General features: G+C 47.0%; 18 protein-coding genes, 2 long non-coding RNA genes and 2 pseudogenes across 59 annotated transcripts; 8 read left to right on the top strand and 14 right to left on the bottom strand.

The window, feature by feature from the left end:
- Positions 1-1382: 1382 nt before the first annotated feature.
- Ly6e-ps1 (lymphocyte antigen 6 family member E, pseudogene 1) lies at positions 1383-15921 on the bottom strand (annotated as a pseudogene).
- LOC103693362 (uncharacterized) lies at positions 1917-20188 on the top strand. Of its 2 annotated transcripts, none has more exons than XR_010055415.1 (4): positions 1917-2059; positions 2829-3006; positions 13174-13230; positions 19960-20188. It is a non-coding gene; the product is annotated as an uncharacterized LOC103693362 (long non-coding RNA). The 2 variants fall into 2 exon arrangements; XR_594775.4 differs by having other exon boundaries at positions 1917-2449.
- On the top strand, positions 3816-4760 carry Or1e18 (olfactory receptor family 1 subfamily E member 18). The gene has a single exon (NM_001000724.1). It carries the CDS (start codon positions 3816-3818, stop codon positions 4758-4760), a length of 945 nt encoding a protein of 314 aa, NP_001000724.1.
- Positions 20189-26639: 6451 nt separating the features above from the next.
- Positions 26640-27593, bottom strand: Or1e1c (olfactory receptor family 1 subfamily E member 1C). Its single transcript, NM_001000025.1, has one exon. The coding sequence runs from the start codon at positions 27591-27593 to the stop codon at positions 26640-26642; it is 954 nt and encodes a 317-aa protein (NP_001000025.1).
- An 8519-nt stretch (positions 27594-36112) lies between these two features.
- Or1e1 (olfactory receptor family 1 subfamily E member 1) lies at positions 36113-41584 on the bottom strand. Of its 2 annotated transcripts, XM_063268673.1 has the most exons (2): positions 41311-41584; positions 36113-38507 (listed from the first exon to the last, which is right to left on the bottom strand). In XM_063268673.1, the coding sequence occupies exon 2, from the start codon at positions 38489-38491 to the stop codon at positions 37547-37549; it is 945 nt and encodes a 314-aa protein (XP_063124743.1). In that variant the 5' UTR covers positions 38492-38507; positions 41311-41584; the 3' UTR covers positions 36113-37546. The 2 variants fall into 2 exon arrangements, with proteins under 2 accessions (XP_063124743.1, NP_001000024.1); NM_001000024.1 differs by lacking the exon at positions 41311-41584 and having other exon boundaries at positions 37547-38491.
- A 9338-nt stretch (positions 41585-50922) lies between these two features.
- Spata22 (spermatogenesis associated 22) lies at positions 50923-68765 on the bottom strand. Of its 3 annotated transcripts, none has more exons than XM_006246763.5 (9): positions 68587-68765; positions 67126-67232; positions 64096-64224; positions 60869-60929; positions 60652-60747; positions 57586-57928; positions 52744-52867; positions 51640-51737; positions 50923-51256 (listed from the first exon to the last, which is right to left on the bottom strand). In XM_006246763.5, the coding sequence occupies exons 2-9, from the start codon at positions 67166-67168 to the stop codon at positions 51065-51067; spliced, it is 1086 nt and encodes a 361-aa protein (XP_006246825.1). In that variant the 5' UTR covers positions 67169-67232; positions 68587-68765; the 3' UTR covers positions 50923-51064. The 3 variants fall into 3 exon arrangements, with proteins under 3 accessions (XP_006246825.1, XP_006246824.1, NP_001178753.1); XM_006246762.5 differs by having other exon boundaries at positions 68496-68674; NM_001191824.1 differs by lacking the exon at positions 68587-68765 and having other exon boundaries at positions 67126-67168.
- On the top strand, positions 68711-122297 carry Aspa (aspartoacylase). Of its 13 annotated transcripts, none has more exons than XM_039086915.2 (7): positions 68711-69059; positions 73600-73862; positions 77837-78032; positions 79129-79222; positions 85494-85601; positions 90218-90327; positions 93249-93906. In XM_039086915.2, exons 2-7 carry the CDS (start codon positions 73630-73632, stop codon positions 93444-93446), a joined length of 939 nt encoding a protein of 312 aa, XP_038942843.1. In that variant the 5' UTR covers positions 68711-69059; positions 73600-73629; the 3' UTR covers positions 93447-93906. The 13 variants fall into 13 exon arrangements, 12 of the variants coding, with proteins under 12 accessions (XP_038942843.1, XP_063125989.1, XP_063125987.1 ...); XM_063269919.1 differs by lacking the exon at positions 93249-93906 and adding an exon at positions 121747-122297 and having other exon boundaries at positions 68713-69059; XM_039086916.2 differs by lacking the exon at positions 68711-69059 and adding an exon at positions 71486-71548.
- Positions 98844-130447, bottom strand: Trpv3 (transient receptor potential cation channel, subfamily V, member 3). 8 transcript variants are annotated; one of them, NM_001025757.2, is made up of 18 exons: positions 130375-130447; positions 128297-128424; positions 120583-120687; positions 120389-120475; positions 119600-119754; positions 118740-118916; positions 116820-116960; positions 114895-115175; positions 112788-112964; positions 111759-111917; positions 111032-111133; positions 110006-110079; positions 107000-107165; positions 104350-104416; positions 102956-103230; positions 101902-102014; positions 101645-101724; positions 100701-101350 (listed from the first exon to the last, which is right to left on the bottom strand). In NM_001025757.2, the coding sequence occupies exons 2-18, from the start codon at positions 128413-128415 to the stop codon at positions 101253-101255; spliced, it is 2376 nt and encodes a 791-aa protein (NP_001020928.2). In that variant the 5' UTR covers positions 128416-128424; positions 130375-130447; the 3' UTR covers positions 100701-101252. The 8 variants fall into 8 exon arrangements, with proteins under 8 accessions (XP_038942530.1, XP_008766082.1, XP_017452952.1 ...); XM_039086602.2 differs by lacking the exon at positions 130375-130447 and having other exon boundaries at positions 98844-101350; positions 128297-129820; XM_008767860.4 differs by lacking the exon at positions 130375-130447 and having other exon boundaries at positions 98844-101347; positions 128297-129820.
- Positions 130448-137479: 7032 nt separating this feature from the next.
- On the bottom strand, positions 137480-162565 carry Trpv1 (transient receptor potential cation channel, subfamily V, member 1). Its single transcript, NM_031982.1, is given in 16 exon segments — positions 137480-137902; positions 142557-142672; positions 143123-143250; positions 144160-144479; positions 145938-146004; positions 146410-146575; positions 148837-148907; positions 151038-151133; positions 152662-152820; positions 155261-155440; positions 156139-156437; positions 156539-156679; positions 157301-157453; positions 157530-157693; positions 158334-158650; positions 162519-162565. Coding segments are annotated over 15 exon segments (2517 nt in total). The 5' UTR covers positions 158618-158650; positions 162519-162565; the 3' UTR covers positions 137480-137729.
- A 9446-nt stretch (positions 162566-172011) lies between these two features.
- On the bottom strand, positions 172012-196436 carry Shpk (sedoheptulokinase). Of its 2 annotated transcripts, NM_001033682.1 has the most exons (7): positions 196170-196360; positions 192012-192153; positions 182543-182726; positions 181866-182018; positions 180939-181114; positions 178515-178715; positions 172012-173744 (listed from the first exon to the last, which is right to left on the bottom strand). In NM_001033682.1, the coding sequence occupies exons 1-7, from the start codon at positions 196329-196331 to the stop codon at positions 173344-173346; spliced, it is 1419 nt and encodes a 472-aa protein (NP_001028854.1). In that variant the 5' UTR covers positions 196332-196360; the 3' UTR covers positions 172012-173343. The 2 variants fall into 2 exon arrangements, with proteins under 2 accessions (NP_001028854.1, XP_038941430.1); XM_039085502.2 differs by lacking the exons at positions 172012-173744; positions 178515-178715 and adding an exon at positions 181604-181692 and having other exon boundaries at positions 180979-181114; positions 196170-196436.
- A 339-nt stretch (positions 196437-196775) lies between these two features.
- On the top strand, positions 196776-212432 carry Ctns (cystinosin, lysosomal cystine transporter). 3 transcript variants are annotated; one of them, XM_017597112.3, is made up of 12 exons: positions 196776-196932; positions 199042-199121; positions 202979-203057; positions 204142-204226; positions 207298-207401; positions 207528-207659; positions 208276-208375; positions 208467-208586; positions 209656-209826; positions 210724-210841; positions 211011-211125; positions 211485-212432. In XM_017597112.3, the coding sequence occupies exons 2-12, from the start codon at positions 199061-199063 to the stop codon at positions 211531-211533; spliced, it is 1134 nt and encodes a 377-aa protein (XP_017452601.1). In that variant the 5' UTR covers positions 196776-196932; positions 199042-199060; the 3' UTR covers positions 211534-212432. The 3 variants fall into 3 exon arrangements, with proteins under 3 accessions (XP_017452601.1, NP_001178576.1, XP_063124742.1); NM_001191647.1 differs by having other exon boundaries at positions 196869-196932; positions 211011-211967; XM_063268672.1 differs by lacking the exons at positions 196776-196932; positions 199042-199121; positions 204142-204226 and having other exon boundaries at positions 211011-212432.
- A 1193-nt stretch (positions 212433-213625) lies between these two features.
- On the bottom strand, positions 213626-218144 carry Tax1bp3 (Tax1 binding protein 3). 2 transcript variants are annotated; one of them, NM_001399570.1, is made up of 4 exons: positions 218053-218144; positions 215169-215288; positions 214844-214921; positions 213626-214567 (listed from the first exon to the last, which is right to left on the bottom strand). In NM_001399570.1, exons 1-4 carry the CDS (start codon positions 218089-218091, stop codon positions 214430-214432), a joined length of 375 nt encoding a protein of 124 aa, NP_001386499.1. In that variant the 5' UTR covers positions 218092-218144; the 3' UTR covers positions 213626-214429. The 2 variants fall into 2 exon arrangements, with proteins under 2 accessions (NP_001386499.1, NP_001020590.1); NM_001025419.2 differs by lacking the exon at positions 214844-214921.
- Positions 218145-218650: 506 nt separating this feature from the next.
- Positions 218651-219917, top strand: Emc6 (ER membrane protein complex subunit 6). Its single transcript, NM_001105806.2, has one exon. It carries the CDS (start codon positions 218698-218700, stop codon positions 219028-219030), a length of 333 nt encoding a protein of 110 aa, NP_001099276.1. The 5' UTR covers positions 218651-218697; the 3' UTR covers positions 219031-219917.
- Positions 219918-221392: 1475 nt separating this feature from the next.
- Positions 221393-236172, bottom strand: P2rx5 (purinergic receptor P2X 5). 3 transcript variants are annotated; one of them, NM_080780.3, is made up of 13 exons: positions 235854-236172; positions 232026-232176; positions 231410-231481; positions 230870-230945; positions 230688-230784; positions 230453-230533; positions 230049-230187; positions 229546-229679; positions 229188-229281; positions 229006-229071; positions 226848-226930; positions 226027-226194; positions 224563-225491 (listed from the first exon to the last, which is right to left on the bottom strand). In NM_080780.3, exons 1-13 carry the CDS (start codon positions 235988-235990, stop codon positions 225422-225424), a joined length of 1368 nt encoding a protein of 455 aa, NP_542958.3. In that variant the 5' UTR covers positions 235991-236172; the 3' UTR covers positions 224563-225421. The 3 variants fall into 3 exon arrangements, with proteins under 3 accessions (XP_006246628.1, XP_063124335.1, NP_542958.3); XM_006246566.5 differs by lacking the exon at positions 231410-231481 and having other exon boundaries at positions 221393-225491; positions 235854-235990; XM_063268265.1 differs by lacking the exons at positions 231410-231481; positions 232026-232176 and having other exon boundaries at positions 221393-225491; positions 235854-235968.
- A 310-nt stretch (positions 236173-236482) lies between these two features.
- Positions 236483-242985, top strand: LOC108352105 (uncharacterized). Its single transcript, XR_001840222.3, has 3 exons — positions 236483-237150; positions 237607-237795; positions 237919-242985. It is a non-coding gene; the product is annotated as an uncharacterized LOC108352105 (long non-coding RNA).
- Positions 242986-247085: 4100 nt separating this feature from the next.
- LOC134480732 (coiled-coil-helix-coiled-coil-helix domain-containing protein 2-like) lies at positions 247086-247532 on the top strand (annotated as a pseudogene).
- A 2362-nt stretch (positions 247533-249894) lies between these two features.
- On the bottom strand, positions 249895-309170 carry Itgae (integrin subunit alpha E). 2 transcript variants are annotated; one of them, NM_031768.3, is made up of 31 exons: positions 309049-309133; positions 296944-297067; positions 292501-292598; positions 291692-291759; positions 291250-291367; positions 290899-291036; positions 290011-290126; positions 289339-289490; positions 288142-288295; positions 287531-287681; positions 287033-287100; positions 286101-286239; positions 285304-285446; positions 284833-284973; positions 284114-284338; positions 283183-283313; positions 281593-281723; positions 279420-279583; positions 277863-277991; positions 275009-275082; positions 271824-271956; positions 270262-270360; positions 269379-269458; positions 268604-268678; positions 267845-267908; positions 267658-267765; positions 263252-263308; positions 262907-263002; positions 261173-261268; positions 251282-251392; positions 249895-250202 (listed from the first exon to the last, which is right to left on the bottom strand). In NM_031768.3, exons 1-31 carry the CDS (start codon positions 309083-309085, stop codon positions 250113-250115), a joined length of 3510 nt encoding a protein of 1169 aa, NP_113956.2. In that variant the 5' UTR covers positions 309086-309133; the 3' UTR covers positions 249895-250112. The 2 variants fall into 2 exon arrangements, with proteins under 2 accessions (NP_113956.2, XP_038942873.1); XM_039086945.1 differs by lacking the exon at positions 261173-261268 and having other exon boundaries at positions 309049-309170.
- Positions 263470-266257, top strand: Haspin (histone H3 associated protein kinase). The gene has a single exon (NM_001398936.1). The coding sequence runs from the start codon at positions 263492-263494 to the stop codon at positions 265745-265747; it is 2256 nt and encodes a 751-aa protein (NP_001385865.1). The 5' UTR covers positions 263470-263491; the 3' UTR covers positions 265748-266257.
- A 9378-nt stretch (positions 309171-318548) lies between the features above and the next one.
- Ncbp3 (nuclear cap binding subunit 3) lies at positions 318549-348260 on the bottom strand. Of its 2 annotated transcripts, none has more exons than NM_001108281.1 (13): positions 348056-348260; positions 346250-346315; positions 343139-343244; positions 332414-332539; positions 331778-331906; positions 331483-331559; positions 330348-330456; positions 328309-328408; positions 327208-327311; positions 324434-324728; positions 323009-323163; positions 320796-320957; positions 318549-319794 (listed from the first exon to the last, which is right to left on the bottom strand). In NM_001108281.1, the coding sequence occupies exons 1-13, from the start codon at positions 348236-348238 to the stop codon at positions 319559-319561; spliced, it is 1848 nt and encodes a 615-aa protein (NP_001101751.1). In that variant the 5' UTR covers positions 348239-348260; the 3' UTR covers positions 318549-319558. The 2 variants fall into 2 exon arrangements, with proteins under 2 accessions (NP_001101751.1, XP_038942254.1); XM_039086326.2 differs by lacking the exon at positions 348056-348260 and adding an exon at positions 347671-347953 and having other exon boundaries at positions 318676-319794.
- Positions 348261-353477: 5217 nt separating this feature from the next.
- Camkk1 (calcium/calmodulin-dependent protein kinase kinase 1) lies at positions 353478-376629 on the bottom strand. 4 transcript variants are annotated; one of them, XM_008767866.4, is made up of 18 exons: positions 376493-376629; positions 376121-376262; positions 369831-369919; positions 369349-369740; positions 368662-368709; positions 368227-368280; positions 367818-367869; positions 367482-367615; positions 367054-367090; positions 366128-366149; positions 364492-364580; positions 361390-361589; positions 358933-358986; positions 358197-358270; positions 357845-357932; positions 357482-357610; positions 356955-357058; positions 353478-355350 (listed from the first exon to the last, which is right to left on the bottom strand). In XM_008767866.4, the coding sequence occupies exons 4-18, from the start codon at positions 369706-369708 to the stop codon at positions 355278-355280; spliced, it is 1518 nt and encodes a 505-aa protein (XP_008766088.1). In that variant the 5' UTR covers positions 369709-369740; positions 369831-369919; positions 376121-376262; positions 376493-376629; the 3' UTR covers positions 353478-355277.
- A 3704-nt stretch (positions 376630-380333) lies between these two features.
- P2rx1 (purinergic receptor P2X 1) lies at positions 380334-395394 on the bottom strand. Of its 4 annotated transcripts, none has more exons than NM_012997.3 (12): positions 395049-395394; positions 387192-387339; positions 386959-387030; positions 386496-386565; positions 386214-386310; positions 385830-385910; positions 385450-385591; positions 382922-383049; positions 382500-382590; positions 382064-382129; positions 381612-381713; positions 380334-381469 (listed from the first exon to the last, which is right to left on the bottom strand). In NM_012997.3, exons 1-12 carry the CDS (start codon positions 395183-395185, stop codon positions 381404-381406), a joined length of 1200 nt encoding a protein of 399 aa, NP_037129.1. In that variant the 5' UTR covers positions 395186-395394; the 3' UTR covers positions 380334-381403. The 4 variants fall into 4 exon arrangements, with proteins under 4 accessions (NP_037129.1, NP_001135839.1, XP_038941212.1 ...); NM_001142367.2 differs by having other exon boundaries at positions 385450-385572; positions 385892-385910; XM_039085284.2 differs by lacking the exon at positions 395049-395394 and adding an exon at positions 394775-394952.
- A 5827-nt stretch (positions 395395-401221) lies between these two features.
- On the bottom strand, positions 401222-432791 carry Atp2a3 (ATPase sarcoplasmic/endoplasmic reticulum Ca2+ transporting 3). 3 transcript variants are annotated; one of them, XM_063268465.1, is made up of 22 exons: positions 432596-432791; positions 431601-432248; positions 423552-423569; positions 423235-423317; positions 422004-422108; positions 421560-421698; positions 421203-421283; positions 421026-421111; positions 418862-419326; positions 417467-417555; positions 417215-417317; positions 416256-416387; positions 415791-415916; positions 414153-414371; positions 413721-414056; positions 412561-412781; positions 411589-411791; positions 410873-410958; positions 406150-406283; positions 405671-405788; positions 405159-405276; positions 401222-402592 (listed from the first exon to the last, which is right to left on the bottom strand). In XM_063268465.1, exons 1-22 carry the CDS (start codon positions 432633-432635, stop codon positions 402573-402575), a joined length of 3570 nt encoding a protein of 1189 aa, XP_063124535.1. In that variant the 5' UTR covers positions 432636-432791; the 3' UTR covers positions 401222-402572.
- Between the last annotated feature and the right edge of the window lie 30057 nt (positions 432792-462848).

Here is a 462848-nt window from a genome sequence, read left to right as displayed (position 1 = left end):
GTGTGTGTCTGTGTGTGTCTGTGAGTGTGTCTGTGTGTGTCTCTGTGTGTGTGTTTGTGTGTGTGTGTATGTGTGTCCGTGTGTGTGTGTGTCTGTGAGTGTGTCTTTCTTGGGCTGGGAAGTTGTTTTAAGACAACATGGTAGTTATAATCAATAGATGTCTGCAAGACAAGTCAGCAGATGAGTCCTTAGGCTGAGTAGAGATTGCACATTCAAGCACAAGGCTTCTGGGGGCAGAATTTTTATTCACGAGATTGCAGTCTTTTCTCTTCCCTTCAAGTGACTGCATGAGGCTCATCACATTACAGCAGGTATTTTTCTCTACTTCAAGTCTACTGTTCCAAATACTAGTGACACTGAATGCTACATTCTTTTTTTTTTTTTGGTTCTTTTTTCTTTTCAGAGCTGGGGACCGAACCCAGGGCCTTGCGCTTCCTAGGCAAGCGCTCTACCACTGAGCTAAATCCCCAACCCCCTGAATGCTACATTCTTAACAACATTAGAACTAGTATTTCACCAGAATCAGTGCCAGAGCCTAGTCCAATTCATACATAAGTTAGTCGTGACATGAATTATTGTAGAATAAAGCATAAAAAATTTTATTTTGAGTCATCAGCATTATTGGACAGAGCAGCATATCAGATATCCCATATATTTGTTTATAAATATAATAGCATTAGTCACATCAACAAGTGTCAAGATTAGATCATTAGCCAAATGACTGAGACTAGAGGTTAGGAATATGGGAAATTATGTTTTGAGGAAGGGCCATGCTGTGCTACCCTGGCTGGCCTGGGACTCTGTGTAGACCGGACTAGCCTCAACACCACACAGAACTGCCTGCCTCTGCTCCCAGAGCACTAGTATTAAAGATATGTACCATCGCACCCAGCCCTAGGGAAAGACTTGGTGTGGATATTAGTTCTCCTTCAGCAGTGGACTGTAACCTTTAAGAAACCTGTCTCAGAATGAAGCACAACCCACAAACATTTATGAACCCTGGTCATTCACAAGCACCATGCCATGTGCTGGCCCTGCTGCAAGGTGAAGAAGGACATGGCCTCTCCTGCACGTAGTGCAGTCTGACAGAAAGTGTACATGAAGCATGATAAGGGGCACTGGATCATGTGGACGGAACCTAGGATTTGGTGAGAGCATGGTAGCATGATCAGGGGCACTTGATCATGTGGATGGAACCTAGGATTTGGTGAGAGCATGGTAGCATGATCAGGGGCACTGGGTCATGTGGAAGGAACCTAGGATTTGGTGAGAGCATAGTAACAGAACTTAAGTGTAGAAATTTTGATTAGCAACTAACGTGTAATCTCCATAAAAGATAAGTAGAGATAGCATAGGTAAAGGGGCCAACAAGGGGAGGAAATTGTAGGCAAGAGAAACAGCAAGTGTAGAACACTGAAAGCAAGAAATTGTGACTTTTAAAGCTAGCATTGGTGTAGAGCTGCACACAGGTGCGGCACAACTCAGGTAATAAGTTGTCATTTGGGAACATAAGAAATTTGGATATTACTGAAAGTTGGGTTGAGTAAGAGAAATGTTAATAATATTAGGTCTCCCTGATTTCTGGAGACACCTCACATTAATTTACTCAAAATAAGACTTAAACATTTGGGGGGTTTTTTTGGTTTTTTTTGTTTGTTTGTTTGTTTTTTGTTTTTGGAATGGGTAGAAACAGTTTGTTTGAGACACTAGAAGAGCAACAGGAAGCCAGCAGTGGGCAGAGAGGGCAGGTAGGGACTCAACTGGATCTGGGGTTGGGAGCCTTCATCTGGAGGGGTGGCTGCCCTCCATGGGCAGCCTCCTGAATAATACCAAGGGAAGAGGTTTCGGTGGAGACACAGGCCTTCTGCTCTAGAATCTTTCAGGTTCTCTTTGCCCATTCCAGAATCCATGTGGCTTCATTCACACATGGATACACTGAACACACAGATGTACATTCATTTGAGTTAGACATCCTTGTCAATGTGGCCACTGGATTCAGTGCTGGCCCTGATACTCTTGAGATTCCAAGGAGATCTTCACCCCTTTCCTGGTTCCTCAAGTGAGGTTATAGGATTGGCTCTGGAAACAAGAGTTGCTAGTACCATTTCAACACAGCAGATATAGATGAATTTGGTACTTAGCCCTGATGCTGAGAGAGTGTGGAGGGGAACTAGACACACCCAGGAAGAGTTAAAGATACCTAGGTCCCCTAGGACCTGAAAGAAGCTGGACTTTTCTTCCTGAGCTGGAGGGATATGGAGAACACATGGGAGTGGTCAGGGTCTCAGCTGCAGCAGAGACAACAAGCTGAACAGGAGTCCAGGGCCCAGTAGTGGGACACTGGCACAAAGTCATGCCTGTGACGTAGCCAAGAGACAGTAACTACTGAAACACAAGATAGAGTTCTAAAGGTTACACAGACTTTCACGACTGGGTTTCAGAGGGCAATGTAAGTCATTGGTGTGTGTGTGTGTGTGTGTGTGTGTGTGTGTGTGTGTGTGTGTGTGATTATTAAAGTTTCAGAATCTTTAGGACCATTGATATCTAAGAGACACTAAGATATATGATCTACTTAGAGCTGCCTAAGATGGCCAGCTTTGCTGGAATTGCAGAAGGAGCTTTGGCAGCAGTAGCTATTCACGGATACTACACCAAAGTTGATATTGGTGTTTACATTGGGGCACATCTGGGAGCAGCCCTTATTCAGGGTGTAGCCAAGGCTGGCATTCCCAAAGTGGGTAGTAGCAGATAATATGATACAGTAATTGTCTGTGTCCTTGCATGCAACTGGCCACAGGCAGTTTATATTGCTCTCCTGGTTGGTGCAGGAGAATGGACTTGCACCATGTCCAGAAGGGCTGCCAGCAGCACAAGCAAGAAGATCCTCATGCTGGAAGTGGCAGACATCAGCTGAAGGTTCCCCAGACAAAGAAGCCTGCTCTGGGTGAAACGGCCCTGAAGATAATGCTGAAACCTTAGGTCCTGGAGATCACCAACAGGCTGGAGGTTTGTGATTCATGAACACATCCTTGGTAGCATCTAGCTGCCAGCCTAGTCCAGGAGTGTAGTGTGGAGGCAATGACTGTCTGATGTGGAAAGGTGAAGTGCAGGGAAAAAAATAAAACTGACAGATTTCTGAGTTGATCCAGGGCTTGCAGACATTGAATTCATCAGTTCCTAAATGACACCTTACAAAGCTGAGAGCAGAGTGGGGACACACTGGGGAAGAGCAGAGTGGGGACACACTGGGGAAGAGCAGAGTGGGATCATAGGTGTCACTTGGGTCTGCTGGACTTGACGTGCCTGTGATGTAGCCAAGAGACAGTAACTACTGAAACACAAGATAGAGTTCTAAAGGTTACATGGACTTTAACAACTGGGTTTCAGATGGAAATGTAAGCCACTGTGTGTGTGTGTGTGTGTGTGTGTGTGTGTGTGTGTGTGTGTGTGTGTGTGTGTGTGTGTGATTATTAAAGTAAAGTTTCAGAATCTTTAGAACCATTGATGTCTAAGAGACACTAAGATAAATGATCTACTTAGAGCTGCCTAGGATGGCCATGTAAAACAAGAAACTAAAGTATTTTGATCTCAGAAGCAAATGGCTAAATGTATTTAGGAAATGACATGATAAAGAACCATATAAAAAGGTTAAAAAGAGGTCATCAGTGATTGCCAAGATCATAAATTTATAATTATGGTTATGAGATCAAATAGTTTAAAATGAATAATAGACAAAGAGCCTAGAAATCTGCTTACTATTATTTATATTCCCAAGGATCTATGTCATTTTTCTCTAGAGGTGCAGGAAAAAGATTATGACAGAAGAGAACCAAACTGTGATCTCCCAGTTCCTTCTCCTGGGCCTGCCCATCCCCTCAGAGCACCAGCACGTGTTCTACGCCCTGTTCCTGTCCATGTACCTCACCACTGTCCTGGGGAACCTCATCATCATCATCCTCATTCACCTGGACTCCCATCTCCACACACCCATGTACTTGTTTCTCAGCAACTTGTCCTTCTCTGATCTCTGCTTTTCCTCTGTTACGATGCCCAAGTTGTTGCAGAACATGCAGAGCCAAGTTCCATCCATCCCCTTTGCAGGCTGCCTGACACAATTATACTTTTACCTGTATTTTGCAGACCTTGAGAGCTTCCTGCTTGTGGCCATGGCCTATGACCGCTATGTGGCCATCTGCTTCCCCCTTCATTACATGAGCATCATGAGCCCCAAGCTCTGTGTGAGTCTGGTGGTGCTGTCCTGGGTGCTGACCACCTTCCATGCCATGCTGCACACCCTGCTCATGGCCAGATTGTCATTCTGTGCGGACAATATGATCCCCCACTTTTTCTGTGATATATCTCCTTTATTGAAACTGTCCTGCTCTGACACGCATGTTAATGAGTTGGTGATATTTGTCATGGGAGGGCTTGTTATTGTCATTCCATTTGTGCTCATCATTGTATCTTATGCACGAGTTGTCGCCTCCATTCTTAAAGTCCCTTCTGTCCGAGGCATCCACAAGATCTTCTCCACCTGCGGCTCCCATCTGTCTGTGGTGTCACTGTTCTATGGGACAATCATTGGTCTCTACTTATGTCCGTCAGCTAATAACTCTACTGTGAAGGAGACTGTCATGGCCATGATGTACACAGTGGTGACCCCCATGCTGAACCCCTTCATCTACAGCCTGAGGAACAGAGACATGAAAGAGGCACTGATAAGAGTCCTTTGTAAAAAGAAAATTACCTTCTGTCTATGATAGTTGCACTTGATAATTTTCAAATTTTTCACTCAATAGACTGTACTAACTTGGTGATATTATATCAGATTTTCTCATTGCCATTTGAGATTCTTTTTTTTTTTTTTTTGGATGTAATAAGCAAAGGTGAGGTTTATTACGGAGATCTATTACGGGGATCTCCGGGTCGACATGTATCCTGTGCAGGAGACAGAGGTGTCAACCCGAAAGCTCAAAAGATAGGGGTTTATATAGGGAAGGCTAGGGGGGTTGGCGCGGTTACACACAATTGGCTAATTTCTGGCGCGGCTATAAGTGATTGGCTCATTTAAACATGGCAGTGAGATTACAGCACAGCAGGAGAGTATGTATTGACTGGACCGTACAGGATTTTAGAAGCTAGGGGCGTATCAGGGTTTGAAGGACTCTGACTAAGCTGGGGGAGGAGCCTTTCTGCCAGATGGTTTGGGTCAGTCCTGATAACTCGGGCTGGTTCCTACATTCCTTTTCTTTATCTTTATGGTCTGTTAGTCCTAGCGGCAGGGCGGGGCTGCCTGGACTTGCTTTTCACAGTGTTTAGCCCTGAGTTTGTGAATTTTGAAACTTACTCTTTTAACTTCATATTTTTAAACCTTAAATCTGTATAATTTTCCTTTCATTGCCCTCTTCTTCTACTAAGTAATGCTAATCTTAGAATTTTGATATCAAGTCTCATATTTGGTCTCACCAGTTGTCCTAACTGACTGGTACTGTTGTCTCAGAACCATCAATCACACAGCACCCACTCGATTTTTAACAAAAGCAATTAACCTGTTTGTCATGCAGGGTCCAAAAACTAAAACCAATAAAATTATTAGTAATGGCCCAGCCATATAGCAGAGAGTAGGGTAGTCATCCAGGGAGACCGAGTGAACCAAGACTCAAACCACCCTTGTTGAGCGTCTCTATCTTTTTGTAGGAGTCAAACCTATTAACTAGTTTCTTTAACACACATGGACCTATAATCAGAAGCAGAAGCAAAACTAAGAAGGGTCCCATAAGGGAAGATATCAGAGTAGTCATCCAAGGAGATCTACTAAACGAGCTCTCGAACCATCCCTGATGCACTTCTCTGTCTGTCTTTTGTCTAACCTTTCTCTTAAGTTTATTCATGGAGTCTTTAATTACTCCTGAGTGGTCTGCATAGAAGCAACATTCTTCTTTAAGAGTAGCACACAGACTCCTTTAAGGAATATCAGGTCTAATCTTCTCCTATTCTGAAGGACTACCTCTGAGAGGGAGGTTAGGTATTCTTGGAGGTCAGCTAAAAAGCCTTTCACTCTTTATATCTGAGTCAATGGCAGTTCTGAATTCTCTATAAGCCTTGCATTGCAGGGCAACGGCAGATGTCCTTGTGCTGCCCTTGCAGCACCTAGATAGCCTTAAGTAATTCTCAACTCTTTTTTTTTTTTGTCTTACTAAGTCTTTAGCATCAGGATTCCAATCTGGACACTATCTAAACCTACACACCAAGGTCATGACTAGCTTTTAGAACTTCTAAACTTATACAGATTGTGATCCCTGAGGCACAGTCCCAAGAAGTGTTAGGAGTACTAACATATGCAATGTTACATCATTTGTAATAGAAATCAAGCCTATCTCTATACCTATCTCGATGGAACCCAGGGCAAACATGCTGAGTGTCCCTCTAGGTCTCAGCTCTCAGCCCCAACAGCTAGTACATGGCTGGTGAGGGCTGAGAATTGATGGCTGTCAGGGTGGACAGCAGCACCAGGTATGGTCCTTTCCAGTGAGGTTCGAGTATCTGGGTTCGGTGCCATCGTATGTAGCCGAGTCTCCGACCTGGAACTGATGAGATGTCTTGGGGGTCCCCGGGGCATAGGCTGCTGCCAGCTGTGACCAGACTTCTTTCTGTATCACCTGTAGGTCTTGTAGCCTGGCATACAAATCATTATTACTATGACATGTTGGTTTAGTAACATCATCTAATACAGTCAGAGGAGCTGAGGCCCCATATAAGATCTCAAAGGGGGTAAGGCTGAATCTGGAAGAGGTATTTCTTGCTCTGAAGAGAGCAAGAAGGAAGGAGTGCCACCCAGTCTGCGCCAGTCTCCATGGTCAATTTGGTCAGGGTCTCTTTTAGAGTTTTATTTATTTACTCTATCTGTCCTGAACTTTGAGGTCTGTAAATACAATGTAATTTCCAATCGACCTCTAAATACTTGGCCACACCCTGGCTTACCTTGGCAACGAAAGTAGGGCCGTTGTCTGACCAGATTACCTTGGGCATTCCAGACCTGGGGAAGATTTCTTCCAGTATCTTCTTGATGATTGTAGAGGCCGTCTCTCATTTGGTGAGGAAAGCTTCTATCTATTCCTGAATAAGTATCTACAAGCACTAGGAGATACTTGTGATCATATTTTTCTGGTTTTATCTCAGTGAAGTTCACTTCGACTTTTCACTAAACTCTCTAGGTCTCTTTGCCCTGTTTGCTTGCTAAGCATTCACTTATTGACATACCTTATACTTTTTACTGCCTCTCTGGCTAAAATCTTAAAGTCTATTACATACACTTAACTACTTGGACAAACTTTTTATCTCCTAAATGAGTCCACTTCTGTATTTGGCAAAGTGAGTCTTTTCTTTGTTCTCTGAGGAATATAGTTTTCCCTCAAGTGTGCCATTGTCTTTTTTTCATTTAGGCAATTTGGGCCTTTTCTTCTGTTGTACATTCTAAGTGAGGCCATCCCTTAGTCCAATCCCAGTTCCCAGTGGCTGTCTCTTGCAGGCCTGTAACCAGGATAGGCTCCTGCATAGCCATTTCCCAAGCCACTTTATCTGCTTTGTTACTGCCCCATGCCACTGAATCTCTTCCGTCCTGATATCCTGAGCAATGAATAGTACTCACAGTTGTTGGCTTCACCAGGGCATCCAAGAGATGGCAAAGACATCTGTGGTGCTGATGTGCTGGGGGGTTGAGGTTCAGCCATCCCAGATGACATTGTGTTGTCCAGCATGGCAGCACCCACTTATCTCTGACCTTCATGAAGAGAACTGTTCCCGTCTGTAGACAAGGTAGCCTCGGCTTTCAGCAGGGGTCAATCAACCAGTCGCAGAGGTCTTTCCTCCACCCATGGGCTTCTGCCAGTGCTTGACATTCATGTTGCAGTGGCTCCAGGTCAGGATTGGGCAGCAAGGTGACCAGATTGTCCCCAACCAGTGGAAAATCTAGTCCATGGCAGCTGACCAGTGGTCCCATCTTTTGGGACATTCTATTCAAAGGCAAAACATCAGCCACTCTATCATAGTTTAAGTCCTGGATTGGGTGATAATTGTTAGTGCCCGGATGGCAAGAACAGTGTGTTCCAGGCAGAACAGCACTAAGCCACACATCTCTCAGCATCAGGTACTGATGCACTGAGACAGGTCTTAAGTTCCACATACACAGTTTGCAGATATGCATACACATGACCGCACTCAGCCATTTCAGCCCACGCAAGCCATTTTGGAAAGCAAATTTCTCATGAGCAAGGGCAGTCAGGGATGACCATGAAGTAGTGGGTTACCCGGCCCACGCCAAGGTCCACTGTTCTTCGGGTAGTCCATAAGTATTGTTTGTTGTCAGTAGCCCCCTGTACTCAAGGTCTTTGGATATTGGCCCACTGGGGGGGGGGCATAGGAGCACAGAGCATTGGGTTCCTGTATCCACAAAACAACTGGGCGGGCTTCCCTTCTATCTCTGTGCATAGCCAGCACTCTAGGACCAAGAGGCTCTCCAGTGGCCCCTCTTGTTCTTTCTTGGGCAGTCCCTGACACAGTGTCCTTTTTCTTTGCATTAGGCACACTGATCTTTAGCCAGGAATTCTCTTCTGTTGCCAGGTACTATCTTCCTAGGCTCCCTAACTACTGTGGCCTGTATATGTTCCTCTCTTGTCTTTTATCTCTCTTTAGCTCTCTAGCTTCCTCTTCTTTTTGTCTCTTTTAGCTTCCTGCTCTTTTTACCTTCTTTTCTCTTTCAACCTTACTTTCTCTACAACTTATACTAACTCTCAGCAACTTAGCTTAACCCTTCAAATTTCTGTAACTTTCTCTTCATATCCTTTCCTTATCTTAGCCAGATTGGTGGGGCATTTTCCAGCCCCTAGGAGACCCACCCTTGGAGCCTGGGGCAGACCCAGAGCACTCCCTACCTTCACGGGTATTGAAGTCAAAGGTCAGGAGTGAGGGCCTTCCATCCATGTCTGGAACATTCTTTCTGGCCTCTAGTAGGATTCTGTCTTTCCTCAGTGGTAAAGAAGACCTGTAACAGTTACTAACAAGCATCTCAAGTGGGATGGTGAGAAAACAAGAAGGGAATCTAGAGAATAGAGGTCCACTGAAGAGGACAAATAGCATTTAGTCACACAGCTAAACCAGGAGGCCTTTTTTGGACAAAAAGGCCATTGTAAAAATAAACACAAGCTTTGTCTATGAAACAGAAAGGCGAGCAGAGGGGCAGCCTATCTGTTACCGGATGTCTCTCTGGACTTAGATTTTCCCTTAAGGAGTACCTCTCTTCAGTGTCAGCTTGGTGGCTTTGCCTCTCAAGTGAACCAGCCTCCAAATGACACTAGGCTTCTAGTAACAACTAATAATAAAAGGATGGAGAGATGGTTAGAACCTGGGTGCTAGATACTAAGCAGCTGACAAAAGAATTGTAACCAGTTCACCTGGGGCTTTCAGGACTTTAGTAGCAGTCCTTTACCAAACTGTCTCAGTGGGCTAAAGGCCCATGGAAAAGAAAACATTAATCCTGACCTTGGCCACCGCCAAAGCCTGAATTCTAAATTTTGACTGGCAAAACAAAGTTCTTCACAGTTGGTTGTAGATTCTTTTTGAAACTATTGTAGGGGCTTCTCTGCCCCCCAACCTGGGGCATCTCTCCTTGGGGAGGAGGCTCAAGAGAGAAAGATAAAACTCCTGGCAGAAAACAATTTCTCTCAAGCAAATTATTTTCAACTTTTAACTTAAGCACCAAGAGGGCCAAGTAAAACTCTTTGACGAACAAAGCAAACAGTTTCATGATTTCAAATACAGTCATCAGTCCAAGATTTTAAACACAGTCGTCTGTCCAAAGTCCAAAAACGAAACAAAAGCCAAAAAAAAAAACCACAAACAAACACTCGACAATACCACAGAAAACAAACCAGACAAAGACCAAGACAAAGCATCTTATAACCAATTTCCACAGATGCCTGGTACCTTCAGTACCTGGCCCAAACTGCAGCTTAACCGTAGCTGCTTCTGGGTTGAGATGGACCATCTGATTCTACCTACCAACAGAATTCCAGAGTGTCCTCTTGCCCTAACATCCGCCCAATGGTCCACCATCAAACACAAAGGGGTTATCACAGTCTGCCCCATGGCAAAGAAAAAGAACACCAAACGCAGAAACAGAATACAGACAACAGACACTAACAAGTCCAAGCACACTTGTCCGCACCTATACTTAAATAGGCAGACGAATGCGACCTCCAACGGAGTGGGATTTTTCGTCCGCTCCTGCCTAGGTAAAAGGAGCACTCCGTCTCCTTTGTTCCAGAAAACCACAGTCAGGTCCTCCTGACTGCCCACAGCCGGGCTCTCCCGACTGTTCTCCACCCGTGGAACGTCTTCCAGGGGCTGCAGCTTGCTGACTCTGGGCATCCACCCTTCCGCAGCCAGAGGATCCTTACAAATTGCAAAGGCAGCTGCACAGAGTGGGATTCCACATCCACTCTCCTCTCCTACAGAGTGGGATTCCACATCCACTCTTAGGAGGCAACACTGAGTGGGATTCCACATCCACTCTTAGGAGGCAACACTGAGTGGGATTCCACATCCACTCTCTTAACACAGACTGGTACTGAGACACACACGAACACACGGCGGAACCAAAACAGAGACAGACACAGACTGACAAATGCGGCGCCGCTCACACAGAAACACTCAGGAAAACATCCAACTCACCTCCAAGGGGTCTTCGGAGTCTGGGGTAGTCTCGAAGATCCCGGACGAGCCCCCAAATGAAAGATCCTAGCTCGAGTCTCAGGATGGTGCGCCCCAGGAAACACTGATCCCGGATGAGCCCCCAAATGAAAGATCCTAGCTCGAGTCTCAGGATGGTGCGCCCCAGGAAACACTGATCCCGGATGAGCCCCCAAATGAAAGATCCCCGAAGAGAGACCCTTTCTAAAGTCGCGGGAAATCGCGGACCCCAGACACACAGAGACCATTTTGGATGTAATAAGCAAAGGCGAGGTTTATTACGAAGATCTATTACGGGGATCTCCGGGTCGACACGTATCCCATGCAGGAGACAGAGGTGTCGACCGCCATTTGAGAGTTTATCAAGGCATAGAACAACCATTGTTCAACATGTAAAGAGTAGTCTCTGTAGTTGAAGACAGAAATTATGTTTGAGAACATGGCTGTTTTTCTATTTTGCTTCTGCTGGGTGACCCTAAAAAAGCATATATTAGAGCTACTATTTTAGTGACCTCCATTTCTTACATCTTAAGTGGCCCCAGAATTTTATGTTTATCCTGAGTTCTGCTTTAAATTGTCCTCCAAAATCCTAAGTCAATGATAACATCCAAGTTTCTCATCCTTCCATCTTCTAATGTCTTCTATGTGCTATTTCTGAATAAATCTTGGATTTTATTCATTCTTAAATTTTTTAACCTTTATTATTATTTTGTGTATGTGGCTCTCTTGCCTGCATATATATGTGTGCACTGTCCATGCAGTGTTAATGAAGGACAGGAGAGCATATGATCTCCTGGGCCTGGAGTTGCAAATTTTTGTAAACCATCATGTGTGTGCTGGAAATGAAACGTGGGTCTTCTGGAAGAGCAGCTAGTACTCTTACCCTGAGCCATTTCTCCAGTCCCTTTTTCTTTGTATTAATTACCACATACCTGTTTTGTTTTCATGTATATTTTGTTTTTTCTCAACTCTTCTGATCATAAACAAAATTTATTTTTATTTTTATTTTATATAACATGTTTTAATTATATTTTAGCCATCTCCTAATTCCTCCCAGATCCAATACACCTCCTTACCCTCTCAACACAATTTTATGTCCCCCTTTTATACACACACACATATATAACAAAAAAAAACAAAATTCAAAACAACTAAAAGGGAAGAAAATCTATAAAATAAAAAATACCAAAACATAGCCAAAAGCACAGGCACACAACAACAACAACAAAAACAACAACAAAAACAACAACAAAAACAACAACAATGGAGTCTCCTTTGGGTTGGTCAACTACTACTGGGCATGGGGCTTACCTGGGAATATGGTTGATATACCCAGTGACACTCCACTGGAGAAAACTGATTTCCCTTTCCCGACAGGTATCAATTGCAAGTAGCTTCTTGGATAGGGGTGGGACTTTGTGTCCATTTTCCCTTCTCGGTACTGTGATTTTGTCTGGTTTGAATCTGGGGGAGGGGAATATTGTTCATGCTGCCACAGTCTCTGTGCATCAATCCTGTTGTGTCTGGAAGATGCTGTTTCCATGGAGACATGCACAACCTATAGCTTTTGCAATCTTTGCTGTTTGGGATACCTTGATATTGTGTTTCTAAATGAAATTTAATATTTTTCCAGTTTCTATGGAGAATTCCACTAGAATTTGATGGGTGTCGCATTGAGTCTACAGATTGCTTTTGATAAGATGGCCACGGTCATGAGATTAATCCTACGAGTCCATGAGCATTGGAGGGATCTCCATCTTTTGGTATCCTCGGTTCCTTTTTTCAGTGTCTTAACATTTTCATTGTACAAGTCTTTCTGAGGATATCTTACTCCATTGACCTATCTTGTCTACATCAAATGTTCTCATCATTCATTCCTCTTTTAAATGTATTAGCATATCAATGTTCTCTCCTTACTCTAAAAGAATCTCTTTCAAATACCCACAGAATATATAGTGTTGGTGCAGAGTATGAGATTCCAAAACAAGCATACGCTGTGTAATGATCGAGTCAGCATTGCTGCTGTACCCTTTATCTCGGGCGTTTAGCATCTTTGTATAGGTAACATTCAAATACCTCTCTTCCAGTCATTTTAAAATAAGCAATGAATTCTTGCCAACAGTATTACTCCAACCGTGCTATGCAGCATCTGAAAGGCTCCCACTTACCCAGCTGCACGCCTGTACCTACTCACCATCTCCTTACATCCCTCCTTCCCCACACTCTTCATGGCATCTGGTAACCACTGTATTAATCTACTCCTGTGAGGCCACTGTCCATCTCCTTTATTATAATATATATATTCTGCTATGTTCCTTAAATTCAACCTTGTTTCTAGTTATAAGAAGTCCTGTTTGTGTTTATTACTTATTCTTATTTGTTAGCATAACATTTTCTTTTTCACTTTTTATTTTCCTTTATTTTTAGCATAAATGATGTATTTTGAAGATAATTCTACTAGAGCAGCAATGGTGGAAAAATGAGGTAAGGAACAGACAAAAGGAGATGGGAGTGTTCTTGCTTACAATAGAATGCCAAGGATCAACTGTCATGAAGACTGGTGTTGCCAGCCCATCACGGAAGGCCAATATTGAAATAACAAGAGCGCTACGTCTGAGGATAATTGTTCCAAGAATGGGGAAACTTTCTCTGGTTTTCCACAAGGAAGAGTTACTCAGTGAAGAAACCATACCACCCTAGACAGAGTAGAGAAATGAACATTACCTGTGAAGGGGGAAAGGATTTCATGGGTCTCTCAGAGTTACCGGCTTAATTAAGACCAAGCATCACATCTAAGGACGTTCAGTAAGGTTTAACATTGAGGAATACTATGCAGGCACAAGGCACCAAACACTTCAAAGATGTCAAAGTCATACAAGATATCTGAGGACTTTGAGAACGTTCCAGATTAAAGGCAGGTAAAAGTTAAATCTACATGTAAATACTGATCTTAGCGTCAATTCTGTACTGAAAAGTGAAAATTTAATACTAAAGGTATTCGCTCTATTTATAAAATTACAAAATGGTAGCCAATTAGAAAGTATTGCATCAATGTTAACCCAGCAAAGCAATAGTCATACTACAGACTTATAAAAAAAAAATCCCTATTTCCAGGAAGTGTACACTAAGTCCTGTGAGAAAAGCAAATGAGGGAGAATGTGACCAATAGATGAAATTACTATAATTAGTATAAAATTGGATAAAATTGTTCTTTATACTAATATATCCTGAAACTTTCTGTAAACTGAACATTTTGCAAATTTTTCAATTTAATTTCCCACAAACAATTTTGAAGACATCGCCTTCTTTAATGCTTATAGCAAGTTTTTGTTCTTTTTGGTTTGGTTTGGTTTGGTTTGGTTTGGCTTTGGCTTTGGTTTAGTTTGGTTAATATTGGTTATTTCTCTTTTGATAAAGAAAAGTGGTATCTTAATAGGCACTTAACTTGTTACTTAATGAGGCTGAAATATGGCCATATATCATGTTTTTCTTGCCATAAATCTTTTTTTAGTTTCAATATATCATTTACTTAAGACGATAGCCTCAATTGAGCTATTTTGAATAGTAACTATAACGAACAAAATCTTCAACATTCTCATAAAAAATTCACAAAGAGATATCTATAGGCTGATTCCTTAAGTAAACTTAATAATGTTGAAGGTGCAACTTAATAAGTTAGATCGCTCTACAAGTGGTCAAACTATATAAGCCCAGGGGAGAACCCGACCCCTGTGTTCACTGCATTTTAATTACCACGCACTACTGGAGATTGCCACTAGGTGGCAGTAGTGCTAGGCACTGTAGTTTTATCGGCCCTACCAAGTACTAATTGCAGGAACCTAGCAGGCTTTTGCAAAGTACCATGCTAGATTTTACCTCCTCTTAGCTTTAAAACAGCTACTAGTATTTTAATCAGAACAAGATTCCTTTTTGAAAAGTACTTCAAAGTGTAACTGAATTATTACTGGGACAAACATCAAGTGCATATTAAAATTTTTAAAACATTGGAGTCCCATAACACGCAGTTTACGGCTTGCCTCACAAACTTCTATCTGCCCAGTCAGCATCTCACTCTACCTTTACAGATTCCCCCAATGAAATGCACTATATTTCATCCAACAGTTTAACCTCAAATCTGCATTTTCCTGTAGCTGGATCAGTCATCTCTGAGAAGTCTCCCAACTTAAAAATCAGGCCTGAAATTAAGAGGTGGTCGCCCATGCCTCTCTCTCACGTCCTCTAGCACTTTCATCCTCTAGCACTTTAAGTAGACAAAGACACTTAATACTTTTAAACAATTACAGCAAACGATTGGAAGACAGCTTAGTAAAATCTATCTCAGCAAACTAAAATCACCCGAAATTTCATACATTAAGCAGACTAAGAAGGATCAGGAGACTTTAGGCAAATATAGCTATTTTCGACTAATAGCGATTTTGACTTAAGCAAACATTTTTTTTTTTCTGACTGGGGATTTTCTTTTTGAGACTAAGCAGCTGTGCATCCCTGAGTCTTTGTGTGTCACACTTACCTGGGGCATATTTTCCAACATCTGTATGTAGAATGAGATTCAGACTTAGCATCTTCTGTTTTCTACAATAAAATATCACTTACCCAAAGATGTGTATGAGCTGATCGTGAGTTCTCGGGACACGTGACTACCCTCTCCTGCTGTAGTCTGTCGTTTTCTGTCTCTGCCTCTTGCTCCCAGATTCTTATTCCCTGGATGACCTAAGTCTCTCATTCGGACCTTGCGCCCTGCCTGAACCAAAGTACTTTCCACCCTACTGCTACTTCCTACTCGCCTACCTATCCTGACAGAAACCCGATTCCAACAGCCCCCAAACCCGCATGTGTTGTATCACTAGAAATGGGTCCTCAGAAGGGTGAGGGTGTTCGTTTTCTGAATCTTTACTTTCTGTCTTACAGCTCATTGGTTCCTACTGACGAGTTGCCCTAACTCAGCCCAGTTCTCTCGCCATTTCATTTGTCCATTCGCATCACGCTAAGCCATTTCAATAAATTCTTCTTTGTAGGGGATGCTGCTTTTGACCTTACACTCCCTGGACTTTCCCTCCAATGTTCTATTTCCAAAGCACAATTCAGGGTTCTCATTGACCTGGAAGTTTTTCTTTTTTTCTTTTTTCTTTTTTTCTTTTCTTTTCTTTTCTTTCTTTCTTTTTTCTTTTTTCTTTTTTTTTTTTTTTTTTTTGGATATTTTATGTATTTACATTTCAACTGTTATCCCCTTCCCCAGTTTCTGGCTTTCCCTCCCGAAGCCCCCTATTCCATCCCCACTCCCCTTGCTTCTGTGAGGGCCTTCCCTCTCCTACCTACCTTCCTGCCGGGCACTCCTCTACACTGAGGCATCGAGCCTTCACAGGACCAAGGGCCTCTCCTTCTACTGACACCAGAGAATGCCATCCTCTGCTACATATGCAGCTGGAGTCATGTGTACTCTTGGGTTGGTGATTTAGCCCCTGGGAGCTGGGGGGGGGGGGTCTCCTTGGTTGATATTGTTGTTCTTCCTATGAGGCTCCTTCAGTCCTTACTCTAACTCTTCCATTGGAGTCCCTGAGCTCAGTCCAATGACAGAGTGTGAGCATCCACCTCTGTATTTGTCAGGCTCTGGCAGAGCCTCTCCAAAGACATGATCCTGTCAGCAAGCACTTCATGACATTGCAATAGTATCTGGGTTTGGTGACTGTATATGGGATGCATCCGCAGGTGGGGCAGGCTCTGGATGGTCTTTCAATCTCTGCTCCACACTTTGTCCCCTTATCTCCTTTAAACAGGAGCCATTCTGGGTTAAAAATGTGGAGATGAGTGGGTGGCCCCATCCCCCAACTGGGAGACTTACCTAACCTCTGGATTTGGTCTCTACAAGTTCTCCCTCCCCTTTGTTAGGCATTTCATCTAATCTCATCCCTGTTGGGTCCTGGGAGCCTCTTGCTTTCCTGGCATCCAGGACTTGCTGGTGGCTACCCCCAGATCCCCCTCCCCATTGTTACTCACCTCTGTTCAAATTCCTGACCCTCTGTATATCATCCTCGTCTCCCCCATACCTGATCCTGCCCCACCTTTTCACCCTCCTCCTCTTTTCTTCCTCCCAAGTCCCTCCCACCCTCTACCTCCTGTGAGTATTTTGTTCCCCCTTCTAAGAACTAAAGCATCCACATTTTGGTCTTCCTTCTTCTTGAGCTTCATACGATCTGTGAATTTTATCCTGGGTATTCCGAGCTTTGAGGCTAATATCCACTTATCAGTGAGTGCATACCATGTGTGTTCTTTTGTAACTGAGTTACCTCACTCAGGATGATGTTTTCTAGTTCCAACAATTTGTCTAAGAATTTCATAAAGTCATTGTTTTTTATGGCTGAGTAGTACTCCACTGTGTAAATGTACCACATTTTCTGTATCTATTCCTCTGTTGAAGGACATCTGGGTTCTTTCCAGCTTCTGCTTACCATAAATAAGGCTGCTATGAACATAGTAGAGCATGTGTTCTTGTTATATGTAGAAGCATCTTTTGGGTATTTGCCCAAGAGAGGTATAGCTGGGTCCTCAGGTAGTACTATGTACAATTTTATGAGGAAATGCCAGACTGATTTCCAGAGTGGTTGTACCAGCTTGCAGTCCCACCAACAATGGAGGAGTGTTCCTTTCTCCACGTCCTCACCAGCATCTTCTGTCACCTGAGCTTTTGATCTTAGCCACTCTGACTGGGGTGAGGTGGAATCTCAGGATTGTTTTGATTTGCATTTCCCTAATGACTAAGGATGCGTAAGATTTACATATCAGTAATTTTTACATCAAATATAAGTTTTTCTACCATTCTGAGTTTTTAGTGATTGAGATCTCACTTTTAATTACCTCCTTAGTTGTATTGCATTGAGTTATTGTTTTAAAAATATTTTTAAAAAGTGTACAGCCACTCCTGAAATCAATCTGGCAGTTCCTCAGAAAATTGGAAATAGTTCCACCTGAAGACCCAGCTATACCACTCTTGGGCATATACCCAAAAGATGCCCCACCGTACCACAAGGACACATGCTCCACAATGTCCACAGCATCCTTATTTGTAATAGCCAGAAGCTGGACACAACCCAGATGTCCTCAATCAAAGAAAGGATACAGAAAATGTGATTCATTTACACAAAAGAATACTATTCAGCTATTAAGAATGAGGACATCATGAATTTTGCAGGCAAATGGAAGGAACTAGAAAATATCGTCCTGAATGAGGTAACTCAGACCCAAAAGGACATGCATGGTGTATACTCACTGATAAGTGGATATTAACCAAAAAGTACAGAACACCTAGGATACAACCGACAGACAGTACGAAGTGTAACAAGCAGGAAGGCCCAAGTGAAGATGCCTCAATTTCACTTAGAAGGGGGAAGGAAATAATCATGGGAGGCAGAGAGAGAGGGACTTGGATGGGAGAGGAGAAGAGGATCAGATAAGTGGGGAGGGGACAGGAGAGAAGCCCAGAGGGCCAAGAGAATGAATGGAAATAAGCAGCCTCTGGGAGTGGGAAGTGGGGGGATCCTCTAGACAGTGCCAGAAACCCTGGAGGTGAGACACTCTCAGGACTCACTGGGGGTGACCTTAGCCAAAATGCCCAGCACTGGGGAAAAAGAACTTGAAGAGTCCACCTCCAGTAGATAGGGCCTCAAGTGGAAGGACAGGGTTACTAACCCACAGAATTCCTGACCCAGAATTGTCCCTGTCTAAAAGAACTGCAGGAACAAAAATGGAGAAGAGACTGAAGGAAAGGCCAACCAATGACTGTCCCAACTTGGGATTCATCTCATGGGGGAGCCTGGCAAGGCCATCCTCAGAGAGAGGCCCTACCAGCAGCTGACTGAGACAGAAGCAGATACTTACATCCAATCATTGAAATGAAGTCGGGGACCCCTATGGAGGAATTAAGGGAAGGATTGAAGAAGCTGAAAGGGAGACCTACCCCATAGGAAGAGCAGCAATGTCATCTAATCCAGACCCTAGGGAACTCCCAGAGACTGAGCCACCAACCAGAAACATGCATGGGCTGGTCTGAGGCCTCTGGCACATATATAGAAGGCCTGGTCTGGCCTCAGTGGGAGAAGATGTGCTTAATCTTCAAGAGACTTGAGGCCCTCTGTAAGGGGGAGGCTTTGTCAGGGGTTGGGGGAGAGCACCCTCTTAGAGAAAAGGGGCAGGAGGAATGGGATGAGGCACTATGGGAGGGGAGACTGAGGAGGAACAACAACTGGAATGTAAAGTGTCCATTATTGCACAAATATCTTTTGTTAATTTAGTCTTTTTTCTGTTCCTTGTGAGGTTTTTTGTTGTATTGTGTTGTATCCTAATGCACAGTAACAATAACTATTAAAAAAGACAACAAACAAAATTGAATGAATCAAGATTCGAACATTAGGAAATTACATACATGCAGTTAGGATTTAAAATGGTCTTTATAAATCATTAAGTAATCAAAAGTAATGAAAATTTACTCCTTTAATGTATTCTAAGAATTCTATTGTCCTAGCTTTTTTGGCTGTATGTGTACTGTTGCAAAACCAGCATGAGATTGAAAATATATGTCATTAATCCATCGTATTCAAAGCGAATCTATTATCTTATTCTCAAATTCACTTCTTTTTATATAACATCAGTTCCTCAAATCAGACCACATTTCAGTCACTCATATGTGCTCAAATGTCAATCATGTTGTCTTTGACTCATTCAAGAAAAATGTTAGTTCATGTTGTAAAGTACCAGTCCAACTTTGCTCTTTTCATGTGGCTATGAATCTTAATCTATTTTTAATATATGTATACATTCAAATATCACACATATGCACACAGAAGTATACAGTTTCTATAGTGGACCACGCATAGTGGGCCATGAGAATTGAGAAGTAGAATGTAGAGCAAAGAGCAAAGGTAGGTGGATAAAGAAGAGCTCCATTCCTTAGAGCTTCAGTAAAGCCAGAGAGTTAAAGGGGGGACAGGAGGGGATCTGGACTGCAGCAATGTGAACTATTATAGAAGAATGAAATGATGGTTTGAATGCCATCACTTAAGAGGCAACAATAAGAAAGTAAATGGACCAAATTTGGAGACTTAAACAATGATATTCATGCAGCTAAGATTAAATAATGAATGGCAAAGGCTTTTTCAGCATCTAATGAGATGATTGTGTGGTTTTTCTTTTTTCTTTCAGTTGGTTTATATAGGGGATTACATTGATGAATTTCCGTATATTGAACGATCCCTGCATTCCTGGAATGAAGCCTACTTAAGTATGGTGAATGATTATTCTTATTTGTTCTTGGAATCAGTTTGCAAGAATTTTATTGAGCATTTTTGCATCAGAATTCATGAGAAAAATTGGTCTGAAGTTCTCTTTCTTTATTGGGTCTTCGTGTGGTTTATGTATTAGTGTAACTGACTTCATAGAATGTATTAGATAGTATTCCTTCTGTTTCTATTTTATGAAATACTTTGAGAAGTATTGGTATTAGGTCTTCTTTGTAGGTCTGATAGAATTCTGCACTAAAACTTCAGCTATTAAAAACAATGACTTCTCGAGGATGGGCAGAAGGAGGTATGGTTGCGGAGGGGGAACACAGAGAAGAAGGGGGGATGGGATAGGGGGTTTATGGCTAGGAAACTGAGAAAGGAAATAACATTTGAAATGTAAATAAAAAGTATACACACACACAAAAAAAGAATGATGTGGAAGAGCCCAGCTCTCTATGGGCAGTGCCAACACAGGCAGGTGATTCTGGATGACATAGAAAATCAGGCTGAGCAAACCATAAGAGAGCAAGCCAGTAAGCAGTACTGCCTCATGACCTTGTACCAGTTTCTGCCTTCAGGCTTCCTCCTTGAGTTCCTGCCCTGGCTTTCCTCACTGATGGAATGTGACTTGAGAGTTGAAAGCTAAAATAAACCCTTTTCTCCCTCCCAACCCACCCCCCAAAATGAATTCATGAAATTTGCAGGCAAATGGATGGAACTTGAAAATATCATCCTGAGTGAGGTAACCCAGTCACAAAAGTCACACATGGTATGTACTCACTGATAAGTGGACATTAGCCAAAAAGAAGCTCAGAATACCCACAAAACAACTCACAGACCATATGAAACCCAAAAAGAGAAAAGATCACACCAAAATGTGGATGCTACAGTCCTACTCAGAAGGGGGAAGAGAATAATCTCTGAGAAGTAGAGGGAGAGAGGGATCTGGGAGAAAGAGAGGAGAGGGAGGGGAAAGGGGGCAGTTCAGATGTGGGAGGAGATGTGGGAGAAGTACAAAGGGTCAGGAATTTGAAACTAGGTGTGTAGCAGTGAGGGAGGGGATTCTGGGAGTAGCCACTAGAAAGCCCCAGATGCCAGGGACCAAAAGATTCCCAGTACCCAACAGGGAGGATATTAGCCAAAATACACAACAAAGGGGAAGTAGAACCTATAGAGACCATATCCAGTGGATGGACATGGCCCCTGGTTGAGGGATGGGGTCACCCACCTACCTCAAAAAGTATTAATGCAGAATTCCTCCTGTCAAAAGGAAATGCAGGGACAAAGAGTGGAGCAGAAACTAAAGGAAAGGCCATCCAGAGACTGCCCCATCTAAGGATCCAACCAATCTACTGACACCAAACCCAGACACTATTGCTGATGCCAAGAAGTGCTTACTGACAAGAGCACAGTATAGCTGTCCCCTGAGAGGCTCTGCCAGAGCCAGACCAATACAGATGTGGATGTACACAGCCAAACATCAGCATGGAGATTCCAAATGGAGACATTGGGGCAAGAACTGTAGGAGCTGAAAGGGTTTGCAACCTAATAGGAAGAACTGCCAGGAGTGCTTTCACTCATAAGATACAAGGCTCACAGACCCACAGGAGAGAAAGCTCCTGTCAGAGCCAGCAAGACCAATTAACATCAGAGAGAACTAGATTGCAAGAAACAAGCACAAGAACCTAAGCAGCAGAAACCAAGAATATTCGGCACCATCAGAACCCAGTTCTCCCACCTCAGCAAGTTCTGGATACCCCAGCATATTGAAAGAGCAAGATTCAGATTTAAAATCACATTTCATTATGATAGAGGACTTTAAGAAGAACATAAATAACTCCCTTAAAGAAATGAAAATGTAGGCACAACATACTCAAACTTATAGGTTACAGTGAAAACGGTGCTAAGAAGAAAACTCATAGATCTGAGGGCCTCCAAAAAGAAACTAGAGAGAGCATACACTAACAACTTGACAGCACACCCAAAAGCTCTAGAACAAAAACAAAAAGCAAATACACCCAAGAGAAGTACACAGCAGGAAATAATCAAACTCAGAGCTAAAATCAACCATGTAGAAACAAAAAGAACTATACAAAGAATCAGCAAAACCACAAGCTGGTTCTTTGAGAAAATCAACAAGAGAGATAAACCCTTAAGCAAACTAATCAGAGGGCAAAGAAACAGTATCCAAGTTAACAAAATCAGAAATGAAAAGAGAAACATAACAACAGGAACTGAGGAAGTTCAAAAAACTCAGTTTCTACTTTAAAAGCCTATACTCAACAAAACTGGAAAATATGGAGGAAATGGACAATTTTCTAGAAAGATATCAGATGCTAAAGTTGAATCAGGATTAGATAATCCATCTAAACAGTCCCATAACTGTAGAGAAACAGAAACAGTCATTAAAAGTCTCCCAACCAAAAAAAAAAAAAAAAAAAAAAAAAAAAAAAAAAACCCAGGACCAGATAGGTTTAGTGCAGAATTCTATCAGACCTTCAAAGAAGACTGAATACTAATACTCTCCAAGTATTCTGCAAAATAGAAACAGAAGAAACACTACCAATTTGTTCTTTGAAGCTATAATTATGTGTATACCTAAACCAAACAAAGACCCTACAAAGAAAGAAAACTCAGAACAATTTTCCTTATGAATATCCATGCAAATATACTCAATAAAATTCTTACAAACCAAATCCAAGAACGTATCTAGACAATCATTCATCATGATCAAGTAGGCTTCATTCCAGGGATGCAGGGATGTTTCGATATATGAAATTCCACCAATGTAATCCACTATATAAACAAACTCAAAGAAAAAAATCCACATGATCATCTCATTAGATGCTGAGACAGCGTATACAAAATTCAACACCCCTTAATGATAAGTCTTAGAAAGATCAGGAATTTAAGACCCATACCTAAAAGCAATATACAGCAAACCAGTAGCCAACATCAAACTAAATGGAGAGAAACTTGAAGCAATCCCACTGAAATCAGGGACTACACAAGGCTGCCCACTCTCTCCCAACCTATTTAACATAGTACTTGAAGTCCTAGCCAGAGTAAAGAGACAACAAAAAAAGGTCAAAGGGATACAAATTGGAAAGGAAGAAGTCAAAATAACACTATTTGCACATGATATGATAGTATATGTAAGTGACTTCAAAAATTCCACCAGAGAACTTCTAAACCTGATAAACAACTTCAGCAAAGTAGCTGGATGTAAAATTAATTCAAACAAATCAATAGCCTTCCTCTACTCAAAGGATAAACAGGCTGAGAATGAAATTATGGACAAAACATAATGTATAATAGTCACAAATAACACAAAATACCAAGAATTGGGGTAACTCTAACCAAACAAATGAAAGATGTGTATGACAAGAACTTCAAGTCTCTGAAGAAAGAAATCAAAAAATATCTCAGAAGATGGAAAGATCTCTGATGCTCATGGATTGGCAGAATTAATATAGTAAAAAATGGCCATCATGCTGAAAGCCTATAGATTCAATGCAATTCCCATCAAAACCCCAACTTAATTCTTAATAAAGAAAGAAAAATTTGCAAATGTATTTGGAATACCAAGAAACAAAGTATAAGCAAAAACTATTCTCAACGATAAAAGAACTTCTGGGGGAATCACCATCCCTGACCTCAATCTGTATTACAGAGCAATCGTGATAAAAAAGAAAAAAACTGCAGGGAGGGGAATAAAAAAACTGCATGGTATTGATACAGAAACAGGCAGGTAGATCAATGGAATAGAATTGAACATCCAGAAATGAACTCACACACCTATGGTTACATGATCTTTGACAAAGAAGCTAAAATCATCCAGTGGAAAAAAGATAGAGCATTTTCAACAAATGGTGCTGGTTCAACTGGAAGTCAGCATGTAGAAGAATGCAAATTGTCCCATTCTTCTCTCCTTGTACAAAGCCCAAGTACAAGTGGATCAGAGACCTCCACATACAGATACACTGAAACTAATAGAGGAGAAAGTGAGGAAGAGCCTGGAACACATAGACATGGGGGAAATTTTCCTGAACAGAACACCAATGGCTTATGTCCTAAGATCAAGAGTCAACAAATGGGACCTCATAAAATTGCAAAACTTCTGTAAGGCAAAGGACACTATCAATAGGGAAAAAACAGCAACCAACAGATTGGGGAAAGATCTTTACCAATCCTACATCCAATAGAGAGCTAATAACCAATATATACAAAGAACTCAAGAAGTTAGACTCCAGAGAATCAAATAATTCTATTAAAAATGGGGTACAGAGCTAAACAAAGAATTCTTAACTGAGGATTTTCAAATGGCCGAGAAGCACCTAAAGAAATGTTCAATATCCTTAGTCATCAGGGAAATGCAAATCAAAACAATCCTGACATTTTACCTCACTCCAGTCAGAATGGCTAAGATAAAAAAAAAAAACTCAAAAGAAAGAGGAACACTTCTCCATTGTTGGTGGGATTGCAAGCTGGTACAAAACCACTCTGGAAATCAGTGTGGAGGTTCCTCAGAAAGTGGACATAGTACTACCTGAGGACCCAGATATACCACTCCTGGGCATACACCCAAAAGATGCTCCAAGATATAACAAGGACACATGCTCCACTATGTTCATAGCAACCTTATTTATAATAGCCAGAAGCTGGAAAGAACCCAGATGGCCTTCAACAGAGGAATCGATAATGAAAATGTGGTACATCTACACAATGGAGTACTGCTCAGCTATTAAAAACAATGACTTCATGAAATTCTTAGGCAAATGGATGGAACTAGAAAATATCATCCTGAGTGAAGTGACCCAATCACAAAATAACACACATGGTATATACTCACTGCTAAGTGGATATTAGACTGAAAGCTTGGAATACCTATGAAAAAATTCACAGACCATATGAAGCCCAAGAAGAAGGAATACCAAAATGTGGATGCTTCACTCCTTCTTAGAAGGGAGAATACAATACTCATGGGAGGGAATACAGGGACAAAGAGTGAAGCAGGGACTGAAAAAAAAGTCATCCAGAGACTTCCCCACCTGGGGATCCATCCCATATGCAGCCACCAAACACAATTACTATTGCTGATTACAAGAAATGCTTGCTGACAGGAAAATGATATGGATGTCTCCTGAGAGGCTCTGCCAGAACCTTATTAATACAGAGCCTTATTAATACAATGGTTGCAGCTAACCATTGGACTAAACATACGGACCCCAGTGGAGAAGTTAGAAAAGGGACTGAAGGAACTGAAGGGGCTTGCGATCCCATAGAAATAACAACACTCTCAACCAACCAGAGCCCCCAGAGCTCCCAGGGACTAAACCACCAACCAATGAGTATACATATAGGGAACCATGGCTCCAGCCGCCTATGTAGCAGAGGATGGTATTGTCCAGCATCAATAGGAGGAGAAGCCCTTGGTCCTGTGAAGGCTTATTTCACTAGTGTAGGGGAATATCAAGGTATTGAGGTGGAAGTCCATGAGTGGGAGTGGGAGCATATTCATAGAAGCAGGGGGAGGAGAAAAGGGTAATGGGAGGGGGAAGGAAATAACATTTGAAATGTAAATACATAGAATATCCAATAAAAAATATTTTTAAAAACGAGAAAATTAAAAAAGGAAGGATGTTTTCTGAGAACTGGTGAGTAAAGAACTTTTTCAACAATGAAAAGTTTTGTTTAGGAAAATGAGTATAAATGGTTTTATGTGCCTATACATATGAGTCAGTGCAATGCAGATGCGAGCTCTTGTGAGCTGCTTCTAAGAGTTATTGGTTCAAATATGATTTATGCTTCTTTATTTCATAAGTTAATTGTTTAATATTTTAAGAAGAATAAGCACAAGACTTGGGTATTTAAGTCAAGTCAGTTTTGACATGGGAAGATAGGATATCATTAATGCCTGAATTATGGTAATTTTAAAAAGAAATTTAATTAAAAAATTTTACATTATGCTGACCAAGGTCAAGAAAACTGCCCTAGAAAGTAATTGGAACTCACTTTTCCATCAACTACACAAGACTACTTAGTGTACAGCTGTTGAGGAGAGATGTAAGTTAACATCTAACCCTACCTGGAATTTGCACCAACTGTCAAAAGAATCATTCATGTCACATTGGAGTTGAACTTTCCTTAAGTTGTCAGAATCTGGCTTTCTATGATCCTATTATATTAGACTGAAAAGTGACCACAGACTTGATGCAAACCTTGATTCAGAGCATTATCTGTGACTACAGTCTCAGACAAAATCATACTCAAAGAAAGGCATATGTGTATATGATAATCAGTGGGTATACTCAAACCTAATTAGAGATTCTTCTGAGCCCTGCAAACACTGTCCAGTTGGGAAATGGATTGCTAGGTGTGCTGTATATGACACACTCAACCTCTAATTGGCAAATTGTGTGAGATGCAGTTATTCTATACACTAGTGCTATTTCTGGAGACACATTAAAATTGAAAAACCCTGGATAATTTCACTTGATAAGTGAGTTTTATGATGGGAAGAAAGGGTATACACTAATACTCATATGTCAATGTTAAAATATTACTGAATACATTATTTTTAAATCCCAATATTTACCATCATAGGCAGAAAAGAATTTTCTTCTTGCAAAGAACTCTAATTAGGGCCCCCTTTATGTCTCTGTTCCTCAGGCTGTAGATGAAGGGATTCAGCATGGGAGTCACCACCGTGTACATCATAGCCATGACAGTCTCCTTCACAGTAGAGTTATTAGCTGATGGACATAAGTACAGACCAATGACTGTCCCATAGAACAGTGACACCACAGACAGGTGGGAGCCACAGGTGGAGAAGGCTTTACGGATGCCTCGAGCAGATGGGACCTTGAGAATGGAGGAGACAATTCGGACATAGGACACAATGATGAGCACAAATGGAATGACAAGGATGATGCCTCCCATGACAAATATCACCAACTCATTAACATGGGTGTCAGAGCAGGACAGCTTCAGCAGAGCAGACATATCACAGAAAAAGTGGGGGATCACATTATCCTCACAGAATGACAATCTGGCCATGAGCAAGGTGTGCAGCATGGCATGGAAGGTGGTCAGCACCCAGGACAGCACCACCAGACTCACACAGAGCTTGGGGCTCATGATGCTCATGTAATGAAGGGGGAAGCAGATGGCCACATAGCGGTCATAGGCCATGGCCACAAGCAGGAAGCTTTCAAGGTCTGCAAAAAACAGGAAAAAGTACATTTGTGCCAGGCAGCCTGCATAGGGGATGGATGGAACTTGGCTCTGCATGCTCTGCAGCAACTTGGGCATCGTGACAGAGGAAAAGCAGAGATCAGAGAAGGACAAGTTGCTGAGAAAAGAATACATGGGTGTGTGGAGATGGGAGTCCAGGTGAATAATGCTGATGATAAGAAGGTTCCCTAGAACAGTGGTGAGGTACATGGCCAGGAACAGGGCATAGAACAGAAGATGGTGCTCCATGGGGATGGGCAGGCCCAGGAGGAGGAACTGGGAGACAGCAGTTTGATTCCTTTCTGTAGTACCCTGCATCTAAGATATTTAAGAGAAAATTAAAAAAGACCTTTAATATCCAAATAAAAGCAAGTATGTGTTCATGACAAAGTACCTATGAACGTGTTCAGTGTACCTATGAACATTTAATCTCATTTTCTCATTGAAAGATGAATCTGCAATCAGAAATACACCATGACTAATTCCAGCCACCCAGCACACTTTTTTCCATTAGTATTAGAAACAACATTGACTCTTCACTTCCATCTAAAACATACTTATGGGTTAGCTCTGTGGTCTCCAGGTCTCCTGATGACGCTATGGTCATTCACTCTCAGCAGCTACAATTGGCTGTTTTCCTAACTGTGTTCCATATCACTGTTTCCTGGAGCATTTTCCTGAACACCCTTGTAATAATATAGCTCCAGCCTTCAAACTGCTCTCATGGTATCAGGTGCCACCTAAGCTTCAAGGGCCCACCTACCTCCTTCACTAACCCACCATCAAGTGCTTAGTGATCGACTCCTCCTAGACTTATAAAGGCCATATTCAGAACAACAGACTTCATTTCCCCTGGCCTTTCCCCAAGCCACTCCTCCATCTTTTATATCTCAAAATGAAAGGAAGCTAGTCTTAAGTCAGAATCCCAATAGTTTTCTTTCTTATATTTGTTTCTCTAGCAATCTACAAAATCCTATAGGTTCTGTGCTGCTTTTTTTAACTGTATCTTTTCTATCCCTGATTCATTATTCCCTTCCCACTTCTTTTCTCTTCTTTATGCTCTTTTAGTTTTTTATTAATTTAGTTAATTCTTTAGCAATTTGATTCATATATATATACATGTATATATGAATATATATATATAATGAACTCTAGTTACTTTCTTCTGCACTCCCACTTTCTCTCTTGTGCCTCCCATCTCTTCTGTTCCTACCTGTCCCTCTCATGGATTCATAACTTTTTGTTTTGTTTTGTGACTTAATTTATCCAGGGCCATCTGTGTGACCACTGGAGTGACACTACACTTTAGAGTCTAGTGGGGTTTTCAGGGTGTGAGCAGCCAAAGACAAATGGTGGCCCTTTCCTTGACTCCATTAGTACAAAGTAATTCCGAGGTGAGGGGTAGAGCCCTAGCCATGCCTGCATGTTGATGCAGTCAGTCACTCATAATTGTTGAGAGTTCATGATTTCAATGACTATGTATTTCCCAAAAGATGGAATTTCACAGCCCTTTCCCCTATATTCTCTCTTTTCATCCTTTTCTCCCTTTCCTCCAAAATGTTCCTGGAGCCTTCAAGAGTGTAGTAAGAATGGCTTGTTCAGAGCTGAGTTTCATTGTGGACCCATACCAGCTTCAAACTGGCCAGTCTCCTGTCTTCACCTCCAGAATATTAGGATTACATGTGTGTGAGGCTATGCTCAGCTTTGTTTCTCCAACTGAACTATGCTTATCCTATTTCCCAAATTTGGACCAGTCCAATATTATATCTGGATGGTTTACACAGCCTTAATTCCATTTCCCTGCTTCCCCACTCGCCCCAATTCAATTTCTTCACTCTCTCGCTGTCTGGAATGGAAAGCTGATGTTCATTGCCATGCTGAAGGTTTCATAAATGCTCACTATTTTTAAGGTGAAAGTAGAATTTTAAGGGCACAAAAGACAAAATGTCCCTCAGGAGTTGCCCCTGGCCTACCTCCACATTATCATCTGTGCCCTGCTGCATTGACATGTTCTACACAGCAATGTGTGACTTATCAGCCACAGTCTCTTCGCTCCAGGTTCTCATAGTTTCTGTTCTTTCTGCCTAGGTTCATCTTCCCTGTGCTTCCACATCACCAGGCTTACCCTAGGTTTATCCTCCTTGCATGTTATATGTAATTCAATGAGCTTAATTTTTCATGCCTTTCGAGGTGAGATCTTTTGCCATGTTTCCACAGCATCCTATATTATCCCACAGCACTCCAGGCCCTGCTCACTAGTTTGACTGACTCCATGTAGCAAGAAAGGCTATGTTACCATCTTGTGTCATGGACAGCACCTGGCATAGTTCTTGGACATGACCGGTGTTTTGGAAATTTTTCTCTGCTGTGCCTCAGGTTGAGACACAGATTCCTTCAACTTCAAGGACTGCAAACACTCATCCAAGCTGATCACAATTATTATACTTTCCCTAGAAGAAGCTTTGGGCATCCTTATAAATAATTCCTGGGTAAAACTTCAGCTCCACTGAAGCTATTATACTGCCTAAGCATACTGCCCTTACATCCTAAATGACCTGGGAGTCTATTATACACACATATTTTGTCCGTTGTGTTGATATCAGGATTAAAATAATGTGATAGATTTAGTTATATGGTTAGAGGGTAAGGGTGTACTTTCTACTCTTGAGGTCATGCCCCAGCTAGTCTTCAGAAATAAGCATGTTTGGTATGTCAGAGCTGACTAAGAAAGCTGAAGAAGAAAAATGAACCACATGGAACTTTTTCCTCTAAAGATAAATAACTGAATCCAAATGCAAGAAATTTTGTCCTGCTGGTGCTGTTTAGTCTAGCATGTTGATAATGCTTGCTTTCTTCCTTATTTCTATATAGACAATAAGAACTTACTACAATATGGAAAGGCATCAATAAAATTTTGTTCATTTGGCTTCATTAGAGGCTGCATTTCTAAAGGAAGAGAAAGATTTCAATTTGGCATCCAGCCGTGATAATACATCCCAACCAAGGCACCTGAAAGGCAGTGCCACTCACTGGGAAAGTAAGTTTGAGCCATTCCCATGACAGTGCTTCTCATCTCCCTCACCTGGTTCATATGCAATTCTCAGTCAAAGTTACACATGAGAGTCATAAACTGCAGAGCTTCAAGCTGGAGATACAGCCCAGTGATAGAGTGCTTGTCTAGCATTCCCAAGACACTCAGCTCAATCCCCAGCACTGAAAAATAAGTGAAGCACAGAGGTTTCCAAAAACCCATTTTATATATAAAAAACCTGGTTGCATTACTAAATGTTGATCTTGATATGGTAGGCTTTAGGTAGAACCTCATTCTACATGTTAGAAATTCAAAATTTACAATTAATGATAGTTCTGCTGGTCTGTTGACCACACTCAGCGAAATAAAATGATATAATATTTTTTTCATCATAAACTTTTGAACAGTTCCCCAATAAATGTGATAACCATAACCTCTTGGAGGGAGACTGCCCAGTGTATTTTAAAGTATTCTGAACAAATGAATATTTTAATAATTTAGCTAAGGGCTAAAAAATATCTATGTATTTGTTGTCTTTCTCACAGAGATGCCATCATGCTGAAGTGACTCAATTTGCGAGAATGCATTTTATACTAATGTTAATAAATTAATAAATGCTTTCATTAATGAATTACATAAACAAATCCTATCTAATGTCATAAAGCCAGTAAAATCAAGACTTTCAGGTTATAAGGTCAGTAAGACATCAGCTCACTCACCACTACCACCACTACCTCCAACCCTGGCCTACTTACCCAGAAATGTCTCAGGGTGACTCCATGGCCCTGGTCTAAAATCCTGCTCCCATTTATGCATCACAAGCATAGGGAGGATGGTCTCAACAGCATCACCTGTGTGTGCACCACACCTGCTCGCTTTGCTCATCCTGCTTATCCCTGGGCCTAAGGGGCCCTGCATCCCAGAGGAGTCTATGTCCTAGAGGAACTAATTTAAAACAAAGTAATTATCCGGGTTCTATCTAGAGCCAGTTCTCTCAGAGGCCTGTATTTCTGATCATAGACCCTGATCATACATGACTATAGTTGGAAAATGGTAGGAATGGAGAAGTTGATAGTGGGTGCTTATTCATCCCTGTGGTCCTGTGTCAATGGAGTTTGCATTTGGGGAGGTGATGAAGAATGGTTGAAGGAGCCAAAGAAGGTACCAAAGACTGTGAATACTTTGTCTACAATTTTCCACAGGAGGCCACTACATGTTTTGAAGCAAAGTACCATCATTAAAGACATGCTTGAGAAAGGGTCCTTTGCAATGTACTCAGACTATAAGCCAACTCCCTGTAAGCAGACTCTAGAATATAAAAGCATGCTACTAATAAAAAATCAGACTTACATAACCAAACTTTGTAAATTCAGCAACGTCAGACGAACTCCCCTGGGCCATGTTCAATTTATCCTCAATCAACATTATAAAAAAGTTCAGACTCCCACTTCATTCATTATTTTTACCTCTTTGCCTCCATAGGGGAGCTTTAACATCATCCACCGCCAACATCCCAACATTCTTTGTATGTACCTGTATGATATGCTCTTCCAATCCCTCTAAGTAACGATTTAGCCATAGGTGACATATAATTCTTTCTCCCTCTGCTTCCCCTGGCTTCCCCCTCACACTTGGCAGTCATAAGCTGGAAGTGGTGCTTTTGCTACTTGGAAATATGCATCCTTGTCTGCTTATCTGGTTGTTATTGTTTGAATTAACAATTTATTTGGAGGCATGGAGATATTAGGGATTCCACAAGATTTCAGACACAGCATTCCATGATTATGTTAACACGAGAGCATCCAAGTTTTCTGTGATAATCAACATTATTCACCTCAGGTAGAAGGATATCACTGCTCTTAGTATGTTTGCTTATTTTAGAACCAAAAGCCTAAACTCCTAATGCAGTGAAACCACTGTTACCTTGCCCAGCAGAGTAATTTACCTTTTGAGAACTAATCCTTTGAGCATACCATGTTCAACCTGCCATTTCTTACTTAATCCATAGCTGTAAACGTCATCTCTTCAATGGTTTCAGCTCACTTTCATACATGCAGCTTGCCAGAAGCTCACTCCAATCCTCCTACACATGGTGCTTGACTTTTGCTCAGAAAGTTTCCTGATTACATAAAGAAAAGTAACTTGAAAGTTCCCTTAGCACTTGGAGAACTGATGAGATCTGGTTTGTGTTGATTACTTTAGAGAATGTGGGGGAGATGGACCTAAATGCATTTTTTGTTTTGTTTTGATGTATGGAAATCTTAATTTTCAACACCATTTGTTACAAACACTAAAGTCTAATGAACTGTCTTCATTTTCCTCAACCAGCAAAAGATGGCTGAAGAGTGGACCTATTCCAGGATGGTAATTCACATCCTTGATCCCAGCACTCACGGGGAGGGGGCAGGAGAAATGTGAGTTTGAGGCCAGTCTCTGATACGTTATAAGACCTCTCTCACTAAATCCAAGACCTGAGGATATAACTCAGTGGTAGAGCACATGTCTAGGGAGTGTAAGATTATTTGATCCACAGCACCCCAAACGTGATCTTACCTGTGATAGCAGGTCACATTCTGACCTGACACACACCTTTTTGTGTTTCCCTATTATCACTTTTCCTCAGTCACAAGACTGAAAACCAGAGGCTCCAAATTCGCCTGTTTTGGCCTTTTCCAAAACTGACTTTGATTTTCGCTTTCTTTGCTTTCACAAATTTTATTATCATGTCATCAATCTGCATACAATAATTTCTGTTAGGTTATCTAGTCCAGAAAAAAAGGTATCTCTATTCTTTATTCAACCCTTAACTTCTTAAATCATCATGTTATAGTTTTAAAGATATCAATCTTAGACATACAATAGTCCCCTTGTTGTGTTTCAATCTTTCATGGTTTCACCTATGGACAATAAACTATGATCCAAAATTATCTTGAAATTTTCAGAAATAACAAATGGCTGTGTTTTAAGTTGAATACTTTTTCAAATGCTTATTGGCCATCTATATTTCTAGTTTAAGAGCTGTCTATTCAATAGGGTTGTCTATTTGCTAAATGGTTGAGGTTTGGGTGATTTTGGAGTTCAAGATATTAATTTCCAGTCAGTTGTATAAATGGTAATTATTTTTTTCCCGCTGTAGACTTTCTCTTGATGCTGACACTATTTCCTTTGTACTGCAAAACCATCTTGCTTTCATGTAACCCCGCTTGCCAATTCTTTGGATTTTTTTTTTTTTTTTGCGGTATTAAGGGTCCTTTTCAGAAAGCCCTGGCCTATTCCTGTTTCCTGAATTACTTGGGTTATGCCTTCCTGTGGCAGTTTCAAAGTGTTGATTCTTACAATGAGGTCTTTGATTGTTTCCCAGTGGATTTTTGTACAGGGTGACAGATGGGGAGCTGGTTTCATTCTTGTATATGCATATTCAGCTACTCCATCAATATTTGATGAAAATGTGCCCCTTTCTCCAATATGTACTGTTGATGCCATAGTCAAATGAGGTGGCTGTAAAAGAATAGGTTAATTTCTGGATGATTTATTTTATTCCATTGCCTTATGTGTCTATTCTGTGCTATTACCGTAGAGGGCTTGAGAGTTTGATTTGGTTTTGTTCCTATGACTATGTAGTATAATTTGAGATTGGTTTTTTTCAAGCACTATTCTTTCTGCTTAGAATTGTTTGGTCTATTTGGGGCCTTTGTGTGCTTCCAGTGAATTTTAGGATCCTTTTGTTTTATAACAAAGGGTCACTGAAATTTTTATAAGAATTGCGTTGAGTCTGTGGAGAACTTTTGGTGAGATAAGCCTTGTTACAATATTGATGACATTACACAAGAATATGTGAGATCCTTCTATATTCTAATGGTCTTTTCGATTTCTATCTTTAGGGTCTTAAAACAGTTTCTTTGGCTTTGTTTATTCTTGGGCATTTTTAAGCTATTGTGAATAGTTTTGTATTGATTTCTTTCCCAGCAAGTTAGTTATTAGTATCTAGAAAAGCTACAGATTTTCATGCCCTGCTAGTTTGTTGAAAGTATTACTCAGGTCTAAGAATTTTCTACTGGAGTCTTGAGTGCCTTTTAACTATAAAACCATGACATCTATAAATTGGGACACTTTGACATCTTCCTTTGATATTTGTGTATCTTATTTTCTTGTTTATTACTCTACATAAGACTTAAGTGTGCTATTGAATAAGAGTGGAGAGGTTGATTACTCTTTTCTCATTGCAAATTTTGGAGGAAATCTACTTTTTTCCTAATTTAGCATAACGTATGGCTAGAGATTTGTTTTATAAAACTTTTATTGTGTTGAAAGATGTCCTAAATGTGGTGGTGGTGGTGGTGGTGGTGGTGGTGGTGGTGGTGGTGGTGGTGGTGGTGGTGGTGGTGGAGGTGGTGGTGGTGGTGGTGGTGGTGGTGGTGGTGGTGGTGGTGGTGGTTTGTTTTCATTATGACATTTTCATGCATATGTGTTGTTCTACTTCATACTTTGTTCTAAGCTACCTCCTTCATCCATGGCCTTCCCCACCCCATCTTCCCCATACACAGCCCTCACCCTGCCTCCATCTCCCTCTCACTGGTTTCCTCCAGACAGTTCCCACTCTACTTTTTATATCACATGTGATCCATTACCTTATCCCCTGTCTCAGAACTATTTGTCCTCTCCCATAATACTCTTCCTACTTTTGTAAACTATGCCCATGTGTTTTCAGGTACACACATATACATTCATTTTAATCAAAATTTCTGAGTATGAGAAGGAAATGCAGAGTATAACTTTTGTTGCACATGGCGATGCCCTGATCTACCTATCCTTATAAAAAGGTAATAATTTCAGTTTTATTGATAACTAGATAAAGTTCTATTACATATATTACCATATTTTCTTTATCCATCCATCTGTTGGTAACAAACAGGCTTATTCAATTCCTGAATATTATGACTAATGCGGTAGTAAACAGATGTACAAGTATTTTTAGGCACGATGACTTAGAAGCCTTTGAGCATATATCTAAGAGTAGTAAGTATAGTTAGTAAAAATATAGTTCTATTTTTAGTCTTTTGCGGAACCTCTATGATGATTTTCATAATTGCTGGACTTGTTTACATTCCCTCTGGCAACAGATAGGTGATCTCTTTCCTCTACATCCTCATCAGCATGGATTTTTAGTTTGTTTGTTTTTTCCTTTGTTTTCCCTTGTTTTGTTTTGGTTTTGGTAACCATTCTGAATGGGGTAAAATGGAATCTCAAAACAGTTTTAATATTTAATGTCTTTACCAGATTGCTGAAGATGCTGAGGAAATTTTCAAATTACTTATTAGCCACTTATATATTTTTTTATTTTTAGGACTATCCAATTCATTAATCCATGTTAAGTAGACTTTTTTTTTTATTTTGATGTTTTCTGGATGCCAGCCTAGCTTCATGTTCAGTGAGAGACTTGCCTCAAAGGAACAGGGTATAGAGTGATAGAACAGGACACCTGAAATCTGCTAATGGGTATGCACACACACATACACCTACACATGCACACGCACATATACCTACACATGCGCACACGAGCATGTGTGCGCGCACACACACACACACACACACACATACACACACACACACACACCAAAATGACAACTGTCTGTAGAGCCAGGCAGTTTAACCTGATTTAAGCATTACATAGGATATACATACACAAACATCACATGGTACCCAATATATGTGTATAATTTTGTTTCTATATATCAGTTATAATTCAAGTTTAATAGTAAAATTTCTATTTGGTTTTCAAGAATTATACTGAGACTATAGAAAACTATAAATATGTCTCTTCATTTGTCATCACTTGTTTATACATGCTTTATCACAGTATGCAATAAGAGCCATATGGGTACCATCAACCATGGTGAGTGCTTCTGCTTGCAAATCTATACATACGATATCACAAACCACACAAGGTGAAAATGAGTGTATATAAAAATTAGTGAACAATAGTGCAGATGCCAAGAAGTGCATGCTGACAGGAGCCTGATATAGCTGTCTCCTGAGAGGCTCTGCCAGAGTCTGACAAATACAGAGGCAGATGCTTAGAGCCAACCATTGGACTCAGAACAGGGTCCCCAATGGAGGAGTTAGAGAAAGGACTGAAGGAGTTGAAGGGGTTTGCAACCCCATAGGAATAATAACAAACATCAATCAACCAGACCCCCCCCCAAGCTCCCAGGGACTAAACCACCAACCAAAGAGTACATATGTAGGGACCCATATGTAGCATATGTAGCAGAGGATGGCCTGGTCAGATATCAGTGGGAGCCTTGGTCCTGTGAAGGCTCGATGTCCCAGTGTAGGGAAATGCCAGGGCAGGGAGGTGGGAAGAAATGGGTAGGTTCGTGGGGGAGCACCCTCATAGAAGCAGGGGGTGGGGAGATGGGATGGGGGGTTCCAGAAGGGAAACCAGGAAAGAGGATAACATTTGAAATGTAAATAAAGAAAATATCCAATAAAAGAAATATTGGTGAAATACAAATTAAAAATACCAACAAAAAAACAGAAACCAAATTTAAAATGTAAATGAATGAAAAAAGACCAACAATACGCACCTAAAACAAGGCATAATTAATACAGACTAAGAGAGGAGATAATGGGAAAATTTTCTTAGGAAGAATACAGAATTTTTATTTATCAATGAAAGCTACATTTTAGACTAAGAGACAGGAGACACACAATACTAAAGTATCACTATGAAAGAATAAAGTGTGATTTAAAACAGTTACAGTTTTTAAATTACTGAATAAATGTTAATATTGTAACAGCCAAAAACAGAACTAGTTTTTACACAATCTCTCTCTAACTACTTGCTGTTTGCCTGTGTATGTGTGTGTGCCACAGCACAGGCATGGATGTCAGAAGGCAACTAGTGTAAGTCGGTTCTCCCCTCTACCATATAGGTTCTTGGGGTTAAATTACTGTCATCAGGTTCAGCAGAAAATCACCTGAATCATCTCGATGGCTCATATTAAAAGATTTTATATATGCCTTCTCAGGGTCACCTTGAATTAACAAATTGGAAAACTCTACAAGCAAATCATACGGAGCCCTTCTTAACCAACTAGATGTTTCTACTTCTATTTTAATTTTGGGGCAATTATATAATATGTCCCCTTAACAAAATATTCCCTAGTGAAAAAAAGAAGTAATATTATAATGATATCCAGATATAATTTATCTATTAAATAAATTTCAATCATTACCATCATAGACAGAAGAAAACTTTCTTCTTACAAATAACTCTGTTCAGTGCTCCCTTCATGTCTCTGTTCCTCAGGCTGTAGATGAAGGGATTCAGCATGGGAGTCACCACCGTGTACATCATGGCCATGACAGTCTCCTTCACAGTAGAGTTATTAGCTGATGGACATAAGTACAGACCAATGACTGTCCCATAGAACAGTGACACCACAGACAGGTGGGAGCCACAGGTGGAGAAGGCTTTACGGATGCCTCGAGCAGATGGGACCTTGAGAATGGAGGAGACAATTCGGACATAGGACACAATGATGAGCACAAATGGAATGACAAGGATGATGCCTCCCATGACAAATATCACCAACTCATTAACATGGGTGTCAGAGCAGGACAGCTTCAGCAGAGCAGACATGTCACAGAAAAAGTGGGGGATCACATTATCCTCACAGAATGACAATCTGGCCATGAGCAGGGTGTGCAGCATGGCATGGAAGGTAGTCAGCACCCAGGACAGCACCACCAGACTCACACAGAGCTTGGGGCTCATGATGCTCACGTAATGAAGGGGGAAGCAGATGGCCACATAGCGGTCATAGGCCATGGCCACAAGCAGGAAGCTCTCGAGATCTCCAAAAAGCAAGAAAAAGTACATTTGTGTCAGGCAGCCTGCATAGAGGATGGATGTGTCCTGGCTCTGCATGTTCTGCAACAATTTGGGCATTGTGACAGAGGAAAAGCAGAGGTCAGAGAAGGACAAGTTGCTGAGAAACAAGTACATGGGTGTGTGGAGATGGGAATCCAGACAAATGAGGATGATGATAATGAGGTTCCCCAGGACAGTGGTGAGGTACATGGACAGGAACAGGGCGTAGAACAGTTGCTGGTGCTCTGAAGGGATGGGCAGACCCATGAGAAGGAACTGGGAGATCACAGTTTGGTTCTCTTCTATCATATTGTATCATCAGAATCTTTAAGAGAAAAATTTAAAATTCCCCTTAAGTCCAAATAAAGATGAACATATTCCTATGAGATACAATCTTCAAAGTGTTCAGATAGTGACTGTACCCTCATCAACTGAAAGACAGTAAGTTAAATTTCTTTGTTTTGACCTCTCTAGTTGGTCTTGGCTGTCTTGGAGCTCCCTGTGCAGACTAGGTGTGCCTGGGACTCTGGTTCCTGAGTGCTGGGATTTAAGGCATCCACTACCATGCCTGATTTAAATGTTCTTAATTTATTCCCATGACTAACTCTAAGCCACTTCTCAGTCATTGTCACTGGTTATTAAAAAGAATAATGAAATTGGCTCCTATTTCCTACCATAAACAGTCACAGGTCAGCTGCTCTCCTGGTAATGCAATGGCCGTTTATCCTCAATTATTGGAACTGGGTTTTCTTTCTTATAGTAGCTACTGTTTCCTGGCACTTCCTACTAAATATTCCTCATATAATTTTCTATGGCTATATCCCTATAAATGCTTGCCTATTTCCATGGCATTATCACCTAAAATTCTTAGCAAAACCACTGTTACCTTTAGTATTCTGCCACCAACTGCTTATTGCTTATTTCTCCATGGGTGTAACAGGGCCATCTTCAGCTCAGTAAACATCAAATACCTGTACAACTCACCCTGCCCTTTTCCCCATCTTCTCCAGTTTCTCATATCTCAGGGGGGAAAATCCAGGTTCATGTAAGAGATGTTGGAATTTTTATTCATCCATTCATTCCCGTGGCTATCAACATTCAATCTAGCAAATCCCATAGCATCTGTCATTTCATTTCTTTCTCAGTCATCCATGCTAATTCCTATTGCCATTTACCTTCTGGATGGTCTCAGCGCCTTAATAGAATATTTCATCTCCTTTCTTCCTCACCCTATTTCAGTCTTCTCACATTGTGACTATCTGAAATGAAACTGATCATTGTTCCTCTAGTTGGAGTGGGGAGGAGGGTCTCTTGTTTTTCAAGATCCAAAACTCCTTTTAAAAACACCACACACACACACACACATACACACACACACACACACACACACACACGCACACACAATCCTTTATACCTCCACAGTAACTCTCACATACCCCCCACACACACCCACACACACACACTCACACACGCACACACACTCACACACAATCCTTTTATACCTCCACAGTAACTCTCACATACCCCCACACACACACACCCACACACACACACTCACACACGCACACACACTCACACACAATCCTTTTATACCTCCACAGTAACTCTCACATACCCCCCCAACACACACACGCACACACTCACACACAATCCTTTTATACCTCCACAGTAACTCTCACATACCACTTTTATCAACACTAGACTTGGAGGCTCTTATGTCCTAACTCCAGCCCACCACAGTTGCTGTCCCGCTGCCTTAGTGCCATCTTCTCTTAGCTCCCGTTTCACCAGGCTTTTTCTATAGTAGATTTAATATATTGATTTTATAGTAGATTTAATAATATAAATTTAGTGGCTTTAGCCATCACATTAGGCTACCCAACACACTACAATTTATTCTGAATAGACAACCAGATGACTTGTGTCTATGAGCATTTTGTTTCTTGAGTAATAATGTCCATATGATTCATTGATATTGAGATGAATACTAAGTTAAGTAATTTGGAGAGAAAGAAATAAGTAAAGGTGATTTGGGGACTTCATTTCAGTTTGTTTCCATGTATACATATATTAGTTTCCTCAAAGCTAAAAGGGAAAAGAAGACTGTTCAGGCATTTGAGAAGTTCCTACCTTGAAGAGCCACAATTGAGCCCAGTTGCTGGAATTTTCATCTTACCAATACTATTTAATCTAACCATACTAATAGTTTTTACATTTAGACATGATCTTCCAATGTTGCAGTTGGAAAAGCACCAATAAAATCTTATATACCTACCTATCTTAGAATAGACCGTCCCTGAGAAATGAACAGGATATACCTCTGATATCAAGGCTGTTATATAGACTAACAAAGAACAAGGACACTACTTGCAGAAGGTGTCACTGATCAACACCTGAGTTCCAGAGCCTCCATAATGCTGTTCCTCATCTCTCTCATACTGTACTTGTTCATTTCTCAGTCAGACTGCACATAAAAATAACAAAAGGCGGGTTGGGGATTTAGCTCAGTGGTAGAGCACTTGCCTAGCAAGCGCAAGGCCCTGGGTTTGGTCCCCAGCTCTGGAAAAAAAAAATAATAACAAAAGGCTTAGATTTAGTCAAAGAAACACCTGGTTATCCTAATAAAATCTGATTCTGATCAGTAAGTCTTGTGTGGGCTCAAAATTCTATATTTTAAACATTCAAACTTTACACTTGGTGATGCTTATTTTGCCAGTCTGTGAACCACACTTTGATAACCATATGCTTTTTAAAATAACAGGTTTTTATACTGCTCCCCAATAATCGTTATTATAATCTCTTCAAGACGATTATCTAGGCCTTTTTAAGCTCCTTGAATAAGCCAATATATAACAAGAACATCTGTATAAAATGTTTTCCTCAGGGGGATGCCCTTTTGTTGGTGTGATACAATCTTGTGATAACACATTGCCTACTAATAATAATGAATGCTATACTAAAAATGTTACAGGTGACAACATCTAACCAGAACATTTCTATAATATGGGGAAAGCCTTGGGAGCATAGAGAGGAAAAGTATATCTAAAAAATGTCTGCAGAGTATCATGAGACTTTGAAATTAAAGTCTTCAATTAAAGTTAGGGAAACAAAAGCCTTAGCTCACTCACCTTCCTTCCAACTTACCCAGAATGCTTTGAGAATCCCAGGCCATGATCCAAGCTCCTGTTGCCATCTACTCAGTGGAGGTATAGGAAAAACAGCCTTGGTAGTCATCACCGGCGTCTCTTCCTTCCCTGCTCACACTTCTCATTCTGCTCATCCCTGGGCCTAAGGGGTTCTGCATCCCAGAGGATTCTAAATCCAGGAGGAGCTCATTAAATAAGACAAAATAATTATTCCAGATTTCTCTAGGACAAATTCTCCTGGAGTCCTGCAGCAGTGACTGACTACTCACTGATCACGTGGTATTGTATTTTGGGGGCCAGGGGATAGTGAGCAACTCACTGAGAGATGTTTACTCACTGTATGTCTAGGGAATCTACAGTACTCCTATATGTTAGATCCAGTATTTGGGGAGAAGGGTTGAGAGGCCTAAAAATAAACAGAGACCTTAATGTGAAGGCTCTAAAATATCTTAGGAGTATTAAAGCTCAGGCTTTCTCCTGTGGACAACAAGCTATCAGTGGTCTTTGGATACCACTAAAAATGACACATATTTCAAAACATTTCAAAGGTAGAAGAATCTTTCACTAAAACTGAACTACCCATGAACATATTTCAGGTAAGAGAAACCCTCCACTATAAAGATCCAAGCATATGAAGACACACCAGAAGGATGAGAATAAGAAAAAATAAACTGCACATCATATTCAATTCTTCCTCCAGGCAAAATGAAAAGGAAACTGGATTTGTACCTTATTCAGTTGTTTCTAGCTTCTATCTTCTCTAGAAAAATCTTAACAGTGCCCCCCACCATCATCCTAAGCAATCTCCTTAGATGTTAGAACACTTCCCAGTATCAGCTTTTCCATTTGATCATAAGACTATAGTTGATATTTGTAAGTCCTCTTCAACAGATATTCTGTGTTCCCCTTTCATCATTTGAGCTAGATTCGCCCTTCATTCCTCAGGAATATGAATCTTCAATGGTATTACCTTCACTGGATTGTAAGAATAGCTCCCTGTGATTTACTGACACAAAAAGATCCTGGGGTTGGCTTCATTCTTAGTAATATACATTTACATTTCTTACATCCTTTTAGCTATGAATGGCATTCCATTGTCTGTAGTACCACAGTTTACCCATTCATCTGCCAAAGAATATCTTAGTTGCTCACAGTTGGGGAAATTATGAATGAAATTAGTATAAATAAAATTTCTAGAAATTAAAGCTGGGCAATAGTGGTTTACACCTTTAATCCCAGCAAACAAGAGCCAGGGGCAGGCGGATCTTTGTTAGTTGAAAGCCAGCTTGATCTACAGAGTAAGTTCTAGGACAGCCAAAGCTATACGGAGAAACTCTGTCTCAAAGAAAAAACAAGAGAGAAAGAAAGAAAGAAAGAAAGAAAGAAAGAAAGAAAGAAAGAAAGAAAGAAAGGAAGGAAGGAAGGAAGGAAGGAAGGAAGGAAGGAAGGAAGGAAGAAAGAAAGAAAGAAAGAAAGAAAGAAAGAAAGAAAGAAAGAAAGAAAGGAAGGAAGGAAGAGGAGAAGGAGAGGGAGGAAAGAGACAGAGAGAGAGAGAGAAGGACAGACAGACACAGACAGACCTTCCAGTTTCTGTCTGCCTCCAGAGCTTGAACCTGGGCCATAGATCCTGCTGAAAGAGAACTGGTCTCTCAGAAGTGCTGTCATATCCAAGAGCACAGGTGACACCACCATTTCTGCTCATATTTCTGGCCAAAGAACCCATCTGGAGCCCTCAGGACACAGGAACCAAAAGGCAGAGTAGGACGGGATCCTTCCAGTTTCCACTTGTGCACTGAGCTGACCCAGTGCCACAACTCGCTGGACCCAGATCTCACTGGTAGAGATCTGGTTTCCCAGTAGTGCTGACACATAGGCTTAGAGGAGGGTCAAGCCACTGTCAGAAGCAGCAAGACAAGCTAAAACCAGAGACAACCTGATGGTGAGAGGCAAGCACAGGAACCTAAGCAACAGAAACCAAGACTACTTGGCATCATCAGAGACCAGCTCTCCCACCAAAGCAAATACTGGATATCCAAACACACTGAAAGAGCAAGATTTGTATTTAAAAATCAAATCTCATGGTGATGATAGAGGACTTTAAGAAGGGCATAAATAACTCATTTAAAGAAATATAGGACAACATAGGTAAACAAATAGAAGCCCTTAAAGAGGAAACACTAAAATCCCTTAAAGAATTACAGGAAAAAACAACAAAACAGGTGAAGGAATTGAACAAAATGATCCAGGATTTAAAAATGGAAATAGAAACAATAAAGAAAGCACAAGATAGACAACCCTGGAGATAGAAAACCTAGGAAAGAGATTAGGAGTCATAGATTTAAGCATTACCAGCAGAATACAAGAGATAGAAGAGAGAATCTCAGGGGCAGAAGATATCATAGAAAACATTGACACAACGGACAAAGAAAATGCAAAAGGCTCCTAACCAAAACACACATGAAATCCAGGACACAATAAAAAGATCAAACCTAAGGATAATAGGTATAGAAGAAAGCAAAGTCTCCCAACTTGAAAGGCCAGTAAATAACTTCAAAAAAAATTATAGAAGAAAGCTTCCCTAACCTAAAGAAAGAGATGGACATAAACATACAAGAAGCCTACAGAACTCCAAATAGAATGGACCAGAAAAGAAATTCCTCCTGTCAATAATAGTCAAAACACTAAATGCATAAAACAAAGAATGAATATTAAAAAGCAGTAAGGAGAAATGGTCAAGTAACATATGAAGGCAGACCTATCAGAATTACACCAGCCTTCTCACCAGAGACTATGAAAGATAGAAGATCCTGGGCAGATGTCATACAGACCCTAAGAGAACACAAATGCCAGCTCAGGCTACTACATCCAGCCAAACTCTCTATCACCATAGATGGAGAAACCAAGATATATACCATGACAGAACCAAATTTACACAATATATTTCCACAAATCCAGCCCTACAAAGGATAACAGATGGAAAACTCCAACACAGGAAGGGAAACTACACCCTAGAAGAAGCAAGAAAATAATCTTCTTGCAACTGACCCAAAAGAAGATAGCCACACAAACATAATGCCACCTTTAACAACAAAAAAATGGGAAACAACAATTACTATTCCTTAATATCTCTCAACATTAATGGACTCGATTCTCCAATAAAAAGACATAGATTAGCAGACTTGATACGTAAAGAGGGCCCAAAATTTTGCTACATACAACAAACACATTTTAGTAACAAGGACAGACACTACATTAGAGTAAAAGGCTGGAAAACAACTTTCCAAGCAAATGGTCCCAAAAAACAAGATGAAGTATCAAATAAAATCGACTTTCAACCAAAAGTTATCAAAAAAGTAAGGAAGGAAACTTTATATTCATCAAAGAAAAACATCACCAAGATGAACTCTCCATTCTGAATATTTATGCTCCAAATGCAAGGGCAACTACATTCACAAAAGAAACCTTACTAAAGCTCAAAGCACACATTCTACCTCACACAATAATAGTGGGAGACTTCAAAACCCCACTTTCATCAATGGAAAGATAATAAAAACAGAAACTAAGCAGACATACAGAGAAACTAACACAAATTATGAACCAAATGGATTCAGCAGATATCTATGGAACATTTCATCCTAAAACAAAAGAATATACCTTCTTCTCAGCACCTCATGGTACCTTTTCCATAATTGATTGCATGATCCATCACAAAACAGGCCTCAATAGGTACAAGAAGATTGAAATAATTCTATGCACCCTATCAGATCACCGTGGACCAAGGCTGGCCTTCAAAACAACAAAAATGACAGAAAGTCCACATACACATGGAGCTGAACAATGCTCTACTCAATGATAATTTGATCAAGAAAGAAATTAAGAAAGAAAATAAAGACTTTTTAGAATTCAATGACAATGAAGGCACAACATACCCAAACTTATGGGACACAATGAAAGCAGTGCTAAGAGGAAAACTCATAGCTCTGAGTGCCTCCAAAAAGAAACTGGAGAGAGCATACACTAGCAGCTTGACAGCACACCTAAAAGCTCTAGAACAAAAAGAAGCAAATACACCCATGAGGAGTAGAAGGCAGGAAATAATCAAACTCAGGGCTGAAATCAACCAAGTAGAAACAAAAAGGACTATCAAGGAATCAATGAAACCAGGAGTTGGTTCTTTGAGAAAATCAATAAGATAAATAAACCCTAAGACAGACTAAAGAGAGGACACCGAGAGAGTATCGAAATTAACAAAATCAGAAATGAAAAGGGAGACATAACAACAGAAAGTGAGAAAATTCAAAAAATCATCAGATCCTACTACAAAAGCCTATATTCAACAAAACTGGAATATCTGGAGGAAATGGACAATTTTCTAAACAGGTATCAGGTACCAAAGTTAATCAAGATCAGATAAACCATCTAAATAGTTCCACAACATCTAAAGAAACAGAAGCAGTCATTAAATGTCTCCCAATCAAAAAAAGCCCAGGACCAGATGGGTTTAGTGCAGAATTCTATCAGACTTTCAAAGAAGACCTAATACCAATACTCTCCAAACTATTCCACAAAACAAAAACAGAAGGAACACTACCCAATTCGTTCTATGAAGCCACAGTTATGCTTATACCTAAACCACACAAAGACCTAACAAAGAAAGAGAACTTCAGACCAAATTCCCTTATGAATATTGATGCAAAATTACTCAATAAAATTCTCAAAAACTGAATGCAAGAACACATCAAAATGATCATCCAGCATAATCAAGTAGGTTTCATCCCAGGGATGGAGTGATGGTTCAATAAACAGAAATCCATCAACATAATCCACTATATAAACAAACTCAAAGAGAAGAGCCACATGATCATCTCGTTAGATACTGAGAAAACATCTCAAAATGCAACACCTCTTCAGTGGGGGAGAGGGAGGAGATAGGAAACTGGGAAAGGGAATAATATTTGAAATGTAAATAAAGAAATATATACGGTCCCCAGCTCCAGAAAAAAAAGAAATATATACAATAAAAAAGGAAAAAACAAAAACAAACAAACATAAGTCTTGGAAAGATCAGGAATTCAAGGAATTTTTGCTAAACATAGCAAAAGCAATATACAGCAAACCAGTACCCAAAATCAAACTAAATGGAGAGAAACATGAAGCACTCCCACTAAAATCAGTGACTACACAAGACTGCTCACTCTCTCCCTGCGTATTCAATATAGTAGTCAAAGTCCTAGCCAGAGCAATCAGACAACAAAAGGATGTCAAAAGTCTACGGATTGAAAAAGAAGTTAAAATATCACTATTTGCAAATGATATGATAGTATACTTAAGTGACTCCAAAAATTCCACCAGAGGACTCCTTCAGCTGATAAACAACTTCAGCAAGTGACTAGATAGAAAATTAACTCAAACAAATCAGGGGCCTTCCTCTACTCAAAGAATAAACAGGCTGAGAAGGAAATGAAAGAAACAACACCATTCATAATAGTCACAAATAATATAAAATACATCGGTGTGACTCTAACCAAGCAAGTGAAAAATCTGTATGACAGGAACTTCAAGTCTCTGAAAAAAAGAAATTGAAGATGATCTCAAAAGATAGAAAGATCTCCCAGGCTCATGGACTGGCAGGATTAATATTGCAAAAATGGCCACCTTGCTGAAAGCAATCCAACAGTTTCAATGCAATCCCCATCAAAATTCCAAGTCAATTCTTCACAGAGTTAGAAAGAGCAATTTGCAAATTCATTTGGAATAAAAAAAAAAGGATAGGGAAAACTACTCTCAACAATAAAAGAACTTCTGGGGAAATCACCATCCTTAACCTCAAGCTGTATTACAGAGCAATAGTGATTAAAAAAAAAAAAAAAAAAAAAACCTGTATGGTATTAGTACAGAGACAGGCAAGTTAATCAGCAGAATAAAACTGAAGAACCAGAAATGAACCCACATACCTTTGGTCAATTGATCTTTGACAAAGGAGCTAAAGCCATCCAATGGAAAAAAGATAGCATTTTCAACAAATGGTGTTGGTTCAACTGGAGGTCAGCATGTAGAAGAATACAAATCCTTCCGTTTTTATTGCCTTGTACAAAGATCAAGTCCAAGTGGATCAAGGACCTCCACATAAAACCAGATAAAACTCAAACTAATAGAAGAAAAAGTGGGGAAGAGCCTCGAACACATGGGCACTGGGGAAATTTTTCTGAATGGAACAACAATGGCTTATGCCCTAAATTCAAGAATCAACTAATGGGACCTCATAAAATTACAAAACTTCTGTAATGCAAAGGACACTGTCATTAGGACAAACAACCAAAGATTGGGGAAAGATCTTTACCTATATCTTACATCCAATAGAGAGAGAGCTAATATCCAATCTATACAAAGAACTCAAGAAGTTAGACCCAGAGAAGCAAATAACCCTATTAAAAATGGGGTACAGAACTAAACAAAGAATTCTCAACTGAGGAATATCAAATGACTGAGAAGCACCTAAGAAATGTTCAACATCCTTAGTCATCAGGGAAATGCAAATCAAAACAACCCTGAGATTCTACCTCAAACCAGTCAGAATGGCTAAGATCAAAAACGCAGGTGACAGCAGATGCTGGTGAGGATGTGGAGAAAGAAGAACACTCCTCCATTGTTGGTGGGATTGCAAGCTGGTACAACCACTCTGGAAATCAGTCTGGAGGTTCCTCAGAAAATTGGACATAGTACTACCTGAGGACCCAGCTATACCACTCCTGGACATATACCCAAAAGATGTTCCAACATAAAACAAAGATACATGCTCCACTATGTTCATAGCAGCCTTATTTATAAAAGCCAGAAGCTGGAAAGAACCCAGATGTCCTTCAACAGAGGAATGGATAATGAAAATGTGGTACATCTACACAATGGAGTACTACTCAGCTATCAAAAACAATGACTTCATGAAATTCATAGGCAAATGGATAGAACTAGAAAAGATCATGCGGAGTAAGGTAACCCAATCATAAAAGAATACACATGGTATGTACTCACTGATAAGTGGATATTAACCCAAAAGCTCTGAATACCCAAGGTATAATTCACAAACAACATGAAGCTCAAGAAGGACAACCAAAGTGTGGATGCTTCAGTCCTTCTTAGAAGTAGGAACAAAAATACTCTCAAGAGGAAATATGGACACAGAATATAGAGCAGATACTGAAAGGCCATCCAGAGACTGCCCCACATGAAGCTGCCTCCCATAGACAGCCACTAAACCCAAACAATATTGTGGATGCCAAGAAGTGCATACTGACAGGAGCCTGATTCAGCTGTATGCTGAGAGGCTCTGCTAGAACCTTAAAATATAAAGGTGGATGCTCGCAACCAACCATTGAACTGAGAACAGGGTCCCCAATGGAGCAGTTAAAGAATGAACTGAAGGAGCTGAAGGGATTTGCATCCCCATAAGAACACAGTATCAACCAACCAGACCCCATCCCCCACCCCCAGAGCTCCCAGGGAAGAAACCACCATTCCAAGGGAACACAGTAATGGACCTATGGTTCCATCTGCATATGTAGCAGAGGATGGCCTTGTTGGGTATTAGTGGGAGGAGAGGCCCTTGGTCCTGTCAAGGATTGATGTCCCAGTGTAGGGAAATGTAAGGGCAGTGAGGTGGGAGGGAGTGGGTTGGTGGGTAAGGGAGCACCCTCATAGAAGCAGGAGGGGAGTGTGATAGTGGGTTTCTGGAGGAGAAACCAGGAAATGGGATAACATTTAAAATGTAAATAAAAATGCAATTAAAAATTAAAAAAATAAAAGAAACACCTACACCTACAGTCAATGTCTTCAGTGCTTTGGCTAAAATCAATTAGATTAGGTTATCTATTTCTGTCTGTTACAGTGAGCATTTTTACGTGGTTAGTGAATTTTAATAGATGCAGCATTTTAACAAAAACACTAAAATTGTTTTCAAACAGGTGTGCCCACATCTACAACACAAACCCTACACATACAATTCAGGGAACATCACAGGGAGGAAGAAGAGGATTGTAAGAGCAAGAGGACCAGGATGTTCAGGAGATAGTCTAATGACAGGATGTTGTGCCCACAAAAGCTCAACACGATGGTTACCTAAGCAAACCCTGAGTCATGACCACTCCAGCTGATATGCCAACAGGGATGGGGGAGGGGCCACAAAGCCCCACCCCTAAGATAAACCTCTGCTAGGTTGTCAGATTTCAAGTGGTCAGCCCTACACATGTACATATAACATTCAATGGACTCAGAGGGCTCTAAGTAAGAATAATAAATGTAGCAGAAGACTAGAAATCCAAAAGGGAGTGGGGGTGGTTAGAGGCCTTGAGGACAGAGAATGGTGAAAATGACATAAATACAGTTTATATATTTAGTAATTTAGAGTTCTCAAGTTATTTAAAAAATTAATTTTAAACACTTAATGTTTAATAGGAATTTCACTTAAATTTAAACCTTTAATTCAGAAAGTGATATACATTATATGTGGCATGACAAGGTTACCAGAGCCTTTCTTAAAGTGGGGAGAATTAAGAAAACTTCGAACTTAAGTTTAATTAGGCTACCAAATCTAATGCTAATCCGTAGGCCTTACCATAGCCTCCTGCTCTCCTTCCTTTTGAGTATCTTGGCTCCAAGTCAGTATGTACTGCCTGTAAATGTGGGGTGGGTCCCAGCCTGTCGTGCCAGGCTCTCACAAGTAGGAGACCAGGACACACTCAGCCTACCTCCAGTGGTCCTGTGAGGTCACGGCTCCACGTAAGGTCTGTGAATGCTTCTTTACCCCAACTTACTCGGCCAAGCATAGTAGTTCTAAAGTGGACTGATGAACAGCGAGTGAAGTGTGGAATGTGAATCAGGTTCAGATTTCCTTTTACACCCTGAGCTCCTTTAGCATGGAAAGACTTAATGTGGACTAACAGACACAGTCTCAAAGATGGAAATTTAGAGGGGAATTCCAGTAAGATGTGGAACCTATAAAGTAAACCCTGATGACAGCACAAAAGCTTGTTTCAAAGACTTCCCCTACATATTGTTATGAGAAAACTTTGTGGTCCATCAATTAACCACTGCTGGTAAACTTCACCACTAACCCTACTCAGTTTGGACTCCCTTGCAAGCCTCATTCAATATAATAATAAACTTATTTGAGGGAAAATGAAAATTTATATTTGTAAAACAAATCAGCTTTCTACAAAAAAGTGGATAGAAAAAATACAACATCAATACAAATTTCTCTGAACATCTTTTAGTATAAACTCAAATTTTTTATTTCAAGAAATTTCTCTTCTTAGAAAATAAAAAAAATGTTCAGCATTTATCAAGATTAGCTCTACTTTGAAATGCGCAGAACAACAACAAAAAAATTCATGGTTACACAAAAGAAAATTGTGGTTCTGAGAGGCAAAGGGGAATAGAAAGTAACTGTTGATGGATGTGCATTCTTCTGGCAATGATGACTTTGAATAACTTTGTAAATATACTAAAAACTTAAGTTACACAATTTAAATGGGTGATTTAACCAGTCTACAATAACATAACTCAATAACTTTTCAAAATTAAAAAAATCTAGTTATGCTGTTTTGATGAAAATCTATAAGAAAATTTTTATTTGTATAAAAAGAAGTGAAATACAGAAAACAAGAGTGATAAAATCATGCAAGTGGTAAATTAATAACAGTAAATGCTTCTGTTCATATTATGTAATTCCCTTTGTCACTATTTACATTTCATTCATTACTTTAGTATGATATTTCATCTCGGCATCTACAATTGTAACAAATGCTTGAAAAGTCTTTTGTTCAGAAGCAGATGCTGGTCTGACAGAAACACACTTGAAAATGTTCTTGTGTGGGTCATAGTGCCCAACACACCTGTGAACTCGGCCTCTAATCAGTCTTGGAAGTTCACGATCCTGTTTTTCAAAAATAAAAGTCAAAAGTTAGTTATTGCCTCATCTAAAGTTTAATGTTTAATTTATAGCATGATTAATTAAATTGAAAATCATATTGCTCAAATATGATCAATGAACTACCCCAAATGATGTGATTCTCTGTTGCATACAATATCATTAGGCACGCACAGGTCACCTGTCACAGAGGGATGGCCCTAACCTGGATAGGGCTTCTAATGAACTAGCAAGAAGTTGTTCCTGGAACATTTAATAATCCCCCCAATAGTGGCTCACGAACTATGTACTCTTTTTCCTAACAGAATTTCTACTGCAATGAGACTGTGGCCTGTAGTTTCATCTTTTGTTAGCATAGGCACTGAAAATAAACACTTTAAAATACTCACAATTTCATAAAATACACATGGAAGAATATTTTTCCCATCTCTCATAAGAAAAGTCTTTGAATAATGTGGGCCAGGCGTGACAGCCGAATCCAGGACAGCTAATCAGCATTAAAGTGGGAAAATGAATATTGACAAACATAAATAAGAGTTAACAAAGAAATTTGATATTTAAGTGTCATCCGATAACATTTCTCCCAGTTTACTTATACAGTGTTGTTTTACAGAGGAATTGTATCCTTTTCATGTGTTCTGTAGGCTGGATGAACTTCAGAGGCATAATAAAAATAAAATGGGGGTTGGGGATTTAGCTCAGTGATAGAGCGCTTGCCTAGCAAGCACAAGGCCTGGGTTCAGTCCCCAGCTCCAAAATAAAGAAAAAAAAATAAAATAAAATACACTATAACAACAAGTAAGTATCACAGTTTAATGAAAACAACATTGAATTAGAATTCTAGTGTCAGGTCTTCAGCTTAATACTATTTTATGACATTGTTCAAACTTGATTTTATTTTCTAAAATGAAATATATTCATGTACATGTACGAAGAGAAAGAAAAAGAGCAAATAGTACACAAATGATTTCAGTACTTCAGGTAATCAAACTGATGTCTATCCCTTTCCATAGTTACATTTTGAGGTAGAGTAAAGCACCTAAGATCTACCTTTTGGGCTAATCATTAATATATATATATATATATATATATATATATATATATATATATATATGAGAAACACATTCGATCTCTGGGCTGACTCATCCCACATAACTGCAGGTTTGTATTTTTTTATCTACATCTTCCCATCTCCATCTTCTTGAACAAACTGGTCAACATCTCTCAAAGCTGTTTCTTCATCTATAAAATTTGAGTCCTAATTCATGTTTATCTCCATGAATTTTTATCAAATGGTGTTATTCATCCATTTAACAACCATCTCCTGAGTACTCATAGAAGATACGTTATTTTGAAGGCAACCTACATTTCCCCTAATATACATAATGTCCTTTTTCCAAATCGTGATTTCTTCATGACATCCTAGGTATTCCTAATGGAATTAAAGATATCAAAATAGTGTTAGTGAAGTATTCTTAAAATACTATACCTACCCAATACTTCAAAAAGAAGTACAGTTTTCTTCACTTGTGCTTGCCAATACTTCATGCTCTCAATAACTGCAGAAATAATTCTTAAAGAATTATCTTTTTCCTTTAACTGATACAAGGTAGTTTCCTATCAGAAAAAAAAAAAAGCATTGCATTAGAAAAGTGTTTCACTTTATTCATTATACTCCGATCTATGTAAAGTCTAGATTCTTATAAGTGTGTAGACTGTGTAAAAACAACTGCTAAAAGTTTCAATGTAATTAAATCTCTCCAAATTAAAGCCATCATTATACTTCACTGCATTACAGAGTGAAAACCAGAATGTACTTAAAGTAAGAAGAGAATCACAGAGTCAGAGATGGCACAGTGGGTAAGGCACTTGCCATATAAGCCTAATGACCTGAATTTGATCCCCAGAATCCACAAAAAGGTGGAAAGAGAAAAGAATTCCACAAACTTTTCCTCTGACCTCCACACATACCCCCCTACACACATCATAAGTGCAATAATAAGTAAAGTTTTAAAAGATTTACTTATATTGTTATTCATTTACTGCATTAACTTTCTCCTCCACTGGCATTACGTGCCAGCCTCACTACAAACAGTTAAGTAAAAGAATCCCTACCCTCATGAGCTCACATTGCAGACACTGATTTTTTTTTAAACTGAAGAAAAATAAGCATAGAAGTAGAAGGGGAACAAAAGGTGGAGAGGGGAAATAAGGATAGATAATGGAGTGATATAAGTGTAATCTATGAGAATGTCATAGTGAAACCCATTACTTTGTAGTATTAGTACACACTAGTAAAAAATTTAAGTGTTTTTGGAGTATCCACTCTGTGTTAAAGCTACTCAAGAAACAGTAGTGAGCAAACAAGCAGGCTTGGTGGCATATATAGGAGGAGAAATGGGTGAGTCTCTGTGAGTTCAAAGACAACCTGGTCTACATAGCAGGTTCCAGACCACCCTAGTGAGTGCGGAATGGTGAGATTCATCTCAAAAACAAGAACAATGATGGTAATGATGATATATCTTCACATAATTTCTAATCTAAAATTGGATTTATCAAATAAATGAGTTAAAAAGCATAATAAAACATTAGCATTGTTATCATCTATGCATGAAAAATAATAGAATGAAAAGATGAAGAGAGACAGGGTTTATAATTTTAAGAGGGTAGTTAAGTGAGTGAGGACAGAGACTAGCACATGTAAAGGTCCTGAAATAGAAATGTACTTTGCATATTTTGCACTTTGTATTTTTTAATATTTATTTTCTTTTATATGTATTTGTGTGTATGTTTATATATGCATGAACCTTGTGCCCACAGAAGTCAGAAAAGGGTGTCAGATTCCCTGGAACCAGACTTTCAGAATGTTGTGAGCCATTGTGTGGTTGTTCGGAAGAGAGTCCAAGTCCTTTAGAAGTATGGCCAGTGCTCTTAAATACCAAGTTCTCTCTCTAGCCCCATACTTTATGAATTTTTTAAGATCTGAAAACACAGCCTTCAGAGTTAGAAAGAGCAATTTGCAAATTATTTGGAAGAACAAAAAACCCAGGATAGGAAAAACTATCCTCAACAATAAAAGAACTTCTAAGGGAATCACCATCCCTGACCTCAAGCTGTATACAGAGCAATAGTGATAAAAACTACATGGTATTGGTACAGAGACAGGCAGCTAGATCAGTGGAATAGAACTGAAGACCAGAAATGAACCTACACACCTATGGTCACTTGATCTTTTACAAAGAAGTTAAAACCATCCAATAGGAAAAAAGATAGCATTTTCAACAAGTGGTGCTGGTCCAACTGGAGGTCAGCACGTCGACCCATTCTTATCACCTTGTACAAAGATCAAATCCAAGTCAATCTTGGACCTCCACAAAAAACCAGATACACTCAAACTAATAGTAGAGAAAGTGGGGAAGAGCTTCAAACACATAGGGGAATGGAACAGAACACCAATGGCTTATGTTCTAAGATCAAGAATTGACAAATGGAACCTCATAAAATTGCAAAGCTTCTGTAAGGCAAAGGACCCTGTCAATAGAAAAAATGACAACCAACAGGTTAGGAAAAGATCTTTACCAATCCTACATCAGATAGAAGGCTATTATCTAATGTATACAAAGAACTCAAGAAGTTAGACTCCAGAGAATCAAATAACCCTATTAAAAATTGGGTACAAAACTAAACAAAGAATTCTCAACTGAGGAATATCAAATGACTGAGAAGCACCTAAGAAATGTTCAACATCCTCAGGGAAATGCAAATCAAAACAACCCTGAGATTCCACCTCACACCAGTCAGAATAGCTAAGATCAAAAACTCAGGTGACAGCAGATGCTGGTGAGGATGTGGAGAAAGAGGAACACTTCTCCATTGCTGGTGAGATTGCAGACTGGTACAACCACTCTGGAAATCAGTCTGGAGGTTCCTCAGAAAATTGGACATAGTACTACCTGAGGACCCAGCTATACCACTCCTAGACATATACCCAAAAGATGCTCCAACATACAACGAAGACACATGCTCCGCTGTGTTCATATCAGCCTTATTTATAAAAGCCAGAAGCTGTAAAGATCCCAGATGCCCTTTAACAGAGGAATGGATAATGAAAATGTGGTACATCTACACAATGGAGTACTACTCAGCTATCAAAAACAATGACTTCGTGAAATTCATAGGCAAATGGATAGAACTAGAAAATATCATCCTGAGTGAGGTAACCCAATCACAAAAGAACACACACAGTATGCACTCCTTGATAAGTGGATATTAGCCCAAGAGTTCCGATTACCCAATGTACAGTCCACAGACCACATGAAGCTCAAGAAGGATGACCAAAGTGTGGATGCTTCAGTCCTTCTTAGAAGGGGGAACAAAATACTCACAGGAGGAAATACAGGGACAAAGAGTGGAGCAGGGACTGAACTAAAGGTCATCCAGAGACTGTCCCACTTGAGGATCCATCCCATATGCAGCCACCAAACCCAGTCACTACTGTTGATGCTGAGAAGTGCCTGCTGACAGGAGCCTGATATGGATGTCTCCCAAGAGACTCTGCCAGAGCCTTACTGATACAAATGAGGATGCTTGCAGCTAAACATTGGACTGAGCACACAGACCCCAATGGAGGAGTTAGAGAAAGGACTGAAGGAGCTGAAGGGGTTTGCAACCCCATAGGAAGAACAACAATATCAACTAACCAGACCCCTCAGAGCTCCTGGGGACTAAACCACCAACCAAAGAGTACACATGGAGGGATCCATGGCTCCAGCCGCATATGTTTCAGCAGACTGTATCGTCTGGCATCAATAGGAGGAGAAGTCCTTGGTCCTGTGAAGGCTCATTTCCCCAGTGTAGGGGAACGCCAGGGTGTTGAAGTGGGAGTGGGTAGGTGGGAGTGGGAGCATCTTCATAGAAGCAAGATGAGTGGGGGAAGGGAGGATAGGAGGAGGAGGAAAGTGATAACATTTGAAATGAAAATACATAAAATATCCAATTAATAAAAATGAAGAGGCATGTGGAGCTCTAGAGTTTGAGGCCAGTCTGATCTATATAGTGATTTCAGGGCAACACAGTGAAACCCTGTCTCAAAACAAACAAAAATACTAACTCGTAAGCAAAATTTGAATATGCCTCCTTGATGATGACTGCCACAATGAGTCACTGTTACTTAGGTGACAATGTCATATCATTCTTTGTACAAGGTAACGTAGTATTGAGAATCTCTATAAAACATGCTCTATTTCCAGAAAAACAGAATTTACCCTAATTTCTTGCTAAAATCAATGATGTTCTGATTATGATCAGAACAAATGTGAGAGTTGTGAGAGTAGTTAAGCACCCAAACAGTAAGAAACTGAAAGTGCAGTGGGAGAAAAATAAAATCACCAAGACCATGAAAACTAGGCCCATAAAGGGACACAGACATTGAAAAGAGAAAATCTCCACCTCTTCTCACATTGACAACCTCTCAGTGACTCCTGTAGTCTGACCTCGAGTAGAAGGCAGAAAACAAGGGTCCCATGGTGACGCACCAGGCAGGACAATGCAGCCCACCAGAGCACACAGATTCACAGAACAACAATCCACTGGGCCTTGGGATGAGGTGTGAGAGAGAAGATAACCTGCACATGTGTAGAAAATACTTCAAAGAACATTTGGAAGTGCAGCTTAGGAAAGGGTACATGCTCTCTAGACTATAAATCAGAGAGATATTGTAGTATATACCATATTCATCCCAGTGTGAAGACTCTTAGATGGACAGCACTTTGCAATATGATGTGGAAGGCATGAAAGGCAGAACAGGACCAGATTATAAAGCAGAAGTCAGCAAACTATGGCCTACACTCCAAATCTATCCTAACCCACTCTTTCTGTCAAGTTCTGCTGGACCACAGCCATGCTTATTCATGAACATGCTATCTCTGGCTGCCTCCCAGTTACAATGGCAGAGTTCAGTCTTGTAAAGTAACTGCAGTGAAGACAGTATGGTCTATGAAACCAAAAATGTTGTTATGTGGCACTCTGCAGGAAAATGTTTCTGATATCTTTGGGGATGGGGTAAATGACATAATAAAAAGCATAGATGGTCTCTACAAGCAATGGATAAACAATTGCTACCTTAATAATTAAAAGAATAAAAACCAGAACCCAGTAGGAAACTCTAGAGCCACTATAAAAAAGTCTAAGACATTTCAGAAACCAACACTCCTCAGTTCCAGTGGGAAGCTGGATATTTATGCTAATCTATGTGTGCCATGTATGTATCTTTCTCAATATCTACTACATGAGCTTAAAGGTATAAATAAGCTATTTGTTAATATTTAAATGTTTACCTTCAGAGAATTTTCTCTTGGAACATCTCCCAACACTGTTTTATTAAATGGATTTTGTTGAAAACTTGGTTTAAATGCCTGCAGTGCGCTGGCTCTGTCTGGACCTTTCATTGTAGAGCCAGGCAGTTTTGATAAATATGTCTGTCGGGGAACTTCAGCTTCTTTGTGTCCAGGTAAGTTAGGAAATTCAGGTGTTTGGAACTGTTTTTGTCGTTGAGCTCCCAAATTCACTGGACCAGAACTGAACTCACTGTTTGCCGCAGGGCTTACAGTTTTATGCTGAGGTCGGAAATCATTTCTATCCCAAGTTCTAGAGCTAGTGTTTCTGTTGTTGCCTCTGTATCTGTGAAAGGAAAACATACTTCTCTATGTCTCCAGATTTAGAAACAACTGATGACATTTTTCATTATTTTGACTATCTGTGGTTTATAGCTACTAAGTAGTAAGACATTTGGAACATATCATTCATTACACAATGGTATAATATATTATTACTTCTCTTCCAAGATAAAGAGATAGAGTTTTGGGGAAGTACTAATGAATACAAAGTTAAACAGCAAGTCACTGGCAAGTTCAGAAATCAGAGAAAACCAGTCTCCCAACTCAGAATACATTGCTACAAATATGTGTTTATAATATTTGAGCCTCCACACAACAGTAGTTTTCAGGACTTTGAGGACTTTTACTTAATTCTTTACACATTAATCTTGAAATTTCTACAAAGTAAAAAAAAAAAAGCTACAGCTTGCCTGTAAGGTTATTTAATGTTTTATGTTTTAAAAGCCCTACTAAACAATGTGTTATATTTCTTTACCACACTAATCTCCATTACTTATAAAGCTTGTCAATACAGAATGACAAAACCCAGGGGGGAAAAAGTACATTTTCCAAGCAGGCCAGTTAAAAGTTATATGGGAAGAAAAATTAGTCCAACTCACAAGCTCTTAATCATGAATAATTTTCCCAGAAATACCTGCATTACAAGGCAATCAATACAACCCACCCATGTTTGGGAAAAAAGACATGGAGAATCTAGTAATCAGCAAAAGCACTAGGTTTTATGGGGCCTAGAGCTTGTACAGTTTGAGAAATACTGTTAACAAATTAACTATAAATTTAAGAATAAAAAGTTATAAAATTATAATTATGAATCTTTAAGCTATAAATACCACAAACATCATTAATATCCAGGAAAAATATTAGAATTATTGTTATTCATTAAGTGTTTGATACACCCCGTTGTGCAGTTATCTCCACTGAATTAAAACATTCCTTCCTTAATGGCAGAAAGAGGCTCAAAAGATTGAGGCAGCTAATGAAATTCAGAAGGCTCAGAAAACCACCAGGTGCTTCCCACAGTTATATAAGCAGAAAAACAAAGTTGCAGAGAGGAAACTCTTTGGTAGGGAACTCCAGAGAAGAGCTTTTGTGGAGTCATCAGCCATAGTGGGATAAGCTTTTCCATGAGAGTCCTTTGAGTCCTCCATGCTCCTGTATGTAGCATCTCACACATGCTTTCTATTACAAAGAAATCGTTGAGAATCACTACAAAGCATGCCATGCTAGTCATATTCCCAGAAAATAAAGAAAAATAGAATTTACTCTGATGTCTTCCTAAAAACGATAATTTTTATATTTCTGAGTAGAACAAACATAGAACTAGCAAATAGATATATTATTTGCTATTATAGTATATTATTAAGTATCATACTAAAATATACTAAGTGAAGAAATCTAGGCTCATAAACACTAATGCCATGTTCTGGGATATGTAGATCCTCGCCTCGATTTCTTAGAAGTACATATTCACTTTAGAGTGCCTGTAGAGGCTAAGAAGCTATAAGGGAATGTTGAAAAGTACCATAAGGGGAGCATAGCGGAGCATAGGTGATATGCAAAAGCAACTTTTATTCACCAGATGTAACTGACATCTTGGAGTCTTACAGCTGAACAAGCTCACCTGGCTGGTTCACCTCAGCTGCTCTGGCTCAAACTCCTCCCCAAGATGACTGACTCACACTGGCTTCTCTCAGCTTCTCAGTGAATTGGTCTGCTTGGAAAAACTGCTTCTCAATTCCATGAACTGAACTGCACTGACTACACAATCTGAACAAAACTGTATGAACTCAACTGAACTCAACTGCATTCAAATGAACTGCACTCAACTGCTCTGAACTGCACTGAACTGCTCTAAACAGAATTGCATTGAACTGCACTGCACTGCACTGCACTGACCTGACCTGACCTGACCTGACCTGACCTGACCTGACCTGACCTGACCTGACCTGACCAGGTCCACTGCATTGAACTGCCCTCTCCTCCTGACTCACTCTGCACTTCTCTTATGTCACCTCTGTTTCCTGTCTGTTCTTCTGAGAGTTGGGTATATCCTATCTCTGACTCATTCTGTCAAACCTTTCTCTGATTTGTCTTCCCCTCAACTAGACACCACTTTCAAACATGGCTGCTTTCTTCTACACACTGACCTTACCTATATTATTTGAAATTAAAGGTGTGTACTAAGGGTGCTTGTATTCCAGCCAGAGGGATTAAAGATGTATGGTGTGTCTGTAGCAGATCACACAGACCTAGGTCTTTGGATGTGATCCCTTGCCTGAGCAGCCATAAAGCTGGATTAAAATCCTACTACAGTGATATGAAAGTAGAGAGGGAAATGCTGCGGGAGGAAGGGTTTATGTAGGAATACAGGGATACAGAGAAGATAATGGGCATAGCCAAAACAAAAATATATATTAAAAATGCTATATGAAAATCCATTTTAAGTCGGTTTAAACCTTCCATATATTCTACTTCCACAGAGCAAAACAAACTACAGATCAAAAATATTTAGAAAAAATTATATCTGCATAAACATATACTTTGTCACTATTTCTTAAGTACACAATGACAATTATATAATATTTACATTTATTACATTGTGTAATTTAAAGCATAAAGGAGGGTATATATAGATTATATTCAAATATTAGTTTGTTATTAATGTAGAGATTTCCTAAACGTACTTCTTAAGGAAAGGAGAGAAAGAGGAAGCAGATGCAGACTCACCCCCCGCCACCTTGGCTTCTTTTAGCGTTTGACTCAATAGATTTACACACAGGATCTTCAATTCTCAGGGGATAAGAAGCAGAAGCTGGTATTTGCCTTTCAAGGAAAAGATCTTGTTAAACACAATTTGTTTTTAAATTGATAAATGTAAAATGTATACAGAAAGTAACATCAGTCAGTAACAGACCTATATGTTAGTTCATATTTTTCCACTTACCCTGTATTCACTGTTTTCTTTAAAGGAGCCACCACTGGATTCACAGCTTCCCACGCCCAATCTCAAAAGTATAAGAACACATAAAAATAAGATTTTATTTTCAAAATAATTTCTTATATTTATTTAATTTGATAGTTCTAACAAGTTGAGAAAAAAAAGACACAGGTTTTAGTAGCAATTGATTGCAGGATTTGTCACAGCCTGCCTAATTTTATAAATACTGTATTTAAGCAAAGAGAGTAGTTCAATCTGTCTTTTCCACAACTGATCCTAATAGAGTGCCTTGTAATAGGCAACATAAATTTAATTGAATTCAATGTTTCTTAAATTTTATTCCATTCCCTATCAAGAAATGCATAACTGGTAGCAAGATAACTATTTGTGAAAGGGAGAAACACAGAATCAGAGGAAGATAAAGTTTTAACATGAAATCTCACTCTTACTACGTATGGTAAACACTTCTACATACATTTTCTACTCTTTTCCAGTTACTCTCTTATATACTTAATTTCTATTTTTATGTTTTAATTATTTGCATGTGGGGGTGCATAGTGCACATGAGTGTAGATGTTCATAGAGGCCAAAGGATCCCCTGGACTTGGAGGTATAAAGAAGTTGTAAGACACCTGAAATGGATGTTGGGAACCAAACTCAGGTCCTCTGAAAGACTAGTAAGCCCTCTTGAGCACTGAGCCACCTCTTTTCTCCCATATTCTCTTCTTATAAATGTTGATTGTATTCCAGACTAATAGGTCAAAATAAAAATTCACATTTCTTCATGAGACAGCTCACACTTGTAATTTCTCAAGGTCAGTATTCATGCTATTTATAAAACATTTTAAATGATAAGAAAGACTTTAAGTGATAGTGAATGCTGATTTGTGCATGTCCATGGGAATTTCTACTTTGTATAGTGTGGGATGATGTCATACAGGTGAGGCAGGTACAAGATAGAATGAGACCTGTCGGGGCTGGGGATTTAGCTCAGTGGTAGAGTTCTTGCCTAGCAAGCGCAAGGCCCTGGGTTCGGTCCCCAGCTCCGAAAAAAAGAACCAAAAAAAAAAAAAAAGAATGAGACCTGTCATTGGGGGGGAAGGAAGGATGGGCAGGAGAAAAGTTTGAAGGAAGAGGAGACGGGAACGGAAGAGGGAGGAAGGAGAGAAGCCACGGCAGAGAGAACATGGAGGTTGATGTTAAGATTCCATGCTGTACCTTACAGGTTGTTATGAATGTTCTTAAGGGATGGATGTGTGCAGGGCTTTGTATGTCTAGGTGGGCAATTATATCTTATCAATTGGATCAAAGGTAATTGGGCTGTGTGTTCTTTCATGTGGCAATCTGACTTTGGGAGTGTATGTGGCGGCTAGAGAAACTGAAATGCCATGGAGTTGGGATGTGTTTCCACCAAGATATCTAGCAGATATCTTGGGGCACTTCGGTGCTGGATCTGGTGGGGGATAAAAGACAGTGATTTGGGTTTTTTTATATATTTTTACAACAACTGTATACATAAAATGGAAATGAAGACCACAAATGAGTTAGTACTCTGTGGGTAATAGCGCTTGCCTTGCAAGACTCAAATGCTAAGTTTGAAACCCGAATGGACAGTGTGTGGAGAGAACTGACTCCCAAATTTGTCTCTTCCCTCTCTCTCCCTCTCTCCCTCTCCCCCACCACCCCTCTCTCTCTCTCACACACACACACACACACACACACACACACACACACACACCATCATGATATGTATATATCTGCACTCATACACACTAATAATAAAATTCAAATTTTAAAATTGGAAACGTTATATGTTAACTTCATACTTTAAATTCCTAGTGTGGAAGAAAAACAATGACTACATCAAAGTCTATGAAAGCACACTGAAAAAAATTTAAAATATAGTATTGCTATATATGAAATTATTTTAATATTTTATTCATATGATTCCATTAATAATTTTAAAATTTGTTTCCAAAATTTAAATATACATAACCATAATGTGTCAAATATATTTCAGAATATCTTCCTATCAGTGCTTTCTTCCAGAGGAAGTAAAAAGACAGTGAACACTGAACCAGTGAACAGAAAGCCTTGCCATCAGACTGAATGGCCTGAGTCTCATCTCTAGCACACACATGCACGTATACATACATACATACATACATACATACATACATACATACATATGAAAAGTAAAGTCTCCCAACACTCACCACTATCACCACTGTGGATAACTAGTTCATAGATGACAAGATTTTAGTGGTCTCACTTAAAATGTAACACATATTAGAAGCTTCCTGGCTCAAAAACGTAAACAAGAGTCACAAAAGGCAGTCTCTGAGAAGTAGAGTTAGAGTATGTAAACTCCCAGCAATGACAAGTATCATAATGTGCTGGTTTAAGCTACAAGAAAGCATACTAGATGAGAGGATCTTAGACCATTTGGGAGATTACAAAATATCTTAAACTGGGTAATGTACAAATAAAAGTCTTTGACAGCCCTGGAGAGTAAAATATCTTAGATTGAGGTGAGGACAAACTAGCTATTGTAAAGCTTGTTCTCACTTCAGAGGGAGCCCCTCTTAGTGTCCTCACAGGACAGAAGCAGCAAACAACTTCTCCTTCATCCTTCCCAAGGCCACTTCCTTCTGTAGGGGAGTAGACTCCTCCCAACTCTAAGCACCTCCTAAAAGTCCATCTTCCTACTCAACCTTTAAGTTTCAACTTAAGAGTTTTCAGATCCCATAAAACACTGAGGGAGACAACAGAGAAAGACAGGCAAAAATGCTCTGAGAAAGCAATGACTAGAACCAAACATCAGAAATTCCTGAGCTTATTCCTTTTCTACTGTCTACTTTTTTTCCATGTTTTTAAAACTCTATATACTCTTTTCCATGTTTTTGAGGTAACTTAAACCCTTCCATCCTTTCCTACAAAATATGTAAGTCACAGTATTCTATGTTCTGAGAAAGAAAAATAGTCTTTGCAATGTGGGTTCCTACTTTAATAGAACAAAGGCTCCTGACATAAAGATAGACTTCATTTAAATGCTAAGCCATCCCCGTATACTAGGCAACTCAAAACTCCTGTGCTGGAATGCTCAGAAGGAGCCAAGTAATCTCTATATCTGGGCAGTGAAAAGCAGCAGGGACTTTCTGCAATGAGAGACCCAGTAATTTTCTACCTTCTAGTTCTTGTCTCTTGAAACTTTTACTTACTCATTTTCTTACCTGTTGGTAGAGATGGGAAACCATAAGTGTCAGAAACAGTACCAATTCCTGGATCACTCTGAAGTGGATTAGACGTTAATGGCTGTCTGTTCCTCTTTTTCTGATTGAACAACGGCACAGGCAAACAGCCTACGTAAGATGTACCAATAAATTAGTATGAAATAGGTAAATAAGATGTCTACATCTGGAATAATTTCCATTAATAATAGGTAATAATGTACAACTTATGGTCTACTTCTATATGCTAATACACTACAGATATATTTCATGCCCTTAAAATGATTTTTACAATCATTAGAAGTCCATGTATCTCTAAAGTCCTTTCTTCTCCTGTCTCTGTTTTTATCCCCAAACCTTTCCCAAATCTTTTCTTTCTTTTTTTCTAAGACTTATATGATTACACTGTAGCTATCTCAGACACACCAGAAGAGGGCATCAGATCTTATTACAGATGGTTGTGAGCCACCATGTGGTTGGTGGGATTTGAACTCAAGACCTTTGGAAGAACAGTCAGTGTTCTTAACCACTGAGTCATCTCTCCAGCCCTATCTTTTCTTTCCTGAATTTCCCTCTTCAGCTTGTCTTTCTTATTAGCTGCAGAGTACCTATAAAATATATCAAAGCTAAGAAAGAAAAAATTTTGAACCATGCTTTCCCAAAATCTAACCACTTTTTAGTGTGACTACCAGCCTCTCAGACCATAGTTACCAAACTTTAGTTTGACTAAGATTTATCCTGGAATTCTGATTAACATGCAGGTTCCAAGGTCACAATCTTCAATGTTGTTGTATATGCTAGGCCCGGGGAGTGGCACTAGTATCGGGTATAGCCTTGTTGAAATAGGTGTGTCACTGTGGGTGTGGGCTTTAAGACCCTTATCCTATCTGCCTGGAAGCCAGTATTCCACTAGCAACCTTCAGAAAAAGATGTAGAACTCTCCATTCCTTCTGCACTAATCCTGCCTGGATGCTGCCATGTTCCTGACTTGATAATGGACTAAACCTCTGAACCTGTAAGTAAGTCACAATTAAACGGGTCCTTAGAAGAGTTGCCTTAGTCACGGTATCTGTTCACAGCAGTAAAACCCTAACTAAGACACCCTAAAGGGGTCTTGACCCACAGGTGGAAAACCACTTTCTTAAGAGAATGACAATATTCAATACAAGTAAAAGTAAATACCACTACCACTTCCTCCACATGACAAAAACAGGTTCTTCAGTCAAAACAATAAATAAACTTTAAAAGCTACAAGAGAATTCAGGATCAAAAGAGATCTTCAAAGCAATAACTAGAAAAACTGAGATAGAACCCAAGATCCTAAACATCAGTTCAGAAACCCTTACCACTCCACCACTGTCTAGCTGCCCCATTCTCACTGGACAATACTAACTCAGGAAGATCTCTAATGAAAACCTATTATCATGTAGGTCCTTGAGTCAGGATGCCTGGTTTTTAACTGTGCCTTTTAGAAAGATTTGAAATAAAACTTCAAAGTTAAATCTGAGCAGTCTCCTTAAACTCTTTATACCAGAGATATATACAAAGAAGCATAACATAATGATTAAGAATATATACTCTAAAATCAGATTTCAAGGTTCAAGTCCTATTTCTAAAATGCAATAGATTACTTATTTAAAGCTTCATGTCTTGGTGTCTTATCTAGAAAACAGAGGTGATGACAAAGATTAAATCCTTGTGACTAAATGTCTAGAATATGGTGTCCCATTACAAATTATCATTGCAGTCTTCATTGTGCATCATAGTCATTTCCCTAGCTCTCCTCATTCTTGACTTCTATCCTTATGTTACCTCATAACTGGGAAAATAGAAATAATACAAAATATTAGGAAACAGCTTGGTTGGTGGTGGTGCACACGTTTAATCCCAGCACTCAGGAAGCAGAGGTAGGTGGATCTCTGTGTGTTCAAGGCCAGTCTGGTTTCTAGGGGGAGTTCCAAGACAGCCAAGGCTACACAGAGAAACAACAGTACACGTAAAATGGAAATGAGGACCACAAATGAGTTAGTACTCTGTGGGTAACAGCGCTTGCCATGCAAGACTCAAATGCTAAGTTTGAAACCCGAATGGACAGTGTGTGGAGAGAACTGACTCCCAAATTTGTCTCTTCCCTCTCTCTCCCTCCCCCCCCCTCTCTCTCTCACACACACACACACACACACACACACACCATCATGATATGTATATATCTGCACTCATACACACTAATAATAAAATTCAAATTTTAAAATTGGAAATGTTATATGTTAACTTCATACTTTAAATTCCTAGTGTGGAAGAAAAACAATGACTACATCAAAGTCTATGAAAGCACACTGAAAAAAATTTAAAATATGAGTATTGCTATATATGAAATTATTTTAATATTTTATTCATATGATTCCATTAATAATTTTAAAGTTTGTTTCCAAAATTTAAATATATATAACCATAGTGTGTCAAATATATTTCAGAATATCTTCCTATCAGTGCTTTCTTCCAGAGGGAAGTAAAAAGACAGTGAACACGGAGCCTTGAAAAGTGAAAATGCTGCTAGAGGGGTGGGTAGGTGAGTGAGTGGGTAGGTGGCGAGGTGGGGAGCACCCTTTTAGAGGCAAAGGGAGGGGGGATGATGGAATGGGGCATTCGCAGAAGGGAGACTGAGAAGGGGGACAACATTTGAAATGTAAATAAATAACCAATTTTTTAAGAAGGATATACTTTTAAAAAGTTAACAAGTCAATCAAACACACAAATGTATTTCATTGTTTTCTACTTAGAACCATAAATAAATCAATCCTTTAAGTTTTGCAGAAAAAGCACCAGAGCAAATCTCAGTCCATTTACCTTTACTGTCATCTCTGCTACTAAATACTTTGCCTTGACAAGCTTACTTTACCCATTTGATTGTAAAAAGAGGCTAGGTTAAATGTCTAATCTCATTAAACATTCCTTCCCAAACGTTCCTACAAACTATACATGTTGTATGTACTATGTGAAAAACGTCAAAAACAAACAAATGCTGTTCAATACCTGCTGTACTTCGAGTTGAACTTTCATTTAAGTTTCTCTTCATTTTCTTCAGTGTCAAAACCTTTTGTGTTTAGCACTTGACATTTACAAAATGAAGTTAACTAAACCTTAGAAGGAAGAAACATGTAACTCATATTCATCCGCAAGATCAACTTTTCAGTCAACTAATTATGGACATTACGGTTTAAAACTGTCAAATGTTATCACCTCAGGAACTGCTTTATGAATAATAATTTAAAATATACCCCATTTTCCCAGCTATGTTCAAATAACTTACGACAGGGGTGTATATAATCTTGTCTTCTAAATATATACAGAGTTTCCACACAGTCTAAGCAATTTATTTCAGAATTCAGGACCCATCATGGGAACCAAAACTATAAGGGAAAGGAATTACAGCACTGGCAAACTTACAGAAAAACATTTTTCCATTGTGGGTTTTTTTTTCTGATTTTAGCTCCCTAATATATTTATATCTTAATATAATTTGTTTAATTCAACAAATGTTTGCCCATGAACAGGCCAGACACAAACCCAAATAATTTCTACTGCAAATCCTCTGCCCAGTGAGACAGGCTGCTATGATCACAAGTAACAGTGAAAATCAAACAGCTAAACATGAATGTCCAAATATCATTTGCAAAAACAAGAGGCCGAGGACTGCCTCTTTGTGTGTCTTGAACTTGAATAGGAACTTTTACATAGTTTTCTACCACTCTAAGAGTCAGAAGAGAGATGGGGCCATTTTTTTTCTCAACACAGAAACACCAACTCATCCTCAGCCTAAGAGAACTTACACGGGCTGAATAACCTAAATATCCTAAAACAGAGTCTCTTAACACCCAGACTTGCTTCAAACTTGTGATCTTCCCATCTCTACCACCCAAGAGCTGGGACTGCAGGGGTAGGTTACTATGCTTGATTCAGAAATACATGGAAATACACCATCATTTTCTTGGACCACTAAATTCTGTTGCCCTGACACCAGCTCCCCAGAGAACTGGCTTCAGCTGGAGCAGAGGTGGGGTGACAGGGATGGGGGACTGGGGTAGCAGGGGTAGGGGTGGCAGGAGCAGGGTGACTGGGATGACAGGAGTCGTGGAAGCATGGGTGGGAGCGGCAGAGTGGCAGGGGCCGGTTGGTGAGAGAGGGGTGACTGGGGTGTCAGGGGCTATGGGAGTAGGGGTGGTGGGGTAGTTGTTGGGGATATGGGGGTAGGTACTACCCAACTCACTGACAAGTCTGCCTTGAGACCATGACCTCAACAAGAGGCCAGACAAGGCCTGTTTGAGGCCTCCTTAAAGGAAGGGAGAGATTTTTCCAGTCAGAATTCATCTTCCCTTCCAACATCCCTCTGCCGTCTGACACACCCAGTCATGGGGCCGTTTTAGGTCAACGAATGGTATTTCCTTCCAAGAATTCCCTGCCAACACCATGTACAAAGAAAGCCCTCAAATTAACCTCGCCTCCGTCAGCAGGGAGACACGCGGAACTTCCCGCCTCTGGAAACCCACGGGAAGCTTTGCGCAGGCGCGGTAATCTGAAGTGTGAAGCGCTTGAAGCGCGCAGGCGCTCTGGAGCCCCTGTGCTACTCGCAGGGGCCAAGGTCTCGCGAGAGTTAAAGGAACAGGACCGAGTTTCTCTGCCGGTAAAGGCAAAAGTGATGCTCTTTTCGTTGTCCCTTGTGAGGTACAAAGCTGGCTTAGGCATGGCTCTACCTCTTTAACTGTTTGGTCCACAGACAGAAACTTGTGCTTGTTATGGATGAGGCAGAAGGAGGTCCCCAGCCTTGCTCTGCCACAGTGACGTCAGAAAATCATGGTCTCTCTTTCCCTTCTGCCTTGCCCATTTCCTAGACACTAGAAGTTTTCTAAGATGCTGCTGACATCCTAGACTGTGCTTAAAGAGAATGATTCCCAAGGCAGCAAAACAAGGTATGTCTTGCCTAATGTGGCCACACGTCTGCCATGGGTCAGGCAGGAAATTTTAGTCTCCAGGAGACCTGTGGGGGAACTGAGGCCCATTTTGGACCCACATCCAGAGCAGAGCTGGCAGGTAGGCAGGACCAGTGCTACTGTTGTTTAGGACAGCAAAGGAGCTCATGGGTCACTGAGGTCTACAAAGGAAGCAGGGCGGTATGAGGATCGGAGAACCTTCCTATAGAAGGGGCAATTGGAGATGTGGCCAAACTCACTACGTTGGTAGCTTTTCTTGATTTTTTTCTTCAGCCTTTTACATATGGGTAGAAACCATTTTTGGAATAATTCCCAAAATTTCAATTGCAATTCCCAGTTGCTGAATTCTTACCAAGTGTTCATTTTAGCACTACTGTTAGAGTCACAGAGACAGCCTCCTGTCAAGAGAAGCTTGTGTCACAGAAAGAAGCCTGCCTGGAAAAAATGGGGAGTTCTTGGCTCTGTGACTTTGAGCATGTGATGTCTACATTTCCTTCCTTGATAAAATAGCAACAACAATTTTAATATTTAATTAACTTAAAATATTAAAAGAGACAGTGAATGGTCCCAGCACATGGTATGTGCTCAATAAAGGTTAATTCCTGTTTCCAACAGTACCTGCCATTTGTGAGGTATAGGCTAGCTACTTAGAATGAATATCTACTAGCTACAGTGTATCTACTTAGAATAGGTATCTTCCCTCAAAGACCATGTCCTCTTATTTCCCTGTCTTCTGGCTATCCAACATAACTGAAGGGATGTGAAAAAGGCTGCTATGGAAGGATGGTTATTAGAAAACACCTAAAAGAAAATAAAAACATGTTAGTTTCCCTGTCAGTAAACAAGAGTGGTAGTGGACTGGTTGACGGGATAAGGAATAAACTTTGAATAGAATCATTTTAATTTGGAAAAAGTCTTCAACAAAATGCCTGCGGAAAAAAACTTAGTCGTCATGATTCCAGATAGAATACTTACCCAAAACATGAGTATAATAATTTTCAAGGAAGTGGAATTTGGCTTGATATGTGCTCACATAAGCATGTGTACAATACATAATCCCCCAAACAATAACAATTTCTCATTCTTAAAAGGGCAAGGCATGGTGTGTGACTCAATGATAGAGTGATTGCATGGACTCTATGTATAACCTGTACTACCTCATGTAGACATGAGCAATGTGGAATCTTTGCTAGCAGCCCATGACCTCCTCCTCTACCCCAGCTCTGTTCTGGTTATCGTTCATCTCCATCTACACAGTCGATCAGGATGGATGTCAGCAATAGAGTCACAGAGAGAGGATAGAGTGAGAGCTGTAATAGTTTGATTGCCTGACTCCTGAGCAACCACATTATCCTTAAGACACTTTCTTTAAAATAAGGCACTTTCTACCAGCTGTCCTAGCTAGTTTCAACCTGACACGGCTGAGAATCATCTGAGAGTCCTCAGTTGAAGAACTGCCCAGATCCGATTGGCCTCTGGCCATGTCTGAGAAAGATTAATAGTTAATAATTAATAATTGCTCTGGGAGGTCCCAGTCCACTGTGAGTGGTACCAGCCCTCCCTAGGTGGGTGGATGTGGGCTACATAAGAAAGCTAGCTGAGGGGGCTGGGGATTTAGCTCAGTGGTAGAGCGCTTACCTAGGAAGCGCAAGGCCCTGGGTTCGGTCCCCAGCTCCGGGAAAAAAAAGAACCAAAAAAAAAAAAGAAAGAAAGCTAGCTGAGCAGAGGCAGTGAGTGAATTAGCAGCTCCTCCTCCATGGCTTATGCTTGTTCCTACATAATAAGTTCCTGTACTGACTTCCCGCAAGGATGGATGAAGTTGCTTTTGGCCAGAGTGCTAGTCAAAGCAAACTAGAATGCCTTCTAACACACTGCTTCAGAAACAGCCTCAGCCTGATCCCTCCAACAAAGTCTCTGGCATTGATCCATTGGCTAGCAATACTGTGAAGTCAAACTTCACTACCCCTTTGTTTTAAACTACGTGATTCTTTTTTTTTTTTTTTTTTTTTTTTTTTTTTATAATTAGTAATCTCAGAACTCAGAAGGCTGACAGGAGGTTTCATAAGTTCAAAGCCAGTCTCAGCCACATAAGGAGTTTGAAGCCAGCCAAAGCTGTGTGGCAAGACCCTGTCAAAACAATAACAACAGCCAAAAATACACACAAATCTGTAGTTCTGGAAGTAACACTTTTTTAAAGTATTTTTATCAACAGACGATAACTATGAAGGATTTTATTCAATATGCTATCAATTTCTGAACTCTCAAAAAAAAATACCTAATAGAAGTAGGTAGATTTTTGCCAGGTGCTTTGGGAAACAGAGTTGGTGCTTTGGGAAACCAGGGGTTAAAACTCTTGGAAGTTAACTTGGTATAAGAGAGTGAATGCCTCTGCTGCCCCAGTTCTAAGCAAAAGCTTTCGTTTTCTAGTAAAGCTTCCTGCAGGGGACAAACTGTACACAGTGAGCAAGGTACGTATGAGAGCTGCTGCTGGTCATTAACTGCCCAGGAAGTTACTCACTTGGACATATCACAAAAACTTTAGAAATGTGGAAGTGTACTTCAAAATGCTGACCTGTTAAAATTCCATAAAACAAGCCTCAAAGTCCGAGTCAGTGGTGCCTGCCATGAGTAAGTTACTGAAGCAGCGTTTCCAGAGAGACCAGGGCAAAAGACAGAGCAGACCATAGGTCAGCAGGAAAGGGACAAAAGACAGCAGGGTGGTAATAATTCACCACAGTTCAGTAAAACCACCGGAGCAGGAGAACTGTCCTCTTTTTACACTTGCCTGTTTAAGTTGTTTGAAGTGTTCAGTGTTTGCTGAGGTCAGAAGGAAACTAAAGGCTACAGGGACTTAGATGACAGCAGTAATTTTGATGTGTAAGCAGACTTGACTTTGTTTTATCTCCGCATTATAATCTCTTTAAAAACAAAAGGGATTGAGGCACTGACTTATTAAATACTATGAAACATTTTGTATTTCCACCATGCATTTGGTCTGTCTTGTGATTCTACACTGTGCTGACTGTTTATGTGAGCTCTGAATGAGCAAAACTAGAAGTTCAGAGGAATCCAAAAAGAACAGAGTCACCCTGTTGTCCCATGGCAAACACTGGCCTGAATGAGAAGTGTGGCTCCTGGGCCTAGCTTTTTTTTTTATGTAACTGTGGGAACTTAATCAAGCTGAGTGTTTCTTTCCTTCGTCCTTGCAATGAGGATGTCTCCATATTATAACTCATAAAGTGAATTTATGGATAAAGTAAGCAGATGTCTGGGGGTAGGGGGCGATTATTGATTAACCTACCCTGTATGGTTAATGATTGCTGTATTGTATCCTTATGAAACTTATGAAATGACTTAGTGTTGTTCCATATATATATGAAAATATATAATATTTTCTGTACATTCTTGGTTTTCTGGGTGATTAAGCATGAAATCAAGTATGATTTGGCTCCGAGTTATTTCTCCAAAACTATGTAATCATTTTATCCTAGATTAGTAAGACCTCCTTTAGAACAACACATAGCAGAAGATACCTTTGATACCAGTAAATGAGATCATGTCTTTATAACTCTATGATGTGGTTAAAATATATGTAGTACATGTATACTATATACTAATATGTTAATTTTTATATATTAAATTGCAAAATATTTTCAGGCATTTAAGAGACTTGACTATTACTGACAGCTACTTTTCATTTGGTATTTAAACACATTTTTTTTAAAAGATATCATAGACTCACCAAAAGCTTCATGAAACAAAAGTTAAAGATATTTCGAAGTCACTGTTTTTAAATAATTTTTATTTCATTATTTGTGTGTAAAAGACAGAGAAGAGAAAGAGAGAGAACAGACACACATATGTGGTGGTCAGAGGACAACTTTCAGAAGTTGGTTCTCTCCTCAGGATTGAACATTTCTGCCTGCTGCATTTCTGCCATATTCTGTGTCACTGACCGTCTGTGTCAGTCACTGAGCATATCATGACTAGGCTCTTGTGCCTCTGTGGACAGCTATGCTGAAAGAAAGGATGCTGTTCCAAGAGGAGGTCAGAGACAACAAGGCCTTCAGATCAGGAAAAGTGCCTTGCTTACTTTGGAAATGTTTTTAAATGTCAGTGGAAACAAAAACACTGAATAAGCCACATTGTTATATTTGGGAGGATTGAGCTTAATGTGGTATTATTTTATAAATAACCATTCTGAACAGAAAACAGAATTTTTATAGCAGGGGATGCTAACACAATTGTGCTTCAATCTGCTGACCATCCAAGGGGGGGGTAGAAGTTAACAGCTGCATCTTGATCCTCGATCCTTGCATATTTTAATCCATATATGGTCAAGGGAGGGGTTACAGAAGGAAGTGTCCATAAAGTAAGCAGGCTTGGACATTGTGACAGAAACAGTTGTGAAGTCAGTTCCCAAGAGAGCTCTGTATTTTTCACTTCTCACTTAGATCTAAACTTGGAAACTTTTCTCAGAAGTTAAGTGTCCTTTGACCTCCTCTCTTCTGAATTGCAGAAACCAGACCAGATTTTGGTATTTGGTAAAATGACTTCTTGTGTTGCTGAAGAACCTATTAAAAAGATTGCCATCTTCGGAGGGACTCATGGAAATGAACTGACTGGAGTGTTTCTAGTTACTCACTGGCTAAAGAATGGCGCTGAAGTTCACAGAGCAGGGCTGGAAGTGAAGCCATTCATTACCAACCCAAGAGCGGTGGAGAAGTGCACCAGATACATTGACTGTGACCTGAACCGTGTTTTTGACCTTGAAAATCTTAGGTAAGACTGTTCTCTATTCTCTGAGAGTATATATAGGTGAGAAACGTTAGTCATTGGGAAGGAGAACATACAAATGCTCCTAATAAGTAGTCAGATCCATATGTGGAACATCCGTGGTGAATAAAATCACTTTCACTTTTAATCATGCTGCATTGTGAATTATGCAGTTACCCAAACTGGGCATTCACGTGCTCTGTTGTAAACTTTCTAAAGCACCAAGCCCTTCTGAATCTTCTTTTTACTGTATACCAACAAATACAAAAAAAATCTATATTTTTGACTCATGTGACTTGAAAGACACAAATAGAATAATCCTCTGCATAAATTTGTGTTGAACAACAATAAAAATAAAAAATCTAAATTATTATCAAAAAGATAAAAATAAATGACGGTTTGGTTATTATACTGGTAAACATACTGTTGTGTGGGAAACTCACCACTATGCTTTCTTGCAGGTATGACATTTTGATTCATATTTTTTGAATGAAAGAGTGAGTTAGCACCCACTGCCAGGGAGCTACAGGCTCACCTGTGGCCTGGGGGGGAGACAAAATTCTCTCTAGTGGTGGCTTCTCATTGAGGAAAATGAGGCCTGAAGGAGCTTCCTCTGACCTTTCCAAATTTGGGTTGAGATTATAGGCCTGCCCCAGCAGGACTGGCCTTGAACTTGTTTGCTGGTAAATACTAGGCGGAGCTAGAGAATTCCTGGGTCCATTCCCACCACAGAACAAAAGAAATGTAAATGAAACAAAATTTGCCTTTACAAAGTATTTGTTTTGCAAGGAAGTTAAACTGCTGAGATACTCGATGGCCAAGTAATTTTATTAGCATAATTTAAATTCCAGAAATACTTTTCTCTTCATGATTGAGGTTATATCAGGACAATTAATGTTTGTTAAACTAAAATAGCTATTATCTACCTTATATATTACAAGTAAGATTTGTTGAAGAATGAATCTTTTAACCTGCATATTAACTTCCCAAAAAATTCTGAAGTGAGCTAGAGTGGGTTTTTTAACTAACAGCCATTAGCAGCTTCTCCACGACTGTGGTGCTTTAAATTGGATTCACATTCTGTTTCTTAGTCTTAACACTTCAGAGGCTAGACAGCTCTGTCTCATGGTGATTATGAAAATCATGAGATAAATAAACCAGTGAGCTTCTCCTGTGTGTCCTCTTCTAAGTCTCTTCCTCATTTCAGCAGTGACACTATTACCCACAAGTTCCTTACAGAAGCACCCTTAGAAGCTTCTCTGTTCTCCAGCCCCCTTGTCTGGTGTGGTAAGCCCCCACACACACACATACACACACTCTTTACAAGAACTTCACAGAGCAGCCAGGCTTTGCAGCACAGATCTATAATCTCAGCTACCCAGGAAACCAAGGCAGGTTAAGGCCAGCTCAGGCAGTTTATAAGATTCTGCCTTAAAATAAATAATTTATTTAAAAGTGGACTAAGGATGTGTCTCAGATGGGAGATTACTTGCCTAATGTGGAAAGGTCTGACAGGGTGTTCTCTCTAGTACTGTAAAGACATAAACCCCACAAAGCCAGCCTTCCTCTGTGGACATATAACAAGCCTCTCACAGAGTCTACATGCATCCACTTTAACCCAGGCTTGCTCCTGTGGGTTCTTCATGTGGGGGCCACAAGAATGACCCTGCATAGAAATCTCTTTAACTCTGCTGCCCAGAATGGGTCTCAGCAGCCTACTACAGTAGTCCAACTGCTGTAGCAGTGTGGCTGCTAGTGCCTCACAACATCTGTCCCTATCTGCTCTTGCAGTCTGCTCTTGTGGGACTCTTCCAGTGGTAACTGGACCCCAAGCTTGAGAATTGAGTGCCCACTGCCTTCTTCCAAAACTTAAAACATTAACTCTGAGCATCTGAGTGGACAATGATGCCTTTTACCCAAATGGAAATAAATAGGTTCTGGAGTAATGTCATGAGCTAATATGGACTAATCAGGAGTTCACTTTTTAAATTCGTGTGTGTGCGTGCGTGCGTGCGTGCGTGTGTGTGTGTGTGTGTGTGTGTGTGTGTGTGTGTGTGTGTGTGTGTCTGTGTGTGTGTGTTCTCTATCGCATTAAGAACTGTATTTGGTTGCAAATAGAAACTCAAGAATGGTAATCTAAACAAATGTCTCCTGTTCACATTCACAAATAGTATGTCCAGACATAGGTGGCCCAAAGCCAATATGGTAGCTCCCTGATGTCACCAGTGCCTTGGGCTTGTCTCTCTCCCCCATGTACTTCACTTCACATCCTCACATTTTTTTTTTCTTATGGTGTGGTTTTTTTTTTTTTTTTTTTTTTTTTGCTTCATAGTCACAAAATGACTGATATGCATTCTTGATTGCAGATATGATTTCCAGGCAGTAAAGACTCTGGTACAAACTATTAAAAATAGCTAGGTAATAGAAATATATGGACTTATGTTTTAAAATATGATTGAGAGACTCAGTAAAGAAGTATAAATTTAAACCATTATCATTTATAGAACAACCTAGAGGTTCTATTCCTAGCCACACTGAGAAGCTGGATGGGGTGCTGTACACAGACTACATGGGGGACAGGCAGTACTGTACACAGACCACACAGGGAGGACAGGCAGTACTATACACAGACCATGCAGGGGGGACAGGCAGTACTGGACACAGACCACACAGGGGGACAGGCAGTACTGTACACAGACTACACAGGGGGACAGGCAGTACTCTACACAGACCACGCAGGGGGACAGGCAGTACTGTACACAAACCACACAGGGGGACAGGCAGTACTCTACACAGACCATGCAGGGGCACAGGCAGTACTGTACACAGACCACACAGGGGGGACAGGCAGTACTCTACACAGACCATGCAGGGGGACAGGCAGTACTGTACACAAACCACACAGGGGGACAGGCAGTACTCTACACAGACCATGCAGGGGCACAGGCAGTACTGTACACAGACCACACAGGGGGGACAGGCAGTACTCTACACAGACCATGCCGGGGGACAGGCAGACGAAAGGAGAAGAAACAGGTGAAATAATAAAAAACATGACTAAATAATAAAAAAAACCTTTGTAAGTTCTTGTATCTATAAGATTTTCTTCAGACAGCCCCCAGCCTGTAATTCTAGCTACTTGTGAGGCTGAGGCAGGAGGCAGTCCTCCATCCTTGACTGCAGAATAAATTCAAAGCTAGCCCATTTGAGAGTATTGTATTGTGATCATTTATTAACACTTGTTCCAGAAAAATGTATATAAGTATGTTTGTGTAAGTTTGTGGTTTGTCATTTATAAACTGTGCCCCTGATCCACTAGTCATTCCCAGTCTTCAGTGTAAAATATCCAATAAACACATGAGCACCAGCGTGTGACACCCTCTTTTCACTAGAACCATAGGGCTGGGGTTGGTGATCTTGCCCCATAATAAGTAAGCAGTACACATGACTACAAGGAAGTGCTTATAAAATTAAAACATATATCTTACTCAAGGTTGAAGTCACAGGGTAAATTTTTTTGCGAAGCCCTACCTGAGACCAGGCACATAAGTAAACCTAACATTTTATAAGTATGCCAGTGCAGCACCAGATATATGGAATCAGCTGGAGAAAAAGTGCAGAGGTTTTTTTCATTTGTAGAGGTTTCAGATAAATTTTCATGTCCCTTGTTGATTTGTTTTGTTTTGTTTTGTTTTTTCAAGAGAGTGTTTCTCTGTGTGTAACTCTGGCTGTTCTAGAATTCTCCCTCTCTGTGTAGACTGGACTATGCTCAAAAATCTACCAGAAGAACTACTTCAGAGACTCACCTGCCTCTACCTCCCTGGTGCTGGGATTAAAGGCATGTGCTGCCACCACTGTCTGGCCTCCTTCTCTGATTTTTGATACATAAGGTTTACAGTTCTTTGTGTACTGTTTCTGTTGTGTGCTTTAGGTTATCATAACCATAGATATTGTTAATCTTTTTCTTTCTACTAAAACAGCAAAGAGATGTCTGAAGATTTGCCGTATGAAGTGAGAAGGGCTCAAGAAATAAATCACTTATTTGGTCCAAAAAATAGTGATGATGCCTACGATGTCGTTTTTGACCTTCATAACACTACTTCTAACATGGGTTGCACTCTTATTCTTGAGGATTCCAGGAATGACTTTTTAATCCAGATGTTTCACTATATTAAGGTAATCCCAATGTTATTGTATTAATATATTAGGATCCTTGCTTTTAAGTCACTGAAAGATGTCAGGAAGGCAGGAAAAAGGGAAATGGATTGTATTCCATATCATAGTGGGAGGCTGGATGAAGTACTGTACAAAGATACAGAGGTAGTGATGATAGAGAGAAGGTAAAATAGTAAACACAATGAGCAAAATAATAAAACATCTGTGAATACTTGAATTCTATTCAGATGGCCACCAAACATGCAGTATTTGTTAAAACTATGTAAAATTAATACCAAAATGTTAAACAGTACAGTTAAAGCATCTCAATCACAGAGCCTGAGGAAGAGCATGTAGCGACTACTCAGTGCTGACTAAAGTCCTAGGATAAAGAGACTTGGTTTCCTGCACTTGGCCTATTTGGTTTCTGTGCACAGGCATACCTCTTCATGTTGTATGAATGTATCAAGACTTCAACCCTGGCAGAGAAACAGTGTCAGGTCCAGGCACTTCAGCAGAGGTTCCAAAAGTGTGGTCCACTGTGTCCTCAGGGCCGAAAATAATAGAAAGAGACCAAGGTGGGGGATATAAGCTAATACCTCAGGAACAGAGATAATATAGTTAAGTTCAAGTCCAGCTAGAACTACAGAGTGATACTCTGTCTTAAATTTAAAATGAGATAAACCTAGAGACCTGGCTCAAATTCTCACAGAACTAAGCAGAAGTTGTGGGGGGGAATTAGCCAATATCTGTAGAGATGTAGACCAAATGTGGTAACAGAATTTTAGAATTAAGACCAATAGTCTACTAAACAGTTAAGTGTAAACAAAGGTGAAAGCAAAAGCAGCCAAATGTGTTCAGAAGAAATATGTGTTTCCTATTTTTGGTTTGCATCCTGGAGTATTGTTTTGTGGACATCTTTCCCAGAAAGCTAATACAATTTGATTTTATATGTAATTCATTCGTATATAACATTGGGCTTTGGAGAACATTTCATAAGGCTGTCTGGCCAATTTTGACTCTGAAGTAAAACGTATTGAAGGGATTATTGGCTGTATCAGCCAAGAAAACAAAACATCCTTTGCATACTAAGAAAGATGTTTTCAATTTTGTTCAGACCTGCATGGCTCCATTACCCTGCTCTGTTTACCTCATCGAGCATCCTTCCCTCAAATATGCAACCACTCGTTCCATTGCCAAGTATCCTGTTGGTAAGTCGTACTTCCTGCTGGCACAGTAGAGAAAATACAGTCTAATGAAACATAAAGAACATGTCTGCTACCTCACACACTACTAATCTTACTGCTCTCAGATAAGCAGATTCACTACTGTAGGCAAACCCTAGCTGTACTTAATTTCCTGAGTTTCTCTGAGCAGATCTCTATATTTATTAATCTCCTTTGCTAACACTCAGGCTGTGAAATAGTCTGATGTTCTCCTCAGTCCCAAAACTCATGTGGCGTAAAACCTATGGATGCCCCTCAGACACAACCCCATTGTTACTGCAAAAATCCCATAGGTATTTGTATGTCTGTTACAGAACAATACTGTGCTAGGTCCTGACACACAATCTCCACCAGCTCAGTGTCCAATAAGAAGATGGAACCAGAACTCCAGAGTGGCAAACTGCCAACGTAGGGGTGACGCCACTCTGTTTCCTGGGAGATCTATTAGTATAACTAGTTATCTACAAAGTGTGCTGTAATAAAACTGTGCTGCAACTTGAATCTATAATATAAGCAAAAAACAATTTAAGAAGCGCTCTGACTATTCAAATAGTGGTTTTTGTTACATGGTTAAAGTAATTAATTTTATTATAATTAGAGAACTATATCCAAAACGTACATAATACTGGCTAGATATTCAATATCCTTACATAGTTTAAACAAACCAAAGTGTTGGCCTGAGGATATAGCTCAGTGACAGAGTTCTTGCCTAGTATTCTAATACTTCAAAGTAAATAGACCAACTAACAGACAGACAGACAGACAGACAGACAGATAGACAGGCAAAAATAAAAGTTAACAGAGCCTAAATGGTACAGTCTAAGGCTTTGGGTGTAGCTCAGTAGAAAGGTACTTGCACACATGCATGAGGGCTGTCAGTCAGCCTTCAGCACTGCACAAATAATAATAACAGGACCAACAGCATGCTTTCCTCTTACACTGAGTAAAAGCATAAGGCTTCTGAAGTCCGACAGATCCATCTCAGTCTGTGGTATTATGGTCAGTGCTTTTTTCTGAGTTAGAATAAGTGTCTGCTGATATGTTGGTCCTTGAATAGAGCTAAACTTTAAAACATTTTTACTGGGGAACTATAACTAAGAAATGCTAGTGTGTTCTCCTGATTTTGATACTTTATTTAGAGTTTATTTTACTACATAATGAATAAAAAAATTGAAGACCAGGAAAAAAAAAACATTTTACAGTCACAAAGGCTATTCCCTCTTACAAATTTATTTTAACTGGTACTGACAGTATAGGGCCATGTTAATACCAAGTTGCCTCAAGCCTAACAGAATCATTCCAGGTAAACTTAATCCCAAAAAGTGGTTTGTGCATTACTGCCGCCAGCCTCATGATCGAATGCAAGCATATTCATTCAGACTATACCCCCCCCCCAACACTGCAAGTAACGAGATACAACCTCCTTAGATTCTAGGCATCGTCTCATTTCAGACTCAGCGAGTTTTCAGCCATTGTGTCTTCCTTCCCATCCTGAATGTGTCATGGTATTATCCCATGGATTTGACTGTTCAGCAGTGATAAGAGAGCTGATATCAAAGTAATTTTTAGTTTGAAAACCAGTCTCAAATTAGGAGAACAAACTTCAATAACTGATTCTTCTGCATGAAGTGTCTACCCTAGCACTCTGCAGCCCTTGATTTCCATGTAGCTCCACCATGGAAACTGGTTTTACACATGAGTTGCTTCTGCAGCATGGCACTTGTACCTCTGCAGTGGTTCTGGGGTTGGCACCACAAGATCTGTTTCTTCTCCCTCAAAGGCTATGTAGAATACTTTGGCCTGCAGGCAACATGAACTTTATAATTAAAAGTTTATTACAGCATCCTATTTTGTTAGCTCTCAGAGATTTAACCAAGTGGAATTTGGGGGAGAGGGACAGTTATCAAATAACATAACCAAATGAAAATTTAAAAAATAATTCTGATTCTTTAAGTAGTGAGTTAGAAATAATATAAATTAGAACAGTCAACATCATGAGGTACCATTATCTGTTGTTGTTGTTGTTGTTGTTGTTGTTGTTGTTGTTGTTGTTGTTCTACAGTCTTGAATGTGTCCTTACTGTGGTCACAAGATACTGTAGTTCTAAACATCATATAACAATAGTTCATTAAATAAAGAGAGTCTCAGGTTTCCCCTGCACCTCCTGTATTTTGTGCCCATCAGTCACTAAAGTGCTGGGATTACAAGTGACTTAAGCTATTCAACACTTAAACTCTTGGGCTAAAAACAAAGTACATTTACCTTGAACTGTGGATACCCAACCAAAATTCTGATTCTGTTAGAATTAAAAAAAGATGAATTCCAGGTGGATGGACAACTTCTACAATACACAGACATATACAGAAACATATTTTGCATAGTTGTACAAATTATTTATGCATAGGAAAATCCCTTACCAAGACCTATGATACCACACATGTAAAGAAAGGTCTGTTTGTGTATATAAGGAGCTGCAATCAGGATATAAAGTGAATAAATAAATTATTGGGGGGAAAAAACAGCAAGCCAAGCATGCTGACTCATACCTGTAAATCCATCTGTCAGAAGCCATAACAGGACAAGCTAATAACTAGCAGGTGATCTCCCTGAGATGTCCTGCTTCAGATTATTATATAATCTGCAACAGGCCCGCCCCTATAAGGCAAAGGCCATGGGGAATTTATTTTAGGAAAGAATCCTGCTATTAATATGCTTTTCCTGTTATTATTAACCATATATAACAATCATTAAGTAATAGCACACTCCTTTGGAGCAGATCTCTGCAGATCTATGAAGAAGTACTGTCTTGTAGTGATGCTATATAGACAAATGACTTCTTATGTCTTAATGATGATCTTATAAGAATAACTAAAATTATATCAGTGATTATTAAGCTCTTATAGTGGGACTGTTATTAGGTCCTTTTCAGATACTCAAAACTGCAATAAGAACTCTGCCAGTCTCCCATGTGTCACCAGTTAATTGATTCTAGAGAGTAAGCAGACTCTCTCCTACTCAGAGCACACTCCAAGAAGCTGTAAAACAGTTAACCAAAGGTCATAAAAAGGGAACTAACAATATTATAGGTGCTAGGACAAAAGATAAAATGTTGACTGGGTTTATCTATATAAAACTTCACTTATAACTTAGTTATGGTTTTAAACCTTCTGTGAACCTGTGGAGCTGAGACAGGTGATGGATGTTTAGTCAGATAATTACTCCTGATGGATATGCATGAAAACATTCTCCACTGTAAACTTCTATTTCAATTTATGACTTGATTTTTTTTGTGTGAACTTGGGATAAACTTTTAACATGTGATCATATATTCTGAAAGATGTATAAGTACTGAGGACAAAGAGAAGAGAGAAGAACTTTTTCCCTTAATAGAATTTTTTTCCTTTTCCCCTACTGGAAGAATTCTTTCCCTTTCCAGAATTTTTTGCCTTTTCCCACTTAGAGAAGAATTTTTCCCTTTCCCCACTTAGGATCTTTCCACTTTTCCCACTAAATAGTTTCATAGGAAACCTTTTACAACTTAGTAATAAATGCTATAATCACTTTTCTGTGTCCCTTTTTCTTCCGGCGACTTCTGACTAGCCGGCAGAAAGTTAGAGCCGAGCAGTTCCTGCTGAGATAGAGCAAAGGCTGTTTACTTAATCCTTTGCTGTTCCAGGAAGGGGTGCTAAATGCCAGAGACTGCAGTTTCTGTCCTCAGAGGAACACAGAAGGCAGGCCAGCTTCAGTAACTTAGACTTAGAGAAGTAAATTTTTTTATTATTATACAGCAACTCTAAATATCTCATAAGACAAAGTCTTACCCTCCAGCGACCCTCTTTCCCCTCTGTTGCCTCAAGAAGAACCAATAAGAAAGAAGACCCCCACCAGGGCTGCCACCACCACCCCACCCCCAACCCCTGCCGTGTCCCATCACTTTGAAAGGGGAGGCAGGTGGCTCAGTCCCTGGGAGCTCCCAGGGATCTAGGTTGACCTCAATGGGAAAAGATGCACCTAATCCTGTAGAGACACGCTGCCCCACGCGGGGGGGGGGGGGGGGGGGGGGGACAGACCGACCCTCTCAGAGGTGAAGGGGAGGGGAGATGGGGGAAAACTCTTCAAAGATGGGTGGGGGGCAACATTTGGGATGTAAATAAATCAAGTAATTCATGGAAGGAAGGAAGGAAGGAAGGAAGGAAGGAAGGAAGGAAGGAAGGAAGGAAGCAATCAGAGGCAGTAGGATCCCTGGAAGTACAAGGCTAGCCTGACCCACATAACAAGTTCCAGGCCAGCAGGGGCCACATAGTAAGATCTTGTCTCAATAAAACACAACAAGCAAAACTACTTAGGAAAGTTGCTGGACACCTATCTTAGTCAGGGCTATCATTGCTGTGATGAATCACAGTATCCAACAGCAACTTGGGAGGAAAGAGTTTATTACACCTCACATTTCTAGGTGACATCCATCACTGAAGGAGGTCAAGGCAGGAACTCAAACAGGACAACAACCTGTAAGCAGGAGCTGATGCAGAAGCCATGGAGGAGTGCTGCTTACAGACTTGCTCATCATGACTGTTCAGCCTGCTATAGAACTCAGGACCACAGTGGGCTGGGCCCTCCCTCATTAAAAAAGAAAAGAAAGAGGGTTGGGGATTTGGCTCAGTGGTAGAGCGCTTGCCTAGCAAGCACAAGGCCCTGGGTTCAGTCCCCAGCTCCGAAAAAAAAAAGAAAAGAAAAGAAAAGAAAAGAAAAGAAAGAAAACTAAGCATAATTTTTTACATGAAGATGATTTTAAAACATGTAGTCCAAGAGTCTAAACACATTCTGTTTACATTTCAAATGCTGTCCCCCCTTCCTGATCCCCTTTTCCAGTCTCCCTTTCACAAACTCCACACCTATACCCCTCCCCTTTGCCTCTAAGAGGGTGCTCACCCACCCACCCACTCCCACCTCACCCCTGTAGCATACCCCTTCTCTGGGGCATCAAGCCTCCCCAGGACCAAGCACCACCACTGATGTCAAATAAGGCAGTCCTACCACATTCGTAGTGGGAGCCATAGACTGGCCCATGTATGCTCTTTGGTTGGTAGTTTAGTGCCTGGGAGCTCTGAGGGCCTGGTTGGTTGATACTGTTGTTCTTCCTACGGCGTCACCATCCCCTTCAGCTCCTTAGTCACTAACAACAAGATGTATTTGGTTGAATAGGAAGACTGCCAAAGGGACACCATTGTCAGGTGATTCTAATCTTGGAAGGACACTTAATGATGCACAACAGCATTCCATAACAGCTTTTGTAACGCGCAGCCATGTGGTGTTCAGGGTCATCTGGCTATGTTAGGGTCGGCAGGGGGGCTAGCAGTGTGTGGTGTTCTCCAGGTCTTTTCTATATGTCATTTATCTTCCATAATATGAAATCATCTATTCTTCATTTCCACTCACACTTTTAAAGGGTCGATGTGGACACAATGAAGCTTGATAATTCATAAATTATATACAGTAAGTTTTACTAGATTGGGAAATAGTAGAAATGGGTAAAAATAAGATGAGAATAAAGGCATTTATGAGTTGGATGGAATGGAAGGAGGTTATGCAATGTTACAGTTTGCAAATAGTTTAAAGAATGGAGAAGGTAGTGGTTGAAGGGATGAGTTTGTGGGAAGTTGGACAGGAGAAAGGGGCTAGATAGGTGGTTTACACAAGGGGTATTTTATAGGGTGAGGATGGATGCCTAAGCAACCACTGGAAAAACTGATACATGGACTTAGTGGGATAGAATAAATGAATATAATGTCATAGAAAATGAAGAAATTGCACCATCTTATCAGTAAGATATAGTTATACTGTTTTAATAAAGGCAAGAATGTTGCCGAAATGCCATGTGAACTAAACCCAAAGCTTGGCTAACTAGACTTCTGACTACACAGACAGACTCCTCCTTCCTACTAAGGTGACTTAAGTCTATGACAGTTTCTCTTTGTGGCAATCTATTTCTTGTCAGCCTTACTTAGACTTCATCTTTTACTGGATAATCAATTTTTCATGTTATCACAATACTGAAGAAATATAAAAGAAAAAGGTAGTTCTTAGTTGAGCACAGCTCTATAGTTTTCAATGTTCTTCTTTATTTACACTGACATTGTCTCTGTTATTTTCCATGATATTAAACAGTCATACTACACTGGAATCTAGACCTTTATATTTTTAATGCTTAATTTTCTCAACATATTCTGCTTTTGATTGTGTCTCCTTCTGTACATAGGTATAGAAGTTGGTCCTCAGCCTCACGGTGTTCTGAGAGCTGATATTTTAGACCAAATGAGAAGAATGCTCAAGCACGCTCTTGATTTTATACAGCGTTTCAATGAAGGTGGGTGGTGGGCTGCAGCTGTCTCCTGTGCTTAAATACAGGGGTGGGGGGTTGTCTGTGCAAAACTCAACCAATGAAAATTGAAATAGTAATAGCATCTAGGTCATATTTGTCATGTTTATGATCTTAGCTAGCTCTTTCTATCTCTGTCTCGTCTGCCCTCCCTTCCATCCCCCACATCTCTCTCACTTTCTCCCTCCAGGCTCTCACTACATAGCCCAGGTGGACTTGAACTCTCAGCGCTCCTGCCTCAGTTTCCTGAAGGTTGGCATTACAAAGGCGCAGCACAGTCAGTTTCTAGATGCATTTTGAAGATTGCCTTTTCACTTCAGCAGCTCCTCAGGCAGTGACAAATAAACACATTCAAGAAGGGCGTCTGTCAAATAAATCTCCCAAATATGGGGCTGGAGAGATGGCTCAGCAGTTAAGAGCACCCGACTGCTCTTCCAGAGGTCCTGAGTTCAATTCCCAGCAACCACATGGTGGTTCATAACCATCTGTAATGGAATCTGATGCCCTCTTCTGGTGTTTCCGAAGACAGTGACTAATATAAATAAAATAAAATCTTTAAAAAAAAAAAAAAAAAAAAAAAAAAAAGAGGCGAGAGATGGACCTTGTCTCATTTCAAATAAAGTCGTTTCCTTTTCCATTAATTTCTATTTTACACAGCAAAGACAGATGAGGCCCACCCTGCTGTGAGGATCTAGAAGGCTAATGGATACTGGGAAGAGAGAGACATTTTTTCCAGTGGTGTAGCAACTTATAAATTGTCCTTGCTTCTGTAAATTATCCCTCACCATGCTCCTATAATCAACCCTAAGGAAATTTAGTGCATTAGAAGAAAGACTCAAACGTAGAAAGAGCTGCTTGAGACACAGAAAAGGATGAACAGGGAGTGGGAAGAGACAATAGAGAATAGTGGAGGATCAATATGATCAAGTTATATCACATACGCACTTGAAAATAAAAGCCGTCATTGTGTATGGCTAACATTTGCTAGCTAAGAATATAGAAAAGACTAGAAAAAAGTTCAAGTGTCCAATAAACAAGATATTCGGGATCATGGGGAATCCAGGGAGTGCAAATTCAAGTGACAAACTTTTCATTCATTAGATTAAGAAAATACTCTGATTATAGTTGTGATATCAAATTTTGGCTAAGTTATAGAAAAAGAAAATATGCCCATTACTTTCTGCTGAACATGTTATTTGGTAAGGGCCCTTTAGGGGATAATTTCATATTTTTTATTTTTATATTTCTTATATTCTGTTCTACATTCTTTTTAAATTTTACTTATCTATTTTATGGGAGAAATATGTCTATGATGTATGACCATGTGCTAGTGTGTGTGTACCAAGCCATGTGAGGACTTTAAATCCTGCTCTCATATTCTCTGCCTTATTCCTTTAGGACAGGCTCTCTCACTGAACTAGCTAGGCTGGCAGTCACAGACTGGGCAATCTTTCTGGTTCCTTCCTTTCAGTGGTTTCAGGCACACATGGCCACATCTGACTTTTTTCTTGGGTGCTAAGATTCAAGTGAGTCCTCATGCTTGCCTAGCAAGCACTCTTACCCACTGAGCTCTCCACATCCTCAGTAAATCCTTCTTAAAATATTCACACCGCATGACCCAGCAACTCCCTGCCATAAAGAAGCACAACCACATGCACATCCAACGTGTTACATAAGGGCTGGCTAGTACAGCTTTGTCTCCAACAAGAAAACAATGGAAGTGACCCAAATGTTCAACAGCTGTGAAGAATTAAACTAAAATTTAAAATTAAACTAAATTTCAAAAATGTTAATTTTTAAAAAGCAAGCTGTAATTTTTTAACAAGTAAAACGGCTCACTGGGCACCACCACTTACTTGATCTGCAGGCATAAGGACCTAAGCTTGAATCTTTAGCACCACATAAAACACCAAGCATGATTGAACATGCCTGTAACCCCAGCATTGTGGGACAGAAACCAGAGAATCCTGAGATATCATTGGCCACCGGCCAGCCTAGCCAAAACACCAAGCTTCCTGCTTTCTGAGAGAAGCTGCCTCAAAGCAGTAAGATAGGAAGTGACAAAAGGACAGCACTCGACATCCTGCTGTGACTTTCACATGTATGCATATGGGTGCACACAGTCACACACACATGCAACACACACAGGTGCACACACATGCAGACCAAACCATACAATAAACAGACTTTAAAAACAGTAACAGTAAACTGAGTGTGATAGCGCATGTCTGTAATTGAAAGCAAGGAAGTAGGAAGTAAATGAGTTCAAGACCAACCTGGGCTACACAGTGTAACCCCGCCTTACAATGAATTTATTATCACTTGCCAGAGAGAGACAGAGAGACAGAGAGAGACAGAGAGAGACAGAGAGAGACAGAGAGAGAGAGAGAGAGAGAGACAGACAGAGAGAGAGAGAGAGAGAGAGAGAGAGAGAGAGAGAGAGAGTGTTCATATATGTAGGAAAAGCTCTAGAACAAGCACACTAAGTTGTAACAGTAACTGCTGGGAAGAAGGCTAAGTCAGGCTAACTTTTAGTTATAGTCAGCAAGAAAGATATGTTTATATACTATGTATCTTCTGTACATCTGCTCACTCACTCGATAAGCTGTACTAAGAAGTATAACAATTACTTTAAAATTAAAAAAAACAACTTTTAAAATCTCAAAGATGTCCTGTGCAAATAATTCCATTAGGCTGCATTGAGGAGTGTGTAGTTCTGACGATGTAACTAATATGCAGCTAAAGGCCTAGGCAGGTACTGTCCCTCAGCCTCAGATGTGCACCTCCTGTAGTCAAAAGAGCTTCTGTACTTGGTAGACTTTGACCTTCAGAAAGTTATAAAAACTGAAAATCAGTTCTCAGCACCCTTGTCTAAGGACAGGTCTGAACTGTCTTGTGGAGCTGGTGTTAGGAAGATCAGGACATTTGCACAACAGGACCTCAGATACCAAGTGAGAAACCACAGTATATTAAGAAATTATACATCCAGGTAGAAAGCCACAAACCTGATAGAAGACATGGTACCTTAGTATTATATTGCTGTGAAGAGATGCCTAACCAAGGCAACTCTTATAAAAGAAAGCATTTAATTGGGGCTGACTTACATTCAGAGGTTTAGTCCATTATCATTGTGGTGGGAAGCATGGTAACATGCAACAGACATGATGCTACAGAGGTAGCCGAGAGTTCTACATCTGGACAGGCAGCAAGAAGAGAGAGGTGCTGGGCCTGGCTTGAGCTTTTGAAACCCCAAAGCACACCTCAAACTACATACTTCTTCCAACAAGGCCACACCTCTCAATCCTGTCAAGAAGTGCCACTCTCTAATTACCAGGCAATCATATATATGAACCTATTGGGACTATATTTATTGAAACCACCGCACATGGTTTACAAATCATAGTCTGTGTTTCCTTTAATGTGAATGTGGAGTAGTAGCTCTAGAACACCCCTCTTTACCCCTAAATTATCCACACAGCTTCCCTCTCCTTTAGTCTGACTTGGCCTCATAATTTGTTTTTATAGCCCAGAAGCTTGAAAAAGACTAGCACTCTGAGCGTGCATCCTTACTACTCTTGGAAACCCCTTGTGGCCATTATATGACTCAGTCTGTACTGACCTCCTAGATAAGGAAAGGTTACAGGATGGAAATCTCAAGGTCCCCAGATAAAAGTCACACAGTTCAAGCTGCAGCCTATGAAATTCCAGACATGAGTGTGGGGCTATCCCAGATCACCAAGCAGCCAGAGGACCTGCTAGCTCGCCTTGCATGTGTCAGCCAGACAGTCAGAAATCAGCCAGAATCAGTCTAAACCAGAAAAGCTGCCCACCAACCCACAGAATCACAAGCTCAGTGTAGAGGTAGATCCTTTAAGTTGCTAAGTTCTAGATCAGTTGTTACACAGGAAAAACCAGCTAGAAGTAACAACAGATCTCTCCATATCAATTCCTCTCAAGGAAAGACTACCCTCTAGGCTCCAACCACAGTATACTCTAGATGAACCCCCCGCCCCCGCTATCGGACACAATGTTTGCTTAGAGATTGCATCCTCTCTCTGTGAGTGAGTCTTGCTAATACTTCTCAGCACTGGGTTGTTCAATTTTACATCATCTTCTGAACTCCATTGTTGGGCAGATTCCCTGCATCCAAAGAGCTCCCTCCTCAGGAGTTGTCATATGTGCAGTGTCCTTGATTAAGACAAATAACCAACTATGCTGGAGGCAGCCAGCTCACTGACCATCTTTGAAGACACCCAGTCTCAGGATATCAGAAGGAAGAGCTATGTTCATTCGGGCTTTCATTTGACCGGTAATAAACTCCAGCCTGCAGAAGGCCAATCAGGAGAAGAGAGCCCAGTGGCCCTGACTCATGGTCCTAGCGAACAATGATAGGTGAATCTTCTGTTTCTGCCTCTGTCTATCACAGATTTGTGGAAAGTGTACTGATAGGACTAACCAGTGTTTGACCTCTTGGTGTTTATGAGCCTCCATAACTGGTTTGTAGCACTCTTCACTTTTTGTTGATCTTCCTTAAAGTGTCAGCTTCCTTTTTCTAGAACATTTCTTTTTTAGCTGTGATTAACACATATCACTTCTTTCCATAGGTAAAGAATTTCCCCCCTGTGCTATTGATGTCTATAAAATAATGGAGAAAGTTGATTATCCAAGGAACGAAAGTGGAGACGTGGCTGCTGTTATCCATCCTAATCTGCAGGTAACATTTGTTTCTTTGAAGTACTGTAAATAATAGTATTCTACTGTGGGGTACAACTTGACTGTTCATACAGCATTTTGTACATATTAGCTTGTTAGTATTTAAAGAATCATATCAGTCCACTTTCCATTACTATAATGAAATACCAAATACAAACAAGTATTAAAAGAAAAGCATTATTCTACTCACCATTCTGTAGGTTCCAGTCCAAGAGTGACTGCAGGACAGGACCACAGCTCCCTCCAAATTCCTCAGTGACCTAAAGGTTTCTCACAAGGAACCATTTCCTAAAGACCCACATCTTTTCTCAATAGCACCTCTCTAGGAGCCAAGCTTCTAACACCTATACTGTGAAGGATAATATTCATCCCAAACTGTGGCAGGGAGGGAGACATACCTTATCTCAGTACTCAACACATGTGGCGTGTGTTGGCTCTAGGGGTACATCTGTGAGTCTCATGTGACTGATAGTCTGGAAACACTGAAGTCCAGTGTACTATCTAGATAGTACTGGCCAGATATTGTAACCTCATAATGAGGAGAGAGAAGCATCCAAACAAGACTTCTAGGAGAGAAAATTCCTACCCATGTGCGGGGGTGAGGAAAATTACATACAGGGGCTTCTAATTTTGTTTTGTTTTGCTGTTTTTTGAGATAGGGTCACTGTAGCCCAGGCTGGCTCAAAATCCCAATCCTCCTATCTCAACCTCACAAAGGTGGATTATAGTAGTATGCAACCACACCTCAATCTAACTTTTGATTTTTAAGCACTTATATTCTTAAATTAGAATAGACACTGGGCATGGCATTAGGGTAGAGGCTGATAATCATAACACTTGGGAAGCTAATGCAGCAAGATTACAGATTTGAGGCCAACCTCCTAGGCTATAATGGGAAACCTTATCTCCAAAAGAGAGGAGATGGGAGAGGAGAAGGAAGGAGTGACATGAAAGGAACAGGAAAATCAGAAATGTCCCATAGATGCACAGCTATGTGTGACAGATCTCCTACTAATGATCTTTATAGCTGGCCACATAGTTGACACTTCCCTGAACTTGTTTTTCTGGAACATTCCTCCCACTGTCCCATGACTCTCCTTGGAATCCCAGTGCCACCCTTCACCTGGTTTAATCAGTAGATTAATCAATAGATTAATCAAAGTGAAGGAGCTCTCAGGGGAATTAGAAGTCAAAGGAAAGGCAGGGAAGAAGTAAGGTCCCAACACTAGAACACCCACTCCCAGTGTAGAACCTGAGCCTAGAGGTGAAAGAGACCGAGAAGGCTAGCCAAGCAAGGCTTCTCAACCACGAGGACACATGACTGAGCTTTCTTTTTTCATTGAAAATAGAGTTCTTGCTCATAAAATACCTCCAGACCACAGTTTCTACTCCTCTACTGCTCCCAGCTTCCCCCCTTCTCCCCAAGATTCACTCCCCCTCCATTTTCCTTCAGAAAAGAGTGCCCAAAAATCTCAGATAATCTTACATTATTGGCTTGAGTATTCGTGGTTGAAAACCACTGATCCAATTCAGATCCCTACTTAATGACTCTACTACTCATCAGGAAACCTCATAAAATATCCTGCCCACAAATTCAGACCAATAGAGCATATCCTGCCTATAGCTTCACGGAAGCTGAATAGAAACCAAAGGTAGCCAATGAGCAATGGTTTTAAAAGACAGAGTGTGGTAGAGAGGAAGAAATCCCTGTGATGTAAGCCCAGGAAACAAAGGCCAGCTGACAATGCCACACCAGCCTCAAACATAAGACTGTTCAGGTGTATTCTCATCAGTAACATCCTTCAAAATACAGAAGTGATCCTAGGGAGGCTGAGAAGACTGGCTGAGGACAGTAACCAACTAGAGCAGTGTCAGGTCCCAAAAGTCAGGAAAGATCACTGGAGTTGCTAGACCATAAGAAATGTCTCCAGCCAGGTCTGATGGCACAAGCCTGTAATCCCAGCTATGAGGGAAAACTGAGGCAAGAGAAGCACAATTTAAAAGGCCTTCCTTAGCCACAAGGTAAGATCAGGACCATCCTGAGCAAGTGAGACCTTGTCTCAAAGTAAAAGATAAAAAAATGAAGGCTTGGAGACTAGCTCAGTGATAGAGCTAGCATATATATTACTGTGAAGTCAGTTCTCAATCACCTACACACACACACACACACACACACACACACACACACACACACACACACAGAGTTTTCTACAAGAAAGATTGATAGGTTTATTATCTCAGTAAATACTTTTGAATAGCTACTAAGGCTGTTTTCCCTGAGATGGAAGATTCTAGCTTTGTTTCTGAGACAAGGCCAGCAACTCTCACTGGTTCAAGAGCATGTTACCCTCCCAGGTGATTCTGAAGTACGGATAGAGTGGGAAAAAGGTACTGCAGGCAGCTCTTCTCAATTCCAGGCAATTTATTCACATGAAGATTGGTATTCAATGGGTCTCAACAGGGAGTGAAATTCTACTTTTCTAACATACTCTCAGGTGATGCCGATGCTTCTGGGAAAGGTTAGGAATGCAGAGGCCCAGGCTCTGCCTAGGCCTAGAGAACCATCTTAGCCAACTCTCAGATGCTTGGCAAGCACAACAAAGCTAGAGATGTCCTAGGGCTTCTGTGATCAGAAGCATTGACATTAGGAGACTCACATACTTCTCAATGCATTCCTTCTATGTCTCTCTTTAATAAAGAATGTCTTTTTTTAATGGACAATGTTAGTTATCTACAGCCTGACAGAATAAATTAAAAATAGGAGAGGGGCTGGGGATTTAGCTCAGTGGTAGAGCGCTTACCTAGGAAGCGCAAGGCCCTGGGTTCGGTCCCCAGCTCTGAAAAAAAAAACCAAAAAAAAAAAAAAAAAAAAATAGGAGAAAAACCCAAACATAATTCATCTATTTTGATGTCTCCTGAGAGGATCAAGACTGGAAACCATTGCACCCTGGAGATCCTGTGTTTGTGTCTCTTGATGGAAAAGTTATTCCACTGGGTGGAGACTGTACCGTGTACCCAGTGTTTGTGAATGAAGCTGCATATTATGAAAAAAAAGAAGCATTTGCAAAGACAACAAAACTAACACTCAACGCAAAAAGCATCCGCTCCACTTTGCACTAAACATCTCTGCAAGCTCACAGTTATGGGATCTTACAGACCTCTAGAAGTCTGTAAACGCTCCAAGACCAGAGTGCCTCATTCTAGTTCTTTTCCTCAGCACCTGGCCCCATGCCTCAAGCAGTAAGCATCCAGGCCAGGTTCTGAAAGGAAAGAATAAATTCATGAATGTCTTTCATATATGTTTGGATGAGCTATGTACAGTAGACAGGCAAGTGTGCTTCTGGTTTCTGTATTATTCTTTATACATTACATTCTGGTAGTTTAACATTGTTAACTTTCACATTTAGAACATAACATTGAAATACATGCTACATGCAATTTAGCATACAGTGAGACAGACTGAATATGTGTTTTCAAGGAATGCATAAGTACTATTCAAAACTAATAGTACAGACTTGCTGTTTTTAAGTGCTGATATGTGAGTTAATAACAGTGTATTATTAAATGTCCATTCCTTAAACGCTAGTGGTGACTGTGATATCTATAGGCAGTTCATATCCTTCTGCATAAGCTGTGAAAGGAAATGGGTACTGGGTGTAAAGGTGCTACATGAATACATCAGGAAACACTCCCTTCAAGAAGCTAGTCATTGTTCTTTAGATGAAAAGTGTGAAAGAAATACACGGTTTGCACTCCCAACTGTCCTTCTAAAAGAACACCATCACCCTAAATCATAATCAACAAGGTGTGCTAGCCTGGTCTTTGGCAGTCAGCACTAGTGGAAATGTGGCCCAAAATGGTGACTCTGGATCACAAACAAATACATGTTTTTAAGGCGTTCTTCCATGACTAAAATGACAAAATTCTTACCCTCTCATGCACCTCCTTAAAATATCCTGTTTCTCTACCCTTCCTGTCCCCACAGGATGCTCATACCCCTTCCCTCCTCTCTAAAGCCACAGCAGTCATGTAAACAGCATTTTTATCCCATAATTTGGACCCCAAAGAACCCACATTTATGGATTCGGTGTATCTGTCAAAAATACTAACATTGATGCTGGACAGTGGCTTAGTTGGTGAAGTGCTCATCATACAAGTACAGGAACCTAACTCAGTCCCTGGCACCCAGGTAAGATACCAGGCACAATGAAGTGCAGCTACAATGCCAATGCAGGGGAGATGAAGACAAGCAGCTTGTGGGGGCCTGCTAGCTAGCCATATAGCCAAATCGGCTAGCTCAAGACTCAGAGACTCTATCAAAACTTAGTGGAGAGTAATTGATGATACTTAGCATGGGCCTCTTATCTCCACAAATGTCCACACAGATATGAGCTCGTACACACAAAAATAATCATAATAATGCATTAACTGGAATAGATACATAGATACAGATGTAGATAGAAGTACTAATAAATGTCAGTGATTCATTGAGTGTCCAGTGTACACACATATACATGCACACTCACATGTACGGGCACACACACACACATTATTCATCCAGACATAATCCCACTAAGCCAATCTCACCCCATATACATCTATTTTGTGCCTTGCCAAAATGAGTAATTGAAATATATTCTTCCTGCTGAATGTCATAGCTAACATGTGACATGTAAATCAGCTTCTACAAGTGTTGCCTACCTCTCACTTATTGTTCTGTTTTTTTCTTATTTTTGGTATCCACTTCCTCTGAGAACACATTTATTCTACCACTCTTTCTTGGCACATTCTGGAATGTAGATACCAACAAAGACAATGTCGTCAAGGTGGGATGAGGGGGTGGGAAGACAAAGGGGCGACTGGTGAGATGCAGATTAAAATGCTTTGTACACACAATGAAAGCTGAGTTGCATTTGGAAAGAGCCAAAGGATAGAGCAAGACCAGTCTGGGAGGGGAACTCTCAGGAGAGCGAAAATAAGCTTGAGTGAAAGCATATGGGAGTAAACATCGAAGGACATTGGGACAGAGAGAAAAGAAAAGATGAGTGTGGAGGTTGTGGGGGAGGAGGGGCAGACCATGAAGGGCCTTTTGTGTTAACCTTGATGGATGACATGAGTATTGGGCACCAGGCACTGAGCTAAGCTTGCATTCATTAGCAGCTTAATCCTAACAGTGGTGCCTCCAGTCAGCATTACTGTGTGTGATCACCCTCCTTTATAAAACGAGGGGCCTGGATGGGTATATAGATTGTTACAGGTTCAGTCAAAATAAAGGTAGCCAAAAGCGATAAAACCACACAGCGGTATGTATAGATTAAAATGATATTACATGGAGCTGGAGAGGTGGCTCTATAGTTAAGAGGATTGGTTATTCCATTAGAGAACCTGGGTTCAGTTTCCAGCACCCACACAGTGCACACAATGATCTGTAATTCCACCTCCAGGTTATCTGATACCCTTTTCTGACCTCTGAGGGCATCAGGCACACATGGTACACAGACATACACATAGCCAAAATACCTGTACCCTGCCCTGCACCCCAAAAAATGTACAGGCTGTTAAGAAGGTAAAGGTGCTTGTAGCCATGACTGACAATCAGAGTTTGATCCCTGGCATCCACAAGGTGGGAGGAAAGAACCCACTTCTGAACATTGTCCTCTGACCTCCACATAAGTGCTGTGGCTTACGCGCGCGCACACACACACACACACACACACACACACACACACACACTAAATAAATACATGTAATAATTTTAAAATTCACATTTAATTAAACAGCACCGACTCAGTATATCGTGACCATAGACGAATCACATATAAGTAGAAATTCTGAAGACTATAAAGATTGAATCAGTGTTGGGGATTTAGCTCAGTGGTAGAGCGCGTGCCTAGCAAGCGCAAGGCCCTGGGTTCGGTCCCCAGCTCCGAAAAAAAGAACCAAAAAAAAAAAAAAAAGATTGAATCAAGAAAAATTAGACTTGATAGAAACAATCAAATCTGTAAACTGAAACCATTGCAATTTAAAAATGTACATTTTAACTTTTGTAATTGAAATGTGATAGAAGAAGAAAAGTCTGTCTGGTGAGTGCCAGCCTATCTGGAAGGCTTCCCCGAGGAGGAATGGGCTGTTGAAATCCCTTGGACAGACATAGGGAGCCATGGACAGCCCCTGTGCCAGAAAGAGGAGCAAGTGCGCAGAGGCAGAGAGAGAAACTCTGGAGGCTACAATGATAAAGGCCATGGTGATGGGAGGCGCATGTCACAAGCAAGCCATGGTTGCAGGACCAGGGCATGTCTGAAAGGCCTTTGTATATCCCCTCAACAAATAGCCTGAGGGAAAGCGGCTTCTGAGGGGACTCCCAAAGCTTTTTGATATTGCTACATTCCCACCTAGCTTGTCTTCAGCAGGCTTGTCACGACCTGCAGAGAACACTACATCACTTTACATCTTCCGCCTTGAGATGGCACAGAAAGCTGATAGAGTTTTTAACCAGATGGTGATTCCTTAACATGTACCAAGTCAGTGAGAGGTGAACTCACATTCAGGGTGTCACAGTGCTCAGCACTCCTGTGGTGTTTCACAGTTCTTAGCACTTCTGGGGCTGGCGGTGGATTTTACAACCCTTAGCACAAAAAGGAACTCCTGTAGAAGATTCCAATCAGGGCTGCCACACAGGCTTAGTAGGTTTCCCCACGTATAACATGAACATGCTCCATTCCCATATTCACAAAGTAAAGGGCACTGACCAAAATGTTACATCTTATCAAACCAAAACAGAAGACTGACACTGCCTGAATTTGGCCCAGGAAGATAATAGAAATGGAGTCTATGGGAGATTGCTATGTTACAAACTGGAAAAAAATTACTAGAGCCACTGTATCTATTGATAGGCTAATTTAGTTCAATGCAAACATTCCTTTTTACTAAGTAAATCTATTAAGTAGAAAAATTAACTTTCACCATCATGAAATAGCCTAAGAATTCACAAGCAGGGCTGGAGAGATGGCTCAGCAGTTAAGAGCACTGACTCCCCTTCTAGAGGTCCTGAATTCAATTCCCAGCAACCACTTGGTGACTCAAAACCATCTGTAATGGGATCCAATGCCCTCTTCTGGTGTGTCTGAAGACAATGACAATATACTCATATACATAAAATAAATCTTTTTTTAAAAGGGCAATTTCCCAGGAATTTTTAAAAAAAATAATTCCCAAGGGAGTAGTAATACTACTGCGTGGGTGTGGATACAAGGAAAATCATACGTTTGATGATCAAAACTTGAAAGTGTCCCTATTTGATGGTTTCCATCTTCACTGCCAGCTTGGAGACTAAACCAGCCTCAGACATGGAGAGGGAAGTAACAAAGAGTCATAGTGATAGTTTTGAGATGGCTACTGGAAAATAGAACCAGACAACTGATGAATTTTAAAATTTTCTAATGATTTATTTTTATTTTATGTGCACTGATGTTTTGTCTGCATGTATATCTGTGACAGATCCTCTGGAACTGGAGTTACAGACAGGTGTGAGCCACCATGTGGTTGCTGGGAATTGAACCCAGGTTCCCTGGAAGAGCAGTCAGTGCTCTTAACCCCTGAGCCATCTCTCCAGCCCAAGATAAATCTTTTTAAAAATAAAACAAAGCTGCCAAATAGGCAACTAAAATAGGAATCAGGTGTGCATGCACATTGACACACACAGCATGCTCGCCCACCACCCCATCAGGATCCAGGAGAAATGCTTCAGATCCAACATCAATCTTCCTTTTACCCATTCCTGTTACGAAACACTCTAGGATTTCTAATTGGTTTTCATATTCATACAATGCAAAGACAGAAACATGGTCATAACATGACAAAATAAATATTTATTAGAAATCAAAACAGTATTTCTTCAATGAGACCAAAGTAGTCTTACTCTTTATGATTTCTTGAGCATGTAGTTTCACACAAACAACACTAAAAACAAGTCTATAAATTAAGTTATACAAGGATCAGGTACATCCCATGAGAATAAGACAATAACTCTGTGTTTGGAACCAAAATCACAGTAAATATAAAATAACACGTAAATCAATGCAGAAGTCAAATATGACTTACAGACTCTGGTGAGAGCCTGTCTCCCTGTGGCTCACCCAGAGCAAAAGGAAGGAAAGGAACCTCAATAATACTGCACTCTCTTGGCAGATGCCTAAGAGCTCAATGGCTTCACAGTACAACTTTCACTCCTTCCCCCCACACCAGGAAGGAAGTAAGCACCGGTGTTATCCCAGACAGACATGTGACATCATGTCTAGAATACAGAACTCTTCCTGGGGAAATGTTTATCTAAAACAGGGTTTGCAGCTACTGCCTGAGCATGCTCAGTCCCATCCCCAGAAAACCTCTTCCCCCTAAACTACTGGAATGTAAAGCATGGAGTTTTAAGATGTCCTGTTAGGCCCACAGAGTCAGTGGTGTGTGTGTGTGTGTGTGTGTGTGTGTGTGTGTGTGTGTGTGTGTGTGTGTGTGTGTGTGTGCTATTTTTGTTGTTATTGTGTGGCTTTAGGCACATTTGACCTTTAGACTTGTTATTGGGTTGTACGAACAATGCTAACTTCCAAGACACGAGAGAGAGACAGAGAGAGGGGGTCGGGGAGGAGAGAGAGAAGAGAGAGAACTAGCCCCTCAATGTGGCAACTACAAAAAGACTCAATGATAAAAGCTGCAAAAGGATCCCTGTGGCTCAGAAATCAGAACATCCTAGCATCTCCTACTCTGACATGACTTAGAACAAGTCATGTTCATTCCAGAGCCTGAGTCTCCACATATATAATGAGGGATTTGGTCCTTTTGAATAGGACACCATTTGTTGAGATGCCTTTTCCTTGCTTTGATGAACTTTCTTAGCTTGACATTCTGGGCTTGAAGCCTTCATTGGGGGAGAGGGTCCCACATTTAGATGAATAGCAAGTTTAGAAATTAGTTTGCCAACAAACTCCACCCAGATCCACCAAAAGCAGATCTCCACAACATGTGAGAAGCTGGTTATTTCTATCTGCCCAACGTGACACGCCTTCCATTCAAGTGGGAAATGCAAAGCTATGTGGCTTTATCTCCTGACTTCCAAGGCAGCACGAAGCTGGAACGCCAGCTCCCTAGAACCAGTGGTTGCCCTTTAAACAGGACCTTCTGTTCAGGTAACTCAAGGAGACTCCAGCTATGGAATACTGGCTTGTAGAATGTCTAGGAACCTTAAGATTCACCTAACTGCTTTCTTCAGCTTCTTCCCCAACAAGTGCTCACCCCATTTCTTGAATACTTAAAACTCCCGAAGCAGCTGTCTACTGAACTGAACCAAAATCTCAATCCAGTTTTCTGACTATTTCTGCCCATCCTTCCCATGATGTCCCCCTCAGGTTCTTGCTTTTCCAAAAACACATGCTTTGTCATCTTCCCCTACTTGAGTGTGATCTTTGAGCAATGTAGACTCTAGAAGGTTGAGCAGGTAGTGGCTGCTGCAGACTGGGCAGCCGTCCATGCTGTACCATCCACCATCTCCCCTGACCTGGCCATTCAGGATGAAATGACCAACTTTTCACCTGTCCAGCTAAGCTGGTACTTGGAACCTTCTAGAATGGAGAAACCTGCCAGAGTGAACTGCTTTGTCTGGTCTCTAGACTGATTAGCTCACCAATTGCCAAGTTTACTAAAGTCCCAACTTATGTCCACCCTCTTTAACATTAAAAAAAAATCTTCATAATCATCTATGATTCCATCTCAAACCTTTCCACATGAATCCTATCACTAAATAACAGAAGAGTGCAGGCTGGGGTTGGGAGGAACATTTCAGTTCTAGCCACTGGAGAAATTCTCCAATCTCTACCTCTACACCCCAAACTGACTCTGAAATTTCAAGGAGAAAAAAAAAAAACTTAGGCTGAGGATAAGAAGTCAGCCCTAAGTTTGACAGATATCCTTTCCTCAGAAGCCTTCTACTACAGTTTCAGTATTCACAGTTAACAAAAACATACGAAACACTGGCGCGTGCTAGTCATCTCTCAGTTTTAAAACCCTCTCAGCAGATCAGCTGCTATTTTCATCTCAGATAAAGTGAGGCCAGCACTGGATGGGACTGAAAGAAGATGGACACCAAACCTTTTCCCTAGATCACAGCCTGTCTCCCTCAGGCTTTGTGTGCATGAGGAAAATTTTATTGTCCTGACCCTGACCATCCTGAGGCCTAGTATATAATACTTACATTCAGTCCAAAAGCCCAAAATCTATTTCTTAGCTTTTAAAGTTGCCTACTTCATCTGAAGTAATTTTCATTCAAAAGTGAAATGGCTTTTCTGAACTAAAAATAAAAATTTTGTGTCAGTTACACTGTTAAAACATCTCTCTGTTGGAGATAGGTTTAGCCTTGGGTTTCAGTCCAAGGATGGAGTCCAGCTTCCTGCTCGATGGAGACTCAATAAGGGTATTCCCCATAGCTCATTCCCTTATTCCCCAGGTAGATCAACTTAGCTCAGATCTTCTAGACATGCTAGGACAGGATCCCCCACAAATCACAGTCGTGGAGGCAAAGGAAGAGCTGGCCCTAACAACAGAACATAGTAGAGAGAAGACTGCTCTCCCCACTCCTCCGACCCCAGCTCCGTCTTCCCCAGCACATGCGTCTTGGAGCCAAGCCAACCTGCAGGTACCTCACCTGGGGCATCAGGAGACTTCCAGACTCAGAACTGCTGGCCATGGATTTCTACTGACCTCTGGAGTCACAAAACCCAAGGAGCCTTCCTTTCAGATCGTGACTGCTGCCCTTCAGCAGCCACCAGCCACTGTGAGGAGTGTTTTGCTTCTAGTCTAGCACTCTGCATAGCACTTCAGCGCCGGGGCTTGGCCTGCAGCATCAGACCACAGTGTTCACATCAGCCTTCAGCCATGCGTCTACACTGATGTTTCTGGAAATTCATCTAATTCATCAAATGCATAGAGGGTGGTTTTGCTATTGCTCCTGGAAGAATCTTGAATTTTGTTTGAATCTGCTGTGGAAAACAGAGTTGAGATTTAGAAGTACATCCTTCTGTGTCCTGTCCCTGCATGTTGGCACATTCTTTTTTCTTTTCTGGTGGGGCTGAGGCTAGAACCCAGAACCTAAGCTGCACCTCATCCCCCTACCATTTAGTTTTTAAAAGCTGTTCTAAATAGTGCTACAGAGTATCAGAGCTGGGAAGGACCTTCCAATTCACAGGTAGGAAAACCAGGCCTCTTGGTCTTGATTCACATGAAGTCACATGGTCCACAAAAGAAGACCCCACAACATCTTAAAGCACCAGTACCTGTCCGTCTTATGGGCCCTGGATCTTCATTGAGGAAAGACACGTGTGTTTTCCATTCAGTCCACTTCACCTCGTTGATCCTGCAAGTGTGACCACTGTACTCACTACTATGCAATCACATCCCAGTAATAGAAACACATTTAGGATGTATTTCTATAGAGCTCCTCTAATGCCACAGATACAGGGATGCTCCAACCTGTTTGCTGATCCTGCCCACCTCAAAGACTACTGCCCCACACCCCTTCCCTCTTTGTTACCTCAGGCACAGCCGGAAGTCCTCATCAGCTACTTTGCACAGCTCTCCCATGCGGAATCTGCTTCTCAGCCATTCTGGTAACATTTTCTCAAACTCCAAGATGGTCCTGGCTCTCTGGGACGATAGAGAAGCCTAAACTGATTTCTCCTAGCCTGCTCTGAGAGCCCTGCTCCAGATGAGGGTACATTCACAGGTACCCCATCTGATAGCTCACTCCAGCCTCATTTGTGCTTAAGGTCTTGAGGTTGTGGAGTAATCATGAGTTCAAACATGAGAAATAAACTCTGGGACTGATAAATTGCTTTAAGCTTAGCATAAATAGTATGTCTGGATATCTGGAGCCTCCTGACTGAAATGTTGGGATTCTGGAACTACAGGTGGAGGAAAGTTCAGAAGTCAAACATTCCCACACTCTCTACCCAGCTTGGGTACCGTGGAAGCTTCCCTGGCAGTGTGTCTAGTCTCTCTGACTGAGCATTATGCACAACCTAGTTAAAAAAGGTTCTGGTAACCGGAAACCCAGAGCTTCTCTCCCTATAGTCATGTGATCTCAATTCTGCCAGCTGAGGGTGGCAAGAGGAGGCTGCAGTCCCCTCTGCTGCAGGCAGCTCTGCAAGCATCTGAAGGGCTGCTCCTCCCCTCTCCTCCCCGCTAAGTCCAACAAGCACTTTCTAAGCAGCACCGTGTCTAGTCAGCTCACAAATCAGATAGGTCATCACCACAGGATCCACACCGTGAGTTGTTCTCAGGACTGAGAAATAAGGCCAGGATGAAACAAAGCAGAAATGTCACTTCCATTGTTCCAGAACCTTACTTCTCTTCAACCCGAGTTACTTCTCAATGTCCACACATCACAGGTGACAATGAACAGAGTGTCCCCAAAAGCCTGCATTTCCCCATATGTGCTGCTATTCTAGACCCTGTTCTCAAAGAGCCTACGTTGAGGCTTAGGCAGAGTCTCGGGATACACCCCAGCCCCACTGCTGCTGCTGGCTATGCGAAACCTTGAGATGAAGTGCTGAGCAAAGTCCCTAGCAAGGCCTCGGCCAGCTCACCTGCAAGCGCCAGATCCGCTCACTCTCTTTGGAGACGTTCTCCACCGTCTCCCCCATCAGGGCGATGAGCATGTTGAGGAGCAGGACAAAGGTGAGGATGACATAGGTGATGAGTAGGAAGAGAAAGAGGATGGGGTAGGTGGAGTTCTGCTGGATGTTCAGGTCGCCCAGGCCTATGGTGAGCTTGAAGAGCTCCAGCACCGCATCGCTGAAGCTGCCGTAGGAGCTGCAGTCCTTTTTGTCCTTGGAGCATTTCTCAATCAGTGAGGCCAGCGCTAGGGGGAGAATGGGTGCTCTTGGGCTCTCTGTTGTCCGGCCACTCAGAGAACTCACATGTTTGCATGTATACACGGCTGCCTTCCTCTCTCTGGCCTCTCGATTCCCATCTCTGCTCCTCCTCATCTCCACTGTCATGTTCCCCAGAAGCCTAATGAGGCTGATTTTCCTGCCTGGCCTGCAGAAAGCCCTTCCAGCCCACTGAAGCCGCATCTTCTCCCCTCCTCTATCAGAAGCCTAGCCCTCACTCATCCACAGCCTTCCAAGGTTGTCGCTTAACCTGTGTTCAACTCTGGCTCCCTGTAGACTAAGGTTCTGGCTGCCTGTACCCCAGGTGGTCTCCCCAGCACTATAAGATCCTGTATCCCCTCTTAATGCTGTGTCTTGAGTTTCCTATGAACACGGCCTGGACTTGTTTTTCTCTTCTATGCAACAACGCTGCTTTGCTGGGTGAGTGAATGCATGGAGGAATGAGTCCACAGGTAGAAGGTCAAATGAATAAGCAAGATGTGTCCTTGAAAAGGATCAGACCGATGACAGCAGCTGTGTCAACAGTCATGAAAAAGGTGTGTGTTGGGGGGGGGGCTGTTCCACAAAATTGCCCTGGAGAAAAACATGCTAAACATGCCATCTCCCTATAGAGTGGTTAGAAATAAAATCAGATTATCTCATACCCTTTGAATTTTAAAAAGGGCCTCCACATATTTGGTCCCCAATAAACCATAAGTTCCCACAGAGATAAGTGAAGCAAACTGTCAAGAGTGAAAAGATGTATAGGGCCAGAGAAATACAGCTCAGTGTACTAGACTACTCCTAGTTTTTGAAGTCTGCCCATCAAGTTTCTGTGAGCTCTTATTTGCCCATCTGCAGGATGGGGTAAGAACCCTGCTGAGCCTATCAGAGAGATTGTGATGGATCTGACAGTCTGGGGAAAACACGGGTTGGATGGGTGGACTAGAGATGGCCATGAGTCTCTAATCCATGAGATCAGGGGTGATGACTCCAACTTGGTCAAGTTGCTCAAGGAATGTGGCAGGTACTATGTCACCCTGATGAAGCCAGTGTGCTAGATAAGTTGCCTTACAAGCATGGGCAACTGTTAGTTGTGAAGCAATTACCTACTCCAAATCCAAGTAAGAACAGGATGTAAACAAACAAGAACTTGAGAACATCGTGCAAAATGACCTGCAAAGAAAGGGACATGATTCAAGTGTGAGGTGTGCACGCGTGGTTGCTGTGCACCTGTCTCCTGTATCCCGCCATTCTCTCTCCCTCCTCTCCATCCCGTTTGATGGTCCCAGGCTCCTCTGAAGGCCCCATCTCTACAAGGAAGCCTTCTTCCCTGCTTTGTCCCCAAGACCTCTCTTCCCTCCACCTCACCTCCCAGCACACAGTCTCTCTGATTCACCCTGTGTCTTTCTCTATGGAGCCCCACCTCTGGGCCTCCCTGGGGCCAATGACATACCAGAACCAGCACATACCGACTTCTAAGAACTGATAGTTGAATTTGCATGAATGTTATGACCAGACCCACTATAAAGAAACTAAATCAAACATGCAATTATAAGATAAATAAGTTCTGGGGCTCTCATGAAAAATATCAAATTGTGCAGTCGAAGTGTGCCCAAAGTATAGGTCTCCAATTTTCTAACACACATGGTGGCTGTATTAACTACATTGAAATTGGTAATCACTACACAGGATATAGCTATACCCAATCCTACACTTTAGATGTATACAAATTTTCAATTGTAGCTCAATAAAAAAATAAAAATAATCTTTATTGCAAAAAACTCAATCACTAAGTCGAGCATAGTGGAGTAGACTTATAGCCCAAGCACGGTGAAGGCTAAGGCAGGAAGAGCATGGACTTCCAAACCAGCCTGGGCTCTATTTTAAGAACTTGTCTCAAAATAAAATTTTAGTCACATACATTTACAATTAAGTTATATTTAAGGTAATAAAGATTCAACGTTGAGTGTTACGTGGCTATTTTGCTACATTATACAATCATTTATGCTGGAGGAGGGTCATATATCTATTGTAACCAGATAGTGGAAGGACTATGTAAGAATATGCAACTGCACATCTCTTCCCAGATGTGTTAAGTGGCATAATGTCAGCAGCTGCAAATCCACCATGGCAGGAACATTTATGCCATGAAAACCAGCAATGCTACAAATATTTAAATCCTGCCAGCAAAATGTTCCTCGTTATATTGATATCTACATCAAGATTCAAGACAGTGACCCAGAAAATGTTAAGGCAGATTAAACTTTAAAATGTGGGCTGTCTGAAACTCACAACTGGTCAAAGTGCAGAGTAAAAGTATGTGGTGGGGGGGATTCAGCCACAAATGGAAGGTCTGCATTGTATCCCTTCCCTCACAAGGCTTAGTGACCACTGTGGGATCAAGGGCAGAAAGGTTGTAAAAGCCAAAGGTCAGGGAAGATTAGATGGAAACATCGTCTTCTAGAAATGCCAGGGTCAGGCTGGAGAGATGGCTCAGCGGTTAAGAGCACTGACTGTTCTTCCAGAGGTCCTGAGTTCAATTCCCAGCAACCACATGGTGGCTCACAACCATCTATAATGAGATCTGATGCCCTCTTCTGGTGTGTCTGAGGACAGCTACAGTGTACCTATATACATAAAATAAATAAATTTTAGAAATGCCAGGGTCACTGGACCAAGGAACTGCAACTGTTGTCTGTGGAAGACCTGCATGAGATCAAGCCAACCATGAGAGTTGATGGCTTCTTGGGGAAGAAAAGTCAGTTTTTCTTTAAGAATTGGACCTTGGTTAGTTGACCACATTCCAGTGGATGACCCTACACCCATGATCAACACAAATTGGAACCATTAAGTGCTTGCATGAGCATGCATGTATGCATGCATACTTGTGTGTAACTTTATATATTCGTATTATATATTGTGTATATATACATGTATGTATGTACGTGTGTGTGTGTGTGTGTGTGTGTGTGTGTGTGTGTGTGTGTGTGTGTGTTTTAAGAAAAGAGAATATGAAGTTAAGAGGGTTGAGTGAGGAAGGAGTGGATCTAGGAGAAGATAGGCTGAGGAGTCCAGTAAATATGATCAAAATACTTTGTATGCATGTGTGAATTTTTCAAAAATTTAATTAAAATATTGTCATTTTAAGGTATAGGCAGTCTTCTGTGAATAGCACAGGAAAGGTTAACAATCCTTCTGGTGTTTGATACCAGTTATCCAGTTCAGTAAAGCAGTTGCTCTCAGCTTGACTGACACCGTCCAGACTGTCTCTCCTTGCTGCTAACAAAGTGAATGGTCAACCGGGCAGAAAGGAGCAGCTCTCATTGGTCAGCTGCAACCACAGGCCAGTGACAGATACGATCCCATTTCAGAAAGCAACAAACTGCTACTCATCTCACCCTTCATATTGTAAGAATGTATGACAACTGTGTGTATGTGTGTACATATGTACATATGCAATGTATACATACACTTATCTGTTACATGCAGGCATGGGCACACACATACAAAGAACAATTGTTAGATATTTTCCAGCACACCACTGCTCACGGGTCAGAACATTTCCCTCACAAAGTGTGTCCCTTACCAATGCCCTACAAGCCCAGTTGTTTTAAAGTCTGACCAAAATGAAATGAAGACTGTTGCATTTCGGAGAGTGCTGGCCTACTGATTACTGCTTCAGATCTTAGTTTCCACATCTGAAGAGTGGACACCCCACCCTCAAATGGTGCTCTGCCTGCACAGTTCCCAGCATACCTTCTGGATCATGACACTGTACATGCCCATAGACTGGAAGCCTCTCGTGTAGTAGAGCATGTTCGCCCAGCCCAGGGCCATGGCCAGCACGAGGCAGGCAAGGTATTCTTTGTAGGCAAACAAGTACAAGAATACAGACAGTATCACAAGCACAGCTTGGACAAAACTGTTCAGGAGACATAGGAGACAAGGGCCTTACTTAGCAGCAGCAGAAACATTCAAACCCCAAACCTTAACCTCTAAAAAGGTTGCCATGGTAGCCGATGTTGACAAGACATGCAAGGTTTCCTGGCCTCATTCAGCTGGTCTAAATCCTGTGTAGACTGCATCACTAGATACAAGGCCGAGCCAGTGTGGGCTGCCAGCAGACTCTACTACCATCTAGCCCACAAGGACAGATGGCTTGCAAATCACCTATACGGTTACAGTTCCCACATAGATGTGGGAAACACTAGGGTAGATCAGCAGTTCGGTAAAAAGCATGTTTTCAATAAAAATCACAAAAGCTTCCAACATTCATACTCAGAAGCTAATTATAATTTCAAAGTTTTTCAAAGCCTACTCTTTTATCATTTTAAGGTGTGATATATGCTAATTGAAGTAAGGCACTTATAAAATGATAGCTAACATCTCTGTACTTAAAAGAAGTACCCAGAGAGGTCAAAGTCAGAGGACAAGAGCAGAAAAGAGGTTACCAGAGGGGAGACATTTGGGAGTTATGATTTACTCAGTAAAGGGCTTTAGTTTTGCAAGAAGAGTTCCCTGGAGACTGGTGCACAGCCATGTGGACATACTCCACAGCTCTGAGCTGTGCTTGAAAGTGATTAAGATGGTGGTTTGGGGCACTGTAAAGTGCTTCCTGCCAAGCTGACAGGCTGAGTTTGGTTCCTGGAACTCACATAGTAGAAAAAGAGAAGCAACTCCTACAGGGTGTTCTATGACATGTGCCTCCCACCCCTCCTACAAGCACACACACACTTTAAAAATTATTTTGAAGATGGTAGTTTTTGTGTGACATATCATTGTGGAAAAGAAAGCAGGACAATTGCAAGAGCCAAAAAGCAGGACAATTGTGCAGAGGTCACAGAGGCCCGCTGCAGAGCAGTGTTTTCTAAGTGTGATGGGGCCGTCATGTACAGGATCTGCACAAGATCAAGCCAACCAAAGCTCCAGGGAGTAAGGAAGGGACCCACCTACGGCTGGGGAACTACTGGCAGCTGATGACTGCTGGGGGAAGGAGAGTGGTTTCTTTGGTGATGTAGCCCCTGGTGGATTGCCAGCCTGGTCTACACAGTGAGCCCTGAGCCAGCTACATAGTGAAACCCTGTGTCCAAAAAACTAAAACTAGCACAGGGAATTGGGAGGGAGAAGCAGTCAGTAGAGGAGTTTGTGAAGTGTTAGAAAGGTGAGAGTAAAAGTTGGGTCTGATGAAATGTATTACACACATGTATAAAATTTTTTCCAAACAATAAATATAGCATGTAACAAACATACATGATGAAAGCGTCCTCCTAAACAGTGCCCACACTTCCAGTCTTGCAGACATCTAGTTGACAATACTCTTGTGTTTCTAATGTCAGTTTGCACAAGAGAGTCTAGGGCACAGCAAACTTGCTTTTCCCTCAGGTGAAGAACAGGGGCCTGACTAAGGAACCAACTGGGGACTCGGGTGAGAAAGTGCCACTCTACCTTCCTCTACCCTAACAAAGCAGAAGCAGAAGAGTGGGACATCATGCTAAGAGCAGAAGCTGTGTAAACGTATCTCCTCGGGAACCAGCATACTTTCTCAACAGTGGCCTGCATCCTGGCAGGGCAGTGTCTATCTGGCCTGTCCACTTGCTGTGCTGGGGGATGAAGAACTCAGTTTATACCACTAGAGGGCAGGTACATGCTTTATAAAACTCCCAGGTAGGCATTGGAGACGCTCAGCTGCCATACTGCCTCCTGTGAAGAAAGCATGAGGACCTGAGCTCAGTCCCCAGCACCCACATCAAAAATCCACGTGTGGCAATGAATGCCTTCATCCCAGCCCTGAGGAGGCAGGGGTAGGAGGAGCCCTGGGGCTTGCTGACTAACAGTCTAGCCAAGCAGGGAACTCTAGATTCAGTGAAAGACCAGGTCTCATAAAGTAAAGGGCCACAGAGAATGGGGTGGAAAATGAAGAAGATGCCCAACTTCAAATTCTGGCCTACATATATAATACATGCACTGCTGTACATGTGCAGGTACACAACACACACACACACACACACACACACAGAGAGAGAGAGAGAGAGAGAGAGAGAGAGAGAGAGAGAGAGAGAGAGATCAGCCTCCTACATATTCAAAAGAAAAATATTAACAGTGTGCCACCGTTGCAAAACCAGCATTCTTCATCCTCAGCCGTGGCCTCTGACATTACCACAGAGTCAAGCTGAGTCTGCCTCTGCTCATTAAGCCATTGGTGTCAGCTGTACATGACACTTCATGCACAGAGGCTGCTAAGCTAGGCTTTCTCACTAGGAAACAGGGCCACCACACAGCAACAGCTGGGACTCTGACGTCACTGAGCACTGCATCATGGTGTGTGACTTACTACCCTGTTCTGAGAATCCCAGGAATGACAGGATGACACTGATTTCTCAAATGCCTTCTGGTTCTAACCAAGGTCTCAGATGGTCTCAGATGGCAACCCTGGGGTATCACTGAAGCTAGAAGGGACTTCCCTGAGACACTGCTATGTGCAAACACCCACTGGATGACCAACCTCTGCTTCTCTGTGGTGCCTGCCATTTGGGACTCTGAGAGATGGAGTTAGCCTTCCCCTGCCATCAGGACAGGCTCTGTCCTAAGGGTTTCTGATCCCCTTCATAGGCATTTACATGCACCACCATCTAGAGGAGACAGAGGGGGCCTTTGGACCATAACGATTGAAGGGTGCTTCAACATGATGGCATGGTTGGGTGCTATTCCAGAGAATCTTCAGCCCTCCCCATCAGTTGTGACCAAAGGGACAGACCTACTTACAATACAAAATGAAACCAGGCATCTGACAGGATGGACTGAAGATCAGAGGGTCTCAGCAGGAAAATGGCAATACCCTGGGGTGGACAGAAAGGAAAAGCTTGACCTCTTCCTGCCCTTCACCCAGGGTCTGGGAAGTACTGATCCAGTGGGGAATTCAGGGAAGGCTATGTGTGTGGCAGCTCAGCTAGAGTCCAAGGGGGGAGTGTGGAAGCTGACCTGTGCCCAGAGGGCACCACTGACACCTCAGTGAGTAGAGCTCCCACAGGCTTCTCACTCCCATCCTCAGCCCAGAAACTGCAAAGCCACACAATCACTATAGCTACCCATGAAACGTGGCCTAATTTTCCAGCCTCTGAGCTTTTGTGCCTGCTGCTTATCATGGCCTCCCTACTGACGAAGCTTCCAGCCCTCCTCCCACTCCAGATAAGGCATCTACCTCCCTCTAAACACTGTTCTAATCTACCTTACAGTCCAGATGTTTGTGAGTGTTGGCTCTCTTATCAAACTCTCTTATCTTAAGAAAGGCAATCCCCACATCCCAGTCATACACCCACCGCCCCCCAATGTTCCATATACAAAAGGCTCAAAATCTCCAGGCTGATTCACTGACTGGTTGAATGGGTTAAGTGGGTAGACACATGAGTGGGTGAAATGGCTGAATAAAAAACAGAAGTATGATGCCTAGGTTAGGTAGGGTTTGGAATGGATGAATGAGTGACTGGGTAGATGGAAAGAGTTAGGGAACAAGATGGTAGAATCGAGAAGGAAGAGTCATAGGCCCAGAGTGGCATAAAGGATAGAGACATGGTGGACAAGTTGACAGATGAATGGGGGAGGGGATGGAGTAGGGATGGGCCTGGCTTACTCACTGTTTTCTGTACTGTACTTAGGAACCTGAGGCCTAAAAAGGAAATGTTTTCCTGATGCCCCTACAGGTGAGGCAGTGCAGGCTGGAGTGGAAGCCAGCCCTGCTCCTACCCTGCCGGCCTCAAGGGGTTTTCTAGAAGGACATAGAAACGTACTCACCTCTTTCACAGAGATGCACATGGCCCAGATAAGAACAAACATCCTCCCTAGGAGCTGAAGCCAACTCATCTTATGTGTCAGGGCCAAGGGGTGTGGGAGAGCCTGGAAAGGAAGGGAAGATGAAGAGGAAAGAGGGAGGACCCAGGCTGTATATGCATGCAAGCTGGACCCTCCAGATGGACCAGTGGCCATTGTGGAACCTCATCTTCTGCCCCTGCCTGCCTCACCCTCAGCAGGAACCCAGAACTTTGCAGTAAGGACAATCCACTATGTGCTAACAACCCCCACTGCCTAACTGCATGGTTCTTTTCAACCACATCCACATCCAGACACTCAAAGGGGCTTCCTCACAGTTCAGTGAAGCCGAGACTCTGCACCCCCACTAAAAGGTGAGAAACCGAAGCCCAAAGAAGTGGGGAGGCTTAGCTAACTAACCTCTCCTCCATCTACCTTCTGGAGGCCTCACAACGGACAGTGTAGTCTAGACCCACAAAGAAATCCTGGGAAGGTCCTGGGGTTCCTTAATCCCCAACTCTCTCCCAGTAAGACTCTCCCTAGATCTGTGCACCTACAGTTTGGCTAACCATTTTATTCACTGGAAACTTTGGATGACAGCATGAAAAGCCCTTATATCTGGGCCTCAGTTTCTCCATCTCTACATGGGGCAGTTCCACGATCCTTCACCACAGACCTTCCCACCACCACCCCATCCCCGGGACCACCATACCTCATCTTCCCGAGGACGGTAGTAAGAGACGAGGGTCAGGGTGATGTTGTAGAAGAAATAGAAGCAGAAGGACAAGAAGAACATGTACTTGGCAAATTTCTTCCACTTCATATGCAGCAGTGTATGCAGAGGCTCCAGGGTCAGCATCTCATGCCGGTTCTAGGGATAGAACACCCCACGGGGATGAGGAGGCAGAGAAGGACCATTTTCTAAAGGCCCATCCGGAGCCCAGAGGCAGCGGGGACAGTGACAGAAGGCTCCAGTCATGGAGAACAATGGACTGGCTTGATGGAAGTACTGGAAGGGTAACTCCCAGCTCCCAGGGATCCTTTGGGCAGCCAAATGCTACATAGGCCTGGGGTTTCCCAGCAGAAAGAGTGCTGATGCCCAGTAAGGCATGGGGAATAGGAAGAGGTTCCAGTATCTCTGTGACCTTGGTCCCAAAGGCTCTCCTGAGCCTTTCTTGGCTCACCTCTTTATCTCTACCACAACCTTTACCCACCATGCTAAACAGTCTACTGTGAGGGTCCAGGGAGCCCCTGAGGAGTAGAACTATTGACAGAAACAAAGGACAGGGACCTGGCCCATTGCCTCACTCCTCAAAAGAGCTGAAAACTGTCGGACCTGACCCTCAGTCTTCACCTCCAGCTTCATTAGCTCTCCCTCCCCCACCTCCTCCTGGAAGGGTCCTGATTGCTCTAGAGAGTGAGCACCATCTGACCTCATGTGCACTCACATTTAGAGGAAGAAAGGACTCTAAGCCCCGCCATGGTGAGTTAGAGAGGGCAAGATCAATATCACACACTTCTTCATGCCCCTTTTACCCTTAGCTCTGCTACTTACTGTTAGGAACAAAAGAGCTAGCTTCTATCTGGGCACTGCCCCCAATGCTAGACTCCATCACCAAGATAAATCACCAATATGGGACCTAGGAGACTCTGACAACTGTTCCCAGGGTCCTCAAGTCCTGGCCTGAGGTCCAGCCCTCACTCTTTGTTCCCTTCCTGCCAACCTGCCTGGGAGACCCACATCAATGTTGGTGTTGTAGACGATGATCTCCAGCACAGAGTTATCTGTCGTCGTGTCCACGTTGGTGAGGTCATAGAGTGAGGATGACACAGGCCCATATGCCCAGTCCGTGAACTTTCTGGACAGACTCCGGAGAGGCTTCTCCTTGATCTCACGGCCAAGGATATACTTCAGGATCTGGGGACAAGAAGAGGGGTAATGGGACTTGAGGACAACAGGCCTGGACCATCCAGAGGCAGGTCAGCCCAGAATACGTTACCACCCAAAAAGGTCTGAGTGCCACCTCTGCCTGGAGCCATGACCCTGGGTTCCAGCTATATCTGTAAAACGGGGGTGAGGTTCACAGTTCTTGCCTTCTCACAGAATATGAGAGCCCTTTTGCACACTACAGAAAAACCAAACCATCAACTAGTGGGCCCCAAAAGTAGCTGAGTTCCAATTCAGTAAAGAATCCAAGAATTGACCATTTTTAGAAGAGATTTCCATGAGACCTGAACTTGAAGCTCTCTATTTCTCACTCCTCCATCCCACCGTTAAGTCAGGCTCATTCACTCTGGCTGAACAAGCTGTGGCATCAGGCACCAGGCCTCACAATAGGACCACAAAGCTCACTGTAGGTCAGTGATCCTCAAACTCTTCCGTATGTTAGGATCCCTGGGGACTTTGTTGAAACACACAGTCAACTACTAAAACCCCAGATGCAGGGAGAAACCAGGGAAGCATTTTTGTGAAGCTCTCTGAGTCCCCTACACAGGAGGGCCACTGCTCTCATCTTTCCACTTCCTGAAAGCTAACCCATCAATCACCCAAGGTTGGGGATACAGCATCCAGGGACATGAACCCAAAACCCAACAGGAAAGCTCTGTTGGGAGGACAGCTCAGTGTGACTCTCACACAGCCACACTGCATCTCCCACCACAGCCCAGGCAGACAGCTCCTGCATCCCAGTGAGTCAAAACCCCAAGGGCAGGTCTGTAGCTGGGGCATGGCTGAGTCCCCCATTGCCAGTATGGCAGCCACCTTGGGTGACATTCAGAAAAATTTTCTACAAGACACTGAATAAGGGGAAGGACTCAGGAACTTCCCTGATGGGTACCTTCCTTAGACTGGCCTTGAGGAGAGTACTTTTCCCTAGAGCATAAGGGGTCCCAGGGCTGTGCCTCCTGCAAGATGCATCTTTCCTGGGCTTGGATGGCAGGAAGCACAAGTAAGAGAGTGGCATGCAGGAGAAGGCTCGTGGAAGAAACTAGACCCACAAATACCCTCTGACTCTCCTCAGAACCCCTGCAAGCTATGACCCTGGGTGGCAGGAGAGGGGGGTCAGACACACAATTCTCCCTTTGTTAAAGCTGTTCTTTATCTCCCCCACCCTCTACGTGGGAATAAAAAGGTCCCTTGTAGGCTCCAGCCCTGGCCTGACCTCAGGGCAGCTGACTAGGAGAGATACAAGGATAGACAGCTGGAATGGCTCAACTGGTGCCAGCTCTCCAGTGTCCTTCCACAGTCTCCCAGAAGCCACACTCCCTCCCAAGATCTATTCCCTGAGAAGGAATTTGATATCAGCCAGACCACAGCTCCATCTTGTCCCAGCCTAGGTCTTCCCAAGGTGCTCACATCAGCCTGGAGTTCTTGAACATCACGCAGGCAAAGGGTCCACACTACCATAACCACACTCTGCTGGAGAAGAGGCCTGACCAACAGACTAAGGTCATCGTACTGCCAGGGAGAAGAAGCCCATTGACCTCAGACCCAGAGTAGCCATTCTGGAACCACTGCCCCCAGAAGAAGAAAGCCTGAAGGACAGACACGCAGCCTATGGTTGAGCGTCACCACTCAGGAATGCTCAACCACAAAACACCTGAGATATTGCATCACCTTGGCCTTAGGGATTCTCCAATCTGGCCCCACCTAGGAAGTCCCAGGAAGAAAGAATGAACTCGAGTACAGGATTAACGTCTTAAGGGTGGACCACATGTTGGATTTCACTGAGACACCACTGCACTCCCAGACCTAAGCCGCAGCCTTCCCAGAGTGGAGGCTGGAGCCTATGGGATCCTCAGACGGGCACCATGCTTCCCCAGTCCCCGTACCCACTGCAGGGCCCCACCTCAGCCTTGCCCATCTTGGCAGCCAGCTGCAGTGGCGTGAGACCGTCATTGTTGCGCATGGTCTCCAGCTCCCAGTTGCCACTCCTCAGCAGAATCATGTCATACATGCGCTTAACAAAGTCATTCTGGGTCTTGAAGTCCTCAGCCACTGTCACCAGCGCATGCAGGATGTTGTTTCCCCGAGAGTCCTGAGAAGTGATGTCTGTCTGCTCATTCTCCATCAGCAGCTGCACGATCTCAGGCTGGTTGGTACATGCTGCCAAGGCCAGGGGCGTCTCACCTGGGGGAGGGGACTGAATGAGCTCAGTCCCAGAGGCCCGGATGCTGGCCATCACAGCAGCACTGAGCCCCAAGGCTCCCTGACCACCTCCCCCTTGCTCGGTGAAGACTGAAGTGGGTTCACACCCATAGGTACCTGTGCTCCCTGCTCCCCACTGACTTTTCAACATTCTGTTCGGGAAGGACAGAACATCCCCGCTAGGTACCCCCTCACCCAGAATGAGAAGTCTAATTCCAGCACACAGCACAAAGCCCGCTCTGTTTTGAGCTCCTTGAATCCTCTCACCCATGCTCACACTACTCCAGTGACAATGGCCTTCTTACTCCAACAAGGGGCATTCTCTAAGCCCAGGGCCTTTGCTTGCACTGTTCTTGCTTCCTGCAGCTGCTCTGTGCTTTTTCCCAGTCTTGGCTCAGATCCCGCCTTCTCGGTTACTCACTCTCGACACCCTATTTAGAATGTAGAAACCCTTCCACCCACCCAGACAAAACCCTGGGCTCTTCTTCCTCTTTTTACTCCCACCTGTGCCCTCCCTTTACTCCACCCAGCAAATGTTTCCCAACACTGGCTGTGATTAGGTCCTAGGCTGGGCACTGAGGACACAAGACTGACTGAGCAAGAAGCTGTCCTCAGAGATGCCCAGACTCATCTAGTCCTACTGACTAAAAAGCCAAAGGTGGGGAAGATGGCTCAGTGGTAAGACTGCTTGCTGCACAAGCATGAGGAGCTGAGTTCAAGTCCCCAGCACCCACGTAAAACGCTGGGCATGGTTGGCACAGGGGCAGAGACAAACAGTTTATGGGGCTTACTGGCCACCATCCTAGTTCCACCAGATTCTGTCTCAAGAAAAAGATGAAAAATAATAATGTTCTCTGAGCCCACATTCACACAGACCTCACATACAAACCATACATTCACAAAAAAGAAAGGAAAAAACAGAGCGGTGACAGGCCCAGTGGGGCTTCCTGCTGCCCTTCCTGACTGTGATGGTGGTAATAGAAAAATAACAGAACTGTACACTAAAATGGGTGGATCTCACTATACATAAAGTATACATTTTTTTTTAAACCCAAAGAACTTGTAAAGGCAATGTGAACATTGTCAGAAGAGGAGGAAAGACATTTGTGCGAAATCTAACCTCCCACCAAAACAACATACACACACACACATGCACACATACATGTACACATACATTCACACACATACACACACATGCACACATACATGTACACATACATTCACACACATACACACACATGCACACATACATGTACACATACATTCACACACACACACACACACACACACACACACACACACACACTTACAGATATTACAACCAAGAGCACCTACCACAAAGTTCTGGAGGTTCTGGAACCTCAAGCTTACGCAAAGTTACCCCTGTAAGGACCTCTTTCTAGCACACACAACTCAACTGCTTTTGGATTTCTGCCCCGTCACTGAAGGTGTAAGTCCTGCAGACTCTTCCACACCAGCAGACTCAGCATCAACCGGGTCTCAATGCACATGCGCGGAGGAGACTATCTTGTAGCACCCTCGTGTGGCCGAGCTGGTCACAACAGATTACAGAACCGGAAGCCCCTTCTCTCTCCCACAATCCTCCACTCCTGTGGCATCACCTACCAAAATAGAAGCCTTCGTGCTGGTATTTTGGGTTGAAGAAGACCCCCTTGGCGTGAGCGTTGACGTCAGCACCCGCTGCTATGAGCACTGCTGTGATGTCTCCCTGGCGCCGCTCGATGGCAATGTTCAGCGCTGTCTGCCCTGCAAACAGCCAGCATGGGTGCTCAAGGACCTGGGACAACCTAAAGCTGATCTTGGAGTCCCTTGACCCCAGGTGGCAGTAGCTGAATGAAAATACTAAGGGTGTAAATACCATGTGTGGGGACACCGCACTGACCCTAGGTTGAATTCTGGGAAAGCAGAAATGAGCTGCACCCCACAGTGGAGAGAACCAAGGCAGGGGTGCCCACGACCTGTTGCAAGAACAACAGCAAGGGCTTGGTAAAGGGGCTAGGGAAGGCTGATGTGTGGCCAGGACAGAAAAACCTTACTACAGAGACGAAGAAGGTTGTGTGTTAACTCTTACCAAAAACGTGTTAAACCTCTCCGTGGGTGAAATCGACCATGAGCAACAAACTCCATCCTTGCCCTCAAAACGACCTCACTAGGCAGGCCTATTGACCCAGGCTGGTAATGCCAGGTACTCAGCAGGGAGGCAGGAAGATCACAAGTTCAAAGCTATCTGGGTTGTGAAATGAGTTCTAGACCAACCTGAGCAACTTAGTGAGGCCTTAGCTCAAATGTTTTTAAGAGGTAGGGAGGTAGCTTCCTGGTAAGAGCTCTATCCAGCACCACAACCCCAAAATTAAAGGGATCTTGTGCTAGCAATGGTGAGACCATAGGGCCCTGAACTATAAACAAAAAGAAAGAAAAGTACAGAAGGTCGGAAGGGGAGAGGAGGCAGGACAAATAAGCCTCAGATACTGGTCTGAACCTGGCAGGCCTAATGCCAGCTCTCATGTGACAGTCTGAAGACAGGATATGGCTCTCTCTCCAGCAGTCACAGCAATTCTTCCCTGGGGTTCCCACCCCTCCTCCATAGTGCTATGACGTTCCCTTTCAAAAGTCTGTATAGTTCAAACAATAAATCAAGATTACTTTCCCCATAAGGATTAAAGACACCCCCCTAGCTCTCACCTGGAAAAGCTGAGGTGTTTACAGCCCCTGGCGTATCAGCAAGACTGCTGATCATGAGCTGACCACGTCTGCTGTCTGCTAACTGGGACAAGCTGTGTACTGACTCAAAAGACTCATGACATAGCCTGTTAACAGTTCACACAGTGTGTCTCCTGGTCAGGGAAACAAGGCAATAAATTATATTCCCTGGTTCCACAAAACCACTGAAATGGACAGCTTATTCATGACTGTAAGGCTGACTGCTGCCTTTGCTGTCCCCTACTGGGCTCTCCAGGCTTCTCCTTCGGTTGTCTGGTTTTTGGGGTTTTTTTGTTTTTGTTTTTGTTTTGTTGTTGTTGTTCTGTTTTTTGTTTGTTTTGTTTTGTTTGTGGTTCTTGGGAATCTAACAGTGTCTTGAACATGCTAAGGAAGCGCTTCTCAATCTAACAACATCCCCAGGCCCTGCGGTCTTCCTAGTGTCAAATCCGCCAAGCCCATGCCCATCTTGGGGTTCTTACCCTGACCCTGCTCTGGATCCTTCCCATCAGGTGAGCTTTGGCCAAGGCCACTGCTGTTCACACCCCAGTGTTGAACACCTGGTTGCTCACCCCAGTCACTTTCTGTCACACTGCATCATCTTTACTTCTGTTCCTGGCATATTCTGCCTAAAGTCGCCTTTTTAGAGCATCAGTGTTTCCTGACCTGTTCACCCACGCTCAGCGTTATTTACATGCAAAAGAAAGGGCCATATCTCTATAACCAAAGTGCCTCTGTGAGGCAAGGTAGGCTGTATCTGTAGCCACACCCACCTTGGGAAATCCCAACCTCTCCCCGTTGCCCTTGGTTGCCTCTGCCTCCAGGTACCTTCGTAGGCCTCTTCCGTGTACTCTGCATTGATGAACCTGTCCAGGATGTCATTCTCCTCAGCGAAGGCAAGCAGAATCCGCACGATCTCTTTGGTGTTGGGGTTGATGTTGAGCAAAGCTTTCATCAGGCAGGTCTTCCCAGTGTCTGAGGCTGTCAGCTTGTGCATGAGGAAGTCTGCAGACAGAGTCAAGGAAAAATGCAGGGGTAGGAAGAGCAGACAGAACAGTGGAAGCTGCAGCCTCGTACTTTGGAAGTACGCCCTCCAGCCACAAGAGAGGGCCCTCAGGCCTGTACACCAGATCCTCTTTCTTCCTCCAACTCCCTCCCTGGTTCGTTGTTCACAGCTCTCTACTGCCTGTGAAAACCTTATCCAAGTCCTCCTGCTCTCCAAGTTCTGCACCTTCTCTCGCAGGAGAGACAATGTCACCTGCAGCCTGGCTGCCCATGTGGGTGCCAAAATCTCCATCATATCCCTCCTCATGCTCTAAAAGTACATCTTACCACCTCCCCCACCAACCTGCTCCTCTCCTTAGTCCCCACACAGCTATGGACCCCCAAAGCCTTCAATTCCTGTCAATGCCCAAGGAACCCTTCCCCATCCCCTAGGCCTGCTGCAGGGTGCCAACACTCTGAATAGCAACCCTCTCCTGACTTACTCCACACAATAGCCAGACCACGCCCTCTTCCTACCTAAACCCATGACCCGGGACTCCCCATGGCCCTCTAAGTCAAGCACAAGATTGCTATCCCAATATCCATGCCTCATGCTTCAGCCCCACAGGAGATAGAGCAGGGGCCAAGCCAAACCAACCAGGGTCTCCAGGGGCCTGCACTCTAGGACAGGGCTGGGCACTGACCAGACGCATCCAGGCCGCGGCGCCGTCTGCAGAGCTCCTGCAGATCCTGCAGGAGTTCCCGCAGCTCCCTCACGCAGCCCTCTGATACAGCCGCGAAGATGCACTTCTTCAGCCGCTTCTTCTTCTGCCTCTGTTCTTCCTTGGCCAGGTTTGCGCTAAGACCGGAAGACATTGCGAATTCATCCCGTTTGCCTCTGTTCCTACCCTCTTCCCCTCCACCACCGGAGCTACTTAGTTTCCGGGCCACTGCTCCAACCCCTATGCCTCCTATGTCTTTGGCAATGCCCAGATTTGTGTTCCATGTTTGGTCAAGCTCCCCTTCCAATCCATATGCAATCACATCTATCAAAATACACCTGCATACACGTGAGAATGAGCAAGAAGGATGTATGTCTAGTGTAGCCATTACTCTGAAATATGGAACTAAGGGAAGAGAAAGCTCCCTTTCACTGGCATATCTGAACATTTCCATGTATCCCTTCCTGCCCCACACTCTAAATAGACTATTACTGTAATGCAGATGTGTCTCCTTTCACTTATGTAACTTGTGCTGACGTCCTTATTCTTTTGTACATTTTTGAATGTTTTATAATGAACAGAAATCATTTTATAATATACTGATATTTTGCTCTGCTCCACAAAATGTCACAGGCTACAACCATGGCCTGGAGCCTCCAGATGTTTGTCTCAACTCCCCAGAGATGCTGGTTCTTTCTCTATCCTGTACAACCCATCCCTGTGATGTACCCTCTTCTGAGATCAGTGAGGGGAGGGAAAGGGCACACTTACCTTGGACTGTTGGGATTGGATGGGGTCTCTGTCACATCATCCTGAGGAGACTGAGGAGAGTCCATGTCATCACAGTTGCCAGAGAGGCTGGAGATGGAGAAGAGGAAAGAGAGTAAGCCAACTTTAGAAGTGGACAGTGCTACTATGCCACCACCAGGCCTAACCATGTGTTCAGGCCAGCAGCCAGTACTCACCACTGCCGGATGTTGGAGTCCATCGGCTTGGAGAAGATTGGGGGAGAGGTCTTGGTAACAGTGGGGTTGGGCTCAAATCCTTCTATCTCCAGGAAGAAGTGTGCACTGAAGGGACCAATCAAGGCCATTAGAACTGGGGCTGGGCCTGTCTGCCTGTGTCCTGCAGCCTTGCCACAGAGGACCCACTCATGCTGAGCCCTAGCCTTTGTGCCGTGTGTCCTGGCCTAGCCCTCCAGGATGGAGTAGACTCTGGGTTCTTAGCTGAGTTTAAATGGCTCTTGCCTCTAGAAGTACTGTGTGGATGAGCCCAAGAGGATCACTGAGCATGGCCCAGCACCTGAGGGTTTGCGGCTGCCCTCAAGTATACAGTCTTTCAAAGATGGCAACGTGGAAACAGGCCTTCCCATCTCCAACCAGCTGTGCCTAGAACATAAGCCTGGAAGCAGAGAAGCCTTTGAGAGGGGGGCCTCTAGGCTCAAAGCCCCACAGGCCTTCCAGCAGCTTAAGAGGAAGGGCCAGAGTCACCCTGGCTGCTCTTGTTGCCCATTAGCCCCTTTACCACAGCAGGAAATGGACTAGGAAAGCTAGTCTAGGGCAGAGAGCTGGGGGCCTGGACTGGGGATCCTCCACTAAGAAGAAAAACTCAAACCAGTCATGGTGGCATCTGCCCCTAATCTTATAACTCAGAGAGTTGAGTCAAGAAGATCATAGGTTTGAGGCTAGCCTGTGCTACATAGCAGGACTATCTCTAAAATAAAATAAAATAAAATAAATATCATGTGAGAATGGCTATCATGAAGATAACAAGCAACACCAAACGGTGGTAATTGGGACAGACAAGGAGAGAGCACTCACATACTGCTACAGATAACATAAAATAGCACAGTCTCTGTGGGAGTCAATATGGAGGCACCTCAAAACTTTTAAATTAGAACTTCGATATGATCCAGCTCTGGGGTCTGTAGATCTATAGAAAAAAGAATCCAAGCTAGTTCCCTACAAGGACACCTGCACATACACATTTATTACACCACTATTCACAATAGCCAAGTTAAAGAGTCAGCCAAACTGCCCACCCACAGATGAACAAATGAAATACGGTATTTTATAAGATAGTGTTCTCAAAATGGACTTGAAATTTTTTCTTTCTTCTTCTCTTTGTAGGAGGAAGTCACAAGGGTTAGGGATGGACCTTCAAGGACTGAGAGGTGAATATGATCAGGGTGCATTGTGTAGAATTCCCAAATAATCAACAAAAATATGATGCTGGAAAAAATAAATAAATCAAATGACGTCCTATTTAGCCATGAAGAACTGGATCCTGTAACATTTTCAGGAAAATGTACGGAACTGGAGATGAGCCCGCTAAGTGAAATAAGCCAGACTTAGAAACACACAATATAGAGCAGGCCCACAAAGCTACAAGTGGAAGTGCTAGGGATGCGGAAGGATAATGATAACAGGAGAAGGAATAAGGAAGAATAAGAAGGATTCGGGAGGTGGCTCAGCACTTAGAGGACTGGCTGCTCTTCCAGAGGACCCAGGTTCAATCCCCGGCACCCACATGGCTCACAACCATCTGTAACTCTAGTCCTAGGGGGTTCTGTACCTTCCTTCTTCTGGCTTCTGTGGGCACTTTACTCACATAGCGTACAGGCATACATGTAGGTAAAGCCCCCATATACATAATAAATATAAATTCACATATAAATAAATAAGTGTTCAAATTTTATTTTTTAGAAAATAGCAAAAGAGGCTAATGTGATCAGAGAACATTGTGTACATTGTATGAATGCCTTAATGACACCACTACCTTTGTATCCTATATATACAAGCAAAAAAAAAAAAATGAAATAGAAAGGAGGGAGAGGGCCCAGAAAACATTGCCAGTCAGTGGAGGTGGGGGTTGGGGGAGGAGAGACAAGTCAGCTTCCTCTTCAGGCTTCAAGGGTTTGGGAGACACACCCTACCTCAAGAAAAGCCAGACACTCTGCCAGCCACGGCTAGCCACACCCACAGATGCAGACACACATGACCTTGGACACCACAGTCACCCTAGGAGGTGAGTGTTCCCGTGGTGACACTAAGGTGAGGATCAGCTGCGAGTGAACTCAGTTCTGGTACAGCAGCTGCCGTAGCAAAGCTGCAGCCGGCCGTGTAACCCACCCAGAATGCTGCCTGCCTAACGTCAGGCACATAGCCGTCCTAAACACTCTGCCACCTGAGCCTTTCCCAGACCCAGAACAGAGGACGTTCAAAGTGCGTTTCCACCCATCTCAAACTCAGAAAGAAGAGCAGCAGCCTGGGACCAGGGCCCCAGTCGACAGGCAAAGCATTTGAGGCTAAGCATAAGAAGTATCTTCCCCTAGAGCTGACTCCAGGTGGCCATAGAACTGCTTCCTCCTGCCACCCAGGCTAGTAACTGGCACAGCAATGCACATTGCTCTGCTCTGTCCTCAACTTGGTCCTCTGGGCCAGCTTGCAGCCAAATCCACTGCAAGGGTTAGCTACAAGAAGGCTATCCAATCAGGGCAATCAGGAAAATGCTGGTTGGCCTGGGAAGTCCCTCTCCTCACTTCAGGCATAGACAAGGCTAAACTTCATCATTAATCCAGGAAGAAGAGGTAAATGGAGCAGAGGGCACACTGTCCCTCCCCCTCCTGGCTTCTGACCATCAAGAGGAGCCAGGCATGGTGGCTCACACTATGAAGTACTCGGGAAACTGAGGCAGAAAGGTTGTTCAAGGTCAGTCTGGGATACAGGTTAAGAATCTGTTGAGGTGGGCTGGAGAGATGGCTCAGTGGTTAGGAGCACTGACTGCCCTACCAGAGGTCCTGAGTTCAAATCCCAGCAACCACATGGTGGCTCATAACCATCTGTAATGAGATCTGACGCCCTCTTCTGGTGTCTCTGAAGACAGCTACAGTGTACTTACAGATAGTAAATAAATAAGTAAATAAATAAATAGATAAATCTTAAAAAAAAAAAGAATCTGTTGAGGTTAGGGAGAGAGAAAGAGAGAAAGGACAGAGGAAGGGAGGGAAGAAGGAAGGGAGAGAGGGAGGGAGAGATTGAGATTCTGGCCTTAACTAAAAGCAAATACTTCAAAAGAGATGAAAATATCAAAAGAGAGAAAGCAAGTGGAGAAAATCTTTGACTAGGACTCAAAACTTGGGTTTTGATCTGTATTCTCCCTCAGCTGGGTACTCTCCATCTTTAGATCAGGAATCCTCAACTGATGGGAAACTGATTAGGCCAGGCAATTCCCAGCTACCCCAAGATCATGCACTTATGGGCTGTCGAGCTGAAAGGGACATTGGAGGTCAACCAGTCGGATGACCACACCCTGAACTCCCACTGCCCCACTCCACTCCCGCAGCCTGACTCAGGTCCCCAGCACATCTCCTAGTACTCAGCCTCAAGACATCCTGGTTGCTAGATTTTCTCCATGAAGAGCTCAAAACCCACACCCACGGTTTTCTCCAAGAAGGTTTGGTCTTGTCTTCCCGTGAGCCGACTCTGCCGTTGAGGCTGCTTTACTCGCAGATACTTATCAAGTACCCACAGTGTGACAGGCAATGATCCTGTAGCTATGACAAAGGCAACCTCCCTTCTATTCCAAATCTGCTATTCCAGTGGGCTGATCAAAAGTAACTTCAAGGCAAGACCGACAGCCTTGTACAGCACAGACAGGCCATTTCATTCTGCTCTAGACAATACATTGTCATTTAGCTGTAAGTTTCCCAATGGCAGACACTATGATAACACTATCCTTAAGTTTCCAGAATCAACTTTGATTTCCTAACAGTGGTCCTGAAACTCAGAAGACCCCACTGAATAAATGTATGTATTGATAGGTGCCCATAGGGGCCCACAGAGACTGAACCACCAACCAGACAGCCTACATGGGACTGGTGTAGGCCCTCTGCACATATGTAACAGTTATGTAGTATGGTCTTCATGTGGGACTCCTAACAGCAAGAGCAGGTGCTGTCTCTGACTCTGTTGCCTGCCTTTGGGATGTTTTCCCCTTACTGAGCTGCCCCATCTAGAATCAATAGGAGATGTGCCTAGACCTACTACAATTTGAAGCGCCAAGGCTGGTTGATATCCATGGGAGGCTTCCCCTTTTCTGAAGAGAAAGGGAGGAGTAGATATGGAGGAAGGAAGGAGGGGAGGACTGTGATGAGAGGAGGGAAGGGAAATTTCAGTCAGGATGTAAAGTAACTAAGCACATGTATTAATTAAAATTAAAAAATAAAAGAGAGGGGATAGGTGATGAGTGAGAAGTATTCGAGGGGAAGGAATAATGACTGTTCAGACAGAAGAGCAGATGAGCTAAGATGAACAGTAGGTAGATAAAAGGGTCCACAGACAGATGGATAGGTGGACGAACAGACGGACAGATGGATGTGTGGGTGGATGGATGGGTGGGTGGATGGATGGATGGATGGACAGATGGATGGATGGATACATAATAAGCAATCAAGTAGATAAGGTGGAGTGGTCTGTGGATAAGGCCAATACTCAGACAGATCAATGCAACCTAAAACTGTCAATGTTGGAGGTCGAATCCTCCCTGTGACTAGTTGTGCTACCAACTGCTGAAGCTCTCCCACCCCTCCTCAGTTTTACACACAAAGCTGAAGTGGGCTCCTCTGCCATTCCTCCACCAGGTCCCATCTTCTCTTGGATTCCTCCAAGAGATCAGGAGTGGCTCCAAAAGTCATATCATACAAGTATTCAGCACCCAGGTCCAAAGCTAAGGGCCCCAAGGAAGGGAGAAAGCATCATCTCGCCATGCAGTGGCCTGGCTGGTGCTGAGCGACTTCTTCATTGGTTCACACACTCCCTCATTCCCTTGCCTGACCCCTCACTGACTCATTCACTTACTCAAAACTAACAAGATGTCCAGTGTATGTCACTGAGGGGATAAGAAGGGGACAATCACCCCTTCCAGGGATCCCCATCCTCAGAGATGGCAACCAGGGTTGACACATTTGTCCCAGTGACCACATCAATCTCTTCAGGGAGTGTCTGGGTTATAGGCATACAAGAACAACAAAGGCCCCTATAACTGAGAACAGGAATGGGAGGCTTTGTGCTGGGCTAACTGGGATACCATATGCCATGGTTCTGGAAGAGCCCTGAAGCAGAAAGAAGAATAAGAAGTGCCTCTTACACTAGACAGGAAGTCTATGATGGAAAAGGAAAACCAAAGGACAAGATGGGGAGAGAGGAGTGATGACAGCCTGCCTGTAGAAGATCAAATGATTAGGCAAGGGCCTAACTCATGAGGCAGGGCCTGACCCACGCCTGCCCTACTTGACACTACACAACCACATCCTACCCACCATCAAAAGCACATGGTAAGGCCTAGACCGTATGATGTCCTGGCTCCTGCCTGCTGCAGATGTTCATTGTTTATTCCTTTGGTCTAGGCCAAAGGGTGCAACCTGGGCGTGGTTAACACAGGTGCATAGACAGCTGTATATCATTTCTCCACCATTTCTGTCACTGTGAAGAGACAAATACAAGACCAGGAAGCAACCTAGGGGTAGATAGGGGCTGTCTACCATCTGCTTTGACCCAAGAAATGTGCCTGAACTCCCCAAAGCCAGCTCTCTGACACTGTATGTCACCTTGATTAGGGCCCAATAAGGAGACCAATATGATAACTACTCAAAGAATGACATGATGGCTCAGGAAAACTCTCGGGTCCAAAGATCTCTACCCTCTGTAGACCTGTAGACCTTCAGGAGCCTTCAGTTCTCACATTAGTTCACAGCCCTCTGGTGACTGGCATTGCCCTTTGTCTTCACATATAATTTATTCCTTATTTTCTTTATTCTCTTTAGAACCAAGTCTTATACTCAGTTCTGAAGGAAATGCTCAAACCTTCGCATAAAGACCCTCAAAAAGTCATAGGGACCACCACTTCAGGAGATAAAGTCACACCTCATACCATTGTCTGGGCCAGGCAAACACAAAACAACAAACAACAAAAAACCCAGTTTAGCTGGGCCTGATGTAGAAGAAACTGGGTTGTTTGTTTGTTGTCTTGTCTGGGGTTTGAGGGGTTGTTTTGTTTTGGTTTGGTTTGGTTTGGTTTTTTTTTAGCCTGTCCACAATCCTTTCCCTATTATTAAATCTCTGCTGAGAGTAAAAAGGAAGGAGACCCAGCAAAATGTACCATATTGCCTTGGGTCAACTGTGTTTCTGTTGCTTCTTGGATGGGTCATGAAATTCTAGGCTGCTCCCACTCCTATACTGCCTGCCTCGCCTGTACTCATTCCTCATTTTCTCTCCTTAACTCCAAGGTGGGAGCTCTGCCTAAGTGTCCTCTGGGCATGTCTTACTTAGTACTTCATACCTGACCTTGGCTCACTGCTCCTGTCCTTGCTTCTCCTTTGATGGGCTCATGACTGAGGTGACCCACCTTCCTTCTGAGTTACCGCCCCAGGAGAGTGGGTCTCCTGGTTCCTCCATCTCTATTCTTGCCCCCAGGAGATCCTAAGACTAACTCCACTCTCATCTGTCTTTTCCCAAATTTCTGATCACCCAGGTTCAGACCTCACCACTTATCACCTGGAGCTCTAGAAGGCTGTTCTCTGTCCCAGCATCCTCCAGATCCTCAACTTGAAAGTTAGACAAAACCACTCCAGCCCTGCCCAGCTCCCAGAAGCCCCATACAATCAAAACCACACACTGAGCACTGGCCATCCTGACCGTGCTAACCGCTTGGTCAGCATAATGGCAATTAACTGTGTCTTTTAAGTCGATGTCATTAGTAGTGTCCTCATATACAGATCCAGCTCGACACCACTTTAGTCATCTCTTTCAGAACCTCCATTTTCCCTCCAGTTGACCATGTCATGCATCTTAAGCCCTACGAAACACACAGCCATTAAAATAGCCAAAGCTGAGTGCAGTGCTACACACCGGTAATCCCAGCGCTCAGAAGGAAAAGGATCCTAAGTTGAAGATTCTTTGGCTATATGTCAAGTACCAAACCAGCCTGAGAAAAATAGAAAGACCCTGTCTCAAGAGAAAAAAAATCAGCCAAAAGTATTATGTGCCCAGCTTGTTAGTTGACAGTGGCTGTGAGACAAATTAGGCATATTCTGGTTGGCTATGGTCATCTTTATCCAACTAAGCCCAAAACATCTACCTTCTTCTTGGGTGCCAGGATCATCCTGTTTTGCTGCCTCCCAAAACACACTTTATTCTGTAAGCTTGGTAAATATAAGTTCTACTTTGCACAATACTGGATCCACCTCACAGTACCTTCTGCCTTCCCAGGCTTTCCCAATACAGCCCATTATGCAGACTTGATTCCACAGTAGATTGGAAGCCACTTGTGTGTGAGAGAAAAACATGCCCATGTGAGGATCCTGACTACCTAGAATGACATCCACCTTTTTACTCCTGTTCTCAAGAATGGGTCCAGCAACTCTCATCCCTCCAAGAGTCTTCCTAAATGTTCTTGCTTCAGTGCCCCCTAACTCTTCCAAGGAGACTCTCTTCATAGACCAGTCATGAAGACCTCAGCAAAAGCACCTGAGTATGCAGTGCTGTCCCTCCAATTATACCCAGCTGTCACCAGGCCAACCCAGATAACAGAGTCTTGAGTCTGTGTGAAGCAAGAGATCCTTGGTGGGTGACTGCAGTACCCCACACTGTACAACACTCAGGTCCAAGCCTTCAGTCTTACCTCTTCTTGGTGGGGGTGAGATCTGCCGGCCTCTTCTCTGTCAGCACAGCAGGGTTCCCGCCAGGTGCAGTGGTTCTTTTGCCCATGAGGGGCACCATCTCCTTGGAGTGGGCATTCATTGCTGGAGCCTAAGGCATATGCTGAGGTTGAAGGGCAGAAGTAACTTCTGGTGGCTTCAGACTCTCGTGAGATACCATCCAACTCCTGCTTATACCTCTCCAAGAGGGAGCTCACTCCCTATATTTCCAGGCTGCCAGCCCTTCTTCGGAACAGGCAAACTGTTCCTGAAGTTTCCATAGCCCCAGGAGAACCCGGCATAGCACCCAGGAAAGGACCACCCTGCCTTTAACGGCCCATCACCATCTCCTGCCATATTACTCTCTGGGCAGACTTAATAAGGCCTAACTTTGCTTTCTCAATGTACCACCTAAGGCTTTGTATTCAGACCTATTTGTCAAGGTCACAAAACCTTTGACCTTAGCAGAACATCAAATGTCACCTCCTTTTCTCTAGATGCTGCTCTGAATAACACCGCTGGGGGTTTTGAATTCCTCAGCATCTGCTGGTAGTCTCTGCAACTCACTCACTTCCCTTCTCTTGCTCTTCCCCCACAAGCTTAGCACATCCACCCCAAGACTGGCACCCTGTCATATGCCCTCTTGCCTAGATACAGAAAGCCAACCCTTCAGTCCAAACATGCTTGACTAATGGTCAGTACGGGCCGAGTTAGAAAAATTCACTAATACACCTTCCAAAGAGACTAGGGAATGGATCTCAAAGGATGGTTTCTGGACTGGGATGTGGCAGACATGCTATCTGGGCTGAGGGCACAGCCTGCACAATGACCGGGGCTCAAGACAATTCAGTGAGTGTCAAGGAGCAGGTGGAACTGGAGACCCTGACTGAATTCATGGAGAGCCCTGGCAGTGAAGGGCTTGGGAGCAGGCTGAGCCACGCTGTGAAGCCCTCAAGCATAACTTGGAAGCTGAGATTGTAGCCAGGGAAGCAGGGAGCAGGGAAAAGTTCTGGGTTACATAGGCAACAGAGCCTGAAGGAGGACAGGCTGTGGGGAGAAGAGAAACCAATGACCTGGGGGTCACGGGGAAACTGTTATGAAAAGCACAGGGAGGGGAAAGAGACTGCCAGCCATGAAGGAAAAACACAGAAAGGCAGGGTGGACAAGAAGAGGTAATTCTGAAGTTAGGGGACCAACCTCAATGTAAGCCACCTCAGATTACTTAGTAACTCCCAGCCCCTGCCCACATCCATCACAGCCAAAGCCAGATGGGTACATACATTGCCTCTGCCCAAAGCAATCAGTGGACATATGGGACTAAAAAGGCTTTGCTGAGTCAAGAGCAAAAGTAGACAGAAGTGTGCCTCATCTTCCCTCATCCTCTGGTTTCTCTCCTGAGAACTGGCTGAATGGTCCCTGACACCAATTGCTCCATCCTTCTTGAACTTGGGCCATGAGTGTGGGCTACTCTGAACAGCTGGGGCAAGTGGGGGTCAACACAGTGTGGACTCAGGCTCCACGGCTATAATTAGCTCCTGAGTCACCCTCCATGCTTTGCATCCGCACCTGCTGGACTCTCTCCCTGCCCTGCCATCCAGCTCCCTCACCTGAGAAATACCATGTCACACCTGCCAAGGCCCTGACACTGATTGAAATGGCCTGTTCTGGGGACACAGACCAGGCAGGGGCCAGAAGAAGACCTCCATACCTGCTATCTCAATATCTGTGAGTGCCTGGGCATGGCCACTCTTCAGTGTTGGAATAGTTGCCACCATCTTAAGCACCCATCACACTCCAACCATGGAGATTCACATTCCTAAGCTAGCTGAGGGAGACATGAGCTCTGGAATTTCTCTCTTCCTGAGAATCCCAAGCATCAGGGGAAAGTTCCTGGGCCTATCAGAACCTACATTATCTCCTCTGCCCGTTGTCAAAAGGAACCCCAGCTCCCTACACCTTCCTGGGACCCATGAGCAAAGGGCAGACACAGCCCAGAGGATTCCAGGCCCATGCTCTAGTCTTTCTGGGGAAACACTAGCTTTCCTGGGTGACAAGGATTTACCTGGCAGGTTCCAGTTGGTGGTAGCAGCCCTTGCTTTGAGATCACCGCATGTCTGGGGCCCAAAACCCACTGTCGGGAAGGTGGCTGAGGTGGCCAGAGGCTCTCATCGTAGACACAGAGATAGCTGACAGCTGGAATGAAGCATCAGAGGCAAAACTGGCTGGGCCACCTGCCCTCGGCACCAGTCAGGCCACTCCCACCACCCACGTGCCCTGCATGAGTCACCCCCACACCCACAGAGCAACCTCACCCCATAGGAGAAAAGGCAGGAAAGGCGCTCGCTATGGCTCAAAGATCTGGTCCCAACCCTTCACTCGTACATTTGATCCTCAGAGGATCTGACCTCAGTCTCCTCACTTGGGAAACGGTACCCAGTACAAAGAACTTACTGATCAAAGCTCTCATGCAGAGACAAAGATAATGGGGGTAAAGAAACTTCATAAGGAATCAAGACTACAACCAAAGGCTTGACCTCCATCTTTCAAAAATAGTTCTTGGATCAAATCCCTCAGAGACAGGAAGTCCAATCTTTCCCAACAGCTATTATGCATCATGGACCTTCATGTGCGACAACCTCACCGCTTCCTGCCTCTGTGATCTTGGGCAAGTCATTTGTCCCAAGCTTGGGTTTCCTCACCTGCCAATCATACAAACCCATGTTGAAAGGTAGAGCGTAAATGAGGGAGTGAGTGGAGAGAGCTAGAACAGCGTCTGGAATGAATTCATAACCTGTGACAGCCCAGTGTTATTGTCCCAACCATTTGTTCACCCAGCAATTGTCTGTGTCACTGTTCTTCAAGGCCAGAGCACTACAGGAAAACTCTGTGCCCTCCCTACTTGCCCAAAGGGCTTCTGGGAAAGGGGTGGAGCATAACTTGACTCAGAACTGCACCCCTTCCTCGGGGAAGATGTGTAGGCAAGGCATGACAGGCTAAGAATGGAAGTCCCTGCTCCATGGCAGTGCTGATGCAGCAGGGACTTTCCTGACTGTTCCCAGGAGGCAAGATCCCAGATTCCTGATCGCTACAACCTGCTAGGCCTGGGGAGGAGGAATGAGGCAGAGTCAGCTTCTAGGCCATGAGAGAGAAAGACCTGTGGCCAGGCTAGGGCAGAACAGGCTTCAGGTGTGGCTTCGGTAGGGCACACACCTGCGGCTTAATCTAGGGAAACCTGCAGTTGGTGCTTATGATTCCTCATCCTGTTCCAGAACCACCACCATCAAAGCCCTACCTTCAATTAAATGTGGCCTCTCTCTTCCTCACCTGCCCAGGCCTGACTCAGCCTTGACCCATCTTTGCTTCCCTGGTGTCTCAGCATCCTGAGCACGAAGCTATTTCCTGGCTCTGTGTTGAAACTTCCTTGCTTTCACACTTTTCTTTGGAGACTAACTTAATAGCTCCTCTCATCCATAAGCATGTTCTGTAATGACAGGGATCAGGGAAAGCCCCTCTACTCTAAGGGTATAACATCATGGAAACCCAGTGTAGCACCAAAGGCTGGTCCACATTCAGTGTCATTGAATGCAGCCATTGTGAGAGCCACTATATGGGAGACCCCAGCAAGATAGCAGTTAACCTAAAAGTGTTATCCCTGCCCTCGAAGCTTATGGACCACCCAGAAGACCAGCTCCAGCAGGGTTATCCCATCACAGATGACAAGGGTCAACTGAAGGGGACTCCTCTAAAGGGAAAATGGAGGTTCAAATCAGAGGGAGCATTTGGGCTAGAATTGGAAGAAAGGAAGCTTCATCAGCAGAGTGTCAACCGAGACCCGAGCCCATTTCAAGGCCTAGGGCAATGTATGAACTCAGCAAAGTAATCAGACACTGGGCTCAGATGCAGTCCACTGAGTGACCCCAGGCTGCTGGCTCAATCCTGACCCCTTAGTGACCCAGAGCTGGGTTGAGCTGGGTTGGCCGATGGCCAGTCAGCGACTCTCACCACTATAATCTAACAGGGGACTGACCCGGCTGAACCAGTGGTATACGCTAAAGGCAGTTCTTCTGGCTACCTACACGGGATTAAGTTTGTCTTTGTAAGCTTTGTATCTTGTGTCTGGGATCCACACAGCACAATCACAGTCTGTGCCACCAGAAGTCCCATGTCCTTCCTTCTACCTCATTCTCCAGACCTTGCCAACCCTGTCCTGTCTAAGGGATGACCTGTAGGGTTCATTCAACTGTCCTCCACTACCAGGATCCCAGTTCCTGAAGCAGCCACGAGCTGTGTCATGCTCACTCTTCTTCAGCAATCTGAACTCTCCTTCCATGATGGAAAGAACATACAATAATCACAGGACGAGGCCTTTCACATATGGGTATGTATGTGTGGATGGGTATGTATGTGTGGATGGGTGTGTATGTGTGGAAGAGGAGATAGGCCAGAGCCTAGGGTGGGATGCAGGCAAGAGAGAGAAAAGCAAGATTCTTTATTTCTGTCCCAGCCTGCTTTCCAGATGCCTGAACGTCAGACGACCTCTAGGTGTCTGCCAAGATACCCACGTGTGCCTCATCCTGCTAGCTGAGGTCAGAGCAGAAGGCCTCATCAACAGTCTGCAGAAGCCATACTCTGTCTGATGCCCAACACCTACAGAGGGTTCACAGGAGGCGATGAGCAACCCTGCCCAACATTCTGCACCTTCTAAGACTCACAGACGACAGTCCAGGTAGCCAACCCAAGGATTCCATCTCTCTAGGGAGGATGAACAGGAGTCAGAAGGGAGTGGAGGCATGAAAGTAAGAGGATCAGACTCCTGCACAAATCCCAGGAAACACCCTACTTATGTGAGCTGGAGCAGGAAGTGAGGCAAAATTTCACCTCACCTCAGGCCAGGATAGGTTTCGTCAGCATTCAGGGCTGAGAGCTGAGAGACTGCCTCTTTGGGGATGCTGTGTGCACTGGGGCAGGGAATGCTGTTGGGGGAGTGGTTAGGGAATTCAATTCATGGGAAATCTGCACTTCTGCTGGGAACTTAAAATTGCTCCAAAAGTAGTTTATTGATATAGGGCTAGGCTACAGAACTCAGTGGTACAATGCTTGACTAGAATAGACGAGGCCCTAGGTTCAATCCTCAGCACTGGCAAAAGGGAGAGAGGAGGGAAGGGAGGGAATGAAGAGGAGGAGAAAGGAAAAAACTGGAAACCACTGAGCCAAAGTTACATTGGCAAAAAGTATTCTAATTTAAAATGAAAAGACTCTCACTCTTCTTCCTCACTCTCACTCTTCCTTCCGCTCTTCCACTCTTTCTCTCTCTCTCTCTCTCTCTCTCTCTCTCTCTCTCTCTTCCTCTCTTCCTCTCCTTCTCTCCTGGCTTGACACAAAAAAAAAAAAAAAGAAAGATGCAGACATAACCTTTAAAAGAAAAGTCACTGAGGCACCATGGTGGGTGAGCACTTCTCAGAGGGGAAGGGGAAGGGGCCATGTATTGGGGTGGGGGTGGGGGACACAGAGAAAGTCTGAGATTGGAATGAAAAGTCAATGAATACATAAATTAATGGAGAAGAGAGAGAAAAGTCACACAGAAGTTTTGTTTGTTTTACTTTCAACATTTAATTTACAGCCCAAACAGTGGAACGCACTACATATAATAAGCCATACACACACATACACATGTCAAGTTATGAGGAATAAAGTTTATCTTGGCAGGTAGTGTTAACAAAAATTGAAATTGCATATGTTAGTGACATAACTCAATTTAGTACAAGTCTGACACGTTTTCTTGCTCTCTGCTAAGTCACCATACCTAAACTGTTTTTAAATACTCAATTTTAATTTTATTCTCTTTGCCTGTACTCTGATTCCAAACAAAAGTCTGCATAAGCATCTCCAATGTCTGGTCTATGACATCATCATTGTCAGCCCCTGATGAACCTGCTGCACATTCGATCTTCCCTTCCAGTTAATTCTTGATATTCGTCTTGGTCTGCAGCCACTGGACTGATCTACCTCAGGGGTCCAGAGCAAGACCCCTCTAGCTCCAGGGGAAAAGGCTCCCACTCCTAGAGTTCCCAAAGCCCCAGAGAGTCCCACCAAGTTCTCAAGATAAAATCCCACAGCCAGCAATGGCTCAGGCCCAAATGATGTGGCTCCCGCACCTACGGGCTAAAGTGTATGCAGATGCTTCTGAATTGGGTACATCAAGTCATTCTTCTGACTATACTGAATCCCACAGGGATGGATGAGAGGGGCTTCCCATGCATCAGAATGTGTTCAGGATTTTCTGAATCATCTCCTAGAGCAGCCTGGGAGATTTGAAGTAAAGACCAACCAGCTTGCAGAAACCCTCTGTGGGTTACAACGAAAGATGCCCTGACTTGCTACCAACAAGCCAGTCTTTCCCAGTTTGCCCTCATATGAGAGCTTGTCCATGTATTCGGCTGGCAACTCTCTTCCCCCAAGCGCTGCCTCAGAGATGTGGGCATGAATGAAGTGAAGGCTCGAGCTGCAGAGGGGATGGGTCAAGCTGATCTCCAGTGTTCGTGCTGTTTCTGGAAGACACTGAATATCAAAGAAACCAGAAGACAGTTTCAAGAGCAAATTTTCTTCAGATTGGTCTGGTAAGTGCTGAGCGCTCCACACACAGAATCAAATAAAAAGGAAATCCGTAGTCATCGAACAATCACACGATGTTTTCTAAGCTGGGCTACAAGTAAAGCAAGAAGCCCAGGGTCCACAGCAGGCAGTGAGAAGCTGACCCAGCTCCCTTTAGACTGAAGTGGCCTGCGTGCTCCAGGCCTGACTCAGCAGTAAAGATGGGTTCAAAGTCAACTGCCTGGGGTCAAACCTGGGTCACGCTCTTGGCTGGCTGTGTAACTTGCTGTCAGAGCCTTGATTTTCTCATTTATAACGTAGAGTTAATAACAGCTTCCTCATGAGCTGTTGGGAAGTTTAAAGGATAATGTATATATCAAGCCCTTTCGTAAACACTCCAACCATCCTGGGGGGAGGGGGTGTCTATATTCGTCCTCACCCACCTGCTCTGTGGGCTGTGTACACCTCACTTCACCCATGGGCAGCTCAGGGTCCAGGCTTGGCTCCCCCACTAGGCCTTACATGTGGAGTGGGCATACTGCTGAAGAACATGGAAGAGGGTCTTGGTGCTCCCTCTAGAGAGTGGAATGTCCCTGATGGGCTCCTAAGTTTAAACCCTTGGTCTCCATCTAGTCGCACTGTTTTAGGGGGTTAAAGATCCCTCTGGGCATGGAGCCTGGCTTGTAGAGCAAAAACTCCCACCCTAACTGGTCGACACCCACTGCATGGAGTCTGGCCCCAGAAAGTTGTTGTACCTTACGCAGACATGTAGAGCTTGACTCCTACACTTAATAGAGCCCTTACACTTAATAGTCAGTCTCAAGAAAGACAACTGAGCCTTCAAGATGGCTCAGCAGGTAGTCTCTTGCCTCTAAGTCTGAATACCTGAGTTTGATCCTCAGGACCCACACCATAGAAGGAGAGAACCAACTCCCATAAGTTGTCCTCTGACCTCCATACATGTGCTGTGGCTAATAAATAAATAATTTAAAGTAGAAAAAAAGAAAGAAGACAACAGACACTATAAAACTTACTACTTAACAAACTAATGAGACACCCACATAACCTTTGCAGGTATGGGCCCCATACAAACAGTACACAAGATAAGATCAGGTAATTATCTTCCTTCTAACTGTTAAAGAAAAAAAGCAAAACCCCATTCTCTTAATAGAGTGATTTTTTTTCTCTCTCTCTTAATATTTACTTACTGTTTGCTGGGCATAGGTGGTACACACCTTTAATCCCAGCACTCAGGAAGCAGGTGGATCTTTGTGAGTTCAAGGTCAGCCTGATCTTCATAGTGAGTTCCAGGACAGCCAGGGTTACATAGTGAGACTCTGTCTAAAAATCTGAGACACTGAGTCACCAACCAGGCAGCATACACTAGCTTGTACAAGGCCCCTGACACACATACAGCAGAGGACTGCCTGATCTGGCCTCAGTGAGAGAAGACGCACCTAACCCTTGAGAGACTTGAGGCCCCAGGGAGTGGGGAGGCCTGGTGGGGTGGGTGGAACTCTTGGAGATGCGGGGGGGCCTAGGGGGACGACAATTGTCGGAGGGAAGACAAACCGAGAGGGGGATAATGACTGGAGTGTAAAAGATGATTAAAGATAATTTAAATGATGATGATGATGATGATGATGATGATGATGATGATGATGATGATAATCTCACTGTCTCCCTCTCCTCATACTATATCCTCTTTAATAAATTTTTGTGTTCGCTCTGGTCTGATAAATACTTTTACTCCTTCTCCCTTGACTTGCCACAGCTGTTCCATGCACAACCTGGCTGTCAATTTAGGTCCAATAAGCTGCAGTCCTCTGTACCTTCTGCTTCAAGCCTTGAGTCTCTGCCTTGGCTTCACCTGATGAGGGACTGCAACCTTCAAGATTAAGCAAACCCTTTCCTCCCCATGTCATGCTTTTGACATGAATGTTTTATCATACGCACGCGCGCGCACACACACACAGAGAGAGAGAGAGAGAGAGAGAGAGAGAGAAAGAGAGAGAGAGAGAGAGAGGCACAAGCAGACTGAACAGAGAACCACCTACCAACACCAGCCCAATCACTATCACCAAGTTCATACTTGCTATAAAGCATATTTGCAGACACATACATAGTTTATTCATGAATTACAAGACTAACAGCAGTAGGCGCATTTAGTACTGCACAGAGTGGGACAGGATTGTGATTACAACAAATGAAAGATCATTGAAAGTTTTCTGCCATGTCCTTTGGGTATGGCTCTGCATTTTTATTTAAACAGCAATGAAGCTACCATTTTTGTGAGGACTGATATTTTACGTCAAAGGGGAAAGTCACTTCTGAAGCAACCTGATTCTGATGGAATTGAGAATGGGATTGGTGCACCCCAGTGTAGCCCACCTTCTCTGGGTTTGCCAAATGACAAAAACCTCCAAAAGTTCTCAGGGCAAGTAAGATAATCAACAGAATGTAGAGGAGAAATGTTCCAGCATTTCATATCAAAGAAAGTAGTTAAAGGTTGTTTTCCTGAACTCAATTTGCTCATAATCTCAGCCATCAAAAATCGAATAAAACCAGGCTCTAACATGTGTCCAAGTAGAGATTTGCCATTCACTCTGTTTAATAAAGTCCATAAAGAGTTGAAAGCCAAATGTTTGGAGATCATGGTTGGATACACATCTCAATTCCCACACACCTCCCAGTTCCCACAGCAGGCCCGCCGAAGTCCTAGGAATGTGCCTAGGCAGGCACAGAGTGGACCCAGATAACGTCAACCCTGCTGGTTCCCTAAGCAGACCACCCAAAGACCCCGCATTGACCCCTGCATAGTGTCCATTATTTCTCCCCTGGGACCATGGAATCCTTGAAAACCTCAGCATCCTCTGGCTTAAGGGATCCCGTATAATGCTTCAGTTGAACTTCTTCCTGCTGGGTGGCATGTCTATCTCGAGTGCTTGCATCCCTCAGAAGGGGAACCAGGGCAAAGTTCTTCCAGTTTCTCCCTGAAACTGAGAGGCAGCACGTCATTACCACCCTGGATGCAACAAAACAAAACATGGTTTGCTTGCAGGCCTCACATCTTCATGTGAAGGGAGACCTGGGCACCCTTCCGTCAAAGAAGTTCCTCTTTACAGGAGAGACCATGACTGACAACCACAAGTGTATACAGTGCAGAGATCCATGGGTCATGGAGAGCCCAGTCCACTGAATACATCATCAACATAACACCTACCTACACCTTAAGCACAGACCTTAAAAGAGTGGTCTGTGGTGGTTTGAATAGGAATGGCCTTCACAGACTCATGTGTTTAAATGCTTGGTCCACATGGAGTGGCACTATTAGGAGGTCTGACCTTGTTGAAGGAACTGTGTCGTTGTAGAAGTGAGCTTTGAGGTTATGTATGCTCAAGCTACACCCACCTGTGCCATGCAGTCCCCGTCTGCTGCCTCTCAGGTCAAGATATAGAACTTAGCTATATCGTGGCTCCTCCAGGACCATGTCTGTATGCACACTGCCAGGCTTCCCACCATGATGATAATGGACTGAACCTCTGAAACTGTAAGCCAGCCCTAAATTAAATGTTTTCCTTTCTAAGAGTTGTCATGGCCATGCTGTCTCTTCGTAGCAATAAAACCCTAACTAAGACAGAAGTAAAGATTGTAAGAGCCAGTGGACCGGGAACTCTGCTGAGACTGTCTCCTAGAAATGGCTGCCTAAATAAGACCCAAACAATAACAATAGACGGGCTAATACAGAGCAGGAAACCTCCCAGAGTCTCACCACTGGACAAAGAACTACAGGCACCTATGGACTGCTGAGAGGGAGAGTTAGCCTCTCCCAGTGACAAGAGTCCTAACTGGTTGTCCAATACAAAGTAGTTAGCTTTGAAATCATAAGCAGACTCAGCAAGTTATATTTGTGTATATATGGATATGTATGTGTTTGTATATATGTATATATATATATGTATGTATGTGTATGTGTATGAATGTAAAAAAGAGGTTGGAGGAAGGGACATGGGTAGGAGTTGGGAAGAGAAAAATAAAGTTACAATATTTTCATTTAAAAACATATTTTTAAAAAATCCTAGCCAGCTATAGTGGCACACACCTTTAATCCCAGCACTCAAGACAGATGGATCTCTGTGAGTTCAAGGCCAGCCTGGTCTACATAGTGAGTTCCAGGAAAGCCAGGGCTACATAGAGAAACCCTGTCTGGAATAAAAAAACAAAAATAATCTCCAAGCTCTTAGATCCATGAAATTTCCTCTTCTTGGACAGTCGAGCTCATCCACCCAGGTAATAGCTTACACTTTCTTCCTCCCCCAGGCCCTAGTAAACCTGATACCTCATGAGTCTATCACACACCTGCTTCAGGCCTCATTGCCTCTCTGCCCAAATGGGAGGGTGAAGAGATTTCTTTAACACAACTCCACCCTGGGCAGTCCTACAGTGATGAACACCAGCTGAAGACCATAAGACTTAGGGTCAAGGCCCCACCATGGCACAGAAGAAAATGCCAAGGGAGACATGGCGACACTGGACTTCAAATAAGAACTTTGGCGTGGCCTAAAGTCCCACGGAGCTCTTAAGGAAGACTCAGTTACCAATGCCCATTGAAATCCTGACTAACTGGCTTAGAAGTACAGACACCCAGTTTGGGAAGTGTCGACCTAGCCAGTTCCAGGGTCTCCAGAGGTAACCGAGGTTCCCACCACCATTCAACATATTCTAGTACCAAGTGTTAGGCCAGATGGTTTGGGACAAAGGCACAATATCCTGGACCAAGAGTCCCCATCCTTTTCTGATCAGGAGCCCTGCTGGATAAAGCCAGCTCCTACTTCAGGATTCCCAAAGTAACCACTGGATCTAAAACCCACCTACAGGGCCCTAAACTCACAAAATAAGGCTATGATAAAACCTTATCTGTATTCCACCATCACATTGGAACCTCCTCCCACTCCCTGTTAAGAAGCCCCTACGTCAGCCCAGCCTTGTGTTTCACTGACCCCACTTCCTGTGAGGTCAGTGAACCTTCCTGAGAGCTGTCCCAGTAAACCTGCCATTTTACTAAAACTGCAGGTCAATTTGATTTGTTATACAGGTGGAGAAGCCATTCATCAAGGCTCCCCGAACACTCCCAAGTTCCTCCAGTTCCCACCTTCCTTCCCTGGCCTTTCTCTCCTGAACCTCCCACATCTTCCTACCACATGCAGCTTGGTGAGAAGGGGTCCCCGTTATCTAAATTAAATGGCTATCACCACTGGAGTTTCTACTGTTTCAAAAGAGAGAAAGCAAGTAGTGAAAGTGTGAAGTCTAATGTAACACTCCACAGCCTCTGTTCCAAATGGCTACTCTAACTGGATAGCATCTCACTGACAGGTACAGGGTAGAGAGCCATAAGGTCCTTGTGCTCACAGATAAGCTCTAGGTAAATCAGAAATGTAAATACTCAGGGTTGTCTCCTCAGCAGAGGACACAAATATCTGTTTTCTACCCAGAAGGCTGGGGTGGGTATTGTTAACGGCCTGGTGACCTGTGCTATCTGTAGGGTCAGGTCACACCCAAATTCCCCAGACTATGTTTATCCCAGATTCTTTCTCTATAAACCTTTGTCTTGAGCATTGTCTCTCAGTCAACAGAACCCATCCCTAAGGGAGACGTCACATGTAGCTTGGTGATCTCTATGATGACCTAGACCACAGCAGACCTTTCCCTATGCATTTAAGCTATAAAACCCATTCGTTTGGAAGAGGCCACATGTTAGTCACACCACGAACTTTACTGTGATAACTGTCACCAGGAAACTCTCCCCCAACCCCCAATGCTGCTGTACTTAATCCCAGCATCTTTTTTATTCCGGAGCTGAGGACCAAACCCAGGGCCTTGTGCTTGCTAGGCAAGTGCTCTACCACTGAGCTAAATCCCCAACCCTTGTTGCTGTACTTAAATATATCTAAAATAAACTGCCCAGTGTCAGACTCTAGAAGTTTGAACCAACAAAAGCTAACTAAGTAAATAGAAAGATCATGGTAAGCCACTCAGATCACGCACAAAGCAGGCTTTGAGTAGATCTGACAGTGTTAGCAAACCTAGCCAATTGAGGGAATAGTGAGCAAGGGTGATAACGTGACCAGGGAGTCCTTCCAATTACATTCCTAGGAAAGTCACAGAACTGCTGTGGACCTGTGTGAAATTAATAAAGCCCCAGAGCAGGGATCTGATACCCAAAGGTGAGCCTACGTTTTCTGTGCTCACATGGAATCACATGCTAAACAAGTGCTCAGCCACCACTGAGCTACATCCCCAGCCCCCGAGTGAGCCTTTGATGAGATAGATCTCCATATCCAACTGTAATGGATGATCCTGCTCATGACAGTCATAAGCTGAGCAGAATTCCATTCAGCAGATGTGTTTAGGCCTGAGGTGACAGCCGTGAGCTACTATAAACCCTAAGAGACATGGCATTGACAAGAGGAACCCTATGAACACCCCATCTCTCTGCTTAGAGACAGCCTTACCAAGTACAGGACAGTAAGCAGCCATCCTATAGAGTGTGGAGTTTCCCCTAAGCTAAAGAGAAAGCAGCTATCCTAGCAGCTGACACAGCTAGAGTCAGTAGAAAAGAGCACAGGAGAACGTTGGGGAAGTGGTCGTTTTGGGGGTAAGGTGGTTACCCACAAGTCCTTGGCTGAGAATTAGACGTTCCTTGCCGATGGTGAGAGGTTAACAGAGATGCCTGCAGTGGGGTTGGAAGTGGGGTGGACACACTTAAGCTTGAGTGCAAGAAGGGAGCATAGATGGAGTGCAGAGACACCCTTACACATGTACACACTTAAGGCGATTCCCCAATAACCGAAGTATCTTTGAGGGAAGGTAACCAAATCCAGGTTCCACACTAGCTTATCCACAGAGTGAAAATACTGGACCTAAAACCAGGGCAACGTGGTCCTCTACCACAAAAAAAGAGCAGTTAAGAGAAATGGATGCCAAGACCACCCAGATGTTGGGATTAGCTAGGGACCGCTGACTCGTGCTTGCCAAGCTGAGAGCGCTACCTCTGAGCCAGTCCACCCCTTAGCTGACAGAAAGTATTAAGTGACTTATTAATATGTTCAAAAAAGAAGCAGAGGAACCGTGCTGCTAATGAAGGAATGGCTAGAGGACCTCTCAGCAAAGAAACGGAAACTTCAACAGAAAGACATGGAAACTCTAAAACTAAAAGGCTTAAAGTTTGAAGTTCAAAATTCTCTGGATGGAATTAACAGATCACATTTGAGAAACAAAAACATTAAGGGCAAAATGAACAAACCCTCCAAGATTTCTGCGACAATACTGCATAGTCTAACACCCAGCTTCTCAAACTGTGGACTATGACCCCATATGGAGTCGCATGACTGAATGTGGGAGGGTCTTGAAAATATTGGCTATATTAAAAGGTTTATGAGCATGCAACAACCAAAAGTTCATTTGAAATAAAATGGGTAATGAATTCAGGGAGACTCTGGTAGTGTTCCTTGTACAGACAGATGTGTTTGAGGAGATGCACCTGCCACTAAGCATGGGCTGAGATCTGATGTGAGGAAAGTCAAGATGGAGTTGGGACCCCTCCATCCCAGTGTCGGGCCCCTCCCTGCCATGGGCGAATCCAGCACACCTCACCTCGGCCTGACCTCAGGGAGAAGCTCAGGGTGCGCTTGACGCCCTCACAGTTGCCTGGGTCCTCGTTGATGATACCCACATTGGTGTTCCAGGTAGTCCAGTTTACCTCGTCCACCCTGTGGGGGAGGGGACAGAGTCTGGGAGGCCAGCAGTCTACGGCTGAACAGCCCTCATATTAGGTTGGAGACATAGCAGGCAGAGGGACAGCCAGGGCTTATTTTATGGACACCCCTCATTTCCCGCCACACCGCAAGGCCCAAGAATTTTAAACACTGGATTCCTGAGCTTGGCTCTGTTCACCAGGTAGCCATTTTTGGACACCTCAAGTTTTTCAGTGCTTAATGTTGGAAGTTTTACCTCCTCAGATCTGAGATAGGTGTCCTGTGCCCATAGCTGGATCCTATGGTGGCCCCTGGACCTGTTGCTGGTCTTCAGAGTCCCCCATTTCTATGACTAGCCCCAGGGAGCCCTGAGCCTAATCTCTACACCTTCATCGGGCCCCAGAAGGGTCCCCCATGTACAGGACTGAGACCAGTTCTCAGCTCTGACTCCTGCTTTGGCCTTACCTGAAACACCACCGGTAGTCATCCTTGCCGTCAGGAGTGAACCCCACCTGCAGCAGCTTGCCAGAGCGGAAGGCCTTCCTCATGCACTTCAGGAAGCTCTTCTCTGTATCCAGGATGGTGATGGCTCTCTGGTGGAAAAGGAAACAGGCCACCAGCATGGATCACCCGCTCCAGAATCTCAGTCCCAGGAGCAGCCTACTACAGGTCTGTTTCTAATGCCCGGCAGGCACATGATCCATGAAGGCGACCAACCAAGCCTTCCTGTGCTTGGCCAGCTGCCGGCTAATTCCAGGAAGGCAGCCCTAGGAGTTGATGGAGCTCACAAAGGGACCATGTGGGGTGCTATGCAAGATCAGAGTCCAGTTTGCTGGGTCTAAACCCTGACTCTGCTACCTGCCAGCTGTGTGGCTTGAAACACAGAGAGATGACATCTCTAGACCTCAGTGGTTTGTCTAAAGATGAGATGCTGGCAGAATTCCCTTCAGAGGATTGGGAAAGGTGAAGTGAAGTCAGGTAAGACAGACACTTAGAGCAGGGCCCGCCATCCAGTCAATGTTTGTGGGTAAGAGCAATGCTTTGATGGTGGGGGATCTGAAGACAAAGATGATCCATGTGACTTAGAAAGAGAATACTTAGGGCCCACCCCATGGGAGCAGTACCCATGTGGTTGTTGTCCAGTGCTCACCTAAACCATGGATAACCCATGGGGCTAAGCCGACATCTACTGCCCTCTGGGATTGCTCAGCCCTGGGCCAAATACAGCATCTATCAGTTACAGTATCTAGCTAGGCTCACCCGACTGCTTGTAGATGAGGGACAACAGGGATGTCCATGGGAAGGGAGTCTAGCAAGGGAGCTGATGATGTTGATCCCTGGGTCCCGTTGTGCTCCCTGCCCCCTCCTCAATCCCACAAGGGCTCATTCAACCCTCTGTGTAACAGCAGAAGGAACAGGGAGCAGCCTCCAGGCTGCACTCCCCCGCCACACACACACACACACACACACACACACACACACACACACACTCTGATGCCCACCTGCAGCTTCCAGATGTTCTTGCTCTCTTGTGCAATCTTGTTGACGGTCTCACCCATGAGAGCAATGAGCATGTTGAGCAGAAGGATGTAGGTGAGAATCACATAGGCCAGTAACAGGATGATGAAGACAGCCTTGAAGTCGTAGTTCTCAGTGAACTCCAGGTCGCCCATGCCGATGGTGAACTTGAACAGCTCCAGACATGTGGAATACAGGCTGTTGTAAGAGTTACCTGGCTTGCAGGCAGACCCCCGGCACTTGTGTGGTGTGGACTCCATAGGCAGAGAGTTATTCTTCCCATCCTCAATCAGTGTCACCACAGCTACAGGTCACAAGAGCAAGGGGTGTGGCTGGATGAAAACCAAGACCCCAGACCTCCTGGTCCATACCTCTGCGACCCCAGCACCCCAAAGCAGGAAAGTCACTCAGCCATGTAGCACCTCCCCACCCCACCACAGCATGAAACCGTAGTAAAACTCTGCTTTGTTGAAAGAGCGCTGTCATGATCTGGCAGAGAAAGTGCTTGGAGAACTATGCAAAGCTGTGTAGACCACGCACACACTGAGGCCTTTGAACAGCACACAACCTGCTCAACCCGACGAGACAGGCCTGGCTCACTTTGCCAGCCACACCATGTCTTTTAGAGTCCACTCAACCCATGGATGTCGAGCAATTCAAAGCCGAGTGGCTCCTGATAACATTCTTCTCTGCAAGTGTAGTACCAAGCTTGAGAACTGCTAAGCAGCTGAGTCCTTTACTTACTATACACCACCACCCAAGAACTCACTGAGCCCATGCCCTTCCTGTACTGATACGCATAACTTCAAGTGCCACAGCCCGTACCTATCAGGTCCCTCTTCCAGTCATGGGCACTCATCCCTCTCAGGCAAGAGGGATAAAATAAACAGTAGCATGGGAGCAGAGACGGGCATGTCTCAGGAACCATCTAACTGCAGACGTCAGACAAGGGCTGAGGCAAAGGCATGTGGTCACAACAGGATGTGAATCAGTTAGAGGGGCCAAGGATCCAGTTGTTGGGGGCTCCCAAAGGCCAGATATCAGTTTCAAAGTAACAAATGGTAATAAGGATTATGACTCAAGTGACCGTGTGAATCTACACAGAGTAAAAGGAACCCCAGGGCCATCCTTGCATTGAATAAATTCAATTGTAGAGAGGGAGGAAAACTCTTCCTTATGATAAAATGCCAGGGACTAAAGATGCGAGGAATGGTGGGGTTGGGGAATTGCTTGAAGGCTGGCCCTGAAACTCAGTGGGCATTTGCCTGTATGTATTAGACCCTGGGTTCAGTCTCCAGCACAAGGAAAAAAAGAAAGGAAGAGAGGAGAAAGGGGGAAGAGGACTAGGGAAGAGAAGGAAAAAAAGAGACAAAGAAACAGAGACGGAAGAGAGAGACAGAGACAGATTTTAAAATGGTAAAATTGGGGAATCTCAGTAAGAAGAGAGAAGTCATTCTTACAACTCTTAAAACTTTCTTGTGAGTCTGAAATAGTGTAAAAATGATTTGGGTAAAAGCTGAGCAAAAAGCATAGCTATACAGAAAGCCACTAGCACAGTGTCTCTAAAATGACCGAGCACATCTCATACATTACACGTTCAAGTTCTCAGGCTCATGTCGATGTGCCGTTTACCTATTCTGTCACCGGCAAACATGCTCCTGTCTTTCCTACCTGGATCCTCCTCCCCTGGCTCTGCAGAACCCTAAGGAAGTCAAACAAGCAACAGACCTGCCTCCCCGCCAGCCTGGACTCAGCCTGTTACCTGTGGAAAATCCAAACAAGAACACGAGGTAGACGAACATAAACCGGCACAGGTCTCTGAGGATCATCTGCAGGAAAGAACAGGCTCATGAAAGACAAGCCCAGCCCTGGGAGGAATACAGGAATGACCCGGGCGGTATCAGCCTGGAGTGGCCAAAGAACATGGGGCAGGAACCTTCCAGAGCTGGATTCTACAGTTTTCAGTTCAGACATCATGAAGGAATCACTCACACCTCTCCCGTGGCTTTTGTTCACATTGGGAGACGGCAGTTCGGGATGCAGAGACAGGAAGTTTGAAGAAAACCTCCATGTCAGGGTCAGTGCCAGGTTGCTTGATTCTTGGGGAATAAATAAGCTAGTCGCTAAGCCAATGGCTCCCCGGAAGATACAGAGAGGCGAGCAGAGTGCATAGGACAGTATCTCACATCAACTGGGCAAACAGGGCTCTGTGGAAAACACACTTGGGAACCCACCTTCTCAATCATGACAGCATAGATGCCCATCTGCTGGAATCCTCGGGTATAGTAGAGCATGTTGGTCCAGCCCATGGCCAGGGAGAACACCATGGAAGCCACATACTCCTTGCGTTGGCTGAAGTACAGTACCACAGACACCAGCATGAACAGCGACTGTACAAAGCTAGGGGCAGAGGCAAAGGAGACCAGCTTAGGGGAAACCAAGAACAAAAGGGCCTGGAGCTGCAAGAATTGAAAGAGTGAGAACGTAGCCATTTGCAGCTGAGACTGGGCTGCCTGCTTCCTTTTATCCCACACCTTCTCTGCAGGCACAAGGAGCAAAACATATGGCATGTTGGGATGCAAAGATCTTATTCTTAGAAGCACAATGTAAATATGGTTCCTTGGTTTATAATAGTCACACCCTGCACAATCCATCGTACGTCAAAAATATAAGTGGGAAATGTATTGAATACGCCAACCTATGAGATGAGTGCTTATGCACACGGCACTGTACAGAGTGAGCGTCTCCCCTCAGGGCTGCCCCGCTGAAAATACAACAGACTGTGCGGGGAAACGAGAACAGGCCAAGAGAGAGGAAGACGGGACAAAGGGGCAAGAGCTGTGAGAAGTCCAAGGCTGGCAGCAGAGAGAAGAATCTCACCAGGGTGAGAAGAAGAATCAGGCTGGGAAAAACCCAGTCAGAATGAAAGAACAGCAAATGGAATATGGTGGCATATATCTGTCACCCCAGCACTGCAGATGCAAAGGCAGGAAGCTTGCTGTGAGTTATAACAGGGACCAGATGGGCTACATAGTGAGACCCTGTCTCAAACAAACAAAAGGAAAGAAAACTCTAGAAAGAAATCCCTCAAGGGGGGTTGACCACACGTTGTAATTTAGGGGCTTGAATTTATGGGAAATTGCACCTGCTTCAGGATGTGTGGAAAGAATTAACATTGTGTACGATGTGTACTAAACAAGGGGAAATTGAGGGAGGTAGCCTCAGGGCAAACAAAACAAGTGTTAGGACTATTAGGAAGCTGTTCGACAGTTAGGGATTTTTACAAAGGCATAAATACAAATGCTGACTACTGACTAACAAAATATTATGTAATCACATTGGGATGATGGCAGACAGGGAGAAGGATGCTAAAGCCTTGTCCATGTCGGGAATAGGTGACAGAAGATAGAGGGTTTCAGAGAATGGGAAGGGTTTGGGGCAAAAAACTGGTTCGGCCTTAAACACTTTTGCACTCATGTGATTTATGTCAGTATGAATGAGTGGTTTTGATAAAATGAATGCTATATACCTTTGTTTTGATAGAATAAAACTATATGTTCTATAATAAAAGTGTAATTTCTTGTGTGTGTGAGTGTGTGTGAGTGTGTGTGTGTGTGTGTGTGTGTGTGTGTGTGTGTGTGTGCTAACATCACTACAATGTGGCTATACCTTTTGGAAATGGAATCTTGAGTCTACTGGCATAGCGCTATGTAGAAGAAAATTTCTTCTTTCAGGAAAATCAGTATTGTGACAGCCAGTTGCTGCAGACCCTGCAGCTTAGGCCTGCCCTTTGGGACTAAAATAAAGGTCTCTGAAGATCAGAGTGGGAACATGAGGTTTATAAATCGTAGGAACAAACTAGTCACGACAGCACTAGAACCCAACTCCTTAATCACACCCGACAAGAAAAGTCCCAGGATTGAGAGGAAAAGGGAAGGAAGTCTAAGTGAAGATCCAGGAGCCCTGGTTGAAGGCCTCTGTGCAGGGTGGATTCTGCAGGTTCTAGTCTATCTTATGAGCAGAGGCTCTCTGCTGCACATGTGCCTTTGCTCGTTGGTCTCCTCTAAAAGCAGCAGCTCTCACCCAGGAGCACACACTGCCCCGGCTGCTGCCCCCACCCACAACAGGGAGAGAGCTTTTGTCGGTATCTAGCTGTAGGCAGTTTTGATACTCAAGACAGGAAGATGGGGGCTGGCTGCTGACACCTAGCAGGGAGAGGCTATGGATGCTGCTAAATGCTCAGTGTACGGGACAGTCCCTTTCCCACCCACTGAAGTATCTAGTCCAAGGTGTCATGAAGCTGGGATAAAAAAAAAAAACTGCCTTACACACTGGAAATTCCTGATGGCAAAAAATATGTATACTTCACCTCTGTCTCCCAGTGTTGACCCAGTGAGTGGCAGGGACATGCACACTGTGGACAAAGTAATTCCAACTGTAAATCATGTGACCTGTGACAGTCTGTCGATCCCAGCACCTGACTTATCTGGCAGAGTAAACAAGGGTTGATATTGATTCGTCTGATTAATATTGTTAGAGTGCCTCCCACCATTGCTTCAACATGCTTACTGAGGCCCTACTATGTGCCTGCCCAAGCATAGGTGAGAGAATGAGGGAGAACTAACCTCAGGAGGTCAAACAGAGCATAAAGTACCACTTACAAAAGTATCTCACTGTAGCTGTCCACAAACAAACTCTTGAGGGATGGTCGCCTCTGCAGGAAATATTGAATCTGCAGATAAACAGACAAAGTGAGTTTCTTGGAAGTGTTAGATGTGACTGAATGGGAAGCTCCCAGAATTCTTTCATCATGCCATCATATTGGAACACTGGGATGGGTTCCAGCAAGGAGCATGAAGAATGGAGCAGCAGTAAATCAGGCTAACGGGGTGGGTGACACTATGTGACCCATGGAGAGCTTTAAAAACCTAGACTGCGATTACAAGTGTATCTAGAAGGCAATTGAGGAAAAAGGTCACCAAAATCATGTCAGCTGCTGTGATCCCAGGGCAGGGCTGAGAATTCCCTCTCTTCTAGTTTGCCCTCCCACCTCCACCATACTGTTCTATATTGAGCGCAACATCATAGCAAGAATCCCTTTACGCAGCCTCAACTGAACCAACTGGCCAGATCCACCTTTGGAGGCTGGGAAATCCTCTCCAAAATACCTACACGCATTGCCCCCAACTTAACCTCTGTTTGCTAAGAGGTGCCCACCTGCTGCTAGGGCTTTCTACTTTCTTAGATAATGTAAACCACAATTGTGAAAAGACAGTGTTTCCATGAAGACAGGGCATAAAAATAAGTGCGGTGTTGGATGAGACTGTCCCCAGAGGCTCGTGGGTTTGAGTACTTCATCCCCAAAATGGTGGGACTGTTTGGGAAGGACTGAGATGTGTGACTTGGCTGAAGGACTTGTGTCACTGAGGACAGGCTTTGAGGTTTCGAAAATTTCTCTTGCCACCATCCTCAGTGCGCTCTCCCTCTCTCTCTCTCTCTCTCTCTCTCTCTCTCTCTCTCTCTCTCTCTCTTTCTCTCTCTCCCTCCCTCCTTCTCTCTCTCTCCTCCCCCTCTCTCCTTCCCTCTCTCTCTCCCTCCCCCTGTCTCCCTCCCTCTCTCCTTCCCTCTCTCTCTCCCTCCCTCCCTCTCTCTCCCCCTCCCTCTTTCTCTCTCTCCCCCCCTCTCTCTATCTCTGACTCCTGTTTGTCATTCAAAATGTGAGTTCTCAACTTCTGCTCCAGCCCCCAGCTACCCCAACCTCCACTCCTCCATCACGATTCTAGCCCTCTGAAACCATAAGGCCAAATACACTAAGATAATAAGCACACACACACACACACACACACACACACACACACACACACACACACGGTGACGTTTGTAGGTTAAAATCACAATGATCAGGTTGGGGATTTAGCTCAGTGGTAGAGCGCTTGCCTAGCAAGCGCAAGGCCCTGGGTTCAGTTCCCAGCTCTGAAAAAAAGAAAAAAAATCACAATGATCTAACAGGTGTAGTACTGCACACTGGTCATCCTAGCACTAGAAAAGCTAAGGCAAGAAGATCAAGAACTCAAGCAGACTAGGTTACACAGGGAAACCTCATGTCAAAAACCCAGGGCTAGAGAGGTGGCTCAGTGGTTAAGAGCACTGACTTCCAGAGGTCCTGAGTTCAATTCCCAGCAACCACATGGTGGCTCACAACCATTTGTAATGAGATCCAATGCCCTCTTCTGGTGTGTCTAAAGATAGCTACGGTGTACTCATATAAATAAAATGTTTTTAAAAGATTAAAAAATACATAAATTTTTAAAAGACCATAATGATTTCAAATTCTCCATTCAGCTCTCTTTTCATGTCCCTGTGTTTTCACCCCTGCCCTAAATTATACTCAAAGAAAACCATAAACCATGTATTCCCTAAGCTCTAGTTTTTACAGAGGAGTTGATGTAAAATTCAGCAGTTGAGAACATTCAAAGAAAAGACCCTGGTTCCTGAGGAGAATCCACAGTCAGAAAAGTGCTTACTGTGTGAGCAGGAGGGCTAGCACTCATGAAACAAAAGCCGGACACAGCCGCATTTCACTGTTAGACTAGTGCTCAGTATGAGTGCTAGGTAGAGGGCCCCTGGAGCTTCCCAAGCAAGCAGTCAAAGAAAAGACCCTTCCCACAAGAACAGCCATGAGACTTAGCAGCGGAGATCCACTTGATCTCCATGTGCCCTTGAGAATATGCTGGGTGGTCCCCGAAACCCAGCCATGAACACACCTGCGGGTTTTCAGCTTTACCCACTCAGCTCTCAGCCCTTGTTCTCTCAGTGTTTGTCAGCAACAGTAGAAGCCCACAACTTGTGAAGGGATGCTTACCCCTCGGAAGAAGAAGTAGACTCCTCCTGACACAGACAAGATCTCTCCGGTGACTCGGAAATAGTCCCCAACGGTGTTTTTCAGCTTATAGGGGGGCTGTAAGGCATGGAGGAGATAACTCATTCATCCAGTCAACAAACACTCACCAGGTGCCACCAGGTACCAAGCCTCATAATTAAGACTTGGCTCCTGCCTAGGAGCCAAGCCTCCATTAAAAGAGAGAAACAGGCCTAGCAAGCTGACTCCACAGGAAGAATTGTGCTCTGCATAGGCCTGGGAACTCATTTTGGCCCCCAGAACCTATTGTAAAAGGACAGAGATAACTCCCAATAGTTTTTTTTTCCAATTTCCACGTGCGAGCACACACACAATTGTCATACACATATACAACAACAACACTAATTTTAAGGAGAGAAGCATAGAGACAATGAGTTATCATGGGACATCTGCAAGATGGTCCCTTTGTAAGACTTGCTTCCCCGAGTCTCTGGGTATGAAAGGATCCTTCCAGTGCTGTGCTATTCCCCCAAGCAATGTCCCTCCTGTCCAGGGCTCTGAGTGGATGAGAGTGGGTGACAGGGTAGGTGAAGGTACTCTTACAGACCTGCTGTGTTATAAATCCCATCCTTCCCACAGCCTATGGTGCCCAGCTGCTCCACCAGGAGGTAAGGTCAAAGCTCACCATGGATGGAGCAGAGGAGGGGGGAATCTGTCCTCCACACACCCATGTGTACAGTCCTAGTGTTTTAGCCACATTTTCTGGAAATGCATGTCACTGGGCCTCTGCAAGTGCTAGCATACTCACTTATCCTACTTATTAGCATATGTCTCCTCTCTCTAGCAAAATGTGTGTATCCTTTCTTTTTGTTACTTTGTTTCAATGCTGGAGGGCTGGGAGTCAAACCCAAGGTCTCGTGCATCCTATGCCAGCACTATGCCACTGAGCTATACCCATACCATTTTCTTTTCTTTTCAAATGAAGTCACTAAGTGCCTTTTATGCACAGACAGAACTCCAGTTTTTACGCCAAATTTACAGGTAAAGTGCTCTAAATATAGGATGGAAAATCCATGCCGTGGGTATTAAATGAGAAGGACTCAACTCAGAGACTTAACAGAGTCCACAGCTCAGAGAAGGATAGAGTCTCACCCTAAGCTGAGCTGAGAGATAGCACCCAGCCCAGCACAAAAGAAGTATTGAAGGGGACAGGCCTAAGAAACAAATTTGTAATGAATGAGCAGGTGAGCTAAACCGTGCAGGCCAGCAAGTGGAATGGGGGCTTCCACCACCCCATGATCTACAGGCACCCAGCCCAAGGGTGGCTGCCTCCCCAGTTCTGAGTCCCGATACTCAGGAACTTCAGTGCTCACATGTTCAACCTCCCAGAACCTTACTGACTTAAAAGACAAAGTCCAGAGTTGGATCAGCCTACAAGAGAGAAACTGAGGGAGGCCAAGGAAGCAAGGCTCTCCCGTCAGTCTCTCCACCTCTCAGTGAGCTAGGAAGGGTATTCCCAGGCAAGTCCTGGTCCTGGAGCCTACAGCATCTTAGGGAAATGCCTCACCCCACCCCAACCCCAACCCCAACCCCAACCCCTGAACAGGGCCCGCATTCCTGGCCGCACCAAGCCTTCCACAGGCCGATAGTAGGCAGCCGCGGTGAAGATGATCATATACAAGCAGTAGACGAAGAAGTTGAAGTAGAAGATGCGCTTGACAAATCTGTCCCACTTGTCCTGTAGGAGTCGGTTCAAGGGTTCCACGAGAAGCATGTCATGACGGTTCTACGGGAGTAGAGAGAAGCGAGGCTCACTGCTGCACTGGCAACTACCAGGATAGCCACACCAGTCTGTGGCGTTCCTCACACCCATGTAGCCCACACAGTTAAGGAAGAATATCCCCTCAGCATGCCAAGCAACCACGAGTCACCAGAGGTCTGAGGCATTGTGCAGCCAGGGCCTGGGGTTGGTCCCTGCTCTGCTGTGGTTCCTCGACTGACCAGGTTCATAGCTTCGGTGTCTCCATGAGTACACTGACTGGTGAGAAACTGGGCAGGCCCTAAATCAGTGGTTCTCAACCTGGGGGCGGAACAACCCTTTCACAGGGGTTGCCTAAACCCTCAGAAAACACAGATATTTACATTGTAATTCATAACAGTAGTGAAAATACAGCTATTTAGTAGCAATGAAAATAATTATGTTGGGGGATGGCTCACCACAACATGAGGCATTGAACTAATGGGTGGTAGCGCTAGGAAGGTTGAGAACCACTACCCTAAGGGCTCACTTAAGGACTTCAGTATTAACCAACCATCTAATCCCGTCATTTCTAACAATCGGCTCTCTTCACTCCCAGACAAGATGGCCCTGGGGAAGTTGAGGTTGCCTTTGCGCTCTTTATTTCTCCTGTGTGCAGCCCCAGGTCAGGCAGAGATGACAAGTACCTATACATGATATGTCGAGGGACCTAAAAGGCCTGTCCTAGAGCAGGGGGACAGTGCCAAATACTGTCATTTAAAGTAACTTTAGGCAAACGTCTCATATCCAAAGGCTTGAGGGCTCATGGGACCGAGGGTGTATAGCAGATGAGTCCAAGGTAGCTTGTCCTAGCCTCTCTACCGGGCTTAACCTCTAGCACAGAGACACTTTTGTGTGGCTCCTTATACACTTTGGGAGATGGGAACCTCCTCACTCCGTCAAGGGCCTCTAAGGAGATATTAACTACAGGGATGATCTATTACTTGGAGTAAAATGGTCACCTCTGCCTTCCATCAGTGTATCAGCTCAAGCCGAATGACCCACCAGAAAGCACTGGGGACATGAATTGTTGATGGCTGTCCCTGAGCTTTTTCTCCTCCAAGTTAAATTCCTCTGTGAGGAATGGTCTGTGAGGAGGCCATGCTCTAATCAGACCTCCTCTTTAAGAACTCAGAGGCCAGATTCAACATGGCAGCCTAGGTGGGGCTGACAGGGCAAAATAGGCCAGCCTCACCTTCCTTGGACTCTGGTCCTATAAATACAACTTCATCCAGTGAGGCACGATGGCAGCCCATGATGGACTTCAGCTCCCAAGTCTACTTCTGAAGTTTGCAGTATGACTTTAGGAAGAGAGGACGGGTGTGGTGGCTTATAGACTACTCAGTATGGCCGAGCCTTCACTCAGAGCCAGAAACACTGAGTAAAATGCCATCTTCGGGACACAAACGTAAACTCTAGATGAGTAGCTAAAATGAAGAACCTACCAATGAGCGGAATGAGAAGGCAGAGAGGCCACTGTGCAACTCTGAAGGTCAGAGCACGGCACCAGCCCAGAAGCCATAAGAGAGAAAAACAAGCACCACCAAGGAGCTTGACCCTATCAGAATGAAACCCTTTTCTAAGTAAAGGGTGCTGCGCATGAAATTAAAAGGCAAAAGACAGACAGGCAGAAGAAGTACACTTCAGCATGAGCAATAAAGACCGGTTCATTCAGAAACCAAGAGTGTCTATAAACAAGGAGAAGCCAGCACACAGTCCTGTAAACCTTTGGAGAGCCACCAAAGAAGTACAAAAGGCCAGCAAGTGCATAATGATGTTCCTCCTCACTGCAGGGTGTGGTGGCCCTGGCTTACAGCCCTGGCACTTTAGAGTGAGGAGGATCAGGAGTCCAAGGCTGGCCTGGGCTGCAGAGCAAGCCCCGTCTCCAAAAACAACAAGAAGAAATACATTGGGTGGGCAAACTTTTTGATATGGAGATTCCAGTTTAACTTATCTTTCAGGTGAAATCCTGAGGCTCGTGTCAATCAACAGCCTGCAGTGTGCTGTAACTGCAGATAGCCTGACTATCCTGTGGGTGAATGCTAGCCAACAGCTTTTAAGTGAGACAGACGCCTGCAAGCTAATATAAAGTTAACTGCAACACACGTCAGTAAGCAAAAACAACTGCTTGCCCTCCAGTGTGCTCGGCGTGATCCCGCTTACACAAATAAAAAGGTTCCATGAAGCTTTCTACGTGACATAGAGAGGAGAGCTGTCCTTATCTCTGTACTTCTGAGATGTTATCCTTTTTATGAGCTAATGGCTGCCGTTCATTTGCTAAGGGAAACACAAGAGAAAGGAGGTGCAATAGGTCTACAGGACACATGTAGTAGCTCGTGGCAGTAGGCTTTCAGGTGAGAAGTTAGGTGGTGCTGGAGCAAGGGCAGGGTCAGGCTGGGTACACGTTGTCCTGGCCCTGGCCACTCACAGGGGTCTCACTGCTGCTGTAAGCGATCACCTCCAGAACCGAGTTCTTTTCACAGGTGTCAATGCAGGACAGGTCATAAAGGGAGGAGTGCACTGGCCCATAGGCCCATTCGGTGAACTTCCTGGATAGGTGTCGGCACTCGGGTTCATGGATCTCCCTCTGGAGAATGTAGGCCAAGACCTGTGGCAGGAAGGAGGTCCCTATCAGGCCAGTCCAGGCCATGGATGGCCTCCCGGGCAGGCTCTGAACTCTTCTGACAAATGCACACAGCTCCATCACTCAGACAACCAGGCCAAGCCCCAGCCCCTTCCTCACTTGCCTCTGACCTCAGCTACACCCACATCGGGTGCATTCCTCCGGGGCCCCAAGATTTACCGTCCCTCTGTGAAGGACAATGAAGTTTTCTAGAAAACTTCAAGCCAGAAAGAAATAATCAAAATCTAAGGAATAAGCCAGTCATGATGGTTCATGCCTGTAATCCCAGCAGCATTCAGAAGGCTGGGACAGGAGGGTGTGGCAACTCTGAGACCAGGCTAGTAAATTACATGCCAGCCTGGGCTACAGAGTGAAACACACACACACACACGCACGCACACACGCACACACACACACGCACACACACACGCACGCATGCGCGCACACACACACACATACACACACATGCGCGCGCACACACACACACACACACACCTTGAGTTCCTGTGACAAAGTTGGAAATTAGAAACCGCCATGCTGGCTTTCATGGTTTCTGCCCACAGCTCCTCTGGCTCACATTAACAGCCACATTAGCTGGTAGAATTAGTCTTGTGCACACAGTGTTCTATGCAGCCACTCTGGCTGCCTGGTATCCACAGCCCCAGGCCAAAGCCCCAACCTACCCCGATCTTCCCACTGCTAGCAGCCAGAGCCAGTGGCGTGAGCCCCTTCCTGTTGGTGATCTCTTCCAGCTTCAGCGTGGGGTGGAGTTTGGCCCCCAGGATCAAGATCTCGTTGTACATGCTTGTCACGAACTTGGTGTTGTCAACTGTGTTATCTGCCACCTCCACCAGGGCATGAAGCACCGTGTTGCCCACTGAGTCCCGGGCGCTGATGTCTGCAGGCTGCCAGGAGTTCTGCAGCAGGAACTTCACAATGGCCAGCTGGTTGGTGCACGCAGCCAGGGACAGGGGCAGCTCACCTGCAGCCAACACAGGATCCCCAGTGGAGCCCCACAAATGAGGCTAGTCCCTGGATGATTGGGCCTCTAGCTCCCTCATGTCTACCACATGGCCTCCCTACCAAAGTAGAAGCCAGGCCTCCCTTTGGTTTTCTTGAAGAAGTCCCCGTTAGCCGCAGCCTGGACATCTGCTCCATTCTCCACCAAGAGGGTCACCAGCGTCATGTTCCGCCGTTCAATGGCAATGTGCAGTGCTGTCTGGCCTACAGAGAGAGGTGCACTGTTGGCCTTGAGATTACAGTCCTGTGGGGGCCTAAATAGATGTGCCCGGGGAAGAGCCCTGGGCAGGTAGCAACTGCTTCTGGAAGAAGCACCTAGAAAATGCCTGCACAAGCTCTCGCTGTAGGAGGCCAGGATCCACAAATTAGGCCAGGGAAGTCTTGAAGCAGCAACAAAACAACAGAATAGAAGGTACCAAGCTGCAAAGGAAGAGGCAGAGGGAGGAAGAAAGGGAGGGAGGGAGGGAGGGAGGGAGGGAGGGAAGGAGGGAGGGAGGGAGGGAAGGAGGGAGGGAGAGGAGGGAGGGAGGGAAGGAAGGAGGGAAGGAGGGAAGGAGGGAGGGAGGGAAGGAAGGAGGGAAGGAGGGAGAGAGGGAGGGAGGGAGGGAGGGAGGGAGGGAGGGAGGGAGCCAGAAGATGTGACAGTAAGGGATAGGACCACCAAGTCAGCAGGAGGGCAACACAGATCCCAGGGCCACAGAAGGAGACAGAGGGCAGATGACAAAGGGTGGGGATCAGAACCAGGAGAAAGCACAGTGACAGGATTGGGGCAGTCCCCCCAGGGTGTAGATGTTCTGTAGCTGTACCAGGCCACCCCCACCTCACCCTTGTAGTAGCTGTCTGTGTAGCTGGCATTGACAAACTGCTTCAGGCTGTCTGTCTTCCGGGCAACGTCCAGGAGCAGAGCGATGGTGTCATTCTGCCCATTGTGCAGATTGAGCATGGCTTTTAGCAGACAGGTCTTTCCTGTCTCTGGGTCTGAAAGGCAGAGAGAGGGTCAAAAGCAGGTCAGGATTGGAAAAGGCCCCTGGGAAGCCAGTCCTCACAGGGCCACCTTTGAACTCGCTGTCAGTCAGGCGCTTCTTGCTCCTCTGCAGGAAGGGCAGCAGGCTCTCCAGCTCCTGGCAGTTACTCTGAGCCACAGCATCGAAGATGCTCCTGCGATCATAGAGCCTCGGGGGCTTCTCACCAGCGGAGACGGAGTCCTGGGATGACGGCCTGAGAAACAAGTCATACCCCCATCTCAGGCCCGGCAAGGAGTGTGACTAAGCCCCAAGGCAAACCAGTCAGTTCAGGAAACACATTTAACTGTAATGAGGGCCCTGGGATACTTGTGTCCCCGACCTGCCCCTGGCATAGACGACTTGGAGACAGCTTTTGCTACTACTGTCACCTTGTCTTCCACCCAGCCCACCTGCCTTCCTGCTGGGGCTCAGGAGACAGGAGCCTAGAGGGGCTGAGATGGTTAGCTTGGCCCTTAGGAATGAAGAGGCATCTTCATACTTCCCAGAAGCCATCCTGAGCCTTGCCCTGCCTCAGAAGAGACTCCTCACCTGTGCTGTTTGTCTTCTTGGCCCACAGGATCCTAACCTTAATGTGAAGCTGAAGTATTTGGGGCTGGTGAGCATTTGGGGGCCTGGGTAGTTAGCATATGCTGGCAGCTGGGAACAGCATGTACACTCCAGCAACTGTGACCGTGTGTCCAGCGAGGTCACAAGAGTGTGGGCCAGACCACCTCCGAAGGCTCCCCAACTCCCCAGCTCTGTGACATTTAATGGAGGAACAAGAACCCTTTGTGGTGCTACCCAACGGCTGGGACTACCACTTGGGTTTGGGAGGGAAGGGCCTCCAGACTTACCTGACACTGGCAGGTCCATCCCCAGGCCTCTGGATAGTTAGAACAGAGCTGACAGTGATGATAGGGCAGGAAGCCAGCCCGCCTTCCTCATAAGGGCAGTCCAGGGGAGAGGCCTCCTCCGAGTCACCCTTCCCAAAAAGCCGGGTACGACTCCTGGTAGTGAAGATGTGGGGCTTGACTGGAGGTGGCTTGCAGTTAGGGTCTCTGTCTGGAGGGTCCAGGCAGGAGTTCTCTTGGGGTGGGGACTCAGACTCCTCTGAGTCTAAGCTAGCCCGTTGCTCCATCCTTTCCAGATCCTCTGTGGCCCAATTTGCAACCTGTGGGTAGCCACAAAGATGAGGTCCATCTTGGGGACCACAAATTCTCATCCCCTCCCCCCATTCCTTGCCAACCCTCCCCCCCACTCCCACCCAATGAAGCAGGAGACCTAAAAGGTACAATTAGTAGTGCCCTGCAGAACTAAAGTTTTCAGGGCTGGGCCTCCCACTTCAGCAGCCCTGGGGAAACAGAACCACTGTGATTAGCAAGCCCTGTGGCCACAATGACCGAGCTCCCCACACCTCAGAGCGAGCAAGGTCTGGGGTGCTCAGCTGCCTGGGCTGCTCTCCCTGCAACCCCATATCAGAGTGCAGAAGCATTGCAGAGGAATTCAGGATCGAGACTGATGAGGACGACCAAGCCCCAAAGAGCCAGGCGGTCTGTGTTCACCGAGGAGGAGGAGGATGACCCCCTCTGTGCTGCAGAACCACACTTAGTCCCCAACTTTGCCCTTCCACAGAGCTTCAGCAACAGCAACTGCTGTGTCAGGAGGGGATTGGTGAGCATGCACACACGTGTGCAGCAGTTAGCGTGCCTTGGGTCACTTTTGTGAAATTAGTGTGTTTCAAGCATCCCAGTCTACACTTTGCCACATCATTTGCTGTGGGGCTGGCAGGTGTTCTAGACTCGAACCTCTGTAGAGGTAAACTGGCTGTTCAGGTGAGTCCACTCCACTCCCATGTTCTCCCTCCACCCGCTGGCCATCCTGCTTCCTGGTACCCAGGTCTCTCCTGAATCAAAGGCTTTTACTCCCAACCTGCCTCCACCTGGACTGCATTCTCCTCTTCCCTTCCAAAATCTTCCCACTTCTCAAATGCCACCTCCCCTCAGGATCCAACATGACTATTCCTACCTCAGCCAAGCCCTGTCACCCCTGAACCTTCGGAGTGACCTTTCCATCTTGATAACCCTTTCAGCACAGTCCGCCTTGTCGGCCAACTGTCTCTGTCTACCTGCTTGCTTCCTTCCATGCCCCGTGGCCTCTTGCCCAGCAGAGACTTTGCCTAAAGAAAGCCATGATGTGTCCCTTCCCACCAAGCCTCAAAGAATATCACAGAAGAAGGGCCAGAGGTCCATGCGGACCACTGTGAAACAATGCCTTCTGGACAGGACAGGATGGCTGCATTGGGGACTCACAGCAGCCGTAGTTTCCTGTACAAGATCAGTCGAATCCACACTTTGGTGGATTGGGGAGGGCTAGGAGTTATTGGTAGTAGTTGGCTGCTGAGAGGGAAAAAGTCAGTTTTCTTCAGAAGTGTGGCCCCTGGCAGGTTGTCTGTACGCCAATGGATGTTCCTGTACCCATGCACATTATGTCTATACTCGTTTCATTCAAGAGGAGGGGGAGTGGGGAGGAGGAGCATGGAGGGGAAGGAGGAAAGGGAGGAGGGGGGAAGGCATGAAGTTGAGAGGGTGACATGGGGTAGCTTGAGGCTAAGAAGGTTAAGAGGGTGCATAGGATCAAACATATTGTATTCATGTGTAACATTCTCAAAGAAGACATTTTAAAACATACTTTTAGTAAAGGAAAGGTAGTACTGGACTCTGTGAGAGAAATAAAAGTCATCAGACATAGGCTCTCTTCCTCCTCAGCTCACAGTTGGTTAGGGAAATGAACATTCCAGCTGTGTCTGCACTCTGGAAAGCAGCCACTGACAGAAGTGGGAGAGGTCTCTTGAGTCCTGAGTTTTCAAGGGAAAGTTCAAACCCCAAGTACAAGGCCAGGCCAGGCCCATGATTCTGCTGTAGACTAATGCTCACAGCCACAAAAAAAAAAAAAAAAATGGCCAAGGCCTGACCAGTCCCAGCCTGTGACGGTCAGAGCATAGCTGCTTCCCCTGCTGGTCTGCTGTCAGGAGCACCTGAAGCTGTCTGATCCTGAGTCACTGCAGCAGAAAGCACTCCCAGGCACAGAAGCCCCCTTCTGACCTCTCCTCATTTGCTTGGCCCATCCCTCAGCTCCATCTACACTGTGCTGCAGATCAGACAGGAGATAACAACAACAGGACCAGAAGCTGTGGGCCTTGAAGGCCAGGAAACAGAATGGGAGCATAATTAGACAGACAACAGGAAGCCATGAGGAGCCTCGGAAGCAAGGAGACAGTGCTGGTGTAGGCTTTCAGGAGACAGCTTCCTGCCCAGGACCGTTCACAGTCTGAGGACACTGTGGTAATTATAAAAGCTCAGCAGGGATGGGGGTATGGTTCTGTGGTAAAATGAAGCCCTGGCTTCCATTCCAAGCACAATAAAAATCAATTAAAATAAATAAATGATAGGCACGGGAGTCAAATGAGAATAAGATTGGCCAGCATGTTTGAGCACATGCTACATATAACACAAACATCCACCAAAACTCACTTAATTCTCACATCTCTAAGAGGTAACTCCTTCACTGGTGTATTAGCCGAAGCCCAGAGAGGTTGTGTTATTTCCCAGACGGCACACAGTGGTCAGGAGGAAACCGGGATTTGATTGAGAGCATCTCTAGCACTCTGCCATCTCTCTGGAATGCCCAGGGCTACTACTGCTCACATGCTGAACATGGCCCCGAACTCCACAGTGAGGCCTGGGGCTGATCAGACCAGGCACTCCTGCTCCTGGAACCAGACATACACTCCAAATCTAAAGAACCCTCCTGATGAAGCAAGCAAGCGTCTTAAGATGCCCCAAACCCCAAGCAAAGCACAGAAAATGTATACATCCCATGCCTCTCTCTCTCTCCAGTGTCCATGATCGCCCTGTGGATACGCTGGCTGCAAACCCAAGAATAAAGGAATCCTAATGGTTGGGTCTTTGCCTCGTCCTTGAGCTGATCCCAATCCAACCAAACAGGAACCAGGATGCAGCCCACATCATTCCAGCTCCCCATTGACAACCAAGCTTCTCCCAGTTTAAGGGTGAGACGGTTACTATGGCAGCACACAGGGCTAGGGGTGCACATTTGCAATGAAAGGAAAGGAACAGGGGCAAGACAGGCTGGCATAGCTAGGCCTGAAGTGTGCCATGAACACGAGCCCTATATGATGCCCCTGTCACAGAAGTTAAGTGTTACAGTGATCTGGGGAATTCGGCCCCGTTTTAGGCAAACACCTATTGGTTTTCTGATGGAGGTGGAAGCTCTGGTTTATGCCAGGGCCATGTCCCCATATACACTCAAGAGCTGTCTTGAAAATCCTGCCTACAGAGACCCACATCAACCCCGGGTCTGCCGTTCCTTGTCAGTGGGTGGTATTCAATCTGGCTTTGCAGGGGAAGCTATCCCTCCTTTCTCTCCAGGCCATGGGGACATTCTGAGGGTGCTTCTCCCATCTGCCTCAGGGCCCAAAGCTTCCCTCCCATTAGGACCTTCAGAGCATCTCCCTCTGGCTGCCTATGATTTTTGAGAAACTGGGGAAACATAGTCAGCCACATCACATCCATTTCTGCCGGACCCAAGCACCAACTTAAGAAAGACAGAGAACTGAGCGGGGTTTCCTACAGAGAAATGAAGGATAAAGGGAACTGCTAAGAACACGGAAGACCCAGAACAAGAACCCAGGCTGCCCCGCCCAGCCTTGCACCTCTGCTTGGAGAAGCCAGTGCACAGGCCTCCAGAGATGCTCAACCTCTGGGCTCTGCAGCAGCTGCAGTCTCTCGCTCCTGCTGCAGAAGTCAACATAAGCCAACTGACCACCACCTCTCTCAGGGACCCACTGCCTACAGACAGCCAAGTTAAGTGTGCAGTAATGGTGCTTCAGCCTCCCAGAAATCCCCGAGGCAGCCGCTGTACCTCCCAGTTTTCAGATGGGGTAATCGAGGCCCTCAGAGCCCAGCAGAAGCACACACAGCTGGACAATGGGGAGCCATCAGGCCATGAGAAGGACTTACCAGCTAGGTGCAGGCACACCCCAAATGGAGCAAGTGCCTTGGAGCTGTTCTTTGTGGGAGAGCCAGGCTGCTGTGTGGTAAGAGTGGCCGGCCTCCCTGCCTCTGTGAGGGTCCTCGCCCCTCCCCTGGCGTACGGCAGGGATGGGCTCTGGGCATACTCTGGCACTCAAGGAAACATTTGCAGCAATGGCAGCAGCTGCTGTTACCACGGCTCCGATTCCCAGAGGATCCCAAAGCTTTTCCCATCATTTTTGCCCTTTTTCAGAAACCACAGCCAATGCCCCACCCCCAGCCATGCCAGGGCAGAGGAGCACTTAGCAGCCTGCAGCCCAGTCCAGCCTGAACCAGGCTTTGGATCTCGGACTTTCCAAACCATCTCTCCTGTATGTCTGAGGAGTAGCTCCCTTAAAGGACTGTCACAGCCAGAGATGCAAAGCCCAGTGTCCTGAAGATGCCATGTTTCCAAAGGACTGGGACCTCTGAGCCACCTGTCTGGAGGCCCTGCCCCCTTTGGGACTCTGAGTCCCTGTGTACTCAGACCCGGGGTAGAGATTAGGTTTGGTGGTCTCTAGGTCTTCCAAGGCCCAGTCTTGCTTGACTGGGGTCCCTTAGTGAACAATAGAACACAAGAAAACGTTACGTGTGCTAATTTCTCGCCTCCCCCAGTGCCATCCTAACTACTAGGAAGCGGGTTCATCCATCATACGCAGTGGGTGACTAGAACAAGCCCATTCCTGCCCAGATCCTGCCCAAGAAAGCCCACCAGGGAGTACATGCAAGACTGCACCCTCAAACATTCTGCAGAGGTCATCCGTCTAAACAACGGTCTCTAGGAAGCCAGGGGGATGTAAATTATATTACATTTCAAACCTGGATAAATGGCTGAGGTGCCTATTTAACATATCAAAGTGGGCCTGACCTCTGGCTCTTTTTTATATAATCCAGACATTTTGGTTACCCACCCCTTTTGTACCTTTGGCCTCCTGGCTGCTACATCTGGTTCCCCTCTCTCCTCTCTCGATCCCTCTCTGCCACCCCTCACCCCACCTCTCCATATGGCTCAGGGTCACAACCACTCTGGCTCTCCCAGACATGTCTGCCTCTGTCTATGCTCCCCCTTTATCTACAATAAACTTTCTCTTCCACCGCACCGAAAAACAGTCATGTCCTTTTCTTTCCTTTTTATTTTTTTTTTCAGACACTGCTCCAGTGGAGCAGCCACGGCAGCTCCGCCTGGAGAAGTACAAAAGCTGGGACCAGAGTGGAGTCATTAGAGCAGAGGAACTCCCAGCCACTCTGCAAAAGTGCTACCAAAGAGCTTCTCCACACCTCCCTCTCAGGCCCAGTAACAACCATGGGCAGGGGTGAGCAAAGACTGTCATACTTAAATTGCAGAGGAGAAACCTGGGGCACCTGGGTACTAGACAGTTACTCACGTCACATGATTAATCCGGGCATGAGAGCCAGGCTAAGCAAACTATTCCTTACCACACTCCTCTACTATGGATGCCATTTTAGCTTCGATTCACAGGACACCAAGGGCCTGTTCTCATTTTTAGATGGTGATAAGACCTAGGGAGCCTAAACCTGGTTATCCTAACCACCTCAAGTGCATAGTTGGGTCATCTTCCGTTCATTCATGTAACTGGCATCTGCAGCCACCATCTCTGCAGAGCTTCCTCACCTCGCAAACTGAAACTCTCTTTCTTTTTTCTTTTTTTTTCTTTTTTTTTTTTTGGTTCTTTTTTTCGGAGCTGGGGACCGAACCCAGGGCCTTGCGCTTCCTAGGCAAGCGCTCTGTCACTGAGCCAAATCCCCAACCCCGAAACTCTCTTTCTTAAACAAGCCTCCGAACCTTTGTCCCCAACAGCTGCTTCTCTCTCTCCACCACTGCCCCTTCTTATCATCTTCCCTGTATCTCTCTGAGGTCCACCTCTGCCTCCCTGAGTCTGTACATAGGGACAGCAAATCCTTCTCTCAGCTTGTCTCGGGACTGTCTCTGATCTGTCTGAATTAAGCACCCTGACTGGCCGTCCCCTATAAAAGGCCTCTTCTTCTTCTGGTCCTCTAATCTGATATTATCTCTTGTCCTCATCCTCTCCTTCTCTGAGTGTCTGCCCTCAATGTCTAGGCCTCCCTCCCATCCCTCCTTCTGTTTGCCAGCCAGTCCCTTTCTCTTATCTGGAAGGTCAGAAGTGTCCCTCATCCCTACTCCCTGATCACCAACCATCCTGGTCCTTCCCCAGCCTCCTGATGGTCTACACTGCTGAAAGATTCCCCAGCCTTCAGCTCTGCATCTTTAGCCCATAGCGCATTTCCTCTTTTCCTGGGACCCATCTTCTGTCATCACGGGGACCGGGAGGCTTTTCATCTAGTCTCACTGTGCTGCCTCCACACTCCTCCTCCGCCGTCGTTCTGCCCAAGCCACTGCACTGTCCATCTTGTCCACTTACTTAGCAGTCTTGGGGTACCGGGTAAGAACAATAGACATCACAGTTGTGCCATTCAGCCTTACCTCACAGGCCCTCCCTGTCTAAAGCCCAGCCTAAACCCATCACTTCCAAACTCTTACAGAAAACTCGGCAACTCGGCCTATACACTTCCTGGCAGGTGGCGCTGTGGTTCCAGTGCCATGGGTACTTAACTGGAGGCATAGAACATTCCAGGTTGGTATCTACGCTTCATCCATACTATCTCATTGGACTCACAAAAGCTTCATGAGCTGAGTATGAGGGGTGTGTGTGTGTGTGTGTGTGTGTGTGTGTGTGTGTGTGTGTGTGTGTGTATGCGTACATGCATACATGTTCCTGAACATGTGAGCGCATGTGCCTATGCTTGCATTTGCCAGACCCAGAGCAGGATATCAGGCGTGAGATTTGCTGGCACATGCACTCTTGCCTGACTCTTTATAGGCTGTTGGGATCTTGAACTCAAGTCCTCATGCTCGAATAGCAAGTGCTGTTCCTGACCCGGCCATCTCTCTAGCCCACTGGGTATGACTCTGTCCCCATCATACACATATAGAAAGGAAACAAAGACATCACCTGCATGGTTATGGCTGCACTGGCCTCCTCTGGAGCTTCCTAATGCTAGCTTGAGATTGAACTTCTCGTTTTCATGACTTGCTTCTGAGACTCCAAGTGGCCTGGGTCAATAGAAGCCATCATACTCCCCATCCCTGTGAACCTGCGCTGTGCCTTACCCAAAGCAGCTGGTGTAGACTGTGGTCTGGTGTGGCTTTACCTGAATATCACCTGCTCTGAGCACAGATGGCAAGGACAAACCTTCCATCTAAGCATCATAGCAACCGATGAGGTTCTCTGAACCACAAGCTGAAGCACGGATCTAGGTGATGAGGGGCTCATTAACCTCCCTGGAAGTCAAGCATGCTCTCGGGATGACTTCTGGGGACCGGCGTTTTCCTAAGCTCTGGCCAATGGGGAAAGAGGAAAGACACACTACTACTGACAAATGACTGAGCAAAATCGGGCTCCAAAGATGCTAGAGGTCACTAAGGCTATCCAGGGCCACTGTTCCCTGGCTGCACCAGGAGCCACATCGACTTAAGACGAGCTCTTGATCCTTGCCCTAGGAATGAAATTGCTTCTCTCTGTTTGAGTTCCTCTGGGATTTTTGTTTGTTGTTTTTGAAGTAGGATCGGGCTACATAGCCAAGGCTGACCTGGAACATGCCATGTAAACCGGGCTGGCCTCGAACTTGTATCAACCTTAATGTTTCTGCATCAGAAGTGCTGAGGTTACAGGAATGAGCCACCCACAGCTGGCTGTTCCTGAGGTAGGAGGCTATAGTGACACAGCCAGAAACCAAGATATCCTGAGGTGCTGTGAAGTAAAACTTCTTAAGCTATGCATTGCAAACTCCACATGACTGTCACATTACTAAATTTGAAGATAGAAAAAAAAATCAAAATAGTAACAGGTTTCTGGAAGCTCAAAACTTAGTTCAACATCAAGTACATAATGGAGCTGAGGTGCTTCTGGCAATGCTTGCCCGCGAATGTCACATTGCACAACTTCACTTCAGCCTTGGTTCTGAACACAGCCAGGTTTGCTTTGAACTGCGTGCCCTTCCACAGCACACAATGCCAATGACCAAGACCTAAACTACCAGGGCTCAGATGTGTATGTTATGAACTGCAGTGTTTTGATTGTGCATACAAAGTCGTCTGCACATAAAAATATAATGGTAGAATTATGGAAAACAAAGACTTGGGATGGTTTCCTAATATTTTTTCGCATATAAATATCAAATCAGTATGTTTGGTTGGGTTTTGTTAGACAAACCCATCTGTCTAGTTAGGATTCACATTTGATTTGATAAAGGTAAAATTGTATGTATATGTAACAAGTAATTGTCTTTAAATAAATTTCTTGTTCGTCTGTCTAACTGTCTGTCTTGAGACAGAGTCCTTCTATAGATAGCCTGGTTATCCTGGAACTCACTCTGTAGACCAGGCTGGCCTCAAACGCACAGACATCCACCTGCCTCCCAAGTGCTAGGATTAAAGGTTTGCACCACCATGCCCAGCCCTGAAGTAAATGTCTTTATATTGTCCACAAACATCTACTCTGCATACCTATTCTATATATCTATACACCTATATACATTCAGTCAGGTAAAGTTTTCTCAGGTGAAGAGAGATGCAAGGTGGAGAAGGGTTAAAAGCCTTCCTTGAAAGGACTTGTTGCCGAAATGGCATCTCCAGAAGTGCCATTCACTCCAGTACGGGTGAATGGTGCCGGCCCCAACCCCAGGGAACAGGATGGCTCACCTTGAGCTCCTTAAATCTCATAGTGGGACTCAACTTCCTGACTTTTCTGTTTCTCCTCCAAGATTTTAAATGGCTTCAGTGGTCACTGGTCCAGGTAACAAACAACAAACCTAGACAAGAATGACTTCCCTTCCCACATTCTGCCTGTGTTACTAGGTGTCCATGTGAGTGTAAAAGGGCAAACCTGGAGGGGAGAATGGGGTTAGCATCCTCCAGGAACAGAAGGAACTGACCGTCTGGGCTAGCCGAAGAAATGAGGCCCCCCACACACCCAACACAGAAGGCTGGTCACTGCTCTCCGGAACTGTCCCAGGGCAGTGGCAGGGAACAAGGACAAAGGCACCTAGAGGGCTGTGCAAGCAGAAAACTGATTGGCACAGATTAGGTCCAGATGTGCTCAACGTCGGCTGCAGGAACTTGAGCTGGTAGCTGTACCTGCGTGACGATTTCTTCATGCTGGGGACTAATGAGCTGGTGGTAAATGACCTCCAGGAGCCAAGGCAGACCAGAGGAATTAATGTTCTCAGAACCACAGCTGTTGACTGCGGAACTGCATCCGGCCATTAGTCTGAGGCTATGACTAATTGCTTTATAGTGAAAAAAAAAGATTTGCTTAATGTTTCATGAGTCAGGAGTCAGCCCAGCAAACATCTCTGTAATGAGAGTATCTTGCTGTCTAAGACTTGCCCTGATGTGTTTCTTACCTTTTGGTTTTTCTTAGGTTGGAATGGATTTTACATTTTAATCTATGCCTAATGTCCTAGGGATTATTTATTCCTAAAACATTGTTATTAAGCCTCTTTCAATCATTAGTGCCTTAGAAATGAAGAGTGTGGTGAGTTGGAATTGTTTTTATTTCAAGATAGATATTTTATTAGTGCATCTTCCTATTTCGATAAAGAAAGGAATCCTTGTGTGAAATGACTGTAAGGTAGACTATAAGGTAGACTGTAAGGTAGATCATCTGACTCTACAATAGCAGCTGGACTCTGCTCCTTAGTAATAAAAACAACAACAAAAACAGAAACAAACAAACAAAAAAGAAGACTTGACCTCGTCAGTTGCCCATGGCTGAGACAAAGTAGGACCCTCATCACATACATGTTTTGAGACTCTCACACTGATAAAAGAGGGTGAGCAAAAGACCTCTGCCTATTGGGAAACCACAGTGGATAAGAATCAAACAAGACCCACGCACATCTGGCAGGGCCTATAGCAACCACTGACTGGGAAACAATGTCCCTGCTGCTACAGGGAATTCCCTGGCAGATGTGCTACCAGGATTATGCAGCAGGCACATGGCGTTTACGCAGAGCCATAGACTCAGGTAGGATTCTGCTTTCCACTGGACAAATCAGGGTGAAAGAGGACAGAGCAGAGAGCACGTGGACCTGCCTTCAGGAGTTTCTGCTCCACTTGGAAAGGAAAAAAATGAAATCATGAACGCTACATGATCAGTATGTAGCTGCAGTCACAGGCTGAGTGGTGCTGTTGGGGATGGGTGGGCTGAAATTCACACCTCTGTCTGCCCAACTTTCTCCAGGTCATTCTATAGGCTCTCCCAAGGGCTGCTGCCTTCTGTAGAAGCTATCCTCCCATCCAGTGTCCACACCATTAAAACCATCAACCATATTCCTCCAGCCCAGGAAGCCCCTGCTCTCTAAACGCCACTGACCTCAGGAGAATTCACCCTTCACAGTTTGGCCAACATGTCTCACCAGAACTCCAGGGCATCATTTCATTTGCCCTGTGACAGAGTTACTCCAGACCAAGCGTCACACGCTGCACATACCAACACCTGAATGTGAATACATGTACCCATCCTGACCTGTTTCCCTAGAGCTTAAAAGAGAGTGGACTGTCTTCATAGCCACCTCCATCTCTTTAGAATTCTACCTTCTCACACAGACCCAGGCACCCCCGTTCTTCCTTGCTTCTCCCCAGCCACTCCTCTTAGCCCACCTCCATTCTTTTGTGACATCCCACTAACCTACAGAACCAATCTACCAGGGACCCCACAGCCACTGCGCTCAGCTAGAACCCAGATCAGCGCCTCACCCAGTCCTCATCCAAGAAGCTTCTTCCTGCAGCAGATGGGAATGAGAACAGAGACCTACAACTGGACGATGTGCAGAAAGTGAGAGACCTTGGAGCACGAGGCCCTAAATGGAATGTCTTCATCAAACCTCTCCCCTCAAGGCCCAGGGATCTATGGGGAAGAGGGGGCAGAAAGATTGTAAGAACCAGAGGCAATGGATGACTCCAAGGAAACAGTGTATGGACTCATAAACAGTTGACCACTTGCACAAGACCTGAACAAATTTAAGCCAGACAAAATCCTTGCACGAGAAGCAGAGGGGAGGGGGAGAATGTGTGGACACCAAGTCCCACCCCAATCTAAAAGTTATTTGCAATTGACATCTGCTACCAGAAGGGAAATCACTTTTCTCCAGGAGAGTGACACTGGGTATATCCACCACATTCCCAGGGAGGCCTTATCCTCAGGAGTTGCTGACCAACACAAAACAGACTCCATGGTGTGTGTGTGTGTGTGTGTGTGTGTGTGTTGTTGTTGTTGTTGTTGTTGTTTTGTTGTTTTATAATTTTGTTCTCTGTCTTTGGGGGGGTTGTTTTGTTGATTTTGGGTTTATGTTTTGGAGACAGAAAGAGAGAGAGAACATGAAGTTTTGGGGAGGGAGGTGGGGAAGATCTGGCAGAAGTTGGGGGAGGGGAAAGAACATAATAAAACAATATTGAATAAAATTTAAAATAATAAGAAATGTAACAAAAAGAAATATGGTCGAAATGAATAAGTAAGTGAAATAAAGAGAGTGAGTTCTGGTGGTTGGACTCCTCGCTGTGTGCTTTCAGCCAAGTAACTTAGTCTTCTAGTGTGTCTGTTTCTCCATCTGTGAAATGGGGATGACAATTCTCACCTCCTAGATTATAAAGATTAAATGGGTTCAGATAAGTAGGACTTAGATCAGTTCTCTCTGCACAGCAGGTACCAAAAGGTATTAAATGTTATTGAAACTCTTGAGATTGGCTGGAGGACGTCACGTCCATGGAGAGTACATCACTCCCCCTTCTGGAAATGAAGATTACTGTCACCCATGCTTGTTTTATCTCCTGGTGATAAGAATTCATCAACACATCAACCTGGCAGGCTTCCCAGTGCCCCTGTTGTTTTGGAAGTAACACTAGTCTGGTCCACATTGGGAACAACGGAAACTTTGAAGACTCCATGGCTATTGTGGCTTCACGGTCAGGATGATTTCAGATCAGCTGTGCTAATAAAACACCAAACTCAAAGCTCCAGACAGCAAAGACTCTCATTCACAGCTGTGTTCTTCACTAACTGGTAAAGACTCGGTGCCATGTTGCCCTCAGTCAAGGACCCAGGAAGACAAAGTATAAACTATCTGGAGCACCACCAATCACTCACGTGGGCAAAGGGAAGAAGAGTGTGGCAAAGATGTCTGCTCAAAACAGACACACTTCTGTTTACATTTTCCCAGCCGAAGCAAATCAAACAAGGAAAACAAAGTAAGTGCTCCTAAGACTAGAGCACCGATATCTAGCCTGATTCTAACAGCAGCCTAATTCACCATTGGACAGATAAGCTGGCTTCCAACATACTCTGGCATTTTGCAGCAGTGAGCAGGTCATAACTTCAAGCTACAGGAAAGAGACCCCGATATGTGTTCAATTCTTCCTCCACTGGGTGCAAGAGAAGCAGCAGCAAGACATTTAGCTATCAAGCATGAACTCCAAGGCTCAGCCCTCGGGGTAGAGCAGATACATGGCCTGAAAAGGCTACAGAGTTCTAGTGACATGCTGGCCCCATGGCTTAAAGAATACCCATCCAGATCTTCATCATCATCATCATCATCATCATCACCATCATCATCATCATCCTATTACATTTACTTATCTGGGGCAGGACGTGCATGTGTCACTGCACAGGTGTGGAGGTCAGAGGACAATGTGGACCCTGGAGATATGACTCAAGCCATTGGCCTTGGTAGCAAGTCTGCTCACCCACTGAGCCATCTCAGCAACTCAAGATCTTAATCCTTATTTACACTTTATCCATAGCTCTCTTGAACATGCAAAGCCAGCTGCACCTTAGGGAGCTAAGAGGCTCCAGAACACTGCCTCTTCAACTGACAAGGTTACCAAGGTTTCCTCCTCTCTCATAAGTCTTCCCCAAGGCCTGCAACGTGACTGTCCCAACTCATCTGTCCAAAGGAAACCTTGTGTAAGATGTGTATCCTTGCCCTGGGGAACCCAGGCAAGGGTTGTTTGTCAGTCAGTCTGTCTGTCTGTTTTGAAACAGGATCGAGAGTCTTCCACTAGCAGCCTTCAAATGAAGACATAGAACTCAGCTACTCCTGCACCATGCCTGTCTGGATGCTGCTATGTTCCTGCCTTGGTGATAATGGACTGAACCTCTGAACCTGTAAGCCAGCCCCAATTAAATGTTGTCCTTTATAAGAGAAGAAAGAAAGAACAGGATCAATGCAGCTCTGGCTCTCCTGGAGCTCACTATGCAGACCTGGAACTCATGGATTCAGCTGCTTGTGCCCCCCAAGTGCTCACATTAAAAGCATGTGCTACCCATGAGGGCCCCTGTGGCCACCTCAGTCTTGTCAGCTTCCCCCAAACAGAGGGGTGTGTGTTCATCAAAGGGACAAACTCTGGAAAAAAAATGAAATTTATTCAGATAGCCAGCAGTGGGAGGTAAATTCATCAAAGGGGTTACCACAATAATATTCCTTATAAAATGACTCTTACAAAGAGACAACATGGTTTCTCCCCAAAAGTCACAGGTGCCTCCGAGCCTTGGGTACTTTAGGAGTCTAGGAGTAGACACAGTGATGGTGACCCTCTCCTCGGAGGTACTGTAATGTGGAAAGACTGGTGGTTCTCTGACCCTAGATGCATGCCCATCTGAACAGGACATTTCTGCTGGGCCAGAACCACCAGAGGCCAGCAAGATCTTCACCATGGAGAAAGGGGTGGGACCTGTGGGTTAAGGGTTCTCTCATGAAACTGGTCACCTCTTGTAGCAGGGGTTAGGGAGACAGGTGGCCATACATAGTCATAGAAAGGGGCTAGGGTGCCTTGCTGCCATCTTGAAAACAGTCTGTCAGACGGTGTTGGTCACAGTGCTCTGTGGTCCCTTTAGCTGTTCGTGCCACCTGCCTTCCCTTCTCTGGGACGTGCCTTTAAGCCGGTTGTGTTGAGAGGACTCGAGGTAACCATGGTGCAGCACGTTTCCTGAAGCACACAGCAAGGCAAGCACACAGACCTTGGCTTCCTCCTCCAATGCGTGTTGCTTCATGTCTTCGATCTCTCTCTGACTGGAGAACATGCTATAGCTGGTCCCTTCAACTGACAGGGCTATCAAGCTGACTGGTTAGATGAGGTTCCCAGCATTCCTTTAGACAAGGAACTTGCTGAACTAAGTAAGGATCCTTCTATTTCCCAAGACTAGGAGAGGAGACTCCAGCCACCTGCTACAACAGGGCAGGGAGGATTTTTCCAGTAATGCATTTGACACAAAACTGGACCAGTCCAAACGCTGGGCATAAACCAGGTCTTCTTTGCTTAGCTGGAGCCATGGCTGCATAAGTCATCTTTCTTTTCCTTCTGTCTATGACTGAATCACAGCCGAGCCTAGTGACCAGGAAGCTGTTTGTTTCTTTCTTCCTCTCCCTCATCCCATTTTCTTCCCTCCCTTGCTCTCCTCCCCCCACATCTGCAATTGCAATCAGCTCTCGGAAGATCCTATTCTTGGAAGGCACTAGCTTGGGGTCTGGTTAGAGCTTCCTGGCTGTATGATTACCATATGCCCTGAAGGGAAGATCTTTATCAGTCTAGATAGCACCTCAAGATCAAGTATAATTTACAGTCTGCCCACAGAACCATCCCAGAAAAGGACAACCCAGAGATCATGATGACATTGTCAATTAGGTAAGATTCCCAGCATTTCCTTAAGGCAACGAGCTTGAAGAACTAAGGCTCCTTCTAGCTGATGTCTCTCCGGAGCATGACCAAAGCTGCCCCGAAGGCTGCATCTACATCCTGCCCAAAGCACACTGGGAAAGGAAATGCCCTCTGGACCTCCTGCTTCAGGACCTCATTCCTGGACAATGCACTTCCACTCCCCACCACCCGTTCCACACCCCACTCTTGGAGCTGTTGAAAAGGAAGCATGGAGTGCAGGTTCTGAACAATGCCTCTGCATAGGGCCCGGGTCACATGGCCCAGGGAAAGGTCAGAGGAGGAGATTCTAGTCACAGAGGCCAGCTGGTCTGGCAGGTGCCTCTCCCCCAGCACTGTTGGGGTGATGGTGAGATGGGTATCTTTCTGCTGTGCAGCCGCCTGGATCATGCGTGAATAGACAGTGGATTCTTCAACCTCCAGACCTGTCAGAAACGAGAGGTCTGTGTGAGAACACGCAACCCCTGGTGGGAGGCAGAGACTGGTTTAGAGTCCCTAGGCGAAGGGACAGGTCCGTCTGCTGCTGCTCCTCACACTGTGGCTGGACGCTTCATGGATCAGAGATTCACAGTCTGGCTAGCTAGACTCGGCTGTAGATCCCAGCCATTTGTCTCTCTGTGACCACATCTAGACTTCTGGAAGATTGTTGAGAGTTCTAACACTAAACTGAGCATCATAACTATAGCACGGATATGGGGTCCTAAGGGACAAATTAAACATCCATTAACAAGCATCACTGGAACTGCTATTTGAGTCATCAGTGGAATCTCTACAATCCATAGACCCCACACTTGCTGTATGGGTGCAGCCTAAGCCATTCTCATCATGTGCATGAGATACCTGGGGGCCAGGAAGAAGTGTTGTGTTTGTTATCTTCAGCTGATTGATATCAAACCAATGTCCCAGCCAAGTTTTAATCCCCCATCCTATGTAATCTCTGCATTCTAAAAAAATACAGTTACCTGGGTATGGTGTAACCCCAGCACTCAGAAAGCTGAGGCAGAAAGATCACAAGTTAGGAGCCAACCTGGTCTATATAGTGAGACCCTCATCTCAAATAGGAATTAAAAGTAAAATACTAATGAAAGGGTTTGTTTGCTTTGCTTTGCTTCAGTATACTTTCTAACCAGATTCACTTTGGAGGCTGTGGCATGGCTTGGTGTAGAGAGCTCCTAACTAACATGGTTAGAGCCCTGGCTTCAATATCAAACACCATGGAAAGGAAACATGATTCTGATCTCTAACTTTCAATTAGCTAAGGGAGAGCAAACCCAACTTTGATGCGAGAAAACGTTATCCATACTAGGGGTTCTTTGCTAAGTGTAGTTCATCACAATAGCCTGAGTTACTCTGAAGGAACTGTGGGGCCTAGTCATAGACCCTCTGTTGGAACCAGTCTAGGCTACAGATTCTGAAATGCAATCAGGTTGGCGAACCACCAGCCCAAGGCTGTAGATGCTTCCAAAATTTGACTATAAAATATGAGTATAGCTTTGGATTCAGGGAAGCTGGAGCAGACCATAATATTCTGTGTGTATGAAAAGCTACCAGTGGCAGGGCATTGCTGGTCCCAACTAGAGCAATGCAGATGCGAAGTCACCAGAATCACTGAAGGGCATCTGTATAACGCCACGCTGAGGCCTACCCCACCCCCCCAGGCTAAGTCAGCATCTCTGAGCATGGGGAGGTCAATACTAAGTCTTCGAGGGGCTTTGTATATATGTATAAACGTGTGTGTTGTATGTACTTATTCAAATGTGTGCATGCATACATGCATATGTATATGTGCATGTAGAGGCCAAAAGTTGACATCAGGTATCTTCCTTGATCACCCTCCACATTATTTGTCTTTTGAGACATGGTCTCTCACTAAAACTGGAGCTCACTCGTCTTTGGCTAGGCTGACTGGCCAGTGAGCTCTATGCATACCCCATGTACTTCAGCTTTCCCAGAGTCCAGCTTTTTTGATGCTAGCATTCCAAACTCAGGTCCTTGTGCTTTACTTTACAAATTAAGGTATCTTCCAAGCCCTCGGTGGGATTTTAAAACTCCACAATTAAAGCTCGGAGTGTGACCTGCTAGTACAACATTTGCCTAGCATTTGTGGGAACCAGTAACCTAGAGAGCCACAGTGAGTCACATCGTCAGAGCCTCCAGCGTATAAATTCAATTACGTGCACTCAGGGGTTGGAAACAGAAAAACAATTTCAGTACTGTAGGGAATGAGTCCCAGTCTGGTCCCCTAAGAATGTCACTAAAATGTCAGCTATTTCTTTCCCTGCGTGTTTTAGGTGCTGGGGATCAAACCCAGGCCCTGGCACAGTAACCTTGCAGTCCACCACCAAGCTACATCCCCAGTCCCAAGTTTCTTCCTCTCCCCTTCCCCTTCATCTTTCCCCTCTTCTTCCCACCTGCTCTGAAACAAGGTCTTGTTCTGCAGCCTTGACTGGCCTGGAATATATACCAACCAGGCTATATGGACCAGGTTGGCCTCAAACTCATAAAAATCCACCTGCCTCAGCTTAAAGGCATGTACATCTGGCTTCCAACTTTCTTTTCTAAATGAGAAAATCAGGAGAAAAAAGCAAAGAGGAAATATCACAGAGTAAGAGGGTTTTGACCCACACTGAGAGGAACAACAGTACAGTGTGAAAACTAGGTTTTCACTGGAGCCCAGAACCTGCCATCTGTGAGTCTATAAGGGAAGATGCTAAGGGGGAAAACCCAGGTCCTTCCCCCAGCCCCCTAGGGATTCAAGCCTGGGAGAGCTAAGCTGCTTCTGAAGGCAGGACAGTCTGCCAGAGCTACAGCCAAAATCTATGGACACTTCTGAACCTAAGTAGCCGGTGAAGCCAGGCGGGCTCTGTTTTGAGGTCTTCCCATCAGAAAATTCTTCTTGGCCCACATTTGAGGAATATATAAAATTCTGCCCCTGGCCCTGGCTCCAGGTGGCTGCTCTTCCAAGGAACCTGGGTTCAAGTCCCAGCGTCCACATGGTAGTTCACAACTGTACCCAGTCCCCGGGAATATGACGCCCTCTTCTGGCCTCTCAGGTACTGCATGTATGTGACACACATGCAGTCAAGAACATCCACACACATAAAAAAATAAAGGAGAGGGGTTGGGGATTTAGCTCAGTGGTAGAGCGCTTGCCTAGGAAGCGCAAGGCCCTGGGTTCGGTCCCCAGCTCCGAAAAAAAGAACCAAAAAAAAATAAATAAATAAAGGAGAAAAAATTTAATCTATTTCCCATATCAAACGAAACTGGAGTGTCCAAAAAGTACACAGAGAAACTAAGGATTTGGGGTGTCTATCTGTCAAGACTAGACTTGAGGGGAAATGGTGGGTCTGTCTCTTTATCTATAAATTCTTCAACTATAGTTAGGTTTTCTTTTTTTTTAAGATTTTATTTATGTTACTCATATGAGTACACTGTCACTCTCTTCAGACACACCAGAAGAGGGCATCTGACCCCCATTACAGATGGTTGTGAGCCACCATGTGGTTGCTGGGACCTAAACTCAGGACCTCTGGAAGAGCAGTCAGAGCTCTTAACCACTGAGCCATCTCTCCAGCCCTAGTTAGATTTTCTTAAAACTCCATTCTTGGGCTAGGCTGAAAGTATCTGCCTAGCATGTATAAGGAGCTGGGTTAATCCCCTACACAGAAAAACTTTTTTGAAAAGTCATGTTCTTTAGAATGCACAGCATATAAATGTATAAGGCTAAGTCCTCGGGGGAACTGCTCAGCCAAAGGAGAGGAATGTACATCACAGTAGAATTTGAGAAAAGGGTAAATTACATAAACGTACTAATTTTCAAAGCATTGTGAATGTGAAAGGTCTTACAGAGAGAAACATGGAACAGTGGCAGAACGCGGTCCAAGAATGGGGTGGTGGGCGGGGGGAATCTGAGTGCCCTCAGAAAGCGCCAAGCAAACAAGCCCAGAGAACCATGGAACTGTCCCTGGAATGTGCTTGTGTGCCCCTCCCAGCTGTTGTGCATATGGGTGGTTGTTTTAGGTCACTCATTACGACCAGCTATTGGTATTTGTGTATCTGCCTCTACAGAACATGCTTTTGCCCCGTTCAGCTTGCCTTAGTGACTGCACAGTTCACTCAAGTGACTCTTCTTAACCCTTCCAGTATAAATTGTCTGATGCTCTGAAAAAAGTAGGCAATTGCATGAGATTTTAATCTACCTCACTTTCAGAATCTGTTCCCCCAGGTTCACACCACCAATTAGAGCCATAAACAGAATAGTTCTATCTCTTTTACAGAGCCCCCTGCTGACAGCTCAGAACAGTTGGTAGACCCAATCCAGTTACAGCAGTATCTGAATATAGGGTTTGCCTGGAGGGTCTGAGGACTGGCTGTGCAACTCAAAACCTTTTCCTGGTTCTTCCTACAGAGAAGCACTAAGACGATTCCAGCCAAGGAGGTAGAATTTACCCCAAGATCTGCCAATCCTGGCCTGCCGACTTGTGTGCCCAGTCAGTAGAAGCCTCCCAAATGCCTTCTGCCTGTGCCTCACCTTTTTCCCATATTTCATGTTTCCTAAGCTATCTGACTTGACAGGTTCTGGTGATCACATACCTGATGGCCACTATTTCCCTAAACCTGGATGGCTGGTCAGAAATGTCTACCTTCAGAGCTTACAGGACAGACCTCTGGTACGTGTGCCACTGTACACAGAGAGAGGAGGAAAACCTGATAGATTCTCTCCAGGAATAAAAGAAGACAGAAGGAAGGGCTTCATAATTCCCAGGGGCCTTCCAAGAAATCAAGACGGGAAGCGCCAACCAGAAGCAAGTGCTATTAGGACTTTATGATGCTGTCAAATGTCAGTGGTCTTTTTCCCTCTTGGGTTTCTGGTCATGCCATTCAGCTATTTGTAATCATCAGAAAGAAGACCTTAAATGAAAGGAACCAGAAGACCTAGACTCTCTAGCAGAGAGAACGACTGTGGGGCTGGGGGTAGCTGGAAAATAATTCACAGTCAGGGTCAGGGGAAAGGTCGAAATAATCCACAGTCAAGGTCAGGGGAAAAATGCCCGACCACCTGCCTCAAAAAAGGGAGCGGTGTATAGGCAGGAACACGCAGGGACTCAGTAGGTGGGAGACTGGGTCTGGACAGTACACATCAACTGACAAGGGCAACGAGTACAGAACACACCACTCTGCGGGCTAGACCTTACCTAGGTCTGTCATCCACTGAACAAGCATGTGGACAAACGTGGCCAGCACATTGCCTCCGTTGAGTGACGCTGCCACGCCTAGGTAGGTCCTGTCGAAGTAAGGGAAGAAGGCGACTGGGGCTGCAGGATCCGGAGTCTGCGGTGGCTGGAACCCCACGGGCATGGAGGCTGCCAGCTGGACCGAGGTGCTGATGTTGAGAACTGCACAAAGACAGCGGAGCTCAGCCCTGCAGGGCTAACTCGGGGTCACATAGCAAAACATCACAACAGAGTGAGAGAGGGGGACAAAGTGCGGTTCTGTTCAAAACACGTGTGTTCTTGAATAGCATTTCTTTTAAGAGGTGTAGACGATTATTCCCCACCGACTGTGAGCTGGACTTATGTCTAATAAACAAAGTACAGCAGGAACATTACTTCCAGAATTAGCAGGTTTGGAGACCAAACTGCTGTCAGTGTCCAATTTCCTCATCTGCTGGGGAATCAGAAACTACAAAAGCAAAAGCAGCTCAAAAGGCAATAAAGAAGCTTCGTGCTGTGCCACAACAAACCCTCCAGCAAGGCTATGATAAGCGGGAAGCAGCACATGGCCTACCTGCCTGTCAGCCAGGTGCCAGGGATGGGACCCCACCAACGCTGCCCATGGACCCAGAGAATACAACCACCCCCCGGGGGAAGGGGACTTGCTATGACTATAAAGTCCTCCTCCAAACTCATGGTGGTATTCAGTTCCATTATGAGGTTAAGAAGAGCAACCCGCAGGAACTTTCCAAGTTGGATCAGGTGGCTCACTGGTAACTGGATTTGTGGGTTATGGCAAGACCAGCTTTATTGGAAAAGCTAGCTAACATCAGCTAGTTTTCTGTCTCTCTATATGATGTCCTTTGTCATACCATGATCCAGCAAGAAGACTAGATATGAACTCTGGAGGCACAAGCTGCTCTTCCAGAAGATGAGGGTTTTTAGAGGAAGATGAAGTGGGTTCCTGTAACTAAGACATGGAGGATTCTGGGCTGTGGTGTGGAAGAGAGGATATAGAAACTCGCATGCTGTCTCCTATACAATGCCCTCCACATACATCTCTTCACTTGTACCCTTCACTATATCCTTTATAATAAACCAGTCAATATATCTCTCTAAGTGTGCAGAGGGAGTAGGGAATCTCAGCTTACAGACAGTTGTTCAGGAGCACAGAGCAAACAGCCGTATGCTGACGTATGAATGGGATGGGGCAGGTGACCTTCTCTTGACCTAAGCTCTCAACCCGTGGGATCTGAAGCTATCCTTACATGGAAGGTATCAGAGTTGAACTGAACGAGAGGACATCCAGCTGGTGTCTGCTGCTGCCTAGTTCATTGTTTGCAGTGAGTGGGGAAATCCGAAGTATCCAGTGTCAGAAGTGACCTGAGTCATGACCCTACAATAGGCAAAAGTTGTCCTTTCCCCGTCTAGGAACAGCCTTTACCACTAACCAATTTTAGAATATTTCCACCACTCAAATGGGAGAATGTACCCTATGGACAGTCACACACCATGTCCTCTAATGACCAACCATCCTTCTCTCTCCATGGATGTGCCATGGCATTATGACACTGACTATGCATGGATACATGGCTTTGTGCCTGTTTTCACTCTTCGAATTGTAGAATTCAATACGTGGCTTCCTTTTAATCGAATAGATAACTGTGTAGATAGACCAGTTTCACACCATTCAGGCCAATTCTACTTAGGGCTGTAGTGAACAATACTGGCATGAACTAAGGGGTTGGAGGGTGTTTGTGTGGATGTGTGTTTCTAGTTCTCTCGCTGTGTCTCTAGGACTGGAATCATCAGGTCTTTCAGTAACTCCATGAGTCAACTTGTTAGAACCCATAGACTGGTTTCCAAAAGGCCTACAGCACTTTACAACCCCACTAGCATGTTCTTAGGTTTTCATAGATTCTTGAAAAGAAACCAAATGGTGATCATATCCTGACAGGAAGGGTTCTGCATGCAGTGGTGCATCTGATGTAACGTTCATTGACAAGCACACAATAACAACAGTGCTAGCCCCCTCCTTTTGCCTCACCCTTCATTCTAACAACAGAACCCAGGGCCTCGTGCATGCTGGGCAGGTACTCTGCCTCTGAGCCATGGTCCCAGCTAATCTCTATTTTCTTGGTCATGAGAATACTGAAAGAAAGAGGGCCTTCTCCCACTCCTAGCCCTAGCAGGGGTAAAGCCCAGGAGGTCAATGCAAGGGGACAGAACTCTGAGGCCTGTCACCTTCCCAAGGAGATTCCCCTGCAGGGATGAGGGTGTTTCCGCCTTCTCAGCACCTTAGGATGCTGAGCCTGTGGCTACACTGTGGGCCGAAGACCCTGGGTCAGAGCTCGTACTGAGGAAACACCAGCCTGAGTCTAAGGAGGGAACGAAAGCCAAACTTACCTGCATCAGTCCTTTGGCCCATGCAGGAATAGACAGAGGCTTGTAAGTCACCCAGGGCTACGCCCACCTCCGTCCCTGCTGGGATTTCAAACCACGTGTGAGAAGTTCTGCCTGCCAAGCTGCCTGGCTCTGCAATGTCGGGGAGAAGGTGGGTAGGAAAACCTGCCATTTGCAGTCTGCAAAACAAAAGTGAGCCCTGGAGTTCACATGGTGTTTGTCGTGTGGCTTTTACTGCCTCCTGGAAACTCAGTGCTCCAGCTTACACACAGCAGAAGGGACGACAAAATGCAGTGTCATCATGACATGTCTCAGCCGTTTTTAAAGTCATGGGTTTGAGTTTTGCAGATAGTGAACAAAAAGTTGAGCTCCACCATGAAGTGGGGTTGGGGGACCACCAGTGGGGGACAAGAGCAGCCATCAGAAAAGGTAGAGATAAATAGAAGAGGATGGAGTAGGTTAGAGATGAGCCAGGCTTCCAGGGTATTCCAATACCTGTGTTTAGAGGGGACACAAACTCTCTGCAAAGGGGACACCAGGGCCCCAGTCCCACTAGGTCAGTAAGCACATTCCAAACCATATCAGGCCCAGCAGCCGTATGGATGCCTGATACATCCACTGCTCAGGGTTAGTGAAGACTGCATGGAACGCACCAGAAAGGCCTTTACCTCAACTACCACCTGCTTTCAGCTGTATCTCAGGGCTCAAATTGGAGGCCCTGAAGGAAGGGGGCTCACAGGGCCCTGGAGTTCTGCTCCTGCAAAGGCAAAGTTTCTGTAGAAAGAACTTGAAAGACATCCCCTCCTACAGACTTGCTCTGTGCCCACTCACACTTTAAAACACGACAGCCAGGGAAAGCTCCAAGCCCCCACTGAAGCTCTCCCTCCAGACTAGCCCTCCGTCTGGATCCACCCACGTGGCCATACTCACATGTCCGAGTTCCAGCTCTGGCTCTGGGTGTTAAAATAGCCCCAGCTAGCAGCGTTCTGGTCAGACATCAGGGGTCTTGGCAAGCCACACAGCATAGCAACCACATAGTCTTGAATGGTGCCAGCCACGTCATAGGACTTCAGAAACTCCGGGCTGTTTGTCACATCAAAAACAGTTCAGTACAATCTAATGGGATATGGAAGCACATGTTGTGGCTTAGCTGAGAGGAGAGGGCACTAGACATGGCACAGCTGGGGCACAGCCACAACCCCACACACTGAGACTCGATACTCTGAGTCCCCGGGAAAGGCTGTCCCAGCCACTGTAGATAAAGCTGTCCCAAGTCATCCCCAGGGGGTACTTGGGGAAGAAGTGATAGGCCTTGTCCCCTGTAGCCCTGACTCCACTATGAACTCAACTTGGCAAGTCACTTGCCCTCTGTCTCTCCCTCCCTCTCCCTCCCCATCCCCTATTCTGGTTAGAAGCAGATAACCAATGGTGATCCTCCGCAAATGGAAACATTCCAGATCAAATCTGAGCCTTGAGACCCCACCTTGCACCAGGCCACACTCATGGCACAGAGCAGTACGTAGAGAGATGCTGACTGGCTACAGATGCAACCTCTGCCCTTTCTCAGCCCAGAAATCACATGCAGGTTCAAAAAACCGTTGTCATACCTGTTTTTCAAAAGCCAGAAGATGGTTGCACAGCCGAATCCTGTGGCCACGCTGAGATGGGATGCTGGCTTGGGCAGAGAAGCCAGGAAACCACTGTTACAACGGTTATCCTGCCATGTGACCAAATGGCTCACGGCTCTGGGTTCAAATACAGGGGCAGACCCTCTCTCTGTCCATTCACAGCCTGCAAGAAAGGAGATAACAAAAATGGAGAAACGGTACTGAGTGGGTATAGGCACATCCTTGAACCTTCTCTGCCTGTGAGTTTATAGCACAGACATTCCCCACTCGGTGACAGCTTCATTCAAACATGGTTCTGATATCAGAGTGGCTGAGGGACACTGTGTAAGTCACTCACTCCTTCCATGAACCAAGACACACACACTCACACTCTCTCTCTCTCTCTCTCTCTCTCTCTCTCTCTCTCTCTCTCTCTTTCTCTCTCTCTCTCCTTCTCTCTCCTCTCCTCCTCCTCCTCCTCATCTTCTTCTTCTTCCTCCCTCCCTCTCCCCCCCATTCTTCTTGTGTGGAGGTGGGACCCGGGGTGGAGTGGGTGGATAGGTAGGGAAGAGTTAAGTTGGATTTTTTGGTTGGATTTTTTGGGGGTGAGGGGTGCTTGTTTGTTTGGTTTTTGTTTTCATTTTTTCAAGACAGGATTTCTCTGTAGCCCTGTCAGTCCTGGAACTCACTCTATAGACCAGATTAGCCTTGAGATCCACGTTAGCCTTGAACTCAGAGACCCACCTGCCTGTGTTTCACAAGTACTGGGATTAAAAGCATAGCCAGACTACTTTCTGCTTTGGTTTGGTTTATTACATTCATTTCTAACACTGTACCCATCCACCCTCATAAGAGAAGATGTTTAGCAAACTCTCGAAGTCCCCTGCTCTTCATGTCCTTCCAACCTCATGACAAAAGGATTGATACCAGATTGACCACCAAGAAGTTTTCTCTTTTCTTTTGTTCTGAGCCAACTCTGGATGGCACCCAGGGCCTGTTGAACTAAGCACATGCTCTACTGCTGAGCCGCATTCTGAAGTCCAAGGTCACTGGTTTAAGAGGCTTGGCCATGTTTACTCCACCTATCTCTTCTAACATCCTATGGAATTCCCTGTGCTCTGACTTAGATACTTTATCCAAAACTGCCTGCAGCACAGGTCTGTCTGCATCTGCAGGTCTCCGTGCCTCAGAATGCTCTTCATGCTCTTGAAGTTGAATGGCAGTTTGGTCCATTGGAACAGTCTAACTTCAAAGTTCCCTTCCTTCAATGTTTAAAAACAGTTGTGGTAGATTCCCACAATTCCTTTGCTCTACCTCCTGTTAAGTGGCAGTGTCTAAATATTCCCCTAGTTATACGCTTACCTGGTGACCTATTTGACCAATAAAGTATGGAGGACATCATCATTGGGAACAACCAAGGTTAGGTTATAAGAAGTATTGTGGCTAAGGCTGAGGAGATGGCTCAGTGGGTAAGATCACTGACTGTGCAAGCAAAAACCCTTGAGTTCAAATCCACAACACCAGGTTAACACTAGACATGGCTTTCATCACAGCATTAGAGAACAGATGCTGGTAAGTCACTGGGGCTCACTTGCTAGCTAGCCCAGTGAAAAGGGTGAGCTCCAGGTTCAGTGAGAGACCTTATCTCAAAAAGTAATGTGAAGGGCCAGTGAGCTGGCTCAGTGGATACAGGGCCCTGGCAGGCCACCAAGCTTGAGGACCTGGGTTCCATCCCTGCATCATATGGAGATAGGAGACAACAAACTCCCACAGCGTCCACCACACGTGCAAACACACACACATACAAACACAAAGGGTTGTAGCCCCCACCTCTCAGAGAAACCAGCCTCTAGGTACAAAGTCCAACTACCCTGCAGCCGCTGTGCTAGAAAGTACAGAAGCCCCAGCGGACATCTAGCAGACACTCCCAGGGGGTGGCCTTGCAGCCTTCCTCATCAAGGTACCAGGCAGGCACTGAGTAAGGCCACCTGGACCCATCCTGACAAGTCTTCCCCCCAGATAAATACCAGCAAGTATCCTCCTTCATCACCACACAAGAATCGGTCAGCTGATGCCAAAGCATCATGAGCTGGGACTAAGGGAGACTATCTGCAAGTCACTGCAGTTGGGGATAATTTGTGATGCAGCAACGGTGTAATCTCACTGTTGCTTTCCAGAGAGTACTGCTGTAGCAAAAGTCTAGTGGTCATCTGCTCCTTTTCCTTTTGTGTGGGATCTGACCTGGGGCTTTGTGATCTTTTAAATTTCCCGTCTTTGAAGTCCTTAAAAGTTCACTGGAACAGAACTGTCTGTGGGGTTTGGTACACATTTCTTACACCCTGGGGTACTCCATCTTCTCTTTGTCAATTAGGAGAAGTTTTCCTTCACTATTTCCTCCTCTCCACTTCTTCATCTTTCTTTCTGGGACTCATACTATTCAGATGTGAGTACTTGAACAGATGGACAGACAGACAGCTAGATGAAAGAAGATAGATAGTAGACAGATAATAGATAGATGTATAGATAGACCATGGGCAAAGATGAAGAGATAGATAATAGTTAAGTGAAGAGAGATAGATGATAGATGGAAAATAGACAACAAATAGATCACAGACAGATAAATCACAGATAGATACATGCATACATGATAGACAGATAGATATATGACTAATCAATCAACAAATGACAGATAATACATGGTAGATGGGTAGGTATGTAGGTAGGTAGCTGATTGATAGATATTTGTCCTTTCAATCTTCCTTCTGACAGGCCTTCAGTTTTGGGTTTTTTTTTTTTTTTTGGTTCTTTTTTTTGGAGCTGGGGACCGAACCCAGGGCCTTGCGCTTCCTAGGCAAGTGCTCTACCACTGAGCTAAATCCCCAACCCCAGGCCTTCAGTTTTTATAATTATTGTCACATGTACTTATTTGTGTGTGTGAACTCATGTGTGCACATGCATCTGCATATCTGCATGCTATATGGACTGTGGAGATCATAGAACAACTTGCAAAGTTGGTTTCCCCTTTTCGGTGTATGTAGATTCTGGGGATCAAACTCAGGTTGTCAGGCTTGGCAGCATATGCCTATAACCACTGAGCCACCTCACCCAGGTCCATGACAGATCTCTTTGTTCTAAAGCCTCGCCCATTCTATTATTAACTCCGTGTATTACACTCTCTGTTTCAACTACTATGCTTTTCACAACTAATTTTCCTGCTTCTTTTTCTTTAATTTTGCATTTTCAAGACAAAGTTTCCTTTTTGTAGTCCTGGTTGTCCTAGAACAAGCTCTGTAGATCAGGTTGACCTGGAACTCACAGAGCTCCACCTGCCTCTCAAGTACTGAGATTAAAGGTGTGCACCACCACTACCCAGCCCTGGTTTGTTTTTTTTTTTTTATATGTTCCTTTGTGGTGTCTTGTTGATATATCTCCGGTTAATACTATTTAGTATATGTGCTGGCTAGTTTATGTCAACTTGATCCAAACTGTAGTCGTTGGAGAGGAGCGAATTTAACTGAGAAAATGCTTTAATAAGATCAGGCTATAGGCAAGCCTGTAGGACATTTTCTTGGTTAGTGATTGATGGGGGAGGGCCCAGCCTGTTGTGGATGAAGCCACTCCTGGGTTTCATCTTTTTTATAGATAAGAAAGCAGGCTGAGCAAACCATGAGGAGCAAGCCAGTGAGCAGCACCCCTCCATGGTCTGTGCATCCGCTCCTGCCTCCTGGTTCCTGTCCTGTTTGAGCTCCTGTCCTGGCTTCCTTTGATGATTAATTGTGAGGAGGAAGTGTAAGCCAGATAAACTCTTTCCTCCCCAAACTGCTTTGGCTGTGGTGCTTCACCACAACAATGGTAACCCTCACCTAGTGTATCAAATTACATCTCGTAGACTGGGTCTCACTGTTACCCAGGCTGGTCTCTATCACACCATCTTCCTGCCTGATCCTCTTGAGTTCTAGGATTGCAGGCATACACTGCTTGTATGGAGCAAATTTTAAATTTTTACTGTGACCTTTTCTAAGAGTTCTGTCTTATACAATCAAATTGACCCAGTACAGTATTTTCCTTGAGAAAAACTGTTTTTCACGTGTCTGTTATCCTGGCGTGTTAGCTAAGCAACCTGGCTACTCTGTCCAGGAGCATCTGTGGGCCAGGGCTCGCCCTGTACAGAGGAAGGATCCACAGGCGATCTATGCCTGCCCCACAAATCATCTCCTCACACCAGGGCTTCCTATCTGGCTTCCGAGAACAAATGATGGTAAATGAATCCTTAGATAATATCAGCAGCTCTGGAGCTGGCTGGGGACAACTTCTTTTCTCTAAAGCCTTTGTTTATCCCTGAAGACACTGTGCTCCTATGGGACTATGGTAGGCTGGGGAAGCCAGAATTCCCCTCTGGGCTGACTGTCTCGTATCCAGCCCAAACCACCAGACAAACACACAATAGCTCAAATGAGACCACATCACTCCAGGGTGTGTCACAGTGTTCTTCCATTTTGTGGGGGTTCTTGTCCCCCCTCTTATGATGGGGGCGGGGGTGCTGGAGAGACATCTCAGCAGTTAAGAGCGCTGGCTGCTCTTCCAGAGGTCCTGAGTTGATGGCCCACAACTATCTATAAAAGGATCTGATGCCCTCTCTTCTGGCCTACAGACGTACATGCAGACAGAGCACTGACATGCATAAAACACATAAATAAATAAATCTTTTTAAAAAAATAGCTTGGGACACACACATGTTGTAGATCGAGGAAACAACGACAGCAAAGACTCTGAAGGCAACTAGTCATCTGTTTGTCAGTATTCCTGACGTGCATGCAGCCCAGCAAAGGGAGGTGACGGGTAAAAGCTGGGACAGCCGAGACCTACAAAATCTGCCTGGTGTTATGTGCCGCTGGGAGGCAGGACAGGGCAGGATAGGAATAAGCAGTTCCTCCACTGATAGTCTTCCCTCAGCTGCACTGCTACCTGAATCTAAGTGAGGGCTTCCGACCACAGTCTTGCAGCTTTAGCTCCATCCCTTCATCTGTCTCCAAAACTCTTTCGACCCCATTTTTACATTGTTTGAATGGTAACTTTACTATAAAACAAAAATAGAATGCTTATAATGTGCCACAGACTGACATGCTTCAAAAATAGTAATCTTTTTACTCTATATGGTTGCTAATTTGTTTTAACTTGTGTGGATGTCTGTGCACCACGTACATGCAGTACCTGTGGATGTCAGAAGAGGACACCAGATTCCACGGGGACTGGGATTACAGATACTGTGAGCAGCTATATGGGTGCTAAGAATTGATTATGTGATTGTTATCCCCATATGAGAAAAAAAATGAAGCAGGATGCTTTAAAAATTTTCCCAGCTTCACAGACCTAATAACCAGTATGGTAGAATCTAATGTAAATCTAAGAAGCCTGTTCCCAGAATCTGACCCAGTGGGTCCCCCCTCTCCCCATCCTTCCTTTCTTCTTCCTCCCCTTTGGTAAAGAGCTGTCCTATGTTGAAGCTTTTAATGAAATAATAATAATAATAATAATAATAATAATAATAATAAATAAACATATTCTTAATTTTTAAAAAATCTTCAAATATTACAAGCAGGGCAAAGGTCCTCCTTGCCCATCCCCCACTCGGTCACAACCCCCGTCTCATGAACGTGTTCTTGCTGGATGACTTCCTATTGTTGACACTCACGCACAGGTTTTGTTCTGTGTAGTTGGCCTGGGTATTTGTCTAATCAATAACACCCTGCTGTGTCTATTGCTCTCCAGTAGCATGCTTTGCACTCTCTGTGTGTCAGTATGCTTGAATGTGCCTTATTCTAGTATGTCATCCCACAGCATGGGCCAGACTTCGGGTATGTAATGAGTCCCCACAGGTAAAGGTCATGTTTTCGCCATAGTAAACAAAGATGCAGTGAAGGGTGGTGACAATGCCTCCTCCAGTACGTCTCCGGGACCGGTTCCAAGGATTGCATAGCCGCCTCCAAGGAGCACAATGTCCCAGGCATAGCAGGACCTTTTTTGAAACAGGCCAAGCTGCCCTCCAAAACAGTTCTGCTAATTTACACCAATTAAATACAAGCATCGACATTTATAATAAACCAGTTTCCCGCCCCTTCGACAACTCTTGATATTCCCAGGCTTTCTGGTTTCTGTCAGTCCACTGGGTGTAAAATGATGTCTCATGGCTGTTGGCATCTGCATTCTCTTTCTTGCAGATGACATAGAGCACTGTCTCCTCAGTATTTCTCTTCCAGGCACCCTTGTTGGTCGGGACCTGTAGTGGCCATTCCTGGTTGTCAACCTGACTGTATCTGGAATGAACTATAATCCAGAATTGGAAGGCTCCCCTTTGATCCTGATCTTGAGGCTGGGAGATACAAAGTTCTGACCTGGATCTTGGTATGGAGATCTTGAGGCAAAGTGGCTATGAATCCCAGGAGCTTAAGGCAAAGAGATCTCTGAGTTCAAGGTCACCTGGGACAAAGCAAGTCCCGGACCCAGGCGTGGTGGTACACACCTTTAATCTGGGACACACCTTCTGTTGGAGACTTACATAAAGACATTGGAAAAAGGAAGGGTCTCTCTTTCTCTCTTTTTTTGCCTGCCTGCCTGCCTGCCTGCCTGCCTGCCTGCCTGCCTGCCTGCCTGCCTGCCTGCCTGCCTGCCTGCCTGCCTGCCTGCCTCTGGGACGAAGCCACTGCTAGATCGCTGGGGAGTTGAACTACAGACTGTAAGTCATCAACCAATTCTCTTACTGTATAGAGACCACACATAAGTTCTGTGACTCTAGAGAACCCTGACTAAGACAGGACCCTTGCTTGGTCCATCTGACTTTTCTTTGCTGGTTGTCTGTCCTTCACTGACTCTGCATTAGCAGATGTTTCCGTCCCACCTGTACCTTGCCTTTTAGCTGTGTTTTATGGTCCCTCTTTCTCTCCCTCTTTTACTGAGCCTGAAAGCAGACTATGAAAACAGGCCTAACCACAGGCCTTGCAGAAATGCTCATCGCTCTCAGTCGATGCCTGTGTCCTCGCTAAAGCACTTAGGCCTCAGCAGGCGCCTGACCATGCTGGCTGTGTTGTGGAAGGTATGGGTTTCTACACTCAAATACTCTGTCTCCCAGGAGGGCAGCACAGGGCCTGCATGTGGTAGGTACTAAAACCAACCTGAATTATGGCCACCATTAAAAATGGCACAACTTGATCCCAAAGCTGGCTTTGCTGGACTCCATCAACAGGAATGAAGCAGTAAATACGCTTCCTCCTTCCCAGAAGCACAAGCAAAACAAGAAGGCAGTAGGCCGGCTCCGTGAAATTTTAAGCAGCACTTCCAGTGATGTGGCTGATGGTTTGTGTGGTTGGTACAGAGTCCAGGAGACAGGGGAGAGGAAGGCAGAGGTGACCAGACCACAATCATCAGATCTCTGCTCTCCCCTTTAGGAAGGGTTTTAATATTAAAAGGACATTTATCCTTGTTAATGAAGAATCAGAGTATTGGAAAAGCTTTTACAACCTAGACTCCCTAGACAAGCAGCTAGCTTGTCTGCAAGGACCTGACAGTCAGCAGACAGGGGAGGGAGGGGCTTCCTAAGATCCCCAGCCCTGTGGAGGGGACAAGGCTCAGAGGGCACATCACTAGACAAGGTGAGTCACCACTCACATAACCCAGGGAACCTGAGTTGCTGACCCCCAGACAGAAAGGAATGAATCCAGTATCCCAGCCTTGTAACCACCTCACCCATCAACCCAAGTAGCCACTTCTCTGCGTGAAGAATCTGCGCTTAGCCAGGTGCAGTGCCGTGTGTCTTTGGGGAGTGCAAAGACTCCATTTCAATAAATAAATAACCATTTGCACAAAAAATGGGTGCTATTTCTGAAGCTGAACGATAGTTTTGTAATATAATACTACCTTTCTGGTTTATAGCTATATGATATTTTCTATCATTTATGCCATTTATATTATTTTCTATCATTATGCCAAGCAACTCAGGGAGTTGATGAGTTGCTGTAAAGTGTATCCCTCCAGTGGACATCTAGTTGGGGAGCCCTCCCTTCCCTAAACCATTACTCTCCTGTGGTTCTGGTCTTTGAACGCTCAGTGTCAGAAACGGGACAGACCTGGATTGCTGCTGTGTGGCCAGGAGCATGTTATTTTAACCTCTCTGAACTTCCTTCTCCCCATCTGCACAGTGTTGACAGCATCATAAAGCTGTTGAGAAAGACAGGTGAGGTCATGCAGGGAACATCTGTAGCCTGACACCTGTATCTGAGGTATTCATTGTTGTCTAGATGTGTCCTAGCACAGTGTCCTCCTGAAGTGACACAGAATAGGTCACCACCTCTGCACTGCCACAGACTTCCCTTGGATGACAGATGAGGGGATGCTTTGCAGGTACATACTTAGAGGCCTTTGGGTCCCAGCCCCAGGATCAAATAACAAGAAAATAATAATCATGATGATAATAATAATGTTTTGCCTGTTAAAGGGATAGCAACTAGAATTAGGTAAAATTATGTAAAGATTAGAAACTATACTCAGCTGGGCTGGTGGCACAGACTTGTAATTCCAGCACTTAGGAGGTTGAGAAAGGAAGATTTTTTTTTTTTTTGCAGCCTGCCTGAGCAATTGTGAGTTCAAGGCCAACCTAGGCTATTTATCAAGGCACTATCTCAAAATAAAAAAGCAAGAAAGGGAACTGAGACATAGTTTAGTGATAAGAGTACTTGCCTAGCACATGTGAGGCCCCAGGGTTGGATCCCTAGAAACCACAAAAGCTTTTCAAGTACCACCCTGGGTAGTTGGAAGAAGAGGAAGGAGGATCAGGAGTTCAAGACTAGTGTTAGCTACATAATGAGTTCAAAGCCAGCCTGAGCTATATGGGACCAAATTCTAAAAAAAAAAAAAAAATACCCAGGGCTAACAAGATGGCTTAGGATGGCTTAGCAGCTCAATAAGACTTGCTAGACAAGTCTTACCACCTGAGTTCCATCCCTAGACCTATAGAAGAGAACACACACACACACACACACACACACACACACACACACACACACCACATGAGCATAATAAATTCAATTTTATATACTTTTTTAAACAGTCCAACCCAGTTTCCCTCTGGCATCTTGTCTAGTTACAGCTCGTCCTGTGGCCCCTGACACAATAAAAAGAAAGCTATGGGAAATCCTCTCTGCTAAATCCTGAGGAAAATTCAAACTCACTTTCTCCTCTGGCTGTCCACAAGTAGAGCACATGGATACAGAAGTGGACAGTTGGAGTCTTCATTACACATTTGAGCCAGACAAAATGGACACAAAGCACAGGTGACAGCATATGATATGTGGTTCTGAGGAGCAAGGCACTATGCCCATGCCAGGACGACCTGACCCTGGTCCAAGAGCCCTCCGCAGCCCTGTTCTTGGTCTGTTAAGTGACCGCAGCATGAGATCATTACCCACACCCAGCATACCTTGGCCTGTTTTCCAAAATAGGATGCCATGCATCTGTCCTGACACTCCGATGGCCCCGACTCTCTGGAGCTGCCTCGGGGGAAGGGCATCAAGGCATTCATTTAGAGCTTGGATGATTCTAGTCACATCCTGCTCCCGCCCCTAAAAACAGAACAGGACAGGGTGGGCATGGGCAGACAAACAGATGGACCAAGGAGGGAAGGCCTCCAGGGATCTCTTAAGAGAGAAGAATCATTCCCCAAGGGTCACCACCAAAATATAGACCTGAAGAGTCTGGCTGGCTCCGACTGGGCTAGTCTGAGACTATCCAACAAAGGCCCATTCCCCAACCTCAGGAAGGAAGCACAGTATTGGACAGTTCAGCTGATATATCAGGCTCTGCTGAGAAAAGCCTATTCCACCGTTGATGATCGGTAGGAAAAATAAAGAGAGGGTCTCCAAACAAAGAACGTGGAAGGGTGGGGCTGGAGACAGAGGCAAGCGTCTGGCAGACGAAATCCCCCTCCCTCCTCTCCATTCCTGGTGGGCTAGAATGAATGACTGCACACAGATTCAATAGGAGGGAAAGCAAATAAATTTATTAACAAGCAAGAGGACAAAAATAAGTAATTAAATCATAGCATGGAAAGAATCAGAAGCCACGAGGACCCACTGAAGTTTATATCACCACTCTTTTATAAGAGGAAGGAAGGAAGAATAGGGAATATGGAGAGTTTACAAAGTTCTGCATAAGGGAGGAGCAGAAATTAGCTGGCAAGATGAGTCTCCTCAGAACCCAAAGGATGGAGATTAAGCACTGAGGAAGAGAAGTTTCTGCGTGAGGGCTACGTTCCTCAGTCTTCCTGACTGAGCCTGAGGGTGAGATTTGAAGTGTGAGGGAAGGCAGGTCTAATGCCCTTGTAGGTTGGTCTTGTAAGGGACAAGGAGGGAAGTGGGATAAGACATCTGGCCCCATTGCCCAGGCTGCTTCTGAACTCCTGTTCCAGTGACCCTCTATCAGCCTCGGTCTCCCAAGGAGCTGATATCCAGCTTGCAGCTTGGTCTTGACACAAATAAGAGAAACGGAGAAGTCCATGTGGTTGGGTGAGGAGAGACTAGACTAAGACCTTTAATGTCCCCTATATCAATATTCTCAGCATAGCAGAAGATGCCACACTGGGGGATCTCACCCTCCTGGAACAAACTGAAGCTTGGTCAAGATAGCTCTTAGCCTAACAAGTCAACACAAAGGAAGAGTGAAGGAGGAGGATAAGGACAGGTGAGCTAGTGGGCTGCATAGAGAGCATATGCTGAGAAGGCAGCCCCAGACCATAACAAGAAGCCTGTCACTGTGGCAGCCAACATACGCAACAGTGAGAGACACAGAGGAGGTCCACAGCCGTGTGTGATCTCCACAGAGGAAGAAAGACAGGGAGAGGAGAGGTGAAAGAAGTAAGCTGAGGGGGCATTTGCTGAGGACACAGTCCAGTGTGGCAGCCGTTAACCATATGTGTCCGGTCTGCACTGAAATGCTTCATATGTGTAAGTTACATCTGAGGGCTGAGAAGATGGAGGTCAGTCATGTGCTTGCCTAAAACAAGCGTGGGGTTTAATCCCTGGAACCTCTGTTTTAAATAGTCTGGTACTGTGCTGTATACTTTGTAATACTAGCACTGGGGAGGCAGAAACATGCACATCCCTGGGGCTCCAGAGCCACAGCCAACCTGTTTGTTAAGCTCCAGGCCAGCAAGGGATACTTGGCGGGGGGGGGGGGGGGGGGGGCCGTCGTGAATAAAGCCTGAGGACAAAGGAACACAGTGCAAGGCTGGCCTCTGGCCTCCGCATGTATACACATACTCGTGAGCATCTAAGTGCACACATTCTAGTTCAAAGTTAATATGAATAATGCACAATATCTCACTAGCACATCTCTACTGTTGAATGTTAAAATGATATTTCATATACATTAAGTAAAATACATAATGAAAATTCACTTTACCCCAGCACTCAGAAGGCAGAAGCAGGTAGATAGCAAGTTCCCAGCCAGCCAGGTCTACATAGTGGAACTCTGTCTCTAAATAAATAAATAAGCAAATTTTAAATTAATCTTACCCACTCCTTTTACTTCTTTTAAAACAGCTACTCAAAAACTGAAAATTACACGTGTGGCCCACATTTGTGAGTTGCATTTTTGTTAGACAGTGGTAATTTAAAAGTCCCCAAATGGCCATCAGATGGCGCACCATCTCTGGACAGAGGCACCTCTGTTTAAAGTGGGTCGGGGTGAGTGAGTTGTGTGGGTGGAGAGCACGGAGGAGGAAAATGAGCCAGCTGGAAGTAAAGACAAGGAGGCTGTCTGTGTTCAGCAGTTCATTTTAGGGTTGAAACGCTGGCCCAGGGGCAGCCCTAGGACAATGGGCACACCCATACTCTAACAGGAAAGCCATTGTTGCTGTTCTTTCTTAGTTGAAAACATCAGTGGGTCCATACCCAGACCAAGCCCTAGAACTTCAGACCCAAAGAGTGCTCAGCAGCTCCTTCAAAGCCACCCATCCCTGTACCCTACAGCTGAGGAGCCTGAGCCAGAGACAAGCAACTAAGTCTGTCTCCCTCCAAAACCTTGTATTTTAGTGCATGGGGTGGAACGCACCTGTAATCTCAGCTAAGTCAGGGAGATCGGAGTTTGAGGCCAGCAAGACCCTATCTCATAACAGAAAGACAACAGAGACAGACAGACAGACAGACAGACAGACAGACAGAGACATCAATTTCACGAGAAAAGGGCAGTGCCTGAACCCACTGTACTATAATCCTGGCCCAGCTCCACGCTTCCCTAGGATCAGGGCCAACTTTCTCCATGTCGTAACTCATGAAGTCAAAGAGTCATTTTAAAATGCCCCGAGGCCCCAACCAAATTAAAAGTGAAGGCCTCTGGGAAAGTTCCCCCAATCTTTATCTTCTACAACATGCCCCAGCAAGATGGATTCTGAACCAGAGAACTGAAGACAGACCCTTGGCAAGAGTGTTAGAGACACGAAGCTCAAGTGCGGGGTACTGCCCTCAATCCAAGTTTCTGGCTGGAGGAAGCCTTAGCGGCCACCTAGTTCAGATCAGGGTTCAAGTTGAGCCCGAGAAAAAAGTGAGAGTTTACAACTCTCACGTTGACATTAATATCTTTAAATTCACTGGCTATGAACTAACCCTTTCAGGAAACTAACAGGAGTGGAATCTGAGGCCATTCTGAGCCTACTTCTATCATCTTCCAACAGAGTCCACTGTCTCTTAATTCATTGGGTTTTAAAGATATGTTTGTGTGTATACTATAGTGTGTGCATATGTATGTATATGTGCATATGTGTATATATGTGCATGTGTGTACATATTTATAGTGTATATGTATGTGTATGTGTATACATGTGACAGGTAGGGGGCAGCTCTTCAGAAGTCAGTTCTTTGCCTCCATGGTGGGTTCTGAAGATAGAATTTCTCACTCAGCAATTGCTATTACTGCTGGACCATCCTGTGGACCCCTGGATGTGTATTTTTCTATCTTCTAGTTTTCAAAAGCAAGTGGTTGTGGTATATAATCATCAGTCTGATTCTTTTTAAAAATTTAATCAGCATATCTCAGTGTCTTACCACCTGCTCTGACAATTTTCTTCCAGAGGCTCTCGGCTGGGGCTGGAATTCTTTGAGTAACCAGGTGAAATTATCAGTTCGCTTGCACTTCTGTGGGATGAGGTAAACCTAATTCTACATCTGATCACCAGAGCACAACCTGCCTCAGAGGGGGAGAGGAGGGGAGTGATGCCTGAACCAGAGGGCACAGGGCAGATGTGAGCCGTGCGCAGCAAGCGTGATAGCCAGGCCTGTGGTTATCACTCTGAATGCAAGTCCTCCCAGTTCAAAGTACAAAATGTGATGGGCAGAGAGTAGAGGGATCCAGCGCCATGGGCAAGTCACCCAGAGAAGTTTGAGAGTAGAAAGATCGGTGCCAGCACTTTGGAAAGCTCTAACGGCTTAGCCAGAGCTGCAGCCGGCTTTTGAGGCCCTGGAGGGAAGGGCAGCAGGCGGGAGTCAGACAGGCTGGGCAGTCAGGGGTATTTCTTCGCGGAAAGGTGTTGCCCAAGATGCCCCCAGGGTCGTCCGGGGGTAGCGGTTCCAGGCCGCTGCCTCACCTGGGGTCCGGCAGCCGCGCTCTCGGTCTCTGCCCCCGCAGCCCGGGCGCAGCTCGCCAGCACCACGAACCCGGATGGGTGGCCGGGTGCAGCCTCCAAGAGGGCGGCCTTTACGGACGTGGTGCCCAAGTCGATACCGAGAGTGACGGGTCGCGAAGTCATGGCAGCGGTGACAGCACAACTCAGGCGGCTTGAACCGCAGGCTAAGGAACTACACCCCCGGAGGGCAGCGAGGGGACGGGGCGTCCCTGCCAATCTTTTAACAGCTCCTATTGGTCGAGGAAAGCAGACTCATACATGCTCCTCGCAGCGGCCTCCAGTGATAGGTGGAGAGGACAGAAGGCGGGACCTTATGGTCAGAAGTTCCGGGACAGTGCCTGGCGTCCCAGGGTGTTCACCAAGGAGCACAGGGTTTCAGAAATATAACAGAGACTTCGAGAGCCCTGCCTCCCCTACAAGAGACTAGATCTCCCCTCACATCCGAGCCCCTGTCCTTGCCAAGGTGCCAAAGCTCTTCCGCCCTTCCACCTTTCCCACAACCCTATCAAGTGTTAGCTGCCGATGATTCTTGAAAACTACAACTTCCAGAGCTCCTTGCACGGGGCTCTCAGCCTCAAGTCAGGTGGTTCAGGTCAGGTGACAACTGGCCCCGCTTTCACACAAAGTCAGCGGCGCCCAAAGAGTCCCTTACATTCTTAAGCGGTATCTAATGCGAGATTGCTGCTTTTGGGAGGTCGGTCCACCAAGCCTGGAAAGCTGTCGGGTGAGAATCATCGCGATCGGGACAGCCACCCCAACAGACATGAGCCTCGCACCTAAGAGGGGCAACCTGCCGCGAATCTAGCCTCTTTTAGCAGCGCCTGGGTTTCTAGCCTCTAGCCCCAACCCAGACCTGCACATTCCCAGGTTGTAGAACCAGAGTATTGGTGACCAAAAGTACTGACACTGGCTGGTGTTGGTGGCACTATTCGAGTGCTCTTGGAGCCCCTTGCTTACCTCCTGTGGCACCGCCTGAATCTGTCTTGGGAATGTGCAGGTAGCTTTGGGGGTTCGGGGGAAGTTAGATGATGCTGATAGGACTGTTCCAGGAGCTGTTGATTCTCCCAGAAAGAGAGGATACCTGGGTCTTGCCTTTTCAATAATGTTGAGGAATGACTATCTATGCTTTGTGAGAGCTTGCTGGGAGCCCTGGGTGATAGTAGTAATAAATAACATTGATTGCATCATTGTTTTTCAACTTTTTATCTTTTATCTTATCAATCCATCGAAAACTATTAATACAGCTGGTAAGCTCTATTTTTTTTAATTATGGCGTTTGGGAAAGAGAGAGAGAAGCAGTTATTACAGCTATTTTTCAGACATCCAGAACCTATTTTTTAACCCCCTTGAGAATGTATGCCTTATATTTCATCTAACTTTAATTCTGTGGGACTACCACTCTGTTTCCCCATTAGGGAAAATAGATTAATAAATATTCCAAAATCATACAGGTAAATGGGAAACATGGCATCTGGATAGTTCATCTCCAGGGAACATATTCTTTGTCCAATCTGTGTTATCCCTTGAGGAATATGGGTCTCCCCACTCTTGTGGATTGTTGGCAGTTAGGTCCATGGGGGCAGTGGGAGCAGAGACAAAGAGTGACAGGTGTGCCTTCAGAAGCCCTATGGGTAGGTATGTGAATGACCACTCCAGGACCAGCTTATAAAGTTTTGGGGGACTGAGGGTAGGAACATCCAGGATAGGCAAAGGTCATTGGCTGAGGGCTTAGGGCACCAAAATTTCCCATTAGCATAGGCAAGCACTTCGGGAATCTCAGGTGCTCACTGAACAGGTTCTTATCAAGAGGAAGGAAATTGATCCTGTAATCTAACTAAGGCTCTGTGACATTCATCAGGTATAAGTATGTGTGGGGGCTTAGAATTTCCCAGACACAGAGAATGAGGACCCCACCCCCTGTCCTGTGCTGAGCCCAAGGGCTATCCAGTCATGGTGGACTCCGACCTTGATTAGCAGAATTTTCCCACAGATGAAGCTCCAGGTTATAGACCAAGAGCAGGACTACCTCAGACACCTCTGATTCCAGGTTGTTCTAGAGTGAGAGATAATAGAGGCTCTTGGAAGTGTGCCATCTGATTGAGGTGTGGAAGATGGTTAAAACACACACACACACACACACACACACCAGAAGATGGGCATGATGGGTGTGTCTTGTAACTTTTTACAAGCCTAGTTGTGTGGTTAACCAACTGACCTTTTTCTCCTTCAGGATGTCTTAGCACTGAGGGGGACATTTTGCTGACAGAGTGTTTGAATTTCACAGTCCATATCTGCTTCTAAGAAGTGACTGATTGATTGCTTGATTGCTTGATTGATTATGTATATCTGCCTGCATGTATGCCTGCAGGCCAGAAGAGGACATCAGATCTCATTACAGATAGTTGTGCACCATCATGTGGGTGGTGGGAATTGAATTCAGGACCTCTGCTCTTAACCTCTGAGCCATCTCTCCAGTCTGAGGGTTTTGTCTTTTTAAGAGACGAACACTGCCAGTGTTTACTTGTTTTGTTTTCCTGTTAACTGGTTGCAGAAAGCAGCTGAGGGAAAAGTGCAGGTCTGTGTTCACGTCCTCAGAGTTGGACTTTTCACAACCCATGTAGCTGCTCTGAGTGGCCTTGCCCATTGCATGAAACACAGATAGGTCCTCTCTGGGGTCTCCTTCCTGGAGGTTGTGATGCCAAGCCTGTGAGGTCAGAGGTGTGAAGGAGAAGCTCTTTATGAACTGTCTCACTGTCATGGGTCAGAGAGCATGTCATCAAGAGCTGAGCTAATCCAACCTTAACAGCCCCTCTCTTGCACTTTTTCTTCTTAGTTCTTTGAAGTCTGGGAACATGATGAAGAACTGGCTGCTTATTTTGACCCTTTTCCTTCTGAAGTTCATAGAGAGAAGTGGTAAGTTTAAGAATGGCTTCTCTGCTTTGTAAAAAGGAAATAGAAAGAGTAATCTTTTTTAATTTAATGCCTTTATTGTATTGATAATATGTTGTCTCAGCTTTTCACATCTCGGCATATTGTGGTAGGTTTTAATTTTGTCGGGGATGTAATTTTCTTCTCATACTATTTATATAATGTAATTTTTTTTTCAAAATCAAACTTCAAGGATTATTTGTAAAGAGTAACCTCTTTGTCCTCAAAGGTTTGTTGCTGTCCAGGCAACTTATGGTTATCCTCCCACTCTAGAGAGGTAATCAGATCCAGTTCTTTTGTAGGGACATTATACCAAGAGCTAGGTGGTCAAGCCTAACTGGCCCTTTACTCTTGGGTCCCTCTCGCCTTCTTGGATCAGCACAGGTAACAGCTGGTTCTTTAATCAGCCTGTATGACTGGCTTGCAGAGTCTCGCCAAGCTGAGATAGTATCTGTAAAGAATAGCCCATGCCTCTGCCCTCTGGGCCTTGCAGAAAGGGTTATGGGCCCTGGAAGACATTAGAGGGGCCTTGTACCTCATTCTTCCAGATACAGACACAAGAAAAGTCTACCTGGCCCCACACTGTAAGAGAAAATACTTTTCCCTTAGAGAAGATTGGAACTGGTTACAGCATCCTAAGCCACACAGAAAGCACACCAGTGGAGTTTACACATCCTTGTCAGAGGACCCCTTCAAATGCTGTCATTATCCCAGATAGATATCCTTGCAATACCCAAGACATTTCTCCTGTTGCTGTAAAATTATAATAAAATGCTTCTTTTATCCTGTACTAGATCCAGCACCATAGTGCCCCAAGATATCTAGTAGATATCGTCATCTCAGTCAGCAAAGTGTCTCACCGTTTTGCTCCATCCCATATCACACTGCCCCAATGGCTACTCTCTGAGCCTGGCAACAATCTCTCTACCCATCTAATTTCCAAGGCAGGTTGCCACCATGCCAGACATACACATCCCAATTCCGTGGCAGCCCAGTGTCTCCAGCCACCACATATTCTCCTGAATTCAATTAAATCGCCACATGAAAGAACACACAACACAATAACCTCTGATCCAATTGATAATATATAATTGCCCACCTAGACATACAAAGCCCTGCACACATCCATCCCTTAAGAATATTCATAACAACCTGTAAAGGTGCAGCATGGAATCTTAACATCAGCCTCCATGTTCTCTCGGCTGCTCCTCTCTTTCCTTGCTCTAGTCTCCTCCTCCTCCTCTCTAAAACTTTTCTCTCGCCCATCCTTCCTTCTCATCCAATGACCAGCCTTGTTCTATATTGTACCTGCCTTCACCTGTATAATGACATCATCCTACATCCCCTTCTGTAAATAGCTATGTTTAATATCCACAGTGCCCAGACCCATTTTAATCATTAGACAGGTTGTTACTCCAAAGCAAATGTATCTTAAATTCCCTCACTAACAATTTCCAGCAAACCTAGGGCATGCCCTAGAAATCCTACACATGTTCCCTGAAACTGCCCACACTGGCTACATACACCAAGTTGCATTTGTCTATTTGTCTGTTCTCTTGATGGCCATGGAACTGAGCATCTGACCAGCTCATCCAGGTTTGGTAAATAATCAGTCATGTTCTTTTGTACCACACCTTATAGAGAAGTAATCTCTGAAGAAGAAAAAAAAAAAAAAAAACAGGCCTCAGACCATGAGGCCGGGCCATGCCACCTTTCTCCAGAGGGATGCCACAGCCACACTCAGCCCTCCAGACTCCACTGAATCAGTCTCTCGGGGAAGTGAGTGCATGCGCTTGTGTGTGCATGTGTGCATAAGCACATAGTAGATTCTACCTAGGAGGTAATGGTAAATCCTGCTAGTACTCAGATTACACAGAGGACAAAACTGAGACACCTCCATTCCATTCACCCCTGCCCTGTGAAGGAGCAGTGGAAGCTACTGTAAAAAACGAGAACCTGGAATTGGAATGTAGCCCAGCCACCCACTGCCAGACTTCTCTTCTCTGTTGGGGGCATCAGAATCAAGGACAACAGATCAACAGAAATCCTCCAGAGTTTGTCGTTTCTGACTGAGTGGAGCCTGCCGCAGCTCAGTCTAGTAGTAACAATCTGGGCTTTGAACCCAAGGAGAGCAGCTTTGAGATGTTTGTGGTGGTTTCTGGCTATGTGGGCGGGGCTCCTTTCCTTTTGGAGGGCGTTTCCTTGACCTAAAATAGGACTGAAAATTGTTCATTGCCTATTGTGATACTTTTCAAGTTGGAGTTAAGAGAATAACAGAAATGGTGGCATACCTGTAGTCCCAGCACTCTGAAAGCTGAGAGAGGAAGATCAGTAGTTTCCATGTGTTCCAGGAAGACTTGGCAACACAGTGAGACCTCACTCCCCAGTGAGTACCAGCCAATAGCAGTGGCTTAGATCTAGAACCCCAGCTACATGAGAGGCTGAGGCAGGAGGATCATCCAGGTGATCCAGGTGAAGGGTCTTGAGACTGTGCACTAGGATGAGTCACGTCTGGGAGAATTGCAACTTGGGGACAGCCACCGTCCACATATGGGGACCAAGCTGGAGAAAGCAGTTCAGAGGTGGCAGAGCTGAGTCCAAAAGTATGAGTTTCAAGCTAGTGAGCACCTGGGGATATAAGGTGGCTCCCCCAGGAAATGTCATGCAGGAATAAAAACTATCAGTGGAAATACCACGGAGAGAAACCAATTGAGGTTGGAGGAGACACAGAAGCTCCTTCTTCAATCCAAGCTCTTAAAACTTCAGGACCTAGTTCTTCATCCATGCTGTGGAGGGATCTGGGTAAAAACCTGCAGCTTCTATCCCTATGAGAGCCATCTTTACCATATTAAACACTCCCCTACATAAGATGCCCTTCCCTTCTCCTAGTCTGGATCCCTGATCATGACTTCTAAGGTGTGAATATCTCTGAGGTCTGTGAGAGGGGCAGGTATGCCATAAAGCTTTGAGCATGTTTAGGGATGGCACAGTGACAGGGGAGGCGGGCTGCCCAGAGAATACAGAAATTACTCAAGGGAGCTAGCCAGCCATGCCCTGTAACCACAGTGGACTGAGATACTTGATCTGCCTTCTTTTTTTATGCTGGAGGTTGGATTTGGGGGCTTATGAACACTACTCATGCATTCTACCTCCGAGCTGCACTCCCAGTCTGCCCCTCACCCCAGAATGGTTTTCTAAGACCCAAACCTGCTTCCCTCTCCCTGGCGACCTGTTTGCCTACCTTCTACTGGGTTAGCACCTTAATGCCAAGCAAATTCTGATAGTGAAAAGCGTACGTTCCTCAGCACTATCTTCCAGTCCCCAGCAGACAGACAGCCTCAGGAAAGGAACCAGGCATGGGCTGAGCTGAGTCTGCAGGAAAGCCCCAAAGGTTCTTTAGAAATATGTTAGCCAGGCCTTGTGCCCATCTCAGAATGCACGAATGAGACCAGACCAAGTTTTCAGAGGACCCATTCACTGTCCATCTGCAGAGGTAGATGGTTCTAGTCTGTCCTTTCCAATCGTAGATGTTGCTTTGAATTTCCTTTTTTATAACTTTTGGGCTCTGTAGTTCCTAAACTGTTTCTGGGGAACTCAGATTGTTTGCAGAGGGGAAGGAGGAGGAGGAAGTTCTGGAGCTTCCTGCTCTAGCCTGTGGCCATCTGGCCCTGGTACAGAGATGGGAAGAGCACAATGTAAGCCTGGAGGTAGACCTAGGAGGCAGGACTGTCAGTGAGCAGGGGCTGCCGAGTTAAGGTGGCAGAGGCCTGGTGCCCGCTTCTCCCTGTGGGCTGAGCTCTCGACATGATGGTGGCTCATGTCATTGACTTGAATCTTTCCAGAATCAACCGTCGGTCTCTCTGCTCCTCCCACTGTGAAGCTGGTAAATGGCAGTTCAACCAACGTCAGCATTACCCTTGGGTAAGTCCTCAGGCCCATCTCTGTCCTCAGCCCCTCTGGCACAGTCTGCATGTACTTCGGGTGTGGTGTTCTTAGAGCCTCTTTGTTGTAGGACATACAAAGGAGTGGTCCCAGAGTCAAACATGCACAGAGTCTAAGGGAAACAGGACCTGTTCCCCCTAGAGGAGAGTCCTCAGGTGGTCACGGGTGATGCCAGACTTCAAGACCCTCCCCAAGAATAAATATTTGAGCAGAACCCTAAAGATGAAGGTCCAAGGAGCTGAACTGCAGGCCACCACAGGGCTGCTGAGGTCCCTTGCCAAAGCAAGGACAGTATCAAAGGGTCCCACATGTCCCAGCTCCTTTGTGGCCTTTACTGCTCCATCGTGCCTGGTGCCTGTGGCTCCCACCGAGACAATGCCCCTGTCTCATCACCTGTCCTGGAAAACCTGATCTCAAACCCAAACTTTGGTGCCCAGGCCTCCTCACAGGCCTGCCGTTCTGTCCTCTGTACCTTGCACACCCACCCCATGGAAACCATAATGGCCTCCCACACTTGAGGCCCCAGTGGGTTGCTCCCTGAGAGCCTCATCTTCAGTCCCTGCTGGCCTTCACACCACACCCTGCTCAGACCTAACCCTACCAAAGGAGCCTTTCCCACTGGGGCAGAGAACCATAGGCCTTTCCCTGCCCCCTCCCTTTCCCTTGCCCCTCTTATCCATAGCCAGAATTCCACCTCACCCTAGAGGGCATCTGGTCTCCTGGTAGAGCAGAAGCAGGACTCCACCTCTTACCTCTCCCAGCTTAGGGGAGAATATGTAGAATATTTTTCTCTCAGAGAAAAATGAAAGTAAAGCATTAAATCATGCAAAAGACACCTGACGCCTCTGGGCTGTCAGATCATTCGTGATGTGACATGGTGACTCCATGGTGTCAGGAGCAGAACACGGCTTCTGGGGTACTGGAAATCCTGAAGGTTGGACGTGTATAATCTGAGCACATTGCCCTTCCTGGTCCTGATTTCTAGAGAAATAAAGGCCTGGTGGGAAGTCCAGAGGGTTGATTGCTGACTTCCCAACAGTAACAAGGCTCTTACCCTCCATAGGCATCCACTAAATTCGACCTTGGTGATCACTTTTGAAATCACATTTAGTTCAAAAAACCTTACTATTGTGGAGCTTCCTGATGAGGTAAGTAACAGACCCTTCACTGAAGCTTCAAGCAGTGCTAGACAGCGAAGAGCTTGTGGAAATAAGTCCCCTGGACTGCCCCATTCCATCATCCTAGAAATCTGTGGTTTGGGCTTTATCTTTCTCAAGGATGCGCGTTTTCTGCTGTCTAGCTGGGAAGCTTTCACCCCATGGGATGAACAGCTTCTGGGGTCAGTCCTACAGCATAACCATGGTTGGTAATAACGGGAATAGTGTGTAGTCGGGTGCCCAAAACGAAGCCTGAGGCAAAGGTGGGTCTGAGATAGGAAGTATCAGCCTTACTTTAAAACATTTTAGGAAATAGTGGAGTTCTTGGGGTAGAATGATTACCTAGCATACATGAGGCTTTAGCTTCAGTCCCTGGCACCAGCACACACACACACACACACACACACACACACACACACACACACACACAAGTACTTACTGCCTCTGTCTACGAACCTAGGCCTGGTCCTGGAAGCTTTAGTCTAGGCCTCGAATGTTTGCAGCCCCTGAGACTGACTGCTGAGAAAGCTCACCCTTTCTTCTTCCTGATCTCAGGCTGGCTGGTTCAACTCAGCTGTTCTGGCTCCAAACACTGAGTCAAACTGGCTTCTTTCTCAGCCTCTCCTGATTGCTTTGCTTGGCCTCAAACTAACTTTGGCAATATGTTCTGATCTTCTTGCTCATTCTTGGGCCCATTCTGTCTTCACCTGTGTGTAGCTTGTTCTCCCTCCCTCCCTCCCTCCCTTCCCTTTCTGCAACCTTTGTACTTCTGTCCCAGTAAAACTGCCTCCTTTTTTTCTCCTTTTTCTCTCTGTACTCTCTTAAATACCCTCCCCTTTCTTCTCGTGAGACTGTGAGAGTTGGGCATATCCTGTCTCTGACTCATTCTGTCAAATCTTTCTCTGATTTGTCATTTAGTCTGCCACTCGATTAGAATCACTTTCAAACATGGATGCTTCCTTTTACAAACTAATATTACCTTCTTTGGGATTAAAGATGTGATTAAAGATGGGCTTATCTGTATTCCAGCCAGAGGGATTAAAGCTGTATGCTAAGGTTGAGCCATGCCACAACTAAAAACAGCTTTTTTAAATAAATAACATAATCTCGGGGTTCACAGTTTGATCAAATCTCCTGTGTCTGTCTGTCTGTCTGCCTGCCTGTCTGTCTCTCTCAGCTTTAGGGCTAAGGCCAGCATACAATAGAATGAAAGACATAGTCCTAACAGCAGGTCTAGTGCAAAGACTCTAGGCTTTGCTTGATCTGCAGACTCTCAGAAGAACAGACACCACTAAATTAGTTTAGATATAGACATCTAAGTAAAGGTATCTATTTGTAAAACTACATGAAAGTTAAGAATATAAGGCAAAAGAAGTTCAACTCGAAAAAAGGGGGTGGGGGCTATAAGGTTCATTGAACATAAAATACAAAAGCAGTGAATCCCTATTGTTAGGCCAGTGCTTATCCTCAGGGTTAAGAGACTGGAATGGGGTAGAATGGGGCTTCTGAGGTATTGGGAATTCTCACTTCTTGTTGTAGAGGCTGAATGTGTACAGACTGTAGACACTTCATCCAGCCGTGATGTGTGTACTTTTCCCTATACGTATGATGGGCCAAGCTTCTTTCTCAATTAGCAGTGGGAGTCAAAGCCGAACCATTTGTGGACATTGATCTTTATGAACACCTGAACCCACCTTCTCAGTCTCCTGCTTCACTGTCCCCTCCCTGTCCTGTACCTGAAATATAAGAAGCCAGTGGTTAGAGCCTAGGGGTCAGGTGATTTAGGAGTTCACCCTTGAAGCCATGGGTCAGGGATTTCAGCCTCAGTGTTTTCCTCATCTGTGGGCATAGGGCTCATCACGTCTTCCAGACCACACACTGGGGATTAAAAGCAATGGCAGCAAGTATTAAATGGCTGGCATTGACCTGTCAGGGTCTCGAGTCTTCAGCCCTGCTAGCCTGGTATCCCTTCCTTTGGAAGCTGAAAGCAGGATGATCTCAAAAGTCTAGTTGTGGGGTAGGAGGGAAAGCAGCTAGATGTGCATACTTGTGCCTGTAATTCTAGCACTCAGGAGACTGAGGCATGGGGATTTCTATGAGTCTGAGAACAGCTGGGACTATATAGTAAGTTACAGGCCAGCCAGTATTACATAGCAAGATTCTGCCTTAGAAAACTAGAGAAAAGAGACCACTATTAGGGGGGCTGGAGAGATGGCTCAGCAGTTAAGAGTACTGTCTGTTCTTCCAGAGGTCCTGAGTTCAATTCCCAGCACCCACATGGTGGCTCACAACCATCTGTAATGGGATCCAATGCCCTCTTCTGAATATATATACATATACATATATATATATTAAATCTTAAAAAAAAAACACACTATTGTCTAATGAGCCACCACATCCATGTGGAACTTACAATATAGGTTGAGGTTAGGACCTAGAGTATTATTGGGGAGAGTGGGACAGTTTGGTTCCATACAGATCAGATGGGCCAGGCAGGCTCTAAGCCCATCTTCCGGGATCAGAGCTTTTGATAAATATCAAGCAGAAATGACCACGGAAGCATCTTGTGGTCCTACCTCTTCTGCTTTGCTGTTAGGCAGTTGAAGCAGAGCAGGAGGAAACATCCTTTTATCAGCTTCACCAAGCATATCAATAACGGAAATAGAAATATGTCATGATAGGAAGCGCTCCCAGCGTTCCCCACCAGGTGCCCGGCTCTACACTGTAAGCTTTGGTCAGAGCTTTGAAGTAGGGACTAGTATTATCCCAGTGTACAGGTGAGTAAACTGAGGGTAGCATGGTTAATGAGGGGAAGACAGCTATCTTACACTCGTTCAGTGGTTAGTCAGGGAGAGCCGAGGACCCACCTACAGTTCTGCTCAGAAAGCCGGGTAGAAATATGGCAGGGTGGGGCTCAGGTTGGCCTGCCCAGTGCTTCTTGTGACTGGTTAGCAAGAGCAGAGCCAAGTGTGGTATGCCCCCACCCCATTCCCTGGTTTGCTGCCTGGAGTTAAACCCTGTAGTTATACATGGCCACAGATCAAATTCAGTCTTCCTAACAGGTTATAGTGCCTCGTGGAGAGAAAAATGCCTCTTTCCAAGTGACTTCTCAAAATATTGGACAAGTGACTGTTTATCTGCATGGAAATCATTCCAACCAGACCTGGTAGGCTGGTGCCCACCCCCATCCCAGTGGCCTCATATAGGGGGAAGGGTGGCCATGCACAGATGCCCATGGGGACCTCCTCCCAAACCTTTACCAAAAGCATCCTGACCCCAGATCCCTTTCTAGCCCCAGAATCCAGTTCTTGGTGATACACAGCAGAATTGTTAGCGTCATAAACCAGGTGATTGGCTGGATCTACTTCATGGCCTGGTCCGTCTCCTTCTACCCACAGGTGATCCAGAACTGGAGACGGAAAAGGTAACCTGCCTAGCTTATAGCTGCCCCCACAGGCCCTTTGGGGGCTGCAGGAGGACACCCCTCTACACTTCTCTCTGCCTCGTAGGGTTGGATTTCCCACGTTAGTTATTTGGTTCCTTGCCCAGCTCAGCCTGTCTCCGTGGGAACAATGACATGTAGCTTCTCAGCTATACCAAAACCAGGCTGGGTAGGAGAAACTCTGCCCTGAGGCTCCTTGGCGCTGAAATATGTCATACAACTTTCAGCCCCAGAGACAAAGCACTTGTGCTTTAACCGAATGAAGTAAAAGTAGGTCTAGGATCAAGGACTAGCCCTCCTGTCTTCACATTGCCACGTGGGTCTTGGTCTCATAGATTACCGCCCAACAGTGAGCCGGGGAAGTGGGTGTGTGCTCTCTCTCTCTCTCTCTCTCTCTCTCTCTCTCTCTTAGGGCCTGGGAGGGGAGGAGGGGATGACTCTCAAGAGAGCCAGTTGAATGGCATCAGCTATGATAATGGTGAGATCTCCATCTGAAGGTGCTGAGGCCTCTCCCATGTCCTAGGAGCTATGCCCCTCCCATCCCAGGGGTTCCCTGCCTCACCCCTACCCCACTTTGTCCCCCTCTGTCCCCCTGCAGTGTCGTTGGTCTCAGCTTTGACTTCTTAGCCCTGAACTTGACAGGCTTCGTGGCCTACAGCGTTTTCAACATCGGTCTTTTGTGGGTGCCCTACATCCAGGTACAGTGTCACTCACCCCTACAGCCCCCCAAGACCATGTGTGACCATGTGTCTCTTCACCTCTCAGCTTCTCCTCACCTTCCCCCAACAGGAGGAGTTTCTCCTCAAATACCCCAATGGTGTGAACCCTGTCGACATTAACGACGCCTTCTTCAGCTTACATGCAGTCGCCCTCACCCTGATTGTCATCCTGCAGTGCTGCCTGTATGAGGTAAGCAATGAGGCCTGGTTAACTGGAAGCCATTGGTGTCCTAAGCCAGCCCCCACCCAGCTCTACTCACATGTCTTGAAAGGATGGTGACATGATGCCCCCAGTCTTTTGTGGCCAAGTGGATTTGGGATAGACTTTGCTGTCCTCTTCCTGGCTTAACTGAGGGAGGGTGTCAGGAAAATGCATTTGTGGGCCACAGGTGAGGATCCTTGGTAAAGTGGAAGGCAAAGTCACTCACCATGAAGCAAGGGAGACCATGAGCAGATGGGTATGACCCACGGTTAGGGGTACCAGTGGGAAGCCAACTCCTGAGTAGGTAGGAGGAACCCGGATCTGGCTGTCACTGAAAAGCTCTCTGGGGTCTCAGCCTGGACTGAGGTACCTTTAAGAAGTCCTGGCGTTTCCCAGGAGCACTCCTGATGTCTTTACAGTCACCTCCATAATGTGCCACCTCCTCACATCACACGCAGTGGAGGCTGAGTCCGACTTTCATGAAGCTTGGTTTTCTTATACCCTCCCTGTGACACTCAGCTGAAGGGGCCTCACTCTGGGACCATGTCTGGAGGGGGGTGGGGACAGATGCTAAGGTCCCCGGGGCTTCCTCCAGGTTATGGAGTGAGCTGACAGCAGGACTAGGTGAAATACTGGGCCTCCAACATCTGGGTTCATGCCCCTCCAAATGAGCTCTGAGGTATCCAGCTCTGCACAGTTGGAGCTTGGTCAGCAGGGCCTGGAGGACCCAACAAGGACGGAACAGGAGAGCTTGTTTATGAAAGGATGGGGCTGATATTGGGGACTCCACACCTCATCCCAGCCCAGGTTTGATTCACCCACTACCCAAATAGAGCCCAATAAATTCTGGATTTGGTCTCCTACCTTACTTGGCCTTGTGCAGACACAGCCCCAGTGCCCTTGGCCCCTTCTTTACACAGGTTATACCAAGGCCAGGCTTCTGCCTCCAGTCATCCCCTAGCACCCACCCTGCACCCCTGTCCAAAGCCATCCCTTCCTGAAACCCTGACACAATCTTTGTGTCCACATCTATAAACTGCACCTGTCTCCTCCTCAGCGAGGCAACCAGCGCGTGTCACGGCCCTCCATTGGCTTCCTGGTACTTGCGTGGCTCTTCATCTTAGTCACCATGATTGTGGCTGCAGTCGGTGTCACCACATGGCTGCAGTTCCTCTTCTGCTTCTCCTACATCAAGCTCATCATCACACTGATCAAGTATTTCCCCCAGGTACTCCAGACTTCCTGCATTTCCATGCAGCTGGTAGAATGAGAGGCAAGAGATACTCAACCCAGGCCCGGCTCTCACAGAGCAGGTTTTAACCAGGCTAAGGAGAGGGAACAGCATGTACAGGGTAGAAATGAGGAAGATCAGGAGGGGAACCAGGAAACCACCAAAAAGGTCAAGACTTCCCTCCTGGATGGAGGGAAAAGAGATGGTGTCAGCCAGAGACGCTCAGAGGACACTGTGGGTTTGGAGGAAGAATTTGAGGCTGGAGCAACAAGAAGAGGGGATTACCCAAGAGACCAGGGAGCCCAGCAGCTCAGAGGTGGCAACTGGGCCATTTTACAGATGAAAGAACCAAAGGACTCAGACTTTCTACGGTAGCTCTAGCTCTAATGCTAGAGCTGATTCCACACCAGAAAGTCTGGCTCCCAGCACATTTCCCACGTAGTGTGGAGTCCAGGCTGAGATCAGGGACAGAATCACTGGAACTGTGAAGAATCAGAGTTCAGTGAGACATAGTAGCACATACCTGTATTCCTAGTACAGAAGCTGAGGCAGAAGGATCGTGAGTTCAAGCCCAGCCTGGGCTACAAAGGGAGTCATCAGTTTTCTTCTTTTTTTTTAAATACATAAAAATCAGAGAGGGCTGTGTCCACTCTAAATGTTGAGAAGTCAGGCAGCATTCCCTACCCCACCCCACCCCACCCCATTGGAATCCAGAGATGGTGAAGGAGAGGGCAGGAAAGGGAAGCTTCACTTGCCCTGCATGCACACTTTCCCTGGTGTGTCAAAGCCCAGAGCTCAGCACATGAATGGGGAGAGTCAACAGGTCTCCTTTGGTGTACCAGGTGTGTGTGGTTCTGTCTGGCCCCTCACGGCCTTCCATCTGTCTGTCCCCAGGCCTACATGAACTTTTACTACAAAAGCACCAAGGGTTGGAGCATTGGTGGTGTGCTCCTGGATTTTACAGGGGGCAGCTTTAGCCTCCTCCAGATGTTCCTCCAGTCTTACAATAATGGTGAGTCTGCCAAAGCCACTTCTACACAGTGAGTGGAAGCATGGGAGAGAGGGGCTTCCTGGGAACCCCTAGGTCCTGCAGTTCCTGGGCAAACGGGGATCCACATCCTACACACACACTAAGAACTTCCAGCCTAAAACCATATTCTGTCCCCTCTGGTTATTAACAGACCAATGGACATTGATCTTCGGAGATCCAACCAAGTTCGGACTTGGCGTCTTCACCATCTTCTTTGACATTGTCTTCTTCATCCAGCACTTCTACTTGTACAGAAAGAAACCAGGGTACGACCAACTGGACTAAAATCCAGAGACACGGTATAAACAGCCAGGGCCTGAGCCCTGGTAGGAAAGGTTGTGTCCAGCAAAGGCCAGAGAAGCAGCTGGTGCACAGGGCTGGAAGTGTGCCGACAGAGAAGCGTTCTCTTCCTCAAGGGCCAAAAGCCTTAGGCTCAGCCTGCCTGCCTTCACCCAGGCCCCTCGTGAGCCACAGAGGACTCCCTCTCTGGAACGGACACCTGACTGTGCTCGAGACTGAAAGTCAGATTTCAGGCGGTCTCTCCCAACTTAAAGCTCCAGCCCTCTGGAGGCACCCAGAGTTCCTGTGTTCCTGCGTCTTACAACGACATCTCTCTCTTTTTAAGGCTTCAGGCAGCACCCACAGGTTTCGACAGCCATCCCAGCCAGAACTGAGCACCAAGTTTGCAGCTGATGGCCTTGCCCCAAACCACTCGTATTTCTGGGAGAAGCTTGAAGGGCTAACCTTGCAACTGGGAGAGCCAAGGGTGCTTCGTTCCACCGCAGGGTTCACAGGGACCAGGCAGCCAGGTGCTGTGGCCAATGGACTTGAAGGTGCTGATACTGGCGGTGGAGGGGAGAGGACTGTGGGATTAGGCTTTGGGTTCCCTTCTCTAGGCCACATTTCTTATCATTCTATATAACTCTGCTCCAGTAACTTCAGAACAAGTGGCCTAGGCCAGTGCCTGGTAAAGTATATTTCTGACCCCTGAGGCACCTTCCAGATTGGTCAGAAGTGGACCCATACCTGCACACAAAAATACCACAGTTAACTTTTTTTTTTTTTTTTACCCCCAAGGACTATTTTGAAATGGCTTTTCTTTTGCCCTCTTTCCTACCTCCACTTTCTGAGAGTCAGAATGATCACCGTCTGAGTACCCACACTCCTCCTAACCTTATACCTACGGAGCAGGTACTCAGGACCAGCCTGTGCCTTAAAGCCCATCAGTCAATCAATCAGTAAGCTCCCTTGGATGGGAAGGGAGGCCTCCTCCCCCATCCCTCTCTCAGCTGTTGACGAGCAGAAGTCCCTCTCTCAGCTGTTGACGAGCAGAAGTCCAGGAACCTCCCTCCAATACTGCCTTTGGACCCAACCTGATCCCACACTCCTTCCTTCTCATTCCAAGTTATCCTTCCTGTGCCAGATAGGGAAGGAGCCAGGGTGTGCCTTGAGTTCATCAATCTGCTCCTTCTCTAATATTGAGGGGCCTTTGTATTTCTTTTGTATTTTTTTTCTTATTTTGTTTCATGTTGGTGGAGTATATGTCCTTAATTAAAAGGTGGCTTGTTTCCTATTTGTACACTCGGAACATTTACTGGATGCTGAAGGCAGTTATGTTGGCCTTCAGAACCAAGTCCTAGGGGCTTAGAGGACCTTGCTAACCTATGTGAAGGAATGCATAGGGCTGTGGAGCATACTGATTTGAGGTGGCTGCATGTTGACCCACACTGGATTGGGAAAGACCTCCCAGGTTCAAGATGCCTACTCAACCAGAGCCAGGTAGGTTTGTGCCTTATCTGCCAGTAACAAGGTTCCATCAGCATGCTCAAGCTGTGGGTGTGAGCAGAGTCGGAAGGTGGGGTGGGGCATGAAGCAGGGGTGATGAAGAGCTTACTCTGCAGACTGAAGCATCTCTAATTCAATCTCTTGTTTCCTAGAGTCAAGATTACAGCCTGGTCAAGTCCATGATCAGTTTTTTTTTTTTCTTAATAAAATGTGTTATTGGTCTGGACATAGTAATGTACACCTGAAATGTCAGATATGTAGGAGGCTGAGGCTAAATAAGGCCAAAAGTTCAAGGCCAGCTTGAACAACAAAGCAAATCTCAAAGGGCAAGCTAGGGGTGTGGCTCACTGGCAGAATGCTTGCTCAGAGTGCAGGCCTGAGGCCTTGAGTTCAACAGCATCCCCTCCCGAAAAGTTATTGGGTGCTACCCTTTAAAAACATCTCAAATTCTGGAATTTTTCTTTAGGAGAGGGTGCTAAGACTAAAACCCAGGATTGAGCACGTTAGACAGGTACTCTCTCCCTGACCTGCACCTCAGCCTCCTGGGCTTTCCTTTATCTTTTCTGAGTTGGCAGCAATGGTAATCCCCTGAGTGGCATCTGCCTAGAGTTCTCAGCTCACCACTGAGCCAGTTCTCAGCCCCTTGGGTTTTCCTCCTAAACCTGAGTACCCATGAGGCTCCTCTCAGGTGGGAACTGAAGCTAGGTTACACAGAGGCACATGAAGGTTTCACAGTGACAGGTAAGAGAAAGTAGAGTCCAGACTTCCCATGACTGTAGTAGGGTGCTTCCACACATCTCCAGAAACTTGGTCTCTACAAAGCCACAGTGTGTTCCCAGTGAGGTTTCTAAGGTACCACCAGAAACATTTTCCAGGCCTAGGAGGAGTTGTGCTTTACCCAAGAACAGCAGGAGATAAGGTAGCCATCCTTAAAACCAAACTACCCTGAGACACCTCCCCAACTTCCGCAGAAACCCCTGGTGAATTCCAGCGTTGTTTATTGGACGCAAGTGTTCAACATGGGATGGCATCATACTGTCCCATTTCCAGAGTAACCAACTGGCTTGGTTACATGCTACAAGTTGCTGCTTCCAGGTGTGTGAATTAGTAAGCTAAATTCAAACAGTAAGATAGAAACACTTTTGTATCAAAGTTGTGACTTAAAAAATACAAAAGCTAAACCCACAGGTGTAGAGAAAAATGGCAGTCCTGAGAGCTGCCTTGAAATGTCAGTCTTGAAACTTGTGGGGAGGCCAGCACCCATTAGGGGAAATGAAGGGAGTGGGAGCCTGCCCTCTTCATCCAGGCGGCCTTCATACTGGCATATGTGGGCCCAGCCCCAGGCTGGGCACCATCATTGGGGAAGCATAGGGAGAGGCACTGAGAAGGTGTCAGGGCAGGGCCAACCCCTTCAGCCAGAGCATGCTGGGAGGAAAGGGGCTTACTTGGCACTTACAAGCTTTGGCAGCTCAGAGGGGTTTTCTGCCCAGCCCCTGCTGTGGCTGAACCACCACAGGTCTCTGGCTGGGCCTATGGTTACTGAAGACTGGGTATTACTCCAGGCCCTTATTTCCAATCCTCAGTGTCTGAGAGAAAGAGCTGGTGCTATGGCCTCGGGCTGGGGGCTGAGGGGTAAGAAGGTTGGCTTGGACCTTTGGGATCAGCTGTTACTCCTCAGAGCTGGGGCCTAGCACACAGCAGAAGCCAGAACTAGATACAGACAGAGCGTGGATGTGTTCTCAGTGCCCAAAAAGGTCAGTGGGCAGAAGTCTAGGCTGACTACAGCTATGACAGCATGGACTGCTGTACGGCCTTCTGCAGAGACTGCCGAGTCACCAGCAGGCGGACCACTTCCTCCGAACGTTTGGTGAGCCGCTTCCGAGCCTGGTCATGAGTGACCATGGTCATGTCCCAGCCGTTCACCTGGCCCAAGGAGAAAACACAGGCTCTTCACCTTTTAGAATCTGAAAAGGGGTTGGAGGGGCCCAGGCTACCCAAGCTGATATCCCCTGAAGTTGAGATGCCAAGCATTCTAGCAGAGGCATGCAGGATAACCAGCTTCCTCAGATGCAATATCTGTGTGGCTTCCAAAACCCATTTTGATGAGTTGCTCCTCTCTGAAGCTAGGACAACCCTCAACCCCAAGTGCTTCAGTCTCTCTTACCCAAACCTTATTTTCCTCCTTTGGGACAACTCTACCTGCATGATCTTGTCTCCAATCTGCAGCCCAGCAATTTCAGCAGGACCTCCCTCAGACACTCGTGTTACGTAAATGCCCTGAAAAGAGGCAATGCAGGTAAATCCCTGTGGTCACTGGACTGGGACATGGGGGGGTGGGGGGGCAGTAGGGGTCACGGTAACTCCCCTGCCCCTGAGATGTTCCAGCCTGCTGATGGCCACCTCTGCTCTTCCAGGATGTCTCAGCATGCCTTCTACCTAATCCCACCAGATCATTAAGGATTGTCTAAGAAAAAAACCTGCTTGTGTTCCCCACAGGGAGGTCTGGGACCTGAGCCCCTCTCACCTTGTCTGTTTTATCTTCTGAGAAGGGATTCTGGGAAGGGTCCTGGTCGATCCCACCTCCAATACTGAAGCCCAGGATTAAGTTTTCACCTTGCCGCAACTTATGAATTTCAACTCTTTGCTGATAAAGAAAAAAGCAAGTTGAGGGTAATGGGTAGGTGGGTGGAGAAAGATCTGATCTCTGTGCCCAGCAGCAACCTCAGGCTGCCGGGCCAGCTTAGAACCCTCTGCAAAAATCTTGCTGGTTACCTGTCTGGGAGATTGTCTAAAACAGCCACATGGGCCTCTCCACACAGCTTTGTCTGCAACTTGTCCGATCAATATGTATTCTGAGGGTACTGGGGCTACTATAGAAAAGACACTCATCTTTTTCTGGGAAGGGACCACCCAGAACAGGAAGGGTCAAGCCCTGAGAAAGTGCAGACACTTGCGGAGGCAGCTCAGATTGCTGAGCAAGCCCTACCAGAGACCATGCAAGCCAGGAGGAGCAGGAGATAAATAAAGAAGAAACCTGCACAGAAGAGAAGGGATTCCTGGCCAAGGAGACTGGTGTGTACAGCCAGGACCAGAAAGTGACATGGCACTGAAGGGGTGTCGGCCTAATTATACCATCACTCCAACCCTCAGGACCTGTTCTTGTGCAGTGTAACAGAGTACATCAGGGTTCTCTCAGGCACATGCTGGGGTTAAGGTCTCCAATTATGCAGGCTTCTTTGAGAGCCCTCAGAAAGCATCCTCCAGCCACCAGGAGTTACACCCAAAGTTGAGAAGTTTAACACACTTCTCAAGTGTGAAGTAGGGGTAACTTTCCAGACTTGGAAAGGCTTCAACAAAAGGATCATTTATACCCAGCCTTGGGAAATGATCATGTCACCACCGACCTACTGGAATTGAAGAAGAGCTAGGAGTGAGGTAAGGCATTGGTGCTACAGTGACCACTGGAGCTGTTGGTAGGGGAATGGATGTCTCATGGGTGGGATGTGGCCTGAGGACATGAGCGATCCACAGACAAGGATTGGTCATGAGGAAGTGGAGCAAAGCACCTTGGCATATGGCTAGATCACTGTTTATCTATGGGTCATGCATGACCCCGAGGGGCATCGAATGACCCTTTCACAGGGGTTAACTAAGACCATCAAAAAACAGACACATTAGGATATGCGAGATAGAATTAGGAAGGTGACTGAGGACCAGTTAGAATAAATGCAACTGTAGACCCAGGTAGAGCAGAGTGTCAGGGTCACCTGACAGGCTTCCAAGAGGCAGATCAGTGGTCTAGAGTTCAGGGGAAAGCTTGTGAAATGGTTTTAACAAAATGGCTGGAACAGACCTGAATGTTAACTCCACCTGAGAGGGTAAGACTGGGAAGGAAGTGTCTCCACCCCATGAGCAATCCAAGACTGAGAAAGAGGCCAGATCTGCCCGCTTATGTTCAGGCATGCACCTGGCATTAGGATTGGAGGACTGTGGTCTTCCAGCTTTAAGGAAGATTGAGTGGCCTGCCAAGGCAGAAGAGGAAGGAAAAGCATAATGCCTACGGCCCTTTCACCTGGGATTTCCTGTCCAAATGCATAAGCTCCTCCAGACCTTCACTCCCACCAGCAAGGTCCAAAAAGAGACAAAGTCCTAAATTAAGGGAGAAGTCAGGCAACAAAGTGGCTCTCCCCAAGTCCTCAATCACACCCTCTTTTCCAGATAGGGTCAAGCCTGATCTTTCTGGGGCAGCTAGGGAAAGATCCTAGAAAAATCAGGCTGGTGCAAATTGAGTAAAAGCTGGGAGGCTGTCCATTGGCCCAGCAATATATACTTCTAGCCAAGACCAGCGCTGAAGCTATAAAGCTCACCTTTCCTGGCCACCTTTATCAATAGCTTCATTGCCCCCACCCTCCTGACACCGGGAACACCCATCTAGCATGGCCCATCCCTACAGTTCCAAAGTTAGGTCTGTGGAGCCAAGGGAGCATGTTGACTCACACCTGTGACTCCAACACTTGGAAGGCTAAGAAGGGAGTACTGCCGGAAGTTCAAGGCCAGTTTAAGCTTAAGAGTAAGGCCCTATCTGGGAAGAGATCTGGGTTCTTCCTAAAAGCTTCCTCTCTGGCTGGGCACTGACGATTCTCTCTGGGATTCAGCTGCCTCAGGGTTGGCCAGAGCCCCCATCAGACCAGAACCTTAGTGTTTAGATCTACCCCTCCCTCCTGTTACCTATTCAAATACACCTGGAACACAAGACAAACCCAGAAGGCGGTCCTAGAAAGGTCTAGAACCTTGAGCATCATGCAAAGGGCATGCACTATGCACCAAGGTTTGAGTATCCTAAAAAGTTCAGAAAGCCAAGCCTTAGATCTCGAGGGGTCGGTCCCAAGAGCAGCGAGGCCAGATGAGAAGAGGGAAGGGGATGCACAAACTCTGGCCAGCCCCACCCCCTAAATCTCCTAAAGCTCGGCAGCGGCGGCGGCGGCAGTGTGCCGGCTGGAGCAGAGGAAACGCTTCCTCATTCCAGAGGCTGCGACTCACGGACATCGGCGCCCGCCCCCCACGGCCGCCCAGCTGGGGACACGGAGGCCCAGGGAAGGGGAGTTTTCTAACACTCCCACGGACCGGCCTTTCTCCTACGTCCTCCCAGTCTGCGCCTGCTAAAAGGTATCCACCCGACGGCGGCAACGCTCACGATCTGGCCTCTGCCCAGGGTCCCGAGAGGCTCTTAAGTCCCAGCCACCTCTCCAAGCTAGAGAAGGCTGCAGCACTGTTAAGCAGAAACAGCCACCAAGATACACGCAGGAACCCCGAGTTCTTTACTTTCTCAGCCTGTCTAGATGTCAGTTTGCCGCTCTGCGAAATGGGGATGAGCCAAAAGGAGAAGGAGTCCGCACGAGCGCACTCACCACTACGGCGGTGACAGGCTGGCCCGGGATGTAGGACATTTCGATCGAAATCTGACAAGGAGACAGCGCCCGGTGAGACCCCCAGCGAGAATGCCCGCGGCCGCGCCCTCCCTGGTTAACAAAGGGCAGCCCTGCTCAGCCCGCCCCCTCATGAATACTTAAGAAGACTCTAGCCAATCAGCATCTGGAGCGCTGCTGGGCTTTCCGGAGTCCCCTGACTTGTGTGCTGAAGTGGGGCGGGAGGGGAGAGTGCCCGAGGCGCAAGCGTGGAAGGGCGGAGCTGGGTTTGCGCAGGCGCAAACCCAGCCCTCCCAGCAACCTCCAGCGCAAGATGGCGGCGCTGGACTCTCCGCTTTTTCCTGTCTGACGGAACACGAGGGACTGCGTGCCGCTACATTCCAGGTAACTCTGCGAGCCTGTTGGGCGTGTGCTGATGTGCTGCTATCTGGGGCCGACTCGAGCCTCAGCTTCGACGTGCAGTGGAGGTCAGAGGCCCCAGGCACGTTGTCAGAGGCTCGGAGGTCCCATGGGGAGGAGGCTCCGTGCGCTCAACTCGCTGGGCTTCGGGCGCCACTTGTAACTTGGTTTTCTCCGCAGTTCCGCGTGAGTCCGCGAGAAGGCAGAAGCGGAGCCCCGGCGGATGCGATGGCCGCGGTGGTGGCCAAACGGGAAGGGCCGCCGTTCATCAGCGAGGCAGCCGTGCGAGGCAACGCCGCGGTCCTGGATTACTGCCGGACCTCAGTGTCAGCGCTGTCGGGGGCCACAGCCGGCATCCTCGGCCTCACCGGTCTCTACGGCTTCATCTTCTACCTGCTTGCCTCCGTCCTGCTCTCCCTGCTCCTAATTCTCAAAGCGGGAAGGAGGTGGAACAAATACTTCAAGTCACGAAGACCTCTCTTTACAGGAGGCCTCATTGGAGGCCTCTTCACCTACGTCCTCTTTTGGACATTCCTCTATGGCATGGTGCACGTCTACTGAAATGAGGTCAGGGGTGACTTTCAAACAGATTGGCAAGACTCTTGCCGGAATTAACACCGTGTAGACTTACTTAGTTTTTAAATTGTTCGAGTTCGCTGCTTGTTCTGTACTGTTATAATTTATATCTGAAGACAGAGAGCCTGTAATGTTCTTCAGATTAAATGAAGTGTGACACCTTGTCGTTCTTTCCTGCCTTGATGTTTAGCCAAATTTTGAAGTCGCCAAGATTTGCTGGAGAGCAATTGGGGGGGGGGGGGGGGTTACACCTAGTAAATCCAAAGGAGCCTCTAGGACTTACATGATAGAATTTAGCATTAACATCTTAAGAACTGATAACAGTTCGTGTTACTAAGCTTTCTCTGTGTAGGGGCATTGTGCGTTTTAATCCTAGCAGTAACAATGGAGATGTTACTGTTAACCTTCTGTTGATGAAGAACTTAAAGTTCAAAAAGGGCCGGGATGCAGTTACAAGTCTGTTTGCTTCTGCTGTATTGGATCAGAGTACTTTTCTAGCATCCCCTTCCCACTAGCCACTGCTTTCTGGTATGAGTGAAATCAGCTGGTTACACCTGGTCTCAGCTGGTTGACTTTCCTTTTTTTTTTTTTTTTTTTCCCGGAGCTGGGGACCGAACCCAGGGCCTTGCGGTTGCTAGGCAAGCGCTCTACCACTGAGCTAAATCCCCAACCCAGCCTTTCCTATAACAAAAAAGTACAAGCTATTTTTCTAAAAGGCGCCCTATGGTGATTATATAAGTTATTTGGACATTTAATCGAACAAGTTTGTTCCGAGTGTAATGCCTCTGACTGTATGTTCATTCATAATCCTTCTTTGAAAGGAGGGTTTTAGAGTGGAATACATGTTTAACTGAAAAATAAATAATTGTGTTAGACTTGTAATGAACATGTTGCACATAGAATTCGTAGTCTAACTGGGGAGATTGGCATTACCTGGTTTTGCAGATGATATAGGAGCCGTAAAGGAATACACAGAAGCACCAGGTCTAGACAAGGTTTGGGGATGAAGTCCAGGAAGGCTTGAACAAATAACATTATACCTGAGACTGGAAGGTAAATAGCAGCCAAATAAACAAGGGAAAAGAAGCCATAAGACAGGAGGCTGGTAGCCTTTTACTGGGCCACAGGTAAACCTGACCAGATCCTAGAAGCCCAGGGAGGAAGTTGCCCTTGATCCCATGAGTCTTTCGGTATTGTAGGAGCAATGTGTATTGGCTTTTTTTTTTTTAAGATATGAAAAGTTGAATTTAAGTTCTCTTTCTCAGACTGTAGGTGATCTGTGTCCATTCAGTAATGGACTGGGCACCCAGGCCTGAAGCCTATTCCGGTTCTGGGCCACATGCTTGCATCTCATGCCAAGAAGCTTTACCTCCCTTCCCAAAGTGCCCACTTGTAAAGATCCTGACATGCATGGTTTATATAACCCCCATCTCTCCAGGGACTTCTCTTAAGTTCATTCTTGTTGAACAGTAAGTTTGTTGCTAATGTTGGCTGCATATAACGTTTAAAAATATGTTGGGGCTGGAGAGATGGCTCAGAGGTTAAGAGCACTGTCTGCTCTTTCAGAGGTCCTGAGTTCAATTCCCAGCAACCACATGGTGGCTCACAACCATCTGTAATGGGATCCTATGCCCTCTTCTGGTGTGTCTGAAGACAGGAACAGTGTGCTCATATACATAAAATAATCTTTAAAAAAGTGTTTAAGGGGGGTTGGGGATTTAGCTCAGTGGTAGAGCGCTTGCTTAGGAAGCGCAAGGCCCTGGGTTCGGTCCCCAGCTCCAAAAAAAAGAACCAAAAAAAAAAAAAAAAAGTGTTTAAGGGGTTGGGGATTTGGCTCAGTGGCAGAGCGCTTGCCTAGGAAGCGTAAGGCCCTGGGTTCGGTCCCCAGCTCCGAAAAAAAGAACCAAAAAAAAAAAAAAAAATCAATTTTGAGCAGAGGGTACGTTAATGTCAAATCATTCCCAGCATTTATCCAATGAGAAATACTAGCTTTATCGGTTTTTATTGTAAATCCTCTATAGGTGTGTATGTCTGCATGTTAGTGGGTATATGCAAGTGCCCGTGGAGGCCAGAGTTACCAGCTCCCCGGAGCTGGAGTTACAGTTATGCTAGGAAGATAATTCAGGTGTTCTGTTAGGAGAACAGCAAGTTCTCTTAACCACTAAGCCATCTCCTACTTTATATGTCCAGTCAAGAGTTTCCTTGGGGCTAGCAAGATGGCTCAGCAGGTGAGGGTGCCTGCTGCCAACCTAATGGTTGAGTTCAGTCTCCAGCACCTGCATGGTCAAATCGAAGAACTAGCTCTGCCTTCACAAGCACACTGAGGCACACATACACATGAACATAATTTAAAAATTTCCCCACACTTTGATATGAACCTGCATGGTAACAAGGAACAGAGTCTCATACATTTTTTTGTTTCTACCTTAAGAAATGTCTTCCCCCTGCATGGGGTAACTCTAAAGGGGAAAACTTAAAATTGATGCCTTTTATTATTTTAAAATCAAGTAAAAGTGTCCAAAAATATGTTAGACAGGTCCCAGAAGTTACTCTTATCCCTTGGAGGATATGAGTGAGATGGAGTGGAGCCCAATCCCGCTCCAAAAGGTGGTCTAGTTCCCAGCTCAGACACCTGGAACAAGTCATGTCCTCACTGAGAGGACAGCTGGTGGCAGTGAGGAAGGGTGAAGGCAGCAATGACCGTGCTCTTTCAAGGCTGACTGTCACATTGATAACACCCAGTGTATCGGTTTCTTGTTGGCCCACATTGTGATGCTCCCAAAGGTATGAAATAACTTGTAGGACAATACTAGATGGCCCAGTTTAGGCTAGGGACTGACGCAAAGAGTTCATCAGAATAGGAAGGAGCTCTTGAGCTAAGCCAATAAGCCAAGCAGTGCCCAGAAAGGAATAAAAGTGTTTCCCTAAGTTTAGGAGTTCAGGTTCCTGAGTTAAAAGCCTGGTTTCACCTGTGGAGGCTATAGTTTTGATCAGGGTTCAAGGCAAGCCTAGGCTACAGAGGAAGACCCTGGAGGTTTTGATTCATTGGTTTTAGTTGGATTTCTTTTCTTTTTAGTATAAGCTGGGCGAACTGCCTTATATCAAGGTTATGCAGAAGGCAAGAAGTTGGGAGTGGAAGAGGGGGAAGGGGAGGGTACAGAGCAACCCTGGCAGCGTGGGCAGCCCTGTGATGGACTGTAATAATATCCATGGTCTTTCTAAGTCCCCTAGCACCCTATTTAGTTCATGGTGACAAGTGTGACTGCTTCATGATTAAGGTTTACCACCCACCAGACTGGAAGCATGTGAGGACGGGCCATGGGTATTGTTGAACAATACAGGATTTAGTCCAACACCTAACAAGAGCAGGACGCATAACAGAAACAGTATTTACTAGTTTACTGTTTTACTAGTTTATAACTAGTAAAAGACATTTTCATTCAGATATTTAAAAAAAAAAAAAAAAAAAAAAAAAAAACACAAGCAGTCTGACTGCCCCCAAGCCACTTCAAAACTGGGAGGAACCAGCCAAGGTCTGCACAGCCATGACCTTTGAACCCCTTGTCTTCTCCTGAGCGAGGAGCTGCATGCTGAGTTTGCTTTAACAAATCAGCTGCCTACCTGGATCAACCAGGTTTTCACTTTCAGAAAGCTGAATGGCTCAGTGACATCCCAGATGTCCTGAGGGGTCAGTCCTGCTCTGAATAACACAAGCTCCTTCCCCAGTAGCAACAACTCCTCTCTACCCCTCTGTTTTTTAACTTATTTTGGGTTTTTCCAGACAGTCTCTCTAGCCCTGGAACTTGCTCTGTAGACTAGACTGGCCTCAACTCAAATTAAGTTGTTCAGGAGCTAGAGAGGTGGCTCAGTGATTAAGAGCACTGACTGCTCTTCCAGAGGTCCCGAGTTCAATTCCCAGCAACCACATGGTGGCTCACAATCATCTGTAATGGGATCTGAAGCCATCTTCTGGTGTGTCTGAAGACAGTGTATTCACATATATTAAATAAATAAATAATAAATAAATAAATAAAATAAATCACTTGTTCTGCCACTCCATGCTGGGGTTAAAGGTATGTACCATCACACCAGGCTAAAACCTTTATTTTACTTCTTTCTTTTTTTTTTTTTTCTTTCTTTTTTTCAGAGCTGGGAACTGAACCAGGGCCTTGTGCTTGCTAGGCAAGCGCTCTACCACTGAGTTAAATCCCCAACCCTTTATTTTACTTCTTAGGTATGGGTGTTTTGCCTGCATGTATGTCTACACCAGTGCATGCCTGGTACCCACAGAGGCCAGAACATCTGATTCCCTTGGAATTAGAATTACAGGAGGTTGTAAGCTATCATGTGAGTGCTAGGAATTGAACCTGGGTTTTCTGAAAGAGCAGCCAATGCTCTTAACCACCGAGCCACTGAGTTAGCCCTCCACCCTGTTTTTTTTTCCCCCTAGAGCTGAGGACCAAACACAGGGCCTTGTGCTTGCTAGGAAAGCGCTCTACCACTGAGCTAAATCCCCAACCCCTGCCCTGTTTTTTAAAAGGGAACCTCACTATCTGTTGCCCAGGTTGAAATTCCTGGCTCAGGTGACCGACCTCTACCTCCCATATGCTGACACTACAGATGTGTACCACCTCACCCAGCTACCAGACGCTTTCTGATTACCATCTGCAAGGTCCCTGCATGTGATAGGGTACTTCTCAGAAGCACCCAGATATCCATGAAATAGAGGAAAGTGAGCCCCCTCCCCAGCCCTGTATTTAAATGTGTCCCAGGTCTGATTTTGACAGGGAATTTGGTCTTACAGGAATAGATCATTTTCTGAAGGAATGGCCAGGTAGCTAGATGCTCCTCAGAAAGATGAAAGGATTAATAGAAAGAGATGTCTTTTTCTCATTAAAAACAAACAAACAAAAAGTTCTCACTATGTAACCCTTCCTGGCATAGAACTAGCTCCATTGACCAGGCTGTCCTCAAACTCAGAGATCCACCTACCTCTGCCTTTCAAGTGCTGGGATTAAAGTTGTTCACCACCATGCCTGGCTACTTCTATGGTTGTGAACCTTTAAATTTTGAATTAGATTAGGTATTACCTCATCAAAAAGTGAGCATACTGCTGTCTTCCATGTGGAGATGGGAAGCTAGGCAAAACACCCATACCTTAGTCCCAGCACTGAAAGGGCAGGCAGTTATCTGAGGCCAGCCTGATCTGTATAGAGAGTTCCAGGATAGCCAGTTCTACAGAGACCTCTTGTCTCAAAACAACAAACGCAGGTGGGGATGGGAGAGGGACCCTCTTGGCCTCAGGGCAGCATGTGTGAGCCACCCAGGTTGGCATTAACAATAGTGTGCTTGCAAGTCACTTTGAGAACTTGGAGAAACTCAAGAGGGTGGGATTAGGGAGAGGCCTGCAACCCTCCACTTCTGTCAGGCTCTCCGGAGAGTGGGTGCTGGTTCCTGGAACCCAAAGTGGGTTGCAATGAGATGCAGTGGAAGAAGGAACACAGGTCAGGAACAGCCTTTCAGTGAAAATCATCCTTTATCTCAGCATATCAAGGCTGAGCTTCTGGGAGCAGGAAGGAAGTCAGACAGAGACCCCCAGCACCACCAAGCAGCAAGAGCTGAACTGCACAAGTCCATCTGACCTGGGCAAGTCAGTTTTCCAGAGCTACTCTAGGCTTTGGGTAGTGGCTGGAGCAGGCTAGTGGCTTACTTGCCTCCCCTCTCCAATCTTACCTAAGAGCCCCGGGAGTTTGCTCTTCCCTAAGTTGTTTTCCAGGTGCCTCCTTGGCCAGCTTTACATCTTACATCTGGGGGCGAAGCTAAGTGTCTCCTGGATGTCATCCAACAGCTTTTACTGAGCAACCATCATTCTTGGCGGGGACCTGTCAAAAAGTCTGGGCTAGAGGCTGGAGGAAGCCAGGCCGGTGGGGCTGACTATGATGTCTCTGGTGAGAGTTAACATGTGTGCCTTCTACCCTGGGGCCAGGTCAGCATCTCAAGCCTCTCAGGTCGGGCTAAAGTGCTGCATGCACCAGTAAGTGTGTAAATAAACGCATGTGTAAACGCCTGTGTAAATAAACGCATGTCCAGCGGGCTCAGAGTCAGGAACGGAAACCAACTGAAACCCCAGGCCTGCCCCTTCCCTGAGGGCCTGCCCCAGGGTCTCCTTCCTGCATCCTGAGCCACTTAGGCCACCAGGAGACCTTCCGTGAAACAAAAAAGTTTGCAGCAGGATCCCACCCTAACTTTGTGGAGTTGAGGGGCTTTTCTCAGAAGCCTCATCCTGAGCAGGCCCCACCGAGATGCCTCTCGTCAGTTCAGAGCTGTGGCCTGTCCTGGCCCAATCATCGAATCTGTTCTCTGCCGAGAGCTCTGGCTACGTCTTCACTGGATGCAAGATCTGTGACTGCTTCACGTTCACAATGGCATTCTCCCGGAGGCCAAACCTTGAGGGAGGGGTGCACACAGAGGCAGAGAGAGGGCAGTCAGGATCTCTGGCAGGCATGGCCTTTCTGAGGCAGAGTAGACAGCAGCCACAGCCTTTCTCTGTCAGTGAGCAGGAAGGCAGCCAAGGAGAAAGAACACTGTCCTAGCTGCAGCTCAGATGCATGACAGTGTTCAGGCTGAGGACGGACGGACTCACAGAGCCTCCGACAGCAATAGGAAGCTGTGCTAGACAAGCAAGGTAGACTGCAGGTAAGGAGCTCAGGTGGGTGACCAGGCAGTGACAGCTCCAGGGATGGCATTCTTAGAATCCCTCAGTCTGGCCTCACAGCTACAGCCCTCAGCCTCCACCTTTCTTTACTCTGCTCCATCCCGACCTGTTTCTCAGCTTCTTCCCTGCCCTGCCCCAGCTCCCGGCCGAAGGATGCCCAGCTAGCAAGGGGGGAAAACGGGGTTGTGAGAAGGGCTAGCCTAGGCCTGGGAGACTCCCTCTGAAGCGAATGCCAAGTACACCCTCTGCAGAAGGTAGTCCCTCACCTGGCAGGCTCCAAAAGCACCTGGCAGTTGCTATTCTGCTTCCTGCCACTCTGGGCCAGTTCTTGGGACTGCTCATCCTGACGAACCCTCTCCAGTGGTTCGTCCTCAGGCCGCTCCTGCTCCATCTCGTTGGCCTCAACCTCAACATTGGCATCCTCCTTCTGACCCCTGCATAAGATATGTGCACAACCTTCTTAGGGCACTGACAGAAAATTGCACCCCAAGTTGAGCCAGACTCCTTCCTCCAACAAAGCAGCCTATGGCCAAGTGGGGCTGGACCAGCTAGGTTCAGGCTGCATCTGAGGCAATGCACACAATCACACAGGTCCATCCTGCACCTATAGCCCAGGTTGCCCGGGGAAGCACCTACTGCCTGACCCAATTCTTCATTCTGGTCCCAGCTCCTCCAGAATTCCTTCTCCAAGACCAAGGCAGAAAGAAACCCTTTCCCTTCCTGTCACCACAGACCCAGCACCCTCCCATGCTAAGTGCACATAGACACACACACATTTCTTCCTTCCTTCAACCCCAGGCCTCTAAGAACTGAGTCCATTTTATACAAACCAGTATTCCCATCTCACAGATGGAGAAACTGAAGCCCAAAGAAGGCATGGGGTATGTCTAAAACCCTTCAGTAAGATAGATCCTATAAAGAAATCTGTCATTAACCCAGGGAGTCTTCTTCCCTGGGTCTTCTGAACCAAGTTCAGTCTTATAAAGCAGATCCTCATAGCACACCCAACCCAGGACCAGCCAGATGGAGCTCCAAGGCAGAGGCTGGGGAAGATCCTCTTGGGCCACAGGGAGGAAGGTTAACTTACCTCACTTTCTCAAACTTCTTGTCTCGGTAAAACTCACTCTTCCTGATGAGGTAGATAAGTACCAGGTCGCAGAAGAAAGCCCCCTGTAAAAGAGTTAGGAGCTATGACTCAGAATCCTAGCTTCATGGTGCTTGGAGCCTGCAACAGCTCAGGAGCAGGGCACCACATGAAACAGGAGCAGATGGCCCAGAAAGGGGAGATGTCCAGGAGCACAAAGCCCCTCCATGGTACATACAGGCTAGATTGGGGCAATGCTGTCCCATGGATCAAGTTCCGCTCTCTGCCCTGACCAGGTCTGATAATGTCAGTATGCATTTGCTAACAGTCTACCACCAGCCACATGTGCACTGGTGTGCCAGAAGGATTTGGACTACTGAGGTCTGGGGACGCCTATGCTGCTGGAGACAAGTGGATTAGGATCCAGGGCCACTAGCACTGTAATGGAAACAGAACTGGGAGTCAGTGGAGCACAGCATTCACTAGGCCTGGGGAGCAGCACCCAGGCTGTCTTGAGAGCTGAACTGGAGGCCTGGGATTGCATTACATGGGGAAAAGCAAGCTTGTCATCACCAGTAAATGCCACAGGGCTGTGTGGGAAGAGCAAAGGATGCTTCCCGTGGGAGAAGCAGCGTGTCTGAGGATGCTGTTAGGGATGCTGGCCCTTTATGGGGAGGCACCACAGTGACAATGCAATGGTTCGGAGAGAGCCTAGCTAGCAGGCATCTTAACCTCAACAACAGGGATGCTACAGCCCTGGGCAAGGAACGGAGGATGCCTGAGCTAACCCAGTTGGGGCTGACTAAATCACTGAGCACAGGCTTCAGAGCAGGGTGTTGTGTGTAATGCCTGTCTGCTCCAGCAGAGGGCTCCAGCACAGTGGAGCATACAGGTTTTCCTCAGCCTCCAGAAATGTCATTTATCAACCTCTCAATACTACCCCTTCTCTCAGCCCTCACCACCATCCTTGGCTGCTCCCATTACCTTCATTTCATGGCCATGTTCTCAGACTTCCAGACTTCACCTACCTCGTAAGAGAGCTACACATGCACAACACAGCCAGGGATCCTAAAAACGACCGCCTTAGTTAGGAATGCTTGGGATGCTAGTTTGGGGACCACTCTTTGGTTTGGTTTGGTTTGGTTTGGTTTGGTTTGGTTTGGTTTGGTTTGGTTTGGTTTGGTTTGGTTTGGTTTGGTTTGGTTTGGCCTGACTTGGTTTGGTTTGGCTTGGTTTGGTTTGATTTGGTTTGGTTTGGTTTGGCTTGGTTTGGTTTGGTTTTCAAGACCAGGTTTCTCTGTGTATCCCTGGCCTAGACGAGGCTAACCTCAAACTAAGAGATCCCCCTGCCTCTGCCTCCCAAGTACTGGGATTAAAGGTGTGTGCCATCACTGCCGGTTGGAGATCACTCTTAATCCCTGTCAAGGCAAGTTTCTCAGTCTCAGTGCAAAGTCAATCCTGGGTCCTGATAGAAAATCCTTCAGTGGCTGCTTGGGCTGCCCAGGCAGAGGGAAGAGGTTTTGGGGAGCCATGGCAGGGAATTTGGCATGAATAATGACTTCCACAACTCCCACATTTAACCTCGTCCCAGAAGCACCAAGGAAGTACCATTTGCAGGAAGCCCTTCCCTGCACTCCAGCCATTTCCCACCGTAGAGGCCGCTAAACACCCACCCCAAAGGATTACAAGACTGTCTCCCCTGCTTCTCATCCTCTGAACTACAAGTTCTCAGCTGGAGACCCGTTTTGAGCAACCCAGCTGTGAGCTACTGACACTTAGTGAATAGAAATCAGGAATTCTTAAACACAGTGCACAGAACACCTCCAAAGCAAATAAGTCCTGGCCCCAGCAGTTCCCAAACTGGCATAGCCTAATCGGTTTCCCATTACCAGAACTGGAGATGGAGATTTTTAGACACAGGATCCCCAAGATCCTAGCCCATGGCAGGACTAGAGGATGATCCACCTGTGTGCCACACTCCATTTAAGCTCACAGCCAGGGTTACAGGCAGTCAATGCCCTCTGGGGCAGTTGGCAGGGTTTAAAGTCACCTTTGTCCCTGTGACCTCAGGCTCGCTGTGTTCTGGGCTCAGCATGCTCCTCACAGGCAGTTAGTGACTTCCCTCTCCCTAGGAAACCAGCAAGGCAGGGGGGATACTCACAGCACCCATGAGCGCCAGCCCAGAACCAATGTTGATGACTGTGGGGATGATGCTGAATTTTCCTGCCTGTGAGACAGAAACAGACTGATGGATAAGGCAGGGTGGACAGCTGGATCCCCGGGGGCTCTCCAACCTCCCTGATCCAGCAACTACCAGGCACTGCAATGAGAAGATCCACATACCTTGCCATTAACTATCACATCAAAGCGGATGCCGTAGGCTTTCATCAGGTCACGGAACTCTACCCCATTAGGGTCACGGTAATACCTGGCGAACCTGGGAGACAGGGCCGGGGAAGCACATCCACCTATACCTTTTCTCCCTGGCAGCACAAAGCGACTGCTTTGGGAGGATTCTCAGCAATCCAAGATCCTTCAGGAGTGTGCCCATACCTGCTCACTGAGGCAAGTACAAAGACTGGGCTTCCCCAGCATGCTCAGTACCAACCCCTGGACCATGAGAAAGAGCACTGGGGACCTGACCCAGCAGAGGAGACAGAGCAGAGTCAAGGTTACCAAGGAGCACGAAAGCAGTCATTACCTGAAGTTGTACCCAGAGGAGATGGAGTGTGTGTGTTTGTTGTCCAGGCGGTTGAAGTAGTAGTGTGGGTTGCATTTAGAGGCAGCTTTATCAAGGTCACAGTCCCATTCAATATAGATTCCTATCACACCACCCTTGATACAAGAGACAGGGTGAATGCTAGAGTTATCTGTAGATTGACAGAAGTCAGAGCAGCCCTTTATGAGAGACACGTGAGTCAGCCAGAGGTCTGGCAGGACCATGCTCTATATACAGATGAGCAAGTGTACTTGGAACTGTTTCTGACGATGCCCTGGGCTCAAAAAACAACCTAACATGCACCAAGTCCGTCCCACTCACCACCCCAACTCCCACTGAGTGCCTGACACAGCCAGGCCATATGTGACAACTAATTCTCAAAATAGCTCCTAAGGACAAGTGACAACTCAGGATCACCTTGGCCCTAAAGGCCCCTCTGTCTTCCCCTTCTCAATGCAGCGCCCAGGGCTCCAGGGAGGACCCACCTTCAGGGCTATGTCCTGGAAGTCTGCCCCTGCCCAGCGGACAATAGACCCCAGTCGGAAGATGGGACAGTAGAGATTTGTGGAGCTGAAGTGACAGGTTTTCAGGAAATGTTTGTTGTCTGTTTCTAGTACATTGGCTCTGAAAGGAAGCCATGACATGAGTGTGAGACACTTTGTTGATGAGCCCAAGCCCTTTGCAGAAGGCAATGGGCCCTGTGCCAGACATGACCTCCCCCCGGACCTCAGCTTGAATCTTACTCCTCTCAAGAACAGAGACCACCCCCAAGCCAAGAAAAGGCACCCCTGTTTATTCAGTCATGTATACACACGAGGCACAGCTTCAGCACAGCCACAGGGAAGGCCCTCAGCCCACCTCCCCCTCCAATAGCCAAGCCTCCACCTACTTGGAGAAGTTGAACTTGGGGAAGCGAATGAAGTTCTTTATGAAAATGGTGAAGCTTTCGGCATCCTTTAGAAGGGGATCCCTGAAAACCAAGCCAGGGAGACCTGAGCAGGTGACCTGTCCCCCGCTCTGCATGACTCCCCTAGACCTATGGAGTGGGGAGGCCTCTGGCCTCAGGCGGGACCCACTGTGTAAGAAAGACTGTGAGAGCAGCTCCTCTGGGACCACTCACTCACGTTGGCATGGACTTTGTCTCCACTGGGCACCAAGCAAAGATCTCACAGGTTCCCCGGGTAGAGTTCCCCACCCGGAGACAGCGGCCAGTTTTCAGTCCTGCAGGGGAGAAACAGGAAATGCTGTGGGCTTTCCTGTCCATGTGTGTTTGCCCTGCTCCAGCTTAGCAACTCCAGGCTCTCACCGTGCCCAGCTACAACAGACTCCCCAGCGTGACAGTCATCATCCTCAGAACACTCGCCATCAGGGATGCCTTCACGCTGCAAGGAGAGATAAGGGACCTACTAAGGTTCCCCCAGCCAAGGACCAGGTCCCATCAGAGGCTGAAGAGGGCTTCACCCGCTGACCTGAGGCCACATGCCCTTTGAAAACCTATTTCTCAGGCTGGCAAAGTGACTAGATAGTTAAAAGCATCTGCCTTGAAAGCCTGACGCCCTGAGTTTAACCCCTGGAAACCATGGTGAAAGGAGAGAACCAACTTTTGAGCATGAGCGCATGCACATGTGCGCGCACACACACACACTCACACGCACGCACACATGCACTCACGCACACACGGAAATGTAAAACTTAAAAAATAAATAAATAAGAAAACCCATCTCTCTCCCAAAGCGCGTGGTAGCTATGCAGCATCTTGGAGCTAGCCAAGCCCCTGCTCCAGGGGGGACTGTCACCACAGCCAAGGGCTTCCCAACCCTCCCACCGCACACATGCTGAATCAAACCTCAGCGCAGATGCCCTGCCGCTGGTTAGGAGTCACGATCAGGTTGGTGACCACGAAGAAAACGTTCTCCCCCTGAGGAGCCAGACAGAGTTTGAGGAATCTCCTCCTGGCCTCTCAGGGGAGATTCAGCCTGGTAGAAAGTGGACCTCTGCATGCGGTTGAGAACAATGGGGGCCACAAAACTGGGGTCATTGTCTATCTGTCTGATGAGCCCATACTTTACAAGTGCACATCTTTTTATGGGGTGGGGGTCACTTACAGCTTCACAAACCCCAAGCACTCATCCCATAATTCTTCCCAAACTTCAGCCCTGATTCTACACCAGGGCAGCTATGAACAAGCCGGGGAGCTATTCCTAAGGGTGCTGGGATATAAGGGAGGGGTTCTCTGCACCATGTCACTCTGGACCCCATGTGGTCTCAACAGACACATAGACCACTAAGAACAAAAGAAGCCAGGCCTGGTGTAGAAAGACAGGGACCCCATGGGTGAAAGAACCTAGCCAGGGATTCTGTCTGCATCCTAAGCCAGGGAAGAGTTCTTTGGGTACTTTCCATGTGACCCACCCAATCCACACCTCACCAGCCCAGGTCCCAGGGACAGGTGGTGATCTGACCTGAGATGGAATGACAAAGTCTGCTACATCCCAGAGCCGTTCCCCAAGCATCGTGGTGTTAGTATAGGCCACCCCCTTGACTTTGGTGACCACAGCACTCTGCAGGGAAGTGTCAATGTCCTGATAACTCTTCTTTATCAGAAACACCCATCTGTAGAAATATGACCAACAGGCAGGCGTCAGTGCCAGGGCTGCCCAGGCCCAGGCCGGAGTGAGAACTATAGTAAGTGCTAGACTGGTGGGAACAAGAGCTCAGGGGTTCACCTGTCCCACAAGCATGCATTCTGCAGTCAATATGCTAAAGCTGGAAAAGAGACTGTGGGAGGCCATCCTGGGTACAGGGCGAGATGTAGTTCACAGCCATCTGTAATTCCAGGCCCAGTTGTGACCTCAACTGGATGGGGACCAGGCTTACACATGGAGCACAAACACACATGCAGGCAAAACATTCATACACATAGAATAATAAAATTAGTCAATCCAAAAAAGAAAAGAATTGCTGGGTGGTGAGGTAGTCTATCCCTTTAATCTCAGCACTCGGGATACAGAGGCAGGCATGTCTCTGTGAGTTTGAGGCCAAATGTGAGTTACAGGACAGCTACACAGCAAGATATTCTCTCTCTCTCTCTCTCTCTCTCTCTCTCTCTCTCTCTCTCTCTCTCTTGCTCTCTCTCACATATAATATATATATATATATATATATATATATATATATATATGAAATCCAAGAGTAGAGATGTTGCCTAGCATGTATAAGGCTTTGTGTTAAACAGGAAAATAAACAAAAGGAAATTAAGTCTTTATTCTTTTATTATTCTTTTAGACTACAAACATAAGCGGGGCCAGCAAGATGGCTCAGGAGATAAGGGCTCTTAACCTCTAAGGCTGATGTTCTGAATTTAATCCCACACCCATGATGGAAGGAGAGAACAGACTCCGGCATGTGCACTATGACATATACTTACCCATGCATATAATTAATAAAGTAATAAAAAATTCAAAGGACCGAAGAGGTTGCCCAGCGGTTAAGCAGGGGAGCTGAGTTCAGTTCCCAGTCCCTGCATCAGGTAGCTCGTGTCCACCTATAACTCAAGTTCCAGGGTATCTGACACCCTCTGACCTCCATGAGCACCTGCACACAGTGTACATAAACGTATACATCCTCATAAACATAAATAAAAAATGTTATAGTGCATATCTTTAACACTAGCATTCAGGAGGCAGAGGCAGTCGGAGCTCTGAGTTTAATGCTATCCTAGTCTCCTGAGCAAGTTCCAGGACAGCCAGAGCTATACAGAGAAATCCTGTCTCGAAAAACAAAACGAAATTAAAACATACACAACAACCACAACAACAACAAAGAAAAAAGCAAAACAATTTGGTCTCTTCAAATTAAAAATGTTTATGCATCAAAGGGTAATGCCGTGAAAATGTGGCTGAGGCTGGCCTCAAACTCAGCAATCCTCCTACCTCATCCTCAAGAGTCAGAATTATAGGTGTGTCCCAGCCTAGAAGTGTGTGTGTGTGTGTGTGTGTGTGTGTGTGTGTGTGTGTGTGTGTGTGTGTGCTGGTGAGGTCGGGTACAGTTGGAAGCCAGAAGAGTCAGATCCTCTGGGGTTGGAATTACAGAGGGTTGGAAGCTAGTCAGTTGGGAACTGAGCTCCTCAAAGAACAGAAAGCAAGCTGGAGAGAGATGGCTCAGAGGTTAAGAGCCCTGGCTGTTCCTCCAGAGGTCTTGAGTTCAGTTCAGGGTAGCTCATAACCATCTATACTGGGATCCGATGCCCTCTCCTGGCATCTACATGCAGGCAGGATGCTGTATACATAATAAATAAATCTTAAAAAAAAAAAAACAAAAAAACAAGAAACAGCAAGCAATCCTTACCATCAAGACTTCACGACTTCACTCTGGCCCCTGAAAAGATATACTTTGAAAATGGGGTGACCTGTGTCAAAGGCTAAGCACAGTGAGGCTAATACAGGGCAAAAGCTCCGTGCACTCAAATCACTAACTGCTAGTTAGCGACCAGTCAGCTTAACCATCCTGGTGAAGCTGGGGAAGCCAGTCAAAGGGGTCAAAGGAGGAAGAAGCCGGTGCTCATCATGCAATGAGTGCATGGCATGCTGGCCCCCAGGGAGTCACGAAGGTGTCAGCCAAGGTGTGTCAGAGCTGGAGAGAGAGGGAGCCTGGATCCTAAACTGTCACATTTTCAAGGAACTCCGAGAAAGTTGTGATTTTTGTTTTGTTTTGTGTTGTTGTTGTTGTTTTTGCTTATCAAGACAGTTTGTGTAACAGCCTTAGCTGTCCTGGAACTTGCTTGGTAAACCATGCTGACCTTGAGCTCTGAGATCCGCCCACCTCTGCCTCCTGAGGTGGAGGGATTAAAAGTGTTTGCCACCATGCCTGGCTCAAAAGTTGTGATGCTTGAGCAAACCTTTCCATTCTAGCCAAGAAGTGCTAGGCCTGGTCCAATGCAAACATTCAGCATTCATTCATTCATTTCATACAGACTCCCGAGTGAAATGACATCACAGTGTGATGTTGCATCGTGGCATCCCCAGACTTCAGGGAGTCAGAAATAGACACTGAACAAATGACCAATCAAAATGGCTTTTGAAAGTGTCAGGGAGGGAGAGGGAGAGGGAGAACTCAAATCTGGACAAGGAGTGGTGAGTGGGGAAGATAAAAATGTGGTGGCTGGGGCTGGAGAGATGGCTCAGCGGTTAAGAGCACCCGACTGCTCTTCCAGAGGTCCTGAGTTCAATTCCCAGCAACCACATGGTGGCTCACAGCCATCTGTAATGGGATCTGATGCCCTCTTCTGGTGTGTCTGAAGACAGCTACAGTGTACTTATATATAATAAATAAATAAATCTTTAAAAAAAAATGTGGTGGCTGAGGAAGAGCAGTCCAAAGGCCCTGAGGTAGGATACTGCCAAGTGCCTTGGAGCTAAAATCCAGGAAACACTAAGAATGCAACCATTAGCCACATCTATAATCACAGCACTCTAGAGGTAAAGGAGGCTTTCTGAGTTTGAGGCCAGCCTGCTCTACTGAGCAGTTCCAGGACAGCCAGGGTTACACGGAGAAACCCTGTCTCGGGGGAGGGGCGGGGAGCGGGAGCAACCATTGGAAGAGGACAGCAAGGCTAGGCCAGGACTGCCCTCCTAGGAGCAATAATTGCACATCATTTAATGAGAAAAAGAAAGTGAACCGCAGCTGCCCACAGTGGCTGCCTCTTCCCACCTGTGCCCTCTTTTTTTCCTAGGAGCAAGGAAGGCCTCTGACCAAGCGTTAACTCTCCAACAAACTGCTCGTGAGCTGGTAGGCCCATATCCTGCTAGATGAGATGGCAACAAGGGAAAACAGTAGAGCGTCTGGGGACGTTGGAAAGGCTGCCCCTGATTTCCCGTGAGCTAACCCTGAGTTCCAGAACATGCCAATCTCATGAGTTGGCCCAACGAAGAGTAAGCCAGTAATGCTCAATGCTTATAAATAACCTGCTGGGGGCCTGGGCCAGCTGTCAAGCCGAGCTTAGAGAGGCCTCTGGGGGGAGGGGGGCGGGCAGCTGGAGCCCAGTGTCCTGGCATCCCTGCCTCCAATTCATGGTGTAATACTGGAAGCTCCAGCCCTAGGAGAAGGGGCTCCTACAGACAGCTTCAAACCAAGGTATCCTGTTGCCACCGCCCACGTCTCACGGGCAGTGTCCCTTTTAACTTTACCATCCTTACATCCAAGGACTCTTGAGGACCCACTCCTCAAGACCCCTGTGTTTACACCTTCCCCTCCCCATGTCCCTTGCTTCAAAAGAGTGCCCAAGAACTCACATGAGCAAGTACAACAGGATGATGAGCTGCAGCACCCGGTAGAGCAGCCCCACCTTCTTGCTCTTGGCGACCACGAACTTTGCAGTCTTATAGTCGAACAGAGACAGCACAAACCCCTTCCAGGCCGCCTGGCCCATGCCTCCAGCTCACTCTGGCGGCCGCCTCCTCCCGCTGCCCTGCAGCCAACCGAGCACTCTGTGTGCGCTGCCGCAGTCCCGGGGCGCGCGGCTCCAAAGGGCATGAGCTGGAGAGAGCAGACGCGCAGACCCGGGCGCGAGCACGGGGCGGCCCGGCGGATCCCACTGCCGAGGAGAACTGGACTGCGGCGGGCGGCGAGCGGCGAGCGCCTAGCCTGGGATGCGGCCGCCTCCGCTGACACAGGCGACACCACCCGTCTGAGCCTCCAGCCACTGGCTTCTAAGGACGCGCGGACGGAGTGCGGAGGCGAGGGAGGGGAAGGTGCTTTCCAAGGCGTCTCACCCGCCCCTACCTCCTCCCACGGGACTTGCTCAAGAGGAACCCGGTGGGGAAATAGAGGCAGAATCCGGAAGGGACCCATAGCGCAGGAAATATAGAAGGAGGGATAGATAGTAATGACTGGTTTCCTGATTGCTCTGGACTCATGCTATAGGTAGGTCCCTGGCTGCCTGTGTGTGCTGTAATCAAGGAGGCGTTTCCACCGCTTCTATGGCTGCGGATTTAAACCCTTTAAATTTCTAGGGTCAGGGATCAGAGGTTCCAGTCAGGTACTGTGGAATACGGAGAGCTAGAACACCAAGATGTGGGACCCTAACATATGTCTAGAATTTGAATAGTTCCCAAAGAAAAAGAGCCCAATGCCATCCTCTGAGGCTGAACCAAAATGGGAGGGAGGTGTGTGGAGCTGTACTTTGGATCTTGCTATGGACTGCCGTAGGTTGTCTGTGGTGAGGAGCTGTAGGATGAGAGTCTTCCTGTGGTATGGGTCTATAGGGAGTGAGAGGCTGTGTGCTGGGCAAGTGTATGTATACTGATGGGCTGTGTGTGCTGAGGGCTTGTGTGGTGATCGGCTGTGTACTTCTGAGGGGCTATGTGTGGTGAGGGCTTGTGTGGTGATCGGCTGTGTATGTCTGAGGGGCTGGGTGTGCTGATAGTCTGTGTACCAAAGGCTTAGGAGTAAGGATCTGTACACTAATTTCTGCACCTGTGTCTGAGGACGCCACCTCTGCTCCTGGCCCTGGCCCTCTTGCCCAATGGGAAGCTCATTCTCTGAATGGACAAGACTCCAGAAGTTGAAAGAGACTCTGAAGTCCACCAGGTATGATCTTCTCCAAAAATAAAAGTTTCAGGGACCAGGTGCCCAGTTTTGCAACGCGAAGGAATGACTTTTTTTTTTTTTTTTAAATAAAGACGACTTCCCTTGAATTTCCCATTCATTCTAGGAAGGGGAACAGAGGTCTGTATTCTGTTCTTTTTTTTTTTATTTCTATTCTTTTTTTTTTCTTTTTTTCGGAGCTGGGGATCGAACCCAGGGCTTTGCGCTCGCTAGGCAAGCGCTCTACCACTGAGCCAAATCCCCAACCCCTGTATTCCGTTCTTAAAAGTGTTGGAAACAATGTGTTGTTATAATTTTTCAAGTTCAACCCAACCACTTCCTCAAAAAAGGTTTATTTTCATACATTCAAAGTAATCCCCACCCCCACTCCAATCACCTCTGCCCTATGACCCCAACTCAGTCCTGCACAGCATTTTTTTTTTTTTTTTTTTGAGACAGGATTTCTCTGTGTAATAGTCCTGGCTGTCCTGGAACTCGAAGAGATCTATGTGCTCCTGCGTCCCAAGTGCTCAAAGTGATCAAAGGCGAGCTCCACCCTGCCAGGCTCCCTGCAGAGCACTTTCAGTACCTGAGATGACTTTGCTTAACTTTTGCTGTGCCCCCAGAGAAGACCAGAAGCTCCAAGAGGTTGGGGACCTTGCTTTGGATAATCCTATGTTCCAGCCCCAGCAACATGCTTGCTACCTGCTAGTTCTGTATATTTATCAAATAAGTAAACAGGTCTGCTTTCTTTCAAACACTTACCACCAGGTCCCAGTCACAACCCTGGAAGCTGAAGGCATCCTGTGTTCTGTCAGCCTCTACCCCAGTCTTCCTCTCTCGTGGCTCTCTAGTAGCTGAAGGGGAAGTAGCCACCGTGGAGCCACCTCACACCCTTGAAGATGCCCACCCCCTGAAATTCTGCTCCAGCATAAGCTGGTGAAGTAGGCCGGTAGATGTTCTGAGCTGAAGAGCTGGTGAGAACCCCCTGTTTCATCTCATCTGAGAAATACTCTGAGAAATACTTGTCCGTAAAGGATCCCATAGCCCACAGCACAGCTGTCTGAAACATCAAGATGGTGTCACAGAAACAGGGATACCATATCTGACAATCTTGCCCTGTTAAGAGCTTCCTCTAGGGTACAGAGACACTAAAAATTGCCCTCAGAGAGAACAGTGCTTCTCTTCCTATTGCTGGGAAGCCAGCAAAGTATACAGCCCTTCCAGCACGACCTCAGCATCAAGTAATGACCTTGCTGTGCCTGCGCTTTTGGGCTAACAAGACTGAAGGCCAACCAAACCTTTTTGAAGAAATGACATTTCTCCTTCCTGTTTAACTAGGGCCTTTGGAAGAGCGTGTGACTTCTTACAGCAACTCCCGGGGGTTCGCTGGGCAGCCAGTCTAGCTGAAAGAGCTCAAGGTTCATTGAGAGGCACTGTCTCAAAGAAATAGGCAGAGAGCAAAAAAGGAAGATGCCCAATGTTCGATTCTAACCCACAGGTGTCCTGCACACATACACATAAGTGAACCCGCATATACATATGCGCATGCACAGGTGTGCACAGAGTGGGGGGGGGACAAAAGAGGTCCAGAGAAAGGTCCCTGTGGTGAGCCTCTCTACTCCCCAAATGGGGTCCCGGGTTTCAGCTAGAGCCTATTTGTTGGGAGTCACCCTGGTGTGTACTAAGGCCCCAAGACACAGAGCAAAGCCCACCAGATTGGGTCTAGCAGTAGAAGTCTAGTGTCCTACTATGTAGTCCAAGCCAGCTTCAAACCTGTGACCCTCCTGCCTCAGTTTCCTCAGCGCTGGGATTTCAGGCATGCACCTACACCTGCTTCTACCTGTTGCTTCTTCTATTCTTGCTCAAATCTTTACCAGGTGCCTACTATAAGTGTCCTGACAGGAAGATATTCTAAAGAGATGCTTGTGCCCTCCCTTAGACTATCAGATTGAAACTGGTTCTCAGAGCGTCTTCCCAGGGGACTCATGCTGGGAGAAAGAGAATGCTGAAGCCTGGTGCCTGCTACAGGTGTCTTCTAGGAACAGAATTCACACAGTTCTGACAACCTCTCAGGCTACTTGCAGGAAAGACAGCAAGACTAGAGGAGGCAGGACCACACATACCTCCTGCATTCTTTAAAGCTCTTGTTAGAGACACGGGTGAAGGCTAGGGGTTACTGGATCTCTCTGTTTGACCCTCACTGAATACATCATCCTCTGATTTACTATAAGTTGTCTACTAGGTTTGTTGAGGACAGGTAGCCAAGGCTAGCTCCAGCAGAGCCAAGTCTCTGACACTGACAACTCCAGTAATCTACTATATGCTACAAAGAAGCCAGAATGTCAGATTCCTGCCCTCTGACCTGTCACAATGGCCACTCTGGGGTTAGAGAGAGAAGCTTTGCTCTAATGTGCCCTCCTTCACAAGAACTGGATAGCTAAAAGCAGGCTGCAACCTCTAATGGAACTCTCCGGAAGCTTGAGGGACCTTGCAGGGTATTTAAAGAGGAAAGGGTTGCCTCTTCCTTATAGCCACTGGCTGGTCATGAAATCAATTTACTTATTCTAAAAAAGGCGACATGGGGCTGGAGAGATGGCTCAGCGGTTAAGAGCACTGACTGCTCTTCCAGAGGTCATGAGTTCAATTCCCAGCAACCACATGGTGGCTCACAACCATCTGTAATGAGATCTGGTGCCCTCTTCTGGCCTGCAGTCACATATGCAGGCAGAATGCTATACGTAAAATAAATAATTTAATAAAAAAAAAAAAAAAAAAAAAAAGAAAGGCGACAGCAGGATGGCTCGGGGTAAAGACGCCTTCTGCCAAGTCTGAGGATTTGAGTTCAGTCCCTGGGCCGCACATGGTGAAAGGAGCACACGGGTTCCTGATAGTCGTCTTCTGACATCCACACATGTGCCACAGCACAGGGGTGACATGTGCATACAAATAAATCAACCAATAATACAAATTTAAATTTAAAAGAAGAATAAAACACCAGGGTCTGTTTAAGAAGTCAGGGTTGGGGTGCCTTCCTGAAGCTAATGTTTCAAGTGGATGCCTGAATCTGACATTATAGCGTGGATCATATTTCTCCCTGTGGTTTAGTTAAAATAATTTGGGGGGAAATATATCTAAGTTGTACCCCAGAGTAACTGAACTCCATCTCTACATCCTGAGGCTGGTTCACCATGCCCACAAGCTCAGATTTAGTACCCTGTGTCCCCAAGGGGAGAGAAGTACCCTGGTCATCACACTGATATTAAAAGTCTGAAGACATTTCTAAAATTAATGCCTGCTACTATCTCTTCCTCCTCTTCTTCCTCCTCTTCCTTTTCTTCCTCCTCCTCTTCTTCATCCTCATCCTCTTTATCTTCCTCCTCTCCCCCCTCCTCCTCAATTTTGGGACTCAAACCTGAGGCCTAGCAAATGCTAAGCTCACACTGTCTGAAAGCCCTAACCCTAGCTCCATGTCAAGAGTCTTGGAGTCCCACAATCCCCTGGTAAAATGATCTTTGTCTCTAGTTCTGTATATTTATTAAATAACTAAACAGACCTGCTTTCTTTTAAACATATTTGGACCTACCACCAGGTCCCAGTCACAACCCTGGAAGCTGAAGGCATCCTATTTTCTGTCAACCTCCACCCTAGTCTTCCCCTCTCACTCTCTAGTAGCTGAAGGGGAAGTAGCCACCATGGAGCTATTCCTGTTGTGATGAGAATTTCTGAGCATTCAATACCTGCAGAGCCCTGGTAATCCCTTCCTTACCTAGTGGAATCCCCCCCCCACCATCCCCTAAATGGACAGAACCATCACTTTCATAACTCAGAGGTCACATGTACCCGTGACCATAGTGTTTGTAAGCCTCTGTGTCTGAACTAGACGCAGGTGCTCCCTCACCATTGCCTAAGGATCTGGTGAGCCCACCAGAAAGGTCCTTGCAAAGGCCACATCACACTTCCCGAAGCAAGATCTGGACCATTCACTGGGGCTGTCAGCTCACGTTCTTTGGAAGGCTCTTTAATGCATAGCATTCGTGTCTGTCTTGTCACTATGGAGGGAGTCCATCGCTGGGGACAAGGTCCCACAGACACTGTCTCACTCCCCAGTTGTGTAGAGGTACTCACTGAGAAAGAATTCTCCCCACGCTGCGCAGGGGAAGGGAGTTAAGACACCTGCAGAAATTCCCACTGCTCCTGCAGACAGGAGTACCACCAAGTGCCTCTAAATGTCACCCCTGGAGTCATGTCAAGGGCCAGAGGTGAAGCTAGTCTTCAAGTTCCCTCCTTGCCTTCTCTTCAACTTTCATTCCTCCTACAGAGTACAGAGTGCCCACCATGCCTCTTTACAAGGAGCATAGTCTCTGGAGGTCAAGGACAGGCTTAGCCTCCAGAGCACCTCTCTGTTTCACAAACCTGCATCTGGTTGGATGAGCTCAGACTCACTGTGTAGCAATGGAGTTAGAACACAGATTTTACAGGCCTCTCTGCTTTCCCCTCAGCTCCTTTCTCCTAAGACCTGGCACCTTTTAAGTCTGTTTTCCATGTGGTTTGGATCGGTTTCTGGTACCATCTTGCTCAGCTATTAGTCCTGGGACAGTCTCCAATAGAAGCCATCGTGACAGGGCTGGTGGGATGGCTCAGCGCTTAGAGTGCCGGCTGCTCCTCCAAGGGTTCAATGATCAGTTCCCACATGACAGCTCACAACTGCCTATAACTCCCATTCCAGGAGATCTGACACTTTCACATAGACATACATGCAGGGAAAACACCAATGTACAGAAAATACAAATGAATTCTCTTAAAAAGGAAAGAAACTACAGTGACACCACCCAGAACCCTCCCACACACCAAGAAAATGCACTGGGAGCTGGGTGCTGGGCGCTGGGCGCTGGGCGCTGGGTGCTGGACGCTGGGCGCTGGGCGCTGGATGCTGGGCGCTGGATGCTGGGTGCTGGGTGCTGGGCACTGGGCGCTGGGCGCTAGGTGCTGGTTTCAGCACATCTCCCTCACCACTCTCTCTCCCTACTACAAATCCTACTGTCATAGAGGAGAAAATGTTGACTCACCCTGCCAGCAAGGCTAAGTATCCATGGACCAAAATGAGGACGATCAGGGGCTCGAGGCACTTGGGCACTTGTAATTTTTATTACTAAAGTGAGTGATACCTGAGACGACGGTTACAGGCCCACCTGGGGAACACCTGGTGTTATGTCTTATGACTATTATGTCTGGTCATGTGAAGGCGCCGAGACCCTCCCTGGCTTGGCTTTTCCCATGGAGATAACATAGGCAGGCCAGGGCACTCCTTTCTCAGCCTTGCTTTCAAGTGTATCCACTTATCACAGTTTATGCAACTCTTTCCAGAAGGTTCCCATGTGGAAAGAACATTCTGCATTCTGCCCCATCCGAACACACCCCGAACTGCACAGCTTCTCATGCAGGTTTCCACAAGTATGCTGTCATGGGGGGCAGGAGAATAGCCCTTCCGTCAGGAAAGCTCCTGGGGATTGGAGAGATGACTCAGCGGTTAAGAATACTTGTTTTTACAGAGGACACAGGTTTATTCCCAGCACACCAAATGGTGGCTTACAACCATCTATAACTCCAGTTCCAAAAAAAGTACCACACCCTCTTCTGACTTCTGCAAGCACCAGGCATACACACAGCACACATACATACACACAGGCAAAAACACCCATGCACATGAAACAAAACATTTTTTTTTAAATGTCAGAAAAAGGGGTTGGGGATTTAGCTCAGCGGTAGAGCGCTTGCCTAGCAAGCGCAAGGCCCTGGGTTTGATCCCCAGCTCCGAAAAAAAGAAAATAAATAAATAAATAAATAAATAAATAAATGTCAGAAAAAAAAAAAAGAAGAGGGAAAAAAGAAAGAAAAGCTCCCTTTTCAGAGGGCTGGAGAGATGGCTCGGTGGTTAAGAGTAGTGACTGCTCTGCTCTTCCAGAGGTCCTGAGTTCGATTCCCACAACCACATGGTGGCTCACAATCATCTGTAATGGCATCCCAGGCCCTCTTCTAGTGTGTCTGAAGATAGCTACAGTGTACTCATATACATGAAATAGATAAATATTTCTTTTAAAGAAAAAAGAAAAGCTCCCTTTTTTCCAGGAGTCCAGCAGAAAAACACCAGCTGCAAAGGGGTGACTGCAGGGGAGTAGCCAGTAACATCACTGCTTTCTCCAGGGACTTGGAACAGTCACCTGATCATCCCCACAAATTCCAAAATTTCCTCCTAACTTCAGCATTAAGGAGAGTGAATTAAAATCTCCTGCTGGCCTAAGAGATTCAATCTCAAAAAACCGATCTTCATAGACTGGAAGGAAACTGAAACCAAAGCACTAATCTCACATGACTCAGATCTTGGAGACAAGTTTAGATGCTGCTTCCACATAGTGAGTTTGTTTCCAGCCCCCAAAGGAGGGAGGGAGCAAGAGGAAGGAGACTGGAAGGTGACCTTAGGTAACAGTCTCTACAAATGATGTAGCCCTCCTTCAGTCCTGAGTATCCTAGAAGGCCCAGGGCCCAGAGTGGGAAAGGCACGGCATGGAAGGGTTTGCCAAGGGCAGTCTGTTCTTCAGTTTTCCCTTGCTCTGGGAAAACTATGCTAGGACCAACACATTTCATAACAGGTGTTTCCGATCCATGGAAGAAGAACTTTTGATTGCCCTTTTTGAAAATTATTTTTTACATTTTTTACATTCTTTCTCTCCCCCCCCCCGTGTGTGTGTGTGTGTGTGTGTGTGTGTGTGTGTGTGTGTGTGTGTGTGTGTCGTGCATGTGGAGGTTAGAGGAATGTGTTGAATGCGTTCTCTTTCCCACCATATACATCCTAGGAGTCGAGCTCAGGTTGTCAGGCTTCACGGTGAGCATCCTGGAAGAGGGCAGGAGGTCTTTGTGCGCACAGATAAGCACAGGAGAAGCCAGGAAAAGTGAAACAGGCAGGCTCATCTCATCAGAGGAAGGATGATCCTCAAAGCAAGTTTACCAGTTCTCCTCATGAATGGTGGGGAAGAATATAGTTTACAGCCTGGTGATCTCTGCTCTCTGTAGAGCTGGACTGTACCTGTATCCCCAGAATTTATGCTGTGCTTATCCCAGACCCCTTCCCTCTAAATCTTGAGCATTGCTTCAAAGTCCACTAAACCATCCTTATGAGAGATGTCACTGGTGTTTACAATAGCCTCAGAGATGTCTTTGTTGTCTTAGGCCAATCCTAACTTCCACAGGCATTGTGTTTACCTCAGTCATTCTCTCTAGTCACTAAATCTTGAGCACTGTTTCTCAGCCATCAGTACCCATCTTTATGAAAGAAGCCAGATGTAGTTTATAAAGAATTTCAATGCACCTGGCAGTGATGGTGAATGCCTTTAATCCCAGCACTCGGGCAGGCAGATCTCTTAAGTCCCAGGCTAAGCCTGGTCTACAGAGTGAGTTCTAGGACAGTCAGGACACAGGGAAGCCCTGTCTCAAAAATAGATAGATAGATAGATAGATAGATAGATAGATAGATAGATAGATAGATAGATAGACAGACAGACAGATAAATGTAAACATGTCTTAAATTTTGTTGTATTCACAGGACTGAGTTAAACATCATCCAACTTTTTCCCAAAATTGTACTGTGCTTAATAAGGCTAAAATAAATGATCTGGGATCAGACTCTAGAAGTTTGCCCAGCACCAGCTAACATAGTTGGCTGAACCAAGTTTCATTCTTACCTCACCCAGATCTTTTCCGTGCCAACCATAGAGCCTGCAGGAACCCCCACCCCCACCCACCTCTTACCCACTGAGCCAACTCACTGAGCCCTCAGAGATTGTATTTTTCTTTTGCTTATTTGTACCCACGAAGGAAAAGGAAGCTTCATGCTATGGGAAGCATACGTGTGACCATAAGCCATCTTAACTGACAGGTTGGTATTTATTACTTACCTGATCTGAGGAGAAACTACACAAAGGTACCAAACCCTTAGAAGCACATATGACTGGCTGGGAGTGGTGATGTATGTGTGCACTTAATCCCAGCGCTCAGGAGGCAGAGGCAGGCTCTTTGAGAGTCTAAGACCAGCTGCCCTACATAAGAAGTTCCAGGCAGCCAGAGCTATAAAGACCCTGTCTCAAACAAACAAGATGTGACTGCCAGTTGAGTACAAAAAGGACAAAGATTTAACCTTGGGTCAGCCAAAGCCACAAGGCACTGATGACTCTAACATGGTGCCTTTTAAAGAGATATTAACATTCTTCTCCCTGCAGGGATTTCTTCCTGTGTGAAGTTTTTCACAACCACTCCTACTCCTCGTCCACTGGTCTGGAGTGGTAACGAGCTCAGAATGAGTGTGAAATTATCATAAACTATCAAGGTGTCTGTGGCTGGCTCTCTGGACCCTTTCACGCGATTTTTATGTCCTCGCCTCACATTCCCCCATAGAATCACACGTCAACCCAATCAGTTCATGTCCACTTTCTCTTGCTCTTCATGTTCCAGCATCTGGGAAGGTGCCCAGCCAGATCCCACCTCAGTCCTTCAAGCTTCAAGCTCCATCAGGCTTATGCCCCCTTCTCTGAATTCCCCACCAGGATCTGGGCAATTTAGGGCTCACTGATTTCTTGCTTGCTGTCACTAATAGTGCCCAGACCCTCTGAATAGGGAATGATGACTACCAGTCAACCTCTGGGAGATAGGTAGTATTAAGGCTTGTATAACTGTACGGGGACGAATGAACGAGCTTCCGTTAGCCTCTGCACTGAGGTGTGTGGTGTGAAATGACCAGCACCATGTCTATGGGCTTCTCCTGGAGGATTGCAACAGCGTCTGCTAAAGCACTAGGTCAGCCAGGACTCCGACGTGCACAGCCGCCTCCTGACACCGTGCGATGTCTACGTCACCTGGAGTGTGTGCCAAAACCACAAATGTCCCATGTTGAGGTACACTGGCTGCTCTCAGGGGTGAAGCTAACAGACCTCAATAATTACACCCAGGACTATCCAGGACCGAAAAACATCACTTCAGTCTGGGGCTGTCCCGTCCACAGTGAGGCTTTTATGGAAAAAAAAAAAAAACAACTTTGGTCCTACATACTTTTCATTTTGTTTTGTTTTGAGACAGGGTGTCACCATGTAACTCTGACTGGGCTGACGTTTACCATGTAGAACAGACTGGCCTTGAACTCACAGGGCTCTGCCTGCTTCTCTCCCTAGTGCTGGACACGTACCAGCACAGCACACCCAGCTCACATACCTCCTTTAATAATGGTTCCGACATTCACTAGACTTAGGACCTTGGACCTTCTTAAAACAAAAATAAGGGGGTTGGGGATTTGGCTCAGTGGCAGAGCGCTTGCCTAGGAAGCGCAAGGCCCTGGGTTCGGTCCCCAGCTCCGAAAAAAAGAACCAAAAAAAAAAAAAAAAAAAAAAAAATAAGGCCACATTAAGTACAGACCTTAGGCCTGGTGTGGTACCATGGTCCTGTAAGCCAGCACTCAGGAATCTGAGGCAGGAGGGTTTCCAGTTCCAAGCAGGTTGAGCTACACAGTAAATGCTCATCTCAGAAAACCAAACAAGTAAAAAAGATACACAAAGCACACTTGCTCAAATGGGACCAGAGCATGCTGAGTGGGAGTTCAATGAGACGGGTCAATGAGCCATCTCTTTCAACCACTGTGGTCTGACCCGAATTTAACACTGACTGTGGGTGTAGGCCATAGAACCTATAATGCAGTCACCAATGAAATTATAACACTTCCCCCCTCATACCTGTTAGAAACATGTCTAAGTGTATTTTAAGCTCATCACTATTTTAAACGTAAGGTAGTCATGAGACCTGCTGTTTTAATGCCTTAGCAAATCTTTATGCCTATATTTAAGAAGTATTTTGAGCAGTTTGTCTTCTCTGGACACTGAGACTACAAGCAGTTTAGGATGCAGTGTGGAAGCCAAGGCAGCACTTCCCGGGTGACTCCTCTGGCCAGGCGGGCCCCTCCGGCAAGGGCTGCTCCCAGAAGAGCACCTCAGCAGCCAGGCCGAATGGCCCGGATGGCTCCCACTGCAGCTGCTGTGGCTGTGGGCTCTGTGGTGGGACACCCCCTGGGCCACACCACCACTGGGGGTGTGGGGGTTCAGCGGAGGTGGTAATGCTGAGCCTGGGAGGTCTGACGTCACTAACCAGGAGCCTCAGGGAGCCCAGCTGCAAGTGGGCCTTGCTCTCTAGAGATCCAGCAGTTTCTGGAGCGTGCTCAGAACCAGAGCAAAGTCAAGCTCTGTGAGGGCTTCAATGAGGTGCTGCGGCAGGGCAGGATTGCAAATGGTTTAATCGGATCAAGAAATTCAAGCTGGAGAAATGTAAAATTGGATCTGTATAGTCGATAGTTACACGTGTGGATCCTTATATTTCTAACATCTCCATTGCTTCAGAACGGCCATGAAAGAGCTCTAACTATAGATGTTTACTGAGGCTTGTACTGTGGGTTACTGGGCAAGCGTTTGGCCTCCTTGAACTAACTGCACTGTGATTGTGAGTTAAAAAAAATTGGTTTATTCTGAAAAAAAAAGTATTTTGATTATTATATTCTAACATATTTTTCTCTTCACAAATGTCTGTGTACATCAAGAGGCCTGGAGAAGTGGTTCAGCAGCCAAGAGTATCATTTGCTCTTCTAGAGGACCCAGGTTCAATTCCCAGCAACCATGTTTCCAGTTCTAGGGGATCTCATGTCTTCTGGCTTCTGTGTGTGTGTGTGTGTGTGTGTGTGTGTGTGTGTGTGTGTGTGTGTGTGTGTGTGTGCGTGTGTGTGTGTGTGCGTGTGTGTGTGTGCGTGTGCGTGCACGCGCGCACACAAAAACCTCATACACATAAAATAAAAATAAATGTTTTTGTTTTTTGAGACAAGGTTCACTATGTAGCCCTGGCTGTCCTAGAACTCATTCTGTAGACCAAGCTGAACTCAAACTCAGAGATGCTGCTGCCTCTGCCTCACAAGTGCTGGGATTAAAGGCGTGTGCCACCACTCCTGGTCTACAAATTTTTTTTTTTTTTTAAAGACACAAATATACAGAGAAAGGTGGGCACAATAGAACACAAGTGTAATTCTAGCACTCAAGACCCAGAGGCAGGAGGATCAAGAGTTCAAAGACATCCTTGTTAGGTTTCTGAGGTAGCATAAGAGACAAAAGACAGAAAGAGACCGGAGTCTTTAGCTGAGGGGACTGTGTTTATTAACCATACAGTAAGGGGAAGCCTCTCTCCTGCAGGTAACTGAGGGGTCTTCCAGTAGGGAGATCTGGCTACTACTTGTTATATGGGCAGGTGAGGAAATTGTTACAGCCATGGCCTACATGTCTCTCCTATAGTCTGTCTTTTTCCTGATATTTTCTGCCCAAAGAGAGACAGTCTCTCTAGTGACATTCCTTTCTGTGCTGACCCATGAAACTGAGCAAAGTCATCTGCAGTCCCATAGGAATTCTGTCTCTATGACACTGAGGCCTTCTATCAATCCTCACTTAACCGAGTCTAGCCTGGGCTACATAAGATCTTACAAAAAGAAAAAAACCCATAAAAACAAGGCCCAACACCAAACAAATTTTAATGAAAAAATAAAACACACAAGGATAGACAGATGAGAAAACACATAACAAAGAAAACACATAAAATATTACTGGTAGCAGATAGACTGTTGTGTTCACTGTGAAAGTCACCCTTTCTCTTCTAACACTCTAGGAGTACAATGCTTGGAGAAAGACTGAGAAGGGCTCAGCAGATGGCCAAAGAGAGGCCTGTGACGCAGGGAAGCCGGAACCCTTGACCTAGTGGGTTCGTCATTGAAGCCTTAGGCCAATCTTCTGAGGGAATTCCACATCCGGGAGGCAAACTTCTCCAAGTTGTCAGCCCCCAGTTGTTGCTGATAGCCAGTTGGGAAACAAAAAAGAACAATGTTAGTAGTCTGTTCTACCAAAGAGGGCCTCTCCCTGCTGGCACTCCAGGCTGAACACCAGACCTCACAACTGAAAGACAGGGGAGAGACTCCAAGAGGCCACGGTCTTTCAGTGCTCTAAACAGGCAGAACTAGTCCAGCCACACCCCAGGCCCTGGGCAGAAGCAGCACACAGCGGGCCAATCTGCCCTCAGCCTGTGTTGGGCTACTGGACCTTGAAAACCAAGAAACCAACTGAAAAAATCTACCTTAAGGTAGTATATTTCCAAGCCACCGAAGCCTCTGCTCTCTTGCAGTCAACAAACACAACAACAACAACAACAAAACAACAACAACAACTTAAAAGAGTGCAGTGAGTTGCCCAGATAAGGGCCCAGGTTGGTGGTGAAGGCCTTTAACCCCAGCACTTAGGAAGCAGAAGCAGGGGAATCTCTGAGTTCAAGACCATTCTCCACACATACACATGTACAAACACACAGAGATACATAGACACATATACTTACATAAAAATAAGATAATCTTTGTTTGAAAGAATATAAAAGAATCAGGTTGGGCATGGTGGTGCTCCCCCTTTAATCTTAGCACTCGGTTGGCAGAGGCAGGCAGATTTCTGTGAGTTCAAGGCCATACTGGTCTACTTAGTGAGTTCCAGGGCAGCCAGGGCTATATACAAACAAGGGTTATGTCTTAAACAAAATAAAAAAAAGATGTAATTAATGCTTTTAATAGGAATAAGACTTTGGTCTATCAGTCATCAAAATGCATGGCAAACTGTGGGAAACATGTACACATTAAAGGCATCACTGTAAAGGTAAATTTATTTATTACCGCATGTCCCAAGTTTCCCTTTTTTCACAATTCACAGACACTGTGGAGATAATGTGTGGCTACGAACAACACTCTACAGTTTGTTTGATGTTGCTAGATTGTCCTAAAGAGAGTAAGGAGCCCCGACAGGGGGTATCCGGGCTTCTTCCAGACTGCCTCAAGCTCCCTCCTTCAGGTGAGGAAGCAGGGGCTAATCTTCGAGCAGACTGTCAGACTTCAGCTGTGCCTTCCTTACGCTCTCCAAGTTCAGCTGTTTATATTTTCTTTTGAAAAAGCCACACTGAAACAAAGAGGGGGGGAAGCCTCATGAGCAACCTGAGGTAGCCGCCTGCTTTAGAAACCATCTTCTGGCTGTCGATAAACACCTCTAGATTCCTGCTTAAGCTCTACCACCACCACCACCCCTACCACCACCACCACCACCACCACCACCACCCCTACCACCACCACCACCACCCCTACCACCACCACCACCACCCCTACCACCACCACCAGCTTTCTCCAATCTCTCAGACCCTTCCGGGCTGCCTTCCTGGTGCCTAACAAGAGTTGACCTCCTGAGGTCCTTTGAGCCACCAGAGGATTTAAACACCTTCAAGTGGGAGTGCTATGGGTTTGGTCCTGCTGAACCTAATCCTCTTTCTGGGAGCATATCCAGGACAGCCCACCATACTGAAGACATAAAGGTTGCACTCAACCTCCCATATCTAGACGCTCAGAATCTAGGAATGGGGGAAATGGCACTGAGGTGTCCTGACTGCCAAATGTAAGGGTTTCAGAAGGGAGCTCTCAGGCCTGGCACAGAAGCCAGCAGAGAGCATGCAGGAGCCTAGTTAAGCTTTCCCGGAAGCGTGTGTGAAAGGTGAGAGGGTGGAAACTGGCCCTCCTGGCAAGAGTAGCTGTGTGCCACAATAGGGAGTCGTGAACCTATTTAGGGAATGTTCAACTGATCTGGAGGGGGAAAAAAAAGCAAGACTTATGGGTGTGAGGGACAGAGGCCAGGACATAGAGGGCCTCAAGAGAGTGGACTCTGGGATAGGGACTTTAAAGGGGGTGACAATCAGATATGTCTTAGGAACAAACTCTCTGTGCTCAAACACTTCAATCCGGCTTGCTGAGATCTGGTCTGTGGCTATGGATTGCACTGCTAAATTCTTCTATTCAGTTCTTTTTTTTCCCACAGAGAGCTTGCCAGGTTCACTTGCCTAAACAGGATACATAGCTTCAACAGGAAAGAAAAGAGACCACTAGGCCAGAGTAGGTGCACTAGGTCTGAGGTTAGCTGTCCTCAAAGGTACCGATAGCAATTGCAGAGCCCAGTGCCTTCTCCTTCTTACAGACATAAAGAGCAGAACTGACCTTGAACAGAATGGCTATAATCACGACCAGGACCAGGAGGCCTCCGATACTGCTGCCAATGATTAGAGGCAGGGAGTGTGGCTTCTCCTCCTTCAGGAAGATGACTGTGATCTGGATAACAAGATGTTCCAATAAGTCAGTAAGTTACAAAGGAGGAAGGGACTCCACTTGCTATTTTAAGGAGCAAAAGGTAAGGACTTGGTAACAACCTGGCTATTGATCAGGACTGACTGACGACACACAGCAAGAAGCTGACCATCCCCTGACACAGCACTTTTACATCACCTAAAAATCATCTAATGACCACAGTATTTCACAAGAAACTATTCTGGTCTCTGATCTAAATGAGCGAGGTCATCAGGAGACATGACCTTGTCTGAGAACACTCTCACCTCACACAGATCCTTTAGCAGCTGTACTGGTCTGTGTTACTGTCTCTGAAGCGATGACCTGTTTAAATGATCTGAGTCCTTTTCAACTCAAGTCTGACAGATGTTTTTAAATCTTGTATAAATGTCTAAAGTCTCTGGCAATACATTTTCCTACAGGAAATGTCTGGCCGGGCTGTCCTGCTGTTCACCAGGCTGAGTGCAGTCTTCAGGGACACTGGGAAGTGCAAAAGTGGATCCATCCATGGCATTGCAGGGCTCCTCTGTTATAAGTCATCTCCAGTCATTTCCTAAGGACCTCATTAGCTCAGAACACTTCTCTCACCCTGAGCGCTGAAAAGCTCTACCATCTCCTGACTGGAACCTGTCCTTCCTGGGTAGCAGTGGGAGCATGTTGCCAGGACACAGAACCAGGGGATCATCATGAATTCCCTATTACAAGATACTGAGTTCCCTTCAGGCCAGCACATAGGCACCAAGGTCAGGCATGCTTTGGAGAGATTTCCATACAGGGTAGACAGTTACTCAACTCACCGTTGAGGCCTCTCCTGGCTAAGTTATAAATGTAAGTGACTCAGGACTGGCCCTCTGGGCCACACTTAGCCTACAGGTAAGCCAAGCTTTACAGGACTAAGTTCTGACCTTGAAAGTAGGAAGGGAACAGAGCAACAGAGCCAGAGTGGGAGACAGGAACGGAGAGACAAAGGATTGAAGTGTAGGGGAAGGGAGACAGGACTCTGGAACCCAGGCTGAGGAATGAAGGGAGCGCCATGATGACAGGGGCACAATACGACAGACTGGAGTGGAAACAGCATCCCTGTTCTCAAAGCCTTCTTCTGTAGAACTAGAGTTTCATAAAGGTTGCTCATTGTCAGAGTCCAGATGTGCAGGGCGGGACGTGCCTGAGGGAGAGCCAGAGATAGGACTTGCCAAACCAGCTATCAGCCCCAAGGACACTGACCATCCGTAGCTACCCCCTCCCCTTCCTTCACCCCCCTGAGTGAGATGAGTCACCCTACCTGCCTGCTGAGCTGCTGGAGAGCACGTACTCCTTGCTGATGTAATTTCGCGCCGAAAGTAACTGTGCACCATTTGAATTGACCAATCATGTGTAACCGCGCGAATGCCCCTAACCTCCCCTATATAAACCCCCGAGTCTGGAGGCTCGGGGTCGATTCCTCTGTCTCCTGTGTGAGATACGTGTCGACCCGGGATCCCGCTAAGACCCGGGATCTCGTTAATAAAGCTACCTCTTGCTGTTACATCAAGAATGGCTCCTCGTGATTCCTGGGGGCACCCCACCCCGAGATCGGAGCGAAAGACGCGGCTCCCCGTTTTGGGGTACGCTCTTTCATTTGGGGGCTCGTCCGGGATCGGAGCGTGACCCCCTGGAACCCCGAATGCCACTTGGAGGTACGTTGGTGTGAGTGTTGAAAGCGGCCGCTGTGTAGGTGTATGTATGTGTGTGTGTGTACGTTGTGCTTCTCGTACTGTGTATTGTGCCATGGTCTAAGGTTTAAGTTGGGTGTGCTCGGGTGGAAGGGCTTCCCACCCCGAATTTGAGTGCACCCCGTTTTCGAGTACATCTGGGCAGATGGGTTTCCTGCCCCGTATTTGAGTGCACTCGGGCGGAAGGGTTTCCCGCCCCGGACAGACAGTACACTTGGGCAGATGGGTTTCCTGCCCCGTATTTGAGTGTACTTGAGCGGAAGGGTTTCCCGCTCTGGACAGGCGCCTGTGAGTAGAAGGGTTTCCTACTCCGAATAGTCTTTTTCTTTCTTTTTTTCCTTTTTAGAAAGCGCACCGGGGGACGCCCCAATCGCGCAGGCTCTGGGACGCGTGAGAGACGTTCCGAGAGCCAGCCTTTGTCGGGTCCTGGCTCTGGGACGCGTGAGAGACGTTCCACGAGCCGAATTTTGTCGGGAGGACCCGGCAACGGACAGTCAAAAAGATCTGACTGTGACTTGACTTCGGAGGTCGAGTTCGGCAGCCTATTTGAGTATAGGCACGGACAAGTGTGCTTAGATGTGTTAGTGTCTGTTGTCTGTATTCTATTCCTGTGTTTGGTATCCCAGAAGCAGCTAAGGTTAAGCTGCAGTTTGGGCCAGGTACTGAAGGTACCAGGCATCTGTGGAAATTGGTTATAGGATGCTTTGTCTTGGTCTTGTTTGTCTGGATTGTTTTCTGTGGTATTGTCCAGTGTTTTTTTGACTTTTTATTCGTGTTTGAATTTGGACTGACGACCGTGTTTAAAATCTTGAACCGACGACTGTGTTTGAAATCATGAAACTGTTTGCTTTGTTCGTTGAAGAGTTTTACTTGGTCCCCTTAATGCTTAGTGAGTAAGGAACTTAATTTTGTGGACCCCGCTCTAGTGGCGGTGTGTTGGTTGATAGCCAAAGTTAATTTTTAAAACAGTGTTTTATCTGTGCTTGTGCTCGCAGCCAGCTGAGATAAGCTAGAGAAGTGAGTAAATATTGCTTGGGAGCAAAGAATCTTAAAGGCGGAGTTTCAGCCGGTATGACACTTAGTGCGTAGCTGCCTAAAAGATCAGAAATGCTGTTAATAGGCTATAAAAAAGGGACAGGCTGTGTTAGAAATGCTACAGGAAGAATAATCTAAAAAGGCTGAGAGCTAGGTGGGGCTATAAGGAAAACAAGAATAGGAAAGGAATTTCTGACATTTGCTCACAGTAGGAGAGCACTCATTTAGAGAAGTTCTTTAAGGAAGCCTGCCTTATCTGCTGTCTTTATTCCAAGGGAGGAGTCAGTCTCCAGCACTAAATTACTTGGCGGTGGCCAAGGTCAGGATTAATGTTTTCTTTTCCTTGGCCCCTTTAAACCCAGTGAGACAGTTTGGTAAAGGGCTACTACTGAGGTCCTGATAGCCCCAGGTGAACTGGTTACAATTCTTTTATCAGCCCCCTGGCATCTAGCACCCAGGTTCTAACCATCTCTCCATCCTTTTGTTATTAGTTGTTACTAGAAGCCTAGTGTCATTTGGAGGCTGGTTCTCTTGAGAGGCAAAGCCATGGAGCTGACACTGACCATGGCCTTTTTGTTCCAAGAAAGGCCTCCTGGTTTAGCTGTGTGACTAAATGCTGTTTGCCCTCTTCGGTAGACTCTATTCTCAAGATTCTCTTGTTTTCTCACCATCCCATTTGATATGCTTGTTAGTAACTGTTACAGGTCTTCTTTACCACCGAGGAAAGACGGAATCCTACTAGAGGCCAGAAAAAAAAAGGGTTCCAACACGCATAGAAGGCCCTCACTTCTGCCTGCTCTCTTCATACCCCTGAAGGTAGGGAGTGCTCCAGGTCTGCCCCCAGGCTCCAAGGGTGGGTCTCCTAGGGGCTGGAAAATGCCCCACCAATCTGGCTAAGATAAAGAAAAGATATGAAGAGAAAGTTACAGAAACTTGAAGGGTTAAGCTAAGTCACTGAGAGAGTTATTGTAAGTTGCAGAGAAAATAAGTTGATGCATGGTTCAGGGTCTGTGCAGAAAAGTGGACAGCACCTAATAGCTGTAGAAGAAGATGCAGAGAGACTGAAAAAAAAAAGAAAGAAAGAAAGAAAGAAAGAGGTAAAGAGTGCAGGAAGCTAGGGAAGAAAAGAGACAAAAAGAAGAGGAAATTAGAGAGCTAAAGAGAGATAAAAGACAAGAGAGGAACATATACTGGCCACAGTAGTTAGGGAACTTAGGAAGATAGTACCTGGCAACAGAAGAGAATTCCTGGCTAAAGATCAGTGTGCCTAATACGAAGAAAAAGGACATTGGGTCAGGGACTGTCCCAGAAAGAACAAGAGGGGACACTGGAGAGCCTCTTGGTGCTGGCTATGCACAGAGATAGAAGGGAAGCCCGCCCAGTTGTTTTGTGGAGACAGGGACCCAATGCTCTGTGCTCCTATGCCCCCCAGTGGGCCAATATCCAAAGACCTTGAGTGCAAGGGGCTACTGGCAACGAACAATATTTATGGACTGCCCGAAGAACAGTGGACCTTGGCGTGGGCCGGGTAACCCACTAGTTCATGGTCATCCCTGACTGCCCCTATCCCTTGCTCATGAGAAATTTGCTGTCCAGAATGGCTTGTGTGGGCTGAAATGGCTGGGTGAGGCCATGTGTATGAATATCTGCAGACTGTGTATGTGGAGCTTAAGACCTGTCTCAGTGCACCAGTACCTGATGCTGGGAGATGTGTGACTTAGTCCTGATCTGCCTGGAACACATCACTCCTGCCAGCCGGGCACTAACAATTATCACCCAATCCAGGACTTAAACTGTGATAGAGTGGCTGATGTTCTGCCTTTGAATAGAGTGTCCCAAAAGATGGGACCACTGGTCAGCTGCCATGGACTAGGTTCTCCACCGGTTGGGGACAATCTGGTCACCTTGCTGCCCAATCCGGACCTGGAGCCACCACAGCACGAGTGTCAAGTACTGGCAGAAGCCCATGGGTGGAGGAAAGACCTCTGCGACTGGCTGATTGACCCCTGCTGAAACCCGAGGACCTTGTCCACAGACGGGAACAGTTCTCTTCATGAATGAAGGTCAGAGACAAGTGGGTGCTGCCATGGTGGACAACACAATGTCATCTGGGATGGCTCAACCCCCCAGTACATCAGCGCTGCAGATGCCTTTGCCATCTCTTGGATGTCCTGATGAAGCCAACAACTGTGAGTACTATTCATTGCTCAGGATATCAGGAGGGAAGAGATTCAGTGACATGGGGCAATAACGAAGCAGATAAAGTGGCTCGAAAAATGGTTATGCAGGAGCCCATCCTGGTTGCAGGCCTGCAAGAGACAGCCACTGAGAACTAGGATTGGACTAAGGGATGGCCTCACTTAGAAAAGGCCCAAATTGCTTAAAAGATAAAGGACAATGGCACGCTTGAGGGGAAAGCTATACTCCCCCAGAGAACAAAGAAAAGACTCACTTTGCCAAATACAGAAATGGACTCATTTAGGAGATAAAAAGTTTGTCCAAGTAGTTAAGGTATATGTAACAGACTTTAAGATTTTAGCCAGAGAGACAGTAGAAAGTATAAGGTATGTCAATAAGTGAATGCTTAGCAAGCAAACAGGGCAAAGAGACCTAGAGAGTTTAGTGAAAAGTCGAAGTGAACTTCACTGAGATAAAACCAGAAAAATATAATCACAAGTATCTCCTAGTGCTTGTAGATACTTTTTCAGGAATAGATAGAAGCTTTCCTCACCAAATGAGAGACGGCCTCTGCAATCATCAAGAAGATACTGGAAGAAATCTTCCCCGGATTTGGAATGCCCAAGGTAATCTGGCCAGACAAAGGCCCTACTTTCGTTGCCAAGGTAAGCCAGGGTGTGGCCAAGTATTTAGAGGTCAATTGGAAATTACATTGTATTTACAGACCTCAAAGTTCAGGACAGGTAGAGTAAATAAATAAAATTTTAAAAGAGACCCTGACCAAATTAAATTAACCATGGAGACTGGCACAGACTGGGTGACACTCCTTCCCTCTTGCTCTCTTCAGAGCAAGAAATACCCCTTCCAGATTCAGCCTTACCCCCTTTGAGATCTTATATGGGTCCTCAGCCCCCCTGACTGTATTAGATGATGTTACTGAACCAACATGTCATAGTGCCATAGTAATAATGATTTGTGTGCCAGGCTAAAAGACCTACAGGTGATACAGAAAGAAATCTGCTCACAGCTGACAGCAGCCTATGCCCCGGAGACCCCTGAGACATCCCATCAGTTCCAGGTTGCAGCTACACTGAGTCCAGACACTCGAGCCTCGCTGGAAAGGACCGTACCTGGTGCTGCTGACCACCCTGACAGCTGTCAATTCTCAGCCCTCACCAGCCGTGTACTAGCTGTTGGGGCTGAGAGCTGGGACCTAGAGGGAAACTCAGTCATGTTTGTCCTGGGTTCTATCAAGATAGGTGTGGGATAGGCTTGATTTCCATTACAAATGATGTAACATTGCATATGTTAGTACTCTTAACACTTCTTGGGACTGTGCCTCAGGGATCACAGTCCGTATAAGCTTAGAAGTTCTAAAAGCTAGTCATGACCTTGGTGGATAGGCTTGGATAGTGTCCAGGTTAAAATCCTCATGTTAAGACTACAATACCAAGCTGTTATGCTAGATGAAGCTGAGTTCTCCATGAAGTTCTAGGATTAGAACTATTAACAAAAAAAAAAAAGAATTGGGGAATGTAGAACTAGAGTTTCATAAAGGTTGCTCATTGTCAGAGTCCAGATGTGCAGGGCGGGACGTGCCTGAGGGAGAGCCAGAGATAGGACTTGCCAAACCAGCTATCAGCCCCAAGGACACTGACCATCCGTAGCTACCCCCTCCCCTTCCTTCACCCCCCTGAGTGAGATGAGTCACCCTACCTGCCTGCTGAGCTGCTGGAGAGCACGTACTCCTTGCTGATGTAATTTCGCGCCGAAAGTAACTGTGCACCATTTGAATTGACCAATCATGTGTAACCGCGCGAATGCCCCTAACCTCCCCTATATAAACCCCCGAGTCTGGAGGCTCGGGGTCGATTCCTCTGTCTCCTGTGTGAGATACGTGTCGACCCGGGATCCCGCTAAGACCCGGGATCTCGTTAATAAAGCTACCTCTTGCTGTTACATCAAGAATGGCTCCTCGTGATTCCTGGGGGCACCCCACCCCGAGATCGGAGCGAAAGACGCGGCTCCCCGTTTTGGGGTACGCTCTTTCACTTCCTTTGTCCCCTTTGAAATGCACAGGTTCTCCCCAAAGTGACCCAAAGCTATCCCAGAAGAGTATCCTTTGCTGGTGACAGAGGGTGTCCCTGCACTATAAAAGCATGTAAAGACTCTCCTTGGAGCTTTCAGGAAGTCCCTTCCTGAAAATGGAGGGTACGTGAAGAAAACTCTTCCTGCTAATTTCCTGTTCCCTGCCTTGTATTCTGTCATATGGAAATACTAGTTGAACATCCCTCACCCGAAACTCCCAAATTCATCCTACTCCAAATTCCAAGCCATATTTAAAACTTTCAAAACTAACTTGATGTGCATGGGTGTTTACCTGTAAGTTTACCTGTGCAGCACTTGTGAGCCTGGAGCTCACAGAAGAGGGCATCAGATCAAGATCAAGTGGGGGCTGGGCCCACCCAAAGAGTAGCCACTGCTCTTAACCACTGAGCCATCTCTCCAGGCCCCCAGATCCTTTTTTTTTTTTTTTTAAACTATTATACTGGCATTCAAAACATTTTGGAGTTTGGAGTAAGTCAGTTTTTTGGATTTTCACATTACAGAAGCTCAGCTAGTCTGCAAAATTCCAAACTCTGAAAAACTCTCAAGTGAAGTCTGACAATGGATTCTCAACATTTAGATCAACTGAAGATTTGACAACTCTGTGCTGGCCACAGGGTAAGGTGTGGCCATCAAACAAGGATCAAAGCAGGAATGTGCCTCCCTCCCCCTCTCTCTCTAAACAGGCCCAGGTGTGGTATAACATGGAGTTCCCCCTTACTTGTCAGTCAAAGACAACGGGATACATGGCTATTTAGAATCCTAGATCATGGTACATCCCCCATCACCGGAACCACTTCACACAGAGCACCAAGTTTAGAGAAAAGAACATGCATCTAAGAAATGGTTGAAGTAGCTGCCTTTGGAAACAGGGCTAGGCTGTGGGGAAGAGGAGGATGAAAGAGTCATTGTTTCAGTTGGTGCCTTTCTGTTAGGCTTGGATTTCAATAACATCGTTTGCTTGTTTGTTTATTTATTTAGGTATTTTGAGACAGGGCTTCTCTGTGTAGCCTGGCTGTCCTGGAACTCACTCTGTAGCCCAGCTGGCCTGGAACTCAGAGATCTGCCTGCCTCTGCATTGTCGGCCCCCACCCCCCCCACCAAGCCTGGGACTGAAGGTGTATATTTTCCCTCCAGCTTAATGATACTACTTTATGAAAATACACTTTTTAAAAAAAATCTAGGCAGTGTGATTAAAAATAAGGGGAGACAGAAAAGAAAGGAAAGAAAGAGCTTGTGTTTGCCGCAGCAGGGATGACTGAAGACGGCTAATCGCTGTTACTAAAACCATCACATTTTGTGAGTTTATTGTTACTGAATAAAGTCTGACATTTCAGAAAGACGCACACATGTTCATCTATGTATATGACATAGTTTACCCGTGACATTGCGGTGGTGCAGACCTGAAATACCGACACCAAGAGGTTACAACAAGAGGACCCAGAGTTCTAGGCCGGTCTGTGCAGAACTCAGAAACCCTGTCCCAAAATAAGTTAACAAATCTTCAATATAAAAGAAAACAAGATTTTTCTGGAGAAAGCAATTGAATCGTTACGCTTAGCAGTCCTGTCTCCCACGGTTTCCTGTGCTGAGGGACCATGCCTAACTGAATGCTTACAGTTCGCGCGCTAAACCACTCAGTCTCTAGCAAGAGCAGCTGCACTCTCTCAAAGCAGCTGCTTATCCAGGGAGGTGAATGTCAGCAAGAATTCAAACGCAGAGGCAGGCACAGGGGCACATTAATCCCAGCACTTGGGAGGCAGAGGCAGGGGGATATCTGTGAGCCTAAAACAGCCTGGTCTATAGCAGTAAGTTCCAGGACAGCCAGGGACATGTAGAGAGACCTTGCCTCAAACAAACAAACAAGAAAGGAAAGAAAAATAACAAAATTCAGGGGTTGGAGAGATGGCTTAGTGGTTACGAGCACTTTGGGCTCTCCTAGAAGACCTGGGTTCAGTTCCCCGTATCCATGTGGAGGCTCACAACTACCTGTACCTCCAGTTCTAGGGTATCCAATGGCCTCTTCTTTCCCCTTTAGATTTATGTATTTAATTTACGAGTATTTTGACTGCATCTGTGAACCATGTGCACATGGCACCTGCTGAGATCCGAACAGATCCTCGAACAGGAATCAGAGATGAATGTGAGCCCCTAAGTAGGTGCTGGGAACTGAACCTCAGGCTTCAGCAAGAGCAGCCTACACTCTTAAACAGTGAGCCATCTCTCCAGTCCCCAACACCCTCTTCTGCCTTCTGTGGGGACCAGGCACACATGTGGCGCACAGACACAGGGGCAGACAAAACACCCATGCATATGGAGTAAAATTTAAAAAGGAAAAGAATGAGCATGCAGGACCATGTGCACGAGAACGTTTAGCCCAAACCACAGGCATCAGCTTGGCTTTGTTCATGTTTTTGAAAAATGAACTCCAACACTTCTAATGCTTGGTCTATGTCCTACAAAGGAATTAGGCACTGAGCATGCTCCTGCTCAACCCTGTAACAGACACTAATGTTGCACACTAGGAAGACATCTTATGTACTCAAAAATAACTTCTTGCATAGGAAATGTTTTAACTATTTCCTAAGTTATTTTCAAAATCAATAGATTTTTAAACTAAGCACCCACCACTATTGGTTCCTGTTTCACAAAAGAGAAACTGAGGCAGAAGCTTGGGGTCCCAAGGGCAGTTGGTAGTGCAGACAAGGCCAGAAGTGACAATGGCTTTCGTTACCTTTGTCCTGTGGTTCTCTGCATTCAGGCCCTCATAGAGAGATTTGTTGAAAGATATTTCACCAAGGATCTGCAGTTCACTTATATCTCTTAGTAACTATAAGGTGGGGAAAGTTGGGATGTGGGGACACAAAACATAGTTTAGACATGAGTTCATTGTTCTAGAGAGTTCCAACCATCTTTCCCTTCAAATATATCCCTTCTCCAATATTCCTTTAGCTTTCATAAATGGTCACAGCACCCACCCAGCTATCCATGCAACAAATCTGTAGTCATTCCCCCATCCCTCAACTTCTTTTCTCTTACACTTGACCTCACGCCGCAACCCCCATCCACAGTCAGTTCTGGCCAATCTTAAAACACCCTGCTGTGTACACGCCCCTTCTCCTCCGTCCCACTCCTAGCTCAGTTGAGACCATACTGCTTCCATCTCAACCACTGCACAATGGTAAACTTGATCATTTGTTCCCACTTCATAGTAAGGCCTCTCTAGGAAAATAAAATTTGAATAATGTCAAGCAAATTAACTACAGTACAAAGGCCCAGTGGCCACAATAACACTAGCAAGCTAAAAATTAGAAATGACAGATAAGGAAGAGACAGGAGAGAAAGGATGAAGAATCAAATACAGACCAGATCATGTAATTCTTTGCACCACAGTAAAGAAGTACAGATTTTAACCTAAATTTATCCAACTCCAAAGTCCACTGCTTCTGTTCATTTGGGGTTTCTGGTTTTTGCTCCTCCTCCTCCTCCTCCTCCTCCTCCTCCTCCTCCTCCTCCTCCTCCTCCTCCTCTTCTTCTTCTTCTTCTTCTTCTTCTTCTTTTTTCTTTTTTTCGGAGCTGGGGACCAAACCCAGGGCCTTGCACTTGCTAGGCAAGCGCTGTACCACTGAGCTAAATCCCCAACCCCTGGTTTTTGCTTCTAAAGGAAGCTAGCACAGTCTAATGCTAAACGAATTATTTCTTTAAAAAAAAAAAATCATGTCCATGGGGGCTGGAGAGACGGCTCAGAGGTTAATAGCCCTGACTGCTCTTCCAGAGGGCCTGAGTTCAATTCCCAGCAACCACATGGTGGCTCACAACCATCTGTAATGAGATCCCAGGCCCACTTCTGGTGTGTCTGAGGACAGTGTCAGTGTGCTCATATACATTAAAAAACATATGTGCATGTATGGGCACATATGCGTGGAGACCAGGAGAGGAAGTTAGATCCTCCAACAGCTGGAGTTACAAGTTGTTGTGAGCTGCCCAACTTGGGTGCTAGGAGCAGAACCACATCCTCTGAAAGAGCAGTGCATGCTCTGAACTGCTGAGCCATCTCTTCAGCTCTTGAAGAATTATTTGAACTGGCTAGGGGGAAAGCCAAGAGAAAGAGAGCATGTCCAAGATTATGCAATAGGCTAGAGACGGTGAACTGAATTACAGCCACACTCTCAGTAGGGACAGCGAGAAATGATTTCATATATATTCTGAAGGTGCAATGGCAGGGTTTGCTGCTGGGATACAAACAGGGATGTTGCAAAGAGGAGTCCCGGGTAATTCCAACGTGCCTTAGTATGGGAAAGGATTCAAGTCCCTACTATGTAACTTGCTAAGAGCAGTTTGGGACAGAAGGTCAATCGAATGATTTATTTTGAATGGCGCATTTCAGATACTACCACCCTTTCTTAGAGGATAGGTCCTCTAAGGATTGGACGACGCAAGTAAGCTGCAGCATCTGAATCTCAAGTACCTGCTTAGTGTGGCCCATGGAGATCTCTGCGGCCACGGTTACATTTTCTTTATTAGATGTGATAGCGCAGATCACTGAATGCCATTCTTCCACATTCTGCAAAAGCAAAAGGTGACTTTGCTTAATCCCTTTCCGTGCCTTAGGATTGAAAAATCTGACGAAGAGAGGGCATTCAAGGTCCCACAGTAGACGGTGTGAGCAGTTTGTGCAATTCCCCTTCGCCCAAGCAAAGTGTCGGTTACCCTGGCTAACAGGACCAAAGAGGCTGAAAGTCTCAGAAAGAACACTGCAGAAGCTGCAGCTCTCCACATCCCTCTCTCGGGCTCTTAAAACGACTTTGCTCACCTGAACAGGATCGCTTCCACACGTGGGCTCTTGACTCTGGGTGCACTCAGTGTGGGCCTGAAATGAGAGCCTTTGCTGAGCCGCCCTGCGCTCAGTCCCACTAGGCATCCACCCCCTGGCGGCTTCCGGAAGTTCAGGCGTGCTGTGCAGCCACCGGCCGGCGCTAGGACCCAGCGGGCCGGCGTGTGCTCGCAGAAGTCTCGCGGTGTTTCTGTTTGAAATGACGGGCGGGCGCCCGCCATGGCAGCGTCTCACCGGAGGTCCGGAACCCGGCTCTTTCGAACGTACGCGGCGAGGGGCGTCCGGAGGTCGCAGCGGCAGCCTGACTCGCTGGCTGTGAAATGGTTCCAGCCGCCGAACCCGAAGCTCTCCTTCAGCAGCAGCCTCAGCGACAGTAACCTGTCACCGGCTGTCGCTTCCGACAACCCTGAGGACCCCGACTTCCCGGGCAGCCCGGTGGGCCCGCGGCGCAGGCGTCCTCGGGGCTGCGACTCTCCGGACCTAACACACACTAAGAGAGTCCTGAGGCTGCGACCTCGGCCCCCTCAGAAGTGCAGCACCCCGTGCAGCCGGCTGCGACCGCCACCTTTCCTCAGCTGCAGCCCGGGCTGCCTCGGCTCGGACCTCAACGTGTGCATCCAGTCCAGGAACAGCAACGAGCTGGGCACCAGTGCCTCCCTTTTCAGCCCTCCGGCCTCGCCCGGAGCCCCCGACTCTCTGAATGCAGACTCTACAGTCCCCGGGAGCCTCCACTTCCGGGTAGCCTCCCTGGGTGAAGCGTCTCTGCCTTGCCCCCAGGAGGCAGCAACCGAAGAAGGCAAGTACACCAGGAGTGCCCCCCAAGCCGAAGCCAGCTTCAGGTCATCTCTCTCTAGCCGTGTGGACCCAAGGACCACAGAAGCTAAGGAGTTGGGGACTGATGGGGAGAATGTGAAGGAATCGTGTTGTGAAAGACAGCAGACGGGTAACAGACTAACGGACCCTGATCTGGCAAGCCTGGGAAAGAGAACCGCCACATGTAAAAAGGTTGTGTCCCGAGGAGTCGACCAGATAGACTATGGAGAGTCCAGTGCTCGCAAAGACCTTCGTGTACCAGGGAAAATCAGCAGGCCCAAGAGAACTGAACCACTCCGGAAAAGGAAACAGCAAGAAGCAGTGGGAACATCTCCCCTCCGCTATCACCAATCTAAGAAGAAAAGGAAAGATTCATTCTGCTCCAGGGACTTGAATACTAGTTGTAAGGATTCTTGGACCAAAACCAGAGCATCCTTCGGTTTTCACAAGAAGAAAATTATAACCAACGTGGCAGAGGTATGCAGCAGATCGATTACCAGCTCTCTCTCTAGGTCCTTCCAGTCTGAATGTTCAATTTCTATCCTGAACAGAGAAAACAGTATTGTTTCTTCTCCATGCTCTTCCATGTATTTGCTAAGTCCCTTAAAGACCCTGCACATCACAGACAAAAGGCCATCTTATGCTGAAAAGGTTTATGGGGAGTGTAATCAGGAAGGGCCTATCCCCTTTAGTGATTGCCTTTCTACAGAACAACTGGAACACTGTGAGAAGATTGGGGAAGGAGTGTTTGGGGAAGTGTTTCAAATAATTAATGACCAAACACCTGTAGCCCTAAAGATCATTGCTGTTGAAGGATCAGATTTAGTCAATGGGTCCCACCAAAAAACCTTCGAGGAGATCCTGCCAGAGATCATCATCTCCAAAGAGCTGAGTCTCCTGTCTAACGAGGTGTACAACTGCACAGAAGGCTTTATTGGGCTGAACTCAGTATACTGTGTTCAAGGACTTTACCCTCCCTTGCTGCTTAAAGCCTGGGACCAATATAACACAACCAAAGGGTCTGCAAATGACCGGCCTGACTTTTTCCAGGAAGACCAGCTCTTTATCATCCTGGAATTTGAGTTTGGTGGGATTGACTTGGAGCGAATGAGGACAAAGCTAACCTCCGTGGCCACCGCAAAGAGCATCCTCCACCAGATCACCGCATCCCTGGCAGTAGCAGAGGCCTCACTGCACTTTGAGCACCGGGACTTACACTGGGGAAATGTGCTCTTAAAGAAAACCAACCTCAAAGAACTCCACTACACCCTCAATGGGAAAACAAGCACCATTCCCACCCATGGGCTACAAGTCAACATCATTGACTATACTCTGTCCCGCTTGGAGCGGGATGGGATTGTGGTTTTCTGTGACATCTCTGCTGAGGAGGACCTATTTACAGGTGAGGGTGACTACCAGTTTGAGATCTACAGGCTCATGAGGAAGGAGAACAAAAACTGCTGGGGCGAGTATCACCCTTACAATAACGTGCTGTGGCTGCATTACCTCACGGACAAGATTCTGAACAAGATGAGGTTTAAGACTAAATGCCACAGCGCAGCCATGAAGCAGATAAAGAGGAAACTGCAGCATTTCCACAGGACTGTACTGAACTTCAGCTCCGCCACTGACCTGCTCTGCCGACATAGTCTATTTAAGTAAGCCAGGAACCTGCACTTTCAGAGCCTCACCAAGTACACTTTTTAAGCCTCTGGTACTATTAGTTAATCTCTGCCATTAGAGCAGGATGGAGGTAAAAGCCTCCCTGTCAGCCTCTTAAAAGAGAATCCTGTCTTTTAAAAGGTAACCAAAACGTTTGTTGACGTGATTAAACTTGCTTTTAACAAATGTTCTTTAAAAAAGGAAATGAACTAGACAGAGGAGAAGTGCATGCACCCTTTAAGCCCTCTTCCTGTCAGCGGAGCCTGCAGGCCTGAGTTGTTTCTTGAGCCTTGATACCTTATGTAGGATGAGCAAAACTGCTCTTGGTGTTGTCAAGATGCAAAGCAGAGAGCAGGAGAGACTAGAGAGTCAAAACCAAGAGGGAGGCGTGCACACCTGCGTACAGGAAGTGTGCGGAATGTTTATCAGATTCACTCAACAATCACAGAAGCACAGTTTATAGATTTTCAACAGGAAAATAAATGTCTCTGGTGGCTCTGATGTTTGAAATTTTGTTTGTTTTCATCAAGACTCTGCCTTAAAATCTTAATGGCTAATTTCCTTCTGTTTCTCCTAGTATTTTCCTATAAGTAAGTAGTCTCGTTTTCTAAAGCTCATCTTGGGTTTTGTTTTGTTTTGTTTTGTTTTTTTGATTGGTTGGTTGGTTGGTTTGGCTGGGTGGTTGGTTGGTTGGTTTTTTGAGTCTCTGTGTAGCCCTGGCTCTCCTAGTACTCACTCTGTAGTCCAGGTAGACTCTGAATTCACAGAGATCCACCTGCCTCTGCCTCCCGTGTGCTGGGATTAAAGGTGTGAGTCACCATTGCCTGGCTGGCTTTTGTTTTTAAAATTAAGTGCACATTGGTTTGTGGGCTGGTACAGGGATTAGTAGGTCAGAGGACAACCTCAGGTGTCATCCTCAGGAATGCCATCCACCACTGAGACAGAGTCATTGGTTGTCCTGGAATTTACCAATTAGACTAGGTTTCTGGGATCCTTCACTTCCTTAGCAGTGAAATTATAAGCACATACCACCACACACAGCATTTTATTATTGATTCTGGGGATTCAACTCTAGGTTTTGTGCTTGTAAGGTAAATGCTTTACTGAGTCATTTTTCAGCCCGTGTTACTTTTTTGTTTGTTTTTGTAGTACTAAGTTTTGATCCAGGGTCTCGTGCAGGCTAGCCTTCTACTGAGCTGCATCTCTAGCCCTCTTTAGTATATGAGAAGATCTCTATTGGGGTTGGTCTTGTGCATTGTGTATTCAGATACTGAGTTCTAAGCTCCAAGATCCAGTTGCAGTCTGGACATGGGGCATTGTATTAACCAATGTGCTGTAAAGAATGTTCCCCAGTAATCTCTGATTGGACAATAAAAAGCTAGAGCCTGTAACTGGGCAGAAGAGAGGAAGGACTTGAGATTGAGGAGGGGGTCTCAGGTAGGGATGACGAGGACAAGGACAAAGTAGAGGAAGCAGGTCTTCATGAGGCAGGACAGACCATAAGCACATGGCCAAGAGAAAATCACCCTGAGGAAACACATGGAGCAGAGCAAACAGCAAGACTCAGTCAGCAAGTACCAGGGCCTGTGGTGGGGATTGTAGGTTAGAATAGCTCAGAACCTGCCCAGTTTAGTTAGCTTGCTAATAAAGTTTCTGTGTCTTATACAGGGCAGAGTAGGGCAGAAAGGCCTCTTAAAATTACCATTCTAGATCTCACTAAGTTACCCAGGCTTCTTACTCCATAGCTGCAGCAAGCTTGAACTAAGGAACATCCTTGTGTCATCCTCACAGGAAGCTGCAACTACAAGCCTGTACCCCCAGGCCTAGCTAAAGCTAGAGTTTTTATACCTTTGAGAATCTGTAGTCTCTGGAAAGAGGCGTGCTCATAGTAAAGAATCCCATTTAAATACCTGAGTCTTTGTCAGATGCTTCACTCTTATAATCTGTAAATCTCGTAATGTGATGGGGACACAAATTTGCAACTGGAATACAGCTCCAAAGTGATTCTCCCCGTGCACCTGCCAAGTAAGAGGAGCAGAAAGTCAGAGCTCGGTGGCTTTACCAGCTTCTGGTTGGCAGCAACTGCTGTACACTTACGTTGAAGAAGAATTCTTTGTGGTCAGAAGAGCTTTGGCTCGTGTTCATGTACATCACTGACGGTCTGCAATAAGAGGACATGTGTGAGAACTCAAGATTCCTTCCTGGCTCTGAATGAACTTGAGTGTTTCCAACTGAATACACCAGGACAGACAGCACAGGTCCTCAAAAAGACTCAACACTGAAAGTCAAAATGTGAAGTACTTGGAAGGTAGTTGGGACAAAATATTTGCAAGCTATGAAGTTGGACTACTCGGTTGGAGTTGTTTTCTCCTTTTCTCCAACTTTGTGCATCTGTGCATGTGTGGCAGTGCACTGGCCTGTCAATGTCAGGCCCCCTACTCTCTCCACTTTAGCTTTTGACAGTGTCTCACCCAGATATATGTAAATTGGAGAGCCATATGCCCACTTTTGCCAGAGGTAAGAGAAAGGACTCCTTTTGGCAGATGGGAACCAGTTTCACAAGTTCCTGAAGAATGCTAGCTTTTATTTAACTACCAGAAATCCTGTAGTCTAGGGTAAGCTGGGCCTAGACTCAATTTTGGACAAGTTAGTAGGACTGCTCTTTTGGTGGCTGGGTGTTGGAGGGAGATAAACTTTGAACCTGACAGTATCCTAGAGAGGTTGAGCACTAAGCAGCCTCCTCAGAGAAGGGGGAATGCCCACGTCTACCCTGACAGTCACTTATGTCCACACAAAGACTCCCAAAGCTGTCCTTGTTGCATGACTGTCACACATAGACCCCTTGGGAGTACTTACCTGGAAAGAACTGCAATGAAGGCATGCCTGAATTGAAGGCTGTGGGTCTCTCTGGCCAAAGACTTCTCATTGGAACTAGAAATACAAATGTTAATTGACCACAACTGCTTTGTTACCTTGACTTCCTAAGAATCGGCTCAAAGTGACTCACTGAGGCCACACTTAAGAGAATGTTGATTTTATAAGGATTTCTCAGACCCATTACTTGACATTTTAGGTCAAAGAATTTTCTGTTATAGACTCGTTCTATACACTGAATAGTAGTTATTAGCATCTGTGGTGTGAAGTACTTGGAAGGCAGTTAGGACAAAAGAATATTTACAAGCTCCACAGTTGGACTCAGTAGTCCTCCTAAATCATGGTAATCAAAATCAACCCTAGAAAGCTGGGCACTCAGGAGGTAGCAGCAGGCAGGTATCTGAGTTTGAGGCCAGCTTGGTCCACAGAGCAAGGGCTACCCAGAGAAACCCTGTCACAAAACAAAACAAAACAAAACAAAAAGGCTCCAGACACTGCCTCAGGAACAGAATTGCCCATGTTTGACAGCTCCTTCCCAGCACCACATCACATCCTGTTCTATTTTTCAACATGGAGGCTTTGCAGACTTAAGGAAGCCAGAACTAGGACTCTAGTTCAAAGCTCATTCTACCAGAATATACCCTAGTGTTCCTTTGCGTGAATTAAAATACTGTCAGTATCTTTGGTGAGAGGAAACTTCTGTGAGCTCAGGGATCCAAGGCCAGAACTTAAGGTTGCTAACACAGTCACTACTTACTTGGAGATGGTCACAGTGATATCTGCTGTCCTATTTGGAAAGATACTCTCCTCTAGCTGCCAAGTCACTGAGACATTTACCTATTTTAAAGGAGAAAATAAGTAAGTGGGGGAACCAGTCACCTGACAACTGCTTACTACTGGGATGGAATGCCAGGGAGTGGAACTCAGACAGATAAAAAGGTTTAGAAGGTGTGTCCTTGTTGGAGGAATTATGTCACTGGGGATAGGCTTTGAGGTTTCAAAAGCCCACACCAGGCCACTCTGCTTGCTGATCAGGATATAGGTCTCTGGTACCTCTCCAACACCATGCCTACCTGCCACCATGCTCTCTGCCAGGATGAAAATGGACTAAGCCTCTGAAACTCTAAGCTCCCAGTTGAATGCTTTCTTCTGTAAGACTTACCTTGGTCATCTGGCCTCTTCATGGCAATGGAACAATGACTAAGACACTGGCTCAGTGGCATTAGGAAACCCAGTTTACATTTCTCATGGTTTTTGTAGCCTAGCCACTGTTTCACTTAAGCCTCACAGTGCAAATGCTGAGTGAACCAAATAGACATTATTCTCCTATGAGCGAGGGAAACCACAATACAAAGATAATTTGGTCTAACACCACTTCCCTATTACCCCCATTTCCCTCTGCTTTCCTCAGGGAAGCCAACAGTGGCCACACTGTAGGTCAGAAAACTATTCCCCACACCTCAGATCTCCACTTGAGGGCAGACTTGGCAGCTGTAAACACTACTGAGGATGGAAACACGGAAACACTCTAAACACTACTGACAGCAAAGGGAAACATAGTAACCACACCTGAAAGTTACAGATGAGGCTGGGAGTCAGCGGTAGCAGGAGAGACACCTAAGCACAACAGATTCACTCACAGATGATCTCTTGAGTATGGGGTGACCAATCTTGCAGTTCATGACCAGGACAGAAGCGACTGGCTTGGGGTCATCACACTGAATATCTGGAGAGAGTGGCTGTTAAAACAGAAGATGTTTTATCTTTGTTGTATAATTTTTATTTTATGGCTAGCAGTGATTCGCCCACATGTGTGATTTACATGCATGTACATGCATGGTACCTTCAGAGGTCAGAAGAGGATGTCAGATTTCCCTGGAAGTGGAATTAAAGAGGGTTGTGAGCTGCCATGTAGCTGCTGGGATTCTAACGTAGGTCTTCTGGAAGTGCAGCTAATACTCTTAACGGAGCCCTCTATCCAGCCCCAAGAGATGCTCTTGAGGAAAAGAAGTAGTTTCCTCACACAAATTCAACAACCAATCACTGGTTTGTCTACACGTCAGGCTTGGTCCCTAGCCTTCTCACAACTGAGAATTGAGTTTAAACCCAGAGTTAAGGGTAATGCTCTGTGAGCGAGGCACAGTGACAGTGGAGACTGGTTCCAGCTGACAGCACCCTGTAGAGTCCTCATGGAGAAGAAGGCGAGTGTCTCACCGAGATGGAGGGAAAGTTTGGGCTCAACCAGGACTCCTCATCTAGATCACCAAACAGACCTACGCCCCGATACCCATCACTAGTTCCATTCTAGATATGTAGAAGATAATTTCAATTTTTCATTCAATATATGCTAACTTAGCTCAAGCAAACTGAGACCCCCTACCCGGGGGCAAACCTCTAGTCCCAACAGAGTCAGGTTTTACTGACCCACAGCAATGAGGAAAACTGTCTTGGAGAGTTTCCTCACTCGACAAAGGAAATGCAGAGTTGTCAGAGGGTTGGGGATAAGTGGAGTTAAGGAAAAAGGCTGTCCTGAGAGCCCCAGGGCAGGGAAGGGTAAAGGGATCGGCGATGCCATGGGCAGCATGATCCCAACTGGGTTAACAGACCCTGTCCAAGGAAAGCTGTGTCCAGAAACACTGTATCTGCAGCTCTGTACCAGAAACACTGTATCTGCAGCTCTGTACCAGAAACACTGTATCTGCAGCTCTGTACCAGAAACACTGTATCTGCAGCTCTGTACCAGGGGGCACTGGATCTAGTTCTCTCTGTCAAAGTGACGTAGATTCCCCAGACAAGAGCAGGGTGGTTTTCTAGTTTCCAAAAGAACCTTTGAATTAACAGAACAAAACATCAGTGCCGTGATACTTGGCAGCCACACAATTGCTAGCCCATCTTTGCAGCTGGCCTTGTGTCTGTAAGCCCAGCATGATGAACAGTAGGGTAGGCTTTTAACTTCCTCCATTCCTTAGGCATTAAAATTTACCTCCCATAATCCTGGTTAAGAGAGGCTGTGCAAGGAGGGCGTATTGTGTAAGCAAATGGTGGTGCCATAGGTCTGCAGGGCACGGAATCAGAGAGGATTCGTCTAATTGCTATTCCTGTATTGCACGGAGCAGAAGGAGGCTGTTGGCCATGGAATAGAATCAGGCAGGCAAGCAAGGAAAAGACATGGCAGCATGTTTCCCAAGTCCGTCACGAGTACCTTTTGTATCTTCTTAAACTGTAAGTTTCTGGGATAATTCAGAGCCATGTTTGTCATGTAAGAATCTTCCCCAGAGTTAGTCAGGCTGATGTTCATGGTCACCTCCTTTGTGATACCCACCACCAGGTCTTGCCTGTGAAGGGCGAAAGAGAAGAGGGAGAGAGAAAGAAAGAGAGAGAACACATCAGCAGTGTATTTAATCTGTAAAAGTCCTCGTGACAGAAAGCACACTCTTTCATTAAAAGAAATTTTATTTGTCTTTTAAAGACTTATTTATTTATTTTATGTATATGAATACACCATAGCTGTCTGCAGACACACCAGAAGAGGGCATCAGATCCCATTACAGATGCTTATGAGCCACATGTTTGCTGGGAATTGAACTCAGGACCATTAGGAAGAACAGTCAGTGCTCTTAACAACTGAGCCATCTCTCCAGCCCTGAAAAGCACATTCTTAACTCTCCTCTAAGATAAACTGTACAAAGGCCCAGATTTTCTTCCTTTTAACAGGGTTGAACCCCTGGTTCCATGTCCACCTTAACTGCTTAGCCACTAAGCTGTTTGTGACATTATAACCACTTAGTGGTTACCATGGCCCAAACGCTGTGCCCCATGAGCTCGATTGATGCTCAGAATTACCCGTCAGAGACGTACAGTTACTTTCCATCTTGCAGAAGAGGAAACAGAAGCCAAAAGACTAGAAGCCTTTACCACAGAGCTCATTTTTTTTTTCTTTTCTTTTTTTCGGAGCTGGGGATCGAACCCAGGGCCTTGCGCTTCCTAGGCAAGCGCTCTACCACTGAGCTAAATCCCCAACCCCCACAGAGCTCATTTTAAAACAGTTTCATGGGGCTGGGGATTTAGCTCAGTGGTAGAGTGCTTACCTAGGAAGCGCAAGGCCCTGGGTTCGGTCCCCAGCTCCGAAAAAAAGAATCAAAAAAAAAAAAAAAAAACCAGTTTCATTCCGTTGCTCAGGCTCATCCTGTACTCACTTGTGTATCCCAGCTGGCCTTACAATCCTCCTGCCTCCACCTCCCAAGTGCTGGCTAACAGATGTGAGCCACAGTGCCTCTCTGTGTTTGTTTGTTTGGACAGAGTCTCACTTTGAAGTCCAGGCAGGGAAGTCTAGTTCTCATTTGATTTGGTAGGGGATCCATGTCCTCAGAGACGTCGAAACCCACTGCTACAGTGGGCTCTCAAGCGTGGCTTACCAGCTGTGTACAGTAGGGGGTGATAGAGAGCAAGCTGGGCACACCACATCACCTGGCAAGGAACTGGCTGCCAGGCTGAGGTGGCTGTGATCCATCCCCTCTTGACAGCAGCTGGGTCTTAAATGAGTTCCGTAGTGCTGACCCCAAATAATCGTGCACCTCTGAAATGGAAGTCTTACAAACATCCACTCAAGGGCAGGGGATCTGTCCTAGAGAAACCAACTCCAGACAACTGGTCATCAGCAACACGACACACATGGTAGCCATTGAGGGCATTTTAAAGAATGTCGCATGCTCCGCTCCAGCAAGCCCATCAGGAAGCTGAACGTTTGTTGGATTCAGTGTTGCAGTAAAACATCTGCAGAGATGGAAAGGTGGGCCGTATCTGCTGACGTATCACTGCCACTAACCTCATGTGGGTATTCTGGATTTGGAATATGGCAAGTGCCACTAAGGAACCATGTGTTGTTTTTCCTTTTATTTTATGTACATGAATGGTTTTGCCTGCATCAATGTATGCACACTGCATGCATATGGTGCCCTGGGAGGCCAGAAGAGGGCATCAGATCCTCTGGAACTGGGGTTATAAGCAGTTGTGAGCCACCATGTGGTTGCTGGGAATCGAATCTGGGTCTTCCGGAGAGGTCATTAGGACTCTTAAGCACTGAACCACCTCTCTAGCCCTGGAACTACATTTTTATCGCATTTAAATGTAATGACCTTGGAATTAAATATTCAGCTGGGACTAGGGCTGAATGTATTGGATGATGTAGTTCTAGATGCCTGGGTGGAGCCTTCTCCTTGCTCCCTACCTCTCCTGTCAGCAAATCCTAAGACTATCTTCAAAAGATAACCACTGCCTTTGCCTCACTCAGTCTGGGCACCACCCTCTTACCTCACCTGCACTGTCCAGTAGTAACCATTTTCTCCCTGCTGCCTAAGGTTCGTCATTGTCTAGTACAGTGGCTCACAACCTCTTTCAAAGTTGACCAACTCTTTCACAGAGGTCACCTAAGACCATTGGAATCCAAAGGCATTTATGTTACTATTTGTAACAGTGGGAAAATTACAGTTATGAAGTAGCAGTGAAAATAGTGCTATGGTTGGGAGTCACCACAACGGGAGGAACTGTATTAAAGGCTCAAAGCATTAGGAAGGTTGAGAACTACTGGGCTGGCAAGAGCTAGACTGTAAGATGTGAGTGCTTTGCTCCTCTGACCCCCCCCCATCTCACATCCAAGGCCCTTCTAAGGTCCCATAGGCCCCTACCTTCCCCATGTTACTCCTTCTCCCCCTCTCCCTTCTGCATTCACATGAGGTTCATACCCCACCTGCCAGGCCTGCTACCATCACGGTGTTTGCTCTACCCACAAGGATGGTACCCACAGTCTCCTGTTACCCTCCCTGACCACCACATTTAAACCTCATCCCTTTCCCTCACTGCTCCCTCCCTGCCTGACTTATCTTTGCACCTTAACTTACAAGCCTAGAGTTGACTTATCTGTCCCTTTCCCCCTTAAGTACCAGGAGGGGAAGAATGCTTGTCTGTAAGGTTGACTGCAGTGTTTCCCAGGACTAGAGTCCCTGGAATAGAGTAGAACTACTCCAGAATTTGTTTATGAATTTGTCCAAGAGGTGAACCAGAGGAAGTTCTAGGAGTAAGGATCACTGTGAACATAGCATTGTCTAGGAGCTCAAGTGACCTTGGTTCAGGTCCACTAAATGGCCACTGATATGCCAAATGGTCTATGGAAGGACCTTCACTATTTCTCTGTTCCCAATCTATACAATAGGAAGACAAATCTTTAGCTTGCCTCCCTCGGCTGAAATAACAAATACAAAGTTGTGTTGAGGGCCATGAGGAGACAGGGAAAGGAACGTTCATGGATCTGGTTGTGGGGCGTGCCCAGGAGGACCCTTGGGAAGACATCAGCTGCAGAAATGATGGTGATGATAACAAGATCCGACTCACTGAGAGATGGCGGTGGTCAGCTGGATCTCAGCGATGCAGAACACTTTGTTCTTGCAGTCCTTCTCATAGGGCAGCTGGAACCAGACAGAGGAGCAGAGTCAACCTCAGGATCCTACCCTTCCCCAGTAACCCTGCCTCCAACCTTCTCGGGGTACTTCTGCCCATCATGTCTTCCTGCTTAAAGAAGCATGGCTCAGAGAATGAAGGCAGACAACCGGGACTGTGCCCACTTGGCTGAGAACTGTGTGACATTCTTAGACAACACGGGCATACTGTGATCTAGGCCTTTAGCCAAGCTCAAAGATGGGGTGACCTTTTTGGAATGAGAGGCGTGCTGTCATATTCGCTTTCAGAAGTTCTCCTCAAGATTGAAAAAAAAATTCTGTTTGAGTTTAAAAAAAAAACAACCAAACAAAACAGACTTTAAAGTATCCAAGTCCAGTGTTTGCAGCAAAGGAAACAGCCAGCCTCCCAGCTTAGGAGTCTTTGCCCCTAGCTCCCAGCAGGGAGATCACTGCAGCAGCTTTGTGTGGGGATGGTATCATAGGCTAAGCTCGAAGTGGGAGCCCAGAGCTTGCAAAGAGACCACCCACTCCCTGGAAAAGGAAGATGCAGTTTAGAAGTCACAATGTGGAGATCTATCTAATTAGATCAACAAATCCATGCTGCCTTGTTTGTTTGTTTGTTTGTTTCAGTGCTTAGGTTGAATCCCAGGGTCCACGCTCCAAGTCCTGTTTTTAAATTTAAATATTTATTTTTACTGTGTGTTGTATACAGTCCATGTATGTGAGTGTGGGCACGACGTGCATGACACAGGGCCCTGAGGAGGTCAGAGGCCAGCTCTCGGGAGTCAGTTCTCTCCCTCTAGCAGGGATCTGGGAACTGGACTCAGGTCATCAGGCTTGCCCAACGTGAATTTCTCCCTTCTCCACTCCACTCTGATGGAAGACAAGAGGGTTAACCTCCCTTAGCTCCCAGCTGCCTTTCACTGTCCGCTAACATCCATGCATTCACAGAACCTATTTCTTTTCTCATCCCTTTTATTGATGGAATAAATATATAAAAATCTCTTTCCCAAACCGTCAAGGTAATAACTTATATGACAGCTTATAAATGGATGTTGAGGAAGATATGTACATCTCAAATTTTCTCCCTAAATTGCTCATCTACAAAGGGAAGAGGGAGCATGAATGGCGAGCACACAATTAATACTGCGTGCCTCCTGCATGGTGTCCTGACACTGCCTTACTTCTGCTAGGCGCCTGCCAAAATGCACAGCCTGGATTCAAATATGAAGAAACATCAGAGATAACCCAACCGAGGGACAGGCTACAAAATGACTGCCCCACGTCCTCCAAACTGTGAGACTACTTAGGGACAAGAACAAAGGCTGGGCATGAAGTCCAATGCCTGTAGTTTTAGCACTTGGAAGGTAGAAGCAGGAAGATGAGGCTAAGTTGTATTAAATGAGACACAGTCTCAAAATAAAATAAAGACCAGGAAAGCCAGAAGTCAATCATTCTAGATTAGAAGTGACTAAGATAATAACAGTGAAAGATCCTACATTTATTTTAATTTATTATTGATCGATTGATGATCGATAAGGGGTCTTCTGTAGCTCAGACTGGCCTTGAAGTCACTGGCCTTGCACTTCCCTTTTCTGCTTCTAGCTCTTAAATTCTGGGATTACAGTCATGTAATTACTTGAACTCTAGGAACTGAACCTAAGACTCCATGTATCCTACGCCAGCATTCTACCAACTGGGCTACATCCCCAGAACTATTTTTTTCCTTTTACTAAAAAAGCAAAGGTACCAGGATCTCAGGTAAAGTGTGCATAGAGCAGTACGCCATCCGGGTCCCTCTGACTCCGAGCATTGTGCTATGGCAGGGAGTGGTCCTGCTTTTAGGAAGTATATACTGAGCACTGGGGTGAAGCAGTATCAGATATGTAACTTACTTTCCAGTGACAATTCTTTGGGTTTTGTTTTAGACAGGGTCTTACTCTGCAGTGCTGGGTGACCTGGAACTTGCTGGGTATACTTGACTGGCTTTGAAGTCTGCCTTCAGTCTGTGCTCCGTGAATGCTGGGATTAGAGTGTGCCTCCACGCCCACCCCAACTACCACCTTCTAATATTCCTGTTATCACTTCTTCCTCCCTGGTGATTTTTCTCTAGGTAGAGATTGGCAGAGTACCCTGGGAACCACAGCCTGGTTAAGGACAAATCACCTCAAGTATAAGAGGATTAGAAAAGTCAGCTCTTGGGGTTGGGGATTTAGCTCAGTGGTGGAGCGCTTGCCTAGGAAGCGCAAGGCCCTGGGTTCGGTCCCCAGCTCCGAAAAAAAGATCCAAAAAAAAAAAAAAAAAAAAAAAAAGAAAAGTCAGCTCTTTTATCTTTAAGCTCCTTTGGGTCACGAAAAAGTTTCTGTGATATTACCTACCTGTCCCAGCTCCACTGATGGCACCAGGATAGAGGTAGGTACAGGTTAGAGCCAGACGGCCCAACATGAAGGCTCTGAGGAAGCAACTGTGCAAGGCTTCCTCTCTGCAGCACAGGAGCAGCCTCCAGCTTAGCCCCACGAGTGACCACAACATCCTAAGATACCATGCAAAGTCCGAGCCCCACTGCACAGTGCATTCATGTGCATCATTAGGCATGTAGGGACTACATATGCTCAGGGCAACAGTAGAGACCTGCTACTCACCGGTGAGCAATACACAGCAGCCATCTTGGGAGTTCCACCTCTCCCATGACTCTAGCTGTCTTTGAGGTTAGGGGAGGAGTTTGAGGTTAGGTGTTTCATGTGGGATGTCCCTCAAGACAGTTGGGTTCTTCCTGTGGGTAAAGTTACCTGGAAGATGGCAGAGGGTTCCTTGTAGTGGTCCAGGATGGGGTTGGGGTGGTTCCTCCTTTCCTCGGATGTCTGGAACTCATAACTGACCTTGATGGTGATGTTGGAGAAGCAGTCATCCTCACAAAGCTGTGGGTGGGGAGGACGGAGAGATCAGAGGTGTGTGTGTGTGAAGAAGGAGATATAAAGAGTGACAGTGATGACCTGGAAGTCTTCCAAAGGATCCAGGCAGAGGGCAGCTGTCCCTCGAGCAAGCCACCAAGAGACTTAGAAAAGGTTCCTCAATTTGCTCACCCTTGAATCTCAGGGCACTTGATGGCTCTCACCCTAGTCATAAAGGGATTCTAGCTTAGACTTTATGGGTTGGGCAGACAAGAGCCACAGAGGGGAGAGTCATAGCCACATGTGAGTTAACAAAGATGTCCAGTCAGCAGGGAGGGAGACTGAGAGATAAACTGAAAAGAGGAGGCGGGCAGGTGAGATGGCTCAGTGTGTAAAGGTGTTGCTCCCAAGCCTGACAACCCGAGATCAATTCCCAGAACCCGCAGTAAAAGGAGAGAACCAACTCCCACAGGTTGTTCTCTGACTACCATATGTACATCATGGAATACATAAATACATAAGTAAATAAATGTTGAACATGAGAGTAAGTCAGCTTGATTGCCTGGTAAAACACAGCTAGGCTTTTAAATGTTAAAATTTATTTTATTATTTTAATTATTTATATATGTGTGATGTGGGTTATGTGCACATGAATGCTGGTGCCTAAGGAGGTCAGAGGCATTGGGTCTCTGGAGCTGGAGTCACAAGCCACCCCCCACCCCCTCCCCATATGGTCCTGGGAACCAATTTCAGGTCCTCTAGGAAAAGCAACGTGCTCTCCTAACCACTGAACCATCTCCCTAGCTCTATGCCTTTATTTTTAGAGGGCCATAGATGTCCTAGAAACCTTCCCAAGCCAAGAATTCATGAGTTTGTTTTCTGAAATAAAAGGTCCACATGGTCCAAAGTTCTAAGACCCATTAGACCCTGAGTTCTGACAAGGCTACTTTTTAAAAACTCTCTCTCTCAATATCTTCAACAAGATTTCTCTTTCTAAGTAACCTTTTAAAAATAACTCTGTCTTTCTAGTTCTGCCTTTTTATTCTAATTTTCTGATGTGGATCCACTCAAGGCACTTCAGCCTACTGTCACTGTGAAGTAAGATTAGACACCCTAATTAAACCATTCCCGGCTTCAGCCAGCTTCTAGGAGGCTCAGTGATGGCGTCTGTGTTCAATGTTGGTAGATGCCTGCCCTCTGTCCTGCTCTTTCTCCCTTCTTCCTTTGCTCCTTCCTTCCCAGGGGACTACTAAGCATAGTTCCTCGCACATGCAGATCCTGCACTGTATCACAGACATGCCCGCAGCCCAAGCTTCTATAGTTTGGATTTCTGGTAGGATTATGTTTCCCGGGCCACTCTGTGGTCCTTGATATGCTATGGTTGCTTCAGTCACCTCATTTGTCTGTGTGGGGAAGCTCCTGCACTGCATTCTCTGGGATGTTGTCTCTACTTACCTCCTCCTCTGTGGAGATGAGCCCGAAGTGTTCACACAGAGAGGATCCTCCGCTCCACTTCATAAGGCAGCTTTGACAACAACTCCGGTCTGCACACTGCAGCCTCTGCTTCTGCTTGGTCACATCCACATCCACGGTAAAGTTTAGTGACATCCCTCTAAGGCCTGGAGTTGAAGACCAGACCTTCTGATGAGGCTGGGAAGGGCAAGGCCTGTGAGGCTCTGTGAGCCACTGCTGAGCATGGCCCCCAAGCATGCACTTCCTTGAGGCCAGACTCTAGGTTCTTTTGGGGGTCTCATCATACAGCTCAGCCTAGAACTTGAATTCACAGAGATCCACCTGTCTCTGCCTCCGAGTGCTGGCATTAATGCCCGGCTAGTCATCATCATTGTGAAGATGGTTTTCCCCCTTTTTTCTGATAGACCTGGCCAGGGTCTCTCGGTGGTCTGGACCCACATCCAGCACATTCCCTAGGCTGAGTCCAACCTTCCTTAGAGAAAGAGGCTTTAGAAGGTGTGCTGACTAGTTTCATGTCAACTTGATACAAGCTAGAGATCTTTGGAAGACAGGACCTAGTTGAGAAAATGTTCCCATTGGACTGGCTTTTGGGCAAGCAGGTAGTGCATCTTCTTGATTAGTGTGGGAGGGCCCTGTCCATTGTGGGTGGTGTCACTCCTGGGCTGGTGGTCCTGGGTGCTATAAGAAAGCAGGCTGAGGGCTGGAGAGATGGCTCAGCGGTTAAGAGCACCCGACTACTCTTCCAGAGGTCCTGAGTTCAATTCCCAGCAACCACATGGTGGCTCACAACCATCTGTAATGAGATCTGATGCCTTCTTCTGGTGTGTCTGAAGACAGCTACAGTGTACTTATATATAATAAACAAATCTTTAAAAAGAAGGAAGGAAGGAAGGAAAGCAGGCTGAGCAGGCCATAAAGAGCAAGCCAGTAATACAAACTGTAACTGAAACCCTTCTCACTCTAAGTTGCTTCTGGTTGCAGTTTTTTAAATCACTGTTATTTCTCCACCAGTGAAATGAGCCTACTCAAACCAGATTTGTGTGCCTGTGCGTGTGCATATGTGTGTGTGTGTGTGTGTGTGTGTAGGTTTTTTGGGAAGCTGCTCTCGGGAGTGTGAATTCACTGGCCCCAAGGAAAGAGGTCAGAGAAGTTGACATGAGAAGGGAGAAAGACAGGAGAGGAAGAAGAGAAAGAGTGTGCACTGAGAGAGGAGAGAGACCAAAAAGTCTGGATTACATAGGGAAGAGCCTCTGGGGGAAGGGCAGCCCAGGAACAGAAACTAAAACAGGAGAGTGAGGTGGAAGGACAGGAAAAGGGAGAAAAGTGGGGAGGAGGAAGAGGAGAGGGAGAAGGAAGAAGAAGGGAAGAGGGAAAAGGGAGGAGGGGAAAAGTACAGTAAGTAGAGAGAGAAATTGCAAGATCTGAACACAGCAGAGCTGAAAACATCTTGAAGATAGCCTGGGCCAAGCCCCTAACTGTACAGAACATAAACCAGGGCCCAGCAAGAGAAGGACACCTGCCTTGGGACACCAAGTCCTCAGTAACCTAAGTCTGCACTTCATTCTTTCCCTTTTTGAAACAGGCTCACATGTAGCCCAGGCTGGACTTGAACTCATTAAGTAGCCGAAAGTGACCTTGAACTCTTCATCTTTCCCCATCTCCCAAGCTCAAACTACCATACCTGACCAGTTCTGTCATGCCCTCACCCAAGAGGACTGCTTCATACTTGCAGGGAGCCGTCACTAGGATTGTTCATAAGGTTTAAACCTTGGGGACTTGTTGGGAGATTGCTGGGAGGGAGCTCTTAGGCCTGGACACTTGGGCTGTGACAGCCTTGCCCTCCTCCCTCTGGCCTTCTTCCTTCTGAAAGCATGCTCCCAGGTAGGGAGTGGAAGAGGAGCCAGGCTTCCAGCAGGTTCTCTTGGGGGGACCGGGAAGGGGAAACAGGCTGCGAGGTGGGGCAGCCTCTGCCTTTCTGAATACTGTTTCAGAAGCATCCCTCCTCCCAACATGATCTCAGCTCATCTGTTTCTGGGGGCATCCATAGTTAACCAAACTAAGGACAAAGGAGCTAGTCTCCTACAGAGGAATCGGTACCATCCCTGCAAGCTAATCGGGAATGACTACAATACCACGGGGTCCAGGCAGCCATTACCTGGTTCAGAAGGTACAGCTGAAGAGTCAACTTTGAAGCACAGTTCTACATCCATCTTGTCCTTGAAGGCCATGGGCAGCGCATCAGGGGTAAAGGTCATAGACACAGTCAGGTCCACCACAGGTCGTGAGCTAAAGAAGACAGCAAAGAAGCCCATGAGAAGTGCAGAGTCAGCCGCACTCAACATCTCCAACATTCGGGGCTGCACTGAGTCCACAGGACGTATTAGCACCCTGTGTTGGGGGTGGTGGGGGTGAGGATTTGTTCTTATGGGGGAACAAATTTCAGTCTTGTGGCTAGAGCCTCTGTGTTCCATGCCCTGCAGAAAGTTCCACACCTGTTGTCTGCTCACCAGCACCTCCAAGTGGAGCCCTCAATCCTTCCACCTTCCAAGCCCGAGTCTGCCCCTGCCCCAGGCTCCTGTTTCAGTAAATGGTGCTACCTCACCCACAGGCCATCATCAACAGGAACAGAGAAATACTAGGTCCGGGTGATGCTGAGGTAGGAGAAGGTGATAGAAAGGGAGGCACTTAGAACCGGTGGTCAGAATGCTTTTCCTGATAAGGGGACCTTGAAAGTGAGGCCATTAACAAGAAAAAGCCAGCTATGAGAGGGTCTGAGCGGAGGAGGAAGCATTCCGGGCAGAAAACACAAAAGGCCTGTGGCAGGATGAGGCTTGTTTGTTTGAGAAACACCAAGGTCAGGAAGACAGAGGGTGGGCGGGGCCAGCCACAGACTGCGCTGTAGGCAGAGAGGAGGAAGTGGGATTGGGATTGTACTGAGGTGGGACCCACTGAGACGTTTTAAGCAGTAGAGTTAGAGGGATCACATCAAGAGAACACAGTCTACATGGCAGACCTGGCAAAAGATGACAGCCCCCCTGTGCTGGGAGGTGTTTTGAAGTCAACATCAACAAAAAAGCTATAGACAGGACAATGGAGGAAGGATGGAGAAGCCCAGAGAGAGCTTTTGTCCTCTGTGGCTCAGAGGACCTTGGGCTTACCTGCCTCAGCCTCCTGAGTAGCTGAAATTACAGGCCCATGCTACCAGACACAGCCCCAGAGTTTAATAATCACTTTCTAGGTGGGTGATAGAGTACCATTTGCTGAAACAGGAGCCTGGGGCAGGGCAGATTGGGAATTGGAGCTCCATTTGGAGGCCTGTTCACTTGGAGACATTGGTGACACCCAGACAACAGATGTGGAACTTTCTGCACGGCAGGGTACACAGAGGCTCTAGCCACAAGACTGAAAATTGCCCCAGAGGTTCTGAAAAACACAGCATGCTGCACCCCACCACCAGAAGTGAACTACCTTCCTTGAGTACTTGGTCATGTGACCCTCCCACCCCTGTGAGCCAGGCACTGTCGTTAGTCCCAACTGTGGATAAGAAAGTTGGGACTTAGACTTTGACACCGGAAGCAGCCTGCTGAGAGCTAAAGGAGCAAACCCACCCAGGCAGACCCTCAACCTGTACCCCGTCTCCACACTTCTCCCCTCCCTCCGTGCCTGGAATCTGCAGGGCCCACGGAGTGTAGAACAAGGGACGGGGCTGGGGCTTGAGTCAGAAAAGGGCGGGGAAGACCCCTACCGGAGCACAACTGCCACGTCCTGAGAGCCAACTGTGATGTCGGCAAGGTCATCGCCACTGAAATCTAAACCACCAGACACAGACATGCCAAAGTAGTAGAGTCCCAAGGCCACAGAGGAGGCTCTGATCTGCTGTGGGAGGAGAAAGAGAAGCTTCGCCTCTATCCCCCTTCAGCGGCAGCACCCACCTCCTCATCCTGGGGGTGAACTGTCTCTGAGCAGGTAACATCTGGGTGGATCCCCGAGGGCAGGTGACACTTTATAGGGGGAAGTGGAGGGGAAGAGCAGAGGGCTCTGAGGACACAGTGAAGAAGGTAGGGAGATGTGAGTACGGGGTGGCTTGATGTGGGCTGGGGAGGGGGTGTCAGAAAAGGGAGATGGGCTGGAGGCAGGAGCTGGGGCCAAGGAGAGGGTAGAAGGCCTAAGCTGATGCTATGGGGTGTGTGTGTGTGTGTGTGTGTGTGTGTGTGTGTGTGTGTGTGTGTGTTTGGAGGGGTGGACAGAGTTAAAATCATTATGATGTGGCTATATATTGGGTATCAAGATACTGGGGGACTATCTCAGTCATCGTGTGTGGAGAAGAGGGGAATTAGTGCACAGCGAAGCAACAGCTTTCTGGATGATGTTTGAGGACTGAGATGTCTAAGAGTAAGCAGCATAGGGACCGCCTGAGGGAAGCAGCTGGAGGAGGAGGAAGGGGAGGACCGAGAGAGTATGGAGGAACTGGATGGAGACCAGAGGCAGAGAGGAGGGACCTGAAGTGGGCTGATGGCCAGCCTACCCCTGGTGACTTTCTGCCTTCACTGGCATTCTCCACCACCAGAGAGAGGCTGGCCCAGCACGTAGGACTGAGGCTAACTTATGGTTTTAGTTCGCTGTCTGTGGGAGGTTTGAGCCCCAGAGAAGAAACAGGGAAGCCCTTGCATAGTTACCTGGGAGGGACTGGCATGCAGGCCACCTGAGTGTCCATTGTAGATGTACACGCTGCCATAGCTTGCCCCATCGCCTGCCCCAAAGCCCTCCAGAGGGGCCCCAATGGCCACATCTGTGAATTTATCTTGATTGATATCCCCCACAGCTGCCATGGCAAAGCCGAAGCGGCTACTGGTGAGCCCAGGGTACCCACTCAGTGTGTATACCAAGGAGAAGGGAGCATCCTGCAAAGTGAACCAACAGTTCAGTTCCCAAGAAAGGTGTGTGGGCAATCATCCTGGGACCACCCGGAGGGCGTGTTCCCTCAAGTTCCCACTCTCCAGCAGGAGTCTGAGAAAAAAAAAGGGAACAGGCCTATAGTAAAGCTAGTGTCTCGAAGTCTAGGACCTGGAGCCTGCCTTCTCTATTCCCACATATTGCTGTCTTAGCAACAGAGAGGCTTAGGGTCCAGTTGCAGTTCTCCCATACCCTTGTGGAAAACCTGGAGCAAGTCTCAGCATCGGTAATGTGACAGTGAGAGCTGCTGTCATAGTTACTGTGAGAAACGGCAAGACCAGAGCAAGGGTTCCATCTACTGGTCAACTATGGCAGATGCTACTACCCCCATGAGTACTGTCCAACCTTAACCAAGCAGATATGAAGCCCAGGTTCATCCAGCCTCTGCTACCTAAGCAGACAGAAGCAGCCTCAGCAGGCTCACGGGGCTAAACACTCTCACCTGCTCGTGCACGCGGTACACATAGACTCTGCCTTCTTCTCCACGGATGTGGTAAAATGGAGCTGCCACCAGCAGAAAATCTGTGATTCCATCCATGTTGATATCCACAGGGCACAGCACAGAGCCAAAATAGGACCCCATCTACAGCCCAGAAAGAACTCAGCAATCTTGAGGATGGGGAGACTCCTTCTGCCCTCCCAGCTCTGGGGAAACCCCTTCCGCCCTCCCCGCAGCTAGAGCAGTCGCTTATGCTCTTCCTGGAGCACCAAGCTGGGGTTCTTCCAGATCAACCTGATCTCTGGGGTCACAGGGGACTAGGGGTGAGTAGCTGAGTCTCCACAGAGGGAGCCCGCGGAGCAGACATGAGAACCCCTGAATTTACACCCAGACCTGAGCCTTGCCCAGGGCAGGCACATCCTTCCCAGGACCTCGGGCCCCTCCTGGTGGAAAGGTGACTTCTCCAGGAGATACCTGCTCTCCTTCTATCCGTCGCATGAAGGTTTCCTCTCCGTCCTCCTTCTGGAGCTCAAACACAGCCCCACGGAGCTTGTGCCTTGGAGCCCCTGCCACGTAGGAGACACCATGGGCCTTGTGTAGCGCTGCAACTGAATAACCTGGGGCCAGAGTGGTGTGACTGCAAACAATTGCTCCCCCCCACCCCCCCCCGTCCAGTCTTTCCCTTCAACTCCATCTTCCCAGTCACATGTTCCCACTGAAGTCAGTTCTGCGCTGACAGTGACATGTGTGTCCCCATGCACCGCTTCAGCACATGAGCTCTGTATGTGAAGACCAGGATAAAGGATGGGGAGGGGTACCTGCTACTGTTATTAACAGAGATGTCTTGATTCCTCTTATTCCAAGCCCAAGGCCACCCTGTCTCCAGCCTAATTCTCAATGTCAGGGTCCCTGACTAAGGTCTGATAGCTTGATTGTGAGTCACGAGACCGATCATAACTTGTCTCCATTAGGAATCCCAATATGCAGACCAGCAGAAAACCTCAGTGTCTCAGACTGCCTTGTCACCGGGTTAGCTTCCAAGCCCGTCTTCTAACCCCAGCCCCAGATGACGAGTTTGCTACTGCTCCTTCCTAGCCATCAGGCCCTATCCTCATATATCCATTTGCTAGGGTTCCTTGCACTCCAGGCTCCATTTTCCCCATCCAGGCCCGGCCCTCGCCCCACCTTCTTGCTATCCCAGAGCCGTTTTCTCTTTGCCACCTTCAGGCCCCACCCTCGTCCCGCCTGCATCCACCAGACCCCGCCCTTACCGAGGTAGCTGTACTGTGCAGCCCTGAAGTCCTCCTTGGCTGTCTGGTTTAGGAAGCGGCCCCGACCATTCTGTGTGTTGTAGAGCAGCGCGCCCCCAGACCAGTTAAAGGCCCCCACAGTGCCAAGCAACACCTGCCCCTGCAGAGGACCCAGAGGGCACCAAATGAACAGGAGGGACCCCAGGGGCCAGAGAAACAAAACTTCCTGGATAAAGAGGGTCTCCAGCGTCCACGAAGGAAGACGGGTTGGCAAATACTGGGTTTTGCGCTCTGTTCTCATGAGTCCCGCAAGTAACCCAAACTCCAGAAGGCACCCTGGGACCCAGATCCCGGGCAGTCTTCAGCACATGACAGAGTGAGATGGTGCTCCTAACCCCCTCCACCCACCTCCCCGCCCCCCCGCCCCCGCTTTCCCCTGTGCTGTGGAAAGGTGCTGTATCCTGCAGCATGTGTTGTGTGTGTGTGTGTGTGTGTGTGTGTGTGTGTGTGTGTGGTAACTGGCTTTAGCTCTCACCTGCACAGAGCCCCCACCCCCGTTAGTGAGTGTCCTGTCTGTTGTCGTGTGTCACCCCCTCACCCCCCACCCTTACCCTGTCTGCTTCCTCTTTTCCCACACACTGGACATAGCTTCAGCTTTATCAAACTACCTGTTTTCCTGACACTTCGGTGGGCTTGTTACCAAGGCTGAATCTCAGTCCTTACAGCTAAGAGAAGGTCCCAATCCCTTATGCACGCAAAGTGACCTACTATAATAAATCACTATTCTTTTGTCTATCTCAGCAGTCCAGATAGAGGAAGGGAGTGGATAGTTTCTCTTGTTTCTAAACTGGCTCCTGCCGAGACACTCCCACAGGGAAACTATGAACCAGGAGCCCCTCATTCCCTGGCGGTACATATCGGGGAACCTGCACCAACATGAGTGGGCCACAAACCTTGTCCAGGATCTGAGCACTGAAGCCAGTCTGTGCGAGTTGATATTGAAGGGTGTCTCCAACTGTGCCTGGAAGCCAAGGAATCCGGTGAAATATGCTGTGTCAATTGGCAAGGTAAGGTATTAGATGGCCAGGCCAGGCCCCCGAAGGGATGGCTATTTGGTGGAATAATGCACTGAGCTGAGAACAGAGACCTGGTTTGTGCTTAAGAAAGTACTGGCTGGCTGGGCCTGGCCAGTTCCCATTGTCTTCCTGGGCCTCTGTCTCCTCATCTGTTAGTTCCTGTTGGGACTCTTTTGGTCTTACTTGCTTTTCTACCACGGGCTCAGCAGAGTTTCATAGATTCAGGGAGCAGGGAGAACCAGGGGTGCCATTGCCATTTTAGAGATTAAGAGCTGTGTGTCTCTGGAGGAGGAGGTAGGAGTCAGGGAAAGTTGGTCTTGAGGAGGGCGTCCTGCTGAACACGAGGCCTTCTCACAGGGTCCAGCGAGCCCTTACCTTCCATGTGGATGATCCTCTGCTGTAGCTTGCTCAGCAGCCCATCCAGAGCCGAGTAGTTGGTCACCTTGAAAGTGTGGGCCGCTTTAGGGTCTGAGGCAATCAGCTTCAGTTCTCTGTAAGTGTTATTATTCTCGAATGCATTGCCTACCTGTGTGAAGAACCCAGTCAGTGAGCGATTCGTCGCCATCTCCTTCCTTCCTTCCTGCTTGTTATCCTTCTCTCCCAGTAAAGCTCCTCTTTTGGCTGTGTGTTCCTGACATGCCTGGATCTCCTCAGCACCCCCTCTCTGCTTACAGAGCCTGATGACCTTTCCCTGTGTATCAGGCCTGATGTCTGTGTTAACTACTGAGACACACTCAGGTCAGTAGTCTCCCTAGGAACCTTCATACAGACTCTCGCCATCCTGTTCAGCCAGTGAGCTATGCCCACCTCGGGATGAGCCTTCTGTAGGACCCAACAAGGAGGGGGGCATGTTAGAGCATGTGGCCAGGAGGAGAGGAGCAACTGTGAAGAGAGAGAGTTTGGATACACTGCTCCCAGACCCACTGGGCTGCCCCCTCACCCAGTCTATACAGGGGCGGGTTTGCTTCTCAGCTCTTAGCACTTACCCCAATGGCAAAGCGCACAACACCCTGCATCTTTGAGGAACTGATGACAGTCGTAAGGTTGAGAGGGTCCCTAAATATGTCACCATCAGTAAGCACCACCATAACCTTCAATGCTTTCTTTCTGGAGCCACGACTTGGAATGAAGATATTATCTCTTAACAGAAGAGAGAATGGAGACAACTGTCTAATGGGCTGTCTGGGCTCTGGGTTAGGTTTTATTCATTGAATAGCTGAAATTGGAGACTTAAGGAACCCCTGCCCCAGAAACACAGGAAGAACACACTTGTCTACTCTGGAGATGCTAATGCAAAAGAGGAAGTCTCCAGTCAGACAGGCACTGGCGAAACAAAGTAATTTCTCCCTGAACAAAGACCCAGAAGAGGGTGGATTTATATCACACAGCAAGGCATAAGCCACACAGACACACGTACTCTTCGTCGGCTCCCCATTGTAAGACCACTGTGCCCCCCAACCCCCATTATGTGTACCCCAAATGGAATTTTAGGCTGAAAGGACAGGCAATATTTTTTTTTAAAATTTTACTTCTATAAAAAATGTATTCTGGATTTTATGTTTGTTTTGTTTTGTGAGGTTTTGTTTGTTTGTTTTGGCTTTTGTTTTGTCTGGTTGTTTTTGTTTGTTTGTTTGTTTGTTTGTTTGTTTGAGGCGGGGTCTCTCTGAGTAGCCCTGGCTGTCCTAGAACTGGCTGTGTAGAGCAATCTGTCCTCAAAGTCACTTTTGGGGTTTGAGGCACAATTTTCCAGCCTCTTGAATGCTGACATTACAGATATGTGTCACCTTGCCTAGTTTCAACGGTCCATATGCACCTGGCACTATTATAAATATAGTATATAGTTATATATAAATATAACTATTTAATCCTCACACAGCCCTAAGAAGCATCAACTTGTGTTATCGTCATGTTAGAAGTGAAGAAGGTTAAGTAATGTAAGGAGCACAGGAGGTTAAGCAATTTCTCAGAGCTCATACAAGAACAGCTAGGATCTGAGCCCAGCACCCTTCTCCTGGGCACTCCTGAGCAACTAATAGCAGGAAGCCTGGGGAGGGGGAGCATTACAGAAAGACAGGTGTCATTCTCCCAGCCTTCTCAGCACCCTAACCTCCTTCTCCCACAGTTTCGCCCAGTCATCCTTCCAGACACTGTGCTACAGAGCCTCTCAGAGGCATGGGACTCACAGGACATGCTGCATGGCTGAGGCGGTCTTAGTGACTTCCTTCACTTGAACGATGCTCTGAACTTTGGCAAGGGAGGCGTTGATGTCCCGGCTGTCTAGAAGATCAAACTCAGTCTGGATCACGCCCCCATACTGCACCAGGGCAAAGTTGCACTGGATGGGGACAGAGGGAGGTGGAGGGGGTTATTGGACTGCACTACAGACAACCTTGTCCCAGAAACACAGGAAGAAAGCACTTGTCTATTCTGATGTCCCTGAACACAAGGAGATGCTAATGCAAAGGGAAGTCTTCAGTCAGGCAGGCACTGGTGGAGCAGAGTAATTTCTCCCTGAATCTGTGTCCCCATGAAGACCCCTCTATATTGACTGTAGGTTCAGCATGTCACTTTCTTTGGCTAGTGAGATATAAACACGTGTATGTATTGGGACTTTGAAGCATTCATGGCTACCACAAATGAGTAGAGCCATCTCAAGCCATCCAACCCTAGTCAAGCAAGCAGATGCCTATAACAGCATGGTGGCTCCAGACAAAACTGACAGAAGAGTCACCCAGCTGAGCTCAGCTCAAATACCTAAAGAGCTATGAGCGGATGAAGGGTAGCTGTTCTGAAGCTGGTACTCAGAAACAGATGTGTGCGTAGGTGACAAGAGCCCAGCCATCAAGGAAGCCCACCTCAAAACACTTTTCATAGAAGTTCCTCATCATCGTAGAGATGAAATCTTTGGCCTTCTGGAAGTCTGAGGGTTCAATGCTTCCTGAGCCATCCAGAACAATAGCGATTTCGGTGCCTGGTCAGGACGAAGGAGCAGGAAGGTGTGGGTGTGACTCCAGGCAGGAATAAGGGCGGTGTTCTGCCCTGTAAGGCACCCACCCACCCCCACACATACACAAAATACTCAGAACCTGTCTGTGGTTCAGTTCAGGGAAGAAGCCACGGAAGCTCCTGAGAATGGAGTTCTCCCCATCAGACCCCATATCCTGAGACCCTGTATCCCTGGCTATCCTGGAGCTCTCTCTGTAGACCAGGCTGGCCTCAGACTCAGAGATCCACCTGCCTCAGTCTCCTGAGTGCTCGGATCAAAGGTGTGCACCATCACCTTTCTTACCTTAAAGGCAAAGAGAGATCTAAGACCTGGTTTTGACTACTATGGGACTCACTCTCATTTTGGTGACCAGTTTCCCCACCTCTAAGAAGGGCCAATGAGATGGTTCAGCTGGTAAAGGAGCTTGTGGCCAAGCCTCATGACCTGAGTTTGATTCCCGGAAACTCACACAGTAGAGGTATAGACCTGACTCCTGCAAGTTGTCATCTAACCTCCACATGTGTGCTGTGATATGGGACTGTGTTTGCACGCACACACCCCCATACACAATGAACAGACACACAAATAAATGTTTTTGTTTTTTTTTTTTTTTTTTAGTTGAGGAGACAGGGCTGGGACTTGCTATACCTAAAGGACCTGGGCACTTTTCCCCATCTTCTAGATCTGAACACATCTTCCTTCCAGAGGCCATTAGCCTGGTGTTCATTATGGAGACCCCTAATCTGCCTCTTCTCACCAGCTTCCTCCTCGTCTTCCTCCTCCACTGCCTGTCGTCGGAGTCTCCTGGCTGATTTCGTCTCCTCCCCTGTGCTGCCTCCTTTGCTTCCGTAGTAGTCACCAGAGTTCACAGATGCACCCAGATCCAGGACTCCTTCTTTAAGAAACACACAGATAAGACACAGAATCAGAAGAAGCCTCGGTGCACAGTTGCCTGCCCCCAAGACAGAGATCATTAACTCTTCCTTGACAAGGACCCTGAGCTTGCTTGTCCCACTCTAGGACAAGTTTCTACTCCTGTTGTGAGCTGGTGTGTCTCCTTGGATCCTTCTTTAATATGGTCCAAGGTCAGAGAACCTCCAATCCTTACCAAGGTCAGAGAAGTAGGCTTGCGCCTGGAGGTCCAAGTTGGGGGTAAGTAGGCTGCAGGCACCGGTGAGCTCCGAGTTAAGGCTGCGGGGCTTCCGGGACTGTACCTGAATGCATACCTGGAGAGAAGAAAAGAGAGGGAGCAGGCAGGTGAGTGGGGTCAGCCCATACTTCCTAGTCACAGCCACTGTCACCCCCATTCCAGAACATAGTGGCTCAGTCAGTTAGAGGACAGAGGAACAGCTGCCTCAGTCCTCAGGGTCAGGCGTCAGGTGCTAGAGTCAGAAATGCCATCTGTGGGTGCTGGCTGGGTCAGACGGCATTACTATAGATGGTCAGACCACAGATAGATGGCAGCATAGCAATAGGATTGGCAATGCCATCATCACCCACAGGAGCACCAACCTCCCCAGGGCCCTTTGTCCTCCTGCCTATCTACTCACCAAAACACCATTGTGGTTCCTGACCAATGTCACTCCCTGGTACCTGCCCTTTGGCATAAGGATGTGCTCTGAAACAGTTAAGACAGGGAAGGATGAAGGGGATTCTGGGAGCCCACCATCAAGCCAAGATCGGGGCCACAGGGATGCTGATGCCAGGCAGCAGCCTTGAGAAGCTAGAGTTGGAGGTTCCATGGATCTGAGTAGCTTGGGAATGTCAGGATGCAGTCCCTGTCCCAACCCCCTCTACCATCTCAACCCCACTCAAGACCCCACTGCCCAGCCTTGACAACCAGGGATGGAAATTCAGAAATGACTGCCACCTAGGGCTTCTTAAAGGGCTCCTGGCGTGTGTGGGATTGGGGGAAGCCGCAGGCTGTAGGTGCCTGTGACCTATGGGTTAAGGCCATTGGGCTGACTGCTGAACATGGACTTGAATGTATATCTGGGGAGAGAGATCCAGGGAGACTCCCAATGTCAGCCTTGGGTCTCCACGCATGCCCAACTACATGTGAACACAGAGACACATAAAAATGTGAACCTACTACTTAACATAGGGCCAGGTACATGGTGAGCATTCAGTGAGTGTTGGTTCCAGATCTGTCATTAGGACTGTGTCAGGAGAGGCAGGCTGGGCTGTGGTGGGCAGCATGAGCCTGGGCATTGGGGTTCAAGGCTCACTATGGGGCTGCCGGGCAGAAGTGGTTAGGCTGGATCAGGCAGGACTGGGATTAGAATCGTTTGAGCTGAGATTAGGTGGGGTTCCTAGGAGGTGCCCTGGGGAGTATGCTATGGAGGTGGGGTTGGCTTACCTACTGGCTGGCAACCAATTTCATCTGGAATGATGGATGTAGCACATCGATACAGGACTGCTGAATTCCTGTTGGAGCTGCGTCTGGCTACCAGGAGGCTAAGAGGGTGAGGAGACAGCAAAGACAAGCTGGCTGATGGCTCTTTTTCCCTTCCTGCCTGCCCAGATCCAGTCTTCCTATTCCTGCCTGAGGAAGAGGCCCAGACCTGGGTATGACAGACAGCTTTCTAGTCCAGGCCTGCAGACTCAGCATTAGAGGAAGGCGCTTAGTCTACACGGCTCTAGTCAGGGAAACTGTTAAGTGTAACCCCATCTGCCTGCCTGACAGTTTGGAGCACTTCTGGTGGCTAGAAAATACCCCTGTGGGATGGAATGGGGAACCAGGAAGTCACCAGCCATACTGCCGGGCCCTTGAAGGGCAAAGCTGACTGGAACATTTTACTCACCTGCCCTTAGCATTTCCTGACTGGGAACTAGAGGTTTGGGGAGCTGATGAAGACAGCCTGAGGAGATGTCAATCCTGCTGTGAAGTTCTTGTCTCCCATCTCAAGTTCAAGAAGATGGCAGAGGACAGTGTCAGTTTAAACAGTCTAACTATCACACTGCTCCATGGAGCCTGAGGCCCAAGGCAGTTGAGCCCCTGTGGCTGGGGTTGTAAGCAGAGCGGTAGGGAGGGGGATCTGAAGATCGCCTTCGTAATAGTGAACCAAGTGCAAGGCCTTTGTGGTGACAAAGCTATGGGGGGCTTTGTAAAAGGGAAGCACATGTTACATGATTAGTCTGTGCTTTTGAAAGGTCATGATGTGGCTGTGGGGGATAAAAGACAAGGTAGCACAGGAGGAGGGACAGACATGGGGTCCTGTCTCTACTTCCTCAGCTCTTGCCGCTAAGACACTTTTGTTTTTTTTTGTCAAGATGGGACTTCTCTGTCTGTGTAGCCCTGACTGTCCTGGAACTCACTCTGTAGACCACCAGGCTGGCCTCAAACTCAAGAGATCTGCTGCTTCTGCTTCCTGAGTACTGAGATTAAAGGGCTGCGACACCCCACCCAACTTTGACTAAAGACCAGGCATCTCTTTCTTTTTTCTTTTTGGTGGTGCTGACGATTAAACCCAAGGCCAGGCAAGTGCTCTGCCACTGACTCACATCAAACCCCTTGTTGTCTTTTTCCCCCTTAAACCCATCGTCACAGCCCACAGGCCAGAGAGGATCTGACCCCATCTCTACCTCTCCAACCTCCCCTGTTCACTCAGAGAAAGACCTGCAGATGTATGCTGTGGCCTTTAACAACGTTAGGTCCTGGTCCTTTCTCAACTCAGGCCCTCTGGCTAGCTGTCCTTTCTGCCTGCAACCCTGGCCTTCCACTCCCTAAAACTGTCTTGGCCCCATCCTGTACTCTGCTTAACTGTAACCCACTCATACTGCTTTCTCCAAGTAGCCCTACCTCATATGCCAGTTACCCTGCCTCTGACGCTCCCCTTCTCAGAACTTGTCACCACCAGACAGTAACTTGCTTCCTTATTTACCTATTTGTCATCTGACCCCTCCACCGAGCGAGTTCCCCAACAGTCTTGTCTACCTTGTCTATCACACAGCTCCTGAGGTCTAGAACACCTCCTAGCACAGTGTAAGTGCTCCGTACACATTTGTTGAATGACTTGCATGGCTGTACAGGCAATGGTTGAGGGATTGATCTGAGGCGTTGGACAGAGAGGTAAATGATCAAGGTGTGCCTGAGTGTTCCAAATTAGGTTACTGTTCAGTAACTCTGCCTCTCTCCCCAAGCTGTGTCGTCCCAGCCCAGTACCTTTCCTCTTGCTCCCAATGGAAGATGTGCTCATGTCCGTGTTCCTCCCCAGAGCACATAGAACAGCCCTGTGTCCTCCCTGTTTTCTCCTCCTGTGGTGACTCTTACTCCCTTCTCCTGCAGAGAAGCCTTCCTAGGCACCAGCTCTGCCTTCCCAAAGGAAGTTACAATGGAACCCCTCAAATCTCCAGTACACCCAACTACGAGATTCCCACTCCCATGCCCGACCTTTGTTTCTGCCTTGGCTGTGAGCTCCCAAGAGACCACCACGGGCAGCTATGCAGACTGCACACTGCAGTTCCCCAAGGTGGCCATCCATACATGCAATTCTGAGGCCTAAGGCCCAGTCTGTGTTGTTCCCCCCACCCTTCTATGGCTGGCAGCCTCCAGGTTTGCTGACTTAGTGACTAGCAAACCAGCTAAACACGGACTAACCAGCTATGATAAAGGGCCAGCTACGACAGAGGTTGCCGTCTACTGACCACTCCAGGTTCCCTGTTCCACTCTGGACTGGGTGTAGCTCCAGGATAGCTCATTCACTTCCTGCCTCCTCCCAGCTGGTAGTCCTATTCAATCCTCCATAATTCAGAAAGTACAGGCGTATGACTCCCACCCTGGGGATGAGAACAGTTATCAACCTGTTTCTCTCTCTATGGTGAACTGGGCCAACCAATTGGTGCATTTCCTGCCCCCTGCAGCAGGCCCAGAAACCCAGAATTGTCTCCACCACATCCTCCTGCTGACAGTGCAAACCCCCAGCCCCTCTGCCCTAGCAGGTATTCAGGGAGGTGCCCCACCAGGTTCCCCATCTCCCCCCCCCCCCGGGGGGGGGGGCTGGGGACTGAACCCAGGGCCTTGCGCTTCCTAGGCAAGCGCTCTACCACTGAGCTAAATCCCCAACCCAGGTTCCCCATCTCTTGACAGCTCCCAGCACCCTATTCTTTGAGAGCTTTAAACATAAACACTCCCTCCCATCTACTGAGGCCTGAGGGAGGGGACATTAAAACTGTGAGCCTAGGGCTGGGAAGGGACCCACTGGGGTAGTGGTAGAAGATGGCAGGAGATGGCCACAGATAACAGATAACTTGACTAGAAATCATTTATGTTGTGCCAGCAACTTGGAAAACAAAATGCAAACTCAGCCGCCCTTTATAAACCTGATCAAACCAGTCCTGCTGGCTGTGGAGTAGAAGGGCGGGGGTTGGGGGGGATTGCCCACAGACTCAGCATCAGGGCAGTTCACACCAGGCAAAACTCCAGCCTCGAAGAGTACCACTAATGAAGCTGAGAGACCTGGTGTTGCTTGAGGGTCGCTTGACCAAGTGGGTTCTGCTGTCTCATTTATGTTGAGTTAAACACTAGGCAGAAGCGGGCTGGAGAGACGGCTAAGCAGTTAAGGAATGAATGATATCCTGCCCTCTCGGCTCACATTTCCAGGCTGAACATAAAGCTACTTCCACTCACCGATTTGACCTGGTTTTGATTTCATGCAACCACACTTTGATTTTATTTATTTTTTTGTCTTTCATGTTACAAGTACTGCCAATATCTTCATATCAGGGAATGTCTTCATATCAATGAAGCTCACTAGTAGTGTGCCTTGAGGCCTTGAGTTCAATTGTCAACCACTCTCCTCCCCCTCCCCCAGCTCTGATCATCATCATCACCACCATCACCATCACCACCATCATCATCACCACCACCACCATCATCATCATCATCTACATGCCTGGAGCAGGGACCCCGCCATGGAGTGAATGCTTAGAATGTGTAAGATCCTGGGTTCATTCTCAAGAACCACATTTGGTTTTTCTTTTGCATGGACCTAAATATCTCTCTAGAGCTGGTGCCTGGGGTGCAAGTGCTGAACCAAAGGCCACTGTGCGTCCTGGACACACCAGAAATGGCCACACTGCTCTCCAAGGCAATGATGCCAACACATCCCCACACATTCCTGTTTCACCCACCACATCCTCAACCGCACAACCCTCAGATCTGACAGTTCTTGCTCAGCCACAGAGGGCGGATGCCGATGAGATTCTCAAGACACAAGGCAGTGTTTCCCACAGTTCAGTTCGGCCAGAACCCATGTAAAGAAAGCCCTTTGGTTCCATTTTCTCAAAGTCTCACAGCAATCCTGTGAGTTCCACAAATCACCAGTCAGGGGGGAGAAACTGGGGCTGGGGCTCAGTACCTCATTAAGCTTGCTCAGTGGATACAGGGAGGTGTCTCTGAGCCAGGAGCTCCACCTGGAACGATGCACTCTTAACTTCAGTGTCTGAGCCTCACAGTTTCAAGTTATTTATTTATTTGTTGTCACTTTCCAACTTTCCTTTGTTGAGGGCATGTAACTTTTATAAGTCAGTAAAGACCCTTGGCGACGTTCATTTTAAAGTATGATCTAAAGTTCCCTTCCCTGACCCAGTGTAAGGGAAACCCAATGAGCTGAGGACAGGGGCTCTGCACAGGCTGGTCTGGGGATCACAGCCCCCCATTCCCACTTTCTCTCTTTGGCTGTGTGTCACCAAGGGAAATGGGCGCTCCAGGATCTGGGGTGAGAAATCACAGCCCTCTCTGGGCTGCGTGTCAGCCATCTTTGGAGGTACCCTAGTCCTCACCCTTTCTGGCTGCACTCACCAGGTCTGGTTGTTGCTGGGGTCTTGATGCAGAAGGGAGTTGAGCACGGAAGGCGCACCTGGCTGGAGTGCTGTGACCCAGGACCAGTCCACATCCACATTGAAGGCTCCCAAGGGCTTCAGGCCTGCGGGCCAAAGAGAAACACCTGATGAAATAGGCACTCAGTTGAGCCTGAGGCTGTTGTACCTGTGCCTAGCTTCAATCTGCCTGATCCTGTGATGTCATCGCCTCACTACGGAGTGGAGAAAAAGATCCTGCATCTCTAGGAATGCCTCTCCAGTCGGGAAGGAGTGCATGCGGGTGTGTCTGACCCAGAGCTGCAGGCCTCCCTCCTAAACCAAGCTAGCTGTTCCAGTCCCAGGGGAAGCACTCTCTGCGGAGCCGGTCCCAGGGAAAGCACTCTCTGCGGAGCCGGTCCCAGGGAAAGCACTCTCTGCGGAGCCAGTCCCAGGGAAAGCACTCTCTGCGGAGCCGGTGCTGCTCCAGTCCCAGTGAAAGCACTCTCTGCGGAGCCGGTGCTGCTCCAGTCCCAAGGAAAGCACTCTCTGCGGAGCCGGTCCCAGGGAAAGCACTCTTTGCGGAGCCGGTCCCAGGGAAAGCACTCTCTGCGGAGCCGGTCCCAGGGAAAGCACTCTCTGCGGAGCCGGTCCCAGGGAAAGCACTCTCTGCGGAGCCGGTCCCAGGGAAAGCACTCTCTGCGGAGCCGGTCCCAGGGAAAGCACTCTCTGCGGAGCCGGTGCTGCTCCAGTCCCAGGGAAAGCACTCTCTGCGGAGCCGGTCCCAGGGAAAGCACTCTCTGCGGAGCCGGTCCCAGGGAAAGCACTCTCTGCGGAGCCCGTGCTGCCCCCAGCCCTTATACTTCCAGCTTTGTGATTTTCACACCGGTCACATGGCTCATACTGTGTCCTGTACCAAACTTTAACAGGGATCCAGAGCCCCAGAGAAGGTCTACACTCCTACAAGTGACCAATGAGGAAGCACAATGTCCTCAAAAACCCTAAACTGGAAACAAGCCAAACGTCACCTGTGGGAGACCGGATGAAGCAACTGTGTTCATCTGATGGGACTCCACTGATCAGGAGGAAAAGGGAATTAACTGAGGCACAGGGTGACTCTCGACTCACCGTGCCCAGTGGAAGAGCCCCAAAGGTCTGAAAACAAAACTACAAACAGCTTGGAGGGGTGATGCCTGCCTTTAATCCTAGCACTCAAGAGGCAGGCAGGCAGATCGCTGAATTCGAGGCCAGCCTGGTCTACAGTGAGTTCCAGGACAGCCAAGGCCACCCAGAGAAACGATTCCCCCAGCCCCTACTCTCAAAAGAAAAAAATGTGTCTTAGGACCAAGGGTGAGGCCCTCTTTTCATTCATACTAGGACGTGCTTTAGTGAAGTTTTAGCATTAGCACTCATGCTTTCCCCCTCTTTTACTCAGGCCATCCTCAAACTCAGTTCTTTAACAGAGGACAACTTTAGCTTCCTAATGCACTTTGGTACCACCGTCCCACAGCACCAGATCTGGCTTTATTGATCATTCATAGAGCAAACTTAAGTTTCTCTATAGCGAGTTCATCTTCAACTTCGTTAGTATTTGCTTATATCTTTATTCTTTCCTGTACTATCTTTGGGTTTGATCTGCTATTCTTTTAGCTTATTGAAATAGAGCCTTCCAGGCCGCAGAGATAAGATGGTGGTTAAGGGCACTCACTGGCTACTCTTCCAGAGGAACCAGGTTTGATTCCCACATGGTTAGCCACCATCTGTAATCCCAGTTCCAGACAACCTGTTGCCTTCTGGTCTCATGTATGTGGTTGTGGTGCACAAATATGCCTGCAGGCAAATTACATATACACTACAAAAAGTGTGTGTGTGTGTGTGTGTGTGTGTGTGTGTGTGTGTGTGTGTGTGTATAGAAGGGTCTCCATTATATTACTCCGGAAGGTTTACATCTATGACAGGGATGGGGAGAATAGAATTGTGTGCATATATATGATTTTGTTTTGTTTTGTTTTGTTTTTTGTTTTCTTGTTTTTGGTTTTTGCTCGTTTGTTTCTTTTTTTCGAGGTGGGGTTTCATGTAGCACAGGCTGACCCTGAACTCCTAATGTAGTTGGAGATGAACTGCACTCCGGGTTCTCCAGTTTCCGTCTTCCCAGCGCCTAGATTACAGCCTGTGCCACCATGCTCAGCCTCTTTGAGCATGTGTGAAAGACTGCTTTCCTGTAATCACGGCTCTAAGTGCGTCTTGCAGGTTCTGATTTTCATATCTTAATCTAAGCACTCAGTGTTTCCTCTGTGATTTCCTCTGTGACTCGGGTTACAACCAATTTAGGCTCCGTCTGAACTGCAGTTCTTAGAAGATGTATTGGGTGGGTGGTGAAGATAATATAGTTTATATTATACATGTATTATAAAATATTAATTGATAAAACAGTGTAAAATGTTAATATTTTGTTGGAAAGTGGAAGTATTAATTCATTAATATGTGACTAAAATTGAATGATGTTTTTAATATTAGATGATTTGGGTTTTTTGCTAATCACAGGTTTGAGCATTGGCCACTTTTACTTCATATGGGGGTTTTTGTAGACTTATTTTATTTGTTTGTTTGTTTGAGACAGGGTTTCTCTGTGTGGCCCTGGCTGTCATGGAACTCCCTCTGCAGACCAGGCTGGCTTCCAGCTTAGAGATCCTCCTGTCTCTGCCTCTTGAGTTCTGGGACTAAAGGTATGTGCCACCATGTCTGGCCTAAGATGCATTTCACAGGAGAGGATGTCATACCAAGGTTATGCCAGTAACCTTGACAATTTAGGTAAGATGGGAAAAGTCCTTAAAAAAAAAAAAACCAAAAACCAAAAACCTAAACATAAAAACCAAAACTGGCCAAAGAAGAGACATCCAAGGTGAGTCAGAGTTTTAGTCATTACCGAGGACCAGAACAGGAGGCACAATGTCTTCACTGACAGAATCTCCAAAGCGTTCGGACAATGTTCTAGTGAGGCTCACAGAAACAGCGTTCGGTGTGCCAGGGAGTGGGAACTAAAGGTTATCTGCAAGCTATTTTATGACATCAACATAAGACTGACACCAAATGCCGACAGGAGCAGTCAACGAAAGGACAACTGACAGCTGGTGTCCCCACCCCTCGTGACATCATAGACGTGAAACTTGCAGGTGAGAGAGTGAGAGACCAGAACAACTCCGTCTTGGGTTTAGGCTCCGTCTTAGAGAATCTGATCTAAGGTTGAACTTGAGTTACCCAACAGCCTGTGCACCTAACACTAGTTTCCAGGTTACTCCCTAACAAGCCTGCACCTCCAAGTCACTCCCTAACAACCACCAATCAGGAGGAAAGCAGACGCTGAGTTCATGGTGTGGCTCCCACCACCAGCCGATTATTTTAAAGGGCAACCAAATCCCATAATAGCCCCCCAATCAGATGTGTGCCAGGCTAGAAGCTCCCTTGCTTGTTTGCTCCCCCCTACAAATACTTGCTTGAAATTGGGGGGCTTCACCCTCCCGACCTGCTGCATCAGCCTGAGTTCGAATGAAAAGACTCTAAGGCGGTTGCACTGGAATCAGCTCCTTGGTAGTTTTTTTGGGGCTCATGGATGCTTTGAATGGGCACAACACAGGGAAATGGGATGAAAACTCTAAACAAACTAGAGATAAAAGAGAATTCCTTTAATCTAATAAAGAACATTTCTAATAGTCAAACAAAACCCATGATTAACAAACACTTTTTAAAAACAGTCTTCATACTTAGCCCAGGCTGGCCTTGAGCACTGAACTACATCCCAGCCAAAAACGAGTGTTTTAACAATGACGGATTGCATGCCTAAATGTAAAAAAGGAAATAATTCATTTTTAAAAGAAATCACAGATAGACAAATATTTTTAAAATAAGACACCAACAACACAAATTTAAGGAAATAAGTGAATAACTTCTGTTCACCAAAGAGGGGGAAAATCATTAAAGAATGAAAGATGCAGCTGGAGAGATGGCTCAGTGGTTAAGAGCACTGATTGCTCTTCCAGAGGTCCTGAGTTCAATTCCCAGCAACCACATGGTGACTCACAACCATCTGTAATGGGATCTGATGTCCTCCTCTGGTGTGTCTGAAGACAGCGATCATGTACTCACATAAAATAAGTAAATAAATCTTTTTTTAAAAAGTTGTTAAAACAAAAGAGAGAAAGAAGGGTTCCAGGGCAATGTAGCAGACATCTTTAATGCCAGCACTCAGGAGGCAGAGGTAGGCAGGGCTCCTGAGTTCAGTAAGTCACTGACATGCAAATGAGTCTTCTGAGGTTTGCTTTTGCTTATTTTATGTGTGGGGCGCATGTACGTATGTGTGTGCATATACATGCAGAGCCTGAAGTTGACATCAGGTGTCTGTCTTTCATAAGGTAGGTCTCTTGGTGAACCTGGAGCCATGTTACTCTAAGGGACTGTGTCTGCCTCCTATACTGGGATTACAGGCAGGCTGCCCCACCCACCTAAATCGCCCGGGTTCTGGGGATGGGAAGTCCAGTCCTCACACTGGCATGGCATTGTTATCTATCTCCTAGTGGGGATTCTTTTTTTTTTTTTTTTTTTGGTTCTTTTTTTTCCGGAGCTGGGGACCGAACCCAGGGCCTTGCGCTTCCTAGGTAAGCTAAATCCCCAGCCCCTCCTAGTGGGGATTCTTAATGTCTTCTTTGTGTTTTGGTCTTTTGAGTTAGGGTTTCTCTGTCTCCCAGCTGTCCTGGAACTTACTACAGACTAGGCTGGTCTTGAACTCAAACTCTTACTTCTGCCTCCAAAGTGCCAGGGTTACAAACTTGTACTGCCATGCCCAGCCATACCCAAAGATCCAAAATCACAGATCCTGAGTCAGGAAGACAAGGAAGGGCCCAAGAGCAAGCCTCCTCACTGTGAATATGTCTACAGCTGGAGGGTCCTCAGACCTCATTTCCATGTTTTGGCAGAGAGTGGGAATGACAGAGATGTATCCAGTGCGTGGGAATCCTGAGAGCCGTGTTGTATGTGTGGTAGGCATTGAGCTTGCTACAGATATCCTGTACACCTTCAGACACACTGGAAATCTTGTCATGAAAACCCTTCCACTGGTTAGATTCCCAGTCCTTCCTCCCCAGCCTGTGACAGGAGAATTCAAGAACAAACAACTCCAGTTTACCATTTATACCCAGCTAAACACTCCTGTGACCTCATCTTTTACTGGGGTTTGAGTGTGTGCAGTGTATGTGTATGTTCGTGTGGGTATGTGTGCATGTGTGCTGCTGTGTATGGAATCCAGAGACAGACATAACGTGTCTTCCTCTACCACCACCACCCCCACATTATTTTTGAGAACCTGGTGCTCATTGGTTAGCCAGAGTGGTTGGACTGGGAGCTCTGGGGTCCCCATCTGACTCTGCTCCTTTCACCCCAGCTCTAGAGTCACAGAAACATACTCCATGCCCAGCCTTTTATGTGGATGCTGAGGGTCTTTATTCCAGTTTTCGTGCTTAGAGGCAGAGGCAGGTGGATCTCTGTGAATTCGAGGGCAGCCTGGTCTATACAGTGAGCTTCAGTCCAGCGAGGGCTACACATGTTTGCCCTCATGTTTGCCCAGCAAATGCTTTCCCACTGAGACACCTCCCCAGTCCCATGCTTCTGTACTCCTTTCCTTTATCTTACCTTAGCCTTGCTCAGAATAATTTGTGCTGATTTATTAAAATGCCTGGCCTGGTAATATTAAAGCCACTAGAATTATGGAGCAGGAAAAAAGCAGACAGGAGGAAATTATATATTTTGTTTTTGCTTTGTTTTTAAAAGGGAAGAATCCAATTAGACAAGGAAGGAGGTCAACCATTAACTTACATGTCTTATACTGCCTCAGCCAGCCCCATTTTGGGCTCTGGACCCAGCTCTGGGTCTCAGTAAATACTTATCGTTTTATCTGGATAAATGTGTCCATGAGCCAATGTCACACACGGTGTCTACAAAACAGGAAAAAGAAACTATTCTGGCCAAGTGTGGAGGTGAGTTTGAAGCCAGCCTTGACTACTTAGCAAGTTCCAGGACAGTTGGGGCACACAGGACAGTTGTTTCAAAAACCAAAACCTATCTGACAGAGCACAGCTGTTACTTGTATTTAAACCAAGCTGCAGTTCCTTGATTGGCTTGGAGAAAGCATAGACTCCTCAAGTTTCCCAGAGCTGCCATTCATACCCTCTGTAACTGCCCTGAGCAACACAGAAAGCAACCAGACCATGAGTTCCCCAGTGCTTGGGGACTCACAGACCACTTTGAGAACCCAATGAAAACACCAGAGCCTCTCTAGTCCCCACAAGTACATTCCATATAGTATGGTGCCCAGGACATGACATCCCAAAATACGACCATACGAGACCAAAGCGAGTCTCAAACACCAATGAGCTGTTTTTTCTGGGAATTACAGACACAATGAACATACCAGGTTCAAAAGGCCTTTTTGCCAGAAACAAAAATCAATTTTACATCTAGAAGGGAAACCCTCTTGAGTGGAGTAGCCTCAGGAAGAGGTGGGTTTTATTACCTGGACCGCATTGGCTGCTTCTCCAGGTCCTTCCCCCACCCTCTCAGGACTTCAAGGCCCAGCAGCTCCAGGTCCCTGCTCCTTTTCTGCAGCTCAGGGTCCCAGATAAGCCACTGTGTACTCCTATGTCTGATGACCCCGTTTTCTCCTGTCAGTCTTCCTGATGTCCATTTTGCTGCCATCCCAGACAGGGTTCCCCAGTCAGGACTCCCCATTTGAGAAGGGAATGATGGTGTTCCCTGTGAATTAGGCAAGGACCGCTTGGGGTTTGGACTCCGCCTCCTTGGCTCGTTTCACGCTCTGCCTTGTGCCTCAGTGAGCCAGTTAAGAGAAAATGGGAAGCGAATCGCTTGAAGGGAAAGGAACTGCAGAGTGTCTTGATTGCCTATAATTGATTGATAGAGTGGATCTGCAGTCTAGAGCATCAGAGGCACCTGCCCACCAGGCCTAGATGGTCCTTGTATCCCCTGGGCCTTCCTCGTCAGTTGCCCCCATGTTCCTGGCAGGTCCACCTTATGGGCCTGTTCAGCCACCCAGCAGCCAATCCAGATCCTGGGTAAAGTAGCTCACTGATCCCGGAACCCACTCAGCATCCTGTGGCGTTTGCCGGCTCTGACTAAACCCCATCTTGATAAAAAAATGTATGATTAGATCTGTCTCCCCCAACCTGTGATCTGAGTCATGCATGATACCCCCAAACCACAGAGCCAGGTTCAGAAGAGACACCCTGAAAATAGCATAACAGGTCAGCTAGCCCTCTTTCTCACACCTTCCCCTCCCCATGATTGCTCTGTTTAACTGAGGAGTCTGGCTGGATCTCTAAAGGGCTGGGAAAGCAAAGGGAGGGGGTGGTGTAAACAAAAGCTCCTCCCAGTGCTGTCTTCCAGGCACTGTGCTACAGGATGAGGCTACCGATTTGCTCTTGAACTCTAAATTGATTATTTGGGTCTGAGGCCCAGGTGGTTTGATTTCATTGCTTACACCAAAACCTGGAAACACTGCGGGGGCGGGGGGGGGAGAACAGGGCTACAAATGGCTCCCAAGGAGCTGAGCAGCCCCTTGCTAGGCATGGCTCCCTGCTATGCTAGCAGAACCCTGCTTTAGGGCAAGGGACCAGGTCATGGAGATCTGATTTTATAAACAGGGGACGCAGCAGCAGTACATGCATTGGTAGGTATGCATAGATATGTGCGTGCATGGTGTGCATAGTGTGCATGGTGTGCATGTGTGTGTGTGTGTGTGTGTGTGTGTGTGTGTGTGTGTGCACGTGCATGCATGTCCACTGTGAGGCTTTATATTTCATTTTTGCTCACACTTCCATATTCCCTTTACTTCATACTTTCCACAGAGACTGAGAAAAAAATAACCTGAGCCCTAAGGGCAGAAAGTCTTGAGTTCAAATCCTTGCTATGCCACGGGGACACTGAGGGACCGTTACTTTTTGTTTTTTCCAGTTGTGACGGGGCGACGCTAGCTGAGGGCCTGTCAAGTGGAGGTTTGGTGTGCAGATCCTGCTGTCAAAGGCTCTGTGACCACAGGTAAAGGGGCTGCCACTTCTCTCACAACCTCACCGCCCACCTTCTTCCTCCAAATTTACCACGCAGTCAGATGTGAGAACCCAGTCAGACTTGTGTCTGTCACCACTCTACCCACAGGGCTGTCCCCCTAAACTGTCTCCAGTCACATGGGCCTCTGAGTCAGAGACCTCACCCCGGCAGCCCCCACTACCTCTTCTTTTGCACTAGGCCTTCTAAATGTCTTCTCGCAGCCCACTGGTCATCACTGTTCACAGTAAATGAAGTCCACATTTATAGAAGGAACGAGCTATAGAAATGACTCTCGGCTCAGCATCCTGGAGCCTGGTCCAGAGGCTCTGCAGGGGAGGGCCATAGACATCTGCAGATCACACGCATCTACAGAGCACCTGTCTGACAGGAGAAGCTCAGGAACCACATCCTTCATCTCTCTCACAGAGCCTTACTACCTCAGCCCCAAACCTCACTGGCAACCGGAGCCCCTCGCTCCACACCTCTAGTTTACCTGATTAAAAAAAAAAAAAAAAAAAACAGACACCAATCTCAGGCAATTCCTGGATACAAGGCACAGCCCCATGCTAAGCACATGTGAATTTCCCAAGGTTTCCCCTGAACATCCCTATAACCATCCCGACTGTATCCTCCTGCCCTCCTCAGCACTCACGGATTGGACCACTACTGCAGCCTCCTCACCAGCTTCTCTGCTGTCTCCTGTTACTTCTTAACTCCATCTTCTGTACAAGTGTGATCGTCCCTACCGTGCTCGAGACCATCCCTGGCTTCCCAGAGCCTGACACCCTGGGTTCCATGCTGCTAAACTCCAGCACTGAGAAGCCCTCAGGTATCCATGTCTTCTACATGCCCCGTATATAACCATATACCTGTGCACACCACACACATGTTCTTCTGTGCATAGATACCTCATGCATACCTATAAACCCCATATACTCCAGTATGTACTAATACCCTATAGTACTTGTATATAACATATATATTTCATATATTATGCACACATAATGCATATTCCACAAATATGATACACACTGCATGCTCCATACATACTATCTAACTTCCATATAAAATCTACACACCTCATACCTGCCATATGTCTTGTATACCACACAGGCGATACACTTCATACAGTCTATAATATAGTAGTACCTATGAACGGCATACGCACCGCTCACCTCCCATACACTCCCTATGTGTACCACACATACTTCATACACACGAGCCAGTTTTCCAGAGGTCAGAGATGTGAGGCTCCACCTCACATCTTGTGTCCTTTCTACCTGAGTGTGGTTCCACTGGGTCCTATAGCTCTTTCCATGAACCTCCCCTGGGCTAGGAAGGTGAATGTGTGTACAGCCTGCTTTCTCATCATGCTGGGGCCCAGCATCTCCTAATCTAGGGCGGGGAGGACACCATCAGAGTAAGCAGCTTTCTGCTCCGATGTCTTTGCTTCCCCATCGTCTTCACAGACCCAGGCCTTGCTGCTTCTGAAAGCCCCTCTTCCTAGTCTGCCTATTTGCTGAGACACCACCATTCTCCTAGGCTTATCTCAGGTACCTGGATCCCTGTTTCTGAGGACCAAGCTTTTCTCTCAAATCTACACATAGCTGTAGGTTAGACCTAGGCAGAGCCGGGCCAGCCACCTCCTAACTTCCCCAGTGGTTCCCACTGGGGAGCTGGGGTTGGTGTCCTGAGCACAGCAGGTCCTGGACTCTGGTTCTTTCCTCTTTCAGTCATGAGGTTTCACAGATCCATAGCAAAGTTCCCTTCTCACAAGAGAAGTAAACTCTACCTCTGAGACACAGGAGGAAGTGAGTTACTGTGGCCTCAGAATGAGTCAGTGCAGAATGAACTCAGGGGCAGAGCATATGGCATTGGGGTATACTGGGGATAGGGGCTGGGGGCCGGGGCCTAGGCTGCTCTAGACTTCAATGTGTATGCATCTGCATTTTCTGCAAACCTTCCTTAGACAACCTTTAGTCCATTTGCCCCCATGAGTGACAGGAAAAGATCATTACCACAATGGGTGGCTTGGAAGGGCAGAAGGGCAGAGCCATCTGGTCAGGAACAGTTGTGGATTGGCCCCAACCCAGAGAAGCCAGCAAGGCACAGGAGTAAAGAGCCTGGGCCCGTGCTCAGAGTGTATTCATCCTCATTCTCCTTCGTAGCATCTTGCCTGCTTCCAATTCCCAAAGCCCTCAGGACTCAGCCTCAGTCTTGAGGCCTGGTGTAGCATCAACCCCAGGCATCACAGTGTAGAGCGGTGCTATCTCATTTTGCCCATCACATACCAAGGCCAAGCTCCCACTGCATCCCACAGCATAGCTAACCCCGCAGCAGGGCCTCAGTGCAAACCTGCCTGTCTCGCTTTTGTTTGTTTGTTTGTTTGTTTGTTTGTTTTTTCAAGAAAGGATTTCTTTGTATCTCTGGGTAGCCCTGGCTATCTTGGAACTCACTCTACAGATCAAGTTGTCTTGGAATTCAGAGACCCGCCTGCCTCTGCCTTCCGAGTGCTGGGGCTAAAGACGCACGACGTCACCACTGCTTGGCTCCATCCTGTTCTTGTCAACTTGTGTGCCAGAGATTTAGGGGTTTGATGAATGGCAGGTAGTGGGGGAGGTGCCCAAGGTGATGCCATTGCTGAGGTTGCGGGAAACAAAGATGGGCAGGAGCCCAAAGTGCCACTGCTAGGGTCATCTATCCAGGCCATGGAGCATCCTGGAGCTGTGAGGAAGGACAGAGGCCTATCTAGACACGGTTCTGCCCCTACTGCTCCTTGATCCCACCCTTCAGTCTATCCTGGAGTGGACTACTCTAGATTCAGCATCTTCAGCTTTGATGATGGGGCACTAGAGCTCTGATTAAAAAGAAAAAAGGTGAAGCCCCACTTCCCACTCTGCAGGTAACAGAAATAAAAACAAGTCTAGAATGCAACATAGCAAAACATCCGACCAACTTTATCTTCCATGGTGACCATCAAGTGCTTAAAAAACAAAGCTTGTGTGTCCGTGCACACACACGTGTGTGCCGAGGAGGATGGCAGCAGGCAGAAGGCTCTCTTTTACCATGTGGGTCTCTGGAATGGAGTCCAGGTCCTCAGGCTTGGCAGGAAGTGCCTAACCTGCTGAGCCGTCTCTCTGGCTCCACTGGGTCTTTTTAAAACATCAAAACTTTCCCCACCCATGTGTCGGTGATCTGAGCAGGGCTTAGCTTGCCTCCCGAATGCTCTGGCTCATGGCTGGCTCATCCTGCATCCTCCTCCTGGGACGTGGCTCTGCTCCTTCAAACCTTCACTGACTGGCATGAACTGCCTTCCAGAGATACAGCTTCCGGCCCCCAAATTACTGTGTCTGATGCCACCTTATTCTCTTGCCAAGTATGAGGAGAGAGAGAGAGAAAGAGAGAGAGAGAGAGAGAGAGAGAGAGCCAGACAAGACCAGACTACAGCCCTGTCTGAGCGATCCCTGGGGGCTCAGCTGATTACGCTATCTTGTCTCTGGGATCTTATGGTGGTCTCAGGACAGTTTGTCCAAAGGCAGTTCCCACTCAAGGTTAAAGACAGAGTGGGATCCTCTGACAGCAGGGGACAATCAATACCTGTCCCTCCTCCACATCACAGAAGAAGCAGGTTCCCCTCGATATTCAGTCTGTAGATTTACACACACACACACACACACACACACACACACACACACACACATCTCCTGCTAGTCTCCACATTCTCTCCAGTCTTCCTGACTTCAGCAGCTGAAGCTGCTCTGTTAACTAACAAAGGGCCCTCTGGGTGGCACAGCACATCACTAGCTTCCGCACTCTGGGAACTAACTTTGCATAGAACTGAAGCCAGGGGCCATCAGCACCGAAGAGGTCTTCCCTGTAAACCTCCAGATCTGTCTGAGCAAAGGCACTTCCCAAGGGAAGCCCAGCATTTCTCTGACCACTAATCTGGAGCCCAGGCAGACAGAGATGATAGCACTGAAGACAGGAAAGGCTGACTTACTGGCCACGCAGAGAAGGGCATGGAAGAACCACTTCATAGCTGGAGCAGACGCAACCGTGTGAGCTGAGTGGGGCGACACAGAGAACCTCAGAAGGCCCTCAGCTTCCCTTCCTCTGCAGGGGAGGCCAGGAGGCGGGGCAGAAGCATATTCAGATAAGGGACCACAGACCTACAGGTACTCTCAAGCAGACACAGCTACCAGAGCTCATACAAGGCCAGCAGGTGGCTTTCCCCATAGCTGTGGGCTGGGCTCCGGGAGCTTAGACAACTGTCAGGCCAGTTCCGTCACTCACTAGACCCCCCATTTCATGCACGAGTGAGCTAAGATTTGGCTGGTGGGTGTCCTGGGTGTCTTTGGCATACAGAGGAGGTACAGGAGCAAGTCGTCCAGGTAGTTGAATTCCAGGCTGTCTCATCCAGAATGTTCCCCAGCCAGACTCATGGGATCAGCTCCCAGCCATCTTGGGTCCCCTCGAATAGAAAGTGCTCTGACAGGCAAAAAATGCACTCTTACATTTGCTCCTGTACTCAGTGCATAGGTAGGGCCCTGGAAGAGCAGGTGAGCATGAAGAACTGAGGTATTAAAGTCATTGCTTCAATCCAGCTGTGGTTCAAGTGTCTTCAAAATGTGAGGCTGATAACAGCTTCGCAGGGCTCTGAGCTTCCAGCCTAACAGAAGAGGTAGACTTCATGGCCCTTACAGCACGGCTCTGACCCTGCCCAGGTTGTGGGGACTACTACAGGGGCAGCCATATCTAAATCCAACTCCCTCAACCACCAAACATGCCTACGCAGCAGCGAGGGAAGGAGGCCATCCTGCACAGCCCAGCAGAGTTCTGGGCAGCTCAGCCTAGCACAATCCCAGCATTTAGGAGTGTATGGTGGGAAGACCAAGTTCAAGGCCAGCCTGGGTCATGTAGTAAGACCTCTGCGAAGATGGACTGTTCTGGACTCTACTGTCCAACTGGAGCTATCAGCCGTGAGTGACTGACACGTTAAAATGATGCCAGTGCACAGAGGGAACTGAACTCTAGACTGTATGCAATCTTAATTCAGAAAGGCTGGGCATTAACCTCTTATTCTTCCATGGATGTAAGAGAATATTCTGGGGCTGGGGATTTAGCTCAGTGGTAGAGCGCTTACCTAGGAAGCACAAGGCCCTGGGTTCGGTCCCCAGCTCCGAAAAAAAGAACCAAAAAAAAAAAAAAAAAAAAAAAAGAGAATATTCTGAAGTGTTACAGTGTTAGCAAAAGCAGATAACCACATGGCCTTAATGACTACATGAAAATCAATTTTATTTTGTTTTTCACATGGAAAATTTATTTAGTCAAAGTTCTGTGAAGATTCAATGACACTTAAACATTTTCACACTGTTAGCTTTGGTCTGACATTTGACTAGATCTTATATAACTTTTCATAAAGAGATTACAATTCACACCCCCCCCCCCCCCGCACAACACGTTATTAGCAGCTAGAACAGCAGAGTTCCAGGTCTGATGTCATAGAATAGAGCACCCGAAGGCTGCTGGACAGACCTGTCACAAGCTGCAGTGGTACCAGCAGCCAGCCCACCCATCCTCCTGTCACTGCTGGAAGCTCAGCTCCTCCTGATCCAAGGACATTTGGTAGAGCCACTAAAGGGTTCTCCCAGCCCTGGCCCTTGGGGAAGAAAGGGGCAGTCTAGATCCCTTGGTAGGGTAGGAAAGCCCAGGATCCCAGCTCACTTAGGAACCCCGCAAGCAATAAGGCTGAGTGCAACCCCTAGGCACCTCAGGAGGCTGGGCAGTGAGGATGGGGAGAGCTGCACAGGGCGCAGGGTGTTTTCTGTACCTCTGTAGATGCTGTGGAGTGCCAACACCTCTGTACCCACCAAAGATTGTCAGTGCGCTAACTATGACTTGCAGAGGAGCCCTCCCAGCCCATCTGATATCAATGCTTTCCCACGAGGCAGAGCCTCAGGCACCTACCTGGGTTAGCAGCACAGCTTTGCTGCCTCTGATTCCGTTCCTCTCTCACAGCACCCAGTCCTAGGCTGGAAGTTTGGCAAACACATACTTCCAAGGAACCAACCTGAATACCAATCTCATCACTAACTAGACTGTATCCTTCCAAAGCATCCACGTCATGAAAGACAAAAGTCAGGCTGAGGACACGCTCCAGCTACAGAACAAAGGCAGTCCACTCCTCGAATGCCAGACTAGATTCTGGATAGGGGTGGGAGGGTGAGGCTGAGAAATGCTTGGAACAGCATTACTGGACAGATAGAAGGAAGCCTGAGCCGCAAACGAGCAACTGTTACACTGACCAGACGCTACAGACTTCTGATCTTGGCAACTCTCCTGTGGACACAGTGAACACAGTGAGGGTAAAGTGGAATGCAGTGCAAAATGCTTCAAGTAGTTTGGGGGCCGTGGGGGAAGGGACAAGGGAAAGACTGGTTAAGAAAACAGAGAAAAAAATGTCCTTTGTTCTATCCTTGATGCTACTGTGATTCTGCAATTATTTCAAAAGAAAGTTTATAAAACCACAGCAGGTCTGAAATTCTTGTTTTTGGGAGGTTGATGTACTATTGAGAGGTCTAGGTCAGGCCAGCTTGTGTAACAAGGAGAGACCCTACCTCCTCTCGCTACCGCTCCCCAAAGGGAACTCTGATACATATTCAGGGAGAGGTGTGTATCAGGAGGAGGGAGACTGTCTTGCGAGTCACAGGCAAGCAGGAAGTGTGACACATACACCAGTGGAGGCGAGCTGCCATCCTCTTCCAGACAAAAGTTGTTGCGATCCTAGCCAGCCTTTCCTCAAGGAGCTAGGAAGAATACTTGAAGATGAGCTTTAGAGGGAGTCAGGGACAGGCAGAGCCAAGGCCACCTACAATAGCCTTTGTCAGAGGGGAGTGTCATCTCATGGTTCATGGTGCTGGCATCAGAGGGAGGCTAAGGACTGAGCCTAAGGCTACAGTCACTGAGCTGGGAGCCAGACATGACTTATTCCAAAACCAGGACCCTGAACTACAAAAAAAAAAAAAAAAAAAAAAAAAAAAAAGGAAGAAAGAAAGAAAAAAAAAAAAAAGGCAAAGCAAAACAAAGCAAGCAAGCAAGCAAGAAGAAACAAAGCCATTCTCCTCAGATCGTGAATCTGAACAGTATCCATCTCCAAATCCCTGTATTCAAGTTCTGCACCTCAGTGTGACTAGACTTAGTTAGAAACCTGGCTTTGAGGAGGTCGCCGAGTTTAAAAGGTTCAAAAGGGTGGACGTAGGTCTAGTGCCATAGGTTGGTACTGAGAAGCGTTACTGGCACACATGGAGGAGAAAGGCCACGTGAGTGAGCCAAGGAGAGGATCCTCCATGCTGGCACCCTCTCAACTTCCAGCATCATAGCTGCCCAAGCAAACCAGTACCTTACGCTACCTTCTCAAATAAACACTGAGCAGCGTTTGCGTATACCTGCGTGCATGCACACACATGAGCACATGAGGAGGCCAGAGGACAACCTGCAAGAGTCTTCCTTTCCATCACGTAGACCTAGTGAACAAACTCAGGCCATCAAGCACGGTGGCAAGAGCCTTCACTCACTGAGCCATCTCACTGGCCCTTCTGTACCCTTCACGGCTGAGGGGCTAGAAGGTAGATCGCTGCACGGCTGTGGCTGTGGGAGCAGGTGGGTCTCCATTCAAAGCTCTTTAGAAAGCACCCTAAGATCTCTCCCATCTCAACTTTTGTGTGCATGAAAGAAACCTGTCACCTCATTTGAGGCCTGCATGGACAGGGGAACTAAGCCCCAGAGAGGAAGGGGCAAGTGCCATCTTCACTGGTGGATGTTAGAATGAGTTCCTAGGACATATCTCAGCTCCAGCCACCATTCTCTTTGCCTGTCCTCAAAGACATTCCACCTGAGCTAAGAGTGCTGCCCGGCGGGGTTGGGGATTTAGCTCAGTGGTAGAGTGCTTGCCTAGCAAGCGCAAGGCCCTGGGTTCGGTCCCCAGCTCCGAAAAAAAAGAAAAAGAAAAAGAAAAAAAAAAAAAAAAAGAGTGCTGCCCGGCTCCTGGTCCTCAGGGGACCTTCTGTATACACGCAGAAAAGGAGCATCACTGGACCCAACACTAGGGAGGGAGCGGACAGGATAGGTTTTTGTTAACACTGGGAGGCTCTTGCTCTTTCTGACCTACACTGGTCCTCACTGGTCCAGGGGCAGAAGTATCTGGGGTCACACGAAGTCTTAACACTGAAGAATCTGAGCATCCAGAGAAGGCCTCTAGGACAGACTTCCTGGGCAGGCAGGCTAGTGACTTTGGTAAGTTGAGTATCACCACACTCTATAGAGTTTATCAACAGCACAATAAAATACCATTTCCATACTTTATAACATGCTTTAGTATGCTGAATGGTAAAATATAGATTCTATTTCTTTATTATATGTTTGGGAGGCTGATGTAGGGTTGAGAGCTCCAGAGTGGACTACGCTCATCAAAGCTCTATGAAATGCTTACAGGGTTTTGAAGGAGCTGGGACCACTACTCTTTCTGCTAAGATTTGCCATATAAACACAAGACAAGTTCTAGGCATTTGCTGCCGGTCATGTTATGCACTTTATAATCTGTCTCGAAGTGGAAGTACTATTCTCAATATTACCAAAAGTAAAGTTTCTTCTTATTTTAAGGGAGAAGAAAAGGCTCAAGTTTGGAGCAACATCTTACTATCTAAGGCTTAAACAAGCTTACCCATGCAGCAGCTAAAGCAACCTGCTGCTGCTTACCCAAAGTGCACTCTAGCAGTTCACCCCCGAGAGCGCTCTGGGAGCAGGAGGAGGAATGATGCTTCAGGTAGAGCATCGGCTGCTGGCGGGCAGTTTCTTTCGGCCTCCTGATCTGGGTTGCGGTCATTTATCTGGACAGGACCAGGGTCTAAGAAGCAGTTCCGTGTTCCCTCTTTGGGGCCTCTTACTTATCAGCCAGCCTTCTTCCCACCTCTCATGGGAATGGCTGCTCTTGTGGTGGATCTGGGTTGGGTTCCTAGCTCACAACTCTGTAGGACCACAGTTCAGGGACTCCACCCCTCTTTAGTTTTAGATGCTGGTCAGATCCAGGCAGGCTCTGGTACTGTGGATTCTTATTCCTTCTCTAAAACCTCCTCCTGGCCACGACATGGCTGAGGTCAAGGTCAGCTTAACTCAGGCAGTTCGACTTTCTTTGTTTCCCTCACCTTGCCATCTGCTGAGATTTACAACTTGCCTGGTGTTTTTCTTTTACACCCTAATAAAACTGTCCTTGAGTTTGAAAAACAAAATGATTTCCCAGCAACATTTCTAGAGCTGGATGAGCTCCAGCTGAGAAGTCGCAGATCGTTAACATCTGAGACCTGCTTGATGGGAACTGTTCCTTACTGCACAGATGGTGTATGCCAACGAGTAATCTCCATTTGCATCTGGTAGGCTCAGCTAGAATACAAGGCCTGCCTGGGACGCTGTGCAAGCCCGAGCTGCCACAATCCATTCACGTCGCCAATACTTCTGAAGCACTACTTACACTGGGCTGGGCTGGCTCAGGGACAGAGAGAAAACATGAAGATACCTGCTCCCTGGGAGCTCACAGGCTGGAAGGGAAAACAAGAACAAGGCATGAAAAGGAGGCACTGCATACACACGGCAGATAACTCAAGACTGCCCTGTCGGAGGCCTGGGGCCTCAGAGGGTAGAGCTGCTCTAGGTCAGAACGGTAGCAAGCATGGTTTCAGAAAGCCCAATGCACAAGCCAAACATGGTCCCTGCTCTCACGAGCTTACAACCTAGCAAACAGATCAACCAGGAGTAGGAAGTAAGAGTACAGTGAGGTGTGCTGGGCTGGAGGCATGTGGTTTGTGAGTCACAGGATTAAACAGGAAGCATTTGTCTGAAAAGTTAAAAAAAAAAAAGAGCCAGCCGCAAGGTGATGGAGCCACACTATCTCTGTTCCCCCATCAGCAAGCCCAGGCAAGCTGGACACCCTCTGTCCTTCTGCTGCTCCTGTGGCTCAACTTCCCAAGCTTCTTAAAAGTGAACTCACTGAGTGTGTTTTGACACCAAAGTAAAGGGGCCATTTGTATGACACAGTCCTAAACTGCAGGGTCAACTACTTCACCTAGCGCTCAACCAAAGAAACAGCGATCTCTTCCCACAAAGGCAAGAACTGACTGCAAGAACCTCCTGATGCTAGTCTTCAACGTGGCACCCACCTTGGGCTTTCCAAGAGGTATTTTGATTACACAGTTTTTACCTTGGGTACTGATTTATGATCTAACCCTGGGGGTCGGCTAAGATTCCTTTATGGCAATACTTGGGAAACACATACAAGGAAACCAAAGTTGACGATTTTCTCTTAAAACCTTGATCATAAGAGGAATAAAGAAGACAGAACAGCAACTGGACCTGAAGGCATACACTGTGCAGTCCAGAAAGCCACTGAGATCAAGAGGGATACAGGAACTGTAGACTTGAGGGTAAGGGAGAAAAGAGAGCAGGCTACAGATACTGCCAGAGCCTATATCTTGACAGCTCCATAGACTATCAGAGAAGTTTGGAATTTTATTCCAAAAACAATGATGAAGTTCTGGAAAGGCTTTAAGCACAAGCATCATAAGATCAGATTGATATTTTAGAAGTTCATCCTGTTATACATAAAAATATGACCAACATAGCCAGGTGGTGGTGGACGCCTTTAATCCCAGCACTCAGAAGGTAGTAGCAAGCAGATCTCTGAGTCTCAGGCCAGCCTAGAGTTCCACAACAACCAGGGCTACACAAAGAAATTCTATTTTAAAAAAATAAAACAAAACAAAAATATTGTCTAACACAGGAGACCTTGTCTCAAAACCACACACACACATATGAGGAAGAGGAAGAAATGATGGCCAACATCACTACTTATTAGGAAACTGTAGCTCAGAACCAGTTAAGGGACTGAGGATGTAGCTCAGTAGTACAGTACTTGTCTACATCTGCAAGGTCCTGGGTCTGGTCCCTGCACTGCAACAAAATAAAACACAGCACATACGTAATGGAACATCACTGCAAATTAGTTAACAATATTGGAGAAGACTTGATAAACTGGAATCCTGATATACTCCATGGGAATGCAGTTTGGCAATTCCTCCATAGACTAAAGAATCACCTTATGGTCCTTCCATTCCTATACACAAGAATGGAAACATGCTGGGTGTGGTGTGCACCTTTAATCCCAGTACTCCGGAGGCAAGCAGATCTCTGTGAGTTTGAGGCCAGTCTGGTCAACAAATTAAGTCCTGGATAGCCAGAGCCTGTTACACAGGGAAACCCTGTCGAGAGAGAGAGAGAGAGAGAGAGAGAGAGAGAGAGAGAGAGAGAGAGAGAGAGAGAGAGACAGAGAGAGAGAGACAGAGAGAGAGAGACAGAGAGAAAGGGGAGCTGCACACAGATATATACAGAAGCCTATTCATGATCATCTCAAACTAGAAATCACAGAATGTCCATCAAATGAACAGTAAACAAAATATTTAGACAATTAAACAAACCGAACTGGCAGGCACAGTGCCACACACCTTTAATCCCGCATCTGGGAAGCAGAGGAAGACAATCTCTGAGTTTAAGGCCAGCCTGCTCTACATAGGGAGCTTAGGGGCAGCCAGGGCTACACAATGAAAACATGTCTAAACACACACACACACACACACACTAACTACACAGATATCACATATAACATTTATGAAATGTCTATTACAGGCAAATCCACAAGGACAGAAAGATTAGTAGGTGCCACGTCTGAGGAGAGCTGAAGGATGACTGCTGGTGGGAACAGGATGTTTTTGGTGATAAATATGCTCTAAAATTAACGATGACAATGGTTCCACAACTCTATAAATAGCCAACAACCAAATGCACACTTTAAAGGGATGAACTGCACACTATGTAAGTAATCTCTTAAGTAAACATTCACCTCCGCTACAACGTGTAAGCTGAAGAGGGAGCGTTGAGAGAAGCTGCTGCAGAAAGGAAGGACAGAGCAGGGAAGGAATCATGGAATTAGATAGAGGAGGGCCAGAGGCCATCTGGCCTCTCTATAAAGAGGGAGAGTAGGAAGATGAGGTATTTGCAATTATTACCAAGCAGCAAAAGGGTATTTAAAAATCTTCTACATATAAAGACTAACCCCACATGGACAGAAAGTGCCCTGAATAGTGTATACCCAGCTGCCTGCTGGGCTGTCCTGTTTACTGTCACTCCTAAGCACACAGGGCTCAAGGTGCTGAAGATCTGAGCAGCTCCGAGTAGGGAGAGAGAGATGCTGGGAAGACCATCACGTTAGGTAGCATGTAAGTTTCTGGGTTGTCTGTGCTGTAAGAACCACAAGGCTGCCAAAGTGGGCATCTTTCCTGGTCAGTTCAAGGAGCTAGTTTTGACAACATACTTCCTGTCTTCCACAAAGTCCTCCCCTCATCTCTAGCAGGAGATTGACAAGTGCTCAAAGACCCACGGGTGGGTCTAGATTGCTAGAGGGAAAGTGTCATAACAGAAACAAAAAGCAAGCTGGTGTGTGTGTGTGTGTGTGTGTGTGTGTGTGTGTGTGTGTGTCTGTCTGTCTGTCTGTCTGTCTAGACCCTAAGGAAACCATGTCAGGTGGGAACCACACGCATATCTTCAACCCACTGGGAGAACTAAAGCCTATAAAAAGATGGGGTAAGTCCCTGCCCACAATCTCATAGCTACCTTGTCTTCCTGACACCTAGGCCACCTCAACAGAAAACATTCTGCAGTTGCAGCCTCAAGAATAAAATACCACTGAGAGATACCAACAAAGCCAGACTCTCTGCATCAGACCATTTACTTGCTTCATGGGAAACCAAGGCTCAGGCCCCACCGTGTAGAGACATCCAGGTCTCTGTTCTCAGGCCTTTTCCTTCTCACTCTACCATAGCCTGAATCTCTAAGAACCTGACTGTGAGCTGTGAGCTACATGGGGCAAGAGAAACTTAGAAACCTTGGAGGCCTTAGGTCTCAACTGCAGGAGTTCTTACTTCTCTTTCTAGGATCCTCGGAAGCCAAGCCACTTTAGTTATGTGCTCCCGTCTTTCCAGTGCGGGGGTGGAGTTGTTACCAAAATAATACATACGGTGCAGCTTTGCTACAACTTAGTTCTGAAGCCTTCTACTTCTTTACTTACAACACTGCAACACTGTTCATTCACAGTGCGGCAGCCACCAAGGGACACGTGCTCAACCACAAGTCAAGTGCTCTTTGATCTCCTGGGTACAGAACAATCTAGGCAGGTGAAGAGCGTGATATCCCAACGGAGTCTTAACGCACACACTCAAGTGAAACACCACTTTTCAGCCTGCAGAGTAATACAGTATTAAAATACTACAAAGTAAAAGTCAGATGAGAAGCCAAGTAATCTACTGCCTTTCCATGGAGCAATAATTTGAAAAGAGATTATTTGCTATTTTTGAATAAGTCTTCAATGACAAGTCAGAGACTTGAATTCTCAGAAAGAATGAATTCTCAGGGTGTCACTTCTAGAAAGTGTTAATGAACAAGAACCCATCACATAGTCGCCACAAAGCAAGTTGAACTCAAATACAACAGACCATACAATTGGTATCATTCAAAATAATGAGACTCCTTTCTTTGCCTTCTTCCAAAGTATATAATGTATATTTAACAACACAAAAGACACCACTTGAGCTTCCCCTTAGCCAACAGGAGGAATATCCACATATAAAAATTAAAAATTTAAACTTTTAAGTCATTAATAGTTTTTAAACATAATACAGACTTAAAAATTGTTCAACATCAACACAAGACCCCACCCCTAAGCACAGAAATCAACTCCAAATCCAGAAGTCACAGTTGTTTGTCCCTAGATGTCCTACAGCACTGAACTTGATCTTTATATCAGGCTACCAGCCAGGAAAAGGCCCTGAAAGAAACCCCTGGGAGACAGCAGCACTTCTGATTGCTGCTGCATACCTATCTACCCTGAGGGCAGATGCATCTCACGTCAGGTCTGTGAGACTCGGAGCCACCACCTAAGGTCCTGGAAGGCCAAGCTGGCAGCTTCCCCCATCTTCCCCCTCAAAGACTGTCCAATAAGCACCTGAGAACTGACTTTTCTTGGGAAAGGGTGCTGGCAAGAGCTGTCAGGGCCAAGGCAACAGTGAGAAGTTCAGTTCTCTGCTCTTTGGATGACTGTGTAAAACATTTCTTTTAAAAGACACAATGTTAAAAATATTAAGAAAACGTCTACAAAATCTGGAGGGCTGCCTTTAACTCCGAGGGTAAAGCTTGTGGGTGGTGGGGAAAAGACTCGAGGGCCCAGAACTGTAACTCTGCAGCACAAGACAGAGACACCTTCCAAACTCGTCACACTCTTCAGCTGTCCTACTAGGACAGTAAGTGTTCAGGGTGCAGAAGGGAAGGGCGCCAACTCCTGCAAGGGAGGTTCCTACTGCACGCCCCATCCATAAAAGAACGTCCGATTAAGGGCAGTTGCCAAGGCCAGGGCATCAGGACTCTGCCTCTGAACCAGAGCTACTTTCCCGGCTGACTTCGATCTGGAGTGACGGCAAGCTATCCAGCCGACTCTTCTTCTGTCGAGACTGTTCTTTCTCTTTAATCAGAGCACCCCATGCCCTCTGAAGCTCTGAGTCATCTTCCTCAGTCCCAGATGCCCTATGATCCACTTTCTTCGTGTTCTTTTCTTTGGTCTTGGGTGTAGATCCTAAGCGAGTCCATAAACCACCTGTTGGGGTGAGAAGACACTTCAGTTGGCAATCAGTGCTGAGCACCACATAGTTCTGAGGAAGCAGGCGCACCGCCAACACCTGCCACACAGGAAACATCGGCAGAGGGGCTTGACACCAGTCTGTGAGTGGACACCCTGAGACCCAATGGGAGAGTCCTCACACCAGGCACTGGATAAACACTCGCCTCTTTCCCAGGAGGGACACACATCACAACCCATGCTGTGTCCCCCTCAGTCTGCCAAGAAACTGCCAGCTCTCACACTCTGCAGACTGAAGGATCTATTTCACTATGAACAATTCTCCTCAGGTTTTCAGCTATCCATTTTTAAAGAATGTTTCTGTATCGGGCTGAGGCCTTCTCGGTTAGGGGCACTTGTCCTTGTAGAGGACCTGGTTACGTTTCCAACCCCACATAGCACTTCACACCAATCCGTAACTCTACTTCCAGGGTCCAATGCCCTCTTCTAACCTCCAAGGGCACCAGACAGATACACGGTACACACACAAACATGTAAGTAAAACACATAAAATAAATCTCAAAAGAAAAGTGTTTTATTAAAATCTAACAAAGTGTGTGTTTAGAATGTGGTGGTATACACACACTACAGGATAATTAAAAGTTTTACTTACGGGGCTGGGGATTTAGCTCAGTGGTAGAGCGCTTACCTAGGAAGCGCAAGGCCCTGGGTTCGGTCCCCAGCTCCAAAAAAAAGAACCAAAAAAAAAAAAAAAAGTTTTACTTACGAAGAGTAAAACAAAATGGAAGTTAGGAAAAAAATACATAAAAAAAACTAGACATATGTGTGAACAAAGAAACTAAATGTGAAACTAAAAAAGAAAGGATATATAACTCCTTCTCCTCCCCCTAGGCATGGTGCTGATGCTGATGTGAACAAAGGCAGTCTCGCTAACTGAAGGGGAACAACCCAGCCCTACTTTCTGAGTTACAACGCTGGTCCCCACTCCTTCCCTTCCACCAATGTGAGGTGCTGCTCACCTGACTTCCTCTCCCGAGTATCAGAGTAGAGGCCTTTAACATCTTGCCTGGGAACACCTAGCCTACTATGTACATCCGAAGACGGCTCTCTCCGGACCACCTGGTTACTGCTAAAAGCCTTTTCTGGAGAATACGGTCTTTTTCCTAACCGCTGGCGAATATCTGCAAAAAGAGAAAAAGTGTGCAAAAAAAGTTAGCAAGTGTATGTGTTTTACTTCAGTATCCTGGCTTTTGTCTTAGCCATGGTTTCTACTGCTGTGACAAATACCATGATCAAAAGCAACTTGGGGGGGCTGGGGATTTAGCTCAGTGGTAGAGCGCTTACCTAGAAAGCGCAAGGCCCTGGGTTTGGTCCCCAGCTCCAAAAAAAAAAAAAAAAAAAAGAGCAACCTGGGAGGAAGAGTTTATCATCTCTCTCTATATATAACAACTCATCAAAAGGAGTGAGGGCAGAAATTCAGAGTGGGAACCTGGAGCAGGAGCTGATGCAGAGGCCATGGAGGGGTGCTGCTTACTGGCTTGCCCCTCTTCCTTACTGCACCCAGGACCACCAGTCAGGGTGGTCCTGCTCACACTGTGCTGAGCCCTCCCACACAATACAGAAAATACACCACAGGTTCTGCACAAACTAATGTGGCAGGGCATCCTCTCTTCCAAAATGACTCCTAAAAGAGGTCTGGCCAGTCACCAGATGGTGGTAGCACATGTCTTTAATCCCAGCCCTCAGGAGACAGAGGCCCCAACCAACCAAACTAATCAATACAGCTCTCCAAAGACCTGATCCCAAATTTCCCACAGTGAAAGCACAGCACCAGCATGGGAAGACTTCTAAAAGTCTTTTCTGTTCATAATTGATCTTGCTTTTCTTAAGAAAACTTAAAACTTGGATGCAGAGGCCATCAGCTGAGTGTTTAAAGCAAAGTTTTCTTTTCTTTTTTTCTTTGCCAGAACCAAGCAAAACTAAGTAAGATACCACATTTTTCAGTTAACAATACTGCAAGCTCCCCAAGGGTAGAAGCCACAATCCTTGAAAATACAAGTGGTTCTCAATAACTCACTACATTTAACCACTAAGTATAACGAGACTGGCAGGCCACGGGTAGAGGAACCGTGTGCTAAGCTAAGCGTGAGCTCCTCCAAGTCTCTCACAAAGCCGATGGGCCTGAGGTCTCCACTAACGAGCAGCAGCCACAGCAGCCTCGTGTCCATCGGCCTTGAGACTGCTGACGTCTCAGGTAAACACCCACAAAGAGCTCAAGCTGAGCCTCTTCAGTGGCTCCTCCTCCCTCTTCCTCCTTCCCAGGCTTCCATTCTCACCCCTGACTTCACTGTCCCTAAAAAGTTTAGCTCTTGTTGCTTTGTTTTCTATCCCCACTATATTCTAATCCTCCAAAAACATCTTTTAAAATAAGAATCATATTATTCCCCACCTCAAAAGATAGTTTGCCTCCCAGGACTAAGCTCTAAAGCTGCTTTCTCCAAAAGCCGGCTCTCATTTCCTCAGCAGCTCTGCGGCAGCTGTTGTAGCCTCCCCAAAGACTTGCACATGCCAGCCCTTGCCATAAGCACACATTTAGACTGCTCTATTAGAGGGTTTGCTCACATACACAATCTAGTTCACACTCAAACATGTTTCTAACCACCCAACTTTATTGGTTTGGGGTATAAAATATCCCAGGGAAATAATATATTTAGTATTTATTTATTATTTCAAACAAGAATACTGAAAACTAGTTTTGTTGCAAAATCTGATTTTATTTGTTTTCTCATGAACTTCAATGCCTAAAGATTTAAACACAACAGGAACAATTAAATGAATTCAGAAGAACCTACCCTGAGCCCGTCTGCTCTCAGGTGCTCAGAAGTGTAAGGATTAGAACTCTGAGGGGAAAGTATCCTGGCAGTTGGGAGCCAATGAATACCACAAGGTCACACTGCACAACAAACCTCTCAGAAGAGATTTATTGGGAAGGACACAGGAGGGTGGCTGCCTCTGCTTGAGAGCAAAGAACTGAGCAGGAGGCCGGCTTTATATAGGTAGGGTGGCCTGGGATTGGTGGGATTTTGTGGCCAGATTTTTGACTTTTTCTTTGGGCAGAAAGCTTGGCCACCTTCATATTGAGGAGCTGGACACGTTAGTCTAGGGATGGAACCTGGCCACTCGAGGGGCTTACAAGAAGGGAGTCAGGAGCATAAAAGAGGAAGAACGGTACCTGGTTTAGTACTGCCGCCTGCTGGCCGTGGACAGGAATGCTGACGCTTTTCCTCTAAAAGGTGCCGGACATCTGCAAACTTCTCAGGAGGCAATTTGTTACCAATTCGGTTTTTTATATTGCTTGTGGATATACTATCTGACCTCATGGGATTCCTTTAAGGGAAAAAAAGCAGAGTGCACAAGTAACTAACTTTGACTGTGAGGAAAGATTCAAGAAAGTCTCCCACTTCAGAAAAACTCAGCTTGAGATGACCACCACTGACACATACCACTGTGATAGCTCACCAGGATCACCACGCTGTGAAGAGATGGTGATAGTGACAGACTGCCAGCTTTAACACTGTGGTTTCCCATGATGCCTGTACACTCTATCAGAACTTACAGTTGATGCTCCCTTCTCCAAGGGTAAGCAAACACTAAGCTGACACCTGCAAAGAGGCTCACACCCTGCTCACACAGGTACGCCTGGATGTAGTTCAGACACAGTTAAATCTACAATCCCCTTCTTAACAGGAGATACTTCTGTCTGCAGACAAGACCCTCCTATCACGGTGACAGCACTACTCTGCTAGGATTCTCTATTAGTTCTATAAAAACTAAACACAAAGATGTGAACAAAGCCATACAAATCAACACTAAAAGCCCATTTCCTTCCTACCTGAGAGTATACTATGCCGGTGGAGCAGGTCTGCGCGCGCACACACACACACACACACACACACACACACACACACACACACACACACACGGCTAACAAGATGGCTCTGCAAATAAGGACACATGCTTCCAAGCCTGACCACTTGTGTTCAATACTCATGGTAGAAGAATGAAAACTAGTATAAAAATGATTACAACATGAAGAATTACATTTGTAATTGCCATTTAAAAATCAAATTATAGGGGCTGAAAACATGGCTTTTAAGAGTTAAGCATTTTAAGAGCACGGGCTGCTCTTCCAAAGGAACAGGACTTGAATCTTAGCATCCACATGACAGCACACAACAATCTGCAACTATAGTTCCAGGGGATCTAATGGCCTTTTATGACCTTTGAGGGTATGACATGAATATGGTAAACGGAGACATTCATGCAGGCAAACATATACAATATAAATATTAAAGAAAGAAAATCAAAGCCAGGTGTGGTGGTGCAGGACTTTAGTTCCAGCACTTAGGAGCAGAAGCTGGCAGATCTCCATGAGTTCAAGGCCAGCCTGGTCTACAGAATGAGTTCCAGGAGAGCCAAGACTACACAAAGAAATCCTGTCTTGAAAAATAAAATCAAATCACAGAGTTATATCTCAGTGGGAAAGTGTTTACCTAGTATGTACACAAGACATCCTCCTGGGTTCAATCCTTAGTATTGGCAAAACACGTAAGTAAATTTAAAGTTAAGTTGACTAAAAAGAGGAAAACAATTGTACCTAATGCTTTTCAACTGAGACTCAACTTCATCTGCATACATGGTCATCTTCATGCTTTTCTTTGGGGAGGGAGTGGAGATCATCCTCAGTTCCAGATCATAGTCCATCTCGTCGGAGTCGGAGCTGCTCGCACTGGATCGCCTAGACATGCTCCGCTCACGGGGCTGCTTGAGAGCTGGGAGCTCCTCATGGTACTCCACCACGACTCTGTCATCAGCATCCATGTCCTGGTCCTCTTCCTCCTGCTCTTCCTCCTCCTCTTCCTCAATGGGTTCCTCAGGAACGTTTACTAATCCTGAAGAAATTTAACCCAAAAGGTTAGTACTAAACTAAAGGCTAAACTAACAAGTATGATTTCCACTCAACATTGGTAGAAGGGAAGAATGCTCCCACTGAGACTGTACAGGAGAACTGCCTATAAAACTGTCAACTGGACGCCACTCTCATTCTTACTTGTTTATCCAAGAGACTGGCTAACGCATGAATACAGTAGTATAAACTCATGTACAAAATATGAGCAATCTTCATCATTCATGAGGTTTTTTTTTAAGATTTTTTATTTATTTATTCCATGTATGTGAGTACACTGTAGCTGTCTTCAGACACACCAGAAGAGGGCACCAGATCTCATTACAGATGGTTGTGAGCCACCATGTGGTTGCTGGGAATTGAACTCAGGTCCTTAGGAAGAGCAGTCAGTGCTCTTAACCACTGAGCCATCTCTCCAGCCCAGGAGTTTTATATTTAAAAATATGTCAGATTTATTTGTGACTCCTAAACCCATACTCAAGGTACTGTCAAGAACATCTGAAGACACATGCAGACTGAAGGACACCTGAGTGGCCAGAAGTGTTCTTCCTGGACAAGGCCATAGCAACACCACGTTCTTAGTCATTACTCTTAGTGTTAGCAAGGTTCTTTTCAATCTATTAACTGCTGTGTTTTCACACTTTTTTGGTATGTGACTTCACATACTTTCGCTGCTTAAAAATGGTCCTTAAGCTGGGTATGGTGGCTTATGTTTTTGATTCCAGCACTGAGGCAGAGGTTGATGAATCTCTGAGATTTCAAGGCCAGTCTGTTCTACAACAGTGTATTTCAGGATACCAGGGCTATAGAGAAAAAGAAAAGGCCCCCATGAAATACAGTGAAATGTTGTCTGGTGTAAAAGGATGGTGGTGTACCTCATGAAGAAAATACCTATACTAAATTAGCCTTGTTCAAGCATGAGCTATAGTGCCCTCAGTTGTGAATTCAATGCCAATTAATTTACAGTACAGATTAAATCAACTGTCTTTAAACAAAAAATGGGGGGTTGGGGATTTAGCTCAGTGGTAGAGTGCTTGCCTAGCAAGCGCAAGGCCCTGGGTTCGGTCCCCAGCTCTGAAAAAAAAAAAGAAAAAAAAAAAAAAGAAAAAAAAATGGGTACAGTAAGGTTACACATGGATCAGTTGATGAAAATAGTATGACCAGATGTTTTCTATGATTCACTATGCAGTAATTCAGTGTTCAGTGTAACTTCATGCCACATGGTAACTCACTCTCATAATAAAAATTAACATTAACTCTAAAGTTTATGGGCTAGGGGGATAGAAAGATGGCTCAGTGGTTAAAAATGCATACCCACTCTTGCAGTGAACCAGAGTCAATGACTTGTAACTCCAGCTCCAAGGGAATCTGACACCCTCTCCTGGCAGCCACAGGTGCTACATACACCAACACCCTCCTATCCACAAATAGTCAAAAATAAAATCCTTAAAAAAAAAAGAACATGAAATAATGCTTGCAGTTGAGTAGAAATATAAAGTATACATTTACAATAATTATAATTCTTTGAAAGTAGACAATATGTAAAATGAAATCAGTTACTGTACTAGAATAGCTGAATTAGGGGCATAAAGAGTAGGTTACAACAGTATCTCTTTTTGTCTGTTTTTTAAGAAGGTTTCCTCTGTCTAGCCTCTGTAGAGCAGGCTGGCCTGGGACTCACAGAGATCCTCTGGCCTCTGCCTCCTGGAGTGCTGAGTGCTGGGATTAATGGTGTGTGGCACCCACCCAGCTAACAGTGTCTTAAAGTAACTGAAACTGTGGAAGTGTAACAGAGACTGCATGTGTAACTAATAAGCAGATTTCAGAGACACAATTCTGCTCACATCCATTAGTAAAAGTATATGTACTCCACTCCACCCTGTCTCATCCAGTGACAGCGACACCCAGGCACGGTATTTTGTTTGCATACTGACTTACCTAGTTCTATAAAGTAGAAGACTGTACACCTCAACATTAAATTCAATCTTTTAGAAAACATAATGAAAATGGTTCCTTTATAATAAAGATACAAGAAAGAAAGAAAAAAGCCTCAAGTCACAATGTCCCATATCTTGGCAGCATTCATATAAAAAACCAATGTGTGAAAACACTCAACACAGCAACCTACTCACATCATTGGAAAGGGAAAACAAAGTCAGTCCATTGATAAGGCTGTTTCCATGCAGTTGTTGCATTAATAGAAGAAAAATTAAATTCCTAAGAAATTTTTATTTTAATTTTCTTTCTGTAACATATGGTCCTTTTTATTAGAATGGTTTTATAAAATGTGACCTCTTGCATGGGTAATTTAAAATTAACCACGACTTGACTTACTTTCCTGGCAGAGGTTGGGGACAAGGAAGAGAGGATAATAGTTTGGAACCTTAAAAGATTGTGTTAAGAATAAAAATACAATTTCGAGAGCCAAACGTGTGTGTCTACCCAAGAGCTGAGCAGGCAACTACCGGAATGTCGGTGTTTATACGACGTCAAGCCAACGTCATCCCCAATCAGGGCTCTCTTCTTGATCACATCCCGCTGAATGCGACGGGAATGATATCTTCGCTTCCTGCAATATTGCCAAAATAAGCACACCGTCAGAAACCGATAGGAAGGATGTGGAGATCTACTTCACTCCAGCTCCACAACGGCAGCCTCAGGTGCCTGCCGGAGCAGCGTTCTCACATCACTGCACAGCTAAGACTCCTGAGCTCTTCCCTCACTGGCCTTCAGTCCACATTGGTTCTGACATTCCGCCACAGAATACCCACAAAGGATGAAAAACAGCTCAAGCAGTGTTCAAATTATTATATTTTAAAACCATGCTTGATAGCACATGTCTGTAGTTCCAACACTTGGGAGGTAGAGGCAAGAGGATCAGGAGTTCAACGTTCTGTCTGGCCACATAAGAGTCTGAGACTTGCCTGGGTTACCTGAGACACTGTTTCAAAAACACCAAAACCAAAAAAAAAAAAAAAAAAAACAAAAAACAAAAAAAAAAAACGAAACAAACCTGAAATTGACAAAACGCCAAGAATAAAAAACTCCTGAGTGCCTAACCATAAATGGACATCTGTATCACCCCTTCAGTCTTAAGAAACACTGTGGAGGAAGGGCCAGGAAAGAACTAATAGCTGAAGAAGAACTTCCTGGGTATGGCATGATTGCAGCACTCATCTCAAGCTGTGATTCTGGCAGAAACCTACCCAAGACTGAGTTCATCAACTCTGTTATGGAATAGGGACGGACTCACAGGGTCCCATGATTTATATGCAATTTGTAGTTGAGTAGGGAGGGAGAAGTTGTCTTCAGTGACTACTGGTAAGATACCCGTGCTCCTGTAAAAAACCCTAACAAAACTCAAGGGGTCACTCACACACACAAGAGAGCTGTCAAGGTAGAAGGGAACTAGTTGAAGAGGAGTGGGTGGGGACAGGAGAGGCCAAGATCAAACTATCAAAATGCATTATCTCCATGTACATTGATGTCATAATGAAGTCTATTATGTGCTAATAAAAACATTAAGATAGACAAACAGCCATCATATTTTAAGGTTTTGGACTCACCATGAATTGCTCAGAATTCCTTTCATGCCTCCATAATTTGGATTTCCATATTTCATGTAATATTGACTTCTTCTGGCTGCTCCAAGTTCCTTTTTGTCATCTAAAGTTAATAGAACAGTTACTTAGGGTTTCCTATGAGAGTGAAAATAATATTGACTGGTTGATTGTTGATGTTTGTATTTTGAGGCAGGGTTTCATGCAGTTCAGATTGACCTTAAGTATGCAATATAACAATAAAAAGTCCAAATAATCCATCTATACTACTTTTGGATATATGCCCAAAACAAATCTGCACATCCATGATTACCAAAACACTATTTGCAACAGCCCATTCTATCAACCCCTGAAAGACCTTCAGTACCCTCATGGCACTGTTCCAAATTAGGACATACAGTGAAAGTTCTACCAAGATAAGATACCAGCAAGCACATTTCTTCTGCTGGAATATAGGGGCACAGAAATTATGCAGAGATAGAACACCAAAGCTACCTATCCTCATATGGCACTATGGTAGACACACGGATGGCAACACTGTCAACAATGGACTCCTACCATATGCTCCTGTTCCCTAGGAAGTTGTGGCAGGGCCAAGCTCAGCACTTTAAGACTCATTTATCTGTTATTTGGCACAAAATGCTGGCTTACTTGCTGGTATTAATGAAAGTCAGCATCCTCTATGACAAGACACATGAGAACTTCATGAAGCAGGCAGACATGGTAGACAGTGGGCTCTCCCAGTGCATAAGGGGCGTTTGGTATTCATTCTCTACTACACTGAGGGGCCTAGGTTGCTCAACTTATATCTCACCTGAAACCAGCCCAAGACACCAAAGGCAAAGGTATACTGCACACATAGCTCTGGTTCAGGAGGAGTTTCTGCAAAATCAGACTTCTACCAACATGCTAGATGCTGGCCTAGGCCTTGGTGGGAGAATCCCTGATCCGGTGATTCCAGGTGGATTCAAGTGTAGTGACAGTGGAGCTGAAGGAACACCTTTACCACTGGCCATCGCTTTGTTACCTACCAGGATGACCAGGATGGACACAGTGGTAGACTCAGTGTATGCTGAAGGAGTCTCATTCATTTCAAAGCCAGCTCTCTTGCCACAGACACGCGTCTGGATGACGGCCTGGGTCAGACCAGTATACCCTAACTAAATCCTCACCCACAGCAGCACTTCAGGGGTGGGTTAGAATGTTAGAGGGCGGGTTGGGGATTTAGCTCAGTGGTAGAGCGCTTGCCTAGGAAGCGCAAGGCCCTGGGTTCGGTCCCCAGCTCCGAAAAAAAGAACCAAAAAAAAAAAAAAAAAGAATGTTAGAGGGCACCCTGAGCACTGCCAATGCCCTCTGTTCCAGTGCTCAGTACCTACGGCTCAAACAAAAACCCGACTGTAATAAAACTTACTTCATGGGGTTGGGGATTTAGCTCAGCGGTAGAGTGCTTGCCTAGCGAGCGCAAGGCCCTGGGTTCGGTCCCCAGCTCCAAAAAAAAGAAAAAAAAACAAAACAAAACAAAAAACAACAAAAAAAAACCTTACTTCATAAAAACAGTGTCAAGCCAGATTAAATGTGGCTCACATTTAATCCCAGCACTTGAGAGACAGAGACAGGTAGAGCCTTGAGTTCCAGGTCAGCCTGGTCTACAGAGCCAGTTCTAGGATAGCCAGGGCTACACAGAGAAACCCTGCTTTGAAAAACAAAATCAAAGGCTCACAAAGCACCCTGTCTGTTTTTCTATGTGGATTTCAGCACTGGGTAAAAGGGGAGAGGTCAAAAGGGAAAGGGTGGGAATATATGAACACGAAGAGGATAAAATGGGATCCAATACATCATAAGCATGCATGGGAGGTAACAGTGAATAAATACTAGCAAATACAAATGTGAAAGAGATGGCTTCTCAGTCAGGGAGCTGCTTTTTCCTAAAGGATTTGTTTAAAAGGAGCTTCGGCATTATTTGAGCTAGCTTCCAGTCAACGGGAAAGTTTTACTTAATAATTTCATCATTCTAACCAAAAATTAATACCAAATATCAAATTTACCTTTCGTAGCAAATCTCATGAACAGTCTGTTTCCTTTAGCGAGTTTGTTAGCTGGACGAAGGTCATTTCTTAACAGAGACTCTTCTTCTACCTGAGACAATGTGTCCAACTTAAGAGAAAAGGAAAAATACTTTCAATATAAAAATTCAAGTATTTCATACTTTTTCTGAACAGTCACCACTAGGAAGCATTCTGTCATTTATACCCATCAGTGTTATAGCACCTGCTCCTCTGGAGACTATCTCCCTTAAAAAGTAATCCCCATCATTTTCTATCTCTTTTATTATAAACACTTCTTAAAACTACGTGCATTATATGTGTCTGTGTGGAGCTGTGTGCACATGAGTGCAGTTGTCTACAGAGGACAGAACAAAGCGAGACACCCTGTAGTGGGTATAGCGAGCAGCCATAAGCCATCCCACATGGGTGTTGGGAATGGAACTTAGGTCCTCTGAAAGCACAGCACATACCATCCCTGTAGCCCTTAATCTCTTTCCCTTCATCCTTTACAGTCTTCATAGTGCTGCTGTGTCTCCTAACACCATGCAACTGTATCTGACTTCCCCTCTAGAATATAATTACAGCGAGGCAAGGGCTTGTTTTTTTAAAAAAACAATAGCTTGTTCCCAGAATTTGGTATATAGTAAACACTTACCACTTTTTAATATTTAAACATGAAATGAATATACTCAGCTGAAGACACAGAGCAGAGGCACAGCACTCGCCTAACATGTGCGAGGCCCTAGGTTTGTCCCAGCACCACACACACACACACACACACACACACACACACACACACACACACACACACACAAATGTTTCAAATGAATACTCTCCAACATTTCTAACAAACCCTACTTGCTTTCTCTTATTTTATTGATTAGGTAACACTTCAAAGTGTTTCTTAATAAACCCATTTTCTCTTCTACACAAGTATAACCACTATTCTAAGATTCCAAGATGAACTGTTACATCCACACAAACTAAAAGCCAAGAGTCTGGTGCACGGTAGAAGGCTCCACAGTAAAAGCTAGACAAAGAGCACAGCTTACTAAGTCTTTAAGTCTTACATTTAAAAAGACAGTAAGCATTTTTTTCAATAAAACCTTACAGATATCTTTGCCCTATTACTAACCTCTACATCACTTGAATTCTCATCTTCAACTTCTCCTTCTTCAGTCTCGTCGTCATCTGAACTGTCTTCCTGCTTGTCTAAAATGGAGTGTGAGGGACAAGAGGAACCTTAATGTAACCCCATCATAAACTTGTAAAGTTTAAAAAGCCCAGTGTTTCCTACTCCTATTGACTGATAAACCCGAGTATCATAATTTACCTCAGAAACATCTGGTGAGGCAATGTTCATAATGCTCTACTCAAGGCCCTGAACAGGTCAGTGCAGGACGGCAAGGGCCCTCCTTGTGTGCAGTTACCTTTCTTGTCTTTCTCAGACGACTTGTCTTCACTGGCTTCTCTGCTTCTTATCTTATCCTGGGCAGGCAGAGAACTCATATTGATGAGAGCTCGTGTGGCTGTCATCTCATCTAGCCAAACCACATTACCTAAAACAAAACATCACCCACATACAAGCGTAAGCTTTCTGTGAGCAGACTTGGCATCAGGTTCACTGCCACAGTCTAACTGGCTACAGAGGCTGTTAGTCAATGTAAAAACCAGCTCACGAAAAAGTAGACTGGTGGCCAATGTCTCATGAATGTCGTCTGGAGCTACATTCTCAAACCCAATCAACCAATAACTGTTCTACCCAATGGACTGCCTGAAGCCAAACGTGGCAGCACACACTTACAGCCCCAACACTTGGCAGGCGGAGTGAACTCTCTCTAGTGCTAGGCCAGGCTGGGCTAAAGTAAGACCTGCTACCCTAAGAAATCCCCCTGCAACACAGTGACTGCTACGGAAGTACTATTAGGCTAACTTTTTTTCTCCTAGGCTAGAGACAAAAGTTAAGCATAAGCAGTTTGGGCAATAATTATTCACCATCAAAGATGGCAAAACCTTTAAAACTCATAAACAAATGCACAGTAAACAGAGAATGTGGGTGTACTTACAGGAGGTGTCATCCAGCCACTCAATGTGAGCTGGAGGGTACTCCTTAAAGTAGGAAAAGATGTCCTGGGTACTCATCTCATCCACGCCACAAATGTAGATCGTCTCCAGTCTTACCTTGGGGATTGCTAGAAAACAAGACACAGAATTTTCCTACCGGCTGTGTACAGCTTGCTAGCAATTCTTTACAATGGTTTAGATAATGATTCTAGAAGAGGAAGAAGCTGAAACAGTAATTATTTCAAAGGAGCACAGAACAAGAGGGTAGGGTCAAATTCTTTAATGTCTGCATTGACCCACATTAAGCAAATGACGTGATTCAGGACAGCCACCCAGGGCTCAGACAGAGGAAATGGACAGCATGGATAAATACACGGCCACACAGGACTGTTCACAGTATGGGGCCTTTCTCAAACCCTACTGTCCTGTCCCTCCCCCAAAAATAAAGAAAAAAGACATCCTACAAATCAGAAAGAAAAAAAAAACTAAAAAAGGAACAAAAATTGTGAAACAATGTATATAGATAGGTAAAAACATGAAGAGATAGGCTAACCTTCCTACTAATCTGGAAAGTTCATATTAAGAAGCTACCAAGCTGGGTGTGGAAGTGGACACCTTCAATCCTAGCATTCAGGAGACGGGCAGGCAGATCACTGTGAGTTCCTGACCAGCCAAGACCACATAGTGAGACCCTGTCTAAAACCAATAAAAAAGACTAGTTTTTACTGAGCAGATTTTGTCTTTTCCATGAAACATAGGCCACATGGGAAGAGTTGCTTTTCCTCCTAGGGGAAGTAAGGACAAGGATACTCCAAAGGGTATCAGAATGTACTCTAGCACATATCCTACAAAATAAATAAATAAATAAATAAATAAATAAATAAATAAATAAATAAATAAATATCTGTGACTTCTCAGCATCAATCCTAATACATTTGTGAGTTCACAAAGGAGTTTACATAACAATGTTTAAGACAGCACTATTTCTAATAATCCAGCAGCCATGAGGGTAATAAGTTATGGCTTACCCATATTAAATAACTTATGATTTACTCAAACTATACATAGAATATAACACGGGGGTAAGGGGTGGATTATATACACCAGAGATTCTAAAACATATTGAATGAAAAAAAAAGTTATCAACAATACCCGGTGTGGCACAGCAGTTAAAGAGCTGGCTACAACATAAGCCTGAGGAACTGAGTTCCAACCCCAGGCCCCACCTAAGAAGCCAGACGCAGTGGCATGCATCTGTAACCCCAGACTCTACAGGCGGGAGGCAGAGGCAGGGCTCATGGCTCAGCAGGCCTGGAGGACATAGCACAGCATAAAGAGACCACTCAACAAGGTGGAAGGTAAGACGCGGCTCCTGGAAGTTGTCTTCGCACCTCTGCACACCAGAGCATGCACATCCGCAAATAAAGACATCATTATATAGCATTCAACACCTCGGGCTGGGGATTTAGCTCAGTGGTAGAGCGCTTACCTAGGAAGCGCAAGGCCCTGGGTTCGGTCCCCAGCTCCGAAAAAAAGAACCCAAAAAAAAAAAAAAAAAAAAAAAAAAAAAAAAAAAAAAAGTTCGCTTCTTGGGCTGGAGAGGTGGCTCAGAGGTTAAGAGCACTGACTGCTCTTCCATAGGTCCTGAGTTCAATTCCCAGCAACCACATGGTGGCTCACAACCATCCTTCTTCCCGTGTGTCTGAAGACAGCTACAGTGTATTCATATAAATAAAATAAATCTTAAAAAAAAAAAACAAAAAAAAAAAAAACAACACCTCAGTAGCTATAGGAAAAAGCCTGGTCCTATTCACAATACACTGAAAAGAGCAGTTATATCTGGTGAAAAAAAGTTAAAAGCCATGGTCATTTGACTGTTTCCATGAAATACTTTGAGTAGATTATCTTATTTAACCTTTTTAATTGTAGAATATGTAAATATGTCATTAAGAATTTGAAAATCCTTATATAGGTACTACCTGGTCTTGTTCGATCCCTTTAAGGACCTCAAGCAGAGACTATGAGGGTAGGGGCTGTGCACCGGGCGCAGTGGGGAGGAGTGGAGCAGGAGGGAGCGCTGGAGGGAGCATCTGAACAAAGCTCACATGTACATGTATGGAGATGACAGAAGCCTACCAATCTGTACAAGTCGTGTTAATTTCTAAATCTTATGCAAATAAGACACCCCACACATAACTAGGGCCTCGCACCCTCCCTTCCTCGTCTCAGGTAAGTCTGACAATCCTGCCCTCACTACTCCTTAGGCACGTCTTCCTTTGCGCTGATCCTGAGAAAGAACAGGACATGCTGGCTCAGGCCTGGGAACCTAGCACACACAAGACTGAAGCAGGAGGATCACCGAGAACTCAAAACTACACAGTGAGTTTAAGAAAGGTCTGGGCTATAGGGTGAGGCCCTGTGTCAGAAACAGAAAGTAAAGCAGGCATTTAGGACTCATTTCTGGTACAGACAGTCAAACTCTTTCCTTTAGAGGTTTGAGAGACATACTGCAAAATAAGTCTCCATAATCACCCTCCCATGCAATTCCACAACCAGATCTTCTTACTCCAAACTACAGCTACAACCCCGGATCGACTCTCTCCAACCCCTATCCCTCCTTTTCTCACAGGCTGTTAACCAGCATCTGACTGTGCACTGCTGCTGAACTCATCTATTTCGGAGCTCATAATGGAGTCATGTGTACTGTTGATCTGTGGCAGGCCTATTTCACTTAACATAACGACCTCTACTTCTACCATGTTGGCACAGCAACAGACCTTCGCTTTTTTATAGCTGAATAGTATTCCATGGGAGTTTGTACCACATGTTTGTTTTAATCTATCCATCAGCTTGTGGGGCAGATGTAGCTCAGAGATAGGGCTTACCTAGGATGTGTAAGGCCTCAGCTTTAATCCCTAGCACCAGAAATGAGCGTTTTATTTAATTTCCTATCTTGGCTATATGAATAGTGCTACAATAAATGCAAATGCACTCTTCACATTCTGCTTTTCTTTAGCTATGTGCTCAGAAGTGGTGTACTAACTAGGTTCTATGGCAGTCCTACTGCTTAACTTTTTTTAAGGAGCACACATAGCATTTTCTTCCACACAGCTATTCCAATTTACATTCCCACTCCCAGTGCTATCTTGAAGGTTACAGGCTAGAGGTTTGAGAAGCCTGAGCCTAGATGGTAGAAGCAGGCTTGCTATTAACTCCAAATGTATGGAGCCATGCCGAATCTTCCAACACTGCAACAGGATCTTTCATTACAGAGTTCATGTTGGAGAACCATGTAATCAAGTTATGAAATAAAACAAAACAGAAAAATCATACATGCAAACTCTTATTAAGAAAGTGTATAGCTCTGTGTTGTGGCACATTCATAGTTACCCTGATGTTCATGCAGCTCATGGAGTGCAGGCTGGGCACACCTGAGAAATACTTAAGGGATGGAGAGATGGCTCAGGAGTAAGAAAACTTGTTCCTCTTGCAGAGGACCTGGATTTGTTCTCAGGGACTGTGTACACAGAACACAGACAAACATGCAGGCAAAACACTCATAGACATAAAGCAAAATTTTTCTTTTAAAAAGATTTGAGGGGTTGGGGATTTAACTCAGTGGTAGAGCGCTTGCCTAGCAAGCACAAGGCCCTGGGTTCAGTCCCCAGCTCTGAAAAAAAGAAAAGAAAAGAAAAAAAAAAAAAAAGATTTGAAAAATCTGAAACAAATTACCAAAAGAAAACAGGAGGAAAGCTTCAGGCCACTGGAATAGAAAAGAATTCCTAGGATAAGATCCCCTAAGTACAGGAAACAAAACCAAAACTAAACAGATGGATTATACCAAACTCAAAAACTTCCTTATAATAAAGGAAATAATCACAGAATGAAGAGACACTCTATAAAATAGAAGAGTGTATTTGCAAATTATACCTCCATCAAAACGATAACATCTGCACTATATAAGGGACTCTAATACCCCAAAAGAAAAAAAAAGATAGAAAAGAAAAAATCCAATTAAAAAATAGGCAATATAGCATGTATGATGGTGTGGGCCTTAATTCCAGCACTGAGGCTGAGATTTAAAAGGATGGACTGTAGGGCAATGCCAGTTGTGGTAATATTGGCAGTACTGCATCTGTAATTCTAGCACTGAAAACAGGCAGAGGCAGGAAGGTCCCCCTGAGTTCTAGGACACCTTGTTGTACAAGGTGAGTGCTAGCTAGTTCTACATTCTTCTTAGTTCCTTGAGCCAAAAGTTAAAATCTAAAAAGATTTTAGAAGGCTATGGTATGTCAAGAGATGGTTCCACAGAATGTAACATAAAACAAAAACAAAAACAAAAATGAAAAACAAAAAGAACAAGATAGAGCCAGGCATGGTGGTAATATCACACGCCTTTAATCCCAGCACTGGAGAAGCAGAGGCAGGGGGATCTGTAAGTTCAAGACCAGCCTGGTCTATACAGTGAGATCTGGGCCAGCCAAGACTACACAATGAGACAGGGAGGATACATATTTGTTCATCTAGTAAAACAAACTTAATCGATGAGTCAGGCACATGAAAAAGATAACAAAACTCAGTATCACCACATCATAGCATATACTATAAAATATCACATTATTAAAAAGAGGAAAGCCTACAGATTAAAAAAATAGTTTAAGCACTAAAGGGTGAAAGGCTCCAGCTTGAGACCCATGCCACAAACTAGAGCCCACTCCAACACTGCCTGGGGCCAGGATCCAAAGGCTGGATAGCCCAGAGACCCAGGATAAAACCAAAGATGACCAGCAACACCCCGCCCCCCAAAGTCAATGAAACAATTCCTAATGGTATCTGTTATACTCATAGACAGGAGCCTAACATAACTGTCATCAGAGAGGCTTCATCCAGCAACTGACAAACAGATACAGAGACCCACAGCCTGGGGAATCCTACAGAAGGAGAGGAAAGACTGCAGGACTCAGGGGGTCATGAACACTACAACAAAACCCACAGAATGAACTAACCTGGGTCACAGGGGCTCACAGAAACTGGACTGACAATCAGGGAGCCTGCATGGATCAGATCCAGGCCTTCTGCATACATATTATGGTTGTGTAGCTTGGTCTTCCTGTGGGACTCCTAACAGTGGGAGCAGGGGCTGTCTCTGACTTTTGCTTGCCTTTAAGACCCTTTTTCTCTTTCTGGGTTAACCCTTCCAGCCTTAATATGAGGGGAGGCGCCTAGTGTTACTGCAACTTGATATACCATGTTTGGTTGGTATCCCTGGGAGGCCTGCCTGAGTCTCCAAGATGGAAGGTAGGGGAGAGGGGCTGGGAGGGAGGAAGGAGCAGAAACTATGACCAGTATGTAATACACGAGAAAACAAATTTTTAAAAAATTTATTATTTTTAAGTGTAAGTTTAAAGAAAAATTATTTATTTTATTTGTTCCATATTATGGGCCCTGTCATGTGCATGCTAAGCAAGCGTACTACTTCTGAGTTACACTGTCAGCCCTTTGAATCTGTTTTGACATGATAGTCCATCATGATAATTAAAACTGCTGACATAAAGTATTATTTTTTCATGTAATTTTTTTATTTTTATATTTTACTCTTTTTTTTTTTTTTTTTTTGGTTCTTTTTTTCGGAGCTGGGGACCGAACCCAGGGCCTTGCGCTTCCTAGGTAAGCGCTCTACCACTGAGCTAAATCCCCAGCCCCCATATTTTTACTCTTTAAAAAAGATTTATTTATTTTATGTATATAAATGCTCTATCTGAATGTATACCTGCAGGCCAGAAGAGGGCATCAGATCCCATTACAGATGGTTGTGAGCCACCATGTGGTTGCCAGGAATTGAACTCATGACCTCTGAAAGAGCAGCCAGCGGGCTTAACCACTGAGCCATCTCTCTAGCCCTAAAACTTATTTAAAAAGAGTAAAAGAATAAAAAATTCTGTCTAGATATGTTTAATTTATCAGAATGAGACACATATTGACAATAGACAATTTTCTTCAAAAGAAGCCAGTCAAAAACCAGTCGTGGTGACACAGGTCTTAATCCCAACTACTAAGGAGGCTGATGCCAAAGGACTCCAAGTTCAAAGCCATCCTGACCCTTATTCAAAATAAGAAAACAAGGACTAGGGGTGGAGCTCAGTGAGAAAGCACTTATCTGGCATGTGCATGTGGTTTGTTCTCAAAAGAAAACCAACTTGCCAGAAGCAAGGCCCCCAGAAATAAGAACATTGTTAAAATCAAGATCTCATGGAAGAATGCCAAAGGAAAAGGCCCTCACCTTGCCTGCAATGTCACTGTGAAATAAACAAGCTAAGAGGTGCTAGACTTACAGCAGGTGACCTGCGCTGCGTATTTACTCAGTGTTGCTCTCAAGTCAGGCACTCAGGGTGCCATCTTGGATGCTCTGATAGAAAAGGAAGATGGCCCTCAACAGAGTAGGACAGATTTCAAGTCAGGAGAAGAGGAGATTTCAGAAAACCTAAAGAAAAAAGACTATCCACAGTCCTCAGGTTAGGAGAATTAAAAACAAAACTAGTGGCTCCCAAATATAGGAACAGTTTAAAAAGGCTCCATGGAAAGTGGAGCAAGCACTCAGGTAAGCACAACCTATCACACAATCCCAGGAGAAGGAAAGAGTCAATTCCAGGGACAAAGGGAAACTCTGCAGGGACAGAAAATGCTGATGTAGAACTGCTAGGAGGCAATACCCTAGAAAGAGAAAAGAGACCAGAAACAAACACACAAGCACAGTGATAATGGCAGTGTGGGTAGCATGCTGCAGTAGCCTGTCATGATAAGGACCTTGTTTCCAGAACAACAGGAACAGGCCTATCAAGTGCTGACAGTGCTGGGCAGTGGCAGAAGGCACCTTTCATCCCAGTACTCAGGAGGAAGAGGCAGGTGGACTTCTGTGAGTTCAAGGCCAGCTTGGTCTACCAAATGAGTAGACAGCCAGAGCTATAAAGTCTCAAAAGAAAACAAAAACAAAGACAAAACAACCAAACAACAAGAATGAAGTGCTAATAGCTTTCCTTTTTTCATTAACTGCCTTGCTGCAAAAAGAGAAAGGGCAGAACTGCTGATCTGCTTTGCTCTTCCACCCAGTAGCTGGAAGTAGCAGCAGCTCACACCTTTAATGCAGAGCCGAAGTACACATGAGAAACAACACAAGGACAGAAGGATCACTTCTGTAGACTCAGTTCTAGCCAGAGTTACATCCCAACATGCTGACTGCAGAGGTAGGCAATAATCTCTACAAAGGAGCAAGGGAAGAGAGTACCTCGAAGCCTTGAAAAGGACTGATGTAGAGAAAAGGAGGAGATTCAAACTAGAGATTGCAAAAGCTCTCTCTCCATCAGTCTGAAATTTAGTCGACAGCAGCTATGATCTTTTAAGACACCAACTCTTCCTACAGGAAACACCATGAATTTAGTAAGAAAAAAGCCACACTAGACTCATGCTCCGAGATCTGTTTTTTGACAAGATTACTAAGTCAACACAATTCAAAGAATACTGTGAATGGTGCTCCGTCAAGAGTCAACGTATACAGCACAGGACATCAGTGCAGCTGTTTCTCTGCAGATGGAAATGCACTGTACAACACAGTTGACAACTGGATCAAGAAAAAGAAACAACACAGACTTAAGGTGGAGAAGATACAGTGAAAAAATTAAGAGAGAAAGGGCAAAAAGCCAGGTGTGATGGTACAACCCTGCAACCCTAGCACACCACTCAGCAGCTAGGAGAAGCTACAAGTTCAAGGATTTTCCAGGCCAAAGACAGCTCTACAGCCCTGGCTGGCACAAGACAGAGGACAAGGACCAACAAGTCTGCTGTTCAACACAGATACCATATCCAGATTCTACATAGCACCTGAGGAAGGACGTGTAGAAACCGGAGAGAGATGGAGGACCAGAAAGACATGTCAAACAAAAGAAAGTTGGTTAGGACCAAATGAGGTATCTCACACTAGCAACCCAGACTGAGGCAGGGGGATTGCCTAAGCTCTACGGCACACCCGGGCTATCCTAATACCTTGTCTCAAAGGAAAGAAAGAGCAGTGGGGCTGTAGTTCCTTTTCTTTTTTCTTTTTCTTTCTTTCTTTTTTAAGATTTATTTTATGTATATAGCATATATGTATATAATGTATATAATGCATATAATGTATATAGCATTCTGCCTGCATGTATACCTGTCGGCCAGAAGAAGGCCCCAGATCTCACTATAGATGTGGTTGCTGGGAACTGAACTCAAGGCCTCTGGAAAAGCAGCCAGTACTCTTAACTTCTGAGCCATTGCTCCAGTCCCTGAGGCTGTATTCCTGTCTCCTGAAAGATCGCTGTATAAATGAGCAAAGTACTTAACAGTGTTTTTCCTAGAAGTCAGACAGCAACCACGGGACAGAAATTCCCAGAGAGCAATGTTCCACACAGGCAAGTATCCTAAGACAAAGTTACCTGCCCCATAATGATTTTCATACCACCTCTGGATGACAAGGGCCTGAAGTATTGAGAAGGAAGCTGGTCTAAATAATCTAGAAGGTCCCTTCCGACTTTAAAAGCTCTGATCCTGGAGACATGAGGACAAAAGCTAGTTAGCAATCTGCTTAGACATTCAAAAGTAGCTAACTAACCCCTTTTGATGCATAATAGATGTAGCCTGTGTCAAGTTGTGTCCCTGAATGCTAGCAAAATAAAAACACAGGCTTCCAGTCAGTCCAGCCTTCAAGTCCAGCTCTGCTATATACCTGGCTATGGAACCTCAGGCAAATTTCTCACTCTCTGAGCACTTGGATTTTCTCATCAGTAAAATCCCTCAGGGGATCCCTAAGGGACAAATTAGCCACATAACAGAGCAACTGTAACTCAGTAAGCATTTAACAAGTGTTATTATTGTTGGTATTAATAAGAAAATGAATCAGTTGACACCTAATGTAGCTGTGGGTATGAAGAGACCTATTTCAACTTCCCTCTCTAAGTGGAAGGCTGGTCTGCTCAGGCGACTACTTAGAAGAATACCAGAAAACTAACATCTACTGGGTGCCTACTATGTGCGAAACACCAATCTAAGAGCTGCAACATTTCGTCAGACTCCTGACAGTTCTGTCTAATTTTGTCCAAGGTTACAGAGCTACAAAAAGAATTTGAATCCAGGAAAGTGGGCTTCAGAACCTTTGCTCAAAACCAATGGTTCCAAATCCTGTCCAATCCTGACTCCACATTAAATTACCCAGGAGTTACAAAAACAATAGTTACCTCTAGGGCTTATCCAACCCCATCTTCCCACGATTCTACCTTAAGTTCATCTGGGTGAGTAGCAGTGATTCAGGAGCATTGGTTAGGCCATCTTCCTAAGTCTTGTTTTCAGGCTGCACTATAGAATGAGCAATATTCCCCAACTGATGTCCAGGCAAACCTCCTGCTTTTTAAATGAAATACCTGCATAGCTGAGTATGGTGGCACACACCAATAAACTCAGAACTTAGGAGTCAGAGGCAGGAGGATCAGAGTTCATGATTAGCCTGGGCTACATGAGATTCTACCTAAATCAAAGACTTGGCAGAAACGTAAGATTTTGATTGCTTTCTATAAGCAATTGTTGACTAAAATCACACACAATAAAACAATGTTTTTAAAGTAAGGTTTAAGTCTTTAAAGTGAGACAGATATAGGTTAGACTCCTGAGTCTTTCATTAGCTCTGAGTAACTAATTAAACTTCTATAACCTGTTTCTTCCTTTGTAAAATAATTATTAAAAAATATACTCCTCAGAGGCTTGCGGTGAAAAACAAACATGTGCTTAACACAGTGCCGTAGGAAAGCACGTCCCTAGCAGACAGTAGCCATTTCCCCCATCCTGCAGGCTCAGGAGCTTCTGCTTTCATTGCCCAAGCATGACTAAGAGACTCACACAGCCCCGCCCCACAGGGCTTCCACATGCAGCAAGAAGGCTGCCTCCTGAGCCCTTTATAAACACCAGTATTTATAAGTACAACAGAGAGAGGCCTTTCGTATTCATGGATCTAGATAAGGCAATGAGAAGGATGTAGGCTCACTCAATCAAAGGCTCCCTTCTTCAAAAGTTGCTTTGCTAGTGAGTGTCATGGTGCACTCCTGAATTTTAGAACTTGGGAGGTAGAAGCAAGATCATCTTCAGTTTGAAATCAGTCTGGGCTACATGAGACACTGCCTCAAGCAAGCAAACAGAAAATTAGTAATTGGGCTGGGGATGTGGTGGCTTGACTTGATTAGCTTGAGTAAGTCTCAGAGTTACACCCAGCTGCACAAATAAACAAAAAACCCACCACTATCACTGCCTTGCTGTGAGTTGTAGGGAGTATTTTCTCTTTGAAAATAACTAATGGGAGGTTTATATGTACCATGTATCATTACCAACAAAAATCCCAGCTGCTCCAAGTGCCCTAAAAGACAGGTTCACAGTGAGACATGCACTTCCACTATTCTTCAAGGCAAAGAGAAGCTAACTAACATCACTATGATGAAAGCAGATGAGGAGGTCCAGAGGCAAGGATGCACATCTCACCTCTGACACAAGCCTCCCTAACAACTTCTTCTGTTCCACTGTTCTAGCTCTGAGAAAATCTGACAGCACCTCACCTTAACGCTTCTTCTTGGGTATTTTGAATGATGACTGGACACACAGAACAAAGCCAGAAACATGAAACGAAGGCACTCTTGGAACAGGATGAAAACATTTCACCTTACCTTTCTTCATCATGTCTCTGTCCAAGGCTACATTCCTCTGGGCAAGATTTACTTCTGCTCGAAAGTGGAAGCGTTTGGCTCGCTGTTCTTTCTTTTCAATTGCTTCCTAGAAAGTACAAAAAGAGGCAAAGAGATAAAGGGAGAATGAGGAAAGTTAAATCACAAACATGCTGCAACTTTCAAATAAATCAGAATAAATAAGTAACCTTGAATGTGTTTTGCAGAGAACTGGACATACGCAGTCTACAGTAAACCGGCTGAAATAGTCTCAATCCTATCACAGCCCATGACTGCACCCAGAACACAGGAGGTGGTCAAGAAGTCAGTGAGCACTGGTTTATAAAGTTTTCTGATATTTCATATACCACCGACAATCACACTAAGAAGTTAAAACAAATAACCTAACCTTTTCAATTTTCTTAGTGTAGAAATGGAGACAAAAGAAACTGGAAGGTTTGCAGGAAATATCTCCTCTAGCTAAGGGCAGAGCTGATCCAGTGCTATTTCTAGGAGCTCCACAACTACCATTATCATTTACATTGTCTGTGGGCATGGTAATCACACCTATTATGCTCTTCCACATTATGGATGCCTGAATGGTCCACTCCCTATAGCCACACCCCCATATAAAAATAACACCAGAGCAAAAATAGTCTCCTTTATTCCCGCCTTATGTGTATGAAATTGCCTCTTTTCATTCCTAAGTGACAAGGATGCATTAACACTGACAAAAAAAGAAAAAAAAATTCAGCTTTGTAAATTTCTTCCAAAAGTGAAAATAAATTCATGTCCAACTATGATCTTCTGATGGCTCTCAACAGCCCCTCAGCAACTGCGTACTGACTGAAGGTTTGACTAAAACCAGTTTATGGGTGTGAGGAAGCAGCCATGCTTCAGTTCTTTCCCAACAGTTATGCTCATCTGTGTCCCTGAAGTCTTCCTAGCATGAACCACAATCTCCTTTCCCAGCTTTTGTGTGTGTGCTTAGTGTGTGGGTAGGAATGTATGTGTGCATTTGAGGGTGGGGGAGCAGGTTGTCCTTAGTGCTGAGATTACAGGTGCAAACTTCTATGCATTTTGTTTTGCTTTGCTTTCACACGAGTGCTAGGGACCTGAACTCAGTTCTTATGCTTACACAGCAAGCACTTCACTGAGTCAGTAAATCTCCTAGCCAAATCCTTTTCCCGGGTACCTGTTTCAAGTATTAGGTTGAAAGCAGTCTACTTCTCCCCCCCCCAACCCCCCGGAGTTGGGGACGGAACCCAGGGCCTTGCGCTTGCTAGGCAAGCGCTCTACCACTGAGCTAAATCCCCAACCCTCAGCAGTCTACTTCTTAATGACACTGAGAACATTTCACTTTGTACTATTCTCTATTCCACTAGAAGATGTTCAGCTCTTTCTTCTGGCCTTTAAGTATCTGACACAAACTGAGAGGGAGAAATTATAAAAAGCCAAGTATAACATACTTACTTTTATTCTTGTTTTTAAAGATCTAATATATATATATTATCATTATATATATATATATATATTTTACATTTTAAATTGGGCCTGGAGAGATGGCTCAGCACTTAAAAGCACACGGGCTCTTACAGAGGACCAGGGTTCAGTTTCCAGCACCCACATGGTGTAGCTCACAACTGTCTGTAACTCCAGTTCCAGGGGATCTGATGCCCTCTTCTGACCTCCATAGGCACCAGGCAGGCACATGGTGCACATAACACACAGAGGCAAACACTGATATATACACAGAATAAAAAGTACAATTGAAATGGAAAATTCTGTTTTAAACTGAACAGCACACATTTAAATCATGAAGAAAGAAAAAGTCTGAATGAACTGAATTAAAGCAACGTATGGACAATTTATCACATGGGAACTAAGAGGCTTCACTCTGAGGTATGATAATGGAGGTGGTACAATGGTAACGCAATCACTTAGCAAAAGACAATATTGTCAGATGCTGGGGATAATCAGTCGGCATGGCCCTCAAAGCTTAGACATGCAGACAACTTCTAACCATTTTTCTAAGTTGGAAAGCAGTGTTTCCACAGATATACATTAATGGCTTTAAGCATCCCCGAGGCCAGGGGCATAGCATGACTGTGGTTGTGCTTGCCAGGTAAGCCTAACAACCTGAATGAGATTCCCAGTACCATGTAAAAGTCCGACCCTGCAGCATTTGTCTGTAATTTCTACATTCTTAGAGACAGGAGACAGAGATGAGAGAACACCTCAAAAACAAGGTAGGAGGGGGAATGGAGAGATAGTTCAGCAGTTACAATCACTGTCTGTTCTTACAGAGATCCAGGTTTGGTTCCCAATACCCACAGGGCAGCTCCCAACTATCTGAAACTCCAGTCCAAACGGATCTGAAGTCCTCTCCTGAGCTCCTCACATCCTAGTTCTGAATGTGGTACACTTAATACATACAGGCAAATGCTCATACACAAATTTAAAAATATTATCAATAATACTACTACCAGCAAAAAAAAAAAAAAGTCAGATGTAGTGGCATATGCTTTTGATCCTAGCACCTGAAATGCACAGGCAGGTGTACCTCTGTGGGTTTGAGACCAGCCTGGTCTACATAGTGAGTTCCAGGACAGCCAAGGCTATGCAGAGAGATCTTGCCTCAAATAAAACAAAAACAAAAAACAAACAAACAAAAAAGATGATAGGTAAGAACCAACACCTGATGTTGTTCTCTGACTTCACATGTGTTACAGCATGCACACTTTGACACAAAACACACACATCCATCCTACATAACAAGTGAATGTTAAATAATAAATATTAAAATAAGCATTCCCAGTGCAAACTCTTTCTTGGAAATGGTTAGCACAGACAACTAAGTTCAGTGATTATCTTTTCATGGATATGTGCACACACAAATGCTGCCTGAACGGTCTCAGGATATATAAGGACATCGTTGGGCAGACAGATGTAGATATTTGACATTATGAGATATGTGTATCATAGATAGATGAGATACATATCAGCAACAAAAGAAAAAAATGAGGCAAAAATATTTACCATTGTGTAAAAGGTAAAGACCACATTCACTAATTCTATCTGCTTATCAACCTGAATAATCACCGTCTGTCTCACCTTGGAGGTGACATCGATCCCAGTGATGAAGCTGCCGGCCTTGTTTTCATATCTTCTGCTTGTGTCCTACCAGAAGAGGAAAAATGAGAAACTCCGACAGAACAATCCACCATAAAAGGCAGCCTGACAGCTGGCCCTTTTTGAAGCCATTCTTTTTAGCAACCCTTCTCCATTCTAACAACCCTTGTTAGGAGGAAGTCTATCTCTGAGGCTCCACAGTAGAAAGCAACCATTCTAATAAGAAGTCTTCTCCAGACCCCAGGCAGGAGCCTGTGCATAACATTAAGTAATTCTGTCAACTCAGGGCATCTAGATAAATGAAAGCCTAAAGTCTTTTGTGAAAAATGTCAAAAATGAGACAGTCACTTAACTCCCCAAACCAGACAGGACAAATTTTCTATGAAAGGCCACTAGGTGGAGCAAATGCCTCCACAAAAATGTTTCAAGTCCTAGATCTCTGGGAAAAATACAGCCTAATACAATGAAAAAAAGGAGGGGAAGTGACTAGAATGAGGACTGAAGTCTCGGGTCTGCAGCCAATACCCTGGCCCCTGCATTCAATCTCTAGGCCCTGCTTTCCTCTACAACATCTTTCTGACTTCTGCTCTCCTCTTGTGCTGAAGACAACCCAACATTTCTTCAACAAAACAATCTTGTTTTCATGTCCGAGACTTTTGTGCTTGCAGTCCTCCCTGCTAGGAATTGCTCCCTTTCCAACCAACATGGTTGGCCCCTTTTTGTCATTTAGGGTTAAAGCTGAATCTATTTCGGGGGACTTCCCTGTGCATCCCAACACATACCAACTGCTTCACATCCCTCCTGGCCACTGTACTTTATCCTATTAACAGGATGTGTTTTCTCTGTAGCACTTAACACAAAAGGAAATTATTTACTTGTGTCCCCTACTAGGGCAAACACCAAGAGGGAGTTTTGCTCTTCGGCACCTGGAATTACACCAGCACATAGAGAGATGTGTGATATATACATGTTAAACTGATTAAAGTCACGACCACAGTATAATCTATAGATGTTACCAAAGATATTTGTCACCACTACCTTACCCTTCACTATAACTTCAAACGTAAAACCAAGACCTGCTATCGCATAATTAAACGGGGGGGGGGGTTAATGTGTGAAAATCAAGCTACCCAGGCCTCACACCAGCCTTAGGAGCGGGCATGTGGATACCAAACCACAAACAAAACACTCCTCATATCCACTGTGGTTAAAGAAAGATCAAATGTCACCGTGCGTCAGAAGCTGGGACCACCAAGTAGACGCAGTGAAGGCACGCGGGGACATGAGGACACTCATTCACAATACCAACACACAAGTGTCTGCTGTTTGACAAGTCTAGCCCTCCCAACCGAAGAGCGAATGTCATGTTTAAGTGACACCAACTCCGCCGGGGTAGGACCCACCAGGAGACCTGGACGCCCGCGGCACCTAACACTTCCTTTCAGGACTGATCCGGTTCTGTTCCCGCCCGCGACTCCCTTTTATCTTCAGCCGAACTCAGTTCATTCGTTCCGGGCCACGGGCCCGCACCGAGGGGCAGTCAGAGGGGTGTCCCCAACTCTCTCCGAGAACCCCCGCCTCCTCCAGCGTTCTCTGCACCCATTTCCGGGCGCCCCGGCGTCCTTTCTCTCCGGAGCTCTCCGGGTCATGCGCGGCCCCCGCCTTTCGGCGCTCGCGCCCCTCGCCGCATTCCGGGACTTGCGCCAGCGCCGCTGTCCACCGCCTCCCCGCCTCGCAAGGGACACTCGCTCGGCGACCTCCTCCTCAGCCCCCGCCCCTCGCCCGTACCGGGAGCAGTTCCTTTAGGGAGCGCCGCACCGGCACGATTTCCAGCTCGCCTTCTTCAACCTCCATGGGTTCCGGCTCGCCACGCTCCAAACCGGATTCCACCTCGGGCGACGGAAGCCCCAAAGCCGGCCCAGCGGGGGCCTCCGCTTTCACAGACACTCGCAGGCCGCGAACGGCCGCCATAGCTGCCAGCCGGCCGCACCACAGAAAGCCCGCCCCTCACTCCGGCCGCCTAGAGCGCCGTCGCTGATGACCACAGAGAAGCACCTCTGTCACCTAGAGCGTCGTCCGTTTCTACCAGAGAGCCGTCCTTATCTCTGGCGCCCCCTTGGTGGCCTCAGAACCTGGGGCCAGCTTGGGGCGGGATTTTGCGGGGTAGGGGGCGGGACGAAACAGGAATGGAGGTGGAGCTTCGTCTGAGGTTCCAAAATACCTACACTTTAAGGACTATACTTCTAAGAACCGCTGAGCAGTTACTGCGTGCCGAATACTTCCATGGCTTGAACCCTTACAGTTCTAGGAATAAGATTTTATTATTACTTTCTTTTATTATTATTTTCATTTTACATAGGAGAGAACTGAGGCACGGTTTTCTCAAGGTAGGTTATTTACCTGGATCTAAGCCTAGGCAATTGTACTTCAGAGCCCAGAATGAACTATAATATATCATCTCGGCAATCTGAGCGTTTACAAAGTTATTTCCATAGTAAACTTTGTCTCTGTCAAGTCTTCCAGTAATTGAACCATTTTATGTAGTCAAAAAATTTAAACTAGGGCCCAGTGTAGGGTTACATGCCTGTCATTCCAGTAGTCAGGAGTCAGAGGCAGGCTCATCTCCGAGTGCCAGGCCATCCAGGGATCCAAGGTGAGACCTGACTAAATTTAAACTGGTAATGGTGGTACATGATTGTATTCCCCACACTTGGGAGATAGAAGCAGGAGGATTAGGTGCTCAAGGTTATCCTCCAATTGCACCAAGGGGCACTTGCTAGCTTGAGGCCAGCCTAAGCTACAGAAGACCCTATCTTAAATGGAAAGGGGGTGCTCAAAGATTGCAGTGACCTACCCAAAGGGCACAACCAGAGCGTAGACTCCATTTTCTCACTTCTGGGAGCTCTATCCATCACAAGACTCACAAGCATGATTTCTTGCAAATGTTTCTAGTAAGAATCTGGCTGGGAAAAAGGAAAGTCTGAACAATCAGACTTTCAGAAGGCACTTCTTGTCTGTCATGAGTCCTGATTTTGTGTCTCCTCCTATGTCATATTTAACTAGCTCGGGGTCCTTTCTAGACCTATCTCCCGATCTGAACCAGGAATATATATCTGAGACCATATATCTGAACTCCTAAAAATCCTTTCAGAGAAAGACAAATCATTCTAAAGCAGAAGAATACAAGAATCAAATACACTAGGTTACCTTGGGCATGGCACGGAATGTCAGTTCCTTCAGCAGAACAAAGAGGTGACACACACCTCCAAGAAGAATGTAAGGAACAAACGTGCTAATTATGTGTGCTTATGAGACCCAACACAAGTGGTGCAGCACATTCAAGCTTTTCTTAAAATGGGCCTGCACCCTGGGACAAACAAGATGGAATTCCTCAGAACGGCAACATCCATTGAGTGCAGTACAAATGTAAGAACAAAACTGGGTTAAAAGAATAGAATGCATTTTCTTTCCTCCCTTTCCCCTTCCTTTCCTTTTGTTCTCCTTTTGCTGTATTGACAATGGAACCCAGAGACTTGAGCATGCTAACAAAACCCTTTACCAGTGAGCTTTACCCAAGCCCTCTTGTTTGGAGACAGAATCTTGCTGTGTAGCACTGGCTGGCCTGCTCCTCGCTTTGTAGCAGAGAATGACCTTAAACTCCTAATCCTCCTACCTCTACCTCCTGAGTGATGGGATTATAGGCATGTGCCACCATGCCTGGCTTCCTAGTGTATATTTTATAGAAAGGTTTGTGTTTGGGATAGCCAGCTGTGGGTGACAGTCATGAACCCCACCATTACGCTATCTTTCTGGGCCTACAGAGTGGGAGGTAGGAGAAACAGAAGCGGTTAATTACTCAGCCACACAGGCCTCTCTCCCTCCTAAAGAGACTTGCAGCTTGAGGATTCAATTCAGAGGGATTTGAAATTGCAGTGCAGAGAAGCCTTGGGACAGCCACAGCGGGGTGGGGGTGGGGACAGGGACACATCAGGCAGTCAACACTAAGCTCCCAGGCTGCTACTCCAGACACTTCTCTGCCTCTCCGCCCACAGTGCAGCCCAATGAGGTGAAACCACAGAAATTTAGGAGGTGGTAAAGAGTAATTTTCAGGGGTTGGGGATTTAGCTCAGTGGTAGAGCACTTGCCTAGGAAGCGCAAGGCCCTGGGTTCAGTCCCCAGCTCCGAAAAAAAAGAACCAAAAAAAAAAAAAAAAGTAATTTTCAAAAAGTTACAGTTAGTGGGGCTGGAGGGATGGTTCACCTCATAAAATTCCTGCGGTGCTAGAACCCGATTCTAAATCCCAGCACTTATGTAAAAGCCTGACAAAGTGACAGGCATCTAAACCCTGACTGCTGGAGGGGCAGCAACAGGCAGATCCCTAAACCCACTGGCCAGCCATCCCAGCTGAATCCGGTAGTCCAGGTTCACGGAGAAGACCCCACCTCAAAAACTAAAGTGAAGATAGATCACTGGTTCTAAGTACATAATGCTCTTTCAGAGGGCCTGAGTGTCTGAAATATTAATAAAGAGGAGGGGGCTGGAGAGATGCTCAGTGGTTAGGAGCACATGTGCTCTTGAAAAGGACCCAAGTTCAGTTCCCAGCATCCACATCAGGCAGTCCCTACAGTCTACACTCCAGGAGATCTTACACCCTCTCCCAGCCACTGAGTGAACTGTACTTACATAATCAAGGAAGATACTCGTCAGCCTCCGCATACCCACATGGACGAGTACACACCCCATACTTACATATAAGCACACGCACATACAGTCAGAGCTGAGCATACTTGCTTACACCTGTAATTTTGGCACTCAGGAGGCTGAAGCAGGATGATCACCAGGATCTCAGGGCTATCCTGAGCTATAGAACACTACCCTTCTCCTCCCCCCTTAAGGTTAAAAAATATGTATAATTTTCAAATATAAAATAAAGACATAGGCTGCGTGTGTCCCTACCTTAACTGAATTCTACTGAATTCTTACCCAGCACCCACAGAGCCCTGGCTCAATCCCCAGCATAGAATAAACCAGACATGAGAGCACACAGCTGCAATCCCAGCACTCAGAGGTAGAAGCAGCAGAATCAGAGCAAGTTTAAGGTCAACGTGGAAGACAGGAGAGCCTGGGCCCTCCCCGTGTCAAATCTTACTGCTCATTAAAACTACCTGTGCCAGAGAAAAGTTACATTTGTATGGTTCCAACCATGTGACCTTCTAGTAAATAGTGGGTTGTGGAGAGGGGCAGGGAGGCACGAAGAGATAAACACTGGATTTCTAGGACAGTGAAGACCCAAGCTTTGACCTGTTCTCATCTCAGCTTGAGAAATGTCTGTGGCCACCAGGTACAGTTGAGTACATGTGTGTAGGGAGGAAGAGTTTTAGGGAGGGATCCCCTAACATTTAAGCCTGGAATTCAGTAGCACTGAACCTCAGAGGCCTAGTCCAACCAGACTGCCACTTGCTATACTGACAATGTCTTCAGTAGACACCCAAGACACGTACTCCCTGACTCCCTACAGGGGAAACTGTCAATTTACATCTGAGAAGTTGAAGGCTGTTTGAGTGTGCTCTCCTGTGTGTAGTGAAGGTCACCCAGTAACCTGAGATATGTATCCCCCTGAGGAATCTGGAACCCTCCATATCTCCCCTCCCCCACCCCTACCTGAGCCATCATGTAGACTGAGAGATTGAGGAAAACAGATACCTGGAAACAGGTCTGTAGGATTTAAAGTCTGTAGACATCCTCTCATAGGCACCAAGGTTCCCCAAGGCATGCTCAACTGCCTTCCAAACCTTTAACCAGCCCCACTGCGCTGGGTTTCGTTCTCCCATGTGGTATAGTAGTTTTTATCTCTGGGTTCCCCACATGTCTTTGCATGTGTAGGGCTTTACAATTCTCCTGGGAGCTTGTGTGGAAAGGCCTGGGTTGGGGGTTAGTGAGCAAGAGATGTAGAGTCTAACCTGACACTTTTCTAAGCCACTTTTCTCTGGGCCTCAGTTGTCCTACCAGTGTGCACACTAAAAGGATTAGGTTCATGGAGAAATCACATGAAGCGCCTGTGATTCTCTCCAACATTCTGTTGTCAGGACCCAACCATCTTGATTGAGAGTATCACGTACTTTGACAGACAGAGGTGGGGTTATGGGGAAGGCAGTACCCTTGAGGGGTCTGGGGGCTAGAAGACATGATGGGGAGAGAAGTGAATGAGGTAGATGGGTGGAACCTGAGCCAGCAGGGCACCCAGAGAGGCCAGCAGCAGCCCCGAATACTAGAGTGGGATTCTTGCTAGGCAGCTAGTGGGGTCATGGACTGGAGACCAGTGAGATGAGAGTTAGGAGCTGAAACTGAGGGGCTGTGGGGATAGCAAAGGAATGGGAACAAAACCCACTTATTGGTCTGGCATTTGACAAACTCATCTGGTCACCGTCTCCCCTCTGGAGGCTTGGTACTGCCCTTTACAGGAGCATAAGGTGACCGAGAAGCAGCCAGGAACATTGAGGGTCTGCATTCCTCAAGTGGAAAAACTGATCACCAACTGACAGCTTCTAGCTTGGTCATCTTCTTGGTCTTCAGCTCTCATCAGTCTCCAGCTTTGCCCAGCTGCAAGACCACGGCTGGGAAAACAGCAGCCATATTGGACCTGCTGGGCGGCAGACCCAGGTTTCCCCGGAAGGTGCTCATCTTCTGAATTAGGTATAACAAGCCAGGCTCTTGTAACAAGGACTTAATTTGCTGTCACAAAAGTCTATGAAAATGCTGATGCTATTTGTACTGAAGAAACCAAGGCTCCCGAAATGACCTGGCCTGCCAAAGGTGTCCGTTATAAGGTAGGGAGCCTAACTTGGTGTTCAAACTCAAGGCTGTCCGACCTCAAGGATGACATTTGCTATCAACACCCTGGAGGACCCCATGACCAGTGTTAGCACTGAGGCTAAGAAGTCATGGGGAAGGCCCTGGGCATGCCAGCTCCCAAACCCCTATGAAACAGGAAATGTATCCTATGGCTCTCAAGCAACCAGTTCTCCCCAAAGCTCAGGAGACAGGAGATCCTTAGCCTCACGAGCCATCTTCCACCTCTCCTCTCCCCACCTCTCACTACCCTACATGCTGTTCAGGTGCCTGCGGTGCCTCAGAGCCTTCCAGAACATTGAGCCAAGTCAACTGTGACAAGAAAGAAACGCATGTCTGGATGCAGAAGACATACAAAGCCTTTTTTTTTTTTTAACTCAACAAAGGGCTTTTATTGTTTTTAATTCACTTCCTAAGAAGTTAATTTTTATAAACACTCTTATGGAGTTTGTTCACTTGTGCTACATTCAAAACCAAAGCCAACCAAAGCTCTCAACAACAGGTGACAGTGAGCATGCCTTCCTGGCTCTGCTGGGGACAATGAGCCAGCCACCCAACTCCGAGCTTTTCCTGTGTGGGTCCCATCGGTGAAGCTCCCTGACTCTTTGCTATTTATTGGTTGGCATAACTTGCCTCCTATTCACTCTATAAAAGTATTCTTAGAGATAGGATTAGATTATTTGTTTTCAAGCCCTGGGTTACACTGGCTGCCTTAGTGCAGAGGAGTTGGGTTGAAATGGGAGCCCTTTGACAATGGGCTACCTTCTGCTCCTAGGCATAAGTTGACATAGAAACTATATTACAGATGCATGTGCCAGTATGAGACATGCAAGTGTGCTGTATACAGCAGATGGGCACACACACGCATGTGCACATGAAGGAGCAATGTACACCCATGGGCACAGAGATAAGAGTGGGAACCAGCGCTCCCGCACAGCCTCTCTCTTTTCTAGCCTAGCCCTCCTGCATTCTTGAAACCCATGTGGGCAGCCAGGATCTCTTATGGGAGGCTTTCAGAGAGGGCTACCTGAGTCCTGCTCATCTCCCTTTGGGGACCAATCCCTATGAGCATTATCAGTAAACATTAGAATAGCCAGACGACCACAGAATCCAGAGAGCTGACATCTGTTCTGAAAGGGCAGTGTCCACGTGTGTCCCAACTGTGCAGCTCTGACCTGTGTGGGCTGACTGTCTGATGTCCTGTACTGAAGCAACTGACAGAAGGGCCACCAGCCTGACAGGAGTGCGTCTTGTACGGTCCCTCATCTGGCTGAGCCTCCTCCATCAGAGCATGTAGTGAGTAAGCCAGTGTCGGCTCAGCGCCTAGATCCCAGTTACTTCCACATCTGCAGGGCCACAGTGCTGAGAGTCCGTGGCCCTCCTTGTCACTCCTGGTGTTCTGTAACCTTCATTCTGGAGATCCGTGAGAGAGGAAGGGAGGTTGGCAGGAGAAGTACACTGCTCCAGGCTCAGGTCTATGCTCTAAGCTGGATTCACTTTGGTCCTTTCTCCAGCAAGTGCCAAGTGTAAAACACAGTCTATGAATGTCAGATCCTCGTGACTGCCGTACAGTGTACCACGGACTACCCAAAGCCAGAAGATGCTCTCCATAACAGCCGCTCCCACCCAAGCCCTCAGGTAAAAGACAATGAGAGGAATCTGGATTCTCCAAGATCAGTCTTCTCCCAGGCACGCCTCATTACTTGTAGCATCCACACTAGAGATCTGAGGACTCCAGCACTCAGCACCTTCCACACAGAAGTGACACAATCACTCCTCGTGTGCAGCAGCTGGGCAGGCCACCGATCACTATGGGAGTTCTCTGAGAAGCAGCCCACCAGGTCTCCACCTGCTATTTTGGTCTCTTGCCTTCTGCCCTGGGCCTCACCAGCCAGTCAGGTAGGGTTTCTAATATTCCCCACAAGATAGATCAGAACAGAGAGAACCAACCGGGACCCCCGAGCCCCAAATGATACACATTCCAATCCTGTCCCTGGATATGCCTGTGCGCAGGTCATGCAGCACAATGGGTGAGGGGGGCCAGGAGAGGGGCTGCAGTCCCCAGCCCCCTGCCTGCAGGGGCGATGATTGCATGAGGGCGGTGGGCCTCTGGAGGAGCGGAATGAGCATGCTGCCGATGGCCCTGGGCACATGCAGGGACTCAGGATGCAGCCTCATCTTCCTGGACTCCGGGAAGCTCTGGGCTTTTGCCCCCTTCTCCACATCCTTCTTTCCTGTTAGGAAACACCAGGGGCAGAGGGACCCCAGGAGTGAGAATGTGTATGCAGGGGATTCTAAGTTCTCACACACATCTGCATATGGCTGACCATCCTCCAGCCTTTGACATCCCCACCCCACACTAGCCTCCCTAGGATCTGTTCCATCACGGCAGTCCTTCTTGCTACTTCCTCTGGCCACAACCATTCTGCGGCTACCCACTGCTCTGGGATGGAATCTAAACCTCTCAGGAATCTCTTACCATCTGACTCAGATGACTTTCTAGTATACCACGAGTACTAGTCAGGTCAAAAGTCTTTCTTGTTGACCTTTACTGGGCCCCCGGTGGGTTAAAGGCTTTCATTCTGCATTTTTTTTTTTACCTTGCTCACGGGACAGAGTTGCTCCACTATTCAGTAGAATAGTGGGTCTGATCACCTGAATCTGATCACCCATTCCTGCTCCCGCCTGTGTTTTAAAAATATCCAAAGGATCAATCTCACTGAACTGAACTAACAATTTCATAAAATGTAAAAGAAATGGAGTCTACCAAGGACCCCAAGGTCCTCGAGGTTAAAGTGTACTTTACTTTTGGTTTTGTTGTTCAGTTCCAGGGAACGAACTAGAACTGTTCTTAACTATTGACTGCTTCATTGTACCACCAGGGGGTGCCAAGACACAGCACTGAGCTGGAGTGGTCCCTGCTGACTGCACAATTGTGACGTCAGACTGTTGTCCCTTATATATTTGGTTGTGAGCCTAGCCTTTAACGGCTGAGCCATCTCTCCAGCCCCAGACTGTTGTCCCTAATCATTAACAGACTCCTTTTCACTCTCAGATCTATCTTAGTTCATCTGTCAAATTCTATATGATCCACTCCACCAAGAGCAACTCCAATATCAGGGCCCCAATACCTCAAAGAGGAATCAGGAACTGCATAGATATCTCCCAGGTCTACCTCACTGTGTGGTCACTCCTTATAAGGGCAGGCCTGTACAACGTCCATGTTCACCTCCCTGGGAAAGTGCCTTTACCACAGGGCAAGCCAGACGTACAGCCCTTCTCCCCAAGCTCCTTCACAACCAGATTAGTACTCAACGGCCTTAGGACCATGGTATTCTGGTTCACAATGCTCACAGTTCTCTGAAGGTCTATGCATAAACTAACTGGAAGGTCAATTTTAAGGCAGCAGAAAAAGTGGAAGCCAGAATCAATGTTCAGAAAACTGCTTTTCTGATCTCTCCCAAAGTGGTGAACCCCTACATGTGGTTCAAAGTAGGGGCCCATTAGCCAACAGGGGTCCCTCTCCTCCAGCCTTGTCAGCTAGCTTGTCCACATGGACTCGACTGACAGAGTGCTGGCTACGGAGAGCATGGCCACGGCAGCCTTCCAGAAAGATCTGTCCCGGGTGGGGCTGAGTTAAGTCTTCATCTCTTACAGTGTGTGCATATAAGACATTGGGCCTAGACATGGGTGCACATGGGACCCTGCTCTGAGACTTGGATATGTCCCTAGGCTCCAGGGACAGCTCCACACTAGTGCAAGCTGGGGACATGTCTCAGTGCCACACCTTTGCCCAGGCCCAGGGATCAGCCCACAGGCCTTGGCCCACTGTACTCACAACAGTAAGTTTCCTGGCGCAGACATAGATCTTTCTTCCCTGCGTGCTTGGGGCTCAAATGGGTTTCCAAAGGAACGCTTTCTCAGCATAGACTTGACCAGGATCTGGGGAGAACAGGTTAATATGGGGAATACAGTCCCAGCCTAGGCAAGCAGATAGGTTCATGGGTAGGGTGTGGTCTAACTGACAGGTGGGGACCTCAAGCTACGTCTCCAGCCTTTCCTGTCATGCTTAGACACCTATGTGGTGCCTTGGGAAGAGCAGCAGTTCACAGAACGTAGGCAAGGAAGGAACTGCTTCTTCCTGACACAGCCCTCACCAGACCTCAGGTCTCTCCATCAGGCTGAATAAGATTACCTTATTCCAATAGTCCATAGACTCCAAGGGAGCAGGGGTGTCCATGGCCCCTGTACTGTGGCTGACTGACCTGAAGCCCCACTGTTCCTTCAAAGGCCAAGAGCAGAGCAAGTCCCAAGCAGTGGCCACACCCTCCTAAGACAAGAGAGCCCCACCCCTCACGCTCTTACCACAGTGGTCCAGCTGGGGATGAGCTTGACTGAGTTCTTCACCTCCTCCTCAGTCACCTCTACCACACTGCAGTGTTCCTCCTCTGAAGGGAGGGGCTCCTCTCCATGCTTGGTCACCCAAGGGTGTAACTGTAGAGCCCAGAAGACAGGGAAGGGTCAGGGTCATCAAAAGGGTCCCAACCCAGGGAAGGGTCAAACAGACAACCACTAGCTAAGGTCCCCAAGCATCCTTAGCATTGATTGACCTTGAAGGAGACCTTGACCCAGAAATGCCAAACAGAAACCCAACACACATGTCCCAGTGTAGGTCTGTCCAGAAGGGGACACAGACCTTGGCCCTGGACAAGGCCTCTGGCCTCCCACCTTGATATCAGACACCCCAATTCTTGTTTCAGGATTCTTGTCTAGCATCTTCAGGATCAGGTCTTTGAGTTCCTCGCTGACCTCCGGCCTGGGCAGAGAAAAGGAAAGAAACCAGGATGCCACTATTAATGAGGGTTATTTTTTCTGTCCCATGGGACCAGGAAAAATCCCAACCACATTCCTCAGACAGAAGGACAGGAGGCCATGCATCTGCTCGGGCTCCTCCCAGGGATCAGTTTCCCCTTTCTGAAGGCTGGGATGGGACTCTCACAACGCAAATGCTCTGCTAAAGATCAGATACCCAACCCAGGAGGCAGGAGAGCCCCCATGATCCCCGCCATGGACAACTCACTCCTCAGGGAACACCACGGCCTCATTCTTGATCTTTCTGTGCAGGGCCAGGATGTACTCATCAATGAATGGGCACTGTGGGAAGGAGAGACAGACAGACTGCAGGCCTTGATCCTCACTGTAGGGGGCCGGGGTGGGAGGCAGTTTATGCCCCACCCCCAACCCAGCAGATGGCAAAGGCCCCATCTAACTTGTTCAGGGCACACAGCAAGGGCTCTGCAAACGTAGCTGAGTCACTAGAGAACTATGCTGGCTGCACCTGCCACAAGCAATAAAACTGCCTACAGCAAAGCCTTCCTCTCCCTGGGTCTGGTGTTTGGGGACATGTTCACTGAGAAACCGCCTGCCTTCTTAAGCGTGGTCACCAGAGTCAAAGCACCTGTGGTCGGGGATCTCGATCACGTCAGGGTTAGAGTTTGGCAAGACCCAATGATGTGAAGAAATGATTGCACGAATGAAGGAATGAATGGCATCAAGAGAGGACAGGGCTCACTCTGGAGGAGAGGAGGCAATACCACTGTCACCTCTTGGCTGTGTGCTAAACCCAGGACAACACATCAGTCCCTTCCAGAGGGGAGAAAGAGAAACAAATGGCCTCTCTTCCCTCAGACTTCTTGGCCTAGGTGGGCTTCTCAAAAGCGGTTTTATCTAGGGACACACAAAAAGGTCCTGCATCCGCCACCCACTCCTGGCTCCTTGAATCTGTCACACAGTTTTGCAGGCGCCTCAGGACTCACCTTCCCGTAGACAAAACAATACAGTGTAACCCCAGTGGCCCATACATCCAAGGCCTAGAAAGAAACAAGCCAGTGTTAGTAAATATGACCACCCCCACCCCCACCTTACCCCACCCATCTTTATTAGGCTGTGGAAGAGCTCCTTCCCCAGGCAGGCATCAATCAACAAACACTCCCTGAGGCATGCTGGGCCCTGTGCTAAGGCCAGGGGACATGCCAAGGATGAACAGAACAGAGCTGTGACATTCCTGGGATTGTGGACTTTGTAGGGACAGGCCAGAACACTGTTCTAACTCAGCGGGATCCAAGCCTCATTTCACCCATGGGGTCATTGCTGCCTCCGTGACCCAGATGTATTTCCAAAATAGCAGTAGCATTGAACTCCCGCTCAATAAGTAGCTCTGGGTTCAAGAGAGCCTCACTCCAGTTACTGTGCAACTGCTTCCAATGCCAGAGGCAACCCCTGCCCGCTTCGCCCCATGCCCTCCTACAACTCCTCTGAGGCCCAGGTGGGGCCGTCCACAGGATCCTCATGTGTGCACCCCCTGACTCAGAGCACCACCACCACCACCACCATCCTGTCCATCCGTCCGTCCATCCATCCATCCATCCACCCACCCATCTTCCAGGGAACACAGACAAGTGCAAACTGGTGTGCCCTAAGACATCAGTCTGCTTTCAAATCATTAAGGTCAGGATGTCAGAGAGAGGCCAAGAAGCTGGAGGATGGGAGAACGCAGGATAATGTGTTTGTAAACCAACACTCGGGCTGTAGCTACAGGACAATCGCTAGTTCAGGGTCATTCTCAGCTACACAGCAAGTTCTAGAACAGCATGGGATATGTGACACCCTGTCCCTACCCCTCACCCCAGAAAAACGGTGGAGAGAGAAATGCCTCCAGATCAGAGGACTCTAAGGAAATGTGACAAGTGACTCTGATGGCTGGCTCTCCAGGATTAGAAAGAAAGAAAAGAAAAAGAAAAAGAGAACAGGCAAGTTGAGAACATTTCAATACCATCTCATAACAATTTTGCATGTGTGCGATACATTACAGAGCAGTTTCATCAGTGATGAGCCCCTGACCTTGGTCGCTGTACTGAGATTATGTAAGAGAATGCGCTCGCTCTTAGCAAAGTCACTGAAGTACAGAGTGATAAAGAGCCATATTGTCTCAAAATAAACTTCTGGATGATTCAGAAAAGTGTGATGGAAATAATCAGAAACATAAAGACAATGGAAACGCTAACGCGGCAATGCTGATGAATCGGTTAAAAGGCTGGAGAGACGGCTCAGTGGCTAAGAGCATTGGTTGCTCTTCCAGAGGATGTGGGTTCGGTTCCCAGCACCCACATGGTGGCTCACAGCACCCTGTAACTTCAATTCCAGGGAATTCAACACTCTCTGCTGGTACCAGGCACACAGCCGATACACAGGCATACGTGCGAGCCAAACGCCCACAGCATAAAATAAATTACTGATTGTTCTTAAAGTCACACAGGATTCCTTTATACTCTTCTTATAACTTCTCAGTAGATTTAGAATTATAGCAAAATAAAAAAGGTCCTTTTTGATTATTGTTTTGCAGCACTGGCGAATGAACCCCAACACATACATGCCAACCAAATGTTCTACCATTGAGCCATGTGCCCGGCCTCAAATAAAAGAGTTGAAAAACTAATTTATACCCTTGGCCTCTCTCTGCTCGAACTCCAAGGCCCACACTACCCAGCTACCTCTTCCCCTTCCCTGTATGGCAGCATGCAGTGGTGCTACAGGAAGCTCCAGGCAGTGAGGGCAGCCATCCACACTGCTGCAGTAGCCTTAGGAAACCCGTCACTTCAGGAAAGCTGAAGCAAGCATTCAATCCCTCTAAACCAGGCACCTCTATGAAGATGGCATTGGAACACCACGAGACCAAGTAACAATCTCTCCACCCCCACCCATGTGTTGTAAGTAAGCTTACAGTTTGGTGTTGGGCTGCATTCATAACCCCCTTTGGTCATATAAAAGTCTAAATCCCGACCAGTCCTAGTCCTCTCAATCCTCTTGCACATTCCTAGCTTCTGCCTCCAGCTCAGATTCTCAAGGCCCAGTCTAGACCCTGCCATGCTCAGGACCCAAGGAAACCTCCACCTCCTCTGACCACGACTCTCAGCCCTCATCACCACATGGAAGGATACGAATGGGACTGTTTTAGCTCTGCCTGTACCACAGCCCAGCCCAGAGCCCCACACAGAACACAGAACAGCAGTAAGAGATACAAGTGAGATTGTAACCATTTGTTAGGGAATCAGAGGAGCCCCACACGGGGTATGTGTTGGGCTCCAGAGAAAAGGCAGGCACTATTCACATGCAAGAAGCCTGGAGCCCTCAGCTTGCAAAGTGTCCCCCCCCCCAACCCCTCTACAAGCTGTTCTGCCCTCCACCCAAATCCCAACCCAGGCCCTGGGAATCACCTTCCCACTGAAGCTCTGGCCGGTGTCAGAAATGGCCTCCGGGGCCATGAATGCTGGGGTCCCTGCCGTACTGGACAGCTGAGCATCATTCCCCTCAAACTGGTTGCTGACACCAAAGTCGGCGATCTTCACGTGCCCATCGTCCCCAAGGAGCAGATTGGACGGCTTGATGTCCCTGTGCACAATCTTCTGGCAGTGCACTGCAGAGAGAAGCAGGTGATATGCAAGCCTGGGGACAGCTGCCCGGGGCCCCTCTGCTGCCTTCTTCCAGCCTAGAAAGCATGTTGCTGCACCCCAGCCCTATCCGCTCGTGTTATGAGAGGACCTCGCAAGATGTCACTGGGGCTACCTGCTCCATATGCAACTGAAGACATTTGAGGGGAACCTTGGGAGTCACTGGACTCTAAGTCCAATTATCTTTCCTCAATAAACAAGGCACTTCCTGCTGAAGAGAGAAGTCACAGGGAAATACAGGGAGGACAATTTCTCCATAGGCCCTTCCCACATCAGCACTGTCTGCAGGTCCAAACCACATCGCAGCCTATGCCTAGGTCCAGCCTCGACCAGGGAATCCCTGCTCCTAGGACTGATGCTTGGCTTGTGAGGACTGTATTGTGTTATAAACACAACAGTACTGCCTCAGCCCCAGGGATCTGAATACTAGGGTTTCAGAGAAGGAGGCACCAGGCTTCAGCACCACTAGGATGAAGATGGTTGGGGTGAAGGTCAGACATCTATCTCCGGCAGAATGAAGCCAGAGTCTGAAACAGTGCAGAACACTGGGAGCCTGCTGTGTCCCCAGGGTCTATCCCTGTCAGCAAGGGACACTAATCTGACATCCCCATCAGAGCAGGGAAGGCCCAAATGATGCACGGTTGACAATGGAATATAGTGTTTAAGTCTTTTCTCAACTCTAGGTTTTCCATTGAACTCAGGCTCTGTGCACATGTGGATGGCCAAAAGATAACAGTACGAGATGCATCTCAGTATCGGAACTTGACGCCTGTCTACAAACTCCTCACCAGCAAAAGGGAACCCCTACTCTAGCCAGGTAGACTGATACACGCCTGTAATCTCAACTGAGTCAGGAAGATTGCAAATTCTAGACCATCCTGGGCTATATAGCAATACCCTGTCTCAAACAAGAAAAGGAAAAAAGAAACTCCACATTTTTCCCTACTGTTCTCTGACTCTAAAGACTCATTTCAAAAAATTCTCAAAACCACCTCAGGTCCTCCTCCTCTCGACCTCAGAGCAAGAAGTCAATGGAGCCTAAGGTAAAAATAGCCCAAACTGGGTATAGTGATACACACTGTTTGTCATCCACCATAATCTGAGGAATTTAAAAGACAGCAGTAGATGAGGAGCTTGAGGCCAGCCTGTGCCACACAGTGAATCTGAGTTAAAAAGGAAAAAAACTCTGTGTGTGTGTGTGTGTGTGTGTGTGTGTGTGTGTGTGTGTGTGTGTTCTCATTGTCTCTCTTAATACACCTGCCTCCATCAGCTGGGCCTTTCCGACCAGTCCCATCTGTCCCTCCACAAGACCAGAATCACAAGTCTTTGGGGGGCACAGATGCCTTCCTCATCCACCTCTCCAGCCCTGGTGCTAACACTTACCCCAGAGATGCTCTTCATTAGTAGCAGCTGGGCCCTGAAGAGGCTGTAACCTAGAACTCTAGGTCAGCATGCATCTGAAGTGGGGTTAGATGGCAGATGGGCCCTTGGCAGAGGAGAAGGACCCAGAAAAGGAAGGGGGTGCAGCCAAGCCCTGGAAGGGCTGTTCCTGCCCAGTGCTTACTAGACAAGCACCAAGAATAAACATACCCATCTCTCCTACACTATGGGCTCTTACTGGAGTCTATGTATTAAACACTTGTCCATGTGCCTCAGATTCCCTACATGTACAAAGAGAGCGTTAATGTGGAGGCACCAGAGGGGCTCATCAGCATAAAGATGCCGCATGTCACTGTGGGCTATGCCTCAGCTAGGGAGGGAGAGAATTCACAACAGGCCCAGATAAGAGATTAGCGAGATGGACAGCACCCCATTTCCCAAATCAGGCCAGAACCCTAGGTTTCTGAGGTTTCTCTCTCTAGACTGGTTAGTCTCCCCATGCCAGCCACCCTACCTCCTTCCCACCCTATTGCTACAGCTCTAATCCTGACCTCACCATCTGTCACTTGAGCTGTGGAAACAGCCTGCCCCCGGCCAGCTGGCTGCCTCTCACACCCCATCCAGCCACCACACAGCTGCCAGGCAGTGCTTTCGAAGAAGCAAATCCCCTCAGGCTTTCCTCGGCTTGGAGGCCTCAGAATACTGACAGGATTCAGTCAGAAAGCCTCCTTCAGAGATGTTTGCAGCCCTCTCAACAAAGCCTGGATGGTGTGCCAGCACCACTGCTCATTAGCCACCAGGCCACGCCACATCCAGATGGACCCTCTCTCGCCTCCGCCTGACAGGCTCTCCCACCATCAACCCTCATAGCTGGCCAGTGAACCCTCACTCCTCTGGACCTGATCTCAGCCTCTTCCAGAAAGCCTGCCTCTGCAGACCTGGCAGGCATCACTTGCCACACAGAGCCCCCTCAGTCCTGACCATCATCTGTCCCCAAGTAGGTGCACATAAGTGAGTGAAGTGAGTGGATGAAATAAATGAGCAGGTGAACTACTTCCTGGCACAGAAGCTATGAGCGCCTGAGCTCTTGCCTTAGAGGTCCTTAGAGCTAAGCCTACCCTGCCGTTACCACAGGCATTATGCCAGGACACACTCTTCCCCAGGCAGCTGGACACAAATCTCTTCTATTCTACATCTCCTGATGTTCTGCAGAGAGGGGAAGCTTGGCTAGAACTCAGCAGAAAAAAAAAAAAAAAAAAAAAAACACGCAGAGAAACGCAGTGGTGGATGCAATGCACGGCGAAGAATCTAGCGCATGCCCAGTGAAACCTACTAGGTCCTCCCACACCTACCCGCCTCTTTCTCCACTAAAGCTGATTGGTAGATCACTGCTGACTGACAGGAAGGGCTCAATGGCTGTTGAGCGTGGGCAGAGCCCGCGCCTGTGTCATCTAGATCCAGTCCCTGTGGACAGACAATCTCACTCACAGTACTCGAGGCCCAGGATGATGTCCCGGAGGTAGAGGCGAGCTTGCTCCTCTGGGAAGGGCTTGTCGCAGGGCACTTCCATGACTGGTCTGTGAGGAAGGAGGGAGGAGGACTGTTCAGTGGAATCAGGATTACAGAAGACTCCAAGGACTGGGGAACAGGCACCTTCCCGGGATCCTGGTGCTCATGAGTTCATAGAACTCAAGATACTAGCTTCTCCCATATGCCAATAAAAGTTGTGGCCTATTTATCCCTTTTCAATCATAATTTCAAGGCTAACATCTCTGTTTCCTCTGGCTCGTAGCTCTTGCAATAATTAAGTTTAACCAAATAATTACAAAGATGCCATTTAAACCAGTGGCTCTAAAACTGTGGACCCAGACTTGAGTCAGAAAAATCAAATCAAGTGGGTCTGTGTTTGTTGTTGTTGTTGGTTTGGTTTGGTCTGGGGGTTTGTTTGTCTAATGAAATAGAATGTTTCAGAATGTATAACATGTGATAACGAGTGTTCCAGATAATCAGTTTCAGATATGGGCAGCAATACAAACTTCCATTTTTTAAAACTAGTGTGGTAGAGTATACTTTTAACCCCAGTATTCGGAGAGGCAGGGTCAGGAGAATCTCTGTGGCTTTAAGGCCAGCCTAGCTTGCACAGCAAGTTCTAAGTAGCCAGAACTACATAGTGAGGCCCTGTCTCAAAACAAAACAAAAATAAATAAATAAATAAATAAATAAATAAATAAATAAATAAATAAATAAAATAAAAATAACCATATACTTGTTGTGGTGGTGGTGGTGGTGGTGGCGGTGAGATAGGGTCTAACATAGCCCAGGCTGGCCTGAAGTTCAATATGTCGCTAATGAAGAGCTTGAATTTCTGAAGTTCTAATCCTCTTGGCTCCACCCCGAGTACAGGTATTAGCTGACATCCTTGGTTGTATGCACTGCTAGGGACTGAAGTCTTGGCTTGATGTGCCCTATGTAGGTACTCTACCAGCTCAGCTGCAGGCTCAGTCCCTAAAACCTTTTGATTTTTGAATGCAGGTTTTAAAAAAATTAGTCTTTCAGGAAAGGACCTGCAGAGGGAGAGCTCATAAGCTTCATCGGAGGCATGGCAGAGAGGGGTCCACCCAGCTCTGTACCCACTAGTCCCTGCCGCTGCTCTGCAAATATCCGCATACATCAAACAGGGCAGGTGACAGAGTTGGAACCCCAGGCTTCTTCCACAACTTGCTGTGTAACTTGGGTAGGCTATTTACCTTCTCTGATCCTTGGCTTTCTCTGCCGTGTAAAGTGTAAAGAACCCTTGGTGAGTTAAGTGCAAGCCTGAGTTTTACCTGAAAACTGCCCTTCCCCCACATCCATCCAAATACCTTCCTAGGTATTCGAGGTCTGACTTAAAGCCCATCCCTCTCCCAGCCTGACTTCCCCAGCCTTCACAACCCTTCCTGGCCTTCATTTGAATGGTCCCAGGTCTCTTATCGACCTGAGGCAAGAGTTTCCAGGGAGAGCTGGTGTACGACTCTTCTCTTCGACTCTTCGTTCATCTACACTAGCTGGCCCCTGGGCAGGGAGACAAAGGGAGGGTAGGAGACCTGGATCACAAATGACCTGCCTGAATGGGACAGGAACTCACCCCTTTCTCAGGAGGTCAAACACTGAAAGAAAAGAGAGACAGGAGGTATCAGAAGGCTGTGGGTGGCCAGTGCCAAGATTCCTCCCTGTTCTGGAGAGGGGCAGGGGACCGACAGGTGAGAGAGGCTCCCCATGGGCCTGCCTGAGCAGAGCCTCATGGGCCTGCCTGAGCAGAGCCTCGGGGGCTGAGACTTCAGCATGGGCCCAGTTGCCAGGGAGGGACTGAAGCTTGAGAAGGAGCAGACCTGTTCCTAAAGCTCCTGGCCAATAACACCCCCGACCAAAGCCTTGCCTCTCCATGCCTGAAGCCAGCTCTCCTGCCCCCTTTCTGTGATGGAGCAGAAACACAGGGTCTTGCTAGTCCTGGGCAATCCCCAGAGCTTCACCTCCAGCCCTCCTATGCCATTTCTCCAAATCTCCTCCCGGAAAAGCCCAAGTACCAATCAGGATAAAGAACTTAAGCAATAGCATCCATATTAATAAGGATAATTACAAATGTGCACATTTCCTGGTACCAACCCTATGAGACACAGACCACCGTTACCTCATTCTATTACATTATTATTGTAACTATCATTTTTGAAGGGCTGTGTATTGAGCCCAGCTCCCCAAGCATGCTGGGCAAATGCTCTACTTCTGAGTGACACTTCTGACCCTATTATCCTACTTTACAGGGGAGAAAACTGAGGCTCGATCCTGAGATTCACTGACACAGACAGCTTCTTACACCTACTGAATGCAGAACTGCGCTGACTGGGACTCATTAGGGCCTGAGAAATAGTCACCAAATGATTAATCTAGGTCTCGTTCTACAGTGCTGCCCAGGAAAATCCAGGACTTGAGAGTACAAGAGATCATGGCTACCCAAACATTCTGTGTGGGACCAGCCCTAGGGGAGCTGCTGTGGGAATGAGCTGGGTCACTCACCCAAATAGAGATTGTCTTCAGCAGGATCATCCAGGACCTGGTCAAAGGGAGCAGACACATGGGCATGGGGCTTGAGGAGGAATGGAGTTGAGGAACCCAGGCCTTCTGTCCTTTTCTAACCCAAGACCCCTGCTGTGCCCTGCAGCCACCCTGGACACAGAGCAGGAACTGTACAGGTACCAACAGAAGGGCCTCAGTTATTACTGACCTCCCCATCAACCCTCCACATAACAACCCCTGCCCCTGGAGGGCTGCCCCTCACCCTCAGCAAGAATGCCCTGGACTGCCTCAATCCCTCCACAGTCCCATTCAAGGATGGCCTGCCCCCAGTGCCTCATCCACTTGCTCCCTAGGCCCTGGAAAACTGAGAACCCACCCCACCCACTCACCCACCCACCAAGCTCCAGTACCCTCCCCAGCCCTCCTACCTCGATCAACTTGACTACATTCACGTGGTCCAGTTTCTTTAAAATGGCAATCTCCTGGTATACACGCTCCAGGGGCAGCAGCTGTTTGGCTGGCCCTCCCTGAGGAGCTTGGGACCCTCTCGGGGGAGGACGGCCTATGACCAAAAAGGAAATCAAGGTGCTGATCCTGGAGAAAGACCCTTAGGGGGCTGAGATCTCGTTCCAGTGCACCAAGCCTAGTCCATTCCCAGGCTCCTGTTTCCTCCCCTCTACCCCACTCCTAAATAAAAGTAGTTAAGGACCATTCCCTCCTCCTCTGCCCCAGCCTAGGAGTTCCCAAGGTCAAGGCATACATACGAGGAAAGCCATACTGCTTCAGTAACTTCTTTTTGGAAAGAACTTTCATTGCCTATGGAGAAAGGGACAGAAACATCACATGTGTGCAGCCACCAGGAACTAGAAAAGGCTGGTCGCATGGGGACTGTGGTCCACATGAGCACACTGGCAGCTACCACTGTTACTGAGCATGTGGCCAGGTATGTCTGCTATGCCATAGCCGAGTCTAGGCCTTCCTCCTGTTCTCTCTTCAGAGGAAGCCAAGCTTTGCTTACACACCCCAAGAAAGAGGAAGTTTGTTCCCTCAGCACGCCCAGGAACAGAAACCTCCCCCTAAGAGCCTCCCCTGGTCCCTTTCCCAGCACTTCTCCCTACTCTCCCAGCTTCTGGGGCCCAACCTGGGCAACACCCCTTCCAGTCCCAGACTCACATAGTGTCTGTCTTCCCTTTCATTGTAGGCCAGCCTCACCACACCATAGGCACCCTGCAGAGAGCCATCCGTCAGCCCCTCAAGACATAGCCACATTCTCAACAGCTCTGGTCCCAGCCTCTGGACCCCAGCCCCAACCTATCTCCTACCATCTGGTTCTGGGGCTCACATTTCCAACTGATGAGGAGGGGACTCCCATGCCCTGGGAACTGCCCACCCCTACCTCACACCCCATGCAGCCTTTTGTCTCTCCTAGTCTCCATTAAGGAACCCTGGGAGTCAGGAGGCAGAAGTTATCTCTGCCCTCCTCTGACAATCTCCCAATCAAGCTGGGTGTTCCTGGCTCTGTTCCCCAGTCCCATCAGGGTGAAATATGGATGCTCAGAGAGGACTCTGCAGCACCACCCCCCAATTCCCTTCCTGCCCAGGCCGTACCTTGCCAATCTCACTCTGCAGCTTGTACTGGTTCAGTTGCACACAGTCCTGGGGGGGGAGGGAGCATCAAGGACAGCTCATTCATTTGCTGGATAAGCTCATTCATATCTAACAGTGCTCCCTTCTTAGAAGACTGTTCAGGACCCAGCCTCTGCTTCCCACACCCGCAGTTCTCACCAGCCTTTCAAGTTTAGACTGGGAAAGACTGGAGGGTAGCAATCGCCACCTCGAGAGATGAGAAGCTTTGGATGACATGTGAGGTTATGATGGGTGAAGCCCTGGCTATGCCGTGCTCCCAACAGGACCCAAGTTCACATTCAGATCCAAGCCCACGAGAGACCAGGCACCGGAAGCACACTGCAGGTTCTAAGTCGAAGCATTCTCTCAGAGGCAAGACTATGGCCCAAGCTTGGGATGGTTTAGGGGTAGAGACATACATGATCTGTTTTCCAAGCTCTAAGAAGGCTTCTTAGGAACAAGAGAGGGCCCTACGTCTGGGCTGAGGGTGGGAAGAAGGCAGGAGGTAGCCCTTGATTCAGATGGCCTTTCCCTGCATGGAAGAAGCCCTGCTGTAGCAATCGTCTCAGTGAGCTCTAAAGGTAGGCAAACCAAAGAAAGCTAAGTGTGTGGTTCATGTGGTGGGTGCAAACCCAGGCTTCCCTGACAGGTCCACGAACAACTTCTAACCTCTGTGTCTGAGATGGCCACATGGTGGGACTCGATGGTGGGTCTCCGCCAAGCCCGAGGAGACATGTGACTGGCAGGTCCTGTAGAGTAAGGCCCAACCTGAGCCTCTAGACAGCTTCCCGCTGGTCTTTCCTGCAGGGAGAACTTTCTAGCAGAGAGGCTGGGACGCACTGGTGTGGGTCTTGAAGCACTGCCAGGGATCACAGAGGCAGCTCTGGCCCGGGGTGAGGGGTCCACACCATTGCTGGCAGGCTCTGGGCCCTCCTCTGCCTCTTCTAGGTGGGCCACACTGATGGCTGCCACCCGCTCTACCAGTTCCGCTCGAGGGTCTTGGCAGCAGACGGCTGGACTGCGCTCCATCACTTCAGTCCGTGGATATTCCTGTTGGGAACCTGAGAGAGGAGAGAGGGTCACTCCTGGCCAGGCAAGTGGATTGGGTCTAGATCTTTTTCCCTCTGTAGCCACAGTGCTATAGACCCTACCTCCCGGCTGCTCCTTGGCCTGGCTTGCCAGCACCCAAGCCTAGGGATCCCCAGTAGCTCACGTAGCTCTGCAGCATGCCCTCAGCGTCCTGCATATAAAACAGGTACAGTCTCCTGCTCTGATGGCTACATAGAAGAGTGCAACGACATTGGTTCTGCAGTGGGGACAGACAGATGTGGGGAAGGCCTAGAAGCCTAGCCACACTAAGGCACGGAGTCCCAGGTCAACTCTGTCCCAACTTTACAAGATGGCCAGTGGCTCAGCAGTTGTCCCCCTTCCTGACAGAGCATTCCAGCACAGCCCCCTAGCAGCAGGCGGGGGTATTGGAGCTGCAGACCCAGACACCTCCTCCAGGAAGGCCTTCTGGATGTCCCAGATCTTCACTGCTGTCCCTCTCAACATTTCCTGAGGTCTCTGGCTTCCATCACTCCTCTCACTACCTTCAAGACTCCAGGTAAACCTGGTCATTCACCTCTCTGTCCTAGTATTGCTGCCAGCCTAGGGGAGGGTACTCTAGGGGGAGGGCCACATTGAGGTCTGCTGCACAAGATGCTAGCACAGTTTCTATACTCCTCCTGACTTCCACCCACCCACCCTGTTCATGTGACCAAATGTCCCTTACAGCTGCTCTGCTGGGACTGAAGTGCTTCTGGATCTGGCTTCCCACATTCCTCCCAGCTACTGTTTCCTGGGTCCCCAACCTGCTCAAAATCCTAGCAATAGCCCTGGCTTGAACCTCAATCCCCAGCCTCAGGCCCACCCGCACCTCAGCCATCACCCTGTGTAGCTATACACTGGCCCTGGCCGAGTCCTGACTTACTCTCAGACCAGACCACTCTCTCTGCCACAGCCCACATGCTGGCTCCACCCCCTCCCAAAGCTCCCTCCTTACTGGGCCTCATTCTGCAACTTCTAAGAAAAGGAAGTAAGTGGACTCCCGAACCCCTGCCCTTCCGGTCTGTTGGTGACTTCCTCTATCCTGACTGCAACTCAGAGAACACAGGTCCTGTGGGAGCCATGCTCACTCTACCTTTGGCTCTCCATCCTTACTGGGAATGGGCACAGGTGGTAGGGCTGGTTGGAATGCCCTAGCCACTGGTAGGAAGCCACCTCTGCTGACAACCTACCACAGCTCTGGGGCAAGCCAGGCTCCCCTCTGTCCTGTGGATGCTATGCCTACCTAGCTGCTCTGACAGACTTGGAGGTAGATTGTAGAGCAAAGGTCAGAGCCTCTGCCTGTCTGCTCCCCCCTCCCGCCCCAATAGAGCTGCCAGTCCAGGGGAGGGGCACTAGGGGAGGGAGTGCCACCTTGGGGTCTGTCACACAAGACACTAGTGCAGTGTTTATATTCCTCCTGTTTGGTTTTTCCAGCCTGCCCATGTGACCAAATGTTACACTTAAGAGTGCGAGTGCTAGGAGCAGAGGCAGCAGGGCTGCTGCTGGGGACAAGAAAGGAAGAGGGTGAGGAAGACTTGTAAGCCAGGAGCTCTGAGAGGCCTCCCTGGAAGAGGTGAGGACAGTGAGAGAGCCTCCCCAAGCCTGACTCCCTTTCCTTCCTCTCTTCCATTCCCCAGAGGGTAGCTCTCCCCCACCCCCCAGGTCTAAGCCCTGAGATTAGTTCTTCAGTCTGCTTTGTCTCCGTAAGATCACTTGTGTCTTCCACAGTGCGTGGCACGGTAAGAGCTCAATAAATATTTGCTGAATACAAGTGGTCGCCATAGTGATCTCTGCAGCTCTGGTCCCATTACATGGATGGGACAGCACTTCACTGAGGGAAACCCAAGCAGCCTTAGGCTGCAGGCCACATCAGGATGGAGGACAGAGTCAGAAGTGAACCTCCAGCAGAGAGAAGCCCCAGGCTGGCCTGGCCCATAACTTTTGCATATAATTTCCCTATGGCTATAACTCCTGAAAGGTCATCATCCCCCCCCATTTTTTATTGCATATTTTCTTTATCTACATTTCAGATGTTATCCCCCTTCCCAGTTTCCTCTCTAGAAACCCCCTATCCCATACCCTAGCCCCTGTCTCCATGAGGGTGCTCCCCATGGATGGGGTGGGGAGAATGGGGAGAATGGGAAGAGGATAAGAATGGGCCTGGGATCACACAGCCAGTAGGTGCAGAAGCCTTCCTGTTCTAGTCTAAGAACTATTACCTGGCTTGGCACCCAGGCTGGGGTGCCCAGGCTGCCGACTTCCTGGCCGTTAGGGGTCGGGAGAGCAGATAACTTTGGGAATTTCTCATTGGTGAAATGGGCCACAAGGCAGGTCTTGCACCCGTGTGGTTGTGAGGTGTAAAGAAGTTGATGCTGTTAGGAACACAGAACAGCGGCCGCTACTGACAAGCTCCAAAGAACGGAGTGGTGACCGCATGGGATGAGCTGGGGGCCCAGATGGATGCGAGGGTGGCTGTGGGAGGAGGTTGTGAGAGCTGACGTAAGGCTCTCCATCCATCCCTCCCTCTCGCCTGGATCAAATTCAGGTGACTAAGCCAGGCTTGGCTGAAGAGAGGCAGCAGGGGAGGCCCAAAGTTTCTACCCAATGCCTTGTGCATAGGCTGTGCCTGTATTGTATGCATGGGGGCCTGTGTCTGACCAGGGAACAATATACTGGAGGAGGCTGGAAACAGGTCTGCCCGAGCTGTGAATCAGCTCCTAGGATCACAACTGTGCAGACAAACAGCTACCACCCCCACCCCACCCCCACCCCCACTCCCACCCCACCCCAGGGCTCCCCTTTTACCAGCTGATCATGTAGGCCTGCACATAGACGTAACCAGGGCCAGGAGAGCCAGACTCAAGGGGAAAGAACTGCACAGGGTTATCTGTCCCACCAGCCTGAAACTGGTAGTGTTTTGTACGGCTGGCCTGAGGGTCCATTCCTCAGTAGCTCACCCAATGGGTCTTCTCAAGGTTCTTCCCAAACTACAGCCTTGAGAATGCTTCATAGAAGGCAATTTAGCAGGTAAATAGGGGTCAAGTGGACAAACAGAAAGATGGACAGACATGCTGGGACCCAGACCCAGTCTGGGCACAGCAAAGACTCTTGTGGGCAAGGGATTCCTCCATTGGCCAAGAGACCAGCCCCAGGCACAGGTCCTCGCTCATTAGGCAAAACTCAAATCCTGTTCTCCCAGATGGGGGCTGCGCTGCCTGGGTTAGGGCACTAAAGATACATATATGCAGACACACACACACACACACACACACACACACACACACACACACACACACACACGTACATCTTTTTTTGAAACAGGCTCCTCTGTAGCCTGGAGCTCATTTTGTAGACCAGGCTGGCCAGACCTGCCTGCATCTGTCTCCTGAGTTCTAGAACTAAAGGCGTGTACCACCATGCTGGACTAGGACACTAAGCTTCTGGAAACATCAGTTTTCTCACAGGTGAATCAGACAGATGGCTACTGTCCAGCCTTCTCTGTAAGCCACCTTAGCTGCGGACACGGAAGCAGTCTGTGCCTGAGTAATATGTAGCTGGAATGTGTGTGCATTAGGAAGCAACTCAGAGTGAGCCCCACTCTACCAAACACAACCCACTTGAGGTGCCTGGCTCTGGACTAGCTTGACTCAGGCTTCTCCTTCAAGCTGCACCCCACCCTCCAAGTGTCAGCCACTCCCAAGTACACAAGCTCTTGGCTTCAGAAGCTCACTCCATCTGACCTCTTTCTAAGGACATGACCCATCCAGCTAAGTCTTCCAACAGAAGCCAGAAGAAGAAAGGGCAAGGAGACCCTGCAGTCACCCACACTGGTTCATGCAGCCCTATCTACAGTAACCTCAGGGACCAGTAGACTGTTAGAATGTTCCAGAGTCAGGCTGAGCCAGGGACCAATTGCCATCCAGGCAGAAGATGAACAGCCCTGATGAGCAAAGGAATGGTCAGGGGTAAGTGCAAGGAGGTAGTGGCCAGGCGGGCTGCACATCAAAGCGGCCCTGGTGTCTTTGGATCACTTCACTGTAGCCTGCTTATACTTCTGACAAGGGCCTAATGGTTCTGGCTGTGGTGTGCCCTCTGCAGCTCCCCACCCCTGCCTGGGATGACTCAGTCCCCTTAAGGGAGACCCAGGAGTCTGGTGCCAAGTCATGCTCAAGGATGCCTGCTGTGAGGATGGCCCTCCCACTACCTCAGGGGATCCCCAAACACCCAGGTGGGCTCGTGCCTCCCCCACTGTCGCTTTCCTCAAGGCATCCCTCAGTCCACCTGTGGAAACTGACATCTGTGGGCCTCTTTTTCTGAGCTTCCACCCTCTTTCCAGAGATCTCCCCCTTCCCTGTTTCTGCGCAGCTCAGCTACATCAGGGACATATTCAGCTCAGTACCATCCCTGTCCTGTTATTCATCCTCTGTTCCCATCACAGAGATGGGAACTCCATTTCTCCAGTTTTCATAGGCAAGAGCCAAAGGGATTGTTTCCCCTGGTTCCTTCTGTCTCACTGCCCACCCCTCCACCTCCCGCAGCACCTGCTCTCCACTCTCTGCTCTGGCTGCATCCCACTACTTCAAGCTTTGCAAACTGCAGGCTCTGTGTCACCAGGCCTTTGCACAAGCTGCTCCTTCTGCCAGGAACACACCTCCCTTGGCTTCACTGCCTGAAGACCAGTTCAGACATCACCTCCTTTGAGGAGCCTCTTTGATCTTCCCCACTGCTGGGTGGATGATCTCACTAAGTTAAGCACCTTAAATAGCACAGATCTGACCTCCACCACTCTTTCACGACTTCCAGAGCTCTCCATACCCCAGATTAATATCCCACGCCTCCCTCCACACCAGTTGCTAACGGGAGGATTTCTAACATGCAAATATGTTTGGAGTTTGCCTCTAGTGTGCGTCTGGGGAACAGATAGGCACACTGACTCCTGGCATGGAAATCCAGAGTCATGCACTCCTGCTACAACTATTCAGTGGGTATCTGCTGTATAGGTTCTAGGAGGCAAATGGGTAAACCCAAAAGACAAACTCCCTGCTCTCACCATTTGCTTTCCAGTAGAGTCATGAGACAACAAATAAGAATGCTAGCAATAGGGGCTGGGGATTTAGCTCAGTGGTAGAGCGCTTACCTAGGAAGCGCAAGGCCCTGGGTTCGGTCCCCAGCTCCGAAAAAAAGAACCAAAAAAAAAAAAAAAAAAGAATGCTAGCAATAAACATATGACAGGTTCTGTGGGATGCTCTGGGAAGACAGCTACCGCAACAAGACAGGGCAGAAGTAAGATGCTGGGGGGTACGGTCGATGCAGTGCAGGAAGGGCTTGTATGCCACGCAAGCTCTAAGCAGCTTTGAAAGGAGAAAGGCGGTGAATAGTGTGGACACTTGGAGAAGAGCTTCTTGGCCTATAGGTGCAAGTGCTATGAGGTGGGAAGGTGTTTGCTCTGTGTGAAGGCCAGCACGGGGGATGTGGCTGCAGTGGAAAGTTCCTTAATGAAGGTATGCATCCAGAGAGAAGCTAAGGTCCCCTTACACTGGCCTTGGGGGTGTTTTCCTGGAGTAGGTGACATTGAAATTCTTTTTTGACCACTAAGCAAGACTCCAAAGGGAATCTCTGTGCCTAAGAGAAATCCCTTCCAAACGTGGCAGTAGGACTCAGGCTTGGTTTAGGGTTTGTGGACAGAATCAGAGGCCTCCAATGCCAGAAGAGTCTTAAGCAGAGAAGCAATTCAGTTGGATGAGGTTAAAATAAGCCCCAGTCCTGGTGTGAAGACTGAGTGTTGGGGACAAAGGAGCAGGTAGTAGGGTCTAGAACAGTCTGACCCACAATGTGTGTTGGATGGAGGAGGTAGGGATTCATAGAAGACCCAGCTTTTTCTTTTCTTTGAGATTTTCAAGGACACAGCTGTGTGCTTCTCTCACACCCTGAATCTGGCCAAGGCAAAGAGGCGCTCACTGGGACATAGTCCTGGGACCCAAGGCATGCGACAGCGAGCTCTGCTCACTCTGCAACATCCTCAAGACAGGCACACACCCCTTCCCTGACAGATGTAACCCTTGTCCTCGTGACCCGTACTCACACACCACTTCATCCTGAAATGCACCCCCCACGTACACAGGCACACTCTTGTGTCCACGTGACGCACGCACACCGCCTCCAAAACACCACACACATTCCCTGCGCACGTGTGCACCCTCGGAACACCAATCCTGTACCCACCAGACCCAGAAACCACAGCGCCGCCTCCGCCACCCTCACTCAGCCAGGGGACGACTGCGCAGCAGCTGAAGTCGCTAGCCGCATCCGTCCCATTCATCACCCCGCCCCCAGCTCTCCACGGAAGACTCACGGGAGGGCCGTGGGAGAAGCGCTCCGCCGAGATCCACACGTGGGTGTACCCGTCCAGGCCCACTCCGAATAGACACGGCCTCCACCCAGAGCCGGGGCCCGAGGCACCGCGAGGGGTTCCTATGCAGTCCCGCGGACAGCAGCTGCGGAAGGGACGCAGGTGGCCGGTCACCCGCATAGTTGGCTTAGACAGATGCAGGCTCGGGGAGCCACCCCAAGGACCTGGCTCTGCAGACACAGCGGGGATCGCTGCACGCCAGGTTCCGGCTGCCCACGTAGACGCGGCCTCGCAGACCACCCCTCTAAAGCACGCTGGCTACACAGGGCGGCGCACCCCAGTTCCCAACTCCAAATCCCGGCTGCTGACCCCTACCTAGGCACCAGGCGACAGTCTCTGCGGTGGGCGCCGGGCTCGCTCCCGCTAGGCGCGCCCCGCCCTGCCCGCTTCGCCGGGCTAGGATCGCCCGGCTCAACCCGCTGGCGCCGCAGCTCCAGGCTGCGCTCGCTCCCCCGCCCGCCGCCGCGCCGGCTCGCGATCATTGGCTGTGCCGCGCAGCGCCCGCAGAGATGTCCAATCAGAGTCCGGTCCTCCCGCCCAGGGGTGGAGAGGGGCGGGTCTCCACGGGACCCGGAGGAGGCGGCTCGGGAGGGGCCCTGCGGATGGGCCCCGACGCGTCACGCCCCCGGCGCCCGCAGACAAGCAGGCTAGGGGAACCCGACGTCCCTCAGGCCACGTCGTGGGCCGTCAGCCTGGCCTGGCGCGTTCGATGGTTTTCTCGAGTACTCAATCCGGTGTCCTAGTCTGTAGAGGCAAGAGCATCCCTCCCTCGGGATGAGGCCCGGTGCTAGGAGGAGGCCCAGAGGTTGAGTGTTCTCCTGGGGTTGGGGGAGGAAAAGAGGAGGGAGATTCATCAGAGTGCTGGGGTGGGGCTGCACTCAGGTTTGGAGAGTAACAGAAGGCAACTATCCCCTAGCTGGGCCGAGGGAATGGAAAAGAGCCCTCCAGGACCAAGTGGTCTTGACTGCAGTTATGCCTGGGAATTTGGTCCCTCACAGACTCTTGGTTCGATCCTGCGGTTATTAGTCTATTGGAGATCCCCCACATCAATGCTTGCCTCAAACCCAAACCCATGTTGCTGTCTCCAACCTGGTCTCACCTGTGTCTCTGTCTCAAACAGGAGTTAGAAACCAGGAGTTACCTGTGTAGCAGGTTTTCTGACCCAACCGGTGTAGCACAAGGGTTTGCCATGTGCCTATTAAGATCCCTAAAGATCTCTCCACCTCCTACCCCTTCCAGAACTCCACAGTCATGCCTCCACTTGATTAGTGTAGCAGCCCCACCCCCACCCCAATCCAGGATCACTTCCCATTAACCTTTCTGGGGTAACCAGACAGCTGCTTCCTAGGATCTTTCATTGCTCCCACCACCTTTAAAATAGGTCCCCTCACCATTGGCCTGCCTAAACCCCACTTGTCTCTTGGGACTCAGTTCAATGATTCTGCTGCTCAGAAGCCTTCCCTATGACCTTCTGGATACCCAGAATGGCCTGCAGCCCTTTCTCAGTGTTTTCCTGATCTCTGCACCTCTTCACCTGAGTCCCGTCTGGACTAGGAACTCTTGAGAGCAAGGGTTGTACTGAATTCTTCCAGCACAACCTGACCTCCTAATGAGTGTCCAGCATATGTTTGTTGAATGAATAACTAACTTGGTCCAGCAACTGGAGGATTGGAAAGAGCTGGACTAAGAGACATCCCCCCCCCCCAGCTCTGAAGATTGACTCCAGGGCTTCCTGCATTCTAAGCAAGTGTGCTATCGCTGAGCTATCCCCCAATATTGAAGCAACAGTTTTGAGAGCCTTGAGGACCCACAGTCATGAGTAGAGCCATGGAAAGACTCAAGCAAATCTACTGAAATAAGGCTAAGAGGACTTTTAGCTAAAATCCTTGTCCCCAGCAACAACAACAACAAATGTTACATGAAAACCTTGGAAAACAGTTCTGGGCTGATATGGTGGCTCTGCTCCACAAAACCTTTGAGTTGTGGCTCCCTCCACCCCCTGCACCAGGAAGCCCTGGAATTAGCCTTTGTCCTCGTGGTTCTGAATTAGAGGCCAGAGCTCCAGTTATCACGAGTGTATTCCAGGATTTGGAATAGAGAGAAATAACGAAGGGTCAATGTTAATTAACTCTTTCTTTTAAGCATTTGTTTATGTGGATGAGTATTTTACCTGTATGTATGTATGCATGTATGTATGTATATATATGTGTGTGTATATGCATGTGTGTGCATCTATGTCTGCTTATGGATAGTTGTGAGCCACTGTGTAGGTGCTGGGAACTGAACCTGGATCCTCTGTAAGAGCAGCGTGCACTCTTAACCACTGAGCCATCTCTCTAGCCCCACACTAGCTCTTTTAAAGAAAGTGTCACAGAACATTCACCATACATCCCACCAACTCGAATGTTATCACATAACCAGGCCCAGTCTTGAGAGCTAGAACATGAAAAGGTGCTGGCCAGTGGTGGTACATCCCTTTAATCCTAGCACTCAGGAGGCAGAGGTAGGTGGATCTCCAAGTTCAAGGCCAGCCTGGTCTATAAAGTGAGTTCCAGGACATTGAGAGCTTCATAGAAAAAAATCCTGTCTCAAAAAAAAACAAAACAAAAAAGGAAAGAAAGAAAAAAAAGCCACCACCACCAACAACAACAAAAGACCATGCATGGAAAGGCAACCTCCATTATAAGCAACCAAATGTCCAACCAAGGAGCAAGGGTTATAGCACCAAGAAGACTGTGTGTGTGTGTGTGTGTGTGTGTGTGTGTGTGTGTGTGTGTGTGTGTGTGTGTGTGTGTGATTTCCAGAAACAATGGGCAATAGTGTGTCCCAGGCACTGCCTTGGGCACTTCACATGTCCCTTTTCCTCACCCTTAGCAGAGGTTGCCAGTACCCTGACACACAGAGCAGCCTTAGAGAGAAGCCACTTACCAAGGACACAGGGTGAGCTGTGTGAGAGCTGCAAGCGGCCTTCTTCCCCTACACTTCATGCTTGCCAGGAAATCGGGACAGGCTATACTGGCTACCGCTATAAGGAATCTTTGAACAACTGTTAAATGCTGGGAGCCAAACGAGATGGCGGCCCAAGTGTACCTGTGGCTTTTGCATCAAGGAGTCTGCTGGTGACCTTGGCAAGGGCATCTGGAAGTGGTGGGGGTGGGGATGCCAGCTACTGAGAAGGGCAAACTGGTCTTTCTGGAAGGGTTGCAATAAAGAGGGAGTAGGCTGGCTTGCAGGACATGAGCCAGAGAAGGAGGCAAGAGAGGAAAACATGCAGGAGGTAAGAGAGAGGAGGCCGCCTTGACCCGAGGAACCAGGCTAGTTGGATAATTTTTTCTTCCACACAGGGGGAAAAGAACAGTAGGCATGGGCCTTGGGCACTGGAAACAAGGAGAGTAGATGGTTCTTGGCTGGGGAAGGTGGCAGAAGGCCAAGGTCTGAGAGAACAACTGGTCCGTGCTGTCCACTCTGCTAGCCACTACATGTCAAATAGCTATGTACAGCTATTTTAGTGAACAAAAGACAATCGGAACTGGGTATAGTGCTGAATATCATTATCTTAGCATTTGAGAGGCTGAGGCAAGAGGATCCTGTGTTTAAACCATGCCATGTAACAAGGCATTGTTTAAAAAAAAAACTAAACTAAAAACTGAAATGACTCTAGGCTACCCTTGGCAAGTGGCCACCACATTGGACAGTACAGATCCATCACTATGAGTAGTTTGTGCTGGACAGACTGGTCTAGACAGAGTGGGGGTGGAGGTACTCAGAACCCCTGGTTGGATGTGAGCCCAGGCTAGAGGGTGTGCCTATGTGGCCGTCTCCACTCTCCAGCCATAAGCCTCATGTCTGGGGAAGTGTCCCCAGATCCCTGGGACAAGCCCCTCCCTCAACCATGTCTCCCAAAGCTGCTTCTGCTGTACTCAACTGCCCCACAGCCAGAAGAGCGTGCTCCTCGGTATTGGGAAGAGCGCTGGTGCCCTGTGCTGTGCAGAGACAGGGCTCAGGGACTGCTATAGACTCACTGGCCCAGCTTGCCCCAGGCATCCCTCACCAGCCTTCCCACAGGGACCTTAGCTGCTCAGCACAGCTGTGCATCTCACAGGCAAGCACACTGGACTTCAGACGGACTTGAAAGGAAAGCAAAAAAACACAGCTATTTGTCCTCATTCTTTTTATTGTGGCCCACCCCTTGCCTCCTCAGCCCTCATGTTCCGGCCAAGCTGGACAGGCTATGGAAACTGGGACTGGGCCACAGGCAAGGAGCCAGGATTCACCAGGGTTACATCTCCACCTGAGGTAGCTGAGTCAGGTTCAGGGGCTAGAAGGGCTGGTCTGGTGTGACTCCCTTGGGATGACACTGTATGGAGACTGTGTGTCCCTGCCTTGCAGTGTGGGTGTGTTCAGATGGCTGTGCTTGCAGTGCCCAAGCTGTTCCCTCCCACAGTGGGGGCGGAGGGTGGTATGTGTAGAGGTGTGTGTGCACATGGGGGTTCGTGAATCTCTTTGTGGCACAAGAACACACGACACACTTGCTGTCCACACAAATGCTGTGGGTGTTTGAGACCCTGCTCAGTGCCTACACCTGCCAGTTGGTGCTGACCCAAGGCTGACTGGGAGCTTAAGAATCAGAAAGCTCTGGGAGAGCAATTCTTAAGCCTCAGCTACAAAATGGCCTGCGTTTCTGGTTTAGGGGGTGGGGGTGTGTATCAGGCACCTGCACTGTTGATGAGCCTCCCCAGGAATTCTTTCGGAACTTCTTACAATGACAGCATCCATTGTTATCCAGTGTGGCAGCCACGGGCCAAAAGTGTCCCCGTAACTAGTTCAACCCAGCCATCTTTTTATTATATTTTAATTAAAGTTCAAACTGACACATCTGGCTAGTGGCTACCATGTGGAAGAGCCCAAATCTAGGCAGGTAAGGCTGTGGGAAAGACAATGACAGCCTGAGCCTTAAGCACAAAGCTAGAGTATAGATGTGTGAGGGGCCCAGCCATATGAACCCAAATTGGTGAAAACTGGAGGAGGCATCCCTCAGGAAGGGACATGTGGAACTGAAACCAGAGCTCTGAAATCCAAAGTCTTGCCTGTCTTCATGCTGAACCAGAGGGCCACTGGTGTCTGCCTTGCAGGAAAGCCTCTGGGAATGCCCTCTGCCCTGGCTCAAAGCCATCAGCCCTTGCCGGAAGCCACACACTGCGTCAAGTCCGGATCTCAAGACTAAGGTCAGGAGGTCCTCATGTTCTCCTGCAGGCCCAGAGTGGAGCTGGTGGCCACGGGGTCATGTTCACCCTGTGTACGCAATGTGGAAATGCAAGTCAGGTCCCAGAAGCACTGCCCTGCTGCACCAAGCCCTGCAGTACAGCGCCTGCCAACACTTGTACAAGCTGGAGGTCTTTGGAGGGACCTGCTCAAGACGCTGAAGTTCACTCACCTCTCCCGGCCCCATGTCCTCGGCATATTTGAACTTCTTCTGCTTGTAGTAGTGCCTCTTAGGCAGGATGTGGAGCAATAAGAGATCACAAAGCACTGTGGCCTGAGGACATGGAGGGGCAGAGATAAGAACGGGAATCTGGGGCAGATACAGACCTCCCATGTCCTACAGTGGTCCCTACTGCCTGCGGTCCTGCCTGGATCCTGCCACTCTAGACCCTAGTTTCCTGAAGACAGGATAAGGTGCTACAAGCCCCTCCTGGGACCCAGTCAGCCCATCTGACCTCTCTCCTGCCTTAACTCCAAGCCTCAGTTTCCCCAGGTACATCCTGGGGAAAGCAGCTGCTGTTCATTCATGAAAGGTAGCTGTGGTCACATTTTGAGATTCTGCTTCTGAGCGTAGAAGAGGAGCAGCTGAACTCCAGACAGCAAACATGTGTCCCCGGTACTTACCACTCCAAAGATGCCAATCCCAGAACCGATAGTAGTCATAGTAGGGATGATGTCAAACTTCCCAGCCTGGGGGGGTAGGGTCCAGGGGAGAACCAGATCAACAGAAGGGGCCCAGATAGAAAGGGTCAAGCCCTCCTCCCACAACTCCACACTATTCCCACTGCCAGTGGTCCAAGGCTGCGGCTTTCCTGAGAGCCAGCTTCAGGTCAGTAAACCTGAGCTTTCGACACTAACCCTGTTCCCCTAGACCCAAGGAGATGGTAGGAGAGCCATGGCAGTGGCTCAATACCTGGCCAGGGTCATCACCCACGTCTGTCCATGGTCATTAAAAGCAGATCTCTGATCACACCCATCCCATTTTGTCATTTATCCATAACAATAGACGTCCAAAGCAGGAAGGTCCCTTGGCAGCTGCCCCCTCACATGCGATACTTACCTTGCCATCCACAAGGATATCAAAGTGAATCCCAAACACCTTGAAGAGGTGACGACGGTTTGTCCCATTCTGCACGAAATGCCTGGCAAATCTGGGGGTGGGTGGGGGGTGGGGACAGACAGGTAGCAGGAGACAAAAACACACTGGGTGCCAGAGCGTTAGGAAAGGACCTTCCAGTACTGCTCAAGAAGAATGCCTCCGTCCATGAGAGTGGTATTCAACCCTTTCTTGACTCCCACCAAAGGGAACTCCAAGGGGTAGAGACCCAGGCCTGGGGACTCAAACATTTAAGGCTTTGTTTCCTGCTAGCTTCCTGTTTGACAACTCACACAGAATGGTGGCCATCTAGGGTCCTCTGGTCCCCTCTGGGAACATTTGTCGACCCATGTCATTCCAGAAATAGGCAGGGGCCAGTGAGGTACCTGAAGTTGAAGCCTGGAGACAGGTTCTTCTCCCCATACAGTCCGTGGAACTGGTAGATGGGTTTGCAGTGCCGAACGTGCCAGTCCAGATCACACTTCCAGTCAATGGTGATACCAACCACCCCACCCTGCCGGGACACAGGAACATAAGCTCTGGGCTTCAGGATTCTAAAACTCCTATCCAGGCTGGCAAGATGGCTTCATGAGTTTAAAAGAGGACAAAACAAAACGACAACAACAAAACTAGCAACAAGGAAAACTGTCTTATAAACGGACCCTACTCTCCTTGAAACATTGTTTTACATTGTTATTTTGCGTGTGGATACATACACTCTGTGTACATCTGTGACTGTGGAGTTCAGAGGACATTTGCAAGGGTGAGCTTCCACCATCTACCACGTGGGACCAGGTATTAAAGTCAAATTGTTAGGTTTTCAACCAAGTACCACCCATTTAGCCACTTTGTTCCCATCTGCACAATCTCAGAGAGGATATTCTGTATTTGAGAAGGGACACTGAGGTCTGCCGCCTCTCTGCTCTCACCTCCTCCCATCACTGAGCGATCTTTCTAGAATACACCGAGTGTTTCCCATCACAGGGCCTTTGTAACCCCTCTTCTTTCAGAAATCTTGTTCTTTTTCATTATTTGGCTGTTTTTATTGATGGCTTCCCTGACTGTCACCACCTCAGCTTACTCTTTCCTAAACAAAACCCATGTTTGCTTTTAGGCCATTTATCCCCTTTGGGTTTCAGTTGCTCAGTTGGTTGACTGGCTTTTGTTATTTTTCATTTTATTTGTATATGTATCTGGGTGAACGTCTGCCCCGTGTGTGGGGGCTCTCGGAGTCCAGAAGATGTCATTGGGTTCCCTGAAGCTGAAGTTATAGGTAGGTTGTGAACCACCTGATATGGGTGCAGGTCCTCTGGAAGGACAGCATGTGTTTTTAACTGCTGAGCCATCTCTCCAGTTCCTTAGTTTTTTGAGACTGGGTATTACTGTGTAGCCTAGGCTGGCCTTGAACTCGTGATCCCCTGCTCCTGCCTCCCGTGTGCTAGAATTGCAGGTGTGTGCTGGAACACCTGGCTTGTCATACGTGTATTCTGTGTGATTATTATCGACTTCTGTCCCCTAAGACTGTCAGGTCCAAGGGGAACAGAGCCATCTGGCACTCATCACTGTTTCTTAGTTCCTGGATCAAATCACAGTGCTGTGGGAGACAAAGCAGGCAGCCTTTGAACTAGAAGGGCCCTGTGAAGTCTGAGCAGAAAACACTTCAGAGAGTGAAGGGAGGCAAGGAACAGGACAGGTGGGTGGCTCGGGCCAAGAGCAGAGAGGTGATTAGAGAAGTGGGCAGGGAGCTGAGCCACTCAGCAGGGAGATGGGAACAGAGATCCAGACCTCTCAGTGGGTGAGGGCAGGTGTGGGCTCTAGAACCAGGCAGGCTGTAAAGCGTGACAGCCCTATAGGGTCAGGCAAACTGATGCTTGAACATCCACAGTTAACCACTGTCTGGCTGCTTCCACCTCCATGTGGTTCTTGAAAGCAAACCTCTGCAGACCTCTGCCATACACAAGTGTCTTAAGTGAGGCATGTTGGTGATCTCACAGAAAAAAAGACTGGTTACCATTTCCACATAGGCAGCTGCAGAAGCAGGGGCAAGAAGGATCCAGCGAGAGCAGGGTATAGAATTGTCCCAGTAAAGCAGAGCTGAGTGCTAACCAACGGGTGCGTGCTCACTTCATCCTCACAGCACCCCCATTGGAAGGAATGGTGCTATTAGTGTCTTCAGTGACAATTCTCAGACATGCTGAACTTAAGAGACCCATCTGAGGGCACACTGGATGGAAGTCAGAGTGGGATTTGAACCCAGGCTGCATCTTTGAGAGTCTTACAAAGGGAATCCAGGGGACATGTGAGTTCCATCCCCACCATGGAGAAAAAAAAACACACAAAATATTCCAGTGATTTTAGGCTGTAGTACAGCTCAGTGTTGGGGTACACCACTGAGCACTGTGAGGCCCATCCTCAGCAGAAAAAAAAATTAAAAATAAACCGGGTGTGGTGACACTGTACTCTTCATTGAGTACGCAGATGCGAGAGGATTAGGAGTTTGAGGCTAACCCAGGCTACACAGGGAGACCCTGACCCAAAACAAAATGAAGAAGAAGGAAGAGGAGGAGGAAGAGGAGGAGGAGGAGGAAGAGAGAGAGAGAGAGAGAGAGAGAGAGAGAGAGATGGAGAGAGGGAAGAGGAAAGAAGGAAAAAGGAAAAAAAGGAAGGAACCATCGAACATGGAAGTGATGTCTGCCCACATGCCCACATCTCTTCATTCTTAGCACCTCCTTCTCTATGGCAGGTTCAGACCAGGAGGACCTGCAAAGGACCCTTGGGAGATCTGGATCTAGGGGACAGTTTCATGCACACACTTGGCCTGTGTCAGGGGGAGGCAGAATGGGGCTGTCAGCCTGTGTCGTGACACCCAGCTGTCCCCTCCTTGCTGGCGCCCACCCTCCCATCCCATCCATACCTTCTCAGCAAGGCTGCGGAAGTCCTGGCCTGACTCTCGCACCACATAGCCAAGGTTGAAGACTGGGCACAGGGGGTGTTGAATCTTGTGATAGAGGCACTTCTTCATGTAGGTGCCATTCACCTCCTCTACCAGGTTGCGCCTGTGTGGAGGGCATGGGTAGCAGCCATGTGCCAGCTGGGAGGGTCCTCACTTCACTCAGCACTAGGAACCCCCAAGAACTCTACAGAGTATCCTTCTCCCAGAAAAGTCTGCTCTCCAGGAGGCAGGGCTAACACTGCTGCCTCCAGAACGCAAGCAGCCGGGGTGGAGAGAGAGTGTGTGAGAGCGACTGCAGCTGTGTCAAGCCACCTGCATCTCTGCCCTCCTTTCCCACGAACCTGTTGACCTTGAAGCGTGGAAAGCTGATGCTGTTTTTGATGAAGAGGGTGAAGTTCTCAGCCTCACGAAGAAGAGCAGGGCTGGGGGAGACAGCATTCACTCAGTGCCCTTCCCCAAGACTGTTCGTATGCCCCGAAGAGCTTGGCAGGGAGCACAGGGTTTTTCCTGCAGAGCGCACTGATGTGTGGTGGGGTTGGAGTGGCCATGCTGCAGATGGCACAGGGCCTTACAGGCTCCTAGACCAGGGAGACTCTTGGGCCTGGGCCATGTGGTTAGGGTGAGAGGTGGGATCAGAAATAGAAGAAACCCATTCTTGCCAGATCTGGATGTCTGTGGGCCTGAACCCTGTCTTTAGCTCCCTTGAAGGAGAAGACATCGGTTACCTTGGGATCTTGTCATCCACCTCTACAGGACACCAACCAAAGATCTCACATGTCTTCACAGTGCCATTGAAGGGCACACAGTTGCCTGTGCGAATACCTGTAGGGAGACAGGAGCCCCTGGGTTCCCACCCCATTCTGGGCTTCCACCTCATGGTAGATGAAAGCCAGGATGAGAATGGGCAGAGTCTCTCAGTGGAGAACAGCTTGGTGGGGAATGGGGTGCAGAGAGAGGCAGACACAGACAAGGTGGCTGTGGAGGTGGCAGGAAGGGGCTGGTCTTACCTTGGGCTTTCCTTTCTGCTTTTCCTGGAGTGCAGCCACTGTCATCCTGGCATATGCCACCTTCTGGGTTCTGGGGGACGGGAGAGCTGCTGGCCCCAGACCCTGTGGTTGGTCCTAAGGAGGACCCTTTCCTATCCCCCCCAGGGCCACAGTGTAGACATGGGGCAAAATCTTCTATTCCATAGGAGGCCTCTGCTCTCAGCCTCCTTCTTTCACATTTATCTATGTCTCTGCCTAGCTGACAAGTGCCAGTGTCCACTGGCAGGGGAGTGGCAGTTGGGATGGCGAGGCCCAGTGCCCAACAATGGCACTATCAGTGTCTGGGGGTTATTTTGTATGACTCTCTGTCAAACATTACATCATTAACATAATCAGAAAGCTCATTCCACATTACCACCAAGGTCCAAGGAGATTCCATTATGTTACCTCCCCTGTGGGTCCAGGAGAAGGGTGGGGTCCTCACCTCTGCACAATGGCCTTGAGTCTGCTGAGGGGTCACGATGAAGTTGGTCATAACTACAAAGGAGCTGTCCCCCTGGATGTGAAGGGCAGAGAGGTGAGGATGAGAATTGGTAGCTCCATGGTACCACGGTGGAGTCTCACAGTAAGGGAGACTGAGGCCCAGAGAGCATGGAGCTGGACTGGTCCTTCACAGAGCCTGCCAAGGCTTATGGGAGGAAGGATAGTGCAGCTTACGTGTGCTGGGAAGACATAGTCAGCCACGTCCCAGACCTGGGGTCCCAGGCCCTGGAGCTGGGTCACAGCCAAGCCCTTGAGCTTCACGGACACACTGCTGATGAGGTCACTTGAGGTCTGGTATCCTTTTTCATAGACAAACACCCACCTGCCGAGCCAGGGGAAACAGGGGAGTTAGGGTTCTGTGTACTGTTAGACAGGACATCCAAGGATGCAGGTGGCTGGGAAGGCCTCTGTCTTTTCTGGCATCCTCTTGTCCACCTTGGAAACATTTCTGAGTCTCTTTGGTTCCCAAGTAGTTTCCCAGACTGCAGCCAAGACAGCCTTGCCTGCTGCCCCCTGCTGGCCGGTGCCTAATTTACCACTACTCCACCTCAGCCAAGGAGGAGACCAACCCATGCAGCTACTAACTGTCTCTCCTAGTCCTTCTCCAAGAGCTATTTTCCAGGGCCCCTGGCCAGCTCTTGACCCCAATCCTCCTTCCCAACACTCTGTTTCTTTCCACAAGACTTCCATCAAAGTATGAGGACTGCCCAGGCGACTGGCTTTGCCTCCTAGGGCTGCTCCCCGGTGCTGTGACGTGTGGAGTAGATTCTTCATCTTCCTCATCTGTACATCGGGAATGACACTAGTACTAGTCTGTCAAGTGAGTTAATGCAAAGAAGTTGCTTAGGATGCTAGCTGGCGCTAGCAAAGTCCGAGCTATCATTCTATGTAGACAGGGAGGATGAGAACTCCTCTCTCTGTGTAGCCAGGACATGGGGCTAGAGACTGTAACCCCACCTTGCAGCATCCAGCCCCCTCTCCCAAATTGTTATGTGAGTGATTCACATTTACTCAAGAAGGCTCAGTGGGACAGACCTCACCCTCAGGAATGGGCACATGGCCAAGGTTTGCTGATCAATGTCCCACCCTTGTGGCAGAAATAGTGAGTCTAACTGTCATCAGAGGAGTGTCAGTAGCAAAGCCAGATTTCTTTTTTCTTGAGATTTCTTAGGAAAAATCTACCAGAATTTACTTCCTCTGTGTGGATGCTAAGCAGGGCACACACCTGGGAGACCAACACTACTGGCAGTCATTTTGCCATCTCCAAGCACCAACCTGAGGATAGAAGCAGAAGATGAAGAGGACCAGACTCCTGACCATATTGCTGGAGCCCTTGAGGGGTGGGGGGACCCAGTTGCTGGGCTTTACTAGAACATGAGCTAAGGAAGTTTATTCCACTGTTAGCTTAGGTTTCGTTTCCAATGCTTACACTGGAAATTTTGTATCGCACTTCTGTCTGAGGAGAGCCTCTTCCTTTAGAAGAGACTGTAGATTTAGGGTGTGTTGCCCACCGGAGTATGTACCCACGGTCCTCTGCAGGGAGAAGATGGTAGGAGTGTATGCTCTCTTCCTGCCGTTCTTTCCCTTACTTAGACAAAGAGCTCGGAGTCATCTACTCTGGGGACGGGGACTCTCTAAGCCTTACTCCCAGAGTCACTGTCTTTTCCCTGTCCGGGGCTCCAGGGAAGCAGCTGGACCACTGTCCTACTTTAATCATCGACTAGAAGCCTGCGCTGGAACCTATCCCTCTTCCAAGTCTAAGCGTGGTCACTGCTGCCCCCTGCAGGTTCCAAATAGCAACAGGTGAAGCCAAACAAAGGTCTAGGTTCTTCTGAGGCTGCCTGCCAGGCTGCCCTGCTGGGAGACAACAGAAAGGTTCCTCACTCCCATGGTCCCTTTCTCCAGTCAGGCCTCTGCTCTGCACCCCAGCTTAAAGGGGCTGCTGCACATTCTAAGCCTAGAGAAGCCACTGGTCTCCACTTCACATCTCTATCCTCAGAACCCCAGTTTCTCCCTTCGCCCAATAACAACACATTACACAGCAGACGGAGAATCTGAAGTCTGAGCATTCCCCACTCCAGAAAGTCAGAGGTCAAACAGGAGCAGACCCAGGCTGGAGGCCTCCCACCCAGGGTGGCTCAGCACCGGTGTGGGCGTGTCTTTCAGGAGCTGCTTCTGCTCTAGCTATGGTTGGGACCATTACACAGTTTCTGAGCTGTGTCTGCCTGCTGTTCTGGGGGGTCAAAAGGAAATGTCAAGTCTGGCATTTGTGACCTCGGTTCTGATAATAATAACTTTGGCACGACAGCACTAGGTCTGTCATTCCAAAGCTATGTCTTTTTAAAAGATTTTATTTTTAACTGTGTGTGTGTGTGTGTGTGTGTGTGTGTGTACATAACTATAGATAACCATGAAGACTAAAACAAGGCATTGAACCCTGTGAAGCCAGAATTACCGGTGAGTGTGACTGCCCATGTGAAATAAGTCCTGGGAACTGAACTCGGGTCCTCTGTGCAAGCAGTACACACTCTTAACTGCTGGACCAGCTCTTCCAAAGCCATGCCTTGGCCTGGCCTTATGGTTGCCACTCCGGAAAGGTCATCAAAGAGGTCTGAGGTCAGAGACACTACCATCTTCACCCTCAACTTCCAGGAATTACCCTTGCCGGTCTCTGCAGCTCTCCTGGGGGCTCCCTTCTCAAAGAAGACGCATAGTGAAGTGGCCCATGTATTAGACATGCCAGATGTATGGCTTCAAACTCGAGGTTAAACCTCTCTGAGCTCCCAGCCTTCACAGTAAAATAGAGGATGCCCTGCCTGGAAGGTAATGTCCACTCGCCAAATCTCTAACAAGGTTGTATACACAGGCCTGGCCCACAAAGACGAAAACATCTTGGTAATTGCCTGGAGAGGGCTCTATGAGTTCTCTGCAAGTAAATTAATAAAGTACCTGGCGTGTCACAGACACATGGAAATGAAACTCTCTCGTCATAGCCTTCCCTCCCTGGGGTCTCCATTCTCAGCCCAGGGTGAGCTCTGATGAGCTGCTTCATGTACACTTGCCTCAAGATCTACCCACCATGCCTGTGCTCCGCCCCTACGACTCGGCCCCATGCATCTAGTTATCACTCAACAAACAGAGATGTACTAAGCCCGTCTTCTGGGCCAGGCACTGTTCTTGACACTAAAACCACAGAAGTGAGCAAAATCCACGAGCCTGCCCTCAAGAAGTCCGCATAGATGCTTGCAGCTCTGGGTGCGTTGTGTGTCATCAGTTTGATTGCGTCTGGAGTCACCTAGCAGACTCCCTCAGGACCTGCCCACTGAGGAGTAACGGAAAGGGCAGGTTAACTCAGAGTGAGCAGTCCCTTCCCACAGGCCCAGGGACAAAGAAGTCAGAGAAGAAGCAGTGTGGTCTGTCTGTCTTCACTTCCTCCTGGAGTGTGTACCATTGCTGTGGCTGACATCCTCCGCTGACACCACACCCTACCTTCCTTGGTCTTCCAATGTGAGCTGAGAACCAGTGACTCTCCAGGAATTTTCCAGGCCTCCCATGCCATATCGGGATCCCTGAGGTATAGCTTCACGGACTGATCAGCTACGAAGCTGTCAGCCTCAGCACATGCAGAGAGCCGAGGTTAAACTACCTGTCCCGTATCTATTGTGTGAGTCCATGTAGCCACTCCCCTTCTGTGCTACACATGCGTTCTGTCAGTGCTGTTCCTGTAGAGGACTTTTCCTACCACGTATCTGGGTACTGAGGAATGGGGCCATTGCTTAGATAAGACTGACCGTGTATACCCTAGGCCTTTGAAACCGGTCTGTGGCAGAGTTTGGAGCTGTGGGCTAGAGAAGCCCTTGGATGCTGTAAGCGTAATAAGCCTTTATGGTGGGAATTGAGGACGCTAAGAGAAATGCAGCCAGTAGGGACCAAGATCATGAGGTCTCACGGGGTATAGAAGCTCTTTTGGGAACTGGGCCACCGGGTCATTCCTGTTCGTATATGGCACAGAACTTGACATCCTTATGTCTCTGTCCTGAGAACGTGGATGAGGCTGAATCCCAAAGCAGTAAGCTAATTTGGGGGTGTGTGTGTGGGCGGGGAGAAGTTGTAGGTGGGGAGAAGCTGTCTTTGTTGTTTGGACCATTTGAAACAAAGTCTCAAACATCCCTTCTTAGGCTCAGACTCGCTGTGTAGCTGAGGACTACCTTGAACTCCTGCGTCCACCTGCTGAGTACTGGGACTGCAGGGACACACCCCACCCACGTCTGTGTGAACTGGGGACAGAATCCAGGGCTTCATCCAAGCTGTGCAAACACTATCTCAACTGAGCTACATCCCCAGAGAGGAAGGTTTAACTTAGCTGGGAATGCCCACCCTGAGTGTGGGCAGCACCACTTGTGAGCTGACTACGAAAGAGAAAGCAAGCCAGCATTCTCACTGCTTCCTGAGGAGACCGGCCATCCCAGTTCCTGCCACTGCAGCCAGAGCTACCGCCACCATGCCTTCACCATCATGATTGACTGTATCCTCCAACCATAAACCAAAATAGACCCCTTCCACCTTAGTTAATTACTTAGGTAATTAATATACTTGGGGCCCTACATCCACTGTCCACACCAGACATCTCATAGGCATCTCTGACGTAACAGACTGTTTGGAAAATCTGAAATATGGGATTTCACTTGACCTTACACCACTACTACCTGTATACCTTAGAGGAAAAAAATCCACCAAAGTACTGGTCCACAAAGACGCAGGGTAGCAGTGCTTTTAGGAGCCAAAAAGTGGGACCAGCCTAAAATGTCCAACCACAGGTCGTCTAATAAACAAGACGCAATGGAGTATTATTTGGCCATAAAAAGCACTGGGGCACTGGTACATGTCACAAGCAACACAAGAGGAAGAATCCAGATACAAAAAGGCACATGGCTTCTATTTATAGGAAATGCCCAGAATAGGCAAGCAGCGAGGAGAGGGGGGAGTGATTTTTTTGAGTGACAGAAATGTAATGATACAACCTTGTGAATTATAAGGACAACATGCCTGTGAGGCTTTTTGATTTGAGACAGTATCATCGTGTACTCCAAACTGGCTTGGAACTCACCGTGTAGCCCAGGCTAACCTTGAATTTATGATACCGAGTGCTGGGATTATAGGTAAATACCAACATGCCTGATTAGAATTATGGTGTGTGTGCATGCGTGTGTGTGTGTGTGTGTGTGTGTGTGTGTGTGTGTGTGTGTTGCATCCATGAGTTTGTGTGTGTGTTTATAAAAACTAAGGAATAGCTCGGTGGTCAGGGAGTGCAATTAACATGCTCAAGACCCTGGGTTTAATTCTGAACATCAAATAAATGAAAGACAAGTTAATTAAAAGAGGGGGCTGGAGAGTTGGCTCAGCAGTTAAGAGCACTGACTTCTCTTCCAGAAGACCCAGGTTCAATTCCTAGCACCCACACAACAGCTCACAACTGTCTGTAACTCCAAGATCTGACACAAACTTACACACAGGCAAAACACTGATTCACACAAAATTAAAAAATTACTTTCCAGGTCTGGAGCGATGGCTCAGAGGTTAAGAGCACTGACTGCTCTTCCAAAGGTCCTGAGTTCAATTCTCAGCAACCACATGGTAGCTCACAACCATCTGTAATGGAGTCTGATGCCCACTTCTGGTGTGTCTGAAGACAGCTACAGTGTACTTATATATAATAAATAAATCTTTAAAAAATAATTACTTTTTTTTAAAAGTTAATTAAGGGTTGGGGATTTAGCTCAGTGGTAGAGAACTTGCCTAGCAAGCGCAAGGCCCTGGGTTCGGTCCCCAGCTCCGAAAAAAAGAAAAAAAAATGCCTATTAAAAGTTAATTAAAAGAGAAGGTATAATGGTATTTGAAGTCAGTCTCATGCAAGTTCCAGTCACTGAACAAAACATTCAGCTAGAGTCAGACATGCTAGCACACATCTTTACTCCTAGCACTTGGGGGGCAGAGGCAAGTGGATATCTGTGAGTATGAACCCAGAACACAGTGAGTTCCAGAAGAGCCAGGGGAACCCCCAACTTCCCTTCAGCACCCACAGGACCAGACATCCAGGCAAACACACAGATACCTAGCAAAGAAGAGGATCCTTATAGCAAGCCCTTTTCCCTTCACAAGGAAGAGCATGGTCCTCTCCAACCGCTGTCCCATGTAACAGTGGGGGAACTGAGGCTGGCAATGCCCAGGCTCAGAAGTCAATGTAGCATCAGGCAGTGGCCAGATGAGGGCGACAGAGGCAGTAGGTGCCATAGCTAGAGCTAGCAAGTGCCCCAGTGGGCAGGGAAGCCTGGGTTTGGGGACCTGAAGACCTTGCCTTTGGCTCTGCTGTGCGAACTGGGCATTTTAGTGAGACTAGTCGCCTCCCTCACCTCCAATACCCCCACCCTCACACCAACAAGAACTACCTCCATTTGAAACTGATAGACCATCTCAGGGCAGAAGACAGGAAAGAGGGATGGAGTGAGGTTCCTGTCGCAGGAGGTAGGGATCAGGACTAAGGTGCAGAAGGGACTCAGCTTGCAGCAGAGCTGGGATGGGTAGACTGTCCCTTCTGTCCTGACACTGTGACAGCCAGGAACTGCTCATAGCCACAGCTCTGAAAACACAGTAAAGAGCCCCTGGGGCCTGAGTCGGGATAACCATTTTGGTCTCCCCAAGTGAGAAACAGGCTAAGCTTGAGTAGTGACTTCCCCTTCTTGGAGGAACTAGGAAAAAACTAATGGCGGACATTTACACTCCTCATGTGCTCAACATGTGGTTATTGGCGCCCATCAGGAAGTTTCCTAGAAGCCTTGTGGGGGGTGGGAAGGGAGGAGGCAGAGCAAAGGCCCGGGGCTCCTCTCGGCCTTAGTTTTCCTCCTAAGCTTGACTACATTGATTTGTGACCGAGAGGGAGACAGAGCCCGAGGTGCATCCAAAGGATCCTAGCCTTGGCTGCCTCTGACCAGCTCTGAATCTTAGGGACCCAGTGAAGAGAAGAAAGTCTGTTCTAGGGGCTAGGCCCTCCCAAAAGGTTAGTACCACATGAGTAGCTCTTTGGGCCCTTAGTTCCGGTTCCCCTACATGGGAATGTGCAGCACCCTCAGAACCACACAGCAGTCAGGCTGGACTGCTGGGTGCTCCCAGGCTCCCATTAGGACCCAACCCTTTTAGTGACTCCAGGGTCTCCAGGGGCTCTTTTTATCACAACTGTGAGTAAACATGATGTCCCTGACATGTGGCGATGCCTCAGGTACCCAACTACCTCAGACCCAGGGCAGACAGAGCCACAGCCATATGTTTGCACATCCAGCACAGGTACATAAAGCCAATGGTACATGGCTAAACATTCAGGACATGGGCAGTCACTTAGCACCACGCTAGGCCACACAACACATAGCAACATGCAAGATCCAGGACAACCTAGCCTTTGCATCATTCCCAGGCTAGCCAGATGGCTGAGGGAGACCTGTGCTGCTCTGACCCTGTGCCGGGGAGGAGACGCCACACTTAGGAATGGAGACTTCTTCTGTGCCTCCGTCAAGATGCTAAGTGTTCAGAATCCAGTTGCCTTTATTTCCCAGGGGCCTGGATATCCCAGGTTGTCCTTTGTTCAGACTGGAGAGATGGGAACAGAGCCTGTCTTCTGGCGAGTAAAATGGGGTGTCGCTTTGTCTCGGCTGCATGTGGGAAGGTGGAGGTGAAAAGGGCTCTAGCAGGGAGTACCACTCACTCACTAGAAAGGACCAGTTGCCGTGTCACTTCCTCAGGACCCACAACGGTGTTGCCTCTTGGTCATCATGCACCCAGAGAAGTATGTCCTATCCTGTGATGATGTCTCCATCTTGACAGTGGGCTGACAGGGCCTATTTCTTCTTAATAGCATGGAGGCTCACCAGAACTTGGCAGTGCATAGAGAGATGAGGGGTTCCTCAGTACCCCAGAGCTCTCAGGATTGGCACATGTAGAGGACAGGCGCCCAAAGGTGGTGGGAGGGGGACTTAGACTCACCCAATGACGTAGACCAGAACCACCAACTGGATCAGACGGAAAATGACTCCCACCTTCTTGTTTCGTACCAGCACCATCCGGGGAGTGTCATATTCAAAGAAGAAGGCTGACAGCTCATCTTGCAGCCGCCGAGCCATGGTGGGCCAGAAGGGGCTCAGAGATGAACACCCCACACGGCCTCTATGGTCAAGGGCAGGCCACCATCTGCATCTACAATAGCAGTGGAGTGACTGGGGCTTCCCGGCCCCTTAAGGACAGAGCAGGCTAGGTGGGACCAGAGTTGGAGGTTCGATGGTGGGGTCTGGGTTGGGAGGAAAAACCCTGGGTGATCAGAACAGCTTTTGGCTGCTGGCAGGCAGTGGAGTACCGGCCCGTGGTGCCGGTGAAATAAATTCCCAAAGATAGACAGAGGCGGAGCCAGTGAGGCCACCCAGGCCCAGCCCCACTACCCCTTTAGGCTCCGCCTGGGCCCTGCTGGGCCTCCGGAAACAGGAGCTGCTCTCAGGAAACCACCATGGCCACCAGCCACAGGGCCAGAGATAAAGCTACTGGCTACCCCCATTCCAGGAACCTGACAGGACAGAACTGGAGGGTCCGGGCAGGACTTGAGATGAAATCCGTCAGAGTGTTACATCCATCTCTACACCCACAGTCTCAGAGTAGACAGCTCAGTCCTGGGGACCTGTAGGGAGACAGGCAGAAGTGGATGTCAAGTCCTGTAGCCCAGAGCTGCCCTTGGATGCTCCCCATTCATCAGTCCCGTCAAATCCAAGCCTGGCCAATGCCCATTAACTTCAGCCTTAGGCTGGCATCTCTATGTGCAGCCTTGCTCTCCCACTGTCTGTCCTCCTGACACCACTCCCATCCCATTCTTGACACCAGAATGGACAGGGAGGTAGACATCTAGATGAGACTAGGGTCACCTATGCCTAGGGAGTTCTAAGACCCAGCCGGGAAAACCTAATATTAGGCAGTTTTGTCACTTGTTAAGGGCTTGGGGACATTGTCTGGCCTCTCTAAGTCTGCTTCTTGTAAAATGGGGCAACATAACACTTTTCCTACAGAGGGAAGAAGCGCTTGGGGGAGGGTCCCAGCAACCCCAGGGACAGAAAACTAGAATAGAATACTAATTCAATAGAAAACTGTTGAATTAGAAGTTTAGGTCCAGTAGAATTAGAAGTTAGGTCCCTTGTCTTCCTCAATATTAACCCAGACCCTGAGAATAGGGGTCCCAAGAACCAGATCAGGTTGGCTCACACTGTATACCTAAGGACAGAGGGGAACAATCTCACTCTGATCTACTGGAAAAACCGACCCGAAGGACGGGTCTCCTGGTAGCCTTCACTGCCCTGCACCCTAGGCCAAGCTGACACACACTGAATGCCGATAAGAAATCTTCTTCCTCATGAGCTACTAGCAGGGAGCAAGTGGCCCTGTGCAGGGTACCGAGGCTTGTGCAAACTGTCCCCTCCCAGCACCCAAGACCAGTACCAATCTCTTGGATAGAACACACACACACACACACACACACACACACACACACACACACACGACATTCCAGTAGGAACTCTCTCAACTGTCTGACGCCACTGTCCAGGGTGGTGGGAACCACATCCTTCGCTTTTTTCCTAAGGAGCCAGAGTTTCAGCAGGCTCCTTGACCTTGCCTTGACCCCAAACAAAAGGGCATGCCCCTCTCCCAACTGACTTCGTGTCCAGCTGTTGGAGCAGGAGGCCCAGAGATGAACCGTTTGTGATAGGAGTGGTGGGTGCTAAGACTGAGCCATCTCTGTGTTCTCCCCACCGATGTTCACGCCATTTTCTACAGAGGGACCAGTTCCAATTGAGGGAGAAAGGATGAAGAGAAGGAAGGAAGGGGAAGGCAGCCATGGTCCAGTATGCGTGCTACAGCTGCCCTCTCCTACACTCCTCATCTTCCTTCCCCACTTCACCTCCTCCTCCCTTCCTTTCTCTTCCCTCTCTTCCGCCTTTTCTTCTTTCTCCCCATCCTCTTTCCTTTTACTTTTCCTCTTCTGCCCCCTTCTTACTCTATCCTCAAGAAGCGCCAGTTGGGTAGACTGTCAGGCCTGCCTCCGGGCATCAGCCCTGCACTCAGGAAGCATGGCAGAGAGGACCACCTGAAGGTACTGAAAGAGCCAAGATGGGACCAAAGGCACAACTTTCTTCTCTTGATAATAACTCTGTAGAAGCAAGCCAACCACATGGGACTATAGGGCCTCAGTGGGTGCAAACATGAGGACCCAACTTTGGCTCCCCAGCACTCCCTGGGGCTCAGCAGCAGCATCTGTAACCCAGCGCAGGACTGGTAGAGATAAGTGGGCCCCTGGAGCTCACGGACCAGCCAGCCAAACTCAAAGGTAGGGAGCCATTGACGAAGACATCTGATATTGACTTTCAACCTCCAAACACACACACATACCCTTCTCCATATGCACACACCCCTCCAGATGTGCAAGCCCCCCCACACACACACGATAAATCTCTCTTGCACTGATTCACTCTTACGGACAGACATCTTGTGTCCTAGGCTTTGTTAGTACAGGTGGAGAGAACACATGTGAGAATTCCACACAATGGAGTTCAGCTGACTTTCTTTACTATGGCCCTATAAAGTGGATGCTAGAGTGCCCATTATACAGATGCTCTGCAAGTTGAACACCTGGTCAAAGGTCATGGAACAAGAAGTTCTTGAGTTTGCTTGTGGCTGAAAGAGAGGCTCCCCAAAGTCTAAGGGCTTGGCTCAGGTCCCACCCGAAGACTCCAACACTGGAGATCTGCCAGGCCTGCCTTATAAGCCCAAAGGCCGAGTGGCCAGCTCCAGTTCTGGGCCGGGCCTTGTAGGGAGACATGGCCCTGCTGCCAACGACTCGGCCCCAGGACAGCCTTCCCTGCTTGGCTAAATTTAGCGGCTGTGTGGGTATGGAGGGGGTCAGTGCCCATCCTGGAGCCACTGCCCAGGCCTGGAGGGCAGCCTGAATCCTCAACAGGGTGAGTGGCATCGATCCCACTTGTCTCCTTAGCCACTCAGGGTCCCTGGCAGTCCAACTCCCACGCTGTGTGGGCCTGCCCTGGTGTTCTCAGGGAGTCATCCCAACTCCCAACTGCCCCTCTAATGCTATTGGAACAGAGCTCTTGACCTAACTGTCAAGGGGAGGTCTATGGAGAAGGCTGGGTACCAGCCATGGCCCCAGGCCTGGCTTCTCCCCATTGTGTGATTTTTTTCCAGACCTCTTCCCTCCCACTGTGGGCCATGACCGGGCTGGTGCCTATCCTTCAGTGCCCAAGGCATCATGGTCTGCTAGTCCGCCTCCACTCTTGCTGTAGCTTTCTCTGCAGACTTTCTCTGTCTGTCTTCTCAGTAGTAAGGGGCTTCAGGCTGACATAGGTCCCTGTCCCTAACACTAACCACTCACTGAAGAGGTTTGTTTCTTGGTCAATTCTCAAAGTTGCCACCCTTCTGCCATGGGCAGCACAGATTTACTTAAACCGTTCCTATGGCCCTCCCTTTCTTATTTATTTAAGATAACGTCTCATGCATCCCAGGCTGACCATGGGTGGGCAGTCACCTTGAACTTCGGATCCCTCTGCCTCCATTTCCCAAGTGCTGGGATTATGACGTGTACCACCAAGTCCAGTTCATGCAGAAATGGAGATCAAACCCTAGGTGTTGTACATGCCAGGCAAACTACACCTCTAGGTCCTCTTTTTTTTTTTTTTTAAATCAAACTAAGTTCAAGTGGAATACATTTTTTTAAGCTTCCCCTTTTGACAGTTTGATGAGTTCTAAAAAATACATGTGCTGTTCTCTGACACATTATTCTAGAAGGAGTCCTTCCTGACCCCTCACACTTTGGTTTTCCTAGATAGGGTCTCTCCGTTCTGGAACTCACCCTATAGACCTGGCTAGCCTCAAACTCAGAGATCTGCCCGCCTCTGCTGGGATTAAAGGCCTGTGCCATCACACCTGGTTCCTTGTGCCTCTTTGCACTCACTCTTTCCCCGGTTCCTAGGCCCAGCCATTACTGATCTGCTGAAATGTATATTTATCCTGTCTTTTGTGGTACTCCCAGGGAGGTGCAAGCACACAGGATGAGCTCTGTTAGTATCTGGCCTCTTTCAACCAACACACTGATTATTTATTTACTTGAGACAGAATTTCATATGGTAGCCCAGGATGGCCCAGACCTTTGCTACAACTCTCCTGCCCCAGCCTCTCTAGTGCTGAGATTTTAGACATGCACTGTCATGGCTAACTTGTCATAATGATTTTAAGTTATCTGTGTAGCTGTATGTATTGAAAATGTATGCTTCTTGGTTGCTAAAGACTTTCTGTTGTACAAAGCTATAGTGCGTGGTTCCTCCATCTGAAGATGACTGCAGTCCTGTGATGGGCAGCAGCCTGTTGGATCAGGTTCTGGATGCCGTGTTCCATTCCTTGGGACCAGGTCTCCAGATGCCCGTACTCCTTTCTTGGCTCTGCCTTCCATTTGGATCTTCCACGTCTCGTGCACAGCCCCAATCTGCTCCCTCCCCTTGCAGAGGGGGCCTGGAGAGTGCAACGTCTTGGTTTCCAGAAAAGCAAGGGGACCCTGGGGCACCTTGGCAGCTGCCACCTCGGAGCCAGAAAGGAGTGTGCCGGGATCGCCTGGGAGCTCCCTCCTGGGTGAGGTGAGGAAACCTCTCTGTTTACCTTGGCTGCCTTGCCTCGGGCTGTAGATGCCATGCTGTGTGCTGGACAGAGATGGATTTGGGCAGGCCCTGTGTGGGTGGAGGCAAAATGGACCAGGCCACCATGCTCCAGATGTCGCTGCGGAAGCTGGAGCCACCCACCTCTTCTGCAAGTTCCCTTAAGCTTAGACTATCTCATCTCTGCCACCTATCATTATGATGAAAGCCAGAAAGATTGGCCCATCAGTTCCTCATTTGGTTAGTCCTTGCCATCTGTGCCCACGTCATGGGCTCACTTAAGATCCTAGGAGTGCAGGGTTTATATTTGAGAGAACTTAGAGATATCTTGTGACCAAGAATGTGTCTAACTCTTCTACCGAAAAATTAAATCCTTGGGAGTTCCTCAGGAGTGAGCTAACGCCTCTGTTGTGGTTAGCTTCATGGATGTGTGACTGAGATAACGTACCAGGCCCATACATAGAAAATCCCTGCACTGGGCACTGAAATTCTGCTTTTCTTTCTTCCCGCAACCCTGTGGCCTTAAAGTGCTCTACCACTGATTTCTGTCCCAGCCCAGACACACCTTGGGCTGTTTTGTCCATTTTATTTTACTAGCTAGCGCCCAGGCCAGCTCAGTGACTAAATTTGGGGGCTCCAGGCTTTCACTTTGCATGGGCTCTGCAGATGATAAGAGCCCTGCTTCTTTCCTTGTGTTTCAGGGCCCAGGTACCCAGATCTCCATCCCAGGACAGCTAGGTAGAGGATTAGATGCTAAACCTTCATGGTGAGCCTTCTCTTCAGAGACACGGCTAGTCCCTTCTCACAGCTGTCTCCTGGTACCACCTCAGGAAGCTGGTTCATATCAAGCACCAGATATGCCTGGGTGGCAGGAACTGAGGAAAATTGTAGGGAGGGGATAGAAACCTTTGAGGTGGGCACAGGATTGGAAATGGGATAGATTGCTGGGGCCAAGGGGATAAAAACATAGCAAGAGAGAAATCCTAGTGAGAACCACAGGCACTGCAGAATTGCCAGTAGGTATTTGCCAGGGACTCCGGGGGACGAGGGGATCCTGGGATGCAGGCTCCAGGCTTCGCTCTGTCTCATCCCACCCTCAGCTCCCTTTTCTCTGAGATGACATGTTACATGATTAAATTGTTGCGCGCTGCTCTTAAACTGCCAAGAGTGGAGCGGAAAGCAGGCTGCTCCATGAGACTCAGGTTCATTCTGCTACTGGGGTGTGGTTCTGGTCTTGAGATCCCAACTTCATGTTTCTCTTATATTTTTGGTTATGAGCCTAGCCTTTAACGGCCGAGCCATCTCTCCAGCCCTAACTTAGTGGCTCTCAAAGCCCCATGTTTAGTAAGAGATGGATTCTGGTTCTGGGATGGGATCTCAGACTTTTAACTTTGCTAGTTCCAGGTGGGTGGCCCCCAGTCGTCACAGAACCAGGGTCCCACAGGATTCAGAAAAGACACTACCAGCTCCAATCCCCCAGACGCACGCCTTTATTTCTCCACAAGAAATGATCAGCAAGTGGGCACAGGGCTCTGTTCCTGCCAAGCCATCCCTCCAAACTCGGTTTCTCTCTGAGGCCCCTCCAGAACCTGCCAGAGGGGAGGGAGGATGGGCAGGAGAGTGGGCAGGTACACATGGAGTTCATCTGTCTTCTGGGTAGGCTGAGGGGACTTTTGCTACCAGGTGTCAGGACAGTGATGTGAACCTTGATTTACATATAAAATAATCATATTGTACACAGTCAGGGAAGAGCTAAGTCACACTGACAGGCGCTTTCTCCGTTTCCCATGATGCTTAGCTAGCTTTTGTCAAAGGAGCAACAGCAGGGTTAAGAGGCAAAAAAGATCCCAAAGACCAATACACATTCATCTGATAGACCCCCATCAGATGCTTCCTTTCAGTGGGGAGGTAGGGGAGGATTGTGGAGTCACTTCCTAGTGACATCTCTCTGACTCAGACATGCATGATAGGAAAAGAGGGCAAAGAGTAATGCCAGGGGTCCAGGAGGTTTAGAATCACCCAGCCCTGCAGCAAGTGACACGGTATCACCCCAGGCTTCGTGGCAGGAGAAGCTGACATGGACCCAGGGATGCCTGGAGTCTCAGGCACCAGGGGCATGGACTGTAAAGTTAGGATCCCTGAGCCAACCTGAGCCGAGGAAGTGAGCCTCAAGGTGGGACTAGTGCTGAGCCCAGCCAGCCAGTGGAGGCTGACTCCTGGGAAAGGAGTCCTTGTCCAGGCCTGCCCCCGCTGCTCCTTATGTTCCTATCTGTCTGTGATCCTTCAACTCCCTGGGGCCAGCAGATACATAAACAGACACAGGAGTGGACTTGGTGGAAGCTGAGCCAAGTGGAAGGGGCTGCCCCTCATGTTCACAGCTGGACCCAGATGGTCCCCTCGGACTCCTCCTTCCCAGAGCTGACCAGGCTCCAGACCCAAACTAAGCAAGAGGTCAGAGTCAGTAAGACGGCCCCCATGAGCCCTCCATCAGGGCAGAGGCACTAGCTACCAAGCAAATGCCCACCTCCGAGCAGGGGAAGGCTGCAGATCTGTGGGGGAAATGGGTGGTGGCCCTTCAGGCAGCTCTGGCTTCTCAGCTTCCCCTCCTGGGCTCAACTTCTGGGCCAGAGCTGTAGGGAGGACAGGAATGGAGACAGGACCCTGGAACAGGGCCTAGAAATGGCCGGTGTTGTTTCAGGCCTGTTACGTTCAGCAGGAGACAGGTGGCTGAGTGAGGAGGCAGGGGTGGGACCAGGACAAGTGCTTGGACATGATGAGTCCGAGGGCCGAACTGGAGACCCCCCTCTGCTCTCAGGATTTACTTCAGGTCCTTTTTTTCTGGAGAAAGAGAGGAAGAAAAAACCCTGAGAAATCGTATTAAGACAAGGAGTGAGATATTCTAGGTTGCCCCCTTCAGCTCCTGTTTCAGCCTCTTATCCTCCCCCACTTTCTAGGGCCTGGAACCTTCTACACATCGTTTATCCCGAGCCTCAGTGGCACTCTGGAGATGCAGCCCCCAGGAATCCAGCCACTCTCTCTATGTCCCTTCAATATTCCTGGAGAAAACGACCGTTTGGGGAGTGCTCCCCATTGCTGTTAGGTCACAAGCAGGGAGTCCTCCTTGCCTCCTCCTCCTCCTCCTCATCCCATATGTGGTCTGATTTCAACTGAACACAGGTCTCAAGCAGGCCTTCACCTTCGCAGCCCATACAGGGACTAAGGACCCACCTCAGTCCATCTTGCCTAACTACCTCCCTTCTGATGCTGGCGTCATACAACCCCCCGCACCCCAGTCAGCCCCCCATCCTTCACATGGCTCCCATACCCTTAAATGAATTCTGGGTCCGCCCTGTACCTTGAGCTCTCCCAGATCCATCCCTCTCAGCTTCCCCATCCCAGCCTACAGGCCTTCTGACAACCATTCAGTCACACCTGAAGAGCGCCAAGTGTGGAGAGAGAGGACCCCTAGTCCCAGAGCTGACCCTACATCCACAATTCTCCCTAGGACACATCCTCATAAATCACAGAGAAACCACAGGCGTCGGGCCTCAGTAAAACTTCCCTAAAAGGCCACTGAGCTGGTTTGGGAACGTAAAGGGTCCCCTCTCTCACCCCCGCCCTGTCCAGCTTTAGGAGGCCCAAGGGATTTCGGCCGCCTGCCGGCCCAAGGCAGAGCTGTCTGGACTTCCAGCAAGCACATCACTCCCCAGAGGCAGCCACAGGTGCCCAGCCCAGGACCCTCCTGAAGACCTGGGTCACTTCATTTCAAATCAAACTTCTTTAGTGGTCACCATTTCTGGCCAAGAAGGTTGGTAAAGGTGTGGCTTGGGGTCACTTCACCCTGGGCCAGGATTTGGTTTCCTTCTCAAGCCTTGCAATCTCTTTAGCTTCTACTCCAGTGTCACATCAGTATCTTTCCAATTGTTACCTCCCCACCCTACCCCATGCTTTCACACCTTTTGTGCTCCCTACTCCCTGGGAATAACCAGGCATTCTGGGCTTTCAGTGTCCTCTGGGCTTCTCTTCACAGGTACCAGTTCTATTATAGACACCTCAGCCTCCACCTGCCAGGTTCTACCCTACCCATGAAATCTCCTTTAGTCCAGATTCTTCTAGTAATTACCCTTAGCACCAACTGGGCAGCCCTCTAATCTCCCCGACCTAGGCATCCCCACTCCTGTTGAGCCCTGGAACCCAGTGTGGATTTGTACCCCAGACACAGGGCTCCCCCGAGGGAATGAGAAAATTTAGCCACGGGGACAAATTTTTCATTTTCAAATTTCCTCAAGAAAATGTGCTGAGCTCCTTGGTTGCTGTGGTCACCAGGGGAGAGCGCTGTCTCTCAAGGAAGACAAAACAACTTCCGGATGCTTCTCGAGGGAGTCTGTCTGTGGGCTGCGTGTGGAGGGAGGGGTTTCCTCCGGGACCCTCCCTTGCTGTCTGGCCACAGATGAAATTCTGAAGCTCAAGTCTCATACCAATTTCTCCCAGGCCTCTTCCAGGGTCCACCAATGGTGAGCCCAAAAGAACCATATATGGAGGGAGCTGAATGACCTAGTTCAGCTGCCCTCAGCCCCACTCATAGGCTCCCTGATCAGACCTCTCCAAAGAAGAGGAGAGGCTCATTGAGACCTTTTGTAAAAGGGCTTTTTTTTTTTCAGTATTCAGTAGATTTGGTTAGCATGCGGGTGTGGGGGCCTTTACGGAATGACAGGCATGGAATTTATTTATAGCCTCCAGTATTTCCTGGATCAGGGATCACATTCCATCTAAAGTCACCCCCAAAGTCCCAGATGCCCAAAGCAGGTCTTAGCTAGCTGCTGAGACCAGCCCAAGTCTCTCTCTAGCTTTCTTCTCTGGACCTAACCCTGATACTGTCCATCTCTCCTGGATGAAGACAAATTCTTCTGTTTGTTCCCACCCATTAAAATGACACCCAGGAAGCCAACCCCGTGTGGCATGAGGTCCTGGAAGCGGCTGCTTACACCAAGCCTGCATAAATGTCTCAAGAACACCTGGATACAGACCGGCCAGTACAGGGGGGTCAAAGGCCAAGGCCAGGACTACTGCAGCGTCTTATCCACACTTGGGTGGATACGGCAGGTGGGGCAGTGAGGGCTTGTGGGGGGAGAGGGTATGGCAAAGTGAGGAAGCTGAGGCACTGTGGCCCTGAGCAGTGTTCCCAGTAGACCCAGTCAAGGCTCCTACAGTGAAAGACACCTCTCCCGGCAAGTCCTTGGGTTGGGTCATGGTCACCGAGACCCTTGTGTCCTCCATTTCATGATCAAAAAATAGCTCTCCTACCATGCACCTTGCATCCAGTGTAATTCGGGTTTGGGGGGAGGGGCAGAGGCAGACTGGGAGCAGCTGGGGAGGAAGCAGAAGGGGCTGGCCTCCCACTTACCATCCACGTGATGCCTGGACAGATACTTGAGGGCCTCGTCAAGCAGGATGACAGGCAGAGACATCTGAAGCACCACCCCCCACTGTCGACCACTCAGTGGGGTCACCTGGAAAATGAGCTGGGGGAGGCAGGGAGGCCCGGTTACAGGCTGCCAGCTGTGTACCTGTGTCCCTCACCAGGACTCCAGTGGGCTCTTCACAGGCGTGGACCTGGAGGCCCTTCCTTCACACCTTTGCCTACTGGGTTTCCCAGAGGAAGTGCTATCGCCCTGCCCAACCAGTCTTTCCCTGTCTTCCATTCAGGTCCCGGTGGTCCCCTCAGCCAAAGAGCTCCACCGTTTCTGTCCTCTGAAGGTAGGAATCTATCTGTGGAATGATGGCTACACACATCTCTCCCTGCTGTCTGTCCTGACCAAGCCTAAGAAGGCTGAGCCCTCAGTTGGGACCTCGGTGGACTACTTGATGCTTGTGACCCAAGGAACTAAGGAGGGAGGAGGCATGGCGGTAACTCACGGGCAGAGGCGGCACCAAAAGGATGAGAAAATGCAGGGCCATGGACATGACCACAGCCCCCAGCAGCCAAGGGTTCAGCCAGGGTGGCATACGCAGCAGTGACTGGTTCTCTGAGACGCTACGAAAGGCACAGGGACTCACTCAGGACAGGATGTCAGGTCGTGGTGGGTCCACCCACCTCAGCAACCACCTCTCTACCTAGGCTGTAGAGCCAGGCTGGATGTTTTGCTGCACATCCTATTGACCCTAGAGGTCCATCCCAGGGCGTGAGCCCACTTTCTCTGTCCCCGAGATTCAGTCGTGGACCTCCATTTCACCATACCTCAGATCTTTCTTTTCTGAAGTCCAATTCCAGCCCCACTGAACCTGTTATTGGCCTCTCTGATCCAGAGACCTCAATCTTCAATCTGCTTAGATCTCAATCCAATTCCAGTCTCTTTTGGCCTTAGACCCGGTCTGTCCTGGACTTCTCTGCCTACCTGTTAAGGGCGTTGCACATTTCAATGGTCACAAGCACAGATAAGGCCATGGTCGTGGGGAAGCGTGACTCAAAGACCTCGCAGTCGATGCCGGCAAACAGTGGATTGTCTTCAGAGCACTTCAGGAAGTTCCTCTGAGGATGAGGTGACAGGGTCCGGGAGAACAGCTGTTACTGAGGTGCTGGACAGAGGAGAGGGAAGCCTCCCCACAACTGAGGATGAGTAGTGAACTCAGCACTGCAAGGGATTGGGTCAGAGAGTGACTATCCTGGGTGGGAATTTGTGGATCATGGGAGCTGCTGGTTTTTAGGCTGGGGAAGGCAATAGGAGGCTATGGGGTTGGAGAAGGGTCTGGGCTAGGACTCGTGGGACTCTGAAATGCAGAAGTTGTGTGTGTGGGAGGGTGGTCAAAATAGACCTTATAAATACATGAAGCAATTACACATTTCAATCAGTTCCATTATGTCTAAATAGGACTAACCTCCGGAGCAGACAAAACCTACAGTACCCTCTTCAACGGACATTGACACCATGCAAGGTTCCATTCCTATCTGGCGTCTGCACCCTGCTCCCTGCTTATGACACAGAGCATGATTGCCAGGGCTCAGCCTTAACACACACTTCCTCTGTAATTAACGAGCTGTCAGTGCCACAAAGGAAGTGCTCCTCCCACCCTTCATCTCCAGGGACCTTTCTTTTTGCTCACTGGCTTCGCTCAGTGTCTCCTGCAGTAAGACAGTGAGGATGTCTGAGAGAACTCTTGACTCGTTCTCTCCCACACCATCAGGGTGAGTATGAACATTCATAACCGTTAGTCCACTTGGGTCTCCTGCACAAAATAGCATTTTTGCAAGTCTGTTTCTGAAGATCTTCTGAGGATCTTTAAGGCCAGGGCTTAGCCACAGGCATTGCACTGTAGAGACAAATCCTCCAAGAGAGATCTCCTGTCCAGGGACAGATGGGCAGCCTTGGCTTTGTGCATGAGCCCCTGCTGCTGCACTGGAGAAACCCTACTGACAACTATGGCCTGGATTGATTCCTCCTACAAGCTGAGATTACATCCCTACACCCAGTTTACTGAGTGCCATGAATCAAACCCAGACTGTCAGGCGAGTTAGGCAAACACTCTACCAATTGAACTGAAACTTCAGCTTCTGAAACTGGGTTGGATCCTTTAAGGGGTCATATGACTGAGGATGGGTGCGATGGTTTCTGTTAATTGTGGACTTGACACAATTTAGAATCATCTGGAAAGTGTCTCAGGGAAGGAATCTGTAGACCAGGTTGGCCTGTTGGGAACTGTCTTGGTTATGCTAATCAGTGTGGGAGCCCCAGTGTGACGCCAGGCAATAACATTTCCTGGACCTGGGTAGTAGGAAAACAGAGAGCCACGCCTCCAGCTCAGCAGCACGCACCTCACTTTCCTCTTTGAAGGTGCCAGAGAACTGGGTATTATTGTTGGTTTTGATTTTTTAAATGCTTTATTTTTATTTTATGTGTATTGGTATATGCATATCTGTGTGAAGGTGTCAGATCTCCTGGAACTGGAGTTCCAAGGAATGGTGAACTGCTGGGAATTGAACCTGGGTTCTCTGTAAGAGCAGCCAGTGCTCTAACCACTGAGCCATCTCTACAGCTTTGGGTTTGAGTGTGTGTGTGTGTGTGTGTATGTATGTATGTGTGTGTATGTATATGTATGCATGTATGTGTGTATGTATATGTATGTATGTGTATATATATGTATATATGTATATGTGTATGTATGCATGTATGTGTGTGTATATATGTATGCATGTATGTGTGTGTATATATATGTGTGTGTATGTATGCATGCATGCATGTGTGTATGTATGTATGTATGTATGTATGTATGTTTTGCCTGCATGTATGTCTGTGCATCACATGAATGTCTGGTAACCTCAGAGGTTATCATATCCCCTCGAACTGGATTTTGCAGACAGTTGTGAACTGTTACACATTTGCTGAGAATCTAACCCAGGTCCTCTATAAGAGCAGCCAGTGTTTTTAACTGCTGAGCCATCTCTCCAGCCTGCTTTTGATTTTGTTTGAGACAGGGTCTCACTATGTATCTCTCGCTGGTCTGGAACTTGCTATGTAGACCAGACGAGTCTCACAGAAATCCACTTGCTTCTGCCTTCTAGGTGCTGAGGTTAAGATCCCAGTTGGCAGAATTGTTTTTAAAATACATTTCCTTATGATTTACTATTAGTAAGTAATTGATTTGTATATGTATTTTGATACCTATATGCTTTGGATCATATACAAATTTCTTGGGTGAGAAGGGGTTTCAAGTAGAAGAAGTTTAGAAGTCATGAACCAGGGGGTTGGAGGGGATACCCTGGTATCTAGGAGCACTGGCGGCTCTTCCAGAGGCCCTAGGTTCAATTCCTAGCACCCACATGGCAGCTTATAACTACAATTCCAGGAATCTGATTCCCTCTTCTGGCCTTTGCAGGGAGCAGGGACACATAGTACACAAGTATACAAGCAAGTAAAACACTACACAAGAACTTAAAAACAAGCAGAATCATTATAAAAAGTCAGAGTGTTCTCTTTTGGGAGCATCCCCAAGGGTCCCTCTCTTGAAATCTGACACTCAAGGCTGGAAAGACGGCAGAGACAGACAGGCCTCTGGGGCTCACTGACCACTGGCTTGGCTATGTCTATGGATCTAAGTATGAGTTCCAGGTCCAGTGAGAGACGCTGTCTCAAAATAATTAGGTTGAGAGTAATCAAGGAAGACACCCATTGTCAATCTCTGGCCTCTGCACACATGTACACATGTACCCACATAAACAATACTGCACACACACACACACACACACACACACACACACACACACACACACACGGGGAAGGGGAGAGAGAGAGGGAGAGAGAGAGAGATAGAGAGAGAAAGAGAAACAGACAGAGAAATACAGCAGACACAGATACAGACACACAAACACACAGAGACAGAGAGACAGAGACAGAGAGAGACAGACAGACACACAGAGAGACAGACACACAGAGATAGACACAAACACATAGAGACAGAGAGACAGACAGACACAGAGAGAGAAGAGACAGAGACACACAGACAGAGACAGACACAAACACACTGACAGACACACACAGAAAGAAACAGAGACAGACACACAGACACACACAGAGAGAGAGAGAGACAGACAGACACAGACAGACAGCAGACAGACACACAGAGAGACGCCAGTGAACTCTTAGCCTAAACTCCCCACTGAAAACCTTGCCACCCTGAATAGGAGTCCCTGCTTCCACAGCCACCCCTCAGACTGCCAGCTCTTTGTAGAGACCCTCTGACTAGCACTTCCATAACCTCAGTAATTTGTGCCTAGGCCACAGTGAGTGTTTGATGGACATTGCCCAACCAAGTGGCTGAATGAGGGGAGGAAGGACTGAAGGATTGCTGAGAAGAAAACATCCTATCAGGTTGCCTGGAGACTTAAGGAGATGTCTAATGAGACTTTTAGGTGTCAGTTTCTGTGGCCAGGCAGACAGCAGATCTGAGATGAGATGGAAGAGAGATTGGTGTGGGGAGATAGCCTTGGTGTGGGCCTTGTGGGTTTGCACAGGGCCTGTGAGAATCTCAGAGGAGGTAAACAGCATTTATGGGGTTGGATCCCAGAAGAGAGGAAGGAGATTCCTAGAGATTTGGGATCCTTGTTCTAAAACAGCCATTCTCAGCTGTTCTTGGGAGGGGTCAAATGGCCCTTAGCATAGGGGTCACCTAAAACCATGTGTATCAGATATTTATATTACAATTCATAACTAGCAAAATTACAGTTATGAAGTATCAATGGAAGTAAATTTATGGCTGGGGTCACCACAACCTAAAGAGCTGTATTAACACATAAGGAAGAGTGAGGACCACTGGTCTAAAGGACAGGTGAGGACACAGTGATGGATGGACGCACAGGCCAAAGCTACCACTGGAGCCAGAGGTGCTGGAGTGATCAAGGATGACCTGATTCCTGGCTGAGGACCAGAGAGAGAGATGGTAGCCTGTGAAAGAGGTGGGGCTATGCTCTGTACTGTGGTGAGCTGAAAGGATTGGTCTCGTGGGCTCGAGGGCTGCCGAGTGCCAGAACATGAGCCTGGGGCTGCCTCCTCCCCTGCAATGCTCTGAGGAAGGCAACACCCCCCTCAGCAATCCCTGTGCATGGTTCTGTATATCTGCTTCAAGCAAAGGGCCAGAAGGACAGGCAGCAGCAGAAGGGGTCGGCTTGTTTCCAGAGCTGAGCTAAGCTAAGGCTGCTCCACACTGCAGGCACCTGCCAGTCAGGTGACTCTAGAGATCAGTGGGCCTCGTCTGAGAAATACTGTGTGGATGGTGTGTCTCTCTCCCTTTCATCTCCTCAGTTTGACCTTCAGCCCGAGTCCCACCATTTCAGGGCTCACACCTCTGGGCCCTCAATGTTTTGGGGTTCTGTGGAAAAGGAAAGACACTTCTGCACAGTTATGGCCCCAGGTCCCCTTAAATGATTGCCAGAGAGTAATACTTCCTTGAGCTGGGGTCTGTGCTGGCCCTGTGGGTTTCCAGGGCCAACCAAGCTACTTGGAGGATGGAGTTCATACTGGAGATGGGGAAAGAGAGCTGCAGGCCAGCTAAGTCTCTCTCTCTCTCTCTGAAGCTCCCTCAACCTCATAATCCGTAGCCCCACCTGTCTGGCCTCTACTTGCTCACCAGCTGATGGAAGGTGACTTGTGGTCCCTCAGCGTCATACAGGAACCACCAGGTGGCGGCAGCCACTGTAGCCAGGCCTACGTACACTGTGGACAGGGAAGAGAGGACACTGTAGTAGGCAGGTGAGGTCCATTGCTGTACACATTCCCTTCCCAACCATCCCGGGAATTTTCCTCTCCCTCCCTAAGCCATGGTTTGCTAACATCTATCCTGTGCCAGTGGTAGGCCCTCAATTGGTAACCTGATAGGCCATCCTTTTAGGCACAGTGACTGGACCAATCTGTACTAATAAACACAGGATTGTGACTGTTATAAAAATTAACCCGAAGTCTCCCAGGGCTCAGGAGATGGCTCAGTGGATACAACTGAAGATCCGAGTTTGGGTTCCCGTCACCCACGTAAAAGGCTAGATGTGACTATGTGTGCTGTAACCCCAGGACCATAGGTTTGTAGGGATACCAATGAGAGGATTGCTGGAGCATGTTGGCCAGTCAGCCTAAGCCTCCCCACCCCACCCTCCAAAAGGACAAGCTCCAGGTTGCTGAGAGACCCTATCTGAATATGACAGACCCGACCATGGCCTGCATCCAGCCATAGCTTGTGCCTAGTCTTTTTAGTCACATGAGCCCATAGAGTCTGTCATCTGGTGTTGGCTAAGTTGCATTATCTGTAGTCTGAAAACCTAGGATGCTCCTGAAGGCTGGAGCCCTGCTCACCTCCAATAGCCAAATAGCGGAAAAAAAGCCAGCCGCTGATGAGAGCCTCCCGGGGGTTCCGAGGCAGCTTTTCCATGATGTCCAGATCGGGTGGGTTGAAGCCAAGGGCTGTGGCAGGTAAGCCATCTGTTACCAGGTTCACCCAGAGCAGCTGCACAGGGATCAGGGCTTCGGGCAGGCCCAGAATTGCTGTGAGGAAGATGCTAAAACCAGAGTCATGGGCTCTAGCCCAAGCAGGCCAGCCTCCACTAGAGGGTCCAGCTCCAGCTCTCACCCCAGGCTGAAGGAGGGGCCCTCCACAGCTTCCTCTGCAGCCCAAGAGTGAGGCGGGGGCATGAGTACAACAGGACACCTGCCCTTTAGGCTTAACAAAGGACAGGAGGGGGTGTGTGCACTCATATCACATGCCCGAGTGTCAGAGATATGCAAACACCCGACACCTGTCATACAATCACATGAACACAAGCAATTGCCCATGCACTGGCCCAAAAGTGAGAAGGTGCAGAATCCACGTGCATTAGTACACACGAGCTCACCGTGTCCTACAGGCATCTTTCTCAGGCACACAGAAACGGGAACACAAGCTCACTCTGTTATACATCCTGTCTGTGTTTATACTCAACAGTGCGTTAGAGTACACATGCGTTCCTAAGCACACAGACCTCTCACCTGAACACACTACACACACACAGACACACACACAGACACACACACACACACAGACACACACACACACACACACACACACACACACACATACAGACAATGCATGCATACAGTAGACACCCTGTGGCCCTGTGGTGAAGTTGCTTCTCCAGTCTTACGGGTCTCAACAGGAGAAGCTACGAAGAGGAAGACCATGGCTGGGGGGAAGGTAGAGGATGCTGGACTACACCACAATCCAGGGGTGGCCCTCTCAGAAACAGAGTTGGTTGGTACAGGGGTTTGGGAGGAAGGAACATGGAGCCTCACCAGACAACCTCGCCAACATTGGAGGAGATGAGGTAGCGGATGAATTGCTTCATGTTGTTGTAGATGGCCCTGCCCTCCTCCACTGCAGCCACAATGGAGGCAAAGTTGTCATCAGACAGAACCATCTCCGCTGCCGACTTGGCCACAGCAGTGCCTGAGCCCATGGCGATGCCGATCTCTGCCTTCTTCAGGGCTGGTGCATCATTCACCCCATCGCCAGTCTGTGGGCCGGGCCAGGTAGGACACACCTGAGAAACTTGCCTACTTCCCCTTATCCCACGCAATCCTAGTGTTAGGGGATGTCCCCAAGGACAGAAGAAATGGTGAGGTCAAGAATGAGTTTTGAGAGTAAGCTTGAAGTCTGAGCCACTCATAAAACAGAAGCAGGAGGATAACAAGTTCAAGACCAGCTTATGGCCTGTCTTGAAATGAAAGTGAAGAGAGAGAGAGAGAGAGAGAGAGAGAGAGAGAGAGAGAGAGAGAAAGGGTGTGATCTTATAAACTAGTTTGAGAATGAGATTAGAGAAGGCAAGGGATGTGGGCTAGGATAGAACTGGACAAAAGCCTAGGTCTAAAGATCATGATGAGGCAGGGATAGGGATGAGGTGGACCAACACTGAGGACAGGTGTGAAACTCAAGTTGGATATGGACTAGACCATCAGACTGAGATTAGGGGAAAAGTCAATCCAGGGATGAGCTCATGATTGTGGCCCAAGCTAAGGGGTAGATACATACTAGTCCAGGTGAAGGACAAGTTCTAGACAGGACTCAAGCTGAAGGTAAAAAAACACAATTTAAAGTAGAAGTTGGAGTCAAGTCATTGTCCTCATGATCAGTGACATCATCATCAAGCTTGGAAGCCAAGATTGGAGACCAGGTCAAGATTGAAGTCAGCATAAAGATCTCAACAGTACAGGGGAATCAGAGTCAATGTCTGCGATCAGTTCTGGGCCGGATCAATACTCAAACACATATCAGGATTGAGCTTAATGTAAACAATGAGAGGCGCAAAGGGCCGGGGTTCACCTCAGTGGTAAAGCACTCGATTAACAAAAACAGTTGGAGATCAAGGTCAGTGTAGAGTCAAGGTTGACAGCAAGACTACGTTACAGCTGTAATCAAATTAAGCAGTTCCCAGGCTCTACCCCTGTAGCCTCACCATGGCGGTGATCTCATTAAAGGACTGGAGGTTCTCCACGATGCGAGACTTATGTGCGGGTTCCACACGGGCAAAGCATCGGGCGGTGCGGCAAGCCTGGCGCTGCTGCTCTGGGCTGAGGTCATCGAATTCTCGGCCCGTGTAAGCCTTGCCCAACACATCCTCCGTATCCCCAAAGATGCCAAGTCGGCGGCAGATGGCCACAGCTGTCCCTTTGTTGTCCCCTGTGATCATGACCACTCGAATGCCCGCCCGAGAACAGCGTGTGATACAGGCAGCCACCTCTGGTCTCGGTGGGTCTAACATGCCCACGCAGCCCACGAAGGTCAGGCCTGTCTGTGGGGAGGGGGCAGAGGCAAGCACAACATGAGTCTATCCTTGATCCGTTGCGAGACCAGCCACTGCGAGAAGAATCTGGCTCGCAGCACCCACCTCGTACTGTACAAACTGACTGCAGTCATCCAGTTGCATGTCCTCCTTCCTTGGGGGTGTGTCCCTGGTGGCCAGTGCTAAGCAGCGCAATGTATCAGAGCCTGAGCCCCAGTCTCGGATCTTGGCCAGGATATGCTCTCTGGAGGTGGCGCTTAGGGGTACTGTTCGGCTTCCCACGCGGACTGAGCTGCAGCGCTCAATTACACTCTCAGGAGCTCCCTGCAGAGGGAAGGGGAGGAGTCAACTCTACCAAGCTAAGACCTTAGCCTTCCCTGCCACTCAATAAAGCCACTATGGACAAAGGCCTACAAAGAGAGCACAGACGGGAAAAACCAACCGTTCTTCCTAAGTTCAAAGAGGGAACCTGGTGGGCCTCACTCTGAGAAAACCTAAGCCATGGACAGGCAAGGTCACAGCTGACCACTCAGGATCCGGTCTCTACCAGCCCACAACTGAGAAGGCTTGCTACAACATTTGCAGGTCTGGGTGAGATAAGCATCTCCCATGGGAACCTGTGTCTCTCCCTGCTTGCCTGGTACCAATGGGATTCTCATTCTGTAAGGGCCCCACCCACAGCAGCACAGAGGCACACTAAGCTCCACCAGGGCACTTGAAAGAGGATGCGCAGTATGGCAGGTGTGACCCTGGCAAGGTAACTTTGGTGGAGGGGTGACTGACTCCTCAGTTTCATCCGGGTCTCACCATGGAACTCACCTGGGCCTAGGATTGCTTTCTGGCTAGACCATCAGTAGCATCTTCCTCTCCCTTAGCTTAAAAAACCCAGGACTACCTTCTCTAAATGGCCAGGGTTCCCAGGATGGAAGCCCTGTCCTTTTACAGGCACTAAGACCTTCCTTTTGTGACAGAGCTAGGGATGGGGTCCCTCTGTTAGGTGTGGAAGTGGCTCTGGACGGCTGGGGTGAGATCTGTTCCTTTCCCTTCCCAGGTCTCAGCTTCCGAAGAATAGGAATACCAACCACATCACCACCAACCACCTGAGGCAAAAAGGGCTTCTGAGAGATTCCAATGCAACTCTGTCATTCTCATAGGGTACCTCTCTGTGGAGAGGAGCACCAATGACCCCAGAGTCCTGTGAGAAGGCAGTAGCCCTCAACCCAAAACCAAGTCTGTGGTCCCTTCATCACTGGATTCTGTTCCCAGTTCCCTGTGGCATGCTGACCACTCTCACTCCAGAGCCATAGCACTGACAGTGGGCCTCACAGCTCCCTGAGCCTGCCCACGGCTGCAGTCTGTGGGGCTTTGTTTGTTTGTTTATCTGTTTCTTTCCTCCTCCTCCTCCTCCTCCTCCTCCTCCTCCTCCTCCTCCTCTTCTTCCTCCTCCTCCTCCTCCTCCTCCTTGACACAGGGTCTCATGTAGCCCAAACTCCTGAATTCAAACTCATCCACCTCCCTCTCTCCACTTCCTCACGTGCTGAGATTATAAGCATACACCATTACACTTGGTTTATGTCATTCTGGGGAACAAACTCACGGCCTCTTATACTCTAGGCAAACACTCTACAACTAAGCTATACTCCCCTGGGTATTTTAGAGACTGAAAACCATATTGCCTCCCCCTGCCCCCTCCACTCCCCCAAGTCCGAAGAGAAACCCCAGGTCACACAGGCAGACCCCCACCTTCACAAACATCTTGCTGCCCTGGGCCTTGGGGTCAGCACGAGTGGGTGTGCAGTACACAGACATGGACTTCCGGTCCCGGGAGAATTCGAGGGTGAACTCCTTCCGCATGAGTTGCTTGATGACCTGCAGGGTCCAAGCAGGTCAAGGCATAAAGGACAGAGCTGGTTACTCTTACTTGCTCCTCACTAGCCACAGAGAAGACTCTTGTTCCCTGCGGTCTAGCCTCTATACTTCTCTGACTCTAGAGCTGTTCAAGGCTCCCACCTTTCTCTCCCAGAATGTGTGCATTTCCCAACTGGAAGCCTGCATGCAGTCAGCCTTCTCCTCTCTCTGCTCCACAGATCCATCTTGTAAGGTGCCCGAAATCCTCTATTTTTCCTTGAAGCCTCCCCCAAACCCATGCATTTCTCTTTCACACGTCTAGACACTCCAGAAGTCAAGGCTAAGCCCCGATCTACTCACGGAATTGCAGGCACCAGCGCGCTCGACCCGTGACAGTCCTTTCAGGTCTGTGTCAAACACGTTCATCTTCTCTACCAGGCAAGTGAGGGCTGTCTCTGTGGCCTCTCCTACCTTCTCATACACACCCTTGGCCTGCAGGGGGGTGTCACAGGGCACAGGAAGTGAGGGCTTCCTGCTGTCTTTACTTATTTTGAGACAGGGTCTTGCTATGTACTAAGGATGGCCTCAGATTCACAACTGACTCTCTAGACTCGGCCTCCCAAGTGCTGAGTCTGGGGAATTATATGAATTCACCTGCACACAGGGCTTCCAGGTTCTTCTTGCTAAGTCTCAATGCTGCTCCCTCGCCATACAGGGCCCCCTGGCGCCTGTGTTGTTACCTTCTGTGCTGCTATCTACACAGAGCGTCTTTGGGAAAGGTAAGGTGGCTACACCAGTCCCCTACACAAACCCTTCGGTGGCTGTCCGCTTGCCCTTGGCTTGGCAAGGAATTGATCTGGCCTGGGTAAGTGTTCCTGGGAGGCAGGAGCATCCCCCCATTGTTCCATTCCCCTGCTCCAGACACAGGAATGCCATTCGATATGTGTCACATCTCGATTTTGCAGAATGAGCCTTCCCCCCCCCACCCCCGTGCTATGCAAGTCCTCACTTGTCCTGTCCACTACCTAGTGTCTTCCCAAAAGCATTCCTGGCCTTCCAGCCTCTTACATAGCAGCCTTTCACTCCTACCTGAAGAGACGGGGTCGGTGGGACGGGTGGGGGGGGATACAGAAACAATCTGAGCAGAATGAGTAGGAGGATTGGAAGTGAGGGTGTACAGGGGTGATCAAGTTCCTGGAGTGTGGCCCACCGAAGCAGCTAAGACCATCAATCCGAAATAATGAGACTCTGGCCAAAGGAAGAAGGTCTGCCCAGAGAAATGGAAGCTAGGGAGACCATGTAAAGGAGTTGGGGCACACCTCATTGTAGTCCAGTGCAGAATCATTGCAGAGTGCACAGATGGTTGCGAGCTCCACAAGTCCATCAAACTGCCCACAGCGCACAAGCTGTTCCCCTTGCCTCCTGCAACGGTGAGTGAGTGGTCAGCTCAGGGCCTGGCCCCGCCCCTGAGTGGTGTCCTGCATTGGCCCCGCCCACAGGAAACCACTCCCAAAGGCCCCTTTTGTAGCTCCGCCCACTTGATCCCGCCCTGGCCTCACTCCCATACTCACACTTCGCCCTCTGGGGTATACGTGGTACCCGAAATGGTGAATTCGTGTAAACGACAGGCGCCTGCCTCTGCTTCAGCTACCACGAACATCTGTGAGCACAAAAGTGGGTTCAGGTGAATGGATGGCTTCTTTTCTTTCTGCCATCAGCTAAAACAAAGTCTGGCCTAGGAGGATGTCTGAGCCAGTTCCGTGAGAATCACTGAAGGGTCTTTCTTCTCCACTAGAGTGAAGGAGTGAATCCAAGGTCCAGGCTAGGCACCCGAGATGAGTCTCTGCTCTGCCCGGAGGCATCTGGCTCGGGAGTCCTGAGGATTTTGTGGCCCATTTTTTTCAGTGCCTGAGACAGCTGCCAGAGAGGTCACTAGTTGATCAGGATACCTGAGCGCTTGTCCATTTCTTTGCGCAACCGTTTCAATCATTTAAGCTTCACTTCTCCACCACTGACATAGGGAGAAAGTAGGCCCAGAGCCTACCTGCGCAAAAAATTCTCTACCTTCAAGGAAGAAACACGTTTCTCGCGCTGAGAGTTTTCTCCAATCCAGAAGTGACTCCAGAGAATGACTCTATTCTCAGAGCCAGCCACTCCCTGAACACTCCCCTGTCAGGATGGCCCATTTCCTGGCCCATCAGCCAGCTGAGATGTATTTATCACGACTCATGCTCAAGCCAGTGACCAGTCTAGCACCCCGAGGTACTCTGCACCTTTGTCCAGCAGATCTTGCCCATGCCTCTCTCCTACATCAGGCTCTGGTGTACTTCCATGGGGCCGTAAGGTCTCAAGAGTCCTGAACCAGTTCCTAAGGCCTGCAGGGCTGACTGTGGGAGCAGGGGCAGATGAGTGCCTGGGAGCTGTGAAACCCGCAGCTGTCACCATCTCCCCAGCTCTCCCTGCTCAGCTAGAATGGATGGACCTCTGTCCCTTGGAATTCCAGCCAGAATCCCTGAACACGTGGACAGAGGACCCGGGATGTGGGATCAAGTGCCCAGGGATAAATAATTGCTGTCCTATAGCCCTTCCAAGGTCACTGGAGTCAGCCTATCTGGTGACAGGCATCAGGTGAACAGACAAGCTGGAGCAGGATAGAACCTGGGTCCAATGACATGGGGATTGCACTTGACTCTCTCTTGGATCCTTAAGGTAATTACCTGGCAGGGTTCAGATGAGGAGACTAAGGTCCAAGACTGGAAATGACCTGCCCGAGATACCGCAGTGACACTGGGCCCCAGGGACATAGCAAGACAAGCACTGATGCAGTGTTTACACATGGAAGACCTCATCAGCTGCTCCCCACCGCCAACTGGGAGACAGAGTGCAGGTTCCTCTCCTTTATCCAAAAAAAGTCAGGCAGCCCAACATCACCAATACCAGCAGGTCCCACCCCAGCTGCCACTCACCCTGCAGACAGACATTTGATTGGTGGTGAGTGTCCCTGTCTTGTCAGAGCAGATGACTGAGGTGCAGCCCAGGGTCTCCACAGAGGGCAGGCTCCGCACAATGGCGTTCTTACGTGCCATACGTCTTGTGCCCAGTGCTAGGCATGTAGTGATGACTGCTGGGAGGCCCTCGGGGATAGCAGCCACAGCCAGGGCCACAGCAATCTTGAAGTAGTAGACTGCCCCACGGAGCCAGGATCCACCATGGGCCGGGTCAGCAAAGTGTCCGATGTTGATGACCCACACAGCCACACAGATCACAGAGATGGCATGGGACAGCTGCCTCCCAAATTCATCCAGCTTGCGCTGCAGTGGCGTCCGCTCAGGCTCCACAGCCGCCATCTGGCTCCGAATCTTGCCCAGCTCTGTGTGCAAGCCTGTGGCCACAGCCACACCCAGGGCTTTGCCTGATGCAATATTGGTGCCCTGACCAGAGAAGGACAAAGAAGTGCTGCTTAGAGCCTGGGATCCCTGACTTCAAACCAGAGCAGGCTCGTCTGTGCGGTCAGTCTTTCTAGACTTGCATAGTCTGGTCTTTATTGGACTGTTGTTCAAGGAAGTTAAGGATTTAGAGGTCTCCACATGCCCGGTGCCTAGCACAGTGCCTGGCACAAAGGAGGCTTCAGGACCTACATCAGCCATATGTCTCGTGCCCAATCCATAAAACCCATCAAAATAGAACTCATAGACATTCACTGTGGCCACACAGGAAGGAGCGTGACTGACAGTGATCTCAGGCAAGTAGTTTACTGAAGAATCCACAAAAACTGAGGCTTGGACTCACATTCCCAAGGCCCTGGGCAAAAGCCCCAACTCCCAGTGTAGAGGACAGGTAGCCTCGTATCCCAGTGTCCTGTTCTTCAAAATGCTCCTACAGAGGCCCAAGACGCAGTCTCCGAGAGGTTGCCTGGTGCCCCTTTGAATGGGTGTGGATGGGAGACAGTAAAAGCGCAGGTGGCAGGCAACCCTGCCTTTCCTTCACGCAGAGCAATGCATCTTTACCCTGATAGCTGCCCACAACTAAATCAAGACCCACAGCAAGCCACAGGCAACCCTGTGTGTGTCACCCCTCACTCCCCACTCAAAGCAGCTCATTTGCTCTGAACGCAGGCAGGAGCTCTGAGGACCCATGGTGTTCTCCATTTCTGTTCATTTCCAAGGATGCTCCCCAGTCCCCATGCTTCGGTGTGCTGGCCCAAGATCCAGCCGAATTGTAGCTCGCTCTGTCACTTCTGTTACCCTCTCCTGCCTGCAGTTTTTCCATTGAGTGACTTAAGGTGCTGTCCCTCTCCAGTTGGAGGCACAGTGTCCTAGCACAGGAAAGAGAAATCCCTAAGAGCTGGATGTCTGAGCTCTCATCTCAGCTCTGCTGCTCATTCACTGTGACCTCGGGCAACGGGGTTATGCTCTCTCAACCTGTTTCCTTGCTGGGAAATATAGGTAATAAGATACAGAAAACCTTATTTCAAGGTTGTTGTGTGGCTTAAAGAAACTATCAAGTTGAAAGGGCTTAGATGAATGCCAAGCAGGCAGGCCTCAGTAAACACGACCATTATGATTATTATAAATTTGCATGCATTATCAATAACCAAAAGGTCCATTGCTATAGGACTTTGAAAATGTAAAACAAAAAAAATTACGTGTACACCTCTAATCCCAGCATTCAGGAGGCAGAGGCAGATAGATCTCTGAGTTAGAGGCCTGACTGTTCTACCTAGAGAGTTCCAGGCAACAGTGTGTGAGTGTGTGTGTGTGTGTGTGTGTGTGTGTGTGTGTGTGTGTGTATGTGTGTATATATATATGTATATATATAATATAAATACACACATATATACACATATATACACAGCGCTATACAGTAAGACCCTGTCTCAAAAAAACTAAATAAAAATAAATTTTAAAAAGTGACAAACAAAAAATGTATTACATTTTGTTTTTGGTTTTGCCACCATGTGAGTGTGGAGGTTGGGGAACAACTTGTTGGAATCACTTATTCCCTTCCAACCTGTGAACCCTGGGACCAGGTTTGGTGGTAAGCACCTTTATCAGCTGACCCATCCCACCACGGCTCCTATAGGACTATTTTTACTGTCCAGGCTGAGCCCCAAGTATCCCCAAAACTTACAGAAAACAGCATGTTCTTCTTGTCCTGGTTCACGGCTCGGGGGTCTGGAATGGCATCTGTGTGCTTAGTCACAGACACGGATTCCCCTGATTAAAGGGTGAGATATGAGAAGCTCCACCTGGAGACAAGCCCATCCCCTGGCCCCACCCCCACTTGACCTGAGCCCTTGGGACTCACCTGTCAGGATGGACTGGTCCACTCGAAGTGTGGTGGACTTGATCTCGATGAGGCGGAGGTCAGCAGGTACCTTGTCTCCCACTGCACAGGGAGAATGGCAAGGCTGAACGTGGTCTGGGGCCCTAGCCCCAACAAAGCCAATCAGGCTCCCAGAGGCAAGGCTAAGACCAGAGATGGAGTCCTGAGCTATGATCCTTCAGGCAGATCCAGCCACTCTGGCCACAATCTCTGGATCTGTCCAACAGGGTTTCGGGAGGTTCTAACAGTCGCCCCTCCATAGTTCAGTAAAGATGGAAGCAAAGAGAAACAAGGCCCCCTGGTGTCATGCAGTGAGAAGAAGGACTTGGACATACCCACCTGCCACTTCCACAATGTCCCCAGGGACGATGTCCCTGGCTCGGATCCTCTGCACACCCTTGCGGTCAGAGCGGATCACCTTACCCATCTCAGGCTCATACTCCTTCAAGGCCTCAATGGCACTCTCAGCATTGCGTTCCTGCAGAACAGAAGCAGGCAGGTAGTCTCCCTTTGCTGCCCCAGAAGGCCTCCCCTTGAGAGTGGAACTTTTGGGGCCTAGAATCGACCTGAAAGTAGGAAGCCCACCTAGCAGGTGAGAGACTTCAGAGATAGCCCACCCCAGCTCCTCCCACCTGCCACACCCCCACCATCGCATTGGCCACCAGCCCCCAGCCCCTCCCACCTGCCACACCACCACCATCGCATTGGCCACCAGCCCCCAGCTCCTCCCACCTGTTACACCCACACGATCGCATTGGCCACTAGCCCCCCAGCTCCTCCCACCTGCCACACTCCCACGATCGCATTGGCCACAAGGATTAACATGATGACGAGGGGCTCCACGAAGGCCGTCGTGGTCTCCTCACCCTCCTCAAACCAGGCCAGGACCTGCAGGGACAGAGCTGTCAGCCTGACTGTGTTAGGGGTTCCCTGAGATGAGCGCCTTGACTTTTAGTCTCTGAATTCTGTCTATTTCTCCGGGGAATTCAGGCCTTAGAGAGAAGGACATGGTAGAAGAAGAATGTGGTGGACACAGCCCTCATCCCACCCATTCCAGCCCCTGACCTCCCCCTGCCTTCTCTGCTTCTCACGATGGTCCTCAACAGGCAACTGCAGCTACTTCTGGGATCTTGTTAGAACCAAAGCTGAGCAGAAATTGTTAACAAGCCGTCACGATTTTGATGAGTGTTCAGGTTCAGGGTCCTCCAGTCAGAGGAACATCATTCCCACTACAGAGTCTAAGTCTTAATGGGACTCAGGTCAAGCCCCTCACCCACCTCTTGGCCCAACCGGGGACTTGTCACCTCCCTTCAAAGCCCTCCGTGTTTTCATCTGTTCTTTGAAGGGCAGAGGTGTCCCTTCAGCTTTGCCATTTTAGACACCTGCATACATGGATTTGTTTTTCTTTTGTAAGAGTTCCAGTTTTCACAAGGACAGTGACCAGGACAGTCACCACCACAGCACAGAAGAACCAGTCCCAGCCAGTACTGTGGGGCTCCACACTCTGAAGTATCCTCCCCAGGAACAGGAGTCATCCCTGCCCTCCTTGCTTTAGCCTTGTGCTCAGCTGTGGAAGACACTGTCTCCCTCCCCACCTCCAATGCTGAACCCGGGAACTGTGGTCCAGAAGGACTCTAGACAGCAAGAATGAGAAATGCAGAAAGAAGGAACAGCCAAGATGGAGGCTAAAAACTGTTTGAGTAACCCAAGAGAAGACCAAGGGCCTTCAAACAGACATATAGCAATGTCTGAAGGCATATTGGACACGTCCCTGGGAGGTGATGCTGGTACCTGACAGGGAGGTCAGGATGCTCAGTGTATCAGACCACCCCCATCCCCATACAGAAACATCTGGCTCAAATACCAAGGGTGCTGAAGTTGGCAGGGCATAGATGGATTAGCGGAATTCAGGTGGGAGCCAGGGGAGGAGTGTCCATGACTGAGAGCAGAGTAGCCCAAGGCTCTGAGAACTGTCAGGACCTGCCTCACAGGATGGCAGGGAGGGGTTACTTACAAAGGAAACCAGGGCTGCCAGCAGCAGGATGCGCACCAAGAGGTCCTCAAACTGCTCCACCACCAGCTCCCACAGGGATTTCCCTGGAACAGGAGAGAGTGATGCCCAGGTCCCTGGTCATCTCCCCTCTACCCCCACCTCACTCTCTACTCACAACTAGGGACTTTTAGGGACCCTCTCCCCGTTAGAGAAAAAGACCCAAGTCCTGAAGGGCTCAGCTGAGGGTTCAAGACATCTCTCTGGGGTGGGGTGTCACAGCCTGAAGGTGTCTAACTCAGGGGTTTCGTAGCCTGCAGCCTCCCGAACCCATGCCTCACCTTCCTCAGTAGGGAGTTCTGCAGGATCCAGGCAGCCATGGGAAGAGACAGGAGAAGACTGGTTACTAGTAGGATCTTCTGGCATCTGGAAGCCCCTCCCACGGAGCCCACTGGGCCCACCATAGTGTCTCATGTGTCCTCTCAGCTCTGAGGTTTTAGAATTGATATTCAGACTGAAGGGCTACCCTTTACCCCACCCAACTCCGTTAAATAGTCTATTGTGACCTGGCTCATCTGAAGATGAGACCAGAAGGGGAGGGGCTCCCAGCCCCATCCCCTTTCACAGAAGTGAAATTGAGGCCTGGAGAAGAGAAAGAATCCAAGGTCACAGAGTCCATAGTTCTTGAAACTCAATTACATGGATCTTCCTTGTATGGCTGCCAACCCTGGTCGGAGCCTCCCTGCCTTAACAGGTTCTTGGCACTCATCTGACTCTGTTCCTCATAATGCCCAGAAAAAGGCCACCTTAAAGTTCCACCCACTCAGCCTCCCTGGATGCCCCTAGTATTTCTAAACACCAAGGAATCAGCCATGTTCAGATCCTTCTTGGGGTCCCTCTTGGGACCCCATGCCAGACAAACTCAGGAAAGATGGCCTTCACATGTCTAGTCCCTTACAGCACTGTGACAAATACTTTCCAAACACCAGTAGCACCTGCCTCAGTTTACCAGCCAAACTTCTTTGAAATGTTTATTTTTAATTTTTATTTTATGTGTTTATGTATAAGAGTGTTACAAGTGCACCAAGTCCATGCCTGGTACCCAAGGGGGCCAGAAGAGGGTGTCAGAGTCCCTGGAACTAGAGTTACAGACAGTTGCGTGCTTAGAACCGAACCTGGATCCTCTGCAAGAGCAGCCAGTGTTTTTAACTGCTGAGTCACCTTTCCACGCCACCACCAAACTTCTTTATCACCTACAATTCTTAAAACTGGAAAATTACCAGCTGTAAAATTACTGGCTGGCTGCTTTAGGTAACTGGGAACGTAAACTCCCCAACAGTGTCCCACAGGGGCATTGGAAGTGCCCTTTTCACATATATAAGGACAGAGGATCGGAGTGGGCAAGAAGCTGAAGAGAAGTTCCTTGCACGGTAAGGCTGTGTCTGTGTGGACTGTGCAGGTGGCAGGGGCTGGACCCCAGGGCTAGGGCTCTGAGAGACTCCCACGTGATCAGTCGTTCTGAACTCTGACTCCCTCAGTCCTTGGCAACTGAAAGGTTAGAAGCCTCAGCAGCAGCACCCGGAATACAGATTCTGAGGCTCCCATTCTCTCCTTTCCGTTTCCTGACCACGGCGCAGTTCCTCACATCTGTCCACATGTTCTTGGCCCACAGACTTTTTTTCCTGTGGGAACTCTTCCCAGACCGTGCACAGGGGAGGTTTAGGGTCTGCACCTCTCAGCTGAACCAGGGACAGCAGCCACTGGCCCTCAGGGATCCAAGAGGGAAACATATAACCTAAAAATACACTTTCTAGCATTTTCTCTAAAGTCCTATTTTAGGCAATGGCTGACATTTTCCACAGAAAATGTAATCTCCAGTGTGCTGCATTGAGATTAAAATCAAACAGACTTTCCCTTCTGATCTATTTAACTGAAGCAAAAAGGAAAGGCAGGGGAGGTCCAGGCCCAGTTTCTGGGCCAGTTCTTCAATGGAGCAGAGTCCCTTAGAGGTCATCTTAGCCATGCCCCTGCATCAAACAAAGCAGTGCCCACCCCACAGCACACAGCAGCAGCTTCTACCCAGGAGTCTCTCACCTTACTAAGGCTCATGGCCGAGAGAAGGGTTGTCAGTCTAACCTGACTTCCTCCTGCTGTTGCTCTAGTCTTTTGCTGTGAGGCAAGCCCCTGCCCTCAACCCCGCCCCTGCCCCAGGATGCCATGCTCCTTGTGACATACAGGCAGGATCAGGCCTGGGGGTGGGACACACGTCACAGGCACATGCACCAGTTCTAGTCTTCAGGTTGCATTCTGCCTGCCCCAGAGGGGTTTCTCTGGTTCCCCTATTCTACTTGTCCACCTGGGACGACTTCGTGGTCACAGAACTGGGACCTCCCCTCTGTTTGCCCGATGCACAGTGACCCACTCCACATACTTCTGTGCCACACACACCCCCTCAAAGCCACATTGTAACTGTGCATTCCTCAGCCCCTGAGAGTTTCCAAAAAAAGGATGTGTGTTAGCTCCCAGTTGACAGACTGGTTTTTGGTGCAAGACTCTCTGGCGGTCACTGTCCCATTGATGATTCTGTGAAGGTGGACGGAGTCTCTGTCCATTCTGGAACAGCAGTTGCTAGTCAGATGTGGACATCGAGCTCTGGGAACATGGCTAGTGTGGGTGAGGGTGACATTTCTAACTTTATTGACTTAATTCACTTAAACTGGAGGTCAGTACTCCACTCATGCTGTCCATGGGCAGGATACTGATCCTCCACTATAGTGGGGGTAACCCACGAATCAAGGTGTGGGATAATCACTCAGCTTGAGCAGATACTAATGCTAGTCCTGCTTCACAGCACCTGAGCACAGAGAGGTTGAGTCGCGACTTCGTGGTCACAGAACTGGGAGTATCGGGATATTTCTACACCAGGCCATCTGACCCTCAACCTCTGCTCCCGTCCTCCTGTGGTAACTCCTAGGCAGTCCTGCCTTCTTCTCCCTGGTCCCTTAACTGCTCAGTCAAGGCCACCTGAAAGACCTTGGGATCCTGCATATCTATCTACCTGGATACCCCTTTCCTTTGTAGCGAGCTCAGATCCATCTGCCCAAATCACCTAGTCCCGGAGGATCTGCTCTCCTCACAGGTAGGGTTCTGGGGGCCACCACATCCTACCCATTCAAGTCTGGTCTGCTTCAAACAGTGAATTCCACTAAAACCCTGAAGGACCCGATTCCCTCTTTCACATCAGGGTCACAGAAGAAGCCCATGTCTGGAAGAGTCCCCATAGAGGAGAAAGATGGTGGCTCTCCTACTTATCCCCAGCTGACCCTGAGGACTGCCAGGCCTGCCTTGGCTCAGACCTTCTATTTGCAAATACGAGGATGCCTGTCCTGCCCCCCGCGGTGCTGACAGCTACACAGAACAAAGATGGTGACTTGGTAGGATCCTATCCCCACTCTATCCCTGAGTCTCATACAAAGAGATTCAGAACATGGAATCTGCTCTGTAGGGCATGAGTTCAAATCCTGCTCTAGTTCATGTTATGCCAAGGCCACTGGCAAGCCCCGTGGGCGGTGCCTCCCACCGAAGTTTCCCCATCTGCACAAAGGTTGGCTGCCTCTTGAGGCTGACTGAAGTCCGAGTGACTGGCCAAAGACTCCTGAGCAGGACACAGCGCAGTCACCAGACATCAACACACTGAGTTACCCAAAGGTCGCCCAACAGCAGTATTCCGTCAATGCAAAGTCTCCAGTACCCAGAACAGCGCCTGGCGCACAGCACGGAGCCCCGCCTCCAGGAGCTTCGGAACCTAAGAGCAGCCTCTGAGGCTCTCCTGACCTTCCCTGCTTGTCCTTCCAGAGTCGCCCCTGTCTTAGATGTTTGTTTCTCTACAACTAAGCCAGAGGCCCTACGAGGGCCCCCACCTTCTGTTTCCCTCCATACACCTTTCTTGTCGCCTCAAGACTCTAGGGAGCCAGGGGGTCTCTCACCCCACCCTTGCCAGTACACCACTCTCTGACCAGGAGTTAGCACTGGGCTTCTAGCCACCCTGGCAGGCTGAGTTGCTCCTGGAGCCACACTGTGCCGCCATCCCATCCCTACCCGCCCCCAGGGCCATTGTTTATTTAGTTGCTTAGGCCAGGGCGTGGGCCTACAGTCCATACCCAGGAGCTATGGAGCAGAGGGTGCAGAGCCCGGTACACCACTAGGCTGCCCCCGACTCCCCCACCCTACTCTCCACGCAACACCTGCTCCTCTAATTTCCCCCTCCAACTCCTTCCTTCTCTCAACATTGAAAACTGGAATTTCAGCTTCTAAATGTCAGTTCCAGCTGGGAGAGGAGGGCGGGCACTCAGTAAGGTCTTCCTCCAAGGCAAATTTACAGAGCAATTAAATTGTCACTTGCAGAGGCAGGGTGAGGTTCTAGCTAGGCAGGACCCGCCCAACCCACCTGGCTCTGTCCTGTCTCCAGGGTCCACCTAGAGTGGACAGCCTAGCCTGGCTCTGAGGGGCACCTGTGAGAGGCCCAGGGGGAGATGGCCCCTGTGCTATAGAGGGGTACCCCAGCCTACTCAGAGCTGGTGGTGAAGGGCTTGTCAACACCTCTGTGTCTTGTCATATCACGAGGCAGACCCCACCCTGCTCAGGGTACACAGAGGTGAGAGGTCCCATTGGGGCAGGACTGACACTGTAGTTTGGCAGCCCTCAGGATATATAACAACTAGGGTGACATCTAAAATGGCTGCAGGCAATATAGCACCTAGCAGAGGCAGTTCCAATACGGAGAGGCACTTAGGAGATGGGGATGGGAGTGGGGGGCGGGTCATACCTGTGCTATGCTGAAGACACTGGGACCCAGAAGGGGCAAGTATGCTAGAAGCCAGACAGAGCATGAGGCCACACATGCCCTGTCCTCATTATCTTGTTCCTGGGGGTCATGCATGTAGGCTTCCAGTTCTGGTGACAACTAGGGCCTGGGCTGAAGGCAGAAAACAAGGTCACAGCCAGCCGAGGCACTGTTGAGTCCTTCTGGGATTTTGCCTGACCCAACATCCTTAGCTCTCCAGGGTCCTCAGGGGTGGATGTTTGTGTCAGGATGAGCCTAGCACCATCTAGCCTCTGGCCTTGGCCTATGAATGCTAGGAACGTACAGATGTCAGGTGGCATCTCAGGGCAGCTCAGCCACAGCCCCTAAAGTACAAGCACTCCTGTTTTGCTCACCAGTTCCATTAGGAGCTTGTCTTGGAATGCCACTCACAGTGGTGACATGATATGGGGATAAAAGGCTCCTTGTAGTGCCACAAAGGCCACAACCATCCAGTAGCCCTGGGAAATAGGGTGAAGAAACTGCAGCCAGCCGTGCTGAGATCCTGTGAGGCTACAAGGAAGCTCAGAGGAGCTCTAGGCAAGAGGACCAGCACAGCAAGGCTAAGTCCTTTGCTGTAAAACAAAGATAAACAAAACAAAAAAACAAAAAACCCTGGATCTTAGTCCTACCCTCCACAGACCCCTGTGTGTATCCATGGGGAGATCTTACTGCCTCCTTTTTGAATTCTTTTATTTAAAAAATAAAATAAAATAAACTTTGGGTTAGGGATGTAGCTCAGTGGTTAGAAAGCTTGCCTGGGATGTGCAAGGGCCTGGGTCAATCCTGAGCACAGGTAAAAACAAAAACGTCAATCAAACTGAGCTTGGTGGCATGAGACTATATACTCAGCACTTGGGAGGCTGAAGCAGAAAGTTCCAGGGTCGCAGGGCTACTGAGGCTGGAGTATTTCAGTGTGTGTTGGACCTTCTGGCTGTTTGCTTCCACCCAGCTTTGAGATCTTCTATCAGGGAAGGGAGGGGGAGTTGGGAGGGAGAGATTCCCCAGTCCCCCTCACCATTTCTCCACCCCAGGCAGAATTTGCAAACTTGGAGGACTTAAGCAAATGACTTCCTTGTGGTTTCTAGCATTAACGACCTTGCAGGTGCATGGCCGCCTAGGGTAGGGGGAACACTAGTCCCTGGGGTGTCCCCTTTGCCTGCACACCCTGCCCATTCTATCACCCAGTTTCTGGCCTAGAGCTCAGCCCACCTCCTGGCTATAGGGCAGGATGACTGTAAGTGACCTCACTAAGCATAAAGAACCCTGACATGGGTTTTACCATCACCTCACAACAAGGAAGCCACGTCAGAGTGTCCAAGCGGCTTGCTTAAGACTGAGTAGACTTGTGGTGCTCACCCCTATTTGCTGCACTCCAGAGGCTGAGCAGAGACTGGAGGACACCCAAGCTTCCCCCTCCCAACCAACCCCAATCCTAACACAGAGGCAGAGAGCAGGAGGCAGGGAGAGAGAGGCAGCTGGTTCCCCTCTGCTCACCTGACAACTTCCAGAGCCCTGGACAGCTTCCTGAGGAACAAGCTAGTGGGATGGGAGGGACCCGGAGGCCAGAGGCCCGAAGGAAGCAGGGATAGCTGCGGCCCACACAACCCCAACACCTAGCACAGGTGCCAGAGGACAGAAACCACGACTGCCCAATACAGACAGGAAAAACTAAAGAGAGGCCCCAGGACCAACTCCACCACCAACTGTGACCTTGGCAAGACACTTATGCTTCTAGTGTCTTATTATCCTCCGTGAAATGGGACAAAAAGTCCGTAGAGCTCTGGGAAGAAGGGAATTGGTGAGAAGTGAGGACTGTTCCTGGCACGAAGCAGTTACTCAGTGAGGTCAGAGCTTTTGCTTCCAACACCATCAACGCAGAGGCACCTGAAACACCCCTGCCAGTGTTTTCTGCCCGTCCCATCACACACGCCAAGCCAGCATCCTCTCGAGCCATCACACGCATGCCTACACACCTGAGATTCCCTCACCAGACGATACTGCATGGCATAAGGGGGTCAGGAGCCCCCTCTCTCCGGGTTATCTCCTCTTCTGGACCAATGAAGGCATGAGCCAGAAAAGCGAGTGAACTAGGCCAGAGCCCTCCAGGGACAGACTCTGTGTGACCTGGGACAGAACTAAAGGCTGAGCCTCCAACTTCACCACAGTAACATCAAATAGCAGACCCCAGGCCTACCTTCCTGCTACCCCTGTCTTCCTTCAGCAAAGGGCACCCTCACTGCCAAGTCATTAATGGGGATATTAAATAATATTTATCTCCTAGTTCCTCCCACAGCTCAACTAAATATAGCAACTAATTTTTTTTGAGAAAGGATTTCTGCTCCAGAAAGATAATATTTACATAAGAGGTGGTTTTCATAAACCAATACAAACCCAAAGCATCCTTTCTGACAGTTCTTCCTACTTTCCCAGCCTGAGCAGAGAGACACCCGGACCAGAGCATGGTTCCCTCTAGTGCCTGGCAACTCTCAAAGGGTGAGAGGCTCTCCAAAAAGATAGCAGTCTGGAGTGGGTGGGATCTCCTCCTCTCCCTCCCTCCTTCCCTTCCTCCCTCCCTCCCTCCCTCCTTCCCTCCCTCCTTCCCTTCCTCCCTCCCTCCTTCCCTCCTTCTCTCCCTTCCTCCCTCCCTCCCTCCCTCCTTCCCTCCCTCCCTCCCACCCTGCCTCCCTCCTTCCCTCCCTCCCTCCCACCCTGCCTCCCTCCATCCCCTCCCTCTCACTCAAGCTTACAGGTGCTGTGGCCCTGGGCCAGGAGTGACAGGTCCTGCTGAGGAAGACATTACAGGGGACCTTTGTATGTCCACCCCCCAAGTTCTTAACAATGTGTGGGCCACATCTAGACGGTATCTACTGGCACTGGCAAGACTGTGGGCAGAAAGGAGAATCCCATGCTCCTTTGAGGGAGGGAAGGAAGCCATCTCTTTCAGTAAACCGAAAGAGTACATGGGCTCCCTCCGTCCCGGAGATGGGGCAGGTACCACTCTAGAACACCTGCTGGGAAAAAGACTCCTCAGGGACCTGCCCCTCCAAGAAGGTGGGTCTTTGCCCCAGCAGTTCAAACCCACATCAACTCCTGCCAGCCACATCCGCTTGGGGTTGCAGAAAGAGGAAGACCTGGCTCTGGGGTTAAGAGCACCAAAGCTGACAGCTGACAAGCTGCACCTTCTCAAGCGCCTTAGTGAACCTTCCGGGGAGACATCGGAGCCCCCTGATAGGCTGAGCCCCGGAGTCGCTGGCTAGAGGGCCTCAGAGTCTGCACCTGCAGAGTGTCCTCGGAGCGCACAGCAGGTGCGGGCATCCAGTGAGGCTCTCGGATAAAATGGGCGAAGGCTTGCAGGAGTGCATCGTGACAGGACAGGAGTGGAGAGCGGGATCCTGCCCCTGCGGAGGCCAGGAGGCCCCGCCAGGTGCCCCATGCTCATTTGCAGAGGCTTGCTGAGCCCCGGCTTCCTGCCCGAGTCAGGAGTGAGACAACCGCTCCCCACGCCAGGGCAAGGACCCACGCTCACCGTTGGGGCCGTATCGCTCCCGGGCGTCGGTCACCTGCTCCAGGGTCAAGCCGCCCTCGGCTGTCACCGAGAAGCGACGCAGCACGTCGGCAGCCGAGAGCAGGTGCGCCTCCTCCATGCTGCTTCCCCCGCCGGCCGCGACGTCCAGGCCGCTTCTCCTCCGGGCTACTGTGCAGAATGCTGCGAACTTGAGGCGGGGCGGCCGCCTTGGGAGGCCATGACCGCGCTGGGACCTTCCCCGACGGCAGTGGCTGTGGCAGTCCGGCCCGCGCCAGGATGCTGTGCCCGGGGCTCCGTCCTCTGGGCGGGGCGGCGCGGGACCCGCCCTGCACCCACACCTCTTCCGGCCGCACTCGCAGCCGCCGCCCCGCCTCGCCCCGCCGAGGGTGGGGGGACGAGTATGCTTCCCTCCTGTCCTACCAAACCCCCGTACCGAAGGTGCAACCAGGGAGTCTCGAACCCGGTCTGCAGAGCTGGGGAACGTACGGTGCCAATTCGCTGCCTCCCTGTGTCCTAGGAGCTCCGGGCGGGTGGGAGGTTTGCAAATTGCAGATGTCGGTTTGGTGGCACCCCACTTCCCAGCTCCACCTCTACATAGCAGGACCCCGAGTCTGTCGCGAAGTAGATGCTGTGCACTCCGGAGCGTCTCTAGCGGAAGAAACAACCTGATGCTTTCTTTCCTCGGTTGCTGAATGTGTGCGCTTTACACTTTCCTAAGGGTCCTGCGATGAGTGCCCACTCCTCATACACTCGCATCTCTAAGACCCTAAGAATGGTCCAGTGGGGAAGATTCCAGCGTCCCCCACAGATGAATGGTGCGGGCTGGGATTCAGAGAGATCCCCGGGGCAGGAGCGAGGCAGAGGGCTTCCGTGCCAGACTGGAGTGACCCTGACCCAGGGAGGAACAGGGACAGAGGGAACTTCCCTATATCAGCACTGCCAGAGAGTACCAAAGGGTTGCAGGCCTAAGGAGGTAGAAGGCAGAGACCACTCACCTTCCAAGAGGGGGAGCCAAGAGAGCAGCGAGAGCAGCATGATCTCATCTCTCCTCTGTTCTGGGCCTCAGTGCAGTCGCTGGACCACCAAGTCTGCCAGGATAATCCTACCGGTTTGCACCAGAGCCCCACAGCACCGTGCGCTCTGAAGCTTCCGGCCTGCCTGAGCATGGGCACCCCAGAGTCGGGTTTTTTCATCCTGTTTCCACCCTTCTATGCTTTCCAAATATTGACTGGTGAGGACAGGGACAGGATGGCCCTTTCAGTAGCTTTGGAAGGGCTGTCCAGACTTATGACATCAGCTGGGTCTCAGCTGTTGTAGGGATAAAGGAATGCTGTTTTTATGGCCGCATCTCCTTCCAACTGACATTTTAGTTGTTTACTTGGGATTTCTAAGACAAGGTCACATTATGTAGTACAGGCTTTCTTCAGATTCTTGGCAATCCTCCTGCCTCAGCTTCCAGGGTGCGGGGATTACAAGTGTATGATACCATTTTGAGCTTCAAGTTCAACATCTCCAGGTATCTTCCTCCAACCCTTTCCCTCTGACCAGGACAGGATACAGACTCTCCATTTGTAAGTTGTCAGGAAACTTAGTAGGACTCTGCTAGAGACAGAGCCACCCAGGGATACTTCCCCACTAGAGACCTCACTAGAGGAGATGTGGAGGTCTAGGAATTCAAGCAGCAGACACCTCTACATCCTCCCAAGTACACATATCCTGGGGGCTGATGATGGCTCCTCTGCCAACCTCAGGGGACATCAAGCTCTATTTTCTCCCATCTTTCCCATTCACAGCTGAGTTGGCTTTGGTAGAAGGCAGAGCCTCAGGCCTGATTGTTTGCTCTGGCAGCCCCACCCCTTTCTCCAGCCCACTCCACCCTGTCTTCAAACTCTATGGACAGAGCAAAACCGAGGTTCCTATCTGGCAGGTAAGTAAATATACCTGTCCGCATGCCCACCTGCTCAGCTGTCCTCAGGCTTCTGAGCACTCCTCCAAACTTGCCCAAGTCCCACACAGTCATTTCATACTCCCCGTCCATCACTGTTCCCAACTGTGTATGTCCCTGCCTGCACCTAGACTGACAGTTCGAGGCTAGGGTGGCATGGTCACAAGCAGGCTGTCCAAAGGGCATGTCTGTTCTTCCTACTTCCTCACAGCTCTAGGCCTAGCTAGCCCCAGAGCTTTTGAACTCTCCCACAGGGCAGATGGGGACAATTTGCCAGAGGACTCTCCCCCACCTGCCCGGCTGCCTCATGTGAGGAGCTGGGACAGCCAGAGGAGGCAGGTGTCCCTGGGAGGGTTTGGGTGTTGCAAGCTGTCACAAGCTGTTTGAATTAAATGCGGGAAACATCAATCTCATGTCTGGATGGAGACCCAGGCCAGCACAGCTGTATCATGGGGGCAGGAGATGGCAATCTGGAAGATAGATGGGAGTTGGGGGTGTTAGACACCATTCCTCGATCAGGCTGGCCTTTATCCTCAAGGCTTTAAAGAAATAAGAGACAGGATCAGATTTGCCTTCTAGAAAAATCTTCCATGGGGCTAATCCAGGGAAGTGATGGACAGGAGGGATAGGGAAAGAGTTTCTGGTTTCAGCTTGCTGGGTACGGGTCAGGCTGAGGAGAAGGGCAACAGGGTGAGGTAGAGAGAGATGGGTCACTGAAGACTAAGGGGGGTTAGGGGCCTGAGGTACTTCAGCGGTGTTAAAGACCACTTCTCTATTCGGGACTGGAGGTTTCCTGGGAGGCAGCCTAAGCCATTTTTACACATCCAAACACACACACACACACACACACACACACACACACACTACACACATATATATACACATTGACACACACACAGACACACACACCACATATACACACATACACACACACACCACACACATATACACCATACACACAGACACACATGACACACACACACCCCACACACATACACACCACACACACACACATACCACACACCACATACGCGCACATACACACACACACCACACACACATACCACACACATACATACAGACAACACACACACACACCCCACACACATACACACCACACACACACACTACACACACACTACACATACACACCACACACCACACACACACACATACCACACACCACATACACACACATACACACACACCACACATACATACCTCACACCACACACATACACACCACACACACACACACACACCACACACATACATACAGATAACACACACATAACACACACATAACACACACACATATATATACACATTGACACACACACAGACACACACACCACATATACACACATACACACACACCACACACATATACACCATACACACAGACACACATGCCACATACATACACACACCCCACACACACACACCACACACACACACACACACACCACACATACACACCTCACACCACACACATACACACCACACACACACACACACACCACACACATACAGACAACACACACACACACACACCACACACATACAGACAACACACACACACACACCACATACACACAGACACATACACACAGACACACCACATACACACACTGAGGGGAAGAGAAGTCCAGGTCCAACAACACAAAACGGTGAACTGAGCTAAGCAGATCCTCTGCCGACAGTGTAAGCCTTAGGCCAGAGCTCCATCCAGGAGGGGACCAGAGTTCATTAGGGTTTCAGACTCAGTGCTGTGTCTGGTGGAAGAGCAGGGGAGCTAGGGTAAGTCAAGAGCAGGAGAAGCAGTGAGCTAAGGTCCAGAGAGTGGGGAGGAGAGAGAGTAGGGAGGAAAGAGGGAGAGGAGGGAAGGGAGGGAGGGTGAGGGAGGGTGAGGGAGGGAGAGCGGGGGAGGGAGTTTCCACCCTGTTCATGGCGTCTGAGGTGATGTTCCTCTACAGATGTGCCTGTATTTGAACAAATTTCTGGGCATTTGTAGTTCTTTTCTGTTTTTGTTTGTTTGTTTGTTTGTTTGTTTGGTTTGGTTTGGTCTTTCAAGAAGTTTCTCTGTGTAGCCCAGGCTGTCCTGGAACTCACTCTGTACACCAGGCTGGCCTCAAACTCAGAGATCCACCTGCCTCTGTCTCCCAAGGACTGGGATTAAAGGCGTGTGTCACTCAACCTCCCCACCCCTCCCTTCTCTGCCCCATACCCCTAGCCTGGTTTGGATTTTGAGGCAAGGAGCTGTATAGAACTAGAAAGAAGTTCAGCTCCGAATCTTCTCAGCTGTGTGGCCTTGGGCTATGTGTTTCACACCTCCGAGCCTCACATTTGCTCAGTGTCAATTGTCACCTGCCACAACAAAGTCAGCCCAAGATAAATATGTCAAGGTTACAGTCTACAAAGGCTTACTTCTACGGGGTAGAGCATATAGTCAACTGAACGCTTGGCAGGGCCACCACACTAGCTCCATGGAGTCAGGGAGCGAGGAAGAGCATGGCCCCAGTCATAGGAGGCTTTCATGAACCAGTCCTGGGGAGCGATGATGTCATTTCCTCTTACACTCTGCAGGCTGTAGTTCAATCACATGGCCCCACCTGACTGAAAGGGGAGCTGGGACATGTAATATATCTAAGCTCAGAAAGAAGGAGGAGGAAGAGGAAGAGGAAAAGGTAATATTTTCAGCCACCCGTGGACATAATGGTCCGCTCCCAGGGTCCAGAAAATCGAACCACAAGCAGCGTCTGACTTCTTCAGTGATCATCTTGGGAACTTTCCCTTTCCCTCCCCACTCTTGGGATTCTCTAGATGATCCTGCTTCTGAGATCCAGAAGCCAGTGTATGACTTTCCCAGAAAATGAGACAGCATGTAGTTCTCTGGACACAAAGATATATTGACTCCGATTTTTATTAAAATACTGGAGAAATATTTTTATTCTGTCATCTACTCATGGCTGGTAGCCATCTTGTCACCTCAAGGATAACATTTGGGTATCAGAGGGGAATGGCAGTGCAGACAGGCTCATAAACTCATGGTTCAGGAAACCTGAGGCAACAGGATTTGGAGTTTGAGGTCATCTGAGTTATATGAGGTGAAGAGGAGGCAGAAGAGGAGGAGGAGGAAGAAGGGGGGCCATAGCAGAAAGGAGATTTCTGGGCTGAGATGCACTTGTCTGGCATGCGCTAAGGCCTGCTTAGTTTGTTTTTCAAGACAGGGTTTCTCTGTGTATCGTTAGCTGTCCTGGAACTCACTCTGTAGATCAGGCTGGCCTCGAACCCACAGAGATCCACCTGCCTTCACCTCCTGAGTTTGTGAGCCACCACTGCCCAGCTAAAGCCCGGCTTTGGTTCACAGTGCTGCAAAGATTAATTAACTAAGAGATGGGTTTCTGATGGGGCCATAAGAACACCTTGATCTGCTTAAGCTCAGTCTGTCTTTTCACATAAAATCCCAGCGAGGGGTCTTTTGGGGTTTCTGTTATCTGGAAGTAGAAGACAGGCTTCGGTAGCATCAGGGGCTAACTCTTGGGATAGGAACCAGGATGTGTTCAGTAGAGACCTACTGAGGTTAATGGGAATTGCAAAGGGACCTATGGTGGCCATTAGTGCATAACTCCCATGGAGGGAGAAGAAAAACGTGCCTCCCGGGGAGAAAGGGCTTCCACATAAGCCCTGTGTCTGCCATCGTGGCCACAGTCCGCACCCTGATTTCACTTAGATGCATAGAGTAGCTCTGTCCTCCCCCCAGAGACTCAGACGCATGGCCTGAGGTGGGAAAAGTCTGCATGCTAAGCCGGGATATGTCTGGCATCAAAACAACTGAAGAGGACCTGCACCATGGACAAGGCTCTGCACTAAATTCTTTTTAGAGTTGTCTCGTTTCACCCAGGTGGGTAGAGCGTTCCTTTAGTCCCTGAACTCAAGAGCCTGGGGCAGGGTTCTTAAGTTAAAGGCCAGCCCAAGCTGTGTCTTATAAAACCAAAACAAGGCAAAATACTCTGGCTCGTGGGCTTGAGAACCTTATGGGGGCAGGGAGGGGACAGCAGCATGTCATCGCAGACACCTCATGTGTCCTCAGCCTCACTGATGTGCACTGTTTTGAGTCTATCGTCTGTTTTTGTTTTGTTGAGACAGGGTTTCACCGTGTAGCCCAGGCTGTCCTGGATCTCACTCTGTAGACCTGGCTGGCCTTAAACACAGAGATCCACCTGCCTCTGCTGGGATTAGAGGCTTCTAGGTCTTATCGAGAAGGCATGCATGGAATAGCCGTCCATTGTGGAGACACATGATACTTGTCCTAGAAGGAGCATGTGTACTGGGCCAAAGGAATGGCCTTATTAACAGTGGACAGAGAGAGAAGCACTCAGGCTCCCCAGGACAGCCCAGGACACTTAAGGCATTTTGTACCAAATGGACTTTTTGGCATTTTGTGCCTCTTCCCCTTATATCTAGCTGGCCCTGCAGTGGACAGACCTGGGACATCAGGCCATGCTGCTAACTTCTTAAGGCAACTTCCTGTCCCCACCCCCTTATCTCCCCAGCCAGACCAAGGAAGGAAGTTGTCCTCTCTCTCCAGAGGCACCCCTGGACCTCAGGAAGAGTAAGTAGCATGTCAAGGGAGGCTGGGCCTACTTCTACGGCTCTCCTCTTCCTTCGTCTGCTGCAACTGCAGTCCTTCCTAAAGCTGTTCTGCTTCTCCCTTGCTAAGAGCCTCCCCTGACTCCTGTGGTCCTCCCCAGCAAGGTCAGCTCCACTGCTTGTCCTCCAGGACAACTTGCCAGGCTTAGTTCATGCCCCTGCCCTTCTGCTCCCTCAGACTCCAGTCTAATCAACCTGTGTCTATTCTTTCTCCAAGATTTGCTTTCTCCCTATCCTTGTGCATACCGTTATCTTCTCTGAGAGACCAGCCTTCTCGCCATCTAAACCTCCTTAGGACGTTGCCATCAAGGGTGATTTTCGTAATGACCCTTTTAGTCTAGGCTGGCCCTGAGACAACCTGTGTGGTTTAGATGATACCCATTGTGGAGGGACACACCAATGGGAGGTTCCAGTGGTGTGAGTTCAGGCAAACGGGGAAACACAGGGCACTGGTTAATGAGGAGGCCATGGGGTGGGGTGGCGCTGTTAGAGCTCTGAAGGGCATACATCTCATTTCTCAACACCTGAGCTACCACCCATTAGACTCTTCCTGGTGTTAATTAAATGCAATTCTTGCCAGTGCAACGGGGCAGGGAAAGCAGATGAGCTGTTGGTGGGGATTGGGGGGGGGGTAAATGAGCATCTTGTCTGTCAGGGTTCATCAAGCATCATAATCACATCATGAAGTCAGGGGCTTAAGGCCCAGAGAGGAGCTGGACCCTGCCCATACCCTCCTGGCTCCACCCTACTTTACCTACCCTAATGTCTATCGTGAAGGCGCTATCTCTTGGCCAGTTATGTGCTCTAGCTATCAGCCCGTTGGAAATGAGAAGAGTGGGCCTGCCTGGCAGGAAGGGGGCACCCTTGACCAGTCTGAGTCTGCCTGCCCCGACGGTCTCAACAGGAGCTGAGTTGACACAGAACCCTGATTTGCCTTGGAAATTGCCCTACCGGCCAAGCCTATAGCCCTTGAAACACAGCTTACTTAAAAAGTGGTACTACTTATCATGTGGAACAGAGAGGAGGTCTCTGGGGAGCCTGAGTCGGGCCCTGTGTGCAGGGTCAGAGAGGCGCCTAGGGTGGGCCTCTCTCTGGGTGCTTCCAGGCTGAGTTCCTGTGGTTGGTGAAGTCCGAAGGGCGGTCTGGATTCTCCTGGACACAGTGCTGGCTATAGACTCTAGGGGAGCATCTTGCATGCTGGACCTACAGCCAGGTAGCAGGTGGGACAGACCCAGGTCTAAGATCGCCAGTGAGCTGTGGTCATGTGGCCCCCAGGAAAAAGTGGTGCCTTTGGCCCTCAGAATGGGGCAGTGGAAAAGCTCACATCTCTATTTGCGGACACCCCACTTCCTCTTCACTCTTGCTTGTGGTCACACTTTCCATGACAACGCTGGGCCATTCACTGCCTGGAGGGACCAGCTGTCCTGACTTTCCCTCTCTGTGCCCTTTGGGGCCTTCTGATCCAACTATGCCAGGTCTCCACCCCAGCGTTCCCTGTGTGGGCAGCCAGCCCAGCTCCCTGGGGATATCCTGTCATTGTGGCTCAGTGCCTGGGCTCTGTTTCTGCCAGGTCACCCCCTAGTGCCCTGGGTCCTTTCCAGGTCCCCAGGTAGAGCCTGGGAGCTCAGAGATGTAGGCAAAGTTGACAAAGGCGGGCAGGTCCTCAGTGTAGCAGGGCCAGGCTCTGTGTCCAAGACACTTGATGCCTGGGCCCTGGCCAGCTCAGAGCAGATACATGGAGAACTCTCCGACCTGACCCAGAACTGGCTCTGTGTGTGACCTAGGAATGTCCTCTACCTCTCTGGGATACTTTCCCTGATGGTACAACTTATGGCTAACCCAATCCTGGCTCAGGAGACTCAGGGAATCTGTCACCACTAAGTGTGGTGACTCTTGGAGTGGTTAGCCACAATGGATGTCACTGGATCTCAAGGTGAAAGGGAGCTCTCGCACGGGGCTGTGTTCCCTGGCTTCCAACAACCACCCACCATGAAAATATCCGAATTTGCAAGTTGAGTTCTATTTGCCTCAGGTTCCCTGGAGACACACCCCTCAGTTGCATACCCAAATCAGCCCAGGCCCTCCTGGTTGATTATTCACAAAAGCAGCTGCTGGGGGTGGGATGGGGACTGTGTCTCTAGGCAGGGTCTGAGTGGGGAAGGACAGTTAGTGACTCAGGGGCCGGATCTAAGCCGCAGCTGCCCTGCTTAGTTAGGTAGCTAAAGACCTTGTTGTGAGACGGGGTCTCCTTAGCCAGGCTGGCCCAAAACTTGTCATCCTCCTGCCTCAGAAGAGGTGGCATTGTCACTGTATCCTTTAAAGGACAACTTCTACACCAGATGAGGCAAAGCTACACCCTGGTGGACAGTAGGTCAGGGAGCTCACCCAGCCTTCCGGACCTGAGTCTCAGCTCTTAGCTGTGGCCGGTGGATGGAGGCAGCCAGCTATTTGCACCAGAGCACTGGGCCCTGTGCGCTGGGCTGTTAACACACCCTGAACTCTGTTAACACACCCTGACTCTGTTAACACACCCTGACTCTTCTCTTGAGCCCTGGGTTACAGCCTGAGGAAGTGCTGAGGTGGCCAAGAATCCTACCAGTCACCCTCGACAATGGGGAGGAGCTTTACCTGCAAAGGCCATCGCTGAAGCGCTACTGTGTGGCCGTGAACAGATGCGTTGTGTCCCTGAGCCCCATTTTTCTATATGTGAAGTGAGAAATGTGGGAGTTCCCTGTCATAATCACCTTGGAACTGATAGTGGGGACACCCGCAGAGGGAACCAGGCTATTGAACGGTGACCCCCTGGCTCCAAGTCTATTCTTGAGAACCCAGCTTGGCTCTTGGCTCTGTTCGCCAGACTGTCTGTGATCTGAGCAGGAAGCTGGCCCAGGGCAATACCCACCCAGATCCTGGAGGCAAGACGCCAGCAAGCAGGAACAAAGAACTTTCCATGGCTCCAAAGTTAATGAGGAACTGACACTCTTGGGCCTCGGCTGGTCTTTCACCCTCTTCTCCTTCCCCCAAATTTCCATCCTTTGCTGATATTTACATTGGAAGTGTGCCCAGGACTTCAGGAACCAGTGGAAAAACAATACAGAGCGGGTGGGTGGATTACTAACGGTGGCGGCAGGTTCGTGAGATTTAAAATACGTGGCAAGGCAGCGAGTGTCAAAACCGAATGGTTGCTTAAAGTAACTTGGTAGACCTCTATCCATTCCAAGACACTGGCGTGATACAAAGATCAAACCGATGAAGCTCTTCCTCAGGGGGGGTCACAGTTGGGAGGGGCACCTGTATAGCAGGACCCCAGTGAGCATCAGGAGCGTGCTTAATAGAGACCGACCTGGGGCGAACCCCCTGTGTGCCTGTGTTACCTCAGGAAAGTCCCTAAAGGTCTCTGTTTTATCATTCGTAAGATGGGAGTGATGACAGGCACCAGCTCTGTGGAGTGTCATGTTTAATTGAGGAAATGAGTGGAGTTGCCAGCTGGCCACCAACAGGGCTCACGCCCCACTGCTGACAAGCACACCTTTTGCTAACAGGTCTGAATTTGCTTCAGGTAGCAGAGCATCCAGGCCAAGTGCATGAATCACGAATGAGCTAAGCCAAATGTCCTTCCTCTTTGCCGAACGCTGGTTTTCCTAGCTTCCCAGGCAGCCCAGGCTGACATCTCACTAAGTCCTAGCTAATGCCGTGTAAGAGGAAATTTTCCGGGGCATTTTTAAAAATAAGATACTGAAAACGAGAGACCTTTGATTTTGATGCTTCCTGCATGTGACATGCTTCTGAGGTCTGGGGGCTGCAGCAGCTGTTTTGCGTCCATGAGGCATCCAGTGTGAGGCTATAAACCGTAGACGGACTTGGCTGAGGAAGGAGAGGGGGTTGGAGCCTGAGCGTGGCCGGGCGGCAGCACCTCCTGAAATGCCCGACCTTCAGGCTTCTTGTTCTGTCTGCTGTTTCTGAATGCCTTTATTCAAAGTCATCAGGATCTGCCAGGTCTGTTCCTCAGATCAGTGTGTGTCTGATGATACCAGCTATGATGTCACATCCCTCCCTGTGCTTGCCGGAGAGGCAGATGGAAAGGTCACAATGCTTTCCCTGGCTTTCCCACTCCACAGGTGAGTGTGATGGGGACCTCAGAGTGGAGGGATGAGGAGACCTGGAGGAGCCACTGCACTTACCAGAACCTGCTCTGACTGCAAATGGCAGAGAGGTTGGGTTGACTGGCTGGGTGCATTTGTCACCACAGTCCTTGGATAGTCTGTCTCAGGGGTCATTTTGCCCATTGAGACTTTATTGTTAATCCATTTGGTTTCTTGATACCAGGGCTCGCCATGCAGCCCTGGCTGCTCTCTCACTCAGTCCTCTTGCCACAGCCTCTAAAATGCTGGGGTTACAGGTGTGTCACCACACCTGGCTCTGTCCTGATTTTTGCTTGAATGCCCGAAATCTGCAGCACAGTGAGGAGCACATTGGTCCTGGGCGTGAGTCAGAATTTTAGAGGTGGAGGCAGGAGTGACCCCCACCAGAGAGTTCCAGGACAGGGGAGGCCCTGCAAGGACAAGACAAAGGAGAAACACTGCTTCACCCTGCCTCTGTGTGTGAGCAGACACAAGACGTTCAGGGATAGAGTACAGCAGAGTTAACAGGTCTGGAGACCTGCCGAGCTCTCCACGAAGCATCAGTGGAGCGAGGAGGGCATGGACTGAAGCCCAGAGGACCAAGCCCACTCGAAGTTGCCACCTGACCCTTGCCCCTTCCCACACACCTGACTGTGCATCTTTTTTTTTTTTTTTTGTTCTTTTTTTTCGGAGCTGGGGACCGAACCCAGGGCCTTGCGCTTCCTAGGCAGGCGCTCTACCACTGAGCTAAATCCCCAGCCCTGACTGTGCATCTTTTTAACATAGTGCTGGGTTTGAATCCAGAGCACCACCCATGCTATACCTGTACTTCTGAGGAGCGTCCCGGGCCAGATGCAGCAGGGTGGTAGAAGAATGTGTGTGTATGTGTGCATGTATGTGTGCATGTATGTGTGCATGTATGTGTGCATATATGTGTGCATGCATGTGTGCCTCATCTTACTGAACTGAACTTATTCTGGCTCCTTCCCTCTGATCCAAGTCAGGTCCATATCTTAGTAAATCCGTGGGATGTTGCCTGGCTTAGGGTTTTACTGCTGTGAACAGACACCATGACCAAGGCAACTCTTATAAGGACAACATTTAATTGGGCCTGGCTTACAGGTTCAGAGACTCAGTCCATTATCATCAAGGCAGGAGTATGGCAGAGTCCAGGCAGGCATGGTTCAGGAGGAGCTGAGAGTTCTACATCTGAAAGCAGCCAGGAGAAGATTGACTTCCAGGAAGTTAGGAGGTTCATAAAGGCCATGCCCACAGTGACACACTGCCTCTAACAAGGCCACATCTACTACCACAAGACCACACCTTCAAATAGTGACATTCCCTGGGCCAAGCATATTCAAACCACCACATTGCCTTAAAGATCAGCCCTAGGGGTTTACTAAGACCACTATGGGTCCTGCCTGGACACCCCAGTCCATGGGCATAGCATTGTGAGCTGTGTAGTACCTAGAACATTAACTCGTTGTTGTTTTTGTTGTTGTTGTGTTTTCGTCTTACGTCAACTTGACACAAGCTAGAGTTATCTGAGGGGAGGGAACTTCAATTGAGAAAATGCCTCCATTAGATCAGGCTGTAGGCAAGCCTGTGGGGCATTTTCTTATTCAGTGATTGAAGTGGGAAGGCTCAGCCCATTGTGAGCACACTCCTGGGCTGGTGGACTTGAGTGCTATAAGAAAGTAGGCTGAGATGGCCATGGGGAACCAGCCAGTAGGGCACATCCCTCCGTGGGTTCCTGCCCTGACTACCTTTGATAATGAACTGTTATATGGAACCCTTTCCTCCCTCCCTAGGTTGCTTTTGGTCATGGTGTTTCCTCACAGCAATAGAAAACCTAAGACTCAGTGTCTTACTGTGTATTCCTGGCAGTCTTGGAACCCACTATGCAGATAGGGCTGGTCTTGAACTCACAGAGATCCGCTTGCCTCCTGGATCCTGGAGGATCCTGCTCCACCAGGCCTGGCATTGTATTTTGCATAGTTGTGACAAAAGTCCTGACAGAACAACCTGAAGGATAAAAGAGTTAGCTTGGCTCACAGTCTCAGAGGGTTCTGCCTATCATGCTGGGAAGGCACTGGCAAGAAGCTTCATTCATAGCAGCAGGAGTTTGTGGTAGAGGCCATTCACCAGTGAGCCAGGAAACAGAATGACAAGCAGCAGCCAGGAATAATACACTAAGGACCAAGTCTCAGCAATCTACTTCTTCCCGGGTTATCCCCACCCCCCAGCTTTCATAGCCTCCCAAAGTAGCACCTCCAACTGGGGACCCTGTATCCAAAGCAATCCTTTGGAGATGTTTCAGATTCGAACCATAACAGCCAACTAATGTCAACCAACCTAGTCATGGAGAACCAGCCATCAAGCCAAAGCCACCAGGGGCTTCTTTGCCTCTTCAGATAAACAAGACTGGCTCCCAGAGAGGCTAAGGATGATGCACTTATACCCTGCCCTGTCCTGCCCTGCCTGTGGCCCCTGGAGTGATAGGCTAAGGGGCAGCTTCTTGGGAGCTCAGCCTGACTAGCCGAGCAGATGGAGGGAAGGCTGAGGGATGTTGTCACCATGGAAAAGCATCATCTCAGAGGTATCCTAAGTAGATTTAACACTCACAGTTATCCCCCTGCCGAAGTTCATTGCTCCACTCACAGACTCCTTGCTTTGATTCCTCATTTACAACGTCCCCTAGCAGGAGACCTGGAGGGCTGAAAGGACACATCCAATGTAGAGCTATAAAGGAAAGGGGGAGGGGGGACCTCCACAACAACCCCATGACCTGACCTTGACTGAGGCACTAGGGAGCTCTGGCCACAGCCCGGACCCCATGTGCTCAATGTCCTGCTGCTCAGCACATCTTGCCTTGTCTTGGGGCCACCTTCTTTTCTGAGAGTCCTTGTTAGGACATCAAATCCTTTATCCCAACTGGGGACAAACACACTGGCATGTGATAAACAGACATACAGATACACAGACAGTCCTCGTTCCCCGATCTCTGCAACTTACCTAACCATTAGCCACCGATCTCCACTGCAGGCCTCGGGAGTGGGCTTTGCTGAGACACAGCCTGGTCCAGGACCCAGATCCCTGGTGCAGTCATACTTCAGGCCACATCAAATTCTGACAAATACTACCCCTCTCTAGACCTCAGTTTCCCCCTTTGCACTGCGGTACCTGAGGATGTACAAGCGGAACCAGGGCCTCTTGGTTCATTCCAAGTTGATGGAACTTCTGTTTTAAGGAGAGCCTTTGTCTATGCGAGGCTTCCTGTACTGCGGTGGAAGGGTCTGGGTTGGACATTGGGGCAGGAGACAAGGCTTCATTTGTTTCCTGGTATTTGCTGAGTGGACAGAACCTGTCTGATTGTTGGTCCTGGAGAATGCCTGTCCCTTGGGCTTCAAGGTAGGCCCGCTAGTACTGCGAGTCCCATTTAGTTTAGGCCCCAGGAAATTTCCAGCTGTACCAGGACCACCTCAAAGAACACCCACAGGCTTCCAGCCTCCACCCAGCCGCCAAGGCTCACTCCCCCAGCCCACTTACATCTTAGCGTTTGTGAGCACGTTACTTAGGACTCCATGACAAGCCAGCAGCAAACCATATTCTGGTGGTCCTCCAGAAGAAGGGGTTTGCTGGATTTACCAGAGTGTTCTCCCTGGGGTAGAAACTGATCAAACTGGCTTATACACAGATAAGAAATCACTGACTCATTCCATTGAAAAGACGTGGACACATATTGCTTCAGGAATGATTCAATGAAGAGTTCTCTCTCTCTCTCTCTCTCTCTCTCTCTCTCTCTCTCTCTCTCTCTCTCTCTCTGGCTCTATGATTTATTATCTTCAGGCAGACCCTACCTTCATGCTGGTAAAATGGCTGCCAGGTAGTTATATGACCTCCTCCTCAGAGATTCTCTTTGCCAGCTTTTAACCAAGAGCCACCAGGCTTTCCGGGTGTGGGGCTTCCCTCCCGGTGATGCCCTTCCCTCCTCCAGTGGGTACAGGTCTCTGTTCTTTGAAACCAGAGGTGAGGCTCCCAATAGATAGTTAAGGTTCAGAAGCTGAGGAGAGGTTGCTGAACAGGCAGGAACATGGTGGCTACTGCTGTTGGCTGGGGATATCAGGTCAAGAAGAGGGTTGAGCTCTTTCTGAGCAGTTGGGACAGCCCAGATAGGAGGTAAGGAGGTCCCTGAGTGCCCAATCCAAACCTTAAGGAGCATCAGCAGCTACAAATGGTGCTTACAACCAGGAGACTCAACTCAAAGTCCCAGTAGCTGAGGCTTGCAGGGCCTGAGCTGCCAGGAGCTCCTTCAGGGAGCACTGTTTACCTTTATTCTTAGAAACAGGAAGTGGGAGCTTCCTGACAGCAAGATGATGTCATTCATGAGCCCCGGAGTTGCTCAGGGGCTCTACTGCTTTCAAAGGAGTGTGGATAACACCTCACAAAGAGAAGCATAATCAACCCACAGCTTGTCTCCCTGTCCATTCTCTTTACACTTACACCCTCAGCATCATTCACACGAGGCTGTCCTTGACTACAGGCCTGGTAGTGTTATAAGTCTTCTTCATGGTCTTTCTGGTTCTGATCCCTCCCAGGCACTAATCCCTCTCTGCTCTTGTTCCCCTCGTGTGCTCATTCCTTATGTATTTTCCGGGTTCTAACATCTTCCTGGGGACTCTGAGGGGTTTACACTAAATGTCCCCAAGTAGCACTTAGAATGACCACAGTTTCATCTGGGTGCTGACGATTGCTTCTTACTTTGGGCATCAGCCAAGGTCAGAGTCTAAAAGAGGAAGGATGTCGGCTGTCCTCAAAATGATAATTCAAAAAGAAATACTGGACTGGAGAGATAGCTCAGTGCTTATAGAACACTGGCTGCTCTTTCAGAGGACCCAGGTTCAATTCCCAGTACAGTTCAATTCCACATAGTAGTACATAGTTCCAGGGAATCCAACACCATCTTCTGGCCTCCATAGGCATTGCATACACGTGGTGCACAGACATACATGCAGGGAAATCACACATATAAAATAAAAATAAGTAAATTTTTTTTAAAGAAATACTTCAGAGATTGCTGTCAGCTCTGGTCCTGCTTTGCTGATTAATCTTGGGGAGTGCAGCAGACTTCTAACCTCCTTGGACTAGGCCAGAGCCCTCTAGCTCAATGTTCTTCGTCCCAGTCCTGCCTCCCTCCATCCTCCAGTCTCTAAGCTACAGCCTCACTGCTGTTGATGGCCTTGCCCCTGGGCTCTGTTTACTTTGCTCTCTGCATGTGATTTTTCTCACTAGTGGCTGCTGAGAACACAATTCTAGCTCTCCTCCAAGGAGGTACACAGAGTTTACAGTCTAGCCAAACAGTGGATGTAACCCTCTAGCTCAGGGTCAGAAGCTGGCAACATTGGGTTCCCATGGCTCCTGGGCTTCACCTTGAGTCTGCTACGGGATCAAGCAGGTTGCTGGCATTCCAAACCCGAAAACGAAAATGCATAAAAATGGACCTCCTTCCTAAAACACCCTGGGGCGGTAGAATGAGCGACACCCAGATGTCAGTCCAAAAAGCCATCTCTCGGAGGGACTCTATGACCCAGAGAGGTACCCCTGGAAGCCCTTGCCCTGGCAACCCAGACACAAAGGGTCTGGGGCTCCCAGCAACAAGTGTTTCCTGTCAAAACTGGCTGCAAGCCAAGCACAGGCTGGCCATGTTCAGGTCAAAGCAATAGTGTGGCCTTCGCCCTCAGCTTCCTGTCCTGCAGTGGGAACGGAGAAGGGAGTGAAGCCACCATGTGAATCTGGAGCTTCGCTGGTTTCCCTCACAAGGGCATGTATCTCTGAGTGAGAAACCTAAATGTGAAACGGTGAGATACTATGAGATACCACGAGATACCATGAGATACCATGAGATACGGTCGACAAGCATTGCAGACACCTGCTGCTCCTAGATTGCCCTGGGCATGTGATGGTAGCAGGATTTGCCATGCAGACAGTGGGAGGTACATCCTGATGTTTCCCTCCTTTGACAATTTGCTAGGTTCAGAGGAACAGATAGCAAGTACCAGGCAGTCAGTTGCTGTCACCCTTTGGGGGTCACTGTCCTTGGGGGTCATTCAGGAATGTGTGAGGGAGCCATAGGTGCCAGGGTTCTCCTGTTTCTGCCTCACCCCACTTCCAGGTTCTGAGTTCTTGGGGGTAGTGACCCTTGTGATCACTGAGAGGTGGTAGGCACAACTCTTTCTCTTGTCCCCTCTCTGTTCCCCATTTATTTCCCTTCTTGCTTTGGCGTCTCCAGTCTCAGGATATTCCTTTCTCCCAGAGTTATGGAAGAAAATCTCCATGACCTTCACTTTGACAATGGTTTCAAAGGACACAGAAGTCACTTGCCATAAATGAAAGGCTAAATAAACTGGAATTACTCTAAAATTAAAATTCTGTGTATCAAAAGACATTATTGCCAGCTCCAAAAAAAAGAAAAAAGAAAAAGAAAAAGAAAAAAAAAGACATTATTGGACTGGAGAGGTGGCTCAGTGGTTAAGAGCACTGACTGCTCTTCCAGAGGTCCTGAGTTCAAATCCCACCAACCTTTTGGTGGCTCACGACCATCTGTAATGGGATCCGATGCCCTCTTCTGGTGTGTCTGAGGACAGTGACAGTGTACCCACATACATGAAATTAATAAATACATCTTTTTTAAAACAAAAACATCATTTAGGGCTGGGGACCTAGCTCAGTTGGCAGAGTGCACAGAGCTCTGGTTTGATCCTCAGCTTAAACAAGGCGTGGGGGCTCAGGCCTTTAATCCCAGGCTCCTGGAGCTAGGGGAAGGATCTAAAGTTCAAGGTCATCTGTGGGTATAAATTAAAAAGAAAGACATGTTCAGAATGGGAGAAAACATCCACAATTCACATATTTGATAAGGGTCCAGTTTCTAGTTCAAAGAAAAGGCAATATTAATTAATTATTTTTTTTTGCTATGTAGCTCAGGCTGGTCTTGGACCTTAGAGGCTTCTTCCTTCTTTCCTTAGCCTCCTGGTGCTGGGATTACAGGTGTCACCGTGACACAGGACTTGAGAAAACCTTTAAACACTGCAGCATTGGAAAAGGAGGCAAAGTCCCACAAATGTTGCATAAGAAGAAACAGGAGGGCGTTTAGAAGCAGAGGCTGAGCACTTCCGGGGAATTAAGTCCCACAGCTTGCTCTTCTCGAAGTGAGAGGTTTGCATGGGGGACTTCACATCTGCAGGGACTTTGCACAGGGAAAGATCAGCAAGGCTGGTTCATTGGCTGGCCTGGCTGGGAGCTAGGAGGAGGCAGTGAGGAGCTGGCTGGGCAGTGGCTTCCATTCTTCACAGCAGAGCAAGGTTACCTGTGGACCTCCCAGGAGACCTGGCTCTAAGCTCAACCAGTTAGGTCTCTGGTGGTAAAGGAGAGAATCCAATGAGACGCACTGACATTTGATAAGGAAAAGTGAGGCAATCTTAACTCATGCAGCTGTCAGAAAGGCCGGCCACCATACAGAAGAAAAAATGTTGGTGTTCTCTGGCCTTAGGCTCTCGTAGGGCTGCAGACTAGCCTCTGGAAGCTCTGTCTCAGAAATGGCCTCTCACGTGCAGAGGCCTGGAGGCTCCACTCAGCTTGGAGTCGGGCACGAGGCCTGCACGGGCCCCAGGGTGAGCATGTGAGGCTGGGAATCAGAGCTGTGTGTGACTCAGACCTAGGGGGCTGGCGGGGTAAGAAGTGGGCAGCTCCTGTTTGTTCCAAATCCTCAGCCTCTCAGGCAACCTGGAAAAAAACAACCCTTCCAGCAGGAAATGGCCACGTAGTCCAGCCTGCAGTGCAGAAAGCCAAATCCAGGACAAATGTAAAAACAAAACTTGAAAACGGCAACTCTCACAATAGAAGGTTAAAAAAAAATCCCCTTTATTACTATAAGCACCACACATTGACTACAGGAAAGTTTTAAACACGGATAAATAGAAAGGATAAAATGTCCACAGTCTCACTCATTGCCGGGAATGACCGATGCTAAATTTTACTACAAATTTTCTCGGGTTTAATCTATTTTATTCTTACCCAAGGTCAGAATGTGGACATTATTTATAGATTTTTTCACTTTGTAGGGTTTTGTGGACTGTTCCCCACATCAGTGGGTGCACACTGTCCTAGTCCAGTTTCTGTTGCTATAACAGAATACCTGAGACGGGCAGTTTATAAAGAAAAGAGGTTCAAATTAGTTTACAGTTCGAGAGTCTGTTATGGCAGGGGAAGGGATTTTGTCACTTCAGCTCTCGGTGTAGTACAGTGGGTCAGATGGGAAGGAAACATGGGAGTCAAGTTTGCCTGATACAGCATCCTTGTCTCATGATCTCTAATGGGCTCACTATGGCAGAGGGTGGCCCAGACGGGTCCCAAGCTCTCCTGCTTCAGCCTCGGATTCTAGGTACGGACTCTCTTACCTGACTTGGAGTGGTCACTTTGAGGAAAGTACCTGAAGGAAGGCCTTTGTGACCTGCTCTTATCTCTCTGTGCTGTGTGAATTCCTCACTGCAAGCAAATGTCATTTTCATAATTGACATTTCTATGAAAATAAATGCTTCCTAAAATAGTGAATAAAAGACGGAGGGCAAAATGGAAGAGACATTTGTGACATACACAGTGGCTTGCTGTTCGTAGTGTATAAAGAGCCCATACAGATCAATAAGATTAGAATCAGCCTGCCAATGGGGAAGAGGAGGAAAGCCTGGTGCCAACAATTTCCCAGGGAAAAACACAAATCACCCCTGAGCAGGTGACGACTGTTCATTGGCATAAGTAATCAAAGGAACGTATGACAGAGCAACACAAAAACTAAGAAGATACAAACGTTCACTGACCAGACTAGCACAGGTGGAAAACCAGGACAGATCCAAACGCAGTGGTGATGCTCACCAGCCACTCGCTGGGCAGCAGGACGGAGCTGGGTGTCCTGTCCCCACTCTGGAGTGGCACTGGCCGGGTGATCAGAGGCTGAGAGGGACAAGCCCTTTATACCACCCTTCCCCCATAAGAATTTACCCAGGGAATAATTGTCCATGGTCCTGAGATGCCTTTTGTAATACAGAAAACAGCACGTTAAAGACTAGATGAGTCCGTTAGAACTCTGCAAGTGTTGAACAATGCTGCACCTGTGGTGTGGTTCCTCTGTGACTCTCCCCACACCCCCACCCCGAGAATTCACAAGGAGGCTCGGTCCTCCCCGTAATAGTGTGAGAGGTTGGAGAAGGATCCATCCCCACGGAAGGATTAATGTGGTCTTGTGGAGTGGCTTCATATTCTCTTGACACTGGATTTCAAAACAGAGCAAAACAAGCAAACAAATGTTACATTCTAAAGCACCCCACACTTTCTTACTCTATACTACCAGGCATTTTCACTGTGCATTCAGAAACCAACATTTTTAGGGATGAATGTAGCTCAGTGGGAGAGTGGCGTTCATTGTGTGAGGCTCTAGGTGTTCTCCTCGTCGCTATAGAAAATATAATTTAATTAAAAAAATAATTTCAGGACCACTGAGATAGCTCAGTGGGTAAGGGCACTTGCTGCCAAGCCTGGGTGACTCAAGTTCTATCCCTGAGACCATTATCAGCTCCTAGGAGATGTTCTCTGACTTCTACATGTGTGTCATGGCATATGTGCACATATAATACATGTGTGTGCATATATATGTAATATACAAAATGTGTAAATGTATAAAAATGTAACTGTGTGTGTGTGTGTGTGTGTGTGTGTGTGTGTGTGTAAAGCTATTCATTCAACTCCTATTTGGTTAGGTGGCTCATTACCTGTGTATGTGTGGAACTTACAGCTCAATAAGAAGATACCGACAGAGCAAATGAAGCCACATGCCCGCATCAGTGTATTTTGTCACCCTGGTTGTGAGGAGGGGAATAACAGGTGTGTCATCAAGGGCAGCCTCCAGGGTAGCCTGTGATCCCTGCCTCCCAGAATTCAAGATACTTGCAATCCCTTCCCCCATAAGTAGGGCAGGAGTGCTGGACTTGCTTAGAGTCAGCAGTGAAGCACCAGTGAGGAGATGACCTTCTGAAACCCGGTTATAAAAACTCTGTAGCAAAGACAAAACAAAACTCCTTGTAGAGTTTTGCCAGCATGGTAGCACAAACCTTTTCTCCTAGCACTTGGGAGGTAGAAGCAGATCTTTGCAAGTTCTAAGCCTGCTTATACTACAGAGTGAGTTCCAGGCCAGTCAGAGCTGCATAGTGAAACCCTGACCCAAAACAAAATGAACCAGTAACAAGCACAGCCAAGCCCATGGCTCCTGCTGGGGCAGGCAAGCTCCTCGGGCTGTGAAAGGATTTGGGGCAGAAATCTGGATGGCATAGGAAAGACCTGGGGGCTTCAGGTTAACAGGATGCAAGGAAACAAAGGCTGCCAATCAATCGCAGGGCGGCCAGTGGATCTTTTTGCTCTGGTCGATCTTGAGATGGCTGGAACCCACGTGAGACCTCGAGCGGCAGGAAGCAGCTAAGCTGTGGCTGTGGGGACTCCTGCCCCACAGGAACTGAGATAAACAGTGACTCTAGAGCACCAAGAAGCCCTAGGGTGAGCACGTTTCCCTGGGCAGGTTCAAGTGCAGAGTGACAACAATCTGACAAACGCCCATGGTCAGTGCACATGGCCCTCCCTCAGACTGTTTCTTCCATCTCTTTCTTTCTGCTGCACTGGGTGTTTTCACGCTATGAGGTTTGCCCTTCCTCCTCACACTCCTGCTGCCCCAGCCCCTCCCAGGGAAGGTGTGCCTCCCACACTCACTTCTGTAAGATCTTGGTGTTAACTTTGTGGCCCACAACACAGATGAACTCATTTGTGTTTTACTGGGGGTTTTGTTGGTATTGGTTTGTAAATCGACCCATTTACTTCTTCCTTTCCAAACTGGGTGTTACAGGCTACAGTTTCATGTCCGGCTGTCCTGGCTGGAGCCTTCTGTGCCATGGTGGGTGGCATGGGATCTACACCTGCAGCAGCTGCTGCCAATTTAGAAGGGGAACGCCTGTTTGCTACCGTTTTTTTCAGTAAGTGAGGTGTTGGTGGGCTTTCCTAGATCCCTGCATCGGGTTGGGGACCTACCTTCTGGTCCCCTGGCATCTTGCCAAAAGCTTAGTGTGCATCTCTTAAGAGGAATGGGGTCTTGTTCTTGCTGTATCAATGTGGTGTGTTAGAACAGAATCAATTGAGTAGATACTGAGCCCACCTTGGATCCCTGTGGCGAATCTCACCAACCTGGGAGTTTAGTAACCACGTGCACGGAGGTATGGCTGTACTTTTCTGTTTGTTTGTTTGTTTTACCTGTGGGGATTTCTGGCTTGGGTATCTAACATTGGCCTGAGAAAGGTTAGTGGGAAGTACCCTTCTCCTGCTTCTGGAAGTGTGTGCTTTGGTGTCACCCTTCTCTTATTAGTCTGTTAGGATCCCCTACTTCTGTGATGTGGTCGGTGGGATGTGACTGGATGATTATCTCAGTCTCTTTACTTGTTGTACATTGATACAGACTCCTATGTCTTTCCCAGTCTGTTTAATAATTGTCTTTTAAACATATGCCCATTTTATGTATTTTCTATTTTCTTATCATATAGTTGTTCCTAGCCAGTCTTTCTTGTTTCTTTCTTTCCTTCTTTCTTTCTGGTTTTTCAAGACAGGGCTTCTCTGTGTAGCCCTGGCTGTCCTGGAACTTGCTTGGTAGATCAGATTGGCCTTCAACTAACACTTGCCTCTGCCTCCCAAGTGCTGGCATTAAAGGTGTGAGGCCACCACTGCCTGGCTCATGGTATTTCTTTAAGGATGGCAGTGTGCTGACTATTCCTGGTTGTCCACTCGACTACATCTGGAACGAACTACAACCCAGAATTGGAGGGCTCACCTGTGATCCAGATCCTGAGGCTGGAACACACGAGTTTTAATGAAAAGAGGCAAGCTGAGGAAGGAAAAATACATATTATATAGTTTAAGATTAAAGGGGCACCATGGAGGAGCCCAGAAGATCATGTGTGGATCCTAGACACTGGAACAGGAAGCTGTAAAGTTGAAGTTGTCTTGGAGACACCAAGATGTTAAAGATGTCAGAGCCATGGGATACTAGCCAAGGAAAGCTGACAGGGAGTGGAACCAGACCAGGAGGAAGAAGTTAGTTGCAGTCAACAAAGATGAAAAGGAGTTGGAGATGTGACGACCGCATTGATTTCAGACATGGAGATGCAGGATTTGGAGTTTACTTGGCTCATTTCCTGTCTTGGCTTGGGGATTACAGTTAAGCGATTGGATAGATCTCAGAAGAGGCTTTGAACTTTGGACTTTTAATATTGTTGAGACTGCTATAGACTATGAGGACTTTGGAAGTTGGACTAAATGTATTTTGCATTATGCTATGTTTAGGTATGGTCCCCATAGACTCATGTATTTGAACAAGCCTATGGGGCCAGGGAGTGGAATGTAGTGGTTTGAATATGTTTGGCTCAGGGAGTGGCACTATTTGGAGGGATAGCCTTGGAGTAGATGTGTCACTGTGGGCCTGGGCTTTGAGACTCTCTTCCTAGCTGCCTGGATGCTAGTCTTTTCCTGTTTGCCTTTGGATGAAGACATAGAACTCTCAGGTCCTGCTGTATCATGCCTTCCTGGATGTTGCCATGCTCCCACCTTGATGATAATGGACTGAACCTCTGAACCTGTAAGCCTGTCCCAACTAAATGCTGTCCTTATAAGAGTTGTGTTGGTATAGGGTTCACAGCAGTAAAACCCTAACTAAAACAGACAGTGACCTGCCATTCTATATTATTCAGCTGGTCATTATGTCCCCATATACCTGACAGAAATAACTCAAGAGAGAGGGTTTTAGCCCATGGTTTTGGAGGGTTCAAGCCATGGGCCTTGGCTCCATGCTCCTACGCTTCTATCAGGCAGAGCATCATGGCAACTGGACTGTGTAGAAGAGATAGCTGTTTATCTTAGGAAGAAAAGAGTGAGGCCTAAGACAAAATAAATTTTAAAAAAAGCCCCAATGCTCCTTCGTGACCTGTATCTTCCAGCTAGGTTCTATTCCTGAAGTTTATAGAACCTCCTAAATAGGAGATTGAGCCAAGCGTTCAGGACATGAGCCATGGAAGACACTTCAGAAAAGGACCAATTTTCTCTCCCATTATTATTTTTCTTTTCTTTTTTCTTTTTTCTTTTTCTTTTTTTTTTCAGAGCTGAGGACCGAACCCAGGGCCTTGTACTTAGTAGGCAAGTGCTCTACCACTGAGCTAAATCCCCAACCTTTTTCTTTTCTTTTGAGATGGAGTCTCACATGTTGCCCAGGCTAGACCTTAACCCCTGGGCTAATCCTCTTGTCTCAGCCATTTCAGCCAGGACCCCTCTTTTCCTATTCATTTCTAATTTGGCAATTTGAATAGAACTTCTCTATTGTTTCCTTGGTCAGTACAGCAAAGGTTTTCCAGTTTCCCACTTTTTCTTCCACTCATTCCTGTTGCCCTCAGAGTAGAGCAGAAACCTGGAGCCAAGGCCCATGGGTTGAACCCTGTGAAGCTTGATTGTCACCATACCAGTCATGGTGACACAGGTCTGTGATCCCAGAATTCAGGTAGGAAATGAGATCATGGTCATCCTCAGGTATATAGTAAGATGTAGACCATCCTGGGCTACATGAGACTATGTTGCAGGATAAAAGATGAGTCAAAGAACCAACATTCAGTTTGATTTTTTTTCTGTATTCTATTGTTTTTATTCCTCCCTTTCCTCCTCCTTCTATCCTCCTCCTCTATTCCTTCGTCATTCATTCTTTCTCCACCCCCCTCCCTGCCCACCCAGGATCTATGTAGCTAGTCTGAAACTCATGAGCCAATCACCTCAACCCTCCAAGTTCTGACCCACAGTGTCTAACTTTCTGTTTCCTTGATTTCTTTTTTTTTTTTTTTCTTTTTTTTTCGGAGCTGGGGACCGAACCCAGGGCCTTGCGCTTCCTAGGTAAGCGCTCTACCACTGAGCTAAATCCCCAGCCCCTGTTTCCTTGATTTCTATGTTAGTTGGTACTCTGCTTCTTTTAGGTGCTGTCCATTCCCTTTTCTCATGGTCTTAAGGTGGGATTCTTTGAATGTATCCATGTGAAACTTTAGATTTCCTCTTAAACACTAACTCAGGTGTGTTCCAAAGTTTTTTTGGCATTTTGTCTTCCTTTTCATCCATTTAAAGATATTTCTTAATTTCTCCTCTTATACATTCCTTAAAATGTCAGTTTTTTAAGAGCCAGGGTCTGTCTTGTTCAGGATGGCTCCAACCCCCTGAGCTTGGGCTATCTTCCTAGGATTACACACATTGATGCCACTATATCAATTAGGAGTGGATTTTCCTCCTCTCTCCTCTCCCTCTTCCTCCTCTCTCTATTTTCCTTAGGTGTTTTTATATCCATGTATTTGAGTTTCTTAAATTTCACCAGCATATGGGCTATCTGTCTCATGTCCCAGCCAAAGTTTAGGGACCACTGTAGAAGAAGACACAGAAAGAGGACACTGTAGGAGCCAGAGGCTGGGGAGAAGCAGAGTGAAACAGTGTCTTATGTGCAGCAGCACCGCACTCACAGCATCATAGCAGCTGTGGCTGCCTGCACAGACCAAGCCTGGCATAGAGGAAAGAGATCGAGTCCCCACCTACAACTGAGGAGCTATGGACAGTTAAGGGCTTCTTAGCGAGGCAGTCCATTTTCTTTAAGTGTTTGGTTCTTGGTATGTTGATCCACTCCAATGAGTGGTTCCATATCCAGGGGTATATGGGCAGCACAAATTGGACTGAATAGGGTGAGAGAGAGGGGAGGGGTAGAATCTAGGAGGAACTGGGAAGAGGACTAAAGGGTAAATATGATCAAACTACATTGTATGAAATCATCAAAGATTTAATACATTAAAAAAAGTCAAGAGTAACAGTGGGTTTCCAATTTCATTCCCTTATGGTTGAGAAACATTATGGTTTCCATATGAAATGTTTCCCATAGGCTCACTTGCCAAAAGCCTGGTGCTTAGCTGATGGCACTATTTTAGGAGATAATGAAACTTCAAGATGCGAAGCCTTCCCGGATGACAGATGTTGCAGTTATTTTTCTATTGCTGTGACAAAAAATCATGACCAAGGCAACTTATAATAGAAGTTAGTAGGTTAGAGTCATTGATGGCAAACCAAAGGCATTGTGGCAGGACTGGCTGAGAGCTCACATCTTGACCCCAAAGCAGGAGGCAGAGAGCTCGGTGGGGGTGGTGGGAAGTAGGGACGCCTCTTTAGTCTGTCCCTGGTGACACATCTCCTCTAACAAGACTACGTTCTCCTAATCCTTTCCAAACAGTCACCATCTGGGAACCAAGATTCAAATGCTCCAGACAAGGGACATCTTATTCATACCATCATAATAGGTCACTGGGCACATGATTTTGAATGTTATACCTCATACCTGGACCCTTCCTGTCTCCTCTCCTTCCTGGCCACCATGAGGTAAGCTGCTTCATTCAATCACTTTGAATGAAGCCAGAATGAGGCTTTGAATAAGAAGCCAGAAAGCCAGGGGAGGGAAGTCTGAGGCTGTGAGCCCAAATAAATCTTTCGTCTTTTAGGCTGTTTTTCTGGACTGTTTGTCACAGTGATGAAAAGTTTAACCAATACAGAACATTGGTGCCTGCCAGGAGGCATTGCCAGTATTATCTGACCATGTGGTTTAGAAACTTGGAACCAACCCATGGAATCTGGAAAATTCTGGGGAAGTGACGAAGAAACCCTAGGATGATATAAGTGAAGTTTAGTGAGCCACTATGTTGAGAGCTCAGAAGTTCAGAATGCTGATAGAACTGTGACCAATAAAAGTTGTTCAGGAAGTTTCAGACAGGAACTTGCATAGGATTAGAGGCTATTCATGTTTGTGGTAATTTGAATGGGAATCCACCCCCCATAGACTCAATGTTTCTTGATCTCCAGTTAGTGGAACCATTTGGGAAGGATTAAGATGTGTTATAACTTCTTGTTGGAGGAAGTGTGTCACTTTGGGGTGGGTTTTGAGGTTTTAAATACTACCCCAGTCCCCACTCCCCCCCTCTCTCTGTTCGCTGCCTGTCGATCAGGATGTAGAGCCCTCAGCTATAGTGCCATGCCTGACTGCTTCCCACTATGGTGATCATGGACTAACTCTTAAAAACTGTAAGCAAGCCTCTAACTAAATGCTTTCTTTTAGCTGGGTATGGTGGTGCATACACCTCTCATACCAGCACTGAGAGACAGAGGCAGGCAGATCTCTGAGTTCAAGGCCAGACTGGTCTACAGGGTGGGTTCAGGATAGCCAGGGATATAAAGGGAAACCCTGCTTTGAAAAGCTAAAAATAAGATAAAATAAACATTTTTTAAAAGAGTTGTGTCAGTTATGGTTTCTCTTACTGCAGCAGTCCAGTAAGACAATGCTGCATTGGGGCAAAGAGCTTTGCTACAGTTTGCCGAGGCCCTCAGACTTTGTAGAAGGCAAAATTTAAAAAGTGGTAGACTAATTAATCAGATAGAGAAAATGATTTTGTGAGACATGTTTCTCTCCACACAGCTCTGGCTGTCCTGGAACTTACTATGTCAACCAGGCTGGTCCTGAACTCTTGAGAGATCTCCTGCCTCTGCCTTCTGAGTGCTGGGATCAAAGTTGAGAGACAGCACACCTGGCCCAGATGGAGAAAATTTTAAGACAGCTTAGTACTTAGTCTGTTCCTACCTGGGTTTAGCCAGGTTTACATTAAGAATCAAGAATGAAAAAGAAGAGTGAAAAGACTTGAAAACTTCGAAATTTTGTCAGAAAAGGTGAATAGTTAAAGTTACCCCCAAGGAAGATATGGTCAAAGAGATTAAAAGGAAAATGAGTGCTGTGTACCAGGACCACAGGTTCCTTGAGGGCACCTCAAGAGTTGACCAGATGCATCCATCAGAGGCTCAAAGGCTCTGAAGGTGTGAAGAAGTAAAGTCACTTGGAAACTCTCAGGAGTGCTTGCAAGGGTCATCTACAGAAGTGTCTTTCTGGTTAGCTATTCAGAGGCCACAGCATCAACCATCTAGTGGGGCCTGGTCACTGCTCAAGTTGGTGGCACAACCTATTGTCACCTGCATGACTGGTTTTTGTAGGCATGCAGACCATCTATGTTGTGGGCCATAGAGACTTTTACCCAGATTCCAAAAGAAAGCTTATGAGACTCCGTACTGTGTTTCGAGACCAGAATTTCCATCAGCAGCATAGGAATGAACTAGGCTATGAGAGGGCCTGAGCTGCGTCAGAGAGCCCAGGGAACCGAGGATGATGGGAATAAGGCCATGTGCTGAGGAAAGCTGCAAGCAGTGAGCAGCGCTAGCCCAGGAGAGGCCACATGTGCTAAAGCCAATAGTGCTGACCCTTTGGGACCTACATCATCTTATCACATGCTCCAGATGCCAGAGGGACAGGATTTAATGTCTGCTGGGCCGGGTTTCAGCCTTCTGCAGTTCCATTCTGCCTGTCTAACACCCATCCCTCTTCCTTCTGGAATGGGAATATTTAAACCTTGTTACTCGATATTGGAAGTATGTAATTTGACTTTTCAATTTTGTAGGGGCTCACAACTAAGAGTTTGTCTTTAATCTCTGAGCAACACTGGAACAGTTTTTGGAGAGTCTTAAGAGATGTATTAAAGACATTTGCATGAGGAGATGGGCACCAGCCTCTGGTGGCCAGGACATCTGAACTGAATGGTCTGAGTATGAACTGTCCTCCACAGGCTTGGTTCCTGGCTCATGAGACTGTGGCTGTGGTGGGAACATGTAGGAGGCAAGGCTGGGGTGAAGAAAATAGATGAAGCTGGGGGGGCCCTTGACTGACTGTTCTTGTGGAGGGCCAGCTCTGTAATGCCAGTTCTAGGGGATCCGACGCCCTCTTCTGGTACTTCAAGGACTGCATGCATGTGGTACACATACATGCAGGCACATAAACATTTGTTTTAAAGTCTAGAAAGGTGGAACTGAAAAGAATTGTCACCAAGTGAAGAGATGAACACTGTCCAGGAGGAAAAGCTTCTAATGTTCACGAGTACAGCAATGACTGACAGCTATTTCGAGACAGCTTGTATAGACCTTTTTTGAAGAGGTCCCGAATAATGAGGGCTAAGCACATGCTCTACTCCTGAGCTATACTCCCGACAGGCTTCTGACTCTTCCCAAAATAATGAATGGTAAGTGGGACCTGGGCAGGCAGGACTGTAATAATTCTCACTATTTGGGAACCTGAGGCAGGAGGTTTGCAAGCTCAAGGCCATCCTGGAGAACTTAGGCCTCAAAACAAAAAGAGAGCTCAGTGGTCAGGCGATTATTTACGATATGGGAAGCCATGGGTTAAATTTGTAATACTACAAACAAGACAAAATATGAACATCACATTATACTTGATTAAAATATACAATAACCTGTCAACTTTAAAAAATTCAATTGAAAATGTTAAAGGAATTTTAGTTAGCTGTCTCTTTTCACTTCTGCTGTGAAGTCTGTCCTAATGAACAGTCTCCCCTCCATATTTTAGGGTGTCTCACCTGGTGCAGTGGTTGAGCAGCTGTGTTGACAGGACTCACAGTGGCTACGTGGGGATTTCCCAGGCATGGCATCTGCCCAGTTGTCATGGATACATGTTGCTCAGCAGTTCTGAGTTGACAGCCCATAAGGACATGAGTCTCCCAGGTAGCTTTATAAACATGAAGGCAAATCGTGGCTGGCAGCTTAGGGAAGCCTCCCATGGAGCAGCAGAGAGGCTCTTGATAGGGAACAAGAACCAACCTTGTGAGTAAAAATCCTGGAAGAATAGGAGAGGCAAGGATAGACAGACTGACCTCCCACCTTCAAGCCATGGGGTCTCCCTTCCTCAGAGTCAGATACAACCCTTGCTAAGGCAGTTCCGTAGGCTGGTGAATCCCCCTTTAAATGTAGTTTGGGACCAGCAGGACAGCTTGGCAGGCAAAGGCACTCACTGCCAAGCCTGCCGACCTGAGTTTGCTCCCCGGGACCCTGGTGAGGGAGAATAATTCTTTTTGGGTTCTACCAAAAATTCCTGACCTCCTTAAATTCAGTGTGGAGTTTAACTTCAATCTGGAGAAAGCTACCTCAATTCTGAAACAGTGCCTCCAAATTTAGTCTCAGTTCCTTCTGAGCTGAGGGAGGATACAATAGCCAAGAATCCCTAAGAAGAATTTGCTGATGGCTGCCATTTGCTTGACTGGACCTTGTCAGTGGCCTTTCTACTTTAGGAAATGTTTATACATTTTTTCTCATACATTGTTGATATTTTTTAAATTCTATCTACCTATCTACCTATCTACCTATCTACCTATCTACCTACCTATCTATCTATCTACCTATCTACCTACCTATCTACCTATCTATCTATCTATCTATCATCTCGTCTCTGTATGTGGATGTTAGAAGACAACTTTTAAGACTCCATTCACTGGGGCTGGGGATTTAGCTCAGTGGTAGAGCGCTTACCTAGGAAGTGCAAGGCCCTGGGTTCGGTCCCCAGCTCCGAAAAAAAAGAACCAAAAAAAAAAAAAAAGACTCCATTCACTTCTCTTTCTGAGTTCAAATTCAGGTTATCAGACTAGACTGCAAGCCTCTTCACCCACACCCACTAAGCCATCTCAGTGGGCCCTAAACTCCTGAAGGCTTGAAAAACTTTAGTAGTGGAACATTTTCATATTATTTTTTTTAGGGGAAAAAACCCTACTTAATAGGACTATTGTAGATAGCCTTAGTTCTTCCTGGAACAGATTTTTTTTTTTTTGTAAATTTATTTAAACTGTTGCCTAAGTTTGGGCCAGAAATTTTTTTCTGGCAAGTGGGAAGAGACCAGCCAACCACAAGTAAGTGCTCTTACTCCTCTATCCTAGCAGTGATCCTCAGTAGGAATCCCATTCTTACCTTCAGACAACAGCGGTGGATTGGCTCTCTGGCTAACTGCTTTTCATCTGGTGGCAGCAGACTACAGTGGGCCCTCCAAGCCCTTTGCTTTGTCAGCTCTATGGGAGCAAAAATCCTTCTCATAGCAGTGGCTCTCAACTTTCCTAATGCTGCAACCTCATGTTGTGGTGACCCCCCTCCCAACCATAAAATTATTTTCATTGCTACTTCATAACTTTGTGACTTATTATAATGTAAATATCTGCTACACAGGACATCTGTTATGCGACCCCTGTGAAAGGATCATTTGACTTCCAAAGGTGTTGTGACAGGCTGAGAACCAGTGCCCTAGAGCCTCCTAGCAGGTATCGGTGTCTCTGTGGCAGGAAATAGCTCACAGCTACCCTGACTGCAAGAGGAGATGGGAAAGGAAGCATCCTACAGACAGAAATGAGATCAGTAGGATAGTACCTGAGGAAGGCACCAGCTGAGGATGGACCCCCCGGATGGCCACAGTGAAGGGCAAGGCTCACAGTTCAGCCAACAGAGGCTGGGCCCTGAGGGATC

The sequence above is a fragment of the Rattus norvegicus genome, chromosome 10 (genome assembly GCF_036323735.1).
Source record: "Rattus norvegicus strain BN/NHsdMcwi chromosome 10, GRCr8, whole genome shotgun sequence".
Lineage (NCBI taxonomy): Eukaryota > Metazoa > Chordata > Mammalia > Rodentia > Muridae > Rattus > Rattus norvegicus.
This window is presented reverse-complemented; position numbering and strand designations above follow the sequence as displayed.

Coding starts and splice junctions, on each gene's coding strand:
- Spata22 (XM_006246763.5), bottom strand. CDS start 67,168: ATGAAGAGAAACTTAAATGAAAGTTCAACTCGAAGTACAGCAG. Junction 60,930..64,095: donor TTTCCCATCTCTACCAACAG/GTAAGAAAATGA, acceptor TATACTTTTGAG/ATTGGGCGTGGGAAGCTGTG. Junction 57,929..60,651: donor AGAAGCCAAGGTGGCGGGGG/GTGAGTCTGCAT, acceptor TTCCTTTCACAG/ATACAGAGGCAACAACAGAA.
- Ctns (XM_017597112.3), top strand. CDS start 199,061: ATGATGAAGAACTGGCTGCTTATTTTGACCCTTTTCCTTCTGAAGTTC. Junction 199,122..202,978: donor GAAGTTCATAGAGAGAAGTG/GTAAGTTTAAGA, acceptor GAATCTTTCCAG/AATCAACCGTCGGTCTCTCT. Junction 209,827..210,723: donor TGATCAAGTATTTCCCCCAG/GTACTCCAGACT, acceptor GTCTGTCCCCAG/GCCTACATGAACTTTTACTA.
- Aspa (XM_039086915.2), top strand. CDS start 73,630: ATGACTTCTTGTGTTGCTGAAGAACCTATTAAAAAGATTGCCATCTTC. Junction 78,033..79,128: donor AGATGTTTCACTATATTAAG/GTAATCCCAATG, acceptor AATTTTGTTCAG/ACCTGCATGGCTCCATTACC. Junction 79,223..85,493: donor CATTGCCAAGTATCCTGTTG/GTAAGTCGTACT, acceptor TTCTGTACATAG/GTATAGAAGTTGGTCCTCAG.
- Haspin (NM_001398936.1), top strand. CDS start 263,492: ATGGCAGCGTCTCACCGGAGGTCCGGAACCCGGCTCTTTCGAACGTAC.
- P2rx1 (NM_012997.3), bottom strand. CDS start 395,185: ATGGCTCGGCGGCTGCAAGATGAGCTGTCAGCCTTCTTCTTTGAATAT. Junction 387,031..387,191: donor ACTATGTCTTCCCAGCACAC/GTAAGCTGCACT, acceptor CTTCACATCCAG/GGGGACAGCTCCTTTGTAGT. Junction 385,911..386,213: donor GTGGATGACAAGATCCCAAG/GTAACCGATGTC, acceptor TGTCTCCCCCAG/CCCTGCTCTTCTTCGTGAGG.
- Or1e1c (NM_001000025.1), bottom strand. CDS start 27,593: ATGCAGGGTACTACAGAAAGGAATCAAACTGCTGTCTCCCAGTTCCTC.
- P2rx5 (NM_080780.3), bottom strand. CDS start 235,990: ATGGGCCAGGCGGCCTGGAAGGGGTTTGTGCTGTCTCTGTTCGACTAT. Junction 231,482..232,025: donor ACTTTGTCATTCCATCTCAG/GTCAGATCACCA, acceptor CTGGCTCCTCAG/GGGGAGAACGTTTTCTTCGT. Junction 230,534..230,687: donor GAGACAAAGTCCATGCCAAC/GTGAGTGAGTGG, acceptor CTTGGTTTTCAG/GGATCCCCTTCTAAAGGATG.
- Tax1bp3 (NM_001399570.1), bottom strand. CDS start 218,091: ATGTCCTACATCCCGGGCCAGCCTGTCACCGCCGTAGTG. Junction 214,922..215,168: donor CAGAAGATAAAACAGACAAG/GTGAGAGGGGCT, acceptor GCCTCTTTTCAG/GGCATTTACGTAACACGAGT. Junction 214,568..214,843: donor TTGGAGACAAGATCATGCAG/GTAGAGTTGTCC, acceptor TCCTTGGGCCAG/GTGAACGGCTGGGACATGAC.
- Shpk (NM_001033682.1), bottom strand. CDS start 196,331: ATGACTTCGCGACCCGTCACTCTCGGTATCGACTTGGGCACCACGTCC. Junction 192,154..196,169: donor GCGCGGCTGCCGGACCCCAG/GTGAGGCAGCGG, acceptor TTCTGTTTTTAG/GGGCGGGAGCAGGATGTGAC. Junction 182,019..182,542: donor TTCTGGCTTTTGAAAAACAG/GTATGACAACGG, acceptor TGTGACAAACAG/CCCGGAGTTTCTGAAGTCCT.
- Itgae (NM_031768.3), bottom strand. CDS start 309,085: ATGAAGTGGTTCTTCCATGCCCTTCTCTGCGTGGCCA. Junction 288,296..289,338: donor TCAGCCATGCAGCATGTCCT/GTGAGTCCCATG, acceptor TCTTCTGTTAAG/AGATAATATCTTCATTCCAA. Junction 251,393..261,172: donor CAGAGAACCACAGGACAAAG/GTAACGAAAGCC, acceptor CTTGTTATCCAG/ATCACAGTCATCTTCCTGAA.
- Ncbp3 (NM_001108281.1), bottom strand. CDS start 348,238: ATGGCGGCCGTTCGCGGCCTGCGAGTGTCTGTGAAAGCGGAGGCCCCC. Junction 331,560..331,777: donor GTCTGAGAAAGACAAGAAAG/GTAACTGCACAC, acceptor ACTCCATTTTAG/ACAAGCAGGAAGACAGTTCA. Junction 327,312..328,308: donor GGAATTCTGAGCAATTCATG/GTGAGTCCAAAA, acceptor GCAATATTGCAG/GAAGCGAAGATATCATTCCC.
- Trpv3 (XM_017597463.2), bottom strand. CDS start 120,071: ATGGAAATGTTCAGATATGCCAGTGAAAGGGAGCTTTCTCTTCCCTTA. Junction 112,965..114,894: donor CCAAGATGGGCAAGGCTGAG/GTGGGGCCCTGC, acceptor TCTTGTCCCCAG/ATCCTGAAGTATATCCTTGG. Junction 111,134..111,758: donor ACCGTCCTCGGGAAGATGAG/GTATGGTGGTCC, acceptor CTTCCTTTCCAG/GCTCTCCCACACCCCTTGGC.
- Emc6 (NM_001105806.2), top strand. CDS start 218,698: ATGGCCGCGGTGGTGGCCAAACGGGAAGGGCCGCCGTTCATCAGCGAG.
- Or1e18 (NM_001000724.1), top strand. CDS start 3,816: ATGACAGAAGAGAACCAAACTGTGATCTCCCAGTTCCTTCTCCTGGGC.
- Atp2a3 (XM_063268465.1), bottom strand. CDS start 432,635: ATGCTGCTCTCGCTGCTCTCTTGGCTCCCCCTCTTGGAAG. Junction 417,556..418,861: donor ATCAAATGTCTGTCTGCAGG/GTGAGTGGCAGC, acceptor TTGTGCTCACAG/ATGTTCGTGGTAGCTGAAGC. Junction 417,318..417,466: donor TATACCCCAGAGGGCGAAGT/GTGAGTATGGGA, acceptor TCACCGTTGCAG/GAGGCAAGGGGAACAGCTTG.
- Or1e1 (XM_063268673.1), bottom strand. CDS start 38,491: ATGATAGAAGAGAACCAAACTGTGATCTCCCAGTTCCTTCTCATGGGT.
- Camkk1 (XM_008767866.4), bottom strand. CDS start 369,708: ATGGAGCGCAGTCCAGCCGTCTGCTGCCAAGACCCTCGAGCGGAACTG. Junction 364,581..366,127: donor TTTGACCTCCTGAGAAAGGG/GTGAGTTCCTGT, acceptor CCTTCCTCACAG/ACCAGTCATGGAAGTGCCCT. Junction 355,351..356,954: donor GCGCCAGGAAACTTACTGTT/GTGAGTACAGTG, acceptor GTTTCCTAACAG/GAAAGAAGGATGTGGAGAAG.